The 441,944-nt window shown below is 47.3% G+C and overlaps 7 protein-coding genes, 1 long non-coding RNA gene, 3 other non-coding genes and 2 pseudogenes across 29 annotated transcripts; 5 read left to right on the top strand and 8 right to left on the bottom strand.

Annotated features, from left to right (window-relative positions):
* Positions 1–49,781: 49,781 nt before the first annotated feature.
* On the bottom strand, positions 49,782–59,432 carry IL21 (interleukin 21). The gene is made up of 5 exons (XM_016135504.2): positions 59,088–59,432; positions 58,944–58,979; positions 54,395–54,550; positions 52,828–52,905; positions 49,782–52,738 (listed from the first exon to the last, which is right to left on the bottom strand). The coding sequence occupies exons 1-5, from the start codon at positions 59,232–59,234 to the stop codon at positions 52,715–52,717; spliced, it is 441 nt and encodes a 146-aa protein (XP_015990990.2). The 5' UTR covers positions 59,235–59,432; the 3' UTR covers positions 49,782–52,714.
* Positions 59,433–99,840: 40,408 nt separating this feature from the next.
* On the bottom strand, positions 99,841–99,947 carry LOC118612817. Its single transcript, XR_004955075.1, has one exon. It is a non-coding gene; the product is annotated as a U6 spliceosomal RNA (small nuclear RNA).
* A 17,374-nt stretch (positions 99,948–117,321) lies between these two features.
* LOC107518503 (centrin-4) lies at positions 117,322–121,054 on the bottom strand. Its single transcript, XM_036233474.1, has 5 exons — positions 120,966–121,054; positions 119,654–119,800; positions 119,199–119,327; positions 118,479–118,616; positions 117,322–118,136 (listed from the first exon to the last, which is right to left on the bottom strand). Exons 1-5 carry the CDS (start codon positions 120,966–120,968, stop codon positions 118,047–118,049), a joined length of 507 nt encoding a protein of 168 aa, XP_036089367.1. The 5' UTR covers positions 120,969–121,054; the 3' UTR covers positions 117,322–118,046.
* Positions 121,055–121,291: 237 nt separating this feature from the next.
* On the top strand, positions 121,292–201,048 carry BBS12 (Bardet-Biedl syndrome 12). Of its 13 annotated transcripts, none has more exons than XM_036233460.1 (14): positions 121,292–121,390; positions 122,439–122,532; positions 125,606–125,777; positions 125,866–136,221; positions 138,020–139,417; positions 140,024–140,399; positions 142,198–142,405; positions 145,653–145,708; positions 150,964–151,195; positions 152,445–152,617; positions 153,952–154,153; positions 155,875–155,979; positions 183,169–183,272; positions 197,803–201,048. In XM_036233460.1, exons 3-4 carry the CDS (start codon positions 125,758–125,760, stop codon positions 128,012–128,014), a joined length of 2,169 nt encoding a protein of 722 aa, XP_036089353.1. In that variant the 5' UTR covers positions 121,292–121,390; positions 122,439–122,532; positions 125,606–125,757; the 3' UTR covers positions 128,015–136,221; positions 138,020–139,417; positions 140,024–140,399; positions 142,198–142,405; positions 145,653–145,708; positions 150,964–151,195; positions 152,445–152,617; positions 153,952–154,153; positions 155,875–155,979; positions 183,169–183,272; positions 197,803–201,048. The 13 variants fall into 13 exon arrangements, with proteins under 13 accessions (XP_036089353.1, XP_036089357.1, XP_036089354.1 ...); XM_036233464.1 differs by having other exon boundaries at positions 139,315–139,417; XM_036233461.1 differs by lacking the exon at positions 138,020–139,417 and having other exon boundaries at positions 197,803–197,917; positions 198,309–201,048.
* LOC118612409 lies at positions 141,670–145,271 on the bottom strand. Its single transcript, XR_004954831.1, has 2 exons — positions 144,905–145,271; positions 141,670–144,787 (listed from the first exon to the last, which is right to left on the bottom strand). It is a non-coding gene; the product is annotated as an uncharacterized LOC118612409 (long non-coding RNA).
* On the bottom strand, positions 153,496–153,614 carry LOC118612563 (annotated as a pseudogene).
* On the top strand, positions 162,453–197,649 carry FGF2 (fibroblast growth factor 2). The gene is made up of 3 exons (XM_016160220.2): positions 162,453–162,682; positions 183,169–183,272; positions 192,240–197,649. Exons 1-3 carry the CDS (start codon positions 162,505–162,507, stop codon positions 192,423–192,425), a joined length of 468 nt encoding a protein of 155 aa, XP_016015706.2. The 5' UTR covers positions 162,453–162,504; the 3' UTR covers positions 192,426–197,649.
* NUDT6 (nudix hydrolase 6) lies at positions 192,679–204,275 on the bottom strand. The gene is made up of 5 exons (XM_016160236.2): positions 203,976–204,275; positions 201,582–201,785; positions 199,408–199,463; positions 197,065–197,119; positions 192,679–193,251 (listed from the first exon to the last, which is right to left on the bottom strand). The coding sequence occupies exons 1-5, from the start codon at positions 204,223–204,225 to the stop codon at positions 192,869–192,871; spliced, it is 948 nt and encodes a 315-aa protein (XP_016015722.2). The 5' UTR covers positions 204,226–204,275; the 3' UTR covers positions 192,679–192,868.
* Positions 202,210–202,328, top strand: LOC118612542. Its single transcript, XR_004955057.1, has one exon. It is a non-coding gene; the product is annotated as a 5S ribosomal RNA (ribosomal RNA).
* Positions 204,276–204,598: 323 nt separating the features above from the next.
* On the top strand, positions 204,599–336,859 carry SPATA5 (spermatogenesis associated 5). Of its 2 annotated transcripts, XM_016160227.2 has the most exons (17): positions 204,599–204,953; positions 209,189–209,310; positions 210,347–210,504; positions 211,028–211,051; positions 212,919–212,977; positions 213,577–214,221; positions 215,366–215,495; positions 215,764–215,820; positions 217,252–217,375; positions 219,437–219,692; positions 230,943–231,097; positions 241,499–241,708; positions 253,986–254,039; positions 255,687–255,766; positions 264,159–264,285; positions 314,158–314,322; positions 335,912–336,859. In XM_016160227.2, the coding sequence occupies exons 1-17, from the start codon at positions 204,791–204,793 to the stop codon at positions 336,086–336,088; spliced, it is 2,706 nt and encodes a 901-aa protein (XP_016015713.2). In that variant the 5' UTR covers positions 204,599–204,790; the 3' UTR covers positions 336,089–336,859. The 2 variants fall into 2 exon arrangements, with proteins under 2 accessions (XP_016015713.2, XP_016015714.2); XM_016160228.2 differs by lacking the exon at positions 211,028–211,051.
* LOC118612636 lies at positions 247,384–247,502 on the bottom strand. The gene has a single exon (XR_004955066.1). It is a non-coding gene; the product is annotated as a 5S ribosomal RNA (ribosomal RNA).
* LOC118612547 lies at positions 285,711–285,829 on the bottom strand (annotated as a pseudogene).
* Positions 336,860–357,828: 20,969 nt separating the features above from the next.
* On the top strand, positions 357,829–371,948 carry SPRY1 (sprouty RTK signaling antagonist 1). 6 transcript variants are annotated; one of them, XM_036233472.1, is made up of 5 exons: positions 357,829–358,087; positions 361,176–361,296; positions 362,459–362,986; positions 363,637–364,282; positions 366,650–371,948. In XM_036233472.1, exon 5 carries the CDS (start codon positions 366,705–366,707, stop codon positions 367,662–367,664), a length of 960 nt encoding a protein of 319 aa, XP_036089365.1. In that variant the 5' UTR covers positions 357,829–358,087; positions 361,176–361,296; positions 362,459–362,986; positions 363,637–364,282; positions 366,650–366,704; the 3' UTR covers positions 367,665–371,948. The 6 variants fall into 6 exon arrangements, with proteins under 6 accessions (XP_036089365.1, XP_016015721.2, XP_036089366.1 ...); XM_016160235.2 differs by lacking the exon at positions 363,637–364,282; XM_036233473.1 differs by lacking the exons at positions 362,459–362,986; positions 363,637–364,282.
* Positions 371,949–441,944: the final 69,996 nt, after the last annotated feature.

The following is a 441,944-nucleotide window of genomic DNA, read 5'->3' on the forward strand; positions in this document are numbered from 1 at the left end:
GTAGACTTTGTGCGGTGTCATGCAGGGAAGTTAGAGGACTCTCCGTGGCGGGGGAGAGGGCTCCCCACCCACATCTGTGGTATTTTGAGCCATTCAGGAGCTGTGGCCCCTATCAGATGATGGTGTACGTCAAAGAGGGTGCTTTATAGTTTGTGAGTTTCCTCGCCAATATTCTGAATTGTTCTGGAAACAAGATAACGATGTGGTTCTAGCAGTTTTCCTCAGCAGTCTTGGGGCTGTCCTGTGTGGTTGATTTGATCTGTGGAGCTGCTGCGTTATGGGTAATTTTGAAACATAGGGTTTGCTTATCTGTCTTCCCTCGGTGACAGCATCTTGGCACTGGTTCAAGGGGCAGTACTGGGCTTTTCTTGAAGGACCTAGAAAGACTCTCTCCCCCTCTCTGTGCGTGTGTGTGTGCTGTACATGGAGATCACATGCAAGTTGTTTACTAGAACATTAATAGTAATTATATTTCAAATAGTGTGATTTGGAAATCATTTTTACTTTTCCTTTATATCTTTTTATATATTTTTTTGAATTTCTGACATAAGCAGTATTACCTTTATAATAACAGTAGAGACCACTCTCTATCCGGGAGAAAAACAGCTCCAGTCTTCCTTCTGTAGGCCCTGGGTTGTCTTCATATCTGATACTCTTCTGTTTCTTCTTTCTTATCTCCACTTACAAAAAAAAAATAAAAGAGAAGTAAGATAAAGAAAAAGGAAAGAAACTTCTAAAAGATTATTCCGTAAAACAGAAAAATATTTTAAAAGGCAAACAACTCTTATAAAAGGAAACTACAATATTGGTCAAATCTCCACAAAGAGAGAGGTTTAAGTTGTAAGCAGCTCAGGATGTGAGGTGCGGGCTCTCTTCAGGGGGAGCCTACTGGCACTCACTCCCAGATGTTGGGGCTTTGCCCGGCAGGGAACTGCCAGTGTCAGCCTGGAGGCGCAGGCGCGGCTACATGTCATGGTCACCGTCACCATCACCGTGGACAGGACCGAGAGCTCTGCCGCTCCGCTCCTAAAGGCTGGCTCCCACCCGGCAGCACAGCCCGTTTCCCAGACTGCTCTCTCCCCGCAGCCCCCGAGCCGCGTCCGCCGTTGGGAAGTGTTCCTATCAGATCGTGTTCGAAGCCATTTTCTCTGTAGAGCGCAGGCGGAACGCAGGAGCCCCGACGTGGCCCCGTGGACCAGGCGTTTAAGCTTCACTGCACTTTAGTGTGTGTGTCCCTAGCCCAGACCAGGGGGCAGCAGAGTCAGAGTAGCAGTTGCAAAGCAGTGTTTTTCTTGCTGTGCTTCTGCCCGCTTTGCAGAAGTTCCTCCCAGCTAATTCTGAAAGGGCTGATGGAAGGTCCCTTGCGTTTGCTCACCACTGTGGCTCCCACTTAGCCCTTTCTATCCCTGCTCTCCTCCTGCTCTCCCTGGCGATGTCCGAAAGTCCCCAGCACTGTGAAGGCCCCGCTGGCTCCTGCCCGAGCTCCTGTTGGTGTGATGCAGGGAAAACCCTCTCCTTCCCGGAGTCCCCCGGGAAAGCACTGCTGTGGGTTTCTCAAGGAGCGCAAAGTACAGCGAAATGGCTTTCGGTTTTTATTGACATTTTCCTGCAGCACCTTCTACCCTGGACACAGAAGTTAAGTCCATGGGAGCGGGGCCGGCAGACAGTCTGAGTGGTGGGCGCCTTGGTCCGTCCCTCCCTCTACTTCCCTTCTACCACCCACTCCCGTCCTTGCTTTTGGACCAGACTCGAGGGCGTGGACCCTCGTGTAAGCCTGTTTGTGTGTCACCCAAGTGCCTCTGCACGTGCTCAGACACCCCTGAATTCCCAGATGAATGTGGCTTAAGGAACCAAACCACTCCACTTTCCATAAATTTAGATTTGGGGGTCCAGGCACAACAAAGTGCTTAGTAGGATAGCAATGCGAGGACCTTGGTCAGCACCGAGGCTGCCAGGACTTGCCTGCTGCGGGCGGGCAACGCAGATCTTTTCAAGACAGGAGTACTCGGTGATTCCAAATGGTCACGCGAACAAAAGGTACACAGATACCCATGGCCCCAGGAGAAGGGTGAGACAGAATCAGGAAATAGCCTCTCTTGACCCCTCGGTGTGCCTGGCTGGTTGCTGGAGAGGAGGGAGTTAATTTGCATAATGCCAAGCAGCCTCCTAGGAGAACAGGGTAGGTGGAAAGCCTCTGAAAGTTTGGTTCGTTAGAACCTCTCTGATGGATTGGGGATGGTTCTGACGCATTTACCTGCAGTTTGAGAGGAGAACAGGACCCAGAGGCGAGCACACCATGGGGGTGAGGAGCCTGGTCTGATGGGTTCGTGGGCCAAGGGGCAGATCTGGACCACGTGGCTGAAGCTGGAAGGAACATAGGCAGTGAACGTGTGGCCTGGCTGGCTCTTTCCTTAAAGCCCGATGTGGCAGCCCCTTGACCTGGGCATGTTCTGTTCACCAGGAGACATGTCCATTGGCCTGTGTGGGACCTAGGCAGCAACCAAAGCAAGAGTCTCTTCACTGACCACTTAGACTTAGCACTGACCTTCACGGACCGAGTAGGCCATTCACATAGCCTGGGCTTTGAGGAAGTAGGGGGCTCAAGACTGAGATACTGAACTTGTTGAGGCTAAAACAATTAACTGCTAAAATTAGAGCACTGTGACTCCTTTTGTGCCTCTAAACTGATAAAGCCAGTCCTGTGGTTTATATGAACAGGACAGGGCTCACTCACCCTGTGTTAATTTTAAGATGATTGACCACTTGATTTAGGGCCCAAATGAAGTTTCACATTTATACTTTTAACTTTAATTCTTAAAACATGGAATAATTCTGCGTTTTAAAAGCAGAAGTTGACATGATTGTCTGCCCTATCCTGATCTCTTTAATAAGCCAGACCCATCCACGCAGGTCTTTGGAACTGATCCAGACCACCCCACGCTAGGTTGGGGCCACTTCCCAGGTCTCCCCCTGTAGTTCCTGGGTCTTTGATTTGAGGTCACCTCTAGACAGCAGCGATCCCAGTCTGTCCAGCTCTCCTGGACCGTCTGTTCTGAGCTAGATTTTCTAGGCTGCCAGAGGAACTCTTCCTAGCCAGGCCCTTGGCGAATGCCCACCTTCCTTCTGCCCTCAGCTCTCATGCCTGAGCTGCATCTTTGTAAGTGGAGGAGGGTAAGCTGGAGCCCCAGGAGACAGGCAGAGTCCAGTCCAGTGCCATGTACCTGTTTCATTCTCCGCTGCTTCACCTGTGAAAGATGGGTACTAAACTAATTTGTCCCCCTGTACATATGAATTAAGGAACAAACATTGTTTTTCATGCTTGCGTGGTTTGTAATAACTTTGAGATCCACATACAAAAGAACAGAAAATGTTTCCTTTCAATAAAATATCAGTTTTTGCCCTGAGTATTCATGGTACATTCATATTCTCAGTGTTTGATGGGTCATGGTCACGTATACTTTTTAAAAATTTAAACCCTTGAAAAAATGGAAAACTAACAAATTACAGAGCATCGTATCAAATATTGGTATGTATTTCCCCTTCTGAAGAGGGAAAGATGGAGGTTGATTAGAGAATTGATATAATGGAAAAAAAAAAAAAAAAGCTAAAATCCTGGCATTAATTTCAAAAATCTGGAGTTTTTATTCATATCAACTTGATAACATAAGCAAAAACAATGGAGAAATTTGCCCAAGACATGGTCTTCCCACCTTTATTCAAATTACTGTGTTTATTACTTTCCATATCTTAACAAGGGAAAAACTGAAAGTAAGGGAGGTGTGTGCACCACGACCACAGTCATACCTTCCATCACTGAAAACGAGAATGAGCAAGCAGTTTGTTTTTCCACATCCACAAATGATAGTTTTTAAGAAAGCTCAATTTTAATGGCATTAAGAGTAAAAGTAATCAACAAAGGCAAGGAAATTCACTGTGGAGGAAATGAAATTCCTTCTGAAATCACAAACCCAAGAAAACATGGTGTGATGGTTTGCTCATTTCAGGAATCCCCTGCCCGTTCTCAGGAAGAATCTCTTTTCCCTGTAACACATCTTTTTAGTACCCGCAAAGGTGTGTCTCCTGTACATAATCGTGGAGAGTTTTTAAAATCAGATTCTTAAGAGGCTTGTTAAGTGAGGACTGCTTTTATTTCTTTTGAGGATCTTTTGACAAAGAATTATCAAACTACAAAAACTTTCTAAGATTTCAAACCTAAAAAGATTGTGTTTAATGTTTTTTTTTTTTTTTTTTTTTTTTTTTTTTTTTTCTGGCGGGAGGGTGGTTAGTCAGTAGACAGGCCTACGTTTTATCTTTAGGGAAATCGAAGTGAGTAAACTGAGAGGAAGATTGGGTTGGGGTTTGTGCGAACACTGGTTCTTCCTCCTCCCCTTCCATGCTGCCCTGCCTGCAGAAGTTTATCATGTGTTTCTGCAGTCTGCCCCTTTGTCAGTCCTGGGCAATTCCAGCATTTCTTGTGTAAAGTCTCAGAGTGAACGAACAAGCTCAACTTTCCTAGGCTCACCCTGTGAAAGCATAGTCTCCAAACTGAAAAATGTTGTAACAACTCTCACTGTTCATTCAAACCGACATGAACCAGAATCATTTGGAGCCATGTGGCCATAACTATCAAGAAATATTGACAGGGTGTCCACTTATATAACAGATGGAACTAAGTAAAATGTACAGTGAACACCACAGACAGAGAGTCCCGACCCTTGAAAGCACAGCCAATAGCGCTTAGCAGGTGCTCATCCTGTGCCAGGCATTTATATTCTCACTGAATCCCTACAGTTACTGTAGTAATTAGATACCGTTAAGACTGTGTTATGGAGAAGGAAGCCGAGGTTAAGAAACATCAAACCATTTGCCCCAGGTTGCGTGGCACACCCTGTCCTCATCCCTGAAAGAGCACACTGCTAGGTGGCATTTCGTAAGAGAAGAGGGCACGTATAGGACAGGGGCAGCCTCCCCCTCTGAGTGCTTGATGGTAAATGTGCAAGTGCCTGGGGTCCCCGGGTGGAGGGGAAGTAAAGAAAATGACAGAGTCACTTTCCAGGTGGTGCAGGAGACCAGCTTCCTGGAATGACTCCCTAGAGAGGAGTAAGGTAGAAGCAGATAATTAAGGAAATTTTTTCCCCTAGGGGGAGGGAGTTTACAAAAGAAACATATTCTAGTTAAAAAATCAAAGAATACAGAAATGTATACAATAATTTCACCAGAGAAGATTGCCGTTAATGGTTTGCATATATTCTTCTAGATTTTTCCCGCATATAAATATGTAATCATTTAAAAATAGGATAATGATATACACACATTCTTTTCATCTAATAACATATAATTATTTTCATATCTTTATATCATTTTTTTCCAGGACTTCTTAGTATTTCATTGTATAGCTATACCATAATTTATTTATCTAATATTTCTACTGATTTGGACTTCTAAATTTGTTTCCAATTTTCCATTATTAAGAGCATTCTTCAATAACTATATTTTTGCACACACGTGTAATATAAATCCCCAGAAGCAGAGTTGTGAGGTCGAAGGAAAGTCATATTTAAAATTTTAAGGAATGTTGCCAAACGCCCTCTAGTAGACGGTACCATTTTCTGTTTCTACCATCAGTGTGGGAGAGTGCTCATCCCCCTACACTTTTGCCAGAACTGGATAGTATTAATCTTTTTCATATTTGGCAGCATGATGGGTGGAAAATTGTCTATTGTTATTTGATTAGAATTTCTTTCATTATTAAGTTACAAAGTCTTTTCACATGTTTGGCCACTCGCATTTTTCTTCCGTGAATTTTTAATTCTACTTTTTGAATAGGAATTTAATCATTTTCTTATTGGTTTTGATGGATTTCTTACTATAAACTATATTAGGAATAGTTTAGCATTTGTCTATTTACATATTATAAATTTTGTTTCCTAATTTGTCTTTTGCCTTCTTCATTTTCTCTTCCTCTTCTTCCTTCTCTCTCTCTCTCTCTATCCCCCTCCCTTCCTCCTTCCCACTCTATGCTATATAGATGTTTTTAATTTTTATGCGAAAAAGTTTTTATGACTTTGAGACTTCATATATTATTAGAAAGGCCTTTCACAGACCCAAGAGTATGCAAGTATCAATTCATGTGTTCTTGCACTTTTTTCTCACTTAATTATTCAATCTATTTGAAAACTTGAATTTATTCAAATTCAGCAAGGAATCCAAGTTCTCATATAAAATTATCTGCTTGAAAATGTCTACTTTTAAAATATGTATATATTTTAATGTGTGAGCCAAATAAAACAAACTTGGTAGCCAGATTTGCCGTGGACTGCTAGTTTGTAACTTCTAGTTTTGAAGATTCCACATAAGAAATTAAACAAGACCAGACTGTGTCACATCACTGATAAAAGGAGCACGTGCCATGTGTTTGGCAAGGAAAACTCTAGCTACCTGTCTGAAGGTAATGACCTTTGAGCTCTATCTCCTGAGGAAAATTACTTAACCTCTCTCTCAGTTTTCTCATCTGCAAAATGGATATAGTAACAGGTTTCAAGCAGCATTAATTGTGTTTTGGCCTTGGATGAGATCTGGCAAATGGAATAAGTCATTAAGTGGTAGTTACTACAAGGGGTTTTAGGGACTTACAGGTACAGGCTCTGCCACTCCTGTAGCCGTCTTCGCAGCATGTCCTGAGTTTGTTTCAGAAAGAAGTTACTCAAGTAGAGAGCCCATTAAAGTCAGGTAGAGCCGATGGCCCCTGTTTGACTGTGGTTCAGTGATCGACTCCATAGGAGAGACACAAAGGAGCGTTAGATACAGGCTTTCTCGCTGGAAGTCTCCAACTCGGTTGGGAAATCGAATTTTCCATTAGAAAACAAATGACACAAATAAGGATGCTATAATTAGGTACCAAATTGATATAGATGAGATGTGTTTCGGCTCGAGCAGATGAAAGTGGTGATGTGACTAGAACCGAAGGCCTTGAGGAAGGCATAGGACTTGTTTATGCCGAGACAAGGGCGGTGCAGGCTTAGCGAACAGCGCGAACGAAAACTTAGATATGGGTTGCGTGTGTCGTTGTGCTTCACTGCAGACGTCGGAGGAGCGGGAGAGGGAGTATGAATGGGGACAGAGAGGAAGGGACATGGCCGGGGCAGAGTTATGGGGCTATGTCGGGGCAGACACTTTGAACTCAGTAAGCAGAGAGGGCTACGACTGTGGGCTGAGTGTTCTGGAGGCAGACTCTGTGACAGTGTCGGGTTTGGTAGCACGGGCTAATCAGTCAGCGGGAACTGCGAGCATTCACACGGAAATCGAAGTTGTGACCATGAATAAGAATGTATAATTAACAATAACTAGCATTGATTGTCACTAACATTATCAATAATATGTCACTAACATGAAATATAGTTTCAAGAGCTTTTTGTGTTATCATTTAAGCTCATCTCATCACTTAAATGTTACAACTGGAATAAGTTAGGTGCCATTATTCTCATTTTGGAGATGAAAACATTGAGGTGCAAAGAGGCTGAAAGACTTGCCAAGGAAGAGAGTGGTGTCCTCAGCAACACCCAAAAGTCTCCTCCGCTGGGGCCTTCTGTGGAAAAGCCGCTCGCGGAATCAGTCCAGAAGCCACATTTCCAAGGACATGCCAAGCTCTCACCCTCTTTCGTGTGCACCTTAGGACATAGGACAGTAGGCAAGGTGAGGATGGGGTCACCATGGCCCACTGTACCCTCACTGTGTGATATATCCAACAGCCTTTCAGATGATTAGGAATTAGTGAAACAGCAAGGCTCGCCGAGCGGAGAAAGTCAATTCCGGTGGAAATTGTTCAATTTTGACTCATGGATTTTCTCTGCTCATTGAGTCATGGTTGTTTAATGCTGCTGGGGGCTTGAATAACTCCCTCTTTCCCTTTTTGACTATTAGGTACTTTCTCTCACTCTTCTTTTTCAGTTTTGGGGATTTTTCAGATTTTAATTTGCTACTCAACAACAGGGAGAGAACCACTGGTTTTTATAACTGTTTAACATTTAGGTAAACCAAGTCACAAAATAATTGAGAATCCTGTCCAAGACAACAATTAGGCTCTGTCAGCAACAGGACTAAAATGTCATAACATTTCAAGCACATTTTAAGCATCAGCTGCTGGGATATTGTGCTAATTTCCTTCTTGAGAACCAGTAAATGCAGCTTTTATTCTCAAGTTCCTAAAAGCAAAGCAAGTCATTCTCTCAGTAGCCAGAGGCCAGTTAATAGCTGACTGGTGATGAGTGGGGAAGGTGGGGAGTCTGACATAACCTGTCTTGATGTTCACCTCCTCAGAAGGCAATTGTGGGAAAGTTCTTTCACATGATGAACAGAATAGTGCCTCACAGATCTAAGGCTGAACCACATCCAGTGTTTAATGATGTGAACCCAGACGAGCCCGGGACCCACATCCCACACTGAGGAGCAGAGGCACACAACCTCTGTGGCCGTTTTGGATTACCCTTCTCTTCATTCATGTTTTCAGAATAGCTAGTGCTCGATGTTTCACATCTGGAATAGGAACAGCCACTTCCTACCAATGCAAACAAGCTCAGCTACATGTTATTTTGTCATTTTTTTAAAGACAACAACAACAACAACAACAAAAGTTTTTTTTGCATGAAAAAATACCTCTTTTTGGTTTGTAAGAATCCATTAATACATGCATTTTTTTGATAGATGATGTACGAGCAAACTGTTGTTAGCTCCTCCAAAATATATCTCAGATTTGTCAATTTTTCTTCAGCCTCACTACAGCCACCTGAGTCCAATCCACTCACTGTCATCTCTTGCCTGGGTCACTAGTGTTGCCTCCCAGCTTCGTTTCTAGCAGCCAGACTGTTTTTGAATCAAAAGCCACTTCTTAGTTCTGTCCTTCTCAGAACGTCTGTGACTTAGCAGACCCCATATGACCTGGCTTTTGCCTACCTTCCAGCCTTGTCCTGTCTTCTCTGGCTCCTGCCCTCTGGCCTCCATCTGGTTTAAAAACTGAACCAAGGTCGCCCTCCCTGACGCCACTGCAGTCGGCTTCCTCTTCTCACTGGGCATGGCCGTGTCCTTCTGCTCTTTAGGTCTTGGTTTGATGTCAGTGCCCCTGAGAAACCTTCCCTCAGTCCCCGTCTGAGCGGGCCCATCATTTTTACTCCATTTCTTTGTCCTGTTTCTTTTATAGCAATTATATTAATTTGTTCATTGTTTTCTTTTTTATTATTAGTTGTTCTTTCAAGAAAAATTGGAAGTTCTCAATAACAGGGGCCTCCTCTGTTTGTCCACTGCCGTATACCTAGCACCTGGCACCCTGCCAGGAACACCGTGGGTTCCGCTACATGATTTCCATGTGTTCCAAAGAAGAAGGGCGATGCCTTTTTGCTAGTCATCCTTTGATAATAAGAGAATAGTTTGAATCTGATTGTTGTCAACAAGCTCGATTTTGAGAAGACAGCCATGACTGGGTCAGTGATATAGGTAGCTAAAACATGCCCATGTGCACTGAGACACTGGTCTCTAGACTAAAATGTTCAAGTACCTTGATTAATCAACAGATACTTTGGCGCTATTCCCGTGATAGCTTCCACGGTCAGTTTCCAAAGCACTGTGGCAAACCCAAGTGTGTTTAGAATAAGACAGCTGAGACCAGGAAAGATCTGGAAGCCATGAAGTTGTAGAAGAGGGTACACGGAGAACGGGGAACTTAGACGAGTTTAATATCAGCTGGAATAGAACTGTACAAAGAGAGGAACGAGATGAACGTCAAAGTTTTGTTATATTGAGGAGATGTTCGATTCATTCTAAATTGTTCTAGAAGGAGAACTAAGATCAGAAACTGTATTTCAGACCATTATAAAGAAAATCTTGCACAGTTGTCTGAAAATGAAGATAAACCTTGTAAAGAACTAAGCTTTTTGTCATGACAAATGTTCAGGCAAGACTAGTAACATCTTTAAATATATTAGTATGAAAATTCTTACACATAGCAACTTGTACAAAATAAACACTCAAGTCATGTTGAGAAATAATTATAACTACGTGAAATGATGGATACGTTAATTAGCTTGACGCGGTAATCATTTCACAACTCACGCATATTTAAAAATATAACATTGTTCACCTTACATGTACATGATTTCTATTTGTCAGTTATAACTTCGGCAAAGCTGGAAAAAAATTCACGTTTGGTAAATGAGTGTATTCCTGTGCAAGGTTAGGCCAGGCGGCCACAGACGGTGAGAGGAATACTGGCACTCTTTGATTGGTCTGCTATCCAGTCTCACCATGTGGGGGATACAGAGGGAAATCTATGCCTTAAAAGTAGCTGAAAAGATCAGAGAAACACTTGAAACAATGAGAAATTGTAATAATTGTAGTAACACAGGATTTCAGAAAAGGTAAATATGCTGAACCAGGTAGAAGTTTTCCTGGAGGAGGTGTAAGTTGATTCTCGAAGGATTAAGAAGAATAATGGCTCTTTTCCTCCCTGGCTGCTTGAGGCTCAGCTGCCGTCATGAACAAAAGGAAGTTCATGACCAGCAGACTGCTTCAGTGGAAACGAATGGTCATTGACGTCCTTCACTCTGGGAAGGCAACAGTAACTAAGACAGAAATTCGGGAAGAGCTGTCCAAAATGTGCGAGACCACACCAGATGCCATCTTAGTATTGAATTCAGAACCTGTTTCAGAGGCGGCATGATTTATGGTTCCTGGGATTACGCAAAGCAGAATGAACTCATAGACATGGGAGACGTGGCCGGCGTGAGGAAAAGACCTCAAGAAAACAGTGAAAGGAGTGAAAGAACAGAACGAAGAAAGTTAGCGGGGCGGCAAAGGCCGACGTGGGTGCTGGCAAAAAGGAGTAAAAATTCGTCAGGGACTTTATCTGTGGTGATTGAGCGGATTTTTCATGAGAGGATTAATAAACTAAGAACTTTTATATGAAGAAAAAGAAAAACAGAATAAAGAAAATGTGGCACTTTAGAGAATGAATTCAAAGGTCCAGAAATAAAAATGAGCATAACATGACCTGAGGGACAGTGAGCAGACAACCTGGTTGGAGTGCTGTGTCCCCCGAGGCAGGAGGAATGAGGCAGCAGACTCACCAGAGCCAGACTGGGAGTCGCACGTGATCAGAATGTGAGAGAAACTTTTCACTTGACAGATGCACCACGGACAAAATAGGGGTGTGCTTCTCAAATAGGGGTGTCCGCCCCTCGCACTCACACCAAAGTGTTCACGGAGCACTCACTTTACTGGAAGATTTGGGGGCACAGATAATTTAGCTTGCAAGTAATTGAAGACATTATTTTATATCAAACAAATATGGCAAAACCTAAGACTTCACAGCAGTGACGCTCCTGTTGCAGAATCGCCTTACATTCTGCCCCAGGGGCCGCTGGCTCTCTGGGGCTCTTAGTGGCAGGTGGTTCTCAGATTCTCAGATAGGGAGGTGTGAGCAGCCTGTGAGAAGAGGTGAAAGAGCAGAAGATGGTCACAGTTAACTTAGACAATGAATGAGCACTGAGGACTGCTGCTCTGGGCGCCGTGCTGGGCGCAGGGGTAGCGGTGCCGACGGCGCTGCCCTCAGTAGCTGCCCATCTGCTGCGGGAGCCGGGCGGGCATGTAAATAGGTGACTTCAGTATGATGGCCGCGGAGGTGAAAAGCTGCGAAGCGGGCCAGACCAGAGTTCTGTGCTGGAGGCCCAGAGCGAAGCTGCTGACAGAGAAGGCGGGAGTGTGTTTGGGTCCCCGAAGTGGGGGCTGTCTCTGAACACCTCGTGTGTGGTGCGGCTGAGAACTCGTGCCCGGGAGAAGACGGCCCATGCAGAAGACTCACACCCACTTGGAGGTCGAGCCCGTCGTTTGCACCCACACTGTGTGACCTCGCCCCGTGGCCCTTACTGTGCTGATTGGGAACAAAACCAGCTGAAAATTCCAGAATAACCTTTTCAATAAAGAACCCAGTATCCTGCAGCTCTTGGTAAGAATTATGGTAAAGATCTAACAGAAATAGAATATACCTTTCCGAGGTTTGGAATTGAACTATCTACATGACACAGTTTTTCAGTTTTTTCAAAGAGAAAAAATTATAGCGAATTCAAAACAGTTTCTACCTTTCTTCTAGAGCAGTGGTTTATATTCATTGGATTAAATTGACTACCAGAGGCACATTGGTAAATAAAGTCATTTTTCATTAATAATAGTTTTCAAATAATCACCAGTAATTAGTTATGGCTACTAGCTAGCATTTATTGAACGTTTAGAACATGCTAGGCACTGTTCTAGTTCAGCAGTTCGCACTCGCGGGGCCAGTGAATTCATTTAATTGTCATACAACCAAATTTAGTGGATATCATTATTTGTACTTTATGAATAAGACAAATGAAGCGGGAGAGGCGAAGCCATTTGCCCAAGGTAACGTAGGTAGACAGTTACCTTGAGCAGTGGCAGCTGCTCGGTTGTTTGAGAAATCCAGAGCTTAAATGCTTAAGCACCATAATTCACTCTCTGACAACACTAATAATCAATCCACATGCCCGCTCTCAAATGAAGCACTTGCTGTAATGTGTGGTTCTGGCTTCCCCAGTGGCTACCTGGACAAGCAAGACTGTACGACAAAGGGCAGGGGCATCACATACCATGTGGCAAAGTTGGACCACTGAGGCATGGGAGATGAAGAAGAGTTAGCTGATAATTCCCTTCCTCAAGGTGCTGTTTTGAAGCACTATGGTTCCAAAGAGCCTGTTTGAGAAATACCCAATTAGACTGAGCTGTCGGCTTTGCTTCCTTGTGAAGCTGACCCATTTGCTGACACTCAACTCGACTCACTTGCTCTCCTTCCCTGCCTCTTGCTCCGCTTCAACTCCCTCTTGCTGCCCCAAGGCTGTGTTTCCGCAGGCAAACTTTGCCTCAGGCTCTGTTTTCTGGGGGCCTGGGCCCAGTCAAACTATCAATTATTTGAATGACTATTGATCTTACACACACCTGCATTTTCAGATAATCCATCTCGAGAAGGTTTTTGTTCCTGACAGAAACCTACTGTTTGTTTCTCTCTTCTCTATGAGCCATTCCCAAAGTGTGGTTGTACGGGAGTTATGATATGACAAAGATGTTTAAGATAGCTGGGTGACAAATGAAATCTGGCAAACAAGACTTTAGAAGCCTGTTAGAAAATCAAATAGAAGTGGTAAAAGTGGACATCCTTGCCTTGTTTCAGATCTCAGGGAGAAGGTAGTCTTTTACCATTAGCGGGATAGTGGATGTAGATTGCTCATAGATGTCTTTTATCAACATGAGGATGTTCAAATCTATTTTTAGTTATCTGAAAGTTTTTATCATGAATGGGTTTTGAATTTTGTCAGATGTTTTCCTGTCTCTATTGAGACGATCATATGATTTATTCCTTTAGTCTATTAATATGGTGACTTACATTAATTTTCTGACTAGTCAACCAACCTTTCATTCATAGGATAAACTTCACTTGGTCATGATGTATTATCATTTTTATATATTGTAGGTTTGATTCGTTAATATTTTGTTCAGTGTTTTTGCATCTATGTTCATGAGGGATATTGACCTATAATTTTTCTTGTGATATCTTTCTGATTTTAGTATCAGAGAAATGCTGGCCTCTATAACAGAGTTTGGAAGTGTTCCTTGCTCCTCACTTTTCTGAAAGAGAGTCTACTAAAGGTTTAATAGAATTTTTCAATGAAGAAATTCGGCCTAAAATTTTATTTATGGAAAGGTTTATAATTATGAATTCAACTTCTTTAGTAGTTATAGGACTATTCAGTTTCCTATTTCTTCTTGCATGGGTTTTAGTAATTTGTATCTTTCAAAGAATTTATCCATTTCATCTGGTCGTCAAATTTTTATGACATAAAGTTCTTTATAACATTTTCTAACTACCCTTTAACCTTATTGGTGTCTCTTTTTTCATTCTCGAAGTTGGTAATTTAAATGTTCTCTCCTTTTTGTCTTGATCATTATAGCTACAGGTTTATGAATTTTATTGATTTTTTTTTTAGAGAATCACCTCTTGGTTTCATTGATTTTATCTGTAGTTTGTCCATTTCGTTTCATTGATTTCTGCTCTTTTACTTAGTTTTCCTTTCCTTGTACGTGCTAGCCAGTGAGGAAACAGTTTTCAAAATGAAGACCGGTAGATTTATTTGCATCTCTGAGGAAAGTCTGTCTCTAATACAACTCGGTTTTTTAACGTAACAGATGGTACAATAAACTAAAAAACTGCTTTGTTATTATTTGAAGAACTAGTGTTCTGATCACTTTAAGGTCTGTATAAGTACTGTTTTCTGATGTCCGTTTTTAATTTTTTTCCAGCTTTATTGGAATATAATTGGCATGTAACATTGTGTAAGTTTAAGGTATACAGCATGATGATTTGATACGAATATAGAAATGACTTCCACAATAGAGTGTTAACACATCCATCGCCTCACATAGTTGACTTTTGTGTGTATGTGGTGAGAACATTTAATATCTACTCTCTTAGCAACTTCCAGTGTAAATACGGTATTGTTAACTATAGTCGCCATGCTCTACATTACACTAAATGTTTTAAGGGCTGGCACTAGAGCAAATGAGAAAAGTTAGTATGGGAGGGAGGGAGACGGGCACTCAGCTACTCAGGCAGAGGAAGAGAGGCCACTTCCATTGGAAGCAAGGTGACCAGAATTTAGGGACTCAATGACCCGAGCTTCACCAAGGTTTCATCGCACATCTTTCCCAACTTTCAGGATCCTCCTCTTCATTCAGTGCCCTCACTTCCACAGTAGACACCGCAGGGAAGCTGGGCCTTCAGCTCGGGTTGTAATTCAGCCGGTGCCAGGATGAGAGTCTGTCTACACTTGGCGTTTGGCACTCAGCCCCATGGCTGCAGGAGACAAGGATCTCCTTCAGGGCACACGTGGCAGCTTTCAGATTGTGTGTGCAGTGCTCAGGCTGGGAATTCCCATTCCCGAGCTCACTCTTTTCTTTCTTCCCTTTGTCCAGCATTGTTAGGAAAAACCAGCCGGCCTCGTTATATTCATTAGTCTGCCAAAGACTCTTGAAAGTATGATGTACACAGTCACCCAGATCCTTGCTTCTCCTAAGTGGTTGGTTAGAAGTCTCCAGTCGTGATATTTATCCTATCTATATTGTCGGATCACACCCTAAAATATCAGTGCTCTTGTTATTACTGGAAAGAAATCAGGTAATGTCTTTAATCAGAATAGAGAACCAATTCTAGAAAACTCAGAAACAATTAAAGATTCAGAAAATGAATCTTTAATATTTTGTTCCTCTAAAACCACTCTCTACCAAAATTTGTATTAGAGTTCTCCAGAGAAACATATATATATATATATATATATATATATATATATATATAGAGAGAGAGAGAGAGAGAGAGAGAGAGAGAGAGAGAGAGAGAATATGATAGATAGGTAGGCGATAGGTGATAGCTAGATAAGGAATTGCCTCACACAAATATGGAGGCGAAGAAGTGCCACGATCTGCAGTTGGCAAGCTATAGACTCAAGAGAGCCAAGGTGTAAGTTCCAGTCTGAAGGCCAGGAAGGGCCAATGTCCCGGCTCAGTCAGGCAGGGCACGTCCACCTAACTGAGCTTCGGTGTTCTGTTCAGGCCTTCAATTGGTCGGACGAGGCCCAACCACACTGATGGGGGGAGGAGGTAATCTGCTTTACTCAGTCTGCCGATTCAGACTCCATCTAGAAACGCCCTCACGGACACACCCAGAATGAGGTTTGATCAAATATCTGGGCACCCCACAGTCACAGCCATCTCGTTATTTTCATAAATACTGTCTATAATGCTTGCAGAGTAAATTTAATTCAGGTCCTCATCGTATCTCACCCAAACTAATGAAACAGACTTACAAGTAATCTCATAATACCCAGTTTCTCCTTCCTTGCATTTTCCCCCTGAACTCCCACCAAAAGGACATTTCCGGAGGTTAAAAAAATGGCAAATTAGCAGAGTGTAGTGCAGTTCGAGGCCACATACAAAAGCAGGACACCCGAGACTTCTCAGGAGCAGAGCGCCGGCCTCCGTCACGTCGCACATAGCACCGCGGGCCCCTAACAAAATGTTTAGTGCTGAATTAATGAATCATTTTGTACACGAGGAGTAAAGACTTTGGAGTACGTAGTGAATTTTCGTGACCTTAGGTTTTACTCTGACTTTATTTTCATGAGTTTACCATTTATAAAATTAGAATTATGTTTAAATATTCAAGTTAAAAAAGCAGTTGTTCTCAGAGATGAGAAGCATTTCTAGTTTATCTAGACCTTTAACAATGTTCTTAGTCTTAATGGAAGAAAATAAAAACAGAGCCTATCTTGGAGCTAAGTTTTACTCCAGTGATTTGGAAAGTAGTCCACCGTTTGTGGCCAGAAAACTCCCTTTTGAAATAGCACTCTGGAGTTTGTTGGGATTTTTGGTAACTTTTTTTTCTGGCTTCAGAAGATGCTAAAAATATAACTATTGAACTTATGGGAAAAGTGAACCATATGATCAAATAGAGCCTGTTTAATCCATGAATGCACTGGAAATATTTTTTAATTTGACAAGAAATAGAAAGTTCTTCAGTAGAGGACTCTCCAGGCTCATTATAATCTGCTCAGACAATTGAATGGCTGGCAATGCCTTTGGGAGACCAGCTTATCGCTTGACTTCTAGTAGTACAACATTTTAACCATCCCCAACAAGTGAGAATCTATCCTGTTTTTTAAAAAGTAGAAATTTTAAATTATAAAGCCTCTTATAGACATAAGTGAATAGTATATTCCCGACAAGGTTTGTCAGTACTATAATTAATCTAACACATGAAGTGCTTGGGACATAACAAATGATCAATAATTATTGGCTATAGTTATTTTTGCATAATTAAGATAGCCACTTAAAAAAATAAATACTTAAATACTTTCCAAAGACCAAGAAAATTAGCTTCTCTCAATGACAAAAAGCAGAGTGTGTCTGCTTATCTGCCTGATTATTGTGGAACCGTGTGGCACTCATGAACCACGGAAAACATGCTCCATAGAGCCCCTAGTAGATGCGATTTCCATTTGTTTCCTTAAATTTCTTCGTACAATGGGGACAGTTACCCAGACCCACCTTGCAGGCCTGCTGTGCAGATCACATGCGTAGAGTACTCAGTGTGGTGGCAGCGCCTGCCCGCGCGCGCCCTTCCCAGGTGGCTCCCAGCCCCAGCGCGAGCGCTCTACTGAAGCTCACTCACAGCCGCCCGAGAGCCGGTGATGGGCGCCGTGCAGTCTCGGTGGGGTGAGGTGACGCGGGGCGGGAGGGGGGGGGGTCTCATTGCTGACACTGTTCCTACAAAAGCCGGACGTTCACAGATAAAACATGTTGAAGTCCACATTCTTCCATCCCAATGATGCGGGGGCTCATCAGGGAGTCATAACAGCCTGCTCTCTGAATCATCCAGGGAACCTTCTAAAAATATAAATTCTGGTCAGAAAGTCAGCATCTCTGGGGTTGGGGAAAAGAGGAAGGAATGTGGCATTAAAAAAGAAAGAAAGAAAAAAAAAAAAAAACAGAAAGCAACCTAGGTGATTCCCATGGCAAGTCAGTGAGAAGACTTCTCTGTTCCCTCCAAGATTTAGATTCTGTGATTCTAATCACACCTTCTGAGTCAGAGCTAAGAATTATGTAAAGTGAGGTAATTTGTGGTTTCCTGTCTTTAGGTTAGGGCAGAGGGAAGTATCACATAATGGGCATTATCTGATGTGATAGTGGAGATTTGCTATAACATAGGAAAAGGGAAAAATGCCCCATTAAACCTTAAACTTTGATCTCCGATATAAGATCCCTAATGATCCTGATATCAGATCCCGTCATTCTGATGAATAAACTGAACAGAGCAAGCTAGATTTTAACATAATGGATCTATTCTGTGCCATTAAAAAAATAAAAAAATAAAAAGCTAACGAAAGAGGAAAATCACCCAAAGATTACTCAAGCAGCAAGCAGCAGTCCAGGGAGCCATGGAGAATCAAGGTCAAAGTAATAACGAACAAAAAGCTACCTTTGTTTACCTCATAACTGAGCAACTGCTGCCTTGAGGCTCAATCAGTAAAGAGAAAGAACATGGTTTTGCAGGACCAGAGTGATGTTTTAAATAGACGAATGGGGCATGGTTGCCGGCAGAGGCCCATTGGTCCAGGGAAATGCTCTGAATGGGAGTCCACAGGCATTCTTGATTCAGTCAAGGGAAGACCTCTCAAGCCAGCCTGCCTGTGGGTCACAGACTGAAGTGGCAGATCGTGATCTCCAGGAGAAGTCGCTCTTCTGGGGACTAAGAGCAGACTCACTTTTCCGGCACTGTCTGGCTTCCAGAAAGAAACGAGTTTATTAGGTAGGCTTCCAGGTTTCAGAAAGCAGCTCAAGTTTCGGTGAAGTCTCTTCAGTCTGGGCAGGGAGCAGTCGGGTTGCTGTTCACTGCAGAATGGGGCCAGACAGAATTAAAAGGTTCAGGTGCTTGGCAGTGCCCCCTGCTCGGAACGTTGCCTGCTGCATCCACAGGCCTAGGGTCAGCTCCTTTGTGCCCAGAGCAGTGTGCGTCGCATGGTGCGCTAACCTGGGGGCGAGCGGGTACCCTGAAGACCTCAGGTCCTAGCGAAACAGTGGAACCACACCAGGCTGTTAACCAGGTGTGTATTTTTTTTTTTTAATTCTCACTTATTTACATAATCCTACCTGCGGTTCCAATGGCAGAGCGTTAACACCCTTTGGGAAGGACAAGTACCCAGCAGGGCCATCTCCAGGCCCCTAATCAGAGGAGGGTCAGTGACGAGGTGGAGGGGAGTCGGACCCTAAAGTGTCTTGTTCTGGCTGTAACCCAGCCCTCAAGTGTCCGCTGACTTTACACTGTGCACCATTGCAAAGCTGGAAAATACTGTCTTGGCCCTTCCCAGTCCACAGCACGGTGACCTGGGTCAGGGCTGAGAAAGTTGAGGTCTGGAGGCCATCGTTGCCCTCTCTACAGGAAGGAGTCCTCAAGGGCTCCATATCCTGTCCTGTTTTTTACTTTCTGAAGTATATTCACCTATTCACCCCTTGTGTAGATGACACAGAAAAGGAAACGATCAGGTTTTATAACTATTTATAACTTTCTGATTCATTCTCGGTCTCAGAGATCTGTGGGTGTTTACTACAGCTTAGCAACTTTCTTTCATACAATGATGCCCAGTGAACGTCTTCTTGGACCACAGCCAGGTGCACATGGAGTCATAGCCCTCTTTCACATCAGCCCAATCGTCTTCAGAGAAGGTGGAGGCCATGCCCAGAGACCCTTCTCCCGGGAACTGGCCGCTAGCTGAAAAAGGAATCTTGACAGCAGTGAATGACATTTTCAGTTTCAGCCCCTAGATTCGGGGCTGTATTCAGAGAGGCCCCCTTAATGGAAGAATGTAAGCCTAGTTGTGGAACGTTTTAGGGGGAGCAAATAAAGCTGTTTGCTCTTCCTGCGACAATAAGCGAAGGGAAAACTGGCGTCCTCGGCGCTCTGTCCCTGGGCCAAGGCGCTGGGTCTTGGAGTAATCCCAGCACGCCTGAGTCAGCACTTTTAGCAGCTTCCTCTCTGTGAGGAAATCAAGGTGGTTCATCTTATGGGCTTTCCTCACTTTCTCTTTCTTTTTCAAACTTACACCGCATCCCCTTGTTCCATTGCGTTTCCCTCACTTAACTTCTTACCCCATGTCCCTCTCCTCTCCCCCTTTGCCCTTTAAGACCCTCTCAGATGGGGTGCAGAAGGGGATGGGAAGAAAATCACTGTCGTCTGACTTAACAGCCACCTGGGAAGCAGGTACAGTGCGGGCATCTGTCTGCTGGCTTTGTAAATTCGAAATCGCTAAACACGTTTGGGTTTCATGGCTGCGGAAACCTAGTCACAGCAGCCGTGAGATCCCGAAACTGTCCCAGCCAGCCTGGTGCTGCCGTCTTCCCAAGCCTGCTGTCAGTGAGGACACGGTTCGGGGTGGGCTGGGCCTCCTCTGCCCCTCACCTGAAGTGCCTCTGACTGGAGTAGGACAGGCGGCCTGGCAGGGTGCGCGGTAAGGAGCCGGGCGGGCAGGGGCGCCCACCGCGACATCACACAGACTGGGGAAACCCATCTTTTTCCTACAAGTCGAAGAAGAATAGTTGGAAACAGTCTGTGAGGTCCTCCCAGCATCGGGAGGGTTTCGTGACAGTGGTCTGGACTGTTCGCAAATGGTACAGAATTCTTCATTTCAGACCTAGGATCTTCAGACAGCCCATTGCATGGTTTTACCCACTGAAGGACAGGTTGGGGTCTTTTGCTGTTTAAATTATAACAGAGCATTTGACTGCTTGACCTAGAGCTGTGCAACTCTAATGTGTTGAACTTCCTCTCCCCTTTCCCGTCCCCTCTACACCCCCAAAAGTAGTTTTTGCATCCACAGAAGTCAGAATTTGGGAAGGAGAAGGGGTTGGAGGGAGGAGTTTTGTGGGGTCTGAGCCGCAGCAGAATGAAGACATCGAGCACAATGGAATGCTGATTTGTGTCTGTCCCATCCGGCGCCTAGAACTGGGTCTGAGCCTAGGCAATGGGATGGACGTGGTGCTTGTCCTCGGCCACCTTTTGGGCAGATGAGCGAGCCAGTGGGCAGAGGAGCCATATTCGGGGTAGACTGAGTGACCGGGGACCCCAGGTTACGGGGGAGACTGCTCACCAGCATGGCCGCGTTGCCTTGAGGACGGCCAGCTCTGGGGGCCTGGAGGGGTGCCTTGGCACGGCCTTGGTGTTCTCACAGGGCCACGGCGATGCTCCTCACCATGGCCTCCGGGCCTCCGACACTGTGGGAGAGTGTGGCACAGCCGCGGCAGACGCATGTGAGGTGCCCTTTGTCCTGGTGCGGAAGGGGAGTTGGAACGCTGCGAGCAAGCGTGGGAGCATCGTAGTTTGGGAACTTCTGATGAAGCGCGATCTATACCTGCTGGGAAAGTCAGAAATGGCCTCCACACGACCTCTCTACAGGAGAGGTCGGTGTGTGCGTGCGCGTGCGTGCGTGTGTGTGTCTGTGTTGAAGACAGTCAGAATTTCATATCAAGCATAGTAACACACAGTGAGGGGTGTATTTGTTTTAAATCAGAGGATCTTCCTGGCTTCCCCTTTGCGATATAATTTTTTGACCGTCTTTAATCTTTGGTGATTAAGAATTGGTGGAAACTAGGTCTAATTACAACATTGTATATTGTAGAAAATATTTTTCACCAAAATTTATTTCAGGAAAAATATTCTAGCCCCAGTGATATGTCTGTCTTTTTCTATCTAGAAGCTTATAATTAATGTACTCTTTTAGATTGTTTATACCTTTTTCAAGTAAGATAAAAGCATATGAATTATAGGACATTCGAACTTATGGAAATTTAGTGAGAGGGGAAAATATCACAGATCGTAGACTGCCATGGACCCACTTTGAAAGGTGCAGCCAGAACTTGCAGGCCCGGAGAGGCGGAGGTCAGTCCCCCGTGGCGAGCAGCAGGGTGGCCGCTCAGCTCACTAAGGGCAGACACGGTCTGCCGCAGGCTTCCAGGCCACGTGTGGTGCGTCTCGTGTTGGCCTTCTGCAGATAGCATCTTTGCTGCTCTCAAGTAAGTCTTTGGAGAGTGCCTGCTCTTGGAGAACCTCCGTGGGCACACTGGGGCCCTGCACCACCCGCTGCTCCATAAGGGCAGATTCTGACCCCAAACTATCTATTTCTGCCCCTATTGGCCATGGCCATTTCTGTTCTACCCCCCACCTGTTCAGTCCAAAGCAAAATATCAGAAAAAAGAATTTATTCCTATCTAAATGCAATACCTCTCCCAGAGACAGTTGAAGTTTTATGAGGGACTGAAGATTCGTCAGGAGACTTCGTTTCTAGCTGTGCAGACAGCGTCGCCAATAAGATGAGGAAGCACTGACCCCTGGGTGGTGACTTCGCTTCACACTGAGAAGGTGGCTCCTGGGAAGCCACACCATGTACCGGCTCCAGGGCAGTACGCAGGCGCTCTCAACCCTGGCCCCGTCCCACAGAAGCACGTTCAAGCACTCCCGCGATTGTATCTCGGGGACCAGGGTAAGCCCAGGAGCAACTTAGCAGAGCAAAGACGTCCAGCCATGCATGCGGCGTCCATTCGGTGTGCGTTCACGGGGCACACGCTGCACGGGAGGCTCAGTCTTAGACTTTGGAGGAAATGAAAGGTGTTTACATTTTATTTTCTGGCCCTAAGGAATTCTAGTAAAGGACATAAAACATATGCACAAATAACTTTTGTACAGTTAACACATGAGAAAGTTTCCCTTTTTTTATGACTGGGAGGTTCTAGAGCAGAGTATTGATAGAAGAAAAAAAATGTCAGTGAAGAGGGGATGATTAAAGCATCGAGAGAAAGATTTTTGAGAGAATGGCGCTTTGGGAGTGCGACGTGGTGGCATCAGCTTTGCAGAGGCGTTGGGAGAGAGACGAAGGGACGGGGCGTGGGCACGTGTGTGGGAACGCTGAGAAGAGGTCGGCTGAGAGCAAAGAGAGCACGGGAGGTTGCTGCTGCGTGGCCTTGACCCACGCTCAGCCGGGTGGGGAGCTGCCTGCTGAGAGTGAGTTTGGCAGCAGTGACGCTGGCGCCGAGACCTGTGTCGGTGCATCTGGTGAAGGGGCAGACCTGTCAGGTGGCAACGGGGGCCAGGCTCACGCCGCACGGCTCCACTGTGGTCCATCCAGCCCAGCTTAGTGACTTTGTTCCGAGGTTGACAGCAAGTCAGAAATTGTGGATGGGACTTTAAACTAATGGGGCTTGGCAAAGAAGGCACAGGCGTAGGAGAGAAAGGAAAGAGTCAAGAATGCTGGTGGGAACGTCACGAAGAGGGTGAACCCCGGGGTCTGGGCAGAGGGGAGGCACATGGAGCGGGAAGAAGCAGGGACCTGACGGGTCCAGTGCAGGCTCCTCTCCCTGGCACGTGGACCTGATTTATCCCTCGTGGTCTCCTCTATCTGCCCTGCGGTGAATCTCTTCACATCTGAACGTTGGCAGGAGAGGAGGGGGTGGCAGGGCTCCAGAGGGCAGAACATTAATGATGCAGAGGCTGACTTCCTGTAGATATAATTAATGGAAATAAAAGCAACAAAACTTATAGCCTTTCCCACTTAGAATGTTAAAAATGTGAACAAACTCTACAAAGCAAGAACATAACATCTACATGAGCCATATTGTTTAAAAAATACAGAAAAGATTCAAATGTATAAAAACACTTGAGAACAATTAGGCACTTTACAAATTCCTAGCTGTCATCAATCATTATTTACTCTTACCCTGTTTTCCCAGGGTTTGTGTGGATGTTTTTTTCTTGTCACCTTGAGTCTTTATACTGAAAGTTGAAAGCCATTCCAGAATTGAAAACCCTGTACCAAGAGTCAGTATATCTTTGGCCTTTTTTTTTCTTGCTGTAGGATTTAATTTCCCTGAAATGAGGATTGTTTATTCTTTGTTGACTCTTAAGCGGTAATTTGTGTTCTAAAATGAGGAAGAAACCTGTTTTTTTCCATTGTCACTTCTGAAAGCAAACAGGTGAAATCACTCAGTAAAACCCCGTCTTCTCCAGAGTCAAGATTTTCTAGTTACTTTTCTTCTCGGAAAGGACGTTCTTCTGTCCCTATCCCCCAGTCAATACCCTTGAACGTCGCCTCCTTTAGGACAGCGGCAGCCCCGCACTGCTGGATGGATTCTAACTGGAATTTTGGTTGTAAAGTTAGGCTTACCCGGGCGTGACTTTTAAAGAGAGGGTTCACTGAGCTCGTAAGGCAGAAATGAAGTCCCAGGCAGATCTGTCCTGGTGCATGAATCACTTCCACGTCCGTGGCCATTTGGGAATCAGAGGCTCTGGGAACAGAAGCTCCGGAGCGTTGCCCGTGGCCGCAGCTCCTCCTGGCCGATCCAGCCGCGGAGTCCTCCCGTCGCCCAGTCCTGCTGCAACCTCTGTGCCAGGCCAGGCCTCCCGCCGGCCCTTCTGATGGACTGGTTGATTATGTGGGTGACTTTTAAAGGAAAAGGCTTTTTAAAACGTTCATGTAAACCAGTCAATAAAAAGGATAAAGATCTCCCCTAGAAACGTAGCTTTTTCCCGGAAGGAGCAGACAGGGCCGAGCGTGCCTCCCCATTTCTCTCCCCCGCAAACCCAGGCTGGGTGGCAGCCCTCCGGCAGCGACTCCCTCGGCCAGGGCCGCCTGCGGGGAGAGCAGAGTGAAGCCCTCTGCGCCCGCCCCAGCGCTTCTCTCCTGCTCTCAGCAGGAGTCACCCCCCATGCGGAGCGAACATGTCTTAGGCAAATCCATTTCTGCCACCTAAATCCAAGTACATTTAATATGATTTTAATTTCCTAGGAAGGTTTGCAAAGCAACTGAAATAGGGCAAGATGACTTGGTACAAGGAGGTGGCCAGGCTGATGATTAGCATGGGATGTGGAATCCGAGTGCAGTGGTGTGTATTGCATCCCACCCTGAAAAAGCCTGCGTTGACGTCCCCACCCCAGTGACCTCAGACAGTGACCTACTTGGGAATAGGGTCCTTGCAGATGTAATGAGTTAAGGTGAGGTCACACTGGAGTAGGGCGGGCCCCTCATCCGATCTAACTGGTGTACTTATAGGAAGATGGCCATGTGTGAAGACAGAGACACACAGGGAAGATACCACATGACAACAACAGCAAGGACCGGAGTCGTGCAGCTGCATTTAAGGAATGTCAGAGGCTGCCGACAGTCCCCAGAAGCTGGGAGGAGGCAAGGACGGGTTCCCCGAAGGGTTTCAGAGGGGGAATGGCCCTGGCGACATCTTGACTTTGGACTTCTAGCCTCAGAAGTGTGAGACAATAAATCTCTGTTATTTTAAGCCACATAGTTTGTGGTCCTTTGTCATGGCTGCCCTAAGAAACGAGTACATCAAAGGGGGCAGAAGTGAGGCAGGAGGCGATGCAAACGCAGCATGGGAAAAGAGGACGGGGCCGGACAGCACCTGGAAACGTTACCCGGCCACCTGCGACAGGTGTTCTGCTGGTGAGGGATTCACACCAGCACGCCGCCGCAGTGGCAGCTGCGCATCATCGGTGTGTGTAGCTGTGTAAATTATTAGAGCTCTTACCACTTTTCGGTCATGATGTAAGTTTATGGGTTCCCAGCCTGCTCTTTGGTATGGGTATGCCCGTCATCTCCAACTGACCGGTGAGAAAATTTAGGCACTGAGAGGTTACGTGAGGTTGTGTGGCTGTCAAGTGGCCGAGCCAAGAGTCAGCCCTAGGGTCCATGTGCCTGAGCACAGGTGTCTTCGACACCAGCACACAGGGCAGCTTTGGGAGGGGAGAGGCAGCGGCCGGGGACGCCTGTCTGTGAGGCGGGCCCGGCAGCCCGCCCTTCTCCTGGGATTGGCAGGCACAGGTTGCCCGGCCTTGAGGACACAGTGCCATGTGTGCGTCCCATGCCCTGGGCTCCATTCGTTCTCCTCCCACTTGCTGGGATTCCGATTGAACGACAAAAGAAGAGAAGTAGAAGCAGTTCCCAATGGCAACCACACTGGGTTCTTGAAAATTTCGATCCGTCGAGAAAATGAGATAATTCAGGCTTTCTGGAGCATCGTTGATTGAACTTTCTGTTTCTGTGGTTGGCAGTCAGACCTCTACAACGCAGAGGTCGCTGCGCTCACACAGGCAGGCAGGCTGCTGACAGCGCTGCTAGGCGTGAGCTCCACGCCGCACGCCGAGTGCTGGTGAGCCCTGTTCGTGTGGGGCGTGCGCGATGGCATGTGTGGCATCATCGTCGCAAGGAAACTTCCATTTTTAACTTAGTCTCTCTGTGAACTAAATCCATCACTTTTACATGCGTATGTCTGGTGATGGCAGTAATTTTGCACGGAGCAAAATTAACGTTGTGCGTTTTGAAGGCTTTTTCTCTCTGCTCCCTGTACCTTCTGGGGCTGGGCCTGGTAGGACAGATTTACACTGTGATGTGCCCTCTAGCCCTGGCTGCTTGTGTCCTACCACAGGTAAGCTGGCCAACCCTTCAGTAGCTTAGCTGTAGACAAAGGGACTGCAAACCACGTGAGCCTACGCCACTAAACCGAAACCGAGTGTTTCCAGCTCAATTTCCCCTTAGCCCGGTGTTTCTCAGCCTTTCATCATTTATTGCCTCTTTTAACTCTTGTTTTCCTAATTGTCCCCGCATGAAATTTTCATGCCAGAGACATGTTGTCTATCTGTTTAGGTAATGTCTGTATCTGTACTTCAGACATGAAAAGAGTAAGATGTTTGCCCCTTCTGGGGCCAGTTTCACTTCCATTGAGAAAGCAGGCCTTAGACAAATCTCCACAAATGTTCGTGCCATGTTAATGCCACAGCCTGAGATGAAAATGTGACCGAGGGTGGTGTGGAAGGGCGAGAAGCACAGCCGCGTGGGGCACACTGATAGGAAGACCCCCTTCCCCCGCCCCGGCCCCTCGGGAGGGGTCAGTTTAAGGGAGGCGGCCCGCGGCTTTGCCTCATTCCTCACGGTCGGTACCCCTTTACCAACTAGGCAAATGTCCTCACTTATTCTTACTCCTCAGAAATGGGGTACTCGCTCCCTCCAGGTCTCAGAGAGCAAAGGAACATACTAACGAAAGTCCCAGGAAAGGTCGTGAGAATCTTGCAGATAAACTAGGCTCTCTTCCTGTTGCTTCAGGATAGAGCAACTGCTCAGGCATAGTGACAGCTGATTTTGTAACGTAACAGTGTATTTTTTAAAGATAAAGTTTTATTGTAAAGTGTTCATTGGTTTTACAATGATGACTGAAAACGTTTAAAATAATTTAAATGTTTATACAATCGTCAATGAATTACTCTAATTTTGGTTTTGGAAACAACTTTAAATTCAGTTTTAAAATGTTTTAAGTCTTGACAAGTAATAAGGAAGCTTTCAAATAGCCAGCACATGTAAATATTGGACGTTTGATACTGTGGTCCTACAGACAGGGTTGACTGATTTTCACATGCTTTCTTCCTGCTCTGAGCGAGAGGTGGATTTGAAGATGAGCACATCGCTCTTATGTGATCGTAGAACGGTGTGTTTTGAGGATCGCCAGGGTCTCGTGTGGCTACCTAAGTGAAGCTATGTGGCCGTTGGGCCGTGAACGGCTGCTGCATGGAGCTGTTTGCTCCGTGAGAACAACTGCGGTGTGAAGGACCATGCAACCTATTTTTACAGGCTTAAAATAGAAAGACAGGTTTTACTTTTTTCCCATGTAGGAGAGAGTGGAACATTTTAAAATTGAGAAACTTAAGAAGAATTCCAAGATAAAAGAAAGTGAGACTTGAAATTTCTAAGTAGTCCTGAGTCTTTTAGTCACAGCCCCAAGTGATTTCTCATAAGGTGCTTTTATCTCTGGTGCATTGTGCCCTGTTTATGCATGAAGAGCTCTTATTTACAGGGCTTTGCTTTAGAAAATTGATGATAATTATCAGAAAACATTTAGTACAGAGAATGCCCATAACAGACGCACCACATGCCATTGTCACTGAAACGTGGAAGTCGCCCATCAGAGGAGCAGCTTCCCCGAGCCACAGCTTCCTCTTCTGTAAAGAGTTAGAATAAACTGTTTTTCAAAAAAGTTGTTGTATGGGTCAAATGAGATGATGTGTTACAACAGTTTAGAACTTGTAAGTATGAGGAATTGCTCCATTATTACTGCTGTTATGAGTCGGGGTACCACGGAAAACACAGAGCCCTCACCGGGCTCTTCTGAGCACTGTGGGACGGCCTTCTGGTGTGTTTTCATTCCTTAAATGTGGGGACGCTCAAGATTTGCTCGGACTCTACTGCACATGATTGCCTATTGATTGCGTTGTGATGTGTCCTATTGACATTTCCTGGTTACTTGTCAGCATCCACTACTAGACTATCTGCTAGTAAGGCAGCTTTGTCTGTCTCATTCATTCATCATGCTCCAGATGTGACTTAGCACCCAGTAGGTGCTCAATTGTGTGCTGAATGAACACAAGGATAGATGGTGGTGAGGCCATGATAGGGAGCTATATACTTCGATTTCCTTAGGTAAAGTGTTTTTCCCATGTGGTTTTAAAACCTGCCACCATTGTGACCCGAGGCCTCCGTGACTCATTCAGCCCCCCAGCCAAAAACACCAGGAGTGCTAATTACTGTAAAAGGCAATGTCTTCAGAAATAAAGTTGTCTACCTATAATATCTAAACAGAAACCACCTACCGTCTAATTTCATGTTGGCCCATGAACCACCAAAGAGCAGGAATTTTCCGTCCTCACCTAAGAAGTGGCTTGTTTACCAAGTGGCTTAAATCGCTTTGGAAGGTGTTGTGTTGGAGCAAAGACAGGCCTCTGCCAGGTACTCTTTAAGGTTTCTCGTGTCTACAGTGTGGACGACAGGGTGCTGGGTTCGCTGTGGGTGACAAGGGAACTGGGGGCCCCTGCCCCAAAGAACTCGCTACACGTTGAGGAGGGAGTGTGCGCGGGAGAAGGGGCGCCTGGTGCGGAGGTGTCTCGAGGGGCAGCAGGTGCACGGCGCACTGGCTCTGGGCCGCGACTGCTGGGGGCTTCTCCTGGGGGAAAACCATGACTCTGCTGATGTCGCTTTTTTTTTTTTTAACTTTAGTCTCAGAATTAAGAGTTATTTAACTCTTAGTTTTACTTGTATGGCGGGAACATAAAAGAGTGGGTGCTTTCAGAAGAAAGAGCCTAGTACGTTTCCCGCACTAGGCTTTGTACAGCGTTTTGCTCATGCACAGCACTGTGGCTGAGAAGAACCTTTGGCCTAGGTCCTTCCTGTCCCTCTGAAGATGTGACAGTTTGTAAACATAATGTCGCCTTCAGGAAGCCCACGAGAGACTTCATTCTGGTCAGAGCTTGTGAGGGGCACGGGACTGGGTCCTCCCTTGCTCCTCAAGCCTTTTCCCCACAATGTTCTCTCTGCCCCGTGGGAGCCAGACAGGGTAAGGCAGGCGGGGGCAACAGAGAGCAGCAGGGTGGCCAGGCTAGAACAGGTGGCAAGGCGACAGGGGCCGAGAGCTGCTGGGTGGGAGCACCGCTGGACGCTGAAGGACCCGGAGCAAGGCGGCTTCTGGGAGCAGTGAGACGGTGATGGGGACGGCACGCTTACGCGGGGAGAGCGCGATGCGTGGTTCAGATTCAGGGCCAGGTTAGAAGCAAGGCGTCGCCGGCAGGACTGTCCCATAGCGCTGGGTTCGGAGCTGGGCTTAAGCACTTTTTTTGGGCTTGTCACCTTCTTATCAAGGAAACGTTCAGGGGAAGTGGTGGCCGGTGCCTCCTGCCAGGCCCGGCCTGGCTCAGGCTTAGAAGGACCCATAGACTCTGTCGTTTAGGGCTTTCTTTCTCTCTGTCATTTCATGATCACGGTGGACGCTGCAGCTCTGGACGTCGCATCCGTGTTCTCTCGAGGCAGTAGGAGAGGGGCAGCGGAGAGTGGTGCGTGTCCGCAGATCTTCTCTAACGTCTGGTTGCCAGAACGGTGCCAGGCAATGCCCGGAGTTTCTGCAAGGGAGCCTGGGAAATAACCTTTTGGCTTTTGCATCCTCTCAAGCAGACAGAGTCAGGGCCGGACCAACATACGATATCTGTCACGAGCCCTGAGACAATCCTCACCATCTGCTCCCTTCCCGCCTCACCCCGCATTACAGTTTTCTTAAGGAGAGAATACTAAAGGGTGTTTCTAGTGGAATAGTCATCAGATTCATCAGAAGGCTGGGTGGGAGTCACCCACCCCGGTGCCCATTCCTCCGCCTTCCTCAGCGAGGGAAGGCGGACTGGCTCAGCACATCGCTCTGAAGGAAGAGGCCACGCCCCTCCGCGTCCCCCACAGGCGCTGGCCACCAGGCTATCTTCTGGCCACGCGCTTGCTGTCGGAAGTGCTGTGGGACTTGCGGGGCAGAGCGTGCCGTCCTTCTCCATTTCCCCTTCCTGCTGCTTGGGATGCACCGGGGACGGCTGACTCTGGCAGCCACGTTGGCCAGCTGGCCTCGAGGGAGCCACGCGTGGGGCACCAGACAGAAGGAGGGCCTGGCTTTCTGACGGCCGCGTGAGGCTCTTATGTGCCGGCCCCGGACATCTCGAAACTAGATTTTCTTTTATTGGCCAGAAGAAGCCCTTGCGTGTGAAGCCACCGTGGTGGGGTCTTTGTTACTTTCCTCCGAACATATTCTGACGTAATGTCAGGGTGGAAAAGGAAGAGGACGGCAAGGAAGGCAGGGTCAGAAGGACAGAGGAGTGGGCCGGGGTGTGTCCGGGGACCAGAGGGAGCCGACCACGTCACATACCGGAGACAGGACGACTGCATTTCTTTCCAAGTGCGTTCGACTGTGGCGAGGAAAGCAGTCCTATTCACGAAGCATAATGGATCGTGCGTCACGTATTTGGTGCTGCGAGACGCCCAGAGCTCACCACTTTCTGTTATTCTGAAGGGCATCATAATGCGTTGCTCCATTCTTCTTCAGCCGAGACTAATCTGAGCCCCGGAACGTCGTAACTCGTATTTCATGTAAAGTTTGACAGCAGTGGCTATATTATGAACAGGGAGTAGCAAAGAGGCCACAGAAAAGCTCTCTGTGTGAAAATGGAGCTTTTAAATCTCTAGGGAAGCTAATAGTGGCAGTTTCCAATAGATTCTGAATGATACAGCGGTACTGGAATTTCGTTCGTTTAGTTTTCAGGGTCTTCATTCTGGGGTAGAAAAATTATATCCATCTTATCGTCAATGTTCATTTTCAACGAAGGTAATAAACATGAATTTTTTCCCTATTCACACATAACAGACTAGATTCGTGTTTATTTTCTTTTGTATAATACAGTCAAAATCACCCACTGGTTGTTAATTGTAGGATTGGATTTTACAACCTGTAGTATTTAAAAGTCTCCAAAGAACCTTCTAGGCAGACAGAAAGGGGAAGTGCCTGAATGAGCCAAAAGAAGATTTTCAAGGGGCAGAGTACAGGAAGAGAGGGGGCCCTCTCATGACAATGGTGTTGCCCCTCCAAGACGATCCGCAGCCTGGCGTGGGGCGGGGCCTGTGCCCGGGGCGGTGCTCGCCTGCAGAGTCCTCCTGGACCAGCCTTTCTGTTAAACAGCATCGTCAGCAGATTGTCCTATTTGACGGAGGTGACCAATTAGTAGAATGTCAGGTCTGCAGCAACTTGAGTCTGATGATGTGCTAAGATTTCTGTCTCAAGATAAACAGCGTGGTTGTGCTTTGGTTTATATTTGTGATCCTGCTGTTACCGACTTACGTGGCAGCCAAGCGGCGTGATTCTCCCGTCACTGCCCCGGATTCTCCATCCCCCACAGCCGGATAACACGCGCGGCAGATCCCAGTCCTTTCCAGTCACTTCGGGAAATCGGAACAATCCTATTTTCAGCTTTTAAGATGTATAGCCCAATGTATAGCCCAATCCGATGTCAAAATTTAAATCTTCCATCCACTTAAGCTTTTTTCTTCCCCCACCTGCCAGCCTCAGACTGACTTGCGGCTTTAAACCAGCCCCGGGGGTGGTGGGGTGGGTGACTCTGCGCCTTGCACTGGTCCTGCGAACCTGCCTCCGCCCCCGCTTCCCCGCCCGCTGTGCCCTTGGGGCTGAGCGAGGACAGAGGCGAGGCCATCGGCTGCGCCCACCCCAGGGGTTCCCAGGCTGACTGGCATGGCCCCCGGGGGGTTCCTCGGAGAGCCCCACTTGCCTGGTCCTCGACAGGCCATCCCCTCTCCCAATGACCTCTCGTGACACTCCATTGGTCCCCTCCATGGTGGCCAGGAATGCTTCGCCCCGGTGGATGGCCTTTGGGCTGGGGCCCTCCGGGAACGGCCTGCGGCCTCTCCACTGCCGCCCACCGGGACTGCCCGGGGACCTCGCCCTCCCCTTGCCCTGCCCTCCTGGGCTGCCGTGGTTTCTTCTGCACTCGTGCCCCGCCGCTCTCGGGGACACACATGCTTTTGACCCCGAAACTCATCTGTGGACACTCTGGTGGCGGCAGCACATGGCAGGTGCTGAGCCCAGAGATGTCCCCTTCGGGCAGATGGCCGCGGTCTCTAGGAGCACGTCTCACCCCCACCCCGTACTCAGGGGGCCGTAGCCCACAGCTTCCTCGCATGGGGAGACGCCTGCTCCCCGGCAGCTCCCTGCAGACCCCTCTTCCCAGAGGAGCCTTCCTGGCTTTGAGCAGTGTGTGACGTGAGGGTCACCAGACTGGGTTGGGACTCTGACTCAATCAGCCGGCGGGTGTAGTGACTCTCTGGAATGTGGAGGAATTACCCATTTTCTTCAACTTAGTGCTTTAGCCCCAATTTCAAGGCAATAGAAAAAGTTCTGTTATACTTCATTTGAAGGATGGGCAGTAATTTTCATGGATTAGGTATAAAACGAGGAAATTGAATTAGTTCATCTTTCTAAGGTTCTTTCTGTTGGTAAAGTATGCTGAGACTCGTCCCAAATTCCTTTATTTGGTAGTCTAGCTTCTTGAGAAAACCAAAAATCAGGAAGTAACCCCAACAGGCCTTAGAACAGGTAAAAATAGTGTCTAACCCCCATGCCCTCCCACACAAGCCCCAAGACCCAGCGCTTGGTTTGCTCGGAGAGTCACGTTCTGCTTCCTCTCAGTGCCCAATCGCTCTGACCTGTTCATATTCTCCTTTCCTCTACAGCAGGCTCACGTCCCCGAATATTACCAGGTTGGTGTTCTTCTGCTGCAGATGACAGAAGTCATCTCGAAACGGCTTATCGACCTGGCTGCCGTTAGTTGTAGGCAACCAAAACCTAACTCAAATTGACTTGAAAAATAAAAGAAATGTATTGCTCATGTGACATATCCAGAGGCTTCAGGCAAACTTGAGCCAGGTTCTCGTCAAAGACCCAGTTTTCGTTTTGTTTGGCTTTTTTTTTTTTTTTGTCCTGCTTAGTTTTGATTTTGTGTTAAGTCTGACTTCTCTTTTAGTTGTAAGGTATCAGTCAGAAGCACTTGGCATTTAAATATCTCTTCATTCATGTCCACTGGACATGAATGAGGGAGGGAAACCCCTTTCTCCAAAGTCCCCAGAAAATTTTCTTAATTGCTCAGGCAGTGCGAACGTGGTTATGTGCTCACTTCTGCTCCTACAGCCAGATCAAGGAACATGGGTGTGCTCGCTGGCCTCAGTCAGGGCCTTGTTGGTGGGGTTTGGGGTCAGCTCTGTCTCAGACGTATGATGAGTGCTGGGGAAGCACCCACTGAAGTGGGGAAAGCAAAATTTATTACCAGAGAACAGAGATGTCTTGCAGGGCCGCAGGGCGGGGACACTCTGGGCCACAGGAAGGAGAGGGGCGGGAAGCGAGAAGCCCGTTGCGAGTCCTGGGCGCCCTTGCGCCGTCTCTCACTTGTCGTTAAGCATCTGCCTTGTGAAGGACGCAGGAGACAGCTGCTCGTGGCTCCCAAGTTCATGTATTATAGTTACAGACGCACAGACAACTTGCACTCAGTCTGGCTCCAGATTCCACATGACCTAGGAAAGACCCCTGGTTGGCCCAGTCAGGTGCCCACCCATCATGCAGTCAGTGCACACATGGGGACACTCTGAGCAAACGCGGCCGCTTCTAGGAACCTGCCCCTATGTACCCGGGAGGCGTTAGGGGCCCACAGAGAGTGAGGCAGCCTTCCCACAGAGTCTACCACAGGCACCTTGTCTTGTTGCGACCTATGAACAACAAGAGAAAGGAAAAGAACTGACAAATCAGATGCAGAAATTCGAGGGTATGACGAAGACCAGCTCGGACAGCTCCACATGCCCCTCCATGTGGTCCATGTTTATGACAATGATTCTGGGTCACTTAACGTTAATACTAGGTTCAGTCTGTTCTAGCTAAATTGAAACCTGGCTCTTATGGAACGATGTATGGCCTTTACTATACTAGTTAGTGTAACCTACAGCTGCCCTATTCTGTCTTTCGTGGTTTCCTCAGCCTCTGTACATTGTGGGGATTAACTGTTACGTTTCCGGCATTGCACGTCTGCAGGCTTCTGATGCCAGTTCTGAATCACTACAGTTGTCTCTAACGTGGATGTTTTCAACAAACATTTCTCTCTCACTAAGCAGAGTGCTTGCCTTCTCCCGTAATGCGTACAGTTTTATTTACCTAATTTTGACTGAACTGATGAAGGTGGGTGTTGTTTATCTTAGTTCCCAGAGGTGAACTTGTCATCAAACTATTTATAGATAGGTTTCCTTATTCTCAAGTTTTGGGGGCAGAACTCAGCACATCTACTGGATGATTTCTCTGTGCTGAAGTCTGATTCTCTTGAGAAGCAGCATATCTCACACTCCCTGTAAAATTCCCTTCCTTTCCTGTTCTTTCCTAACCTGTTTTCTTTTAGAGGAAACAAACAAAAACAGCAACAACAGAAACAAGCCCTGGTTGTATTGTTGAATGAACGTTAAGCCCGAATGTGACGCACATCACAGGCAAGCTGCTGAAAGACCGCAGAGGCGGAAAGAAAGTGCACCCCTTCCATAGCCAAGCGGATGCAGCCACGATGGATGTTTCCAGATAAACGATAACTGGTCTTCAAATGAAGCGGTTGGCTAGCACCGTCTGTCACACACAGGTGGCCCTAACTTGACCTGGTAGTTAGGGTGACCATCTATGTCAGCTGGTTGACTTCATGACAGGAGGTCGTTTTATAACTTGAGAGCCATCTAAGCGAGGCTCCCCTGCCCCCAGGAACTAGGAAAGGGGCACTGTCTCCCCTGACCCCCACCCGCCTGCTCTGCTCTGCCTGACTTAGCCGTTTGGTTCTCTCTGTCCAGCCTTTTCTCTTTAGGAAGTTAAATTGAGAAGTAGCTGACATATGACATTATAGTGGTTTTATATGTGCAACTGCATGACTCAATATTTGTATATACTGTGAAATAATCTCCACAATAAGTGTAGATCTTTTCAGTCTTAATGGATCTGTGTGCCAGTGTAAGACATCATACTTGAATGTCAGAGCATCCTTATTTTCTTTTCTAATATTTCTCAGCACTTTTCCGGGAACCACCCTCCTCCCTTAGTGGAATCCTGTCTCCTGCTCCCTTTCTAGGGTGCAAAGGCCAAACTCTCTGGGGTGCCAGCCCCTCCTCCAGGCCTATTCTTGTCTGTTTCCTTGGAAATGCCTCGAACCCCTCCAGTGTTTGTTAAGAAGCAGATAGTGGTCACAGTGTGAATTAATGACTGAACAGTGGCCATGCCCTCCTTTCCAGTACCTTTATTTATAGTGACAAACTCTTAAAAACAAAGCAAAGCACATACTGTGTATTCACATGGTAAGAGCAGACTCAGGGATCACAAGAAAAGCAGAGGCCCCGAGGCGGGGCCTAGAGCCCCATGTTTCTACCTGAGCAGCCTTGTGGGGCCAACGCACACCACCCTAACCGGCAGTACACAGATGGGATCTGCAAGGCCCTTGCTATGAAGGGAGAGACGTAACTCACTTCTCTCTCCCCACCGTTGGAGGGGGGTTCGTTCTAAGAAGCGCCTCCTCATCGTAACTGGCTTGTGCCCAGAGGAGGCCTTAGCCAGACAGAATGGCCTTTGGGTCTCTATTTTGATTAACATGTCACAGCACCATATGTTAAGTGACAACCTGTTCATAAAAACATTGATACGAATATAGATTTACAAGTGTGCATCCCACCAGAATGTGAGTTTAAAAGTGGAGAGCAAAAGCATCAGGGAGAAAGATACAACATATGGGATGATTTTACTGCACAAAAGTGCTGGCCTGGAGTGCAAGCCTGTGACCCCTGGTTTCTTTAACTGCACTGCCCCCTCGTGGCACGACGGCTTCCCAGCGGGCACAGGGAGGCCGGCGGGGAGTGAAGGAGAGGACGTGAGGCTGGAACGAGGCAGAGGCCACGGGTCAGTTGAAATCAAATAGAAATCAAACAGAAGAGAAGTTTCCCGGCAGAGCGGTCGCGAGGGGCTGTCGGGGAGAATGCCGGGGACGCCCTGGCGCCACGCGGCTGCCCGTGCTGCCGTCTGCGTGGGGCGGCCCTCTGGGACTCCCCCGGAGAGGAGCTGTTTGCTTTTGTTCTGCTTTACCTTGAGGCCCTGCGTAGGGTGGGTGCCGCACACAGAGTCCCCCGCGCGCCCGCCCCTGTCTCCTGCGCTCCCGTCATCTCAGAGAAACGTGGCCTAGGAAATCGGATGACGCTAGGCCATAAGCACGCGTTTGGCAGAGGAGCTGGCAGAGTAGCTCCTTGTCCCCAGGAAGCCCTCCTGCAGGCCGTTTGACCCTTCTGCTACTCCGGAGGCTCCTGGCCAGCGCAGGGCCTTGTTCATAATTTATGCCGGGACATAATTTTTGTCTGATTCCAGTGAGATTCTGTGACAGTCAGAGAGATGTTTGAAAAATGAAGAAAGAGGGTGTTGGGGAGGGAGCAGCAGGGCAGGGACTGTGGCACTCCGTGACGGCCACCCCCGGGCTTTACGCTTAGCTCTGAATTTCCTCATACCTGAGGAAAGATGGTAAATTCAGGGAATTTTATCGTTTGCATTGTCTTTTAGGCGAAAATACTCAGAGATACAGAGTGTCCGTGATGGGACGGAGGTGGCAGCCAAAGCTGTGGTGCTAATCGTTTGCAGCATGTTGAGGCGTCAGATCAATATCGGCCACCTTAAACTTACACAGTGTCGCAGGTCAGTTCTCCCTGAAAGCCAGAGAAATTTTTAATAATTTTAAAGAGACAACGCGCGCACAGATTACATAGTGCCTGGCTTCATATTCCAAGAGGAATTCTAACATTTCTAGACCCATAAGTAAACGCTGAACTGAAAGACATCCACATGCAGAATTGGTTCTTTCCACGAGAGCTTGCGGCACCTGTTACTAAACCCGTTACGAGCTGGACGTGGGAGTAGCTCCACTCGGTGGACCTCTAGCTGACCGCGGAGGGAAGGCAAAGTGTCCTTGACTCTAGATCTAGGCACATAACTTCAGGAGGGAAAGAATGATGCTTTGTGCAAATGTGCCTATATATATATATATATATATATATATATATAATATGAGGGCGACCAGAACTGGTAAAATATAAATGTATGTACCACAACTACTGACTTCACACACTAGCTTTTGGCTACTTTAAATTTTTTAATTTGATGCTATTAGCAGCACATTAATTAAATATGTGACATTACAAGTAAGGCCTTGTGCGCCGTCGCCGGTGCAGACTGTCTCGCTGGCACCAGAGCAGAGGAGCCGACCCCCCGCCCCGTCACTGCTCTCCATCACTGTTTTTCACGGCGAGATGAGCTCCAAGGCCACCATGCGCTCAGCCGTGCTGGGGCCTTGCACGGCGCCCAGCTTTGTGGCTTCAGGAGGCCCAGAAGAACTGCAGGGCTTTCCACTCCGAGCACTTTGTTCAGGAAGCTTAAGAGACTTGTTGTGGTTTCAGAAATGACATGCTTGAAGTTCTGGAGTTGGCACAGACTGGTGCCCCTGCTCAACAGGGTAGGAAAGGGGGCCTCCACGGGGGCCGGCGGCCCGAAACCCGAAGCTGTGGTCGTCGCCACAGACAGCCGCTCTGCAGCGAGCTCGCAGTTGCTCCTCTCCCCTTTCATGTGGGCACAGAAGGAACTTATCAGACAGAGAGTCTCCATTCTCTTGAAACATTGGGGTGAGAGGGGAGGAAGTTGGGCAGCAAATCGGGGCAGAATTTACAACAGTGAAAATCACGTTTCTGTTGAGTTTTCCCTCTTCCATGGGCGACCCCGTGCTGCCGTGGATGCTGCACAGGTGTGTGTGCTGGCGATGCTCAGGCTGCACCGGGAGCCAGCAGAGGGAAGGCCGAGCCCCCCGAGGCAAGCCAGGGGTCTCAGCCCCCGTCTCTGTGCCAGCCGGCAGGGACAGGCCAGCAGCAGGGACAGGCCAGCAGCGGCGAGGGGCTGGCGTTGAAGTGGACGTTGAAAGCCTCGTGAGAGAGCAGGGACGCACAGTCGTGTTCCAGCCGCCACAGTGGCACCATGACACCCAGCCCCAGCCCAGGGGCGGACGGGTGCACCTGCCGAGGGCGATGCCAGGATCACGCACTATTTTCCGTGTCTCTACGGTGGCATATAGACACATAGACACTTGAGTGTCTAGCCAAAAATGTCTCTCCCACTGTCTGTCATGGCTCCTCAGTTGTACCATTGGAAACTTGTTTCTTTGAGTCAACAGCCTTTTTGATCTCGCTCAGGATGCAGCCGTTCTGGTGGGTGGAATCTGGTAGACCAAGAGAGAGGAAGGTTTGGTGACAGGCCAGCCAAACCTCTCAGTGATACCAGGTGGGTGGCCCTGTCCTCCATCCTGGTCTGTTCCTTAGGCCATTTTTACATAGAAACTGTTCTGTCAAGGTGCTGGGCTGGGGGTACCTGGCATCAGGCCCTCTGGGGCCCCGACCATCGTCAGCCCAGGCATTTGATTTTTCCAAAATTACATCATAAATTCTTGGCAGAACCGCCGACCCTGTGTCCTCAGGGGATATACATGTCTTTGCAGCCAATGGCTGGGGATTCAGCAACTGTTTATCGAATGACTATTATGTCTACATGAGGCATCGTATATGCAAAGGTGAATGCGTACTCTCACAAACTTTTCTTTTTTGCTGTGTTTGATGAAGGTTAAAAACAGTGGCTACACCCAGTATTAAGGAGCACGTGGGCACCTGTCCTCTGCTGCTGATGAGTGGCACCCCTGCGGAGGAGTTTGGCAATGCATATCAAAAGAAAAATGCCCACCTTTCACCGGGCAAGTCCCATTCCGGCACTTTAAAAAACGTAAATAGAAAATGGGCTCAAAGCTGTGTGTACAGATATTTTTATTGAAATATTGTTGATAGGAATGATCTCATTAAAAGTCGTTTACAGTCTCGTTAGGTAATTGAAGGCGCATCCTTTGATGGACTTCTGCGCAGTGGCTGACGTGTGCCCGTGTGAGGGTCGCAGTCCGCGGGCTCAGGAGAAAATGGCAGTACTGCATGTGCTTTGTTTGTTTTTTTAAAAAGAGTACGTATGTACACATATAGAAAGGAATTAAGAAAAAAATTCTCCAGAATGGTATTTCGGATACTTCTCTGTATTTAATTTTTCTTTTTCCTTCTTTTTTTTTTTTTTTTTTTTTTTTTTTTTGCTGTGAGCCTGATTACTTTGTTATCTGAGAAAAGGTATTAAGACATAAGTATCAAGCAGTCTGACCACAAGGATATCACATTTGCATACACGAGTGTTTTTCCAAGATATCGTGTGAGTTGCCTGCAAATTCTAGGATTTACAGAATTGGCAGAGCTCAGAAAGCTGTGAGTCCACCTCTCTTTTCAAAGCCCAAAGCCCCGTCCTGGGAAGAGGGCAAAGGGAGCCAGATGGGTCCTGCCTTCATGTCCTCCACTGAGCCAGCCTCTCTGGTCCTTTTCTTAGCATTTCCTGCTTATGATACAGCAGACCCAAGTGACACCATTTCTCTTGAGCAGGAAAGGAGCTAAGGTTCACTGGAAGGTCCCTGAGTCCCAGGCACTGTCCTGGACACTCACAGATCTGCCACTGGCCCCGCAGTGGCAGGGCCACGATTCACGTCTCGTCCTTTGATTCTAAAAGCCGTGCTATTTCCACGGGTTCCTTAGTGTCTGCTCTTGTGTGTTCGTGCATATAGATTCTGGCTTTAGTGGGAAATGGTTTGTGCCTAAAACTTTGCTCCTAAATGGGTCTTCCTTAGAACAGGTCTGCATTGGGCACCTCCTTCTCACGGCAATGCCTTCTTTAACAGGCTGGGGCCCTGTAGCTCACTGCCCGCCCGCCCGCCCATTCTTATGCCATCTCCATCCATCTACCCTCCCGCCTAGTATGTAAGAGCAACATAGCTATTAGAGTCTAAAACCCTGGTCCAGAGACCCGAGACGGCCTGGCCCAGATTGTGGCCCCACCACTTACCAGCTGGGAGACCATGGCAGGCTGCTTACACACTCCGTGCCTCCGCTTCCTGTACACGGGGATGATAACAGTGCTTATCCTAGTGTTGTGGTGAACGTAAAGCGAGTTAATCAGTGTAAGAACTAAGCCGTGCCTGGCGGGTAATAAGTCCTTCTCTGTCATGATTGATACTGTGTGCCAGGCACTGGAGCAGCTACTGAAATTTCAGAATAGAAAAACGGGGTTTCTGCCTTCCAGGAGCTGAGAGTCCAGTGGAAGAGACGGACAGACTGTGACCCTGAGCTCAGAGTGCTGTGGGCAGAGCAGGAGAGGGTGGGGGCAGGGGCTTCCCGGGGCAGAGCCGCCTAATCGGAAGTGGGCCCGCTAATGGTGCGGGAGCAGGGACAAGGCCCGGGGGAGCGCATGTGGCAATCCGAGGCACCAGTGGTGCGAATGACTGCACTGCAGAGTGCCGGGGATGGGTGGCCCCAGGGAGGGGCGGCCAGCTGGCTGCTGCTCTTAGGCAGCTCACAAAAGTCAACCTAAAGGTAGTGAGGCTGGCGACCCCCCATCCCCCCCCACCCCCGCCTTCTCCCGGTCGCTGCCCTTAATCCATCACCACGCGTTAGTCCCTTAGTCCGTTAGTCGGAAGAGATGAGGTCGGAGGCCGCGGCGAGCAGCTCCGCTTCCATGGTGCGCGGGGTGCCCGGGATGGCGTGATCGAGGGTCCTGGCCGCGCCTGGGTCTGGAAACGCACACGGACTGCGGGCTCACGCGTCGCCAGCTTTGGGGAGACTGACTCCTAGCGCCCGGGTGTGGCAGGCTCTTCTGGACCAGCCGCCTCCGGCGCAGAGCAGTGACAGGCGCTGGGCCGCGCCCCGCCACCAGGGACGGCGCAGCAGGCCCGGGCCGCGGGCGCAGCGGCCTCGGCGGGCAGACTTCCTTGCCAGGTCGCACACCTTGCTCCTCCAACATGATTGCATTGCGAGGAGCAACCGCGCGTGCGGCTCCCACTGACCCGAGTTTTGCAGCCGCCTCGACTGGGCCCAGGGACTGCGCCCCACTACTCTCTCTCTGCCTTTGAAGTGCCAGGGTTAAGGTGTCTTCTGGTTGTTCAGCTTTAACTGACACCGCGTTCATCACAAAAGGCGTGTGTTCTTCATTTCTGACTCTAGACGGCACGTGGCCTCGGAGTCCTCTGTGGAAGACCCTCACCCCGCCCGGTGCGGGGCGTCCCTCGGCGTGTGGAGGGGGTTGCGGGGCGGACGCCCACGGGCAGGCCAGGGCTGACACATTTCCGTGGCTTTCCACACTTTAAACCGAGTATAGAAATGCTCAGGCTCAACTACTGCTTCAGGTCTCCGCTTCCTCGAGGCTCCCACGCCTCACTGGTGGTTGCACATAGTAAGCACTCAATAAATATTAGCTTTATTTGACCATTGTCTTTGGGGGGGGCGTTAAATTAGACATTTTTTAATGTCGTAAACTTTGATCTTGGCAAAGCAAAACATTTTGCTAAGTTTTTTCTCTTAGTTGACGTTATAGAAACTTGAGAATTGTTGTCCAGTTTGCACTCACTACTCCTGCCCCGACACCCTCTGTGCCACCAACTTTCAGAAGCTAATGGCAGGCTAATGGGAAAATGGGAGTTCTTTGGGACTCAGATTTCCTGGCAACCGTATCATCTCCTGACCCTTAGCACTCAGTCCTGAGTTAAACTTGCAGATTCTACTTCCTTATTGTCTCGCAGAGATTTCTCTCTCCCTACAGGCCTCACACCCTCAAGGGCAGGGCCCTCCCTGCTTCTTGTCTGACACCACTTTTGAGCCTGGCTTCCTGACCTTCAGCGATGTCCCTTTACACCCACCCCCTGCTCTGCGCTCACATCAGCCAACACGAAATGCCCCCCTGATGGCTTTCTCTCACTGTCAGGATGAACTCCAAATGTCTTAGCACTCAAGGTCCTTTCCACAGGGCCTCTCCCTCCTTCTCTAGCTCTCTCTCCCCGAGGCCCTCCTCCTGAAGGCATGTGCTGTTTCACATTTCTGTGCCTTTCCACAAGTCACGCTGTCCACTTCAGATCCCTCCCTCCCTCCTTCGGCTAGCCAGCTCCTACGAGTTCTTCGAATATCTACTGAGGCTCCAATCATGGCTTTTATCTATTCAGGAAGAAATGTGCATTCAGCGAAATGCATAGATCTTAACTGTATAACTCAAGGAGTTTTTGTAAATTTATACACATCCATGTAACCTCTACCCCAATCAAGATATACAAAATTCCCGTGTTCCTTCCCAGGCATCTCCACGCAACGATCCTTCTACTTTCTATCCCCACAGATTAGTTTTACCTGTCCTGAACTTCATATGAATGGAATCATATGGTATATACTCTTGTGTCCGTATATGTGTGCATCTATTTTTGGACTCTAGTCTGTTCCTTTAATTTATTTGTCTATCTTTACACCTGTCTTAATTATCATAGCTTCATTTAAGTCTTGAATTCAGGCTATATGAGAACTTCGACTTTGTTCTTCAAGATATTTTGGCTAATCTAGGTATTTCCATTTTCATGTAAATTTTAGGATCAACTTACCGACTTCTACCCAAAAAACTATTTGGCTTGTGAATTTGATTATGATTTCACTGAATTTATAGATCATTTTGGGGGAAAATCTATTCTTAGCAATTGTCAGTCTTCCACTCCATGAACATAATACACTTCTCCATTTATTGAGATCTTAAAATTTTTCTCAGCAATGTTTATTTATTTATTAAAATTATTGGGGTGACACTGGTTAATAAAATCAAATAAATTTCAAGTGTACAACTTAACAGTATGACAGTATGTTGCATTGTGCGTTCACTATCCAAAGTTAGATTTTCTTCTGTCATCAAATATTTGACCCCTTTTACTCATCTACCTCCCCCCTTCCCTCCGGGAGCCACTAAGCCACTGTCCATGTCCACGAGTCTCTATTTCTTTGTCATGTAAACGGGTACAGCCACTATGGAAAACAGTATGGAGGCTCCTCAAAAAACTAAGAATTGAATTACCATATGACTTAGCAATCCCTCTTCTCAGTATTTACCCCAAAAGCCTGAAAACATTTATCAACAATGTTTCATAGTTTTTAGTTTAGAAGTTTTACCTATCTTTTATTAAATATGTTGCTAAGCATTTTATAACTTTGATACTACTATGAATGAGATTTAATCTTTTTCATTTCCCAGTTCTTTGCTGCTGGTGTATATAGATTGTCGTATCTAATTGATTTTATAAATTGAGACGTTGATAAATTTCTTTATCAACTCTAGTAGAGTTTTTAGATTTCCGTGGGATTTTCTGTGTAATCAATCATGTCATCTGTAAATAGAAAGTTTTACTCTTCCTTTCCAATGTTTACACTTTCTGTGTTTTCGTATTCTTATTATACTTGTTTAAACTTCACAACAGTTTTGAATATAAGTGAGAGTAGACGTCCTTGCCTTACTCCTGATCTTAATGAAAAGAGTTTAATAGTTCGATGCTAAGTTTGTTGTTAGCAGTAGGTTTTTTTAAACTATCGGAATAAGGAAGTTTTCTTGTTTTAGTTCACAGAGATTTTTTGCTGTTGTTAAATAATGACTGGGTATTAACTTTTGTCAATGCTAATTCTGCATCTATTGAAATAATAATTTGTTTTTTCTCCTTTATTCTATTAATACATTGGATCAAGTTGATTGATTATTGAATGTTAAACAATCCGTCTATTCTTTGCATGAACTATAGTTGGTTACGATATAATGAACTTTTATATATCACAGGATAAAATTTGCCAATTTTAAAGTACTTTACATCTATATTTATGAAGGATATTGGTCTATGATTTTTGTTTTTCTCAGAAGATTTCTCTCAGGTTTTGGTGTCAGGATTATGATGGCCTCATAAGTATTCCCTCATCCTCTGTTTCTGAAAGAGTCTGTGTAAACTCAATGTAATTTCTTTCATAAATGACTATATGCATATTATGCACACAGGCCGTATTATGCAGAAAACAATAGTATACTTTGGGAAGGAGGAGACGTGATTTAAAGATGATTTGCTTCTTCATACAGGCGATATTATTGTGATGGCTGTGCCCTGCCACATGGCACTGGAGTAACTGGGGGTTCGCTTCATGGATTATAGGAACATCTAACCCTCCTGCCGAGTACCTGAAACTAATATTTTTTTAAAATATGATTTAATCAATGTGTTTAAAGTGCTTCAACTTCAAATCTTCCTTCTGTGGCAACCACAAGGCACATTTTATTGTTTTATTAGAAAACTATTAAAATACAATTGACAGAGGCCAAGATAGTGGAAGAGAGGTTCCTGTGTGAGCCTTTGTCATGAGAGAAATTCCCTGAGCGGGATGAGGTGAATGCGAATTCAGCACAAGCTCACGGTCACCAGCGGCAGACTAGGTCTGCAAACGAGCCCCGCCCCCCCCCCCCCCCCCCCCCCCCCGCGCCCCGTTGTCAGCTGCGTAGGCGCCATGCGGGCCTCTTCCCGCGCCAGCTTCATTTTGCGTTTGTGAGCGCCCTGCGATGCGGTGTGGGCGTCAGCTCCTCCGCGAGTGAGGGGATCTGCAGCGTGTTCCCGGCTCCGTGCTAAGCGCAGGGTGGCAACGTCGGTGCAAGGGCCCCTCGAGAGGACGGAGCCCTGCCAGATTAGGGCCGCCCTGCCGGAGCCAGTGGTGCTGGCGCAGCGCCAGGCTCCGCACGCCCGTGGGGACGGCGTCCTGGCCCTGAAGCCCCGCTGGGACATGCCCTTGGCAGTGGACAGCTGTGGAGAGTCCAGGACAGAGAGCTCAGAAACCCTCGTGGGGCTTGCCAGGTGTATGGTGACAAGGTACCCGCGTCAGAATCTGGCTGTCTGTGTGTGTTCGAAAGGTTCCAATAGGTGGCAGCATGTCCTCTCCTTTGAAAGGCATCTTCTTCAAAGGGCGTGCTCGGCGAAAAGCTGCCGCTGGCAACTTGAGAGGCGCGATTCATCTGAGGAAGGCGGCCGCGAGGGTCCGTGTTCCCCCGCGGGAGAACCCCGTCGTGGGCGCCACCGGCCTCGCCTCACGGGGTCGGGCCCACCGTGACAGCTTCGCAGCGAAAGCTGTATCGTGACGCTTCTGCCTCGCATTCTGCCTTGGGGAAAACCCCACCGAGGCGACGCTTCCTGGTTTCCCTCCCCCCCCCCCCTCTTCTTTTCTAAGTTGGATTTGGGAAATTGCTTGAGTTAAGATCGTAGGGAACAAACGCTCAGCAACACGCACTTGTCTTCTCCAAATCCACCACCTCCCAGCCTAGCAGGAGGATGGCAATGTGATCAGAGCGATTTTAGGAAGATGCTTTCCAAAACGTTATTTTTAACTCGGGTACCACAACCTGGAATCCTCCTTTTTGGCGACTGACGGGCTCTCCCTTTGCTCCGCTCCCCGTAGCACTCCGCCGCGCTGTCCCCGCCCCCGGCCGTGAGCTTCTGTGCTTGTAGGAGAGCCATGCTTATCTGATAGAGAGCGTTTCTTAAAAACACCTTTTCTCTCATTTATTTTCAACTTTTTACTAATTTATACCATAGAGAAAATGCTATAAATCATAAGCTACATAAATAGCACCCTCTGGGTCAAGAACTACAGCATTACTGGGGCCCCAGGGCACCCCAAGGATAACCACCTTCAACCTTCTACTGCTATCTGTTTTGCCTGTGTTGAAACTTTATATAATGGGATCATAAAATATATACGCTCTTGTGTCTGCCCTCTTTTGTTCAACACTGTGTTTCTGAGGCTCAGCCATATAGCTACTGTTCATTTGTTTATGGCTGTATTCAATTCTATTATATGATTATTCCACAATCTGTCATTCCTTTTTTAAACAAATAATCCTATTTGAAACATCCCCAAAGTTATCTTTATAGAAAGGGTAAGCACATCTTTTGGGTGCTATCTTTGTTGTTGGACCTCAGAGAGAATTAAATTGTAGCAGAAAGAAAATGACCAAAAAAGTGCATTCATGTACTAATTCCATAGTGCATATCATCTCTGTCTCACAGCTGCAAAGTGCCAGCATTGCCTGGGCTCGCTCACTGGTTATCATCCCTGACTACAAGACAGCCATGCCCAAGCCCTCAGACATTCTGGTTTTATTTTAATTAAAACCCAGTGGTATTCTTATAAGCTCCCCTAATGACTATCATACATAACAGGGTTGAAGACCACTTGCCAATTTGTTGACACTTGTTAGATAATTCATTTGAACTGAAGTCCATTTCAACACTATATCTTAAAGAGTTCTCTCTCAGATTTTATTATTCTTCTTGTGATTGTGTGATTGCCACTAGCTTTTATGTTATTCCTCATTTAACCTCACTGAAAGCAAGCAAAAGATTCCGTTGAACGTAGGTTTCCATCCTATTTACAACTGCTCTCTCACCTGCCCCCGCATGCCCTGTGCCTCTCCTGTTCCCTTTCTCTGCTTGGGCTTTTCTCTAGAGCTCCTCCGTAGCACCTCACCTTCTTGTTCAGAATGAGTCAATAAAGGAAAGCTAAAGAGAGTGAGAAAAATAAAATAATTTGTAACATACAAGGAAATATTCTTGAAAAGAGATTTTGTTAGGAGGGAAGGTAGAAAAAAGACATCTCTAGAGATACATAAGTAAATCTTTGAATTTTCTATTTTTGTAAGGGGAGAAAGAATATCATATAGGAGAATTCGAACTGTATGATTAGAAAACGTTAAGATGTTTTACCTACCAATCAAAAACTCTAGACAATAGAAACCCTGAAGCTTTTTTTAGAAAAATAGTTCGGCTAAAATTTTAATGATAAGTGCAATTTTTTTCCATTTTACTCTTCCAAATTTTAGACTGCTGAAGGCTAATTTAAAAAATATGGGGTGTGGTTATATCTGATAAGAGAAGGGGGGGAAATTTGCAGAAAATACATGGTACCCAGAGATCAGGGAGAAGCTACAAGGGAAAAAACCGATAGTTCCTCATTTGCATAATAAAGAAAAGACAAACTTAGCCTCGGGAATCAAAACTCTGTGGGAGAACTCCAAGGCCAGCCATGCAGAGCCCACCGATTCTTTCTACAAATATTCGATGAGGTCCTTCTGTGTCCAAGGTGCCAGACATATGTCAGTGAGCAAAACAGGCCAAATCTCTGACTCCCACCACATTGAGGGCACATTCTGCTGGGGGACAGAGACCACATATAGCAATTACTAAGATCTATACGGCCAGGTGGTCAGTGCCATGGAGAGAAGTAAAGCAGGGCTGTTTCGGGGGGTGCAGTTCACAGCTCGGTGGGCATCAGAGAAGGCCCGGTGGAGAAGGTGACAGCGGAGCGTGGGAGCGAGGGGGGTGAGGGAGGGGCCACGGCGCATTTGGCAGGGGAGGGCTCCAAATGCTTCCCAACAAGGAACAGGAAGTGGGCAGAGTGTGGCTGGAGGCGAGTAAGAAGGGTGAAAATGAGCTAAGGGGGGCCAGGGCTGGAGGGGGCTGACCAACGGTGCTTCGCTCCCGTGCACCCTGAATAAGAGAGGAGCCATCGGAAGGTTTGGAGCTGAGAAGTGACATGTTCTGATGAGTTTTTAAAAGGATCCTTCAGGTTTCGTGCTTGCCCACAGATTCTGGGGAGGGGCAAGGACAAAAGCAGAACTGTTTAGGAAGATGTCACGATCACCCGAGTGAAAGGCTGTGGTGGCCTAAACCAGCTGGCAGTTATGGCTGGCTTCGGCGGAAATTGGAGTCAGCGTGTGAGAGAAAGAGACGGCATGGAAGATTTCAATGCACAAACAGATATTTTGCATTTAGTTCAGTTTTGTTAACGTTTGTTTTCCAGTCTCTGTTTTCTACTGCACGGGAAACACTGTGCTAGCAAAATACAGTTGCTCTGCCACGGGGCTGCACTCTGGACAGGGAAACGGACGTATAAGTCGATGAGTTTGTGTGCGCCGCGCTTAGTGCAATAACCCAAGCAGGCTCCAGTTCCAAAAGCGGAGAGAGTAACACTGTCACCAAGAGAAGGCTGGCGACAGAGATCTTTCTAGAGGGAGTGCCAACCAGGTCAGATATCCACAGCAGCCTGAGGGTTTTCCTGGCATTCAGGCAGAGCTGGAGGGGCAGTGTTCCTGGGAGAGGTCACTGGGAGAGGACAAAGGCCAAGAGGAAGGAAGTGACGTGGTGTGTCTAGGGACCCAGAAGCAGACCGGGCTGACTGGGATGTGAAGTCCAAGGTGAAGGGAGGCCCGGAGCTGAACGGAACAGGCGACGCGCGGCTCTGCGTGCCCTGCGCTGAGCCTAGGCTTTATTCCAGAGGACGGTGAAAGTTTTTAATAAGGGGACGTCGTGCCCAGACTTAGATTTTATAAAACATCGCTCTGGTGGCCATGAGGAGATAGACGGGGAAGAGGGGAAGGCGGGAGAGCGGCAATCCAGTCGGAAGTTACGGCATCCGTTGCTGAGAGCCCGCACGAAGGCAGAGGGCGTAGGAAAGAAAGGACGGAGTTAAGAGATAGAAGTAGTGAGGCCGGGTGACCAGATGGTCACGGCGTATGAGCGAGAAGGCAGAGTCCGGGAGGCCGGGCCACGTGTTTGCATCAGTCAAGATTAGGAAACGTTGGAAAACAGAGAAGATTGTGGAAGCGGGAGAAAGTGAGGAGATCAGCGTGGCCTATTGGGGTGAACGGCCTGGGAGAAAAAGATGGAAATCTCCAGGGGGAAGCTGGACATTTGGGCCTGGGAAGTAGCAGAGGGACCCAGCCTTTATCTACAGATTTAGGGGTCTGCAGCAAGGAGGAGGTGTGTTTAAAACAACAGGAACTCATTCAGCTGCCGAGGGGAAAGGTTAGCAGCGAAAAGGCCAGAATCCTCAGGAATGTCAGCTGCCCAGGGGAGGACACAGGAAAAGGAAAGCACACTGGCCACTGACGCTGAGGGTTGCCGTCAGGTGAGAATCGGGAGGGAGGGCGGCCTCCCAGTGAGAGGAGGGGAGGAGCGGTCAAGGGCAGCAGAAGCCATGACGAGATCGTGAAAGATAAGGACTGGGACATTCATGTGAGGCAGGTCATTTGAAGGTCACCGTTGACCAGGAGGAGGATCCAGTGCTGGGGCGTGGGTCGCAGTGGTTTGGAAAGTGGATAGGAGGGGAAGGCAAGCAGATGCACGTGCAGACAGCCCTCTCGGAGGGCTCAGCTGTGAGCACGCAGACCTCCTTCCCCCACGTGCGGCCGGGTCCTGCCGGACCAGCCCGGGAGCCAGAGTACATAGAGGCAGCATGTGAATGTTCAAAACTGAGAGCGAAGCGAGAAGGTGACTACAGGAAGGTAAACTGCAGAGTTTGAAAGGGTCCCCACAGGCGAGGGGCCAGAGCCGGTGTCTGGAACGGGATCAGGGGCCAGAATGGAGCAGCGAGGCAGGGCGTCTGCAGGTGGGTTCTGGAAATGAGCAGGGTCGCGTGTGCTGCTGAGTCAGTAGTTCGAGGGATCGATGGGGGCTCAGGTTCGGTGAGGCGGGGACTAATAAACCCAAGGCCCGGCTGCTGTGATGGGGTCTCAGGACCAATGGAATGGGAGTAGCGTGGTTTGAGAACTAGGAGACTAGCAGGTGATCGTTTTAGATATGTCAGGATTTCAGACAGAGTGGCTGCAGGTGACGAAGTCTGGCTCGTGGCCAGGGGAGCGGGCCGAGGGTGGGGTAAAGGGTGCAGGTGTTGGAACTGAGGCAGTCAGGTTCTAGCAAGCCACAGTGTGGGTGAGACCTGCCTCGTGGGTGCTGAAGTCCCCCACTATGGCAGCAAAAGTTAGATTCAAGGAAAAGACTGTGCCCGAGTCCTCAGCAAACATGGAGGAAGGTTCAGGAGATGGAGTCATCACTAAGAGGTAAGGGGACAGACAAGCCAGGTGGAGTAAACTTCAGAGCAGGAGAGCGGTTTTCACAGGGCGTATAAGCAACCCACGGGCATGGGGAGGGGGTCTCTAGTCCCTCCCGGATCGGCATGTGCTCAGAGGGCCGCAGGGGTCACGCTTTTCTAGAGGGAGGGGCCGGAAGTAGAACATCCCATTTCAGTGACCCTGTGTAAGGAGAGGAGATTGTCTTCAGTGTATCCATGTAAAAACTAGGTGCTCCCAGAAACTAAGTATCCTCTTTTATTTTCTGCTAAGGTGACTGAATGAAGGGTCTCCAGGGAATCACAACAGACAGTTGTACTGACTGGGAAGTATTTAATACGATCAGGTCTTAAATAAGGAGCCATGAACATGAACATTTAAACCAAATAGATAATAAATAATCATTAAGTTATAAAGTACATATTTCATACTGAAACTGAATTCTCAGATGCAGATGTAAGTACAACAGAGCAGTGATACAGACAATAATGCTACAGTTCTATGCAAGTGTCCAGAGACGACGCCGTCCGCCAAGGCGGTAGAGGCCACGTCTCATTTCCCTGAACGCCCACGCCTGCGGCAACATTTTCTCCTCTCTCTCTCTCTTTTTTTCCTTCTTCTTTCCTTTATTTACTTACTTACTTATTTATTTATTAGCATTTCCCTCATTCCTACCGTGGGCGTTGCTACAATGCTTTTGAAACAACATGAAGCAACTGGATATCAGATTCAGTAGAGAGTTTTACTCAGAAGTGTGGCCAGATGTTTCTGGAAGAGTGCCCAGAACTTTAGCGGCTCATAGACACACAAAGCTCTAAAAAAAGGCAGAAGAGACTATCATCAACACCTCATTCTACTGATAAGGAAATGCGAAGCCCCACGATTTCAGGTCCCCTGAGTCACCGTCCGTAGGTGAACAGTGATGCTGCTAAGTGTTGAGCACAGAGCCATGGGGGGTGGGGCCGTCAGGTCTCACTTCATCTCGTCCATCCTGCCGCTTTGCCTCTTTCAGGGTGCTGCAAGGGTCTCTACCCGAGTCTTTACACTCAAGTTAGTGAAGGCTCGCAGCCGACACCCCAATAGACTATCTTTTAAGGCAGAATCTCTGGTCGAAAGGATTAGAACAGAGATTTTTAACAGTACACACACCAAAATAAATATATTATTTTAAATATAAAATCACAGTGTCAAAGAAATCAACAATTAGAAACCCAGAAACAAACAGAAAAGCCCCCACCTTTCTCAAGTCAGCTCTGTGCCTGCTTTAGACCTTTGCGCCCACGCTGGCCGGGCACCCCAGACACTGAGGCGGGCTTTACATGTGGGGCGTCATTGCGCACTATTTACACAGTTCCTTGGTAATAGCATTTAAACATCTTTAAAGCGGATACCCTATTTCCAACAATAAAACATTTCATTGAGATTTGATGCCATACTTGATTCCTAACATACTTTTTAGAGCGATGGATTAGTCTGTACTTATTGTGAAAACTTTTAAGTAGATAACGTTTCTTCTCAGCGCGTAAAGCATTTCCCACACAACCTCTTGCACACTCATTGCCATTTTAACAAGAGATTCTCAAATAGCTTATAACATTCTCGTGAGAATTTCATTTTTCTAGAGTTTTTAACTTCGTATTTAAATAAACTACTGGAGGCGAAGTGGCAGAGCAGGCCGCGTGTTCCTGCCACCCATGTTTGTGCAGAAGTCGGGTTCTATTAGGCCAGGGTTCCTGGCCTCCTGCTTTGTCTTCTGATTTGATTTTCTGTAGTTGACTGAACTTGCCTTATGCCAAGCATACAAACATAAATTGCCATTTTAAAAGAAGAGAGAAAAAAAAGAAGAAGGAAGGAAACAGACATTTGGAGTTGTTGGCTCTCTCCCACGCAATTGTTATAACGAGGTGAGAAGAAAGCTACAGGACATTTCAAAAACTCTACTGGGTTCCAGAAGACCACCTGGCAGGTGTCCCTCTATAGGTTTTAATTGCCACTTCCACAAGCATAAAGTTTTAGCTTATAAGCGGACTTGAGTTGGGGAAGGTACTATTAAACACTTAAAGAAAACAAAGACTAAGAGTCTATTCCATAAATACATTCATACGTACACTACTTAAATATTCGCTAAATCCCAATAAAAAAGTAAGACCTTTTTTGTAGCCATCTGGTAAAGCTATCCCCCTGGTACATAAATAAATTATATATTTATATGTTAGATATTCTGAGATAAAAAGTAAACTCTTCGGATACACATTTTTAAACATTCAATTTTCATTTCCTTAAAAGAATAAAGGCTTCAACTTTCCATTTTGACCTTATGCCTCTATATTGTTCAGCTTGAATAAATGTGTATAACTTTTAAAGTTATGATTATGAGACCTCATTCTTGCAGTAATCAAGATCAAGGTTACTATAAGATCAATAAATTCTCAAACTGTATTTTTGCTTGAAAATTTTAAGCTTTTTTCCCAACCAAGAAATGTCATAGTTGGGCAGTAAAATAAAGTAAAAACTTTAGAAGTCGTAGAAATCCATAATGTAGGAAATCAGACTCTAATTTAGTAGAAAGTTTTTTCAAGTTGACCAAACACAGAGCATGTGAATTAGACTGAAGTACTGCATAGTAATTTGGGGAAATAACCCTAACTTTGAACGCTTATCTGAGATTTCCCCCCATCACTAACATATTGTAGTCCTCCATTTGGAATACCCAGAGGCGCGTTTCGCTGCTGTGTTAGAGTGTGTAACATAGTGTCCAGCTTCGAGGCAGGTACTCAGGGACCTTCACAGTCCATGTGTTCTAGGAGAGATGCTGATGGATCATCTGCGGAGAGAGCATACCATGAGTAACCGAGACAGATGCAGTCTGGATGAAGACGAGGCAGAGAATCAAATCCAGTTTAAGTTTGATACCTTTTGGATGAGCGATTTCAGTCTTTCTAGGAATTCCTTGGGTGGCTTTTTCTCATAAGAATCACACGAAGGGCATGTCTAGAAATCAATGCAAAGGTAACAGTCTTTAAAATGTTTTTCCTGTTAAATAAAATGTTCACTTTAAATTTATTGTTTTCCAATAAGAGACATACATCATGTTCACCGAAAAAACTTGAGAAGTCCATAAAATTGTTCAGAAAATAAAAATGGGGAAATTCACATGTAACCTCATTCTCAGAGATCACCACTGCAATGTTTCAATGTATATTTTCCTGGTGATTTTTTTCATTTTTGTATTATATACACTAGTTGGTAATTTGCTTTTTCTTTTTTAAGGCTTAACATATTACAAGCATTTCCTACATGTTAAATATTTTTCAAGAATGTAATATACTATGGTTACTTTGTATTCCAACATAGGACTGAATTATTACTATTTTGAGACACATAGATTGCTGCTAACTTTTCACTGGTTTATACAGTGCTTCAAAAAAACTGAATAGTTTTTCATGTACATCTTTGTTTATTTTACTTGATAAATTTCTAAAAGTAGAAAATCTGATGTGGTGGTGAGCGCTTTGACTGATAGGTGGAAGATATGAATCCTCGTTCTCATTCTGGCTCTTACTGTTTGTGGGGCTTGGGATAAGTCCCCTAAGCTCTTTGGTCTCACTTTCCCATCGTCAGATGTAGGGCCTATCGGGACAATTCTGAGCTCAGTGCCACACTGCCATTTCTGGAGTCTGTGATATTGGCTTAGGAAGACACCCCCAGCTCCCTTCTTTCTGAGGAAAGTTTGTGAGGGATGCTTTTCACATTACAACCTGGCCGGGAAATCAAAAGGAATAAAAATAATTTTGACAATGTAATTAAGATTTCATTTGAATCACATGGGAAATTCCTTGGAGGAGAGAGAACTGATAAAAAAAAAAATTAGAGTAATTTATCTTATGTGTTTATCCACCGGTTTTGATTAATTACTCATGAGAGTATGAGCATGGCTCCCGCATTAGCAAAAGAAGAGATATGCAAGAGGGTCACAGGGACCCCAAACTAGGGACAATTGAAATTCCCCAGCCAAATAATGGGGTCTGTCTATTTAAACATAGTGCTGACTCTGCAATTGCACAGGGCAGTGATATTTTTTAAGAGAGGAAGGCCAGGTTCTAGGTTTATCTTGGTCTCTTATAGGCTATGTCTTTTCTTGTAGGAAATCCAGGATATACCTTCTGTCAATAAGAACACAAGTTATATGTGACCAAAATATTGTTAGCTCCTAAGTCGCAATTATCTTTTCTGCCTAGTGACTCCCTCACCTTGGGGAGCTGTATGAACTTACTCCAACTGTCAGGGACTGTCAGCAAATTCCAGGTGGGGCTCTAGGCACTTCAAGTCTGTGGACTTTGAAGAGCTGACTTCATGTCTGAAAACAGCACCGTATATAGAGCGTAGCAGGAAGAAAGGCGCCGCGGCTCTGGCTGCGCGGGGAGTGGGCTGGGTGTAGCTAACCAGTGCAGATGAAATAGACAGCAAATGACAGTCTTACTAGTCTGTGTTTCTGTCTTCTCCCCGAATTTACGGGAGGGAGTTTCCTCGTCAGCTGCTTAGTTAGCACGTGGATGGTCTTCTCGTTGTCTCCCGCATTTGCTGGCTTCAGCTGGACCTTCTGAAAACATGAGAAAGCCGACCGCTCACAGTGTCTCTGAAAGAGAAAAAAATTGTATATATGTTAACAAGACTTATTCCAAAAGTAAAAACGACCTTCCTGGTCCTCTTTTTCAACTTCTGGCATGGTGTCCTGGGTCACATTCGCTTCCACAGACCAGCCAGGAATGACTTCACGCGCTCCTTGGCTTCGGGCCGGAGCGAAGGGTCTCCTGCAGTGTGCACGTGCCCTGCGGGAACCTGCTGGTTCTCCGTCTGAGGGCGGGGTGGTACGCGGGGCCTTCGTGTTTTGTGAGTAAGGGAGAGTTAGTTTGGTTTGAAACATATTTTCTGAATTATGAGGCTCTAAAAATTGCACCGTGACTGGTTGCAGCTTGGGGTGAGTTACACTGTAATCCGACTAAGAATCTTTTTCATTTGTTTTTTGTTTTTCTTTACAATGCATGTAAGAATATTTAACAGCAGCATCTCAGCCTGGCATAGCGTCTTGTTGCCAGTGAATGCCCAGGAAATATTTGCGGAGCTGACAAATGAAGTGAGGTGAAGCCCCTCCTTTGAGGGAAGGAAGTGGGCACTGGCCTCCGATGGCGCAGTCCTCATCTAAGAGTCACGCCCCTGCCTTAGACCACCCCTGGCTTCTCTAAGTGCCGTTCACATTCTCAGGCCGGGTGGGATTCTGCCTGCATCAAGCAGTCAGGAACAGAATTCGAGACTTGCCCAGCCAATGGGTGGGAAGACAGTTCCTCAGATAGTAAGAATAAGTAAGTAAGAGCCTCACAGAATGGAGAAGTGGACAGAAAGGACCAAAAATGTGTCTCTTGGTTTAGTCAAATTACTGCTGACTAGTGAATAAGTCAAAATCTTTGAAATCGAACTGAAAAGGAAATGGACTTCATTGGAGGAACAAAATTTATACTGACTTGTTGGCAACATTTTAATGCTGATCTAAGAACTTGTCTCCCAGTTACTTTTTTCTTTCAGCAAGTGTGTGTATCTGGTGCTATTCCACCCCCTCCCAAAGCTGCCGTATCTTCTTTTCACTAATGTATGTGGAAGCCACGGGCAAATAACCAGAAACCTCAGCCCCTCTCAGATCCTGCAAGGGCAGTCCCATGCACAGCGGTGTTACCTGACTCTTCTCATGGACAGTCAGCTGAAAATAGCATCTGGCCTGCTTTGCATTTTCCAGCCCATATGCTCACCCTATGTGCATGTTGGTTGATACCCTGCATCTGTAAGACGCGGCGGCCTCAGCTTGCTTTGCATATGCAGCCGCAAGCCGAGAGCCAGCTCATCTGGCTTCCTCGTGTCGCAGCAGCTTGCCTCTCACAGGGACAAGGCAGCGTCCTTTCCGTACGTTTGCCAAAATGCTTATTTAATAGAATCTATTTATAAATGTTAATTATAGCACTTTTTTTTTCCTTGAAAACCACATGTTCATGTTTGTTGAAGTTTTTTCTCTTCTCTTCTTTTTGACCACAACCGGCTTAACTTACTGGAAAAAATAATATTCATATATAAAGAGGTAAATTTTCCAGCTGAAACTGAAAACACTAACTGCTTCATCTGTGCTGATATGAGAAACCAGCATTTCTCACAGAGGCCCATTTTGCTGAGTTAACATTTACATGTATGTGTTGGAAGAAAATTAGGTTCCGTAGAATTAGCTACTGAACCAGCTCCCTTGAGGCAGTATTGCCAGGGCGGTCAAGACCAGTGGTGATGGATTTCGCCCCCAAAAGGCACCTGGTGCTCACACTGCCTGGCGGGGCTGTCTCTGCTGCCCGTCCTGTCCCAGGGCCCGTCCTGTCCCAGGGCCAGCAGCGGTTTGCTGCGTGCTTTCTGCAGGCGGCAGAGCCGGCCATGGCTGCGTGCGGCCGGGGTGCGCATTGAAGGCGGCCTCAGAGGAGCAGAGGCGGGGCCGCTCACCTCTGGCAGCAGGCTGTGCCCAGAGGGGAGCGCATGGGTTAGCCCCCGTCCAGGCAGCCGCAGGTGCCCCGGCACTTGTGCGGTTGACCAGGTGATGATGCGTTCATACGTAGCTACCGTCTGAGAGCATAAGCGAGGCTTTCCTGTGCTGTACTTGGTGCCAGCAGACTCTGCGGGTGAAGCTTCGTTCCCCTCGTCCTTTATAGCACATGAAAACATGGGGACATACCTGTCCCACCTTAGTGTGAGGAACTGGGGGAGCAGTCAGGGAGTCAGAAGCAAGAGTAACAAACCACTCCTTTCTTTGGTTAGTCAAGCCTGGCTTTTGCAAGGAGGTGCACGAGCCTTTGCTGTCTTGCAATTGAATATTTGAAAATATATGCCTCCTTATAGCTTATTTTTAACCTACTTACTTCCCCCTCCATACTCCTCCCCCACCCGAGAAAGCCCTATATGAGCACATTTGCTAATTAAGCAAAAGGACCTCCGTCCCACATACTACCTACGGTTAACTCAGGATTTCTCATCAGCGGCACCGTTGACATGGTGAGCCGGGCAATTCTTTGTTGTCAGACTGTCCTGTGCGTTCTAGAATGTTTAGTAGCATCCCTGACCTCTATCTACCAGATACCAATAGAAACACCCCCACCCCCACCCCCACCCCCCCCCCCCCGCCCCAACACACATACAACTGTAAACAGCACAAGTTTCTCCAGGCACTGAGAGTTGTTCTGGTGATGAGAACTTGGGGGGAGAGTTGAAATCACCACCGTTTTGGGACCCCCAGTTATATGATTACAAAGAGTAAGAAAGATGCCTGACGAGGCCAGTTGGAGGCGGCCTTAGATAATCACTACTTATCAGCTTGTATGTGCAAAATTTAAATGAATTTATTTTCATTAAAGCTTTTAGCCTTTTTGAGACTCTTATAGGCCATGCTTTGATTCTAGCCCTGAAGAGCTTGAAACAACATTACCGTGGCCTTGAACTATTTCCTTCCTTCCTGAGTTTGCCAGCCAACATAGCTTAAAGATCTTAGTTACACCATTACTCACTGGGATCGCAGCCAGAACTGCTTGATCCCATTATCAGATGGCCACAGTGTCACCGAAACAAAATCCTCATATTATGATGTAAGATAAAAAATACCTCTCTTTAACAAAGTGTATAAAGCAAGTACCCACTAGGTCAGCTCAAGCTAGAAATTGGGGTGTCTTTCTTATTTCTTATTTTGCAAGATACAGACTGCAGCACGAAAACTCCAGAAAGATCTCTAACCACAGCAGTTAAACAAAGTGCATGCAATGCCGAAAAGTCTATGCTTTGATAATTAGGACATTGATTTAGAAATATTCTTACTTATTGGAAAAGTCTTTCCAATAAACTGAATGTGCTACTTTCATTTTAGATGTTGCTTGTTAGAACAGGGCCTACTAAATGAGAGTGGTTAGGCTCAGAGCTAGAGAGTGAATTTTAGAGAAAAGCAATAGTTGTGACTCATTCACTTTCTAAACTTTTACACACAGTCATTTACGATAATTGTTTTCTTTGCAATGTATCTCCATAAGTCTCCTTTTCGTGGTGCCCTGATTACTGGTAGCACTTGTACAGTTATTCTGACTTACACAGCGAGAGGCTGGTGGCAGTCAAAACGCTCCCCAGTGCCCTTTGCACTCTCAGGGTGCCAAACCTGAAGACTAGGTCGAAGTCAGTAAGGAAGAGAGCCGCACACAGCATTCTTGAATGCTAGACCTCGTCTTTCAGGGACCGAAGGCATTTAAATGGCTTAAGAGAATGAGATGAGTTGTTGAAAATGGTCCTTTCAAAAGACCTCACTGAAGGCCAAAGAGAAGACTCACTGAGGCCAAGGTACGCGAGAGTGACATTCTGTAGGACGCCTTCCTTCCCACGCTGCGGCTCCTCCAGGCTGTCCTGTGCTCTGCTTTCTTCCTTTCCTTTCCTTCCTTCCTTCCTTTCTTTCTCTCTCTCCCCTCTTCCTTTCTTTTCTTTCTCCTTTCTTTCTTTCTTTCTTTCTTTCTTTCTTTCTTTCTTTCTTTCTTTTTTCTTTCTTTCTTATTAGAAGGTGAATTCTATTTCTTATGGTATGTGTCTATATTTCTTAGATATGATTTATAAAGAAGGCTCAAGAACGTTCATGCACAAGGATTCTTAAAATGTAATTAATTGCTCTTTGTTCAGAAACTGATCATAGTATAGATTTACTTTCTACTTTTGTTATTCTGTCTCAGCAGTGCTAATTGGGAATACTAAGAGATATTTGGAGATATAAATATATTTTGTAAGCTATGTAGTGTTTTATTGGTTGGCTTGTTGGTAAATTAATGAATATTTGACCAAAATAGAAAGAACTTTTTTACCAATTATTACACCTCCAAATTCACTGAAATTAGGTATATTCCTAAATAATCATGTTAATGCCTTTCTTAGTTGGATTTAAAAACATCAAATATACATGCACAAATAAATTCAACTGGTCTTACCTTTACATCTTCTGGAGCTGGCAGAAGTTCAGGATCCTAGAGCAAAAGAAAATTCATTCTGAGTTATTTTTATAAGTCAAAAAGCTCTTTTTATATTAATTGAAGAACATTATTTAAATTTTGTTGTGACAAGTATGGCCTTACCAAGTCATTCACATAATTTTTCAGCTGCTCAACAATATCTATTAGTTGACGCATTCTAATCAAGAGGCGATCATGCCCTTGGAGGCTTGACTTATGGGCCACTGTCCCCGAGAAGATGATCATCAGGTAGATGATTATCCTCTCCATGGTGCCAGGACTGGATCTCGTGAGTGCCAATGGAGCAAGACCTTGGTCTCAGTTTTCACTGCAGTTTGTGACCAGGTTGTCAGTAACGCTACCTATTTATTCATCCTTCAGGGAGAGGTAGAGCCCTCCCATCGCAGCCTGGAAACCTTTGTGAAGTGGATGAATGTGAGTAACGCTTTTTCTTTTCCACTGGCTAGGTGTACGTGTGTGTGCTGCTGCGTGGGGGCAGGGATCGATGGAGTCACCAAAATGTGCTCCATCTGCACCTTAGACAGGAAAAAGAGAGAAACGGGTGAATTCCAACTTTCAGCATGAATCAAAAAGTGTGCATGGTAAACAGTAGGTACTACAAGACCTGAATGAAGTAAACAAAAACACTTTGATCTCCCTGCATCTTACCTGTTCCCCTGACAGTCATAAGGCACTTCGATAATGAGTAAAGTGGCCGCGGGCACCTTGGTGCAGGACTTTTTCTTACGGTGACATCTGTGCCTTTGACTGAAACCATCCCACATTCCATCAGAAAGGTAGGAGGAGAGCTGCCTTTTAGGAAATTTTAAAGATCAGGGGTATTTTCCAAATTAGTAAGAATATTTTAGGTTCTTAATCAGGTTAAAGGGTTTAAAGTAGAATCTGCTTCCAACTCCTTCCCCAAAGCATCTTTAAATAACCTTAACCTTGGTCCCTAACAGTTTATTTAACAGTCTGATTTCTGCACAGAATATGTAGTTCTCAGGGGCTCTGCAGAAATTCATGGCACCCCACCTCGGTCAAGATTTCACTCTGCCTCCATTAGAAGAGACACTCTTTAATGCCGGGCTCTGCTATAGGATGCTTCAAGTAAATGGCCGCAAAGCACCAATGCCTGTCCAAATCAAAAACTCTTTTTCAAACAGCAAGATTAAAAATACCCGTAAGCGACGCGTTCTCCCTTCGTGCGGTGTTGCTTATCTCTGCCAGGCACACTTCCCCCTGGGGATGGAGGCCACAGTGCTGACTCTGACAGGCAGAAGGCGACATGCACACCCAGAAGCGGTTTTATCGCCCCCCTTCTCCTGTCCCGGCTGCTCCTCACCCCTCCGAGAACGTCGGATGTCGTCTTCTCGCAAGAAGTCGTTTTGTGCCACAGTCAGTTACGTCGTACGGATAAAAGTCCTCGCTCTAGATTTTATTTATCCTTTTATTTCATTACATGCGCACAGCCATACTTTGTTCTAGAATGTCTTGTAGCTGAGATAAATTATAGTCTGGACTTGATTTGCTCTGAAGTTTGACTAGGATCTTTTTATCATAGAATATTCACGAGTATTCAGGTTTGGTCTTCCAGAGCAAATAAGACTTCTTACTCTATGACCAAGAAATCCTCCCTAAAAACATTAAGTTCTGTAGGGGAGGGTTCTCCATGAACCTGTAAAATGCATAGGAACTGGGGGTTGCCGCTCGGCACCTCGACATTGCCTGTGTCGTCTTTCTGCAAGCATTCCTTATCTGCCTAAAGAGATGTGAGTCTCCTTGAAGACACTAACCACAGTGGTCAAGAGCTCAATTTCTAAATCAGAGCACTCAAGTTCAGATTCAGGCTCTGACAAGTAATAGCACGTACGACCTTGACTATGTTCTCGCAATAGGGAAATAAGTGTACAGTCTAATCACAGGTCATGGTGAGGCTTAAACAGACATCCCGAGTGAGGGGGCTGAAGTGCACACAGCTGTGGTCCCAGGAGGTGTGTGCCGGTCACGGGGGCAGGGGGGTGGAGTCTGCAGGGGCCTGGATGGGCCACACTGACCCAGACGAGGGCCTTCAGCCAGAACCCATGGCTGTGGCCCGGCTGCTTGGAAAAGGTCAAAAATCTTTGGTCCCGCTGAGAGAGAAGCACCCCGCCCCACCGCCTGAGACACCCCAGCCTTCTGCAGCCGCCAGCCAGCATGCCGGCCGTCTTCGGGGGCCTGCCCCAGTGTTAGGACCGGCGGTCCTTCTGAGAGGCAGAGCCCCTGCCTTAAGTGGCACATCGGTTGTTAAGCATTGTGAATATCTCCTTGTCCTGATTCCTGGAACCTCTGAATATGTTACCTTCACAGGTCGCAAAGGGGACTTTGCAGCTGTGATTAACTTAAATATCTAGGGATGGGAGAGGATCCTGGGTTACCCAGGGGGGCCCAGTGTCCTCATCGGAGGAAGACAGGAATGCCAGAGTCGAGAAGGTTGTATGACAGAAGCAGGGGGCAGAGTGCTGTGGAGCCAGGAGGCCAGGAATGCGGGCACCTTCTAGAAGCTGGCAAAGACAAGGAACAGCTTTGTCCCTGGAATCCCTCTAGAATGAACGCAGCCTTGCCAACGCCTTGAGTTTGGCCCCATAAAACTTATTTTGGACTCCTGACCTCCAGAACTGTAGAATAGTAAATCTGTGTTGTTTTAAGCCACCGAATTGATGGTGATCGGTTGCAGCAGCAGTAATCCACCTAGATATGGGATTTTTACTCTTGCGGAAGAGGAAAGAGAGGAAGCGGCGGGTGATAGGGAGAGAACGGCAACGGCTGGAATGTCGTTTGCTGAGCTTCGGGTGGGAAGGCGGGGGCCAGGTGGAGGGGCCAGGTGGAGGGGCCAAGGCGCCCGGAAGGAGAGAGGGGAGTGCGATTAGCGCGGCCGCCACGAGCCGAGCGACGGGGGCGATGCGGTGTCCGGCGAGGCCTTTCTCAGCAGCCTGCTGCGTGGCGTGAGGGCGTGAGGGCGTCTTCCTGGAGCTCACGGTCGACAGTGTTTTTCTAAGTTGCGGAGCCCAATTTGCGTTTCACTTGAATTTATCACTATGCTGATGGACCTTAGGGCAGGAATAAGGGGGCTCGGATTATTTGAATTATGTATTCTCTGCTTAGAAAAACTAATCGTATTGCTACCTTCCCAGAGTCATTTCCTTGGAGTCTTGCTGGCTTTTTACTCTTTAAATTGTGATCATTTTCATCGTCTGTATCCAGTCCGTCCTGCTATAACACTTGTACTGAGAGTGAGAATTTATTCTAACATGATAAATATACCAGCGAACGGTTTGGGTACGACAAGAATTGTGAGTTTGTTATATGCAGAAAGCACTAGGCGAGCGCGGAAAAGGACACCAGCCGAACTGAGCCTGGCGGAGCGTGCAGAATGCGTGTGCGCCTCGAACACACGCGCCACCGCATGTGCGGGGCCCGCAGCCGTCCACATCTGCTGGCGCAGGTTCCCATCGCGGGGGCCTCGCTGGCCTTTCCTCAACAGTGTGCAAGCTGCAGCCCGTCCAGTGTTCACCTCCATGAGCAAACCTCAGGTCTTTTTCTAGATAATGTGTCACGTTTGTTATGGTATTCGTGCTTTTCATAACCACTTAACATGTGTAAACAGTCTTTATTACATTCCTATCATCTTTTTATGTGTCACTGACAAAGTTTGTGTTTTTTTGTTTTTGTTTTGTTTTGTTTCTTTGTTTTTTTGTTTTGTTTTGTTTTTTTGTTTTTTGTTTTTGTTTTGTTTTGTTTTACACCTACAGCACCCGGTCTTCGTAGGTGGTCTTAAGTGCTAACCAGGCCTGACCCCGCTTAGCTTCCAAGACAGACGAGGTCAGGTGTGTCCGGGGTGGCAGGCCGCAGAGCGCTGAGAGTTTTCGTGTGTGGTGCCCACCCCCTCTTCCTGTGAGCCGTGTGGTTATCGTGCGGTTTTGGACAGCGCAGTGATTGTTAGAAAGGAGGTCACATTAGAACGGAACCACCTGACTTTCCTCTGAAGTGGCCACTCTCAAGACCCTAGCGACATGCAGGAAAAAGAGCGCCAGAAGGAGAAAGGATTCGTTCTCAAGGAGGGAGAGGCAGGGGGCGCGGGGTCAGGGAGCGGGAATGGACGCGGACTACCTTATTTGTACACGTGGCCCATCCAAGCTCAGGGGTGCACAAGCCCTGCGACCCTCACTTCTTCAGCACGTGTGCACCCCGTGCGCGTGAGGGGAGCCCCAGGCTGTGCGCAGGGGCAGGCTGGCCGGGAGGCGCACGCGTGGGCCAGGCTCCCCCTCACTCGGCCCGTGGTAAGTGGTGCCTGGGGGCGAGGCAGTGCCAGAGCTCAGGTCATCACCAAAAAAGCGGGAGCTTCAGTCACCTCCCCCAGGGCACTCGGGGTCACGTTTCAAGGAGTTTCTCTGATGTACTGCACTTCTAGACCCTGTGGTCGGGGCACGGAGGAGCCCGGGAACTGAGGGCCGGTGCCGGCCGGGCGAGCGGGCTGCTGGGGCGTGGAGTGAAGGGGGGGTGGGCGGACGTGTGAAGGAGCGCGCCGGCCCGCGTGGGTGCGCGTGGGGCAGGCCGTGCAGGCTCCGCCGCCGTGCGGGGCGCCCGTGCCCAGCGCCCCCGGCCCGTCCTCACGGCGCACCCTCGGCCGCTGTGTGTCGCCCCTCCAGTTCGGCTTTCACCTGCCCTGGGCCCTCATGGGCGGGAGCGGATGCCGTGTGCGGCAGACTGGGCAGGAGGGCCTCCAGTGTCCAGAGCGATACCAGGTTAGTCCAACAGGCGCCGCTCCGACATACCGAAGGTGTTCAGAAGGGCGGCTTGGTTCGGGGCTACCGTGACACCCGCTGGTGAGGCCGGAGGTCACATATCCTTCCTTCTGTGACCAGCAGGCACACAGGATGGAGAAAAAAGATGGGAAGACTCACAGCGTTCAACCCAGTTCCACCCTGACCCCACACCACGAGGCGGGACGAGCGCCAGCAGCCTCTCCCAGCCTCCTGTCTGGTATCCGTGATCGAAGAGATCCTGTTCCCTCTGGGCTCAGTGCCCGCACCTGCTCCCTTCCCCGGGGTGACAGGCGGCCACAGACATCACCAGTCCGGCCCCCACCATGTGGCCAAACAGAGTCAGGAGGCACAGCGCTGGCTTTGCTGTGTCCTGAGGCGTCCGCCGCGTCACCCGTTAGGAGGCATCTCCTCCCCGTGCCCTCTCAGGCTCCCAAGAGAGGCGTCCGCGGGCCGGACATGTCTCGTTCTGGGCGGTTACTTCTGCTTCTGGGAATGAGAAGCATTTTGGGAAAATTACTACTTTTCATCATCGTATTTAAGAAGGTAATACATAGGTGTCATAGAAGAAATAACTCAGAGTACATGTAATTGTATAAAGTAAAAAGCAAAATATAAAATCACTCCTTTCCTTCCTTAATTTTCACTCTTGATCATTTACTCGGTGTCATTCTAGATTCTTTTCCTGTGTACGTAGAATAACATAGAGGAATAGAAGATAGGGTTAGAAAGATATTGAAGACAATAAGATTATATACAGAGAGAGACATATAGAAAAAGAGACAGAAATATAAATATAGAAAGATGTGGGGTTTTTTACATAAAGATTTGACCTTGCCACACATATCCTCAGCTTTCCCTTTTCACTGGACGGTGCTGGGGACAGCAGTGGGCGCAGCATTCACACGGGGGGGGGGGTGGGTACTGCATTTAACCAGGGGGACCGACGCCCCACCACGAGCTGCCCCGAAGTGCGTCCATTCACGGCCCCCCTGAGAGACGGTGTGAGGGTTTCTCGCTTTGCATCTCCGGCACACAATGCCACAGCGCGACCCTTACGCACCTGCGTCGGCACGCGCGTGTGACACGTGCTCTTCTGTGGTGCGTAGCCCACGTTTTACTTCCTGCGTGGGAAGTTTACCTCCTCTCTGAAGCTCGGTGGACGCCGCCAGGTGGCCCGCCGACGTGCCACGCCGCGAGGTCCCCGCCGAGGCTCCTTCGCTCTCCGCCCTCATGAGCGCTTCACCCTGGGAGTGTTTTGATGTCCGCCAGGACGCTGAGGCAAACGCTTATACAGCTACATGCTTTGCGACATCTGTGCACTTACAGCGACACTGTGAAAAGAAGCACTATGATTTTCCCTCCTCACCTATGAGGAAACTGAGGCACAAAAAAGTTAGGCAACACGCCGAAGCGACCGGCGGAGCGGCCTGCAGAGTCGCCCCTTCTCTTCACAAAAGACGTGGCCCCCACAGCACAGCCTGTGCGGTCGGCGAGACCCCGTCAGGGATGATGTGACGTGTGACGTGTCCGACACGGGGTTCGGGGTAAGGCGGGGAGTCCTTCTGAGAGTCATTCCTGGTGGTATCCAGCGCGTGAATGCGCGTCGTGCCTGCGCTCACTGAAGAATGCGCTTACGGTCTGGGGCGGAGCATCTAATCATCTCCCATTTCTTTTACCCAGTGACAACCTGGTTCAGTGTAAGAGTTGGCGATTCTTGGTGTCTTATGTCCATAAAAGAAGAGAGAAAGACGTGAATAAACTCTTACAATCATTCGAGCCTTGAACGTGTGTTGCATGCCGCTGAGCCAGCGCCGACCCCGGCGACCCTGTGGACGAGTGACACCCCTAGTGCCCTGCTCGGCGCCCGTGGGCCCGTGCCTCGGGCATCTTCGATGGAGTCAGGCCATCTCGTCCTCGGTCGTCGTCCTTCCCGCCGCCGCGGTTTCCCCCGCTCCGGTGTACTTCCCGAGGATCCCCTTCCTGCGGCGTGCCCGACGTGGGGCAGCTTCAGGGCTGCCACTTTTGCCTCCAGTGATGTTCAGGCTGAATTCACTCGAGGACCCACTTGTCCATCTTTCCGGCCATCAAGCGCATCCATTTAGGAAAACACAATGTTTCTTGAATAGCATAGGCAACATAGACCAGGAAATCAGCTGTCTTGATGATTTAATGGTCGAAATATGATGATTTACATTTATTTATCAATTATTCATTTGCCATGTTTCCCAAGTCTTCTCATCATGAGAACATCAGGGCACTCATCTTCTGCTCCCATTAGCTCCCAGAACTTCAAAATAGACACGGAGAGAAACTCAGTACAGAGGAAGACGAAAGAGACATGCTTACAAAGAAAGCTCACTAAAATTAAATCTTCATGGGATTAAGAGATGGATGGCTCGGTGTGACCACAGTTCAGTCATCACAGGCCGGGTTACTTCCGCCGTCTGTATGTGTGTTAACTGTGAGTCCTAATGATATGACAGGGGTGGGGGCCTCAGGCCCTGGACTTTTTTTTTTCAATTGTAGTTGACATTCAATATTATGTTAGTTTCAGATGTACAGCGTAGTGATTAGACATTTATATAATTTATGAAGTGACTCCCAATAAATCTAGTACCCATCTGACAGCATACATAATTATTACAATATTGTCGCCTATATTTCTTATGCTGTAATTTACATGCCCATGACTATTTTGTAACTACCAACTCGTACTTCTTAATCCCTTCTCCTTTTCACACCCACCCCCCAACCTCCCTCCCATCTGGTAACAATCAATTTTTCTCTGTATCTATGAGTTTGTTTCTGTTTTGTTTGTTCATTTCTTTTGTCCCTTAAATTACACATATAAGCGAGATCATATGGTATTTGTCTTTCTCTGTCTGACCCGTTTCACTTAACACAACACTTTCTAGGTCTATCCGTGTCGTCACAAATGGCAAGGTTCCATTTTTTTAGGGCTGAGTTATACCCCATTGTATATATGTACCACGTCTTCTTTATCCAGCCGTCTCTTGGTGGGCACGTAGGTTGCTTCTGCGTCTGGACCTGATGTTTTCCCAGCGCTCACAACCGCTGCCCCGTTAGTCACTGCTGTGTTCGTGGAATCATTCTTAACGGGGCTGGTGTTCAGGTCAACGTTTAGAATGGAGGCCTTAGAAATGCGAAGATTAAGGCAGTTGAGGATGGTCAGCAGCGCTCATGGAGAACGATGACCCCCAGCAGAGGCCACGACTCAGAGAACGCGGAGCCCCCGCCCCGGCCCGCCCCCTCCGTCCTCAGCCCCCTGGGTCTCACTGGCCTCCCTCTCCCTCTCTCTCACGGCTCCTGACGCCGGCGACCTTCTCCCTCTCTCGCTTCGTTTTCCTCTGTGCCCATTTGTTTGTTTCCTGTTCAGAAGTCTACTTTAGTTAAAATTGTTGCATTAAAAGAAGCTTTCTAGCCTCTAACTATTAGTTTAAAGAAAAGCGAATTGAACAGTACGTTCTCTCTAAGAGGTGGAGAGTACTCTTTTAAGTGACCTTTGGTATTTGAGCTTAGGGGATGTTTTTCCTCCTCTCATGAGTGAATGGTCCTTTTACAGAAAAGTAAACAATTCTTTTGGCCTTTTCCTAATTTGTGGAATTATAAGCAGGGAAACTGTAAAAAAAAAAAAAAAAAGGAAAGAAAATATGTGCTTAGTATCTGGTGAAAAGATAATTTGGGAATATCCTGTGTTAACTTTCCAAACCTCTTAGGAGATTTTATCTCAGAAAGAGCTCTCTGGCCTGTGTCAGTTGCTTCCAAAACTCTCCGAGCAGCCGCAACCATGAACTCCGTGGAAACCTTCACGCAGTTAGTGGCCACTTTGCACATAATACGTACCTTACCTGAGTCCTTAGTGTGTGCGTGCACGCGCGCATACACACACACACACACACACACACTCACACAGCTGGTACCACTGGGGAGGAACAGGTGAACAGTTTCGTGAGTCGCCAGATACTTTCATTCGTTTCCCTCGTCTGCTAAGTTTTCTGTGGAGGAGGAGGTCATTGGGTAGCTGTGCGCCTCTCATCGAGTCCCCACGGACACAGTGATAGTTGGTTACGCTGCACGAGTGCTCGGCGGAGGTGCCCGAGGGGGAGCTCGGAGGGCGTCGGTTAAAGGGCACTCGAGTGAGAGGTACCCGAAGGCAGAGAGCTCAGCCAGGGGCAGGTGTTCTGTCGTCTGCGAGCGCAGAGCCGCGTCGGGGGGGTCGCGGGGTGACTCGGCTGAGAGGAAGGGACCGTCTCAGTCACGGGCACAGGTTGGAAGGGGTTTGGAGCCCGGGATGGAGGGAGGCGGGAAAAGTGCGTCGCGAGTGCGCCCTGTGCGTGCACGCGCCAGGCGAGATGCCACGGGTCGGGTGGCACTTCGGTACGGGGACTCCGACAGGCGTCGGAGTGACCGGGGACGCCTGCAGGAGTTGTAGGAGACTCGTCATGGTGACGGTGGCAGTGAAGTGGCGCCGCTGCCTGTGGGGGCCCCTCGAAGGCGGGGCAGAGCTTCGGGCCCCACCCCGCTCGCATCAGAGCCAGTCCTCTTGCGTGTGCGACACCTGGGTCCTGTGTAAGGCTTCGTTTGGAAGCGAGGTTTACCCGCTGGAAAAATGTTTTAAAGTGACCGGTGGGGTCCCGTTTACAGAGCCCAGGGTTGGGGAGCCGCCCGCCGTGCCCCCATTCTGCCACCGATGAGGCCACACAGGGCCTGCAGGGGGCTGGCGAGCCCGTGCCGGCGCCGTGACCCCAGGGCTGCCGATCGATAGCTACGACAGCCAACCTCCTACGAGCCGGGCGTTATCCTGAGCTTTGTCCTCATTTCGCCTTCTAGTTATTACTGCACTCAATCAATTCTCGGACAGCATTTTCGTATATTATTCTCTCAGAAGCTAGGCTGCGTCGTCTAATCGATGACAACTTAGATTCAGAGAAGTGCAGTAGGCCACCACATCCTCACACTCGGCAGGTAACCGCTGTAGTCCTCCATTTTAGAGATCTGCGAGCACAGAGAGCTTAAGAAACCTGCCCGAGGTGGCACCCATACGTGGTGACGTGCTGGCCACCGTGACAATGCCAGAGGTCGCTATGACTGGCTGACAAGGTGGCCTGTGGTGACTGCTGTTAGTGCTGGGGATAAAAGATTCGAAGTGCGAACCCCGCGGACGGCGGCAGTCAATCACTGCCGTAATGTGAAATCCTGTGTAACTTGTTAGGGAGAGGAGGCCTAAGACTTACATTCCTGTACATTTTCTGTCAACTCTGCCCTCTCTGACTAACTTCATTATTCACAGTAAAAATCATCAGTCTTTTAATGAAAAAGATGACAAGAACATTTTTGCCTGTAAAGGATGCAACCCATGTAAGTCCATGAAAACTATTCCTCGACCCATTAAGGGTTAGTTCCCTGCCTTTTCCAGGGGTCAGAAGAGTCTTCCTCTTGGAGCACACTTGAAATGTGTCACAAAGGTGGCCACCTCTGAGGTGAACTTTTATTCGCTAAATAGAAGTGTGAGCATTGAGGAGTATTGTGCTTAGAGCCTCGACAATCTTGGTGGGTCACTAAACAGATTTGTAGAATGTAAATCAATTTTCCTGATTCCTCGAGAAGCAGGAAAGCATTCAGGGGCAGGAGGATGGCCCCTGACCGGTCGCGGCGGGCTCCCGGGAGCCCCCAGAGCCCAGGCGCAGAGGGCTAGCGGGGACAGCTGTGGCAGTGCAGGACGTCCTGACTGTCAACATGAATAAGAACAAGACCCACGGGGAGCTCGGCTTACTTCCGCTTTGTGCGTGCACGGGGTGGGGAAAACACACGGCCCCCTGTCACCCGGTGAGAGCAGATGGGCACATGACGCGGACTTCGCAGACGTCACCCGAGAGGTCTGCGGCTTAGGAACATGCTGAGTCAATTTGCTACTCAAGAATTTACATCACCTCGATGGCGGACTTCCCCAAAAGTGGAATTCGGGGCTCGCTCACATCCCTGCCCAGGAGAGCAGGTTTCCTCTTTCCTCCCTCCGACAGGCCGCACCCTGGGGTGGGTGTGGACCAGACCTCCTTCTTCCACCCACATTTTCCTTTACATAACAACAAGAAAAGCTTTTTCCTACAGCTTAGTCACTGGTAGATTAAATAGCATTCTGAAAATTAGGAGGCAAGGTGACAAAACTGCTTTCAAGGAATTTTTTTCTTTATCTGTTAAGTTGAGGATCCTTGAGTGCGTTATTCAGCAGTTACCATAAGCACGTACCTGTCTGAGAGAGAAAACGGCTTGCAGTGTAAAACAGGCAGTAGGAAGCGGCACGTCGCCAGAAGACGTTTATCGAGCGCGCGTGTGTTTGACATTCCGCAAGATGCTATCAGGGCACCGCTGGATGAGGACCTGGGCGAACGACTGCACGTGTGCCTGAGAAAAGGAAAGCACGCTGGCCTTTCCCTGCAAAAACGACTCGAGCCGTGATCAGACACACGTGCCTTTGAGGTTTGTTTCTCAGTCGCAGGGTTCCCTCTCCATAATTTCTGTAGCACGTTTACTGCTGGCGACGATTCTACAACGGTTGGCAAGAGTTAAAAGTGTCACCTTTGCTCACAACAAGATGTCTTTGAGATCTTGTGAGTAACTAAAACCGTGGGCATGCCCTTAGCACTATCGTGTGACTGAAGCTTCAGCAGAAGCAGCCTGGACCTGGAAGAATTTGGGGAGAGGCTAGTAAAACACACGTTAGTGTCAGAAATCAGGAAGATACGAAAGGCATGCATTACAGTTACATTTGAGTTCTTCTATCTGAGGAAATTAACTGGGCAAATTATTATAGAACGAATCACTTCAGCCACTTCAACATGCTGATGGGATTCCATTATTAGGCTTTTTGCTAGAATTCCTCTTGATGATAGTGGGTTAATTCCTTGGTCACTTTTTTTTCCTTTTTGGCAGGAGAACCTCAGAAAACCACCTTCTGCCACCGTGTGTTGTAAAGACCGTGTGACAGTCTTGCCCATTGCTCGGTACAATCCCTAGCACAGAAAGGCACTTAATAAACGTTCATCACGTGACTACATGAATAGCTGATTTATTAATTGATGAATTCATTAATTGATCATTGACATGTACTAGAAAAATAATTAGATGTAGTAGGAAAACAATCACCAGCTCCACCTGATTCTTGCAGATAGAATGAGCTTTAGTGGGTGCCAGAGTGAGAGGAGACCACCCAGTCTGTTAACCTAAGCAACATGGAAACAGATCATACGGGTTCTGGAAAACGGACGGTGACTTCCCTGCAGTTACATCCACCCCAAAAAGTCTGCAGGTGTACCCTAGATAAGACAAACTGTTTCCGTTCATGAAGCAGAAGCATTTGTTAATTAACAAAGAAGCGGTCACTTGAGCAGAAAGCTAGGCAAATGCCTTGAGCCGTTGAAAAAAAAAATTTCCTGCAGAGAAGCAATTCTTTTGATGATAACTTTAAAAAATAATTTATGTAGTTTCTTTTTCAGTAGCCATGCTTGATCTGCGATCTGTATCATGCAGCATTATTAGCATTTGTTCACAACAGGAGTGGTACGGAAATTAGTCACCACAGTTGTCAGCCCCGGTTATTAGAGGCAGAGACCAGAGTGGCCTTGATGGCACTCGGTGCAGAACGCTGCCATCAGCAGAGGTGTGGGCCGCGCGCGCGGGGCTGTGAGCCTGCGAGGGCCTTGGATGGCTCGGCTTCTGATGAAGCAGTGACATTCGTAATGCAAGCCCCAGCTTGGCGAGGGCCCGTGGTCCGTGGTTTCCTTTGTTCTAGAAGAGAAGTATTGTTTGAGAATAAATACGGCTCTAATCTGTCTTTGGGTTTGATTTTCATGAAAGCCTTGCTTACAGAAATGAGATGACGTCTCAGGAAAGCAGTGTGCATACTCTTTTTCATTCTCAAAGAGTTTGTAAAATCAGATTGTCTCAGTCATGTCTCATGAATGGTTTGGCGCCATGGAGCCAGTCTCCAGTTATGAATCTGCATGTCCCGTGAGCTTTGGCCCTATGTGTCTGTGTATAATGAGGCCATCTTTGTTCATTCAAAATTCATTCATCTGACAGGTGTTTACTGAGCATCGGTTAGTCACACTTTCTGATGTATTTTTTTTGTCTGTGAAAAGAGGATGGTCTTCAGCTGTGTTTCCTAGCACATATGGTACTTTTGTGGAAACGAAGATAAAACAGGTCCCTCTCTGTGCAAAGGAATTCTTTTCAAAAGTGCCTCTTTCTTCTGAGAAGAGGAAGCCCTACGCCAGGGCACAGGGCTTGATGAGGGAGCGAATTGGAGGATTCAGCCCCTGCCTACATGTGGGTGCCAGTCTTAGATGAAGCCTCACAAAGCCACTTGGGTTTGTTCAGCTTTCGGTGATTTGGACTAAGAGCGAGTAAGGTTCCTTCAGACTGCGTCAGCCAAAGAATCTCTAAACCAAAGACTTGGGTCTCAGTTGTTCATCACCAAGTGAGGGAGTTAGACTAGATTCCTTTTATCCCCTAAAATATATATATTTTTGGTTATATAGTAGAGAGGTCAAAAGCAAGGGCTTTGGAGTCAGACTGCTTGAGTTTGAACCCTGGCTCTACGATTGAAGACCAATCGGGCCTTGGAGAATCTCTCTGAGCCTCAGTTTCTTTACTCGTAAAATGGAGATGGTGGTACCTAGTTATAGAGTAATCATGAGAATTAAACGAGATAAGGCATGCAGAGCGCTCAGTGCAATATCTGGAGTACGTGCTCAAGAATCATGAGCCATGATGATGATGATGACGACGATGCTGTCGTCATCACTGTGAGTCTGTGTCTCCAGAAAACCAAGACGATTCTCGCCTCCTACCTAACAGTCCTAGCGTCAGTCACCACGCCGACACTCAGTAGTTCATCACGCTTGCCACTCGGCCAGTTCCAGCCTGCAGGGAAGGCGGGCATCCACTCCGCAGCCCCCCAGCTCCGCCCTCGGCCCCCCATGCCGCGGGCACGCCCCTGCAGACTTCTGCTCTCTTCCTTGGGGAAAAGACTCCACTGCCGGGCAGCAGTGCCCGGATCACATAGTTGGTGTTTGCTGACACCTCCACATGCTCCCCAAAGCAGTCTCCGGAGAGCCTTAAGAAATAATTCCCCAAGCAGATGAATTCTTCAAGCACCTAAGAAGCTCAGTGTATTAGTTACTAGTGCTGTGTAACCAACAGCCCCAAAACACAACGGCCCCAAACAACCGTCCTTTCTTATTTCTCATGAGTTTATAGGTGGCTCAATAGCTCCAGTGATCTGGGGTAGGCTTGACTGACCTTGGCGGGGCTCACCCACATGTCTATGGTCAGCTGAGCCCTCCCCACATGACTCTCTCGTCCCCCCAGCCTAGGTCCATTCCGATGGTGGTGGCAGGGGTCCAAGAGGGAGAGTAGAAACTGCACGTCTTTTTCAAGACTTTGCTTGTGTTAAGTTTACTACTATCTCATGAGCCGAAGCAGGTCACATGGCCAGGCCCGGAGTCAGTGCGGAAGGGTGATGGGGAGGGGGAGGTGCGCAAGATCGGGGCCAATATGGCGATCTACCACACGCAGTATTAATTTTAAAGATGACTAGCTTATAAATTCATCCAGTAGTCAGCTTTATTGCTTTACCGTTCAATCATATATATAATTTGTTCTTTTGGAAATGAGTTAGCAAAGTCCTTCTCAAGTAGCTAAAAAATTAAAAGGCAGGGTGAATGGAGGGCAGACTGAAGCATGCCACCACGTCACGCCAGGGGACGCCACTGAGGCGGGCCAGGAGGCCGAGCACCCCTTCCGTGCCGGGGAGCCGACCCGCAGAGGGCGGGGGCGCCCATCGAAGAGCTGGTCCCGGCAGGCTTGCAAAACCGCGGCTAGCGTGACCTGCAGGTCCTCCAGGGTGTAAGCCGCCTATTAGAGGTCTCACGTGGACCCTGGCAGCAGGATCCACAAAAGTACTCTCAGAACTGCCAACCGTGTCTTCTAATTTCGTTTACGTCTGGTTTAATATTTTCTTATAGGACCTAGTTTCCAAGAACACCATCATTTCGTTCCCTGTTCTTCTCTACACCTTGCAGCCTTTTGCCACATCTGCTCTTATATGTGGTGACAGTGTTACCCGGGGTATGGTAAATTGGGACAGTTCCCAGGCCCTACACCTGTCCTCCCCCCACGCAATCATTATAACGACAGGTGGCTAGGAAATGACTCAGGAGGGAGAGTGTGGAAGAACAGGAAGAGGCTTCCAGCTCAAGTGTGGGACGGACCCGAGGGTTTCGTAGACGAGTGTGCTCAGATGATGGCCCAGCCTCCCGCACGCGGCGCACAGTGGCGGGGCCCTCCGCTTCCCACAGGCCATGCTGCGTGTGTCTAGTTAGGGCTCCTCTTCCCAGTGTGCCCGGCGTGTTCACTGACGAGAGACGGCCGCTGAACCGAGAGTCAGCAGCAAGCGAGCCTTTCCCTCCCGCGTCAGCGCCCGCAGCACGACGACCCAGGCCGTAACCGAAATCCGTGCCCACGCTGACCACGGCGGCCCCGGACTCCCGCCGGCGCTCGCTCCGGCCCGGACCGCTACGATTCCTGGTCTTGTCTCCCTTCTTCCCTTTCTCACCGCACAGACCCAGGCGTTCCTTCCCGCGGCGGGCGCCGACGGCAGGAAGTGGGGCGTGCTCTGCGGGCTCTGCTCGCGCGCTCGCCGCCACTGCGCTCCGTCCTGCTCCCGTTCACGGTTTCTGTATGCGTCTTGAGGAAATGGTGAGGTGTCGTGAACAAAGTTTTCCATGGTTAAGTATGACGGGAAAAGCATTAAACCAGCCTCGTTCATTGCAGGACTTTCCTGACGGTTTCGTGTGCTGTCGCGTCTGTGGCTTTCCAGCAGTGAGCACGTGGCCACGCAGACTCTTCCTGGGGACCGTTAGTGTGGCGAGCCCCACAGTGTCTCCTCTGGAAAGGGGCGTCCCTCCCAAGGGCCGCGACCAAACAGAACAAGTGTCCCCCACCCTGGTTTTCCCTCTAGCCGCTGGGGGGTCCCAATGAGCCGACGTTAGCCTCTACCACTGAGAAGCGAATGCAGAGATTTTCCACGTGACCTCTCAAGTTCTCCGTGTCCGCGACCCCACACGCGAGTAGGGGTGCTTTCTATTTTTCTACCGCCGGATTTAGAACCTAGAGTTTTAGATCATTCGCCCAGTCGCCAAAGAATACTTACTGAGTGCACGGCCTGTGCCAGCCCGAGAGACTAAGAATCCCAGCCCTCTGGTGGGCGGAGGCGGACAACCAGCAGGTAACAACATGAAACACGAAGCATGTCAGACGCTGGCAACGGCTTGGGAGGGAGCAAGCGGAGGAAGAAAGGGAACGTGGCGTTGGGAGGAGGCGCCAGTTTTCCGGTGTGGACGCGGGCCTAGCGACGGGGGAGTGAGGAAGGAAGCCGGCGACGGTCCGCTGGGGGACCCTCCCGGGCCCAGGAGACAGCCAGCGCAGAGGCCGAGGGAGCGGCCGGATGTGGGAGTCAGGGATGCGGGGAGAGCTCGGGCCGGGGACCTGAATTCAGAGCGACGAGCGTGCGCGTGGCACTCAACCCGAGGAGCCGGCCGAGGCCGCTGAGGGGGTCACCGTAGGTGGAGAAGGAGGCGGTCTGGGGACTACGCCTCTAGTTTAGACCCTTCACAGTTCAAACTCGCGGTGCACACAGCAGTCAGCAAGGGAAGCTGGCATGGAATGGGCGGCGGCAGAGGGAAAACACCAGGACGGGGAGGCCAGGCGAGGGAGGCCGCGCGGGCCGCGGCCGCAGGGCACAGCCGCGTGCAAGCAGCAGGGCCGGCCGGCGAGCTCGTGAGGGCCGGAACAGTGAAAGTGGGCTCAGGAGAAAATGAGAGGGGAGAGGGCGTAGGGAGAGAGTGTTTCAGTTCGCTGTAAAGGGAAGCAGGGGAAGTCGGCAGAGAGGGGTCGGCAGCCAGCTGTTCTAAGACCAAAATACCAGCCTGTTTTTAGGTTCGAGGAAGCGATCCATTAGGAGTGAGGCCACGACAGTGGGGGAGGGGCCGCTCCTGGCCGCGTCCCTGAGTGGCCGCGGAGGTGGGCCCCGTGCGCCCGCGGCAGGCTGGCCCTGGGACGGGCACACTGTGCCTCCAGGCCGCCAGCAGGGAGGGCCGAGTCCGCGGGCCCGGCCAGGCGCGCAGACGCGGCGGCGAGGGCGTGGGAGTCCTCTCCCGTGGCAAAGCCGGTGGCCGCAGGTGGGGAAGAAGGGTTTGGAGAGGAGGACGAGGTGCAGTGTGACCGCGGGGCCTGGGGGGAGTGGAAGGGCCGGGCGCGTTGCTGAGAACGCCGGGCAGCCCCACGGCCCGCGCGAGGTTGGCGGTCATGCGTTTCATGAGCCCGGTCGGCGTGGACGCGTGGTTTTCCCCCGCCGGGCTCTGCTGGGCGCGTGCGAGCACAGCGTGGGTGCCCAGGTGGTTGGACCACGGCTGTCCTCTGCCAGGAAGACAGTGGAGAGAAGAGGTGGTGGCAGTGATGGAGGAGGATGGAGTCAGCGCCAACCCACAGCCCGCGGGCCAGGGAGCTCGCCAGCGGTGAAGTGGAGGACTGTTGGGGAGGGGGCGCCAGGGAGTAAACTGGACCACGGAGGCAGCGGTCCGGGGGCGGACGCTCGGGACCACAGCGATGGGCAATGGCCCGGCCCAGCAGGGCGTGACCGTGGAAGGGAGTGGCGGAGGGTGGTGCGACGGACCAGGTCAAGTCACCGACAGGCCAGCACGCCGGCGGGATTTCTACGTGAGCATTTAGATCGCCGAGGGTTGTCAGGAGCAGTGTTGGAGGAAGTGAGTGACCATTAAGTGAGAGTTTGGACTTCAAGGAAGGGGTCACGGGTGGCCAGGGAGAGTCAGGACTGCACCGGGGCGACTAGCAGGTGGAATGGCCCTTTAGTGGGCCCTTCCGAGCAGGGGCTTTGTCTCCCGGGAGGGGGAGCGGGAATGACCTGGGACGGGCCGCCAGGAGCGAGTCGTCCCGTCTTCCCTCTCCACCGCGTGCGCCTTCCGTGGTGCATCCTTCCGGGCAGGAGTTTCAGGGGCATGTTGCTTCTGGGTTTTCCTGTCGCCTGCCTTTTTTTCTTATTGTGTTAAATTCTCATTCCTGACCGTACACTCCAATCGCCCGCAGACGTTCTGTGCCATTACAGCACGCCCAGGCTCTACCGTGAGCCGCACTGATTTTGTTGCTCTGGGGCAGGGCCGGGCACCTGTATTCTCAGAGCTCTCCAGGTGAGCCCACTGGCCTATCAGCTTGGGAACCAGACCCTGGGAAGAATCCGAAAGGCCTGCGTCTCGGGGGCAGTGCGATGCTGTGGGCGGCCCATAGCTTTCGGCACACCCCAGGAGAGTCCAGACTCAAGGAGATTAAGGCTAAGCCCCCTGTTTTTCTGATGACAAAACTTCACCTTAATTGATTTTTAAAAATCTTTTTCACTGGAGATGGAGCTGGGAACTAGGCGAAGGGAGTTCGTTAAAATGTGGAAAGAGCAAAACCAAGTCCAGTAACGGCAGTGCGTTTTCCAGAGCATGGGCTTCGAGCCTCCATGAAGTGGGGGCCACGAGGCCGGCCCCGGCCGCGCACCCCGCGCCGTCCCTGCCCTCCGGGTTCGCCCTCTGCAGATGCCGCGTGCGGCGAAGCTGGCCCGGGGCTCTCTCCGCCGGTTTCTGCGTGGGAGTGTTGCACACCAGGCGCGCTCTGCACCTGTCTTCTGTGATGTGAAAGCTGCACATCCACCGTTTGAGCAGCACCTCGAACGGTATAATTTTTTTCTCACAAAGTGGAAAAAAGGAGTTTCAGAATATGCATTCAACCTCTTCTGACCTCCCGAAGGAACGAGATGAGTTAAGAAAGGGGTCGAGACGCTGGAGCAGAGCCCTCGGCACGGCCGTGGCGGTGGCCGCTGCGCTTCGCGCCCCACGTCCCGGGCGCACCCCTTCGCCGCTGCGGCCAGGCCCGCGCCGGGGCGCTCGGCCCCGCGGAGGCGCCGCCGGGCCCGCCAGCCGCAGCTCCCGGCCCGGGCTCCTCGGCTCAGGCCGGCGGCGGGGACGCAGGGCCGTCGTGGCCTCGTGCGCTGTGATGGTCGCCGTCACTTCTCCCTCACTGGGGTTCTGAGATGCCCAAAGCAAATGCCACGTGTCCAAGTGGTTCGCACCAGAGCGTAGGAGACACTTCATCCCGCGTGGGTCAGGCGGGCTCCGGGCAGGCCTCGCTCCTCTGTCCGCGTCCTCCTCCCCGGGGCCATCGCCCTCCCCCCTCTTCTCCATCTGCTCATGCCCCCCCCACAGCGACCTCACGCCCGCACCTGACACCCCTGCATCGGTGACTCGCGGTCTCGCAGCCGCCCACGCAGCTGCTCACCGCGGCTCCTTTCATGTCCGCTTCTGTCCCGATGTCGGCTTTGAGCGTCACCTGAGCCTCGCCAGCAGGAGCCTGCAGGCCCCTGGGCCGCCAGACCCACCGGGCTGCCCGGGGCCCCGCCCCGCCTCCCTCGTGCCCGCTCGGCTTTCGGAGAAGCCTGCGACACCACGCGAAGCCACAGGGCCCAGCACAGAGGCTCCGGGGTGGCCGCACGGCAAGACCACAGCCCCCTGGCGCCCTGACAGCGATAGGGGAGGCCGTCGCAAAACGTCAGAGGAAGCAAACAGCGCGTTTGAGACGGGACGCTCCAGCACTGGCGCCTGGAATCAGCTGCCGTTGGCGTGACATTTAGGGACGCCGCCTTCCCGATAATGCAGACATTTAGGACTTCAATACGTTTAATAGCTATCGAAGGCTTCCCACAGGGCGAGCACTGCCTGAGCACTGCGTGAGCCTTAAGTCATTTCGTCCTCCCACCGGCCGACAAGTGGAGACCGTGGTTTTGGTGGCGAGGAAGCTGAGATGCAGAAATGCTGCCGGCCAGCCTCCGCGGGCCATGCAGCAGAGGGGCTCGCCCCGCGCCGGCGGCCCCCGAGCGGGCGTGAAGAGAAGGCGCGGGCCGTTCTTGGTGACTCGCCTGCAGCTGCAGCATGGGGTTCTCTCCCTGCCCCGCTCTTTTCCGCTTAGAGGGTAATTTGCTTTCGGGGTGGTTCCCGGGCTCCTCTGGGTCAAACTGAATGCAAATAATGAGAAGATGGGAAGCTGAGGTTAACACAGACCTTCGTAACAGTCGCTGAGCTGTATATCGATCTGATCGAAGAAGAAAGCAACAAAGCTTGAGTGTATGACCGTTTTGAGACGATCTCGGAGATAACTTTGGGAGCGAATTTGGTATCAAGGCAATATTGCGGCTAAGATGGGGAAATGAGATTTTAAAGAAATCTGGCTAAGCGTTTTGGAAGTCATCTGCCCGCAGCACACCCAGCAGACTGCAGTAGAGGACTGAATGGAGTTTCCCTACTTTTGGCTGCCTCACAGGTGTTTGGTTCAATGGAAATCCACAGGGGGCTGGATCACAGAGTGGCTTGCTTTTATGTTAAGAAAGGAAAGAAAGTTGCCCAAGCTTAAAATCACGAAGTGCTCGGATGCCTCCTCTATTAGCTATCTATTGCTACATAGTAAATCACCCCAAAACTTAGTGGCTCAAATAAAAAATAAGCATGCGCTGTGTCTCACGGGGTCATCCCATGGGGACCTCCCCGCAGGACAGTGCTCTGCCCCGCTGCCCCTTGCCTCCTCCACGCCCTGCCCACCGCTTGCTTAGTTTTGAGTGTCTGAGTGTCTCATTCCTTTTCCTTGATATTATTCTAATTCTATAATTACATGTGTTAATTGAAGAAAAATTTTAAATATAGAGAAAAGAAAGAGAAAGGAAGGAAAGGAGGGAGGGGGAATAGAGGCAAAGTTCAAATCTGGCATTAGTTTTAGCCTTTTGACCCATTGTACTTGTCAAGAGTAGTCACGATGACACCTGCCCCCTATGGAGAGAGAGACGGCCCAGCGTGAACCTGGAGCTTCACATTTCTTTGCAAGGTCAGCATTTCGCGTTTACTCACATGCGTGCAGTGGACCATCAGAGTGTGAGAGGAACGTATTGATTATCGGATTCTAGGCCAACTTCCTCATTTTCAGAGATGAGAATTAGCAGGCCCAGAAGTCAGCATAACCTGCAGGGATAATTCCCAAGCAGGGAACCTCCTCCCCGTCACCGAGGAAAGCCAGCCGGGCTTGGAGGCACCCCACTCTGCGCGGTCAGGTTGACATTCATTCTGTGACATTCCTAAATCCATTTGTTCGCAGATTTGAAGCCACAGTCACCAGGCAGCCACTGCTGCCACCTGTTGGTGGTGGGCAGAGCCGATGCATCCCCACACAGGGGCCTAGACGGCCCGGCCCTGTGCGAGTCGGGTGCAGTCGGGCAGGCGGGCCTCGGGGCTCGGCTGTGCCTCACGCGAGAAGCGTGACTGCTTCTCTCTCTGTTTTTCGTTTGTGGAGTGGGGTAGTGTCTAGTCTGTGGGGTGCCGTGAGAACTGACAAAGGCACACCAGTCCTGGGAAAGGCCGGTGACGCCCCAGGCCTCTATGCAGTGGCTCACTAACATACATCGGTTTCTTGCTCCCTTTGCAGGCCCGAGTGGGGGCTCCAAATGCCAAGCGGCTCGAGAGGAAGCTTCTTCCACCCGATGGCTCCGCGTCTTCAGCTCTGGCCTCCGAGGTCGCCCTGGGGCCCAGCAGCCACCAGCAGAGCCAGAGGAGAGGGCGTGGGGTGCGTAGGGAGGGTCCCCCGGGCCAGGCCTGCCACTGCGCGCGCCACTTCTGCACCCAGCCCACTGGCCAGAACGCAGTCTTGGGGTCACACCTCACCGCCGGGGAGACCGGGGAACATGGCCCAGCGGGCGCTGCCACGACATAATTTTTAGCACCAGGAACACAAGCATTACTCTAATGGCCTTGTCAGTTTTCCTTTATGTGTCATGTAACACTACTGACATTTTTCTGTGTTTGACATGACACAGATATGCATCTACAAGGCAATGTGGTATAGCGAAATGAGCAGTGGACTCGAAGATGTGGCTTCTTCTTAATCCTGTGTGATCTGGGCGTGTCACTAGGCCAAGCTGAACCCCAGCCTTACCTGGAGGGTGACGGCGAAAGGCAGCTGGTAGGTGTGCCCTGAACCCCATGCTCCTGGCTCTAAAGCTATCACATGGAAGTAATGTAAAGCAGCACGCAGAGACTCAGAGCGAACAGGTGATGGGCACAGGCGTGGTGTGGGCGTAGATGGGAAGGTTCTAGAAGAGAAGGAGCTTTAAGTCCCTTCTTAGAGGAGGCGATGGGTCTGATAGAGGCAGTGGTCTGCGCGGAGGGGGCCGTGGGGTGGGGTGTGGGAAGGAGGGCAGCCTGGCTGGCAAGGGCCCGCGTCGCAGTGGGGCTGGGGAAGGGCCGGAGATGCAGTGTGACATGCAGGGGAAAGAAGGCGTGAGTGACGGGCAGCCCCGCGCAGGGGCTGCGTTTAATCCAGGGTCCCGACAGGAAGCCAGCGACGGTTTCCGCACAGCCAGGCGACGTCATAAAAGTCTGTCAGTAATTGTGAAAGGAAGTCTGATCAGATTATAGCACCTGACGTAACAGCTCCTCTTGTAAAATGCTAACTTCTAAAGTCTGAATGCTCCATAAGTAATCTTCCGAACAGATTAGTTATCTGAATTTTGTAACCATTTCAAGGAAAAAGGGCTTTATGTGATAATGGAGAAAAGATGAGGATGTGGGAAGAATTACATAGGTTTACATTGAAAGAGAGCCCTCATTTCTCTGCTTTATTTTATTTTATTATTTTTTTTTTAAATTGAAGATAAATATGTAGGTAAGACATGAGTCAGAGCACACTCAGAAAGTACCTAGAAGCCTTCGGCATTTGAAGCATGCTAGCTAGTTTCATGTGGGTGAAGTTTGGTTTTCAGGAAGACACGTCGAAAACAGAACTTGTTTGTTTAGGTTTTGCCATTCTCTAGGGCACATACAAGGATGCTCAGGGAGCTGGTGGGGGACACGTTTCTCCTAGGACTGCTGCAGAGACCCTGGCCTGGAGGGGCTTGGCCGCATAGCACACCCTGAGCACACAGCAGTTGGTCTCTGGACCAGGTGTTAGCGCAGGTAAGCACCAGCAGCTCCCAGCCTGGTCCTCGGCCCAGACTCCAGTGAGGCCGGCAGTCCCACGCTGGAGACACAGGACAGAGTCAGGCGTCCAGCGGGCCGGCCGCCGCTCGTGCCCCGGACTCTCCTGTTCTCTCACCAGCTCGTGGGAGGCACTGTTTTGTTTTCGTTTTTAAGAAAAGGTTATACTTTAGATGGGGAGCTCTTTGTGATTTGCTTCATGTAACCTTTTTACACAAAGAGAGTATTCTACTATTGAAGAACCACATGACCTCAGCAAGTCGCCAGGCTTTCCTGGGCTTCAGGCTTCGGTTTCCTTCTCTGTAGTCTCTGTAAGACCAGATTGTATAATCTCCGAGGCCTCTTCCTGATCTGAAACGATAAATTCTAATTCAAACAACTTCCTCTTTCTGGTGAAGTGACATGAAGCCTGAGGTCACTTTATCTCCTTGTTCTAAATCTCTGTCACTCTTGAAACGGAGCAAACCCCTGGGAGCATGTGCTGCGGGAAGCCGTCTGGCCTGCGTGCAGCACTTGGGGGCGGGGGGCGCACGCTCCTACCCCCGCAACAGGGGAGTCCACGGCTCCACGCTTCTTACAAACACCCGTGTTTTCACTGCCAACAGGATAACTCCTACCCAATTCTCTCCATCAAATTTTGCCTACTGTCAGAAATAGTAACATCACCAGCCTCCACCACCAGCCCTGACCCTAACATCCAGTGCTCGGTCCTTGGTCCTTGGCTACATGTGCATGTGTACACACATAAGTGTATACAAATGTGTGTGTGTAATACACTCACATGTCTATGCACATATGTATATAAACAATGCATATAAGTAGGATTTTATATATGTACATATATACATGTATGATTTTGAATGTTATATTTTTATATTTATAATTTGTACATAAATGTGTATCTACATATGCATACTTCTAGTTGTACACACTGATGTGTAATGTTTTCATCAGATACATGTGGGTGTGTATACATGCACATAGGCCCCGAGGACATTTCTGGAAAAATGCACAAGAAAGTTTTCATGGTGGTTACCTTGGGACCTCGGGGCTGGAGTAGGGAAAGCTACATTTGTATTTCACTTTATTACTTTCCTATATTTTCTTTCCTTTATGTCTATGTATTAATTTCAGAACAACAAAAACATTTTTGTTACTATTTGATTCTACCGAGGACACCATCATCTACCTTTATCCTATTTCCCGATATGGTCTCCAAGGGCAAATAGAGTTAAAAGACCTTGCTCCAGGCCAAGTTCATCCAGGTGCCTTACCTTACCTTCGACGACTGAAGTCACTATATTTTTTCCCACACTTGGTATCCTGAGAAAGCTAGGCCCAAATTAAGATCAAATGCGGTGACATACGTGACAATGTGACAGTGCTTTACACACAGTAAACTTCTACGTGCCGACTCGTCCAAAAGCTCCCGGAACTCCCAAACTGGACTGGAACCCTCTGGGTCCTGGTCCTCGTCACAAGCCTGTTTTTGAAAGGAGACGTGTCTGTGTGTGGTGCAGAGGGCGGGCTGTGACGCAGTGACCGGGGACGTAGCGGGAGCAGGAAGGAAAGAAACGAGAGGAGTCAGTAGTGCAGGCTGAGCGGGACCGGGTGGGCGCGGGGGGCCCCCGAGGCCTGAAGCAGCACACACCTCTCTGCGCGAAGCCCAAGCTGCCATAACTGCCCCTGTGCCCAGCTGATGCGTGACGATCCGTGCTGGAACAGTGAGGCGTCATTTTAGATAGTGTCATAAGAATATGGTGAATTCGCATCTTCGTCCAAACACTGAGCCGCCGTCCACTGCCCTCTGCCAGAGTCCTTTATTGACTCTCTTGAATCCTCTTGTTTTATTATTCACTCAACCAACATTTGTTGAGTCTCTTCTCCATGCCAGACACTGCTCAGCCCAGAGATGAGGGACGAATATGATATCATCCCAGCCGTCAAGGTATTCAGCGTTCACAGTGGGAGAGGACAGGGGCATGCCACTGCAGGCCACCACGTCCGCTCTTCCAGCAGGTGGACCTACAGAGTGCGTGACCGTGCAGAGGGAATGGAGAGGCCTTGAAGCCTAGGTAGGAAGCGGCTGGACAGAGGAGCTCTGAGCAGAGAGGCAAGCAAGTCATCATCCGGGTGCGGCTGGAGCACAGGGCGAGGGCAGAGTGAGAAGGCTGGAAAGGTCACGAGGTCGCGCTCTGTCCAGTCGTCCAGGGCGGGGGCCGGGGAGGACGAGGGTCAGTGTGTTTGATTTCTCTTCTTCTATAAAGGAAGACTCACAAAGCTCACAGTTATTGACTTTTAGCAAACTCATAATTTACTTCTAATAAGAACCTTTTCAGCCTTCTTATCTCTATTTCTCTCAAGTAACTAATTGGCCACTCAACGATTAGGCATAAAACACAGAAGAAACTCTAAATCTGTTTGGGAGTCAAAATCTCCAGTTTGATGAGTTGATGAAAGTTAATTTTTTCCTCCCATAAAAATATAGATACAAAATATTGTGTATGATTCCAGGGAGTTCATGGAGCTTCTTTAAAAATTCCTGAATGACAGTTTTGACAGGTTTTTTTTTTTTTTTTAACAAAAAAGTTGTATACAGAGTCTTAGGTACTTAGCAAAAACTTCATATTGGGTTCAAAAAAATGAATTCAAAATCTTATTTCAGTGATAAAGTCTGAGGTCATGTCCCAAATACAGTGTGGAATGCTGACTTTTTTTTGAAGACTTCTTGATTAAAAGGACTTTAACTCATATTTTATTAGTATGGAGAAGGTCACAGGCTGTTTTAGGGTGCCCAAACAGGAAACGATCCTATAAAATCAGATGAAAAACAATTCCATCAGATGTCAAATTTTCAAACGCTGCCTCTTCCTGTGGTCACGTAAGTGCTAGCATGAGTCCGTGACCATCAGGCTCGGTGCAAGGCTGGCCGCCTCTCAGAACAGGACAGGCGCCTTTACTGATCTGTCAGCCGAAGAGGCCCTTGAAATTGCAGCCCCTTTTGCACAGGGGAAGGGGGTCAGATCTTTCAGAAATGATTTCCTGGGCTTTCCTGTTTGGGCTGGGGTTGGGTGGGTGGGGGCTTGTGTACTGGAACTTTATGTGGCAAGAGTGCAAAGAAAGAGATTCACTGTTTACCTTCTGAAAACCAAAAAAGGATTTTTTTTTTTTTTTTGGTTCAGACAGTAAAGCCTGATTTCTTTGAAAAATACAATGATTTTTAAAATTTTTCTGTTGTCCTATTAACATGGGAAGAACCTGATGTGGCGACTCGATCTTGAGGTCTGGGATAAAAAGGAGGGTTAGACTGGAAAGCTGCAGCATGGACAGCGCTGGTGGATGGGTTCGGGTGCGAGAAGAGAGGCCGCCTCGCCTTGGCTCAAGCCGCGGCAGGGCCCGCTCTGCGGGAGAAGCCGGGCAGCCAGCCTGGTCTGTGGGGCGAGGACCGCGTGCAGTGCATGCTGGGCCCTTGCGCGTCTGGGCAGAGTCTGAGCCGGCCCTCAGGGGCTGCCCTTGACCCTCACACGGCACTGCGAGCTCACGTCCCCGCCGGCAGGGGGACGGCTGCGGAGGAAGCCATGGTGTGGGGTGTCTCACTGAACAGAAGTCCCTGGGCCAGGGCAAGGGGTCTCTGACGCCTGCTGCAGCCAGGTCAGCCCAGGGCAACCGTGGTCCTGGAGCAAGCTGGGAGAGTCACGCCAGCCTCGCACTTCGGGAGCAGCCGCCAACAAAATTCCCCGGGACAGAAGTGGGTCCTCAGCCCGTGCGGGGCCGGCCGTGCCCCACACAGCCCAAGAGGGCCCCTCGCAGACCCAGCTGCTCCCCGAAACGGAGAGGACGAGAATTCTGCATGAGCTTTCACTGAAGGGCTGAATCGCCCAGAGGAAAGCACTCGAGCCAGCTCTGATGGGTGGTGTCATCTCATATGTGAATAGATTGAAGTTTAAAGCCAAAGGATCCTGTGTAAATCCTCAGCCATTTGTTGGTGTGTCTAACGTCCCCTCCGGGCAGCGGGACGAGGGCTGGTTAGGAGGATGGAATCGGCCACCCAGGAAGGAAGAAACGATGGCTTCTGTGCACACGTAAGTGTGCCACGAGAAATTCGGAATCCTGCTACAGCTGCACAATTCTGCCACGAATCCAGGACTGTAGCTCATTTATTATTGTCTTTGAAAAATGAAGGGAAAAGTCCAGATTTTAATTAGCAGGGTTTACAATTTTAAATACACTAGGCAAATATCAATGTCTGTGATGAATAAATTATTGTATGACTTTTCAGTCATACAGACCATATGCTTTTTGTGTGCCTATGTGTATGCGATACATCATGAACATATCTTAATATTCTCTATTTCCTTTTTTTTGGTTGTTGTTACATTTCCTGTGTGCTGAGCTGGGGTATTTGTTCTTCTGAATGATGCAATGGGTTAACAAGATAATAGGAAGGAAATCTTCTAAGGTACAAGGACCTTGACACTGCAGTTCGTTTCAGTTTGATTAAACAGATGGAATTCCACGCAAGTGGAAAGTTGTGAAGGCGGACACCCCGAGCGTGTGCGGCGGCGAGCAGCGTGGTGGGTCTCCGCGCCTCGCCCTTCGCCAGCAGTCCCCTGCTGCTCCCAGCCTTCGCCCCCCCAATCCAGGCTTTGTGACGACGAGAACAGTGCTGCCGTGACTTGTGAAAGGCTAGCACGCCTCACCGTCAGAGAGCGGAGTGGGCGACTGCCTGGAAAACGACTCACACATACTCTCCTTGAACGCGTCGCTCACAAAGTGGTTCTCTTATGAGCATGCAGAGGAAGCACTGGGAACTACAGGAAATGTGGGAGTTTTATTCTGAATAAAAGCTACTGAAATTTATGATGAGGATTTGTCTTCATTTTGTATACAGATGCTATGGATATGTCAAAAGTTAACCAAAATTTAAAGTGTGATATTTTGGAAAGTTTTGTATGACCTAATTTTAGTTAACTGGAAATATTTTTAATTAAAGATGAGTATATTTGAAGTGACAGAATGCTTAAAGGGCCCTTTCCAACTAATTCTGCAATGCTGAAACAAGAATAAATTAAAAACAATAATATGGAGATCCCAATTTAACTTCCTTCTTTAGTTTTAAAAGAATATAAATCTTGCCAATGTAGCAAAAATCACCTTTTTCTGCTTAGTGACACTCGTGTAGTCTGCAGAGTTGGAGAAACTGTCAGCACTGCAGTCACTATTTTGACATCCTATTAAGTTTAGATTCATTATTTTTAAATGAAGAAAAAATCCAATGTATAGCAGAGGAAATAAGCTAAGTGTTGAGCAGCTGGAGGCGCGGAGTGTGCAGAGGCCGCCTCGGAGGGGGAGCCTGTCTGAGCAGAGTCCCTGGGGGCAAACCGACAAACGACTTTCTGCACTCAACACTCAGACCATTACTGAGCACTGGGTTTCCCTTTGTTTATTCTTCTCTTTAGTGGCACAAGTGGTTTGTGGCCAAAGAAAGTGCAGACTGCCTGAGTACGTGCCCCCGCCAGCACTGGCTACGCTCAGATAACAAGTGACACCGAAGGGTAAACACCACTCAGAAAAGCACTTCAGAAACCCCAGGTCAGTGCTGGCAGAGGGCCGTGGCGCAGGAGGGAGGGTCGAGCCAGTGAAACCTGATGCAGGTGCCGGGCTCAGTGCCCGGGCCTTGGCGGGGGCGCTTCCCTCGCCTTCCTGCTCCTTCTGCCTCCCACGACGGAGCAAGGACGCGCTGGCTCAGGGCGCTCACGCGGTCTCCGCCTGGTTCGCAGGCGCGCCCTGGCCAGCTGGGGCTCTCACGGGACGGTCGCCCAGGGCTGCGTGGGCTCCCTGGTTCCCACCCCCCTCGCGCTTCCCTGCCCGCCTCGGTGGTAACTGACGTGAGGAATCCTCAGCACCACATCCATTTCGTGATGATGGTCTGCTCCTCCATAGGAAACCAAATGTTTCTGAATCCTTTCTGAAATAATTTGGGAATAACCCCCAGAGGGCTCCGTGCACTTTAATTTCCCCAGCTCCCTCTCCCAGTAATCGATGATGGCAGTGGTAACGGCAGCCATGATGACAGCTGTCACCCAGGGTGGACCGAGCACTGTGCCAAGTCCTTTGCACGTATAACCCTTTCAACAGTTCAGAGAGGTGCATTTTGTCCCCACTTGGGTTTTGACATCAGGACTCATCCTTTTCAAGGCAACGTTCCTCCTTTAGAAGCCAGCTTTCCAGATGTTCTGGTTCTGCAGGTTAGAGGCCCCCTCGCTGGAAGGGATCATTTCTGCCACCTGCCATCTGTAAGAACGTGGTCCCCAGACCACGCGGCCTCAGCTAGCGGTGACTTCTCATTCTGTTCCTCCACATCGTACGGCCATCCTTCCCACGCCCCTCCTTCGAGCCTGAGATAGAGAGAAACCGTGCTGGTCCAGTCACACCCTTCCTTGTTAGCCAAGGGGTCATCCAGGTCTTCCTGTCACCCAGTTCGCAGCCCGGAGCTCCAGGACAAGACCCTTGAATGTCCCTGGATTCCCGCACCTCCCGCACCATGCGCCTCTGCTGTGCGAGACGTTGATTCTCCGCCTCTGTAAGCGGCATCTCTGTAGATGTGTCCCTCTCACGAAAATCAGCCTCCCCCGCGATGCTCACAATGACATTCCGGTGGCATGGATAAGCCGTGCCTGGGGCCAGAGACCCCGAGGAGCTTTGCCGGAGGGGAGCCTGGTGCTGGCAGCTGGCACCAGGATCTAGGTCTTTTGACTTGGTTCAGGACATTTTAATACTATGCTGTTCTGCTTCCTGATTTTGTCAACGATTAACGGGAATGCCAGCAATAAAACAATATCCTCTTGTATCTTGTATCTCTCTCTCTCTCTCTTTTTTTTTTTTTTTTTTGAAATTTTAAAAGTTTATTTGAGCAGAACTGATGACATGTGCCAGGGAACAAGATCTCAAACGGTCCCCTCATACCTCATTCAAATCTCAGTTCTATGAAAATGGTGATTTTATAGTGATTTTTAGGAAACATATTTAATGTGGAAAGCTAAGGAACATTAGGTACTTAAAACATTTTAAAAGAGTGATTCACTATCATTACTAAGAAAATATGCAGTGGGGATGATTCACCATAGAAAGTTTAAATGAGACTGAAATAGACAATGTACAAATCATAAATTTAAAAAATTTTTAAAGAGAGAGCGAGAAAAGAAAAAAAAAACCCTTTGTGGTTGCTTTTCTTACAACTAAATATCATTTTCCTAGAAAAGGGTTTGTCCAACCTATTGATTCATCCTGGACGGATGCTTTTTTTGGTTTCAGATTTTTTTTCAAAGACCTGCCGTTCATCTTGCTAACCTCCGTTTTCCTTCTTCTCCACCTTCTCATTCCTGTTCTCCTCCCCCTCACTCCTCGCCTCCCCTTCCTTCTCTCCTACCGCCTCCCTTTTCATTATATATAGTTTTCATTTTGGGGAGGTATTAGTTTATACAAAGATATGACATATCATACTACAAAATTAATACCTACCAAAATGAGTTTTCCGTCTCCTTGTCTGTAGGCAGTGCCTGTTATTCTTCCCCAAGGACATGGAGGTTTTAGAACAATCCGCCCCCGAAGGCAGTGTGGAAGAAGTCCGTGCGGAGACGTGAAGAACTTGCTCTTCAGGGAAGCTTCCAGCCTCTTGTAGAATAAGGTATCAGTCGGGGTTTTCTAGAGCATCAGAACCAACAGAAGTGTACATGCAGAAAGAAAGAAAAAGATTCGTTATAGAGCGCTGTGGAGGCTGGCAAGTCCCAAAGCCTCAGGGTGGACTGACAAACTAGGGACACAGGGAAGAGTCGATGCTGAAGTCCAAGGCCACTGCTTGGATGAGCCCCGCCCTTGTTATGGAGTACCAGCGATCTGCTTTACTCAGAGTCTGCTGATTTAAATGTTAATGGCATCTAAAAATTGCTTTCACAGAAACATCTAGAATAATGTTGGACCGAATTTCTGGGCACCGTGACTTAGCCAAATTCACACATAAAGTTAATCCTCATGAATGGCCAGATCATCCCTGAAATGAGATCACTGCCCCGTGTCCCGTTTTCAGCCTTATCAGAATAAGTGTGGTGCCCCTTAGTAACACAACTCTGCTTCTCCCCAGGCTTAGCCTGAAATGTTTATGTTCTTTATAAGCTGATACCTGGTTCCCTACATTTAAGAGAATTTAGAGGGGAAATTGTTGCCTCAACTCCCTACTGTGGTCTTACAAATCAATGATAATTTTCAGTGCTTCTGAAGCTGTTAAATTTTTTTCTTCCAAGTTCTAAAGATTTAATAGTTCCTCTGCTACTACTCACAATGACAGTGGTTCAAACCTATGGGATCATTAGTTTCCCAGAAAGTCTTACTTCTCGTCCTCTGTTGCTTTCTTTAAGCTTCTCCTGCTGACCCACCCCTCACCCTGTTCCCGTTCTGTCGTGTAGATGTAAGACCAGCCCAATGGCAGTGAGTCAGACTGGGCAAAGCAAAGACGCGAGTCCTGAGTCCCCTCAGCCCTGAGTCGTCCCATCCTCCCTGAGGCTTCCCCCTGGGGAGCCGCCGAGATCTGGTGTTTGTTACTGCAGCCTTGTCGGTCCTGTCCTGACTCCCTTTTTGGGAGCATCCTCACAAGGCCCAGGGCTTATTCCAACTGAACGTTCACGGGTCCTGTGCCCATTCCTGAAACAATTACTGTGCCCAAGGAAGAGCTGGCACATTGATTGGCCAATCTTGGGCCCCACGCTCTAACCCTGGGCATAGAACCCTGACAAACAAATGATTGATACTGAGAGAAGAGTTGATATGCCAGAAAGAAATTGTAGAACTGTTTGTCTTATTATTATTATTATTATTATTATTATTATTATTATTAAAGTCAAGGAAGCAGGAAAAGACAGGGAATAGATGTTAGTTTCTAAAAACATGGGCTTACAAGAATTATGAGTAGGCTATTTCCATGTTAATGCCTATTAATGTTACAAATTAGTTATAGGTAAGACTAAAAGGGCAAATTAAATCCAATTTTAGTAACTCCATAACTCTGGAATACCCAAGTAGGTCTTCTGTTCTCTTATAAAATTTGGGGAGTCATGTATGTTTTTGAGGCGAGAAGTTATTTGATGTGGCGAGTGGGAGCAGTTTTTTAAAGAATAGTGACTTGGTAGTAGTATGCAGAATACAGTGAGACCGAAGAACGCTGGAGCTGGAGAAGCTCCGTACAGCTGATCCGGGAATGCGGTGCCAGTGGTCGCAGTAGCAGCGGAGGGAGAGAAAGGGAGTCGACAAGTGAGCTGCGGGGAAGGGAAGAGCCGACAGGGCCTCACGTCTGCTCCGACGCGGGGAGGTGAGGGGGAACTGAGGACGGTTCGAAGGCCCGAGACCGGCCCCGGGAGGGCACGCCGGGGGAGCATTACGATGCGTCCAGCACGCCGAGGTGTCTCCTAGATGGGCCAGGGACGTCACGCAGTGTGCAGCTGGAATCGGGGGCTAGCCTGGTCTGGAGGGAGGTTTGGGCGGCGTCTACGTAAAGATGCTCCTTGCTAAGAGTTCTCAGTGAGAGTGGAGATTCCGTAAAGCGGAGGTCTGGGGACAACGTGGGCACGAGCCACCGCTGGGACGGAGCTGAGGTGGGAGAAAGGGAGGGAAGAAGAGAGAAGAAACGGAGGAGTAGAAGAAGGATGAGAAAGTAGTGCGTGTCAAGGAAGGAGAAGTCTAACTCCCTGAAAACTGCCTGACGCCGCGCAGAGCGACGGAGCCCCTGGGCGTCTCGCTGTTTCAGGAGAGTGAAGACGAAGTCTCAGGGGAGCCGAATTTCAAACAGTTAGTGAGTCGGCAGACAGGAAGTAAGACGCTGGAAGGCACACCGCAGGCTAAGGTTTTCCCCGGACTTGGAATCCGAGGGAGAGAAGCCGGGGAGGAAGAAGAGCTTTGGTTGTTGTTCTGCCTGGCTGGCCGCTTCTGTTTTCAGAAAACTAGTAATAATAATAATAATAATAATTAATAATAGTAATACCCCCTTTTATCGCCACCTAATATGCGTCAGGCACTGTGACTGATTTTCAGGTGTGTTTCCAGTGATCGTGCCCGTGAGAGGAGAAATCCGAGACGTTAAGTAAATGGATGAGGCCGGTCCACTGCCGCACGGTGGGGCAGAGCCGGCCCCTCTCGCTGTGAGCTGTCCCCGACGGGCTGGCACGGCACAGCAAGAGAGCTCCAGCCCCTGCAGCAGGCGGCGCCCCAGAGCCAGGGCGCGGCACGCCAGCACTTCCCGGGACGCCCACCCGGGCCCGGAGCCGCCTCTGCTGCGCCTGTTTACTCGGACACGTGTCGTTTCACACGCTTCGACTTTTGTGCCAGGAATGAATTCTCCGTTGAAGGTAAACGAGCTTTCTTTCTTTTATACAATAAAAATTATGTGGTTCGTTTGCCTTTTAAGTTAGGAAAAGCCAAGAAGCAGACCGAGAACTCTGCAAGGCGAGGGAGCGACCCGAACTCTTGCGCGCGTGTGCTCCCCGGCCTTTCCTTTTCTCCTTTCATTTGTCCTGTTTTATGCTTAGTCTGAATTTTTTCAAGCCCTTCGGAGATCCTTTAGGGAAGTTGGCGCTATGTGCAGGGCTTACAGTTGGGCTTCGTGGCGGGGACGCGCTCTGAGACGTGTCGTTAGGCGATCCGGTCGTGCGAGCATCACAGAGTGCGAAGCGGCCGCCGCACAGCTGGGCCGCATGCGTCCGCCGTCTGCAAGCGCGATCTTGTCGGTCGCTGTTCTTCTCTCTTCAGAGACCTGCGGGAGGGTCGGCTTTCGACGGGAGCACCTGCTGGCGGGGGTCGTGCTGGCGGGCAGACGAGGGGCAGCAAGCCCGCGGGCTTCGGAGCACAGGGTGGTGCAGCCTGACGACGCTGCAGAGACACGAGCGAAATGCGAAATCACAAAGTCGTTGCTTCCTTGCCGCGCAGAGAGAGAGGGGACAGCGTCCCCAGTGGACCGCTCTGCACTCTCGGCTCCCCTCGAAGTCACAAGTGTCGCTGTGTGCGGCCCCTGTGGCTTCAACGTGCAGAGTCGGCCTGGGCACGTGAGCAGGACATCAGGGATTTTCATCCAAGACGCGTCTTTCTCCCGTCCAGGAACGCTTTGTTCGGAGTGTCCAGGGGTTTGTCATGGCGTGGTGAAGTTGTGGTCAGGACACTGTGGACCCGGGCAGGGAGCCCGGACAACCCGTCTCGTCACATAGGGGGTGTGGACAGGCCTTCGCTGATGGTCCCCGAGCTCGGGGGAACGGGGGAGAGGAGGCGAGGCGGCAAGCCGGGGTCCAGGTCGGGGCTGCGACACCTCCCCGGGGAGTCCGAGCTGCCGAGGCTCTGGCAGCAGCCGCGCGGGCCGCGAGCTCCCCAGCCAACCCGGCTTCTCACTCGCTCTGTGGGACCCGCCCCTGACGCCTCTCGCCTTGAACTGGGGAGACAGACAGCGTCCTGTCCCACAGTCCCGCCCTTCCGCTCCCGGCGCCGAGTCAGGCTTGGCAAGGCTCGGTCACCTCTGTGCCTCAGCCCGTCCCTGCCTCCTGTTTGTAACTGGAAAGACGCACCGTAATGAAATGCCACCTAGCCTGACGAAATGTAAACGTGAGGGGCAGAGGCAGGGGAATGATTTCCATGACAGCTGAGTAGAGCGCTTGGGAAAGAGCTGATAAAATTGAGTACCTAGAATGTTAGCTGGGGCGTGGAAAAGTTATTTCAAAAAATTGCAGAAAACACATAAAACTCCAGAAGGTCGTCAGTGCGAGGCGCCTTGCAGATGCCTCTTAGGTCTTGCTCCGTTTAGCAGACACCCAGACTTCTTGGTAGGAAGGAACTCAACAGAGCGGACGCGAGGCCTGTCAGACGGCTGCTTCGTCGCCTTGCTGCTGTGCGGCGTGCTGGGGCCAGTGCCGGCCGGTCCCCCTGAGCTTCGGGTCGTGGGCAGGGCCGTCCCGGGCAGCTGGGAGTCTCCCCGCGACACCGCAGCCTTCCCTTGGCACCTCGGCACCTCGCACCGGGCCGTTTTCTCCCTGGCCCCGGTTAGGCGCAGTGTGCGGCGTCAGCTTCAGCGGGCGAGGGCGGCGTCTAACAAGTCAGAAGCAGTCACCACAATCTCCCGTCCACTGGAGACCACATTAGAAACAAAAAGCAGGAGTTTTCCACTGCGCCACGGCTTTTAACAAGGCGGACTAAAGACGTAACGTGTAATATATCAAAATGCCGGTTTTCCTGAGGACTCAGTCTCGCGCTGATCCTCCAAGGCTCAGAAAAAGCTTCGTTTAAGGTTGCGTGTGTGCGGGTGCACAGGTGTGCCCAGAATAGAAGGCGTGCAGAATTCAGGCTTCCTCACGCCCTTAAGATACTCCAAGTCATACCTCTGGCAGCTTTCATGGTTAATTTGGCTTTTGTGAACGTCCCGACCTGTGTTGGATGCTGATCACATTCAGACGTGGCCGTTCCTACCGAGTTTCACAGTGAATAGTCACAAGCAATGTTAAAAGAAAGAAGAAAAGAGAGAGAAGGAGGGAGGAAGGGAGAGAGAGACCATTGTCCATCGTCAGCACAGTGAGAAGGGAGACGGGAGCGGGCGTCGTGTGCCGGGGACACCCCTGCGGGCAGAGCCCCCGGGTACCTGTCCTTCCTGCCAGCGAGGAGGCCCAGAGCGAGGAGGCCCAGAGCGAGGAGGCCCAGAGCGAGTAACGCCCCCGCGGGGAGGCGCAGGGCGCGAGGCGGCCGCTTTCCCACTTCCCCCGGCTCTGGTTTTCCACCGTGCAGTTGGCCCTGATTCAGAACGAGAGGGTGAAGACACAGAGGGAGAGGGTGCCCGTCCCTCCCCCTGCGCCCAGCCTGGAGCCGGGCCGGCCGTTCGGGACAGCCTCTTCCCCTCGACCGGCCCGGCTTCCTGGCCCGGCGTCGCTCCGGCTCCACGAGCGTTGGGCTTCCCCAGAGGGACGGGCTTGGGGCGGCTGCCACGAACTCCCCGGCAGCCCCGGAGGCGCTGGCTTCTGTGATGCTCGTGCGGCCACCCTCACCGGCAGCCTCGACTCCCCACCCCGGCCGCTGCCGCAGACACAGGCCTCGTCTTCCTTCCACTCATCAGCGGCCCGGGCCATGGCTGGCGATGCGCGAGCAGCCTTCCTCGTTGGTGAGCGGGTCGCCCCGCGCCGCAGAGGCCAGGCGAATCACGGTTAGAGATGTCTGTCTCCCCGCTCCTTGGTATGATGCCATCACTTCAACCACCTAAACATAGGAGAACCTCTCTAACGGGGTGTGGAACTTCCCTTCATTGCACTGCTGTTTAACAACAAGCTTCGCCATGTGGAAATCTCAGCTCGCTGCCCAGGAGTTCGTTGACTTTCTGTTTACGTCAAGAGAAAGATATGTTTACATTCTACTTAAATTTTCTTTAATAATAACATAAATTAACAAAAATATGTAAAATCTGACACTCTAGAATCACTGCTCAATAAATTTACCAGTTATGTTTTTAAACATGTAAAGACAGAGTTTTAAGCGGAGAGTAACATTATTAGGGCAGATGTTACTTTCTGCAGACGTCTGAAATCACTGGCCACAGGGTGACGGGACCCTCCGGCGTACAGCAGCGCCGCGTGTGGGGTGAGCGGGGACGTCCCCGCACCCCCTGCCCCCTCCCGCCGCACCGCTGGCCGCTCCCTGCTCCCTGCGCCTTTGCTCGTCTGCCGGGGAGGAGGTGGGCTCTGGGGAAGAGTGTTTGCGCAAGCGGCGACAGCCCTTCCTGCCTCCCAGGCCCTTTACAATGCGACTTGGCCACATCTGCCACCAGGAGGTGCGGCCGCTTTTTCACCTCCGCAGTCCGGGGGGCGCCCTATGGTTTGCTTTCCCTCGCACAGCGCGGTACACGTGAGGGGTTGTGGCTTCTGCGCCCCTCGGCCCGGAGCGGCCTTGTGCCTTCCTCTCCCGTCCCCTCGTGCATGGCCACTGCGCGGAGAAGCCCAGACGAGGCTTCCTAACGCGGAGGCAGGCCCAGCAGCAGCCCGGACGGGCCAGCGGAAGGGCGCAGTGGTGACCCGCAGGTCAGCACCGAGAGTGTGAGGCGCCCGGCGTGCCGCTCGGACACACGTGTGTGCTGCACTGTGGTCACCTCCGCAGCCTCAGCCGACCTCTGACATGCCACGTGATTATCGGTCCGTCTTTGTGGTGAGAACATTTGGTATTGAGTTTTGTAGCGATTTTGGAGTATATGCTGGAATATTGTTGGCCACGATCACTGAGCTGTGCCTGACGCCGTCAGAACTTACCAGTGTCCTAGTTGACGTGTGTGTACCCCGTAACACCTCCCGACCCCCCGACCCCAGGTCCTGGTCGCCGCCATTCTCCTCTGAAGCGATAGGTTTGGGCGTTTTTAGATCCACCTGTAAGCGATATCACGCAATATCTGTCTCGCTCTGGCTGACGTATGGAACCATCATGCCCTCAGGGTCTTCCGTGTTGTTTCGAAGGGCAAGAGTCCCCTCCTGTGGCTGCGGGACGCCCCGTGGTGCCTGCGCCACAGCCGCTTTACCCGTCCGCGCCCCGACAGACGCCGAGGTCGCTTCCTTATCTCGCCTATTGCAGATAATGCTGCGATAAACACGGGGCGCAGAGATCTTTCCAGTATCCTGCTTTCATTGTGTGTGTGCGCATGTGTGTGTGTGTGCGCGTGTTCAGAAGTGTGACTGTTGGATCACCGGGTAGTTGTAGCTTTGGGTTTTTGAGGAGCCTCCACACCGTTCTCTGTAGTGGCTGCGCCGGTTACCGGCCCCCTCTCCCCCTCCCCACAATGCGCCCCCCCCCCCCAGGCTTCCTTTCCTTCCCCTCTCGCCGGCACTCATTTCTCGTCTTCTGGGTGGCAGCCATTCTAACGGGTGTGACGTGACAGCTTATCGTGATTTTAATCTGCATTTCCCTGATGATTAATGACACTTCTGTGCACCTTTTGGCCATTGGGACACCTATCTGGTAAAGTGACTCCAATTCCTCTGCCTGTTTTTAGTATTTTTTAAGTCGTGTGAGTTTTTATGAGTTTGGGGCATTAACTCCGTATCCGAGGTGCGGCTCGCGAACGACCCCTCGTTCCATAGGCTCCCCGTCCATCCCGCTGGGTGTTCCTTTTGCCGTGCAGGCTTTTAGTTTGACGTCGTCCCACCTGTCGGCTTCGGCTTTTGTTGCCTGTGCTTTTGGTGTCATATCCAAAAAAAACCATTCCAAGACCACCGTCGAGAAGCTCCTCCCTATGTGTCCTTCCAGGAGTTTTGTGGTGTCAGGTCTCACGCTTAAGTCTTCACTCCGGTTCGAGTTGATTTTTGCGAGTGGCATAAGATCGGGTGTGGTTTCGCTACGTATGTATCACAGATATTTCTGCGTGTGGACCCCAGTTCTCCCTGCGCCGTTTGTCGAAGAGGCTTTCCTTCCCCTGCTGGGAGCTCCTGGCTCCCTTGCCAAACATTGGTTGGCAGTGTGTGAAGGGACTCGTTTTGGGGGTCTCCAGTCTGGTCCCCTGGTCTGGCTGTCTGTTTTTACGGCAGGACCGTACTGGTTCTGATTCCGACGGCTTTGTATAATTTGAAACCAGGAAGCGTGAGGCCTCCGGCTTTGTTCTTCTTTCTCAGGATCGCCTTGGCCATTCAGGGTCTGTCGTGTTCCACATAAATTTTACTGTTGTAAAATGGTTCCTATTTCTGTAAAAAAGAGAAAGAATGCCTTTGGATTTTGATAGGGATCACACTGAATCTCTAGATGGGTTTGGGGAGTATGGACATTTTAACCATATTAATTCCCCTTATCTGTGAACACAAGACAGCTTGCCATTGGTGTCTTCTTCAATTTCTCTTATCAAAGTCTTATAGTTTTTATCGCACAAATCTTTTACTTCCATGTTTAAATTTATTTCTAAGTGTTTTATTGATTTTAATACTATTGTGAATGGATAGTTTTCTTTATTTCTTTTTCAGATATTTCATTGTTAGTATATGGAAACATCTGATTTCTGTGGGTTGAAGTTACAGGCCGCAACTTTACTGAATTCATTGATTAGTTCTAGCAGTTTCTTGGTTGAGTCTCTGGGATTTTCTACATATAAGATTATATAATCTGCAAATAATGGCGATTGTGCTTTCTCCTTTCCAGGTTGGATAACTTCTAGTTTCGGTCTTCCCTAATCGTGGTAATCGGGACTTCTGGTGCTGTTTTGAATGGGAGTAGTGACAGTCGACACCCTCATCCCTTTCCTGATCTTAGAAGAAAAGCTTTCAATTTTTCACCATTAGGTGTGATGTTAGCTATGGATTTGTCATCTCTGGCCTTTATTGTTTGAGGTGTGTTTCTTTTATACCCAATTCGTTGAGGGTGTTTTTCATGAAAGGATGCTGTGTTTTGTCAAATGTTTCTTCTTCATCTACTAGGATAATCATATGATTTTATTTGTCATTCTTTCAATGAGGCATATTATATTTTTTGATATGTGTTATGTTGAACCATTCTTGCATCCCAAAGATAAATTCCACTTGGTCAAAGTGTATGATTCTTTTACTATGTTGTTGAATTCAGTTTGCTGATATTTTGTTGAGCATTTTTGCATTTGTTCTCATCAGGGATATCATTCCACAGTCTTCTTTTCCTGTAGTGACTTTATGTGGCTTTGGTGTCTGGGTAATGTGGCCTCATAAAATGAAGAAGATTGAAAGTGTTCCCTCTTCTTTAATTTTTTTTGGAAGAGCTTGAGGGGAATTGGTGTTAATTCTTCTTTAAGTGTTTGGTAAAATTCAGCAGTGGAGCCAGCTGCTCCTGAGCTTGTCTGTTGGGAGGGTTTTGATTACTGATTCAATTTCCTTATTTATTAGTGGTCTGTTAAAATTTTCTGTTTCTTCCTGATTCGGTCTTGGTAGATTGTGTGTTTCTAGGAATTTATCCATTTCCTTTAGTTTATCCACTTTGTTGGTGTGTAATTGATCATAGTAGTCTCTTATGATCCTATAAATTTCTGTAATATCACCTGTAGTGTCTTCTCTTTCATTTCTGACTTTATTAATTTGAGTGTTCTTTTTTCTCAGTCTAGCTAAAGACTTGTAAATTTTGATCATCTTTTTGAAAAACCAGCTCTTAGTTTCACTGATCTTTTCTATTGTTTTTCTAGTCTATATTTCATTTATTCCACAATGATCTTTGTTATTTCCTTCTTTCTTGTAATTTTGGGCTTAGTTTGTTTTTTTTTTCTAGTTCCTTGAGGTGTAAAATTAGGTTGTTTATTTGAGATCTTTCAATTTTCATAATATACACATTTATCACTATAAACTTCCTTTTCAGAACTGCTTTTGTAACATCCCTCAGGTTTGGGTGTGCTCTGTTTCTATTTTGTTTTGAGATTTTTAAAATTTCTCTTTTCATTTTTTCTTTGACCCATTGATTGTTCGGGAGTATGTTGTTGAGTTTCCACATGCGTGTAAATTTTTCAACTTTCCTCTCGTTGTTGATTTCTAGTTATATCATTGTGGTCGGAAAAGATAGTTGGTATGATTTCAATCTTCTTAAATTTTCTAAGACCTGTTTTGTGGCCTATCATATGATCTATCCTGGAAAATGTTCTGTGTGTACTTGAGAAGAATGTAAATTTATAGAAAATGCATGAATGTTCTACGAACATCTGTTAGGTCCCTTTGGTCCAATGAATGGTTCAACTCCAACATTCCTTATTGATTTTCTGTCTGGACGATCTGTCTATTGCTGAAAATGGGGTACTATTATTGTATTGCTGCCTATTTTTTCCTTCAGATCTGCTACTATTGCTTAATATATTTAAATGATGTATTATTCTGTTTCAATGTTGGGTGCATACATACTTACCATTGTTATATCTTCTTGATGAATCGACCCCTTAAAAATATGGAACACTTCATGAATTTGCATATCATCTTTGTGCAGGGCCCACGCTAATATTCTCTTTATTATTCTAATTTTAGCGCGTGTGTTGCTAAAGAGAGCACAATGCACTGTGTTATGAACAGATAAAACTGTTGTTTTAAACCACTAAATTTTCAGGTGGTTTTTAAACAGCAAAAGATAATTGATAAAGATTTAATCTGCTTGATGAATCTAGAGAGAGAGGTTGAGGGTGAACAGTCCAACCCTTTTCTCTCATTCTCCTTCTGGGAGAAAGCGGTCCCCTGAGAATCTGTATTCTCTTTTGTCATCTAGGCCATAAATCTTACAGGGTTGAGATGCACTGATATATATTTTTTCCAAATGCTAAAGGGCCCGGAGTAAAAGTCAATCGTTGGCCGAAATCAAGGCCAAAACCAAATGTTGCCATGAAAACAAGAACTAGTAATCAAGAATAAATCTGAAAAATAATTCAAAATTTAGAATCATTATAATAATTTTAGTAGTCACACATTGAACGTTGATTAGTAAAATTAAATGTGTTTTTAATATTTTTAACAATGTATTTCATTTTCTTTTCTCTCTACATTCTTTATTATGTCAAAATGGAAACTCATTTGTCAAAATATTGAATTTTTCCTCATGAAATTTTAAGGTAGCAAAAATGATCATTTAATTTATTCTCAAAAGATGTGAAAAAAATCTCAGTTAGGTCTTTCTATTGAGAACACATAGTATCTTGTATGGGATTTGGTCTTGACACTGTCCGCTGCTCATTTTTATGCGAAATTGGTTTCCCTGATTATCAGAAGGAGGTTTGGTTCTAACGACTCCCGTTGTTTCTGTGTAGTGTTCAACATGATTTTTCTGCGTTTTTCTTGCTCTCTGCCTGTCCCACTTTTATCCAGACCTTTTCTTTCCTTCATCTTGGTTTCTCCTTCCTGATCAGTTTTGATTTGGGTCCTACGCTTCGGCTGAGTGCGGGGCCCTGAGCACCGTGGGAAGGAGGGGTCGCTAAGCCTGGTGGCCTGGCTCGCTGGAGGCCGCTTGCCTCACCTGCTTGTCAAGGTGGTTTTCTTTGGAAATAGGGTCTTTGCAGATGTAATTAGTTAAATGAAGTCGTACTAGGATTAGGTGGCGCCCTATCCAATATGACTGATATTCTTATGAGAATATGGCCATGAAGGCAGAGAGAAAACATTACGTGACAACAAAGGCAAAAGCTGGAGTTATGTAGCTGCAAAGCCGAAGCTTGCCCGGAGAGCCCCAGATGCTAAGGAGGCGTGAGGAAGCGCCCCCTTACAGGCTCCCCTGGGCATACGGCATCGCGACACCTCGATTTCAGACTTTCAGCCTCCAGAACTGTGGGGCAATAAATTTCTTTTGACTTCAGCTACTTGTTTGTGATACATGGTTATACCTGCCCTAGACAACTGATGTCCTAGGTAAAGGCTGTGGGGGCCTCTGACCTTCCTGGTCTGCAGCCTGTGTTGAGCAACGTAGCTGGTTTTTGCAGTCGCAAAGAGACACCACATAAAGAATCTCGCCTGACTCCATGGCGAACACAGAGCTCAACAGCCAAGAACTTGGAAGACATTAGCTGAGGTCTTTGCGCAGAGTTCAAGTCTTCTGTAGTCTTGATAGTTGGTCGCACTGAGGTTTCCGGCACCTTAAGGACCGCGGCACATGGGGCGTGTGCTGGAACTTCAGCCCGTCTGGCTCCGAGGCCGTGCGTGGCCCCACGCCCTGTGCAGTTGGCCTCCTGGCGTTGTTCTGTAAGGACGCGTTATTTTGTGTCATGAAAAAGTTTGGCTTCTGTGGGATGGGTGAACCTTGTGCATCTCCACTCTTAGAACTGGTGTTTTAAGTGTAAGTTCTGAATCACCAAACAAAATAGCACATCTCAAAAAAATGAACAATTTGTCTTTGCAAATTGTGCAAATGAGCAGATCCTCGTTAGAGAAGGATCCTGACTGATTCCTCCCTATGAATCAGGGGCCGCCGGGGGGTTCTGCAGCCAACGTCAGAAATGGCGTCAAAGGCGAGGCCTTTCCTGTGCTTGGAGAACCACATGAAAACACTCGCTGGTAGTTTCTGGAAGTGAAATGCACACTAGTCCTGCCCAAACGACACCCATGTTTGAAGCCATTACACCGAAGATGTAGGGTATAATTTTCTGTGGGTCATTTCCTATTGAAGTTTGAACTAGATCAGAGTTGCAAGATTTTCTCTTCTTGTCTCATTCAATTCGTGTTTCCCTTCCCTTTTTAATAGTCTCAGAGTATTTTGTGACTAGAACAGCGCTTTCTAAACCTGAGTGTGCATGAGGTTTTGATTCAGTAGGACTGGACTGGGTTCAGGAAACCACATGTATAGCAAGAGCCAGATCCTTATTCATCTATCATCTATCTAGCTATCTACCTATCACCTATCTATATCATCTATCTATCACCTCTATCTAGCCATCCATCTATCCTCCATCTATGTATCTATCATCTATCATCTGTCTGTCTATCTATCTATCTATCTATCTATCTATCTATCTATCTACCTACCTACCTATATCATCTATCATATCCATCTAACTATGTCATCTGTCGCATCTATCCATCTGTCTGACCACCCGCCATCTCTGTTTTCCTGTAACCCACATGGAGACCTGCATCTGACCATCGCCTTTTGCTGCCTCTGTCTCCTTTCTTCTCCCACAACCATGTGAAGACAGAAGAAGCAAGCTCGCCCCTTCCCCTTCATATCTGGACCGCCCCGCACGACCCCACCCTCACCCTCTGTACAAAGTAAAACTCTAGACTCTGTTTGGCCAAGTCTGTCTGTTAACATGCTAAATGTGAAACTAAGACTGCGGCTGCGTTTTATTTTGCACATTAATTAATGAGGGGACCAGTAAGATAACGCAGCTGCTTCGAAAACACACGTATATCTCTACAGGTCCTTAGGAATGCTGAAATGAATTTGCGAGTGGATGGAAAACTGGCTGATATCCACAGGGCCACAACCAATTATATCCCACGTGAAAATATTCATTCGCACTTCCCTGGACAAGATTTATTTGCATTACTGTACGTCTTCTAAGGCCTCCTGAGTTATAAACTAGTTTAAAGATGGTCGCAGCCCTGCAGAACTAGACAACCTGGAAGGGTGCGCTGGACATGGCACCCACTGGTTTTTCTCACGTTTCAGTGTCTTTCAAACTTCCCCGGACACAGAGACCTAAATTTCCTTATCAGTAAAACGAGAGATTTGGACTAGCGACTTGTGGGAACCTCCAATTCCAGCGTCCTATTACTGCGGCTCCTCGCCCATTGTCGGTGTGTGTGCATAAAACTCACGGGATTTCTACGCTGGCACGGCGGGACTGTTGTAGTCCTTTGTGTGAGTCACGGTCAGCTGTAACTGCGAGGGCCTCCTCATGCGGTCTCTGTCTACAGGTAAAACCAGACAGGAGCTCCGCCTCTCCCCCAGGCACTGCGAGGCAGTGCGTGCCTGCGTGGGTCCTTGTCCGGGGAAGCAGAGCCTAAGCACAGACAGCCCGGGGGGTTCGCTCACTGTGTTTACCAAATGCTGCTTGCGCAAGGCGCTGGCGACGTGGCTAATGTGAAAAGGCAAGACAGCATCGGATAGATTCGCAGATGGTGAAAATTTGGGAAGTGACAAGTCAAGTTTCTGTGATTCTTGTAGACTCCTCTGCAGGTGAAATACTTCCTTTCTCTAGACATAGAGCCCAGGTATCCCAGAAAGCTCTCAACTTATTTAGTTTTCTAAAAATCTACTATATTTGAAGGTGCGAAATCATGAGTAATGCTTATGTGCAGCTTATATTTTTAAGGATAAATATTCTGCTTTGTAGATTTTATCAGGTAAAACCCCATTCAGTATAGAAATCAGCATCAAAACTTCTTTTTTATTTAAATTTGTTTATGCTCATTTGAATGGTCTCATTTTAACTAAAACGATATTCTTGATGGTAAAACATAAAAACAATCACATTTCTTTGTTTCAGTCTTTCTTTTCTTTTATCCTAGTCATTTCTGTAGCACGCTGGGCAGCGTTTGGGAGGGTTTCTGGTAATAACACACCTACACACGTGTGCTGCAGGAAATAGAAAGTCCACACCTGATCCCCTGAGTCGCTGCGACCTGATGAGTCACAGAAGAACTCGGGGCGATTGCTGCTGAATGCTGAAGGTTTACGTCCCAAATGCCTTTTTTCCTGCACCAATAACATAACATGGATTTAAGGGCAAAAATATCAACCCGAACCACACATACATTTGTATCTGTCTACATAGCGCACAAAGGTGGTTGCAAGTCAGGCGCAGAGGGTAGACGCGGAGGATGGGATGATGAGAGAAGTTAACTAATAGAAATCAAAACCTTTTACATGAGAGCCAAATGGCATTCCTCTCTTAATTTTATCATCACAATAACCCTGAAAAGGAGTTTCCAGGAACACCATTTTGCAGGTGAAGAAAATGAGGCTGGACAGTAAGCCGCAGAACTCAGTTTTGAAACCGCCTGTGCTGACTTCAGAGCTGAGAGGACAGAGAGTAAGACTTGCCTCCCTCCTGTGCCTGCCCCGCGCCGGGCGTCACTGAGTCCCCGGGCTAAGTGCAGACAGCCGCTGCCGCCAGCCACACTCTCCCAGCGTCACGAGCAGAGTGGCTCCTGCCGCCAGCCCAGGCACCTCCCGCTGCGTCCCCGCCCTGAGGGGACTGGGTTCAAGAGAGGACAGGTGGCTTGGCCCCCACGTGACCTGAATAGACAAAAGAGACTTGGAGAGAGAGGGCACGGGGAGACCCAGGGACCCCTTAGCAGATGAGTCCCCTAGGTGCCTGCTGACTTGACAATTTGCTGGAAGGTGAGAACTGGGGCTGCGGTTTGGGAGACGTCAGCAGTGGGGGGGGCGGGGGTGTTGGAAAGGAGGTTGCTGGCAAAGAGGCCCCCCAACTGGGGTTCCCTGGTCAAACCAGCACCGGATAGCCAGGGCCTCAGAGAGCTGCACCAGGAGCCACCCTCCGACCCCCACCCCCACCCCAGAAGTGCAGTCTTGGCCAGCCCAGGAGAGGGCTGCAACTCAGCCCCTCCCCCTGGCAATGAAAATACTGCAGAACTGGGGGGCGGGCGGGTGCAGATGCAGCTGCGACCCCTCAGGCGGAGCTGGCCTGAGCTGGAGGAAGAAGACGAATTTTGAGTCAAGTCTGGGAACAGGACTGGATCTGAAATGCCAGCATTAGACTGTTTTAACAACAAAAACATGCTGAAAGTGTGCAAAAACTGGCCGAGATGTTAAGGAAGCCAATACCAGAAGAAAATGTTGGTGCGAGGGGTCGCTGAGCGCGCCTGCCGGGAGAGTTTTGGGAAAATGGAACAGTTTTACATTTTTACCCCTACACAAGAGTTAAACATAGACTCCAAACCAGTTACTCTGACACCCCTTCCTCCACGTGACCCCACTAAGAAGAGCGAGCCAGGGCGTGTCTAGCATCTCAGGCCCCTTCTTAAGATGCCCAATTAACCGGGACACCCCGAAGCTGCAAGGTGGCCCCATTTCCTTTAGTAACTCACCCCTTATGCGTTTCTTCCTTCACCTCCCATTAGCTCGACCTCATGGGAACGTTCCTGGCTGGCTCTATGTGTCATTGTCCCGAGATGGAGGACGAGGGCTCCAGGCCCCCGTGCAGGGCCACTGGGTCAGACGCTTTAAAATACCCGCCGTTCGGGGGTCTCGAATGGTGAAATGGCAGGGTCAAGCCTTCGCCTTTGCATGACATGCCCCTCAGAAGCTCAGCCTGCTCCCTCAGCCCCGCAGAGTCTCGGCAACACCTGAATCTTCCAGGTGCGGTGTCTCCGTTGAGTTTGTTGGACCCGGGGTCACTGTGGGTGGTCGCATCAGTAAATGCAGTTCTCTGCCCCTTCCCGTGCCCGTGGCATGTGACGTGGACCTCACGGTTCTAACCACCGAAGGGGCGGAGTGTTTCCCGCCCTCGGCCTGGGTGCAGCCATGTAACTCGCCCTGGGCGATGGGGTGAAGCAGAAAGGACCGCGCACGGTCGCGGGCCTGGGCCTTGAGGGGCCTTGAAGATTGCTTTTTCACAGACATGTGAGTCGTGTAGTTTTTAGTTTGAGACACTGAATTTTGGGATGAGGTTTGCAATGCACTAGAAGTTAACTGATACAGTCATTTTTTCTAGTAAAGAGATGTGGTAGAATTTAAACCAGAAAAAGATTGCTATTATTTCTAGAACAATTTCCCCATTGACTACGTTCACTAATTTAATAAGTGATAGAATTAACTCCGATTCGTATTATTAGCTAAGATATTCGGATTTCTGGCTCCGTCTGAGAAGACGATGCATCTGCACCCTCGTTCCATGGAACTCGGGGTGGACCCTCCAGTCACCGCTGAGAAAACAATGACTCCCACATAGACCGTCCCAGCACAGGGTGTGTGCGCAGCTCATTCATTTGAAAAGCAGCTAAATCTGCTTGATGTGTTACAGTCCAGTTCATTTATGAGTCACTCGTGTAGAACTCAGAGCCCCTTTCCCCACAGAAACAATCACATAATGTTCCCAGCGGACGCACAAAAGCCCACGTGAGCTCGCGCTGTAACCGAACGGCACCGGCGCGGCCTCGGAGCGCAGGGAGGACCTCCAGCCCCCAGCGCTCAGGCCTCCTGCCCCCCGCGGCCCACGTTCTCCTCGTTCTCTCTCTCCCACGGACGAGCCTGTTAGAGCCGGCTCTTCACTGGGCTCTTCCTAAATGCGCGGGACGCCCGTGGCTAGGTGGTGAGGACATGCCACCGTCTCTCGGGCTTGTCGTCCTCTCCCACGTGACTGTTGGGGTTCGTGGGCTTGGAGTCCCTCTCTCCCTCCCTCTCTCCGCCCCAGGCATGCGCGCTCTCTCTCTCTCTCTCTCTCTCTCTCTCTCTCGCTCTCTCTCTCGCTCTCTCTCGCCCCTCTCTCTCTCTCTCCTATCTCTCTCTTTCTCAATCTTCTCCTCTCCCCCAGGGCATACCTGACCCGTGTTTTCTATTTGCAAAGGGTAACACTTTAGTCTCAGGCCTAAGATGGGTTCTCCATTTCAAAATTACCAAAATCCTTTAATCTGGGAGTTTTTAAACAATGCTTGTGGAGATCGATAAACAGTGCTAATTTCTCTCATTCGGCTGGTGGTCCTTGCTGGCTACATCATCAGTCAGAAAGCTGGGGGGCCCAGGGGAAGCTCGGAACTCCCAAGACCCAGCCCCTTCTGTTCATCTTTCCTGTGGGAAAACCCTTGCTATGTGCCTGCCGCGGAAGCCGGGCACAGCTCAGATGTAGCCTCCTTCTCCTAAGGCGGGGATCCCCCCGTTCATGATGACTCATCTTTGGGAAGAATCTCCGGTTCTTGCATGAAGGAGTGGTCATGTTTTGTCAGAAGAGGAGCCTAAAAGTTGATTTTGGAGAAACCGTGAGACGTAGTGGAAAGTATATATGTCCGCTTCTTTAAAAATTGCATAAAAGTGCATTAACTCATTCTCCTCCGTTCAGAGCTCAGTCAGCCCCAAAACTGCTCCCTAACCGTAGCTTCAGCCAACAGGATCTTATTCCAACCTGAAGGCTCAGCCTTGTTTTCTGAGAGAAGTCTGACAGTCTTCAATAACATCACTCTGCTGATGAGCGTTATTCTTTTTTTTCAGTTAAAACTTGATTGTATCATAGTTTTTGAAGATTAAACCGTTTAGTACAGACGTTTGACTTTTCTGTTTGTAACTAGAATTTTCTACGTAAATTCATTCTGAAAGCCATTTCTCTCCATAGTCTGTGTCTCATATGAGCCTATGTGCTCAAAAAAGATCATGTAATTTATCATTTAACTCTTTTCCATACAAATTTTATTGCTGGTAAAACATAGCATTGATAACCATATATTTTAACTATACAAAATAAATAAAACCTATAAAGCTTTGAGATTTTTAAGCCCGCCTTTAGCAAAGCTGGTGTTAAAAGTGAGTTTAAATCTGTACGTCATGTCTGACATGCAGTTCAAGCCCTTGTTAACTAAGGCCACCGTGAGCCCTCACCTCTGGATAACAGGCTGAAAGACCGAATGAGGCCACCTTGTGACAAGTCTGAGCGTGCACCGAAAGCTCGTCAGAACCCATGCGGGAGCGACGCGGCACGTCCACGCGTTGGAGTTGGAGCGCCTCGGATTCGCTGGCGGGGCCAGGCCCGTGGAGGCCGCCACCCCTCCAGGGCTGCCTCGCAGACCCGGCTCCCGACTGTGGAGGGCGGAGCGGGGGGCGTCCGCCCTGCCCAGGACAGCAGCGGCCCCGACCCCGAGAGAGGCAGGCCACGCGAGGGGAAGAGGGAGCGCCGTGCGGCAGAGCTGAGCCTGGCTCCCGGCGCCCAAGGGCCAGGCGCATCGCTGCGCCTCCTGCGCCGAGCCGAGGGACCCAGCTCTCGACACAGACGGAAGTCCTCACCTCCCGGAATTACAGGGACGGACACGTGTCTGGAGCCTGGCTCCTTTCGGCCACTCCACAGATGCTCCCGAGAGAGAGCCGAAAAGGAGGGCGGGGGCCCGGGGATCGGCACACGCTTTTGGGGTGCCCCTCCTCTAAGCTGGGGAGGAGGCGGGGACACCATCCCCGCCCTAGTGGCCCTCAGGGTTCACATGAAACGCACGGAAACTACTCCTGACAGTACTTTACAAGTCATGGCAAAAGCTCTTCTACTGCGTATAGAATCTGGGATGTGATAGAAATACAAAGAAACCATCAAGCAATAAATATTGCAGTGCTAAACTGAGACCATTTTAGCGCTGTTGCTATCAGCAACGGCTCCTTGGGAGCAGAAACTGAAGTTCTGCCCCTCAAAAGCCCAGCGGCCTGAGCTACCGAAAAGTATGATTTCCTTGGAAGGTTGCAGCAGCCTCGGACCCGGGTCCTTCCGTGGATTCTGTACGTTGCCGCCAGTGTGGCGTGGACATGGACCCTTCCTTCGCAAAGGGAGGCTTTCCAGTGATTTCTTGTGGGTTTTTTTTTTCCCCACCAAAGATGACGGTAGGTTGTCCAAAAATGATGTCACTTGAATACAGAGAAATGCTCTAAAAATTCATAGTCTTCGAGATTAAATAAAGCTCTAAGACAGAAGGCACTGGAAAACCATTCAACTGCCCCGTGTTGACCCACTCAGAGAACTTTCTTTTCCCCAGATAGCGACGCTGCTCGGGCAGATGGTTCATCTCTCAGAGAGCCGCGTGTGCAGTGTGATTAGTCGTAACTGGCCGCATGTGTCACTTTGTAGATGTTTCTCCAGTTCCCGCTGGGTTCGAGAGGCACCCTGTTACAGGGGCGAGAACAAGGAACGGACAGGCCGACAGACAGAGGGACAGAGGGAGCAGGGGACAGCGAAGGGGAACATGGGTTCCTTATAACAGGCACACGCAAAACACCCTAACTGAGCACAATGCAGCATTAAGACATAGCTGTAAAGGTATTGCCGGGTACTTTTCCATTAATTTTTCAAAGGTCTTGACCTCCTAAAGAAAAATTTCTGACTAAAAGGGGTTTTCCTGAGCACTCAGTTTCTTCTGCTGAGTCCTACAGCGGAACGGCCATCCTATATTTGGCCCTTGACACAGTTGCCACGGAAATGAGTGGCAAACACTTTCAGCTTTCTGGCTTCACTGTGGGATCCAGTGAAGAATGCGACCGAACTGTCAGAGAACCTCCCTAAGTCGCATTTTACCTGATAAGTAAGAGTTTCCAGAAAAACGGTGACACATATGGGAAGGAAAATAGATTGTTTAACTCACCCCGAAAAAATCCCTTTTGATTCATAGACTGTCTACACGATCGAAACATAAGAAACCATCTCTTTCTCTCATCAGACTCTTCTCAATTCCCAGACAGGTACTGGGGGGGGGGGGGGCAGGTAAAACTCCCCTGGCTTTGCGGGAGGCGGCGTCGTGTTGGCACCCGGAAAATCGGGGTCTGAGTGATGAGACCGGAGGAGCCGAGTGCCAAGTGAGGGGGCGGTACTGACCCGGCGCCGGGGTGGGGGGCTCGGATGCCTCTGAAACCGTTTTAAGGAAAATTAAACATCCTATTTGGAAAAAAGGAGCACGTCCCGTGGCGGTGGAAGACACGGGCGGCCCGCAGGGGAAGCCGGGGACGATCCGGGGGGCAATCCGGGGCGGGGGGGGGCGATCCGGGGGCCGATCCGGGGCAGGGGCGTCTGCGAGGGGCTCGACTGGTTCACGTCGTTCGCTCCCAGCAGGCGCGACCCGGCTCCTCCAGGAAGGACTCGCGCTGGCCAAGTCCTCCGGATGGTGCTCGTCCGCGTCGGCGGGCCCTAGTGAGCGCCGTGGGGCTGAGCAGGTCGCGTTGTCCCTCCTGGGACTGAGGAAGAGAACAGAGCGGTCCCGCAGTGCTGTGGCCGTGGACGAGAGAAGCGTTTGGCAGAAGGCGGCGGTAACAGCCCCTGCTCGGAAGAGGACTCCAGACCTTGGCGGGGTAGGAGGGGACATCGTGGTTTGCAAGGACTGGGCCCTCCATCTTCTGCTGGGAATGTGGAAGTTCTCACAAAACCTATTCCGCTGTCTATGTACTTGGTGGTGGATGTGCAAATTATTACGACTCCGATGGAGGTCACCTCAAATATCTAGAAAAGTTGAGGATGCAGATTCCATGCAACTCAGCAGTGGACGGACTCATGTGTTGACCCCCAGTGAGGCAGTATCTGCAGCCGGGGTCTTCAGTAGGTAAGGGAGGTCATAGGTGGGACTCTAAGCCCATGGGATAAGGGAGGGAGAGCTCGCTCCCGCTCTTTCTCCCTTCTCCCCGCCCCTTCCTCTCTCCCTATCAGGTGGACACAGCTAGAGGGTGACCGTCTACAAGCCGGAAAGAGGGCTCTTACCAGAATATGACAAATACTGCCGCCTTCGCCTCAGTCACCCAGCTTCCAGAACTGCGGGGGGGAAGGAATTCCTGTAGTTTAAGACGTGACAGTGGCCACCCCAGAAAAGCTCTTACACGTACGTGCCAAGGGAAGGGAGGGCACTCATTATGGTGCTGTTCCTAATAGTGATACTGTGAAGACAGGCCAGCTTCCTGTGCAGAAATGGACTGTCGGTTCGCAGCACAGACTTCTATAGAGCAGTTGGATGAACGCTGTTAACATGATCAATGTAAATAAATTTCAAGAAATGTAATGTCAAGTTAAAAAACAAAAAACGAGCTTAGAAAGATATTCATACATGATACCAGGTAAAATGTGAAGCACCTGAAACTATAGCGTACATTTTAGGGACACAGACGTGTATGATAAAAGTGCAGACGAGTGCCTGGAAGTGACACCCACCAGCCCCTTCTGAGAAGGGGGAGGAAGGTGACTGGGGGCAGGACAGGGCTCCCTGCTCTAGCTGCCGTGTCCTATTTCTCCATAAGAAGCGAGATTCGGGCCCGTTTCAGCGGCGTGTTTGCATCTTTGACGCCTGTGCGGTGCCTGTCACATTTCTGCAGGTCTCACATATTTCTGACGTAGGAGGAGTTTTGTTCTGTCAACTGGGTTCTCAGCAGGACAGTGGCCCTTCCCAGACAGACCTCTTTCCTGCAGCAAAGAGCCCAGAGAAGTTTAGGTGACTTGGCCAAAGGGTCCAACCTGACCAGTGACTCGAGGATTAGAAACTGGTTGTTCGTCTTTTCTCACAGCGTGCTGTGTACGTCTGTTAATTCTCTTCTGTAGAGACAGGGGCTCCAACTTTATCGTCCAACCACGGAACACTCGGCGTTTGAGCCCCTCGGCTCGTCCCTGTGCCCGAGACCAGAGCCGCGTGTCCCGTGCGACCTGCCCCGCTGGCTCACGACATCCGCCTGCTCAGGAGAGTCCACATTTCCCGCTTTTGGATAAAAGGACATAAGGAAATGAGACAATGGATCTGGAAATTTTTCTAAATGATCAAGAAGTCAGCAGAAGCTATGAAATGGAGGTTGCAGAGATTATAATTAATTTTGGCCCAGAGATTTTATTTAAGACACATATGCTTTGTAAGATGGATTTTTGATACTTTCAACATAGATGTACAGCGTGAGAACTAGTATCCCTTTATACTGAATTTCCAAAATAACCCAAATATTGAATTTTCAAAAAATGCATGACGTGAGGGATTCCACGATGTAATATTGAAACGATGGGTAGGAAATATTTGGGGACATTAAGGATCAGTTGCAATGCTGCAACAGCTAACAAATCCAGACGAAAATAAGCATGCTTCACACGAGCTCTGCATCACATTTCACATGGCCGGGATGCGGAATTTGGTTAATTAGGTAGTGTCAACCTTCCTAAGACACCTGAGAGGATTCTTTAACCTACTTTTCATGACAAATAAATCAATAAAAGGACTTGAAGGAGAAAGGCTGGACTTAATGTGAGGAATGGCAAAATACAACTTCTGCACAATTTCATACTACATATTTACTGAAAACGCAGAGTTGGAGAGCAGTGACATTCACACACAATGGCTGGCGTGCACGTGCACAAACGTACACACACACACACACACACACACACACACATGTGCTTAGCCAGACATAGGTAAGAAAATGGTCTCTACTCTTGCTCAAATCAGGTTGCTGTCTTTTTCGTTTTCTGGCCTCTGCTGATTCTCTGCTGTGTGTCCCAAATTTGCTTCCATCATCAGGGCCCTCGTCTCTATTTGTAAAAACAAACAAATGAGACAAACCAAAAGCAACCTCAGCCCCCTGCTTATCTGATTGTTCAAAATTCGTTTTAAATCCTTGGCAAGTGGTATTCCTAAAATGTTCTCTTCTTTCAGCATGCCTGGCAAAACGTTTGTGTGCTCTGTGTCCTCTGGCCAGACGCCTCCATGATATTGCGCTGTCTTAATCCTGGTCCTCTGGGCAGGAAGAGGTCTTTCTGGTTGGGTTGTGGTGAAAACGTGAGGGCCATGACACTTCCCTGAACAGTCCTACGACATGGCAGTTCACGGGTGTTCAATCCGTGATAGTGTGGAGCTGCTACTTGCATTTATAATTTATTTCCTAACTTATATGTTTTTATATTTGATTTATCCACAATGTGTTTCCAATAGATGTAAAAGATACTTACAAATTTCTAATGAAAAAAGACAGAAATAATGTAATGCAGTATACTCATATACTTTTTCAATAGCTTAAAATTCCTTTAAAGGATCTTATCCAGAACATAATTGACTTTGACTATGGGTGTTCCTTTGTTCATATGCAGCTAATTCTTTTATATATGGCGCTTTTCCCCAAACTGAGTTTATAGAACTATGTTATTAACTTTTTTTGTTAAATGTGAAGTTCTCAACGAAACTAGTACGTTTGGGACTAACACAAATTAAATAAGTTTCATTTTTAGAGACCTGAGGGCCTATGGGTGACTACCTATTATACAACATGGGATGCTGAAGTGTACAATGTAACCAACGCCCTTCCTTTTTGACATTGTATTATAGAACTGTTATTAATATTGCAGAGGCAGTATATTTGTAAATGTTTAGACTGACTATATAAATTTGGACTTACATTTTTTATTCATTTTTATGCTATCTTCCTAACCTAGTTTTTAAATGCAGGTGAATTTTTTTACTTTTTTAATTTAAATTATAAAATTTATGTTCTATAAATTCAAAGGATACCTAAGTATGGTGACTAAAAAGAAAACATCTTCACTTCTCCCAAATTACACCATCTTCCCCCAGAAGTAACCATTTTCAACAGTTTAGTGACTCTCTTGTTAGTCATTTTTATATGAAACACTGAGTTCTTACCTCTTATAGTCAGAGGAAAATGTCAAACATCTTCAAATTGGATTGGATGGAAAAATATTTTTTAAAAAAATCTTCAAATGATATATTTTACTCTGATAATTCCATGGTTCACATTTTGAATTGTGTCAGATTGGTTTTAAGTGCAATTTTTGACTTTTCATTAACGTAAGTAATTCGTTACTAAAGAAACAACTTAAAGAATAATACAACTTCTATAAATTTTTCTCGAATTGTGCTTGATACATTACATCTTTAACTTTGACCTCTCTTTAAATCCTTCAGCACGTTTATGTCAAAACGATCAGGATAAGCACGACCCAAACCGCACCTCGCTCGTCAGGCGGAGACGGGCCCCCGACGCCCCCTAGTGGCACGACTGCCTCCCTCCACGGTGCGTGGCCAACCCGCTCCTGTCCCTGTGCGACCCTCCTTCCTTCATTTAACAGGTATTTAAACTCGCACTTAAAATCATTTGGTCAAACGAGACATCCCCAAGGGAGCAGCGTAAAATGATCTGGACGGCAATGGCCACATATAAAATATCGAGTAATAACTTTTATGACTATCATTATTCTCTGATCTTCCAAGTTAATTTGCTTGTCTCGCCTGCCTACTCTTGGCCACATTATGACTCTATTGAACTTACAAAGACTTAAATCTATTTCCTTTTTTAAAAATATACCCTTTTTTTAAATTTCACTTCTCCAGATTTATCACTTTCCTTATATGCGACTTCGCTCACTTTCCCAAACAACAACAGAAGTTGTTGGATTCACTTTTCTGCTTCTCTCCCTGTGAGAGTACAGGCCACCAGCCGCCCCATGTAAAGATGGCACCTGACAAGGAGTGATGAGGGTGGTCACGGGTGGAGCCGGCAGGCCTGGCTCAAAGCCCAGTGTCTCCGTGACGTCGAACTGGTCCCTTAAACTGTCTGCATCTGTTTACTAACCCATAAAATCAGAACGATGATAGTAGTATCCCATAGGCACAGGACTTAAATACGAAAATCCAGGTGAAGGAGGTAGACCAGTGCCTAACACATAGTAAGCACCTGACAACTGTTACTTAACATTGCTGTTTCATCAGAGCCCTGTAAATAAAAACAAGGTAGCATGAATGAAAGATTAGAATCCAGCCTCTTTTTTTCAAACCAAACAGCTTTTCCTTAGTCGAGCCCTCTCCATCCCTTGTTTAAGTGGTGGCGGCCACCTCATAGCTGGCCTCCCAGCCAGCAGTCCCTCCCAATTCCGATTCACTGTCGTCAGTCAGATTTGTCTTCCTAAAAATAATGTTGACATTTGTGGTTCAGGATATGATGAACTGGTCTTCCTGATGAAAACAACTGTAAAAGCTAATGTATGAAACAGCCGTGTGAGAGAACCGGAAGCGCCCACTTCGGGCAGGACTTGGGAGAACAGGGCAGGGGGGAGGGGGTCCCACACACACCACAGGTCCTCCCTGAGGGCCTTTTCCAATTCACCAAATGGGGGAAACAGCCCCCCGAGAAAGGCAGGAATCTTACTGGGCCTCTGGTCTGCAAAGTTTTTATTGAGAAATCAGCTGATAGTCTTTGGGGAGCTCCCTTTTGATAACTGCCTTTCTCTTGCTGCTTTTGAGATTGTCTTTAACCTTTGTCATTTTAATCATGACACCTCTTTGGGTTCATCTTATTGGGGACTCTCTGTGCTTCCTGGATTCTATGTCTATTTCCTTCACCAGGTTAGGGAAGTTTTCTGTCATTATTTTTTCAAATAGATTTTCAATTCCTAGCTCTTACTCTTCTCCTTCTGATACCCCATAATATGAATGTTGGTACACTTGATGTTGTCCCAGAGGCCCCTTAAACTATCCTCCTTTTTTTTTCTTTTCAGATTCTTAATCATAGCCATTCTAACAGATGTAAGGCGGTATCTCATTGTGGTTTTGATTTGCATCTCCTTTATAACTAGTGACGTTGAGCCCCCTTTCATCTATCTGTTGGCCATGCATATATCTATCTCCCTTGGAGAATTATCTGTACAGGTCTTCTGCACATTTTTCAATTGGATTTTCTTGCTTTTTTCTCAGATGGGACAATTAAAGTTACATTTTCTACAAACCTAGTGAGAATACTGTTAAAAGACAGATCATTGACATCTTACTGTTACATAGTTTGAACGTCTATAGAAATCATCACACGAAGTAAATTTCTTAAAATTTAAATGTGGAACCATAATCTAAATAAAAAGATAACAAAAAATGCACGCGACACATATGACAAAGATTAAATTCCTTTGTATATAAAGAGCTCTTAAAAATTAATAAATTTTAATAAATTCAGTAGGAAATTAGGCAAAGAACTTGGATAGACAAAACACAGAAAAGAAAAAATATACATCCCAAACATGAAAGACAATGCCTGTCATAAGAGAATTAAACATTAAAACAATAATGAGATATTATTTGCAACTCATCAGATTGGCAGAAATCAAAAAGTTTGGTGATACCTTATCAAAGAATGGGCATTTTCATGTACTGTTGAGAATATAATTTGGCAAAAATCTATTTGGAGGATGGTATCTATCAAATTTTAAAATGTTTAAATTAAAATTCGTCTATCTTTGGACCCAACTATTTCACTTGTAAGAATTCTACCAATATACTCACATGCATCCTCCGCAATAAGTCATAAGACACTGAGGCTTGAATGGGAAGGAGGCTTTTATTTAGAACCCTTGAAACTTGTTCATATGGATTTTTAAGTATATTGCCCTCTTACAAATATAAATCTTAACTTAAAGGCCATAATTTTCACACATGAAGCATGTTTTGTAGGTATAGTTTTGGTAGATATAGAAGGAAACACTGCATAATTAGGAATTAAAGATACTATGAAACTTAAGAATGTTCACGAGCACATGCCATTCTAGCTTCAATCAGAAAAAATCTTGTCTTGATACAAAAAAACTTCCGTCTTCCAGTTGAGCTGGACATGAACCTGGTAGGAGAATTAGAGTCTTATCTGCAATCCTTTATTGCGCAAGAGACCACTATTTGGTTTAGGAAGAGCCTGACATCTGGAGCGGAAGTCTGGGCACTTCTGCTGGGTGTCTTGGTATCAGAGCTGCTGGGGAAACGCGCTGCGGTCAGGGATGGGCTGGAGCAGGGCTTTGCTTGCGGAGAAGAGAACAGCAAGAGCAGCTTCAGTGAGCACGGGGCGACCGTGGCCAGCAGGCCCCTCCCAGAAGCCCACCCAGGGCAGTTGGCCTGCACACGCCCCTCTCGTTGTATAGCGGGATGCCCCCTCCCCTCCGTCCTCTCTGTGAAGAGGAGATATAGCGGTGGGGTTAGGCAGGTGCCATAGGACCCACATGCTTAAAGCAGAACAAAGAAGTACACACTGAGTGAAACAGAGAGAGACGCTGTCAGACAGGGTGACAAGGCCAGCACAGCCCTGTGAGGACTCCATCTCTTGGTGAAGAAGTATTCCAGGTGCAAGGCCCATTCGCATGCAGCCCAATGGGGGCCAAAAGACAGCAAGCAGGAGGCTGCCTTTCCCAAAAGACGGGTTCTTTCATAGAGAACAAAGAAAATTAAGTAGGTCAGAAATTATAATTTCCCTGAGAGGTTTTATCCATAGGGAAGCAGCGTAATGAAGAGTAAAGATACGAGATTTAGAATTCATGTTTTATTTAGTGTCTATGCTCAGTTGAGTGAGCAATTTATAAATTTAAGTTTTCTGAACTTTTGTTTTCTCATATGTAGTCAGATGAAGCGAATACTACCAGGTTCCAAGTTGTAATACATTAACTGAGGCAACAGGTAAAATTGCTAGCACCTATCCTAGGGTACTGGTATTAAATGCATGCTGACTTACAGGGTCAAACTTATGGGGAAATCTAGATGATACCGCGATGCTTCGAATTTCTTTGTAGGAAGAAAACTAGCAAATAATGTAGTTACCAAACAGTTTTGTTTAATACTTTATTTATCTGAATAACTGAAGAAAAAGCAAATGTTCATTTGTTTTTAAAGAGTTGTACAAAAGGAAAATAATAGGGAAGCTAATAGCTTGTTTGCCAAATTCATTTGCATGTGGGTCCAATTTCATGAAACTTAAAGGAAACTCTAAGTCTTTGGACCCCAGGCTTGAAAAATAGCAGTTGAAATTAATACTGTTCTTGGATCCATGGTTCAAGGAAGTCATTACATTTTCTTTGTTTCTTGATGTTGTAGATTTAACAACATATTAGTAGAAACATTTAACTTCTCATATGAATTAGGCATGAAGACCAACCAGTGCGTATAAACTGAAAATTGAAAACAAATGTTCAGATCTTATAGAACTGTACAACAAACACAAATTTGTTCATTTCAAGAGGGAACAAAAACACAGTATTAATAAAGACTGGTCTTTTGCATCATTCTCAAAAATTCCTCCTCATTTATTTCTCCATCTCCATCACGATCAGCTTCATCAAGCATTTCCTGTAAAACAAAATGTAAAGTTATGAAAAATCTATTAAAATGAATAATGATAGAAATGAATATTCAAATATATACTCAAAACAAAATTTTATTTATTTTATTTTATTACAACTATAGCACCTGGCCTTCCTAGGTGGTCTCCCATCCAAGTACTAACCAAGCCCGAACCTGCTTAGCTTCCGAGATCAGTTAGGATTAGATGTGTTCAGTAGGCACAGCCATAGACAAAATTTTATTTTTAATGTATTTATGAACACAACTAAAGTTAAGACTAAATTATTATATAAATTATAATTATAATCATATATGCAAATTATAGTTATAAAAATAAGTGAAATATACCTGAAGCTCATCATCAGTTAAATTTTCCCCTAGTTCCTTAGCAACTCTCTTGATATTGTTTAATGTTATGCTTCCGGTATCGTCATCATCGAATAATTTGAAAGCCTTCAATATTTCTTCCTTTTCATCTTTTTCACTCTTTAAAAACAAAAACAACTGAATGTCTTTAGTCTTTCATTTATTTCTTCTATCAAGCTGGGGCGTAGAGCGACAATGTGCCGTTAGCTGAGCTCTGACTTTACTTACTGCTCTGACTTCTAAAATTATGCCAGTGCACTCACATCTGCCCTCAAGGTATTCAAACTCAGGGTTTAGCAAGCGGGAGAGGCACAGGGTGGTGAAGAGGGTGTATTTCGTATTGACCCCAGCAACTGAGACCCATTACAAAGACGAAGCTCCAAGAGAGCAAGGACGTTGCCTCAGTGGAGCCTGACCAAAACAGGCCCTCAATCAGTAAGTGTTTGCAGAATTCCAGGCTTCAAAATTCTCTCTATCCAGTCACATATCCTGTTACTTCCTAACAAAACCTTTTCTCTGCACTCTACAGTCTTCATCACTATCTCGATGATGTCTTTAATCTTGCTATTCTTATGTCTGAACCCCAGCCATTGTTAGAAACCTAGGTCCAGTTCTTTATCTATGAAACCTCTGAGTGCTCCAGCCAAAACATGTAGAAGGCTACTGCTTATATTTCTTTGAAAAACAGAATCATCGCTATACCATTTTTACACTCATTATGGCGAAAAAGTCATCAAAACTAATGGTGCCAGTTCCTCCTTTGTCGATTTCAGCTATCAATTTTTTGATTTCTTCTTTCTTTGGTTCAAATCCCAAGGCCCGCATTGCAACCTAAAATGGAAAGCAAATAAATTATAATATGCCACTATCTCATTCCTAGCTTTTAAATTGCCTATTAATTACTGGATTCTTTTTTTTGCTATGGACTACTGTGCCATAGGACATGTCACTGTCACACCCTAGGCTTTGGCCTAGGGTGAATGAAACAAGAATAAAATGCTTAACAAGATATTGTTCTGTCAGTGTGGAGCAGGTGCCTGCACTGAAGGGACTTTATATCAAGGTTTCAGAAGGCCCCTATTAAAGATTTAAATATTGCATTAAGTTAATGATATGGGTTTTTCAAAATGTTTTAGAATTAAAAGTAATTTCAGAACCTTCAATTCTTTCACATCTATGGTTCCAGACCCATCAACATCAAATAAATCAAAGGCCTCTTTAATTTCTTGTTTTTGGGTTTCATTCAATTCGACTTTCGTTGCTCTTTTCTTCCATTGGTCTGAACTTGTGCGGCAGTTGGATGCCTGTAATAAATACACATGTGGGTGAAAGATAAACTATGTAACTGGAAAAGTTACCAGAATAATTGATGATGAACTAATAAGCATATTCAAATATCTGCTTCTCTAATATATAATGAAACTCACCAATTCGCCCCTTTTCCTCGGCTAATATTTGTGCCTTTAGATATTGATATCTTGGTGGAAAGCCTGGTTCTTTTTTACCAGTAGGTTTCCCTTCAAATGTGTGCCTTTTGAGAGGGAGAAGAGGCAAAGGCGTGCTAGAACTGTTGATGTATGTCAGAATTATGTCTCAATGTCTCATCAAAATTTATTACGTGGGAGATGCTTGATTGGAACATATACCCTTTCCCACCTTCTAGCCTACTTTTCTATGTTGTAGAGGCTGAAAAGCGAGAACACAAAAACAAAAACAAAAACCTACATTTTCCAGGTGAAAAACTACTCCAGGGATCTGGGTAAAAGTTGGACCAGTTATCAGTATCCCCAGGGAAGGTAGAGGTCATCGTCCTGCTCTTTGCCATTTTCTGCAGGCAAGCGAGGTCACAAAATCGCTCCTGGGGCTCTTCTGCAGCCTCGTGTTGGTATGGCGTCCCCGACTTGGGGGTAGGAAGCAGTGGGGACAGAGATGGCAAGAGGCCCAGCGTTCCTGTGTCCGCAGCTGCCAGATTCACGCGTGCTCAGAGCTGGTAGTGGCAGTGGCCGGTCCTTGATCCCTGGACTGCAGGTGCACCGGGGTGGCAGCCTTCCCAATCCCCATCTTCCCAACTCGTCGTAGAGCTCGTAGGTCCCCCGGCCAGTCCGTTTTTCAGAATTCAAGACATCTTTCCTAGAGACCAGGCCCTCCAACGTGATTTAGCATCTTATTCTTTGGATTCAATTCTTTTCTGGCTAAAGAGCTGTTTCTGTTACCAACAGGGAACCTATTGCAGACTGTTAGTGTTAACGGTTGATGGGTTGATGAGGGAAAAAATGAAGGGACAACCGCTCTTCTGTCCCTAGAGCCACGGACAATGCGCTTCTCTCTGACGACCGAAGGAGAATTATTAATGACACTCGAGGATCACGAAAAAGGAATTTCGGGAACTAAACAAAATTCCTCCCTTGCTCCAGAGAGAAGCTTCAGCCCAGTCCCTGCCCCAGCAGGAGGACAGAGTTTCACACTCACCATGTCGCCCACCGGCGCCCTCAGCCGGGAGCCGCAGTCCTCACCCGCCGGCCGCGCAGCCCAACTGCAGCCTCACGGCAACCAAGCCGTTGCTAAGGGCGCTCTCGCGGTCCTCTTGCAGCCCCGCCCACCCCATGATGATCGACAGTCATTTTGCCCAATGGTCAATAAAGAAGGCCCTTAAGGCCCGCCTTCTCTCTACTCTCCACCAATAGCATGACGCTTTGCTTTTTCACTCTGCCGTTGAGCGGAACTTTCCGCCGCGTTTCTTAGCGACCAGACCCAGCCGCGGGGCCCGCCCACCCCCCTTCGCACATGCGCAGACTGCGGGCGGGAGGGGGCGTCTCCGCCCGCGCGCCTTGGCGTCACGGTGTCCCTGAGCGCCGGCTTGACAGTGGACCGCCGGGGCTGGAGCCCAGAGCGAGGTGAGCGGCGCGGTGCTTCCGGCGAGGCCAGGTCTGTGGGGCAGGCGCGGGGAGCCCTCGGCGTCCCCGACCGCGTCGGCCCGGGGGAGGGTGGGAGCCCGGGCCTGGCGGCGGGGTGCAGCTGCGCGCCCGCGTCCCGCGCGGCTCCCGGAGGCGGACGGACGGCGCCGCGCGACGCTCCTCGGCCGCCACAGCCGGCGCCCGGGGCCCGGCCGCCCGGGGGCGGAGCGCTGCTCTGGGGGGCGCGGCGCCGCGGCGCTTGGGGTGCGCTCGACGCCTCACGGCGCAGGACGGAGCGCCCCAGGTGTGGCCGTCTGTGCTCGCGGGCGGGCCCGGGCCCCGCCGCCGCCACACCTGTGCCCCGCCGCCCCTCTGGCCGGCCGCACGGCGCCCGCCCGGCCCGCCGGCGCGCTCGCTGCCGCGCGCTCTGTGCAGCAAGGCCGGCCCCGGTCCAGGGAGCCCGGCCTGCTGCTTCCGCCCGGGCCCGCTGCGCTCGGGGCCGCTCGAGCGGGGCCGGGGCCCGAGGGGGCCTCTGGCTTCCCGGCAGGAAGGGGCCATAGTCTTAAAACTTATTCAGCGCTTCGTGCACGTCCTGTCGCGTCCCAGCACTATGGAGAGTTTGGAAGGAACTAAGTATGGCGATGAGTCGCAGCAAGGACCCCGCGGGGTAGTGGGGGGACCAGCGCAGACCAAAACACTTTAATTGAGGCGCTAAGCGCTTGAGTGCATGTGCGTGGAACGCGCCTCGGGAGCACGGGAAGGGGCGCGCGAGAAGGCTGTCTCAGAAACGTGGCATTTGCCTTGGGTCCTAAAAGACATAGGTTCGCCAAGGTGAAAAAAGTGTGGGGTATTTAAGTCAGAGGGTAGCACATGCAAAAATGGAAATAAACGTATGTTCGAGTGTAGCAGCATCATGGGGCTTATAAGTTAGATCGAGGTCAGATTATGGGACACCAATGTAGAACTAGAGAGTAAACACTTTTTTTCTAAGGTAAATAGATGTTTTTTAGGCAATGGGGTGATCTTACTAGGTTTGTGCTTTTCAAAGGTAATTGACAACCATGTGAAGGAGGAACCGTTTTGGAAGCAATTAAAGGGCCTCAACTAAGGCGGTGCCAGGCGGGACTCCGTCAGCTCCACAGGTAATGCAAACTTACATGTATGGTGGAGGAGGAGTGACAGTGGCATCTGTGAAGCCTTGTGTCAGTTGTGTACTTAAATTTAAGACAACAAATATGATGGGAACCATTTATTCATTCACTCGTCAAATACTGAGATCCTGACGCGTGTCAGTGTTCTCAATATGTGGGCTAACTCAGTATCTAAACTTGCTCTCCTGTGAACTGCATTCTAACAGGGGGAGATAGCCAATAAGCAATAAATAAACTGTGTTCTGTGTTATAAGGTGGCAGGTGTTATGGGGAGAAAGAAAATAGAGCAGATAAAGGGAACCCAGAGTGTAGAGGGAAAAGGGGAGTCTGCGGTTTTAAATAAGGTGCTAGAGACAGGCCTCACTGAAAGGGGGGGCGTTCGAGTAAATCCTTAAAGGCAGTGAGGCAGTAGTCGCCTTGAGGAAGAGAATGGGGCTTCTAGAAAAGGGGACAACTGGAACAGCAATGCCGAGGCAGCGAGCCGTGCCAACGGCCCGGGAACAGCAGGGAGCCGGGGCAGGGTGGTGGGGCAGAGTCGGAGGGGGCGAGGGGGCCGGGTGGAGGAGAGCAGGCTATCGGGACATAGCGGGGAGCTTGGCTTTCACGCCGAGGGGAATGGGAATGCTTTGCAAGATTCTGAGCAGAGAAGGGGAAAGGTCTCAGTTAATGTTTAAAAGGGACTCCTGTGTCAGAGAAGAGAGTAAAAACTTTGTTTTCCAGTTTTAGGTTTTTAGGCAGTGGAGTGATCCGACTAGACCGTTGTATTAGGAATAGCCAGGAGATAAGCAAATGGTTGGTTTTGATTATGGAAAAAAAGCTATTTCTAAACCTAGCACCTTGGACAAGACTAGACAGGCTCTTGGGGAAAGAAAGCTGCTTCTGACATCAGCATCCCAGTGAAGTAGTCTGACTCTGCTGCCTTTCTGCCACCTGTTAGAAAGTTAAAGAAACACTACGCTGACAAGTAAAGTCGTTAGGGTTCCCAGTAAGGAAATGGGAGCTGTTTGTGGGGAACGCCAGTGCCGACATGGGGCAGAACAAGAGTCAGACTGAACTCAGGGCCAAGAAAAGTTGCCACAGGCACTTTTCATCTTCGAAATTGCCTACTTCTCCATCCTCTTGCCTGTCTTTGCCTTTTCATATTCAACCTCCTTGAAGACGAGGGGTCCTTGTTTGAGTTTTTGCTTTATGTTAACCATAGCAGGTTGTAATCTGTTCAAAATAATAATTTAGAAGCTCTTCCAAGCTTAGGAATGCAAAGACTTTTTTCTGATTACTATTGAAACTTGGAATAGATTCTTCAAATGCTGAAACATATCTCTTGGGTATTTTGTTATCAATTTTATGTGACTTTATCTTGTAGATTAGTTTTGTTTAAATAATTTCATGCCTCTTCTGGGAAACCTATTTTTATATAAATTAAATCAGACCAAGTTTGAAATAGCCCACGACTTTTTCCTTTTGCTCTAAATTATTTATGACTTTTCCATTTGTATAGTAACATCTTGTGATTTAAACATAGGACAGAAAAGAAACCATACACAGAGACTCTGACACTTTGTAAAAAATGAGCACATCTATATTAAGGTTATGAACAGGCTTGAAAGAATGTAGAAAGGCTTAGAAGTGGGAAACTCAGTGGAAGATTCTACAGAAAAGAGGGTGGATTACCGTGGTCCTGGCAGAGGGCAGCCAGAGGCAGTATTGTGGAGTAGTGAATAACCTGGGACTTTGGCATTCGATGAGTCTGGCTTTTAGTTCTTAGTGTTTTACTTCCTATTGGTTAACTCATCCTCTGCATCATTGGAGTAGGTTATTTACAATATCTACCTCATGCCGAGGACTGCATTACATAATGCATGCAAGTGCCTCATACTTAAGCTCTCAAAACATGTTAGAAAATAAAAACAAAAGCAGAAGGTCAGTCTTGTCTTTTCAGATTTGTCTTATCAACATATTATTCTGGAGTAACTGGATATCCAAGAGGGAAAAACAACTCATACCTCACAGCATTTGCAGAAGTCAGGTTAAGATGAGTTATAACCATAAATGTAAAAGCTAAAACAAAAAGAACAAAGTTGGGGGAGTCATACTTCCTGACTTCAGAACTTACTGCAAAGAAGCTACAGTAATCAAACACAGTGTGGGCCTGGCTTGAGGATGGGCATATAGGCCAATGAAATGGAAGTAAGAGTTCAGAAATAAACCCATGTATCTCTTGCCGATCGATTTCTGACAAAGCTGCCAACACCATTCAGTGGGGGATAGTCTCTTCAACAAATGGTGCTGGGACAATTCGATATCCAAATGCAAAAAAAAAAAAAAAAAAAGATGAAGTTGCTCTTGAACTTCCCTTTAAATAACATTTTTGTCCTTTTAACACTTTAATCAATAACCAAGTCTATCCCCTCACCTTCACCCCTCTTCCACAGAGCTCACGTAGGTATCTATAGAAGATTCTGACCTGGCCTCTCTGCCTCCAGTCTGGCACTCATCAGTTGTCTAAGTGGTAATTTACCACATTGTTTGCAGAGAGGGACTATATCCAAAACGCACATAATAATAGTGATAGTGGTACTATCAGTAGTATTATACGAGGCCTCAGAAAGCACTATGTGCCAGACGTTGCTCTTAGCACTATGCTCGTTACTCCTTGTAATAATCTTGTGAAGTAGATTCTGTTATTATCCTCACTTTTCTGATTTGGGTACACGGCCAAATAGTTAACTAAGTTGCCGAAGGCCATACAGCTGCTAAGCAGTAGAGCCAGGTTCAAATGCTGACCTCTAGGTTCGGAGTGCACGCTCTCAACCACCCCTTCCAGCTCCTTCTTCATCTTTCTTCCCTGAAACACCTCGGCGCCTCCCACGCAGGACCCGGTTGGGCCCGGCACGTGGTGCCCTGCGGGTCCAGCCCCGTTTCTCTTCTAGAGCTTCGCCTCCTACTGTTCGCACTTTCTCTACCGTCGCATGAAACGAAACTGCTCGGTTCACCCCAGTGCCTGGTGTTTCTGCACATGTAGGTGCTTTTACTACCGCTTCTTTCACCTTGCTGATTCTTTCAGATTATTGCTCAGGACTCATTTCTGGAGACAGTGCCCATCGCCTGCATGGTCCTCTTTCCCCGAGGGATGGGGCGTTTCTCCAACAGCCAGTCCTTTGTCACTGATGTCATCAGGACACTATCGTTTCACTGACCACACTGAATGGAAACTACATGCCAGAAACCCCTCAAAGGCAAGGACCGCATCTTATTTTTCCCGTAAAAGCACTGATAACCATGAGTTACACTCAACAAAGTTCTAAGTTTTTATTTTGTTTGCAGAAGACGATTCACGGTGATGGCTTGCAGGATCATAAACGAGAGAAGGCATGTGGGACTGCAGCAACTTTCATCGCTTGCAGAAACGGGGAGAACTTTCCTGGGCCCCGTAAAAGCATCCAAATTTGTTGTAGATGAAGAGCGTCATGACAGTGTGTTAGTCAGTTCGACAGTAAGGCTTCTGGAAAGTTTGGATTTATCCAGCGCGGTGGGGCAGCTTCTCCACGAAGCCGTGCGGGCGCAGAGTAACACGCACGGAACTGGGGCCAGCACTCTCTTGTTCCTCGTCGGGGCCTGGAGCAGCGCTGCTGAAGAGTGTCTCCACCTGGGCGTCCCCACTTCGTTGATAGTGTCTGTAATGTCAGAAGGCTTGGACTCTTGCATCGAAGCGGTCAGGTCCCTTCAGTTGCCTGTCCACAATGTGTTCGACCGTGTGGACAACACAGAGACATTTTCTGGACTTGAATCATCGAGTGGCCGTTTGTGTCCTTTTCTGCAAATCCCTTCAGATGCCGGTTTGATACAGAAAGCGCATGAGCTCCGAGAGGTCGCCTCTCAGTCAGGGACCGCCGACAGTCTCTCTGGGAGGCCTGTTAAAACGGCGGAACTTTTTAGAACTCAGGCTAAGGCTGAAGCAGTTAAAAACCCATCACCGACCCCTCAGACTCCGAGAAGCGGTCTGCGCACAGATGCCCGCTGCGGACAGTCGGTGCTGGCCCACAGCAGGCACTTCACTAAGATGGATCGAAACGAGGGGCCGAGCCAACCGAGCGGGTTTCCAGAACGACACGGCGCGGCCGCTCGGCCGGCTTGCGGCTGCGACGACCTGGCGGCGCTGGAGGCGGGTCTGAGCCACGGTGATCGCGGCAGCATGGGGCTCGTCGGAGAGGCCCTGCGGCTGCAGCGCCAGCCGGCGAGCCTGTCGCATCAGGGCGGCCGCTCGCCCGCGCTCGCGTTCGACATCTCACGGGTCTGCACCTGCTGCCTCCCAGGTTTACCCGAAGCTTTCTCTTGTGTCCACCCGGGATACGTCACTGCCGTGCCAGTGTCCAGGGTCGCTCTGCTCCAGGAATTACAGAATCAGCCCCTCCGGGTGGTTCTCGTTGAGGGCGACCTCACCAAGAGTTACCGCCACCTGGGGTTTAATAAGTCTGCAAATATCACAACGGAAAGCACGGAGGTCCAACAAGACAGCTCAGGAGACCTGTGGACACGTCGCGTAGTGCAGGTGTTGATCGAGTTCGACGTGCGCCTCGTCCTGGCACGAGGAGCTGTGTCCGAGCACCTGGTTGAGCAATGCACACACGCGAAGCGGCTGGTGATCGGGCAGGTGAGTGGCGCCGTGATACAGGCCTTCGCCGAGGCTTCCGGGGCGGTGCAGGTGACCTACGTTACACAAGTGACGGAAGACTGCGTGGGCAGTGGCGTCTGTGTGGCCTGCTGGAGAAGCGTCCCCTCAGGTGGAGATGGGGCCGGCCGAGTGGCAGTCATGTTGGAAACAGAAGGAATTCATCTGGTCACGGTGGTGCTCACGGGCCCAGTCGCTGCACAGATGCAAAGCAAAGAAGATCGGTTCTGGACCTGTGCCTACCGTCTGCACTGCGCTCTCAAGGAGCGAAAGGTCCTTCTTGGAGGGGGCACAGCGGAACTGCTGTGTCTCAGCCATCTTCACAGTCTCGCGGGGCGCCCCCTGAATGGCGGCAGCCTCGTCTGCTCGGGAGGGCTTCCTCACGCGTCCTCTTGGCTGGCCTCAGCGCGGGCGCTCTACAGACCGACTGTGCTGAAGTGCCTGGCAGGCGGCTGGCTCAGGTACCTCTCAGCTCTCATGTGCAACGCTGCCGGTTCCGCGTCGGAATTTGAAGCCCGCGCGTTCATTCAGCGCCACCTGCAGAAGGCCGCGGACTCGGGCTCGCCTTCCTCCTACATCTTCAGTGAATACGATAAACTAAATAGTGGAATTGTTAATTTAGACATTTCAAACAAACCGGACCAGATGCCAAGAGTTTACGACGTTGTTACGCCAAAGATTGAGGCGTGGCGCCGAGCTTTGGATTTGGTGCTGCTGGTTCTTCAGACGGACAGTGAAATCATCACTGGACGTGGACACACGCAGATAAAACCACAGGAGGCAGAGGGCCTTTTGTTTTTGTAGTGTGATTGGCTGCGTCTTTGGGAAATAATCTTTGGTAACATAGCATGCTAGTAAGTTTTCTCAGGGCCAAGTCCCAATGCCTAGAATGCTAGCGAGCTGTCACCAGGAATGAGGATTGATGTCTGTCACAACCGTGCAGGGTGGGGGCTTCGCGGGTCCTCCTGTTACTGTTCTGTGGGATGCTACGCACGCAGGAGACACTTCGGCCAGAGACAAAGGACTTTTATCCACAGTAAACACAGCAGCCAGCACTTCAAGTTGGTTTGTGTCGGTCGCTCGTCCGTGCGAGTCCCACAAGAGCACCACAGAGGGCCGGTGAGGGCAGCCTGCGCACCTCATGGGTTGTGGCACGGGAGAGAAACTGTACTTGGCAAGCAGGGTTCCGAACTTTGAGTTTGTCAGCCACTCTGACTGGTAGATTCCGCCACAGTCAGATAGATAATGGCCCGTCAGGACCTTTGGGACAGGCTTCGAACCACCAGAACGTCATCTGTACGGTAGCCCCGCTTATCCGCGGGAGATGAGACCCCCAGTGAACGCCTGAGACCACGGATGGTACCGAGCCCTGTGTGTGCTTTTCCCTTAAAGCAGCTGCGGTCAGAATAGAGGGGGGAGGAGGTGTGAGGGGTGTAGAGGGACAGGCCCCCTCGTGCCGGTAAGCGACGCTTTGCGTTTACTTTCGGCTTTGATCAGCTGCCTGACTTGTGCTCAACATACCTGTCTCTTCAGTCTGCGCAAGGTTCTCCTTCCTCGTTTCTGACAGCCTTGTTTCAGCTCTGCGGACCCCTTGACTTAGTAGCCATAGTTGAGTTTCTTCTCCGCTGGGGCCCTGGTGCCATCTTGTCATTAGGTAACACCCTCCTTCGCAACCCCGGGCGACTGAGCCCCACCACGACACCGGGCGAGCGGCCCGTTGGTCCCAGCTCTCTCTGCTCAGCCCCAAACTCTCCTTCGTAGGCAGGACAGTGGGGGCCCCGTCCCTCTTCCCTTCCTCCTATTTGAGTGAAAGCATTTGCTGTTGGATCTCAGGGACTCCTTTATCTCTTAACCCAGCCCATTTGGGGCCCTCGTCTTTTTCAGAAAACTGTGGCTCTGTCAGCCTAAACTACCAAGAACTGCGCAGAATCTGAGGTTTCACCCTGTCCTCGAGCGAGCAGGGTAGCCTGTTCACGTCTCATGGGATACTGGCAGGAGGTATGAAATGCCTGGGTCAGAGACATAGCAGCCAGAGCTCCAGGTTGGTTTGCGTTTGTCCCCTGTGCTCCCAAGTCCCACAGGGGTGACAGAGCCCAGCTTATGTCTGCACACACGGCAGGTTGGGTTACCGGACAGGAGCACTGAGCTTGGGCGAGTCACAACTTTTATCGTCAGCGGGCGTAAGCCTTTTGTCACGTTTTCGTCCAAGCCCGCTCCCAGCAACACATCCCTGAGAGCCGGCTGGACCAAGAGCGCGCAGTGCCCGGCAGGAGCGTGCGGGCGTGCGCGGAGCCCATGCGGGCCCCCTTCCCAGCGAAGTCCACTGCTGCTGACAGCTGCGCATCATGAGGACTGAGCATGTGTGAGGCTTTGGGAATCGGATGTTAGAAGAGCTCTGGGAAAGTAATGTAGCAATAAATTGCCTACCATGTTCTAGGCACTCTTCTAAATTTTTTACGTATTGTATTAATTTGCTAGGTTTGCCATAATGAAGTACCACACACTGAATGGCTTATACAACAAAAATTTACATTCTCTCAATCCCGGGCAGGGGGCGGGGGTGGGGGGGTAGTCAGATCAGGTCATTGGCAGAGTTGGTTTCTTCTGAGGCTTCTCGCCTTGACTTGCTGATGTCTGTCTTCTTCCTGTGTCTGTTCATCTTCCCTCTGTACCTGTCTGTGTCCAAATTTCTTCTCGTAAGGACACCAGTCGTATTAGATTAGGACCCTCCCTAACAACCTCGTTTAACTTGTTACCCCTTTAAAAATCCCGTCTCTGAGTACGGCCACTTTCTGAGGTACTGGGAGTTAGGACGTCAATGTATAAATTTTGGGGGAGACACAGTTTAGCCCATAACACTTATACTATTTCAATCTTTGCAATATCTGTTTTCTCTATAGGTCAGGAAATGAGCGTAGTAACGTTAAGAAGCTTGCCCAGGATCTCACAGAAGGCAGTAGGGCTAGAATTTTAGGTAAGATTTTATTTGGTTCCAAAGTCTGTGTTTCTAAGCTTTAATTGTAATATGAAGTGGGTTTTTCCCCCCATAAAGTAACAACAACAAAATAAGAAAACGATGGTTTATTTATAGAGCTAAGATATATGTATTAGAAAATGCAATTTGATTATCCTCATGCTTGGGTAAAAGGATATTGTCTTTGGTTTCATGGCTATCTTAAATATGATTACATGAAAACCTTGCACAGATAGTCATTGCAGTTAAATATACTGTCTTAGTTCAAAGTCAGAATAACAACATCGAGTGTTGAACTGTTTTTAAAAATAAAGTGTATTATTTTACTTGGGTAGATATTGACAGTTTTACTCTCCTGTATACTATTAAAATTTAGTTTTTGTTAAAGTATTATAAAGATTACAAGCACTGCCAATATTAACAGATGCTCAGCTCACTATGCAATAGATCTTTTTTGTGAAGTTCATGTTTGCAAGGTTAGTACTATTAAATATTTAGTAAAGTATTGTAATAAATACTTTGAGGCCAGAAGTCTTCTTCTAATACAGATTTTTGTTAAGTCACATCACAGGAGAATCAACTTGGCTCAGTTCTCAATTCCAGCTCTACCGACTTCTAACCGTGAGACCGTGGGCAAGTTTCTTAACCTTACTAAGCTCTTTTCCTCATCTGTAAAGTGCAGAAAATGTCGCAGATATTGAAATAGTATGTGTTATGGGCTGAACTGTTTTTCCCCCAAATTTATATACATTGATGTATGAATATTGTTTTCTCAAATATAAATATAGAATTAGCGTCTTGGTTTACAGAGGAATCCTCTGCGAGTTTGGTTAGTATGGGTTCCGTTCCCTGATGGAGATCACCTCCCGTTACCCTGGCCAGCATCTGCGGGCATGCAAAGTCGGGATCGTAAAACCCCTGCCATCTGGCACTGCCACCCTGAGGGACCCCGGACCTCTGCGATCCCCACTGCTTCCGCCTCAGTAAATAGAGCCACTTAGACTGGGACAAGGGCGTGAACCAGCGAGCCAAGAACTGCCGTGAACATACACGAGTGATTAATGGCTTTGGAAAGTTCCAGAGGTTAACAGTGAGACTTTTTAAAAACTGTACTTCAGTGACATTTTGAAATACTTTTCAATGAGCCATTCTTAAAAATCTAGTTTCTTTCTTTTTAAATGAGTTTTTGCCTGTGACCACTTCGCAATATGTTTTTATGAAGCTTTTTAGACAGTGTGGGTCTTTATTTAGAGCAGAAAATGTATTAACTATTTTAGGTGACTCCTGGGATAACAAAAGGCCCTTGTGCAGGCGCAGGCGTGCCCGTTCGCGTGAGCCACGGCGCCTCCCTTCCCGGCTCCTGGACTTGTACGAGCTCTTGCTTTGCACCTGGCTGTATCGCTGATCAGTTTATTGTATGTTCTGGCACCTTCATTCTCCCTAAATGCTTTCATTTATCTCCTCAGAGCCAGGCGCCATTGTTTCCACCTTTTTATCTTGACTATGGCTTGCCTTTTCCTCTTCCCCATTACACTTCCATGCGGGGTTTTTTTTTTTTTTTTTTTTTTAACACATTCGTCTTTTAATTCTTTCCATTACTCTTCAAGAACATTCGTAGTGGAAACTCTTAGTCTCTTTCCCCCAATGCCACACCAAGGTAGCCATTATCAATATTTGGGGTACGGTTTGCTAAAGCCTGTTCTGTGTGTGTGGATGTAGATACGTTTCTTACAATCCATGAGAGGGACCATACTAAACATAATGCCATATAATCTACTACTTTTAAGTAATATATTAAAAAGTTTCCCCAATATCATTACATAAATTTCAGTAGAACAGTTTCAATGGCCTTGCGTCATTCCAGCATAATAACCTACCACGATTTAACTCATTTTCTGTTAAGCATTTAGTTCAGTCCCAAATTGGGTACTATTATAAACAAGGCTATAAAAAGTGTATTTGTGGCTGAATCTTTCCTCTAATTCATGATTATATCCTTTGGATAAATTCTTAGAGATGCATATTGAGTCAACAGATGTGTGGACATTTTAGCTTTTCTTATATATTTTTACCAAATTCTTCTGGAAGGCTCTGAAAATTAAAAGTATCATTTTCGCAGCCATTCTCAACACTGAATATTATTATTACAATTTTGTTTGACTAATTTGGGTGAAAATGCAATCTCATATTAACAAAACTTTATTAAAGAGGAAAAACGGACAGCAATTTTTCTTTATATTTTTTAATGTTTTAAAATGTCTATATTTTCTTTTAATTTTCTTCCTTTGGTGTTATACAGGAAAGGCGTTCATAAGCCCAAGATTATACTGCAATCTCCTGTATAGATTTCTAGCAGTTTTATGTGCTTATTCATCTTTCACGTTTAAATATTTAGTCTAGCTGGAATTCACTTTAGTAGACGACATAAGACTCTAAAAGAACTTTTTTCCAAACGGTTACCAGTTGTCCCGACATCATGCTAGAGTTTTCGTTGCCCACTCAGACCTTCCTTAGCAGTGAAGAGGAAATACCAAAAGAAAAAGAGATGCCGTGTTCTCAGTCGCTAAGGAACATTTCCATGCCTTTCTAATTGCAGATTCATACCACTCAGTGTTCTATCATTCTTTTCTGCTCCTGTAGCACCATATTCAACTGAGAAAAGAGCGTAGAAGAAACTCATCACACTAACAGTAAGGAGAACGGAGCAGCATCCCTTTGTACGCGTCTTGCTGTACCATACTGAGAGCTACTGTCCCAAAAAAGTGTTTTAAAACACACTTTTGTTTCATAAGGGTCATCGGAACTTTACTCTCAAAAACCTAAAAGATTTCTTCTTTTTTTTGACCTGTAGGTGGCAAACTTCCACTCTTAATGCTCTTAAAAACTTGACCTGGTTTATAATCCACTAAATGAAAGGTGAAATTATTTTAGTGTGGGTTAGCATGAATATAAGGACAGGAAAAGTAAAAGATAGTTCTTTTTTTATTATCGTAGGCTTTGAGATGGCCAGAATCCCAAATCTGCTATTGACTTGCTGTAATTTGGGAAGGTGATCCAGGTGTTCTTGGCCTCTGTTATCTTACCTTTAAATCATAAAGACTAATGAAGTCGTCCCTGTCATGCTTTCCAGCTCTGACTTTTGTGATTCCTGTTACCAGTTTAATCTCTGACAGATTGTGAGTGATAGGGAAACTCATTTGAAAGGGAGAAAACATGTTAAAAAGTGTTTCTTAAAACATTACAGTGAGAAGACTTTAAAATTGATTATGGAAACTTTAATACATGATGTTTATGACATTGGAGGTTCAAAATTGGCCAATTATAGATTCAAACTATTATAATAACTTATTTTATTGCCAACCAGAAGTAATATAGTAGAGAATGAAATTATCCAATGATATGAAAGAATTAATTTATATCTATTGGCACCGCAGCCATATCAGTAGTTTACAGTGGGTTCAAAAGTAGAATATAAACTATAAACGGGCAAGATACCAAAATATAAAATATAAAATCTGAAGAAACCAGAATAACATATGTATGTGTCTCTCTTGTGGATGGGTGATAAGTTAGTGGACATTAAAAAAGAGAAGCGATTAAACACAGGATACATTTTCCCACACTACGAGATAAAAATGTTTTTGAATGACAGAACTAAATGTGATACACTATTAAAAGTTTACTGTTTTAAAATATGTAAATACGTATAATCTAGGCAGCATCTCCTTCAACTCAAGTAAACCTGACCCAAATCTTAGATTCAAAATCCTTCTGAGGGTTTTATTGTGCCCCACCAAACACATACACACGCACAACCTTCTCCAATAATGCAGTACACGGCAAAGCAACTTTATAGTCGCATTACAGACTCGTTAAAGGATCTGAGAGATAAAGCTCAGTGTTGGCGAGCATGTGGGGGAGCAATCAGTTCAACTGTAAATTGTTAATACTATTCTAAAAAAATGGAAGCAAACCAAATGTCCCATACTGGGGCGTATTTGGACAAACACGATATATTAATGTGATGGAATGAGTACCGTGCTACTTTTAAAAATGCCGAGTGCACATATTACTCCGACACATGCACACGTTTTTAAATAGTGAGAAAAAGCAGAACTCAAGGTAATGTTAACTTTATGGCAATGGGAACCCAGACAAATCTAACTCGAATGCTTATTCATAAAGTTATAATTTTTAGAAATGACAATAATTCTAACTAGTACTTATAATTATTCTGTCTTATGTTTTGTCTCTATACACACTAAGACCAATTGTTCAAGCCTAGTCAAGTTGATTTTAATAATTTAAACTATATCCAAATGTTTTTTTTCCTTTTAGAACTGCTTTAAGTCAAATTTTTCTAATGCACTAATTGAATCTAGGAATAAATTAGGTATCTTTAAAAGTGTATTACTATGTGACATTCGGCACTGCTCAAAGCTATCAAGGTTATAGAAAACAAGTAAAGTCTAAGAAATAGTTACAGCCAAGAAGACTGTAAAGAGACATGAGACTAAAAGTAACATGGTGTCCTGGGTGGATTCTGGAACAGAAAAGGGACATTAGGTCAAAAACGAGGACATCAGAATAAAATATGGACTCCAGTTAATAAACACATATCAATATTGCCTTATTTGGGTGTACCATACTACTATAGGATGTAAGTAACAAGGGAAACGATGTGGAGGGGGGAATGTGGGAATTCTCTGAACTATTTTCACAATTTTTCTGTACAACTAAACAATTCTGAAATTAAAATTTTATTTGTAAAAAATAGTGTATTCAGATAACAGTAACACCATCTAATGTGTTGAACTAACGTACTAAATAACCAAACCTCGTTTTCTGTTCGTGTCCACCTGGCAAGGTGAAGAATTCCCGGGTCGCGTCCGCGGTCGGGCAGAAGATCAGGAGAACACTTCGGAAACGGAAGCTACGCTTCAGTGGCGAGGAGGGCGCCTTGTTCAGGGCCGAGGCTGGCGGAGCAAAGGGGCCGGTCGGAATTCACTCCAAGGGCGCCAGGCCGACTCCGGCTTCTACCAGGACGTTCGTCCTTATCAACGTGCAGAGTCCTAACCATCATACTCCACCGCGTAGTGAAGTCTCCTTCAGGCTGCTCTGAGGTTTCCTTCTCTGAATTTTTTTCCTTTTCCATTTTGTTTGCTATTTTTCTTGGCAATTGCATTTTAAAAAATTTCCAGTGTGTTTATCTGGTAATGTGAAGAAGATTCTTTGTACACTGTCCATTACGAATGAAAGGCAAATTGGGAGTTTCACAGTTTGTTGACAGTATTGCGACTGGTTTGATGTCTAAAAAAAGGAGGCTGGTTTCCTGTCACCCTCGGGGAGGAGGTGGGAAAGGCTGCTTCCTGGCAGGTTCCGCCCCGACTGACAGCGCCCGGGAAGGCGCGGGCAGGCGTGTGTCCTCCCCTCATCGCTCTCGCTGAATGTGCTTTAAAATCATTTCTCTTTAACGTAGTACAAATGTTTTACGTTAGCGCGTGCGTTTCCTTGGTGAAGAGCAGTACAAACTCCTGTCGACGAAGCCGTTCATTTTCTTAGGAGTAACTATTGGTGCCCTGCAGCATCTCTCAAACCGCCTTAGAAGAAGCACGTGGGCCGCTTGACAAATGCGGACTCCCAGCCCCGCCTCAGGTCACTGTTCTCTTAGCAGTTGTTTGTCGTAGCTCTGAACTCCGGCTACACAAGAGAGTCATCTGGAGGACCTTTAAAACTGCCGGGGCTCCAAGCTACTGCTTCCACACCCCCAGGCTGCCATTTATCTGTCTGGGATGAGCACGCATCATCAGTGTTCGACTCCACCTGGATGCCACTCGTGTGTAGGCAGCATCGAAATCACCGGTCTTGTGTGTGGAACCAAAATTAATTAGAAAAGCCTGTACTTTACTCCTTAGGCCCTGTTCAAAAAATGTTGGCTACCGAACATGCGGCGGTCACATGACTCTTACAAGCACGAGGCTGAGCGGGAGAAGCCAGAAACAGAAGAGGACAGACATAGCGACGGGCCTGACCCCGAGTACGTACAGGTCTTGGGTGGGGGGTGGGGGACGGGAGAAAATGGTCCGGGTGAGATCAAGCTGATGGTCGCCCAGCACAGAGGGCGGTGTGGCGGAAGCCGTGGGAGCGCACGCTGCGAAGCAGAGAATTTTATGTGGTGCGGAGGGTGTCTCAGCTTTTAAAAGGCCACTGAGACAGAGAAGATGCGGTTTAACCATTTTTGCGAATTCTAGAAACATAGACTCCCCAGCGTTAGAAGCCGGGTCAGCATGTAGCCTTGCGATGATGGCAGGGTTCTTGTTCCCTGACCTGGATGGCGGTCCCAGGGCCGCATTCGTTGTTGAGCTTGATATTTATGGTCTGTGCTTCAGGAAAACTAAGTTGTCAAGAGAAGATTAAAAGATGTTCAGGCTCCTGCACTTGAGAATACAGGAAAGACTCTGTCTTAACCTATAATAAAAGCAGGTCTGATGAGACATAAAGGTGACGTTTGACAGTAGAGGTCGGGTACTATTGGGATTGTTTACCAAAGATGCCTGTAGAATCTGCCCTTGGGACCCACCGAAGACTAGCTTGGCTGTAAAATCAGGTCTATTTTGAGATGATATCTTGTAGTAACTGGCCAGATAATATTTTGAGACTCAATCCAGTTCTTTGAGTCTACATTTAATTTATATTTACTTTTTATTCTAGGACATAAAAAGACAAAAGAAAAACTAAGAGAATCTCAGATTCTTGTATCAGGATTCTTGCCAGAGAGAATTAGCTAATATATATATTATTTTAGTTATGGCAAACCTTATTATAATCTGTTGCACCAGTCATCAAAATGAGTTTCCTAAGCTCTATTTAATTTCCTTTGATATCGTTGCCAGTACTTTTTTACCAATTGCCGTCAATAGGCTGGCCGTCGTGGACGCCTTCCCTTATCCCCTTGCTTACTGCTTTTCTAGGCCCCATGAATTGAGTCGTTTCCCACTTTCTTTCTTCACAGGCTCCAGAGTTTCATCCCTTTATTACTTTTTTTATATTTCTGTGGCTCTACTCATATTTTTAAGACCTTTGGTTTCCAGAAATGACTACAGTTTTGTGAGGTTCTGGAAAACATCTTCTTCCTTTTGTAATCATGTTTGTATGCCGAAACAACATGTTTCGACGTTGACCCCTCCGGTTCCAGGATTACGTGTTTAGAATTGAGTCAGCTTAGCATTGCCACTGATTTCATAAGCTGTCTTGCGTGCAATCTATTCCCTTTGAAATCTGTTCGTGCATTTCCAGAACTCCTTCTTCCATTAGCCACTTGCAGACTATGCCTTTATAGTCTAACATCTAAGGTGTATTTATTTTACAAAGAAAACAAACATTATTTAAAATTTGCTTTGTTCTCAAGAGGTCGAAGGAATTTTTTTAGGTTCTTTTCTCCGATCTCTTCATCTTATAAATGAGGAAACTGAGGCCTAGAGAAATCCATAGAGTTAATTACTGATAAAGCCAGTTTTCTTCCATACTTCTTTCTTGTTTCCTAAACAGTATTTTTAACATGTAGGCACACTGAGCCCCATTTAATTTCTTTAAAACTTCTTAGTAAACCATTGAGCTCACTTTCAGTACCAGACGTTCAAGCGAACTAGCCCAGCACCATGTAAGACGTTGTGTTGGCCCAACCTGAGAGCTTCCTCGCAGCAAACACTCTTCTTTGTTGTCACTGTTGGTTTTTAGTGTAGCGTTTTATTTTCTTCCACCCTCACTGAATTTTCCAGATTGAACTGCGCCAAGTAAAGACCCTTCACACCCACTCACCCTGTTTCCTTGTCCAGGTGCACGCTGGGTAACAACAGCCGACATGCTGAGCGCCGTGTCGATTGACCCATTTTATCGACGAGGTGACCGAGGCGCAGAGGTGTCATCCGTGGCAGAGTGGAGGAGGCCTGGGCTTTCTCACTCTCATGCCCGACCTAGCACTGAACTTTTTATATATTCCTTGAGTGAATTCTTTTTTTTAAATGTGTTGCCAAGCAGGGAATTCTAGATTGTAGATGGCGACTAAATGCTTTTATAGCTAAGTTATTGTCGCCATGTTCTGTGGGGGGGAAATTTGGAGCCTCCATTTTCTGTTTGTTCATATGTTAGAACAAACAATTACACCGGCTAGCTGTTGCCGTGTGACAAGAGACCACCAAAAATCCCGGCGGCATTTCTCGGAAGCGTTTGTTTTGCTCGTGGGTCTGCACAGTGGGCAGGCAGTTCTGCCTCTGCCTCAGAATAGGCCGGGACGGCTCTGCCTAACACGTGTTCGTGTGGCGGCCCATGATAGGGGCAAAAGAATAAGCAAAACAGGCCAGATTCTTAAGGTCTGGATTCGGAACCTGCCGTCTGTCACTTCTGCCCCAGCCCCTGGAACAGCCAAGTTCACCTTCAGTAGGAGGAACTACTAAGTCACAGGTCAAGCTCCAAGTTACGGCAAGGGGTGAAGAATGGAAGCCGGCGGTGCCGTCCACCACGAGAGTGTCTAAAGAGCCGTGGCCTGTGGGCGCCACGCCCCAGTCTCACCTCCACAGCGGGCACGTGGCCTGGCCAGGCCGCCCCTGCTCAGTGGGACAGAATTCCCTTGGCTGGCTGGCCGATTCCTCAAACCGTAACGAGGACGTCTGTCTGTTAGTTACCTAACAGTATCTCCTTGACTTCTGTGCTACCTCATAATTATAAAATCTCCGTTTGGGAAACCATGTTTGTGGAGGATCATCCTAATGGATTATCCGTTCCTCAAAATAGTCTAAATTTCATACTCGGATCAAGTGAGTTTGCAGAAAAGTTTCCGCATACAGCATGTCACATTGACCTCTTGTAAAACTGCTTTTACTTAACTAAGCTTAGGTGTTAAGCTCTCTGTCTCCACTGAAGAAAGTTATAAGGAAATAGTTTATGGACCTAATTATTAATTAAGGTTAACATTGGTATGCTGTACACATTTCAGTTTTTGAAGAACTGTGGAAGAATTTTCCCCTGGTTCTTAGAAACAATAATTTTCTGGTCTCCTGAGAAATTGGCTTATTTTTGTCTTATAGTCACAGTAATGTAACTGATTATCTTTCTGTTCTTACTTGGCCACTAGGAAGCTCCGAGGCAAATTGGCAAACCATCTTTACTGGTGCACAGAGCCTTCTGTGGTATATGGTGCAGCCATTTGTGTCAGACTTTAACATACTTAGCCTCAAGTGAGTTGAAACATATTAAGTGCTCAGAAGTGCTTGGCACATGCTATACATGTTTGCCATTGTTAGTACTGGTGTTGTTCTTATTAGCTGAATATAATTAAAACGAGAGAATGGGATCTTAATGTCTGACCTCCCATTTCATTTCGGAATAAAAAGTGCTGAATTCGTCTGCTGCTTTTCAAGACTTGTAATCAAATTACCCAATTGGTAAGCAGACCAAGTATTGGAGGGGGAAATTTCATTCTCCTTTGGCTCAACTAATATTTGACTGATTAAGTGTAAGCTTTTATTGTTTGGACCAAAATAAATTTCCACGTCTTGCCAAGAACACTTCATCAAAGATGGGGCGGGGGAAGGGGGAGTAAATGTTACTAAAGAATGGGCAAGAGATTGAGACTCCCTAACAGTCGGACGGGGCGGGGGGCGGGGAGGGTGAGAGCCCAGTAGGGAGCTCCGTTCACCACAGCTGGTGTTTGCCCTTAGCTGGGCCACAAACCCCCCCTTTCCCCCCTGTGTTCCGTGGCTGGGAGAACTACGGGGTAGGATGGGAGCGAGGGGCGAGGACCAGGGCTGATGACCTCGCTGACAAAGGCACTGTCCCCACAGGGGCTCCTGCAGGGAACTGACCGGGGCGCTCCCAAGAGCTGGGTGCCCCCCGCCTCGGTGCCGCCCACAGCCTGACAATGCAGAGACAGGAAACGGCTGTTCTGCCCACAGACAAGAAGCAGAGCCGAGACACCGTCGTCCACCCCCAGCCCTCAACGTCTTGTCCAGAAGGAAGGACTCAAATAGTCCCCTGCTAAATGGAGCAAGGAGTCAGGAAAAATGTTGTCATCGATTTGGGGCTAATTCTATTACTCAAAAGGACAGATTTTGATGAAAGAAAATATGAATAAAAATTTTAAAAAAGAAAAGAACGTAACATGCAAAAGACTCTTGACAAATGTGTACTGGAAGAAGACTATCCAGGATACAATTTCAGGTAATAAGTTACAAGTTTATTATAAATTACAAATTTGTTTAATTAAAAATACACTCTAACCAGTATATTTACCGTAAGGAGTCTACAAATATACCTCAATGAGTAAAGTGTAGATAATTAAAATATTAAAGCGTAGTCTAATCATCTACTTTAAATTATAGAATAACTAAATTACATGTAGATAGTTGGTTTTTTAAAGACAAAAATAGTGCTATGCAATTTTTTATGGGAAACAATTGGCAATATCTATAAAAATGCCAGTAGGAGGACTTTATCCTTTGTGTCATATGTGTATAAAATGTATGTAAAGTTACATATATATAAAATGATGCATGTAGGAGATTATCGCAATATTGTTTATGATAGTGTAATATTGGAAATAGCATAAAAATGCCCATTAATTGGAGATCAGCTAAATAAATTATGATGATGGATATGTTGGAATATGTAGCCATTAACGGGAATGAGGCAGACCTTTATGTGATAATCATGTCATATAACACAGCTCCCCAAGGTAGGATATGAACAAAGTATTGGCGGGAGACCGTGGAGTACCACCATTCATGCAAAACTGAGTGTGTGTGCTTCTTTTTAAATACACACCTCTGGAAGGATCCACAAAGACACAAAAAAATGGCAAAAACACTAGCTTTGAGGTGGACTGGGTATCGGGGATGGACGTGGGCAGGTTGTCACTCTGTATCTTGAGTTCCTTCTGAAGTTGATGTTGTGTGCATTTAAAGTCATTAAAAATAACATTAAAGGAATAATGAATTCATCAGAAACAAGGAGCAAGTTTGACACAGATGTAAGCAATCTGTGATACAGAGAACAAGCTTGAGAAAAATCATGCAGAGAAGTCCAAAAAGGGGTGGAAGACCAATCGCGAAGATCCAACCCATGCACGGTGTCGCCAAAGTATACATACCACGATTCCAATCTTTAAAACTAAAGCCGCACTTGCGACCCCGTTGCTCATGTCCGTGTGATCATCCACTCGCACGTAACTGTGCAGTAACGGCGCGTGCTGTGCCCCAGACACTGTCCCGAGTGCGCCCTGCGTGCCGTCGTTGCCCTCACAGCGTCTCGAGGGAGGTGCTGGCCCCACGCACGGACAGGGCTCCACGCTGCTGAGGGGTCAGCTGCTTCCCCACAGTCACGCAGCTGGCCAGCGACAGAGCCGCGAGGTGCCCCGAGCAGCCTGACTCCCAAAGCTGCCCTCCAAGGTCGTGACGCCTCCCCGGCATGTGCAGAAAAACATGTGCGGGGCTAAGCAGCAGTCAGCCACGATCTGGAGACCTAAACTTTTGGGAATTTTTATTGGCCATATTAATGTGTTTACATCATTTCAAGTTTGACCATAAAATACTGCTTTTGTGATTGCCCCCCCTTGAAAAATAGCTACGAATTGAAGAGGAGTGTAAAGCAGTAAGCAAATATCTGAGCCTGCTCTCCCCAACTCACCCTTATTAGCAGGAGTTTTGTAAAAAACTGTCTTTGTAAGAAATCCACGGAGCCCATGGATTTCCTGCACGGCCAGTGTTTAGGGTTCGCCCTGATGCGCTTCGGTTAGCTAGTTTGTAAAGCTCCCTGGACGTACTTTGCTTCCTGTGGCACTCTCTTTAAACAGCGTTCCAGGATACTGTCCCTCCAGCCTGCAGTTGGACCCCCAGACCGCTAGGTCCTGGCCCCACGTGTGTGTGCGCAGCTGAACCTCGCTGAGCTCTCGTCTGCATCAAACCTAGCCTGGACGCTAGGCCCTCTTGGCGAGGATTGTCTCATGTCTTTCTCATTTCAGCAAGGCAGGACCAGTGGCCTGATTCCGGCTGCTGTAACAGAATCCCATAGACTGGGTGGCGTGTCAACAATGGAACCTTACGCCTCACAGTTCTAGAGGCCAGGAAGGCCACGAGCAAGGCGCTGGCGCACTCGTCTGGTGGGAGCTTGCTGCCGGGTGCGCGGACGACCATCTTCTCGCCGTGTCTTCACGCGGTGGGGGGGCCCAGGTATGTCTCGTGGTCTCTCTTTTGAGGGCACTGACGCCAATCGTGAGGTCTTCACATTCGTGACATAATCCCCTCCTGAAGGTCCGACCTCCCCATACCGTCACCTTGGGGATTAGGATTTCAGCATCTGAATTTGGGGGGGACACGAGCATTCGGTCTGTAGTAGCAACGTCGATCTGTGGCGGGGAGCCTTGCGAGAGCCCAGCACTTCCCGGCCCCACCTTTCCGAGACGTCCGGACCAGTTTTTGGAAATAAACATGCAAGAAATTCACCAAAATTAAACCACCATCATTTTCATCTTTCTAACCTCAAGCTGGTGCTGACTGCTCCCCTTTTTCTCAATAATTCTTATATGTGGAGTGAAGGGCTTTTGGAATTTCACTGTTTGGGATTTTTTTTCTCTAAACCACAAATTAATCTTGTATAATCTGTCCAAGAATTTCTAGGTAATAGTTTCTAATCTGATGAAGAGTGTTTTATGTATGCACAGATAATTAAAAGAAAATTAGTAGTGAATACCCATTACCAATAAAAAAGGAAAAGGACAAATCTGAATTTTCCCCCAGGTCACCTATAGCAAATGTGGCAAGAAGTTCCTTGAAGCCTTTAGGGAAGAAGAAAGAAAGAAGAAAGAAAAAGAAAAGAAATGGATGATTTCCAAGCTCAGAATAATTGACTTCGATGAAGCTATAATATAACTGGTTCAAGGGAACACAGATTTAAAAGCAATTTTAGATGCTGGAAAACAAGCCGCTTCCATGAGGCCACCGTTGGAGCACTTGCCGATGCCATTTCCTGTTCTTGCAAATCACGTCCTCCTTACCAGCCCCTCAGGCGACCTGCTTCAGTCCACCTTAAGTTTTGTGCTACCTCTCTTCCCCAGGCCAAAAAGAACAGGAAAAGCCTGTCGCCAAATGAAGCTTTTTATTAGAAATACTACTCCCCAGCTAGTTTTTTTCTTGTTGCCCAATTACAAGGATAAACAAGTAATTTCTTCTGGGCTCTGTGTCGGAAACTCTTCCTCATTGTGAAGATCAGAAAGGTGCTTTGTCTGAAGTGCTTTTTATTATACAAAGACTCATACAAATGTAAGTCAACATCATTACCAAAATCACTTGGTGATATGTAGTTTTTTCCTTTGGTTTTAATTTTTGTCTTTTATCCCATCATTATTTTCTAAATAATCAAAGCTGCTATATTGGAATTATAGTTATTCGGTTAGGGTGAAATTGTTAACCATTTTTGATTTTGCCTTTAGATAAAACTAATAAAATATTCTATATTGGAAATTTTTACTTTACATTGAGGCTGGTGTGTTGAAATAGATTAGAAAATACAATCTAACGATCTCATTTTCTAAGAAGTAGTTTTTCTCCTCAGTTTTCAGTGATTAACCAGCTGCTTTTAGTGTAGCTGTCAAAACGGCCATGGAAGTAAAACTCCATAGCGTGCCGACGTCACGCAGAAATCTCACCTTACACTTTCCGGCTGTTCAAGCTGTTACGGAAGTCAGGAGAAAGAAATCGGTGGTCATAGGAAACAATTTCTTTTCCTTGTGTTTATAAACAAAGATGTCCTTCAGGAAACACAGCGTGTGTAAAAGATGGCAGAGAAAACAAGAACGAATTGTCAGCTGGCCGTAGACGCAGGGCGTCTGGTCTGCGTTAGGCCTGTGTCCCCTTCCTAGGGGGTTCTGTTTATACCAGTACCACAGCAAGGACACATTTTGTGTATTAAGCATGTAGTCTGCCTGCCTATTAATTTTTTCCTGGTTTATCACAGCACGTTTCATACCACGCAGATCCGCCTTGCTCCTGATGTCTCCCCTGACCGTTGCTTCAGGGTTTTACTGCGCTATCCTAACCTAATTTTTATCATTAGCCTAAATAAAAATAAGGGAAGACGTAAGCCCAGTTTACAAAACATAGTGCATTACAAAGAATAAAAAGGATTTGGGGGTTAGCGACAATCCACGTCCCTGGGATGGACAATGATGGGGACTCTCAGGTGACGAGTACTAACCGGAACAGGGACATGTCCACAAAACAGACCGTTCCATGGTGAGTTACGGGTCCTTAATGCGTCGTCTCCAGTTTTCGCTCATCTGGAGGGGACTAGCCTGGAGGAGCCCACCCCAGTACCAGAATGTTCTGCATCCGACCCTGCATCCCTTCCTCTGACTGCCCGCTTTTCCTACATCTTGGCCATTTTTGTTCTCATCACTTGTAAAAACCCATCAAGGTGGACTTGCCATAGAATCCACATTGAGCCCGAAGAGTCGCAGAACATGCCGCTCCCAGATATGCCACTTGGTTATTTCGAGCGAAAAGCACTAAAAAGCAGCAGATGCAAGAAGGCTGCTCAGGCCTCCCCTTTTCTCCCTGAAAGCAGGAGACAAAGCCTCCACGTGAAAGATGCGCCCCCTGCTCCAGGAGGAAAGGGGCGTCCTCGTCACCAGAGACCAAGAGAAATCCGTGCAAACAGACCGCGTTAAGTACCTCGTAACTGCTGTTAGTCTCCACGTGTATCAGCTACGTTCCCACCGTCGCCTCTCTTTGTCCGACCCAGTACATGAACTCAGGCCTGGCCGTGTCTCTGGCTCCTCATTTTCCTATGAAGGCTCCATGTACATGTAAAAACAAAATCTTTACACTTTCCTCCTGTTAATCTGTTTTATGTCTACTTAATTCTCAGGCCCAGCCAGAGACCCTAAGAGAGTGGGGGAGAAGATTTGTTTCCCTCCAAGGCCAGTGTAGACATGAGGTCATGGCTCATTCTTTTAAAGTAATTTTTTCTTTTTAGCTGGCTGATCCTCTGCTCCATCTGGAATGAGTATTCCTAAGGTTAGGGCTGTGGCAATCACAGAGCTCATCTTCGAAACGAGCCTACTTACTTTCTGTTTCTTGCTTTTACTTGACTTCCTGCCTTGGGTGGGCATTAAAGCAGGAGGCACTCAAGCAGGAAATGCAATAAAGACTTTCAAATGCCACAGCGCAATATAATGCGCTGTTGTATGTGTCAACAATCCACATTTCTGTTAGTAACCCATGAGGGCCTGCCTGCTTAATGTTGTTATTATGCAAAAGTGTTTTCTCTAGAAAAATCACTATGAATTTTTTTTTTAAAAGGAAAGAGACATACTATGTTTTAAGCAAAAGATTTTATTTTCGTAGTCAATTATTTTAATAATAGGAAATTTTTCCAGACTATGAGTGCTTTCTTACTCATGATAATTCTCATTTAAAGGATCAGCTTATCCTGAACTATGGTACAGAAGAGAAATGGAAAGATTTCATGAAAAAGTAAGTATTGCATATGTTATATGAAACCCCTGCATTTCTAGTCATCACTTGCTGTATTAAACTGAGCATGCAGTGAAGCTAGCTAATAAGAAACATTTGGTTTGGAACTTTGTATTGACTTTGACTAAACAGTACCATTTTCCCTTAACAATATTTACATTGGTATGACCCATTTGTAATAAGCCGAAAAAGTACGTTTTAGATTATTTTTTAAAGCTAGAAATTGAATTATAAAATTGTAACACTTAATAAAAATAAAACGCAGAAACTTGGAAGAAAATTTTTGAACTAAAGTAAAAAAATATTAATTCAGTTTTGTCATAGTGACAAAACTATCAATACAAGGCAAAATTGGCATCACTAGCCAAATTGTATGCATCTTGAATTCATTTGTAGTGTGGAAGTTAATTCGGTTATTCAAGTCTCGCTCCTCTCTCTCTCTCTCTCTACACACACACACACACACACACACACACACACACAACTTTTTTGTGCACAATCTACAAGGGAACATTATTTCTTGGCTCAATTATTTTCAGCAAATGTGTAGTAACTGGTCACTTTGAGGATTTTCAAGTTAAGTAAGATTGGTCCTCCAGGAACTTACAGCATAGTGGAAGTAATAAATCACACACACAAACAATTATAATACAATGTGGAGTTGAATAAATACCATAATTGAGGCATTCGATGGCAGAGGCGTTTGAGAGATGGCATTTTGCTTGGGGGAACCAGAAGAGGCTTATGGGAAAAGTGTCATTCAGTGTGGGCTTTGCAGGATGGAGCCGGCAGAAAGGCTGGGGGGCGACGTGACGCCGGCGGCGGGAGCGAGGACGCACACACAGCCGCGGGGATCACGAGCGCGCCGTCCTGTCCCGCCGCGGCGGGCGCAGTGGCGAGGAGCTGGCGGGGCGGGAGGCGGGGAAGCAGCGGAAACCCGTGCTTCGCTCAGGGGCCGCGCAGCAGCCCCCTCGGGGGTTCAGGTTGGAGCGCAGCCGCAGAGCGGGGCAGCCACGGGGGCAGTGGATATGGCCGAGGGGACACGGAGCCTGACGCGTGCCCGCAGCAGGGTCTTTAGGACTTGGCAATCGGAAGAACCTGGGAGCCAAAGGTGTCGGTTAGCCCTGGGTACAGACGGGTGTCGGACGGCGGCGCTGAGCCAGCTTAGACAGAAAGTTCCCAGAGCCCTGGGAGGGGCTGCGGCCCGGCCCGCCTGGAGTCAGGGGCCCACACGCCAGCAGGTCGGTCCCCTTCGTCCCCCCTGCGGGCCGAGGCCAGCCTTTCCTCCTACAGAAGGGCGTTTTCCACACGGCAGGCGTGGCCACTCACATCCCCTGGGGCTTATGTTAGCTAGAGGACAGGAGCCCAGCCTGGCACTGGGCTCCAGGGTCAAGCCACCAGCCACCAAGAGCGCGTGTTCATGGGCACACCGGGGCCACCCTTGACCTGACTGGCCGGGGAGAGGCCGGAGTCCCGTGACACCGTGGCCGAGCGCCTCGGCGGAGACAGGCCTCAGAGAAGCAGGGCTGGCAGACAGAGAAGCCTCTCGAAAGCTGCTGAACAGAGAGACACCCGGTGTGCTGAGCCACAAGGTGCGTCTCGGGCAGTAACCGTGTTCGAGGGGCCGGGCGCAGTTTGTGCTGACCGCTCGCGTGGGCGCACCTGCCCGCCAGGTGAGCGGGAGTGAGAGGGCCGCGCACGCACACGGAGACTGAGTTTATCCACGCAGGAGTCACGCCCGCGGCGGGGGTGTGGAAGCGAACGGGGGGCTGTTCGCGGAGCGTGGCGGGGGCCCACAGACGGCGCGGAGGGGCCGCGAGCTCGCGCAAGGGCCTGCGTCCGGAGGGCAGAGGACGGAGCAGGCGGCCGTGCCGGGAGCCGAGAGGAAGCCACGGGCGACGGGGGACAGGGTCCACGGACAAGAATGCCGCAAGGTGCGGTGGTGACAGTGTGGCCTGGCAGGCGGCCTGTACGGCTGGCGTCCCGGGATTCGCCCTGCCGCCTGGGTTCCGGCCCGGTTCTGCCAGCAGGAGGCAGTGGGAGGAGAGGGGACGGTCACGGTCATTCTCGGGGCGGTGGGGGGGGGGGGCGGGGGTGGGGTGGGGAGGGGCTCCCAGGCGCACCGGTGCTTCCGAGCCCGCGACCTCTGCTGTGCAGAAGTGAAGCGTGTGGAACTTTCCCAGGACCAAACTTAGGGGTTCTGACGCGGGGCAGCGCCAATCCCCCCACGTGGGGACGCAAGTCCTGTGCCCCTGACGGGGGTCCCTGGCTCTGCGCAGGAAAGACTTCAAGAGCACGCCACAGTTAGAGACAAAGGAAAGTCTGTTGGAGAAGGGATACCGCCCCGCAGACAGAGCGTGGCTCCTCCCGGAGCCGGAGAGTGGGGCCCCGAGTGTTCGGGGAGCCGGGTTCATATCTGTTTCTTAACTTCTGTGAACAGTCGCAGTAAAGAATGGGATGAATGGCAGCGTTTGGCTTTAACGTGCAGGGTCCAGCTCGAGGTCGTCGTTTTCCTGGTTCCTGCCCGGAGTGGGTGCTCCGCGGGGGCGTCTGCTCCGCGGGGTCGTCTGCTCCCCGTCGCGTCCGCTCCTTGGGTCCCTGTGCCCCGGCCGTGGGGCCGCCCACCCAGGCTCCGAGTCCGGGAGCCCGTGGCTCCAGATTCCAAATCCTTAGCCAGCCGGTGCAGTGCTGATGCGTCTCTCCTGTCTCCATTCCTTGTCCACTTTCTTTAGGAGTTATTGTTTCTGTTAAATAGCTTTATTCAAGGGGTTTTTCTATTGATACTTTAACTTTTTAGGTTGAAAAAAAAATTTTTTCTCTAAAAGGAAAAGCCACGATTTTTTTTTCTTTCGTAAGTATTGTCTCAGCTGTGGATTTCAAAAATCTATTCTTGAAACACCAGAGCTGAACAATAATTCTCTCTTTGTTTTTGCATTTCTGCTTTAATCATTTGAATCCGCCCTGAGGCTGTGGATGCCTCCGACTGACTAACTGAGCCTCTGAAACACAGAGGTTTTCAGCAGAGAAGGCAAGGCCCTGCCATAACTCTGAGGCAACGGCAGGACCAGAGCCTCGGGAAAGTGCAGGCCCATCTTGGAGGCACTTGAAGGATGGGAAGTTGGCTGCAGAGGAGGAAGCGTGCCAAAAAGGCAGATGGAAAATGGATGTGGAAAGAAATCAGATGAGAGCTTTCCGAAGTTTCACTTTCGGGCTCAGCGGGGCAATCCCTCGTTTACTTCACCTCCCCCTGGGGGCCCTTGGGAGGGCTTGTCTGGACTTGTAGGATCTGGATCCGGGAGAGAAGAGAATGGGAGGGAAAAGCATAGGAAGAGAAATCATTTTAAGTTTGTTTAAGATAGTTTAAATAGATGCCAATGAACATTTGCCCTAGATCCCAAATTCTTCTCTATTAGGGAAAAATTTAAAAGACATAAGAACTTAGTACAAAATATATCTGGCAGCTAAATAAAACAAGTAGTATGGAACTTACAAACGGAAACTATTATTTTTCTTCATTCTAGGAAGCACAGTTGAAGAGGGAATATAATTCTAGTTTAAAACCCAGAAATAATAGCATGGTTGAAAAGGAGCTTAGTAATTTAAGTAAAAAGTACAACTATCCATGTGTTCCAGCTCACCCGAGTAGACTGAGGCTCGGCCACATAATCCCCCTCGGCTTCAGACATTTGGGTCAAAGAAACAGTTACCAAAAAAAAAAAAAAAAATTAGGTGCTTTTGTCTGTTTATAAATAAATATTCAGAGTTTCTCTTTCAATTCTTTTGGTCTTTTAATTGACAATTACCAGTCGGTCAGCTCTGAATTGGTTTATAGTTGATAGTTGTAGTGTTCATAAGTCTGCCTATTAACCCAAATTCCTGGCTTATATAATGTTGAAAAGCTAGAAATAATCTACATATCCAATAATGAGTAGTTAAATAAATTAATAGTACACCTATGTAATGGAATATTATGCAGCTATTAGAATGATGCTGAAAACATACTATATTGAAATACAAAACAAACTTTCCAGATGCAAACAGGCAGCTAACATATGTACAATATGATTTCATTTTTAAATATATAAAAATATAGACATATATACTTTCCTAGAAAGGAAGATAGAAGCGCGATGAAAATTCACTCTGCCTCCCCAAAACATGCCTCTTTGGCATAGGATTATTTTGGACCGATTATTCCAAGAAACTGCAGACACAGCAGAAGCTCCATGACGGCGTAGGTCGCCCTTTCGTAAGGAACACACGCTTACGAAGGAAGTCTCCATTTTTAAGTCGCCCTCGGTCCCAGGGAGGCCGGCCTTGCGAGGAGGCTCAGACTGCAGAGCGGACCTCACCCTCCTTACCCCGCTCGTCCCGGGCGCCTCGCACCACTGGCCTTGCCCCCAACATCTTTCTTTTATTTTTTGCTGGAAATGGTGTTTAAGGTAGTGGCTTGGGCCATCCGGAGAGTTACTCATTTTACCTGGGTATCTTCCATGTATACGTAAGGCATACATGTTAATAAACGTCTGTTTGTTTGTTTGTTTGTTTGTTTGTTTTTAAAGCTGTCTTTTATTGTAGGGACCTCAGCCCACAGCTCAGAGTGGCAGAGGGAAAATTGTTTTCCTCCCCTACACTTGTTCAAACATGATTAAGAATTTCAACTGGTGACAGTTGAACCAAGTGCAGGATCCTCCTGAGTGCCGGGCGCTGCGGGACCGCACAGGGCGCACGCCCACGCGGCCGGCCCCCACCGCGCAACGACCCTCACTATCCAAGTCTTATCGCCCCTGCGTTTCCTGGTCACTTCTCCACAATTTCTTGCTCTTTGTTAAAATGGTCTGCAAGCCCCCAGCCCCAAGTGCCTCTTTGGGTTTTCAGCTCCTTTCTGTGAAGCCCCTTTGCACATGAAAATATCAACGTCAGTAAAGAGGCGCAGGTTTTTCTCCCGTCGATCTATCTTTTGTCAGTTTAATTTGGAGGCTCCCGTGCAGAACCTGAGAGGGCAGAGGAAAATTCTTTTCTCCCCTGCATTTGTCAGTATTTCATTGCTTGTATGTCTTGTATGTCTTTCATTGCTCATAATGAGAAAAAAAAAAGTAATGAAAGGGCATCAAATGTAGTGGGAATATTGGAACGCACACACGCACATGTGCACACAGATAAGTTTTTTCTAATTTCCTTCCCTCCCTCCCTTCCTTCCTTCCTTTATTCCTTCCTTCCTTCCTTCCTTCTTGCCTAAATAATTGGTCCTAAAGCCAGTGGGCCGAGTTGAGCCAATGTCAGCATCCGCACTGGAGAGTAGTCGTGGTCCAGCACAAGGAGGCGGAGCCCGAGAGGGATGAGCAATGCATCAGCATGGAGTGGGCCGGTGGCGGCGGGCTGGCACGTGGGGCCCGAGCAGGCACGGGCAGCACCCAGACAAGGGGCAGCCACCCGGCGCGGGTGTTGGAGGCAGACCGAGGCGAGGCGTGGTGGCGGTGAAGAGAGGTGAGTTACATTGGGCATCGATCGACGAACGGAGTCTGTTGAGGTCTTGGGCTAGGTTTCTCACCGAGGGAAAGGAGTTCAAGTCTGGAAAGAGGGGAAGCTGAAAAACAGACCCCATGGTGTGTAAGGCTGGAATTGGACATGTCAGTGATTTCGTGTCTTTCATGATGTATGTGCGCATATACATGTGTATACACATACATATATGGAGATATATGTTGCCTAGCTCTTTTGATTGAAAAGGCTTGAGAACAATTCCCTTGCAATAACATCGAACATACCTGATGTACATTTTTCAAAATACCATTCTCTATAAAATAATATAGTAATAATAATAACAATAACAGAACAAAACAAAAAAGCAGCACTCTTGATTCCAGGGCTCGGGGAGGAAAAGTATAAGATAAGCTTGGAACATTTTTATGTTTGTGCCAGAAAGTAAGAAAGTGTTCAAAGATTGATAGGAATATGGCAAAGAACATGAAAGCCAGCCTGAAGGAAGGGGCACTCATGGACCAAATCTGGGATGACCTTAGCATCAATGAACAGTGAAAGGAACCGATATTGCCTACTGAATATGATAAGCATTCATAAGTCCATTGCGAATGTGCATAAATAAGTGAATAAACGAATGCGGAGAAGAGAAAGCTTTTCTTTATAGTATAATGCTAACCAATAAATGTGGAAGGAATGATGGAATTAGGAAATCATTTGGCATCATAGCAGAAAATCTTACAGTGCTTCCAGACAAAGAATAGAACTTGCAAAGATAGCTTACAAAGGAAAGACAACCAGACAGATTTCTCATCTGCACTTTCGGTAGAAGCAGACAATTCGCATTTACATTTCCAGACCCTTGGCAATATCCCTACGTGGAGGAAAGTTATCATTCCCATGTGAGAGCAAAGAAAAGACATTTTACACATTGCAAGGGCTCTGAAAATATCCTACCCATATACCTTTCTGACAAAACTCTCTAACCGAATGCAAATCAAATCTCATGATAAGGAAGATAAGTTCAAGAAACATTGATGAGCAATAGATCTTATGATATTTCCAAGTAAATCTAAATGGATGATGATGTGAATTGGGATTATACTCTGTTAAGAATTTCGAAACAGGAGCGAGATTCTGGGAGGTAAAACAGTAATGGTCTGAGGCTGAAATCCTGTAATTATCTCATCCAAACTAAGGATTTGGGCGGTAGGGGGGATGTGGGTATTTAAATGTTCTAAAAACTTCATTTCAGTGGAAAAAGGAGAGAAGCATCGAATTAGCCATCCGGATGACGTGAGACCCCATCCTGCTACTCAGAGCGGCTTAGTATTCCGGACTGAGGTTGACAGTGGTAACTGAAACTTTCAAAAGTGCAGCCATGGACTAGCGGGGCCGCACGATTTCACGGGACAGTCGGACCCCACAGTAAGTGACTCCTCGGCACTGTAAGTGAACAAACACGTCACGCAAAGGCTGCTGGTAAATTACGTACATGAGATTGACCACAGCTCTATCTGTAACAATGGTAAAAAAAGAAAAAAATGTCTCAATGGCCCCAAATCGTGGGTGGTGAAATGAATTATAGATATACCTACTTGATGTAATTCTTAAAGTATGAGTTCTATAAATAATATATAGAGAGGGGAAATGATGTTTACTAAGGAGAGTAGAAGATAAAAATATTCCCAGACTCTGATTGCAACAGTGCAAACAAGGACATTAGTCAATGAGCGAATGCAAGAAGGGAGCACAAATGAAGCAGGAACAAGCGATGTCTTAGGCCAGTGGAATGTGGGTGAAGTCTTTTTGTATTCATGACTTATTGTCGTCCAGTTACTTAAGCACTGGATGAAATCAAAGTCTTAAAACAGAGGAACAAATGGGTGGAAGCGGAAGAGACAGAACTATTAGACAACTCTTGAGGAATTTTGCAGCAGAGGGGTGCAGAAAATGGCTAGTGTCTGGAGAGGGGTGTGGAGTCAGGGGGAGGGAGAGGCTCTTTTGAAGATAGGAAGGAGCTACATATTTTTGTGCTGATGGGAATGATTTATTGGGAGGGAGGAAAGCCAATGCTGGAGACGTTCCCTCAACAAAGGAGAGGAAATGTGACCGGATGCTGAGGGGCAGCTGGGCAGGGGCCAGTTAGAGTGTGTGGCAGCAGGTACAGGTACATTGGCTATTTGGGGGTGGAAGTTGAGGGGATTCTATTTTTTTTTTTTTTTTTTTAGGCAAGGCAACCCTTGGTTGACCTCACAGATTGCAAGGACCTTGTCAGCTTACAATCCCTTATTTTTTATTTTTTACGCCTACAGCACCTGGTCTTCCTAGGTGGTCTCCCATCCAAGTACTAACCAGGTCCGACCCTGCTTAGCTTCCTAGATCAGATGGGATCAGACTTGCTCAGGGTGGCGTGGCCGTAGACTGGAGAGTCTATTCTGATTGATTCGATTACAGTCACTGAACTAAGAGGCGAAGCAACAAGTCACCTGAGAGTGGAAGTTCGTTGGAAATTTGAGGAAAAAAGAGGAGGGGGAAATGGTCTTAGAGGCTGAACGAACTGATAGATCAAAGCAAAATGGTAGAACTTCCTGAGACAACCGGGCGTCTGCTCGAGGGTTGGGCAGCGGCAGGCCTTACTGACATCCCGACTCGGCTATATAATGTCGGTGTCCTGAACACAGTCTTTCTTTTGTCTATGCCTCTTAAGGAAATGAGTTTGGTTTAGTATCGCCCTCCCTCTCCATTTTATGTGTGAACAGAGATGTTGAAAGTACACTTGTACGTGGAGCGCAAGCTCACACTTACGCGTTGAACTCATCACACAAGAACATCTCCTGGAGACGTCAGAATGAGCTGCCCCTGGGCACCAATGCCACCACGCGCCAGAAGCCACGACCGGGGACTTACGGGGTTTGAAGCGGAGTGTAGATTCTTAAGAGACGCGAGACCCCTCAGCAACAGGTAGAGAAATATGTGTCATTTTGCTTTGTATGAGTGATCGATTTTGGATTTTTTTTTTGTTATTGTTGCCTTTAAGTGAAGACAGGGCCACACAAAGTGCATGACTAACTCCTCTCAAAGGAGAGATGCTTTTGCAGCCTACACACTGATGTCATTAAAAGTACCTAATACCAGTGAGGTGGCGGTGATTGCACTTTGGGGTTTATTCTACGTGGATCAGGAAATGGGGGGAGCAAAGGGAATAGGAAGCCCTGAAGGAAAACAAACACATCAGAAAGAACAAATTGAAATGAAGCACCGAAAGTAAATAACCAAGAAAAATGGCCGTGCACAATGTGTATCCTGTCTTTGGTTCCTTTAAAAATGAGTATTCCCTGGGAGCATGGGAAACAGACAAGAACCGTGGAAAGACAAGTGGGATTTCCTTTCTGTTCCCTGAAATATCCAGCTCAGGGGGCCCCTGTGCTTTTTCCCTGCGCAGAAGTGAGAACTTTCCCTTCCAGACCAAAAGTCAGAATTCTGGATGTTCATAGCCTAGAACTGTGAATCTGATATCTCGCGCCAGAGAGCGTCGCTGAGAGCTGGTGTGCTAGGGACTTTCCGGGTGACCTCGCAATGACTATTCCTTAGCACTGTCCACACTTAAGCCCAACAGATCATAAAACAAACATAAATGCTCAGTAAACTTGTGAAAAAGTGTTTAATTTCTATAGTAATTTAAAAAATTCAAATTAAACCAGTAATAAACTACCATTTTTTACATGTCAAGCAGTCCAAAGGTTGTATTTAAGACAACACCTAAAGGTAAAGGGAATGTAGGAAAGAGGGACTCTTATTCTGCTTTTGGAAAAAGTATAAATTGACACAACTTTTTCAAACCACCTTGATAAAATGTATCCCAAAGTCTTAAAACATTCATTTATTTAACCAAAAGCATTTCATTGAATGTCTTCTATTTCAAGGGCTGGAAATTACATTCCACCACTTTATAGACATTACATAAATAATTACAAGTGCAGTGAGTTCTGTGAGAAGGAAATCAAAAGGAAATAAAAGCAAGGAATTAATCCTAAGAAAGTAATCAGAACTATGCAGTAAGATAATTTAAACAGTGGGGACTACCTAAATGTCTACAGACAGTGGATTAAATAAGTTACAGCATATTCATGCAATGGAACAATATGGTGGCGTTAAGGATAAACATAGAAAAACACTTAATAGCATATAGAAATGTTTCTAAGACACCAGTAATGGAAAATAATATTATGGAAGTGTTCATAGGACCCAGTTTTGTGAAAACCAAACAGAGCTACCTGTGCGTGTCTGTCCTTGTCCATTTACCTATAAAGCGCATATGGTGGACCCTCCTTATCCTCAGTTTTACTCTGCAGTTCCAGTTACCCTCCATCAGCTGCAGTCTGAAAATATTAAATGGAAAATTCCAGAAAGAAACAATTCGTGCGTTTAAAATTGCGCACCATTCTAAATAGCATGATGAAATCTTATGCCACCCCACCCGGGACGAGCGAGAATCACCTCTTCGTCCAGCGTTATCCACCCTGTGTAAGCCACCCTCCCGTTCGGCACTTGGTAGCCGGACGGGTTATCACAGAGAGAGACCACGTCCACAGAACTTGCACTGCAGTCTAATTGTTCTTTTATTACTATTGTTGTTGTTGATCTCTTACTGTTCCTACTTTATAAATTAAACGTTATGACAGGAGCGTACAGGAAGAAAACATGCTACGTGAAGGGGTTGGTACTGTCCATGGCGTCAGGCACCCACGGGGGGTCTCGGAAGATACCGCTCCCCCTGCCCCCCGCAGGTAAGGGGGGCTAATGTGCCAGTAAATGTTATCAATGGTAATTGCTAGCTGGGGAGGTTACAGCGATATTTTTCTCTTTGCACTTATCTTCATGAACATTCATATAGTTGCAAAAAATAATAACATTAACTTTTCAGACAGCATAGAGTTTTGGAGAGTTTGAATTAATGAAACGCATTTTCCTATCATAGAAAGAATATTGAGAAAACATTTGAAATGTTAAAATCCAGTCAACTGCTGTCCCAGTTTAAAAAAAAAATTATTACTCATTCTTTCTGTATTACTTTTGTGAGACGACCTTAAAGAATACTAACTTGAGATGAAATGTTGTACTCTCCTAGTGACTGGGGGCTGAGGTGTTTAAATGACCTTTTTCATCCCTGGGGATGACTGCTGTAGGTCAGGCTTGAGGTCATCGGCTGCAGAGTTACAGTCATAGTTTTGGCCGAAGACAGAGTAAACTTGGGCTGCAGACGAAGCTGATGCTCTCTCAGTGACGAAAGAAAGAACATTCAATCCTCCCCTCTGAGCACAAATAATTAGCCAATTCTGGCAGGTTGAAGTTTGTAATAGTTATAAATCTGATACACACTGCTGATTGACCATATATGGTCAGGTTGAAGTTACTGATGTTTGGGAACTGTCATTCTAGAGTTAATATGCATTTCTTTTACTCACATGTCTTATATTTTGTTTATATATTTCAGAAGATTGCTTCATATAAATATTATGTATTTAGCTATGCATTTTGTTTATTTACTTTCTTTTCTATGAACTACTCGTTACTGTTCCGTTGCCCTGGGACTTTCCTCAGTGATAAAGGAGGTCCCTTTATGATTCTAGAAGCTCGACGTCGATGCCCCAGACACCGCTTATTTTCCCAGTTTGCCATTTATCTTTTGACTTTCTCGAGAGTCAAATATTAAAAAAGAAAACTGTGTCTAATTCAGGGTCACAAAGATTTATACCTGTGTTTTCTTCTAAGAGTTTTGTAGTTTTTGCTCTCGCAGTGAAGCCCGTGACCTGTGTCGAGTTGATTTTGGATTCGGTCTTTTCCAGTTGTCCCGCCGTTTGTTGGGAGGACTGTTCTGCTCCCATCGAATGGTCTTGGCACCTTTGTTGAAAATCAGTTAATCACAAATGTCAGTGTTTATTCTTGACTCTCAATTCTGTTCCATCGATCTACACGTCTGTCCTTATTCCAATATCGCACCGTCTTGTACATCGTAGCTTTGTAGAAAGTTTGGAAACCAAGTCTGTTCTTCTTCAAGATCATTTTAGCTATTCTGGGTCCTTCGCATGTGCATATCAATTTTAGGGTTAGTTTGCCAGTTTCTTCAAAAAAGGAAGTCGAAATTTTGACAGAGATGCATTGAATTTGTAGACCAATTTGAGTATTACCATCTTAACAATATTAAGTCTTGCAATCCATAAACACAAATGCCATTTCATTTATTTCAGTCTTCTTTAATTTTTTTCAGCGTTTTATAGTTTTCAGTATTCAAGTCTTGAACTTCTTTGGTTAAATTTATTCCTAATGTTTTATTCTTTTTGATGCTATTGTAAATGGAACTATTTTCTTAATTTTATTTTTGAATTGTTCTTTGCTAGTGTAAAGAAATACAACTGACTTTAGTATATTGACCTTGTATCTTGCAACCTTACTAAACCCGTTTATTAGCTGTGATCGCTCTGTGTGTGTGTGGGCGGGTGAGTGTTCTCTAAGGTTACGTATATATATATAAGGTTGTATCATCAGTGAATAGAGATAGTTTTACTTCTTCCTTTGCAGTCTGGATGCCTCTTATTTCATTTTTTTCCCAACCGTCCCTTCTAGAACCTCTAGTATAATGTTAGGTAGAAATGGTGAGAGTGAACATTCTTGTTTTATTCCTGACTGTAAGAGTAAAATGTTCAGTTTTTATTTTTATTATATTTACTTATTTACCATTTTAAGTATTCAATGGGTTTTTTGTTTGTTTGTTTGTTTGTTTGTTTGTTTTTTGTAAATGACCTTCATTGAGTTGAGGAAGCTTTCTTCTACTCCTAGTTTGTTGAGTGCTTTTTTTTTTTTTTAATCATTAAAGGGTGTTGGAATTTGTCAAATACTTCATAAATGTCCAGTGAGATGATCGTGTGTCTTTTTACCCTTATTCAATTAATGTGCTATTTTATATGGATCGATTTTCCTGTGCTTAACCAACCTTGTATTCCCGGAATAAATTCCACTTGGACATGATGTATAATCTCTTATAGGTGGCTAGGTTCTGTTCAGTAATAATCTGTTGAGGATTTTGCATCTATATTCATAAGGGATGCTGGTCCACAGGCTTCTATAGGTTTGTATTCTTGTGATGTCTTTGTCTGGTTTTGGTGTCAGTGTAATGCTAGCCTGAATATACTTATATAGCTATAGATATGTTTAAGAGAGATTTATTATCAGAATTGGCTCCCCTGGTTGTGGAGACTGAGAAGTTCCGTGTTCTGCCATCTGCAAGCCAGAGGACCAGAGAAGCTGGTGGTTTAACTTACTCTGAGTCTGAAAGCCTGAGAACCAGGGAAGATCATGGTGTGCCTCCCAGCCTAAGGCTGAAGGCCCGAGAATCAAGAGGCTGCTGGTCCAAATCCTAGAGTCCAAAAGCCTGAGACACAGGGATCTTGATGTTTTGAGAAGATGGGTGTCCCAGCTCAAGAAGAGAGAGGGAATTCACCCCTTTTTCACCTTTCTGTTCCATTTGGGACCTGGGTGGATTGGGTGTTGCCTGCCAGTAACGCTGAGAATGAATCCTCCTTACTTGTTGACTGATTCACATGTTTGACTCTTCTGGAAATACCCTCACCCCTCACCCCATATAATGTTTTATAGCTAGGGGACGTCCCTTAGCCCCGTCGAGCTGACACATAAAATTAACTGTCAGCACAGGGGATCGATCTCCTTCCACTGGACATAATTCGTCTGCGTATTATTGGTTATCGTGGTAGTCAGCTAGGGTCACCATGACAAAATAGCACTGATCAGATGGTTTAAACAACGGAAAATTATTTTCTCACAGTTCTGGAGGCTGAAAGTCCAAGATCTGGGTATTGGCAAGGCTGGTTTCTGGTGAGGCTTCTTTTTTTTTGACTTGCAGAGGGCAGACTTCTTGGTAGGTGCTCACATGGTCTTTTCTCTTTTCTCCTGGAGTCTTTCCTCTTTTTATAGAGACACTAATCCTATGGCTTAGGACCTTACTTTGTGACCTCATTCAACCTTCATTACCTCCTTAAAAGGCCTGTCTCCAAATGCAGTCCCATTGAAGATTAGGACTTCAACACGGGAGTTAGGGTAGAACACAGTGCAGTCCCCGGCAGTTATCTACAACTTACAAGAGTCATAAAATTGCTCAAAACAATGAAAAGTACAGTGACCCCATTGAATCATAAAAGCTAGACAATGCCTAATTTTCCATTGAAGATACTTAGTAATTCTTTTTGTCCATTCAAAAGTTTTTCACATTTTCCCCTACAATTTAAAATTGAATTTGCTATTCTCATGAATTTTGCTATATAGTTTTTAAATCGTGCTAGAATTTAAAATAGCATTGTTTAAAAATTTTTTAAATATGGTTAGAGGAAGTTTCCATTGTTATTTTACTGTTTTCACCTATGAACATTTGAGATTTTTTAAAAGCTCATTAAATCATTGTACTTTTTCATAATTTATATCGTGAACAAGTTTTATTAATTCATCTGGTATTGTGAGGAAAATTCCTTTTCCTTTATGGTTTTTAAGTAGTTATCATTGGAACCTAGTGGTTTTTAAAAATAATGAGTTTGGTATCCATCTTTCAAAATTCTCCTCTTCTATTTTTCGAAATTATCTTTATTTTCTATTCATCCTCATAATTGGGTAAATTGAGAGCGGAAGTAATTTGAGCGTTCATGGTTTAGCCAGAGAGGGTTGCCTGCATCTGAGAAGAGTGTCTCTGTAAGTGTGTTGTGGGGGGCGGGGGGGGGGGGGTAGGAACTCGAGACAGCTCTCTCAGTGATGTCTTCTCAGTTAACAGAGACCTAGATTCCCAGAACCGAATTAACTGTTTCCCGTATTGTCTCCTCTCCTGGTTTAGAAGGAACTAGGGAACAAGGGGTTACTGTACATGGAATGTGGTTCCACAAGATCCATGGGCCATTAGCGCACACATTACCTAATTGCTTGTAGCTGTTCCCCGAATTTCTGGATACTACTATTAGAAAGTATTTTGACTTAGATGTTATCACTCTGCTTTTGGAACGCTCAGGTTTCTGTGACATAGAGTTGAAGGCTTGTTCAAAACTACTTTATTTCAAGGTAAGTGACAACCTGATGAGTGGGTCAAATGAATTAAAAAAGAATATGGAGGCTTCAACTAGAAGTAAACGATAAAGATTGATTCAAAGATCTTAGGGTTCGCAAACTGGAAGCAGTGAGTCAATACCCAGAGTGTTCTGAAGAAGAAAGAAAAGCGGAGTTCTTGTTACAAAAAGTATAGTCTTGGGCAGATTCCGTCCTGCAGCCTGAGCCTCTGGCCTGGTCTGAGGTGGTGATTCTCTAGATCAGTGGTCCCCTGATCTGAGGCTGAGCCGAGGCGGTGATGCTGGCGCCGGGGAGCGGTGGCAAATGCAGATGAAGCCGCCCTCCCTCACCCACCACTCACTCCTGCTGTGCAGCCCGGTTCCTAGCAGGCCATGGACCACTTCCGGTCTATGGCCCAGGGGTTAGGGACTCCTGCTCTAGATGACCGGTGGTCTGGACACTGGGTGTCAGGTGGTCTGGGTACATGAACATTCTTTCCTTAGTCCTCTGAGGGTTAACCACAGGGTTATCTGGAGGTTCGATGGCGCAGGACTGCAAAGTTCAAAAGTTTGTTTCCAGGCTAGTTAAAACAATGGAATCCGTTCCTCAGGACTCAGCCTACTTGACTTTAGTAATTTAGCAGCTTGACCAGAGTGACTCCATTTTATTTCTTCACTCTATTCTTCAAGTGCTACACTAGTGGTCGGCAGTCCTTGGGATGCCTACAGAGATCACCTGGAAGGGAGCTGTCAATAGATTTGTCAATGAGGACAAAGCCTGTCCATTTCAGAGAGAGGTCAGAGTGGTGCTCGGCCCAGAGGAGGGTGCGTCTGGGTTTGATGCTCCCAAGAACCACCTCTTTACTCCTACTTCGCATCCTAGAAACGCATCTAGAGCCACCCGGCTTGGAGACTCGTGAACAAATGCACTCAAGGATGCTCTTTGGCAACCAAACATGCTCCTGTCCCCTCTCCTCTTTCTGAAAGCTCCCCCGCCCCCTCCCCCACCTCGCGTGCCACTGAACGCTTGTCTGAATTCTCACTGTCGCCTACTCCCTGGTGGCCTTGACACTCGGGGGGTGGTGTTTGTGTCGCTCCTGCTGGCGTCGAGACGCCCTCACAGTGCCCGGAGGCCCTGCCTCACTCGGCATTTCCCATAGCACTGCCTGAAGCGCTTTGCGCGTAGTAGGGGCTCAGAATGTGACATTTTCTGGATGGACATTTTGCTAATCTATAGTGACCATTATAGTCCATGGAAAACTACCAAAGCGCACTTAACTTCGGTTTTGTGGTTGAGGATTTTCACACCACCCTCTCTCCAAGAAATGCCTGACGGTGTAGCCAGGGCTAGTGCCAGGTTAGGAATGGGACACGAGCGCGCGCTGAGGCCCGTCCCCATCTCCCCGCGTCCTGAGATTCGAGCTGGGTGGATCGGAGCCCTTTGCTCGCGGCCGCTCTCCTGCTGCTGGCGAACGCCTTCGGCCTGCGCGCCGCGCTCGGCCTCTCGCGGCGATTAGGGATGTTGGAAACGTGCCCTGACCGGACCCCCCTCGCTTCTGATTCCGCTGCTTCTCGGGGGCGGACGGCGCGTCTCCGCTCCGAAACGCAGGGGGGCCCGGAGAAAGAACGGGGGAGCAGGATGCGCTTGAACCTTTAACGCTGAGTCGCGCCGGGGCGGCCTCGGGGGACACGCCGGGCGAGCCCCGGGAGCCGCGCCCCCGGCCCTCGGGCCCCCGGCGCGGGGCGCGCGCTTGCGTGCTGCGGCCGGGCGGGCGGACGCGGCGCTGGGAGGGGGGCGGGGGGGGGGGGCGGGGGGCCGGCGGGAGTCGGGGCGGGAGTCGGGGCGGGAAGTCGGGGCGGGAGTCGGGGCGGGGGCGGGGGCCGGGCGGTGTGACGCGCGGCCCGGCCGCGCCAGACCCGCGGACGCGGCGCGCGCGGCGGCTCGGGCTCCGGGGCGCTGCGGCGTGGGGAGGCGGCCTCGCTGCGCACGGTGGCGGCCGCGGATTCGCCGCACCCCGCGGCGCCGCGCCCGGGGCCGGCGGAGGGGCCGGGGCCCAGCGGCGCAGGGCTGGTGGCCCCGTCGGGCGCGGCCGTGGCCGCCTTGTCGCGGAGCGCGTGGCCGGGGGCCGTGGCCGCGGCCGCGCCGCCGAGCGCGTCTGGTGCCGGGGCCGGGGCCGGGGCGCGGCGGCCCCCCGCGCGGCGCCCGGGGCGGCCATGGCCGCCGGGAGCATCACCACGCTGCCCGCCCCGCCGGAGGACGGCGGCAGCGGCGCCTTCCCGCCCGGCCACTTCAAGGACCCCAAGCGGCTGTACTGCAAGAACGGGGGCTTCTTCCTGCGCATCCAGCCCGACGGCCGCGTGGACGGCGTCCGCGAGAAGAGCGACCCGCACAGTGAGTCCCGGGGCGCCCCCCTCGGTCCCCGCCGCCTCCCACCCCGTTGCCAGGTCCCGGGGCGCCCCCTTCCTCCCAGTGCCCCCCGTTTCCCTCTCTGGCGGCCCCCCCGCGCTGCGCTGCGCCCCGGCGGCTCCGCGGTTTCCTGCGCGGCCCTCCGCGGTCTGGGGCTCACCGCCGGCCGCCGCCTCCCTGGACCTGCGGTGTCGGCTTAGGCGCCCCTCGGGGCTTGGGGGTGCCAGCTTCCCCGTGAGCGCAGGGCGCGGGCGGGCTCCCTTCGAGCAGACGACCTGTCGCGTGGGGGACGCCAGCGGTGCGGAGAGGCGCCCCCTCCCCCGAAGTCACAGCCCTTTTCGCGCGGGCCCGCGCGCAGTCCCGCCGCAGAGGCCGGGCCGGGGACCCCGGTCTGTGCTGGAAGAACTGCCTTCCAGGATCGCGCCCTTGTCCCCGATTCGGTGGGACCGGCGCCGCTGGCAGGCCGCTCACCGTCCATTTCTGTTTATTTCCAAATTCCCGAAAGCTGGAAAAGCCAAAAGTAGGGATTCTGTTAGCAAAACGCGGCAGGCCTTCGTTTCAGTGGTGAAAACAACTGCAAAAACTTTCATCTTCCACCTGCTTTGGGGCCTTAGGCGACACCGAGGTCCCGAGCCCTTGTCCTCCCCCTTGAAGTGGGCGTAATGTCTGGCTTGCATCAGGTTGGGGATCAAGTGAGAATTTACACAGAGTGCGCAGAGGGCTTTGTCCAGCAGTCCGTACTTTTGTGTCGTGTAAAGATAATCCGTTTGTGGTTATAGAAATAACAGTGGCCAAAACCACTGGTGGCCAAACTTTAAGCCGCAGGGGAACCCCCCAGAGGGTTTGTTGCAAGACCCTGGGAACCCGGTCTCCCCAGTTTCTGACTCCTTAGGTCTGGAGCATGGCCTGATCATTTGCATTTCTAACGAGTTCCCAGGCGACAGTGACCTGCGAAGCATCTTCAGACTCACTGGTGTAGAGCAGAGAGGGAGGAAAGGGCAACAGACAGGCCCATTCACACCACTCTTGGAATTTGAAGTGGGAGGAAGAGGATCCGGAGAGCATTTTAACTGCCACCCTCTAAGCGGAGGCTAAACCGCAGCTGTAAGAGCTGCGTGTTCCCGGTTCCTCCCTGCAGGAGTTTCAGGCGGGGCGTCTGGTCCCCGCGTCGCTGGGGAAGAGGGGGCTCCGCAGCGGTCAGGCTCCGTCTTGCGATGCTGCGCACCTTCTCTGTGGGGTGCGGAGGAGGACGAGAGGAGGCTCTCCACCAAAGCTGAGCTGACAGAGGACAGGGAAATGCGCTTTCATAGCAGTTGGCTCTTTATCGATTCAACAATATCAACAAGCAAAAGATGCAGGTTTTCAAATTTTTTTTCACCCCAACCATAATTTAAAAACTTTTCTCCGGCCCCCTAACATCATCCAGTAGAATTGAAACGATGCTTGGGAGCCGGTATATGGGTTAGTGCTATTTCTCTGTCTCGGTCGCGTGACTAGGTGGCACCCGAGGGTCTTGCGTTCGAAACCTGTTCCGCGCTTGTCCGCCAGGCTCGCTTGGCTGACGCGGGCAAGGTGCACATGTATTCTGTCACAGCGGCACAGACCATCTGCAGTACGCGAGGGGGGCGTCGTCCGACTGGCACGTTGGGCTGGCACTGGGGCTTCCCCCAGGACCTTTTTGCCCTGAACCACTATAATTCTGAATCCATTTACATTTTCTTTGAGGCCTTTGGTAGCCTGTTTCCTTTAGAATAAAACCATGGGAGCCAGTGAGTGAGAGGACTTCTGAATCTCATACTGAGTTCCCACTGCTGTGGAAACTATTAACTTTTTCTTCCCAGATGTGGCTTGGGCTGTCTTTTTTTTGTAATCTTATTTTAACTCAGTGGTTCTCAGTCAGGGGTAGTTTTGCCCACCAGGGAATATTTGGCAATGCCTGGAGACGTCTTTGGTTCTCCCCCCCCTCACCCCCGAGGGGCGCTGCTGGCCTCTGGTATGTAGAGGTCACCCTGCCCTTGAACATCCTGCAGCTCTCAGGTCACCTCCCCCGTCCCTCAGCAAAATATCTTCTGACCCCCAAATGCTGATAGTGCGGACACTGAGAAGCCCGGCCAGCTTGCTAAAGACAAGATGGCGAAAATGCAGCGTCGAGATTTGTGGAGAGCACTGATTATTTAAAGTCACCTCGTATCAGGCAACAAACAGACTGACAAGAATACAAGCCTAAAAATGGTGACTTCAGGCGGCTTCCACGTAGCCCACCCTGGACAGAAGGCGAAGTGCAGTATGTTCTTCTGGCATGTCGAAGGCGTGCCGTTAGTGGACCAAACCAGGAGGAGACTGATGGGAAAGGTGTAAGAAAAAAAACAAGCGAGGACCTGACCTAATATCCTCAACCACACCTCCTTGATTCCCCCAAACAAACACAAGCGACCGGCCAACGTGGAGAAGTAAGAGCGGAGTTCACGGTCACCACGACTTTCCGTTGAGTCATGGCTCAGATGTCTAGACCATTTGCAAAGGTGAAAAACTTTTTGCGCTGCTCGGTCCGGTTGACCGGAAAGCCCGGCATTGGAGGCGACGCCTTCAGCGTTAGCACTTTCTGTCCCCAGGTCCTCCAGCCCGCAGGTACCTCCGAAAGGACGAGTTTCCAACATTCAGTGTGACTTTATCATGGTTTCTTCCCCAAAAGCTGCCCGGAGGACCGGAGTTCAGGGAGGGACGCTCTGCGGTTGGGTGTAAATCGGGAGCTGGCGAGGCGGCAGGTGCGGCTCGGGGGCCAGGGGGCCGGCAGCAGGACGGGCAGATGCGGGAGGCGCGGGCGCACGGTACCGGCCAGCTCCTCTGAGTGGCTGCAGGCCACCTCGGCTTCGCTCCGGGGCGCTCGCTTGTCATCCCAGCCCGAGGGGCCCGCCTTCCCGCCCTTCCTCCTGGCCCTGGAAGAGCCGTCGTGGGACATGAGCATCTCGGTGGACGCGCGCTGGGGTGGCGGCACCCCCTTTCCCTGGCCCAGATGTCTTGCCAGACGTCCGTTGGGGCGCCTGAGGCCGAGGGTGGACTCTGCAGCAGTTAACCGGGCAGAGCCAGTCAGAAGGGAGACGGCGTTGTCCCAAGCAGCACACGCCGCGTTCGGTGGAGTGCGGGGGGGAGGTGTGTGCCGCTCGTATGCCTTTCAGCATCAAGCCTGTTCCAGATGCCCTTAGGCAGGGGGAAGGGAAGGTGGTTCGAAGTGCTGGACGTGCCCTCGGGCTTCTCCCTGGAGGTGGCTGCCCGCTGCCACACTCCTGTGCTCCCAGGCCCCGGAGGACGCCCAGACTCAGGCCAAAGGACCTGTCCCCTCCCGTGGAGCCAGGATGGGTCCTGGCCCGCCTGAAGCCCTGCTCCATTCTACGGCACGTATCCTGTGCAACCACGATGGCAAAAACGTGGACTCGTGCATTTCAAAGGGAGGCCCGGGCCGTCCAGCTCACCAATCTCGTTTTGTAGACGAGGACATCGAGGTTCAGAAGAGTGCTTGATTTGAGGTTCCCCTGCTGACTTCCTCTTTGATCCTCCTGCTCACCTGGCCCCCAGCCCGTTGCCAGGCGAGGGACCGCCCTCTGGGTCCCCATCGTAGGGGCCCCCGTTTGGCAGCAGTGACACACCAGCCCCGCCGGGCAGTTCCTGCTCTCTCTCTCACGGCCGCCTCCGGCCGCGTTCCCGGCTGTTGGAAAAAGCCACCTTTCTCTCTCCTCCTGGATGTAGGTGCAACCATTGATTTAATGACAATGGATTCTCTCCCCCTCCCTTTTCTGGGTAATATGGCGAGTGGATCCCGCTGATCTGCCTTAGTAAACATAACATTTACTGTGATGCCATTTGTGTGTGGCGTGCAAATGAAGTCAGGCTCTAATAGCTCGTTTAATCGTGGAAATCGCGTGAAAGGGCAGTTCGTGAGTCACAGATATTGCCACACCTTGGGAGCCCTTAAAGACGAGCTACACCAAGTGGCTCCAGCCTAGAAAAAGCCGCATCCCCTGGGACGCGCCCCGAGGGCACGCGCTGTGCTCACAACGTGGCCGTTGTGTAACTGAGCTTTGACGGTGGTGTGGCAACCAGGATCTGAGTATTCTCGTTTTGATTTATGACGCCGCTGCAGAGGGACGGCCGTGATGTTTAACTTCCATTCGAGAGGAAAATGTTACAGTTGCAGTCGTCAAAACAAGAACCGTCCTTTATACGTTACAATCATTACGTTGATTTTATTCGTCCCCATGTGGATTCTGCGAAATCTCTGTCCGCGGTACTGACGAAGGCGATTTCAGGTCTCGCGGTGTTTGAACCGCGGGTCGGCAGCTGTGCGTGTGTCGTGCGTGGCCTTGGCTTGTTTTTCCAGTTGCGGGGTTTGCAGGGTTCCCACACGCCCTGCTCGGGCCCCTTGGTCCCGCAGCACACGTCTGTAAGAAGGCGGGGCTGGGAAGGGTCTAGAGCCAGGCGGACCAGCGCGCCCGGCGCAGACCTGAGCCTCCTCGGCATAGTCCGTCCACACACGCACATTGCGTTCCGTTCCGAGATGGAGCTTGTCGTTCTCTGCACTCCGAAATCAGACCTCCTGTCTTTTGTATGTTGTCGGTCCTGATATTTAATGCTCGGGAGTTTGGAAAATAATTCGCAACGGTTCTCAACGTAGAATTTTCATGGCGTCGCTGGGAACAGCGGCTGTGGTCCCAGGCCTGGCGGGGTCCCTGCCACGGCCGTTGCCGGCCCGGCTGCTGCGTCCTCTTCTGCCCCCACACCCCCCGTCCGAGGCTGCGCACAGCCGCGGGAGCCCCGGCGAGGGCCGGAGGAAGGCGGCGGCTCCCGGCGACCTCGCCCACGAGTCTCCCAGTCTTCGAAGCCAGACTCGCCCCTTCTGAGTGCCCGTGGGTGTGTTTAGTGCGAGGGAATTTTGGAGCCAACAGCCAGCCACTCGTCAGTGTTCGATACACGTCCCTTCCCAGCTGTCCTCCGTCACCCTTCCCGGCACAGGGTGACGTGAGTCGACCAGTGTGTCCTTGACGCTCGCTCATTTACAGAAACACAGCGCGTGCGTGCGTTTGGGCTGGAGTGTTCGTCACTGTATTTTCGGCCAGCCGCTCGCTTCCCCATGTGAACTTACTCTGCACTGGATTACCCCATAGAATTCCGAAATGAAAGGCTCGCAGATGTTCAAGCTATGCTGGAGGTAAGAATGAGAGGAGGAGGTATGTGAATATTAACTTTTACGTTCCCCGTATAGTTAAACTGTTGAAAGGAATTTTCCTGGATTAATTTATTATCGAGCTATACATTAACTTGCAATTCGAGTTCATAATTGAGCAATAACTCAAATTGGCCAAGAAAGGAAGCTTTTTTAGAGGGAGTTTGCAAGAGCACTGGTGGCCTGGCCAGCGTCTGTGGGCGGGTTGCCCTCCGCGCGTCGGCTCGGCACCTGGAGACGGTGCCGTCACCCACGGCGGGGACGGCGACGTCCGCGTGCCAATGCCACCGCGGCGGGCTTGCGCCTCTCACGCAGGGGGCTCACTCCGCGTCCCGGGCGGGCCTCGCTGCGGATGGCCGAGCACTCCTGGGCCGTTGTGTAACTGAGCTTTGACGGTGGTGTGGCAACCAGGATCTGAGTATTCCCGTTTTGATTTATGACGCCGCTGCGATGCTGCTCCATCTTAACGGAGATGACGGCGTGTGACTCGGTGACACTTGGGAGTCTCGGCGGCTGGCTCTTGCCATTTCCTACGCTCAACTGCAGAAAGATGACTCGTTTTTTTCAGTACAAACGGTTTAAAACTCGCGTTAGGAATTCCCTTTAAAAAAGCACCGTGGCGTTCCGTCACGCGCCGGGCGGCGGGAAGCCCCCGAGGCACGCTGCGCCCTTGTGCGTCCACCGTGCGGCCGGCGCCCTGGGACCCTGCGCTCCCGGCCTCCCTGTGCACGGGACTCGGCTGGGCCCCAGCCGTCTCCGGTGCCATCACGCGGCCGCCTCCTCATCCAGGTGGTCACCCACTGCCCGCCCGGCCACTGCTGCCTGCGGCTCTGTGTCCTCGAGAAGTCCTTGCCTTTCCTTGCCGCCCCTCGGCGTCCCCCGGCGCCCCGCCCCTCGGCGTCCCCCGCCCTCACCTGCCCAGCACCTGCCCCTGCCCGACCCGCCTGTCTCCTTTCTCGCCGTTCGCCAGCCACACTCGAACCCGACGGGACCGTCACCGTGAGAACGGGTGGCCTTTCCTCACGGGATCCTCGTTTTTAGAAAAACCCTTTTTTCTCATCAGTTCTTTCACACCCTCCCCCATCCCCGCCCTTCTCAGGAAAAATCTCAAGAGTCTGCTCTTTCGGGAAACGTTCCCCTCCCTTCCTGGGGAGAGCCGACCGTTTCTCTCTCTGTTTCTCCCACAGTCCTTGGTTCCTTTCCTACTACGGAAACGCATGCCTTTGTTCTAAGTAATAGTTCAGGTGTTCGTGCCCAGCACTGGGGCCCTGTCGTCAAGGACGGGTCACATTCTTTGTCTCCGTCCCCAAGCACAGAGGCCACTCGGAGTGTTGCGTAGGTTAACAGGTACCCCGTGAATTAGCCGAGCCGTTCAGCTGCCTGTCCGACCGTCTTCCCTGGGCCTTCTCGTCCCTGCCCGCCGGACCGCGGCCGGGCTGTCCCCTTGCGCTCCAGAGGCCTCTCAGGCCTCTTACCTCACCCCAGTCCCGACCGGGCTTCCGGGCCCAAGTCCTTCACACCTTCCTGCCCTCATGTCATCCGAAAATTCTCTTTTAAGAGAATATGCTTTTAATTTCATGTTCGCGTATTTGATGGGAAATTCCTAGTCATAAGGATTTAAGAAAAAACTCAAACAGCGTTGCCTGGCAGCCCTTTGCTCTTCTGCTTGGAGCGTCCGAGACTGAACTCCTGGTCCCGAGACCCCCCCGGGCCCCTCTGCTGAACTGAGGGCCCGCCGAGGCCCGCGCCGTGAAGAGCGTCGGTCTGGGTTGATGAACGAGGAGGACTCTAGACATGAGCACTTGGGCGGGGGGCGCGCAGACGGGCGCACCGTGAGCACTTGGGCGGGGGGCGCGCAGACGGGCGCCCCGTGGGCCCTTGGGCGGGGGGCGCGCAGACGGGCGCCCCGTGGGCCCTTGGGCGGGGGGCGCGCAGACGGGCGCCCCGTGAGCGCTTGGGCGGGGGGCGCGCAGACGGGCGCACCGGACGGGCATCGCCGTAGCGCTTCCTGCGGACCGCTTGAGCAGGACGCGCAGGACGCCACCATTTGTTGGGATTACGTTTTGTCGTGGGAGCTTTCCTCTTCAGCTGTTGACTAACGTCAGTGTTTCTAGCCAGCTCCAGAAATAGTTACACTCTAATTAAGGAACGCGGATCTGAGAATTCCCGCGTGAGTCAGACGCTTCACTCCACGAATCCCCCTGGCCAGCGGGTCGCTCGTACGTCGGGGTTCACAGCTGCCTGGGACTATGGGGTCCCTCCGGCTGCGGGGAAACAGTGCCGGGCGTCCTTCCTGAAATCTCTCCAGACCTGTGAGCCAGCCAGTACTCATCACAGCAATCTGAAAACTCCCGAAAAGACAGAACTTGTGTGACAAAGTGAGTCACTGTCTTTGTGATGTGATGTCTCCGAGGCTGGGTGGGAGGAGTTGCCAGATGACCTGTTTCACTCGAATCCTTTCTAAGCTGAATCATTTCGCAAATAGAAGACAATTTGTGAGTTTTAGGGGGTCATTACAGAAATAGGAAAGGAAGACAGTATGGAGTCAAATAATGCCTCGATTTAAAGAATTGCTCTTTGAAATAGATCACTCGATGGACAGCCTTTGTTTTGAATTAGAAATGAAATTAATCCCTCTCCTGCTTAATGGTCTATTTTTTAATCCAACACTTACTGAGTATCATTTATATGCATATATTTAAATTAATTATGTTAATACTTTTGCCTAGGTTTTTTACTCTCCTCTGTCATTTGACCTTTCTTCTCATAGCTGTTTTTAGCTTTGGCTCATTCGAAGGTGGTGTGTGTTGTGGGGAGCGTCATTTACTCACCGGCCGGATGACTGTTTGAATCGGATGGAGACTCAAGAGAAGAAGGTCCCTTTCTTCGTGGAAATTCTGATTCTGGGGTGGTAAAAACTTGCATTTTGCATGGTTGGTCCTCTTTTGTTATTTTTCATCTTATTAGAAACAGAAGTTCGGAGAGCTCTTCTCAAAGTCAGAGTTAATCTGTATTAATAAAATGAAGCGGAGTCGCCGTCTTTCTCGTCGCCCAGGTCCGTCTTGCAGGAAGGTCCACCCCTCATCCTCCTCCGTCCCCAGCGCCTCCCTCCAGCCCTGGCGTCCGGGCCGCGCAGCGTCCTTCATGCCCTCGCCGCGGCCATGCGAGTCGCATCTCCGCCGGCCGCAGCCGCCTTCTGCCCGGCCCGTGTGTGCAGTCTGCCAGGGCTGGGTCACAAAATGCCACAGGCCGAGCGGCTCCCCCAGACGGGCCTTCCCATGGTCAGGGAGGCTGGACATCGCGGTTCGGGCGTCCGCAGGGCAGACTTCCCCCGAGGCTGCTCCGCCTGGCCCGCCTCTGGCCGCCTCTGGCCGTCTCTTCACGGGGTCCTGCTTCTGTGCACTGCCCCGTTCCTGGCTTGTGAGGACGCAGATTGGGGTGCAACCCACCCCACAGCCCCTTATTGACATCATCATCTCTTTAGAGGGCCTGCCTCCAAGTCATCTGAGGTGCTAGAGGTCAGGGCTTCAGAGGTCGGGGCGCAGCTCAGCGCCGACACCGTCTGGGCCGTGGACACTGTTGCTTGGCGGGCGTCCATCCATAGGGCCCCTCTGCTCATGCACGCGGGACTCGAGAGAGTCCGGGCTCCTGGTGCACACGTTGCTCGCAGATGTGGGCGCCGTTCAAAGTCTGTGAGCGCTGTGGAGACTAGGACGGCTACCAGCAGACGGGCGGTTGTCATGGACACTGAAAAGTGGGATGGAGATGTTTTCTGGAAACTACGGTTATGTGGTGAGCTTGATGCAGTGTCCTTGGAAAAAATCCCAAGAGGCTTGAGAACACTGAGGAAAGAAAAGAGCACAATAAGTCGTAAATAGGGTAATGATGCGATGGAAGAATGGTAACCTGCATAGGCCTAGTCCACCCGCCGCGGTGGAGCGGATAACCCGATGGAGTTTCTCCGAACAGTGTTTCCTCTGGGAGTCGAGGGGTCACGTTTGGTCTTAAGTCAAAGCCCGAGATCCTGTCACTTCAAACAAACTAGAGGTCTGCTCCCTCTCGAAACTGTAAAAGGTAAAGATAAAGGATATTGGCGACAGAGGTTTTTTATCATGATCTAAAGGTAGGCAGCTGACCCTGTCACCTAGTTACCACCCCAAAGCGATGCTTTAGAGTCTTATTCTAAATCAAAGTTGTAATTTTCGCTAGACTCTCTACCCAACCTCCGACAGCAGCGTAGCTAACATCCGCGCAAACAGGAGAATTCGTTTAGTTATTCACACACACGCTTGCAGCTTAACTCATTTTTCTTGGAAGGCACTGCAGGAAGTTATGTTGCTCAGTTAGCTATTCTTTGAGTGTTTTAATGAGATTAGAAGAAAAAACAGGATGTCTGTTTGGTTACACCTACGTCGAATATTTTCCCGACTCGGATTATTTTTGGCCTTGCTGAATGATGCAGAATCATAGTGCTTTTTCTCTTGCAGAATTCCGGGGGACCTTGGCCTCTCCCGTGGGTGCCAGCTCCGGAAGGGGGTGGCCGTTCCCAGGGGTGTCCCTGCTTTTCTGAAAGGAGCCCAAAGCCCCAAGGCTGCGTGTAGGTGGGGCAGAGCGCAGGGGTGTCTGCCTCCCTCGGAGCCCAGACTGAAATGGAACTCTCGCCCAAAGCACCTTCACAGAAACGTCCAGCATAATGTTTGGCCAACCGTCTGGGCACCATGCCCCAGCTAAGTTGACACACGAAGTTAACAGTTCCGGGCCCTCGTCGCCATGAATCCTAGACTGACTGGCCTGAGCATCCGCTCCTGGCCTGGATAGGACCGGCTTATTCATCGCAGTGTCCCGAGGATGCGGGTCACACGTCCTGACGGAGGCGCTGGGGCAGCCCCCTGTAAATGCCGGGAGGGTCCCCAGCTCACCGCGGAGGCGCCTTCCTTGACCGGCGCTTGTCGCCAGGGGACGTGGGGTTCAGCCCCTTCCCTCTGCTCTTAAAGTCGAGACGTGGTTGACACACAGCGTTGTATTAGTTAACGTCCGTCGCACCCCCTCCCCCGCCAGTTACAGATTTCTAGTGATGAGAACTCGTGAGGTCTGCGCGCTCAGCGACGTTCAGACGTACCGTGCAGAGCTGTCAGCTGTGGTCACCAGGCTGCGTGCGCAGCGCGTCCCCAGGACCTGTTCTGTAGCTGGACGTTTGGGCCCTTTGCCCGCCCGCCCTCAGCAACCACCAGCCTGCGCCCCGTACGTGAGCTTTCGTTTTCGCTCTTTGAACAGACGCCGGCCCTCCGTCTCTGTCCCGACGCGCCTCGCCCGGCACACGTCCTCGGGGGCCGTTCGCGTCGTCCGCGGCGGGGCGGCTCCCTCCTCGTCGTGGCCGAGCGGCACCCTGAGGTGTGTGCCCGGCATTTTCTGCTCCCGTCCATCCCTGGACGCCGAGGTCATTTCCACGTCTGGGTGTCATGAATAACGCCGCGACAGTCACACGGGTGCAGGCAGCTTTTTGAGACGGGCCCTCGGTTTTCGTCGGGTCAACGCCCAGCAGCGGGGGTGCTGGATCGGACGGCAGTTTTCGGTTTCCGAGGCGCCTCCGGACTGTTCCTCACTAGCTCGTTTCTTCGGGTCTCTCCGTTCCTTCTCCTGACGTGTGTGGGTTAGTTTTGCTTCTGTGGGATTTCTGAAAACGAGGATAACGGTCCTGTGCCGGAAGAAAGGACCCTATTAGGCTGACGAAGAAGGAGGTCTCCCACCGACGCCAAGGTCCCGGCGGTGCTCCCACGTGGAGGAGCGCCAGCCGCGGGGGCCGTGGTCCCGGGAGGGCTCGGCGCCGTCCCCGTCCCTGTGGCTGCCGTCTGCCCCGGGGCCCCCGTGCGCCCCTCACAGCCGAGCCCAGGGCCGGGCGGCAGACGGGCGCCGAGGCCGCGGTCCGACCGGGCGGGACGGGTGCTCGCTTTGCTTTCGTTTTGTTTCCAGTGGCGTTCTTGTGTGATTGGCGCTGTCGTAACGGTGTCGTCTTCCCTCGTGGAGGAGGATTCCTTCGACGGGCAGCAGCGCCATCGGCGTGGCTAGAGGCACCGTAGCAGCAGGTCGTTCGAGCCGCCCGACCCGTCCGGGCGACGCGCAAGGAGGGGAAGGTGTGAGCAGGTGCCGTCCGGCCTTTCAGCATCCCCCTGGGCACCGCGGGCCGAGCAGGGGTGTGCGGGGTGTGGCTGGGTGCCGGGCCCGGAGCAGCCCCCCCCCCCGCGCTGTGGGCCCCCCTCCCCGTGCTGCGGGACCCCTCCCCTGACCCGGGCCAGCTCCGTCTCCCTGTTGATCTCTGTGTCCTCAGGGGTAAGCCCCCCCCACCACTGGGAAGCCAGAGGCCATGCCAGAATACCACCCAATACGCAGAGTTTAGTGTGTTAGTTTGTAGCAAAATGGTAACAAAGCAGAGTTTAGTGTGTCAGTTTGTAGCAAAATGGTAACAAAGCAGAGTTTAGTGTGTCAGTTTGTAGCAAAATGGTAACAAAGCAGAGTTTAGTGTGTCAGTTTGTAGCAAAATGGCAACAATTGTCAAACTCTCCAGTGGCTTAGTTGCCCTAAAAACATAGACGAATGTGTTTGCCTTGAGCCTAACTCGACTGGCACCGTGTGAGAGGACACGCCTTCGGGTTTGGGAGCCTTGCGGGACCCGATATCTGTGTCGCTGGTGGGAGGGGAGGGTGCCACCCGAGGGTGGAGGCCCCACGTCCCCAGCGCCCCCCGTGTGGACGGTCGTGCCACTTCCGGACGCATTGTCTCGTCTGTTCAGTGGCCCCTACGCATGAGTGGAGAAGCCACACGGCTCCGCTGACCCAGGACGGGGCTCGGCCTGGAGGGCACCCCACGGGGTTGAGGGGGACGAGGACGTGAAGCCCAGGAGGCGCGGGGCTGGCGGGCACGCAGTGGAGGCAGGACCGGTCCCGTCTGCAGAGGGGTGCGGGGGTGCCCCTCGCTGGGGCCCGAGGCGCAGCGGCTGGCGGCCCGGCCGTGCGAGGGGGCCGCTCAGCGGGCCGCCTGCGGCCAGCCCCGGGCTTCTGAGACTAGGGCGTTGTCGGGTCGTCCTGTGAACCAGGAAGGCCTTTGAGATGATGACAGGAGATGTCGGGTGGCAAACTCCAAAGTTTGCAGTGAGCTCAGTGACCAGTCGGTGGGCAGCGCAAACGAGGAGGACTGGTGATACGGACCTTGAAGGGGGGGGGCGGTTCGTCCGGCGGCGGGCACGTGATCGCAGATGCCGGTGAGGAGCCTGAAAACGCGAGGGGACCCGCCCCAGGCGGACGTGGCCCCTCAGAGGCCCGGCTCCCCGGGGCGGCGCACTGGCCATGCTGACCAGCAGCCCTGAGGGCTGGAGGGCGGCCGGGGGACGTCTTTCGGGAGGGGTCCTGTTTTCTGTCTGTCAAAACAGCAGTGTTGAAACAGGTGAGCCATAAAGTGTCTTCCCGGTTTAAAAGTTCTTTCTGTGAATCTGAAAAAATGCAAATCGGGATTTAAACCGTGGTATTGTGCAGCTTGGATTCCGAGTAACCTTTTCTTCGTGTGAAAATCACCATTCCCTGAGAGCTAGGACGTTGAACGCTTTAGAAATTCTTGGGGAAAATAAGTCATTGCAGTGAAAACTGTGAGTTGAGCACAATGAGATGTATTTGTTTCTGGTCTTGGAACGATTTACTTGGGGGGGGCAGACTCCCTCCCACACCTGAGACAGGAGCTTTAATTCAGAGCCTCTCGAATGGTCGCTGTCTGTGCCCAGCGCCTTTCCCATGAAATAATGCCAAGACATGGCAAAGGCCTCTGCAGATGCTTGGGTTTTTTCCTCTCTTTCATAACCTCCTGTTTTCTGGAGGAAGCAGAAAGAAGGGACTAAGCCAGGCGAGCAGACGGGGTGCGGGAGGCAGAAGGCGGAGAGGGAGGAAGCAAGAGCAGCCGCCTCCCGCACGCTCGGGAAGACGCGCGAGAACCCCGCGGCCGAAACGGACTTCCACACCCAGGCTCCTGAGCCGTTAGCCACGTGGGGCTCTTGGCCCGCTCTCTGGAGAGTGGCTCCGAATCCCACGAGGTCCAAAAGGAGCAAAGGAAAACAAAACGCGGCGTTTCCGTGGCACAGGGGCAGGAAACACATCCAGTTGTTGTGATTCTAGGCTCCTTTTTTGGGATGGAAGTGTGTGTATTCGCGCCAGAAGCCATTCGCTTTCCTCCCCCTGCACTTTTATGACTTTTCCTTAACTCGGTGAGTGATGGCAAGTAACTCCTGGCCGTTACAAGGAACAAGAAGACAGGGTGAGATTTCCTGTGGGAGGACGAGGCCTCGCCTTGGCATTTTCGTCCGTTCCCCAGCCTTCCCCGCCCCCTCTCTCCCCACACAGCTCAGGGCTGGGGACAAGGCACAGTTTAGCATTGTTTCAACCAGCTGCTCCTTGGAGGACGGCCGATGAGGAGAAGGACAGAGTGACGGGCGTCACAGGGGCCGTGCAGTCAGTGCCCAGACAGAGAGGAGGGTGTGGACCGCGGGCCTGTGTCCCCGGGTCCCCCGCGGCCGGCCGTGGGCGAGGCTGTGGGCCAGCCCGGGGCCCTGATCCTTACCTTTAACGGAAGAGTCCGGATGAGGTGGTTTCTAAGAGCCGCTAGAAGGATGCTTGACTCATTCTGCGGGCGGGTCAAAGACTGAGTTTGGGGAAGGGCTGATAAAGTCATCGGAAATAGGCGTGGCCCCAGAAAAGAGGGCCCCTCCCTGCTGGCTGACCCCGGACTTGGCCACAGTGACCCATCGTGATAGACGCGGGAGGCCAGGCTCCCCGAGCCGCAGGGGGTGCCGGGCGTGGCTCCAGGGACGCCGCCGGTGTCAGCTGAGGTGCGGAGGTCAGTCGGCACCCCGACGCCCCGGGCCGGCTTCCTGAGGGGGGGCTGGCATCGGCGCCTCACCCGGAACGTGACGGACAGCTGTTCTCGAAGTCGGGGAGACACGCCGGGCTGTGGGCCGGCGGTCGCTCTTCCTGGCCGCAGCCCCTGCCCGTCCGCGTTTTTCCCTCCTCGTCGAGGTCACGCTCATGGCCCGTCTTTCGCGTCCGTGCAGGTAACTGGTGCACCTGGGTGCGTGCCTCGCCCCTGCCCTTCGAGTTGCACGATCGCGGATAAATCACGTAATCTCTCTGAGCACCAGTTTCCTCACCCGGAGACCCTTCCACGTGGTAGCTGCTGCGTTCCGATTGCGGCGCTGACGTAGCCGAACTCAGAGCGTCCGGTGTGGCGCGGGCGGATGGTAAGCTCTGCCCAGCGCGGGCTGCTCCTGAGCCTCTGTTGCTGGGTAACAGACATCTCAGAATTCAATGGCCTCAGCTAAGCATCTTGTTACTTCTTGTGGACGGACTGTGGTTCAGCCGGATGGTTCTTCTGCTAGTAGTTTGGGATTCCTCCTGCAGCTGCCGTCACATGGTGCCTGGGACGGGAATATCTAAAACGATGTGTACCTGTCTTTAATTACGGGCCGGCCACCCCGGCAGGGGTCTCTGGACCCCTGAGAACCTTTCTCCGCAAGGGCAGCGTGGTCCCCCCATGAGCCCGGCGTGGCCTCTGCCCACAGCGGCCGAGTCTCGCGGGCAGAGGCCCCTCGAGCGCAGGCCCTGATGCGGAAGCGCCGTTCGCATCACGTCCTGCTGCTGTCCCACCGACCCCACGCGGTCAGCGCGGCCCCACAGAGGGCTGGCGTGGGAGGGGCTCCCCGGGGTGCGACTGTCCAGAGCTGCGGTTCACTGGAGCCACCGGAACACGTGCCACGCCCGGTTTCCGAATCCGGCGTCTGGAGAACATCTCCATGCGGACGTCGCCGCTCGCCGGGCCCCGCCAGCGTCGCCGCCAGTCGGGCGAGCTGTCCGCGTGCCCCGGCGAGCATTGGCTGGCCTTTTATCCGCGTTCTCCCCAGACCATTCCCCCTTCTATTGTCTAAAGTCAAAGCCCAGACGTCACGGACTCCCTGCGTTCCCCGCCCTCCCTGCCACCGCCGCCCAGGTCCCCGCTGCCTCGCAGACCAGCGCAGGGCAGCAGCACCTTCCAGGACGCGCTCGTGAGCGTCACTCCCAGTCTGACGCGTGTCTTTCCTGAGAACCCGCAGTGCGTTTATAGGCTTCCTTCCGGGAATCCTAACCTTGCCGTTGTTCCGAGGCCCGTGTTTATCTGCCCTGCTCCCTTGGTGGGACTCTTCGTGTCAGTGCCATCCTGGATTGCCTCCCTTTTTAGAAACCGCGACGTGCGCCTCGTCTCTCGCCCTGGCCCAGCGGGCGGCGCAGCGCACAGGCTGGCCGCACTGTCCCCGTGCCGCCGAGGGCCCTGTTTGGCGCACACACGTGTGCCCCCTGAGGGTCGCTGGACGAGGAGCAGAGGCAAAACCTCAGTTCACACTTAAAGTGCATGAAAATGGCCGGCGTCCGCAAAGCCAAGGAAAAGGGTGCGTGTCCCCGCGTGTTAATGGAGAGCGATCACAGATTCCCTAGTTGGACAGAGAAGGGAGTGGATTTTTTTTTTTTTTATGGTTCGGAGGAGTCGACGATTACGCCATCCTCCATTTTTCAGAACACATTTTTGCTAGCTTGTCTGTTCATTATATTGTTGAATTTCCGGAAAAATATGGAAAGTTTTACAACGTCCTTATTATGTGGAAATGTAAAAGACTTTCTTTCACTGCCTGCCTTGAAGTCCTTGATGTGTAAAGCTCCTCCCTTAAGCGAGCCGTCCCCCCCTCGCCCCCAGCAAACGCGCTGTGTCTTTGGCTCGTTGCCTTTGCTGTGGCGTAAGAGCCAGTGGCTTCGCTTAGTAAGAATCTTCTAAATCTCACGGACGATTTTTTTTTTTTAAATGGGTTCTTTCCTCCCCATGAAGCCGACCCAACAAGGGACAGTGACACCTGAAATGCTCACTCGAATGTCACTGGGTTTAACTTCCCCGGACCGCCGGGGAACCTCAGGGTTCCGCAGGACAGAGACCGCACAGCATCTCGGGGATTCTGTCTGGAGCGTGAACTCGGCTCCTCTCGCCCTTACGGGCTGAGTGTTTCTGTCCCCGCCTCCCCCAAATTTACATGTTGAAATTCTAACCCCCAGTATGACGGGGTTCGCAGGCCGGGCCCTGGGAGGCGATAGGTCACGGGGACGGAGCCCTTGTGCGTGGGATCCGCGTCCTTACGAAAGAGGCCCACGGAGCCCCCGGCCCCTTCGCCGCGTGCGGACATGGGGAGGTGGCCAAGCACACACCAGCCACCCCCCCAGCAGCGCACGGCGTTGGACTGCTGGGCCCCAGAACTGCGCGAAATCAGCGTTTGTTCCCCAAGCCGTCCAGCCCGCGGTGTTTCTGTTAGAGCAGTGGATGGCCTGAGACGACACCCTTCAGGTCACTTAACACTAACTGTGAACTGCCTTCGGTCGCTCTCTGTGCTTTCATAACCCAAAGAACTTGTTAGTAGAGAGTTTTAAACATACACACAACGATGGCAGGACCCGCTCGGTGGGGCTCGTGGGCCCATCCCCCAGCTTCGGCGGCTACCACCGGACTGGCCCGGTCTGGACCGGTCCAGACCCGGTCTCGTTTCATCCGCATCTCCCCCCGACCCCCGCCTCGCCCCTCCCCCGCCCCCGCCCCACTGCGGGAGGGACAGTCTGCCATCCCGTCGTTATTTAGAGACAATTACACAAGTCATGCCGTGAGTGATACGCCTTAGTGCATATTAGGTGGTTAATATGTATCTCTAAAAGATAAGGACTTTAAAAAAAAAGCACAGGTCCGTTCTCATGCCTGAAACCTTTAAAAGCTTTCTTAAAAGCATAAAATGTCCCAGTAATGTTAAAATGTCCCCTGTGGCCTCACGCTTTCTACAGCTGGTTTGCTTTCATCGAAACTCAGACGTGGTTCACGCAGGACTTCTGGTCGATGTGTTTCTTACATCTCCTTTGAGCGTTTTTCTCTCCCTCCTGAAACTCATGAAAGTGAGTTATTTTCATAGTCGCGTTTAATATGGCACACACTGGCATTTGATTCTAGATCATTTTAAAATTCTGACAGTGTTAACATTAGGTTCTTACTATAGAAGTCACATATGCTCAACCAAGAAAAGTTTTTAAATATCAAAAAATAGGTGAAAGTAAAATATTATTTTTGTTTCATCACCTCAAAATCACTGTTAACTCTTTGGGATTATTTTCTACTAATTTGTATATATGCAAGTGTATAATTTTTACATAGTAAGTAGTCCCTCTGCTATTTGGGCTTAATTTGCTCTTTTTCTAAAGTTCTTAAGGTAGAAGTGTAGATTTTTATATTTTTTTGCTTTTCTAGTACACCGAAAGCTATAACTTTTCCTTTAAGCATGTCATTTTTATTATTACATAATTAGAGATATTTTTAAATTCCCTTTAAGTTTTCTTTTATCTGTGTTTTATTTAGAAACTCCAAATATTTGAGAGATTTTCTAGATCTTATTGTTACTAGTTTCTAATATACTCTGCAATAATTTATTCTTGGAAATTATTCCTTGAAAAGAATGCAGATGTTGGGTGTAGAGACCTTGTCAATTTGGGCATAACCAGATGCATAAGATTGAAGTTTGATACTCATACTACATACAAAAATTAACTCAACATGGATCGAGACCTAAATGAATAAGGTAAAACTAAAACTCTTAAGGGTAAAGCACAGATGTAAACCTTCATGTTCTTGGCTGAGGCTTAGATGGTTTCTTAGATACGACACTAAAAGCACAAAGAATAAAATGGATAAAATGGGTTTCGTGAAAATTAAAAATGTTTATTCTACAAAGGAAAACATCAAGAAAGTAAAAAGCCCACAGAATGGGAGAAAATATCCAGAAGTCAGGTATCTGGAATTCGTATCTAGAATATATAATGAACTCTTATGACTCAATGGTAAAAAAAAAAAAAAAAGGCAACCTGATGAAAATTGAGCCAATGCCCAATGAATGGACATTTTTCTAAAGAAGATTTATAAATATCCCATGAGCACATGAGAAGATGCTCAACATCTTTATCCATCAGAAAAATGCAAATCAGAACTTCAAAATACTACTTCAATGCAACTAGGGTGGTTATAATTTAAAAATAACAGAACACAGACTATAACAGGTGTGGCCCGGATGTGGAGAAATTGGAATCTTCAGTTTCTAATGGGAATGTGAAGTGGTTGCTTTGGAAAATAGTCTGACAGCTCCTCAAATGATGAAACAGAGTTACCACACAACCCAGTCATTCGACTTCTCGGTATGTACCCAAGAGAAACAAAACCGTGTCTGTACAAAATATCGTATGCAAATGTGCATAGCAGCATTGTTTGTAGTGGCCAAAACTGGAAACAAACGCAAGGTCCGTTCACGAATGGATGAGTGCCTCAAATGCGGTCTGTCCGCTCAATGAAATACTATTTGGCAATAAAAAAATGAAGTACGGATACATGCCTCAGTGCGGATGAACCTGGAAAACGTTATGCTAAGAGAAAAAAGCCAGTCACAAGGGACCACATCGCATACGATCCTGTTGATGTGAAGTATCCAGAATAAGGAAATCTGTAGAGACAGGAAGCAGATGAGTGGTAGCCTGGGCTTAGGGATGGTGGTGTAGGGTCGTAGGAGGTGAGTGCTAAGGGGTATGGGATGACTAAAATGCTCTAAAATTAATTGTGATGGTTGCACAACTCTGTGAACATACTAAAGGACACTGAATTGCATCCTGTGTGGATTATATCGCACTGTTAAAAAAAAAAAACAAAAACGAACCCTGGGTACCAATAGTTCAGGGGAAGAGCCCTTCACATCCTTTCGCATTATAGTGACTTTGGAAAAAGACCTTCTCACCTGGAGTAGATCGACTCGAGCAGTTCAAGTCCACTAGGCCGGCAAGCACTGGCTGGCTCACCATGGTGACAGAGGTGACGTTTTTTTAGCATCGTTTCCAAATGACTATGATGTTAGGAGGAGGATAGAGCCTCAGGTGAATGAAACCTACTTGATCTAAAAAAAAAAGCCAGGTCAGGTTGGCTGATAATGTTCTTCATCTAGTCCATATTCTTACTGGTTTATTTCTTTTGTCAGTGTTTGCGTCAGACATTTTAAAGCTCTGTTATTAGGTGCTGCACGTTTAAGGTTACGCCGTCTTAGTGGGACCCTGTCTGTCTAGTTACGCTCCTTGCCTCGACGTCCACATTCGTTGCTATTAACGTAGCCATGCCGGCATATTGTACTCAGGGTACGTGTTTTATTTTTTTCCTACATTTTTACTTTCAGCTTCCTCGTGTGTTTGTATTTAAAGTACTTTTCTTGTAAACAACATAGTCGTTTCGTAACTTATTTAGCCTCAGGACCTGTTCTTATTAAGTAACTCGTATTTGTTAAAGTACATTTTGGGCAGGAGAGTACAAATTAGAAATTTGTAAGAAGAACAAAATAGACATTTTTAACTTCGTTTTTATTTGAATTAATTAAATGATTATCTGTCCGTGTGGCATTCTCATTATAATCATGTAATATCTATTTTTTATTTTCCTCCATTCTGCTCGATCATGACAATGTGGTGGTTCAGGTAACCACCCTCTTCGGGCTCTCACATTCTGAGTCTTTTATCACACCGTATAAGCATTCTGTCTTCCACTAGGTAGATAAATTTGCAAAAAATAGATCTCTCGAAAAGATAAATGCATTGGTATTGTATTGAAGGGAAAGCCAGAGAAAGATGTGTTGAAACTCGAGGAGATGCAAACCAGAAGATAACTGAGCAATTCGATTCTGTTCTACTTATGAAGAATTGGTTGAAAATAACTTTTGAAGTTGAAACTTAGGCAGTGGCATGGAAATACTCACGAGTTATTGACTTTTTTATGTGCTCTTAAAATATGTGCACTGTTTTTTTTTTTTTTTTTTTTTTTTTTTTACCATAAGCAGTTAACAGCCAAGTGGAAGCCAACCGTACGTAACAGGGAAAGTGCGGCCCGTTCTGCGCGCCTCCCTGCTCGCCGGCATGGAGTGGGAAGGGCGTCGAGGGGCTCCCCTGCTCTCTAGTGGATCTGCATCGCGTCCCGATGGCATTTCCTGGACACCCGTGGCCTGTCCCCTGTCCCCCCGCCCCGCCCCTTGCCCAGAGTGGACCACCGGGTTGCTCAGGCGTCTCTAGTGTTGACATTGCATAAATGTGTGTCTGGCTCCTTTTTCCATGATGCTCCAAGTCCTTTTTTCCCTCGTTACTTCTAGTCAAACTGCAGCTGCAAGCGGAGGAGCGAGGGGTCGTGTCTATCAAGGGCGTGTGCGCGAACCGCTACCTCGCCATGAAGGAGGACGGGCGGCTCCTGGCTTCCGTGAGTACCGCGCCCGTTTCTGTCGCTGTCCCGCTCCTGCTGCAGCCTCTGTTGCTCTACGAAGGGCTTGGCAGGCACCATCTCGTTCGCTCTCCATAATCACCCCATAAAGCAGAGGGTGCGAGGCTCTTGATTTCACAGCACTTGCAGTGCAGAATCCTAAGTGCGACTGTGGGCGCCCGGGGACAGACGCCGGCTCCGCCACCTGTCGCTGCGTGTGCTCGGGCAGGTCACTCTTACTTAGGTCCCGTCCCTGCAACGTGGCGACACCCGCGGTCCCGGGGACAGAGTTTGGGGAGGACAGAATTACACGATTCACGTCGAGTGCCTCGGTCAGGGTGCAGCACGCACACGGGCTCCCCGTCAGCGTCACCCTTGTTCTCAGAACCTGATGGCAGGTCTGTTGATCAGAAACGGTGCTGGGGAGCGGCGCAGGCCCCGTGACCCGGGGAGCAGGGAGGACACGTACCTAGAAGCACGCGCGTCTACACAGCAGCACTCAGACCGCGGCCGTCACAGCAGCCCAGCGGCTGGCGGTGACCGCTCTGTAACGCCCCCGCGGAAAGGATCTGACAGGACCAAGCAGCTGCGGCGTTCTGAAATTGTTTTCTGAGTGAAGACTTTTGGATTTCTGAACGTGCTTAAACAGATGTACAGGTCGATCGTCTGGCAAAGATACAACTATGTCGATATTATCAATTTATGTTGTTTTTGTGGATAAAAAACAAATTTGGGCATAGTGGCGTGCTCGCTCTCTCTTTTGTAGTTAAATAAATTTTAGAATCTTTCAGAATAGCCACTTACTGAGTGTACAGGGTGCCAGGGTTATAGAACTGAATGGAAAGTGGTCTGAGCCCTTAATGGGTCACAATCCTGGGGAAGGCGGCAGACGTGTAAATAAGTACTTGTAAGCGCGTGTAAGGGTTTCGATGTGTTTCTTCTGCAGCTTGCATACATGCATAGTAGTCAAAGAAAGGAAGCAAGAGGTGTCATGACACAGGAAGTAATACAGGAAAGGAGGTGATGGACTGAGTCCAGGTTGGGGAGGATGACCTCTGAGGGGCACTTTCGATGACGCAGAGGACGTTGTTCATCAGGCAGTCAGGGAGCAGAAGGCGGAGACGAGGCCGTGGATAGTTCCGGGACGCGGCGCGGGTGCACGGAGCCCACCGGGCGTATCTCCAGAGTTACGAGTAGTTCGCTACGGCTGGGCGTGGAGGGCCAAGGGGTCCCAAGATGGAAGGGAGGTGCGAAGGCCGGAGACGTAGGCAGACGGCGTGCTGAAGGCCGTGAAGACTTTTGGGGAGAGACACGATCCGATTTGAATGAGAGGACGGCGACTCCCGCAGCGGCGTGCGGCAGGGGTCCCCAAGCCCCGGGCCGCGGACCGGCACTGGCCTGTGGCCTGCTAGGAGCCGGGCCGCTCAGCAGCAAGCGGGCGGCGGGCGAGGGCACGCAGCCTCACCTGTGCCCGCAGCCGCCCCCTGCGCCAGCATCGCCGCCTCAGCTCCGCCTCGGAGCAGCGGGCACCAGAGTCTCATGGGGGCACCGGTCCCCGGGGCCAAGAAGGTTGGGGACGGCTGGTGTACCCGATGGGTTTGAGGTGGCCAAGACCGCGGGAGACAGACCAGTTCAAGCACGCGACGACGGCGCCTGGCACCACGGGGCCGAGAGGCCGCGCGATGCGCGGGACGGGTCACGGCGGGCGGGACCCCGGGGCCAGCGCCGCGAGTTCCGGCTCGGACGGGAAGGCACATGGGAAGGGGCGGCGGCAAGGTCAGGTGCTGGGACAGGTGATTCAGGTCCAAACGCAGCCCTGTCCGGAGCTGCGCAGAAGGCATCGGGAGGAGATGTTCACCACGTGGCAGGGGTCAGGGGTCTGCGGCTGAGGGGAGACGCGCAGACCTGGGGGCATCAGCGTGGCCGTAGCAGTCAGGACAGGGGGCCGGGTGAGGTCGCTCACGTGAGAGGGGGCGCCGGAAGACTGACCGCTTGGGGCTTTCACCTTCTTCGCCGTTCCTGCCTCTTTTCTACCGGTCTCTTCTCAGCTCAAGGCATGAGTTAGCACTTGGGGAAGTCTAGCAAAGTGGCTGTTAAAACATTTCCAGGAGAGCGCGTCAGTGGGTCATTTGGATGACCTTGACCTTGGAGAGAAAGGAAGGGGGGTTCGCCCGCATTCCGCTCCCCTCAGGGTGTGGCGGCTCCCCCACAGCGCGAATCGCCACGGCTTCTGTAATGGCGTCGGTTTGGCTGCTGTCAGACAGTGAAGTTGGTGGAGGAGAGAGATCTACGCACTTCAGCCTCTGTCCTGACCGACTACAGGCACCGCTGGTCGGATGGCCTCTAGCCGTCTCCGTGTCTTCACCTGGCTCAGTGAGCGATTTGAGGTGGTCACCCCGTGGTGTTCCACCCGCTGAGATGAGAGGGCCCAGTGACCTGCCGGGCGGTCGTCGGAGGGGTTGTTAGTCTCGGGCTCGTAGTCTGGAATGCGGGTCCGTCCCTGACAACAAAAGCTCCGTAGCTGTCGAAAGTGTCGGGTCCGCGAGAGGAGACGCGGCTCAGACAGCAGACCTGAAACGGCCTTCTCGTCCTTACGGAAGCCTCTGCGTGGTCCATCGGAGAATTCCAGCCTCCTCTCGGGGAGCAGGCGCGAGGCTTCCCAGACGGCCGGCTCTGCGTGAGCATTCAGCGCTCTGAAGTAAACTGTTCCCTCGTCCTGCCCGAGCTCGGCAGGACCTTTCGCAAGATGAAGGTCAGGGCGTTTTGTTTAGTCTTAAACGTGTCTCTGTCCCTATGGATGTGTGTTAATCCTTCCTGGCATAGAGTTCCTTCAAGCTGATGCAGCGAGAATTAATTCAGCAATGCTTAGACGTCTGTCACAAACGTCTCTGTCGAGACAAAGCTCCAGCTGGGAGATTCAGGATTTACGTCTCCTCTGAGCGGTGGCATCAGCCAAGACGCAGTCGGGGCCCTTGCCGCCAGCCGCACGTCCGTCCAGGTGGGCCGTCGGTCTCCAGGTGAGGCGGCGACCATCCAGGGCCCGCGGCCACGGAGGCAGTGTCTGCTGCGGTGAGTGGCCGGCCACTGCGAGTCCGATCGGAGGCGCTGAGCTGTCGCCAGCCGCGGCTTTTGGTGTAAGCCAGTCAGTGTTGGGACCGGCAGCCATCATTTGGGGATGCAGATGCTCCTTGTACCGTGGAGAACCTGGGCTTACGAGCCGGCCGGCGGCGCCCTCCTCCCCGCCCTCCTTCCGCCCGGCCCCGCCCCCCCCCCCCACCGCCGTGTGCGGCGCTCCTCTGGGCCCCTCTGCATGTCGCCCCGCAAGGGATTCCCACAGCGATTTGTGAACCTGGCCGGTTTTCCCTCAGCGTACTCTGCATGCATAAACCATTTCGTTTCTAAGGGTCACGTTAGGTAGATTACTACCAGTTAAGGGTATGAACAAAAGAGCAAGTTAGGTACCTTTTTTTCCCTCTAGTGCCTTCACATTTTAATGGTACAAATGCATTCAGGCTAAGGATTTCTCACTGTTCGGAAAAATTTCTTAAGTGTTTTCCCCCCTTTCAAAGCTAGAAAATAACAAAAGTTCTATAAAAAGAGTAACTATATTTAACTGCCAAAGCCTATATTTGGAGGTGGGAGTGGAGTAGTTCTTTAATACACCACAGGCTCCTTAGTCCATTCCACAGCAGAGTAAAGTTTGTTGCTATGAGCAACAGGAGTTCAGAAAAAAACATTAGGATTTGTGATTTCTTAAGTGTTCACAAAATCATGGTGGATTTTTTTTAAAAAGTTGCATATAGCGAGACTGACTGTAGTTTTAAGTTTAAATCACCAAACAACCTTAATGGAAGCATTGGTACGAGAAAACCAGCCTGGTCTTCATCTGCTGGAAAGTTGCATGTTGTTTTCTATAAAGTGCTTTAGATTGTAATAACCTGAACAAAAATATCTCAATAGATATTTGAGTGTGTGGTACTTGTGTTCACACATAAATGTGAATATGAAGAATTTACATCCTTCGAGGATGTACATTTCATTACTGTAAAAGTAAAATGCTTTTTTGCCTATAGAGTAATTTTCTTAGTTGTTTGGCCTTTACAAAGATATGAAAATTACACACAGAGTAAAGTGAGGAAAGTAGTTTTTGAGGGCTCAATTATCCAGATTGATAATATATGATAAAATGAGTCAGAAAATGCAATAATTAGAGGGAAATGTGTATCATTTTTAAGAGAGAAAATAGAATTAAATGCAGATGTTACTGCCTAATAATTGTTGCTTCTTTCAGAAACTAATCTTATTTTGCACGATACATACATATATACATACATACATGTACGTATGTATGTATGTATGTATAACAAGATTAAGATTGAATTTACTTTTAACTTTTTACAAGTTGTGTGTTCTACTTTGTCCTGGAATAGTCAGCATTGATGCTTACATCATGTCTGTTTTTAATTCTCAGAAGTGGTGTAAGCAAAAGCATATTTTGATTCATGTTGAGCAAACTCTTTCATAAGCCAAAGCTGCAAAATCAAAGTACTGTAAAAGAATCAACAGTCCGGAAACACAGTGTGGGGAACCAGCCACGAGGTTCAGATCTGGTGCTTAGCAGTGGACGAGGGCTGTGAGGCCAGGGGCATGAGAGGAGATGAGGGCGCGGGTCGGGGCCGTGCAGATGCACCCACCCTTCGCACACTGGACCCTTCCAAAGCGCCGTGAACAGCTCCCGTGTTATGGGGTGCGGGGTTATGCTCTGTCTCCTTGAGAGCAGAGCATCTGCGTGCATCGTTTGGAATTCTTTCACGTGAGAAAGTTGTCCCCCATTTATTTATTCGGTCGTTTACGTCAGTATTCACTCGTGGATATTTATTTTACACTTTGGGTTATAATCCAGTGCTGTGTTACTTACTTTGCTGTTCAGATCGTTTCGGCTTTGGCCGCGGGGGCTTTTCAGTTGGCTCCTGTGTGCCTTTGACATGCCCCTTCGGCGTAGGGGTTTCCAGCATTCCCTGTTTTATGGCCTCCGAGCTCTTCTGAGCTCATCGTGTTTGTCCCCCGCTCCGGCCTGGAAGGGGCCATCTCTCTGGGGCGCCTTGGCTCCTTGGGGTGGAAGGGGGTGGTAGGAGCCGAGATCTGGATGCCAGGTGTGCTCGCTGCTACTGAGGGATGCTCCTTTCTAGGTCCCCTCACCTGACCGCAAAGATCCAGGCACCTGCCCACCTGGGGAGATGGGCACATCTGTACGCATGCTAAGCTAAACGTGAGCACATGACGATGTGTCCAGCCCCGGGCTACCGGGGTCGCGTGAATCACGTTAGCCGCCCCTGCCGCGTGCCGCCAGCTCCAGCAGTGAGAAAAGCCTGTTTGCCACCATCTCCGCGGGTCAGGCTTTCCGTACGAATTGGCACCTCACGCCACTCACTCTTCGACGTTTGAAAGCCGATTAAATATCTAGACGAAAAAGGAGTCGGACCATTCAAAACGTTGATCATCCTTTCGCAAACCCTCTTTTGATGCTTCTCTGTTCAGATATCCGTTCGAGGGGCCGGACGCCCGGCACCATCTCTAAAACCATTCGCATCCTTGTCGTTACTGCCCACGTCCCCTGACGTAGGACCCCGAGCCACGCTGGTCCGCGGAGAGTCTGCAGGTGTGCCTGCACACCTGGATCCCTTTTCTTAGCTCTCACACCGCTTAGGATTGGGAGTGATGCTTTACTGGAGCCCCTCTGACTTAGCACCCTTTCTGGCATCCCATGCGAACCAGCGCTTTCCAGCTTCCCAGTCGGTGGCGTCGGCATTAGCGAGAGGGCGGAAAGGTTAAACGATGCTCCCGTCGCACAGCACATGCCGGCCGAGCGCTCCTTATCTACGCTGGGGGGTCTGATAGTCGCTCACACGCAACGTGCTCAAAACTGAATCCCCAGCCCGCCCCCGGGAGACCCCTCCCGCAGCCGTGCCCACTGTCCGAGGACGTGGGCCTCGTGCCATCCCTGGGCCCTCTGCTTCCTCACGCCGCACACCGGCCTTGCAGGAAACCCCGTGCGCTCCGCTTGCAAAGGGCGCCCAGAAGCAGACGCCTCTCGCTGCTGGGGTCTGAGCCCCCTCTCTCTGCCGTGACACTGAGCAGGCCGCAGGCTGGCGTCTCTGCGTCCGCCTTGGCTCGGCGTAGTCTTGGCAGCCGCAGTGACCCTGGGAAATGTCAGATCATGCCACTCTGCTGCTCGGGAGCCTGCCGCGGCTTTTCGCTTTATTCCCTCGCACCTGGGCGGGGCGCGCCGCCTCCGCCTCCCAGGACTCGCTCGAACATCTCTCTTGGCGGCGCCTCCTGGGGCAGCAGCCTCGTCTCTGCGCCTGCCGCTCTCATGCCAACCCTTTGACCCTCTCGGTTTTACTTTTGTCCACGGCGTTATCATGTTGGCACAAGTCACTCAGTTATGCTTGCTGCTCATTGCGGGACCCCCCGCCCCCCAGCTACGGGTCCTCGTTCAGTCACTGATCAGCCTCAGTGCCTGGAAGACAAAAATACACGTGAAATGAGTAATGGGGTTATTCGAACTGTATGCTGTCTAGACCCCAAAATTATTCTTAAATTTTTAAAAAAGTAAAGGAAAATTTAATTTGGTGAAAAGGTGTTGGATAGATACATGGGCAGAGGGTGTCCCAGTTCGAAGTACGTTGCTAGGAGCGTGGACTTCAGATTCCTCCTTTGTTGCTGAGTATGTGATAACGACGTCACAGGCCTGCTGTGATAGCTGCATAAAATGACATGCAGGAAAGCCATCGATAGCTACCAATGAAGAGGTTTCCCAGCTTGTGGCCTGTGTAAACCAAGGCCTTAAGGCGAGGTACGGGTCGTCATAAGCCCTTAGAAGCTACTCACTCACTTCCTCCAGGATGTCATTTCTCTGAGGACCCCCTTTTCTTTTAAGTTTGCAGTTGTGAGCAGTTAAACATTGGTGACAGGAAAAAAGCTCTGAAAATGTTTATAAATGTTCACAAAAATTATAGTGTGTCAGTTTTCGACAGGAATATTATGATCACAGTCGCTGAAGATGATTTATAAGCTCAGAGTAGAGAGTTGTACCTACATGGGCTGTTAAACGCCTGTTTTTCTTGAGAGCTGGATTTTGGCCCTATGACCCACTTAAAAAAAAAAAAAAAACAATGCAGTTGGTTTTCAAGTGCATTTACGTGTCTGAACACTCAGCCCAGAAACAAATCTTCCCTTCTCTGTCCTGTTTTTGTAAAGGTACAAGTAACCTCGGCGGAAAACAATTTCTGGGTTCCATGACGTGGTGTCCACTTAATCCCGGGTGCTGTTTCTTTTCTCTGAAGCCGGAGGACCTGGCAGGGAAGGCCAGTGTTACTGGCACGGCCCGCCTCCCCGGAGGCCGGACGCCGGGGGCCAGCCAGCCGGCCGGGGGCCCCCGGGAGCTGACGGAGCCCGGGGAGGAGCTCGTCCGTGTGCTGGCGGCCGGCGGGCGGCCCGGGCCTGTCCCCGGCCAGCGGCCACCGTTCGTGGTCTCCTCCCGACGGCCGTGGCTCTTCCGTTCACGCGTCACTTCCCGCCCCTCTGCTCCTGATCTCAAACCTGGGCCAGGCGAAGGCGCGGATTTTCTCAGCGGCGCCGGACAGCGGCCGAGCGGGGCAGGGCAGCTCCGGTCGGCCCGGGAGGCGCGACGCAGTTCCAGACGGTGGGCGGCGAGGGCCGGGCGTCCGCGCTGCTCCGGGCTCTGGTCCAGGCGCTCGCGGCGACGCGCGCACCTGCCCCGAGGCCCCGCCCTCTCCGTTACTCACCTTGCCGGCTCCTTTCACTGTTTTGCTCACCGATTCATGTGTCTCTGAGAGTTCGTGCCATTGGGTCCTCCCAGTTCTGAGGTTTCCTAGATTCGAGTGCGCAGACACCAGGTGAGGTCTGGTGTGCTCATCAATACAGAGCCATGGCCTTAGGTCACGGGTCTGTATGTGCGTGTTACACTTACACGCGGGGAGAGAGGTGTGTAAAATCAGGCGGCTTCCTGTGTGAGCTTGTTGTTTTGTCTATGATTGTAAGGTAAAAAATAAATGATTTTCCCTTTCCTCCCCCAAAGTGAATAAATCGTTCGTTGACCCCCCATCCCCCCGCCCCCCGGAGGCTCTCAGTGTGAGCCGTGCCGCCCTGCGAAGCCAGGTTCTGCACAGATGGGGGTACTGTGGCAGCCTTCCTGGGCCTGATGGCGTGGAATAGACATTTCCAGGTCTAACTATTGGTAAAACTGGTTATCCGTGCCCCCCTCCCCCAATAAATAGTTGGATTGAAATGAAAAGGCAGTATAGTCTTCCCCCTCTAACAGAGAAACTGCTAGAATGCACCCGTGTTTGAGAATGCTAATCATATACAGCGTTCTAGCACACTTTTGGGTGTTATATACATTAGTTGTTTTCTGTGCAATACGCTATTATTTTATGCCTTAGAAACAACATTAGCTACTGGAAAGACTATGCTTTAAGGAGTCAGCTCTGTTCCTGCGAGTGCAGAATGAAGCCTTCCCCTCCCCCGGGGGAGGCTCGCCCCTCCCGCCCCGCCTGGTAGGTGGCCCGCCTTGGCCGGGAGGAGCGGGGTGGCCGTGGGCACGTGGCTGGGAGCCACGGCCGTGGGGTTCCCCCAGTGCCTCAGTGCTGGGTGTGTCCTCTTCGTGGGGACCCCCTAAGCGGTGTTCGCGAGCTGTTTCAAGCCCGAGGTGGTTCCCGTACCACCTGTGCCCACGCTGCCTGACGCCTGGCCTGTCCCTCGCCAGGCGGAGCAAAGTCCTTGGGCGGAAGCTGCCCCGCCGCCTGGCGGCCGGCGAGTGTCTGCGGTTGGCCCGTCTGACTGTCCTGCTGGGCAGAACGGGCGGCGAGCTGTCATAGTCATCTGATACGAAAAGTCTAACAAACAGCAGCCATAACGACTACTGATTCTGCCTTTATTTTTCAGAAATGTGTTACGGACGAGTGTTTCTTTTTTGAACGACTGGAGTCTAATAACTACAATACTTACCGCTCAAGGAAATACTCCAGTTGGTACGTGGCACTGAAGCGAACTGGGCAGTATAAACTTGGACCCAAAACAGGCCCTGGGCAGAAAGCTATACTTTTTCTTCCAATGTCTGCGAAGAGCTGATCTTAATGGCAACGTCTGAGCTCATTTCATATGAAAGAAGAGGTATACTTTAGAAATTTGGTACTGAGAGAAAAAGGATAACTTTTCTGGATAACTGGTCAGATAACCTTTTATCTAACAGTAACATATTTAATCATTGCCTTAGTAAAGAAGAACAAAAATTCCTGGAAAATGTATAACTTCCGCCTTTCCTACAGCACGTGCCTTAATCCAGTGAAGCTAAGTCAGAGCCACAAGACTGCCATACGTTTGCTTCGTTTGAAAAGAGGCTTTTAATACGCACTTCCACATTTTCTTCGTGGCACTCCCCGACGTCGGGACATTAAAGTCAGATACTTAGCCCGAAACGTGCGCCTCTGTCACGGCGTGGCGCTCGTGACTCTACCTGCACAGCTCCCGTAAGAACTTCCCAGACACGCGGGGGGGGGGGTTCGGGCCGCCCGTCACTGTTTGTAGCTGTCAGGCAGGTCCCTGTGGTAGAGTTTGCAGAGCGTGCCCGTGTGAGCCGCCCAGAATTCCTCCGCCGTCAGGTCGATCTTGTCGAACCCTGCCCTGACCCCATAGAGCAGCAGCCGCGCCACCCGGCTGGTGACGGGGGTGGCGTTTTCGGTGCTGGCCAGGTCCGTGAGGTCCAGCCACTCACACCGCAGGCACTCCTGCTGGCAGAAGTTGATGCCGAAAGAGCGCGGCCGCAGGCGGCAGACGACGTACATGTCCGACTTCCCGAAAGCCCCGGGGATGCCGTGCTGCTGCCGGAGGCTCAGGATGGACCTGAACTCCGTCCTCACGCCCGTCTCCTCGAAGACCTCTCGGACCGCCGTGTCCCCTGCGTGCAAGAACCACGCACAGGTCAAGAAAGAGCGCTCTGCTCGCCGAGCTGCGGCTTTGCAAATCTAATCAAGGATTTCATTTCAAGCAGCCTCACCTAAAGGTTCAAAAGCAAAACTTCACCCCAAGAAGTGCTCCATGCAAACTCTCTGCCTTCTGGGCACCCTGCAATACCAAAGGATCTCCTTCCCGCTGCCCTGCTAAGAAGCTTTTGAAATACCAAATGTTTCTTTGGCTGCTGCGTGGGGGCTTCCCCACTCGTGTGTTTTTAAAGTCACGTGTTTTTAACCCCTTCCTGCTCAGTCTCCCAGAAGGTGAAACACAGGTTGCAAAGCTGCAGTTAACATTCCTACGCATTTCTCCTGTATTACCCTGCTCTCGATCATCCACCAACACAGCCTGAATGTGTGCCTTTCGGCACCAGGGAAGAGCGACCCGTCCTCCCTCCTGAGGTGTGGAGCTGCAGGACGCACTGGAGCCTGAGATGCGACCCCCGGGCCATGGGGGCGGAGGCGCCGCGGAGCCTCTGCGGTCACGCGGCAGGTGCCTCGCCAGCCTGTTTCCCTCCGACCGTGGTCTCAGCGGAATCCCGCTGGGGCACGTGGGACATCGCCTTTGGCTGAGGTGCCCAAGAACTGGGGTTCACTCCTCCAACACCCAAACGCTGCGGTCGCTCCTTCCGAGGTTTTCAGAAAACTTGTAATACACAGAATCTTGTAGCACAGCAAGGGTTTTCACATTTTATCAGGCTCACTTTTCAGTAATGTGCCAGTGAGTGGGGCAGGATTTTATTGCCATTAACATCTTTTGGTAGCTGCTTTTCCTGAATTTCCAGAGGAACCCTCGAAATGGGCTTTCTCTGACTCCACAGTGCTCTGCGCTGTCACCCCGAGTGCCCGTGAAGAGCCCTGCGATCAGCTGCCCCCACCCCCAGTTGGCTGGACACGTTACACAGCTGTACAGATTTTTGTTGAGATGCCCTTCAGTGCCTCCATTTTCTTGGTCGTCAAACAGTAAATTCCCTTTGCCTCCTCAGTGGTCTTACTGGCGAAGACCAGGCGAGGAGGAGGCAGTCAGGAAAACCGTCACACTCCCGTGGGCTCTGCCGCAGGCAGACCGTCTTTCCTGTTCTCTGGATACGCTCCGTTCCTTCCCCCTAAGCAGCAGCTCTGGAAATACGTACGGGGAGAGGGCGGTGTGAGGCGCAGACATTTGTCTGCCGTTTTTAAGTACATGCTGACTTCCATAATTTTCAGTCTGGCATACAATACACGGTTGTTTTTCAATTTGTTAAAGATTGTGGCAACAGTCTTAAATTTTACATGTCATTTGCTGATCTCACATAACGATTGTTTAAATGTTTATTTTTCTTCTTTAAACGCTTTGAAAGATGGCGGGGTGGGGGTGGGGACTGTTCAGCTCTTGGTACCACTAAGAGCAGAGATTTGGTTCCCAAGTCTAACGCAGGGCTGTGGGCCGTTCTGCCATCGGCCCAGCTCAGCAGCCGCCGGGCAGCCGACCCCAGCTCAGCAGCCGCCGAGGCGGCCGACCCCAGACCGGCGCCGCCTGGGTGGCCGGTCCGGGTTGAGCGGCGTCAGCCTGTCGACGACCGGGACTGGAAACGGAACGGGCATCCGGGGTGCGAGAGCAGCGCTTCCCCAGGGGGCTCGCCATGAAGGAGACTTTCCGACCCAGGTAGAGTGCCTTACTCTGCTGTACCTGTATTATTTTAACGTGCTATAAGCTAAGCCGAAATAACACTTGCTGTTTTATAGGTTCGAAGGACGTAGGAAAACCGAGAGGCTCATGTTGTTATTTTTGCTGATTGCGAGAGATGTTTAAATACGTCCCAGTGTTTTGTTTAGGACAGTAATGAAATGGGGTTTATAGTTGTTATTTCTATTTTGTAATATTTAATAACAGGATTAGGTTGAAAGTAAGCTAACAGGGACGACGGAGCAGAACGCGGGTCTCCCTGGCGTCCGCCTCGGACCCCGGGGCCCTTCAGGAAGGCAGAGTCGCCATGCTCGCCTCCGGGGCCCCTTCGTGCTCCCAGGGCGTCCTAGCGAAGCCCGACGATGGCGTTCCACTCCACACAGGCTCCTCTTGATTCGTTGGCCCAGTTACTATCAAAGAACGAAGGACCCCGGACAGACGGGTCCCCCCGGAGCGGGCGTCTGGCGCTCGGGAGCCGGGGCGTGTGCCGCATGCAGCGAGGGCGGCGTTCCTGAGGTGCGTCATCTTCCTCGGCATGAGACGGTGCCTCCGCCCCGACTCGGCCGCCCCCGTGCATGCCACCGGCAGGCCTCTCCGGTGCCACCACCGCCAGCCGCGGTCGCGGGCTTATCCGTCCTGCGGCGAAGCTCTCATCCGTGCGGCTCCGGGGGAGTGCGGCGAAGGCCGCTGCTGCTCTTTCTTAATTCCACGTGGTTGAGACACACGAATGATCTCTGGAGAGCTGGGTGGTTGCGACAACCACGAATACTTTTAAAAAGTAGCGAATTCTCAACTCCCCGGACTTGAAGTGTTCTTAGTACACTTAAGCCTAAAATGATACATATTTGGCTTTGAAATGTGTTTCTTCAAGTGCTTTTAAATATATCGGATATTCAGAAGCCCCCTAAAAACTCAGATGAGGATTGTCAGTTGATGGAGAAGGCAAGAGTCGGAGGGGGAGGCCGCGCAGACCTCCCGGAGCCTGCTCCGTGCGTGACAGGCCGCGGGAGGACGGGGACGTCAGCTTCCTGGTTCGCAAGCACGTGCTCCCCGTGCCGCAGGACAGTGCGAGAATTCGGTGTTCCAGAACAACGGCTTTTCCCTCCAGCGCTCACACCACTCCCAAACCCTCTTTTATTTCACAGAAGACCTAGCAGAATCCAAGCAAAAGGTCAATACCTAAAAACCCAAATTTCCTATGGATATATCTGAATGTAGTCAATTTACTTTTTGGTTGTTTGGAGTTGGCTGTATATAGGGCATTTTAATCTGTGTAATATTTTTAAAACATATTTTTAAATACAATATTTAAAGATAATTTAGGGAACTGCCTTCATAATCGTGCAGGCTGAGGGGGATGGCGTGGCTGAACGGCGCGGCATCAGGTGAGGCACCTCCTGACTTATGGTGACAGGGACAGCGTCCGAGGCCGTGCTGTAAGGAGCAGGTGGGGAAACTGGGTTTCTGGTCTTCCACCTGCTTCCTGTGAGATCAGTGATGTTGAGTATTCTTGGCTTGTTTCATATTTCCATCTTCGATACGGAGCTCAGTAAGTTCTCTCGGGGAGTTAGCTCTCACGTGAGACTTTCTCATATGGGACATTTCACTACATTTTGCCTTCCTGACTATTCGAAATAAATAGCAGATAAGATTCTCATACGGAGAAGAATAATATCACCACTGCTCTAAAACATTTCAAAGTTCACTTAAAAGTTTCATCCTTGTGTGATGAAAAGGCCAAGAATTTGCGTTCTCAGAGTTTAATTCCAACAATTTTAACCACATCCAATATAACCCTTAAGGCTAAACTGATGCATATCCAAACCGCCTCATTCTCAAGCAAATTACTCCAGAAGCAGCCCTAAGTAGAACAGGTGGTGGGCTCCTAATGGTATTATTTAGACTAACGGAATGGGTTGTAATTGTACAAGTTTTCCTGCTAATTTTCTATCAGCCCTGAAGTAACCTCTGAAAATTTCTGACTTTGAACCAATTAGGAAATTTCAAATCTTATACTCAACTATAGAGCGGGAAAGTTAAACACATGACTTTCCTCCACTTTTTCAAGCCAGTCAAAAATGTATGCAATACACACCGATATCTTCTCCAGGCTCCGACAGGCCTCCTGGGAACTTCCACATGTTTTTCAGCTGCAGTAAGAAAGTAAAGTTAACATGGCGTTTATGCACTCATATTTGGCAATCCACACAATTGGTCAAAGTTACTGAGAATTCGTTTTCTCATAATTGCATGCATTTTTTTTTTTCCAGTTTCCTTCCTCCTCTCTGCCTTCTTTTGGGGGGGAAACTGGTAACTTATGAAGCCTTTCCCCACCATCTACTCCGGGACATAGAAGTGGTTTTGTTGGTTGTGTTAAATTCCGTATGAATGAAACAGTGGAAGGAAACATCTACTGAATTTGTGTGATTTAAAAAATGTTGCTGCTAGTTAACTATTAACAAATAGAGGAATCTTACAGATGCTGCTATAAATAAGTAGAAAATACCATATAAATTGGATCACTACAGTATACTATTTTTAATTCACATTCATATTCTGTATTGTGTGTCTAATCAATTATATTAATCTTAAGGTTTCTCTTGTTCTGTGTGTTAATTATTTTATGTAAAAATGTAATTGCTTTTCCATGGGTAGTGTGAATAAAGTTGATTAAAGTTCTTGGGTTTTTTGTATACTTTTTTGGGGGGGTGGGAGGGGCAGGTGCGATGACCTGATTGTGGAATGAGGATAAACATGGAAAGTTGATTAACAATAATTATGAAATGGCAGGGGACAATATTCTTACAGCTGACACGATTAATCTTCCTGTTAGAGTTCTGTTCTGTCTGTCCATCACCGTGATAACACAAGAATGAGAAATCAGGACGTATCGTAGAGGCGCTGCAGCTCGAAGCCGGGACGCCTCATACTCTTCATTCATCAGACAGGTTTGTGGGCCTTTTACTGGTGTGTGCTGTGGCCCTCTCACTTCCTAGACGAGTGGGTGCTTCTCAAAGAGTGTGTCATTCCCCAGCTATGCTAGGCTGGGGACGATGGCGTGGTTCCCAGGGTTTCCACAGACTGCTGATGATGTGGGTACAGAACTCAGGCTTCCACCCTTCCGTGTCTGGCTCCCACTCGCGTTCGTAACGCATGTGATGTTTTATTAACGTAGAAATGAATCTCTAAGCGTATCTCTGCATTAATGCTTTGCCTTTGGGATTCCACTTTGAAATGGTTCCAGAGGCTGTGTTCCTACAGAAACTATGCCGTCTTTTGTCTGATAGGGTATCGGACAAATAGATTCTATTTCTAACAAAACATGTTTCCCCAAAACAGTGAAAACTCTGATTGGGAATATCTACTTAATCTATGAAGAAACCAAAGTGGGGCAGGAGGAAGGAGGAGGGGCGCTGGGCCAAGCACAGCGCCACTTCAGGTGCCTGATGAGCTGCTGCTGACCACGTTTCGGGTCCACGATCCCGCCTCAGCTAACACTGCGAGCGTTGCTTATGAGGTGACTAGCGAACGCCTAGGCAGCATTTCTGCGAAGTGTGGGATGCCGCTTTCAGCTCTCATCACAAATAGTCATTTAAAATTTTAAAACGATGGGAAAAAGTGTTTGGCTCTACCACCAACATTTATCGAAGTCTCAGAAAATATCAAAACAATTCATCTCTGTCGGCCTTCCTGAGACTCCTGAGTGAGCAGGAAGCCATCGGATCTCCGGCCACGCGAGGAGACGAAGAGAGACGTCCGTGAACCAGGAAGCGGGACCTCGCCAGACGTCGACTCTGCCGGTGCCTTGACCGTGGCCTCCTGCGCCGAACCACAGAGCAACGCGAATGCACTAAGGAACACTGGGCCTGCGTATGCAATTCTGACTCTCTCAGTCTTTCCTACCTCTCCCCCACTTTTTTCCTGGCAAGCTCGTACTCATTCTTCACGACTCAAGTGAATTGTCGCCTCTTCTGAGAAGTCTTTTGAGGCTTTTTCAAGGCAAAGGAACTTGTCGCCATCTGCTGTGACTGCTTTCCTAAGGAGACGGCGAGATGCAGGACATCGGACGCCGTGTTACTAATCTCCGTATGCTCAGCACCGGCTCAGCGCACGAGCTCAAGGAATGTTGGATGCGTGGAAGACTATCCTGATCGTCTGCTAGAAACCGCTGTCTCCCCAGATGCGGCCAGCTATGACTTTCCCGTGGCCGTGTGAGAGAGATGGCGGGCAACAGCGAGGTCACCCTGGCATTTTCAAGGCCTGCGTAAGCATTTTGGGGGATTCAAAGAATATCCATATGACCTATAGCAGCTTAGAAATGACTTTTAAAACAGCTTTCTGTAATTCCTGGAGCATATCAAAATTTCTACATGCTATTTTTCTCTAAAGAGAACTGAACATTATTTAGAAAGCAATTTGTAAAGCAGAAGCAACTTACTTTATGGCGATCTTGTACAACCAATATTTTTCTAGTATTTTCATCAAATACAGCTCCTGTTGGGGGAAAAAATAGAAGATACTTGAGAAACATCCATTTCATTCATCTTAGGCTCGTTCCACACTGCGACCTGTGGTACGAGACCCATCCCAAAGGCCTCGTTCTGCACCACCTCGTTCACGAAGGTGTGAACTCTCCAGCCAGAAACTGGTTGCTCAGGTGCCAGGTTCTCTTAACCAAGACGGTTCTAGCACATGTCGACTTGTAGGACTACCATCTGCAAAATTTCTCTAAATCATCTTCCTGATGACACACAGCTAAATAATCTTTTCACCCTTTCAGAGTATTTACTTCAGTGTCCAGACAATTTTAAGTGCTTACAAATATTTATTGGAGGAGTGAGCTGGTGTTTCCATTCCTGCTCCTATTTCTCGAGTCACTGTGCACAGGACATGAGTTGTGCCCCTTGACGATCCAAATCAAAAAACATCTCAACATTCGGTTCGAGACCCCCCTGAAGCCACCTACGTTTGTTTATCGCCTACGTGCACATCTCTGTCACACAACCGGGACGTTACTTTGGAGAACTTCTCTATTTTATGTTTCGAGTCCTAGTTCATTCCTTTTATTCATTCATCATACCCACTGCCCAGCACACTAGGCATTTGGCTAGAGGTTAGGGACTCAAAAATAAAATTTTTTTTCTATTTCTCTCTGGGCAATCCTGAATCTTTTCTGATACTTTAATGATTTGTATTAGGTTCCTTCAATGCTATAATTTAAAAATATGTGTATTTACATAACACGGGAAGATATTATTAAAAAGATATTTTCCACCTATTTGTCCATTCTTTCAATATTAATTGAGTTCCTATATATAATAGATATAGGTTCTATTAAAGTACTTTTCTGGGTGGACAAATTCCCTCTCTTCACGGGGCTCACAGTGTGGTGTGTGTGAGGTGGCGGCAAACAAACAAAAACTAAATTCTGTAGGACATGAGCAGGTGATGATCGCCATGTAGAGATAAAATGTTGAAGGCGGTGGCATGCGAAATGCAAGGAAGAGCAATTTTCTCCTAAATGAAAACACATTTTAGTATTTTAAAGCAAGAAGGAAAACCGCTAAGTGAGATACACATTAATGTTGGCTTCTGTTAGGAAACGTAAACTATAATTTAACTGGACTTTACAAGGGATAGAATGACAAAGAAATACCAAGGACACCTGCTCTTTTAATAATTTGTGATTACTCAGATTGAACTTTTCCCTAATGAATTCACTATGAACACGAGCAAAGTATCCCAAAGACGAAACCGGCATCGCTAAGGCTCAGCGTGTGCGTCCCCTGCTGGTCACGAGGTAAAAGTGAACTTTAGCTGAAGAGCTCCGGGATTAAAGGCGGTTATTACATGACGGTCATTCGTCGGGACTGTGCTTAGCGCCTCCTGTGCACTGCCCCAGGTGCTCCTCACAATAACCCCGCGAGCGGCATCATTCTGGCGGCCCGAGCTCCCGCAGCGCGGAGACTGGCGGCCAGTGGGCCTGGGAACTCGGGCGGGGCCGGGCATCCGTTTTAACAAGCCTTCTAAGGTGATTTCGATGCTCGCTACAATTTGAGAACCCCTGGCTTAACCTAAAGTGAGTCTTCTCTCAAGATTGTTTCTGAAGCTAATCAGTGACTTTGAAATTCCATATTTAAATTATGCTATTTTAAACAACTGTTTGGCACAGTAACAATGTGAATGTCTTTAAGTAATGTTTGAATCATTGAAAACTTGGTTTGCTTTACTTCCTATTCAACCTAAAAGTTATTTTATTCTGCTAATTCATACGATTAGTACTAATATGCTTTACTGTAATGAATTTATTCCCTGATCCCAGTTCAGTGTTACTATTTGAGTAGCGAAGGTCAAATATCTGTGTAAAACATGTTCGAACATATCCTTTGGAAAAAACTTGCCACTGAACTTGCTTGTTCTCTCTGCCGCCCTCTGCTGATGCACAGGGCAAACTTTGTCTATTCAAAGCACTAGCACTAGTCTCAAGGAGAATGAATGATCGTTCATCAAATTGTTCATTCCATGAGAATAAACTGTTGCTCATCTGTAAGAACAAAAAGTCGGGTGAACCTCTCAAAAGTTAATTCTGATAGTCGTGAGTTGGAAACTGACCTGCCACTCCCAGTTGATGTGTAGCATACCCTGGGAGTCGGCTGGGCCCCTCTCCCAGCCACAGGGCCAGCGTGGACGAGTCCGATTCTGCGTGGTGAAAGCCGAAGCCCAGGGCAGCGGCCGGGGCAATGAACCGGCTTTGCAGGATGGGGATGTGCAGCCACGCCGCCACTCTACCTTCTGATCGCCACTGCTGAATCGCAGCTAAAATGCAGAGGATAAAATACTATCAGTGTTTTCCAGTGAGAGGAGCGGAATAAATTCCAACTCATCTCAGGATGTCACCTCCTCCAGGAAGCCATCTTTAAGCATCTACTTCCATTATCAGTTAGTGATGGGGGGGGGGATCCCAAAATGTCACACTGTCACACCAGCAGCATGGGGACTACCATGTTTTCTTATTTGACTACCTCGATTATGATTTTTCCAAGACTAAATTCCTTGAGAACAGTCAGTAAGGTGGTGATCTTTTATATTCGCATAAAAAGGTGTGTTCGCTGGGCACCGCTTGGCATGTAACTGGTCATTAGTTGTAGCGTGAACAAATAAACTGATTTAAACAAAATAAAATGCCATTTTAATGTTCCTTTTAACACCTTAGTTTTAACTTTTTTAAATGACCATTACTGTCTATAGCCATGCCACCCTGAACACGCCTGATCCCATCTGATCTTGGAAGCTAAGCAGGGTCGGGCCTGGTTAGTACTTGGGTGGGAGACCACCTAGGAAGGCCAGGTGCTGTAAGCTTTAAAAATAAGAAAAAAGAAAAAAAAAACTATTATGAGAAAGCACAGTGAGGGGCTGTGCGAAGGCATGTTTGAGGGTCCATGTGATCCTCAGATTACTTTAGTTTCTCTTTATACGCAAGGCCGTTCGGTCTTGTTAGGGTTCTTGGTAACAACAGAACCAGCACTAGCTCTTTGCAGCGGTGTGCAGTGAGACTAGATTCTATAGCCAGGGAGGTGATAATCTCTCTGTGCCTCAGCACCGTCATCTATAAAGTGAGGATAATAGTACCTGCCTCACGGGTGGTTATGAGATTAAATGGCTTAATATTTGGAAAGTTCTTAAAACAGTGTCTAGCACGTAGGGTGCAATAGAATGTTTTATTAAATAAAAAGTACATAGTATTTCTGAGTTTATAAATTAGTTTCACATAATTTACCTTTGATCACATCTATCCAGTAATCAGGGCTGGCATGTTTCACATGAGCAACTTAAAAGGCAGATATTTTCTGTTATTTGCCTAATGCCTGGTGAAGCTTGAGGGAGTAGCTGGGACTTGAAACCTGGATGTGTGACTCCAAACACAGTCCCCTCTGCTTTGCCTTGCTGACTGGCATCACCTAGGCTTTGGTCACGTTTGGTCAGTAGCAAGTGACAAGTGTGTACAATACCTGTATCTAACCTCTCATATGCACACCTATGACGGGGATGAACACTGACTTGGCTCTCCTACTGGGGATATTGCTGGAGTCAGCAATTATTCACAAGCAGGAGAGAAAATGAGGTGGAGGTAAGTAGTTTGGGGATGAGGATGATTAAAGAAAGAAATAACTGGCTTGATTATAGTCACATATTTGCTCACTTGCCATGTTGTACAATAGGACAGAGACATTGTGAAGTTCCCAGTTAGTGTCACAAGCCCTTTCCCTGGCTGGATTTCCATGCTAGGACTTCAATTCGATTATGAGGATCCTCACGGGCAGTTTGAAAAACAGGCTGTTCCACCAAATCAAGGCCTCTCACAAAATGAAGTTTTCTTTATCTTTGGACTCAAGGTTCAAAGAGCGGAGTTTTCTTACTAAAGACTGAAGCCACCCACCCCACCTGCTGTTCCGTAAGGACAAACATACTCCAGTTCTCGATGCCACAGCCCCTGACCGATTTATGTACACATCTGACCTCTGGGACCCACCCCGGTCCACTCACTGCCCACCACCCGTATTAGAGAGTGAGGAAGTTTCATCTGGGCAAAGTGCCCGGCACAACCACGGCTCCGGAAATGACAGCAGATAACAGTGAAATGACACTCCACGTGTTAACCATGCTAAGCACTTCACACGCTGAGCATTATCCAACGTAACCCTCGGCCAGCCCGTGCGCTCCTGTCATCCAGTTCCACGCAAGGGGAAACGGTGCTTTACAGAACTGGCCCAAGGTGAAGGTCACGCACTAGAAAGTGGGCCAGACACGAGGGCTGCCGATCGATCGCCCCCATCCCTCCCAACTGCCTCAGAGACGTCCCGGCGAAGCGCGCAAGGTGCACGGGGCGAGCGGGGCCGCCACGCGCCCTCGCCCCTCCTCCGGGCTCAGGGCTCGGCCGGCGCAGGGCGCGGGGTTACTTCGTTAGACGCCCAGGGGCCGGAAGCCCTCGGCCAGGCACACACTTGCCCTGCAGGGCCCTGTGGAAGGTGGCGGCGTCCACGTGGTCCAGCCGCGCCAGGCGCACGGAGACGCCCCCGAATCTGTCCAGCTCGCCCCGCAGCAGGTCGGCTCCGGCGGGGGTGCCCGGCGCACATCCCGGCCCGCACGAGCCCCTGCGGGGCCCGCCCAAGGCCCTGCGGGGCCCGCCCGAGAGCCGTGTGCGGCGGGCCACGGCCAGCAGCCCGCGCAGGCAGCCCCCGCTCGGCAGCCGCGGCATCCCCGCACCGGCCCTCGCCGCCGCGCTTGTGCGGCCCCAGTCGCCTCGGCCCCGTGCTCCGGGGGGAGGGCGCTACCGTAAACTTTAGAAGCGTGCCGCCACCCTTCCCAGAGTGGAGCTGGGCTGCCGGGTTTGCAGCTCTGCCTCCAAGAGACCGCGAGGTCGGGTCCACGCGCCCGCTCTAGAAACTTGCCCGGCCCCGGGAAAGCGGGGAGAAATTTTCCCATCGCTCTCCTGTCCTCCCCTCATAGTTTAATATAACACACGTGTGTTCAGGGATAGGGAAGGCCTCGGAAATACGAAAAGGTTTTATCTTTCAGAAATGTACAATCTAAATGACGTTTCCGTCCACCCGATCCGTCTTCTCTCGCAGAAAAACCTCTCGAAGCGCTCCAAAGACGGCGGGTTCCGAAGACGCTCGGGGCTCCTGCGGATGCGCTCCGCTCGGAGGATTACGGCGCGGGGGGTGGAGCCTCGCTGACTTCTGCCCCGGAAGTTTTTCCCTCGGTGAAGCGCGCACGTTGAGCCGGCTTTACTGCTTCAACTCCCAGGCAGCCTTCTGATCATGTCCTCCAAGAAGAGCAGAAAACGGCTCAGTAGGATCGCCGACAATGGTTCGCCCTCGCCCTGCGCGGCTCCCTCTCCTAACGGGGCTTCGGCTCCTTCTGCCGGGCCCGGCGTCGCGGAGACGGCGAGGGCTCTGGCGGTGATCAACTTCTTGGAGAAGGGTGAGAGTTGCGGACGCGCGGCGCGAGGCCGGAGGGGCGCCGCCTGAGGGGGCGAGGACGGGGGGGGGGTCCGCCTGCGGGTGCGGGGGCTTCGAAAGTCGGGCCGCGCCGAGGCGTGAGAGGGGAACCGAAGGGTGTCAGCCACGCCGGGACGTCAGGCACAAGGGGGTGATCCGCGGCCAGGGCAGCGGTGCGGGGGTTCGTTTTCTGTAAATTGTTTTGAATTTCCAGGTCGCGCGTGAAACAACTTTGCCTCATGTAGGACTGACGGCATAGTCAACGGCAAAAATGCTCGTATCTAGCGAGCGCAGGGTTCTACAAAACTAAATACCCGGTTCGGTGGGGGTGCGGGTGCTTCCTAAGAGACGTCACTGAGCCTTAGAAAGGAAAGGCAGGTGGCTTTCTTTTTCTTTTTCTTTTTTTTTTTTTAAATCTCTGCACCCGTTCTGATATTTACTAGCAGTTGTTAATTGCATGCTAGGCTGGGTATGTCACATAGTTGTCTCATTTAATCTTCACAGAAGTCCTGGGAGATCGTACTGTATTATTTTTGCGCATTTTGCAGAGGAAGAAAAGTTAACAGGATTCGCCCCGTTCCACAGGTCCTAAACGGCAGAGGTGATAGTCGACTTAAGATGTATTTGACTCTAAAGCCATTATCCTAGATCATGGCTTCCTCGAGTTGGAAACGTCATTTATCGGTGAAGCTTCTGTGTGTTCAAGCAATGGGTTATAGCTTTGAAAAAGGGATCCGAATAAACGTGGCAAGATTTTTATTTGTGTCTTATGCAGACCCTAAAGACCCTAAAGAGTTAACATGTGGTTTTAATCTCCCTTGGGGGTCAGAGAACAGCATGTTCTGTCCTGCCCGTTTACTCCCTTTTTCTTCTGGATCCTTCACCTTGATATTGAAACTTACTGATTTCTCTTCCATCTTGAAAACAGACACAAAAACGCTCTATTTCCACCACCCTGTCTCTCTCCTCTCCTTCAATGCCAGACTTCTTAAAGGGCGTGAGCGGTCCCTGCCTCCTCGTTTCTGACGTACTCCTTTATCCTATTCCTCCTTGGCCTCCAGCCGCCATTCCGTGGACACTGCCCCTGCCACGGTCACCCATCTCCCTGTTGAGGATCCAGTGGACAGGTTTTCATTACTTTACAAAACACTTTACTTCTTGGCTTACATATCATTGAACTTTTCTAGTTTTTCTTCATCTTTTTGTTGGTACTTCCTCAGTTTCCTTCGCAGGCTCATCCTCTCCCACCTGACCATCAGCTGTTCTGAAGTTCTTCAAGTCTTAGTCCTAAAATCATCTTTTTCTTTCTATAATTTTTTTTTATTTGGCAAGTTCATTCACTGCCCAGTTTCCCATCTATACCCTCATTATTTTCAGATTTACATTCCTAATGTGCACTATTTCTAAGTCTTGAGTCAGTTGTCTTCTAGACCACTGCTTCTCAAACGCTATAGAGATTTTTAAATGCACAATATGTCACAGACCAGCACTGTTGTAAAATACAATAAAAATAACTTACTAGAAAAAGGGTTTAAAAATAGAAATTTTTTATTAGATTCAACAGATACATAATTACTGTCCGATTGCAATTAAAGCCTCTAAACGTTTATTCTAATTTTCTGTACTTACCTTGTCACGAACCAATAACAAATAGTTTGCCAGCCGCACTTTGAATGGCGCACCATGCCACTTCTCTGGGATTTTTCTAAGGTACTTCAGGACCGACCTCAAGAACATAACATTTCTTCCAACAAAACAAACTAGCCCTCTTCAGTTTTTCCCATTTCAAACTTCAGAAACCTGGGAGTTGCCCATGGCACATCTCTCGCTTCTTACGTGTTCAGTCCATCACCAGATATTTTCACCTAAATATTTTAATCACCTGAGTGTTTCCCATGTTCCTCTTCATTCCGTTCCCACTGCTGAGTCCCAGACAGCATCCGCTCTCACCTGGACCCCTGCACTGGCCATTCCCTTCCAATTCCTTTGCACTTTTTTGCAGCTAAAATGATCTTTTACATGAAGATACTGCATGACCCTGCTCTTCGCCCCTAACTGGCCTCCAGCTGGTGTTAGAATAAAGACCAGCAGCACGACAGCCTGCTGCTCTGGGCAGCCTTGGCCTTCACGTGGCCCCCTTGTCTCCCACCTCTCTGCCGCCCTTCCCCTGGACGTGCAGTGTTCCCTCCTGCCCAGGACCTCTGTACAGGCTGTCCTCTTTACCGAGACGTATCTTTTTCCTCGTCATCATTTAGTTGATTCCTACGCTTCCTGATCTGAATTGAAACGTTACGTCCTTGGGGAATCATTCTCTTATTCTTCCAAATTAGATCAGATCTCACAGTAAAGGCTTTCCTCTTTTTTATTGCATTAATCTTAGTTTATAATTATGTACTTATTCAGCGATGATTTAATAACTGTTTTATGCTGTTAGATTGTAAGCTCCGTGAAGCCAAGGACTGTGTCCACTTTTGTATCCTGTGTCTAGCATAGTATCTGCCATATAGTAGGCTTGCAGTAAATATTTGCTGAATGACAAAGGAAGGTGGGTGGTTGTTTGACGTTACCTTCACTACCTCATTAGTTAACCTGGCGCATAAGGTGCTCAGTACATGTGAAGTTTAAAGTGTTGGAGGAATGAGGGCCAGTGACAGGAATTGTGTGGCAGCTCGAGTAGATTTGTGTGTCATAAGTAGAGGGTACAGTGGAGATGCTTGGGAAATCAGGCCATTGGACGGCATTTGACCTTGATCTCCATGGGTGATAGGGAGGAAGTGGTGGTATTTCGGGACACTTGTGATTTGTCAGACCCTGGTGCGTCATGAAACTGAGCAGGATGGGATGGAAGGAAGAGAAGAAAACCTAGGGGCTTGCTCAGGACCGATACACCTGGGAGGGAGTGTCCCAAGGGAAGGGGAAGCTCAGGAAGAAAGACGTGGCAGAAACGGAACATGACGAGGTCAGCGAATGGGAGGCTTTGCCGTTATTGGTGCTTCAGCTAAATAAAATCCCTGATGTTCATGGGGAATTTTAATTTCTCACTTTAGTTTATACTCAGTACCGTTAATCTTAGCTCCTTGAAATGCTTAGTTTTTCTAGATTTGTTTATTGACATCAGGAGGAGACTAAACATATTGGGAAGTTATTTCGTAGTGGCAGAGAGTAAAGTAAATTAGACATACCTCTTGGTTTTGCTTTCGTTGACTTAATTACTATTTAATTACAAAAGCTGTTCTGATTATTAGGGAATACTAATATTAGAGCTCTATGATTATGATATTTATAATACATTTTATAAAGGAAGCTTATAAAATTTATCAGGTGTTAAAATCTTATCAAGTATTTCTTGGATTTTGTGCTGAAAAGAAAAATATTATGCACTCCTCTACATTCGTTCATTTCACTGATATTCAATATGCAGCTGCTATATTCGATGCATTCCAGGCACTGGAGATGCAAAGATAAATTTGATTCAGTTCCTGCCCCAAAGCAGCGTATAGTGCAGGAGAAAGTCTGACTGTGAGGCGCATGAACATCGTGACGTTACATACTGGTCTCTGGCAGAGGGACAGCTGCCCGAAGATGGAGCTCGAGGGGGCGGGTGAGACGGGCTGGAGCTTTGGGTGCGGTGGCGTGTTCAGGAGTGTCGCTAACTGGGCTGGACTCCGGGGCCCTTTGGCCAGAAGTGGGCATCACAGGGGGCCGTTTCAGTCAGTGTGAGTGTGCCCGCCCAGGGTGTTAGTCTCTTTCTTCTCCACGGGGTCTTGGGCACAGAGAAGAGAGATGTCCGATCGCTGTTGTGTGGGTCGGAAGTAGAGATGTGTCTTAATCCTCTAGTCTGGTAATGTCCCCGGTCCCCAGGTGAAGCCTTTGCATAGTAACCGACTTGGCTCGGGATCAAGTACGGAAGCCCAGGGACGCCCTGGTGCAAGCGTGTTCAGCTCTCAATGAAATTAAAGACATTTTTTTAAATAATGAAAACTAGTACCCACTCCATAAAACATCTTCTTTTGGTCAGCGCTCACGCTGTTAGCGGTTCCTCAAAAAGCGTTGGTTTTCAGTCTGTTCGTTAAAACTAGAAAGATGGGGACAGTGGTTTCTCCAGGGCATGGTGAGTGCATTCATGTGGCAGGGGCTTTTTATTCACTCGCAAGGAAAGCGTGCTTTAGCTTCAGTTACAGAACAGTACGAAAATGATTTTCTTTTCCTTCTTGGTAGATGACAGGGTTCCTAAAAAATTCCAGAATTCCCTTGTTCAGCTTGGACTCAGCACCATGAAGTCTGCAAACATATGCATAGGTCGACCAGTGTTGCTGACCAGTCTGCATGGAAAGCAAGAGGTAAGAGCCTTTTTCGTTTCCTTAGTTTAGAAAGATTCGAGATGTTTTTGCTTTTAATTTTCAACACAAACAGGAATAAATGAAAAACTATAGTTTAAAAGACCCTCACGTCTATATGAACTTTCCCTTCCTTTGATGCCTGCGACGATGACGGGAATATAGTCCCCAGATGCCACACCGTAGAGAGGCTGTTCCTGGGGAGGTTGGGAGACACACACTGTCATCCCTGTTTCTCCTTTGTTAGTTATTTTTCTCTACAGAAATATTGTTTTGAGTCGCACAAATATTTGATTACCCTCCCTCTTTTCAGCTGTGCCTCTCCCTGCTGCCATTCGTCATACCTGAGCCTCTCAGCCTGGACCTTTTTCTGGGTCACGTTTGGCAGCTTGGCTTCTCCTCTGCTGCCAGCCCCTGCCTCTGCCTCTGCCGTGTCTTCTGCTTCATGACGGGGTGTTCTCTCCTCCTCTGGGGCCCCCTGGAAAGGTTTCGATATCTCTTATCGCTGATGGCACGCCTCCCATTCTTTTCATTGTTCTGAGCTTATACTTTTCAAAATCCTTTACTGTGTCTTGTGGGAGAGAAGACTACATGTACGGGCTCAGCTCAGTATCTGGAGCTAGAAATGACCACCTCTCCCCTAACCCCCAAGTCTGATGCCTGCGCTCCCACGGAGCGCTTGTGGCAGGCCCCTCGCTGTTTCCCGGATGCAGTTTATGTCCCGCTGGCCTCCCTGACCCCGAGCTCGCCTTCAGTACTTGCCTCTTCTTCTTCTCCCCTGCTGAAGCCTTTGTCATGTTTCCTAAATGCGTCGTGCAGTCTCCCACCATTGTCACTGCCATGGTCCCTGATCTTCACAGAAAGATCTATTTGTAAAACTTTTCTTGGTAACTCATGTCAGACTGTAACTCCTTTGGGGTAAGGGCTGAGTGTTGCATGCAGATCCATTTACTTGGCTGTGCGTAGTTTTCTGTCTTAGAAGTTAAGGATACTCTATGAATATTGATTTTCTCATTTTAATTTCTTGTCTTCTGGGCAGGTCTACACGGCCTGGCCTGTGTCGGGATTTCCTGGAGGCAAGGTCGGCCTGAGTGATATAGCACAGAAGAACGTGGGCGTCCGGGTTGGAGACACCATCCGGGTCCAGCCTCTGCTGGGCGCTGTGTTGCAGGCTGAGGAAATGGACGTGGCACTCAGGTTTGGCTCTTTCTCTGGTGCCTGGATCAGCGCTGCCTGGTAGAAATAGAACGAGAGTCAAATGTAGAGCACAGGCGTAGTTTTGCATTTTCTAGCACCCACATTTAGAAAGTAAAGAGAAGCAGGTGAAATGAATTGTGATATGTATTTTATTTAACTAATATATGTAAAATTTTATTTTAACTTGTAATGACAAAAAAAGCTATTAGTAAGATATTGTCATCCTTTCTTTTAATCTAAGTCTTCAAAATCCAGTATGTACGTTACAGTTGTAGCACATCTTAATCTGGACGAGCCACATTTTAAGCACTTGGTGACCAGTGTGGCGAGCGGCTAGTGGCCTACCGTATTAGACGGCACAGGCTAAATGACTGCTGTGTGACTTAGGGATTAAGGATGCTAATGTCCTGTGATTAGAGTGTGCCCTGACGAGGTAGGCAAGAGAAATTATTACTGATGGATGTCTAATAATGTTTTTCATCTTGGTCTGCAGTATAATCAGGGCTTCTTGTCTTTTTTACAGTTGTAAAGAAGGGAGTAGATTACGGTGAGTAGGCAAGAAACAAGTTTTAATAAAAACCACTCGAGCAAAGTAACTGATTGTGTATTTTAACTCAATGATAATTCAATCTAGTGAAAGTTGCTTCTATCAGAGTGTTAAATAATCCCTTATCAAAGACTAATTGTTTGAGTCAACCTATCAATAGTTAAAGCATATCACTCATCCTCCTCTTGGATATTTTGTATCTAACAGGATTTTGACTCAGTTTGGCTATAAGAATCTTATCAAAGTTTATTTTAAAAAAGCACCTTTTGGTACTTTAATATCACGTTAGTTACAATTTTGGGAATGTGTTTATATTATGTGCAGGAAGCAGAAAACATTTCCCAGTTTAGCTTGATTTTAAAATGTTTTTCTTTTCACTACTTTTGTAGATGCGAAGCTTGAGCTTCAGCATGTTTTTTCCTTTAAAAACAGGCCGATTTTCAGAGCATTTAACTGTGTAGTGAACGGTTAAGTAGAAGGCAGACAGGAAAAGGAGCACATTATAAGGAGCACGGCGCACCGAGCACCAGCTGTGCACGAACGTGCACTCGTGCGCACACACACACATGCGCTTTTGCTTTTTCTGCTCATCTAATCCTCTAAACATCCTGCAGGGTATCCATACTCCCCCGTTTTACAGATGAGGAAACCGGCTTAGTGAGCAGTAACGCGCCTGCTCGCGTCCGGGCTGGTTAGTGGTACCGCTCGGACTGCGCGGGATTATTCTTCAGCCTGTTTTCACACGGGCCTGCAGTTGTAGCGTTCAGCTACGGGGTTTCTGATGACCTGCTAACTACCGTGACTTCTTGAGGGCACAGCAGCCTTAGGTGATAATGATCACCCACTATGGTGGGGCTGTGTGTGTTTTAAATGGAAGCTCAGTTTTAAACATTTTATTTATTTTTTAAAAAATCATGTTTTAAATGTGTCAGCAGGACTTAGACCAGAAACTTAATTTCCAGTAAGAAAAATCAGTCATTTTAATCTGTTACTCAAATCTTTCAGTTGTGTCTGAAAATTTTCATTAGTAAGGTTAGAGCTCCCTCTAGTGGAAATGGTTTTATCTTCACCCATTCTTTTTTCAAAGGCAAACTGGTTGAGTGTTTTTACTGTTCTTGAATATATTTGTAAATATCTTATATTCAAAGTTTAATAGATAGGAACAATTTAAATATAACTGACTTCAGAGTTCTACAATCGAGTAAATTTAAGCTTTTAGTGAGATCTGATCTTCTCGTTCGTATTTATATACATTTGATTCATGAAATTTCCTCCTTGTTCTATTTCCCACTCTCTTTTTCATGAACACACAGTTGATTCTTGTTATTTGTGGTAGTTGTGTTCTATAAAGTTGCCACAGATACTGAATTAGCAAATACTGAACCTTTGATTTTAGGGTGAATATATGTATATAACATACAAATATATGTATTTTATATGGATTATAATCTTTAAAACAACACATGAGTATGTCGAGGTGTATGTATAATAAAGTAGTGCTTTACAAAGCAACATTTATAAACCCTTTCTATGTGTGACATACTGTCACATTTTCTATTCTATTAAAAAAGTGCTGGGTGAGATTGACTGAAATCATTTCATGGTCCACTAATGGAGAGTACCCTGTGCTGTGAAGGACACTAATTTGGACGACTGGGACACCAAACCGAAAATGACATTTTCATGGCTATAAGAAATATCCGAAAATTGTAAACCATTCCAAAATTGTGTAAATTATTTCCAGGCTGTAAACGAATTATGCTTTTGTTTAGGTCTAGTTACAACTATGTACGTGTCATTTTATATTTTAGTTTTTGGTGTACTCGATGTTTATTTCTATTTCCCCCTCTCCCGCCACCCTTTGTAGTGACAAAAATGTGGATATTAATGAAGAACAATTGGCTGGGTGTCTTCTGAGGAAACTAGGTGAGACATTTTTTAAATAGTTTTTCAAAATTTAAGAAGCAAGGCAGCAGTAAATAAAGTAATATGTCTTTGAGGTCTTATGTACTTAAAAATTTTTTTCAAAATAGTGTAGATTTAGAAAATATTCTTAATGAATTACTGTCCTTTTAAGATAGGGATGTGTTTTCCCCCTGTCACTTACTTGAGGGGCAGTTGAGCGTGGAGAGAAATGCGGCTTGTCTGTGGACAAAGTCAGAGGCAGAACTGAGACTTTGAGCCCTGGAGCTCTGACTCTGTCCAGGAAGAAACATCATCCCGGCACGTTGGCTGAGGCGGGCATTTTAGGTTCTTTACTGTCGAGTGCGGAAGGTCTGGCCGTTCGTTGATGCCGTTGGTGGGGGTACAGGGATCGTAGGTGTCCGTTGCATCTTGTCCCCCTCCGACCTCCGGATGGGGCTCCAGGAGGACGCTGCTTCCTTGATTGCTCATTGCAGTTGTTTTATTAATACTCCCATCTTTGATTCAGTCTTTGCAATCAGATCTGTTAAAACAATTGGTATTTAAACATTACATGGGTGGAAAATTGTGCTAACGTATATGTTGAACAAACTGTTTTCTAGATGGCAAGATTGTTCTACCTGGCAATTTTCTGTATGTGACATTCTATGGACGACCGTGCAAGTTGCAAGTGCTAAGAGTGAAAGGGGCCGATGGCATGATTCTGAGAAGGCGTCAGCATGACCCTGACGCCGGTGCCCAGGGAGTGGCCTCTGAACGGTCCAGCGTGGAAGCCAGCACCCTGGACATGTCCTTACAGCTAAGCCAGCTGAGTCTGAAAGAGCCTTGCGACCCCACATCGAGCAGTACTCCTGGCAAACCAGTAGATGACAGGATGACAGATAGAGCTGGCGACATTTCGTCAGGTGTCACGCAGAGCCCTGGTGGTGGCAGCGGACTCGGGCTAGAGGAAGCCACGAGTCTTCAGTGCAGTTCTGCTTCTGCGGGAGAAGGAAGCGAGCAGCTCGCCGGCGAAGAGAGCGCGCGGGAGCCGGCCCGCCCGGGAGCGAAGTGCAGCACTGACACTTTCTACTTCATCTCCTCGGCGACCAGGGTCAATTTCACAAAGACGCGGACAAATTCCAGAGAGCAAGACAGCCAGTTCAGGGTGACTTACGACATGATAGGAGGCTTAAGTAGTCAGCTGAAAGCCATCAGGGAAATCATCGAATTGCCTCTCAAGCAGCCTGAACTTTTCCGGAGTTACGGTATGATCTCTCCAGTGTTTTGCACCCAGGATTGTTCTGTTCAAACTAAAAAGCAGTTGGCTCATTGCACCTAGCTGATAATCGCTCACCCTCTTTGCCTCTTTTCCTTGTCTGAGTGGTAGCGGTGGTAGGACATGCGAATTGCCTTGGGAGGTGCCATTTAGATGAGCCTGCTTCTGTGCTTGGTCGCCTTAGGTTGTGATGTGACTTAGTTGCAGCCTTGTCCCTTTTAATTGCATATTTACACAGTCCTTAGTATTGGATCTAGAATGAGTATCTGACCACACCAGATCAGCTATAATGACTAAAGCAAAGCAAACACTCAAATGCACTGGATAGAACCTCTTGGTTAGGAAGCGTAGCTGTGTGCAGGGCTCTGCATTAAGGCAGGGGATCAAGGGAGTGACTTGGCCCTAGAAAACTCAGGGCTTCCTCTGGGTGCTGACTGCCCAGAGTCCCTGCATCTGTTTGGTGAATACCGTCTCCTCCTCTGCTTTTTCCTCTTTCATGAATCTTTATATATGTAAAATGAACAAAAACTTGTAGACACAGACAACAGTTTAGTGGTTATCAGAGGGAAGGGGGAGTGGGGAGGGAGCTAAGGGTAAAGGGGGACGAATATATCATGGAGGGAAGGAGATCTGGGGCGGGGAACACAATGCAGTATACACACGACATTATTGTACACTTAAACCTATATAATTTTATTAACCAATGCCACCTCAATAAAATTTAATAAAAAACAAATTTAAAAAAGGAACCCTTAGATTGACGTTTTGCTAGTAATGCTTATATTCTCCGAGCATGTCTAGTTTGATGAAAATTGGGATTGGTGCCTTGCTTTGTGCCCCGGTCGTCCAGACTTCATTTGCTGATAATGTGGGATTGGGCCGGCCACAGCGCGGGTGTCCAGCCAGTGCTTTACCGATGCCTGGCCTGGCCTGGCCTGCAGAGAAGGAAACAGTCGTTGCTGGAGATCGGCGTCTGGGCTGCTTAGTACATCCTTCTGAGGGAAAAACGACAGTCTGACTGTTTCTTTAGTTTTGTGGTGTAAGACGTTTATATGTTGAACTTAGGTTTGAAGCCATGTGACAACACTTAGAAGAAACCAGTAATGCTGACTCCAGCGTTTTCCTTCTCTTAGGAATTCCTGCCCCTAGGGGAGTGTTGCTCTATGGCCCTCCAGGCACTGGAAAGACAATGATCGCCAGGGCTGTCGCTAATGAAGTCGGAGCCTACGTTTCTGTAATAAATGGCCCTGAGATTATAAGCAAGTAGGTGCACCATGTAATAGAATAACCAGTGTTATTAAATACACTTCTTAAATGTGCTTTTTAGAAAATGGCAGCGTAGTATTCTGTCTGGATGTTTCATATGTCGAAATAGTTTAAATTCGCTTTTTAATGTGTGAAAAATTAAGTTTGGAAAATAATTTTTGAAAGTAATTTTAAGTATTCTGAAGTATTTGAAAAGTCTGATGAGCTTTAATAGACAAAACTTTAAAAACAGTAAGAGTCCTTAAATGTATTTTATTTGTTACAGATTCTATGGAGAGACCGAAGCAAGGTTACGCCAGATATTTGCTGAAGCCACTCTGCGGTATTCTTTATTTTTAATGTTTGAAATTAGTAGTTGAAGCTGTTTGGATCAAAGTAGAGATTCTAGCACTTTATACGAAGCATGACAGACTAGTACAAAACTGATAGTGACAGCACTAGAAACAGGTTGTAAATCTAGTGATGTTCTGTCTTTCTGTCTAATGCTGTTTTGGAAGTTTGATGAATGAGTTGTTACATAAGGTAGCAAAAAGTACAAACTTCTGGTTATAAAACAAGTAAGTCCCGGGGACGTAAGGCATGGCATGACGTCTATAGTTAAACCATGTTGCATATTTGAAAGTCGGAAAGAAAGTAGATCTTAAAAGACCTTATTACAGAAAAAAAGTAACTGCGTGGCGACAGATGTCAAGTCGACTGGTGATCACTTTACACTACATACAGGTATCAAATCATTATGTTGTACACCTGACACTAGTAAGTTATATGCCAGGTATATCTCAGTAAAAAATTACAGGAGGCCAAAGAGTCAAGACAGTGCTTTTTGTCGAGGCATGTAACTTTGAGATACACGTTTATGATTTTCTTTCTTGTGGGTACTTAGGCGTATCTAGTATATCTAGTTCCCTTAGATTGCATTGATAGTAGCCTTTTATGCTTCAAACTTTTATTACACTTTGACTTAAAGGAACAAATATTTTGCTCCGTAGCAGCGATTCTCATTGATTATTCCTCAGATTAGGCTACCATGTTGCATTGTGAGGAGCGTTAGAGTGTAGTCTGTAATCGTGTCTAAAATAATATTATTTGTGAGGTGGCTATTTAACATCTCTGTCATCGTTTTGGTATTTAACTTGTAATTACCACTCTTATCAAAAGAACTTCCATTTTTAAAGTGCTTTTTTCCAGTGTTAGTGGATGAAATGAGTAGTGTGGAGCCCCAATACCGAGGTCGAGACCCAGGGCCATGCCTTGTGGTTTAGGATGTTTTTGTTGTCTCTGGTAGTTGGGAGTTCCTCTTGTGAGAGAATTCGTATCTCCCTATGGGAGAATTGATCATCTTGAACGTTCTTTTTTTAATTGGTTAAAAAAAAAAAAAAGCATTTCTGCTTTCTATCCCTTGGACTTTAAGCCTGCTCAGAGGGACAACACGATTGTGAGTCGATCCGGGCGTGACAGCTTAGCAGGCCTTAGTGGCACGTTATGTCTGGGCCTGGACTGCCACCTCATGAGCAAGAGACTGGGCAGATCCACTAGAATGAGACATCGGAGAATTCATTTGAACTAGAATTAACCTAGGCCTTTTCAGCTTAGCATCCTATGTACTACTGCCTTTGTCTTTAATATTATTAACTACATTCTAAATTTGATGTGTTTCAGTTAAAAAATTAAAGCTAGTTTCAATTTTAATAGAAATGCAGCATCAAACTTAAAATTTAAATGTACATGATTCATTTTACTCGTTTGTTTTTAGGCACCCATCAATTATTTTTATTGATGAGCTGGATGCACTTTGCCCTAAAAGAGAAGGGGCTCAGAATGAAGTGGAGAAAAGAGTTGTAGCTTCACTCCTAACCCTGATGGATGGTATTGGTTCAGTAAGTATGGCATCAGTATGGTTCTGTGCGTGAAGGGGTCAGTCCTTAATGATGTGTGCATGTGTAGTAGCGAAAGCTATCAACTACGTCTGAGTTTTGGGGTATTCTAGTGTAAGGGAAAATATTAACTATAAAAACTAGAGGAAAGCCCATAAAAAATTTCTCTTTGGCAGATTTCTTAGTAACTGCTAGGACTGTATAACCTGGCATGTTTTTCTAGCATATAAAATAATATACAATGATGGATTTCTTTTGTAATAAATGGTAGTAACTTAAAAACCGGAAGCAGAAGCCAGTAAGAAAAGTGTAGCTGTTAAATGGGATTTTACAAAGAAATTTCATGACTAAGTCTTATATACCCGTGTATAATTCAATTCTTTTGGGGGTTTAAGTTTGGCATATGAAAGGAAGGAAAGTGAGAGTAATGGAAAAAGTGTTCGTTTAACATTTAAAAGGAATTTACTTTGTCACCAGATCTCTGACAGGGCGTACACTTACGTTAATCTGTGTACTAATTATGAAAGGGAGATGCTTGGGACTAATAGAAAATGAGAATGATAAAAATTCAGACTCTTGACAGCCATTTACCAGAAGAAGACACTTCTTATGCAAGTTTGTAAATAACTCATTTTTTAGAATCATAATATGTTAGAACCAAAAGAAATTATACCGTAATCTCAAGTTATCATTTTGCACATCAAAAAACTAGACTATTGGAACTTTTTGGTTTTCACCGCCTGTTGCTAGAAACTGAACCTGTGAACACAATGCGAAGCTTCTCTCTCATTTGCTGACCTGTGTTGCAGGTTTTAAGAGTAACAAGCGAAGGGGCCGCCACCTGGGGGGGGCCAGATGATGACCTGGTTCTCAGTCTCGGGGCAGTACCTGGGTGTGGTTGTCACGTGCCAGGCTTGGTTCTCAGTTTATAAAGCTGGAGAAGCCAGAGTTGCTAGTGTGTCGAAGATAGGGGGAGGGGAAGGGGGGGGCTCTGAGGGCTCAACCGCAACAATACCACTCACAAGAGCTCATAGAAACCGGGACACCGGTTTGTTGATTTGTAATAAGAAATATAAATATTTAGCTGACCACAGATCTTTGTTTATGGGTGACTCTGTTTTTACCTTCAAGACAAATATGTATGGAGAGCTGTATTATAATCAGAATTCCTGGTGAGTAGGAGGTCGGCCAGCAGGCTCTGGGTTGCAGGGTCTCAGTCACTGTGCTGCTGCTGCCGCTTCCTCTGCCACTGGGCCAGGCCTGCTGTGGACTGGTGGTGTGCCTTTGGGCAGGACGGGAAGCATGCGACACTGATGCTTTAGTCAGCAGACCTGTAAGGGCCTTTATTCGTCTTCTAAACTCATAATTCACAGATTCATTAGAATCTCTGCATTTTCTGTTGGCACTTCCAGTGAAATGGATTAGGTCGGAGCTTCCTTACTTTGAATCGCATTCCAGTGAGGCTTGTCTCTGTGAGATTACTCTCGGGTCCTCCGAATAGAATGTTGGAGAATTTCTATAGGTGGCCTATGGTGATCACTGTTCTTTATAATTTGTTCCAAATTTTATTCTCAGAGTTAAAGTCCCTACATATTCAAGGGTGGCTGATACTTGGGTGTCGGTAATATTGCTATTAATATTTTCAGGAATTTAAAAATTTATCAAAATTTATCAAAACAATGAAGCAGTTCATATGTGAAGAAAATTTTATTTGAATAATATGTAGGTCATTAGAATAGTGTGGGTAACGTGCTAGAAGTGGGGGAGACATCGCTCACGGGAGATAGAGAGGCAGGAATTGGAAAGCTTTCTAGGTGGGGGAGCCTTTAGGCCAAACTTGGGAAAATGTAGGCTGAGTAATAAAAGTGGAAGGGATAGGACTTAGCAGCTTGGACAGTTAGCGCTGTCCTTGTCTATGTAATCATATAGTGTGTGTGTGTGTGTGTGTGTGTATGTAATACACATATTGCGTATGTACCGTGTAACATGTTATATGTAATACAATACGCATAATATACACATTACTTTCAGAAGAGTAATGCTATTTTCATTTTACTTTGTTAGGAAGGAAGCGAGGGACAGGTGCTGGTCCTCGGGGCCACAAACCGGCCTCATGCTTTGGATGCCGCACTCCGCAGACCCGGGCGATTTGACAGAGAGATCGAGATCGGAGTTCCCAGTGCGCAGGACCGGCTGGACATCCTCCAGAAGCTGCTCCGCAGGGTCCCGCACGCGCTCACCCGGGCCGAGCTGCTGCAGCTGGCGAACAGCGCGCACGGCTACGTAGGCGCAGACTTGAAAGCCTTGTGCAACGAAGCAGGTGAGGGCGGCTTGCCAGGGCGGTCTGTGTCGATGGACGTGGTTATTTGCACACTGATCATTTGGATCTCGTTTCTTAACGGAGAAGCTTATTTTTTCCTAATCATAAAATTGCTAGTTATTGGTAAAAATCAAGATAATTCAGAAAACTATAAGAAAAATCCCTCTCAGTCCCACCTCCTAAAGATAACGACTGTATAGCGTGTGTCCCTTCAGACTTAGGTGAGGGTGTGCACACGCGCACACACGCACGTGTGACCGCAGGTATCAGTGGCAGTATTGCTGACAGCATTTATTGATAGAAGGATCAGAACTTCCCGTAAGGATCAGCTGCGCGTTGTCGAAGTGCCGTGAGAGCTCTCGGCGGAACCTGAGGATTCTGTGCCTTTGGGGACGCGCCAGGGTGTTTGCACCTAAGGACACGTGAGGGCCGCGGCTAGTCATGAGCCTCCCCACGGCATGGCTGTAGTTTCGTGGAGGCCCCCAAGACCTTTTAACATCTGGGCCATTTTTCAGTGATTTCAGTTGTGGAAAAGGTATTCAAATCCAAGTTCCTTGCATAAGCTGTTGAAAACTTTGATCAGGCAAGTTAGAATTTATTGAAAAAGATCTGATGGTTTATGTGGGTGTTGTTGTCATCGTTGTTTTTGTCCCAAAAGGATGTGTTTATCTTTTGATAACCTCTAAAGGCTGGGCACAAACCTCAGAATATCTCTCGTTTGCCAGTAATCTTAGGTTCCTTGCATTTATTCCTTTTTCTTGTGTGTTTCTAAGTTCTTTTATACTTCAGAGGAATTTTTGTCAGTTGTAGCATTCAGTTGTTGCAGTTTTGTGGCCTATCCAATATTTTCATAAGATACTTTAAAGAGAGTATAGCCCTTGTTGAATTCTTGAGTTGGAAATTAAGTTATTTTAGAGTTTTAGTATAGAAATATAGTAACTTCTACCTTCAGATCATTGATTCATAGTTCATCTGGCTCATCTGGCTCGCAAGACCCTTCCATTGGTCCTTGCATCCTTCTAATCGGGCCTGATGTGAGCAGGAAAAGAGCATAGACAAGGAAAAACAGGTGCAAAAGGAACCGCGCAAGAGATACTCAGGAGGCTTATCTTCCTCTTCGTAGGGAAAATCAGTTTCCTTTCGTTCTGTTTGATCACCGTCACAGTTCCCATGTTAGAGGACTCACATTGCGAGGGGGACTGCAGGCTCTGCAGGCTACAAGGCAAGTGTGCACCTTCTGGGACAGGTCCCTTTCAGTCTGGTGTCTTGTGCTTCACAGGAAATGGTGGCTTTGATCATGGCACCGAATTCCCTAGTGGTGAGGAAGCAGATGTATCAGTGGACAACTTTGCGTCCTTCCCATTAGGTGATAACGAGGTCTGGATTACGGGCGTACTCTCTTTTTATTGCGCTTTGCTTTATTGCACTTCACAACTTGAAGACAAGTCCCTCCACCAGCAGAGAGGCGCTTTATTGAGACCCTGGCTTTAGGCAGTGGCCTGGCCCCATCTTAATAGGTGATGTTAATAATTTTGGTAGGCAATAGGTGCCCGAGAAGTATTCTGTGGGAGAAGTGCATGCAGACGCGGGGGGGTGTAGTGAGGCGTGGCCACCCCTCCGCCTCCGTAGTCTAATGAGTGTTGATTAACCTCCGTGTTGAGACGCGGCTTTAACCCCCGGTGAGATTTACCTCCTCCTCCCTCTCACCTTCAGATAGCCCCGCTCTGTGCCAAGGGAACAGTGACCAATGGTTATTGATGGCTTTGTAGGGGACAGTGGACAAGGTGTAACTGTCCTGTGATGCCTTCAGTAACTGCTGCTGTTTTCTCGAATATTTTCCATCCATTTTTGGCTTCCCACTGTAAGATTTCTCAACTCTGGCTCTGGTTGGGGACTTTATGTATATTTTGCTTAAAACCAGAGCTTTTCAGGAAGCATTTTCATTGTTCACTAGTCATACTGTGTGTAGGGGACAGCTTGAGAACACCCGCTGGCCCACCTGGCAAGTAAGGCACTTTGACATCCAGGTACGTGAGGACGGGAGAGACTCCAGTTCCAGGCGACGTATCCTGAGTGCCCACCTGATTGTCTCTTATTTATTTTTCTGCATAGAATTCAGGTTCATTTCACATGTTGTCAGTTTAAGACGGATCACTCGGAGCAGAGGTTCTCAAACTCTGTGGTGTATCAGAATCACCTGGGGAACTTAGGGCACGAGATTGCGGGGAGCCCCACCACTCCCAGAGTTCCTGACTCAGTAGGTGTGGCTGGGGCCTGCAAGTGTATGACAAGTCCAGGACGTAGGTCGTTGGTTCTTAACCTCATAACCTCATTCTGCATCGTGTTCACCTGGGAGGCCACCCCCTCCGTGGACTGCATTGAGTAGGGAGGTGGAAGCCAGGTCAGTATGCAGAGCGTTTCCCAGGGGAGTTAGAAGCGCGGGTCCTGCACTTGCCTGGGAGCAGGCGTTGGAGTGCCCGACTGAGGCGGGCTCTCCAGCTGAAGCCTGTGTGAGGTGCACTTCCCGGCTTGTTAATCACAGTTTTAGGCCCCACCCTCCTGATTCAGTAGATCTGGGCGGGGCCCAGGAATTTTGCATTTTTATCAAGTTACAGGTGATGTTAATGCCCCTAGTGAGGGAGATCCACACATCTGAGCCAGACAGCTCTCTGGTTTCTGAAGAGTCTCTAACTGATTTAAACAGCTGCATTACATTAGGGAATGTGATTTTCTCGCCTTCTCTGAGAGTTACGAATTTCCTCCCAGAGTTTTTATGTGACAGTATTTATTTACCATTCCACACTGTATCATTTAACTTTCCTGCTTTAGGAGAAAAATGAGTATCCACGTTTGTCCTGCAGGTATGTATAATGGTTCTGAATGAAACTTAAAAATGATAATTCTGAAAGATAGAAAAGCCACAATTAATGAAACAGTTAAGAATTAACAATTTGAAATACAAATGAGAATACAGAGGTTCTAGTAACGTTTGCCTGGTTACGCCTCGCGGCCCCGTGTGCCTCTGAGCCTCGGCGTGTGCCGGCCGGTGGTCTTCATTTCTGCACGGCCTTCCCGTCGGGCAGGCTGCTCTTTTTAACAGAATGCGGTGCACAGGTGTCTAGTAACAGCATACAGAAGTGATCCAGGGTTTCATAAAACCTACATGAACTATGTTCCTGATCGTTTATAGTCTAAAGGTTATCGCGTATGGATTCTAATACAAAAGCGCACAATCCCTGTAGTACGAATCCATGCAAGCTTTTCCAGAGGCCGAAGGTTGACAGTCGCTTCCACAGCTTGTAAGAGTGATGCTGCATCTTTTGCAGTGTGCTTACCCTCGGCTTTCCTGATCTTTCCTTCTCGTGTTATGAAATATTTTCCATATCTTTTAACTCGGTCTCCATAATGAATGTGAAAGTCGAAAATGCTGCAGTAGTGTTGCTTTCAACACTAGGATCTCTTATTATCCGAGCAGACGGAATGTTTAATGCCGAGGGTTGGGTGTGAAGCTTATTTTCAAATGTTATATTTCCTTTATAATTAACTTTTGAGCTGGAGTATGGTTTGATATGTGACGACTTGTCCAAAAGCCTAATGTTTTGTAGCTCACCTTTTTAAGCAAAGAGCAGCTGCATTTTGAAATGCTTTATCTCAAGCGGACAAGCTGTTTACAAGCTCAGCTCCGACACATCCTGACACTCGATGGCTGTGTTTGTATTCCTCCTGAGATTAGGCTGCCTTTCTAATTAATTAGTTGCATAGCTTTTTATTAATTCCCTCAAAATTTATAATGTTTTAAATTAACAACATAGATAAGCATACCACACTTTTTGGAAAACTTGCAATGTTAATTATGTAGCAGAGACATGAGTTGTATAAACTCTGCTGAATGTTAGAAGGTGCTTAGCAACAGTGTTTTCCAAATATAGGGATTTATTATAAACTTCTCCTTCTAAGGCTGCCTGTGCCATTTCAGGAGAGTGAATATAAATAGAGCTTGATTTCTTCAAGGAGTGGACTCGGTCATTTTGTTTACAGTGAGAGGAAGTATTTGCTTCACGTCTCTAAGAATTTATCTTTAGCATCCTTGCTGATTACACATCATTTCAGCGTGTTCATACCAAAGACTTGGGCCTCGATAAGATAGCATCACAGAGCAGGAAGGATGGAAACTCTTATTTAAACAATGATTTTGTCATTATTACACTTAAGTGGGTCTAATAACAATACTGAACCTAATTACTGTAACGTGGCTTTTTTTGAGATGGAAAATTTTATCTCCGTACTAGAGTTCTGAGATATTTATAGCTCTTAGTCCTCCCACTCACCCTACACTAGCTTGTTTTAACAGGAATTTATGGTGGATGTAATACACATAAAGTACCCCAGCAGTCCAGCTTTTAAGACGAGTTCTCTTCCTAACATTTTCCACAATTTTTTGAATTCTGCCAGTGTTTTGTAAGTTAGAATTAAAATATTGAATCTGTGAAAATTCCGTAATTTTAAATAAAGTCCAGGGAAGTAGTGTGAGTTAGTGGAAAGCTTATGGTGAGCTCTAGGTTCCAATGCTAGCACTACCCTTTCTCAGCTGAGAGTCGTTGGGCAAACCACATACCCTCCCAAACTCCGTTTCCACACCTGCTAATTAGGGATCACGTATCTTCTTAAGAGTTCTCACGGAGTTTAAAATGAAGCCCGGCAGCAGTGGTCGTGGTTCATTTAGGGCCTTTCTTTAAAAACAAAAAGTTTCCTACTTTATGTGTATTAATGCATTTCTCTGGTAGGAGCTTATTTGAATGTTAGCGATATTCCTGGTATCCTATGAAGTAGTCGTGGTCTCCTTGTCTGAGACATCGAGGAAGCGCGGAATCCCGTGCCGTGCTGCAGTAGTGATTTTTCCTGACTCTGGATCAGCGTGGCCTTCCCCTGCAGCAACGTGCAGGCTAGGGACCAGGTGCAGTTTGTTTGGGGGGAGCCTCCTGACGGATTTTCTCATAGAACTTGGGAGCTGCCATGTCACCTGTAGGCAAAGTGACAGTCTCTCTCGTTTCACAGGTGAGTCCATCGCAGGTGTGCAGTATAGCAGAATTCAGTTGACGTGAGCGGCACGATTACCGCTGCAGTGTGATTTAGGAGGGATCGTATCTTTATTCATTGTTGTAGCAGGATAAGTAAGCAGTAATCATGAAATATAACATCTCATAAAATAATGAACTTGAAATATAGTGATAGTTATATTTGTGATGTTGGGATATTTCTTACTGCATAATAGATATTAGTAAGACATGGAATTCTTTTTGGTCAGTGAGTTCACTACCTTATTATGTATATTGTCCACTTGAAACGGCCGGAGCTGAATGGTTTGTCTCAGAAAAACAGGTGGTAGTTTTGATTCTGTTTAAGCTCTAAGTGATACATACCATGTACATCGCTAGTGGAAAATTTTTTGAGTTGTTGTGCCAAGACTGTAAAAGCATAAAACTGAAGGAAAGCGTTTCTATCTAATTAAAACAATCAAAAAATAAAATCTGTCTTTCTAAATAAAAGTCATTTCTAAGGGTTATTCTCGATTCCTTCTTTCTTCAGTGCTTCTTTTTCAAGCCCTCTTGGTTCTGTCTTAAAAATTTATTTAGAATTTGGCTTTAAAATTTTTTTTGGTAGTTTCGAATTGTTGTCATTGCCCTTCTCTGACTGTCGTGATCTCTTCTTCCTGCCGCTGTCCCACCTTGCGCCCCCTCCCCTCTTTATTCTTCGCGTTGTCTAAGCCGCAGGTTTGGGGACGAGAGTCTTGGTTAGCGAGAGGTAAGGACTTGGGAGTTGTCAGCAGTTAGATGGTGACCGAAGCCGCTGAAATGAGCGAAATCACTGAGAGCAAGTGGAGCTCAGCATTTATGGAGCCGGGCACTGCACAGACTGGGCCCTCCCCTTGGAGAGCCCCAGGTGCGCAGGCACCTGCCGCAGGTCGCAGGCAGCACACGTCCCAGGTGGCGTGCTGGGAGCTTGCCAGTGATTGGGGAGGTTCCGAATGCTCATGAGGAGGGAGGGGGCAAAGGCTGGGCTGATAGCGAAGAGCTGGCCCCGGAGACTGAGGGGTGGCTGGAGGGACGGGAAGAGAAAGAACCCAAAGGAAGTGCAGACCCAAATGAGATGCGGGGAGATGCGGGGAGGAGGTGACCGCTGTGGCGGAGATAAAGCAGGAGCCTTGCCCTCTCTGAGGAGTGCCCTTTGATTTCCCTGGTAAGAACTCCCCTTAGCTCTTTGTGATGATACTGAGGCAAGGGAGAGCCAGGGCTCCAGCTCTTAACAATTCCTGGAGTTGCGATATTTTGAAGGAAGTACACTTTTAAAAGAGAGACTTCCATTTTGTTATACTCGCTTTCAGTGTTCATGTGTCTGAGTACATCATGAGGATATTTTACTCTTGACTCTTACAATCTAAATATGAAATCCAGATGCTTATGTTTCCTCTTACTTCTGCATGTAATTGTAGGGTAGATAGTAATTCTAAAAAGCATTATTCCTGGGAACAGTTAAATTTTGTTGTTAGTTTCTAGTAAAGGGACTTAATTGCAGTCTCAAAAATAACATCAGAATTTAGCAACCATTGAGTGTAAAATGGTAGGATTCCATACGCATGGGACAAGACGATGTTTGTTGATTGAATCTGGAGCAGATGGTTTCGAAGAGCATGAATTAGAGTAATTGCTCTTGTCCGGAAGTGATCATATCTGGAGAGTGATGGGGGTTTGAGTGGGAACTTGTCACACGCTGGAAGGAATGTGTTGGCATCAGTCTGGCCTGAGGCATTTTGCCTTCTCTTCGTTTTGTCTTGTTTTCTATTCTCAACCGTTGTTGAGAGCATTGGAAAATAAAATAATGAAAACAAAATGACAGAATTTGTTTTTTAATTAGCTGCACCGGTTTTTTGTTTCCAAGTTATGTTTCTTAAGATCAAGAAGTATTGCTTCTGTGTTTGTTTACATTTTAAAAATTAAACTCTGTAAGGAAAGGAAAACGTCGCAGGTCGCTTGCCCTAAGCTGTGTTCCTTGATGCTGTGCATGTGTCTGTTTGCTCTTCTGGTTAATTGTTTACTTCCGGTTTATCAAAGTATGTGTATTTTTAAAAATTGTCGTGCATAGATTCTACGGTGTCCTCGTGAGGATGGTTGACATCCAGTAATGTAAGCTTAGCACCACAGGATTTCAAAACTGAAAAATGATTTAGAGAAAATAGATTTTAATCTTTCCATTTAATAAATGAGAGAACTGACAGCCAAAGAGGCAGTTTTCTGTAAAGCGACACCTGAGCCTGTGGCAGCTCTAGGACCATGGAGGACTGGTCGCATTCACGCGATGCGGGCTCCAGGCATCTTTAATTGTTACAAGCTCTGATGTTCATTTAACATTTATTCGTAAATTCTGTGTTCCAACGTCTGTGTTATTTTTAAGAATGGCATTTGTCGAAAGCGCAGTACCTCTGTATTGAGTCCAGAATCATGGAACCACAAACTGTTGTGAAGCCACCAGCTCTCAGTGTTGTTTAAATCAGCTTCTGTGTTGTGGCTTTGTTTATAGTTTTTTTTTTCTTTTATCTCACTTTTTATATATTCTATTTTTTAATAAACTTCTGTTGGAAATATGACATATGTACAGAGAAGTTTATGACCTCTGAGAGCCATGAATTTTTCAAGCTGAACCCACTCGTGCAAAACTGTCACTCCGATCAACACACACAGCGCTCGTGTCCTGGAACCTCCCGCAGGTCCCCTCCCAGCCGCTGCCCCCACCTCAGCCAAAGAAATCTATTATCGGTTCCACTGTCATGAATATTTTCTCTTACCTCCTTTCATTGCAAAGATGCTTTATTGTCTTTCCTTTCACATTAGTGTCTTTAATTGATTCGCTTTTTTCCCATGTAGTTACTCAGCTGTATCAGCTCCAGTTAATGAAATGACAGTTCTTTTCTCTTGCTCTGCAATGTTTCCTTGTCGTAAATTAAGAGTTTGGGTTTGTTCTGAATTCTCTGTTGTTTCATTGATCTTTTTATTCTTGTACAAAATATTGAACTACCTTTAGTCACTTAGCCTTAGTGACTTTTTTTTTCTCTTTTTCATCAAGGTTTGTCTTGCCTATTTTGACCATTTGCATTTGCTTAGAACTTTAAAAAAATCAGCTTGTTCAGCTTAAATCCCCCACCCCCCAAACTGGATTGTGATTCAGATTATTAAATCTCTTGTTCAATTTGGGGAGAATTAGAATGTTAACATCTTACAACCCATGAACTGTGGTGGATCCTTTCATTTATTTTAGGTCTTTAATTTCTCTCAAATTTGTATAGTTTTACATGAAGAAGCCTTATATAATATTCATTAGATTTATTCTTAGGTATTTAGGTTTTTTGGAATGCAGTTATAAAGAGCATCTTTTAAAATTTCACTATAATATTTTTACGGTTATCTAGAACAAGTAAAATTTTGTGTATTGACTTTGCCTTGCTAAATTCACTCATTACTTTTAATGGTATTTATGTAGATTCTCTTGGGTTTTCTATGTATGTGATCCTATTATAGTTTTTCTTTATAAACAGTTTGTAAATAATGACAATTTTATTTCATTCTTTTTAATCTCTATACTATTTCTTTTTCTTGCCTTATTGCATGGTTAGGATCTTTCACATAGTATTTAATAAAAGTGATAACAGTAGTTTTTTTCCCTATCTCATTCTTGATCCTAAGGAGAAGGATTCTAACATTTTGCTTTTAAGAATCATATTTGCTCTGATTTAACTATTGATTTTCACGACATTCCTTTTCTGTGTCTATTGATATTCATTTGTTTCTCTTCTACATTCTGTTAATGTGGAGAATTATGTCAGATGATTTTTAAGTGTTAAACCAACCTTATACTTCTGGAATATAGTCATCTCGTCATGATGTGTAATCCTTTATATGTGGATGTTTTTGCTGATATTCAGAACATTTGCACCCATGTTGTTTTATAAATACATACATCGCAATACCATATATGCTTTTTTAATCCACATATTGCCTGCCCTTTCCAAACCTCTTCCTCAAATGAAAATAATCGGTCTCCTTTCTTGTCAGCCTTTATGCTTACGCGGCATAAATGTGGCTGGACAACTAGACCACTTCCCTTATTTCAGTTTTTAGGATCTCGCCACTGGGAAGCGTGAGGTAACTGGTGTCAATTAGAAATATTGGCAGGTATTGCCAGATAGCTATTGAGGACATGAAGAAGAGTAGGACTCTGTAGTCTTTGATTACCTCCATTTATTTGAGATTTTTTTTTTAGAAACTGCTTAAATTTTTCAGACCACCAAGGTGCTATTTAGTATAATACATCACCTTATTACTAAACTTTTATTTAGTTTTCTGTGCTACTGAACCATTTAGCTAGAAAGTATGTTGGGCAGTGAAACAAGTTAATTTAAAAAACTTTATTTTTGTGTCAAGAGCTGTGAAAGGCCTGAGATTTTACAGGTTTCGCAAGTGCTTGCAGAAGACACATTATTCCTGGGTCAGAGTCAAAGGACAGAATATTACTTAGAGCAGCGGCAGTAGCCAGAGCGGCAGGAGGACCTTGAACCAAGAGAACCTGCATCTTTCGTCGTGGGCAGTAAGCACGTCCGCCCTTCGTTTTGGTGGGAGACGAGCTTCCTCTGTACAGACATCCTTGAAAAGATATTCTGGAACAGGGACACTTAGTGCCACTGCTCGAAAGGAGCAGAAATGTAAGAGAGAAGTGACAATTTGTCTTTCGACATTTTGGAAGGCAGACACAAAATGGGTATTTGTAAGATAGCCCTACATAAGTGACATACATTTTAGATAGTGGAAGGTGATGTAAGAAGTGTTCCTTAGAAAATAGTGATATTTTTGTCTATCTCCTTAGTTTTGTCTTCCGTAGCTTTTTCCCGGTTAGCCTACCGTCTCAGAGACGCCCGTGCACGGCAGCACTCACGCTGCTGGTTTCCCGGGCAGTACCGTTGCTTTGTTTCCTGAGCGTCTTTGTGTTCGTCGCCCTCACCCTCTGTCGTGGGGTGTGTGCGTCCGTCTTCCTCGCGTCGATGCTTGTTTCTCCATGCAAGTTCAAGTAAACGAAAGCAAGTGAAACGACTGTTATGGTATCATTTTAATTGAGTAGAAATTCACTGAGGTATAGCATCTTAGGCAAAAGACGTGTAAAATTGATGGAGCTAGCAGCTGTCCCCAGGCTGCGTTGCTAAGAAGTCTTTGCAAAGTGGAAGTTCATCATGCCCTGGGATACAAATACAGTACCTCACTAAAAAGGCCCTACGGCAAAGAGCACGTGCGGCCTGTGCTGCCTTCCAGACGGGAGGTCTTTGCCGCAGATCACAGGGCTGGAAACGTGGCAGCTTAGCCATCGGGGGAGAGGGATGGGACAGTCAGTGCTGTCAGTGTTCAAACCCCCAGCAAATAGCAAAAACAGAGAACTTCTTAAGCATCTTTCACTTGCAGGTCAGCACGGCCTATTGTAAGTTATTTTGGATCTCTCTCAGTTTTGGCTCTTGCAGAATTTTACTATTCTGATTCTGCTCCTCTTATCTCTTCCTGTTCATTCTCTTTTCAACCAACATTTCTTCTCAGCTCTTCAGATGATGGCCTTGCCTAAGATCGAGGCTTCGGCTGTCATTCTTCCCTCTCTGATCCCTCTCTGGCCTTCGTCAGTCTCTTCAGCTCCTGCAGTATCAGGCCTCGGGTCCAGGCACCTAACGCTCAAGTCTGATCCTGTCTTGAGTTCCAAAACCACATCTCCAAACGGCCAACTCAGTATTTCCTTTAAGATATTCTGCCAATACCTTAAAGAACTTGTAGCTCTGATTTGAATATATTAACTAGAAGAACAGTGGCAAAAGGTATGTTATTTAAAAATTACCCTTTAAAAAAAAATCCACAGAGTATGAACCTTTATGGTCTTTTATGCGAATGTTTATAAGTTTTACTTCACATTTGTAAAATATCTCTCTTATTTCATATCAGTTTATTATATTTTCACTGCCAAAAGTAAGCATTGGAGTGTCGCCTTTATCCCCAACATTCTTCTGTGTTCCCACCCTCCAACCCCAAATACACACACAGCACAACCCATTTTAAATGCTATAATACGCATGAGGTTTGGGTTTTTTTTTTTTTTTTTTTTTTATTGGTAATGATTCCGTCTGTCATTGTGGAGTAGACGGTCAATCTTGTGTTCTGTCTCTCTCTGCAGGTCTCTGTGCCTTGCGGAGAGTCCTGAAGAAACAGCCCAACCTCCCTGACAGCAAGGTGGCAGGCTTGGTGAAGATCACCCTGAACGATTTCAGGCAGGGGATGAGTGACATCAGGCCCAGTGCCATGAGGGAGGTCGCAGTCGATGTCCCAAATGTAAGTCATCCGTCTCCTCATTCTGTCCACAGTGTTGGAATTGAACTCGGAAGGAGCTAACACTCCAGGGGGACCACCTTCTCAGGCTGAACTTCAAAATATTTTTTCAATTGAAAAATCTTGGGAGATAATTGTAGATTCGGTGCAGGTGAAAGAAAGACTGCAGGGAGAGCATCTCGCAAACTGGTACGGTGTCACGGCGGGCTGCGGCCTGCCGTCCTCGCCATCCTGTCGGATCTCCCCGGTGCCGCCTGTTTGCGTGTGCGCGTTCAGTCCTGTGCGCTCGGTTTCATTGCACGTAAAGGTTGCGTATCCAAGGCCAGAATCGAGATGCCAGGTAGTTCCATCACCGCCGGGGGCCCTCGCTTTGCCCTCCTGCAGCCGCAGCTGCCTCGCTCCTGCGCCCGTTTCTGGAATTCTGGCTTTTCAGAATTACACAGTGTGCAACTCTTTGAGAGTAGTTTTTTCAATTAACATAATTCCCTGGAGACCAGTCCAGATGGTTTGGAGTGTCAGTAGTTTGTTCCCTTCGATTGCGTCTGTTCGTGGTCTGTATGTCCCGTAGTTTGACCGTTCACCTGGGAAGGACATCTAGGCTCTTTTTAGTTTGGGCTGTTATGAATAAAGCCGCTATGAATGTTCTCATGCAGGTTTTGTGCAAATATAAATTTTCGTTTCTTTAGAATAAATGCCTGAGTGCAGTTGCTCTCTGTGTACCAATTGCCCGTTTAATTTTATAACAAAATGTCAAGTAGGGTAATTGTAGAACCAGAACATCCTCTCACGAATGATGCGTGGCGTTTCCTGGGTTCTTTCGCAGTCCCTCGTCATCGACAGTCCTTGCGGAGTCCGCGGTCAGATCGCCGCGCGGGCAGCAGTAGCCGCCTTTTATGCGTGGGCCATCTCTTCTGTCCCCCATGTCCCAGTGGGCCTGACCATCAGGGAAAAAATGACCTCATAGTTTTCTTTAAATGTATTAATGTTTCTAGAAAGTGCACGTGGAAACAGCATCGCGACGTGTCCCGCGCCGTGTGGGGGCGGAGGTGGGCCGAGGAGCCCGCCGGGCCGCAGTAGAGCATCTGAGTCTCCGTAGCTTCGGGGACGTTCACGGGGCACTCTGTGCGTTTTAAGAGAGCCGTTAGAGGGGTGGGGTTTCGTGACTGTTGTTTCTCTTTGCCTTTATAATGTTGCCCCGTTTCATCTTCTCTTTTGAGGTGGCCTGGGTGATTCTGAGACACTCTTATAAAATCTCTAACTTCACAGGAATTTGAAAACTTAGAGCCTTGTTAGAGTCGCATAGTTTTGAACGCTTTGCTTCATTGTGAGTAGACCTGTCAGTATTCGGTTCTCTTGATCATTAACTAATGTTTTTTAATTGTTATAAGCTAAAAAAAGAAAAACTGAGACTCAGTAGTCAAGGGAATAGACTATGTGGGGTGATATAATGGATGCACGTCGAGATAACCATGCTGAGCGGAATAAGCCCGACAGAAAGCGTTAGAACCACATATCACTTACATGTGGGACATAAACCTGAAAGCAACAGACAGGACAAACAGAGACTTACGGACACGGACAATAGACTAGCGGTTACCGGACGGGAGGGGAGAGGAGAGAGAGGGGAAGTAGACGGGGTAACAGGGGTCAAATACGTGGTGACAGAAAGAAATCCAACTATGGGCAGTGAACACAAAATGCAGTGTGTGTATGCCTTGCTGCTGAAGTGCATACCTGAAACTTGCTGGATCTCGTCAACCAATGTCACCACAATAAAAATTAAATAAATTAATTTTTAAAAGATTATCTAAAAAATAAATACCACGTGGATAAATTTTAATGACTTTTCCTTGAAAAATGTGTTTTATGGTCAAATAAGTTTGGGAAATACTGGTTTAGATAAAATCAACTGTTTCTTGGCTACAGGACTTCTCGGGTCTTTTAATGTGCTGAAGGGTCAAAAGAAAGTTGTTTTGGAAACTTATTTGGTTGACGACCATGTGGAGCAGAGAGTTTCTGCATTTCGCAGTGTGGTACATTGCAAAAAACGTGACCACGCATTCTTCCCATCACTGTGTGTTTTCTACCCTTTGAATCTGTGCTTGACCTTGTAAGTTGCTTTGCCCAGTAGGATATTTCCAGTCAGGATGCAGGCGGGCTTGAGAGCACTGGGGCTTGCCTCCTCGCCGCTCTTCGAAACCCTGCATTAGCCATGGTAAGCAACCTCTACCAGCCTCCTGGAGGATGAGAGACCGTATGGAGCAGAGACGAGCCCTCCTGCCCGAGCTGCCCTCAGCCCAGCTGTCCTGCCAGTTGTCAGACGAGCCACTAGTCAAAGTTTGCGTGGACGAGAAGAACCACCCAGTAAACCCTCAGAATTGTCAGAAATAATAATGTTTGTTGTTTTGAGCCACTAAATTTTGAGGTAGCTAGCAAAAGCTAAGTGATGGAAACACTGGTTAACTTCTTATAGAACACTGTTGTTTTGTAAATTTAGGCTGGGCAACAGCGCCCTAGAGACAGGAACATCCCCAAGGACTAGCTAGCTGCTAGTTGAGGCTATTTAATGTGGTTTTAAATTCTTTTTGAAATGCTTTCAGATTCACTGCTGAACTTATAGCCTACCTTCAGGGTTTTTCAGAAGCTCTATAGCAAAACATGCTAATTTAGTATGAAACAATTGACAGATGAAGTTATGGAATAATGAATGATTGATGTTGGGTTAGTAGAAATATTTCATTTCCTTGGGGTGTATGGTCTAAAGTTTGGCACATGGTCATGACGACCTGTATTTGCAGTATTTATCTGTGCGTTATTGGCTGCTGTCGCATTGTCGGGTAGATGCCTCGCCAGCACATTCCACAGGCGAAAATTTCAGGTGATAGGGTTATAAACCAACCACACCATCCAAAAACACTTTAATATTTAAAAAGTTTAGGAACTAGGGAAACATACAGTAAGGTTTTAAACTTGAAGTTACTGCCAGTGGAGAATGTGTTTAAACAGTGGCTGTCAACTCTTGGAATTGCTAAACTGATTTATTCATCACAGGAACCAGTACTACAACCACATTTTTAATTGCTCTAATGAAAGGTTTTTTTTTCTGTATTTTCTTTTGATATAGTATTTACAGCCCATGGACTTGCGCCATTTTCCACTTGGCACTTCGGTATTTGGCCGCAGGCCACGGTGTCCTCTGATGTTACTCGAGCTCCAGAGTGATTAGCCCTGGTCAGAGAACTTTCTTATATTGCTTTTTACGCTCACTTCAGATTGTAAAAAATCTCCCGAGAAGTCAACATTTCTATAATTGGGTTCCTAAACTTCACTCTTCTGATTTCTGGCTACCACATCTACAAAAACATCTCTAAATTATTTCTGCAGAAAGTTTAATACTTATTTTGCTATAGAAAACCTGTTTCAAGGAGCTAGTTAATTGTGAACATTTTTTTAATAGTAAATTGAGCATTCAACATCTTTTGAGAAAAGACTAGTGTGAAATTAAAACCTTGAACTCTCACTTGCCTAGTTATATTTAAGTTTGAAAGAAATGTCTTAATATGGGAATGTTGCCAATTATAACATAATACATTATTAATTTCAGGAGACTGTAAGTATTAGCCACTTACTTAAATTAATGTTTCCCTTTTTTGGATGTTCTGAAATGGTGATTATACCACTTGGTATATTAAAAGTCAAATGTATTTTACAATTAATTAGTGGTTAAAGTCAAATGTATTTCTTGTCCACAGGAATCCTTAGAATCTTTGAATATACTAATATGCGTTGTGAAATGTCAATATTTCACCCAGAGATTACAAATGTTAATATTTAAACAGAATATCAAATAGACTTTTAAGATTTTTATAGTTTTTTTGTGTGCGTGGATATAGATATTTTAATATAGTTAGTTAATCTTAGGGTATAGTTTTAGATTCTGCCTTTTTCACTTAAAATTATATGGTAAAGATTTTACTTTAAAATCTTTTTAATAACTGCACAATAGACTGTTATGTGGATAAACTGTAATTGTTTCATCCTTCCAGTCTCAGATGTTTTCATTATTTCTATTTTTCTCTAAAATGATGATAAATACGTTTGTGTCCAAATCTTTGCATTTATCTTCCTATGAGTGAACTTACCAGACTAAAATATGTGATTTTTAAAGTTTGTGGCGAATATCAAGTTCTTTTTTTTTTTTTTTTTAAAGGCTATTCTAATTTATAATCATGTGATAAAAATTTAAAATTACCAAGAGCTTAAGCAAAATCTTATTTTATTTTCGCTTTAGTCTTTTTTTTCACTTTCCACTACAGTTTATTTTCTTGATTCAAAAGATCTTTATAATGGGGAATAATACTGGATAATTTTAAGATGAATGGAGATTTTAAAAAATAAAATGAAAAATAATTATCAATTATATATCTTTTCTATAAAAATGTTACTTTTCTTATGCACAGATTTGAGTTAAATAGTTTAATTGTCCCTAATTACAGTTCATTCTTCATGCACTCTCAGGATAATTAGAAGGAATTTATTTGAGTTGCTATATTTTAAAAACACTACTGTGTTCTATATTGCCTTGATTTTTTATGGACTCAAAGGATTGAGAATTTCTGCGAAGCTTTCCTCAATAACAGATTGCTTTTTTTGGAATAGATAGTACAACCTGTGGAAGTTCTGTTAATTCCATGTTAGTTCTTGGCAGGGCTTTCGAACTTGGTTTCTTTTGATTTCGCTGCTTGTTGTCTAGACAGAAGAGTGTCTTCTATCACTCCCAAGATCCCAGCTTTCCCTGCCAACTTCTCTTGTACATTTTTATAGTTTTAAGTAATAACAATTGAACAGGAAAGCACATTTGGGAAAGTGGATTACTTTTAACCAGGAAATACTGTGTGCCAAAATCAAGATTGTAGTTTGAACCTTATTAAATATGTTAGAAGTTTAACTCTTTCATTCCACTTTTCTTTTTATGCCTTACTTTTCTCAGGCTTCTTTCTGTAGGAGGAAAAATGAGGAGATAGATACAACAGTCAGTGGGAGTCATCTGTTCTCAGCTCTGACCCTGGCTAACTTTGGGGAGATCCAACACTCTTCCTTTCAGATTGTAACTGGCAGACTCTTAACTTGCAGTTTCTGACGGGTGTCTTCTTTTCAATTTGTAAGTGATGTTGAAGGCTTTGAATAATGCCGCACCTGTGCGCACGGTCCATCAGTGCTCCGTGAGACCTGAGCATTGCCGGAACCCAGGTTGTCGCTTGTTCTGAGGGAGATCGTCGTAGGGCGAGTGTGGTTCTTGCGTGGCACTGCGCTTCCTCGGTCCCCTTACGCGGGGACGGAGTATTGCACACTCGTCTTATCTTGCCCCTTAGTCCTCTTGTCTCAGTACTTTGTAATTTTTCCAACGGAAATCACTAATCTGGCGTAAAAGCCGGTGGCAGACCCGCTGCCGCTCGCTCTGGGACGGGGTCCCTGACCTGGCGCGTGCCCCTCCAAGCCACCTCACGTCGTGCTCCGGTCTTGTTGAACCGTCCCGTATTTCCGCCCATGTCGTCCTCTCCTCCGCCTGGAAAACCGTTTTCTGGCCCCTCAGCTACCGACGATCTTGTAATGTGATCTCTGATGCGCAGGTACACGAAGAACGTGTGCCCTGTGGGCCTTGCGTCTGGTTCACCCTTGTGTCTCCTCTGCTTGGCACGTAGTAACAACTAAATAAAACTGTGTCGAATGACTGCAGGAACATTTTGTGAGCATCTTCGTTCAGAATGGTTTTTTCCCAGAAATAGTTCTCTGACAGATCTCTCATTTAGAGGGTCAGTTCGGGGATCCAGGATTTTCAGAGCTGTGCGGCCATCGCTGTGGGCAGTTTTGGAGCATTTTCATCAGGGCCGAAAGCAGCACCCGCTCCCCGGCGCCTGCCCGCCTGCCCGTCCCGCCAGCCCGGCAACTGTTTGCCTCCTTTGTGTCTCTATGGGTTTGCCTGTTTTAGACATTTCGTATAAATGGAAGTAAAATACGTGGTTCTCATGACTGGCTTTTTAAATTTATCATAAGATTCATAAGATTCCTCCATGTCGTGTCACGTATCGGTGCTTCATTCCTTTTTATTGCCAAATAATGTTCCATCGTATGGATATCACACGTTCGATTTACCCATTCATTAGTTGATAGACAGTGGGCTTGCTTCTGCTTCGGGGCTGTCATGACAGTCTGTAATTTCATTGAGGTTCTTAATGTCACTTACTGAAGAATGACAAGATCACCCAGATCAGTGGCTGTCTGCAGTTAGTGGCAAAGTGACCGTGGAGTTTCTTCTTGTCTTTCTCATCTGCCTTGTTAGTTCCCTGTGCCCTTACCCGTGAGAACCTGAGCTTGATTGTGCGGAGTGGGAGCGGACCAGGAAAAGCTGAGTCGAGAGCAGGGACCAAGGGTAAACGCTGAGGACGCTCAGCCCGCCCCCTCTGTACGGAGCGCTGCTCCACGTTCCACCTGCCTCACGCTCCACCTGCTTTTCTTTTCAGAGTCCTCATGTAGTTGGGATTTGTATTTCGTTTGATATTCTTATTCTTAATCTGTGGGGGGAGGCATGTATGGGGGGTGGAGATACACGCCGTAGCTGGTTTGTGGTGCCATGGTAGAACTGGAGCTTTGACTTTAAAAAGGAAAAGAAAACCCTCTATAGAATATTTTTAGAGTTTGGCGGAGAATACTCATTGTCTTTTCACCATATAACGCCAAAGGCTTTTTGCTTATTTTCGCTTAGATCTGAGAACACGTTTGGAACACTTATGCTTCCTAATTTTGCTTTACCTCCATTAAAGAAGCATATCTGGAAATCTATTGATTTCCAGTTTGGATCTTGGCATTTGGGTTTTCTCAGCTTCTTTCTTTATGCATTATGTAGTATTTAGTAATTGGTATGTTTATGATTTCAAAATAAATGTCAAACATTTATTTAAAAAGCAAGTGTGTGACCCGGCAGAGAATTCGGAACAGGTGCCAACCCACTTGCTACTGCCTGGCTTCTTGTCCTTATGTTGGGACTGGTTAGCAAGAGAGAACAAAATGAAAAGTGCTCTTTGTCACAGTATTTTCTATGAAAATAACACTTTCAAAAGAACTTTTGTCCCTGGCAAAGTAACACTTGGCACCTAGCAAACCAGAGGGTCCTGACTCACGGACGGAGAGACAGTCGTTGCCTCCGGAGCTGCTGAATTCCCCGCCCGCGGTTCTCCTCCCCCTGTCTGCAGCCCCTCCTGCCCGTTTATTTTTATTGTGTCCCCTTGGAACTTTTCCATAAAAGTTTTTTGTTTTTTTTAAACCTGATCATCAGGTCTTTTGGATTCCATGGATGTGTAGTTTGGGGTGAGTTGTTTTTGTTTGTGTAGTATTGGATGCTTGTCCAGGAAGTCCCGTCAGATGTTAGTGGTGGGGGGATTTCCCCTGGGAGCTTGATCTCACGGCTCTGTCAGAGCTTGTTTGACAGCTGTTCCTTCACTTCCAACGTTATTACTAATCAAAGAGTTACAAAGCCATATGTGAGCAGCTGTTCACTGTTTTCATTAGGACAGAGTAGGAAAGAAAGGACCCAACTATTATCGGAGTGATTTAGGTGAGATTGTAGGAATAATTTTCTGGCAGTTATGATATAGTGTGACTTATTAAAAAGAAAGAGTTGTAGAATTTTTTTAAAAATATAAGAGCATAAAATAGTATTTGTTGAAAGATGAGAGGCGTTGAGAGACGAAATACTGACCGAAGCTGGAATGGCGAACCGACTGGTTTTCGAATTCCCGTTGTAGTTGTCGGGTTTTCTGATTTCATGCTGGTGTTTATCCTCCTCTTACAGACCAGCTTTTCCCATGGCTCTCTGTGCTTTGAGACTCCCAAGCAATTGTGAGCTCTTCAGGCTGCCTTATATCCACTTTTGAATTGACATCGTCACTGTAGAAAGACATTTATTTGGCATTCAAGTGCTAAATTAAGATGCAAAACTGGTTTGCATTTAGTTTAATAAGAAATGTAGTGATTAGACAAAAAGTAAAAGAATAGAAAAGTTATGGTAGATAAATATTGCTCCTGAAACTACACATGAAATGTAATGGCTTGATCTTTATCTTATGTCACTAGTTTTTCAGAATATAACTATTATAATAATCTTTCAGACCTTCAAGTAACATAATACGTAGTATTAAATAGTTAACTGTGTGCCAAAGCGTAGTTGATGTAATATATAGTATACTGTTTAATTCTTAAAATAATCCTGAGAGCAAAGATTCCATTATCTCCGTATTACATACAGATGAGAAAGAAGCTGAGAGAGATTAAGTGCCCAAAGTCATACAGTAACCGGAAGATATATATCAAAAAATGCATGAAGTTTTACAAAAGCAGAATATAACATCGTGAATACATTATGATCTTAAAACACACTTACACGCATATGTATTTGAAGGACTAGAAGGTACTACACCAAAATATTCACAATAGTTACTTTTAGGTGTTGGGAAAACATAATTCTTGGATCATCCTTACAGGCTGTACTTACTATATGTCCGTTATCTTCGTAACCGTGAGGTGGGATTTGCTGTTATTTTCACAGTCTAACGCCTTAACATAAGTCTTGCATATGTACAGCAATTTCCACATCTCTGTCCTCACCATCTCACATGCTTGAGAACTGTAAAGCTCTATGTCTTCAGTAGTTTTTGTATTGATTTGGGTGATGACAGAGACTGTGTCTTTCAGGATACGTTTCTCATTCCTCTCTAGATTACAAAATTTTGAGGCCAGTGTCTCACTCGTCTTTGTGTCCCCACAGTCCCTAAGACAAGTCCAGCACACAGAAGACATTTCTTAAAGCTTACTGGATTTATTTCACTTATAAATTCCAACCACAGTGCAATAATTGGAACGAACTCTTTAATTTCCAAACATGTTCTTTTTTTTTCTCTTAAGGCACCTCGATTGCACAGCTGCCCAAAGTCTGAATCCTGGCTGTCAGCCTTGATTCCATTTTCTTTTTCCCCCCCTCTTCAAACCGAACTCATTATCAAGGCTCTTTTATTTGCCTTATTTAATATAGTTTAATAAGAGTTTTAATACAGTTTAATAGAGTCCTATCTTTTCTTTCTCCGTAGCCCCACTACTTTAGTGCAGATAACTGCCGTCTCCGAGCCGCATTCCTGGGGGAGCCGAGCCCCCACGCCCCCAGTTCTAATGCCCCTCCACCCGGGAGCCGGAGTGGTCCTGCACGCGTCCGCCTGTACCGTTTCCCTGGTCAGATTGCTCTCCATTGCTCTTAGGATGAAGTCTAAGCGCGATGCTCTGTGAGTCTCCCAGGTGTGACCCCTCCCCGTGTCACTGACCCCCGTTGTCTCTGCCTCGCGCCTTGCCCAAGAAGCCTTCCTGAGGCATGGTCAGATCGTATCACTTTCTAGGTTTAAACCTTCCATGACTTCTTGCTGTGAACAAAGAGATTCTTGAACTTCTCCCTCTAGTCTTCAGGGTCTTCCCCCAGGTGGCTTCAGCTTACTTTTTTTTTTTTTTTTTTTTTATTTCTCTCAGATCTTTTTTCCTCTCATCCTCTTTATACTTCCTTCTGAGCCTTCTGTGATTATTTTGGCCTCTGCCTGACTGTTTCCCTGTTTCGATGTTGCCAGATCTCTTCAAGTCAGGGACTGCCTTGCAGCTGGCAGGACCTTCCCTCCCTGGGAACCTCCGAAGGCCCCCTCTGTGTCCTCCTTACTGTGCGTAGTCACCTTCCGTTGCCCGCCTGAGTGACACACGTGCCTGTCACTCGCGGCTGTTCTGCACGTCTGTGCTCATGTCTCCTCCTTCTGTTTCTCATGCACGTCATCTGGTGCGCAGTTCCCAACGCGTATTTGTTAAGTAATCAGAGCTATCTTTTGGGGGTATTTCTTAGTTGAGGAAAAGGAACAGAATTTTGATAATACTTCATTAGTATGCCAAAGACAGAAAAGTTTATATGTTTCATAAGGACCTACAGAAATATATTTGGAAGTAATTTTCCTAAAAAAGGAGTATGAGAAATGAGATATATAATGAGACCTTGGATCACTGATTCAAACCATTTTCGGACAGATGAAACCTAATTTTTAAAGCCACCTAGAACAGAAGGTAGACTTAACAGTATGTTCAATCATTTAAACAGTTGTTAATATGAGACTTGCAAGCAGAAACATTTCCTTAGTCTTTTTTAGTATTTCTGTGATATGCGGCTCACATTTTACATACTTATCGATGTTGTCAGAATTTTTCTTTAGGATCTTCTTCATTCATAAATGGTTCTGCTCCCTCTCTTGCACTTCTTTTGTTGATTTTTTTTTTAAGTCCTCTGTTTGTCCGAGCAAACTTACATTTAGAAAATGTTCTGTTTTGCAGGTATCCTGGTCAGATATAGGAGGCCTGGAAAATATCAAACTGAAATTGAAACAGGCTGTGGAATGGCCTTTGAAACATCCCGAGTCTTTCACCCGAATGGGTGTTCAGCCACCCAAAGGAGTTCTTCTGTACGGGCCTCCTGGCTGCTCGAAAACCATGATCGCCAAGGCTCTGGCCACCGAGAGCGGACTGAATTTCCTAGCCATCAAGGTACGGCGCCACGTTTCCCACTGCTCCTCCCTCCAGCACCCCGGACACCCGGCCCCTGATTCCTGCACTCAGGGGAACGTGGAAATCATCTTATGCAGAAGCTGATTTCTGTTTGAGGTTGATGGCGAAATGATGTGCAGAGATGAGCAATACGTGAATAGCGTGTGTCGTCCGCATGTCGGGGTGGAGAGCAGGAGACTGCTTTCTTTAGTTTCTTCATAAAAACCAGTCTTCTTTAGTGTCCACGTTTTTAAATTGTACTCATCACTTTTGCTTAACCAAGACTTAAATATAAATGTGATTGTGAATTTAATATTTACAGGCATAGAACTTTCAAAGAAATCAGATACTTTATAGTAAAACTGAATTTTTCAAAAACACTTTCAGTCAGAGAATATATGTACCATTGTTTATGTGTATTCTGAAGCACACACATTTGTCCGCTACCCTGCCTTATTACTTGGGATAATCTTAATTGATATGTAGTTTTACATTTATTTACCTTAGGACCAGATATTAATTGTGTTGTTTTTATGGAACATGATTATATATCTAGTTACTAAGTTCACATACATAAAACCTTAAATCCATTTCTGTGGACTTTACCACAGAAATATGTATTTAAATATGTTAAATATCAAATTATTTCAGAAAAGGAATGCGAATATCTGTTTTGACATTACCACAGACTTTTTTTTAATAACAAAATACATTTTCTATCTTAGAGCATTGAAATCCTTGGCAGTTTGAAAGCATAAAACATTTCAGAGCAGAGTCAATTTTTTACTTAAAATGTTCGTGGGGTGATGTTTAGTTGTTTACTTTTCAGGCATCAATGTCTCCACAGTCACTTCTGTTTGTGCATTTTTAATTATCTCGTGGGAGATGTTGGATAGGGAAGATTTTTGGGGTGGCATGCTCACTATGATCAGTTATGTTGAATCTCAACCACAGTTTTAAAGGTTGGAGTAAGGGAACAACTTGGAGATTTCCAGAGACATCTCGATCTCTTTGCTGCGTGGTGATGGACGTGACCATTTTACTGGTATTTTTCACTCTTTTTCTGTGCCTACCCCGTTTTTTACGCTACCTCATTGTGTAACTCCGCAACTGCATATGATGGTCTTTGAATTTCTTCTGTCTACTGGAAATCTGAACTGTCTTTGTAAGGACTTAGCTTGCAGTCATTCACATTTGGATGTCAGGGAAGAGCACATATATTTTCCTACAGCCTAGCACCTCACTCTTTGGTGACCCAAGACAGTAGTTCTAGATGCTACCAGGACTGCTCTCTGGCCTGTCCTCGGATACTTAGAAATATATTTATTACCATTTTGAATATGAAACCTTTTATAACTTTAGAAAGTTTCACTTTTGTCTTTTCATTGTGAGAAAATGATTTTTTTAAAAAAAGTTCTTTCAAAGGTTTATTTTGGACACTGTTCATGTAAAATAACCAACCATGTGTTAACTTATTTGAGTTTTTAATTAAGTTTTCAACCCTTTTTAGGTCATGCACACAAAAGTGATGTTAAGAAATTTTCTTACATTGAGTTTATACTTTCTTAGAGATTATTACATCTCATACTAATTTTTATTTAATGTGGGTTTTTTTAGTGTAAAAATTTAGTGTAGTTTTGCAGTATTTTTGAATTTGGATAGAGGATTTTCTTAATGAAAAATGGGTATTCATTTTACTATTCTTTCAACTTTCCTATATGTTTAAAACTTTTCAAAAGCTGGGAACATGAAAAAATAATTTGCTTTTCTTTGCATTTTAATTGGTCCTTTCATCTTAGTCTGATTAAGATTTGCAAGAAGAGTTAAAGTAGCTTTGCCATTTAGCTTATGTATGAGGAGATGAAGTCAAAGAAGTGGGAAATTCATATTGTATTTGTAGTTTTATCTTTAGTGAAGAAAAAGTTACCTTTTGGTCCCAACATGTATGTTTGTTTTCTAAGGGTTTTCAGTGCTATAATTAAGTTTGAGCTTTTTGAAATAAAGTCTTACCCATTTTGTAAGTGATCAGAAAGAAGTAGACGGACACAGGAATTTTCTAGCCTGTTAGGAAACACAAGTATTTTAGATATATTGAAAGGAGATCCTCCTCTCTCACACTTCTCGTGGGTAATTACCTTTCATTCCCAAGATAAAGCCTTGAAAAACTTTAAACACTTCTTTCTTTGAGTTCATGAAGAATCTCGTTAGCTTCTTTCCTCTGAGCATCTTTTCTAAACAATGATTAAAAGAAATATACTCTGCTCAGAGTTATAACTTCACCTTGGCTTGCGTGGGCTCGCAGTATCCTTTGGCATCTGTGTGTGTTTTTGTGCAGACTGTAGCACTTGACATACGCTTAAGTTTAGTTTGTCATCTGGGTCAATTACGTCAAAATATTTTCCAGTTGAAATTTCCTCTCTGCTCTCTCTCTTGCTTTTGTCTGGAGTGCTATGGGAGATTAATTACCCCAGTACACTGGGCTGCTATACTTTATGAACAACTGTTACTGATTCTGAAAGAAGGGTGGTTAGGCCTCTGACAGGGATTTTCAGCAAGTCCTTTATTAGCTGTCTTGGTGAGTACAGGAGTGTAATGGCTTAGTGTGTCCTTGACTTTGGGGGGACATTTTTTCTGATACCTGTCTCAGAGAGGAATTGTACAAACTACATCCCATTTTCGGGAAAACCTGTATTTTCTTTAAAGCAGTGCACAATTTAACGTAATTACTCTTTTTCGTTGAACTAGAGCCCCTATCATTCTGCTGTCAAAGGTACAAGATAATCTGAACTTGGTAAGCTCCAAGTTCATCTTTAAGCTTTTGGTTTTAAAATTATGTAGGCTAGGCTATAAATCATAGAGCCTTCATTTTGCAGATATGCATGGAAGACTGCAGAGGTAACCTCTTTTATATCCCAAATGCTTTAAGGTTGGGTTCTTGGGTTACAAATAAGAATAATGATGCTCAAGAAAGTGAAGTGACTTTTTCAGGGTCACAGTGGTGGTGATAGAACTGAAATTTGGCCTGAGGACTTTGACTCTAGAGCCTGAGCTCTGCACGACTTGTATTACATGATCCTCCTTTTCCTTTTTTTTTTTTTTTTTTTTAATTAGTGTCCTGTGCTTTTTTTCATTAATTACATCCAAGTTACTGGAGGAAGTAGTTCAGGCAGGTTCAGGGAAGTGGAAAAATAGATGTCTCCGGGACCCAGTTTAAAAATAATTTTGTTTCACTAGGACAGAGAAAACAGAAAAATAGCATGGCTTTGGAGTGGAAGTCGGTTGAGTTAATGAGAAAGCGTAATCAACTGCTAATGAAACAGGAACCTAAAGAATGAAATAGAAGTGCATGGGAAAGTCTAGTGGTTGGTTAATGTGGAGCTTGAAATTTACCTGTTAGGTTTGACTCATGCCCTGGAGATTGAGTGTGTTTCAATGACAAGGGCGCTAGGCGAGGGTTCTGATGGCTTTGGCTTGATTCCAAACCCTAGGACACTTGAGCTCTGCGACCTCAAACAAGTCCTCTGCGTCTCAGTGTTTCTCATCTGTAGAGGCGTTTTGAGGGGATGATGTTGAAAAGGTTGGTGAAGAAGCTTCGGAGGGCAGAACTCCTCCTCTCGCTAGGTGCGGGCCTAGGTGCGGGCCGCTGAGTTCCCTGGGGAGACGGGAGGGGAGAAGCTGCTTACGCGGGAGAAACCCAGCGAACCGCTGGTGAGGTTAACAGCTTCCACAGTTAGTCACGGTGATTGTGCCTTTACGATGTGATGAGAGTGGCACCTCTGTCCTCTTCCTCTCACATACTCATCATTTGTGCCTAACCGTGAGAAAAATATCAGACAAGCGCAAATTGAAAGACGATCTGTAAAACACCTGAAGCGGTACTCCTGAAACGGTCCAGGTCATCAAAAACAAGGGAAGTCGGAGCAACTCAGAGCCAGGAGGGGCCCGAGGAGACATGACGGCTAAGTCCAGTGTGAGGGTTTCTTGGACGAGATCCCGGAACAGCAAAAGGACAGTAGGGCAAAGAGCAAGGAAACCTGAATAAACTCTGGAGTTTAGTTAGTGACAATGCATCCGTATTGGTTTGTTAACTGTATCGGATGTGCCCGCTGGTAGGTGGTGATAATAGGGGGGCCGCGTGCGGCGGGAGGCAGCGGCGGGTGCGTGGGAGCTTTCCGTGCTGTCTGCTCAGTTCTTCTGTAAATCTTAAACTTTACCCCAAAGAAGAGCCTGTTAAATAAGAGTTTTAAAGTCGGTGTCCCAGTCCCAGCGCAGGCGTTCAGTGGCTGTCACCGAGGCTGGAGAGGCCAGCTCAGCTGTGCGCTGCGCAGTCTGGGGCGAGTGGGGTGCAGGGAGGGAGGCGGGCCGGGGGAGGTCGCCCACTCCCGGGGCGAGCACCTTAGAGGGGACCGTCTTTCCTCTCCTTCACGCTCCTGTTCACGGCGACCGTGGGACGTTGCCGAGAACAGCCTGGAGGGAAGCCGGCCGGGGAGCCCGGGCCCGGGGGAGCCCCAGCTCGTCTGTGTCACAGCCGTTCTCAGCTGAAGCCTACGCAGGTGTGTGTTGGCTCTGGCCCCGCACCCCAACCCCAGCTTTACAAAGAATACTTTCCTTTAGAGTTTCAGTTATTTTTTCTTCCACCTTGGGCACAGCTTCTAATGTACAGTCTCACCAGGACCTGTGTCGAGCTCCATGCCTTTCGTGGACTTTAACTCTTCCTTTTCCTATAGGTTTATTGCCACGTGGGCTCATCTAGAGTTTGAGACCTTTAGAGTTTCTGTTTAATTTCCTTTAGAGTTTTTATTTTTTAACTTTAAAAGTTTCCTCAACTTCTCCAAATAACGTTGTCTTATGTGCCCCATACACTTAGATTGGCAGTTATTTGCATCAATAGTAAACAAAAACTTATACTTTGTCGTATCACTATTCAAATGGCTATTAGATGATAACTAATAGTAATCTATTATTAATAGGACAGATAGCAGTCATGTGCCATTGTCAGTATCACAAAGTTATGTAGAAGTTAGATTGGATTTATTTAAATTTAGCATTTGTACATTGTAAAAACTGACACGTTAAATTTGAGGCATCTTGCATTAAAATTTCATGTTAATACATTCTTTTTTGAGTTGGACTTGCTGTATAAAATGTCTTAACATGAAAATATTGTATAATATTTGGCTAAAAGCAAAAATGACAGTAATACGAACTCTGATAACAGAACCATTAGCATTTGGAATCTTAGAAGACCTAGAGAGCTCTAGAGATAGAAGAACACTCTTAGACTTCAAGGAAGTTTACTTAATAGAGAAGATTTTGTTATTGTGTCGGTTTAATTTGTATTCATGATTCCAGCTGAGATTATTTTTCCCTTTTCTTAAATCTCTTTAATAGAACCTAATTAGAGCTGAATTAAATATTATAATTTTATGTCTGTAACACTTTAAAAAACATTTGTAAATGTTTTACAATGGCAAAAATTATATATTAAGCCATCTGTGCGCCCGGTAAACAAAGATGCATTAGATGGTAAGAGAGACACATGATTAAACACATGATATAATGAAACGGGTAACATTGAGAATCTTTTTTTTTCCCCTTAATTGAGGCAACCCTTGGTTAACCTCATAGATTGCAAGGACCTTGTCAGTTTATAATCTCTTATTTTTTATTTTTTACACCTACAGCACCTGGTCTTCCTAGGTGGTCTCCCATCCAAGTACTAACCAGGCCCAGCCCTGCTTAGCTTCCGAGATCAGATGGGATTGGGCTCGTTCAGGGTGGCATGGCCGTAGACCTAAAATTTTTACGTTCAGTGACTGGTAGGGAGAGAGAAATACCCTAATTCTGAGAAGAGTTAGAAGGTGAGGGGGGGAAGCTGGTTGGAGGTGGGAGAGCAAACACTACACTGAGACTTGGATGTGTGGAGTTTGAAATGCCCTAGAACAGTATGGCAGCTAGGCCCAAAGGCTTTCGTTAATATGGATTCGTAGCTCGAGAGAATGGTCCTTTCTAGAGAAGAAAGTATGGAAGTTGAGAGCCAGTGTTTAAGATTCTGCGTGGTATCCGTAAAGGAGCTCGAGTGACAAGAGTGGTCGCCAGTAACATACTGAGGGGTCTCCGCGCGCGTGCACTTTAGCGCCAGCCTAGCCGGAGTCAGCGCGGTGCCCACACTGTCAGTTTCGGAAGAAATGTCATTTTTTTGCCTGAGTGAGTGACTCGTGGGAAGGTTTGTATTATGCTTGCGGAGAGAGGAACAGCTTGAATTCTCTTCTGTCCCCTGCCAGCCCCCTTGCTTTCTCGGGTTTTACTTGCCCGAGGCATTTCTTGCCTAGTCCTTACTGCCTGTGTGCAGACTCTTTGAAGTGCTTTCCCGAAATCGCCTCCTGTGTGTGCCGATGCTGTTCTTTTTATTAACTTTCAAGATCCTTTACTCACATTACACATATGTAATTCTATCTCATGTGAGTTTGGGTTTTTACGAGCATATTCCATAACATTTAACCATAGTTAACACTTGGGTTAACTTGCCTTCCCTAGACATTTTAGAACTTATAAAAACTTGATTTGAATTGTAATAGCCAAAAGCAACAGGCAGGTGTCAGACACTTTTAAAAAGCCCTTGGGAAGACTGGAAAAAAACCCAGTAGTGATTAAAGGGGCAAAATTGCAAGAGCACAAGGTGTAAATGTTATCCTTGACTTTGCGATGGGTGTGGTGTGAAATAATGAAGCACAGTGAAAGATAAGTGAGGTTTAGTTCTCGTTGGATGGAGAGGCTGGATGAATATTTTTACATGCATTTATGTTATTTTTGTTGTTTTGTAAATTCAAACTCTTGATCTCAGCCTTGGGAACATTAAAAATCACGCCACCCCCAACCCAGCCAATTTTTGGAGCTGAACTTCCGTTCGGGAGTTTCTCTTGCCTGCCCTTACCAGCAAAGCGCGTATTCTCTAGGCAGGTGGAACGTGGCGGGCCTGGCATGCCGCGGTCACGCGGCGAGCGCAGCGGGAGAGAAGCAGCCTCATCCCGTCTCGTCACCTGATCCGTGCTGCGCGTTACTGCTTTACAGAGTTTAATAACTTCTGAGTGAGTTCGGCACCCACAGACCATGCTCTGTGTACCCAGCCCTTAGATAAAAGTAGTCTCATTTAAAATGGGCATCAGTGAAATTCTTACTTTCAAAACTAAGCCACGCTAGCAGCTGGCTATCGAGAATTAGTTTGCCTGTGCCACTCGACATGTCCCCACCAGACTCTGGATTTGAATTGTGGTCCTCTGTAAAATCTTAAGGAGACATTTCCTTTTTTTATGTGCTAAGGACTTGGGGAAAGCAGAGGACAGCATAGTTTTTAGAAAAATCTGGTCTGGGAACCAAAACCCTGCATTCTTAGCCTTATCTCTGCCATTTAACCTTCCCGGGACTCCGGCATTTCCCTCAGCTTCTTGGGTCGTTGTTGCCCTCGGGCTGTGACAGGTGCAGGTGAGACCGAACGCCTCCTGCAGCAGGTCCACTGACATGAGTGGCTCACGCGGTGCGTGCCGTCCAACCCGTGGCTTCGCCTCTGTGCCCGCTCGTGGCCAACATTTGGGGCATTTCCTTTCATTGTCAAGAGACTTAAATCCCAGTTCTGCCATTTAGTAAGCCACGTGACTGTGGAAATCTTTTTTCATTTCAATTTTTTTTTCTGTAAAGTTATAATAAGAGTATCTGTTGTAACCAGTAAAGGGGATAATAGATATCAAGCCTTTTGCAGGATTTTATAGAATTAGCTGATTCTGGTGGCTGCTTCTATTTTTAAGAATTAGATATATATTTGACTTCAAATAGAACAAAAAAAAATTTAGCAGCACAGTCTAGCGTCCTTTAACTTTTGTGCTAGTGTTAGACTAGAATGAGGTGTATATCATTGAAATGGAATTTAATCTTCTGCATATCTTCATACCAGAATTCAGTGATTTTTGGCAATTTTAACTTAAGACTGCAAATAACCTTGCTTGGCGATGAGGATGTTACCTTGTGGAATTCTGGACCCGTGTACCATGTCGTGTAGCTTCCGGGGCCGCGTTCCGCAGGCCCGCAGCCCAGGCGGTACTTCCAGCTCAGCTCTGTGCAGAACTGCATGTCCTTCGGGGCCTGTGGTCCTTCGTTACTACAGCTCCAGCTCGTAGGTCACACTTCGGTTATTCCCGTCTGTTTCGTTTTTGGAGAAAGCCTTGTTTCTTACCCACGGGTCTCCCATAACCCACCTCTATGTATTAGTGGAATGATCCTTCGCTCGTTGAGGCTGTATATCATATTTTCACATTTTCAAAAAATTATCAAGTCTGTTTGCCTACATCACAGGTTTAAAACATAAAATCTTTTTGTTATTAGTTGTATGGATATTGTCTTCTCAGAGATCATGAAATAATCATAATCCTGTCCTTCCCAACACGGATATTCAAGTCATCTGTTTTAGAACCACTGTCTGTGGAGAGCAGTAATCGTGTCTCCAGATTCTCGGCTTTCCTTCTGGAAAGCCGGTAATGAGAAAGCAGTATAAATGCACTGAATATATTGGCTGCTTAAGGAGATGTCACGCCCTCGACTTTTGTGGCGAGCGAGCTGCGATGAGATCGCCCACAGTAATGCAGAGTTGGCATGATAGTGATTACAATGAGAACCACAGGGTCACCAGCCGGTTCCTTTCTGATGGTTATCAGGCCACTCTTGCCTAATTAGCCACCCTAAACTGAATAAAATTCTGCATAAACATTTCTTACTTGTTCCGCACTGTCCCCCCTCTAACTAACTCCCCCCCAACAAAAGCCCTTTCTCCTAATTATCTAAAGCTTGCTTTAGTGCCTGGGCCCTCATTCTTGTTTTGGTGTTCACCTTCCGAACTCTGTCCACAGTCCCTTCGGGTAGCAGTGTCATTTATCATGTGTAAATGACCAGCACGTCTTTGTTTGCTTGATTTTATATTATGCCTTGTGAATGGGCAGACCTTGTTCTGCACCGTAGGGCAGGACTGTGGAAATGAGCACTTCTCCAGGTTTAATTTTTGTTGTTGTAAACAGCGCCTCAGTAATACTCATGCACCTGTCTCCTTGCATGCGTGTGTGTACAAGAGCATCTCCGGGCTGCAGCTACCCAGGAGCAGAAGTTTTGTCATTGGGCACACACGTCTTAAACGATTCTTTGAAGTTGCTTTTTTAAGCGTCAATTTTTTGCCTTAATATTTTGATCAATTTTCTTAATTTTTGAAGTCCACGTTTTTCAGGCAGCAATCGTGTCATTGATATTTTTGATGATTTTTAAATCCTGTTGGCAGAAGTGAATTATTTCAAATTGTATGAAATTAATCCAGATTGGGGTTGGTGAACTAAGTCCTCACTTGACACTAGCAGTCGATTCTGGGACCTTAAGTAAAACAATGTGCGGTGAAACAGTTTACCGTAGGCTAACCGAAGACACGAGTTCCGTTCCTGTGACATCTCATCAGCGCTGGATGAAATGATGCTGAACAAAGTGGTGATGTTCGAGGCCCTGCTCTCCAGCTTCCGGGCCAAATCTAGCCCGCAGCTTGTTTAATTTAGCCTTCTTACTCCCTTTTCTGGGGGTAAAACACATTATTTCAGCAGTGTCCTCTCCGCATTCTGGTACACCTGACGGTTTTCTTGCTGGTAGCTTCTGGTTTTCTGTTCTGACTCATTAGCTCCCTCCTGTCTAACCTCGTGCCTTCTCCAGAACTCTGGGATTATTCTGCCTCTATCCGCCCCAGCGCAGCCCGCACTCCTGGGAGCAGCATGGCCACCTGCTCTGCCCCTCCCCGCCCTGCCGCCGTCGCCCGAGTCGCGGCAGTGGCAGCCGAGTGATGCCCAGGGAAGTGGTACCACCGTACTGATGCGCTCGTTCTGAGTGGCCCAGCACAGGCGTGACCTCGTTGCTGTCCAGGATTAGTCCTCGATTCTTTTATTGGAAGGAATCTTTGTTTTATTTTTTTGCTTCTCTTTGTGACATTCTCTGTGTAGTTGTGATTTTTTTCCTCACTCTATTTTCAAGAATATGTTTAATTTCTCCTATGAAGCCACAAACTCATTAGAGGCACTTAATACATATTCATTTAATGAAAAAAATTGATTGGTTCAGTCAGTGGCTCTGTATATCAGCAAAAAGACGAAAGTGTTGGATGTTTGTAATCTTCCCCGCCTTTGATTTTGTGTGGCTCTTTAATTTGCCGACAGATGGAAAGTCATCCTAGTAATTCTGCAGTTTGACATTTTACAGAGATGAGCTAAGACATGAAGTCCTTGGCACAGTTCATGGCACGTGGTTAATGTTCAATAAATGTTAGCACCTGCGTTTGTGCTAACAAAATTTTACATTTGAATCTTTCGTGAGTGAGCTGTCTGTCTCTGAGACTTGCTGCGCCGACCACACTGGGCGTCCCTGTTTTTCCTTCATGAACGGAGTAGAATTTGAGTTATTCTGCCCCTTATTCTCTCTCATGTTCCTATCTCGCTGCTCACTGCAAACAAGTTAAATTGATTTTCTCTTTTTAAATCGTTTCTGTGGCCGACTTTTCATTTTCATCCCATTATTTGACCCGAGTCCTCGTCATTTCTCACCTTTCCTATTTTAAGAGTTTGGTAACTGGTCTGTTTCTGGTCTCTCATGTTCCTTCAAGTCATCCTTTATATTGTGGCTACAGCTATCTTTGCATGAAGCTCCTGTTACCAGTTAACTCCCCTGAGACCAAACCTGATGCCTACAGGGTAAAATGGAAGCTCCTTTTTGACAGGCTCCTGGCCTCCACCTTAAGGGCCTTACTGATTGTCGCATTCTCTCTGCACCTGGACTAAATTCTTAGTTCTTCTCAAGTTCCTTAGGCGCGTTCATAGTTGTAAAGTCAGTGACCTCTGAATAAAGACCTTAAGAGCGTTTTACAAATAAAGTGCGTATAGCACCTCTATTTTGGCTCATCAGAGACCTTTTTGATTTCTTCCCAGGTCCCGATATATTTTGTACTTTCGAGGGAACAGAATAAATCAACTGAGGTCTCACCTAAAGTGTTACTTTGGGAGCATCCTGGAGTCTACAAGTGGCCTTGTAGAACTAACTGTGTATCAGTAGCTGAAGGGAACAGCTGTGGTTCTTAGAAGCGGGTTTTTGAAAAAAAAAAAAATCCCGTGACTTACTGTGATGTGATGACTGTGTAATGTGAGAACGTAGGTAGGTGTGCGGTTAAAGAAAAAAAAAAGCCTAGTGGTTTCTTACAGTATATGACATTTTTGATCTTTAGCAAAGGAAAATGTTAAAATTCAGAAATGTTAAATGTCAAAAAATGTGTATTTTTGCATCAGCGATACGCAGCATATCACTGGGAAACCAACCACGTTTATAGGGATTCTCCTGTCTATTGTTGCTTACTGAAAATTGATAGAATTTTATTACAAGAAGTCCACACCTTTCATCTTCGGCACACAAGAAGGGAAAAGAGGCTTTCCATCAGCTGGACGAAGTGCCGAGCGGCGGATGTCTAAGGGGGATTCAGACACAGGCTGAGTGGGGAGACGCTCTGGAGGGTGTGACACTCTGGTGCTCCTCAGACTGCCCTAGGAGAGTGGTCGCCTCTGGCCAGGAGAGCGGCTGAGAAGAGCGCGTGTGGCTCTGCAAGTACAGGCCGTCGTGTCCCCTGGCTGTGTCAGGTGACGGCGGAGGGCCTGAGGGCAGCACGTGTCCTGGAAGTGCTCAGGGAAGCACCGTGACGTCATGGCGCGGATTCCAGGGGTCCTCTTCCCTTCTCAGGGCTTGTCGCAGAGTCGTGGAATAGCCCCGAGGTCTCACTTCTTGTCGGAGAGGGCTGCTGATCTAGTGGCCTTCCTCACAAACTGACAAGTGCACCCACTCAGGACCAGCCGCTGGTTCAGCCTGGGAGCACATGGATGTAACCTCCAGTGGTCTTCTAGATTAGGCTGGCCCATCTTTGGTGCCTAGCACTGTGCCCGATGTATAGTAAAAATGTGGGCGCGTGGGTAGACAGATGACCGGGACGTCATGATCACAGCCTTTCCTTTGTATTGATGTATAGGTTTTAGAACATAAAATGGCTTTATTTTTTGATGCACAAATGACACCTAGTGAAAAGAAGCATGCTAAGGAACTAATTTAATTAAAAACGGACTTTTGTTTATTTTTTGCACCTCTCCTGTCTCTACATTTTTACTTCATAGGAAGACATACATGTGGTTGTATTTGTAAGGAACTGAACAGTCGTTTTCTTTTCATGCAGGGACCTGAATTAATGAACAAATACGTGGGCGAGTCTGAACGAGCAGTTAGAGAGGTGAGAGGCTGTGCCTGAAGTGGACCCCGCAGGACCAGCGCTGTCCTCCGCGGGGTTCTGTTGGCGGTTACGGGTTTCGAAATTTGCAAATCTAAATTCCAGTGACGTATGTTTTTCTTTTGGCAAATATTAGTTTATTATTTTAAAAAGTAGTTTTGACCATCTATAATATTTTATTTTTAAAATAATAGTATTACCAGCCTCCCTGGTTTTACCAAATATTTTTTCAAAGGCCGGCATTTCATTTCAAAAAGGGTATGTGTGTACTTATAAAGACTGCATGATCTCAGATGAGACTTAAACCCTTTGAACTAGGCAGTCCTTCAAATTAAATGAGCTCAGTATAGGAAACTTCTCCTGTACTCCTCGTTTTACTTATCTTACCTTCGCCTGGTGACTTACCTGGCGCGTTGCCCGCCCCGCTCCTGAGTATTAAAAGCTGTGCCTGATGCACAGGCCCCTCCACACTGCGGAAGCAGCGCTGGACCCAGGTCACCGTGGCGTCTGGCTTCACGTCGTGGCCTCTCCTGAGTGGAGGTTGCGCCGCCCCACGCAGGCAGCAGGTGTCCTCCCGAAGCCCAGCGAGGGCAGGATGTGGGTGCCGACGGCAGTGGAGTGGATGGTCTCTGGTGGCGAAACACCTGGGTGTGCGGGATTGGAATGCTTTTTCATCTGAGGAGAAGTTTAGTTACTTTTTGTCTTTTTTTTTTTTTTTTTTTTTTTTTTTTTTTTTTTTTTACCGTGGATAACATTAGCTGATGACATGGCCATCATTGATTAAAATGTGAAAAAGGTGACGTGCATTAATGTGAATGTTTTGGTAACAGTTTTACATCTTATGGTCATGACCTTGTGACAAGAAGGCGGGGGGCGTGGCTGCGAGGGGCGCGCGTTGGGCCATCTGGGGCCTGTGCGGCGTCTTCCAGCCCGTCTCTGCGTGCCGCCCCCAGGCTCTCGGGCCAGCCTCCAGTGCTCAGAGTCTGAGTGCCGTCTGGTCCGGCTAGCCTGTGCTCCTCCAAATTTTGGCCATTTTTCTCGTCCTGGCTCTGCATCAGCTGTTAATTCAGAGGAATGAGCAGACGCGTGGCTTTTGAGTTCAGGGGTATTTTATATGCTAAGCTGTGGTCGATTATGTATTTATGATTTTTCTTTTAAACATGTATTTATGATAGTTAATAATAGCTATCTTTTACTAAGCTCTAACTATGTTTCAAGCATTGTGTTAAATGCTTTTAAAATTCAATTCTTAAAATAACCTTCACAGGTTGGCATATATCGTTATCTCCATTTGCTAGATAAGGAAATTGAAGTTCAGACAAGTAGAGCTGTCCGCTGAAAGACGCAGCTGCTGAGAGTGGAGCTGGGGTTTCAGCTGAGATGTCTGATTATGTGACCAGATCGCCTCCCACTCACCTCTGTGAACATGCGGGGCTGTCTCGTCTCCGTTTGCAGGCAAGCGCCGTAGATGAGGATGCCCTCACGTCATTAGGACGTGTGCGGACGTCTGGTGCAGGCTGTGTACAGAGTGGTCGGCCTGATTGACTTGTCATAATGGACTGAGCGCCAAAGACAGTTTCCAGGCCGAAACCAACTACAGAGTTTTTGGAGTGTGCCGGTCTTTAGTTAACATGGCTCTCTTTCCGCCAGGTCTTCCGGAAAGCGAGAGCGGTTGCTCCTTCCATCATTTTCTTTGATGAACTGGATGCCTTAGCGGTTGAAAGGGGCAGGTAAGCAGTACTAATAGGATGGCTGTTAAATATTAACAGTTACAGTATAGAATAAATAGCATTTCTCATACACATTTTATTAATACGTTTGGCCGGAAAGAAAACATTTTTCAATTCATGTAGTTTTTTTCTCTTATAGCCATTAAATTCTTTTATGTTATCACTTCATAATACTTTAGTATACAATTATAAAAAAAGCCTGATATCTATTAAGGGCATTTGAGTTAATTTTTATAGTTCATTATCTATAGTGATCCCTGGCACTATCATAATTTGAGATGTTATAAATACATGATTAAAACCGTAAACAAAGCTCAGTTAAGAATTCTTTCTTGTATGATAAGTAGAACCCAGTTATAATAAAAGACGTATACACAATTTAGTATTCTCTGGATAAAATCAGAGAATCCTAAATAGAACCTAAATCTAAAATATAATTAGGTACAATATAATAAAAATTTGTATTGATAGTTTTGATCCTAAATCTCAGGCAATAAAGACAATCATGTCATTTCAGAACTGTTTACAAGTATGGTTATTTTCCTCTACAAATGTTTAGAGGTCCCTTAAGGCCTGGGTCCTGTAAGTGTTTCCTGTTGGAGAAGGTTAGTTTGTGTGCGTGCCGCACAGCTTCCCGAGGCGGGTGTTGCTTACAGAAGTTTGCGGATGGTCATCGCAGGGCCGGCTCCGCGTGAGTCCCTGCCCTGGCACACCCCTCGTCCCCAGACGGGGCCGCCTCCTCGCAGAAGGGTGTAAGCTGTCACTCGGAATCTTGGGAAGGAGCCGGCCCTGCTCCCCACCCCACCCTCTCCACAGCCTCTAACTGCCCGCCATCCTTTTCATTTTACGGGTTGAAGTATTTGGGCCCTTTTATTACTTCTGAGGTGAAATGGCATGAAAGGTTACTAATAGCTCAAGTTCACATTCATTACAAGAGAAATAAAGGAAGCCAGAGAAGTTGGCTGAAGTAGTGTGACCTGCCACATTTATGTGACATCAGGGACATCTGCTTTTAGAGCTAAAGAGGAACAGGGTGGGACACTTTGTTAAATATAAACCAGATGGGAGGTGGCCTATGTAACAGAGTTCTCATAAAATGCTTTGAAAGAAAATGGTGTGAGAAACCAGACAAAGCGCTCGGTGGAAATATCCTGTTTTTGCTGGCAGTTTGGCTCAGTAGGTGTCTGCAAATGTGTTAGAGACGCTAATGGCCGCAGCATCACTTCCTTCCGGAGCCTGTATAGTGCACAGCCCCACCCCCCAACATCTCCCCCCACCCCCCCCTCTGCTGCAGTGCTTGCTCAGATCAAGCACAAATAAATTCCTTGCAATTTCCTTTGTAAAGAAAAGTTTTGGTCAAGTGAGTTGACATTTCGAAAAGCAAAAATGAGGCTGGTGAGCAAAGGTAATGCCGAAGGTTCAAAGTACAGTAGTTTTGGTTGTACTTCAGCTGCACTAAGTCTTAATAGTTTGTTTTTATAGCCAGGAGAGTCTCATAGAGTAATATTCTATTTTCAGAGTTTTTCCCCCTAATTGATGAGCCAGCATTGTTTTATCTAATTAGATTACTGTTACCTGAAAACTAAAACAAATAAAACCTGCACATGTTTAAATCAAACATAATTTCTAGAAATTGAGGAAAACAGTTATTGATAGATACAAAAAGTATAAAATTCCCAAGATACTGACCAATTTTATGCACTGTTAAATAGAAAACACAGGAAAACATAGAAAAATCTAAAAATCCCGGAAACTAAGAGGCATTTCAACCTAATATTAGGCTATAGAATATCATTGGTTTCATTTGTTCAGTTATCTGTTTTCTTCAGTAACATTCAGATCAAAACCATGCGACAAGTCCAGAAATGACAGAGCATTAGAAGACAGTTTCCTCTCATCAAGCTTTAAATTCCAGATTTAAGATGTCTGACAGGTTGAGCAGAGAATGATGCTTATACTAGTCCTTACTGTCCTGTGCGTGTTAAATCCGTCATTTTGATTGTTATTCAAATTAGCCGTGAACCGGAGGGTTGCAGGTGGCACCATGTGAAGGAACAGAGCCGCACTACCGCTTAGCTTTAGAAGTGCCTGTGCTTTCAGAGAAGGAGGTCGTTTTCATGCTCCTGAAAGCATCTGGTTACAACACTCGTTTCTCCTCCCTGCGGCATTTAAATTCCTTTGAGCCTTGAAAAAGTAAGCCTATCCACTTCTCTTTATCTGTCTGCCCGTTTAAATCATGGGTGTTCTGAATAAGATTTTTTTTTTAATCTTATTTCATATTGTGAGTTGAAGGAAATGTACGATTACCTTTGCACAGTGCTTCAATGAGCTCTGTAACATTTGGGAAAATTGAAAATCTGTCACGTTAGCCCAGCTCTTCGGACACCGGCTAATGGAGGAGGTGAGGCACTGCAGCGGGGAAGGGACCTGAACCGCACCAGTCTGATGATATTAGGCAACACCCACGTGGTGCTCCTTATGCCCCAGACTCTGCCGTAAGTGCGTTACGGGTAAGGAAGAAGCTGGCGAGAAGGCCTCCGCGTTAACGCTCAGTGGGACAGGTGGCTCCTGCACTCCACCCCACCGCCTAGCGAGCTTAAATGTTACCTGTTTCAAGGTTCGCAGTAGGGAAGGGAGAGGCTGGGCAGTAATCATCAGTCGACCCTGTTTTGGGCAGCAGCCCTCTGGTGGGGAGGTGGACGGGGTCCCCGTGCACTGTGTTGTCTTTGCCCAGCCTCCTGACTTGGGCAGTGGCCCCTGACCTAGCTGGAGCTGCCTAGAGCCACTTCCTCTGCCCAGAACACGCCAGCCTGTCATGGATCCTGAATCATCCTGTCAGCTGACGCTGATGCCCTGGTGGTGCCACACCTCTAGCAGAATTAGAAGAGATTTAGAGCTGGGAACGTATCTCTGGAGCTTACAGTCACTTACTGGAGAGGCCCATCTGATGTACTTGGAGTAACTTCCAAATAGGGTGGTTTTCATCGTTTCGGCATCACTCGCCATGTTATGGCCTTTTGCCATGTTAACCTCTGATCACCACAACAGCCCCAGGAGGTGTAGGTCCCAGTCTCGTCTCCATTTTACAGGCGGACATCTTAGGCGTTGGGCGCGTGCATACCTTACGCAGGTCATGGATCACTAGTAGAAGAGTCAGGGTTTGAATTCGGGTATTTCGACTCCAGAGTAGATACTCAGAGCCACCCGTTGGCCCGACTACCACACCGCGGATCCCAGGATTCCGGGTCGAAGTCGTTAACTCACTGACTGTCAAGCACCTGCACTTAGTGTGCGTTCTCCACTGTGGCTTGCGTTGGTATTGGCCCCATCTGTCCAGCGGGGCTGTGGTACGACTCCTTTGCAAGCGTTCTTTCATTCGTGAATGAATAAAGCAGGACCTAGAGAAATTTCCTTGTCTCCTCTAAGCCTGTTTCTTCATTTGCAAAATAGCAATAATAGGAACAAAGGTTATTGGAATTAAATACTTGTAAAGTGCTTCACACAGTACCTGGCATTTCATAATCGCATAAAAAACTTCAGTGTTTCTTATAATTTCTGCATAGGTATTCTTATAGTAATAATTTTCACATAGATAGAGTTATAGTACTAGAGATAGAAATGAATTCTGCCCCAACAGTTTATAATCTAGTGGAAGAAAATGAAGCATTTGGGACATTAGAAGAAGTACTCTACAGGTGACAGGCACCATGATATTTCATCAGTCTAACATGCCATCAGTTAAAAAACATGTCATTATTTCACGTATCGTTAATGAAGAAAAATGCAGCTTTAAACTATGAAATGGTGCTGAGAAATCACCAACTCCAAGAGACTTCCTGATTTCAGAAATTTTAAATATGAAAAAAGTTTATATTTTAGAAATGGAAGAAGGTATTGTTATTGAAGAGAAAGAGAAGATCTCTTTTCTTTATAAAACTAATGCGATTGTATAAAAAAAAATTTGAGATATTGGTCCATGGTTAGAATATAGAAAAGATGATTAAATGAATGGAAAATGGAAACGTTTAAGTGCTCAGTTAAAAGCCGAGTGATACTGTCTGTGGCACTGGAATCTCTGTGACTTTAATAACTTCGTCTTGTTCGGCTGTTTCTGCACTCAATAGAATTCGTTTGCATTTGAGTGGTTGGGGAAAACACTTAAGATGCTCTGAGCCAGCTTTCATTAAAAATGAGGTTTCAGGCTTAGCAGCATTCTGAAACGGGCTCTGAGTTTTAAAATAACGATCAAGAAAGGGGTAGCCTCTTGCAGCATATTCAGAGATTTCAGGTAAATTCCGTGAATTCCAGACACTAAGCACTGTAGAAGAAATTTTTGTAGGTGTCATTTCTCCAAATGACACTTTTCAGGGAGGGTCATAAATTGTTTTAATGGAATTTTTATGGCGGTTTTTAAAATTTCATAAAATCATAAAATTTTATAGCCAGAAAAATTCTTAGAAGTCATCTAGTGCAAGTTTTTATTCTTCGAAAGGAACAGAAGCGTCTGGAATCTAAGAAGGAGCTCAGAGCTCCTCCGTGCCCTCGGCAGGACTGGATCCTGTCTTCTTATTTAGTGCTGCTTGAACTGCCTCTCACACCGTCAAGGTTTGGGATAGAGAAGGTGTGTTCATGTCGGGGTAAAAATTCCCTAATCATTTAAAGAAAATTTGATGTTTAAGAAACTCTAATAATAACCACTTATTAAATACTTTTGACCACTATTATTTTGTATATTTATGTTTCAAGATGCTAAAAATTCAGTGCCTATTTCCTGGTATGCAGTTTTTCCTAATTTATACTCAATCACCTCAGATACAGTTTTCACACTGGTAGACTTTTGATATTAAACAGAAATGCTGAGGAAAACAGCAAAAGAAGAAATGGAAAGTGTGCAGCAGGTTTTTCATTTGAATGATTTCATAACGTACAGCAGGATTCTGTGAATCTTTTATGTTTTGTGCATGTAGATTAAAGGCCTGACTTTGCTGAGAGAGTGGGCCCGTAGCAGCGTTTCGGTAGGAACTGGGAGCTAGTTCTTGTTGCTTAGGACACAGTCAGTCTTACTGTAGCTATCTTCCCTTTAAAGTGAAAGTTAGCTCGGGTTTCACGTGCACCACGAGAAGCGGCCCGGGTCGTGCAGGCCCAGGTGCGGCATTCGCTTGGCTGGCCTCTCGGTCTCTCTCAAGCCTGGGTATTGATGACGAGGGTGTGGACGATAGGTTTTAAGACACAAATTCACATCCCTGCCACTTGAAACTCTTTTATGACGTTTTAAAATGTGTACTAGAAAAACAATTTAAATTGGATGCATGAGATGTTAGTCTGTAATTTAGAAATCATACCAAGAGTTGATGGGGTATTTTACCTTATTGGAGGAGCTGTAAAGGAAATGATTATATCATTTTTGTGAATTTTTTAGTATTGAAAAATAAAATCAATGTACTAATTTCCATCCTGGCAGTGAGATTTCTTTAAGATAGAGGTGGGCACACTTTCTGTAACAAGCCAGGTAGTACCTATTTGGGGTGTTTGGAGCCACACAGTCTTTATTGAAACTGTTCGTTTCTGCTGCTTTAAGTGCAAAACCAGCCATAGCAAGTATGTCATCAAATAAAAATACATTTGGCTGGCCAGATTTGGTCTATGGCTACAGTTTACTGACCCGTTTTAAGATATCATAATGTCCCTTCCGTCCATGGCACCATATAACTTTTGAATAGGAATTATTTGGAAAAGGGGCTTGACCTCGTAAGGGAAAAGAGAATGTTCCGAGAAAGTCTAGCATCAATATTTTCTACAGTTGAACATTTTTTTCCCATTGTCGTGTTGCTTATCTCTAGCAGATAATAAAGTTTTATAAAATCATTTCATTATGTTAGTGATTACATATTTGTTTTTAAACTTTTTCTGGGAGTTGGTTTTGATTTCCTAGGATGTCAGTTTTATGGTTTTTGTTTCCTACTGCAGCTTTGAAATTCAGCCAAAAATATTTCTCAGCCCATAAAACATTTTCACTGCGCTGTTCTCCAGTTAGAGCTCAGTGATCTGTGGACATGAAGGGCAAAGCAGCATGGGCAGTGGGAATCCGAAGACTTCCCTTCACCCAGCCTCCCCTGTGATTTACAGCCGCCATTTCCTCCTACAACTGATAGCAAATTGGACAAGTACGAGCTCACCTTTCTATTTAGAAAGGAGGTGTCAGTCCGTTTCTGAATAAGAATATTTTTCTTAAAAATAATGAATTAAATAACTTAGGTGCTGCATGATACCATCACAGAATCATAGAATTTTAAAGCTAGAGGGACCTATTGATGTATTTAATTCAGCCCCTTCGTTCATGCCTGCCATTAATTATGAAATCCTCTTTATCTCAGCTGGCCAGCACCATGCCTAGCGAAGAAGCCCCAAGATGTTCATTTTTCGAATAAAGGAATGATGGCTCAGGGAAACTAGAGGTTAGGTTCACTCATCCGGTTGTTATCGGAGTCTGATATCACCACGTTGTAGTGTCATTTGTTAATTAGTTTATTTTTAATTAAGCAGAGCTTTCGGAATTTTGTGACCTTCATTTATTTTCATAGCAGCATCATCATCTTCGTTATAAAGACGCATTGGTAAGCTTTGGAATGGATATATTCACCTGTCAAAGAGCTCCAAAAAGAATTAAGGAAGTGCTTAGCAAAGCTTTTTCAAAAGAGTTAGATTATGGCCATCTCATGTACCCAATTTAAATTGTTACATTTTTTTTCTAGAGTGCATTTAAAAATGTCAAAGAGTTACAAACGGTAGACATCGAATCAGCTTTTGTCCACACTCGCTCTGAATGTGGGTCTGGGCTCCCCAGACCGCCGGTTGTGCTGAGGATGCAGGAGTGATGGGCCATCCTTTTGCTGTGGCTGACAGCGGCCGTGAGGAGCATCCCGATCAGGTCGCTGAGCAAGCGCTGGGGGAGCTCGTCGCTGCCCCGGCTCCCCCGGCTCCCCCGTGCGCTCTGTGGAAAGGGCACCGTGTTACCCTCTGCCCAGAAGGCCACGCGGTGGCTCTGGTCTTGGTGCAGGGGCATCTCGTCCAGTCCTTCCTAGGGTGGGTGGGTGCCCATGGCCTAGCTGCCCAAGCCTGTGTCTCGTAGCCACACCTTGTGCGTAGGCCCCGGCTCAGCAACCACCTCCCTGCCACCCACCGAAAAAGAGAGCGTCGTTCACGGAGCAGACGCAAAACAGTAGAAAAGCAGGAAGAGAACTGCTCTTGGCATGGACCCAAGAAGGCAGAGCAATGGGGATCTCCTGGGATTAGTCTCTTTCTTGAGCCCAACATTTCTGCATCGGACACAGTCTTACAGGACCTTCCTGAAAAGTGTTCTGTTGTACCTGTTTTAGAAGGTTTTCCATTTAAATAAACCCACATTTTTTAAAATATAAAAATATTTGAGAAGTATAAAAATATCCCTATCTGAAAGTTTGAACTGTTTAAGGTACATAATTTCTTGACTCTGAGGAGCCAACCTATTATTACTTACTACATTTAAACAGCTAATACACACTTAAGGCTGAAACATAAAGATAATTACCAATGTATATCAATTGCCTCCTAATACATCTTGTCGAAGAAACAAAGTGTCTTAGTTTATTGAGGAGGCTCATTGTTTGGGGGCGCCTGTGGTTAGGAAAGCTTTCTTTAGAGAGCAGAGCTTACCTTAGTGTCATGTCGGTGGTTTTCGTGGCAGAATATGAGGGTTTGAGCAATGTGATGACTAGGGATGTGTTGCGATTTTATTGGTAACAAGATATCTTCGATTTTTCTCATTCGTTCCATTTCTTTGTATGCCTAATGTTTCATGTTGAATTCAGTGTCTAAAGTGTTTATGGTAATGATAATTTTCTATTTGTGAAATGTGAAATTAATTTCACATTCAATTAACATAAATTAACTTTATGTTAATTGAATGTGAAAATGTGTCTGTAAGCCTTCAGCATCTAAAAACGACATTTTAAAAGCCCCTTAAAATTTTATTTTCTTACCTGTGATTTAAAACTTAAAATCAAAATGGAAACAGTTATGTAATATTCAGTTGTTTTTTTCCCTGATAAGTCTCATGTAAAAAGTGCTTATGATAAAACTTTTTAAATAATCTTATCTTCTTCCCAGATCTTTTATATTTGACACTCACTTAGCATTTTATTATTGAAGAAAAAATGAACATGGTTGACAATGGAGGAAAAATGATTTAAACGTTCTTATTTTTTGAATACGATAATTCAAATAATGAATTCTGGAGCATGCATTTTATATTTTGAAATGGGCAGTTTCTCTTCTTATAGGATGTGCGATATTTTTAAGTATAGAATATTTGAAGATAAGTAAACAGTTTTTTAAAACTCTTTTTAACAATCAGTTCTTCAGGTGCCGGGAACGTAGCCGACCGAGTTTTGGCTCAGCTCTTAACGGAAATCGACGGCATCGAGCAGCTGAGGGACGTGACCATCCTGGCGGCTACCAACCGCCCGGACAGAATAGACAAGGTAGGAACGGAGGCATGTGGGCGCCGCAAAAGCAGGAACCGGACCATCCGAGTATGTTATGTTTGTTACTTTCTGATCAGTTTTTCATTTACAGGATATTGAAAGAGTTTAAAGGAAATGGGAGAGAACAGGGAAAAGCTGTTTTGTATGATTTTATCGCTCATAGCTTGACATGAATGAAACTGCTTTGTAGCCTCTCGGATGCCCCTCCCCCACTGCCACATCACATTTTCAGTACCTTTCTCTAGGGAATTGAAATTCTGAGATTCGTTTTTTTGTTTGCTTCATCTGATTTGTTTTTGAGTTTTTAGCAATTTCACTAAAATTAAGGTAAATTTCTAGCTTATAATTACTAGTTAGATTCAGGTTATTATTAATAACTTTCTAAAAGTCTTGGTCCAGCTGTTGCTTTCAGGGTACTTGGAATAAAAATGACCACGGATTATATTCCTGTAAGAATTGACTTTATAGCTCGATTGCATTAAGTCCAGCTATATAGGTACAAAATTAACCTTTCAGGCTATTGCTACCACTCCCCCCACTCCCAGATCATAATTTAATGTAGGAGTCAACTAAATTTTAAGTGTCTAATTTATACTTAATGTATAATTTTTTTTTTTTAACCAGGATTTAAATTGAGAGTAAAACTTTACTCCCGGAGCATGAACCAATTTCTCTTTTTCTGTTCACATTCTCTGACTTTATGGGCTCCTCCCACCCTGTGCGCGCGCACACACACACACACACACTTTCAGTTTAAAAAATGGGATTTAAGAAATGACCCTTTTAAAGATTTGGAAAGAGCTTGTATATGGAAAGAGAGCCTTGCTTTCATTCCCGTAGGCATTTTGCTGTGTGGTAAAGACCCTTCAGTCAAATTCAAAGGTAAGAAAGCTTTGAATAGACGTTCCCTTTCTGACGCGGTGTTTTATAGGCAGCTCGCTAAGGGGTCTGCGCATTGGTAGGGTCTGGGTGAGTGCCCAGGCATCAGCATCTCCGACGTTCATGGAAAGGGGGGCTCTATGTGACTGAGGTGAGAGGGGGTGTGTTAGGAGAGTCCTTGATGATGGCTTAGCCACACCTTTTGGTTTCACAAATAAAGGCTCCAAATCCAGACAAATCATCTTTCTCCTGGTAAGAGTGCATTGTATCTTTGTGACATTTGTCTCCTGGTGACACTGTGACTGATGAATTCCGAAATTTCTCAGGTTTCCTTCTCTGCACTGCCTGATTTAACAGTGCTCTTCTTTGGTTTCTTATTATTGTGCGTCCTCAGTGTCAGATACGTTTCTTGAAATAGGACTTTGGGCTTAAGATAAACTCTTGGTTCTTCTCAGTCAGGCTCTGCCGCTCAGCCTGGTCAGTGCTTATGTTTTCTCTTGCTGCATGACGCGTCATCTCAGCTTCAGCCGGCCACACTGCACCTTCATTAGTGTTTCTGTAGGCAGCTCAGAATCTGGGCGCGGCGTGATGGAGCTGTCTGCCCACGGACTCCCTCAGGCCCGAAAGCCGGGCGTTGGCCAGACTCCCTTCTCACCAGGGGCTGGAACTCCTCTGCGAGGCTCGAGGCTCGCTTGGTTGTGGCAGAATCCAGTTCTCCTTATCATAGGCCTAGGCGCCGAACTTCCTTACCAGCTTCGGCTGGGAGCCATCCCAGCTCCTGGACACCACGCGCGAGGCCCCTTCCATCTTCAGGGACTGCAGTGGAGCATCTCCGTCAGGTTTAACCCCTCGTGCTTTTACTCCCATTGCCAGGACAGTCCACCTCCAAGACAGCTAATTCAACCTTCATCATATTTGCAAAAGCCCTTCACAGTGGCACCCAGACTAGGGTTGGATCAAGTCGCCGGGAGGTGCGTGGGCACCAGGGGCCAGAATCTTGTGGCTGTGCTGGACCTCTGCCACCGTGCTCTTCAGCTTTTCCCCGCGGCCCCCACCCGGACTCTCTTCTGGCCCCTAGAACAAATTCTGACCCTCCAAGACCAGCCTGTTTGTGCCTGTCATGTGGTTCGTACTGAAATGTCCTTATTCTGGGGAATTCACTGTCCTTTCTCAATGTGGCATTTCTCCTTGTCCAGATATGTCTTCAAATTATACATGTAATCTCCTTTAAAGCAGAAAAGGGTAAATGAAATTAAATTCCTTGTTTAAAGGATACAGTTGTTCGTGTTCTTTATGTGTGCAGCATGTAAGTCTGTTATCGAATACAGTGGAATTGTCCATTTCAATGTTTTGCTGCTTTCCGTGAGACCCGCTGGACCGCAAGCGTCGTGCTTTACGGTAGCCTGTAAGTTATCCTAGTTTTTACCCACACCTGGTACAAAAGAGCTTGAGAAATTTTTAAGACAAACCTAGACATTACAAGTTATTCTTGGGCCACCCCAAGGTTTGGGGGCCTTTTTTCAGCTCATCTTAGCATAAGTCAGAGCCCCCGAGGCAGGCGCCTTCCGTCTTCTTTGGGGCACATCAGTCTGTGGGTGGCGCGGGTCTCTTAGAGAAAACGCTGCACCAGGCTTTGGGCAGAGCTTGTCTCCAGAGCAGGAGACTGAGGGGATGGAGTGGTTCTCCGTTTTCGCCTGCTGGGGTTGTTTTGCATTGCTGTTAGTGTGTCTCACCTGCTGATGTATCTGCCTTGGAAGGCAGGTGCTGTGCTCCATAACCAGCGGCCCATCAGTGACAGTCTGCAGCGTCACGGACTTTGAGAAATTAAAGTTTGAGAAATATCTTGCCAAAATTCTAGTCATTTTTGATCTTTTATGAAATTTTACCTTTATTCCCTCAGTTCTAAAAACACCTAATTGTCCAAAATAAGTGTTTAAGAGCCAGTATTACTACACACCGTTCACATCTCTTGGCTAATTAACCTTTGCTTCAGGAGCCTTCAGAGAAAAGTGCAAACGTATGTAATCGTATGTGTGTGTTTTTGTGTGTGTTTGTATGAATGTCTCTGCATATATGCAAATACATACATATACACACACATATGCATACTTTGATTAGTTCTTAAAAATTAGAAGTCCATGTTTTTTAACCAATTAATTTTGGATGAGTGCATTGAAACTAAGATATTGAAAGTGTTCGCTAGTTAGATATAAAGCCCTAGTTTTACATGGTCAGGAGGAATCTAAAAATCTTTAATTTACTGTTCAAATTTTTGAAAAATTATAATGTTTAATTTGTAATAGATAAAAATAAAATTATTACTCCCAGCAAAACGTAAAATGGGTAAATGGGGGAAAGTGTTTTTAAGAATGGTTTCCAGATCATTATCAGATATACCGTGTTTTCAAATACAACTTAGAATGTGGTACATTGAATCATGGTCTAAATGTCTGTGTCCTATTTGCAGTTGTGCAAAAAGAAAAAAAAAACTTGAAATAATTAGTGACTTTGTAAAAAATATTTTAATCATTATCAGGTAGAATCTCATATTCATGTGGAATATGACTTTTTTTTTTAAACTATGTTTTCGTTACTACTCACATGAGATGTGATATATCAAAAGTCTATTTCCTGTCCAGATTTTATTTTTTCTCTGAAGAACTATTAGGGAGATTGTGTAATAATACTTTTAAAAAATTTTCGGCACATATGTGATTAAAACATGGTGTTCGAAATGTGCCCCAAATGTGCTGAGAAAAACAAAACAGTTTTAAGAGACAATTAAAAAAAAAAAAGATTTCCTGTTACGAAATGAATGGACATAGTTTTCCCCACCTGCCTTGTCTGGGGAAAACTGTAAGTAGGAAGAGAATAAATGACAGAAGAATTAAAGTAAATTTCATGTGCTTGTGCTAAAAGGTATTTTGCTCTTAGCCTAAAACTGTAAAGAAAATGAAAGGACCGTTTTAGTGTTGAAGAAATAACACATTTGGTCTAAGTTTGGCCATGTTTGATTCAAGTGTGTGTCCAGCGTGCTTTATGCTGTTCACAAGCTTTTCTAAAGATTGTTTAAATGTATTGATTGCATAAACTTTCTGAAGATAAATTTCATATGAGTCAATAACATAATGAGCTTAAAATAAATCAAAAATAGTAGGAAGGGTGTATTAACTTCTTGTTCTTAAAAGTTCTTTTAATATTGAATCTTTTAAAATACATGTTCTTGGACTAAATAATTATGTTTTCCAACTAAATGACTCGCCAAAATCCATAAATGTAGAAATGTAGTTTGTTTATTATATGAATAATGTAAATATTTATCTATGGCACCTGAATCTTAAAAATTCCATTGGTTTTTGCCTTTTTGTAGTGGTGAGTTGAATGCCCTTTTCAGTATTCGTCATTATTGGGATTTTTTTGGGCTTGTATATTTAACTTTTTGAGAAGTTAAAATTACATTTAAATATATTTGTTGATGTCAACATGCAAATAAGTCGTTTAGTCTTTTATTAGAGAAAGCAGAATAACAAAATATAATTCCTACTGCCCTGGATAACCAAGTTCTGAAATAAATTATTTCTTTCAAGACTGGAGAGAACTGGGAGGGCTCAGTAGTGCCGCTGGCCGTGTGATGCGCCGAGCGCGTCATCCAGGTCCTACCCTCGCTTCTCCGGCCTCCGCTCACGCGCCCACGCTGACGGGGACCTGTTCACGCGGGAAGCAGACCGCTCGTCCGCGGCTCAGGCTGTTAGGAGGTTCTTCATTCTGCTGAGCCAGCAGCTGTTTATCTCCCTAAAGCTGCGACACAGCGGCCTGATTTTATTCCAAGATGCTGTAAAGAAAAATTTTCAATTTCTCTTACATATGGTTCTTTTTATCTTTGAAAACTGTTATGTTGTCTTGTCTTTACATCGTCTCACCAACCAGTATTTTCTTCTCTGGCCTTGACAGCTCGTTGTATTTCATAGGATTCTCTTATTCCATCCTCAGCATTTTTTATCCTTTTCTCCTTAAACTGCTGTCCATTTGTTCCTTTCCCTCACAGATTGCGGCGTCCACGCGAATAGAGGCTGTGGTCTCTAGCTCGGACCATAGTGGGCACTGAGTGCCTTTAATGGGAAGGCTGCTTCCGCTGATGCCTTCCAGGGTCCTGTTAGTTTATTTGCCAGCTGAGTCAACACTGTAGCCTGCTTTTGAATTTAGAGTCATCAATTACAAAACAAAAACAAAACTGAAAAGTCCAGGTGTTCCTGAGGCGTCTTCTGCTAAGTGATCACTTCCCCGCATGGGGCTTGTGCTGTTAATTCAAGTCTGAGAAGATGAGCGACGTACAGTCAGACCTACAAGTCTTCCCTCAAGTTCAGCTCCTGGCTTCTCCCGATTTCCATGTGCTCCCCAGGTGGTCTCTTCCTCAAGGCCAGGTGGTTTCCCAGTGGTGTCCATGGAGGCAGCTGCAAGGGCCTCAGGCTTAGGAACAGAGGAATTAAATCTTACCAAATTCGTCTTGATAGATTTGATAGATCTTTCTAAGTTGTCGAGTGTGGGAGCCTGCTTCTGCCATTTTCTGTGTCTCTCATATGCATCGATAGCAGAGGCAGTATATTTCTTATATGCCAAGAGGAATTCGTATAGCTTCCTGACTTTTTGAAAAATGGTTTAACATGTAGTCTAGGACCCCTAATTTAGGTGAGCTTCATGGACATTTAATTGGCAGACAGATAGTCAGGGGGTGTTTCTGAAGAGTTAGCAAAGAGAACCCTGAAGAGAAATGGATGATTAAGATTGCTCAGGGGGGAAGAAGAGCTGAAAGTAAAATTTACCTAATTTACCTTAAGAATACATATTTGGGTAAAGAAACACTTTGTTTTCTTTGACAGAAGTAGCCAAGACACTAAATTTGGTGGAATGTAGATAAATTTCTTAACTCTAAGGCTTCATATACTGTTAAAATGAAGATTTCAGAATTAATCTGGTTTAAACCTCATAGGTATTTAAAATAGATAAATTTTTTAGCTTTAAAACAATGCTGAATATGTAATTTCCTCATTTACCTTCACTTATTTATAGCTGCACTTTCATAAATTTATGCTATTAGAAGTATCATGTGAGGAGTTTTGTAATTTTCAGATTTGAACGTTTCGTTAATGTTGTGGGCTCCGCCGTTCCCAAACCTTAGTATTTCTGGGTGACTTTTTGGAGTGCGTGTAGCACTGCAGAGGGGCTTTTGCATATCATAAGCAGCATAACCGAGGAAGAGAGTCTAGAGGACACGGAGATCGGCACATGGAACCGATGACAGAGGCGACAAGGACAAAGTGGGATAGAAAGGCCCGAGGCGGACCGCGAGAAGCAGGCGTGGGAGAGACGGGGCAGGCAGACGCAGGGGCCGGCTTGGCCCCTGCCTCTGGCCCTGCTGCTGCTCGCCCTGTGTGCTCTGAAGTTAGTTAGCTGCTCTGGGCCTCCGTTCCTGTACCTGTCAGAAATGTGACTAGATAATCCCTGATATATCATTCACGTTCTATGATTCTCTTTCATGACACAGGCACGGATAATAATAGAGACTCAAAATGCTACATAAAAGGATGCTAAAATATTTACTGAACCAATTTCTGAGGTTTTTGTTTCATTTTGTTTTTTTTTTTTTTAAAGTTTTTTCAGGTACCACCTTCCCAAACTTTCTTGTTATTGAAAAGTTCCTTTCTTCAAACAGATTATGAAGCAAGCAGATATTATCCAGGTGTGCAAAAATGGCTTTGCTTTTTAACCACTTGATTGTCATAAATGTTGGTGGGGGTGAGCCGTAAATCAGCCTCAGGGCTGCTGTTGTGTAATAAAAACCTTGGTTGACAGTTGAAGAACAGGTAAATTTTTCACTGAAAATTTATTACTCTTTGAAAAAGGAAAACTTGCCGAGCTGCATATTTTCTCCTTTCACAGATGTCCAATCAGCCTGTAGTACTTTGGTCTATATAATATTTTTAAAATGTCTATGAATGTAAAAACAACTTAGAGTTAGAAGAGAAATGTCTAACTATATGATTATTTAAAGTTAATTCACTTTTAAATTTCAAAAAGCTTCTAGATTCCCATATTTGATAGCTAATGTTTCGTGTAGCCAAGAACTAAATCCGAAGCCACGTATTGAATGTTTTAAAGGCAGTGATGGAAAGGCTAATTTGGTATTTTTAAGGTGCATAGAGAGTATGAAGAATAATGTGCCGATTTTGTGCACATTTCATTGTGACATTTTATTCTGTGTGTGTGTGAGACATATGTTTAAAGTATTATAATTATAAAGCATGAGCAGCTTCAACCTCGTCTGCAGTGTTGGCCTGGCATGTACATCAGAGTAGATTTGGAAAAATGAACCTTAGCCCTCATACTCTCCAGCCTCTCATCTGTTCTCTTGCCAATAATTTTGGTCTTGCAGTAACTCTTTTTTGACACCAGGTGGAGATGCTCACCTGAAATGGTTCCTGAGTGCAGGGTCTGCTGCTTTCACAGGCTTCCCTCGGCCAGCCGGAGGGTGAGCAGCTTCAGGAAATGGGGGGAACTGGCTTTGCTTTGAAAAATAATAGTTGAAATGTGTGCGTGTCCTACCAGGTAATTTATTTAACAGGTAACAGTTTAAATCTAAATGTAGATTATGTAAGTTTGGGGAGGGAGGAGATGCGGACGTTGGGAAAAGGGCAAGCTGACCAGTGGGGAGAGAACGGGCAGTCATTAGGTGTGTGCTGTGCACCGGGCACGTGCTGGCTGAGTTACACATGATGTCCACTGACTCTGGACAAATACATGCACTTCGTACGTATCTTACACGATGCCGTCGTAGTCCTTGGCGCAGTGAATTGAGCAAAATGAGTAGTGCTCTATGTGAAAACCGTAGTATGCCTTCAGCCAGTAAAATAGCTTTTTTCACAGTCTGTCAGTCTTTCCTTCAAAAAGAGAAAGAGAAAGAGAGAAGAGGGAGAAGAGGAGAGAGAAGCGGAATTCGTGTGTTGTTATTGGAATTGTGTTTTGCTTTGTTCATTTGAGTTGATTAGGATGGAACAAAATTAGCAAGCAGATCACAAACATACCTTAATGCTCACAGGAAAACCGAACGAAAGACTTAAGGCAATTAGACAGATACAGAATAAACTAAGCAGAGATTGGAAAACGCCTTTGTTCTCTGCCTGTTTAAGTAAAGTTTTATTGGAACACAGCCACGCCCATTGCTGCATAGACTGTTGGGCAGATAAGATGAAAGTATTTGCTATTCGGCTCCTTAAGAAAAGTTTGCTGACCCCTAAACTAAATTTTTGAACCTAAACTATTCAGGTAAACTGTTTATTGGTTCGGATTGAGTCAGTCACCAAATATTTATTGAGCACCTGTTATGTGCCGGGCCACGTGATGGGTGATGGAGAGGCAAAAACAAACATGACCTACAAAAACGTTTGACTTTCTTTTCTCGTACCCAGTTATGACACATGTTGCCAAAGCTAATAGGGATGATAAGAGCTAGGACATACTCATGAGGCAGACCTCACCTGCCCGAGGCCATGGTAGTCCTGCACCTCCGGACAGCTGCCACGGCTGTCGCCCGGCACCGTAGATGGTCCGGCTCCTTGTCTCTCTCTGGCTCTCTCGATCCCGCTTTGAGCTGCTCACTTGTTTATTCTGGAATGTTCATCCCCATAGCTCCCTTTTTTGCAGGGCTCACTGTCGCTTTACCGTGAGCCCCGGCAGGCAAGGCGCCTGTTTCGTCCCCTGCCGGGCGCAGCGCAGGGGCGCAGTTCGGAGGAGACACTTGCCTCGCGTGGCTTCCAGCCGGCCGCGTCAGTGCCTTTGGAAAGCAGCGGCATTTCATGTCTGCTGTAATTTGCGGATTCAAAATGAAAATAATTTGCAGAGCTAAGGAGTGTGTCTTTTAAGTTTATTTTACATGTCCTTCACTGAGAATGCTGGGATTTCCTATCGCTTACCTCCTCACTGTCACTGGTTATGCACTGTTCACGTGGTTTCTTTTCGGGGGGCGGGGTGATAAATGTTTAGTGAAAGACAGTTTGGGTGGTTGAGTGATGTGTTTGTTGACTGGAGAGATGCACGTTGAGACTGATAAGGCTTTGTCAGCAATTCCACCAGCCTTGCGGAAGTGACACGGTTGTGCGTTTAGTCACCATTGAAACAATTAAGGACAATTCCTCATAAAACTTCTCTTCTTTTAGTTACGTTCGTGAGTGTATTTTGGTGACGGTTGATGGCCCTGCCTACAGAGTTTGCAAAATTAGTAAGAACAGTGGTCCGCAGCCAGGTTTCTGCGAACTGGTATTTCACATTCACGTTTGTGCCCTGAACCTGGGCTCCTTCAGGCAGAGAGAATAGCCACGTGTTCTCATAAGCAACGAGGGTGTTCTTTTTGGAAAACAGAAGTTAAAATGTAGTCTAGACAAAAGTATAATGTGTATATGGAAGTTTATATGTAGATCTACCTAGATATATATGAATAAATGAATATTATGTGCTTTTGTACGTTTCACCCCAGGATTTTTTCTTAGAAATTATATTTGAAATGGAAAATAAGAAAGCAAAGTTGAGTACATGAGGAGAATCAGAAAAGTCCAGAAATCATACTCAAAGCTAAGAAGAATTCCTTCCCTTCAGGTTGAGCAGGCATACAGCGGCCCTGACGTTCTTAGGGCCCTGCCAAGTGGTGCTTCTGTATGGCTTGGAGAGGAGAAAATCGATGTCCAGAGAGGCGGAGTAGCTCGCAATGGCTCTGACCCAATGAGGAAGAAAGGCACATCGTAGGGAAGGGAACAGTCTCTCTGGACACCTGCTGCTTTATTTTCCAGCCCGTCCATTTCTCCCGTGTTGTCCTGATGTGCCACCCAAGGATTGCCCTGTGTGCTTCGTTTAAAAATTTCACATTTTACAAAATTTTGCATTTTACAACATTCACGCTGTAGAGTTTTAAATTTTTTATTTTCTTAACGTAATGTGCTTTTAAATTACCCTAGGAGAGAGTTATACAACAGGAAGTGATTTCCCAGTCCTGGGTGTGGTCCGTGGAAGGGGTAGACACCTCCTCGTTTGTCATTTAAAGTCAAAGCCATTGCTCTCCAATTTTAGGTCGATATGTATTCTTTTGTTTTACCTCTGTCATCCCCATGATATTTATTAGGCCTTATATAGCCATGTGTAATCACTATGATTCTAAAGTTTGTTTCTGTTTAAAATATTTGATGTCTCAGAGTTTTTAAATAAAAATATTGTGCATGAAGGAATTACCCAAAGGACGTTTAGTAGTTTAGTACGCAGGTTGACTGCTAAAGAGGCTGGCTAGTTACATGGGACCTTTTATCACTCACCGGGATTAGCATGCAGTGTTGGCCAGGAAATGGGGATGACTTCCTCCTGCAGCCCTTCACTTAAGATTCGCATGCAGCTTTTCTAAATGCAGTTGTTTAGTTGTCCAAGGATACTTTGCCTTGCTTAATGAATTTTCCTTTTTTAGAGCATTAATAACGTACTGTCTTTACTGTGATTTTAGGATATATTACCTGGAATCCTTGTCTTCTGGTTTAGTGTAAAACTGTCTAGCACAGATCATATCACCTAAATTTTTGGATAGCCCTCAGATTTTACATTGACTAAGACAATGCAAAGGACTTATTAAGCTTTCGATTTGATGAAAAGACTGAGAAACCACAGGGCAGTGAATAGAGATACATTAAAGTCTCGTGGTGGTGTATGAAAAAGAGCACTAGTCTTGAGAATGGAAATTCAGGTTTTAGGTTATATTTAATCCTGTAATTTTCAAATGACTCCGTATGGCTGCCCCCATCCCTACCTCTTACTCGTCACAAATTAACTTTTCCCCTTTTCTAGAAGATCATAAAGCCAAGAAAAAGTGAAAGGTCAATTGTAATAACACACGGAAGGTGTTTTGTACATACATAAATGCTATATGAATGCTAGTTCTTATTTAAACTGTTATTGTAGTAGGAGGACATCGTGAGTGCCGTCGACACCGGAGATGGCCTCGAAGCGACCGCCGTCGAATGCTCGGCGCACACCGGGTGGGTCCGGAGCGCCGGCCGTCAGCGCTCCCGAGACTCCTGTCGGATGGACGGTCTTTCTCCTTGGTTTCAGAAGCATTCGATCAAGGTGGCTTAATATTGATATTTCGTTATTTCCTGTAATTGCCAAAAAGAAATTATAGGATCCTGCTGAAGGTAAATAAGGAGATAAAGAAAAAAAATGATGAGCCGAATTGTTATTATTTATCGGCCTTAAGTGTTCCTCAGATCGTCGAGATTAGATGGCAGGCAGGGACGCAGCCTCTTGAGTTTCTTTATGTCTGTCTGTCACATCGATGACCGTCACGTCGGACAGTAACACGGCCCAGTGTGGTTTCCGATTTTTTTATAGTCCACATTTGTTAACGTGTCATGTAAGTCTCATGAAACTTAATTATTTCCATCATTCACATTTCAGTTTCTCTTCCATCAGAGGCTAGTGACATGGAGTCATTTTGCCTGAATGGTTGATTAAAATCAAAACGTGGAGAATAGAAACTTAAATCCAGAATAGTGATTTTTTAAATTCTTTATTCAGTTCCCAAGCATAAACATTTTTTGTTATTGTTTTCACGGCTTTAAAAATCCTTCCAGAAGCGTTTCCAGGGCACAGAAACTATGTTTAGGTTTTCCCTATGTGCTTCCTGATTTTTTTCATTTTGCGATACTGAATTTGCCATTTACTTTTGGTGAAGTCGATATCTGTATAATGCCTTTAAATTCTTATTTCTTGGAATTAATGCAAGTACATCGATGGCCTTTAGTGGTCAAATCTGGTTTGTAATCTACTATAATTTGGTTACTGGGGGCTGGTAGGGCATCATTCATATATTTATAGTTCTTTTTCATGTATTTACAACTATTCGATGATTATGATTGACCTTTTTCTCTAATCCATTTAAAACTTCATGGAAGTAAGGCTCTGTATGAATACTTATCTCTCGGTATGTGCATTTTCTTGCATTTATTTTCATTGGTTTTAAAAAGATGGTTCATCGCAAAGCTTTGCTTGAGGTCTTTGCTGGGAGGATGATTTAGACAGTTGGAGAGTGTTGCTTGCTTTACTATTTATCATTTTCCCAGACAAATCCATGGAGACAGGCTGCTGATAGGACAGGAGAAAAACAACAAAAACAAGTGCAGTGCTTTGGCCTGGAACTGAATCGCATTATCTCTGCTGTCAGCTGGAGTCTCTGCTCGCTTACCCAGACAATCTCCCCGGGGATTAAAACTTCCCCCTGCATTAGTGATAGCCTTTAGTGTGCTGCAGCCTCATATCCAGTTTAAAAAATCTAGCTGTAAACAGTTTTTAATAGCTTGCAAAATCCTCACCAGTTTAACATTCAGGGAGAGTGATTATGCTGATGAATCAAACAGGAGTGTCAATAATTAAGTTGCTTATCACCTGGATTTCATGTTTAGTTTTTAGCTCCTCACAATCACCAACTTTGGGTCTGATTTGGAAAACTCACATTTTGTTGTCTTTGTCAAAGTTGAGGAGGAAACCATGGGCATATGCACCTGCAATGCAAAAATTATTTGAGGACACTGCTATTTTTTTTTTTTTTAAGTTATAAGAATTTTGACTCTAAATGAAAATTGAAAAGGATAGAATTATAGAAACAAACAACAAGGAAAGCCTCAAAAGATTCTGTAAACTAACAAAAATTATTAAGACCAGCTTCTCCATCAGGCGGCGACCGTCTGAGCTGTCCAGGAAGCTGGTCTCCTGTTCTCCTAAAGGCATCTAATGGGTTATAACCGTCTGTGGCTGTTGTTCTTAACCTGGCGATTTTGGCCACCCCTCCCCCCAAGGGGCACATAACAACATCTGGAGACATTTTCGGTTGTGACAATGTTGACGTCCAGCAGGCAGAGGCCAGGGAGGCCGCTGCATGCCCTCCCGTGCTGGACGGGAGAGCCCTCACAACAGTGTCATCTGGCCCGAGTCAGTAGTGTTCAGGCTGAGATTTTATCCCGATGGGAGTTTTCCCAAATGAACAGCCACACCGACGTTTATAGTGCCCCACAGGGAGGTTTTGTTTTGTTTGTTTGAATTACTCATAAGAAAGAAGAGCGACCTTAGACTGATTTGAGGACTTAGATGCAGTAAACATAATTTTTCGAAAAATGTTCATGGAAACAACATGGTGATCTTATGAAACAGAAATGGGGAACAATCCTGTTTCACAGAAGGACAGGAAAACTTTCATAGGATTTTTTACCTACACTGTCTACTTATTCTTAATTTATTTCAAGTCTAACACATCTAGAAAGTGAAGTGGTTATTTTACATTTGTCAAAGGGGTGTTTGGTAATTTGCGTTGAATACCAAACTTCTCTCAGATGAATTAAAAGAACCGTTCAGCAGTAACCGACTGGCTGCTGTGCCTCCATGCAAGGTGGGCTTTTCCTTGTCTATTTCACACGCGGGCTGTTACACCCCCACGTCTCCCTGTTGTCTGCCCAGTCGCAGTAGTTTACGGTGGAAGGAAGTGTATGTGATCGCACAGGTGTAAACACAAACACGCGGGGCGACTTAGGGTGAGGGAGTTGGAGACTAACGAAGCGTCTAGGTTGCCCGGCCTCGGATGCGGGGCGTCCCTGTGACACGGATGAGGCCCCTGGAAGTGGCTGTGGCCGGAGCGGAGAGCCTTCACTGCAGCTGGGACGCTGGGGGCGAAGTGTGAGTGATCTTGATCCCGCGCTGTGACAACCTGGGAGTCGACATGGTGTTTTAAACGATGTTAGCCGCCATACTGCCCACTCCCCATTAACCGAATGTATGCTGTGAAAAAGTCACGCTTTCTGTAAAGCAAGAGGAGGTGCAAACAGTGTGGCTTGAAGTCACAAATCAGAGCAAGTCCCTCTGCCTTGTTTACGTGTTCAAGAACGAGTTGTCTCCCTGGTGGAGACAGACAGGAGTTCTGCATTCTGTCACCACCAAAAGTCTTCTTAACGTTTTTTTTTTTTTAATTAAGGGACCGCCAGAGCTATGAAGTTAGTATAGAGAAAATTTCAGATAAGAAGTAGGAACTCAGAGGTGAAAAATGCAGTTCAATGATCTCTTAGAGATTGTAATATGTAAAATAAATTGTTTCACTGGTAACAAAGTAATAAGCTTCATGTGTTATACTATATGCTCTGTATTCTTTAGTTATCTTTTCATTCTTAAAGAATATTTTATTTAGGTGATATTGCGAATAGGTGATATATCAATTACATGATTCGAAGGTCAGACCTGTGTGGACACACAGGGCGACACCTTGCTCCCACCCCGCACCCCAGTCTCACCGTCCTCACTGCCTGGTACTGGTCTCTCCTTCCAGCGTTGTTTTTAGTACAACCAGGTATGCGTGTTTACTTACCGGTTCCGTTACGCATTCCCCCCAAACACACCCAGCACGGGGAGGCACACGCGCTGCCCAGCGCCTCGCGCGTCCCGTGCGCGCCGAGTCCGGGGCGGCGCTTCTCCGTGGGTGGGTGTTTCCCTCGCCCTTCTGTGGGCTGCGTGGGCACAGACGCCACACGAATCGTCCCCTGTTGGCAGACGCGTAGGCCACTGCCAGCCTTTGGCATTTCTGACAGTACCTCAATGAATAACCTTGTCCAAATGTCACTCGGTACTTGTGCAGGTGTGCTGAAAAGTGGCTTCGCTGTGTGGAAGAGCAAACACCTTTATTATTTGGGTAAATACTGCCTTATTTTTTTCGACAGTGTTTCTACCATTTTGCACTTTCACCAGTAATTTTGAATGTATCAGGATTTCTAAGTTGGTACCAGCAGTTACTAGTTAATTGAAAAAGCCAGTTCGGTAAAGAATCATTAAAATATTTTCTATAAAGCTTAATGATTTTACTTCAACATAAAACATTTAAATATGCATTAATTTGCTATTTGTTTTAGGGCAAATGCTTTGCTTTGCCAGTAGTCGACTGATTGGAGTTCTGTGATGTCTCTTATCTGAACCTCACCATATTGAGTTAAATGTTTGGCTTTTATAGGGTGAGAACATAGGACACCCTGAGTGTTCCTATACAGACGTTTTTCTGCCTACACCAAACGAACTGTTACTTGAGCTATTCACCTTTATTGAATTTCCCTGAAGCATTTGCCTCTGTTTTCTCAGAAATAGTAATGTTCTTTTAACAGCCACATTTCACTGGTTCATAGAATATTTATTTATGCATATCATTTTAATATTAAGCAATTGTTAATCTAGCAGCTTCGATTCCGGGTTTTTACATTGTTTTGTTCACTGATGTGTCGCTGCTTATCAGCGTGTCTGACGCAGTAAGTGCTCGGTAAATACGCGTCGCACGGGAGAGAGGAAGGGAACGGGGGGCGTGAGGCAGACCCCACTGACCCTTGATTTGCCCCAGCCCACGAGCATCATCGCAGAGGGTAGTCGCATCAGCCAGGGGCAGCGAGCCTGCTGTGGCTGGCACAGTTGTGCATTAGAAACTAAGATCTTGTGATACTTGCTCTGTGTGTAAATTGAAAGCGCGGTGGCCTAACGGGAGCCTGATTCTAAGCGCTAACTCATCTGCTCGGCGCAGGGGCCAGCCTGGGCGAGCCGTCTGTGCGCTGTGCTCTTGCCCGGCCAGCAGCTTCCTCTGTCTTTGATAAAGGTAACCGAGACTAGCCGAGTGTTTTCTAAACTTGGTTTCCCTCCGCGCATCGCCGTGGATTTGCCAAACGCACTTACTACTTACTGCCGTTCACTTTGCAATCAATTCAAGATGCTTTGTTCTGGACCCTCATCCACGTACGATGTTCGAATGGAGTCAGAGGTGCAGGCTTTTTTGTGTCCCCTTGGAGCATGTTGAGCTTTTTCCTTCTAAGTTCTTGAAAGAGGAATATATTCAAGGCTGATCGTTTGTATGCAGAGCTCCGTAGGGAGCGGATTTAATTTCTACCGTGAGCTGGCGTTGTCGCCCTCGGAGGCACACCGTCACCGCGGGCCCGGGCGCCGTCGCGCTCTCCCGGCTGCCCGCTCGGTTTTCGTCCGTTCATTGTTGTTTGTTCCTCACTCGCTTCCCGCATCACCCTGTTCTTCTAATCTGGAAATTTAACACTTACCTGTTTCAGCGCCAGGCTAATATTTAGATAATTAGGGAACTGTTTCCTGAGGCCGTGCTGATGAGACAGCTGGCTTTGCTCTGAGATACGTGTTTGTTTTAGCCGCGCTCCGCCGGCCATGATACAGCTGTTTTGAATGTCCAGTGCGTCGTAACGACTGAAGGGTATTACCCGAAAGGGAGATTTTTGATGTCGTGTTGATAAACTGCTGCTGCTTTACACAGAACTCTCTCTTTACGTTGCATCGAGCTCCTTTAATGAATAGAGTATACAGCTGTTATTTTGGCCATGTCTTCTCTTGTTGATCACACATCTTTTAGACGTGTTCGGTTGTAGATGGTGGGAAACCCGCCTCTGCGTGTCAGCCAGATGCGGCCTGCGTGCAGTGTGGGTGGGTCTGCCTTGCACGCCTCAGTTTAAAAAGGTCTCGTCATGCACACTTTAATTTCCAAAAATTGATCTCTTTCTTTTTCTTTTTTCTTTTTTTGCAAGGAAACCTTTTGTCAGAGGAACTTTTTTCAGAAGGCATTTGTCTCGGAAAAATCCATTTTACCAAAAGATGTTTAAAAATATCTAAAATGTAACTATCGTATAAGATGTATTCATGTATATAAAGACTAAGGTAGAAGTCACAAAAACAATGGTTAATTCTTTTTCTAAAATTATGTTTAATAACATGTAATTTTTTTCAGTTTAAAAAGAAAAAGATGGTATCATCTCTGCATCGTTAACTTAAGAGAGAACTTTGGTCCCTTGTGTAGACACAGTCAATGTAGCACTTTTATTTATTCTGCAGATGCATAGAACTCTTGATGATTTTTAATCTTTTCTAGAAAATATCACCTTGAGTGTTAATATTGCGTATCGATTTCAGTATAATGTTCCAAATACTTAGTCATGAAGAAGAATGAGGCCTCGCCTAAGTGTACCCTCGCCGGTGTACCCTCCAGCAAGCGTGAAGCGTTCGTTTAGGACCTCTGCACGTCCCGGCGTTCATTACATTAATTTGTGAATGTGAGTTTTGAGAGGAAACGTCATCATTTCAGGGTTCATTTTAAAAAACTGACATCATGATGACACAAGGTAGTGTGAACTTGGGCCAGAAGGCATTGCATGTGATTTGCTCTTTAAGCAAAAGAATTAATCGAAATGTAACTTTAACAATTATGCTTCTTTTAACAGAAATATCTTGGCAAAGAAAATAGAGCATAAAATTCAGAAATTAGGATTCTCCATGGTTTTGCTGTTGTAGGAGACGCGCAACTTCCCCACGGGGTGTTGCCATGACCACCGTTACCTGTGACACGTGACGTGGCCCCCCTCTTCAGCTCCATGCTCAGCTCCAGATGATTCTCTTAAGCCACGTTTGGAAAGACTGTACTCATGTGTGTAGGAAGTGGTGTCAACCGTAGGTCAGCTTTGAACTTTTTTGTGAAATAGCACACAGATTTTTTAGACAGATATAGAAAAATGGGAAGTCTTGGCGAGGTGAAGCCATCCCTTGGGACTGGACACTGGGGTAGAAAAGCGATATCACATATATTTTGTTTTTTGAGTGTGAATTTTAATCCATCATTCTTTTCTGAGAAGCGAGCTTAGAAACTGATTTATAGAGATAATTGAGACCATTCGCCCTGGACCTTTCCCACGTGGCTCGCCTTTAACTCAACGTAGCTCTGCCCTGCTGCTGCGCGCGCCCCTCCTTCCCGCTGCTCCCAGGGACACACGGGTCCCCGCCAGGGATCGTCCGCCTGGTTTCCACATCTCATCGCTAGTTCCTCCTGGTGGTGCGATTTTATTAAGAGTGAACTCGTCGCCAACCAATATCAAACAAAATGTAACGGCTTCTTACGGGTTCTTCCCTGTCTTGAATTCACAAATTCGATTCTGCTGACTCCACGTATCTTCTTGAGACACTGTACCCCTTTGGCTCCAGCGACACCTCCGTTTCCCCTCTGTTACCTCTTTGTCTGCTGCTCCTTTTCTATGTCAGTTGAATTTAACAATCAGTATGGCACAAGAATTGGACACAAATCTGAATCCAGCCAGGCGCCCAGTTGTGGTTTTAACTCCGGACGTGGCTCGCCGCGTCCTGGCTCTGGCGTTTCCCTGGGTAGCTGTGCCCGCCGCCCCTGGCTTCCCTGCCCCCTGCGTCGCGTCCTCCTCCGTTGACCAGGTTACGGTGCTGCTGCGCAGGCCTCACACTGCCTCGCAGCCCGCAGTGGCTCCCTGTCGTTCGCCTCAAGTTCCAGCACTCCATTCTAGCTTTTTTTAGTTTAAAAAGTTGGGCCCCAGCCTCTCGCCACCATTTGCTGTTTTCACCGAACGGCGACCCATTTATCGTGGCGGGGAGTCTTCCGGCGCCCCGTGTTCTGCATGTGCCGAGCGCGTTATTTCCCCCAGGCTTGTGCCTCTCCGGTCTCTCTTCTGTTTGTCGAACTACATCGTGACTTTTCCTCAGCTCTCTGTCTTAACATTTTCCAGTAAGGCGGGTTTTTTAAAACGAACGTTAGCCCTACCAAGCTCTTTTTCTCTAGCGTCCTTCTCTTCAGTACCATTTAGTTCAGTTGTTGATTTTCTCTAATAGTTTATTTTTTTTCCCCAGATTTTGCCTATCTAGTAACGTGAAAGTACTGTAAGGTCAGAGAGATGAAATCCTATTTTTGGTGGCAGGGAATAGATATTCCTCAAATATTTGCCCATTGAATGAAAGGAGATGCAGAGGTTAAATATTTAAATCTCCCTAGTTTTCACTAAGAAATTGAAACCAATTTCTGAGAAGAAAGTTTTTAAAAAATAACATCACAATTTTATCAACTTCAATAGTTTTAGAAATTTTACATCAGCAGGGGGCAGTCAAACCAAAGTGCATTCTGCTGTCTCAGGAAAATGAAAATCTGTCTGTTATTCTTGGAGTACCGGCTGTGCGTTGTAATCCATTTGTAAATAAATTTCAAAGCTATTCAGTAGGTAGATTTATAGAATTGTTTCACTCTTTTAATTCGTGGAAGGTAAATAAGGTTCTTTTTAAGTGTAAAAAAATTGAAAAATGTGTTAGAACACGAAATGCTTTATTTGGTGTTTTTGATGGATGGCCACTTTTACAGAGAAATTTGTCTTTCCTGCCTAAGTATCAGAATTCCAGTTAAATTAACTTATCATTAGGCTGTTTTTCACTCAATAATATTAACTTTTATGGAATATTTTTGTTTTCCCCTGTGAACTGAAGAAAAATGAGTTTTTATTAGAGGCCGTGGTGTAACACTAAAACATCGTTTGGCAAATTCTTGAAGTTTTATTGAGTTTCTCTTCCTGAACGTTTCCTCTGGCCGGCTACAAACAACTAGTGGTATGTGTTTATTGACGAGCTCGTTTTCATCTCCTGCTCTTGGAGGTTAAACTAGTACTTAATAAGGGAGAAACACAGTTTCTGCTAAACAGTGTTTATCATATACTGATGGTATTACTGTGTTTCCTGTTTTGTGTTCACAGTACGAAGATTCTGAAAAACCGCCTTTGTGTAAATGCTCCGCTCACATTCCAGACAAGTATAATCTTGTCTGCTGGTAGGCAGGAAAGAGTGACGTCCTGGAATGCTGTTAGAGGAGGAAATCTCTTTGTGTTCCACAAACGACACCCCTAAACCTTTAAGAATATAATTTTAAAATGACCAACTCTGTGTTTGCTTTTCCTTCCGTTTACTAGCTTTACATGCATTTAGTTCTGAAATGCAGGGCGTCAGAAAAAAGCACCCATTGTGTCTGAAAAGAAGCGTCTTCCTGGTGCTTTGCTGGAAATTGTTTGGTAGAAACATCAGAGGGTGTAAACATAAAAACAGATTTAGTAAATAATGATTACCTTTTGTTCTCTTAGTTTGAGATCCTGCTTTCAGTTATTCTGGATATATACCCAGAAGTAGGATTGCTGCATCATACAGTAATTCGATTTTCATTTTTTTGAGAAGCTACCATACTGGTTTTCACAGCACCCTCACCATTTGACATATTTTGTATTTCTACCGACAGTGCACAAGGCTTCCAATTTCTCCACACCTTTTCTAACATTTGTTATTTTCTGGGGATCTTTTTGTTTTATGTTTTTGTTTTTGTTGTTTTTTAACAGTGCCATCCAGACAGGCGTGAGGTGACATCTCATTGTGCTTTTGAAATGCATTTGCCTGATGATTAGTGATGTTGAGCATTTTTTCATCTGCTTGATGACCGTTCATATGTCTCTGGAAAAGTATCAATTCAAGTCCTTTGCCAGTTTTTAAATTTGATTTTTCATTGTTAAGTTGTAGAAGTTCTTTATTATATATTCTAATATTAGCCTCTAATCAGATACATGATTTGCGGATCGTTTCTCCCAATCTGCAGGTTGCCTTCTTACTCTGTGGCTTTTGTTTTTTGATTCACAGAAGTTTTTAATTTTGATGGAGTCCAGTTTGTCTATTTTTACTTTGTTGACTGTGCTTTTGGTGTCATTCCAGGAAATCCTTGCTAAATCTAATGTCATAAAGCCTTTCTCTTGTGTTTTCTTCTAAGAGTTTTTTATAATTTGGGGCCTTGCGTTTAGGTCTTTGATCCGTTTTGAGTTATTGTTTGTACATGGCATAAGGCAAGGGTCCAAGCTTCATTCTTTTGCATGTAATAATCTAATTTTTCCAACACTGTTTCCTGGACACACCTGTGTTGGTTTCATAAAAATTTCACAGTTTTACATTTCATATTTAGATCTATAAATTATAAGTACAGGTCCATTTTTGCATGTGAATGCAAAATTGTTCCAACATCATTTGTCGAAAAGACTTATCTCTTCTCCATTGGATTGCCTGTACACCTGTCAAACATCGATCGACCTTATTTGTGTGGAGGTCGTTTCTATCCTTTCACCAAACCACTTTGTCTTGATGATTATAACTTTATAGTAGGACCTAAAATCAGGTAATGTGTGTCTTCCAACTTAGTTCTTCATTTTCAAAATTCGTTTTACCTGTTCTAGTTCCTTGGCCTTTCCATGTATAGTCTCAACTTGTTACTACCCGGCCGGGATTTTGTTTGAGGTTGTTTTTAATCTATGGGACAATTTGGGGAGAATTGGTAACTTGAACGACATTGAACATCCAGTCATGAGCATTGTCTTTCTATTTATTCAGATATTCTTTATTTCAGTGTATTGTAGTTTGCAGCATAGAGAACTTACGCATATTTTAAATTTATAATTAGGTAATTCTTCTTTATGGTATTATATATGGTTTTGTACATTTATTTATTTAAATTTTTATTATTTTTTCTTTTTAGGCGAGGCAACCTTTGGTTGACCTCACAGATTGCAAGGACCTTGTCAGCTTACAATTCCTTTATTTTTTATTTTGTTTTATTTTTTTTAATTTTTTTACACCTACAACACCTGGTCTTCCTAGGTGGTCTCCCATCCAAGTACTAAACAGGCCCGACCCTGCTTAGCTTCTAAGATCAGATGGGATCGGGCTCGTTCAGGGTAGCATGGCCATAGACTAGTTTTGTTTATTTTTAAATTTGGATTTCGGTTGTTGGTGGTATCTAGAAATATAATGTATTTTTGCGTGTTGATCACCTTTGCTATACTCACTATTGGTTTCTATTTTCTTTTTTTCTGCCTTTTTTTTTGAATTATTGGAATATTTTCAATACTCCATTTCAATTCATCTATTGCCTTTATTGACTTACGTTGTATTTCATGTTCTGCAAAAACTGACACGTCTTTCCACTACTATTTATTACCATAAATAGAAGCAATTTGAGAACAATTTTATGTATGTTGCTAATTTTCTGAGTCATTTAGCTTATACATTCTATTACTTTTTAAAGCTTATTTAATATGAACTTTCCCTGTGTTCAGTTGAGGTCTATTGCTATTCAGTCATATTAGAGGAATAGATTTCCAGGATAAAACAAAAATTGTTTAAAAAACTATGCCCACAAAGAAGTAAACATCGAGGGATAGGGCTAAAGTTGGAGTACTCACATTCTCTCTTCCTTTCAAGACACACAAAACATAAAACAAGATAATTTACCTTGTTCATTGCCATCAGGACATGTCAGATTTGAATGTCAGTGTAATAGCCCCGCACTGTCAGCCTGCTGTTGAGTACTCTGCAGAGTACGGTGGCAAGTCACAGGTGGATTGTTCAGGTGCTCAAAGGCCCCCCCCTACCCACTCCCCCAGCCCCCAGGAATAAGCTGGTAATCCACTGACAGGCCATCGCTGGAGCAGGGACGGCACCCTTTTTCTTGGGCGTATCATTGCTCCCGAAGGCCTCTATCATGCTCTCTGTTTCAGGAAAAAGAAATACTGTCCTAGATTTCCTTTCTTCCCCTCAGTCCCTGTTATGCAAAGCAAACAGACTTGTTTACAGAACATCCAGCGTTTCATTGAGTAAATGACAGGTAGGAAATTAAGCCGTTAATACAGGAGGATGACTGAGCGAGGAAATCCGTCTTTTGTCAACCACTCATTATTATTTTTAAAATAGAATCTGCTTTCAGTTTCAGTAGTTGGGAGTGTTAGATGTACATGGTTTAATGGATTTTGTACTTAAAACTCTGGTTTCCTTCTTTTACTCACAATCCTACATCATAATAGAAAACAATATGAATAGTCTTCTGAATGATTGATAGAGAATCATGATTTGGGCTTATTTATTGAGTCAGAGCTCCACACCTATTCTGTGTCATAACACCTTCCTCAGAGGACGAGTTTGGGAAAAAAAAAAAAAAAAAAAGCCATCCTTGCTTGCAATGCCAAAAGATAAGTGTCTAAATTGAAAGTGCTGCATTAAATTCAGGCCTTATTTAAATCTATTTGAAAGCGACCCTTTCTGGTTTCTAGAGTGGATTGCTGATTGTCACAGGGCTTTATGTGAACTTCCTTTTTAAAAAAAGCTCGATAAGGTATTAAACGTGATATTTACAGAAATATGAAGAATAATCCTAACAGTACATGTAACATTATTCCCCCAAAATGAAGTTTACTGAAATCAAGGCTAAAATTTCATGTCGAAGTTTCACGTTGAAGGTAAACACATGTAGGAAGAAAGAGATTTTACTTTTTTTGGTGCTACATGGAAATTTGAGCTCACATTTAATATAAGTTAATGTTGTCACGAACCTACCAAAAAATGTGCTTGTCGTTTTAAACTGCATTAATTATAGCATCCAGGTTGCATCAACGAATAGTTTGTGGTACCCTGTGCTGGTCAGATCATATCTAACTACACAATATTGGGATCTCATGGTTCGTAAATAATTTTAGACACAGCAGGTATGGACCAGAGCATGTTTTAATTCTGGAGAATAGAAGATTATGTGCAGATATAGTTATTGCCTGCATATAATTAAAAGTCCAGCCTGTAGAAGAGACAGAATGAAGAAGTTTCTGGGAGAACGGATGGAATAGTTTTCCAGGAAACAAGAGTCGCTCGCTTCTCCGACTCGCTCGCCCTGGGAGGTGTTGGGTCCCCCCTTCACTCCACCTTTTTTAGAGAGAGGTCGGTTATGCCAAACACCTGCTATATTGATTGGGAAGTTAGAAAAGATCTTTTCAGATCTCTTTTTAAGTTTCGAATTGAGTTAACGGGCATAAAATGATTTCATGATTTAGTCACTTAGCATATATGTAAGAATTTGTAAATTTGGGATTTGAATTTTGAGAATAATTATTGAAGATTACCTTCGGCCCTATGAATGTTCCATACATTTTTGCTCCTCTGCATTGTTCTTCTTTTTTTAAAGTAATTCAAAGTATTTATCAAAAAGAAAAATGAAACATCAAATTTTGGCCCAGGGTGTATAAATACAGTCTGAAGTTAGAGGTACGAGAGTCCTGCTTATCCCGTCACACGTGACAGCTGGACATGAGATGCCTAATCGCTCCATCTGATAACTTGCTACTTTCTTTGTAGCAAATATGGCCCCTCCTAAGATGGGGGGATCTGTTTGAAGGTCGTTCTCTGGCAGCGTTCCTTTGAACTTTAGGCCAGCTGTTTGAATGGGTAGGTTCAGCCCATCAGCCCAAACTTCTTGACATTTGTTCTTTTTCTGGAATGTTATATATGTTTTGGAAAGTAGATGATGAATATGGGTTATGTGTTTGTACAGAATTCAAGAGAGAGTGGCTTTTTAGCCTTAAATATTTGTATTACAATCAGGTTTTTAACGGCGTTTAGACACTAAGCAGCTGAGCGGCATGCAGAAAGTACCTGGTACTTCGTTCCCCGCTGCGGGATGCGGGAGCGAAGGGAGGCGTGCCGGCGCGTGCGTCCCCGCGTGCTTGCCTGCGTCCTCGCCATCCTGGGACGCTGGTCACGTGTGATCCACGGCCTGGTCGAGTGGCTCTTGGCGTCCTGATGTCCTGGCGAACCTTCATCATGTAAATAAACATATTCAGTTGAGAGAGCATCTCATAAAAGTAGCATTTGGATAAATCAGATATATTGAGACTTTTAAATAATTTATATGAGCAATTTTATTTCATCTTTAGATTTGATTTTTCTAGAGACCCTGTACATGTGGTGATTTCACATATAAATCTAAAACACTTTATTACATAGACATACTAACTTCGGAAGTCTACTGTAACTTCGCTCTCGTGGCCACGAATTGAAGACAGTGGTGGTTCTTTCTGCCGTTACTACTGAGAAAGCGTTAATCTCCCAACAGCTGAAAAACCAAGTGCATTTATGAAAAGTACTTACAGGATGGCATGACTGCCTTTTCTTTGTTCTTCTCTTAAAATAATGTAGTATAAGCAGGTCTTAAATGTAGTATAAGTGGATCTTAAATCATTCGAAGCTAGATTTGAATTCTATTTTGGCCTTTCCTGTGTGGCATGAGGCACTGTTCCCTCATCTATAAGGTGGGAATACCACATTCTTTGCAGAAATGTTGAGACATGGATAAATACTTGGCTTTAACGCTTAAAATTTTGAGTTGCTACACCTTGGTTTATTTTTCCCTTTCAGTACCAATGTTGAAAATGTTCCGCCTGTTAATACAGACTGTATCCACAATTGTCATTAGTCATCACTGTAAGTAACCTGTCTCTTAACTCCGAGTACTCCTTCGGGAGGCCTGGTTGACGCCCCTTCCTCTACACCCTTGTCCCAGAGGTTTCTGAGACCTGGGGCAACGCCGGGGTTTTGCCTACGTGGTCATCGGTTGGCAGGAACCCACTGCCTCGGGGCTTTTCCACTTGTTTGGCGCGGACCTGTTAGAACGTTCTGATGACCTAAACTGGGACCCCAGCCTTCTTGTCTTTTTTAACTGGCCTGCGTCGATCAGAGTCTGGAGAGAGGGACGGGAAAGTGTCAGCTGGAAGCCGGGAGACTGGCGATCAAAGCTTTCTGTCCTTCATCACACACGTAGCACGTTATTTCCCGGAGGTTCTCCTTTAGCCCCTGGATGGCTCAGTACCGACCCAGCAACAAACTTCCCTCCGCCCCGCCCCCACCCATGTGACCACACGAGCACACACACACACACACACACGCACACGCACGCACACGCACGCACGCCCCACACACGTGCTTTTCCCTTCAATGCCAAAGGACGACCTGATTTCTATAGGCGTGTTGTTTTTCACAGTGCTTGGCTGACTCCGGCTTGTTATAATTGTTCCCACAAATGATTAAAATCTCTGATAGTTATGCAAAAACTGTAAGGACCCATATATGTGTACTAATAACTTTACCTGTGCCACTGAAAGTGTGTGGTAGATTTATTCTGCGGTAGTAAATCAAGGGCTCCGGGTTTGGAGAATTATAATTCTACAGTTCTTGTGTATGTAATACTGAAAATTAGAAATAGTAAGGGAGTTTAGAAAAATATAAATCTAATAGCTATAAAAAAAATTCCATTATGTAAATATTCAGTTTTTGAGAATGTTTATTACTCAGTCTTCTGGGTTGGTTTTTTTGGGGGGGGGCGGGCGGGGGGGTCCTACCTAAACCAAGCCACAAATAGTGGCTACTGTACTGTAGATTTTAATAATAAATATGTTTAATCAAAGTACTTTGGGTATAAAAACATTATTACTCTTTAATATTACTTTAGTCTGTTCAAGTCAAGAAAATCCATTTTATAAATATGTATCCTCTCAGGAATGTCCTATTTGGACTCCCAGGAAGTTGCTCTCTCACCAGTAAGTCAGGCCAGTTGTCTTAATTTGCCAAGACGTACCGCGAAGTCCTTTTTACAAACAGAAGGACCGAGGGACAGTGTTAGGCAGTCGGCCAGCAGGCAAGCGGAGAGCCCGTAGAGGAGCTGAGCAGAATCCAGGCCTGTGGGCTCGACAGTTCCTCTGGTTTCCCTAAAAATCATTGAAACACTTTTGTTTTAATTACACTGCCTTATGGACATGATGAAAATTTCAGGAAGGGTACATTCTCGTGAATCTTTAGCTCTGTGTATCTGTTGGTTTCATTTATATTTTAATATTCTAATAGGTTACTTTTCTGTCTTGCTCAGCAAAGTTCAATTACTTAAGGATAAGCTGTATACATTATCAAGTTCAGTTTATTTACATGCTCTGAGTAATAGTGATGCTAATTATGCTTTCCCTGGCTTTTGTTCTGTTATTATCAGAGGCTGGATTATAGTTTTTTATACTATGTCCTGCACCGGGTGCCAGATGCAAGGGAAGCCAGTAAATAACTTAATATCTAGAGAGATTCCAGCTTTAGTTGAAAAAGGAAGATGCCTTGGAAGTAGGACTGTTGTAAACCACATGGTAATTATAAAGCTCCATAATTATAAGGAGTATTTTCTCTCCTTTCTGTAACCTGTCTTAAAGTGTTGGATATGATTAAAAGCAGAAGTGCTTCTTTCAATGAGGAGAAAGAAAATACTTGTTTTTATAGTTAGTTTTCGAAACAAAAGAAAATCTCTACTGGGAAAAAACTGTGTTCATACAGGACTTGTCGTGTCAAATTTTCCAGACTCATCGGGGCTTGAACCCTGTTTCTTGGTTTTGATGAAGTTGTTCATAGTAGTTTAAGAGGATCCTGATGTCCTCCTACTCTTCTTGTTGCGTACAATAACAATCACTGTCAGTTTGGGGACTCGCCCCGAAGACACGTGAAGGTGTTTCTCCAGCCTTGGACAGTTTATTTTTTCCTTCCCACCTCTTGCAGGACAGAGTACCTAAGTGTCCACTGGCGGTTAATGTACATGCTTTGGACTGCTCTTTGTCTGACTCATCCCCAAATCACAAGCTCTTAAGGGGACAGACTCGCCGCTCTCCTCCCCGCGCCAGCCGTCGCTGGAGCCAGCGCCGCAGCGTTGTCAGGCCGCGAGCGCAGGGCTGGGCCGCAGACCCCTCTTCTTGCCTCCTGCCTCCACGCCAGCTCCAGGGCTGGCCGCGCGGGGGCTGCTCGGCCGGCTCTCGCGTGTCTCATGCCACGCTGGTCGTGGAACCGGGAGCGACTCTCCCCTGAGCGCAGAGCCGCGGTTCCGGACCCTTCTCTGTCCTGCGCCAGTTTTCTGAGTGCGGTCTGGAGATCATAGTAATTCTTTATTTCCATTTTCACTGCCTTTTCCTCAGGAGTCACAGTGAAAAAAGGACTTTCACTTGTCATTTCATATACAACTCAAATTCCAAAGAATCGAGGGATGTTATCACAGAATTTCTCTTATTCTTATTTATGTGAATGAGATCTCTCTGTACTGTCTGTATTCAATTACAAGGATGAAATCGAATTGAAAAAAGAATCATAGCCATAAGTAATACTCTCCTGTTTATAAGAATTCATTGGGAATATAATACTAAAGAGATAATTCCATCTGTCTCATTAAGAAATGAATTTCTAAATTAAGTTTAATATTTTTTTCTAAATCGATACTACATATAATTGTACATAAATAATTATAATGGTAATTCAGTCTAGAAGAAATTAATACTTAGAACCTTATGTTCATATGATTTTTATAAATTTTTAACACATCCATATTTTTATTTTGAGAACTACTACAAGATGATCAGCGAAGGGAATAAATTCTCTCAGGGTGGTGGCGTGGAAATATGAATTTAAGAAGAAAAAAGCAATGTAAAATATCTCACAGCTCATTTTAAGCGGATGGTAGTTTTAAATCTGTCGACTACTTTAGAAAGAGTTGACATAAAGGTCTTATTTTAAGATCTCGATATTTGTAGTGCTCTAGAAATTACATCCTTTACAGCAGTTTGAACATGAATACATGTGAGACAAGGCAACGATTTCAGTTTTCTTTTTTAAATGTACACGCAGTTCCTTTTTCGCACTGCTAAGGGTTGCATGTGCGCACTGATTGAGACCAGAACACTGCATTTTTGGAGAAAGGGAGGCGGTGGAGAGAGAGAGTGCTTTGAAATTAAACAGGGAAGCTTTTCCAGGCAGTGGTAAAGAGTGGGTGGTTATAAAATGGTTTTCGGAAGGAGATCGTCTGGAAAGGTGAAAGGATCAGAATGCGGATAGGGCAAAAGCTGCGGGAGTCGGACCGGGCCCCAGCCAGCCTGCAGCAACTGCCTTAGCGCATTTTTTAGTATGTGCCCTTAACTGCATATTTTGATTCCTTCCACTTCCTGTCAAAATGAATGACTTATTTCTGCGGTGACTAGATTTGAACGGGCTGGCCATCTGGTAACACCACAGCCTTTTCTAAGGCATTGTATTTTTTAAAGTGGGGCAGGAAGATGGCAGTGTTCCTTCACTACCAGTAAAATGTACCCACCTTGGCAAAACCTCGTCACGTGATAGAACTGAAATCGGAACACGCGTAGGCACACACTTAAAAACACTTTTTCTTTTATACTCAACTCATTAAAACCAAGATGTTACGAATAATAAAGAGAGGAGTTACATGCTTGGAAATGGGGAAATAGAGAATCAGGTGATAAAATGAGATAGAGCTAAAACTAGGTAAATGTATATTTGCTGAAAAACTTGGCAAAATCCTAGGCAAAGAAATTAGAATTATCTAATTCAGAAAATTTACAAGGCATCAGTGAGAGGAAAAAAAGAAACTCAGGAAGGATACCATGAAAAAATTTTTAGGAAAAGAATAAAAGTCTTAGGGCCAGGAAATAAAATCATAAAAAATGGGGATACGATGTCTACAGTAGAACAGATAGGAAATGAAGGCTAATTGTTTTCCACTTAAGTTTCTATTCAACTCTATAAGTAATAGTTATGAAAACTAAGTTTATTCGATGAACTCAGTGATGATCGGGGGAGGGGGAGCGGTCATCCCCCAGCGTGCGAATGCCCGCCCTTCACGGGATTCGGGTGACTCGCTGATCCTGACACCTCCCCCAGCTGCCTCATACACACAAAAACAATAAATAAATCCTGGATTTTGCTTCCACGTCAATGACTTGAAAGTCTAAACCATGTGATTTTGATCATGTGGCAAAATGTAAAATTTTTAAATTTTCGAAGTATTATTTTAGGAAATAGTTTTTTTAATGCTTTTTTTTTTTTTTTTTTTTAATCGTGGAGAGAATAAAATGACAGGCCCAAATCACGTTTGGTAGGGAAAATAATAAACTCGAATCTCAGATCAGGTAATCCTTTACTTCTTTTGGACATTTTAAAAGTTTGGGAATTCTCTCGGAATTAGTGTATGGCAGTGTGTTTGCGACGAAAGGCGAATCATGACTTTGAGTGCACGGGTCGTGTTTCTCTGTGTACGTGGGGAGAGGGGGAGGGGACACGTAGATTTTCTGTCCATGTCATACAAAGTCTCAGTGTAGAGACAGGTTTACCGAGCTATCAGTTTACCGAGGCGTAACAATAGTGGAGATGAATAACACGTCTTTTCAGTATTTCATCTCTCTCCTTGACAAGTGAGGTTCCGGGCGTGGTAATACCTGTTGTGTAGCAGCTCCCCAGAGGAGTTCCAGCCGAGAAATACGGAGTGCAGAGGCAGCACATAAACATACCGTGGTTGCATCACGTCCGAGGAGGAAAGCACAGAAGGAGCATTGGAGCACAGTGAACCTCTCCTAAAGGGAGCGGTGCTTGCTGCAACCTGTCTGCAGCCGTCGGAGGAAGGAAGTCAGCAGGGAGGGGCGGAATGCCAGGTCCGGGTGCCAGAACGTCTCCTCACTCGTAACTGAAGAGAAAGCAGGCTTCTGTAACGCCAAGCAATGTTCAGATTCAGCTGCCGAAATCACGGTAGCGCCCTGGAGTTTAGAAGCCATGTTTTCTTACCAATAAAGGCGGTCTCTATCGAAGTGTCAATACTGAACACCACAGGATAAGTGTTGAAAGGCACTTAAATCACCTCTGACCCTCTGGTGCTCAGATGAGGGGGCAGGGGTCGGAGAACATGGTTTGACTGCTGGTCCCGAGTCGCGTCCATTACAGTCTGTTATGATGTAACCGCGTCACTGTCAAATCCCAGGTAAATGATGCCCCGTCTGCAGTGTGTGTCTTTGTCATCGATGATAGCCAGTAAGTGCTTCTAAGGAACTTGTTCTAAGGGATTCGCAGATAATATGGTACGTGCTTTTCTTTGGTAAAAGGCTTTAAGAAATTTTTAATGTGATAATTTGATCAATTTGGGACCTACCGAATGTTGCTTTCAAAAGTCTCATTTCTCACTCAATTCCAGTTTTGATAAAATCGCTATGATTCTGTTGGGGAGTACTGTGGGCCCGGACAGTAACGCCGGGAGCACAGCGGGCAGCGGGAAAAGGGGGGACCAGGTATGCGGCCGGCGGGGGGCCGAGGCCGGGGCACGGGGGCCTCGCCACGCGCAGGGTCGCCCGGGGTCAGAGCCGCCTCAACAGCACGCAACACCCTGGAGCCAAGTCAGGTGGAAGTCATGCAAGGGGTACAGTCCAGATGGCATCGGCCGTAAGGGACGCCTCTACTTTACACATTGCCGGGAATGCGACATGCACCTGACTACAGGCCCGGGCGGGGGCGGGGCGCGGAGGGGGAGGGCCGACCCCGGCCTCCCGGTTCCGTCCTGTCGTGGCCGGCAGACTGGATCGGAAATCTGGAATTCCAATGGCAAGCAACTCTGAAAACTTCTGAGGTTCTCCTAGGATTTCGAAGACTAGTTAAGGGACCGAACGCTAGTCCGAAGCGTTGGACCCATGTCATCGAAGTGAGCCTCTGAAATGCGTGAAATGAGGTGAAACAAAGTTTCAGGGAGCGGAATCTAACTAACAAGGGTGTGCATAATTCTAATCTGTATTCTTCTTATTATCATTGTTAGAGAAACAATAGTAGTGTGGTGACTAGCTGTTTCTCTTTCTTTTACCACGTTGTGCTACTTCTTTGAGGAAAAAACCCAAGTTCTACCCTTCGTAGTAAAGAAGCTACTCCCTTCCCCCATTCAGTTACATCCTTAAAAAAAAAGGATTCACTTTGGGTGGAGTACAGACTTGCCCAGCCACCAGCTTTACTGCAGGCAAAACAAAGACACACCTCTTCCTGCAGACACAGGCAGCGGGAGCTGCGGCCAGAGCTGGCCTTATCGCTTTCACATCAGCGCATCCCTGGCTGCGAATCACCGAATCACCGAATCCCTCTCAGGCAAACGCAGCCCCTGGCCAGCGCCCGGCCTCCTTCCCAAGCTCTGTGGGACGGCCTCAGGCCTCGCAGTTGGCGGTGTCTCGACTTTTCTCCTTCCTGTGAGATTCTCTAGTGCCCTCCATAGTATCACTGTGAACAAGAGATCGACTTCCTATTGGTTTGCTGGCTAAACTCCTACTCATCTTTTAAGAATCGTATCTCCTGACGGCCCCCGACAGATTTGGGATGCTTCTGTGCATAAAACAGTTGTTGTTGTTGTTGTTTTTTTAATATTTCAATTCTTTCATTGGATTGTACATATCCCAAAAACTTAGCACAGTGCCTGGTACATAACGGATGGTCACTCAATACTTGTTGAACTGATTGATGGAGATTTATATCATATGGTAGCGACAAAGTTTGTGTTTACCACATACAATACTGGCTTAATAAGACATATTCTCTAGCTTCTAAAGTACAATCAAGTAGGAGACTTAAGGCGTAAAACTGGCAGGAAACTTGTAAGAGACTGGTAAGAAACTTGAGCACTGTCTTCAAATACATGTGGATGTGAGACTTATAAACAGATTTAGTTAACTTTATACATCAGAACCATTTATAAGTTAATAGATAAGCAGTTTTTCTCTTTAGCATAAAAAACTGAATGTCACCTATAGCAGGTCATCTATCAAATATTAGAAGCAGATGTCGACAATGGCAGATGATTTTAAAAGGACAAATTAATAGTGTCCATTGGATTTATTTTATTTGTACCTGTAATACGAGAGAGTAGAGAATCAGTTTGCTCACCGACGTCCGAGAACTTGTGTTCATAGTATTTACTTATGTTAGCAAATGAGTATTTCAGAATTCATAGTTCTCAGATAAACAAAATACAAAGAGACGTATTTAAGGAAGTTCAGGTTCCCACGTGTAAATAACAAACCTGTACTTAAAGTGCATCCCCACGGGGAGTGCCGGGACAGTGTGAAGAGCAGGGGGTGACGTTGGGCTCACCTGAGCTCGGAAGCCGGCGCTAGGTGTTTTAGCTCCGGTGTGTTACTCGGCCTCTGGGTCGTGGTTCAATCATCTGTAAACCAGATATAATTACTCTTCTCCAGGGTTACTGTTCAGACTAATGTTTTATTTAGTACATAGAAAAGAACGTAGGACATACTCGAATGATCCTTAAAAGAGGACTTTTTCCACCTTTGCTTTCAGTCCTTGCTTATATATGAAAATAAAGTGAAAAACCTGGAAATGTGGGTCACACACAATGAAATCCTGGTATGTGTCTCGTTCATCTTTGGAATCATAGAAAGTACTTAATACATATTTAAATTTCAAAAACAGGGCTTTGCAATACCAATTGGTATCTTTCCGTGAACTTTTCCTCTTCCTATTTCCCAGGAATGTGAAACCTGTATGTACGTATATATTACATATGTGTGGGTATGCAGCGCCATGACTGTATGTCACGTATCTGCCTTTGTGGCATGTAACGTTTTTGTTTCTAGAATTTTGTTTTCCTTTTAATTTGGAAGTCTCAGTACTTAGTAAATAGCTCTGCCGTTTGACGCAACAACACTCACCGCATCTTGAGGAGGATGCGGTTGTCTCGCCCAGCACACGTCGCGTCACGTGCTGGCTGTGCTGCTCTTCCCGTCGGCCTGCGAGGCAGCGTGCTCGACACTGCGACCAGTGGCCCTTCCGCGGCCCTTCGCCACGTGCTCCGAGTGCTGCTGGGAACATTGGGTTTAGGAAGTGGGGTAATTGGCATATAAACACTGTGTAACAGAGCCACTCTCATTAGTGCCTTTTGGCCTGGGTTCAGTGATAAACAAAGTGAGATGCACGCCAGCATTCGTCCTGACAGTTTATGAAACCCTGCTGTGGCCCACGGGTAGCGCACACAAGGTGTATTAATAACGTAGTAGCCAAAGCCAGGAGAATAGTCTCCACATAATAAATTAGCTGCCTGGCTTTGAAGGCTTTCATTAGCCTTAATTATTCAGAAATCCTAAACTTGGCCATCAAAGTGCATCCCGAATAACTTTTCACATCTTTAGTGGGACATTGGCTCTTTAATCTACACCTAAACCCATTTCTCTATGTTCTTGTAATCTACTAGCAAAAGGAGAGCATTGGATGAAACTGTCAGAATAAAATAGATTTAAAAACCAAGTTCAGAGGCAAAACCTCTCCACCCACTTCATGGGGCCTTCAGCAGACTTTCTTCGGTTCAGTTCCTGGTTTAAGTCCCTCGCCTCTGAACAGCACTGCTGCTGCTTTTCGAAGTCCGCGTGCTCCGCAGGCTTTTCCCATTAGCATAGAGTGGGCCTGTCGGCCCCCGTCACTCAAGCCGCTGCCCACATGGGGCAGGTTACTTTTTCTAGAGACCACGGACAGAACGCTCTGCTAGACGGCTCATTTTTTATAGGTACTCTGAGCTCAGAATCGGGGCCTGGGTGTGAGGTTTAGGGCCTGTGATGCCATAAAGGTGTTGCTTTCACCACAAGCAGATCCAACCGCAGTGACCATAGGGCTTTTTTGAGGAACTCAGTAAACTGACGATAATAAAGAACAAAGATCCACCACTAGCTAAGTCGATGTGGAAATGTACTCAGAAGAAGAATTTTGTTTGACCAGATTTTAGTCCATATTAATAAAAGCAGTATGTTGACTGTCACAGAAGCAGAATGAGACGAATGACACAGGCGAGTGTTCCAGAGCGGCCCCAAAGGGGGGAGCGGATGTGTTGCTTCGTGGGTTCTCGGAGGAGATAGAGTGGGGCCCAGCCTCCTGCGGCGTGCCGCGGGGACACCAGAGAGAACAGAGCCCGAAGGCGACAGATAGAACCGGAGGTGCTGGCAGAATTCAGAAATACCCGGGAGACCTCGGTGTGCGGAAGGGCTTCTTAAAGCCTGCCCCAAAGCACGAGCTGTCACGCGTAAAGGGGCAGCTTCGCGACGTCAGAGCGGAGGGTTTCTGGGCAGTGAACTAGAGGCTGAGCGAAATCGCCGCAACACTGACAGCTTGGAAGAGGGCTCCTGCAGCTTCAGAAGCCGCACAGAGGCACCCGGACTGTGAGAAATGCCCACACATTCAGAATAAGAAGGAAGAGCAGCGTGCAGAGCAGTGTCGTGCCAGACAGTCCCTGCAGTGGGACCCCGGAACGGCCAGGTGCGCGGAGGGAGCCGTGCGGCCCCGAGTCTCTGCGCGGTCCCAGGGAGACGCCGATTCAAACCGCGGTAGCACTCCGCTTCACGGCCGTCTGCTCAGGAAGAGGCTTCTGAAAACTCAGTCGGCAAATCCAGAAGGTCCGTGAAGATGGGGTGGCGGGGATCCTTAGGCGCCGCTGCTGGCGTCCAGACGGACGCCGCGCCTGGAAGAAGTGTGGCCAGCTCGTCCCGCTTCCGGTGTACGTCCCCGCGGGGTGCAGCTCGGGTCTCTGATGGGGGTGTGTTCCAGGTTGTTTGTTGAGAATTGTCTCTCTGGTAGTGCAGAGCTGGGGACGCCGTAAGTGTCTGCCACTAGGGGATGGCACGCCAGAGGCGGTGAGCGCGTCCTGTGGGGCACGCGCCGGCCGTTGGAAGCAGTGAAGTGGAGGACGCCCCAGCCCCACCCGCAGTGCGGGATGGCCCGGGCCCCTTCCTCACTGCAGGGAGGGGGCGATGCGCCCTGGAGACCGGGGCATCTCCGCGCGCGGTGCGTGGAAGAACTCGGGACGGCAGAGCCGGGGACGTGGCTTGGGGGAGGTCGCGGAGGGACCGTGCGTGGATGGATGCAGTCAGGAGGCGGGGGGACTTCGCGATGGGTTAACCGTGAAGAGCAGAATGAGGCAGAGTTGTCGTGGGCACCAAGGCAGCAGTCACTGCCCGGGACAGGGACCGTTGGGTTGTTTCTGTGGCTTGGACAGCGCTCACATCTCGGCTGTGTTCGCACGTGATCGCGCAGTGGCCTCGTGTTTGTCTTGATCTGTCATGGCCCCAGAGCGGCCGTGTCCGATGTTGACGGTCCGTGCAATCGCTCACATTCAGCAGGACACCGAGTGGGCATCAGGCCCGGCGCGCGCTCCTGTCCCTCACAGCACCGCCGTCGCACGGAGAGACCTGAAGAACGTGATGCAGAGCGCCGAAAAGCTCCGTGGTCTCACGTCATTGATGTGCATTACACACGTGAACAGTGGTATGTGCTATTCGAGGACGAATGTATATATATATGTGCAAGGCCCCAGAACACGTGCTTGGGTCGTCATCTGCAGCGAGGGTGCAGGGGAGCGGCCGGCGGCCCGTGCTGGGGGTGAAGGAAGCTCCAGGTCGGGGACGAGCCTCGCGTGGACCGTGGTGATCCTGTGCCGGACGCGGAAGACGATGACGATTTGGCTCTGGCAGCTGAGATCCAGCAGCAGAGGCGGGTCGGGGAGAGGGGGCGCCCCAGGCCCAGCTCCTCGCTGCGTCTTCTGCCCTGCCGGGGCGGGCGGGGCGGCCGGGGGTTCCTGCTTTGAGCTGTCCCTGAGCCTCTCGTCTCCCCCAGCAGGAAGGAGCCCTGTGGCGAGCGTGTCGGTGCTTGCTGGGGTGAAGCACGCCCACCAGTGTAAAACGAGAGCTTCGCCATTTCATGTGGGAACTTGATTAAACGCTAAACGTATCCAGAAGCTGTGGAATTTTTTTTTTTTAAATACACCTCATATTACCTTCAGAGAAAGCTAGTTTATTACATCTTAGGTAAAAGATTTCTTCATAAACCTTGAAATTAGTGTCTGTAATTCTGTTATGACATCATCGTTTACTTCTCAGCTGCAGGAAAGAGCTTCTGTGTTGAAGGAGCAGAGGCGCCCTGCCCCCACCCCAGTCGCTCACCTGCGATTCTGTAAAAGCAAATGTCCCGGTGTCTTGAGTGAACCCATTTCCACTTCCATAGTAAATATTTAGGAGTGGTGTTAAGAGCACAAACTATTTAATTTATGAAGGAAAAAATTTAATTTTGATGTGAACATTTTTCTGCACAAGCCCAACGTGAACGTGCGGGCGGGTCTCAGCGTCCTGGGGCCTTCGTCCAGCCTCGCCCCGCTGGCCCACGGCTCCCTGGGCGTGTCGTCAGGGCCAGCCTGTGGAGGGCGCCCTGCCCCCTGCCTCCCCCCCCCACCCCGTCCTTTCTACTCTTAGTTCATATTCTTCCCTGGCCGTGTTTTGGTGCTATTTTTGAAACATTCTCTTTCTTCATTTGTCATCTAATTGTCAGGCAGGGGGAATAGTATGCTATGGTATTTCTTACAGAATCAAATCCTGTCTAATCATCTCTGTAATTACTCAGACTTTCGTTAACATCATTAGAGCAAATACAGAACTTTTTCTAGAAGCATTCAAACCACTGAAGTTAGTTTTTAAGGGTACTTACTCTTTATTATGAGTTTTGACTTCAGAAACAAACACAGTCCATTTTCATTTGGGAACAGTGCTCCAGTGGGTGAATTTCTCTGGAATTTTGCTGATTAAACATAAGATGATTCTCTATTGTGTAAGGCTTCTGTTTTCTTAAGAGAAGCCACGTTGTTTCCTGTAGAACTCACCCAGACTTCTGGGTCGGAGCTCTTGAAATTTCTATGTGTTTCATCTCTAAAAATATTTAGCAAATTCCATGTTCATTTTATGTAGATAGGATTGAGAAGGAACTGTGTTCTCAAAATCCGGCTATAGATAAATGGTCTAAATTCACGTTTTCCCACAAAACAGTGTTAAGGACGATAGCTCACGACCTCTTTTGAACCCGTCACCCAGCTGACATCATGTTCACAGTGAAGAGTACTAGAGAAATGGGGGTGCCGCGAGCGCTCCCAACGGCCTTCGACGCCGCACGGCCCGGAGCTCGTGTCCATACTGCAGACGGGCGCGCCAACCTGTACCTCGTTCACACTGGCACGTCGGCGAAAAATGCCTGATGGGCCTTCGCGCTCATGGAATTAGAGCCACCCAGCTTCAAATCCCCCCCACCCAGCCTTCCTCCCCAGACGTATTTATGCTTTCTGTGTCTCTCCGTCCTTGGGCCCAGGATTATGAAACACGGTAAGAAGTCCAAAAGGAGAAGACCTTTGGGGGATGTTTTTTCCAGCGAGCGTCCCTAGCCGGACAGGAACCTCAGGCGGCGTTTCCTGCAGGTGCCGGCAGCCTGGGAGAAGTAGGGCAGGAACAGGCAGGTTGCGTCCTCGCTGAAATAACTAGACGTGGTCTTCTGCAAACTCTTCGAGTCGTCGGTGCGCGTCCACTGCGAGGAGGGCTTCACCGAGTGTCTCCGTGGCGGGGGCAGCACCTGACAGTTTCTCATGCGTGCGCTCACACATCATAGATGTCACCCTCGGCTACGACTAGGAGTTGGTGCTTATCGCGTTGGATGAAATGTCAGAATCGTTTGCTTGACATAGTGTTCTTTCCAGGGGAATTTTATCAGAAAGGAAACAGGTATTCTGAGCACGCGATAGCAGAGCAAAGGGAAAGCTGACAATTCAGTCATATGACAACTGATTTAGCTACCGTACAGGTACGTTTGGAACTAAAGTGATTTTTTTTTTTTTTTTCAAAAATCTCTTTAGCCACTGGTGGTAGGAGACAGACTTCATATTTATGGAGGTTCATGCGTGGCGCACTGGGCTTTAAAAGTAGTCGTGGCTGGCAGTGCGGTGGGAAGGGCCAGGGTCTCTGCTGGCATCTGAGACCCTGCATTTCCAGGAGGCATGGGCCAGAGCTCACTTGTTTTTTAAGATGTAGCCATCAAGGCCAGGTAAATTGGGGTTCATACTAGAATTCTCTACTCTGGTTCTTCCGATTTTATACATTATGGACAAGTAATTAATCCCATGATTCTCCATTCAGAGAAGTTACAGAGACTATAGGTGTTTAAAACTCGAAATTAGATTCCCTTAAAACATTTCAGTGTTTCGAAGGAGAAAAGGTTATTGTCTCTATAATTCCCACTTTATAAAGAGATTTTAACTACATTTTAAGATTGTATTGTTGCCTGATATACCAGGGCTGCAATGGTGTTTTTTTCTTAGGTCACTGGGGTCAGCCAGCTTTTCTGTGAAGGGCCAGAGAGCCGATTCCTGAGGCTCTGCGGGTACATACAGTCTCTGTCTCCCCACCCTGCCATCCTCTTCCTCCTCTTTCTTCTCTTCTTCTGTTTTTTACAACCTTCCTGAGATGTGGAGGCCGAACTGGAGCGGCTTCCAGAACAGACAAGGCCCGCTAGCTGTCCCAGGTGACCCCTTGGTCCCAGACCCAGCTCCGCCCCAAACGCACCCGTGATTTGGGGCAGGCCGTCTCGCTGGCCTTGGCTTCACTGCCCTTTTGTGAAGGTCACCGAATCATCTCTTAGAGCTTGAGAATCTGAAATACCAGTACATTTGATTTCGTTTCATCCTTTTAGCTACAGGAAATAATTGGGTTGTGCTTCAACTCAATTTCATTAGTGCCTAAGGTTAGTATTACCTGTAGGGTCTGTCATATGAACTCAGTGTCAGAAAGCCGGAGTCTGAGTCCTTGATTTGCCACTGACGAGACTCTGTGGTCTCAAGCCACCAGACCACTCTTAGTTTCATTTCCTCTTTATCAAATTGAAGAAATGATACCAGCTCTGCCCACTGCTTAAAATGGCTTAATTCTTTTCTAATTGAAATGGAGATACTGAAAATGTCTGAGAAAGAAGGATCGTTCAGATGGAAGAAGTAAAACAGGCAGAGGCAGATGGCGGGAACTGCCTCTCACACCCCAGCCGCTGAGCACCAGCCTGCGTGAAACCATGAACATGATGTAGCGGGAAAATAATACTGCGGAGGAATACAACCTGATTTCCTGGCCAGGCTTGTTTATTGGTTTCTTGGTATAATTCTTGACTATCAGAATCCAGGTGTTAGCATATCCTTTAATTAAATATTTTTAAAAGTTTGACGTTCAGACAACAGTATTTCATACTCGACTACTAGATACTAAAATTCTAAGCCCTCGGATACATCTTTGTGGACCAGTCTCCCTCCATTTTACTGATTCACCATATAGGGGGCAAGGTCCTAAGACCTGCAGGAGACACGTAACAGGAGTTAAGCCTTGTGCTCCGGGTCCTCTGGTTCAGAAAAGTCGTGGCGCGCTGTGCCCATGGCTTTGCCCTTGCGAGCGTCATTTCCCCTTACAGAATGCCCTGCCCCCTCAGCCCCGCGAGCTCTGGCTCATTCTGCAAACACAGGACTGGGGTTGTCGTCCCTACGGCAGGTTCCCGACCTTTCCGCACCTCACGGGCAGCGTTGGTGGTCGCCTCTTTGCGCTCCCATCTCTCAGTCACTAGGTCATGAGCTCCTCGAGGGCAGGGAGCAAATCTGTTTACCTTTGTATCGGTCTGACCTGCATCCGAAGCTTTGTGGGTAGGAGGTGCTCAGTATGTGGTTGCTGAATACACGGATAAAGGACCGTGTAGAGATCAGTGATTCAGTGAATCCGGTCGTGCCGCAGGTTTAGAAATGCGTGTTCCATCTTTACATGCATATTTTAGGTGATTGTTGGTCAATACCTAGGCTGTGTCCACCCATAGGGCTAGTAGAGTTATTGGAAAAGAAGTGTTGCATCAGGGAACAGAGTTAAGATCGAGCAAGAAGGTGGCCCAGATTTCAGCTAGACCGAGATGGAATTTTGCAGTATTAAATCATATGAACAAATACAGCCGTTTTTATCGGATAAGTCACATCAATAAGTACAACTGTTTCTGTGTGAGCGAGGCATTATGCACAGCTTAGCGGTGGGTTCTCTGTTATGAAAAACTTAAGCAGGCATACCTCGTTTTATTGCACCTTGCAGGTACTGTGTTTTTTACCAATTGAAGGCTTGTGGCAACCTGCGTTAACAAGCAAGTCTGTTGGCGCCATTTTTTTCAGTAGGCTCATATAATGGTTAGCATTTTTTAGCAATAAAGTATTTTTTAATTAAGGTATATACCTTTTTTAGGCATAGTGCTATCGCACATGTAATAGACTACGGTATAGTGTAAACATAACTTTTATGCGCACTGGGAAACCAAAACATTTGTGCGGCTCGCTGTATTATGGTATTGGCTTTATCGCAGTGGCCTGGAACCGAACCTGCAGTATCTCCCAGGTGCGCCTGTAGTCTGGTTTAGGTAGCAAAACATAAGCGTGCGAAGTGATTAAACGTCTCCGCGGTGTTAAACGCTAGTTCAGAATTCGAGAAGAGGTGCCAGATGATTTTACAGATCAATTTAAAAGCAAAAGCAGAACCACCGTTGTGACTCCTGCTGATCTGGTGTGTCGCCCTCGTCCACCAAACGCGGCGGGAGTACCGGATGGCATCCATAAACGAGATTCGGCCGCGGAGCATCCGCGAGGCAAAGTGGCATCTAAAATGACAACTTCTTCCTGTTAAAGCAGGGATGATCTTGCATGCCAGGGGGCTTTTGACAATACCTAGTGACAGACAGCTGGAGGGGGATGTTGCTCAGCAGCTGGTGGGTAGAGGCCAGGATTGCTGCTTAGCCTCGCTGCGACTGAGGGACCCAGATGTGTGGTGTCGCAGAACGGTTCAAAAAGGAAAGAGAAAGGGGCATGGCTTGTTGTTCGTGTTCATTTAATCATTTTAAAAGTGAACCCAGGATTCGATTCGTGCAAGCGATACACACGGAAGCAGTAAAACCCTGCCTTTGGATAGGGTTACCGGCTCCACGATGTCAGCCTCCCCTCTGTGAGCAGGAGTGTCTTACCTGATTGATGGGTTTGGGCGAAGGACCCAGGCTGCCCTCTTTGGCCTGTTCTGGGCTCTGTTTTCCCTGGAGCGAGCGGGGCCGTCTCCAGGGCAGTAAGCTCACGGGGAAGGCTATGCCTCAAGGCAAAGCGTGCCCGGACCGAGTCGGTGGGCGCATCTGATTCAGAGGTGAAACCCCGGACACCTGTGCGTCTGTACCGATGAGCTGCATTCTCAGTAAGAAAACGCATATTTTGACATGTCGACCTCCATAGTTCTTAACTGCTCTGTGTCTTCGCCCTTTCCTAGCGCTGTGTGGCTTTTCCTTCTCCCCCTGCCCTGTCTTTGATTAGGCCTGTATGTCATAAACATAGATTATAATAGAATATTTGCTTAATATTTCTAAGATACTTGTGTGAGTAAGAAAAAAGGTATAAGCTTTTTCCAAAGCACATTTATATGTTTTGCTTGCTCGATCATTGAATGACTTTAGTTCCTGTGAGGATTCCAGTAGAGGTCATGGGAAGACAAGTGGTCTTGGAAACCTGAAGCTTCTGGTGACTCTTCGCTGGAACGTGATTTCGTGGGAGAAGGATGAACTTTGCCGATCAACACAGGGACGGCGCCCCGGCCTGAGGCATTGTCGCTGGGCTGCCGTCAGCGAGGTGGTGGCGAACGCAAGGACACCTGGACACCGTGGTGACGCGGACGCAGCGCCAGCAAGGAGATAGTCCAGACTCCGTGCACTCCGAGAACATCTGGGAAATTCAGAACAGTTTCTCGGGTTTTAAGCGCTCCCTCGTGTTACAAGAGTTTTCTCCATTTACCTGCATGAAATGCTGAGCTACAGTGCACTGTGCAGAGAGCATGAGACTGACGCTGTTCCTGATTATTTCTAATTAACTTCTGGTTGCCGAATGTCGTAATAATAACAAGCTTCACTCTAAAGTACCGCAGATAAGAGAAAAGTGCACTATTCATTTGATGGGCAATGAATACATGATCTCACATCTTAAAGCCTTTAATAGGACTGAACCCTGCAGCAAAGCTGTTCTCTGGTGTCTGCTGACCACAGAAGTTCACTAGGTCAGCGTGAAAGCAAAGAAGATTGATCTCAACTGCTAATATGCTGTGCACCTTTGTTTCTTCATCGAAATGCAAAAAGGAACATAAAATCCAGAATTGTTTTTCATCAAAACTTAAACCAGAGTTGACATCTTTAAAATACACCTCAAAAATTAGAAGTGTAGAAATGTCATCAGTTACTAAATAAGAAAAACAAAACAAAACACATGTATAGTCTGTCTCGATCATTCCTGAGAACAGACCACACACAGACTTACACGTTTAAGCCAAGAGGGCTTTAAAATGTAAGGGGTGGTACGAGACTTAATGGCATCAGACCTAGTGTCCCCTGTGGATTGAAAGGAAAGATGCGGTGTAGTAGGACAAGTATTCCTCCAGCAGCCTCTCAAGTTTACTTTCCAGTGCTTCCGAGGGTGAGAAAGTAACTAATTATCTGAGCTTTATTGAATCATAAGGCTGTATTAAGCAACAACTTGAAATGACTTATATAAAATGTCTTGTTATGTGGACCTCAGTCTTAGAAGGACAAACTAATCATCTAATTTCTTTTTATAAGGTAACGTACAGGGTTGTAAGTTTCCATCTTAATACGTAACTCATAGGCTGCTTTATTTTATGTTGCGCCGTGTTTTATAAGTGGCTCTTGGAAATTTGAAAGAATCTGCGTAGTTCGGCATTCGTTCTTGGTGGCTTTGGGGATTTGAGGGCAGCAGATGCGGGAGCGAGAGCCATCCACTTTCCTGCCCTAGGGGACCACAGGGTTCGCAGGGAGAGAGCAGGCTCTGGCTTTCGGGCTAGAGAGAAACCATCGAAACCTCGGGGGTACTTTTTACAGTAGCTTTCTGTAGGGTCGCATAGTGTTTCATTAAGACCAAACCATTTTTTACAAGTATATTTTCTCTAGAAGGAAAAGCAAATCTGTGTTAATGAGTTATATAAAGTCTAAGTCATTTGAAAAATTTGTAAAGATTAAAAGGATGTACATAAATCATTGTTTTGGTTGAAGTTCGGTTACCATGTTCATTTATTGGATTTTTTAATAATGTTTCAATTTTTGAATTGTTATTTCAAAATTGATGATCAATGCATGACCTTAAACATGAGATTTCCTAGTATTATGGTGATGACAAAACCGAACAGTTCCTAGGCTCTTTGGTGAGACTGGAACTTACTAACAGGAGTAGTCGTAGTGATAAAAATAATCTCTCATAATTAGGGTCAGACTTCTTACTCCATCACCATCTCTTCACCAGTTTTCCTGTGGGATAACGCCCCCCCCCCCATGTGTTACTATTTCTACGTGGAAAACGGGGAGGAGGCGGCAAAGACCCCATCAGGCACCTTCAGGCCCTCATCGCCCTTCCTGCCCTTTCATCCCGCTCCTAGTTCCTAACAGGACGTGAAACTAGTCATAGCGTCACGATGGACGCCACAGGGCGACGCGAGCAGTCAGACGGGCGGGCGCAGGGAAGCAGAAGCGTGAGTACTTCACACACTCCCACCGTCACTGCGACATCGTGCCAGTCGGCCAGGTAAAACATAAGCGAGCCGAGGTGCCCGGCCAGTTCGTTCTGCGTAGAGAAGACCGGACGCTAAACGTACCCTTTCCTCCCAGTTACCTGCTGTCTGAGAATCCAGCTTGAATCTCGTCGCAGCTAAGTCATAAGATGCACATCAAAATTCATCACACATAACACTGAGGTCCGTGTTAGGGATTCCCAATTTTGTTTTCTAATACTCAGATAAATTGTTTAAAACGTCTGTTAAGAAACGTCAGGTTCAGTTACCGGTACTCTGGGAGGGTCGCGGCCCGGCGGCAACTGCTCAAAGAGGGCGTGCGGAGAGGTGGCGCGGAGTGTCCCCTGTGCAGGCGCTCAGTTCCCGGTCTGAAGTCTAGATTACAAACATGCAAAATTCAGGTTTAACGACTTATCTTCCGAAGATAAGAATCTTAATCCTTTATGAAAAGAAAAATAAACAAAGCCCAGATAACAGGTTTCACTTGGTGGGGAGCTACCAAGTGTTCAGATCTGATTTCCCTCCCGGTCTGCCATCTCCCTGGCCGCAGTCATCCCAGGAGGAGCTTCACTCCAGTGACCCTTCCTGTCAGGGCGGGCGGCTGCAGCCGGTCTGACCGGGAAAGAAACCGAGGCTCCTTCCCAACCTGGATGTGCTGGTCCTTTATCTTACCAGCCCCACTCCCTGGGGGCTTTGTTCAGAGTGCAGGACACCTCTCACCTGCAAGCTGATTGGATGAGCTCGGTGCTAAGCAACTTAACATAGTCTTCCCAAGCATTTCACACAAAAAGAAAAAGCATACAGTTTTCCCACATTAGACCATTACTTATAAACTTTACAGAATCCCATACCATGCGCGCATAAAAGGGTCTCGCTTATCTGCTCTTTTTTGGTGTGACCAGCTGTGGAGGTTGGATGAGGAGGGTAAAGTGAAATTACAGAAGCATCCGAGAGACTCCCCGAGCTCGTGGCCAGTTAAGAGCATTAGGAACGATGTCACTTTCATTTTCGTTCCCAACACTAATGTGTCATATCAGTAAGATTCTTGCCAGGAGTGTCTTTACCACTTCTTGATTTCTAGAAGGAATTTTTCTGGCCATCCAGAGCTCTCTCTTAAACCTAAACCACTGAGTCGAAAAGATTATTGATGATATTAGGTGAGAATGCGGTCTTTACTTCCAGGGAGGACGATGTTACCAGTGGTAGCAGAGGCACTTCAGAAGGTGGCGTGGCCTCCTCCTGTCCTCGTTGCAACTGTGAGCAAGCATCTGACAGAGTCTTTATTGTATTTATCAGTCATTGGAAATAGCTGTCTAAAATCATTGGATTTATACTATGTTGACCATACCCAGGTTATTATAAGTAGTCAAACACATTTAAAGTACATATTCCAACCCACCAATCCAGTCAATACAAAACTTAAGGTGGTATTGGTTCTCTTTCTTATTTTAGAGAACATTAGCTCAAATATATTTTCCCTACTTATTCCTAATATTCATTTCTATTCTTAAACCTATCATCAGGTTACAAGAATATAGACAGTTGCATGAGGCAGATATTGTAAAGACAAATAAGATAAAAAAGAAGAACGTATTAAAGTCCACGTCAGGCTCACTAACCGTGCTCGCTAGTTTTACTTGTTTTTTATAAGCTTCGTTCTTTATTTCCCTGGTTGTGTTCAGAGGGCGTCTGGTGTTAACTTATGTAAAACTAACTCTATAAATTAAGTTTTTGAAGCTAACTACAAATCCTGTTTAAATGACATTAACAGTAGGAACTCGAGGATCTCGAAGCCTTCAACGTAAGGATACACTTAGAGGGTAATAAACCAGGGTGGCGGCCCCCCGCCTGCAGCTCCCAGAGCAGCCTCCCACGTCACTGCCCAGTTCACTCGGTATTGTGGTGAGTGTGTGCAGTGTTTCTTCCATGCGTGTGGAGCTGTGCATCTGTCTCCCTGGCCGAGCCCACTGCCCTATTTGAAGGGCCCTGCCCGCCTCTTCCTAGGATTGAATCTCTGTTTCTGAGTTTCTTTCTTCTCGGACATGTTTCATCGAAGCCGGGGCTTTACACAGCACTAAAAATCAATGCTAAGTAAAACCATTAAAAGCCCAGACATCTTCCCACCCTAGTGTTGGGTCTTTTCCCCTGTCTGAGATTGGTATGTGGTAAAGATGACTTTCAGTTTCTATTATATTTTCCAGTACTTGTTATAAAATAGAATAAGAGAGGGATGGGAGGAGGCAGATTAGGGAATGAGCTGACATCGGTGAGGCTTGCATGTGGGAGATGAGGGGTGAACTGGAATTCTGGGGCTTACTTTTATTGCTTAATACTGTTTAAGAGAGATATGCTAATAATTTAGAGCAGTGGTCTCTGAACTTCTTTATTGCATGTATGTATGAGGACTTTTTAGCATATTTATTTATAAATGCTGTATACATCATACAGCATATTAAAAACAAACACAGAAAATATCGAAATTTAAAATAATGAGATTTTATGTTTTTAATACCTATTCTAATATCTTAATTTAATACCCAGTGGATTATTTTTGTCTTTTTATTTTATTTTATTTTTAACACGCCTGCAGCCAGCACCTGGTCTTCCTAGGTGGTCTCCCATCCAGGTACTAACCAGGCCCAACCCTACTTAGTTTCCGTGATCAGTGTTTTCTTATTTTTTACTTTTGAATTTGACCTAATTATAGACTCACAGAAGTTGCAATAAGTAGTGCATAGAATCCCCTGATACTTTCAGCGAGCTCACCCCATCGTGATACCTTGTATGACTCGAACAATGTTAAAACCAGGAAATTGCCATTGGTATAATACTGTTCATTCAACTGCAGACCTTCTTCAGCTTTCACCAGTTCTCGTGTGCACTCACTGGGGTGTGTGTGTGTGTGTGTGTGTGTGTGTGTGTAGTTAACAGCATAAACAGCATCATAATTAGTCACAAGAGGCTCCTCCCTCCCCCCCCCCCCCCGCTCAAAAAGCGTGGGTACCCAAAGTTCCAGAATTTGAAACTGTGTCATCAGCACGGGTCTTTTTCGCACACCTACAAAGCCAGTTATGTTTTAAAACTGAATGCTGTGGTACTGGTGCTTATTAAATATTTCACCAATATTTGGAGGTTTTTTAACAATTTTATCTTACTAGTTTTCAAGTTTATAGTACCTTGGTTAGACATTTACTAGTCTCTAAAACAGTCCCCCTAATTGCTCCCTCTCGCCCTGGCCCTCCACCCGGCCACTCCATTGCTGCTGACCGCGTTCCCTGCGCCGTGCTCCCCGCCTCTGTGACCGTCCGTCAGCTGCCATTTGCACGGCTCTGCCATTTTCTGTTTGCAAGTTGATTCTTACACACAAGCTAAAGCTAAGCTCCAAGCTAATAATATTTAATGAGCATATATCCTTTTATCTTATAGAATAAACTCTTTCCTGAATTCCATTCTCCTTTTTCTGAACTTCATTCATACATACTTATGCAAATACATCTAAGCATACTTCCATTGTACCCTAGCATAAAAAAAATCTTATTTGAGTTTAAACTTCTTTTGATTGAAATCATGTTCGGTCCCACATATAGAAATATATTTTTAATTAAGGAAAAGTGCATTCCGACAAGACTGCTGTTCAATGCCCCTCGGAGCACAGTGCAAGTCATGCCTGGGTTCGGGTAGACACACTTAGCTACCACGAAACATGAGCCATCGGCGGACTCAGTGGATGCTGGACATGGGGCTTGTCAGCCTCTGGGAATGACAGGTGCTGGAAAGAGCGCTTCGTCCTCGGGCTCTGGGAAGGGCTGCCCAGGTCGCTGCTGCGCCGGAGTGTCCGTCCTGGCGGCTCGTGCCCCGTTGTCGAGCCTCGGGCTGTCTCCTCTCAGCGACGCCTGGCCGGGCTCGCCTGGCAGCCAGCCTTCTCGGTGGGAAGTGAGGCTTCCTTGCCAGCAAATCCGCTGCTTATGTGTAGGCGGTTTCTGTACCCCTACATGCTGCCTACTGAACGTTAAACTAGGACCATCTCCTGTAAAAGTAACCCTTAGCAAACAGATCTTTGGTATCCCAGTCTGACTCAGTGCAGTCTGATTCAGCTGTGAGAATAAACTAGTATATTAGTGATTTCAGCAAACATTTACAGAAGCTATGTAGAACGATTTGTGTGTCTTTAGTTTTTTATGTAATTTAGTAATTATCATAAATTAACTTGCATGTAATAAGTTCTTTAAATAGTTGAAATTGTTAGTAATCCCACTGTCCTATCGGGTTACATATATATGAGTAAGTGCGTAATACCTTTCAGTATTTTGATGCCAGGTTCGTGATTTAAACCATTAAATATATTTATTACTGATACCAACAGAGGTCCCTGGGGTTCAAAACAGCAGATTTAAGCAGCTGAAGACAGTCACGGGACCTCAGTAACATATTCATTTTAATGTCCTCAGTTACTTTGCCATTAATGGAGGATGTTTTCACAGGGAGCAGAATTCCGGGGTGCCGTTTTTCCTCTTTCATCACGCAGGAGATGTCCTGCTGGTCTCTGCCCTCCGTTGTTTTGATTGAGCGTCATGAGTGATTCAGGCCATTGTCCCTGTGTGCATTCTGGCAGCTTTCGAGATTTTCTTTATCTTTGGTTTTCAGCAGTTTGATTTTGATGTGTCTAGGTGTGGCGTGTTTTATATTTATTTTGTTTGGGATTCACCGAGCTTCTTCGTTATGGGAATTTATGTGTGTGTGCCGATTTGGGGAAAGTTTGGCTTTTTCTACAAATTTTTTTTCCGACCCATCTTTCCTTTCCTTCTGGGATTCTGATTACACACGTTAGATCTTTTGCTCTGTCCCTCAAGAGTGACCTTTTACTATAAATCTTTCCATTTCACTTTCCTACTTAAAACCTTCCAATAGCTTCTCACGGCAAATAGAACATAATCCAGAACCTTCAGCACGTCCTTTGAGGCCTTCCGATCTGCCCGCGGCTGCCTCTCTGCCTGCATTTCCTGCCTCTTCCCCCTTCCTCACTGTTGCTGCCACGCTGAGTGTTCCCTGCCCCGAGCATACCAGTCAGCCTGGCCTTTGCTCTTGATGTCGCCTTAACCGTGAGGCTCTTTCTCCAGACCTTTGTGTGCTGGCTCCTGTGGGTGTCTCCGGGGTACCTCCTCGGAGAGGCTTATTCTCCTACCCCAACCGAATATGGCCCCGTGTCCCCGATGGACACACACAGACACACACACACATATATGAACACGCATTTTAGACCTGTGTCTCTTTTAACAGCTTAATTGAGATACACTTCACCTACCAGTAACTTCACTCATCTAAAATGTAGAATTCAGTGGTTTTTCATATATTCACAGACACGTATAACCATCACCATAGTCAGTTTTACACTTATCTATCTCATGCCATTTTCCGGTACCAAGAACAGAGTCTGCTGTATAATGCATGCTCAATAAATGTTTCTAAGTAGATGACTTCATTAGCGCTAAGATAATTTAGGCAGTTGCCTCTGATAAAATATGAGAAACATTTATTTGACTGCATTCAGCACCAGAAGTATTCTGTTATCACAGCTGGGCTATTTTGAGGGCTCTCTGAAACAGCATAACCCATATTTTAAGAGTTACTGCAGGAAGTTATTTAAAAAATCCCTTTTGACGTGATGAATGGAAGTCATATTTGCATTCTCTTAAAAGAGGACAGTCATCTTTTACTGACCTGACAGTTGCTGAGGAGCATAAAGCCTCTCAGAAATACTGCTTTTCTGTTTTCAGAAGTGCTCTGAACATGGTTTATCGGTTTGAATCTTCGAAGTAGCTTGTAGTGACTCTAGGACGTGTTTTATTTGTGGACGGTAGTGGGACGTCCGGGAGATTCCGGACGTCCCCTCTGCTTGGACACCGTCCACGGAGAAGGTCACCTCCGAGCCCAGTTAACCCACATGGCCCCGTCTTCTTCCCAGGCTCTGATGCGACCCGGAAGAATCGATAGGATCGTGTACGTGCCTTTGCCAGACGCAGCGACGAGAAGGGAAATCTTTAACCTGCAGTTTCACTCCATGCCCATCAGCCAGGACGTGGACCTGGACCAACTCATCCTCCGCACGGACACGTATTCAGGGGCCGAGGTGAGAGGGTTCTTCCCAGGGTCCCTTGGTGGGAGGAACGTGGTGATTTGGGGGCATCGGTAAAAAGACTGCTTGGTGCCAGCTGTTTCAGATAACCGTATATTAGGAAATCTTAACACAGGAAGTGCACTACGTGACAGGCAATCACTAGATAAATTGCATTTTATCTGGCTTTTATTGGATCTCAGTTATTTTTACATGTTTCTCAAAATACGGTCTTCAGAGCAGTAACGTAGTACCGTGGAGAGAGCACTGACTAGCAGCAGGAGTCTTCGTTTGGGCTTCTTCGTACAGCAGCTTCCAGCCACGCTCAGGGCTCTGAACTGTGATGTCTTGACCTGTCAAATGGAAGCGATGTACCGCCTCCTGTTTTTTTCATAGGGACCACAAAAGTGAAATTAGGATATCGTGAGAGCACGCTGAAGTGCTGAAGACTTGGCAAAGAGATTGTATTACTCTCCTCTTTGGTCATTTTAGAAAATTATCTCAGGGTACTTGTGTATGAACAAAGATTCTCTCATAAAAACTAAAAGGGACAGTTTATTCTTAACCATGAAAGTGCACTCTCAATGAGCATGGCGGGACCTCTGTGAAAATATGAGAGTTTGAAGTGTGGCAGATAAACATTTTTCTGTCCTTAGCAGCTGTTAGGCTATTATTATTTCCAAATTAAAATAATTGTGCATCTTTCTATGTGCGTTTCCTCAACACAGAAATATCTTCTGAATACCACTGATATGGGTTTGTATGGGGAAATTAACATTTTCTAAGTAAGAAATTATAGATTCTTTTTATTCTGAATGTTCCGCCAGACTGAGACTGCGTGTTCTGTTTGGCTTGCTGCTGTTTTTATCTGCCTTCCATAAAATCCCGGGATTGACAGATAATAGGTCAGTGGTGGTGCTCGGAGAATCCCGTAAGTCGGTCGACATGTGGAATTGGACTTAGTGTGTCACGCAGTCGTAGCTGGTAGCAACCACCAAATCAAGGGCCTCGTCTACTCACTATTTTGCCTCAAGTGTGAACTATGTAAACTTGATTTTCCCCCTTTAGGTTTCCAGCCCCCCCGGGGGGAGAAGCCATGTAGTAAGTAGCTTGAGAGGCAGTTGAGGTGCGTGCGCATTAAGTCCTGTCTGCAGCGGTAGCCTTAGAGTGTCTCTTGGCGTGACCATCCCGGCTTTAGAGCGGACGTGCAGCCACTGCAGACCGCCCGCTGCGGCTGTCCCAGAGCGCAGTGCTGGCCGCAGGGCCGAGGGCTGGCGCCTCCGCGAGGCGCCTCATTTTGGCATATCCGCTTCGCAGTGTCCCTCACAGTGCCTCGCACAGGATCTCAGATTGAGCTGATACGTTGTCATTGGACAAAAACCTTCAGATTTTAATCCCACGTCGATAACGTACTCTCTACGACTTTAAGGTTTGCCCCTGAGCCTTTGGGCGGAAATGCTTTGCGAATGGGATGGATTGGAATAGTAAGGGTGTCTTACACATGAGCACGTCCACCTGCCATGAGGTGTGGCACCTGGTGCGAGTGGCCACAGCGTGGAAAGTCAGGTGGATCGCGGCCTCTGAGCGGAGTCAGCGCTTACGGCTTCGAACACGTGCTCCTGGGGCGAGTCCCTTACCTCATGAGCTCTGATCATGGCTGAAATAAGGCCGCCCTGTTGTAAATGAACTATGATAACATCCTTCAGAGCAAAAAGAGAAATATTCAAAGCAAATGTTTAGATTGCACCTGTTAAGCCAGCCCCTCCCGCCCCCCTTTACTGTTCTGCAGTCTGCCTACTAAATGAAGTTTGGTGAAAGGCGAGGACTGGACTGGAGTCTCGTCTTGGCCGTTCGCTACAGCATCGGTCTGGCCAGAGCATTTCTCTCTAGAGCTCTGTTCTCCCACTTCAGTAAGGGGCGAGAATAGCCCCGCGGTCCTTTCTAATGCTAAAGGCCCAAGTATGTGCCTGTCCCTGGAGGCGTGGGCCTCCAGACTGGGGTCGGGGTGACGTTTTCCTCAGAATGCTGCTGAGAGGCTTGAGGTCCTGGGATCTTGGTCAGTGTCTGTGAACACTGGTCACTGTGGCCGGAGCCCCTGATCATGATGCCAGAGGACAGGGACCTTGCGAGACATTTGACAGTGCTCGAATTCAAATTTTAATAAAATTCTCCTTAGCAAACTTTAAAAGAAAGTCGTACTTGCTCAGAGATTCCCAGTCCTAATGATTTTTTTTCCCCCTGAGGTCTTTAGTTCTTCTGCTTATCTAGTCAAGTTCAATCAATACCCATGATTCTAGAGGCGTTAGGATAAAAAAGTGTTATAAAGTGGAAATATAGAGCACCCTACTTTACCCCTAAACTGTTAGGAAAGCAAGTAAAATTTTCAAAGTTATAATGTTCATTTTAAGTTACAGTTTTTAAAACCTCCAGTCTATGAAGAGGTAAACATTGTCTGAGCTTCCACACTCAGCCTCTCCTGAAACTGGCAATAGAAGAACCTTAATTCAGCTCACCTGAGGGGTGTTTACAGCGAAGCATGTCATCCTCCGGAACACCCTGTGCTGCCATACCTGTAGTACTGACTCCTTGCCAGGTGCTAAACACTGCTGTCAGATTACAAGAAGCATTAGTCAGAAGGGAAGTGGATGTTGGATGGGAGGCCAGCTGGCAACAAACTCAGTACAGCATTTTATAACCAAATACCTCAGGCCCTCTATAGGGAAGCGGTATATCACGGCAACGAGTTAGTCAAGGCCCACCTGGCAAGCTAGTCCCTGAGCCTGGTCCCAGGCTAAAGCCGGATCTCTGAAGAATTACTCAGGCCAGTGGTAACGCTGACCTGCGCACTTGGGCACCCTGCCTCTTCCAGATTCTCAGTCTTTCCATTGGCTCATGTGGGCTCTTTAGAATATTTGTACACATTTAATCTGTGCTTCTTCATCTTCAAAAGAGTGATAAAATCTGGGAATTCAACCAACTCGAGAAGAACTTACGGTTTCAAAAAGATGTGTAAAGCATTCTGTTAATCCTGTGGTGTAGGTTCTGGTAGGGTTGGATATTTTTGGTTGGTTATTTGAGGCGATAGAAGGCTAATTAATAATAATCCTAGTTGATCTGTGTACGAAAAGTGTGCCACCAACGTGTGAAAACTGCTTCTTTTAAGAGCATTTTCTGCTACGTGGAACTGTAGTAGAGGTGAGCTGTAGTGGGTTGCAGAGTGAGGGAGATCTAAACCCAGACGCCAGGGCGGCCCACTGCCCGGCTCGTGAGCCGTTTTCCTTCACATTAGAGAGGCCTCCACTGCCCCGAGCTGACGTCCAGAGCAAATGACGTAGTTCACACGAGGGGCCCATCCTCGTAAGACAGAGTAGGTGCCCAGGAAAGCATTTTTGTTAACATTTTTTATACTCAACAAATCCAATTTCATTGATCTCTAATATAAAAAGTATTTTCCCATGTTTTATTGCCTTAGATTTTATGAATAATCCTAATGAGTGTTTTATGTATTTGTCAAGTTTTTGGTTTTAATGGTGTGTTCTTTAAATTCAAACTGTATTTTATAGGTAGTTGCATGCAGCATTTTTTCAGCTGGTTTATAGTTATAAAACATCTTTAATCAGTATTTTTATTTTTTCTTTGTAAAAGATATGTACTTTTTTTTACTTTCAAGTTATAAAGTTGTTTCCTTATAAACTCTACTCAATATCCCTATTTCAGCATATTTGTTAATGTAATTCCTAGTTCCTTGTGTACAACTTAATTCTTTTTTAACCTAATTTTGTTAATAAAAAAAAAAAAAGCAGTGAACCTAGCAACTTTAGAAAGTTGAGGAGTTCTGTTTGCATAGGAATGATCATTTATGACAGGGATCCCCAAGCCCTGGGCCGGGAATCCAGTACCAGCCTGGCTTGTTAGGAACCAGGCCGCACAGCAGGCAGTGAGCAGCAGGGGAGGGAGCGAAGCCTCACCTGTACCTGCCGCCGCTCACCGCGCCAGCATCACCGCCTCAGCTCCACCTCAGATCAGCAAGCATTAGATGCTCACAGGAGCACCAGTCCCTGGGGCCAAAATTGTTGGGGACCGCCGATTAGGAAATAAGCATGCCTGATTAACTGTCTTCCTTCATTTAGGTTAGGATTGAACCTAGGTGTTTAGGCGAGACTCAGAAATTTAACACTGAGGAACAAAGCACTGCATGTTTGTCATTGGTGTTTGATAGTGACTTAGGGATATAATTCAGAGTTTTCAAAGGTGTCATTTTATAACAATGTTACTAACACGCTATAGAATGAGGATTCAGAGTTGCAATGCAGTTGTTACATTGTTCTTAAATAAACCGCGCTAAGTTTTGGAAGTTTAAAAACAAAATCTAATTTTGCCTGAGGCTAGAAAGAAAAATGGAAAGAATTAAGATTTGTATAGCTCTCTTTTTTTATGTTTTTAACTTCCAAATATTATTTCCAGTGATCTGTAATAGTAAATAGCCAGCTCTCCTTTTGCTGTTAAAATCTGGAAAATGAGCTTTGGTTTTATATTTGTAGAAAAGGTTTCCTGCTTATTTGGGAGCAAAATACCACCAGGTGTAAGGCACACGCCACTTTTATCATGGTAGAAGTTCAAAATCATAAATTAGTTATTTTCTCTTTTTCTTCAGAATTTTTTTGTTTTTTAATCCCGTAAACTGTTTTTGGCATTTGGACAAGACATTCTTTCGAAAGTAGCAAGAGTAGCCCCTTGGCATATTCTTATTCACTTGAAAAGAATCCTTAAAAGAGTGGTTTTCTATTTAAAAGCAAGAATCCTGTTTAGTTTGTCTCGCATCGACTTCTTGCCAGAATCCTTAAAAATATAAAAGGTCAAACAAACACTCTTAGATATTAAAAAACAGTAGTCCCCGGCATTTTTCTCTTTTCTTCCCACTGCCCTGCGTCTTAAGCATGTATCAGAACTGGAGATTAGGAGAGAAACGAATCTAAAAGTTGTCAGTTCAAAATGAGCCTTCTCATACCACGGAATGAGTCGTCATGGGCATGAAATGTGCACACAGGGGCAGAGGAGCTGGTCCGGCGCTTGTCTGTGGCTCTCTTATAGTTTAATAAAGACACTGGCACCGTGAAGTCAGTACGCGGGCCTGCCGTGTACTGCGCATCGTACACTTAATGCCGAGTCTGGTCTGCTTCATTTTTGAGCCCTACAGGGATGTTGTCGTGGATGAATGGCATGATTGCTGGATCATGTGGTAAGAATATGTTTAGTTTTGTAAGGAACTGGCAAACTGTCTTCTGATGTGGCTGTGCCATTTTGTATTTCCATCAGCAGCGAATGAAAGTTCTCTTTTTTCTTTCTTTTTTATTAAAATTACTGGGGTGACATTAACAAAATCAAATAAGTTTCAAGTGTATCATTCAACATTAAGGCGTATATGTATTGCATTGTGTGTTCACCACCCAGAAGAGTTAGATCTCTTTCCGTCACCAAATATGGACCCCTTTTCCCCCTGTCTACCCCACCCCCATCCATCTGGTAACTACCAATCCATAGTCCGTGCGTAAGTCAGATGGAAAAAGTTGAAAACCGCATGATATCACTCGCATGTGGGATATAAAACTGAAAGTTTCTGTGGCTCCATCTCCTCACCAGCATTCGGGGTCAGCGTCTTAGATTTTAGCCATGGTGGCACATATATAGGGCACCTCAGGGGTAACTTGCAATTCCCAGATGACATATGCTTCTCATCTTTTCATGTGTTTATTTGCCATCTGTATGTCTTCTTTGGTGAGCTGTCTCTTCAGATATTTTACCAATTTTTTAATGAAGTTTTCTTGTTGAATTTTAAGAGTTCTTTATATATTTTGTATACCACTCCTTTATCAGATTTGTGTCTTCAAAAGATTTTTCCCTAGTCTATGGCTTATCTTTTCACTATCCAAACTGTGTCTTTCGTAGAACATAAATTTTTAATTTTAGTGAATTATTAACTTTCATTCAAAATATATTTAATAAGGTGTTAAATGTATTTTTTTCTGTAAAAAGATCAATTTTGAATCAATTTTCGCTTTGTATTTACTCAATAACTTATTTTTGCCTTAATTTTGTAATTGTGATAATATAACGTTTAGTGGCAAAAGAGAATTATTCTCTCAAAGGACTGTTAGCCATGAAGAATACCATTCTCTTTCCTTTCGAACATTATGCTAATGAGCCTCATTCCCTAAGTTCTGCTGCTTAGTCTTTATGACCTGAGGCAGAGAAATCAGAGAAACATCCACATTTCTTCCCACGAGTTGGAGAACGGAAGTTTCTGCGTGGAACGGCTCCATCAGGTGTCCAGCCCAAGCCTGTCGCATTCGCGGGACAAAGAGCCGCGGTCCCCTACGGCGGCGGCGGGCGCTGGGCCCAGAGCACGTGCTTCCTCCGCTTTGCTTCCAGGGCCGTGATTTCCAGCCCGGAGTCCGGTGTCTGGCACCGCACGGGGAGATGAAGCGAGTGCGTTTCAGACACGCACGACCTGAAACACGTTCATCCCCCGCACCTCTTGTGAGGAAGCTACCAGGGGCAGTGTCCCGCCAAAACCAAGGGGACCTGGACCCAGGACGCGGCCGCGTGCGCGGGGAGCTGTGACGGGAGTCCCCGGGGCTGGCGAGCAGGGCCAGGCATCGCTGCGCTGCTCCGCGGAAACCGGCAGGAAGAAGAGTCATCCTTCCCCTGTTGGGGCTGCGCTGGCCGGCCGGTTGGCTGGCTGGCTTTGCTTTTCAATGGATAATAAACCGTAAGAAAGACAAACAGGTGACAATTTCATCAGCACATTCGGAAGCTGCGAGAGGGAAATACTAGCCCCAAAATGAGCATATGCTCTTTCCACCTTTTTTCCGATCCAGAGCTGTTCGTCTATGAAAGCTTTATTTTAGGAATCAGTGTTGGTCTGTTCTGTTAGTTTGAAAAGTGAAGATGAGTGGTCTCTAAAGATTTTAGTAGCAGAAGCTTTTTTCCTCCCTCAAGTGAAAGCTTATTTGGGAAGACCATTGTGCAACAGAGCTGAGACCGGATCTGCTTCGGTGGCGGCCTGTCCGCCTGCTTGGCTTTCCTGCCGTGACCTCTGAGGCACCTTGGAGACTGCGGAGCAGTTCAGAACCATTGCTGTAGCCAAAACTGTTTTCATTCTTCCTTCGTATAGTGATAACCTGAGCACCCACCCGTTTCATGGAGCCAGGAAGCAGGACACGGCCGTGGCATTGCCGCCCCGTGAGCCCGTGTGCCCGGGTCTCTGTGACGTGGTGCCCACGCGGATTCCATGCTGACAGGTTTGCACCTACCCGACTGTGACAGCCTCGTTTTTAATGAGATGTCTGTGCCTTGGTTTCACAGAAAAGTTGGAGCCTCCACTTTTTACATTCCTGACATTTTCAGGTTTGAAACGAGTAACTCATGTTTTTTCCCCGTTGCGCATGAGCTGAGGCGAGCGCGGAGCATCCAGCAGGGTATGTGGAGCGGGAGCCTGTGGTTCAAGTTCACCGTGTAGCGCATCCTTTTTCCCATGCCACCCCTGCAAAGGAAACTGGTGGCAGATGTGTGGTCTTACATCGCTTTCCAAATACAGTCTTCTCCGGTAAATAAAACTAAAAGATGAGGTTAAAGAAAAAACATAACTCAATGCGATGAGAATTTGAAAATTTTCGTAGTGCTGTCATTATGGGATGTCTGTCCCTTTAAAATTGCCTCTGCCTGCATCCCGCGAAGGCGTGAAGCACGCGTGGTGGAGCATCATTTATCGTCGGCGCGTGTCAAAAATGCCCGCTCTGCTGCCCTGGTCACCCACGTGCCTTCTGCGGCGAAGGGTTGTTCCTGTCCAAAGTTAGCGTTCAACTCGCTAACGTTTAACATTTATTTGTAAGGCCAAGAAGTATAGCGAAGAAAACGGTCGTGAGTCGTCAGCGCTCTGTGCCGTAAGCTCGTGCTGCCTTCCCATTCATGTGTCCCTTTTGGGGTCTTCCACTGAGTAGCGCAGAGAACGTAGCTTATGAAATTAAAAGAGGAAAATAACAATTTACAAACTCCACCTTTTATATCTCTACCTGTAATCTCGAGGATTAAAACCTTGAGCAAGTGCATATCTTGGCAGGCAAATTATTTTAATCTGAAGCTCGATCGCAGTACAATTAGAGGAACACTCTGAATCACCACGAGACGTATTACCATCTGCTTACATTCAGCCTCAAACGCAGATGCACAGATTACCATTCGAACTCGTGGGGTATGTTTTTCCCGTGAAGACGATGGAAAGTTACACGTGAAGGTGGACAGCGCAGTCCGTCGCTTCCATCCCTCGGCCATTCCCTGAGGATTCTCCCTGTGACAGCCGTGGGGACGTGGAGCTGTGTTTACGCAGATGATCGGACACCCCTGAGTGTAGCCGGGTTGCTGGTCCCGTAGCACCACAGCACCATCGGGAGGGTGGCTGTGGCACTCGGGAACAGCCCCTCCCTCGGGCTGTTTTCAAGGCCAGCGGTTACCGAGACTCACCTTTAAGGAACACTGCGCCTTCCCAGCTCGGCGAGAAAGCAGCAGTCGGAATGGCTTGAGGAACTCCCCGGTTCTTACCGTCTGCTTTTCCACCCGTGGAAACGGTTGAAAATATCTACCTGTTGTTGTTTTTCTTATTTTGTCTTAATTAAATGAGGACCTTTATTTTTTTTTTTAATCAAAGTCGAGGGCACTGGTGAAGCCCTGCCCTGCTCAGGGAGGGACACGGCGGGGCTCAGCTCAAGGGGCCCAGTGGTCAGGCAGGGCTCGGCCACTGGCCCGCTGTGGCGGCCTCGCCTGCCGGTGCATTCTGTACAGCTCTTCGCGCGAGGTCCCTTACGCTGCTCCTGCCCTCGCGGGTCCCCGCGGCTTGCCTGCTCCTGATCGTGCTCTCTGGGCACCCGAGACCCGCCGTCATTGGGTGGATGGACTATGATACACACTCTTTTGGGTAAACGTAAGCTTTTTGTTTGCCGTTCGTAACTCATACTGGACAGTCCTCCTGCCCGAGAGTTAGGATGCTAGCCTGAGCGTCATTCTTAACATGTCACTTTCATATGCAGATGCTTAGATAATTCGCATTGTCTCGTGGGGACATGCATAAGATTCCCCTGTGCTAGTTTTTGCAGGTTTGGCATGGCCGGAATCTCTAATAAGAGTCAGGCCGACGTGAACGGGATGCCCATCGCGCACAGCGACGCCGGCGAGCCGTTGGCCAGGGCGGCCTCTGCCGTCAGCTAGGGTGGCCCCGCCAGGCAGCAGAGCGCACAGAACCCCGTCACTCAGCGTGGGTGCTCGGGCAGCGCCGCTGGTCGGGGTGACGCGGTCGAACTTCTGTCTGCCGAAGAGTGTTCCGCTTTCCGCTTCCAAAGATGGCCGTTGGAAGACAGCCCGCTCCCCCCGCGTGTGGCCGTAAGAGAAATACCGCTGCGGCTTCCCGCCCTCGCGCATCCTTTCCCGGCTCTCGCGGCCGTGGCTCTGTGCTGTCCGTGTTCCGTCTTCGTGTGCGTTGCCTGCCTTCTGCTTGATGCCGTTCTCACCCGGTCAGAGCTCGCCGACTGGCCGTCGGTTCCCGCGTTGACCTACCGGATCGCAGCTCTGCGAGCCGTTCAGGACTCCTCTGGCGCCCGCCGGTGAATGACGGGCTTCCGGCGCGCGTGCCCCGGGCCCCCCACGCTGCAGCCCTCCCCCCCCAGAACCCCGCTGCTGCTGCTCCCGGGAACCCTGTGGGCCCATGTCTTCAGGTTCCTTTTCTCAGCTCTTCCAGAAGACCCCCCCCCCAGTGTTGTGCTGTATGTCACATTGTACTGTGAGTTTGTCCAGGTGCCTTTCTTTAACTAGGCTGTTATGTCCTCGAGCAGTGAGTGACCAGTGGCCCAAGTAGCAAACACTGACCCATGGGCCCAGTGTTTATGCAGAGCCCGTCCCGCAAAACAGCTCTCCTCCCCCTCCTCCGCCCGCCCCACCCCACGGGGCTCAGCAGAGGAGGTTCGATGTCCGCGTTGCCCAGGGCAACCACAGGGCTGGACAGCAAGCCGCACGCAGGGTGTTGTCCAGGCCGGGGCTCCCACACCGGCTCCTCGCTGACCCCGCGCCATCCTCTTCGGCTGCAGTATCTAGGGCTACGGAGCAGAGTCGGGAAGGAAGGGAGCTCTTGTCCTCTTGCGTCGTTGAGAGAGAGGTCAGGACAGCTGTGGGAACAAACAGATGGCCCTGTGCGTGGGGGGCTGGGGGCTGAGGAGGGGGATGGGTTCAGCAGCCGCACCCTGCGTCTGTTCCGTGAGTCTTATTTGACCCGTAGTATCACCGGATCCACGTGGAGGAGCTGTCAGAGGTCGAGTCTTACGCTCTGTTACGCATAGTGCAATATGTAGGTCCGATCCCTCTTTTTGAAAAATAATATACAGAAATCGAAACTTAAAAAATGTAGAGATGCTGAGTTTCAGGTGTCTATGGGTCATCTTCGTGGAGTTGATCAGACTAGTTTTCATTTCGTTTGAATTTCTCCCCATTGAAAATTGATTCTTTATGTAAAATTCTAATTAATATAAACTTATTGCATAAAGAGAAAGAAGCTCTGTGTGGATGGCCATGCACTTTTGGAAGATTTTTTTTACTGTAAATTAATATTTTCTACGTAAGAAAGTAAAATTGAGTGTCCCGAGGTGATGGGCGACCCATTAGCTTCCTGGCTGTGCGTGATTCCCATCTTGGTCAGGCCCTGCTCGCATTGGTGGTTTGTGTGGCATTCATGCCCACGGGAGCTTCTGCTGTGGCTCGTCTTACTTAACTTCCTGAGGTGGCGGTAACCTCATCTACATTCACTAGCACAAAGAATTAGTCTGCAGAGTAAGTTAGTGGTGGCTCGGTGTAGTCTTTCAAGGGTTCAGGACTGAGCTTCCCCATGTGCTCTGATGGGAGAACCAGTTCCCCTTTCCAGAAGCGATGCCGGTGTCAGGCAGTGGCCAGCAGTCAAACAGAGAAGACCCCCAGGGCCCGGCCCGCAGCTCGGACTCGGTAAACGTTTGGCAAGTGGGAGGCAGAATGCTTGCCATTTCATTTCGGTGAAAGCTTACTGCACAGAAAGTCTCCAGTTTTCTCCGAAAGAAGTAGTAGTACGTGTACTTTCTGGAATATCCGAAACCGTTGAATCTTAACTGCAGCAACAGCCACTTTTATGAGCCCGGGGCGTTCACTAAGGCGTTCACTAGAGATCGAGATTTCGCTCACTTCCTTTTCCCTGGGGTATGAGTTTTGATAGTCGATGATAACAAGTTTGGATTGGTTCTGGTTTGGGCAAGGTTCAGACTGATTATATAATATGAAAGAGTCGGTAATGTTTTTAAACCGTATCATATCCTGCTGCCCAGTCCTCCGGTAAGAAAGGCTCTTGGCATTTTTTTTGCCATGGAAATGGTAATCAGATCCCCCGCAGAGCAGGCCACGTGTTCCGGGAGGCCGTCCGGTAGGACAGGACGTCGTTCTTGTGGGACAGAACTCGAGACAAGGGTCGAGGATGAAGGATGTCACGTGCGCTCACCAGAGCACTGGCAGCACTGTGACCTGGGGCATTGTGGTCGAAGTCATGTTCCCTGGGGGCCGTGATGTCAGCGAGGGGAAGGACCCCCGAGGAAGCTGGGGCTGGGGGGCAAGCAGCTGTCTCGCCGCGGGGCGGGGCGGGGCGGCCGTCACGCCAGCCTTCACGTCCACGCCAGCCGGACAGTGCGTCTGGCTCGAGTTACGTTCACCTTAGAGGTTTGCGTGCTCCCTCACACCCTCGGACGGTGGTCTTTTCCTCACCGTGCTCGCCTCATGCGTGTTGCAGTCAGGCGTCAGCAACCACGAGCAGACACGCTCCGGTGCTGCCCCGTCTCGCCCCTGGAGTCTGCATTCCCAGGCCTGGTCAGCAGCTTCGGGGCCCGCAGAAAAGACGGGGCGAGCCCTGCAGGGGAGCGGGCGAGCTTGTAGGCATCGTTTGCAGAGAGTCTCCATGACCTCTTTCTGTCCCTTTTTGGTTTATTCTTGAAACTGTCTAACCTACAGCCGTTTTTTTCATTATTTTAGTCTCTTTGGGGCCAGGAAAAGGCCCTGGATGGACAGGAATATCCAGTGACAATCCAGCTTATGATCTTGGCTAAATGACTTAATTGGCTTATGCCTTAATTTTTATTTGTGAAACTGTAAAATTGTAAAGCATGTGATAAATGCCTCAGCACACCACCGAACTTTTTCTTGGGTATGTACATCCCGAAATTAGTTGTTTCCACATTAGTATGAGTTATGTGCTGAAGTCTTAAATCTTAATCCATATTTTTCTTACAGTATAAACGGCACCTCGCATCCTGTGGCAGATTGCTTTATGAAATCTGAGATGTGTTCATTCTCTTACAGTTCACATTATTTCTGGTTAAAAAGACAGTTTGTTTTAAAGCTTTAAGCAGAAGAAACATCTGTAAAATACATGTGCGCATTGCAAGTCTAGCAGAGAGGCGCACGCTCGGCCTCTGGAGTGGGCAAGCCGGGAGTGGGCCCCGTCTCTGCCGGTTATTGGCTCTCTGGCCTCGGGCGGTTCCGGAGTCATTGCGAAGGTTAAACTGTTACCTGAATATTTTGTCTCTCATACTAACAGGCAAATGGCCGGAAAAAAATTTAAAACGACGTGTGAGTCACATTCTTGTATAATGCTGGATGTGGAGGGAGTGGAGGGGTGTTAAACCTGGATTAAACGTCCTGAGCCAGAGACTAGCAGATGTCCAGTTGTGCAGGCGGCCGCGAGGTGCCAGCAGTGCCTGCGGTGGGGGTCGCGGGCTGGGCTCCGACGGACGCACGCGGAGAGGGCCTGCCGGCCAGCCACCCCTCCGCGCCTCAGCTGCGTCACCGGCTTCGAGGATCGTGCGGGTTGCTAATTAAGACCCTGTCTACTTCTGACATCCTTGGACTTTAAAGCAGAAGAAATATATTAAAATAAGAAGGAAAGCAAGACGTGTGGAAGCAGCCAAGACGTCCTTCAGGGGACGGCTGGGCAGGTCGGCTGCGGTCCATGCAGCCCGCGGAGTGTTACCCAGTGCTAAGAAGAAATGCGCTGTCGAGCCGCGAGAAGACGCGGGAAAACCAGAGTTCACATTGCCGAATGCAAGAAGGCGACCCGAAAGGGCCGAATCTGTGTGGTTCCAGATCTGTGATGTTCCCAAAAGGGCAAAGCCGTGGCAGCGTTAAGATCGGTGGTCGCCAGGCGTCGATGTGAGGGGAGGGGGAGGGCAGGAGGCACCCGCCAGGGCGTTCTGCGAGACTTTCTCTTGTACCGCAGAAAGGGAAGAGGTCGCTGTTTGTTCCATTTATACATTTAACGTATAAACGAGCATTCAATGGATAAAACTTATTTTGCTTTACGAAAACTATGAACTAGGTGCCTTGCACTATCGCGCTTCCTTTGTTTCTGGAAGCCGGGGTCAGGCGCCCCGTGTAGAACTCAGGCTCCAGCCCCCTGGATTCCACAGGTGACGAGGGAAGCGTCCGTGTGATTCCAGACTAGCATTACTCCGCCAAGGATGTTTGTGAAATGTTAAGTTCTGATCAAGGGGCTGATGTCGTTAAATCATTCTTGATCCCTGATAATGCTGCACGCTAATGGTTTAGAGCATTCGGCTTCAGAGTTTCTTACAGCAGAAGCGTTGATTTCTAGAGTGTAAATATCCTGCTAGAAGAGAGAGATGCTCGTCTTGTTTTAATAGGGCGAGAGGATCTGCTCTTTATTCCGAATCAGCGCTTTCCACCATGACTACCATCTTTTTGCTCCGCTACTGAAAAAAGGGACGGCAGTTTTTCTTACCCAGAATCCCAAATCTGAGTCAAACCCAGAGCCTTCGAATGATCTATATAAAGAGGACTCAGCTTTCTACACCGGGGCAGCAGATGGCGGCCTGCGGGGTGCGCATGTGCCTCAGTGCTTTTGAAAGGCCTGTGAGCCAAGAAGAGTTTCATGTTTTTAAGTGATTGAGGAAAAATCAGCAGAAGAGGAAAAACACGTGAAGTTTTTATGTCGGTGTTCATAAAGCTTTATTGGAACACGGCCACCTCATTCATTCGTGTGTGGCCCACAGGGCCTCAAAGACTTGCTGTCTGGCCCTTGACAGAGTAAATTGTCTGCCCCTGATCCAAATCGCTTTTTCAGCGTCTACCACACACTCACACTCATGTTCTCTCCCCCCTCCCCTCTGCTTTCCTCCTTGTCTTCGCACACTCACATCATTTTGAATTTGGCAATTACAAAGAAGTCAAATAGTGAACCCACAGAAAATGGTAAGCGGGAAATATTTGAATTTGCCTTTGACTTGTCAACTCTCTCCTCCCTTACAGAATTTCTGAGGCCACACCATTTCCCAGCATATTTTGTTTTTAAGGTTGGGGTTAGATCTCGATGCATTTTTTAACTTCCATAAAAGTTCCCTGTTAGTACGTGGTCCCATTTTTAACCTATTTGCAGACACCCCCGATTATCTAAAATCACTTTCACATGGGGCTGAGGTTAAGCTTTATTTCTCTTGGCATGTCCCTGCCATAGCAGACACTTCCTCTTTGCCTTGAAAGGACAAAACGATGTTCAGCCGTCTGGGCTTGGGCCCAGTATTTGATTTATACATTATTTAATTTCCTCCTGAAAATTGGAAGCAGGACTTTCAGGAATGGAAGTCAGTATTCTTCATTTGTTTTAGAACGCTTTTAGGTCTAATATAATCATCAGTAGTAGATGTCAGCACGATTAGGGGGTGACTTAAGGTAAAGCAAATAAAACGCGAACACAAAGGGAATTTATTTGACGGTGGGGAAGAGCCGAAGCCATCGTTGGTGCAGGTCACTGGTCTTTGGTGCGCTCGCGTTCGTGCAGCGAGCGGCTGAGCCACATTGTGGAGCGCCCGTCCGCCCGTTGGGGCAGAGCCCTGCCGCCGTCACGCTGCAGTTCGAATGCGTGGTCGGAGGGACACGAGTGTGAGGAGAGCGCCGTGTCGCCTCGCGGAGGATTTTGGTTTCCGTCCGAGCCACGTCCGCTTTTATCCTCGGGTGCGTTCTCGCGCCCGCCGGCATGAGGATGCCAGAGCGGTTTCGAAACCTTAGAGCAGGGAACTCAGGAAGTTACACCTTAGCTCTGGACATCCATTTCCCGTTTTACATCCTCTCTTTAAACCCTCCTTAGATCGTTGTCACTCTTGGGTTACGACCTGCCCCCTCTTTCCCGCCGAAGTGCTTACAAGGCCAGCACGCCCGCCGCCTCGCTTGCCCACGCCGCGTTCTCCCATCCGGCCTCTGCCTCCTGCGCTGCCGAGCCGACCTCGCCCGGTCCTTCCTCGTCGGCAGCACGGGGACCACCGCTCAGGCCCCAGCGCCCCTGCCTGCCCGCCGCCTCTGCGCGGTCTGCACCCACTCCCTGGGGCCCGCGCCCGGGTGTCATGCGGACTCTCTGAGTCTCCTGTGCTTCTTCCTTTTCTTGCACAGACTCTCCTGGTGTTGCACTCAGCTGGAGTGTTCCCCAAGTTCCGTTTCTCGGGCCTCTTCCCTCCCTGCACGCTTGGCCCGTTCCTTCTCATCCTTCAGGGCCTGAGACCCCAGGAGAAGCAGGGGGGCTGCGGGGAGCACAGTCCGAAGCCAGGCCTGCGGCTGCTCTGAGCCCCTGAATACGGCCACCCCACCCGCCCCGGCCACGCCACCTCCTCGCCGCGCCCTGGAATGTCCTGCTCCTGGAGGGCCGCACTGCCCGCCACCGTCTTCACGTTCTCCTCTTCCTTTAGAGCTCGCTCCGGAAGGACCCACTCCGTGGTGTCACCTGAGCCCCCGCTCATGTGTTCTCGTCCTCCGAGCCCCGGTGGGGACAGCTTGGTGTGGGGCGGCACAGATCCGCGCCTGCACCCACCGCTCCCTGTTTGCAGAACGTGGGCAGGTTCGCCTAATTCCTCACGGAGCTGAAATGCCACTTTCTTCGCCGGCGAATGGTAGGGGAGGGGGTCCTGCCCGCCTCCCTGGATCGCTGGGGGCGTGAGGCGATGAGGCCCGCGTCGCTCGGGCGCTCGTCGGTGGCGGCGGCCGTCGCCGTCCGCGAGACCCCCCAGCCCCGCACCGTGTTCCCCGGGTGTCGGGCGCCTCGCTCTGCTTTGCAAACAGGCGTTCGTGTAGCCTCGCTCCTCACGGCGCGGCAGAGCGCAGAGCCGCGGGGGCTTCTCGGGACCTGGGTTTCTTCTTAAGGAAGATGATCAGAAGTGTTCGTTAAAAGATTGATATAACAATTTAACGATTCTGAGGTTAGCCCAAAACTTAGCGTAATCTTCCATGGGAACATTGGTGTATATGTGTGGGGGTTCTGAATCCCACAGACATTACTAAAACGAGCATTCGGCAGAAAGAGGTTTTAAAATACTTTGTTTCGGCATGTAAAGTCTCGTTTTGTTGCAGAAGTCTTGTGGTAAAGGCACAGCTGTGCCGGGTGGCTGCTGGAGTGAGGCGGTCCTCGCAGCCAGTCGCTTAAACGATTCACTAAAGCTGGGCTCCGGAACTGCCGATGGCCACGTGCGCTCCGCGTGGTGCTTAGACTCACGCTATGTCCGTGAGTGAGTGTGAGTGTGAGTGTGTGTGCGTGCGCGTGTTTTAAAAGGCGAAAACTGGCTCACATCTGTATTCACAGGCGACCTCAGCAGCAGGCTGTTCTGTAGACTTCCAGAGGTCAAGGCCGCCGCTCTAGGGCCTTCATGGAGCTTCAGAGAATCCCATATCCTGACCACTGTAACACGACAAGATAGTGTGAGCTGCTGCCAGGCACGAAGCAAGTGACCCTAAAGCAGCAAGGTGGGAGTGGGGGGGGGGAGCTGGGGGGCTTGGGCGATGCCGCCCGCCAAGTGCTCACAGCAAACCCCGGGAAGCAGATGAGCCGGAGCCGCGCCCTGTTCCACGCCAGCGACTTGCCTTCCTCCCAGCGCCGTCCCCAGGGCCCGTACCGCGTGGGCGCGCGTCCGGCTGAGGGGTGAGCGGGGGGCCCAGCGTCTGGTCGCCCCCTCCCCCGTCCTCCCCGTCCTCCGTGCCGGCGCCAGGCGGCGCGCGTTCGCAAAACCGAAGGCCGTCCTGTCTACCTTAGTGTGGTTAGGAACATGTGCAGTTCCCACAGGTGCGGGTGACTGCAGAAAAAATGAGTGAAAACTCCAAATATTTTCATTTCAGAGCTCCGTGGAATGATCGTCTCATTCGTGAATTTTAAAAAAGCAGAAACTCTTCAGGGTTTCGTTATGCAAGTGATCACGAGAGGCCGTGCCCAGGGCGAGCATGTCCTTCAGCTATACGTAGAAACGTGTTACAGATTTAAGTAACCGAATTATCAACCAAGGGTTTTCCCTCCCTCCTCTCTAATGTCATTGGGGTGTGAATGTGTCTTTACAGAAATTCTTACTTTCTTTCGAGTCAGTACTGCGCACAGCATTCTAGATGGTGTGACTTTAACATAATGTCGGGTAGTTCGTCATCATAAAGCGTAGTGGCGACGATCCAGGGGACCTGAGTAACCCAAGAGCAATACTCAGGTGCTTTCTTAAATTTGAAATTTGCCCTCCTAGACCCTCATGGGGGGTGGTGTTCTGAAGGACTTTAAACGAGGGCCATCCGCGTCCGCCGAGCGCCCTTCTCCGGAGTCTTCCTCTCGGGGCTGCTTCCCTGGCAGTTTGGGCCACCGTGGCGGCCGCGCCTGTGACGTCCGTCTGTCATCTGCTGCCCTGTGGCCGGAGCCTGCTGCGCTCCCCTCGGTCACATCCCTCGTGCCCGGCCACTCAGCCAGCGTGGAGCCGGGCTCCCTGGGGAACGGTCCTCCCGGGCCAGGGCCATAGTGTCCCAGGTCGCTGCCTCCTGGAAGCACCTCCAGTGCGGGCCCTAGCAAACAGCGGGGCGCGCTCACGGGGCTGGTCCCCGCCACTGGGGGCGGGGGTGGGGGCGGGGCCGGCCTGGGGCAGGGAAAGCGGGGCGAGCTGGGGAGGGCGGCTCGCAATGGCTGCAGGTCACAGGTGTGCGGGAGCCGCCGTTAACAAAGCCCTGCCTCCCAAGTACCTAAGACTCCGTCGGGCCCTCAGCCATCCCTTTTGGTGGCTTCTTTAAAGCTTTTCAGTGCACTCGAGACTCAGAGGAGCCGAGAGGCGCATGTGGGCCCGGCTGGACGGCGCTTTCTTCAGCCAGCAGCAGGGGCGGCGAGGCAGCCGGGGTGGGCTCGGTGGCCCCCAGGACGCCAGCCCTTCCTCCCCGCCCCCCTGTCCCCATGTGGGGCTTGCGCTCAGCAGCTCAGCGAGGAGGAGTGCGCCCCACTCTGACACCTGACACCTGGGAGCAGGGAGCGGCATGGGGGTGGACACCCAAGGCCCCGCCCACCGCGGGGTTGGGGGGGGGTCCTGCCTGTCCGTCAGCATCCGGTGCACGGCTTTCCCTTGGATGCTATTCTTCATCTTCTGTTGTTTTAAAGACGCTCACCGCCCGCCGCTTCCTTGCGAGCAGTCTTCTGCTTCGGTCTTTCTTACCCACCTGTGTCAACTCCTCTTGTCCTTGCTGGCTGGGGAACCCGGGCCCTGTGTGGAGGGCTTTTTTCCCACAGTGAACTGAGACATTGTTCTTCTTCGGCCATTCAGAATCCGCACAATTGCCTCTCTTGCCCTTTCGCATTTAAAGTGAGGTAATTAGATTTCCCAAGGTTCAATGGTCAAGAGCCTGCTCCTCCTGGGAAGTGGCTTCCCCACGCCCCTCCCGAGGGCGGCCTTCCCCAAGCCCGGGCTGCGCATTGTTCTGCTGGCTCTGCGCTCTCAGGGGCCACCAGGGCCTGAAGACGCCTCCTGTCCCCAGCGCCTTCCGCGCCCAGGTAACTTGCTCCTGCATCTGAAAACGATCACTAACTCCTTTGGTGACTCAGTTTGGAGGATTTCTAAACATTTTCATGAAAAATCTTTTCCTGCCGTTTAGGAACTTACCTCAGATGTGCCTGAACCTTTCGCAGAGAGGGTTCCGGCCTGTTCATCGTTCAGATCCCTGGTAGATCTGTTACTCCCGCCGAGCAAGTGGAGAGGGAGCTGGGGGCACAGCTCTCACAAAGCGTCCAGTACGTGTTCCTGCGTTGCTGGGCAGTTCTCAGGACTCTTTCTCCGTCGCAGTGTCGTGTTTTTTTCCCGGGACAACAGAGCAAAAAACATTCATGGCCCTGAGTAACGAACTTTGAAACGTAAAGAAGCGTGCCTCGGAGTCGCAGCAGTAGACTTGCATTCCTGCTGAAAGTTCTCATTTTTATTGCTTCTAAGCAACGAACTGCGTTCAAAGTCGTGCCCAGACCGACGCTCTCAAACAGTTTCTGTCACTGACGGTGTCATTCCAGAAGCTTTGGCATAGCTGACAGTCCGGGCCACGTGAGACGGCAAGCCCTCGCCGCCGTCATGGCCACGTGGCTGCCGAAAACCGTCGTCCCCTTTTCTGCTGTTACTTTCAGTGACGTGTAAACGGTAGGGTTCTCTTCGCGTCTTCGGTGCTCAGCGCCGGCTGCCGAGGCGCGCCCAGTGTGAGCCCTGGCCTCTGTCTCCCCGCCTCGCCGTCTGCTCGGAATGGCCTCTCCCGCCCCACGTGCGAGTCTGCGTTCTCCCCCCTCCCCTTCCTGTGCGCGGAGCGCCGGGTCCCCCTCGTCTCCACGCCACAGCACCGCTGCCGCCTGGTTCGGGAGCGGCACAGGGAGGACACGAGGCTTGGCCATCGCTGGGCCCTCCGCTCGGCCTCACCCACTTGCTGCACGGAGTAGCTGAGCAGTAGCTATTGATGGAGGCAAGAGCGGCCGGTCAGTTGTTAGCGTCTTCTCTCTGTTACCGGTTGTGTGATGCCCGGCAACGCGGTAGGAAAGTAACCGTGGCGGAGAGGAAAGCTTCCTTGACTGGTTCTTCAGGGCTTCCTTGTAAAGAGAAAGGACCAGGGTGACGTTTCTCGAGGCGAGTGGGACTCAGGCCGTCCGCCCGCCACCCTAGAGGTGCCAAGAGCTGCAGACGCAGGAAGACGCCTGGGCCGGCGCCCCCGGCCGGTGCGACGCAGTGACAGGCTCACGGTCGGTGTGCCGTGGGACACGCACGTGCAGTGGCCAGCTGGGCTCCCAAGGGGGCGGGGGGCGGGCCGGGTTGGCGGAGGAGAGGAGCGGTGACCACGAGGCGCCAGGAACCTCTCCCAGCTCCCGACCCCGGTGCACGGGGCCGGCAGGGCGGGGACGTGGCCCGGTGGCCCAGCGGCCCAGCGGCCTTCGTCTCTCAACGCACAGTCATCGGGCTGGGAGGAGAAGAGACGGCCGTGCCGCTGGAATCGCCGGGGCCAGGAGGGAGGGAGCCTCGGGGTCGGAGCGCGCGGGCCCAGCCCCTGAGTCTGCTGCAGACTTCCGAGCCCTGCCGCCCATCCTCCGTGTGACAGTCTGAAGCCGTGGCCGCGGGGGCGGGGGGAGTCCCCGTTCAGCCCTTCGCCCCAGTCTCGGGGTCCCCGGGCTCCCCTTGGAACACAGAGGACCCTGGGATGGCCAGTCGACCGGGCTTTCCCGTGCTTATCCACGGTCACGTCTTGTCTTCAGAACAGCTCCGTTCGCACCGGAGAGTGTGACGAAGCTGTCGTGCTGCTCCCTGAAGTCCTGTTTTTGCCTTCGAGTCGTAGCCCCCGTCGAGCAGCAGCATTAACATGCAGGGCCCCGACGGTCGCCCTGGGCGCTCGTTAGCGCAGCCCAGAACCAAGGGTCACGTTGTCGCGATTTGACCAAGCCGTCCAAATCTATGCTTGCTTTTTTGAAAGCTCCTCTAAACGTGCTGCTGAGTCCCCTAGAAAAGCGACGGACCCGCTCGGCAGCCGTTAGCCCGGCGGAAGCGGAGGGGCTCTTTTCGGGGAGTGGACAAGCAGAGCGGACGCGCCGAGTGGCCGGGGCCGGGGCGCGGGCGCATCCGTCACTGTTTTCCCTGTGGCCCCGAAAGCCACAGTATCGCCTGTCACCCCACACGCTCTTTGCACCGCAGTAACGTGTCCGCAGGACGGCGCTGGCATCAGCCTGCTTCCGCCCTCCGAAGTCCAGAGCGCCTCAAAGCACGTCTCAGGCTGCGAGACTCGAACCTGCCTCCCTCCCGCCCTGTCAGCCCCTCGCTGAGTCAGCAGAACTCGCCTCTCTGCTCCCCTGCAGCCCTCCAAAAACAGACAGCTCCGCCTGATACTCCCCAAATTTAAGAACTGATTAAAGAGGCGCACATAAAGAAATGCAGCAAAGGTTGACGGGAATGTGGAATTCCGTGCTGGGAGGGGGGTGCCGAGGAGCCGGGCGCTCTGCAGCAGGGTACCCCCCTCGCCTGGTCGCCCTGCCCCGCCCCCACCGTACCGCGCACCCCCTTGGTCTCCTGCGCGTCTGCTCCACCCTCAGCGGGTGTAAATAAATCTCTCTGCTCCTGCTTCTGCGTGCTTAGTGTGTGGTTTGGGAATGACAGCACTTCCTTCTCATCCTTCTGAGATGGAAGCGCTGTAACTCCGGCAGGTAGTTGAGCAAGGTGCAACAACGTCATCGCCTGTTCTCTGTCTCCCTCAGATCATAGCTGTCTGCAGAGAGGCAGCTCTTCTGGCCCTGGAGGAAGACATTCAAGCCAACTGCATCATGAGAAGACACTTTACTCAGGCCTTGAGCACTGTGACACCCAGAATTCCTGAGTCACTGAGACGCTTCTATGAAGATTATCAGGAGAAGAGTGGGCTACATGCACTCTGAAAATTCAAACGTACACAATTCAAACGTACACATTCATTATGCTAAAAATGCTTTCTAGGGAAAACTTGTATTGCATTTAAGTTTTGTCTTGAGAGTGTGAAAAAAGAATTCCTTAAGCAAAATGTTTGAAATATGTTGACTGGAATTAAGAGGCTTCAGTTCTTGTAGACGTTTAAAATACATAGATACAATGAAAATATCCATGAAAACCTCTGGACAGGGGTTTCAGTCTTATCTGGAGATGTGTGCTGAGTTAAAATGCGAACTCTCAGCTTTTTCATTTCTGACTCGGTTCATTCATCCCGGGAAATGCTTTCCTCACTCCAGCACCTACATCGGTGCATTCGTAAATGCCAAACCTCGGGCACCGACTGTACGTGAGGACAGACGTGTGCGTGGCTGACCGCACGGCGGGAGGTAGTTGCTGAGTTTGTTTTTGAAAGCTAAACCGTGAAGCGGCCAAGGGCACCAGCCAGACTTGCGTGACCTTGTTTCCAGACACGCATTTGTTCTCATTCTAATTCATACCCACGTTTTTGCTTTAGCCTTCTTAACCTTTACTTACGGCAATTAAAAAAAGAAGAGTTATTTCATACATTGTCATGCCCTTTGAAAATTTAAAAAACTGGAAACATACGCCCAGTCTAGGCCTAGAACAGTAAACGTGGTGGTTTTTTTCATAAAATGCTGTAAGGAAATCACACGGCTCGTTCGTGTTTTATCTTGTACACGTTTTCCGGTTGCCAATAAACGTTGTCAGTGAGACGATAACCCGAGTCGTGCTCGCTCGCAGGGTCTCCTCGTGCACTCTAACCGTGCGTGCTCGTGCAGCTAGTTAGTTATCCTTGGGCTTCTCTGACACTTCGAAACGGTGCAGGTGTCCCCGGGGAGGCTGTCGGCCGTTGGTTCCCAGGCTTCCCGGCAGAGGGAAGAATGTGCGCTTAAACCCGGTCCCCGTTGGTCTTTGACAATGCCCAGAAGGACAAACCGGGCAAGAAACGCCCGTGATCGAGACAAGGCGGCTGACGCGCCCGAGGTGACAGCCGCTCGAACGGTGCGTCCCGCATTGCGCCCTCCGACCGGCAGAAGCAGACTCACGAGGCTCTTCCTCCTGGGCCGCATGGGTTCGTCAGTGCACGGAGCCACTCGAGGGGTGACTATCCCTTAGGATGGTGCGGCAGGTACAGTAGGCACTAGTCACGTGTGACTGGTTAAACGTTAACTAGTTAACATAAAACACTGACGTTTAGTTCCTTGGACGCGTGCGCCGCGTGCCTGCGCGTCGGGCAGAACGGCCGGTGCGGCAGGTGCGTCTGGGGAGGTCCCGTTGGACTCGGCCGACTTAGCAAACGCTGTAAGTGCTGAGGGCAGAAGAAAATTTAAAACTGTCCCAAAGGCCTAAAAAGGGAAATCAAAGAAATCCCATCAGTGAGCTTGTCCGACGCAGGCTCGCGGGCCACGGCCCGGCTGGTGGGGAGGAAGGCGGCGATCCCGGCCAGCGAGGAGGTTAGATGCTCAGGTCGTTGGGCCCACGCGGCCCACAGTGTGTGACAGCCTCGTGCTGGGGGAGGAGCAGCCTGGAGACGGAATCCCGCTGGCCAGGGACACCACGGGGAGCCTTTCTTGAAGTGGTCTGTGCTTTGGATTAAAAGCGAAAAAAAGAGGCCCCTCTGAACACACGCGCTCACCTGACCGTGGCTTCAGGGTCTCAATTCGCATGACTTCTCTGATAACAGAAGCTCGAAACCTAGAAAGTGACATGAAAGCATGGAATCCAGCTAGAACTCTCTCTGGGTGTCTGGTTGGACCTCAGCCCGGCCACTGAGGACGCCAGCAGCTGGATTAGAAGCCTGGGCCTTATAATCCCAAAGGACAGGGCACATACATGGTACGGCCGCTTTGGAACGCAGCTAGCATGTCTCATCATGTCGAAGGCCCTGCGGCCCACGAGTTCTCGTCAAGGAATGTCTCGGAGCAAGCTGTGCTCCGTGAGGTCACGAGTAAGGTCATGGCACCACGTCATCAGCAGTAGGAAACCGGAAACAACCTGAACATCCATCAGGAAGAGAGTGGACCTCTCTGGGATGTTCACACGTGCCACAGAAAAACAGCGGAAAACGGCGACATGGAAAATGGATGAATGTCGAAGCGAAAGGAGCGTGTGAGAAGAAGGCTTGCGGTGTTTCATATCTAAGGCATGCAACACGCCGCGTGTGGGTCATGGGCACGTGCATCGCGAAAGACGCCACAGAGAGCAGCGAAAAGCCCCACGTCCCGGGGAGGAAGCCGTGACCCGTTTCGTGTCTCAGCTGGGTGGCAGGGCCGCACACGTCACTCGTAACAGAGCTTCCCACATGCCCGGGTAGTCGGGATCACGTCTGAGAGATGGGCCTTACGCCGGCGCGTCGTGTGCAGGGGCGAGGGGCGCCCGCGGTCGGGAGCCGCGTCCCAGCCGACGTCGGTGCCGCCCGGCCAGCCGCCGCCGACTTCCGACGCGGCCTGCAGTGTCGGCCAGGGCCGTGCGTCTGCAAAGTCAGGGGCGAAATGTAGGGACGGAAAGCAGGTAAGAGCTCGGGCTTCTAGAACCCCGAGAACGAGTTGAGAAAAATGCTTTGGCGGACGTTCGTGTCGGGGCGATCGATGTCTTGCCGAGGCGCGGGAGAAATGAACCTGCTCTCAGACATCTGTGTCCACAGCGCTGTGACTGCACGGAGTTGGGAGCTGAGAACTGTAAAGGATGAACACTTCCTCTCCAGTCTGTTACAAACCGATCGTGTTCTATATCTTTAGCGAGCTCATCATTGCCACCGAAAGGCAGTGATACTCCTTTATCTGAAATCGGTGCCCTCTTTACAACGATACCACTAAAATGCTGAGTCACAAGAAAGTCAGCCACCACTAATAACAGTTCAGCCCACCTTCATCTACACGAGGGTTTTACTTTCTGATGCCGGAGTCTCATGCTTATGCATTTAAAATAGTGTATGATCCTATTCTTCGAGCTTGTTTGTGATGCAATACACGGTGTAATTCATGAATAGTTTATGTTCCAGGGAAGAAAGTGCTTTTTCGGCATCTGGTCAAAGTTTGTCTTTGGTGTAGATTCTTCTCAAGGCTTGGGGGATTTTCACATTGACTTTTTTTTTTTTTTCCAGTGTTCTAAGAGACTTTAGTTTGAATAGTGAAATTAATGTTTCGTTCTAACAACAAAACTTAGAAGAGTGGCTTCTAACTTTTAGTTCTGCGTGACCAAGAAAGTATATTTTATAAGCTTTATGCTGACCGCCCTAACTTAGCTTGAAAAATGTTTAGTTTTCTGTTATTTCTAATGTTGAAAACAGATTTCTAAAATGCCATATCGGTTTTCCGTTTTGGAAAAATAATTATTGGATTTATAGGAAAACCAAACTTGAGCATATGTTTATCTTAGTCAGGAGAAGGCTGCCGCAAAGCGGCTAGAACACAGCGCTTTCCCGGGCCTGTTACTTAAATTCCGAAATGCAAGGTTGCCGAGTCCTGGCTCATTCTGTCACATTTGCCTGGGCCCTCCCTGCCTTGAAGGAGGAGCACACACCAAAGCACCTTTTGAAATTTTATATGGATCGAATTAACAGTTCCCAAATATGGTCCACATGGAAGTTCTGAAGGTCCACATTCATTTGCTTCCCCCCTTCCGTTTTCATGATGACAGTCGTATGGCTGGGGAGGCTTTTTACCTAACCCCTCTGTCAAGTACACTCCAAGTATCTTTGGGAGAACAGAATTTATTCCAGCAAATTGAAGCAGAAAGAGATACATTAGAGGGTCTTAAGTGGCTGACGAAATCATTGGGAAACTTGCAGACTCCTCTTTTAAAACTTAGTGATAAACATTTCTGGAAAGATGGTTATAATGTCACACCACACATAACAAAACCCAAGGAAATGAAGGAAAAATAGAAAAAGTTTATGCTGAAATTAGGGAACAGATAAACTCCATTGGTAAATATGTCAAAGGCTGTCTATCAGATACAACACATTTTGGACCAACTTAAAAAGAATCTAGGGAGTTAAACATCTACTCTGCTTTAAAGTACATATGGTACAATAGGAAATACCTTGTTAGCTTGGTTTTAAGAAGCCATCGTGGTAAGACTATTAATTTTAAAACATCTTTTTTGGGGAAACAAAAAGTACTATGATTTTGTGAAATGCTGAGGTTTGGGGGAGGTTTTCTCACCGTAAGTCGGGGGGCCTGGAACACCGCGACTGCGAAGTTTCCGCACGGCCACGTTGCTCTGACCCGGGCAGCAGTGACGGCTCTTCCAGCGGCTCCGGGGGCGCCTCGTGCTTTCAGCCTCTAGGGCGGCTTGCAGGGCACCACAAAGCCCGCCCGCCCCACAGGGAGCCCCGAAGCCAGGGACTGGGCCACGGGCTGGGCGCCAGTCTTCACAGCGACTGCCTGGTGGCTCCTCTGCTCTCCGTGAGAGGGGCCCCCTGCCCACCCCCCCCACCCCCTCTCCGACCCCGCCCGTGTCGGGGGATGGGAAGAGCAGGCCCCGCCTCGTGCTGGCCCTCCGTGCACATCCTTCTTCCTCGTGTGGCTGCCCCGTTCCTTTACCATTGCTTAAGCAGCCGGACCGAAGGTGACTCCCATTAGAAAGCCAAAAAGAATTTTGGCGAACTCACAAAACGTGAGTAATAACATGCCCATGGCGACGGAGGACTCGGCCCTCCCCTCTGGGTTGCTGGGAGAGCTAACTAACGTTTGCAAAGGCCTTTGAGCTGCGTGGAGAGAAGGTGCCACCGAGAGCCTCGAGCGTCGCGTTATTGTGAAGGGATTATGTGCAAGACACAATGCCGGGGGCAGGATATGACTAAAAATAAAGCAGAACTTTCTGTGAGGAAGGTGAGGAAGGAAACGCCTCCCTGAAAAAAGCTCAACTGTCTTTTACTACGAATGCTTGGGCTAGCGCGTGATGGAATGGCAGATCTCAGATGCTACTGTCAGGGCAGGATCACGTTTTCTCGGCATCGTCAAGGTGCACTGTGCAGTCAGTGCCTCCAGGAGGAAAAAGGCTGAGCGAATGTTTGTTTGCATTTCAGGTCGGGGTAGGGGGATGTTAAAAATTGGAAGAAAGGAGGCTGCTCTAAACTAAAATAATTATTGGTGGTCACTACCCACAGATCTACTGATGGAGATTAAAGCTTGTCAGAAACCTCAATAAGTTTTTCACTCGCTTCTCTCTCAAGCAGTGCTTAAAACCCGAAGTTTGAGGTGGCAGCGGTAAGATGTTCTCGCTTGTGCGTCTGCAGAACACGGTGTCTCCTGGAGGTCCCCCTCAGGCGTCGGGAATGCACACTCTCCTCTCCTACCTCCCCCTTCCCACCGCCTCCGGAGCCTGAAGCAGATTAGCAAACAAACAAATCCTTTAATGTCATGGAATACTTTCCTCAGCAAAAATGGGATTAATCGATTGAAAAAAAATTCAAAAAATTCTGCTGCATAATAATGCATCTCTGCCAAACCCCTCATTTACGGCACAAAGGTCATGTCATCTGCATGTCCGCGCTGGCCAGACTTCCCTTCTCCATCCTTCCTCCTCCCGTCTGCCGCGGTCCCCGAAGATGCCCGGTCCGAAGGGGCCTTTAGAAAAGCCTCCGAGCACAAACAGGGACCCGAGGTTCCCGGAGAAGCGGGACGCGTGGAAGGATATGGGGCGCGAACTGCCCCCCATACCCCGAAGGACCCCGCTCCCCGAGCTGCTGAGGCAGCCTCGGTCGGTGGCCGTGAGGGGCAGACGTCCTGGCCACTCATCCTGTTCCCCCGGATTTCACTGTGATAACGAGGAAAACAACCGGTCTGTAGACCCTACTTAAACACTTTAAGAGGGAGGAACGGCTTGTGTCGTGGGCGTAGCCAGGGCGGGCAGCGTGGTCTCCAGTCTTAGAAGGTATCGCTAAGTGCCATTTCGCTCAGCGACCCACCCAAGGCCACTAAGCAGGAGGACGGCGGCCCTGGGCCTTCTGCCTGGCCCAGCAGCGTCCCCACCAAACTGCCCTCCGTCCCCGAGGGAGGGACGGCCATGCCGCCCCATTCAGGAGCCAAGACGGGAAAAGACTATTTTTGGGTTATTTACTCAAACCCATTGGGTAAATTCTGACTCATTTTCACATTTCCCTTTACTCACCCTTGGAAATCTAAGCAACGTGAGTCACCGAACTATCCTGTCCTCTTGGCTGGTGACCGAAGGGTGTGCTACATGCGAAGGAGCAGGTGCTCGTGGCTTCTGAGCGTCACGATGGACAAAGACGTGACCGAAAATGAGGCGGAAGTTCCCTGCAGCTGTCACCGCAGCATCCTCGGGGCACGTGAGCCAGAGCCGCTGCCTCCAGAAGCTCAGCATCTCCGTCTGGCCGTTAGGCTAACAATGGGGAAGGAAGGCTGGACCGCGGGCAGGTTCCCAAGGAGCCTGGCGACATCACATGGCTCATTCCACAAGAGCAGAATCGCATCGCGAAGCACAGCAAGGGTGGCCGGGGCTCGGCCCTGGCAGTGAGTACAAAAGGAAGTCCCGCAGGTCACGCACCGGCGATGCCCTCACGCAGTTTAAAGCAACTAAAAGAATTTTTTGTTTTTTAGTTTAGGAATACAGTAAAACTGTGTAGAAATAACAGCAAGGAAGTACTGCGTTCGGGGTTCAGGCGGATGGGCGGGCAGGGCATGGGCGCCGGTGAGGGGGCGTTCCAGCAGACGCGAGTTGCCCCCCAGCCCTGTTTTCATTTTGGAAGATGGGTTTGCAGACGTCCATGTGCGATGAAGACTAATTAAATAACAAAGTTTTAGCCAGGAACCGGGGATGGAGACCAAGGCTCCATTTCTTATGACATCCCGTGGTCACACTCTGAAGCACGGAGCTCGTAACATCTACCTCGCAAGGTTGTGACGGACGGAATGACATTCCGTAGGTGACGTGGGAGCGTCTTTAACCGGCGCTGGCCGGCCTGCCGCCCCCTCCCTCCCAGCCCAGGGCCCAGCCGGGCCTGGCCGCCCGCCAGGACGTCCTTCTGCCCTTTACGCACATCCGGGGGCATCGTGAACAATTCAGACGAGTTCTCTGTGGCGGCCGCCACCTGCTCTTCTCAGGAATGATTTAGGCATGCTCCATCTGACACCGTTTCTGGGTGGCTCTGTTTGTTTTCAGAATTTCCCTTTCTCGTGGTCTCAGTCCTGGCCGAGCAGGGCAAGCCTAGAGTTTCTCTGAACTTTCCGAAGCCTGCTTTCTAAACTCCAGGGCTCACGTCAGCGCGGCCCGATGGTCTCTTTCCTCTCTTTGACCCGTAAGGATGTGGCCGTTTTTTTTCCTCTCGGTTCCTGGAAGTTGCACAATAGCCACCGAGCTCTTTTTCGTCAGGATTAAGAATAGAAGCTGCCAGGTTTCCTCTGCCTTCCTGCCCACGAGGCTCGCGCAGACCGGCAAGGCCGTAACGCGGGGCTCGCTTCCAGCAGAGTGAGGCGTCTGGTGACCTCTGACCCTGCGGGGCTGGCCCCCAGCAGCCCCGAATCGGCCTGTGTGGGGCGAAGGAGGTGTCGGAGGTGTCGTTTCACTCGGTGGGGATCCCTGCGCGTGTGCATGTATCAGATCATCTTGTGGGACACTTTAAACATCTTACGCTTTTGTTTGTCAGTTAAACGTCAAAAAAACCAAACAGGCCCATGAGGTAAGAGCTGTTATCGGTTCCCATTTCACGGATGTGGGAGCCGAAGCACGACGAGGCCAGGCCATTCGCCTCCAGCCACACGGGTGGCAGGCGGGGCCGCCGGGCCGCTTCGCTTCTCATGCCTGGGCCCCAGCCGGCCCCTCGCTCCCTGGCTCTCTGGACTCGGGGGCTCTCAGGACTCGGGGGCTCTCTGGTCTCAGGGGCTCTCAGGACTCGGGGGCTCTCTGGTCTCGGGGGCTCTCTGTCTCTCGATTTCCTTTGCCAGAGTGAGAATGACAGCACCGATGCCGTGGGGATTGTCACGGAGGTTAAGCGAGGTGACGAAGCGCGGCCGGTGGCAGTGGTCCCGGCTGGCAGGCGCCCGCCTCCGGCAGCTGTCAGGAGCGGGAGTCACCCCGTTTCTGCCCCCGCCCCACGTCTCCTCTGCCGTCAAGCCACGCCTCTTCTGCACGTGGTCACATTTCCGAAGTCAGGTTCCACCTCGAACTCCACGCACACGCTCGATGAGGTCGGCTTGCTCCCCGAGAGTCGGCGCTCGGGGTCCTTCTATAAACGGCGCCTGCGAACTCGAGGAGGTGGGCCACGGGTGTTCGTTTTGTTTGCATAGCCCGTTTGTTGATAACCTGAGGGCGGGGGCATGTCTTGGTTTTTTCTGCGTTCTCTCTCACGCTCTAAATAGCAAAGGGCCGTAGGGTGCGTGAGTGTTTGTCCCAAGGCGGGACGGAGTCCGCTCTCCCAGGCTGACGAGGGCCAGCCGATGGCAAGGTCTTGGTGGGACTCCGAGGGGCAGTCTCGCACTGAGGACGGGGGCCTCGCTGAGAGGGCGACGGGCCCCGCCCAGAGAGGTGGGGACCGGCGGTGCCGCCCCCAAAGCGTGGTCTGCGGCGCTTGCCTTTCGGTGGTGCGGCTCTTCCCGCGACGGCCGGTGTCGAGCTACCCGAGCGGGGTCACTGGATCTGGGAAGAGTGGCTCTGGGAAGAGCGCACCCTCTCCCCCCCCACACCCCTTCCCTCGCTGAGAAGCGCCACCTAGGAGAACCCACTCGTCCGTCCCGTGTGGACGCTCTGGGTCCCTCCACAGAGCCGGGGCTCCGGCAAGCCAGGCGGGAGGGGGCTGCCGGGGCCGGCGGGGACGCGTCCGGCCTCCCGGGCCTGCTGCTCGCACGGCGTCAGGCCGGTGGGCACAGGGCTCCCTCGCCGCTGCCCTCAAGACCTGCGGGCTCGGGAAGATCCTCGTCGACTCTTCGTGGCCAAAGCCAGTCAGCGAGAGGGAAGCGTCCGGCCGTGGTCCGCGCCCTGGTCTCCCCCCTGGTCCCCGCGCAACGGTGGCAGCAGGTGTAGGACTTAAAACACGACTCAGCACCAGGTCCTTTGGCGGCTGCGACGCCGTCGGAACTCCAGGTGGTGTGGCTGCTTCTTTCCTTCCCCGAGAACGGTAACTTGCTCACCGCGGCGTTATTTGGGTCGGTGGGCGAGGACTGGCAGCGGGCAAGCGGCCCCGGCACAGGCTCCGTGGCGCCTGAGAAGGGAGCAGGGACTCGGCATGTTATGTAACCGCTCCCCTCCGTCCCGGGCCCTGTCGGTCCCCTGCCTGCGTGTCTGGGCTCGGCCGCTCGCGGAATCCGTGCTTCGGGAGGCGGGGTGGGGCGGCCAGCCGAGCCCGATGGCGCAGCTGACTGGCCGCGGCCCGAGGAGGGGCCAGCTTACCCCGGGATCCAGCACGCGGAGCCCAGGCCCCGCCGGGCACCGGGACTCTGGAGCGCTGTCCCCCGCGGGGCACCCCAGACCTCTGTCCCCCGAGCTGCGAAACAGCCGCACTTCAGAATCTAATCATGGCTGTGGCTGATTTTCATTTTTGTGCGGCAGACTTTTTATTTAAGGGTATGTAAGTGTGACATGCATACAGAAAAGTACAAAAATCTCAAATGTGCAATTCGACGAATTGTCACAAAGCCAGTACAGCCAGGCAGCCAACCGCGGGGACCGGAGGCTCCCAGCGCTGCCTGGCCCAGGCGCCCCCTCTCCCCAGCGGCGCCCGCTGGCCCCGCGAAGGAAAAGCCGTCGTTGGCTTTTCGGGCTCTCAGTCAAAGGTCTGACTTTCTCCACACTGGCCTACAGGGACTCTAACTTAGCCGTGTTTTTAGACCAGAGACCGAGGAGCTGTGGACCGTGTGTTGGGGGCATCGCTGAGCCGGGGGTCATGTATGTGGAGGTCGGGGCCACCCCCCGGGGCGCACAGGGGACAGACAGGGCCCGTGTCTTTCACAAGGACCCCGTCTGCATAAAGACTTCGCCTAAGACGGTGAACTGCAGAATTCCTGGAGCCGGGCGCGGGGCCGATCGCGAAGGTCCACAGTCAGGGCCAGAGAGGCGGTGGCCGCGTGCCTGGTCGTCGCGCGGCAAAGCACCAGGACGGCCTCGGGCCGTGCGGGCGGCAACCGTCCCGCCTCAGGCCCGGGCCCAGGACCGGGCGCCACCCCTTCCTCTCCATCTCCCTCCCGCTTCCCTGTCAGATCCTTTCCTTGGGGTCCCCAGTTCCAGCCTGCCCCAGACACGAACCTCTGTGTTCGAGGTGCCTTGAAGTAGAATGGAATAAACACAGAATTCTTCCTATTTCTCTAACCAAAAATGTGCCACCAGCTCTATCAGCCTCGATGATGAGGTTCGCGCACCTGCGTGGCCTGGGTAGCTAAGAACCAGTGAACGATGAGCAGGGGCCACTTCGCCCACGGGCGCCGCCTCCCCGGGCCCCGTGGCCGAAGACAGTGTCACCGTTCGGTCCTCCTAATGGCCGTGCCAGCCCTCCCCGGCTTCCTGTTCCTCACACCTGCCTCCTCCACCTGGGAGAACAGCTAATTATTGCGAAAATGTGCTTTGCCGAACAGCCCACATGTTCCACGCTTCCTGTGCATCGAAACGCCTGTCCGAGTCGGGCAGCTTATTCTCCGCATTTGGTAAATCTGGAATCTGAGGGTAGGAAGCGTGTTCGAATTAGAAAAGTTTGGCGCCTTCCTTGGAGCTCTGCGGACAAGTGATGAGGGAGGTGGAGAGTCCCCAGTGTCCAGAAGGCGGAAGGGGGCGTGCTGCTTGGTGCCCCACCCCAGGGTGCAGCACGAGACCAGGAGTGAGGGGCCCGGGCCATCCTGCTTGCCATCATCTGCGGCATGACAGTCACAGTCATGGTTTGCTGGTCACAATTTTCTACGTTTTCGTGTCCTGAGGGTCTGTATTTTTATTGCTTGAGTTTATTATTGTAGTGATTAAAACCAAGAAAGAAATCTATATCCATCTGTGGCTTTCCCAGGCTCCCGAGTTTATCTTTAAAGCCGAGTTGCAGATAAAAATCGGTCACCTTTCTTTCCATTCAAGATTTTTAAAAAATAATAATTGTTTTTTCTTTGAATACCTGTCCATTTGTGGTTGCAGTGGGTAGGACAAAGGGAGTCCCTTGGGGGAATGAAGCGGAGGACAAATATTTGTCGAGCGAATGAGTGAACATCGGAGGTAGCATCTAGAAGGCTGAGTCTCAGCCCGGAGCGTGTTGGCCGTCAAGGGTGAGGGGCAGAGGTCGGCGTTCGGGAAAGCGTGCAGGCGTGGTGGTGGCCCAGGTTAACTGCCGCAGACCTGGCGGCGTCGGTCACAGCCGGGAGGGCGGCAAAGGCATGCGGGAAAGGAACCAGGGACCGCTTTTGCGCTGGCGGCCCCTTTTCCTGGCCGTTTCGTGTTCTTTCCCCAAAATCCCAAAGGTATGAAGAAGAAGGAAAAAAATAAGAGAAAGGAGTGACCGGTCCTACTCACCTGGAAAGGAAAGGACTGGCATGGTTCTGCAAATATAACACCGTGAAAATCTTCCAACGTCTCCTCCCGCTAGTCGGGCTGGAGACTGCGGGCTTCTCCTCGGCGGCGGCGGCCGGCGTGACGAGGCAGGTCGGCAGGTGTCTGCGCCCGTAGCTGCAGGTCTCAGCCTCTCCCCCTCTGCCTTCGGGAAATCATCCAAAAGCAGCAAGGAAAACGAAAACAAACGCATACCCTATTTTTGGCAAAATTGGAGAGCGGTATATTTTCTAGATTCCAAAATACGTAAAAGGCCACCAAATGCAGCCGAGTTAGTAGGAAAAAGAGGGGGGCATTCAGAGAGAGGCTTTCTGGGTAAGACGACTCTGGGTCGAAGATCCAGGTGACAGCCAGGAAAAATACGCTTACGGAGGGCGAGAGGCCTGTCAGGAGGGGCAACGCTTCCCCCTGTGCGATAGGTAGGATTATTTGTCCAAAATAGTTACCGACCCTGCCTAACGCCCGGCACCTTCCGTCTGCTGCCTAAATCTTTACGTATCAGGGCCGTCCCTGCTAAAGATCCATGTATCCCACTCCGCTGGCACCGGCTTGGCCATGAAACTTGCTTCGGCTAATGAAACGCCATTGGAGTGACGGGCGCCGCTGTCGAGCGGAGGTTTTAAAGAGCCACCGTGTTGTTCTGCCGCTTCTCGCGCCGCCACGTCCTGGGCAGGGCTGCTGCTGCGATGAGGAGGCCACGTCGCTGCGCCGTGGTCACCCTGCAGGTGAACAGCTGCGAAACGGGTGAGAAAGAAGCCCACGTTGCGGGCCACTAAGGTGTTCGAAAATCAGGTCATCGTTATTCAGAGAAAAATAGAACACCAATAAAGATTTTCCCAAATATTAGAAAAAGGAAATGAAACAAACGACCCCCAAAAATGTGTGCGCACGATGAAAAGCTGCTTACAACACTGTGAAAACAAAAAGCGCCGAGCAATACAGAATGAAGCCCGACTAGACGCAGAAATGGGCTGAACTCGCCGGTGAAAGAATGAGGCTTTCAGACTTGACCGCCGCGTTGACAGACTCCAAGGCGGCCCCGTGACCTCCGCCTCCTGGACTTGGTGACATCGTGTAGTGCCACCACGTGAGCGAGGGAGGGAGGGGAACCGGCGACTTGCTTCTGACCAGCGGAGTATGGCAAAGATGACGGAGCGTTATTACCTGTGATTACGTCGTGTTACGCAGGGCTCCGTCTTGCTGGTCAACCCCCTCCGGACACAGTCTTCCCTGCCTTGATGAACCAGGCAGCCGCGTGGGAAGCCCACGGGGCCAGGAACCTCGGGCGACCCCTCAGAACTGTGAGTAGCGTCCGGAAACTGCCGCGGGCCTCCAAGAGCTGAGGGTGGCGTCCAGCCCAGCCAGCAAGAAGCTGGAACCCTCAGCCCTACGACCCCAAGGAAACAAATTCTGCCAACTACCTAAGTGAGCCGCGAAGACCGTTCTTCCCTACTCGAGCCTCCAGCTCAGCTCACGCCCTGAGCGCAGCCTCGCAAGACCCCGAGCACGAGACCCAGCCGACACGTGCCTGGGCTCCCGGCCCATGGAAGCGCTGAAATAATAAGTTTTCATCGTTGCCAGCTATAATTTGTTACACAGGAATAAAAAATTAGTACGACTACCAAGCAAAATTCAATTCTATGCTGTATACAGGAGACATATCTAAAAGAAATTTTTTTAAAATGTGTTAAAAATAAAGGAAGAGGAAAGGCCTGTTGAACAGAAAAGACGGCACACAGATAGAAATCATCAGACATGGTGGAATTTGGGATAAAAACATCGTACGAAGGCAAAGACAAAAATGTAAAGAGTACGATTCAAAATAAAGCTGTAACGATAATGACTTTTAAATACCAAATAACATAGTGGCAGCATTCGTAAAGCAGAAATAATAGAAAAAGCAAAGAAAATTTGAAAGAAAAATACCAGTAGTAGATTTGTTTTCTTTTGGTTCATAAGAGATCAAATATCCAAAAAATGTGAAAAGATATGGAAGACGTAAATAACACTGTTAGTAAGTGAATAGTTCCGTAACGTAGGTGCCAAGTTTCCTCTCCCCATCCAGAGAACATATCTCAGGTTTAAGTGTCCCTGAACTCAAACCTTATATCTGCCCACAAAGGAAACCTCACCAAATTCCCAAAAGTTAAAATAGTGTAGACAAAACTCTCTGATTACGACGAAAACAACCCAGAAGTGAATAACAACAAAAGCCCCTACTACCTGGAAATGAAAAAGCGGAAAACAAACAAACCAATAAAACCTGCAGCTCTGGGATCAAAGAGGAAGTGAAAACTGAAATAGAGAAACCAAAAGTGAACATACAAGGAATAGAAAACCCATATGTCGGAACATGTGGGATATAGCTACAGTAATTTTTAGAGGGAAACTTCATAGCCCTGTCTGCTTATATCAATAAGCAAAGAGCAGAAACAAATCGAGCATCTTACGCACAACATAATATGCTGAGAAATGCACAAGGGAGAAGGATCGAAATAAAAGCAGAAATCGACCAACGAGAAAACAGAAAAAACAGGAGCAAATATAAACATTCGGAACAAGTCTTCCGAAAACACAATAAAATAGACAAACTGAGAGCTGAACAATTAGCTCGTAGGAAAGGAAAGAGTCTCTAATGCATCTGCAAAGGCGTCCCACCCCACCACTGCTATCAGAGAAACGTAAATAAAACCAATAAAACCACACCTCAGTACCATTTTTTACTTATCTGATCGGGAAACATCCAAGCACTTGATGGCACACGGTGCGTCGGTGAGGCCCGAGGGAAGAGACTCTAACAGCTCTCAGGGCTGTGAAAAACCGTGCCATCTCCGTCGATGAGGAGCTGGAAATATCCAACAGACGACGACTCCATAAACCTTGCCAGTCCACTTCCAGGATTTCATCCCGCAGATCTGTTCATACGAGGACGGACACGTTTATTCCTTGAGGTATTGCTTGTCATAGCAAAAGATTAGAAAACTCCTAAATGCCCTCGGTGTAGTAAGCTGTAATCATCTGTGTAACACGATACCACGCAGCTGCAAACCGGAGGAAGTTATTTATTTATGTGCTGGAATGAAAAGATCGCCAAGATATAAAGTTAAGCGAAAAAAGCAAGGTAAAGAACGGTGTGTAGAAGAGCTTATCATTGACATAAAAATGGTGGACTTAATGGAAAAGAACGTAGATCCATAATTTCTTGTGTGAGCATTAAAAATTAAAAAAAAAAAAAATTCTCAAGAACCTAAGCCTTGTTTGGGAGGGTCAGGGCCTAGGTAGATGGGAACGTACACATTTTTATACCTTTTTGTTTTAACCCATGTAAAAATATTGTCTAGTCAAAAATTGTTTAAGTGATTTTTATGAAACATTATCATTCGTGTATAAAAATACAATTGATTTTTGTGTGTGGCTCTCACGTCCTGTCCTGCGACCCTGCCGAACCCATTTATCAGCGTTAGGAGTTTATTCGTAGACCTCTTGGGATTTTCTATATAGACAATCATGTCACCTGAAATAGGGACAGTTTTATTTTTTTCCTTTCCGTCCCGTTTGGCTTGTGTTTCTTGCTCTGCCTTTTCGCGGTGGCTAGAAGGTTCACTGCCATGTTGAGTAAGGGTGGTGATGGTGGACATCCCTGCTTCGTGCCCAGTCTCGGGGGAAAAGAATTTGCTGTTCAGCACTAAGTCTGAGGTTAGCTGCTGGGATTTTGGAGATGCTCTTTCCCAAGCTGGGTGAGTTCTTCTCACTCCTTACATGCTGACAGTTTGTGGGTTTTTCTAAATCATCATTGGATGTTGGATTTCGTCCAATGCTTTTCCTGCATCGATCGATATGATGGTGTGACTTTTCTTCTTTGACCTGAGTTATAGTGGTTGTTTTTTAAGTGTTAAACCAGTCTTGCAGACCAGGAATAAATCACACTTGGTCACAGTACAGAATTCTTTTTATACATTGCTGGGTTGAATTTGCAAATCTTTTTAAAAAATATTTCTGCATCTGAGCTTCTAAGAGATATTGGTCTGTAGTTTTTTGTACTATGTTTAGTTTTGATTTTGGTACTAGTCTCATAAAATAAGTTAGAAAGTGTCCTTTCCTAGTCTCTGGAAGAGGTAGTGTAAAATTGGTGTTAGTTCTTCTTTAAGTGTTTTGTAGAATTCTTAGGTGGGGACCTCATGGAGATTTCTTTTTCTGGAGTTTATTCATTATAAATTCAATTTCTTTGATTGTATAAGATAATTCAGATTACATATTCATCTTGGTCGAATTTTATTACTTTCACTTTTTGAGAAGTTGATCTGTTTCTTCTAAATTGTCTAATCGATAAGCATAAAGTTGTTCATAGTAACCCCTTCATTTTCTTTTAGTGGCTGAAGGCTCTATAATGATATCTTCTGTTTCATATTCTAACATTGGTGATTTACGTCTTCTCTTTTAATCTCCGTTTTTCGAACACTTCTTTTCATTGTAATGCCATCGCCTGTAAAACAAGATGATGGCATTACTTTCCAATCGCTGCCGTAACAAATCGACACAAGTTTGGCGGCTTAAAGTCCCGCGCGTCTACCATCTCGCTGTCCCGGAGGGCAGAAATCCAGGTGTCGGCAGGGCGGTGTCCATTTCTGGGGACTTGGTGGTGGTGGCGGGGGGGCGTCTGTGTTTTCTGCCCTTTCCCAGCTTCCCACAGGCCTCGGCTCACGGCCGCGTCCGTCTCCAAAGCCAGCGGGTCTTTCCCGCACTGCGTCATCTGACCTCCCCTGCCGCACCCTCTCCCACACTTAAGGACGCCGGCGATCACGCCGGGCTCGCCCCGGTACCCCAGGGTAACCTCCCTGTGTTAAAATCAGCCGGGTACCAACCTGAGTTCCGTCTGCAGCCCTAACTTCCCCTTGCCATGCAGCATCCACGGGTTTCAGGGATTAAGGCGTAGACGTACTGGGGGGACATCAGTCTTCCTACCACAAAAGTATATTTAAGAGTGTTTCGCACATGTCAATGCACTCACTTAATATTTATTGAGCATCAGCCATATGCTGGGTCAGGCACAAGACGCCTCGTGATCAGACACCGTCATCGACTTCATGCTTTGAAAACGAGACGCAGACCACGGGATAGGTCGGGCATCCCTGGGTCTTCATGGTGTGGGCATCAAGGCACCTCTGCAAGGAACGAAGGGACAGACACACCTGCTCCGCCCCCCGCCCCCCGACAAGTTCTTTTGAAGTAATTATTGACTGATGAGAAGACAGAAGGAAAAATGAAAACCAAACGAAAAAGACCAATGGCTTCGTCCAGAAAACTATTTACCAGGCTGCTAAGAAAGTACAGATTTTGCAGATGAGGTGTTGGGGAGAGGAAAACAAAAACAACATTTATAAACTGAAAAGGGATGAAGAACTTTTCAAGAAAACCAAGGAAAAATAATAAAACGCAGGCCTCTTTCCCAGGCCTCTCGGAAGTGGAATGTTTTAATTAATAGTTTTCCATTCTGGCTTCTGGATTTAGCTTAGAGTCTGAAGACTTTCTCTCTCTCTCTTTTTGCCTTTTTTATGAAGTTACCGTATCTAAATAGTGTGAGACAACATCACTATGAACTATTAAAGTAGAAATAGATTCTCAGAATAGACATTTTCCAGTGGATACAACAGATGCAGGAATTAGAAATCTGCGTCCGTGAACACACTGCTAATTCGATATTCGAGATCCCCTACCGGCTTGTAGGAATCGTGTATATAATGTAGAATAAGACTTCCAGACGATACTGTCTTTACAAAGGAATTTTAATGCAATTTCCATTTCTTCTTCCTGTTACTTCGAACACAGGCAGGACGATCTCAGATCCTTTTGCTACAATCATGGTTATGTTGTTTGATTCTATACCTGTGTAGAATTAAAAATATCTAACTATGGAGTACGCGGGTGGTAAGAGGGGATATGCGTGCCTTTTTATGAGACTTCGGATTTAGAGAAAACAGAATCAGGAGGAATGGCCTCAGATTTTTCCTCCTCTGGTAATAGGTGTGAGCACCTGACAAGAGATTATATGGCATAGATGCCGTAACAAGAGGAATACAAATCTATCATTTTCTCCTGTCTTGCTCAGAGTTAAGGGGTTTTTAATTTTAAAATATATGTTTCTTTCTGTATAATTGATAGTTCAAAGAGAATGGTCATATCTTAACAAAGAATTTAAGAAATCCCCCTATAAATCAGACCTAGCTCAGGTAACTACAAATACACCATGCGTGGATTCGACGAAATCACCTCTTCCTGTCTCAATACTGGAGGAAGAGGCGAGCTAGGGAACCAGCCTAGTTGGTAGATGAGAACGAAGGAGATGAGACAGACTCCTGCACGTTACTCCGGTCCGCCCGTCAGAGGCCCACACACCTCCCTCCAGGGCCGTGAACGACGTCGGCGTAACCTAATGTGAACTGATTTGTGCAAATGATTGTAACTGCTTTATAATGAAACATCCCGGGAATTATGTATGTGAAATAGATATCTCTGTACCTACCAGAGATTTAATTACATCCTGGATTAAAAGACATTTTGACTCAAGATTGAAAACAGATGGCCAGTCACCTCCTGTCCCAATGGCTGCTTTGTAAGCAAGGGACACCGGATTCTGTGCCTTCAGGGACATTTTCCCCCACCTCATTGTTTTTGCCAAATAGTCATTAAAGAAGAAACACAAAGAACTGCACAGTTAGAGTCCTCCTGGGTCTCTTGAATGTTAGAAATCAGCAGGATTAGCAACGTTTGATTGGAAAATTGTCTTACGCATTTACCCTCGTGATCCGTCTGTAATCTGGAAGGAAACAGCTGACTTGTTAAATCACCATGCTACATGTTCTTCCTACTTGTGAAAATCCAGAATCTGGAATCGAGGTTGCGGTTTGTCTCATGCGCTACCTTTCTGTTTTTAACTTGACGCAAACGAGCCAATAAGATGAGATGAGGCCATATCAGATATTCTCCCTACTTTGTTGGTAAAACAGTGAGCCACCGCAAAAAAAACTATGTGAACGGGGAACTATACAAACAATTACCGTCAATGGTTTGTCGATTTGACAGCTGCAGAGCACAGAAGGAATTTGAATTTCCTCCCTCGGTGAATTCGGGTTTTCCCCGTAAGAGGGAGACCCTTTGTTCAATTGCACGGTGTCCCCGGATGAGTCTCAGGGCTCCCCAGGTGTGGGAGACGTACTGGTGAGCGTGACACACACTTCGTGGACCCTCACCGTCTAGAAGGAAAGACGGATTTTAAACAGATTACTCAAGATAAATAATGACGATCGTGCAAAACCGTGCCAAGAAGTAGAGGGCGTGGGGCATCGTGTAACTGAGGGAGAAATAACGGACGAAGCTTCTGAGGTTGGAAAAGCCTCGGCACGTCCAAGGAACCCAAAGAATTCCAGTGTGGCCGCAGCCGGAGCGAGAGGCAGGGGCCAGGTCACCTTGTGACCTCAGGCCGGAGCGAGAGGCAGGCGCCAGGTCACCTTGTGACCTCAGGCCGGAGCGAGAGGCAGGGGCCAGGTCACCTTGTGACCTCAGGCCACGTCGCAAGTTGGGACGGGCGCCTGTGGACAATGGGAAGTGACCAACGAGCGTTTACGTTAAAAAAAAAAAGAAGACGTGATCAGGTTTGTGTTTTAGGAAGATGATACAGCAGTCGTATAAAAGCTGTTCTGGGTAAGAGTTGACATGAATTGTTCTGGAACAAGAACAGTCAAGTCTTATGATTTAAGAAATACGTTTAGTCAAGTTACAGCTACCACAGATGGACGTGCGCAAGGTCGATAGGAGACCTTCCAGAAAGGGTTCACCGCTCCGGGTGCCCCGAAGAACGTTCGCGATTCCTGGGAAGAGGTCAAAATGTCCACAGGTCCAGGAGTGTGGAAGAAGTGGATTCCAGCCCCCGCGGAGGACCCTGAGGGGCTCTGCAGTGGAGGAGGGAACCAGAGACGGTCTGGGGACAGCCAGGGCGCGGGAAGCAGAGGCGGAGCCCGAAGGAGGGACCGGATCACTGCAGCCCCGTGATCCTGATCGTGATCGAGCACGAGGGGATGCGGAGCTGCTGCTCGAGGGCGAGCAGAGGCGGCGGCTCCTCAGGTGGAATCCGCTCCGGCGAGGAGGCAGCGAAGACGGCTGAGATGACGCCTGGGGATCTGTGACGCGACCCGAACTCAGTCGACAAAGCGGTGGCCGCGTTTGAGAGGGCCGCCTCCAATCTCAAAAGAGGTTCCACTGTGGGTGAAATGCTATCAACCCACCTCGTACTCTACAGAGAAGTCATCCATGAAGGGAGGAGTCGATCGACGGGGCGACCTTTGTTGTCGGCTCATTTTGGGAAATCGGCACAGCCACCCGCCCCTAACTCACCCTGACTGGTCAGCGGCCATGAACGTCAAGGCCGGACCCTCCACCAGCAAAACGCTTATGACTTGCTGAAGACTTAGATGATGGTTAGCATTTTTTAGTAATAGAGTATTTTTAATTAAAGTACGTGCATTGTGTTTTTAGACACAATTCTAGTGCACATTTAATAGACTACAGTCTAGTGTAAACATGACTTTTATATGCACTGGGAAACTAATACCTGAGTGTGACTCACTTTGTGGTGACAGTCCCTTTACTGCAGCGGTCTGGAACCAACCCCGCCTGTGGCATCCTTTAAACCCACATTAACTGCACACACTTTCTGTGACACTGTCCCCTTGCTCCTCTAACGAGTAGGGGTTTGCCACCGCGATGTACACTCAGGGCTTTTACTGTCACGGTGAAGCCAGAGGGAGCCAATTAGTGATGTTTGCACAGGACCTTATAAAAATACACGCATCACATGGCACACTGTCATCGAGTGCAGGGCCACTCATTAATAAAACCCCGACCCCAGGATCAAATTCCCCATGTAGTGTAAAAAAAATCTCATTAATCTCATTAATTCAGAGCCCACTTTGGAACTTGCAGTAGCTCAGACCCGAATATGTGATTTTTTTTTATTTTATTTTTATTTATTTTTTTGGTGACATTGGTTAACGAACTCCAATAAGTTTCAGCTGATAAGTGATTCTTCTTCAGTAGAAAGTTCGCAATTCAAAATAGAAGGAAGAACTCTGATTTTATTCAATAACTACGGGACAACAAACTGCCGTGAGGTTAGTTTTACGCTTCTTGGCTCTTCAGTTTTTCATATGCAGTGTACGAGGCAGAAGCCCACATTTATTTTTAAATATCAGTTACCGTTTAGACTGTTTACCAGTTAAGGCACCCCTGTCTCTCATCCTGCGTTCCCTTCTGCCCCTTCTCTCCTCCCTCCCTTCCTTCGCCCGCAAACTCAGAGCCCCAGAATGCGCGTGAGCACACGGACTCCCCTGTAGGCAGAGGGAAGAAAACTCACGTGGCACGCAGGCTAAGAGTGAGTTTTTTCTGTATAAAACTAATGGTAAAGCTTGACTAAGATGCAAATGCATCGTTGAAAACCACACACTCTTTTAAAATACATCCCACAACATTTGCTTTTTTCTCATTTTTAATAAGCATCTTTCTGGGTATGGTCTTTATTATTCATCGCAAAGCCTCTAAGAGGCAGGAGATGCTTCTTGCTTGACAAATCGTGTAATAGGACACATTTCGAGGCCAGTGCAACGGTTCTGAATGCTTAATGATTTTGCACCCGTGAGAACATAAGCAGTTAAAGACGAGAAAGGAAAGGTCTGTACTGCGGGGCAGGTGTGGGGTGGGGGTCCCTAACATCCCACTTCCTGGGCAACAACTTCGTAACGACACCACGCCATGATGCAGGAGAAAGGGCTTATATAGTGTACTTTTGGTCAGAAAAGAAAAGCATAGATTATCATGCATTTTATTGTCACATGGGAGACATTTTAAAGCGGCTCGTAATTACCAAACTTGTGCATATGAGACACCCTCTGATACACGTTGGATGGAGAGAGAGCAAACAGATTATTACCTGAGGAGGAAATCACTCCAGGATCTGCATCCTACCTACGCCCAGGTAAATTTCACTTATTTCTGGTTCGAGTTTCCTATTGTCTACATAGGAACTGTGTTTACCGTTTCTGATCATCAATGCTCTCCTGTTTTTTACACTTAACTTTTGTGTGTGGGGGGGGGCAGGGGGGGAGGCAGTTGTTGATCAGGAGAATTTTCTTTTTACTTCCAGGTGTCTCTTGATTGAAACCTCGTGATTGTTTCCTGTCTCCGGTCTCACAAAAATAGTCTTGAATTCAGAGGCGAATTCGAATAAAGTCCTTTGGCCGCTGACAGGCACGTGGCCACCAGGGGCCCTGAGCAGGAATGAGGTGTCTTCGGAAGTGTGGTTTGCGCCCATCCTCTGCCTCACAAGCCACTGCATGTGAACGTCCGTGAAATTCCCCGTGACGGGCGAGGCGACAGGAAGAAGTATCTCGGAAACGCCGGAGGAGCCCGGGCCCCAGGTGCGTGGTCTTGGCTGCTAAGCGCTGAGTTTTTCCGCCACGTGTGGCTGAGCCGGTGGGTGGGCGTGGAGCGCCAGGGAGAGTGAATGAATGCTGTCTTCTTTCCTCTTCCACGATATTCAGTGTTTCCTTCGGAGCCTTCACATGCTCTTCGTTTGCACAAGAAAACAAGACTAGCCACGTCTTCTGCGACTCGAGTTCTGAAACAGGCAGTGGGAGGGCCCTCACGATGACCTCTGGTGTTTTGGATTCTGGATGCTTTTTGAGGAGTCTAAAAGACACAAAAAACACTGTGCTATCCGAAGTGACCGTATCGATGGAGGAGATGATAAAGTAGTGATGTCGACCTTTAACCGACACATGAGAGCTAATATATCCAAAAAGATGCTTACCAACTCAAAGCGAGTACTTAGAAAAGGTACAGATGCTCCTTGACTTAGGCCGGGGTTACAGCTCGATAAACCCGTCATAAATTGAAAAGTTCTGATTTTAAAAAGTATTTACAACACCTAACCCACTGGACGTCAGAGTTTAGCCTCGCTCACCTTACAAGTGCTCAGAACACTTAACGTTGGCCTGCAGCCGTGCAAAATTTAACACTGTGATCAATATGAATACCCAATTCCAAGACTCAAAGGCATTTTGCAAGTTTTAACTGAAATTAGAAATGACTTATTTTTAACAATAGGTGGCGCTTCACAGGTTTTTGTTTAGTTGAAATGCATTGACTGTATGAAGTATCTCTGCTACCAATTTAAAAAATTAATACAAAACATGAAGATTCATAAAGTGCTCTAGTAACTGATAGAAACTTACTTGCTACCTGTATCTGCCACATTTACTATCAAAATTAACGTTCTAAGAGATGATCAAAAAGCAGCAGCTGTAAATGTACTTTTTGAAAATATATAGGATCATCTGTTTTTTACTTTTCTACTTATTTTTAACTTCTAAAATGTTATTTAATTACTTTTCTGAAGCATATATTTGTTTTTTTATTCTTAATTTGTTTTTAATTTTATTCTTTATTCTTAATTTGTTTTTTTATTCTTAAAAATGAAGATTTTACAAATTTTATAGATGTGATTTTTAATATTTGCAGTGACCTTTATCTTAAATCATAGTAATATGTAAAAGATTAAAGATTCCAGATAAATATTAAGGTGAGAAGAGCTTATTAAGTTCCTCAATCTGAAATTATTAACAGATAGCTGCCCCAAGAGATGTTTTAAGTTGTTTTTTTTTTATCAAACACATGATTTTGTTTTCCGACTGTTCTACTTTTGAAGACAGTTATAGGTTTAAATTTACCTTAGATTCTTATGCGTTTGTCTCTGAAGATGAAGATAGTAGTAGATAGTTATCAAAATGAGAGATTAATAACTTTTGCTGACCAGAATCAAAGATGACAGATGTTCATTACAAGGGCCATCCCACTCCTGATTTCAGAAATCAAATCGGCAGAAGACATGGCTAATCTTGTCTTTTGAACCGCAGAGCAAGCGAAGGTTCACGAGGAAACGTTTACTATTACGGAAGAGGAAAGAAGACAGTATTTATTCTTCAATCAGATAAGAAATGAAGACTGTTTAGTACTAGGGCAAAGAATTTTCCCTTATACAACCTTACCTACCATGTGGATTTAATTGGCAAAATCTTTGATATGTAGTAGTGATGCAGTTAGTCTGAACTCTTGTCACTTTGAAGAATATGACACTTGCAGAATGAAGGATACCAAGTCAGAGCCCCTCCAAATGCATTTCTTGCTTTTCTTACAACTAGTAGAAAAATAGCATCCCTTGTGACAAAGTCCACAAATGGTTAGGTGTAGAATTATAGACAGAAACTTGACAAATCATTCCATGTAATTTACTCAATATATTATTTGATCTGCCCATTTCCAGAATTTGAAACCTATACAGAATATTAATATTTCAAATAAGGCAGAAGGATGAGAATTACACTTATGAAAATGAAGGGAATGTTTATGGAAAATTTACAGAATACGTTGGTCTATTTCTGTCAACTACAAAGATTGTTTACAAAAGGAAACTGAAAATAAGACAGCCTACCCTTGCCAGCTTTTCTGGGAAAGTATAGGAATATAATGACTATTGCCCTATAAGGAAAGCTGAGACTTGGTTTCCATTCCTGGTTCTTCAATGATTCATTAGATATTCATAGGCTAACTCACAACTTCTGTGATTTTTTTTTGTTTGCTTTTCAGTGAGATAAAAGAGTGTGTTTATTATCATGACTCCACAGACATATTACAAGAATTAATAAATATTGTTTTTTGAGCGCTTAGAACATATTATGGTTCTGCTATATTGGCAAATAAAGCCTCTCAGCTTGCCTTTTTTTTTTTTTTTTTAAGATCACTAGCAGTTGCAAGGAGTTACCAGTATTGTTTTGTTTTGTTTCATTTTTTTCCATTTTCCTTTATCCTTTTTTTCAAAAACCAAATCAGCAGAAGAGGTGGCTAATCTTGTTTTCACATGAAAATGAAGAACAAGTCAGGGCTCACTTTCCATTCTACTTTATTCTTTTAGACATATCTTAATATAGTAAACTGAAAATTACTGTAAGATTTTCTCATGGATATTTACATTGGTTTTCCTTTTCAGGAAAATTTCATATCCAGAAATCCATTTCCAGTTAAGGTGCACTGTAATAAACTTACGAAAAAAGAAGGAACAATGTCTATTTTAAGCTAAAAAATTAGAATTTCTACAAAATCTTATAGTTGTAGGCAATCAAAAGGAGAGGTGAGTTTAACTAAATATCTTTTAGATCAAGGGTGGCAAGGCTACACCTACATTTATTTGTAACCAAGTATTTAGAGAAAAATATATTATATTTTAGTGCTAAATGATATAAAGGGTTATTGGTCAGTTTTGTGCAGCATAATATTTGGTTTCTAAATAGAACATGACCCACGATGATGGTATTATAGATAAAATTTCATGGATTTTATTTATTATTGTAATTTAAAAACACTTGATCTCATGGAAATGATAAATACGTCTGTGGTTGAAATAATTGGAAGTTTCTTTGTAATAGATCTCTTTCAAATGTATTTTTGCAGGATTTCTGGAACTAGAATGTTCAGTGCTCCCTCTCCTGGTTTGACCATATTGGTGAACTGACCTCTCATCCTCAAACTGTGATGTGATAGCAGAGAAGACAATTTTGAAGGACCAAATAGGGTACTTGAATCTGATATTCTATTTCTGATATTCGATTTGACTATTGCAAATCCATTCATAATGGTCAAGAAACCCAGCCGTCATTGGTTAAAGTTCATTACATCCCCAAATATAATGAAATCTATGAAAAAAATAGAAACTATGTCAATACAGTTGATTTTATCCTTTAAAGCATCCTGTTTTTATACGAGTTATAATAGAGTATGTAGCTTCTTGGCTTCCTTCTTGTTCTGTGTTATTTTTAGTGATGCTTTCTTCTTGTTGATGGTCTTAGCTAAGCCCTAGTTTTCTTAAGGTAATTCCAAACACAACTTTATTTTAAAAAAAAATTATTTAATTTTTTAAAGTGCACAAACATTTGAAACTCTAGCAAAGAAAAAGCCATTTTCAACAGAATCACTTGATCTTGTAAAAGAGATTTTAAAAATTACTTTGAACTGAAAATTTCCATTCTCAAATTTATATATGATTTAATTCTGGAGTTTTGTTTTGTTTGCTGTATTTTCCCACTTTAAGCTACCTCTGATATGCAGTACCTGGAAAAAATGTTTCTTTTCCACTTACTTACTATATGTTTTTGGTTTTTAGGTATCTTTTAAAAGTCTCTGTGAAACCGTAAATTTCACAAGTCTCTGTGAAACCGTAAATTTCACTTATACATTTTCTCACTGCAGCATTAGGTACATGATTTTGATAATAAATATCTAAAATCCAGTAGCTTCAAATGAAAGAAAAAGCAAATTCCTGCTGATTAAAATGATCTTTTTTCAATGACAGATCATACACCAGTAAGAATTATAAAAGTTCTTAGTAAATTATTTCTATTTTAATCGATTGCCATTTAGCTGATTTAAAAGAAATAAATGGGTTGGGCTTTTGTGTGTGTGTGTCGGACTATACAAAAATATTCCAAAACAGAAGGAATTTGGAATTTTAAAAATTCGACTGATTTGGGGAAAATTATATCACAAATCGAGATGGAGCAAATATTATAAAATCACAGCAGGAAAATTCACCTTTAAGACATATTGTTATATATGCATTTGCAGGCAGAAGTGTCAGCTTTTGAACTTTAAGATTTCACATATTCTGAAGTTTGCTTTAAATAGGGACATTACTATTATATTATCATCTTTTATATCAATATTCATTTTCTCTCTAGCTGATCAGAAGGGATGACGTCTCATACAAGTATTTTTTTAATCTTTTATTCTTCAAAATTATTTTTTAATTCAACTTTAAAAAAGTGGAGTCCATCAATCCTTTCGCTGAGATCGACAACTAAATATGGATCACTAAGTTCGAAGGTATTCCTGTATGACCAACTGCATTTGCAGGAGTTTTAGAGGCGGTCTCGAATTTTAGAGGATGTTTATTGCCCGTGTACACGGCGACGTTTCCTAGTTGGTACACAGGGAACGAAAGAGGAAACGACTGGAGGGGAAATCCTGTTCCAGGTTTTCAGGCAGCCCATGTGATTGACACATGATATCACGGGAGGCGTGTCCTGGCGTGGAGGTGGAGGTGGAGGCGAGGGGCTGAAATTGTGCGGAGCTGGCCTGCGATTGCTCTGTGAGGCACGCAGTGGTTTGCAGAGTGATAGCAGCAGACAGAGCTCCCTGCCCGGGATAAGGAACAGCTGCAGCCGCTGTAAATGTGCCCGAAAAGCAATTTCCAACCTTTGCGTTAGGTAAGAGCCGTTTCCTTCCTTTCCTTCCGTAGACGTTTTAGGGAAAGATTAGGTGAGAAATGTTGGCTTTTGCAAGGAGCCGAGTATTTCTTTGAACTCGCTTCAGATCTAAGAGTCCTGGTTGCATTTCAAATTGCCAGGAGCCTCCCCACTGCTAAAGCCAGTGCTCTTAAAGGAAATGCTAGCGCCGAAAGAAAAAGCGGGGTCCCTTTGATTCGCCCCCCTTATCCGAACAGTAAAAGTTTAAAGTCTGAAACGGTCGCACGTTAAAAACCAGCGGTCGGTGCCGAAGAGGGGCCGGCACTCGGCGTGCGGGCCGAATGCGTGTTTGTTTAGGCATTGTTGGCGCAGCAGTTGTTTAAAACCTGAATTTCCCGTCTCTGCGTATTGATTTCCAATGCGCAGAGGCGTTGCTTGAACGCTGTGTGAACTCCTCGGCATTCCACAGGGGCAAAAGCACTTCGGCAAAAACGTGCAAGACTGCATGTTACTTGGGTTCGCCGCTGACACGCCGACTGTGCGCCCGCCTGTCAATCACAGGCGGCAGCAACAGCCAGCACATGGCAGCGGGCGGCGGGCGGCCCGCCCCGCCAGCAAGTGCCTGGAAAGAGGGAAACTAACGTGTTTTTCTCTCCCATCGTCTGTGGCAGGCGCCTCGGCCGCGGCACAGGAGGGACTGGGAGAGAGAGCTGCCCGGGGAGGCTGACCTGCCGGGACCCGAGCGCCGGGGACGCGGCGCCCCACTTGCCCAGCGCGCGACCGCGGGAGTGCCCGGAGCTGCGCGGGGCCCCGCGCGACGCCCCGCCTCTTCCCCCGAGAGAGCCCCCCGAACCTCGCGCCCTCAACGCCCCCTAAGAGAGCGGGAGGAAAGGCCCGGCCCCAGCGGCCAGCGTGCGCCCGCGGACCCCGCCGGGCCGGAGGACGCCGGTTCGGGCCCCGTCCGGGCGCCGCGGAGACTCAGCGCCCGGGACGCGGACTTCTGCCCGCGCGGAGGCCGCCAGCGCCGCCTGCACCGAGCGGCGCCCCGGGCCGCGCCGCGCGCCCGCCGCCGCTCCCGGGGGACTGTGCGCCGAGGGGCCGCCGGGAGGAGCCCGGAGGTGGATGCCCTGAGCCGCGCGGCCGCGCCGAGCCGTGAGCGGGGCGCGCCGGGCCGTGTGCTCCGCGGCCGGAAGGGGGCCGCGGGCAGCGCTGCTGGCCGGCGGCGGCGCGGGCCATGCGCCCCCGTCCGCCCCGCCGCGCTTGATGCGGCGCCCGCCCGCCCCGGGGCCTGGGGCCCCCGCCACCGCCGCGGCCTAGGTGAGTGCGGGCCGGGCGGGCGGCAGGTGCGGGCGCGGGGCGACGAGGCGGGCTCTCCGTCCCCGGTTTCCTGGCGCCGTGGCCGGGCTGCCCTCGCAGGAGCGCTCCACGCGAAAGGTGGCCTGGAGGAGGCTTTGGGCTTTGGGGTGCGTCCGGGAGGGCGCCGGGGAGCGTCGGGGCGGGGGCGGGCGGCGGGCGCCCCGTGCCGGGGTCCCCCTCCGACGGGCCCGGGCGGGAGGCGGCCCCCGGCCCCCCGCGCCCCGCTCCGTGCCCGGGCGCGCGCGGGGAGGGCACGGCCCCTTTAAAGGGCAGCCCGCCCCCCGGAGCCATGGACGCCGCAGCCTCCGCCCCCGCCCGCGCGAGCCGGGGAGAGGACTTGTTTTCATTCATAACTTTTTCCCTTTCCTTCCTCTTCGTCAACTATTTATTCGGCGCGCGGAGCGCAGAGGGCGCGCTCCCCGCCCGCCCGGCCCCGCGCGCTGCCCCCGGGCCCGGGAGCCGCTCGGGACGCGCGCCGTGTCGCCGTCCGCGCCGCGGGCCGGCCCGGGAGGCCCCCGGGGTCTGCGAGCGGCCTCGGCGGGGACCGGGCAGCTGTGGAGAGCCCGCGGCCGCCCGGCCAGGTACCGACCTGCAGCGTGCCTGCGCGGGGCCAGCCGTGCGCCCGGGCGGGCGAGCGTGCTCGGGGGCGGTCGCGGACCGTCGCCGCAGCCCGGGGGCCGCGTTCGCCTCCTCGGGCGCCCGCGGTCGCTGGACACGCCGCGTGCAGTCGCGCCTGCGGGTCCCTGCCCTCTCGGAACCCGTCTCCACCGCGTTTCCTTCCGTGTGGCCTCGGGCTCGGTCCTTTTCCACGCTCCTTGCTTTCCGAGGCCCCGGGGTACGTGCTCGGCGGGGAGCACTGCCTTCGTGCAGTGACGGTGGGCAGGGCGTGCGACCTTGGGGACTCGGGGCCGGAGCCAGCAGGTTGTGGACGTGTTTGTCCTCGCGTGCCCAGAAGGTAGAATAACGCAGAAGCCGCGCGGGTCGGGGGGATGAGGGAGGAGACCTCCAAGAAGTGAGCACGGAAGACGGGCTGGGGACATGCACTTTATTATTAGATGAAATGGACTTCTTTTTGCTTTATCCTGGTGTGTTTTTGTTTTTTTGGCTCGAGGCGGTAGTGGAGAATGGGCATTTTTCTTTTCCTTCTTGGATTGGATCGAATCTGGAGGCTTTGGAAGGAATTTGTGTGAAAATGTTCTAGTTTACCACTGACGGAAAACGGAAACGTTTTTATGTTTGGTAGTTTGTTTTGTGAAGAATGCATTATAAATGAGAGGCAATTTGTTTTTGGTTAGGAAACCGAATGCTTAATTTTATCAGGATATTGCTGTACTTATTACAAGAAGGACATTGATTCGGAGTTGGCAGTGCTTTTGAAAATCAAGATCTGGGGTGTAAATACAGATTTTTAAATTAGAGGAACTACAGATAATTAAAATGGCTAGGATTTCTCCATTACAGCTTTAAAGGCCTAACACATATTTGTGCATGAAAATTATTATGTGAATGAGCCTTATTTAAACTTAAAAAAAAAAATCCTGTCATGATTTCTGCTGTGAATACTTTAACATGAACAGAACTGTACGTTGAGGATGTGTGTGTGTGTGTGTGTGTGTGTGTGTGTGTGTGTACGCACGCGCATGCGCATGCACGCTTCGTGGCTACAGAACACCAAGAACTGCATTTGGCCGTATTCATTTTTCTTCCTGCACGTTCATCAGGAGCCAGCTCTGGAGTCCTGGTTGCTTCGGCTCCTTGTTCTGAGATTCCATTTTAATTTGGACTCTCTCTCTCTCTCTCTCTCTTTCTTTAATGCATGAAGTGTACACCTTGACTAATTTTCTCATTAAGCTAATGCATAGAACAGCCAGCAACAAAAAAGCAGCAGCACCAAAGCCTCTTTCTTTCTTTTAAGTAGGTATTTTCTCTTACGGGCAACAGTCGTCGAGCTGACGCAGCTTCTGTCTCAGGGCTGGCGCTGGGTGTCCCCTGCGAGGGCATGCTCCATTTTAATTATCTGTTAGAGCCGCGAACAGGAAGGCTTTCCTTTTTCTTGATTCCTCTTCTTAAAAGTTGGGAGAATGCTAATGGCGTGAGGTCTCTTGCTTACATTCTTCCCCTGTGATGTGGTCCTCGGCCTCTGGGACGGACTGCCCCTGACCCCGGCCTCAGGGTCGTCTGCAGCTGAAGGCGATCCTTAGTGACCAGACCAGGCGGTTTAGGCAGTCTGTGACTTGACAGGATTTGTCCCCTCCCAAAATGCTTCCTCTCACTTATTTTCTGTTTTTGTTTTGTTTTGTTTTGTTCTTTATGTTTGATTTCCTTTAGGATTTCAGATGCATGCCAGGTTTCCACTGACAGCCGGAATTCGAGAGCCCTACCCATGGATCCCCCAAATCAACATGGCAGTGTCAGAGCGTTAGTTGTGGTCCAGCAGCCGGCGGTGGAGAGCCGGCAGAGGCCAGACTGTGAGCGAGAGAGTCAGCCCGCGACTATTTTGTCCCTGGACCAGCTCAAGGCCATCAGGGGCAGCAATGAATACACGGAAGGGCCGTCGGTGGGGAAGAGACTGGCTCCTCGAACCGCGCCGCGACAGGAGAAGCACGAGAGGACGCACGAGATCGTGCAGGTTCCCGTGAACAGCAACTGCGAGCCCAGAGCGACGGGCCCCCCGGGACACGCGGGCCCCGCGAGTGCCGCCCGAGGCCCCATCTTGAGCAGATCCACCAGCACCGGAAGCGCGGCCAGCTCCGGGAGCAGCAGCAGCGCCTCCTCCGAGCAGGGGCTGCTGGGCCGGTCGCCGCCCTCCAGACCTGTGCCCGCTCACCGGTCCGAGAGGACCATCCGGACCCAGCCCAAGCAGCTGACCGCGGATGACTTGAAGGGCGCCTTGAAGGCGGGGCCGGCGCGGCACCAGTTCATCTGCGAGCGGTGCGGGAAGTGCAAGTGCGCGGAGTGCACCGCGCCCCGCGCCCTGCCGTCCTGCCTGGCCTGCGACCGCCAGTGCCTGTGCTCCGCCGAGAGCATGGTGGAGTACGGCAGCTGCATGTGCTTGGTCAAGGGCATCTTCTACCACTGCTCCAACGACGACGCGGGGGACTCCTACTCCGACAACCCCTGCTCCTGCTCGCAGGCGCACTGCTGCTCCCGGTACCTGTGCATGGGCACCCTGGCGCTGTTCCTCCCCTGCTTGCTCTGTTACCCGCCCGCCAAGGGCTGCCTGGAGCTGTGCCGGGGCTGTTACGACTGGGTGCACCGGCCAGGCTGCAGGTGTAAGAACTCCAACACCGTCTACTGTAAGCTGGACAGCTGCCCCTCCCGGGCTCAGGGCAAACCCTCCTGATGTGGGGAGCCGGGTCGGACCTCCTGAACCTGCGGCTTTCAAGCTGTGGCTGTTAGGGAAAGATGCTGTTAGATACTGGTTTTACTTCCTTGGCGACGCTCCCCTGTCTGCCGCCCCCTCTTCCCCTGCTCCCAAGGTCTGACTCGTGGACTCTGCTGCAGGGGGTGGTCTGCAGGAAGTGGGGACTGCGGGGCTGCACCTGCTCCCGCTGGGGACCAGAGCCTCCGCCAGCCGCTTGGGAGGGCGCCGAGAGCCAGTGGGTTTTCGTGGAGTGTCATCCTGCCGGCAGCTTCCGAAGCCGTCCACGCGAACACACCCACACGGCCCCACGACGGCGACGACTGGGTGCGCCGGGAGCAGGGAGCCGGTTCTGAAAGAAGCTACGGTCTCATCGCTTCAGTCGGCCGTGGATCAGCTCTTCAGAGTGCCGCACCCTTAAGTAGCCCGGGGCACTATTTATGCTATAACATAAACATTCTCCTTTAGCCAGTGCCCTCTGCATGCCCCTCGGAGCTCTGTTTTGTCAGTGTTGGCATTGTCTTCATCGAGAGAGGCCAGCTATTTCCTTTTTTTATTTCTTTTCCCCCTGTGTCATTTTCGATGTACTTTACAATGTACATCTTCACATTGGAGATATCTTGGTCGTAGCTCGCTCATCCTCATCCTAGGTTTTCGTGTTTGTGAAGGACCCAGCTACCTTCCTTCCACACCCACGCTGTTCACCGACTCTCCCCCGCCACGGAGGCCACGTGGATAACTGAAGTTGACATTTCGAGCTGATCAGTCCACAGGAGTCACAGAACTATGCTGCCGAAGGTGGTCTTGGCTTCCCGGTTTTATTCGGCACCTCGGTTAGTCAACAGCGGAGTAATGCTAATCTTTTCTGTGTTTTCATTGCCTTAACCACAAATTGTGGTGCTTTTTGTATATTTTATGTATAAATCACAAAGTTGAATTCTGACTATTTTTAAGACAAAAGTCTGTTAAACTTTTTTTATTGTAAAGAATATTTATTATGCGAATCTCTATTATTTTATGATATTTATTGCAAAAGACTGTTGAAATGTACTCATGTCTGAATATAACAAAATATCAATACATAACGGAAAATAAGGTGACAGAAAGAAAGTACATATGTTAACTATAATGCAGAAAATATATTAATTAATGAAACTGTCTCGTGATTTTTTCATTTCTTAGCCTGTATTGTCATGGTGATTCTTGTCATTGGCTTTGACTGTTTCTTCATAGATACTTAAAGTATTCATTTGCCTTAACTTACCAAATCTAGAAATGGGTGAGCTCAAATTTTGAAGTAGATGTTTCCTGGAAAATGCATCAGTGAAAATTTTGTAGTCCCAGTTCTGTTTCGTACAAATTCCCAGTGAATCACTATAAAGTGAAACTTTTTTTTTTTCTGTAATTAATATTAACAGCCACCCTCTACTTTGGCTGTTTTGTAAGCAAGAGGTTTTGTGTATGTCATAGTTGATTGGAATGGGACATAATCTGGAAGTTTTAAAAAACGTTAATCTTAACTCGGGTTAATCAGAAGTTAGTCTTTGTCAGCAGAACTTAAAAAACTTAGTTCTGTGGGCATGCTGGGAGTCTCAGGCACTGTCACCTTAATAAAACATTCTAGAGGTTAGATCCACCAAGGGAACAGTTCACATTATCAGGGAGATGGTTTAAAGTATTCCTGTCCCTGCCTTTTCTTTTCCTTAATAAGTCTTTAATGAAACCTGGTCAAATTATATTTTTTGTCGTGTCCTGTGGAATAAGAAATCTGAGGGCCTGAAAAGTTATATGGGAAAAGTAAAATGTTTTTATTTTTCAGTCTGCGGAAACCATTACGCAGCTAGACTCTGGGTCTGGTAAAATTTTGTTCAGGTGAATCCCCACGCCTAAATGATATGTCGAACCTGAAAAATTATCTGCACTTGAGAATAACATTTTGACATAATTCGAACCCAGGACTGAGGCAATCGGAGCTCCTACCCAGCTTTTTCGATCTGGTTGGTATCTCTCAGATGGTCTGGCTCCTAGTTTTAGGAGTATTTTTGTTCTTTGTAAATAGGCTTTGGTTTTTGTCGTAATCAGATAATCAGACAAGGCGAACGTGATGAAAGCTCGTTTTAGTGCCGTCCCATCCAGCCACTAAAGCTATGAGTCGGCATTGTGACATTTGATGTAACCAAACTGTGTGTTCACTCTGAAAGCGTATGGATGTCTGTGTTCTGGAGGCCGCTTCGCCATCTACAATATTTCAAAACGTGAACTTAACATCCTCCTGTACCTGAGCTATGCATCGTCATCACTGGTTCTGTAACACTGAGAATTTCATTGAGATTTGGCTCCTTAATGAAGTGTGTAAATACAGACTCCTTCAAAATACTGCATAAGTTCTCCTGTTATTCAGACTCTTGTTATAATTAGGAGTTGGTGTAAGGGCGGTCCGCAGCTATAATGAGCAGACTATGAAGCTGTAGTTTTTATTGAAAGAAATTTATAACTTTTATGAGAATGAGGTAGGCTGTGGAGTTTTAACTAAGTTAATCTGGCTGTATAACAGAACGCATTAAAATCGCAGTGATAAGCCGGTGGTCTGCTGCCGGGGCCCTCTGTGTCCTCTGGCATGAGGTCGGGCCCCTATTGGGATGTAGCGACTGGTTGGAGGGTCAGACTTCTCCAGGTTTCTCAGGCGGCAAAGCGAAAACGCTTTGATTCAAAACTTCCTCTTTTGTGATGGTTTAAACCTAGAAGAAGAAAAATATTAGGGCGTGTCTGTATCAGTGCTTATGGGTCTTAGACGTTTGAGCCTTACCGATCGTTACTCTAAAGTGCTAAGCCCTTGAAAGCATCAGCAAAAGCTGAAATTTCTTGCAATGCCACTGCCATTTATTTGAGCCTGCAAAGTGGAAACTAGCAAACCAGATAAGATGGGTGGGCCACGCTTCTCCCCTTCCCGCTCCACGATTGTGTCCCCCTGTCCCAGCTACTACAGCTGGACAGAGTGAACAGGTGTGTTAGATGGTTCCTCTGCAGCGTATTTTCTGACTGCCAGTGTTTTCCTTTCAAAAGAGTTTTATTTAGATAAAGTAATTGTGAATAAAACCAATACCGGATTTGTGTAATTGAGTAGTTTCCTGTCAACACGAACTTTACAAAATGGAACCTAGCAGAAATATGCAATGCGAAAAAGGAGATAATGCTTCTCTTTGTGAAGGCCTAAGGTGAATGCTTAAATTATAGGCTTTATAATTATTTTTTTGGTTTTCAGAATCCAAGACCATAGGACATTCCAGTTATGACTAAAAAGTTAAAAAATAGTGGCCTTTAAAGTGAAGGGAAACAAGTTAAAAACAAATTGTGTTTTTAACCCTAAAATTGATATTGGAACCACACTCAGAATTCCTGTCTAGAAGACTGAGTTAGTGTTCGAAATTGTCTCCTTTTCCTAAATCTTTTTTTAAAAGTGTTGTATTATGTGGCGGTTTTTATGTTTGCTCTTTAGCAAAAAATAAAATAAAATCCCTGCGGAAACATTGAAATCCTGACGCACAGGAAAGAAGAGTGTCTAGACAGTTCTCATCTTAAACTCTACCCCATATACACTTTTTTAATTGCAAGAGAGAGTTTGGAGTCTAAATAGCTTGGAAACAAAACCTCAAGTCCATCTTTCGGCCAATGAACAGTTGGAGGACTTTTCCTCCCCGTTATTTCACGTTACTCTGCGTGCCGAAGGATTCTGGCGCTGGGACCAGATCTCTGAGTGTGTCTTAACGTTTCTCAGGTCTGTAGGGAAAACGAAGGGGGCACCAGTTAAAAAAGTTAGAAAATTCTCAGGTCCGCATCGTAGCTCACACCTACTGTATGGGAAGACTCCGCGAGAGGAGCCTGGTGCTCCGGGCTTGTCAAAAGGCGGCTCGGGTGATTTCATCAGGCGGCTCGGAACCGCTTTTTCTCGGCTCCACGTCTCCGCGGTGAGGGTGTGGAAGTGGCTCTGTCTTGGGAAGACGAGCTGTACGGGACTGCAGGGGGCAAGGCCATTTTCATTTCTCGCCTGCCAGCCCAGCGCCCCCACGCCGCCCTGGGTAGCCTGCCCCACCCCGTTCTCTTCAGCCAGTCTCCCCTCCCTGATTACTGTATTTGACCATCATTTAGGAGCTGGAATGTTTTTCTGTGTGTATTCTTTGCGCCGAGCTCTCAGGAGCAGGTAGCAAATGACCGCGTTGCCGTGATTATGTTTCATGTGTTAATATTAAAGTTAACTTCCTTTGAAAACCGAGCCTGTGTGCTTCCTCTGACCAGGTTTGTGTGGTAACTATAGAGCAAATTGAAAAGGTACGGTGACTTGGCATCTAGATTTTAGGACTCGTGTGACAGTACGTCTTAGTATTATTTTGGTTGCGTTTGGATCGCAGCGATTCAAACGCAGATTTAAATGCCCTCTTTTGTACGATTGAAAAGATTGGCATCATCTGTCAGTCGAATCATACCAGATGTGGTAATGATTCTACTCGGAAAAACTATCAGAGAACCTAGAACTATTTTGAACTGGGTAATTTGGGAAAATATCCTAGAAGCTTCCATCACTCACCAGTAGTCCAACAGCTTGTTTTGATAAAATAATCATAGAATCATAATTTTAGTGCTAAAAAGATACTTAAGAGGTCATCTCATCCATCTTTAATTTAGAGGCAAGAAAGCCAGGTTCAGAGAGGTTACTTACCTGAAGTCAAGATGCAGTTGCTACGTATGTGCACGTGACAAATGGTGGGAAGGAAGGAGAGTTTGCGTTGGGGGAGGGTTCGCGTGAAAGTTGCAGGTTAGTTTTTAAGTTATAAAATCAAACAAATTTGTTAAGGCCCCGTGGACTGATGGTACCCCAAGACAAAGGGCTGTAAAGGGGAGTCAGAGGAAACCAGCTGGATAAATACGACGGAAGAAAACCAGGCGTGTCTTTGGGAAAACAGTTCCCGATTAGCTAGCAGTGGTTCTCAACTTCCACTGACCATTAACATCACCTGAGAATGAAAAACAACAAACGAAGTCTGTGCCTGGTCCCCCTTACTCCCCTCCCCCACTCCCGCCCCGGGGCCCAGGGGGTGGTCGGTCCATCAGAATCCCTTGGGATGTGGCTTTGGGTTTTCTTAGTCCTCAAAGCACCCCAGGTAATTAATTCTAAGGCACAGCCACAGCCTAGAGCCTCTGGATTAGATCGTAGGTGTGTGTAGGGGAATGGTGGGACATTAAATGACAGGTTTAGAGAGAGAAACCCAGAGGTATTAAGGCTCAGAACTCGCCTAGAGAGTAGTGGGACTCGGGCCAAGCGGTCCCTGTGGGAAGCATCACTCATGGCAGCTCTCCTGGACTTTGCCGTTATTGGCATGTGGGCTTGAGCTTCTGGGCCTAGATGAACAGGCAAACGGTAGTTCTGTCAGGAGAAATGGGTGGAATTTGTTTAGGAGGTATGCAGGGTGGGGGAAGTTATGACTCGTTGGGATAAACTCTTACAGCGCAGGTGAGTTGCCAGCAAGTCGTTGGGAAAGAAGTCTAGAGTTTGACCCCCACAGGGGGGGTCACAGGGCACTGTGGCCTAGATCGCTAAGGGAAAGAATGGGGTTAAAGCAGGCTGGGGGCAAAACCTTGAGGAACGCACCTACGTGTAGGGGGCGCAGAAGGGATGTGGAGCCAAAGACGAGGGGTGGCCGGAGAGGCATCACGAGACTGGCAGAATGTGAGGGAGCCTTTCAGGGTGGAAGTTAGTACTAAATGTCAGAAGCTGTGGAGCCTCCCAACTAAACTTGGTGGGTGGCATTTAGGCGGAATTGTGGGACTAAAAACCAGGTTGCGTGGGATTCAGAAACGGGCGGGCGGCGCGCACGTGCAGGTAGGTGGGAGCTTGGCTTATTCTAGAAATTTGGAGCTAGGAAAGTATCTAGGGGCAGGTAACAGCTGAGGAGGATTTTCAGAATTGGAGAAACCTGAGCGCTTTTGCGGGAAGAGAGCGATCGAGGAGGAGAGGCGAGGAAGAGGCAGCAGGGGCGGGCGCGGGCGAGCCTCGCGCGGGGCCTCCTCTCCCAGCGTGAGGCAGAGGACGTGGCGGGGCATTCCGGACCGCGAGGGGGCACGCTGCCGAGCGGCACTCCGGCCTCGAGAAGCCGCGGACGGTCTTCTGCTGGCAGGTAGGACGCGTCCGGGGCCGAATGGGTCCTTCAGAGCGGAGGTCTCGGAGGCGGGACCTGGCCACGCGAAGGCCCAGCCGGCGGGAGCCGCTCACCTGAAGAGAATAAATAACAAGATGGGGTTGGTTTTAGTTGCGCTTATGCTAAGATCACTACGGAGAGCTTGGCTCGCTTCGATTTTTTTCCTGGGAGCCTCTGCACGGTTTTCGGATTTTATCCCGAGACACGCCTTGCCGCAGCCGGCGAGGGGCCAGCGAAGGCAGAGGACAAGGGGCCATCAAGACGCACTGGAGTCGCGAGGTGAGGGGCCTGAGGGCGGCCGCCCGAGTGCTTGGCGGCCGGGGCGGTTGGATGGACGTTCCCCTGGGGACGAAATGCAGGTTTGCAGAGAATTCGGAAAGAGGACGAGTGGGCAGCGGAGGACAAAGGAGAATTTCCAGGCCCAGATCTTAGGAGGCGCGCCATTTTCCAATGCCGAGGACACCTGGGCCTTCTCGGTGCTGCCGGTGGCTGAGGTAGGGAGGAGGTTTTTGGAGCTGAGGAGGAAGAGGAGGAGAAAATGGGTCCACGTGTTAGAAGGGTTGTTAATCAAGGTGTCACCATGCCGGAGGCGGAGGGCCACATTTAGTGGCCGGTGTTTATGGTTGGAAAGGATGTTGTTTAGGCACTTCAGTTTGTTCTTCAGCGTATGGATTATGAACGGGATACTTCAGATCTGATAAAAACGTAAGATTTCTAACTAAGGAATGCCCTAGTGGAGTAGAATTTATTTCCATCAATAACACACATGGTCTAGCAACAACACTAGTTATCGACTAAGGAAATGTCGCCGCGAAAATCTTTCGACCAAAAACATCGCAGGGCGCAGAAGTCCCGCTTCCCGCGCGCCCGCCTCGGCCGCTCGCGCTTCCCAAAGCCACGGCCGCGCGTCCGGCCGGAGCCCTGACCCCTCGGCCTGCGCCTTGCAGGGTGCGCTGGCCGCGGCGAGTGGGTGTGTGGCCTTTCGGAGCGCACCCAGGTCCGGCCACCGGAACCTGCCCCGGCTGCGGGCGCGGAGAGCCCTGTCTTTACGGTGAAAACGGCTCGGGCCCAGAGTTATTTATAGAGTGTGTAGAGTTCTGACTGGTTTCTTTGTGGTTTGTAAACCTGCTCTTCGAATTACCTCTAATTTCCTCTTTGTATCTGCCCGTGGCCATTTTTAGCTCTCGTTCTCCGGTACCAGAAACACAGTTCGGTTAGGGAAGATAATAAAGATGAAACTAAACTTTATCGGTTTACCTTCTTGCCGCCTAATACCTAGAACACGGCTCAGTGCACATAGGTCGTTGATTGCCTTGCTAGGTTTGTTCTTAAAAGCTTCAGAGCGAGGGAAAAAATGCTGAGATTATTGACCAAATTGAATGTTTCCTTCTGCGGGGTTTTCGATGGTGTCTAATGTCAACAGTATCGGCAGGTTTGACAGAAAATCGGAAGTGCTTGGCTCCGCCAACCGTTTAATCATTCGTTCAGTGATGATATCTCAGGCGCCGCGGCTCCCAGTCTTTGCGTAGTAACTCGTGTGCTTAGCCACGTGGCTGGTGCTGTAGTGTCAGCTGGGACCTGGGACCATGGGAGGCAGCCACATCTGTGCAAGTCAGGAAGGCTTCGTGGGGAAACATGGAAGGTGGGTAGCAATTCGCCAGGCAGACGAGGGAGAGGAGAGCGTTTCAGACAAGTATGAAGCCATGTTTCACGCTGGGCACACGGCGAGGGCTTCGGGACGTTTGGGATGTAAGGTGCTCGCGGGAAGGGTGGGAGCCGGTCACGGACAGTGTGAGCGTCGTGTCGGGAAGTTTGGGCTCCATCATTTGGGCGGTGGGGAGTCATGGCCAGGACAGAATAAACAGAACAGCGACGTGGCCAGATGAGAGTTTCAGATTCTTTGGGCAGCACGGTGGAGGCCAGACTGGGGCGGCAGCAGGGAGACCGGCCGGAGAGTTGATCCAATGGCCAAGGGGGGCACGTGTGACCGGGACGGTGGAGGCTGAAAGGGAGGGGTGAGTGTGAGAGACAGGCGAGGGAGGAGGGAGGAGGAAGCTAGGTGAGTCGGGGCCGGGTCGACCCGTCTCTGGTCCTGTAAGGCAGAGAGACCATTGGTGTAAACGGAATGCATCAGGAGACCAAAATTTTCCACGCGGAGCATTCTGCTAATCATGCAGGGTTACGAATCGCGTTTCCCCCTCGGACAACATCTCCCAGAACAGTTAATGAGTAATGAAGTGGACTGCGGGTGGGCAAGAAGGCGGAGAAAATCAAAGCCTTTGAAAATCAAACAGAAACCAAATTCTTCAGTCTTTTTCCACCCCAGCTCCCCAGACCGTGTTCGCCGTATATCACGCAGAAAACTTAACTGAGTATCTGAACTTTGATGTCAGAAATACTAAATTCCAGAGGTAGAAAATTCAGTGAGCCACCATTTCCTCCTGACTGTCTAAACACATCGACCCCCCCCCACCCGACCCCTGCCCCACAACCCGCCCGCACCCCCAGGCACAGCATTCAGAATCAGTGGGGTATCTTAAAAACGGCGTCCCACGCTTCAGGGGCCTGGTTGTCCTGCCTCCCTGTGTTTTTCTGTTTGTCAAAATCAGAAATGGCGGCGGTGAAGGACGAAGGAAGGATGCGGTTGGAGGTCGTGCACGCGAGGCGGCTGGGACTTGGGGGGATGGCAGAGTCTGACACCCCTGGGAATGAAACCTGGGAGAGACCGTAGAGCTCCTCAGTTCCTTTCCTTCGTTTTAAAGAAAGTTGACCTCCTCCCCACGAAGGGATGAAATCAATGACTTGCTCCAGGATGAACGCTAATAAGACAGGGGACTTACAGACTGAGAAAAAGGCCTGTAGAGCCCACACTATTTCCATCGTGTAGACCTTGTCTGTAGGCCCAGCCTGGGTGTCTAGGCTACGAGAGCATGCCGATAGGCTCATGGGGCAAAATGCAAATTCTCGCAGAAGCTGTAGAAAATGGAAGACGAAATCACTTGGGGATTAGAATGGATCTTTTTTTCTTTTTCCTTGTAGTTCGAAATGCTCATAAATGGTAGTGTTGGAGTTAAAAATCTCTACCTTTTACAGGTGGTATGTGGCGCATGCAGGGACTTGGAAATGCTTTTTTGGGAGGTGATCATTATAAAGCAGAATAACTTGAACTCGAGGGGAAACTGGCATTGCTTGATTTCAGAAGTTTAGTAAAAAAAAAAAAAGTCAAGTGTGAAAGTCTACATTTCTTAGCGTCCTATGTAGATAATGGGATTTTTTTTCCCCTCTTGGCACTGAAGTAGGTACCATGTGGTCTCTTAATTTCTTAAGTAAAAATTTTAATTGGAGGGAGAGAATTTCTTAATCCTTAAGGAAAATGTGCTTCGTATGGATTGTAAAATCTGGCAAATTTTGGAAAGAAGAAAAGCAGGCAGTACTCTTGGAAAGGAAAAAAAAAAGATCTGCTTGAACTTGCCTTTCTTGAAAAAAAACAAAACAAAACAAAACAAAACCCAACATTCTTTCATAAAGCATTTTTTTCAAAAGTATTTGCCCTTGAGCATTTTTTCCTACTTACCCATGCTTATCTTTCAAAACAAACACTTACCCCTCTCTACGATGGAGCGCGAGGAAGTTCCTCTGAGGTTACGCCTCGCACACCATCCAGGCAGTAACTGTCCCCTCCTTCCTATGGCCGGGCAGATGACTAACCCCACCGCAGGCCGCCCCGAGCACAGAGCAGTGACTTCACGCCGGGGGCTGCTCAGATGTCACCTGTGGGACAGTTTCTCGAGGGGGAAAAAAACACAGAACTGTGTTTCTGTGTGCAAATAAAATCTTGGGTCCTTTTGACCCAATGGAAAATGTGTGTCTGCCGGTGGCTGCCTCGTTGGAATATGATGATTTACTCTTGGAAACATTTGTGTCATTTATCATACGATGTTCCTGGCCTACCGCATGACTGCATAACAAATAACCATATTAAAAATTAATCTTTTCCAGTTCATCAGACCGTGTGTCTCTTTCGAAGCCCCATGCTTTCCCGTCCCCTCCTGCCCCATCCTCTTGTCCTGCGGTCACCCTTCACGCCTCCCGCGGGGTTAAATTCAAACGCACGCACCGGGGATTCACGGCCGGGCCTTTCGCCCTTCTCTCCTGCTTTTCTGCAAAATACATCTTCCATCCCGTGGAATTGGTTCACCCTCCATCCTCGAAATCCGCCTTCCAGCCCTGACCTCAGGGACAGCCTTCATCCTTTTAACCCCGTTCTCGCAGGGCTGGGTTTCAATCCTCCTTCCTTGACTGAATCACGTCAAAATATCTTCTCCCAGAAATTCTGTAGTAACAGCATAGTTTAAAGCGCCCGTTATCTCTAATATTGACTTTGAATGTAGAGGCTGCAACACTTGACGGCTGCCCTCTCGGGGTCTCAGGCTGCGCCCGAGGGTGAGATCGGCGTAAGATGGATTAACAGGGGGAGAGTTTTACATGTACATGGAGCCTTCACAGGAAAACGAGGTGCCAGAGACGTGGCCGGGCCTGAGTTCATGTACTGGGTCGGACAAAGAGAGGCGACGGTGGGAACGTAGCTGATACACGTGGAGACTAACAGCAGTTACGAGGTATTTAACGCGGTCTGTTCACACGGATTTCTCTTGGTCTCTGGTGACGAGGACGCCCCTTTCCTCCTGGAGCAGGGGGTCAGCTGTCACATGGGAGCTTTGTCTCCTGCTCCCGGGAAGAAAAGGGGAGGCCTGAGCATCTTTCTTGTATCTACTGTTTTTTTTTTTAGTGCTTTTAGCTCAAAATAATCCATACACCCAAGTGGCATATTTTGGGGTGACATTTTTCGACCATGCTTGTCTTGTCTCTCCTTTTATATTGTAATTCTTTGAGATTGAGATCATGTCGTAGGTTTACCTGTACCCAAAAGGTGACTCGCCTAGAGTAGGCACTCAGTAAATATTTGCTTACAGATTTTTTTCTTCATTTTACAATCGAGTCATAAAAACCCATATTCGGATCTTGTTTTTCTGGCCAGAGGAACATTTACAATATTAAATAAAATATATTCAGATGTGACCGGTAACCTGTTTTCAGCCATTTTAGTCTTGCATATACTAGTAAATGGAGTTCTAAAAAACATTACATAATCATTTGCAGCAGAGAATTTTGGTAACATCACTCATCGTGTTAAAGTTTCCAGAATAAATAGTTTTAAGAATCAGGGCGGTAAAATTTTGTCACCGGAGGAGATGGACGTTAGAGGTCACTGAATCATCTTACCTTTCACCCACATCTTTTCTGTAACATCTCACGTAGGCCTGATATGCAAGGGCCTGGAATGAATTACTTCATCTTACGAATCTATTCTTAGTTATTCATAATGCAAACCACTAGATCTTTTCCATCAAAAGTCGCCGGTGTCCTGGAGAGTCACCGATGCGAGGTTGAGTTGGGAGTCGCGGAGAACGCCAGGACCCTCCCCAGCTTCAGGCGCCGATGCTCTTTCTCCCGGGTACCAAACGGCTGTTTACTTTTTTTTGCCGAACTTGGCCCAGGCATGAAACTCATCGAAATGTCCCTTTTGTCAAACGTAGGGTGGCTATAAATGCTTTCCAATGCTCTTCTGAAACATCTGTGATAATATTATGTAATTTATCACTCGAGTCAAAGCGCTATGTTCGTAAGTACAGTACTATCTCAAATTGTATATTGCATGTCCCATGTTGGTAGGTACCTACTTTTATCAAATGTTGGTATTTCAACACACTCTGTGAGTTACGGAGGGGCCAACTATAGAGAAGCTACTTCGACCCGGGGAACAAATCGATTTCCCTACCGAATGGTAAAGTCAGAATGAGACCCCGACTTTCCTGACTTCGGTTCACTCTGTCGTGTTTTAGATGCCCGCTCTCCAAGCACAACTGGGTACGCCTCACCAACCCATGCCACCGGAGTCTGCCCGTGGCTTTTGCTGTGATGGAACATCCAGTTGAAAAAAAAACAAAAAACAAAAAAACCCTATTTTCATACTTGAATTTTACAGGGAGTTTCATTTTAAACTGTGCTGTTTTTGTATGAAAGATAATCTGGCCAATTTCTTAATTGCATTCCATTCCTACGGTCTAGAAACGATGCTGCCGCATTTACAAGGAATGTGTGTCGCCGGAACACACAGGGGCGGTTTCAGTCGCCTGGGATGCCGGTGATTTTAGTGCGCTCGTTCATCGCAACTCGCTATCTGGAGTGAGCAGTTTGGTCTCTTCCCATCCCGTCCCCTCCCGCCCCATCCCTACTCACGTTATTAAGTGGCAAATATTCTAACGATAAAGTCTCCTTTGGGGGGAAACTGGGGAGACGAGGCAGAAATCTAAATGATGCGTGTTAACGCTCAGAGCTCGGAAACCAGAGAGCTAGGTCCCATGGCCTTCTAATTAAAACTTTTATTTCTGCAGATTTATTCTGTGGTCCTCCCCAACAGACCTGCCTTGGGTGTCTGCTGGTGAGTTTTTCAGCAGGAATGCGGGCTTTGTTTCTGTGAATAGCCGAGTGCAGATTAGTGGGATGCCAATTTCCTGTGGCCTTTCAGAGCTGCAATTTGAGCCCTGTTTGCTCCTGGCCCTTGCACAATTGAAAACAATGGGTGACTTCTTTTAGGTTTCACTTCAGGGCCCTTAGAAACGGGGGAAGTGGCTAAAGCCCTACTTTACAGGTAATTAACAATAGATAATGTTTGCTCTGCATTTTTTAGAGCCGATAAAAGGTAGGAGAACATATTCGGCTTCTGATGGAGACAGTGCAGCGGTTTTATGGGCACAATAGCCGTCTTAGCATTAGCAAGGTGCCGTTGACTATCTCGGTCACGTATATGACTGAGCGCAAAACTTTTAAAAAGTAGAAGAAAAAAGGATATTATTAAAACACTGACAACCGAGAAAGCCCTCTAAAGAGACGCGGTGTGACTTGAAGCTATGCGTTTCGATTCGCAGTGCGTTTATGTATTCTATCTTTATCTGCTTTATAAGTTCAACAGCTTTCATAACTCGATACCTATTCAAGATCATTTTTTTTTATGTCCTGTAAATTCAGCTCTAGAATCCACCTGTTTGTTAAAATAGTGCCAACTCGAGAAGTGTTTATTTGCCATTACATTTGATCATTAGCCACAGATGTTCTTCAGGAATGGTCTTAGATGCTTAGCCTGTTGGAGAAAACTGTGTCCCACACTTGCATCGTATATTTAGCAGGGATAGGGTTTTTGTTTTAATACTCTGAATAAATCACATATTTTTAGGCTGCCCTCCTGGAAACATATTCTGTCTACTTCATGACAAAGTAGGTTTGTAGTCACGTTAAAGACTAATTGATTTATTCAATCTCCCACAATTACAAAATACCTAATCTGCCCTACATACCAGCCAAGCACTAAGACAGAAAGATGGCGGGAACCCTGTCCCTAGGGAGATTATGGGGATCCCTTACCCAGCACTGTTGCCAGAAGGAGCGGAGACTTCTTTCTGGAAAAAAAAAAATTTAGTACTTACACTTTACATCTACAATTGTAATGTATACTCAGTGTTCTCCTAAAAAAATCGAAAGACTGGGTTATGTCTGAGATCTCCGAGTAACCTCTTTATAGAGTGAACAGAACTCTAAATCAAAAGTTAGTGGCTTTTTGTTCCAAGCCACTTCTAATTAGCACCATGAAAATGTCACCTTACTCATCTGCTCTTAAGCAACGATGACTTAGAGAGCCATGACTTTGGTGGAGGATTTACGTACATCTGAAACCAGGGTGGCTCTGATCGGAAGTGTGTTTAGACGCCCTGGAGAACAGTGCTCTAAGAAAGAAGTGTACAGAGGTGAAGCAGTCCTACGTCAATTAATTAGTGGCCCAGACTCTCCCAACATGGGGCCAAGGAAGACCCACAGCGCGACTGTCCACCGAGAGCTGGGGGGGCTGACCTGGACACCGGAAACGGGGAAGCTCTTAAATTTTCACTGCTGCTGATGAAAGTGACATGCATTTATCATAATGCTGTTTTCGAAATTTTAGAAGACATGTAAGGGAGACAATAAAAATCACACCTAATCTCATTGCCCACTTCTTAGTCACAGAGGGGGTTCAGCCATTATCTGAATGCTCTCTTGACCCGCCTCACACTTTTTTTTTTCCTGAAACGGAAAATTTGGAGTGAAGACACCCTTCCGCTTCGATTCGCCCTTTACAATCTCCTGCTCCGCATGGCATCTTTCGCATCAGAGGCGTCGTTTCCAAAATACAGTGGAGACCCGAGTGACCCGTCAGAAAACAGTCACTCTGAAAAGAGCCGGCATTTGTCTTTTATTTTGCTTATTTCCCTCCTCTCTGTCTTCTCAGTAAAGTGGAGCTCTTTCCGGAGAGTCGAGGAGGGGGAAAGTTTGGCTCGTTTTTCTCCACTTCCTGGTACTTACCTAGCAAGGCACATGTATTGGAGAAAAACGAAGACACTTGATAAGAAAAAGAGAACCAAGAAAATGGGGATCGCCGGTCAAAGCATGACGTCTCGGTGGCAAGAATGCACGATTTTTATTTAAAAGAAACTATAATCATTTGATATTACCAATAATGACAGCAAAGGGATCCTGTAACGAAACCCTCTTTTTTTTTTTAAGTCAGTGCTGGGAGAGCTGGGTGCCTTCTCTGCCGCCCCCCCCCCCACTTTGTACACTAACCGTGTTAATAACACTGATAATTCCCCTTCAGAAACTTTGTCTCTGAAGCTTCAGCTCGTCGTTTATCTTCCCATGGGGACCGGCTTGGGATTACGTCCCTTTATTATCACTGATGTGAGAATCATCAGTGTGTGTTTTGGGTTGTCCAGGCAGCGATTGCTTAAAACACCCGCTTTGAACCTGACCCGATGTTCAGGTTCTGACCTTGTACGGTCATCGCGTCAAGGCCCCGGGGCGATGCGTGCTCTGAGCGGCCGCTCGGTGGCACACAGGTGTCCTCGGCTTCGCGGACGCCCACGGCGTCACCGGTGCGAGAGCAGGACTGCCGTCACCGCACCGGGAGCGGGTTCGAGGTCTAGTGGGCTCTCGTTCCATCGGCGGAAGGAACGTTGGAGCCGCCAGCAGGGCAGCATCGCCAGGGCACGTCGTTCTCGTGCTGGAAGGCAGGCAGCGTGCGTTCACCTTTTCCGATGGAAGAAGTGACGGCCCTATTTTGATTTTATTTAATTAACCTTTTGCCATGACTCCTAGATAGGTAAGTGCTCTGCCCCAAATTAAGGTATTTGAAAGCAGCGATGAGCTCACTTCGTTTCTCTGTTTTCAACAGAGTGCTTTTGATGGTTTACCAGACACGACATCACAGCTTCCTGTTTCATATTTGAGTTAAGCAGCGTTGGAGAAAACCATTTGCCCTAAATTTTGAAACTCTAGGGACCAAAAAAAAAAAACCACCACCACCAAAAAAAACCCTGAGCAGAAGCTTCAGAGTAAGGTAGTTTTTTAGTAGTAAAAGAGAATTATAACCACAATACTGATGAACCAAACAAATACACAACCTTCCTCCTGGCCCCAACGCTCCCCCCCCCCCCCAGAAAGGGTAAAAGCGGAAATAGGAGATTGAATGACAGAAATGATTATTTAAGCCTTTCACTTTTAAGTGCTCGTAGGTTTTTAAAACAATTTTCCATCTTCCCAAATCACAGCTAGCCCAGCACTCTGTATGTTGGCAAAATTGTTCTGTCTTCTCAGTCGAGAAAGGGAAATTGAAGGGCAAGTCAAGCTTTTAGGCTCAGTAAATCACTTGCAGTTAGAATTCAGTGCTGATGGTGGCTTCAGGACTGAGGTTTTAATAGTGTGATAAATAAAGAAAAAAATATCGAATCTCTCCTGTCGTACTTGGGAAATAAAAAGCATATTTGGTATTATGCATTACTCTCGTGCATCTTATGCTTTATTTTACTTCTTTTTTAAAAAATCAACAAAACAACAAATAACTCTACCCAAAACAAGACACTTCAAAAACTTATGTAAACCACTGGCGACTCAAAATTCCTGGAGAGGAAGCTCTAGTATGTGAAACAATCAAAGTTATAGAGTATGATCATTTTTTAAAAGTATGATTATTTTTAAAGGAACTATAATAATTTTAAATAATTGAGCAATTCTGCAAAAAATGTTCTGTAAGCCCAGCCTCTGCACATCCATAATTAGGAATCGAAATGCACTAAATTCTCTTAGAGAAGCAAACTGAAATATTGCGCCTTCAGAAAAATAAGTGATGATTTCCTGAGGTGGGGGCAGGACGAGGGAGCAAGTGTGGGTCGCGGTGTTGAACAGGACAGACACACTGCTTCCAGCCTGGTCTCTTCTTCTCCCCTCTTAAGTACAGGAGCAAACCTTTTTTTAGCGAGGCTGGGGGGACCTTCAGTACTAACCTTCAGAACCTTCAGAACCTTCAGAACCTTCAGTCTCTGCTTAGCTCTGTGTTCCAGATGTCGCCAACCTTAAATATGCAAGTTCCTTTTCCTACAAGATTTATTCTTTCTATGAAAAAGAAAATGTGGCATTTGAACTCTTGGCTTCTTTTGTGATCGACTCCTCAATCAAAGGCTACTAGCATTGCTCCTATGAATCTCCATTTCCTGACTTTTTATTTTGTAAGATATATATATATTCTTATGCATATTAATACTTGTTCCCAGATAATTTACTTCATTTATGATTTTTTTCTCACTGTATCATAGGTTCCTCCAAGGGATAGATCTCTTTCTTTATATCCTTCTATTATAATCGTAGCTCATCTATCGAGTGTTTTTTGAGAGGTAGCTCGTTATTGTTCTAAGAACTTTACATGGATTAATTTATTTGATCTTCTCAAGAGTTGTACGAGGGCGATATTATTATCTCTTTTATAGAAGAGGAAACCCAGGTACAGAGAGCTGACTAGCCCAGCTTCCCACAGCTAAAACCGGGGGGGTGGGAAACGGGGTCTGAACTCTGGTGTCTGAAGATCAAACCCTTGAACACCTATAACTCTTTGGACCAAAGCAGCCATTTTTTTTTTTTTTTTTTTTTTTTTTTGGAAAATAGACCCCATAAGTCTTATTTCACTCACAGTAATGCATTATCTGGATTTTCTATACTTGGCAATTAGAAGCAGAATAAAGGATGATGGGAAAAAAGGGATTTTTTTGAAGAAGAAAAATGAGGATAGTGATTATCAACCTAAATGTGTTCTCTGGGCTTTGGGGTGAAGGATTCAAGCTGTTCTAAGCACAAAAATTGTCCCTGAGAGTATTAGTGTATTATAACACAGGGCAATATTTTATTTTCATAATAAATGATCTTGAATTTACCAAATAATTTGGTTTTATATTCAGATAAAATTCAAAATAAAAATGTTAATACTTGAAAGAGTAAGTTTTAGTTATTTGGTAAATCATCTTTTATGTGGTAACTTATCTCAATGTTAATTAAATAAACAACTGAATTAATTGATTAGTTCAAAATGACATTAGATGCTTATTTCTTAGCTAAAATGATCATTTCTCTCCTTAGGTTTCTACGGTGGCTTCCGGGTATCTTGTGTGTAGACCTGGCTTACCATTCATTTCCTGAATGGGCTGTCATAGTCACCCAATAAGATGGCTCCTTGGTTCACACCTCCTTTCCCATTGGCTGTTGCCGTCATCCCTCTTTAAGCTGTGTTTTGATGGAGGCTTTCTCATTTGCCTAGACTACACCGCAGCGATTGGTCCAGAGGATAGCCATATGACCAAGGACAGTCCAATCAGAGTCTTTCCCCAGGATTTTGTCTATTCTCTGGCAGTCACAGAAACTACCAGGCAGAAATGACAGGTCACAATGAAAGGACCTGAGAGCATTGGATGGCACCTTAGTTCCATTTGTTCCTAGGGCTAGACTCCAGCCTTGGCCTTCTAGTTAGTAGTTTGCTTCTAGAAGCCAAAGGATTCCCTAAGCAACTTCATGTGCGGTTCTGTTTTTGCAGCCAAGAATCCTAGTTAATACATACGTTAAGAGTCAGGCACTTCACTTTATTTCTTGTATTTATAACCCTGGATTGTGGGTGTCGTGACTCTTAGTCCATTACCGAGAAATAGGGCCTCAAAAAGAAAGTAACTTGTGCGTGGGCACGTGGCTATTAAGTGTCCGAGACAGTGGTTAAACCAGCCTGGTTGACTTTGAAGCTCATCTTTAAAAAAATAATTTTATCTTGGTACATTTTTAAACATTGCGGTAAAATATACGTAACATAAAACTTACCGTTTTAACCACTTTATACGTGTACGATCCAGTGGCATTAATACATTCACACCACCGCCGTCCATTTCCAGAAGTCGTCGTCATCCCAAACTGAAACTCTGTACCCGTTAAACAGTAATTTCTCATCTCTTCTTCCCCCAATCCCTAGTCGCCATTCTTCTCCATTCTGTCTCTATGAATTTGGCTATTCTAGGTACCTCAGATAAGTGGAATCACGCGATATCTGTCCTTTTATGTCACGTAGTGTAATGTCTTCAGAGTTCCTTCATGCTGTGGCATACGACGGAATTTCCTTGCCTTTTAAGCCTGAATGCTATCCTATTGTGTGTTTATGCTAAATGTCCGTTGATGGACGTTTGGGTTGTTTTCCACCTTTCGGCTATCGTGAATAAGCCCGGTACGACTACGGGTGCATGACGTTCTGTGCGGGTCCCTGCTTTCCTTGCCTTTGGGCAGATACCAGCAGTGGAATCATAGCTGGATCATACGGCAGTTCTGTATTTAGTTTTTTGAGGAACTTGCATACTTTTTTTTCTGTAATGGCTGATCCATTTTACATTCTCACCAACAGCACACAAGGATTCCCATTTCTCCACATCCTCAACAACAGTTGTTATTTCCTGGGTTCGTTTTTGTTTTTATAATGTCCATCTTACTACATACGTTGTGGTTTTGATCTGCATCTGAAGCCCCTGATTTTTAAACTGTCACACTTTTTTGCACCCTCTTCTCCAACGGGCCCTCAATTGTCCTTGTCTATTGTCTCCTCTATGTAGAGTGTCCAATTACATTAACCAGACTCAGATTTTGTCATTTTATCTTTAAACTTCTTTGGCTAGAAAAGACCAATGTCTTCTTTACTCTACCAAAGTGTGTGTCTATCCTTTAAAATTTCGTTTGACCTTCATCTCACTGTTAAAGTCTTCCCCTGAGGTAACCCAACCTAATCCAGCATTTTATTCCAGAATCCAGAAACAATGAGGATTGGGCTTATCTGCATTCTTCTGCATGTTTTCCGAGTGAGTTTATCCCAGCCACTTTTAGATTATAATATCCATGAGAAAATAGATCCTGGGTACTGTTCCATGGCAATCCCGTTAGACCTACTGTTAGTGATCCACTGGACATCTAATCAAAGTCGTTGACCACCACCGCCATCGTTATCATGATTACTTATTTACGTACAATTTGGCATCTAAATTTCCCTATGGTGTTCTCAAGAGGAAATCTGAATAAATATATCTTCGTATTATGATTTTTTATAATATCACTTCAATCTTCTTCTCTCGTAATATCTTTGTCATCCTTATGAGGATGTCGAAAAGCGAGCTCCGCTTTTTTTTTTTTTTAAATCCGTGTTTGTTTTCTACTTCTGTGAAATGTCCCTCGTAGAACGAACAGAGGTCGCGTCGTCTTTGGAGAAGCAGACACTTAGATGCTTGCTTTATTCTTTTCTAGCCATACTGTCTGTATGGTTGACAGACATTTATTCCAAATCCCAATTCTGGGGCACAGCCGTTTTTTGAAAGAAGTTCGCATTTAGAAACCATCCCATGGCCCGCCCTGAGCTGTCTCACCTCGGCCTGTTACCCCTCAAAAACAAAAACAAAAACAAAAACAAAAAACCAGTCTGAAAATGATTAGACTTCCTGTCCTGTGAATTTTGAGTGACTGTACTAAGGATCTCATGTCTGCAATGTCTGCAGCCACACGGCCAGCAGTGGTCTCTCAGCCTGGGCGCTTTCTATGTCAGCTGGTAATCCCTCAGTGGTCACAGATGAGGGTAAGGAGGACGCAGTGACTTGGTTCCAGCTCTTGGGGGCTGGGAAAATAGGGTTTCCCACCTGTCATTCCAGCTTTCCCCAGACCGAGGCGAGGCGGTCAGGCCAGGTGCAGTGCGGCCCCTCCCTGTCCTCGCGGGCCCGTCCAAGGCGCTTCAGTAAGAAGCAGTGAGAAGGCTTCGGGGGCGCGGGACGGGAAGAAGTTAGCACAACTGTGTCATTAAAAAAGGATTTTATAGTCTTTGAAAAACGATGTGTGTCTCCGTGTCTTTTAACTTACGGTTAACATCAAACAATAATTAAACATCAGTTGCTAGATCACCTGCCTGGTACTTATCAAGAGAGTTTATTTACTGATCTGATGAGTTGAAAAGCAACACATCCTCTAGTTAACAATTGCTCAGACTTTTCCTCCTATTGAGAAAACGATTCCTCTCCCTCACTCCCTCCCTCCCTCTCCCTGATTTTTCTATGCCTGGGAAAGCTGGCCTCATATTATTATCGCCCGGCCCAGAGTCACTGGCCCCTTTAAAGGGGGCTTTCTCTCCTGTCTTAAGAGCCGGCCTCGTTGGAGCCAGATGGTTCCCGTCGGCTGCCTTGAGTCAATGCGCTTCCTCCCACAGACAGGAGCCCTTTTGCCCTCTTCCCTCCCGCGCCCCTCCCCACTTTCTACCCCCCACCTCTGGGCCTCTCTGTTTTGTCGCTAGAAATAATCTTTTATTGCCCAGTTGTTCGGAAGTGACCTTTTGCCCTTGATTAGATAGCACCGGGCTCTGTCACCGGATTGCTTTGGGGTTGGCAGTTGCTTTTCTGTGTAGGCCGATCGGGTGTCAGGGAGAACAATGTGAGGCTTTGCAAAATTCTCGTCCAGCTCCGGCCGTGGAAGAGGTGGAGGTGGAGAGATCAGGGTGATAGAAAGCAGACCAGTGGGTCCTGGTTGCAAAATATCTTTTCTTTAGTCAACTGAGGAACAAATGGTATGTTCTGAACACGTTTAACTCACTTTTCTTTAATAACCGTGCATTTCGGAGAAGTAGGAGCTTACTTCGGGATTTCGGTGTATAGTAGTTAAGTATATTAATGTGCTGTTCAACTGACTTGAGTGTATAGTCTTACATTAAAATATTCATCAAGCATGCTGTTAAGTTTCTCAGAGAGCAATTTTCCAGAAGGTCCCAATTATTCTAGGTAACAGTGTGATAAACCACGTGATAGGGAATGTGCTTAATTGCTACAAGCTAACTCTTTTTTTTTTTTAATTTTAAAAATTAGAAAAAATATCCATGACTTTACTTGCTTCCTGGATTAAACGAAGGAATTTGCGATTTTGTATTTTTCATAACAGTTCTCAAATCCTTTTGATTTCAAATTCCCAGGAATGTCTGCTAGAATTAGTAGAGTGAGCGCATTGGAAATTTTTATTTTAAAATACTCAGTTTCACTCTAGAGGCAAATATTCTTCTACACAGGTTGGAAAAATTCTGAGATTCTTTTTGAAGGCTATTAACATATTAACACCTAAAACGTTGACTGTGTTAGCCCTTACTCTGAGAGGGGACAAATGTCTCTTTTCTTCCCCACCTCTTACCTTCTTACAACCCACACGAGCCTACGTTTTCACGTAGGTCGATTCTTGATGCTAACGGCCGTACCGTTTCTTAACTCTTGGCCTGCCAGCGTGGTGGCTCGACACTGAATGCCACCAGGCCATCTGGTCCGTTTCCCATTTCGGAAATGTGTAGTGGTAGACTGACTGTGTGCCTGAGTAGCTGCTGGGACTGTTTTCCCGGGTCACACAGAGGGGCCATCTTTGCTGCACGGGGTGGAAATGCGTGCATCGGCCTTCACCACAGAGGAAGTTAAAAAGGTGGAAAATGCAGAGTGAGTAAGTCTTACCCGTTCAATTTTGTAGATGAAGCAGCAAGGACTCACAGTCGTGCGGAGATTCTAGAAGGACCCGGGCCGACTGCTAGGTCCTTAGTTGCCTGGCTTCCATGATGTCAGAATGGTTTTGCTCATAAGTACTGTGTGCATAGATGTCACAGAGGAAAATGATTGGTGTGTTCTACCTTTTTCATTTTTTATTTGTGCTTCACTGGTTAAATTATGTCTCTCAAAAAGTCACCATGTAGCATACAAAATTTACCCCTGAATAATTTTGAGGATATGGTGTTCCCTGTGTGTGTGTGTATGTATACGTGTGTGTACACGTCTCCGTGTTTTTATGAGCCATGGATATTTTTGATCGATTTTATTATAAACAGAATAGACGGTTTGCCAGGTCACTTGCCATTTGGTGGGTTTCTTGGTCGAGCCTGGGAAAGTGGAACACGACCAAGGGAAGCTGGACATCGAGGCACCGCTGAGTGAGGTGCAAACATGCCATTCGCACGTTTATGGGTGTCTTTCGGTTTGAGTCATCTGTCGGTTGGCAGGGGCAGACCCCTCTCTGTCTCTAGAAGGTGATGGGATAGTCCAGTGGTAGTCTCCGAGTCTCCGAAAAAGTCCAGGGAATGGTTCTGAGTCCTACTTCCTCCCCCGCCCTCCGCCCCTCCCCCACCCCCACCAAAGAGGGGGTCTCCAGCTCTGATACTGCTCTAAGAATTGGTCAGACTACTTAGATGACAAGGGAGAACACTGGAAGGTTCCTTTAGAGCCTTTGGGCGGGTAGCGAAGGAAATGCGGGATCTGTTTATCGTTGTTACGACGGACAGCACCGGACGGGGGTCACAGTACCGTTTACAGCATTTTATTTTCTCTAAACTCCTGTCCGAAATACCTCTCTTTTTTACTTCACGGAAATGTTATGGAAACTAATAGTTTCATAAATAGGACATAAATTCTTGATAAGGGGAATTTAGTTTACATATGAACTTGAAAAAAGAGTAGAGACACTGGGATTCAGGAGACTGAGATTTTTCTGTGGATTATCTTTTTAAAAGACTGAAAAGTTTTCCCCTGACACTATTATTAAAATAGCGACTGAAATATATTTGATGTGCCCGACAATCACCACCACAGCAACAAAAAGACAAAAACAGATGAAAAAGCTGTGTAGTCATAACATTCAAGTCAATGAACATTTATTAACTCTCTCGATACTAGCATGTTAGTACGGCAATGCTACAAAAAGTTTACATGTGTTAAAACTGAAAGTATATTTTCGTGTTATGCCTAGAAGGATGGCTTTCTGCATACTTATCATAGCAATGTCTACTTTTGAATTGCATAAGGAATGAAATGTAAAATGCAAAGATAAAATTATGCTTTCACTGAAAAAAGTAATGTACTAGCAGATTATTGATGAGTCTATACTTAAGGAGAGCAGAGTGGCTTGCTTGATAACAAAAGCCACTCAATCACGAAAAGTCATAAAAGTAAGCCAATAATCTTCCTTTTGATTAGGAAGAAAATTAAAATCCATTTCTAAACATTGATTGAAAGTAAAAGAATGAATTAAAAATAAAGTTACGGTAAAATATATAGAAATTGGCTGGCTTCAGGCAGTTAACAGATGTCATGAAATAAACAAGGCATTCGTTGAAGTAGTATCACTTCCAATATTTTTTAATGTGTAGTTTCACCCACGCCGCTCGTGACATTTGAGGTCCGTTCCCTTTACTGGACGGGGTCTCTGAAGTTCCCGGGAATCCTTCCGCGGGCACAGTCCCAGGTGTCTGTCTCTGCGCATCCCCTCCCCTTGTCTTAGGGACGCCGGCTCTTTGCCTTGTTCTGTGGCAGCCCACACGTCCACAGGGTCTCTCTCCCCCCAGCACTGTGTTTTCCACCGGCTGTTAATGCGAATGGCTTTCAAATCCCCAGCCCTCGTCCCCTTTCCTTGTCCTCTCCCGTCCTTCCTTCGCGTTATTCACAAATGAAGTCCATGACCATCTTCATTCAGACGGCCCTGAACTCTCCTCCACTGCCTGGCCCTTCCGCTGCTTTCTGCCTCCCTCTGCAGAAGAGTATTGCTCAGATATCCTACCGATGACCCCAAACACACACACACACACACACACACACACACACACACACACACACACATTTTAAAACATATGTCTCCCAAGAGAACCTATTCTTCCCACAACTGTTTATTGGGTGGCTTTGCAAAGGGTGTTACGTGACTTGCTGGACTGAGGTGGGAAAAAAATAAAACTCAGCACAAACTTGGAGGCTCATAGATGAATGAGCCTCAAGAGACGGCAGAGGACTTCGGAGGCGATAGAGCCCAGGGGTGGTGGGGGAGACGTAGCTCCCCCCTGGACCTCGCCCCCAGCGGTGGCCTCTCCTCCAGTGGGAAGAATGCAGGATGGAGAGTGACAGACTTCTTTTGCCCACGCCTTGGCTGGACCACGGACCATGTAAAACTCTCAGAGCCTCAGTTTCTCCTTTTTCGGGTTAAGGTTTTAGCCCCTAACTTTTGGGGCTAACAGGACATAAAGCTCATGAAAATGCCTCGAAGTCCTAAGCAGTACAAAGCGACGGTAATTATGCTGCAACGACGTTTGGAGCTGCAGTGAGAAAGCGCACGCCCTGCTTGTAGCGAAGTGTTTATTTGCTCCGTCACTTGTTTATGGCCTTTCTCCCCCACGAAACTGTAAACCCCGCCGCTGCAGGGACCACGTTTGCTTTACTACCCACTGTAACCCTCTTAGGCAGGATGGTTCCGGGCTCTGGGAGGCCCTCAGTGAATACCTGTGGGATGGATGCTAGCATCAGGGGCATCTGTGAAGTCGAAGAGGAGATCAGGAAATCCGCGCCGTAGAGCTTGTGAACGTCAGCATTTGCAGAATTTCTCAAACCTTCCCTTGAACTCAAAGTTTATTTCAGAGGCGGTTTTAACCAACCTGGCTGTCCAGGAGTAGCTAGGGAGGAATGCAGAGCAAGCAGGGACAGCCACAGCCTGCCTGTGAGTTAAGAAGCAGAGAAACTGTTACAGGAACTCAGAAAGTGGGGCCGTCTGGGACCACTTAATATAAATCAGACGGCGTCGTGTTCATAAAAGCTTTGTGGACTGAGCAAGTTCACACAAATGCAAGGTATTATGTGAGGGGCAGGCAGCCTGCCTGTACCATCGTGTAGTGACAGATGCTTATAGGACATCACTGAGTCGTCAGAAAAGTTAAAATTACATTTACTTTAACAAAGAAAGGAAGTATGTAGGCCACTTTAGATTTAGGAAGAATTCTCTCAAAAGTCAATACAATTGAAATGCCTTATTTCTGGTAATACTGGATAAATGAGGTATTATTTTATTCACAGAACCAATGTTCTTCTCCAGACAGAACCAGATCGACCACATTCTAAGAGTTAGGAAGTTATATTTTCTAGCCATTAAAACACTGTTAAGGATGGCAGATGTCGACGGCGGATATATTAGAACTACTATATTAAAACAATCGTTCGTTTTACTAAGTCAAACTGTTCAGCAACGTAATAGGCCCAGATTCGTGAGGCTTTATTCTTGCCACACATTAAATTCCCTTGGCATCCGAGTTCCGCCTTAATAATAAATTCGGCATGGAAGACGTTAAATCCACTTTGCGTGGTGTGAGGGGGCTGGATCCACTTGCACGGAGAGTGGAGTTTTAGTTTTGTTTCTTTAATCTGATAGTCTTGAGTGGCAAACTTTGAGAGCTTAAAGCCGATTTAAATTGCATCGATTTCCAAAATTCTTAATGACCATCCATGACCAACCGGTGGCCCTTGGACAGATGGTGAGGGATACAGTGTCCTTTTTCTCTTAAATGGAGAAAAACATCTGAATCCGTGACCTTTAAACTCTAATGACGTTTGGGGGAAGACAACCATTCTTATTAGTAAGAGTGAACAAAGGTAATCTTAAAAGATTCAAAATCTTCAGCCTAATGTAAATGAGCTGTGAAATATGTCATATGAGTTATTAAACATGTTAGAGAAGTAACATTGATCTTTAAGAAAATATTTCAATTTTACTTGTTGGTAGTTTTTTTCCGATTATTTGAAACAGGAAAAAACATACCCCGAGTTTATAATTGCTAACTGCTCTTGAATTAAAAATAATTTATTAAAGAATCATGTGCAGTCTGGTAGAGAAAAAAGTCAGACAAAAGTCATTGCAGAAGTGACATTTTTATCGAAACAACTTCTGCTATACATTTTACTTTGTAAACTTTAATTTTCCTTTGTTTCAAATCTTTGTTGTAAATTCTAAGTGACACATTAGAAGATCTTTATAAGCAAGCCATTTAAAAATCTTTCCGAGGGTTAGAGTTTTGTCTCCTGGGTTACTTGAATCCGTTAAATCAACCAAGATCAACATAAACCATTCCGAATAAAACAAGCGGTGTCTAATCAAACGATAATTTCCTAAACTGAAAACGAAAAAGCTCTGCTACCCCAGGGAGCAGGCGACGGCCACCACTCGCCCTCAGAGCAGCCTGCACGCGCCCTTCCGGAGTGTCGCCTGGGGAACTGTCGTCACTGGCAGCTGGGAAAAGGCGGGGTTAAACGATCACCCTGTCGTGTGGCCATCCTGAGTGATCTGCACACCGCGCGGGCAGACGCGAGCAGCAGCCGCTGTCTGGGGGGTGTGTTCGCGGTGCTCCGTCCTCGCTGAGCCCCTTCGCCTCTCTCCGGCTGGCCGCTGGGAGCTGGGGGTTCAGCCTCCGTGAGCGTCGTGGGGCGCTGCCTCCGGCACACACACCCTGGGCTCATCCGTCCCTCCCGAACATCTCAGCTGAGAGCAACAGAGGCCGGCCACGCGCCTCGATCATGGCCTTCCGCAGCCTCGGCTGACGTCTGCAACGCACTTCATGTGCTCCCCAGTGTTGGTGGGGTGGGAAGGATGACCCCGCAGACAGGTCAGGTCACCCGATGGTGGCAAACGTCACCCTCGTAGAGGTTAGCAGAAGAGAGGCCCGTGTTATGAATGAATACACTGAGAGGGACGGCCCACAGAAAAGAAACTGGCTTTGTTAAACGATGGAAATGCAGAAATTGCGATGACTTTAGAATGGCCAAAGCACAGAACGACTTTTTTTTTTTGAAGGCCTTAATGGGGGAAAAAAAAAAAAACCAAAAACTAGCTTATTAAGACAAGAAGGAAAAAGTTAAAGACCACAGCCCGAAGAAGGAAGCCAGCTCACATGCAGCTCCGAAGATGAGGGATAAGCTAATGCACCATTCATCGTCACGTGTGAAATGCTGCGCGATACACCGGGGACCTGCTGTTAGTCACAAAAGACAAATTATGTCGCATCCTTCAGGCTCCGAAAGTCCCGCCGGAGCCCCTCAGCTCTGCGCCAGGCCCCCTTGTGAGAGGCGGCAGGCAAATCTATTTAGGAGCTTTTTTTTTTTTTGCTGTGAGAAATTGGCCCTGTGGGACAAGGTCACCTCCCCTCCAAGGGCCCCTGGAGTTTACAGGCAGCGCCCTGCCCTTGCGTTTCTCTTCCAGCCCTATGGTCTAACACAGAGGTAGTGGGGACCCTTCTGAGTCTGCCTAGGGGGACAGCCGAAGGGGTTAAAATGAGTCCACCTCTAATAAAAGTACATTCCGTAGTTTGGTTTTCTTCCCCAGCAAAATAATGCAGCCATTCTGAGAAGTTTTCTATACTTGAACTTCTTTATTTTATTTTTTTAACTTCGAGAAGCTCAAGGTACTTTCCAGAACACCACGGCCTGCCGTTGGAAACCGCTGTACCTCCACCACGTGTAGACGTGAAAGATGCAAGGCATGGGCTCGGGACCGGCCAATTGCAGGCTGGAGGCCAGTCTCCTCCCCTGGCAGGGACTCTCCCCACTTGCGAAGCTGCCCTCAGACCCGGGCCCCCCGCCCCGTCCTGCTCACGCCCCCTCCCAGCTCAGAGGACCCTGCTCGGCCTTTGCTCTGACCTCGCCTTTCCCCGCGGATGCGGTCTGAGTGTCAAGGGCACATGGCCTCTCCCAGAGGCTGCGCCTCCCCCGTATTTCAGGTGCCCTGGACCCAGGGCTCTGGCCCCAGACAGCAGGGTCTGCCTTCCGGGCAAGTACGGGCCCCTCCCAGGTGTGTCTTCGCAGGTAGGCGAAGGCGCCGCGGTGCAGGCGTCAAGGGCAGGGGCCGGCAGAGGGAGCTGGGATGTGGGGGCGTGGGAAGGGAAGACGCCCCCTCCCACGTGGCCCCCACCTGCAGAGTTTGGGGGCGGCACCAGGGCCACGCCCAGTGGTTGTGGTGATGTGTAGATGAGCCGATGGCCGGGGGCGCCCCGCGTGCTTTGTTCCGGAATGGTTTCTGCTTTAACCTGAACCCAACTCGGCCTCTTCTGAACTCCCAGGAAAAACATATCCTGAGGCCTCACACAAACCGATCCTCTTTAGCAACACTGAAAAGAAGGCTGATAGCCATCCTGCTGTCTGAATCCGGGGGAGTTTGCAAACACTCCGAAACCTGTGTGTGGAGCAGAGTGAAGAATAAAAATGGGTATTCCGGGTCCTTTTACACTGATAAAAAGCATAACTCACGCTACGGAAGAAGTCATAAACCTGCATGAACTGAATTATATAGGTATTGTAATAAGAATCAAGATCAGTATATAAAATAAAAAATGCTAAAAAAATACATAGAGCAGACACACATACCATTATTGGAGAAAGTGATACACTTTTTCCAGCTTTTGACAAGTCAAATAGGTAATATATGGACAGAAAATTTGAATTGAGTTGAAATTACAGCTGATTATTGAACTTTGTATAATTCGAACAAAGAATACACTTCTTTTTAAATGTATGTGAAATATGTTCAGAAACTGATTATACCATGCCATAAAGAAAATATTACAGGACCAGAACAGGAAAAGACAAAGAAGCCAATAGTAAAACAGAGAGCTCTGGAAAAGTTCCTCATTTTTATAACGACAGTCCATGATGTAAAAATAAAGTCTTGGATAAAAGACAAGTTGGTTAGGAGACCAGGCCAGGAACTTGGAAAAAAAAAAAATAGTTTCATTTTCTTACTATACATTGTAATAAATATTAGATGGATTCAAACTATGAAAAAATCTTAGAAAATATATATTTAACTGAGATGAAGATGGACTTTATAAGCATAAAATAATGTGGTAAATACAGTGGAATAAATTGTAAACAAAAATTTGTTTAAAGAATATAAGTAAAATGATAAAATGAAAAAAGTTTGCAAAAAGCATTACTACCGTCACAGGTTAGTTATAAAAAAAAAAAAAATTAAAAGGCTATTATAAATCAAAGGAAAATTGTGACTACTCAACCAACCAAAAATTTCTACCTCATTAGTAATCAGAGAATTACAGAGTAGAGCTGTAATTATGTCTTTTAAAATATATGTATATAATATCTATACATTATATGTCCAAGTACATATAACATGTCTGATATTGATATTAGCAGAATAAATACATTGCTTGGGCAGTGTACATAGGTGATCCTTCTGAAAAGCAATTGTGCTTTAGGGAACAAGACACTGTGAATGTATGTATATTTTAACTCGGTAATTTCTCCTGTAAAAATCGATCCCAAGAAAATAGCTAGAGATAGACTGAAAAGTGCATGGGATTATATAAACGGTATAATCTCCCTTTAAAATAAATACTTATGTTTATTTATACATGTACATATAAGCATAATAAAAGCCCTGAAACAGCTGTTACTTATGGAGGTTAAGATTTTAAGTTTCACATTTTTCAAATTTTACCTAATTAGTATGTACTTTATAACTGGAAAAACAATCAAATGTTATATTTAAAATTTAAACATATTTTCTTCCCTTTCCACATAATCTAAGAGTTGTAAGTGATCTGATCTTTTTTTTTTTTTTTTCCTGGTCTCTCACCTTATCTCCCAAGATACATTTTACATTTTTCTCATTAAGTCCTACAGCACTTTAGTAAAAAGAAATAAATTACATTCTGCTAATTATGAATTTTTGCTTTAACTGCTTTATAAAGTATGATCATCAACAGTTCTCAACTCACATTTCAGCTTAATATTGTGTCTTTAGCTAAACATTTAATGGATTCCAGTGGTAACAGCCACAGAAATGCTTAGGTGAGATTATTTTGGCAAACATCCACAGGTAAAATTAGATATCGCTGTTAGAATAAGGTAATTCACACAAATTCTTTCACTCGACTGGCAAATCCCAATAATTGCAGCAAAGAAGCTTTCCAAGATTCAGCTTAATCTAAGTTTATTTCTCACTTTCTTCACGGTCTCCATTACAGGTAATACCCACAGATTCTGAATATCATATGTGGTTTTTAAAAAATCTTGAATTGCAACCATGCCCTTAGAGGTGATCTTTAATAAAAAATATTTTTCTCTACGACAGGTTCTTGGTTTTCATTAAGGATAAAGGGGCAATTTAGATTATTACACTTAATTCGTGAGATGAGAGTGTGGTAAGTCATGTTCCAGCCCAAATTCAGCCAAACTTTGTGGGTGCCACTTTAGTTTATGGGAGCTCTCTCAGGTTGAGATACGGGGTCCCGGGTCCCTAGGAGCTAACTTAGGTTTTTATGAGAGCCCTTGAATTTATTTTTTTAATTTCAAATAACTTAATGGAATCGTACATTTCCTATGGGAGGATTGCTTTTTTTCTTTCTTTTTCTGCTTTTGCCTTCGGTTGAACTCAATTTCTTAATCTGGGCAATCTTACACTGTGGCAGCTCTATGTGACTTTTACTAAAAGACAGCAAATTACATCATCTCGATTTGAGAGACAATTTCAAAATCCATGGTCATGGGACAAGAGCAGAATTTGGACCTGCCCACTCACCCCTTCCTTCACTCAGGTTCCACCTACCTAGTCAGGGAAATTCTCTACCGTTAGCTTCAGGTGGTAGAACTGACGTATATGTTTTTCCTTGTTAACTGTTGAAGGACCTTAATATTCGCGTCTAGACGAACCTCCCTGTGTGTGTACCTAGCGTGTTAAAATGCGAATCTACACAGCGGTAACGTTTTTCTTGAAACGTCTTCCCATTCGTTTGGGTCTCTAGAAACTGCTTTTTCCTTCCAGATTCTTTGTACTGGGCATCAACCTCTGTTGTTCTGGTTGACTTTGGGGGACATTATAAATGGGCATGCAGGTCTCAGTTATACCCATGGAGGACATTTTTAGAGTTGGGAGGTCATGAGTTCTCAGAATCTTGCAGTGAGCTCAGGGAGCGTTCTCTCTGGCAAACCCTTTGGAAACCTTCAGTAGGTATATGTGGATCTTGAAGAAGCTTGAGACAGATTTCCTCCTCTGGGTACCTTCAAATCTTCCGTCGGTGTTAGATGCCCTGGTCAGCTGCTTTTGAGTATGAAAAGAAAATCGAGAGAAAAAGCATTATCCTGACTTGTCAGGAGGCAAAATGGATGATTTGCAGGTGGAAATGAGGTCGACAGGATTCGAGGCTGCATTTAAAAATGTAAATGAGTTTGAATACAACATAATTAAAGTTTCCAAACCTCTGTGTAATTCCCCCCCTTCCCCTTCGACTTTATTCTTATTCTCCTTCCCATGAAAAAGTAAAGAATAAGCCCTTAAAAATAACAAATAAGTCAAACGGAAATCATTTCTCAAATGAGATTTTTGACTCATGTTTGCTATTATCGTCGAGCCCTATTTCCAACAGTTGTTTTTCTGCGTTTCAGGGACATATTCATTGCAACTTACCATTTTTTTCTTAAGCCTTTCTAAAATTGCGTGTGTGTGTGTGTGTGTGTGTGTGTGTGTGTGTGTATGTGTGAAAAATGTCCCAGGATCAGCTATATTTGCATTGGTATTTCCAGTGGAAATGTCAAGTGTGACCTTTTTCTTGTCTGGGTGTCTAATCCTGTTTTAAAGCCCCGCCGTGCCCCCGCTGAGGGTCAGCGCCCTTGTGCAGAGGACTTCTGCTCCTGCTCTCCCTTTCTTCTCTCCCCTCCGCCTGGAGCTGGAGGATGTTCCGGATGGCAAACGAAACAATGCCACGCTTCAGTGGCTGTGGGTACAGAAAACAACTCCGGTCTTGGGAATCTGGTAGACTGTGTTTCGAAGCCATGAGAAAATAAACACAAAAATAAGCAGACCTGAAAAAGGAAAAGAAAAAAAAAAAATGTGCAGGAACATCGCCTTTCATTGCTTCCACTATCAGGGCTAACACACCCTTGACCTTTTCAATGGATAAGATAGAGGCACTAATAAAAGATCGGCTCTGACAAATACAGGATGCTAAAATCATCGGTGTCCTTGACGTTTCACCTGTGGGGGGAAAAAAATTATTAACGTGAAAAAACTGTGGGAAATATAACCGGGTAAGTCCAAATAACCATAGCGACTAGGCGACTAGGCGTGGGTGGTTTGCCTGGTTCTCAAAGTAGGGTTTTGAATAATTATGCTTAGTGGAGCTGAATTCAGCAGTAAATGAATGTAGGTAATTTAAATAGTAAAAGGATTGTATCGTCATGCTCATTATCATTTAAAGATAATATTCTGTCAAAAACGAGCTCTGTTTGCCAGTGCTGAGGTTAGCTAACAAAGAATTTCTTGTTGGAGTCTGACCAAATTTAAATATGTAATTGGCCTTTGTGCTGTATTTGTTTCAAAGCTTACTAAGAAGGGAAAAAGCAGAATTCCCTTTGAAACTCTGCTAGAACTATAAAGTTCAATATCAACAGTTTTACCTAAAACACCTTCACTGAATTAAACCTCGGCAATCAGCTCTTCCGGTCATATCAGCGTTTTCATTATTTTTTCTAAGATCATGCTGACTTCCACATCTTCTTGTGAAATGAGGCCTCAGTGGCGTCGTCCAAGCTAGTAACACAAACACATTTCATCTCTCATTTGGTGCCGTGCCCGAAGATCCAGGTTAGGGCGCAGCTCTTCGGGAGCTGTCTCTCTGTTCCCCCTCCTTCACCTCGTATCTTGACCCTGCAACAGTAGGCTAAGCATTTTCAGGGCCTGCTAGAGCCCATCCCCACAGCTGTCCTGCGTACCACCAAAGAGTAATCTTCCTGACAGACAATGCGACACCCTCCCCCCAATACCTCCGGACCCAAGAGTCAAGCCTAAAAAGGTCATCATTGGTCATTGGCCACAGGGAGCAACAAACAACCCTGGTTAGGAGGGAGGTGGCGGGGGCTGGGTGCTGAGGGACGGACGGATCGTTGGAAATGCAGGCCACCCTCCAACCAGGAAGAGGTGGGGCTTGACACAGCCTCGAAGACATGGGGAGATGGGTTAGCAGAGAGGGGGCGGGGGAGCAGGTGTCTCCTTTCAGGGAACGGGGACGATGACCCGAAAGTGTTTTGCGCCGGGGCCAGTGCAGAGGTTTGATGGGCAGGGAGGATCGTGGGAGGCGAGTCCGAGAAGTAGGTCAGGATTTGCTGGGGACTGGCCCGGCCGTGGGCCTATAGATGTTTGTCTTTCAGGTTTCGGGAAGCCGTGGAAGCTGTTTGGCAGGGTGGTGATATTATCATCTAGAAAGACGCGTTGACGGGAAAGGTACAGGACGGGCGGGGTGGGGTCGAAGAGCGGAGGCCGGGAAGGGGGTTAGGCCACAGATGCTGCCGCCCAGGTGTGTCGAAGGCCTTGACTGGGCGAAGAGAAAGGCGGGGACCAGTACGGGAGATGCCGAAAGGGAGCACTTGCGGTGCTCAGAAACTCAAAGCGTGTGAGGAGCAAATTAAAGATGACCGAGATTCCAAGTCTGATGACTAGCAGAGGCAGAGCCGCCAGGGGAGGAATCTGGGGTTTTATGTTCGGACGGATTGCGATTCATTTTACTGAAAATATCACGTGGGTAGTTTAGGATGCAGGATTTGGGTTCCAGAGAGAGTTCTGGCTAGCAATGTAGACCTTAGGAATCATATTAATTGAGTGCTAGCTGAAGCCTTTGAAATGGGTAAATCCATTCAACGAGGACTAGGTTTTGGAAAGTACTCACATTGCTGGGATGAGAAAGAACGAGAGAAAGCAAGGGGAAATGTTAGAGGCGGAAGGGAGCCCGCAGAGCGCCGTCTTCTGCAGGAAAAGGAGGGGATGTCGGCAGAAGGGAGGGAGAGACGGGCAAAAGTCTGCAAAGACCAGAGTCGGCTTCGAAAAGCGGAGAACCAGCAGCCGCGCCGCGAGCCATTCGGGGGAGAAAGTGTGGCATGAACGCCCAGGCCGGGGCTCTGGTGGTGAATGCAAGGTGAAGAAAGGGGGAGCCGGGGCACCCAGCTCGTGTGCAGGACGGTACGTGGGGCGGACCGGTGGCCGTGCGAAGCCAGAGAACCGAAAGCCGGGAGACGCGAAGGCCTGGAGGTGCCAGGGAGAGCATCGGGGCGAAGAAAGCGGGCACGGGACAGGCTGTCGACGATGCTGCCGAATAAGTGGGGATGGCGGGGTGGACAGTGGGGAGCAGTGTCTTCCTCCAAGGCAGGAGGGAGACGAGAAGAGAGGAACGTAGAGACACAGTTTTAAAAGCCGAAAGCCAAGGAAGACGGCTTTCGTTTCCTCAGCAAAGCGAGGCCCAGGAGAGGGCTCGGAGTGGGACAGATGGCAGGGCCCGAGGGAGCCACCGCGTGTCTTCTCAGAGGGGACGGCATGTGAACGCTTCACAGACACGTCCTTGTTGGCTCACAACAGCTCTGCAGAGCCGTTACGCTCCCCACGGTGCGGACAAGGAGATGGAGGCTTAAACACCTGCTTATGAGCGCGCGTTAAAATCCGAGTCTCTTGATTGCAAACCCGTGTTTCCTTCCGTGTGCCCCTGGCTGGAGCAGCGCTAGGAAGGGCTCAGCAGGTGCGTACGGACATTACTGAGCGGCAGCAAGGGTCAGTAAGGGTAGGTGGACTTCCCCATGACCGAGAGGGACGGAGGAAGCCTCCTCGCTGTGCCTCGCAGAGCCTTAGGGAAGCCCATCCGCCTCTCGGTCACCACCTGTGGACTGATCAGCGTAGAACGGTAGAAACAGATCAAAAAGGAGAGGCGTGCTAACTAAAGCCAACGTTGTCTTAGAGTCGTGTGCTTTCCCTATTAAGCCAACAGCGATTTGATTAATTAATTAATAATAATCATCATCATCATCATAATGAAGCAGCTCTTCATGAAGGAAATTTGTCTAATAGACACAGATTAGACTAACTGCAAGAAATCACATAGCCAGTCTTGGGCAAAACAAGACTTCATAAATGTTTTCCTGATAGTGTGCTCCTTTAAAGAAGACGATGATAATAACAAATATTTTTGAGTATTGACTTGTGCCGGGCGTTGTTCTAAGTGCTAGTTGATTAAATCCTCATAATGACCCAGAGGCAAATATTCTTATTCTCATTCTACAGATGAAGAAATTGAGGCCACAAAAAGTTAAATGCCCAAGGATACTCAGCAAATTAACGGCAAATTTAGACTTTAGGCTTGGTGGTTCGCTCCCAAGCCCACATTCCTAACTGCTCTGCTGGTCCCCACATTCTGACATTGTCTATTCTATGGTACAAGCGGCTGCTTTGTGCTTGTCGAGAAGGATGAGTAACGTGTAACACACCTGAAGCGCATCCTTTCTTGGCGGCTGGATAAATTCCCTCTCATCCAGCACTCGTTCTCTCAATTGTGTTTGGAAGGAAATCCTCTTTCTTACTCATTTGTATCTCAGTGGTTCTTTGGCAAAATTTTTCAAAACCTGAAAAAAACCTATGGACAAAGGCTGTCTCAGTGTGTCTTTCCATAAATAACAGCAGGGCTGAGTCCGTAAGGTGTCAAATTTCTCTCTTCTCTCAGTTTTGACCGGTTTCTACCCATTGGGCTTTAGAAATGGTATTTGAGAAATCTTAAAACAGGAATTTAATCTGATGACCATTGGGAAGTAATTTTAGTTTATTCATTTATTCGTTTGTTTGGTTTTTTTTTTTCCAGCTGTATTGAGAGATAGTTGACACGCAGCGCTGTGTAAATTTAAAGTGTGCAACGTGGCGTAAATATTGCAAAATGATTTTCAAAATAAAGTTAGTTACCACATCCATCTTCTCACATAAGTACAACCTTTTTTGTGTGGTGAGAATATTTAAGATTTATTCTTAGCAACTTTCAAGTATATAATATGGTTATTGATATAGATACCACGCAGAATATTAGACCCCCGGAACTTACTTATCTCATAGCTGGAAGTTTGTACCCTTTGACCAAAAAGTAATTTTTTTTTAATCAAAAGAATGAGGAAGCATGCCATGTGTATCTAGGATTTCAGTAGAGGGAATCATATGTTAGATTGTCTTTACATCTGCATACCCAAAGGACAGGAGGCTCTGAGGGAAAGCTCCTACCTTCTGTTTACTTTCTTACGACAGTAGAGACCAAGAAATGACTCTATTGACTTCTCCCAGTCCTAGGTATATGATTCAGAGATGATTCAGAGGAATTCAGATTCCGTTTGGAACATTAATGTGAAGTTTGTAGTTTGTCATTGTGGTCCGTCAAAGTTTATCTTTATAGACTAGACTATAGGGGTCATAATAGTAATAAAAATTTATGTTAAAAAATAATTCTCTAGAATTTTTGAAGCTATAGTTTAAATTCTTACCCAATGTTCTTAAATATCTGGTCAACTAGAGAATTATAGTACAAATGAAATTAAATTTTGTTGGCTTGATCTTGCCCAACAGAGAAGTATCTTTTCAAGACCTTTTAAAATGTCTCGTTTGTTTGTTTTGCATTGTTAAGTTTGTAGCTTTCTAGAAGAATAGTATAAGGCAGGTCTTCTTAACAACACAACATACTCATACCCAATGTGCCCACATGTGCAAATGCATTGCTGTACTTCCAATAGATCTGTGTATACATGCATAATTTTCTCATTTGACATCACTAACACGTATATTTATCATTTCTATTGGTCCATGAATGTACAATCTTAATGTATGATCAACAAGTAACATCTACATGCTAAAGGTTTGTAATGAGCATTGTCAAGCTTCACACGCATTTAAATTTTTTTCTAAAATTTCTAAAAACGCAAAACATTTGACGAACAGTGCTAAGTAATAGATAGATAAAATAAACATTGAGTTGCTTGACAAGTAGTATTCCCCCACCCCAAGTTTCTGAATTTTATACTGGGATGATTCTAAACATGTGTGGTTATAAGCTTATCAGATTTCCAAAAATGAACCTTCCATAAAAATCACACGGGGCCCCTCAGCTGTGTTTTCCTCCATTATTTATAGACAAATTGAAAACAAATGTTCTTCAAGAAAAAGTACAATGAACTGAAACCAGCTGCCAGGATGCACTTTTTCTCTAGAATTCATCTGCAATGCAGGCGCGTAGCAAACCAGAGTCTGCGCCTCGTGAAGTCGTGCCGTACTCAACGTGGTTTCAGAGTCAGTTCCGGGAGAGGAGTGTAAATGTCTGTGGCAGCAAGACCTGAACGGCTCATTTAATTTGCTGCAGGCTACGATTAAATAAGCAGGCGACATGGGCAAGTGCAAATATTTTCATTTTTGGAAGTCTTAATTGCAAATATATTTTAAAAAGAAGACACTTTGGGAACACTCAGTTGAAGTGACTTGATGAATATTACAGAGGTGGTTCTGGGTATTTTCTCTCTTCTGCTACCGTTGGCTATCGAACGCTTGTTCATAAAACAAGATCACAGAAAAGCTCAGGCAATGTGTGCATGTAATGTTGGCTTGCTGGCTCTAAACATAAAAATTTCTTCTATGTAGCGAAAAACAGTTTGCTTCATTTGGAAAAAGCATATCAAATTAGCAGTAGATTGTTTTAAAAGTTGGACCTTAAGATGATATGAAAAAAGAATTTTAACTGAAGTGTCATCATTTTTGGATGCGATACCTCGAGAAGGGCATAACATGACTTATAGAGAATTCCTGCCAGGAATGCAAAATCTGAATTTAATCATGAGGAAACATTGGACAGCTCTGAATGAGGAACATTCTATTAAAAAAAAAAAAAAAAGAGAAAATGTCAATGTCATTAAAAAAAAAAACAAAAAAGGTAAGGGAATTTTCAAAATTAAAGGACGCTAAAGGGACACAACAAAACGTTAGCCCGGATTCAGGTCTGAAGGGAGAAATGTTATAAAAAACATTACTGGGGCAAATGCCAAGTTCGGAATACAGGTGGTAGGCCGGGTGGAAGCAGAGAATCAGTGGTACAGTTGCTGACGTTGATAACCATGCTGTGGTGCTGCGCAAGAATGTTCTCAGGAAGTATACAGGAAGCATCTGGGCTGAAGGGCCGCGATGGGATCCGTTTGGCCTCCGATGGTTGAAGATGGCAGAAAACGTGGTGGAATGTGACCGGGGGCACCATCCCGGTGAGGGGCGGGTGGGTACCTCTTCTTCCTGCTGCAACTTCTCTGCCCGAATTTATGTCCGAAGGAAAGGTAAACGTCCAGATAGTAAAATCAATCGCCTGACTTGCAGAAGCATGGTTTCTGGGGGCGCGGGCTCCTCTTGGACACGCGCTGTCGCGGGAACGCCGCGCCCGCCGCGCCAGCTGTTACCACGCAGTGGTCGGGCGCATCCGTGGCTGAGGAAGGGGCCGAGCGGGTTGCTGGCTCTCTTCGGAGTTCAGTTTCTGATTCTGCGGCAACCGACGTGGAAACATAAGCGGTCTCAGTCTCGTGATGACCAAAGAGCTTTCGGCACCACGCGCCTCATTTTCTTGTGCCGTGCGCTTCAGGGGGTCTTTCCATTGCCGTCTCGCTCAGCGGGGCACTGAGCGCTGGAGGAGGCCCACGGCCTCCGGATTCCTCTCCGGGAGATGCAGGTTCTCCTGTTTACACTTTCACGGGAGCACGTTTTAAGTATATTGAATGGCGCTCAGACTTTGCTCCCTGAAAACCCCGAAGTCCTTCGCAAGCCCTCCTCTCCTGCAAAGCACGGTGCTGTCCCCACATCAAGACAGAGGAGGGAGAGGGCCTCGCCAGCCAGCTGCCTGCTTCGGCCTCGTTTAACTACGGCTCTTTCTTAACCGATGCTCCTCTCCTCCCCGATTCTTTCTTATTTTTTTTTTTTTCTTGTTTGTGTTAAAGTCACTTAAAAGATTCAAATATGAAATCGGCTTGTCATTAAGGTTTGAAGGGCTGTGGAATGGGAAAAAGTCGTGGCGTTTGGCAGTGAGATTTTGTTTTTCCTTGATCGGGTGGGTGGACCGTTATGACACGGTTTCTTCAAAAACTTGTTACACAAGATGTGGCGTTCGGATTAGCACTGTCAGCATCACCTGGACCTTTCTAGAAATGCAGAATCTTGGGCCCCAGCCCGAACATGTCAGGAATCTGCAGTTTAACGAGAGCTTCAGGTCTTCCGCATATCTGTAAAAGTTGAGGAGCGCTGATCAAACGTCAGGCGTATCCTAAAACAGATGTCCCCCCAAATCCAGAGGACCCAGTGACTTACATTGCTGTCAACTCGCTCACTGCTAGGACCACTTTAGAAGAATAAAAAGAACGGCTGTTGTCTCTTCTCTATAGAACCTCTCTCTTCCTGATTGTTTACTATGATTTTTTTTTCCTTTTTAAGACTTTGCAGTCTTTTTAGTTCTTTTTGTCCTCATGAATTATTTTTACTGCTTATTCTAATCTTAATGATGTGTTTTTCCTAGACACAAGTATCTTGAATGCTTTTTCTTTATCTGCCAACAAAATGACCCAATGTTATGTTGTTTCCCATTGTGGTCAGAAAACTAATGCTGTTCGATTTAAACCTTTGAAATTCGTTGAACTATACGTTATAGCTCAGCATATCTCTCGGGGGACCATTCTGTGAATGTGCTCTGGAAAACAAATGTGTATTTGGCAGTTGCTGAGTGTAGTGTTCAGTAAATGTTAATTAGGTTAATTTGATTGATGGAGTTATATAGCTAATCTACATCCACCATGGTTTGTCTATACTTGTTATATGCGGTACGCTGAAGAAGGAGTATTAAAATCTTTGATTCTGTGGATTGGTCCGCTTCTCCCTTTGAGTCTGTCAGTTTTTGCTTCATGAATTTTGATGTTCCGTTATTAGGTACATACCTATTTAGAGTTTCTATGTCTTCTTGAGAAACTTATTGTTATCCAGTGTTTTTCTTTATTTTTTATAATAATCTTTTTTTTGAAGTCTACTGTGTCTGATATTCATGTAGCCACTGTAGCTTTCTTACACTCTCTATTTGCATGGTTTTGTATCTCCCTTCATGTCCAAGTTATCTGCTTCTTTATATTTAATATGTATCTTATACGTAGCATGTAGTTGGATTTTGCATTTTTGTCTGGTCTGATAATGTTTGCTTTTAAGCTGAGGTGTTTAGTCCTTTTACATTCAATAGAACGATTAACAGGATGGTAAAGACTGTGGATTTGGTTATCTTCTCACAAAGCATGTTAATTCTTCTATTAGCGGGCAGTTCAGTTTTGGATAATCGCCTCGAACTTGTATCTTTGGAAAGTTTATCCAAAGCTCCTATAATCTGGTGAAACTTAACCTCTAAATTCTGTCTTCCTTGCAGATCTTGTCTGGACCAGATTTTAGGTTCATTAGAGCAGATATACACTAAGTTTTACCAAGGGAGGACCTGCAGCACCTCAGACGAATCCCACGAGCGTGGGTGTTCGTCAGCTCCGTCCACTCTGGCCAGGCTGGACGTCCCCTACCAGTTTTCAATCTCTAGTATCTCTGTCTTCTTCTCAGCCCTTGAGTAATTGCCGTCTGGTAAGCCCTGAGTGGTCTCCTCCTGTGTGTGTTCAACACAACCTCCAACCTCCAGCCATGGGCTCCTTGGAGACCCCCGCGCAGCCTGCCAGGACCCTGTTTCTGCATCAGCCCCTTCTCTCCAGGCGCACCGTCCCGAAGATTTCGGTTGCTCTCGCTGTCCTGAATTCGGATCTTTGCCTGCTCAGTGTAGACAACATAGCCCCTGACACCAGGACTCGCATTGCGAGTTTCGGTTCCTTCAGGCATTACTGCCTTGTGCTGCCTATTAACCACGTCCTGAAAACATTTATTATGTTCCATGTTATACTTATCTTGGTGGGAGAGAAGGCGGTTTTGGCTCCAGTTGCTCCGCCATAGCTGGAAGCTCCGATAGTGTTTGTACTGAGTAGAGTGAGAAACTTCTTAACGTGATGCTTATTTGAGAATGAGTGACCCAGAGATGACAGAAATTTGTTCACCGAAGCTCATGTTTGATGTCTAGAGTCGAACTGACAACAACAATGATAGTTTTCTGTTATTAAACATTTCGTACTCCATTTAGGGTTTGAACCTTTCGAAATTTCTTTTTTAGCATGTGCTAATATAAGTAATGTATTATCTAGGTTATTTCTGCTGGTGTTCTCACCGATGGTCTTAGAAATATTATATAATTAAAAAACAATTTAATGTTTTTGTTTAAGGATGAGGGTTGCAATTTACCGACAGTGAGGAAAAACAGCTCACTTTGACGAACTCTCACAGAGTATCGTTAGCGGATGATGCGCATGACTCGCGATGTGCACCTTTTCCCTTGGGATGCCATCGAAACTCTATAAACGCTCAGGTGATTAAAAAGAAAAAACGTATATTTCATAATGCTTGCAACTGGGTAACATATAGGACTTCCGATGTTGAGGAACCAGTCATCGAATTATTTTCTCATCATTTCAGGGAACATTTGCAGACTCACTGTGCAAATGGGTCTGTGTAGAAAGCCAGCCCTGGTCCCCACCGCCCCCGGGATTTTCGTATTTCTAAAGGGACTGAAAACCCTAGTGTAAGTAACTAGTTTGGACTTCGTATGAAGGGTTTTGAATCTTGATGAATTACTGCCCAATTTCTGAAAACTAGGTTCGAATTAGCGATATTGCCTAAGACACTCTCCATGGACCACGAATGGAGGCCCTTCTAGAAGCCCGGCTCTTCCACGAGCGTTTCCAGGGCAAACCAAGTGTTGCGAATGAACTTCTGGAAAATGCGATGGGACTCACCAGTAATCAGAGATAGGCATGTGAAGGTGACAATGGGGTGCTGTGCCCCTGGCACACTCAAGGGCAAAGACGTTTTCAATGCTGAGGGACTGTTATATGTTCATAGAATGATCAGTAACACGAGAAAGTGTTTTTGATACGATATTGAGTAAAAAAATAAGATCTGAAAACCATATATTTAGAATTTTGATAAAATTTCAAAGTACCTTATTAGACGATTATGTCATGTACATAAACATGTACAAAGCAGATTTACGGATATGTTTTTAATCATAAAATTCAAAAAGGATTTGTTTGTTTAACAAGGATACTCCAAAATAGTCAGGATAAATAATAATCTACACTAAGATCTCTAGGATGGAAATTCCACTATTCATAGTGTTTTTTTTTTTTTTAACTCTGATGATCAAGAATGTTTTTTTCTTAAGTTTAACTGAAATCTCCCTAATTTAATTTAAATTCCTGTCCTCTTTAAAACTGTGGGAACATATTTCAACATTCTCCTTCTTATAGAAAAACGTTAAGACACTAGTAAAATCACATCAGTCCGCTCTTTTATGAGATTAAATACGTTTATTGTGATCTTTTCTCACTGTTTCACGTTTTACCGAGTTTTAAAATGTCCCTTTCTCGAATCTGCTTCCATCCTGTAAATTCACTGAACCTGGACCTCGGGAAGGATTAGGAACTTGCAACAAAAAGAGCTGCCCGTATCTGTCACGCATCCCATTCCGTTTTTTATTCCCTCTCATTTACTTCCTGCCCTTGCCAGGGGCGGTGATGGCTTGACGGGGATCCCAGGAAGAGCTGCGGCAACAGAGGTGCTTTTGTTTGTTTGTTTGTTTTTTAAATTTTTGGTTTCCTTTGTATAATTTCACTGTCAGTGGGAGAAGGGTGGGTTTCTGTGCGCTGTGACAGCTCTGTGCAGGGGGCTCAGAGAGCATTCCCTCCTATAAGGCTGAGCCCCCCAGCCAAGTGGGGCGCGTTGTTCCCACATTAAAAAGAGGTCCTTGGGACTCGCACGGTTGGGCCAGGCGACCAGGCTGGCTCCGTCCTCTGGTCTCTCTGAGCTTTTGCTGCTCCGCAGTGCAGTTTTGATTTGTTCTTTTAAGGAAGAAAAGCTCAACTGGTTTTTCATAGGCTGAGCGGGCATGTTAGAATGCGCATTCGTGGTATATCAATTAAGGCTTCCAGGTCCGCGGAATTTACTTCCTGTTGACTTGGTTTACCATGAGCCATGCTAGTTTCCACTTTGTGTATCTTGCCACGCGCCTGTCATGGTGGTTACATAGAACCTCGAGGTTCACATGCTGACTCTCAGGATCTGAAATACAGCTTCCCGAACTGCCTGGCCGTGGATCAACCGGGAAGGTCTTGGCGAAGTTCAAAGCCAGGGATATCACAACACCAGAGCAACAGCATCCTCCTAATGGTTCAGGAGGGGGACGTGGCGGTGGGGTCTCGGCCAGGCCGTGGCACCTCTTCTCTCCCTAACTTTAGTAACTGAGGATGGCACTAAATTTGCAGAAGTGCTTTAAAAATTATTTGAAAAATCTTGTTCTTATGAGATAATTAGGCACATAGAAAAACATAGATAATTATACAATAAACATTTGCATTCTTATGCATTCTGCATAAGAAATGAAGCATTAGGAATACAGCTGAAACTCTTTCTGTATCCACCCCATCCTATGCTCACCCTTCTTCTTTCCCCAGCGGTACTATATGTTTGAGATTTATGTATGTTAATAGTCATAACTTTAATTCGTTCACTTTCACTGCTGTATAGTATTCCACTGTACACACATACTGTAACATATTACTTTCAAATTGAGGGACATTTAGGAGACAAGACTAAGTTTGGTGGGAGAATTTGAGATTAGACATGAGTTATTTTCTGGTCTTATTTTTGTTTTGGGAGATGGGTTCTACGGATGTTTCTTACATTATTAAAAATAAGTAAACGACTAAATATACGCTGGACGGTCACAGCCCAATGACGACGATGTGTCATGAACTAAGGATTGTGATTAATTTACGGCTTATTCACCAGATTCATAATAAAAATGCTATTGTATTAGTTCATTAAGGTTGCCATAACCATAAGGTGGCTTAAACAACAGAGATTTGTTTTCTTATAATTGCAGAGGCTACAAGTCCAAGGTCTAGGTGTTGGCTGGGTTGGTTCCTTCTGAGGCCCCTCTCCGTGGCTTGCGGGTGGCCGTCTCCCACTCTCTGCGTCTTCCCGCGGCCTCCCCTGTGTGTGTGTCTGATTCCTAATCCCCTTTCCTTATAAGGACACTGTCATATAGGAGTAGGACCCACACTAGAGACCTCTGTGGAACTCCATCACCTCTCTAAAGACCCGGGTGCCAAGTACAGTCACACTCTGAGGGGAAGGGGGTTAGGGCTTCAACATACAAGTTTGGGGGACACAGTTCAACTCCTGACAACTATTATATAGACAATGCTTCGAAGACATTCTTGTGAAGTTCTTGTGCAAATCAGAAGAAATCCATGAAAGTCGGGAATTGCAGGCCACATGTAACTGTGCTATTAACTGAATGATGATGACAATGTTCACAAAGTGAAAGTTTGAAAGTTGGAAAACTAGGAAAACAGCTAGCATTTTTCAAGTGATGATTACACTATGTTATATAAAATTGTATTTGATTTTCGCAACATCTTTTCGAGATAAGCATTATCATGATTTCCATTTTCTTGATGAGGAAACTGAGGTTTAAGGAAATTAAGTAGCCACCTTTCTAAGGGTCTAGAGGAGCCAGCGAGGGAGCTGGGATTCTGACCCAGGTCTGTTTGATTCGGAAGCCTGTGTTCTTAGACATGGTGGCGGCCTCCACTGTAGCTTGGCTTGGGGAACACTCTCTCTCTCTCTCTCTCTCTCTCTCTCTCTCTCTCTCTCTCTCTCTCTCTCTCTCTCTCTCTCCCCTCCCCCCCCCACCCTTTCTTCTTCCCCTTCCCTCCCTCCCTCTCCACACACACTTTTATGAAGTGCTGCCTGGAGCACCATTAGCCCTTTGTTCGAAAACCCACTCCTCAGGCTGCACGGTGAGGCTGGAAGAGGCAGGAGGACAGCAGCGTGTGACAGCGGCCCCAGGAGAGCAGCTCCCGGAAAGGCCCCCCTACGTCTGTCCATGCACAACAATAGCAAAGCCGAGGAGCACTGCGGCCCCTGCGTTAGGAGAAGATGCACGACTTCCTGTGCCGCGGAGGAGTGGCGGTGGAAGTCCTGCGAACAATGGCCACAGATGCCAGCCGAGGAGGCGCGCGGAGGGGACGAGCCGTGTGTCACCGCCAGCTGCGGGGCGTGCACAGGAAGGAAGCGCCGCCTGCCCGGGCCCCGCACGGCGGCCTCGTGACGCACGGGCCCGGCCGGCGCCGGCACGCAGCGCTCGGCACAGGTGGCTCGGCACGTCGCGCTCGGCACAGGTGGCCCGGCACGCAGCGCGCGGCACGGGTGGCTCGTTGGCGCTGCCGGGGCTCCGTGCGCGCGGGCGGCGCGTGTCCCCCAGAGCTCGGGGCAGAAGCAGTGGCCTCCGGGAAGGCCGGCCCTCGGCGGGAGGGCCATCTCGAAGTCCCTCTTGACTTCTGCAACACGAGACGTCAGCATATGTTTGTCGTCTTGCGCTAACGCCGGCCGGAAAGGGACATTCGGAGTTCACCTGCCGCATCGGTGGCAGCGACTTTCAGCAAAGGGGGATTCCGTTTTAGGGGGAGGACACCACGTTCAAGGTCAAAGCGATTCGAAGAGCGTTTTCCTTTTCTCGCTCTTGCCGTGTTCGCCTCCCCCGCGAGCGTGCTGCAGGGCGGCAGGGCACCCCCGGGCGCTGGGCCGAGCTGTTCCTGCGACACCTGCCGCCACGCAGGTGGACGCCTCGCGTCTGCTCAGACCAGGCGCGGCCCAGCGGGGTCGGACGGAGATGCTCCCCGAGGCCGCCTGCGCGCCAGGCCTGACCTGCGCGGAATCTCCGGGGGGCGGAAGGCGGCGAGGCCCCCGCTTTGATGTGGTCTGCCGTGAGGTCGGGTGCCCGTGTGCGGGGGCGCAGCGCAGGCGGGTGACCCGTTTCGGGGAGCGTTTTGCAATGCACGCCTGTCAGCCGAGCGCTGGACAAATATCTTCACCGCCGGCGATTTCCCCGAGGCCCCTGTCAGTTTGTTCAGCTTGTGTAATACGTTCCAGAAAGAGAGGGGCGTTTGTTCATCTTATATAACTCCTTCTTTATATCGTAAGACCAAAGCAGCCCTTCCGGCTCACGTCCTGTTGAACGGAGTCCAATTGAAACTCCTCTCCCTCCCGTGCTCAGAAACCTGATGACCTGTGTAAATTCCAGCCGGTGGCGGAGCTGGCTGTTTGCTCCTGGTCCTCCCCTGACCCTCGCGCACACCCCGATTTCACAATGCATTCCTCGGTCCTCTTGGAAGCCTATTGAATTGTTTAAGAGAGCAGCGAGAGCTTGCGATTGCACGGTTTCTGCAGTGTGTTTAAGTTGGGCGTGTATATGTGTAAGATACGTATCTTTTTAAGGCACGGAGGTGCTGCGTGCTTCTGGGATCGTGAGGTGGGCGTTTGGCGAACGGCATCTGGGGCACACTCCGAGGCGTGCCTAGCTGGGGACGCCGCTGCTCGGGAAGACGGGGTTTGCGTTCAGGCAGGGCTCAGGGACATGCAAGGCTTTGGCCCGAGGCGCACGGAGAGTACGTGGCATGTCCAGGCTCTGTTCCTTAAAGGGTATTTCCCGCTCAGTCAGCGCCGGGCACGACTGTGATGTTTGTCCCCGAGTGCTGGTCACTGTGCCCAGGCCTCACGCGGCTACTTCAGTTAACCCTCACGGCTGCTCTGAGGGTCAGCATCAAGGGCGCTGGAGAGGAGTCTAAGACTCAAGTCACGCAAGAAGGCTTTTTTTCTCACTGGGAGGCAGGTCTCCCGATGTACCCCTGACACCCCGTGAGCATACCTGGGAGCATCCGCCTGTGTCGCGGGCCTCACTGAACGTCGAATCTCACTGTCCCACGTCGCCTGCTAGGGCCGGGTGGGCCTCAGGAGTCGCAGGCCATGGCACAGCAATGTGGAGGCTCCAGCGACATGGGGGATGCTCGGCTGGGCTTCGGGACCGTGCAGCCTGGGATGAGGCGAGAGGAAGGCCGGAGCCGCCGTGGTGGGTTGGGCAGCTCCCAGGGGAGGCGTCCAGGGTGACCCGCAGAGAAGCCGGGCTCTGAGCAGCCTGTGGCTGTGACTGCGAAGCCTGTTCCGTGAGTCCCCATGGGGGAAGGGCCACTCAGGGCTCGGTCCTTTGTCCCTGCTGCCGTGGCGACACCCTTGGCATTATCTGTGAGCAGTCTTCGTGGGTTTGGCAGACGCCTTGGGAAATGCCAGAAGTGGAAAGTTTGAGTAAAAATCTTCAGGAAAATACAATAAAATGTTCCCGAGAGTTAAAATTAATTACTTGAATATGTGTGGCTTGTATTTTTAAGTTCGAAGTTAAGTTTCAAAGTGTGGACCCTTGTAACATTCATGAGGCTGGCTATGAAAAAAAAAATTTTTTTGCCATTATTTTTGAAACTTTCTATTTTAAATGATATTGGTTTTTAATGTTATTCCAAAGTAAGGAATGTGATCTATCAGGCAGAGCTACTCCTGGCTCTGACATGTCTCAGCTTTTCCACCTATAAAGAGGAATAAAAAACGTACCCACCGAGACGTATGGCTTCATTCGAAGTTATTGGAGATGCCCCCGCACAGCCATCAGTCACCGTGGAATTAAAATGCATTATTATTCAGAGGTCGGAATGTTTATTCGACAAGCAGAACTGGCTTGATATCTTAATGATTGAAAATCAATTGCCTTATGTGAAAATAAAAAGTCTTTTGTTTACGAGGACTGGTTCCCTTTCGTACAAAAGGAGAGTTGATCTGAAGTCACTGAGATGGAATGTCGCAGAGACAGACATTGCCCGTGTGTGTCGGGTCACGTGTCCATGAGTGTGGTCACGAATGGGCCGGGGCAAAGCCACTCTGTCCCACTGAGGAGAAATCGGGGTTTGGGCAGGAGAATGGAAGCCAGGCTTCGTGTTCTATATAGAGAGTTTAGCTCAGAATTAGGAACGTCCCAGCTCCCGGGCGAGGGGGAAAGTGTGCGTGGGCGTGCAGGCGTGAGGGTCAGAGGCGCTGACCCCGGGCCACAGCCGCACACGCTCGGAGCAGTTTTCGAAGGCTTGCGCTCGAGCTGCTGCGCGTGTGAGGTCTGAGACGGTCCCCCTGACTCGGTCTGCGGGGCGGAGGCGGCGGCTCTGGGGGCCCCGCCTGGGCGTCTGTGCACGGATGCCTCTGGGGGACCAGAGGATCGGCTGCACCCTCCTCGTCCGCCCTCAGTCCTCCCCCGATACTCCGCGAGAAGATTCGGGGGCAGTGCCCACACTCAGGGGCGGTGGCGGTGCCTTGCCAGTCGCTAGTCCATCACACAAGGCCTGCTGCGCTCAGCTCTTGCAGAACAATACAATTTGATCTAATCAGAGGACACACACACACACATACACACACACACACACACACACTGGCATGAGTTTATTTCGTCCTTCTTTCATTCTTTCAACAAAATATGCTTTGACTAGCCCGGCTGCGTGCTGTGTGCTACGATAACTACCGCCTAGATATAGACGAGTCCCCCGCTTATTACACCTGGGAAGACAGTTCGTATGCGAGTAGCCCCCACAGAAAGCAGGGGTAGCATTCGCCGGTGGACGCAGGCCTGTGGAGGCAGCGTCTGAGGTTGCGGGGCTTCTCTCGGGCACAGCATTCACGTGGTGCTCATGTGAGGCTTATGAGGATGCGTGTCTTTCCTGCTCCCTGAGGTTCGAAGCTGGAGGACAGGAAGGCAGCCTACTCATAGTTTTACTCCTTACAAGTCTGCACCGGAGAGTAGGCTCTAGTCTCTGAGTGAATGTCACGTGGGCAGATGTGGGCCACAGATTCTGCACCGAGTCTGGGGTTCCAGGCCAAGCAGTGGACCAAATGTCGTGGCTTTGCATGTGATTTGCACACTTGCGTAGATGAGGCTGCATGATAGGGATTGGATGTAGATTCCTCCATTCTTTCTTCGCACATCTGGATCTAAGCCTCGACACCGGTCCTCACGGTTCTGATAAAGCAGTCCTCCTTCGTGGGCTGGACTCCTCCCCTCCAACTGCCTGAAGGGGGCGGGGCCATAAGGTAGCAGAAACTATCGGAAGATAAAACCTGTCACTTAACGTATCAGACTAAAATTCCACTACGTCTCGCGTCTTTCTGATCTCCCCTTAAAAGATTTCCCTGAGCAGCATGATGCTTTGCAGAAAAGAGGTAAGGGCAAAAAATTAAACCTTATCGCAAATTCAAGAGAAGAAACATTTTAGTTTGAATTATTCAGATTAAACTTTATCGAATGCAGTAATTGACATGTGAGTGGGGTAGTTGTTTACCTCTCGGGAGAATGAAATAACCCAATAGGTGACATTTATAATAGAATACATGTAGCTTGGTGTAAGGTTACCTTCTGGGGAGAATGTCAAAAGCCCACCTCTTCCTGAAAAGCAGATCGGATAGTGAATTATGACAATCATTTCTTCTTCCCTGTGGTTTGCAAATGTAAATGAGATCTACAGTCTCTCTTCTTTTATATGTTATCCCACCTGAGATCATCGGAAGAAGAAATATGCGAGGAGTTAAGTTTTTCCTCTTCCTGGCTGTCTCTCCACAGAAACATCTCCCAGATCATGACTTCTCCCTGTGTTTGATCCTCCCCTGTAAGAAAGTCTTGGTTCCCGGGACTAGCAGGGAAACTCGGTTGCAAATCCTGCTGCTGCCTGTAAACTCATTATCAGTGAGCTTGTTAGGAGGCCACTAATTCCGGGGACCTTCCTGTGACTCACCGTCTCCCCGCCTGCTTCCCAGCCTTCCCAAAGCTGTGGATGGCACGCTTTGTCCCAGCCTGGGTTGCATCCAGTGGTGAACAGATGGACCCAGCACAGCATGAGGATGGGAAGTGTTCGGGGACAATATGTTTCATATTCCCACCCAGCTGCCTCCTGCTTCCGGGCTTCACAAAGAGAATTTCTCACTGTAATCAGCGAAGCAGAGTTCTTTTTCCTCCCTTTCCTCCTCTGTGGCTGTTAAGTTCTCTCTCCAGTAGCGATTTATGTAGTGTCTTTAAGGAAGAGAGTCTGCCACAGCACGAAGAGGAGAAGGATAGCCCGGGAGAACCACAAGGGCCCCCTGCCCCCACCCCAGTGCCACGGGGCGGGGGGGGGAGGTCCTGAAACAGTAAACCACACTTCCTTTTGATTTTTTGACTGTGAAAGAAAAAAGAACTTATCCCCTCTCCCACATTCTTCTCCCTGCTTCAGACCCAAGTGCACTTAATTACCTCACAGTGTCGTGTTAGCATGGCGCCGATAATCGTTCTGAAAACGATCGGCTCAGATAGAAGAGCCGTGTCACTTGAGCAGGTCCTCGGCTCGCGCCTGCATGTCTCATGCGCCCACGCCGAGCCATTTAATCCACGAATTTGGCTTGGCTTAATTTGTCTCTACGAGGCCTATGATGGGAGGAAAGTGGTCAGGTAGCACTTTCTGGGGGATTTCACGATTCGAAAATAGTAGATTGCTATGTTGGCTTTGTTTGCCGTGACTACCAATTAATCGGAGTACTTATCGGGTGCCACCCTTTGCAAAGCATAGTGCCATAAGCCATTGTGAAGTTTACGTCATACCCCGGGATGGCGATGGTCGCTTAGCTGTCCAGTAGATTCTTTTTTTTTCTGTAATGCGTGTGAAGACCCACCCGTCCTTCCACTTGAGAGCGATGTTATGTCTCGCACACCGTCAGCAATTTTCTGGAGAGCGTCATACTGAGGTCACGTCTGGGAACTGCCCTTGACCGAACAGAGCCCTCGCCCTGACTGAAGATGCCTGGTCCCCCACCTCAGCTCAGGTCACATCCGACTGCGGAGCTCCCACAGGGTCAGCCTAGGCCTCCGTTGACGCCGAGGGTGGCCCGGCTCTGCCCTCTGCCCACACCTGCTCATGCCCTCCCCACACCTGCGGATGCCGAGCGCGCGCTTTCACAAACTGTCGGCGCGCTGACCTCCACTTCACACCCCGCTTCTGGGGAAACTCAAACAGGAGTGGAGCCAGGAGAACCAGACCGGCCACTGTCCTTGCCAGGAGGGCCGAGCTCCGCGTGTCTGGCCGGCGCCTTCGCAGGCTGACTCCCGGGCTGGTGTGGGGAAGCGCTGGGCTTGCAGACCGAGCTTTCCAGCTTCCGCGGGGCGGAAAGGCACGGCGTTCAGGGGTCGCGTGGCGTACGCGGGGCACTGGTCAGCATCGGACGGTACCGGAAGAGCAACGTGCCCCTGACTGATGCCATGCAACGGCTCCGCCCGCAAACGCACCCTCCCCCCCCCCCCGCCCCCCCAAAGCCGGGAGTCAAAGCGCCAATCACTGCGCCTGCCGCGGGTGAGGTTCGTGTCTGCTTTAATTCGGTCCACTCTCATTTTGCTCATCCTGTATTCTAGGGACTAAATCATACAGTTCACGTCACTAGTGTGCCCTGCTTACGCTAATGAGGAGAGGGAGATGGAGTTAAAAAAAAAAATAGGAAGAAAGGAAGAAGAAACGATTCTCCCCTGTTCGCATCCCGCCACAGATCCGCTGCAGACACGCACCGTTTCTTCCCTCTGCTGCCCGCTGCCTCTGCTGCGCCTTCGTCCAGCACCCCGGCTGGCTGGGCTCCTTCTCTGGGGATGCGACCCACATTGTCGCGCTGGAGAGGCCGGGCGGGGCTCTTGGTGATTCTGCTTATACGGGGCTATGGCAGTCTTTTGGGGGTGCTTCTTTTTCATTGTGATAAACTATACCTACCCTAAAAGTTACCACTTTGACCATTTGCCAGCGAATATTTTCCGTGGCATTAAATACATTTGCAATGCCGTGTATCCCTCACTGTTTCTTTCCAGAACTTTTTCATCATCCCGGACAGGAACTCTATACTCATTGGGCAATAGCTCCCCATTTCACCCTCCAGCACTTGCCCTTAAAGAACTCTGTCGTACTTCCTGTCTTTTTTGATTTTGCATATTCCAGGTTCTTTTTATAAGTGGAATCATACAGGATTTCTTCTTTTGTTTCTGGCTTATTTCGATCAACATAATGTTTTCAAGGGTGGCCTGTGTTGTATTAAGTATCAGAATTTCATTCCTCTTTTTTCGGTCAAGTAATACTCTATGGTCCGCATAGATCCATTTCGTTCGTCCAGTGCTGTGCCGATGGACACTCGGGTCGTTTTCACCTTCGGGCTGTTGTGAGAGCTGCTGTAACTACCAGTGCATGGTGTCGGTCTGGGTCCCTGCTTTCAGTTCCTCCGGGTTCATACTGAGAAGCGGAACTGCTAGATCGCAGGGTGCTTCTGTGATCAACTTCTGAGGACCCGTCACACTGTTTTCCACAGTGGCTTCACTTGGTCCTCTCCGACCCAGCCTGCGGTGCGTGTTCTGGGTAGACGCCGAGGCAGCTTTCACCGCTGTGCCCACCTCCTGCCCATGGTCAGACCCTCCCTGCCTTCACGTCCACGTCAGGCAGCCAGCCTCAGGCTTCTCTTCCTTGCACCTGAAAAGCCATCTCTACCACCAGATACTGTATCCAGCCATCAGGATAGCCATCTAACCGGTTTAAGCAGACACTAGGTCTTTTGGAGAATCTTCAGGAGAGCCGAAGAGCCGGGCCTGGGGGTTCCTTCACCGCTAGAAACAGAGCAGGCTTGAGAGATACGTTAAGTCCAGCACAGAAATGTTTTGAAGCAAACACTCCTGCTAAAACGTTCTGTCATGTGGAACCTGTCACTGTAGGAACTGAAAACTCCAGACACTCTCCCACGGCGGCCCTGGAAGAGTGGACGTTTCTTCTTTTCAGGAGACCTGGTGTCCCTGTGCAGGTCCACCACTCACATTCTTCACCTCCATCTTGGAATTCTGAACAGTCTTATCTCCTTGGCAGAAGCTCGATCCCCGTAGGACCGCTAAACTGCAAGGGAGTCTGGGAAGTGAGGCATCCAGCATCTGGCCTACGGCAGAGGAAGTCGAGCTACAGAGAGGTTAGGTATTGTGGAGGCACTCAGCTCCGGGTAGTTCACACTCATCGGGGGAGCTGTCACATCTCTGACCCTTTCCTCCATTTGATTAAACTCAGCACATCGCACAGGCAGGAAGGTGGGAGTCAGGGAGGCCAAATTAGCTGTGGGTCATCTCTTCTTAAAGATTTGGAAGGAAGAGGGGAGCTATCCACAAGGTACCAGAATTAAAATATAAAAATAGAAAGCAGATGTGTCAGACATTACAGCAAGGAAGGAAAAGAAGTCAGTATTTACAAAACAGAACTAATGGCATTCCACCCCCACCCCATCCTTAAGGTGTAGCAGTAGCACAGCCAAGAATAACAAAGAACAGGAACTCCGAAAAACGAACTGCCATTCCTCTTCATTTTCATTCACATCCGAAGCCTCTGTTCTTAGGTTTTTTAAAAAAAAATAAAAGCAGCAATAGGAACTTAGCTTTGGGCTAAAACCAGAAACAATTCAGGTGGTTATATTTTATTGAAAACAAGATTTGATTTTTTTCAGGTTCAGATACACACAATTCAAAGTAATGTAATGATATTTACAAATGAAGGGCAAGGGTGGGGGTTAGTATCCTAAAGAGATGCTCAGATTGCAATTGATTTGGGTGCAAGTTCACATCTGCTTCACCTAAAATGTCGAGATCGTAAAGTTGGGATATGAAAGTTAAAAAGAGCCTGGACACCTTCTCGCTGCGAGGCAGAACCCTTTGTACTACATCCCCGGCTAATGATTTGTCTTCTGTCGTCTACGTTTCAGGGGATGAAGGACAAATTACTGCATTGGTTACCACGTGAGAAATGAGTGTGGTCCCCTAGAACGTTTTCTTAGGGCAGTTGTACTGTTTGTCATCCGATGACTATCATTTTCTCAGTTTTCACAATCTATTCGGTCTCTTATTTATTAATGTTGTTACACATTTATTAAACTTCTCAATAGGTGTGAAAGGATTTTTTTAAAAACCAATTTCAATGTGTTATATGTCTTCCACTTACCATCAAAATTAAACATGTTGAGAGGATTGGCCCCTTGGGTAGTGTCTAACCTTCCCGCCTAAACCCTCCATGTAGTACTCTGTGGTAAACAGGCATTGCCAGAGAAGTTCTCAAACCTGCAAAGAGAATAAAAATCCATTCATGTGTTTTATTTGAATGTATTACATATTGAAGAGGAAAAGGCAGGGGAAGTAGCATGGTTGTTAATAAGGTCGATTTATACTGATTGAGCTGTTACCGAAAGAAGTATGGACCCCACTGATAGCAACACCCGAAGTGAATTCGGTTACAGAAACATCATCTACTGTGAGACTTACCTCTTCCCACAGCCGCAACGTACCTGACAAGATTCTTTTGGATCGCAAATGGCAGAAAACCATTAAACTGGCTTATTCAAAAGAAGGAATTTATTGGCTCCATCCGGACGCTCGCGTGATACGATGGACAAACTCACTCTGGTTCTACCACTTGCGTTTGGCCGACTCCTCCCCACTGATGCCGGTCAGAGTCAAGGGCAGCTCCAGGCCCATGTGCCACCATTCAGGCCACTTCACTAGGCAAGTCCTTCCAGTGAAGGACTTGCATGAACTCAGCTCGGTTCGTCTGCTAGTTCCTGGAGCTCGTCAACCCGAGAGGTCGACGAGGCGGATTTGCCAGTAGGAGCGCCCCCCTGGGAGCAGGGGGTGCCGAGACCACCGTCGCGGCGAGCGCCCCCCACTGGCGGCGGGCCGCCCAGGTGGCGTGTGCGTGTGTTTTTCTAATTTGCGCGCAGGCGTCCTGGGGGCGAGCTGTGGCCCTGGAGCCATGGATGTGAACCAAGCGGACTGTGAGTGGGGGTGGCTGGTCCTCTGCATGAAAATCGGGTGCTGTTTGTACAGCAGGGGGAATGGACACGGGGCCGGACCCTCTGAGGGACGCCACGGAAGAAATGCTGTCGCGCCGATGCCACCAGTGCAGTTCTGAACGTCTGGTCTTGTAGATCGACCTCGAGTCAATTAAATCTACTCAACTCAGCCCAGTCCAATCCTACAATCATTGATCTCTTATTCTAGGCCAAAAAGTGGAGTGTGTGTGTGTGTGTGTGTGTGTGTGTGTGTGTGTGTTGGGTAGGTGGGTAAGGAGACACTACAAAAAGAAAATAATAAAATAAAAAAGAAAAAGTACAAGGGCAGAAGAGACTGCTTCCTTAAAGAGCATAAAACGTTCTAACTTTAAAGTACGTCAACTATAAAATTTTTCTTCTTTTTAACTAAAATTCTACGTTGCTTTCCCAAATAATTTAAAAATTCTCATATGAAATCAAAGATGGTAGAGTGTAAATATTCCTTTAGTTGCTTTTTAGCACAATAACCTGTACATCAGTGAATTACACATCCGTTGTGTGTTCAAATTTGAATGTAGTCTGTTACAGTTACAAAATTAAAGAATTTAAAATAAATATCCACTCCATTTGTTGGAGTTATAGAAATCTTTACTTTCTAATAGTCTGAAAAACAGCCAATGACGTATCCTATAGGAAGCCATCTTATATTTTCAGGTGACCTTTAAATGTCATTTAGTTTTATTCTTAAATTATTGCCAGTACTCACAGTTTATTAAAAAACAAAATTGCCTCTAATATCTGTAAAGAAAATACCTTTATGAAACCCCAGTTACATACAGCAGGAGAGTCAACGATGTGTGTGTGGACTCTAAACTTTCGGGGGAAACGCCAAATCAACAGCAGGCTGATAGCATCATCTCGTCAAACTAACAAACGGCGAGGGGCCGGCCACCGGCCACCAACCAAGTGCCCATGGGATTAGGTTTTACTCAAGCCTTTACCAAGCATCAGCCAGAACTTCCCCCTCGAATAAAAATATCTAGCCCGGGGGAGAAATGTGAGCCTAGTTCTTTCTGGATACACGAGAACAGAACAGAATTTAAGTGAGTAAATACTTAAGGTGAAGTGAGTAAATACTTGGGGTGGGGTGGGGTGGGGTGGGAAGCGAACCGCGCTTTGGAACATGTTGTTTGTTTTGAACTCGGCGGTGAAGTGAGTGCTTCTGTTCCTGGGCCAGTGGCGGGGATCCTGCGTGGAAGTCTAGGGACCCCTTTGGGGGCAGGGGAGGGAGAGTGGAGAGTGAGAAGGATGACCACGGTGCCTGGAAGATGATTTACAGAAATTACAAGGACAGCAGAACTCGCAGGGCGGGTTCCTCCTGCGGAGGGGCGGGGAGTGGGGTGGGGGGCGCAGGCGTGGGGGGCTGGGGCTGGGGGGCCGGGAGGCCGGGGGGCTGGGGGCGGCCCAGGCCGCTGCATTTGCATCTCAATGAGGCCCGCTTGTTGACTCAGAGCCCGGCGCTTCCGCAGCTCCCAGCAGAATCTGCCTTTGTTGGTTTTCGCCGCGGTCAAGTCCACTGCTGGCCGCGGGGGAGCCGCGCGCATTGAGCGTGTGCAGCCAGGCGGAACGGGCGACAGGAAGGAAGGACGAAGGGGCTCCGCGGCCATTGTCTGGCCCCGGGGCTTAGGCCCCCGAGTGACTGTTTAATCTGTAAGGTGCACTCGAATCCCCCGCAAATCCTCTCAGTGTGGGGCGGGGGCGCCCAGGCCCGGACAGATGGTGCGGAACCCCTTTGTTTCAAAATATGGAAATGCGCCTTTTCATTTACTTAAGGCCGTCCTCTCTTTAACTGTTGCTTTTTCCCCTGTGGCATTGTCCAGGACAGACCCCACGATGCCCGCGGGTCCACTCGGCCCCGCCCAAGCGCCTCTGCAATTAAACAACAACAACACAAAAGTAATTGCTGGCAGTGAGTCTGCTCCGTTGCTCAGCCGTCCTGACCGTGGGGACCCTGTGCGCCCAGGCGGAGAGCAGCCCAGGGGGATTTGCTCGAAGCCTTGCATGATCTCTTTTTCAGAGCTCCCTGCAGCCCGTTCCTTTTTCTCATACTAAACATCAGGTTCTGCCGTCTGGGATGCTTCACGTGCAGCTGGGGGGTGGGGCAGGGGAAACGCCGGACCGTCCTGTCCTTGGGGGCTCCCCCCGCCGCTTTGCAGTGACCCCTTGGGCCAGCAGCGGTGGAGGAAGGACCCGCCTGGGCCCTGAGGGCGGGAGGCTGCTGCGGCCCACGCCGTGTGGTGTTGCTGACGCCGGAACTGTCATTTAGAGCCTGGGCGTCAGGGGCCATGGAGCGTCCACATGTCCTCGCAGTGCGTTGGAAAAGCGGGCAGGTCCTCGAACATGTGGGCAGTTCACGAAATTGGTTTCCTGATTATCCTGGAAATATAGAGGACTCCGCTTTAAGGGGGGCTCTCGGCATAGAGGAATGCACCCCGTGTCAGTCTGAAACGAGGTCAACCAACTGTCCGCGCACGGGACCCATTTTTTCCTGTGCCAGCTGTTGTTGAAAACATGGCAGTTGGTCCTGCTGGCCTCTTCTAGACTCGAGTAAAGGAAAAATCTGAACGGACAGGTGTCTGCTGAAGATCAGCTAATTTTCCATTTTCAGCACAGATCACACAGGAAGCAGATTGTTGTGTTGTGGTCTGTTAGGTAGGTTTAGAAACAGAGTGAAGTAGTTTGATCTGGAGGTGTTTAAACCTCGGGCATGCTAATGCGCCTTTAAAGAGACAGATGTCTGTTTGGTCCCTAGTTCTATTGCAGACAGTGACTATGTGAAACGCTCACAATCCCTGTTTCTATTTTTCTTAGAAGGCACTGTCTCTAACCCGCCACCGTGGCTGCAGAATCTTTGCCCCCACCTAGTCCTGACATGCTCCTCTGAGAACACACATACCACACACACACACACACACACACACACACACGACACCTGGATCTGTGGATTAATTGCTACCTAGGCTACGGCGAGAGGCTTTCCAAGCGACGGTGCAAGTCTTGTTTCTTATTCATGAGCATATGTCTCCTCAAAGCCTCAAGTCCCTGAGTTGACCCTAAACTAAAAATTCCTGCTTCGTTTCCATGTAGAGCAGGAAGGAGCCAGGATCAGGTTTCAGCCAGCAGCTGTGGTTTATAATCCATATTTTTCGCAGAGAAATCTAAGTTGATGTCAAGGTATTGTGTTTAGAAATTAGTGAGAAGTGTGGGGTGGGGAGGACCGGTGATTTCACACGCTTAAGCATTGTTCAGTAAACAACTTTGGTTACGAATGAAAAGAAAGAGAGCTATGCTTGGAGTTTTAAAATTTTATGTTTTCCTTCCAAATGGTGAAAAATGGAATACATCGTCGTCATCATCCTCGTCGTCGTCGTCGTCACGCCATAGGTGGGTGTGAGTTTAAGCATGCTCGGTCTCGTGGCTTCCTTTGGTTTTCGACAATGACCTTTCGTTGGACATGGCGGTGATGGCCTCCCTCTCTGATTCCGATTGAACCGCGAAACCTCACGCGCTCGCTGATGCCATCGTGTCGTTGCCTGGTGAGTGAATTTTGATGAAGAAACTGTGATGCCGCGAGTTCCCGGGAAGCCGTGAGGACGGAACCGCCCCATCCAGCGGAGAGGTTGGTTTCCGCCGGTCTGCAGCCCGGCGCTCACTCGTGCTGGGTAAACGGCGCCTACTCGCTCTCTCGGGGGTGAGGTCGGGGTCACCCACGCTCTGTTGGGCGTTGGAGGCTCCGGAGGCGCCTACGGCCAGGCTGTTTTATGGGAGGGACCAGCCTCTGTCAGAGATCAGAGAATGAGACCCTGTGCTCCGAAAGCCACCTCGGCTCAGACTCTGTTGGTGGGACAGGATTTCGCCAGCCGGGATGTGAATTCCGAGCCTTTCCTTTCGAAGCGATTCCTCCAAGGCTTGTGTCTGGGCTGAAGGAGTTTCAGTGGAGCTGTTATTTTTATTTCTGCATTGCTCGGGCTTGTCCAAAGGGAAAATAATCAGGGGGCCTTCCGCAGCAGAAGGAGGCCTGTCTGGCCCTGGGCCTGACACTTCTGCTGGGGCCCGGGCTTTGCTTAGGGGCGTTCTGCAAGCTGGAGCAGGTTTCCCCAGGGCAGGGCAGATTCCTGGCTGACCTCGGCAGGGGCGGAGGCGCTGGCCGCGGCCTCCTTGGGGAGCCTCCTCCGGCTTCGGTGCCCCGGGACGCCTTCCCGGCCTCTCCCTCTGTCTGCAGGCCTAGCCTCCTTCGTCCCCTCCGCGGGCTCTGCCCCTGTGCTCGGCCACTCCCCAGCCTTTTAACTTCGTTTGTCTTCCTTCACGGATGTCATATCGAACACTGACGCTCGGTGAATGTGTGTCTCCCCGCCCTTACCCCGCGCCCCCCGCCCGTGTGTGGGGCCCGGGTCCGTTTTGGGTGTCGCTGTTTCCCTAGAATGCAGCTCAGAACGCAGCAGGTGCTCATCATGCGCGGGCAGGTACACGGCGCGGCGTGTCCGTGACTGCCGCGCGCATTCCTCGGCCCTCTCCCGCGCACACGGGCAGGCCTGGGGACGGACCTCCCCCTGGCGCGTCCCACGGACTTTCCACATCCCGCATGTCTAAAATCGCATTTATCCCCCTTTTATGCCCAAACCTACCTACCGCCTGCTTGAATGCTCTCCTCTGATGGACGGCACCTCCATCCAGCTCCGAGCAGAGTGCTAGAGCTGTGTGTGTGTGTAGGGGGGGCGGGCAGCTCGAGGTGCGGTAACTCGGGCCCACCTGTTCACCCTCTGACCGACCCCGCCTCTCCCCCCTGCCTCCCCCGGCCCTCTCTCACTCAGGCCCCCTCCCTTCCTCTGAGAAACCCTGTTGTAATTTTCTGTTTACTGACCCTTCTCTCCCCACGGTACCGCGAGCACCTTACAGACAGAAACCGAATCTTTCGTTTTTGCACACCCTGTGTAGTGTCGGCCCTCCATATTGTTTGTCGAACAAGTGTATAAATTCATCTAAAGGTCATTTCATGTGGCATAAGGTATGGATCTAAATGCCTTTTTTCCTTACTTACTATTTATTCTGACATTATGTTAAAAACCCTTCCTTGCTCCCCTGTGCGGAGAGTTTGCTTGGCCTTAGAGATAGTTGGGCATCGTTCCGGTTATCCATTCGGTCCTCTTGATTTGAGTCTCCATTCCTGCATCGCCAAGGCAGCAGCCTGGACTCTCTCAGAACGTTTTTCCAGAGTATTCTTTGGCCTTTGCCCACATTGATTTCCCTAAATACATGTTGGTATCGAATGTTATATTGGTTTTCAATACAAAAATCCAGCTTGAGTTTCAATCGGAGCAATTATCTGAAAATTCACCTTGAAAACAACAGAACTCTTCCTCACTTCAGTTTCCTCTTCGTGAAGTTGGTTGATTGCTCGTTTCAGAGTAACCGGGCGATAGAAAAACCGCATTGGAAACCGGCAGCAAGTGATAGCCGCATCTTAAGCTGATCACTCTGCTTCCTCAGGACGGGATTCAGGACTCGAGCCTCGTGCCGCTATATGCTCTCTCCATACCCCGAAGGGACGACCCACCCAGGGAGCAGACGTATTTGTCTCTTAAAACTCTTTATTGAAGATAGGCGAGGTCTTTCACGTGCCATCTCGGGGTCAGATGGAATATTATGAGGGAACGTTCTTCCTTTTGTCCGAACCTAGGATTTAAAAACCAGTTCGGCCGATTTTCTTGGTGGGGAGGAGAAACGGCCGGCCATCATCTGGCCATCATCTGGCCATCATCTCCGTCTCCACGAACTTTTCTTAGACGTTTCCATCGGTGACGGTGAAATACAGTCTTAGCTCAGTTTGTCTGGAAATCTCTGTCGCGAGACGTTCAGAACACCCCTGAGTCCTGCACAAACCGTCCGAGCGTTTTACACGACGACTGCTCTGTTGTTTATCTCACCCAAGACGCTGCGGACTCTCTGAGACTCCGATTATAAAGAGAGGGCCGTGACCTTGGGGACTTCCGGCCGCGGTGACCACTGCATCACCAGCCTTTCCCATCCTTTTGTTTATATTATGGACGAAAAGCACTGTTATTTTGTTTTCCAGTTTGCTTATTTTAAGTCCCTAGTGCCCTCTTTTTTTTTTTTCCCCTGGGAATAGAGTCTAAACTTTCTAATTTAAGCAAAGGAGTTTATGAGCCTCTGGGGCAAAGATGTCATTCCATAGCCCTGGAGTTGGAAGCAGGAAGATGATTTGGTTCATTGATTTTTCTTCTGAGTCAATTTCTTTCTAGTTCTCTAGCGCCTGATCCCTATCTGCCAGGGGAGTAGTTAATAATTTTTTTCTCATATCCTCTGGTTTTCAATTAATAAGTGCTCAGGTGATCAGATTTAAGGCAAGCCTTAAGTTTGTACAAGCCACTTCCATGAGCCCAAAGCTACAATTTATTCCAGGTAAAGTTACTGACGGTGTATAAAGATGGCAAAACTTGGTTAACATTAGCATGAAATCATTTAATTTTTAATCTTGGTTAATTCTACTAAAATAGAAATAGGTTTTTAAAAACAACTATAGCTATAGAAACCCACTTCCTCCTTCACTTCTGTGCAGTATATATTTTTTAAACCGTTTGAGACAGCCGCGTTTTAAGCCCCCGTCAAAGCAAAACAAAACAAAACAGCGAACGAACAAACCCAGCTCATTCGCGCGGCCCACGGTCTACCTGCTTTTCCTCCTTTTCTCTGACGGGAGAAAGTGGCAGACACATGAAGAGCACAGGTCGGCGTTTAACCCCACAACGGCTTTCTAAAGCAGCGCGTGCATGCAGGGGGGTGCCCCGGGCCGCGTCGGCCCCGTCCCGACCAGCACGTGTGCGGAGTTGGGGGGCCGTGGGGACGAAACACAGCACGACACGTCCCTCTGCAGTGAGGACTCTGGAAGGCTCTACGCTCACTCCAGGGACGATTCCATGACTGAAGATTCTTCGATTGTTTGCTCTCGAGACTCCCTGTAAGAAATGCCTTCCGACTTTCTAACCCCAGGTATTTCTTAAATCTCTACCTTTCTTGTCATCGCTACAGCTCAGGTCCTGGCTCACTAGCCGTCTCCGAAGCTCGTCCCTGGAAGCATCTTCTCACTGGTTTCACGCCCAGTTCTTCCACTCCTTCGGTTAATGTTTTACACTGTTGCTAGAGCAACCTTTTCTCCCTCCCCGCATCCTTCGGCCCGACGGGCGAGGCCGTCCACAATCCGGCCTTGTATTAGTTTCCCAGCCTTTTCTTCCCTCTGCACTATCCATCTGTGCTACTTCCAGGCGGGTGTTAAAACCCGGACTGACCCTACATCCCCCTTCACCTGAGACAGGCTAGGTTTACACCTGCCGTCGTGAGGTCCTGTCTGGTTTAACGCTTTTAGCACTTTCAAAAGTGTCCCAGTTGGGATGAAAATTACGTGGTCACTCCTTTGTATTTTTTGACAGCTTTTATTGAGACATAATTACATACCATTAAGTTCTCCCGTCTAAAGTGTACAATCCGGTGGGTTTAAGTATTTATACGGAGTTGTGAAATTTTAGAACATTTTCATCACCCCAAAAAGGAACTTTGGACCCATTAGCGGTCACATCTCATCTTCCCCCAATTCTCCCCAATCTACCTCCCAGCCTTAGGCAACTGCTAATTTGCTGTAGCTCTCTACGGAGGGGCCTATTCTGAATATTTAAAATAAATGTTGTTCGGTGTGTGGTTTTGCGTATGTGTGCGTGGCTTCCTCTGCTTGGCATAATGTTTTCGATGTCGTGCGTATCCTCTGTCAGCACGTCCTTCCTTGCTGTGACTGGATAATGTTCCCGTGTACGGGTTTACCACGTCCGTTTATCCACCCATCAGTTGAAGGACATTTGGATAATGAATAAAGCTACTGTGAGCATTAGCGTACAAGTCTTCGTGTGGTTATACGTTTTAATTTCTCTCGAGTATGGTATATGCTTATGAGCAGAATACCTTGGTCATCTGGTAACTATATCACATTTCGGGGGACTGCAAAACTGTTTCCATAGCAGCCACACCATTTACATTCCCACTGATAATGCGTGAGGCTTCCAGTGTCTCCACCTCCTCACCAACACTTGTTATTGTCTGTCTTTTTGATTATAGTCATTAGTTGTCTTATGTGTGAGGTAGTATCGCACTGTGGTTTTGATTTGCATTTCTCCAACAAGCAACAATGTCAAGCATCTTTGCACATGCTCATTAGCTACTCACTTATCTTCTTTAGAGAAATGTCCATTCGAGTCCTTTGCCTGTTTTTAAATTGGGTCGTTCGTCTTCTAATTATTGAATCATAAGGATTCTTTATATATTCTGAGTATAAATCTCTTATCAGATACAGGATTTGCAGATATTTTCTCCCAGTCTGTGATGTGCCTTTTCACTATCTTGATTGCATTTTGAAGCACAAATGTTTTTCTTTTTAATTTAGTCTGACTTACCAGTTCTTCTCTTCGATGGCTTGTGCTTTTGGCATCAATATCTAAGAAATCATTGTCTAAGCCAGGGTCACAGAGATTTACTCCTGAGTTTTCTTTGAAGAGTTTTATATTTTAGATATTTCATCTAAGTCTACGATCTACTTTGAGTTCATTTTTGTGTATAGTGTGCAGTTAGGGATCCAAATTCGTGTTTTGCATGTGGCTTTTCAGTCTTCAGACCATTTGTGGAAAAGACTGTTTTCCCTCTGTTAAAAATGTCTTTGCTTCCTACCTCTATGCATTTTTATAGCTTAATTATTCATATCGTTATCTCGACCTAGAATTGTTTTATATCATTTTTTTTTCTTCCTATTGACATTTTACTGATTAATTCCTTCAAGGATATGTTCAGATTTGTCATCTCGACGAAGAGTCCCTACCACCCAAGCCGAAATGTTGTTCCCTCCTGGGTGTTACCGCGAGCAGCATTCATGTTACACCTTGACTATGGCGTGCGCCTCTCTGTATTTTAATCAGCTGTGTGCACTGCTCTCCCTCCTATTGGCCCGTGTGCTCCTTATGGGAGGACTTTCGCCTGCTCTGGATGGATGATACTATTTTGAGCCAAAGGCAAACTCTGGAGGCCATTTCGAAGGAGGACGGCATGACGTCGTGACCGATGGTGGCGCTGTCGAAATAACTTCTCCAGATGTCCCCACCGAGGCGGACAGCATTTGAACAGACGAGTGAGGGCCAGTTCGTTGGTTCGAGAGCCTCGCGATTTAGTTGTCACATCCCCCTCCCTCCGGATATCTGCCCTTGACCAGGGTTCTGGGGGGTATAACACCGGCGTGGCCCGTACCTCCCCGCGGAGGGATGTCACAGGCTTCCGCGTGGCCCGTACCTCCCCGCCTCCCTTGCTCACCTGTCACGGTGCCTTCCTCCCTGCTCTTGGGCCCACGAGCCCGGGTTTGGTGGCAGCAGCATTCCGTCCCCGTGGGACACCGGAACCGAGGCATCCTCTCTGGAAGGTCACCTTCAGAAAGCCACGCCCTGACTCTGGGAAAGCACAGGGCGTTTGGGCTTCTCCGTGGCATTAGCTGAGCTTGGCTGACCAGGCTTGGCCGTCGTTGCGTAGGTTACGTTAAAGCACAGGAAGTGGCCTATATGACCTTAAGAAAATGCATCGCTCTTTTGCGGGCATGTGGGCTCTCCTGGTCCCGAGCTATCAGGCGAAGCCGAAGAGAGCGGGTGGTCAGGAAAACCGGCTTCGGCTCCAAGTCCGTGCTTACCCAGGACTTGGAGCGTTAAGTGCTGAGATGGTGCAACCCCATTGCGACCATGTGACCGGTCTTAGTGTCGCAGAGAGAGAGCTCACTTTGCGCCACCGCCTGCTGGGGGGTTTAATCTGCAGCATAACCGAACCCCTAGAAAGGCCAGGCCTGGGCCTCCTGCAGGTTTTTACTGTATTTCTTCCAAACCAACGCAACACAAATTAATAAGCATCTTTTGTAGATTACGGAACGTAGAGTTAGTCAGGCGTTAGCACTGTGTAATCATGTTCTTCTCAAGCTGTGTATATGGCGCCTGAGTATCCGCAAAGCAGCGTCACAAGTGGGGGTGTCTGGGAATGAATGAATGGCAGCCGGATAGCCCACCCACAAAACGATGAAAACGTCAGCTCACACAGTCACAGAGGGGCACTCTGCCGAAATGACTAACAACTCCTGTCAGATCAGCATGTAGAAATCACGACACACTTGCACTCATTTCGTGTGCTTAAATTCACATTTATTAAAATAAGCAACTGCTCATTTGCATAAAAACCAATTCTTATATTTTATAGCATCCATACAAGGCTTAACATAGTCAAGGACTGTATTCATTTGAATACCATAAATCTGTATCAGAATTAAAGATCAAATGCTCTCCATTGTCCGCAGGTAGGAAGAATAATTGGAAAAGCATCAAATTGTTTAGGATTCTACTGTTAGGCTTATTTACATAAGTTAGAATACCCAAGTTGTTTAAACACATGTAGTAAATAAAAGCCTCGGTGATTTTCACGAATCTTGCTATTTATCCGAATACAGCATGCCTAGCAAACCCTGATCTGGGAGGGAGTTCTCATATAATAACAGATTCGCTTTGAAAATAAAACAGAAAACAATTCATGCCTTTTCTAACCATTTAAATAGTGATTTTAAATTGTTTAGTCACATCAAGAGGGGCCTATGCAGAGACACTAGGCATCTAGGTACATAGCAAGAAAGGCATGTTCTGCTCATTAGGGTGCTTTGCGAACCTCTGTTATTTACCAACTGTCCAGTATCATTTCACATCACTTGAACTTGTCCTCTAGAGCCAATGACGAGGGATCTGTTTGAAGGTGCTTGTGTGGGATAAGAACTGAGACCAGAGGAGCGAGTCCCGGATGACGGGGTGCCACAGAATCAGCTGGGGAGCATCTGTATTTTGACCAAGCTCACCCAGGTGATTTGGCATGCGCCAACATCTGTGAAATACTGACTTAGGTGACTTACGAGGTCTTTTTCAACTCTAAGGTGATATGACCTTATAAAATAGAAGTATATATATATATCTTGAAATATCAGAAGTTATCAAAGCTCAAAAAAAAAAAATGAAACTTATTTGAAAGTCTTGTATAAGGAAAACCAACATTTTAGTCATTCTTCTCTATTCCTGGTTTTCTCCCCTCTGACTTCCTGTCTCCTTTCACGGTCTGTATTTGTCCTATTTCCACGTGATTCCCATGCATTACACAAAGTTCAAGGGCATGTGATGTAAGCTTTATGAAATGGTGCGGTGTTTTAGGGCTCAGCCCCCCTCCTCCTCATGTATCAGCCCACCCTCTGACATGGGGCGAGGCTAATCCCTGAAAGCGAGTCAGAAGGTCTTCAGGAAACACAGAAGAAGCGCTCCTTGCTTTTCAAAGTATAGCTTTCCTCGTGCTCAGACCTGGTTACAGCCCCAGCAAACTGCAGGGGATTTTAAGCTGAGGCCTCGGGGGGCCGAGGGGCCCGAGCGAGCAGATGCAGCCTGTCCTGCTGACGCCCGGGACCAACGAGATCTGGCTCCTCTGTTTGCTGCTTTCCAGAAGGCCGGAACCTGTTTTCTGTATTAGTGGAAATTAAATCTGTGAGACGTGACAGCGTAATTCCAGGAGGGAGGGTCGAATGCTACTTAAGAAAATAGCCTTTTCCCAATTTAACCTTCTATTGCCCGGGCGAGAAGGATATAACCCCAATGAAGCTCACTGGGATGAAATGCTTTCACGAACATTGGGGAAGAGAAATATTCCATTGCGTAATGTTGAGTGTGCCTTTGCCACATGAGTGAGAATTTTGCGGCCCGGTTAGTAAGAAACAGCTTCGCGGTTATTTTTAAAATCGTCGGCGTACGGGAACTCATGTGCATTCACTGGCACAGAAAGGGAAATGGCCGATTCTGAACAGGCCTCGGCGTGAGCATCAAATCGCTCACGTGCTGTGAAGTGAGTGGCTCTCCGGTGGGACCAGAGCACTGTGCCCGCTTCGCCCCCTCATCCCCGTCGCAGCTTGGTGCTCGCCTCTGATTGCCTTTCCCTGGAGGCATTTGGGGATCTCTCATGACAGAAATCTTTTACGCAGAAAGTCGGGTTCCCAGAAAACGGAATCGCGCGTGTGCCTGTACGTGTGCGCGTAGAATTCAGGGCGAAGGGAAACACAGGCTGAAGGTTGTTTGCTAAGAGGGGAAGAAGCGAGCAGAGTTTGTCATCTTAGTTCTGGACTGATTGAACTTTTGAGAACGTTCTTCGTTGTAGAAAGGAAATAAGCCTAGCCCGTGGCTGCTTAAATACTGAATAGAGGAAACGAGATAATTTCAACTTGGTGAACGGAGAATGTATATAACAAGGCCGCTAGGCCACTGCAGGCGGCCCACGCACCCAAAAGGCTACACGATTTTTTAGTGGACTCGTAGCATGTGAAGTCTTAGAAGGAAGGTGCTAGCATACGAAATAAAATTTCATGAACTTAACCAACAAAGAATACCTTTGGAATGGAATAGTAAAACCTATTTAAAATATTTTAAATAAAGAGATAGACCTGACTATATATATATATAGCTTCATTAAAGAGAAAAACCATAGGCCCCAAATGGCATGACTTGTGCTTTTTAAAAGCCCATGGTTCTAAACCTAAACTTAACACACCCGACTAAACGGCAATCTCCACCTCCACCAGAAAAGTAATCTTAATCAAGCCAGTCTGGAATTTTCCAGTCAACACCAGTGAGGCAATCTGTCAGGGCCTCTCCACTTCCCCCGTGGGAAGGAGAGGTGGTCTGGTGATAAAACGCTCGCCTTTCCCTTCCCCCCAAAAGAGGGTACTCTGCTCAGAAAATAATTCTATTATTTTGCTAATAACTCCCTTGCTACACTCTTCTTCCTATTAAGACTCTTCCACCCCCTCTGAGCACCCTTCTACTTGCCCGTTGGGGTGCTGCCGAGTCATAAATCCCTTAATAAAGCAGATTAGATCTTCGAATGCACTCGGTTGAATGTTATTTTAGTTTTTTGACAGATTTAATCATTCTTAAACAGACGTGAGCCAGAACACATCGGACTAACTTCTGGGCTTTTTTTACCCACACAGGCCTCCTCCCTCCACACCTGGCTGAGAATCGCTGCCAGGTGAGCGGAGGTTACTGACAGGAGGGTTGTACCTGTGTTTGGATGGGGCGGGAAACCAGGATGGGAACTACCGGCCCATGACGTGAGGTTTTAAACCTCTTCCAGACGATCTTATTTACATCACTAGATTTCTTCACATGCAGTACAGAAGTAAGCTCCCGCCTGCTGCTAAACTAAAGGGGTTATACATGATTGGAATTATAGGTAATGAAGTTTTAGGTGAAAATTTTTGTCTTGGAAACACGCATAAACATGGCATAATGTAGGATATGCAGCAACGTGAAATGAAATACATTTTGCCCATCGTGCCACCAGCTGGAGTCCCCGGTGTCATTTCGGGTGTCTGACTATGGCAGCCAGTCTGAGACGAACCGTCCCAGCGTGCCCAAGCGGTTTCTTCAGCGCTAACACTGAGAAGGTCATGTACAAAGTGGGGCGAGGGTCACCCTAAGGTAGCCTCCAGAATGGGACTAACGTAAGAACTGCTCACGGTAGCCCAATACCCAGGGACGAGAGTGAGAACAAGATAGGTGTGTTAAGTTAGTAGATTTTGGGGTGGTTTGGTTCTATCTATCTATCTGTCTGTCTATCTATCTATCTGTCTGTCTGTCTGTCTGTCTGTCTATCTATGTATCTATCTATCTATCATCTATCTATACCTATCTATTATCTATCTATCTATCATCTATCTATACCTATCTATTATCTATCTATCATCTATCTATCTATCTATCTATCTATCTATCTATCTATCATCTATCATCTATCTATATCAATCTGTTATCTATCGGCTATCATCAGTCATCTACCTATCTACCTATCATCTACCTGCCTACCTACCTACCTACCTAATTAGATTGTACACAGAGCGTTGTAATGGGATTTGTAAGGTAACTACATTATGGGTGGGTTTTCATGTTTTAAAGTCCTCTGCGACATCATTTTTAATGGCTTCCTGGAATCGCGCCGGGGGGGAGCCAGCCTGTTGAACAACTCCCTTTTCATTGGATGTTTATGTTGCTCCCCAGTTTTTTCTCTTCCAGACTATGCCGTCCCCAATATCCTCACGGCTAGATCTTTGCATGTGAACCCCACGACCCCACCTTTAGAACTAATTCGTAGAAGAATTCATACGAGGCGAAGGTATTATTTTGAAGGCTTTTGATGAGCCTTGTCAGACTGCCCTTCTTATATGTTGTGCTAATTTACAGACCCACTGACCGTGCATGAGAATGCTTGTTTTGCAGTCACCAGGTTTACAACAACCAAACAAGCTCCCAAACTCTGTCCACTTGACAAGTTAATGAGACCTTCTTAGATTCTGCCCCGGCGAGATCCCTCCGGTCAGGTTAAAGCTGTGCCATGAGAATGCGTTCTGTGCCGCAGCTGTTGATGTTTACATAAATCATTACTTAAGCCCTCAACTCATCAAATATTTATTTAACATCCACTGAGGGGTAAGAATTGCAACCACGGGCCTTGGTACAACTCAGAATCTGAAGGGGAGGAGAGAGGCACTTCCCGTCCTCGCCTCGGGAGTATTTTTATTAACTTTCTTCCCCCCTTTCCCCCAGAGCTTTATAGAATCCAATTAGGGGGAAAAATATTGCAATTAAAAAAAATTAAGCATTTTACATTACAAATTATAAGATACTTCTATAAAAGATTATAATAATACATACATCCGCATTACCAAATGGTTAAAAATTGAACTTGGAACAAAACGGTAAATGACCGTCCGCCTCAAGAGATGGGACATTACCAAAATGTGAAAGCCCAGCCCGCCCCCCGCCCCCCACGCCCACGTGCCCTTGTGGAATTGCATTCTTCCTGCCACGGGAAGGCGACCACGGCTGTACCTCTGTGGCTATCCTTTCCTTTTTCTCTCTCGTTCTCTAAGAAAATTATAACGAATTATTCTTCTGATTTGTTGGTTCTGCTCAGCATCATGCAAGATGTATCCATTTCGTCGTGGGTGGTTGTATACTATTCCGTAGTATAAATATACCACACATTTTAACCCATTCTGTCGGTGGATTTGGGTTGTTACCAATTGTTGGCCTTTGAGCCAGTCGAAGATTCATGGCTTAACCGTGGAGCAGATGCTGTGAGGCAATCGACTTCAGCTTAAATGATAAATCTAATCCTTAAAAGATTAGTTTCTTTGTGATGAATTTTTCCCCTCCAGTCCTTTCAGCTGTGATGATTCGTTTTAGCTATAGTTTTGGTTGTGAATCCTACTATCTTGAATCCTAATATCAGTGAAAAACTTAGAGTTCTGGAAAGTCTGTGGGTTCAGAGTGAGTTGGGGTTGAAGGAACTGACCTGGGAAGAGAAATTAGAGCCACTGAACCAGAGGTTTTTTTTAGACTAGAAAACATCATATTTTAAGGAAGCACTTGTCTTTTGGAAAGTTGGGGAGTCATCAGTATGTGGCAAAAAGGGATTTTTACCCAATTCAATCTGGGTTCAAATCTGTTTCCTCCATCTAATCATTACATAATGATGAGTGATTTACTCACCTAGGAATCTTGCTTCTCTTTCAAAACCAGGATGACAAAATATTTCTTGAAAAAAAATTAAAGAGTGAATACAAGTGGTTAGATGTATTTATGGTTTGAAATGTAGAATGTTGATAATATTCAGTTGTTGGCTTTTAAAAATAACTATCAAAGCTTATGGAATTTTTGGTATAAAAATGACATAATTTAATTTGGACTTCAGTTCTTTTAATCGTTTTTTAAATCTGTCATATTGAAAAGACTATTATTGCCCTGTGACCTTTTATTTTTGTCTCTTTGGGTTGAATATTGTACTTATCACCATGTAATTTAATAATTCAGTGGGCAGATTCCCTACCAGAAAATGATTAGACTGCAAGATTAAATTATAGTATGGAACACAGAATGAAAACTTTGTATGTAAAAGATAGTATTATCCATTTGGTTATATTAGTTTCCTTCCTTATCATAAAACATATACATATTTGCGTCACAGCCTGAAAACTGTAGTAGCCATGAGGATGATACTGGGAAAAGCAATGTGAAATGCCTCAGATTAAAGTAGTTTACATAAAGCAAAATCTTTCTTTATCCCTCTTATTTGTGAGGTGGTTAAATATAACTTAGTTGTATTTATTTTGTCTTAATCCTTCATGGCCAAAGAAAGACTGAGGTACTATTTATATTTAGAAATTCATAACACTTGGGATGAAAGAACCAGTTTCACAGTTAACTTACAAATAAATACTTCATCAAAAAAAAAATGAGGGAGATCATTGAATATAGGCGAGACGCTATAGTATCTAGTGCTTCGTTATGAATACCTACCATGCCCATGGAGAGACACTATGCCAGAGTCAGACACGGGCCACGCCTTCCGAACACGGAGGTCGTTCAGATGCACGGCAAATGTGCGTGTGAATGTGGACGTGTCTCTGTGTAGGAGAAACGCGGGAACCTGGGAGGGTCAGAGGGTACCCATTCGGACCTGCCAACTACGGCCTCTGGTCCCTTTTCAAAGTGTGCGAACAGCCCCGATCGTTTGGTTCTGGTCCTGGGTGTAGTTCAGTTTCTTCTGACTTCCATCTCCCTTTAGCCACCTGCTCAGGCCACCCCCTCACCCCCCGCCGGGAGTTCGAGGGGGGCGGTTTGAGAGGGGTGGGCCTTTAAATTATGATGCAAATAGCTCTTCACCGCATGGGGTGCGTTTTTGTGGTTAAGGAGGTTTTTTCACAAAGGACAATTTCTCGATTTTATCAGATTAGTCTCTCTAACAGAGGTCTGGATTCTTGATGGAAAAACTTGTCACATGGGATCAACGTCCAGTGAACCTGGCGAGTGACTCAGATACTGTCCCCATGAGACTCGCCAAATTTCCTTCTGGCGGGTTCCATCACACAGGGCGGGCCACTCGGAGTCTTTGTGAGATGAGGAGAGCAACGGTTATCTTGTTGGAAGCGTAAAACGCACAATCCGCGGTGAACACTCAGCGCGATGCCTCGCACGCACACGAAACGTTTGTTGTGCGGAAGACAGCGGTCAGCTCGCAGCATGCTCTTCTCTGCTGGTGCGGGTAGGCGGGGCTCGTGCGTACCTGTCCGGCAAACAGCTGATAAAGCTAGACCACAGCTGTGCGGCCGGATGGTCACGCCGCTCTTCTGTGGCAGTCTGTTGGGGCCCATCAGGACCTGAGTGGGCTCCGTCTCGCCGGCGGGTCTTCCCAGACGTGTGCCAGCGGCTGGCTCCTGCGCCCTTTTACCCTTGCCCTTCAGCACCTCTGTTGGGAGCCGCTCTGGTCCCGCAGGCACGATGGGCGACCCCAGTGCTGGTGGATGCCCCGTGTGCGTTTAGGGGTCTCACGTGCAGCTTGGTACCCGGACTTGGCCTCTGTCCGGGTGACATCCCTTCAGTCCAGAGCAATGTGCCGACTCGGAAGACAGCACAGTCTCACACCCACAGCATGCTTCCAGGGGGCGTATTTGTGTGTACGGAAGCCCCAGGTCCTGAGTGACACTCTCATGAATGTTGGACAATGTTTACAGCTCCAGCTGCAAAGGTTTTACAGCTGAACTTTTGTCATTGTGCCTTAGAGTCTAAAGGAATGGCCGAACTTTTTCTGCAAAGGCCCAGATAACAAATAGTTTGAACTCTGTAGGCTAAGTCACAGTCTCTGTGACTTCTTCCTCTCTTTTCTTCCTTCCTTCCTTCCTTCCTTCCTTCCTTCCTTCCTTCCTTCCTTCCTTCCTTCCTTCCTTCCTTCCTTCCTTCCTTCCTTCCTTCCTTCCTGCAGGCGTCCGGGTGTCTGTTTGAGCTGAACGACTGAGCTCCTGTTCCTGAGTCACTCTTTTGGTGAAGGGAGGCTGAGCTGGTGATGTCAACACCAACCCGCCCTTGTAGCCACATCATTATGGGGGACATTTGAGGTGACTGTAAATTTCTCTACTGTACTTCATAAGTGAGTGTCTGAGTCCCGTGGTAACAATTTGGGAAGTCCTTTGAGGGGAAGGGTGAAATCATAAATATTAATTATAGCCATTGTTTTGATGAAGGAGGATTACGGGAGGTGGAGAAGCCTCTAAATCTACCTATTAAACCTACCTATTAAACCTCAGGTCCTTGAAGGAACGGGTTAAATTACATTAGGAAAAAAAGTCCATGGGGTTCTTCTGTGGTCTGAAATCTAATAAAAGGCTGACTTTTCACATGACATTATTTTAGAAGTGCCTTCCAAAGCTTCCAGAATCATTTTCACGAGGAAAAAAAATATTCAATAAAGAAACATTTTACGCGATTAGTGCTTTTCACCAGGAATGCAGAAATGGATTCAGGTTCTTGGTGCAAAGCCTCAGACATCAGTACTAAAATGAACCTCATCTACAGGGTGAAATTTTTAAGGAGGTATAAAACACACTTAAGGCTTTTTGAAATAGTTATGAAAGAGAAGGGGAAAAAAGCTTGAATAAACATTTTTCATATTTTATATGTGTTGCTATGGAGAAAAATAATTAGAAAGTTACTGAGTGACTTCACTTAGATCAAATGTTTCTTTTTGCATCGCTGCATCAGCCAAGGGACCATAAAGTGCGCTGGCAGGAGGTGCCGATTATTGACCATCTTTATAAATGTCATCTTTTAAAGCCCAAATGTTTGGAAAAGAAAAAGGATGGTATTTCATCATGTTAAAAGGAAGCATATTTAGGAATAAAGGGACATGGTAAAATTCAAAAGGATTCAATGGGTGATGAGGTTTTAATTTGTACCTGGAAAAAGATTGGACCAGAGTCTTGGTTCTTAGTATCATTTTTCTTATTATAAAAGTAAAAATTATAAAATATGGAAAACGACACTTAAAAACCATCTGTCTCTGCACCCCCTCAAAAGCCACTATTAAAATGCTTTCACTTTTTAAAATAATTAATTGATACTGC

Source organism: Rousettus aegyptiacus, unplaced genomic scaffold, assembly GCF_014176215.1.
Source record: "Rousettus aegyptiacus isolate mRouAeg1 unplaced genomic scaffold, mRouAeg1.p scaffold_m13_p_16, whole genome shotgun sequence".
Classification (NCBI taxonomy): domain Eukaryota; kingdom Metazoa; phylum Chordata; class Mammalia; order Chiroptera; family Pteropodidae; genus Rousettus; species Rousettus aegyptiacus.

Coding starts and splice junctions, on each gene's coding strand:
- IL21 (XM_016135504.2), bottom strand. CDS start 59,234: ATGGAGAGGATAATCATCTACCTGATGATCATCTTCTCGGGGACAGTG. Junction 58,980..59,087: donor AAAATTATGTGAATGACTTG/GTAAGGCCATAC, acceptor CTTTTGCTCTAG/GATCCTGAACTTCTGCCAGC. Junction 52,739..52,827: donor TGAAATCGCTCATCCAAAAG/GTATCAAACTTA, acceptor CTCTCTCCGCAG/ATGATCCATCAGCATCTCTC.
- LOC107518503 (XM_036233474.1), bottom strand. Junction 119,328..119,653: donor TAGATGTGAAAGAATTGAAG/GTTCTGAAATTA, acceptor TTTCCATTTTAG/GTTGCAATGCGGGCCTTGGG. Junction 118,617..119,198: donor CCATAATGAGTGTAAAAATG/GTATAGCGATGA, acceptor TTGTTTTTAAAG/AGTGAAAAAGATGAAAAGGA.
- BBS12 (XM_036233460.1), top strand. CDS start 125,758: ATGCCAGAAACCCCTCAAAG. Junction 125,778..125,865: donor ATGCCAGAAACCCCTCAAAG/GCAAGGACCGCA, acceptor TTTTGTTTGCAG/AAGACGATTCACGGTGATGG.
- FGF2 (XM_016160220.2), top strand. CDS start 162,505: ATGGCCGCCGGGAGCATCACCACGCTGCCCGCCCCGCCGGAGGACGGC. Junction 162,683..183,168: donor CGAGAAGAGCGACCCGCACA/GTGAGTCCCGGG, acceptor CGTTACTTCTAG/TCAAACTGCAGCTGCAAGCG. Junction 183,273..192,239: donor ACGGGCGGCTCCTGGCTTCC/GTGAGTACCGCG, acceptor TTTATTTTTCAG/AAATGTGTTACGGACGAGTG.
- NUDT6 (XM_016160236.2), bottom strand. CDS start 204,225: ATGCCGCGGCTGCCGAGCGGGGGCTGCCTGCGCGGGCTGCTGGCCGTG. Junction 201,786..203,975: donor CTTCCACAGGGCCCTGCAGG/GCAAGTGTGTGC, acceptor TCTGCATTTTAG/CTGCGATTCAGCAGTGGCGA. Junction 193,252..197,064: donor GGAGCCTGGAGAAGATATCG/GTGTGTATTGCA, acceptor TCTTGCACGCAG/GGGACACGGCGGTCCGAGAG.
- SPATA5 (XM_016160227.2), top strand. CDS start 204,791: ATGTCCTCCAAGAAGAGCAGAAAACGGCTCAGTAGGATCGCCGACAAT. Junction 241,709..253,985: donor TGAATTTCCTAGCCATCAAG/GTACGGCGCCAC, acceptor CTTTTCATGCAG/GGACCTGAATTAATGAACAA. Junction 264,286..314,157: donor GCCCGGACAGAATAGACAAG/GTAGGAACGGAG, acceptor TCTTCTTCCCAG/GCTCTGATGCGACCCGGAAG.
- SPRY1 (XM_036233472.1), top strand. CDS start 366,705: ATGGATCCCCCAAATCAACATGGCAGTGTCAGAGCGTTAGTTGTGGTC.